This window comes from Carettochelys insculpta, chromosome 4 (genome assembly GCF_033958435.1).
Source record: "Carettochelys insculpta isolate YL-2023 chromosome 4, ASM3395843v1, whole genome shotgun sequence".
NCBI classification, from domain to species: Eukaryota; Metazoa; Chordata; order Testudines; family Carettochelyidae; genus Carettochelys; species Carettochelys insculpta.
The window spans coordinates 76,667,501-77,200,547 of record NC_134140.1 but is presented as its reverse complement, the minus strand read 5'-3'; the positions used below and the strand labels follow the sequence as shown (position 1 = coordinate 77,200,547).

At 44.9% G+C, this 533,047-nt stretch overlaps 1 protein-coding gene across 7 annotated transcripts; it reads left to right on the top strand.

The window, feature by feature from the left end:
- The first annotated feature begins 46,450 nt into the window (after positions 1-46,450).
- On the top strand, positions 46,451-447,132 carry RAPGEF2 (Rap guanine nucleotide exchange factor 2). 7 transcript variants are annotated; one of them, XM_074993116.1, is made up of 30 exons: positions 46,451-46,861; positions 196,329-196,399; positions 202,048-202,104; positions 228,844-228,927; positions 259,585-259,660; positions 263,063-263,230; positions 266,983-267,000; positions 356,907-357,038; positions 375,841-376,018; positions 377,057-377,193; positions 377,788-377,946; positions 379,412-379,564; positions 379,891-380,055; positions 384,219-384,326; positions 384,435-384,638; positions 384,848-384,956; positions 386,163-386,409; positions 408,067-408,224; positions 416,232-416,472; positions 416,764-417,147; positions 420,174-420,385; positions 420,483-420,606; positions 421,347-421,370; positions 422,409-422,632; positions 424,860-425,039; positions 427,616-427,768; positions 438,577-438,802; positions 439,948-440,276; positions 444,045-444,350; positions 445,159-447,132. In XM_074993116.1, exons 1-30 carry the CDS (start codon positions 46,793-46,795, stop codon positions 445,182-445,184), a joined length of 4,722 nt encoding a protein of 1,573 aa, XP_074849217.1. In that variant the 5' UTR covers positions 46,451-46,792; the 3' UTR covers positions 445,185-447,132. The 7 variants fall into 7 exon arrangements, with proteins under 7 accessions (XP_074849217.1, XP_074849210.1, XP_074849211.1 ...); XM_074993109.1 differs by having other exon boundaries at positions 439,948-440,507; XM_074993112.1 differs by lacking the exon at positions 46,451-46,861 and adding an exon at positions 47,488-47,525 and having other exon boundaries at positions 439,948-440,507.
- The last annotated feature ends 85,915 nt before the right edge of the window (positions 447,133-533,047 follow it).

Below are 533,047 nucleotides of genomic sequence, written 5' to 3'. Positions count from 1 at the left end.
ATAACTTCTGAAGTTCTGACACCGACTAACAGCTCAGCTCCTGACTCACATGTAAGAGCCAGCTGGATTAGTTCTTTCTACATTTCCTAGGGGGCCCAATCAGCAGACGTGCTTGGAGCCTGTCTAAACCCTCACAAAACAGCCAGAGAATACAAGAGGATGGTGCATTTCCCTCCAATAGACTTTATTGCAATAGCTGGACCCTCACCGAGTGCATGCGAGACCCAAGTTCAATTCTCTCCTCTGTTTGATGTAAAACAGTTATTTTAATTGAAGTTTCCCACCTCCCAGAGGAGTGTCCTAACCTACTGGGCTATAAGGTATTATGAGATAGGTCCCCCTTAGGTCGTCCTGGGTGAAGCTGTTCCACTTAGTATAAATAATTAAATAGTAATTGAGCCAAAGAGAGCATTAGAGGGACACACTGTATATAATCCCATGGATAGAACACTCAGCTGAGACATAACAGCGCAGTTTGGAAGCCCCTGATTTAATTAATTATTTACATGCACAAGAGGATTCATGACACCAGTGGAGATAGGCATCAAACCTAATTTAGGATTGTGAATTCCACTAGGTGGTAGAGTGCCTGACATTTAAGCACATCCATGCTCAGTGCAGCAGAGCCAAAATCCTCCTTGTAATACTATACTATGTCCATACTAGAAAACAAAAATACAAAAGATACTTCTTTTTATATTACGAGTTACAGAATGAAGACAAAAATTATGCTAATCCTAAAGTGATACAGTAGGGTAAACCTGTATAACATATAAACTAACAGATTTTGAAGTATAAGCTTTCATGGGCAAAGACCCGCTTCACCAGATGCATCTGAAATGTCTGTTAGCCTATAATGTGCCACAGGACTTCCTGTTGTTTTTGAAGATACAGACTAACTCTGCTACCTGTCTAACACTGTGTAACAGTTACCAGCCACGGCAGCCAGCAAGTTATGATGTGAAATGTATTGCTTGCTGTACTAGCACTTCATTATTCTGTGTTACTAAAAGCAAACACTGCATTTTTAGATGAATTAAAGCTCTGATTAAATTCCCTTTGACTCTTTAACCTTGACTAATGCTTTTGTCCTGAAATTGCCGGACAGTAATCAAACATTTACAACAGTGTGGTAATACTGCCTGCATCAAACAAAGATGTTACAACTCTATTAAATTAAAGATGGCCAAGATGAAGAGTGAAGATCACTTTCCAAGATTAGACTCTTAACAAGACTGCTTTCCACAGAAAAATATTTACTCTTAGGAGATTGCATTTAGGGCTCCAATCCAGTACCTATTGAACTGAGCAACCAATAGGAATCTTGCTACTGATTTCAGTAGGGCTGGGTCTACACGTGCCCCTTCCTTTCGAAAGGGGCATGTTAATGAGCAGGTTCGAAAGATGCTAATGAGGTGCTGCAATGAATATGCAGCACCTCATCAGCATAATGGCAGCCGTGGCGATTCGAAAGTGCAGCTTGTTGAATCGCGCGCCACCCATGGAGACGAGACCTTCTGAAAGGACCCCCCCCAGTTTTCGAAAGCCCTTCTTCTGATCACAGATAAGAAGAAGGGCTTTCGAAAACTGGGGAGGGTCCTTTTGGAAGGTCCCATCTCCACGGGCGTCGCACAATTCTAAAAGCCACACTTTTGAGTCGCTGCGGCCGCCATTATGCTTATGAGGCACTGCATATTCATTGCAGCACCTCATTAGCATCTTTCGAACCTGCTCATTAACATGCCCCTTTCGAAAGGAAGGGGCACGTGTAGACCCAGCCTAGCAGAGGATCAAACATTTTCAGGGTATTAAAAGTAACAGAGAGGTAGCCGTGTTAGTCTGTATTCTAACAAAACGAAACAGCAGTCATGTATCACTCTATAGACTAACAAAATGATTTAGTCGGTGATGAGCTTTCATGGGACAGACCCACTTCATCAGATCAATCTCATTTCCAGTACAGACTAACACCTATAAGTACAGAGGTACAAAAAAAATTGCAATAAAAACTGACAGATCAAGTACATAGGACTGAGGAGGGGGGCAAGGGGTGGAGATGTTAAGTGTCCTGCCTGAGATAATTACAAGCATCAAAGGAAGGGAAGCAGTCCTTGTAACGCATGAAGTAATTGTCGTCTTTGTTCATACCAAGTGTTAATGTGTCGAATTTGAATATGAATTCCAAAGCACAAATTTCTCTATGTAATCTTTTTCTTAAAGTCTCTTTGTTGTAAGACACAAATTTTCAAGTCTTTAACAGAAGGGCCCACTCCATTGAAGTGTTCACTGACTGGCTTACGTGTGTGGAGATTCCTGATGTCTGCTCTGTGTCCATTCCTTCTTTGGCAAAGAGTTTGCCTGGTTTGTCCAATGTACATAGTGGCAGGGCATTGCTGGTACATAATGGCATATTATGATACTGGTCAAGGTACATGAGAATGAGCACTTGATCTTGTAACTATTATGGTTAGGTACAGTGATGGTGTCCCCAGAATAAATATATGGGCAAAGCTGGCAATGGGGATTGTTGTAAGAAAAAGTTCCAGGATTAGTATTACTTTGGTGTAGTCTATGACTGCTAGTGAGAATCTTTCTTACATTAGGAGGTTGTCTATAGGAGAGGACAGGCCTGTCACCTAGGGCCCTCCAGAGTGTAGCATCATGATCTAGAATAGGTTGTAGGTTTTTAATGATGCATTGCAGGGGTTTGATTTGGGGGCTGTAGGTGATGACAAGTGGTGTTCTGTTGTTGATCTTCTTGGGCCTATCTTGAAGTAGCTGGTTTCTGGGTATTTGTCTGGCCCTGTCAATCTATTTTTTTTTTTAATTCTCATGGTAGGTAATTAAGTTTTATGAATGCCTGGTAGAGATCTTGAAGTTTTCAGTCCCTGTCAGTACGATCAGCAGCATCTGCTCTGGCACAGGAGCTGGATTAAGCAAGTTAGGTTTTATCTACACTGTCACTTTTCTAAAAACCTCCCACTGTGGCATTTCATCATCAATGGTAACAATAGTAGGAGCCAGTATTGTAGACAGATTAAAAGGCCAATGGCCAACCTATCACTGGTGTTAGGTTAATAGCTCCGCTATAGCTATTACCAGTGGCATTATCATATTAGGAGACTTTTAGGAAAATGCCAGTATAGACAAGGCCTCACCATGGTATGTTAAATGAGCATTTTCTAGTGGCCCTCTCCTTTTCAGTAGAATAGATGTTATCTTTTTTAAAATACTATTTCTATCCTTAAAGTTCATAAAGTACAAGTATCAATACAAACCCATACAGCGTTGAGTTTCCTGACAGAATGAAACAACATCCCTGAAGCTACATCTACACTACCTCAGAAGATCAACCACTCAGGGTCAATTTCACACATCTCGTATAGACACACAAAATCAACCCCTCAGGGGCTGCAGTCGACCCCTGTACTCCTTCCAAGACATGAGGCGTAAGGAAGGTCTCCTGTCAACCTTCCCCAGTAGAGACAGCCAAGTTAGCTGAGCGCAGATAACCAATTCTAGCTACGGTAATTGCATAGCTAGAATCAACCTATCTGTGGTCGACTTGCTTTGCTAAGTGTAGACATAGCCTAAGGTTAAATGCTGTTTCATCCATCCCCTGACGCCACGGGAGATTCTAAACACAGTCTAAAATTGTCGGTTTGCTGGACAAAGGATCAGACCACAGAGAGAAACTATATATGAAGGAAGATTTCAGTGGCATGGTGAGGCAGGTTCATGGGAATGGCTAGTAGATCTGTCACTACGCAGATCCAAAGGCCAAAATACTTCCACAGAGGGCATAATGAGCGGAAGTGTGGATGAAAATGTGGAATGTTTGTAAAAAATGTTGAGTTTAACTCTATACATGTGCAAGGTGAAGCTCATTTGTTGTTTCCACAATATGCATTTTGGAATTAGAGTTTCCTTGAGAGAGGCACAGTCTACTAATATGAGCTCTGGATCTGGGAGCAAGGCCCTCAATGTTAATCTCAACTCTGTCACTGATTTGACATATGGAAAGTTCCTGGGTGGACAGTTTGGTATTGCAGCCTGCATGGCTGATCAATAAATTCTGGTTCCTCTGTAATGTAACAGATTCATTTTCAGATAAGAGGGACCTCAGTCTGAGAACACCTGACCCAAAGAGAAATATAAGGATCATCAGATTGCCGCCTTGCCTGCCCAATAAATTTGCACCTGTTAAATTGATTTGAAAACTGGTTTGGTTTAATTAAGTTGGCATTAGCACCGGAGATTTGCACCAGAAAAGCCTCTCCATGTGTACACCATGGTGTTTGAGCTGCATGAATTGGGGATCAGGAATGGCTGTTCCTGTGTGACACTTTCCTGCATAAGGTAAACATGCTACCCTACCAGCATTCCCTTCCACAATGACAGACTGGCGATGGGCGATTTTAAGAGCAGTCACTGAGAGAGACTACATAAAGGATGGCCAGGGGGAGGGGTGCTCTTCTTAGAGGCCTGGGGCCTTAGCTGTCCTGAGATTTGTGGCTGTAGCAGAGAACCAACCACGGTCTATGTTTGTGAGTGTGTTCCTAATTCCATGGTTCAATTAATAGCTGTGAATGACACACAGGTTTGGAATGCAAAGGATGAAGAATTTACAGAGTACTAAAAATCCCAATCCAATCTGTAGCATAGGGGCTGGATTGAGCCAACTAGGCTTTATCTACACTGGCATAAAGGCAAATGCACATTATTCATATTTTCTTACTGGTACCATATCTCAGTAGCAGAAGTATATTAGTGTATAATCTAATACAGAAAATACAGCCAAATGTAATTGAGAGTCATAGTGAATACATGTACCGTGTCTGAAATACTTTCTACAGTTCATATTTTGTTTATAGTCCTTTCAATCCCAAGAATGAAAGTGAATATTTAAGTGATTTTACAATTAATTGTTTTAAAGGATAGGTATACACTGAAATTGAGCCATCACTTAAATCTGTATAATTCAAATTGCAAGATATGTATTATTTCTGTGATTATAAAAGGTAGATTCTTGGGATGAATTTAAAGAGGCATTTTTCAAAACTAAATACATACAAATATGTTCTCAGCCCTCCGTTTAATCCCTGCTCCTTTTCACTGTATGCTGTTTTCCAGACATTTAAAATTCAGACGTGTTTCTAGTAACTATCCAGTTTGGTAATGTATTAAATGGCAGTGCTAAGAAAGGTCTTTAGTACCAGTAGGAAGTTTTCATGCAGACATTTGGATGCAGTGCTCTTCTCCACAGATGGTATGGTCTTTGTACATGGTTCCCCTGATAGCAGGGTGGCCTAGTGGCTAGGCCCCTTGCTGAGCCTAGAGCCCCGAGGTGTGGAGCCCCAAGACTCTAGCTCCCCTCTGAAGGGCAGGGTTTGCTGGGATTCTTTGCCTGAGGAAGGGTTCAGAGGCTCCTTCCTCCAGCAGCTGACCTGGTACCACCTCTGGCTCAGGCCTGGCATGCACCAGAGCCAGCTCCTGCCTCTTGGCTGGTTAGCCCTGAACTAGGCTAGCTTCTCCCCTTTCATACTGGCTCCAAGTGAACTGGGCTGGGGCTAATTAGGTAAACAGGCTCTGTCTAACCCCTGTTTTGCCCGGCCTTCCTCTCACTCCCTCACACATCCCTGCTCTTAAGACCCCTATAGGAGTCTACCCCTACCTCAACTGTGTCCCCTCTCCCCAGGAGAAAAAGTTGGCATTTGCATGATCGTTTCCCACATGATGCTGTATCCAGGAGGAGGAGGGTTGGAGGGAGAGGTACCACCTCTTGATTCTGGGGTTTGTCTCCTTCATCACCTGTAGCCAGGGAAGAGTGGAGTGGTCGGTGACAAGGCTAAAGTGTCTGCCTAGGAGGTAATATCAGAGTGAATCTATGGCCCATTTTGCTACTAGGGTTCCCTTCTCTATTACCGAGTAGGCCTTCTCCCTTGGGAAGAGCTTCCTACTGATATAAAGAATTGGATGTTCCTCTCCTCCCACAACTTGGGAGAGCACAGATCCCACTCTGACATCCGAGGCACTCATCTGTAACAAGACCTCCTTTGAGAAGTCCAGGCTGTACAGAACCGGTTCTCGGAAGAGCTGGGCCTTTAGGGCTTGGAAAACTTCCTCACAAGCTGGGGTCCACTGGACACAGCTTGGACTTTCTTTCTTGAGGTCAATAAGAGGGGTGGTGATGGAGGAGAAGCCCAGGATGAAGCAGTGATAGTACCCAGCTAACCCCAGGAACTGACATACTTCTCTTTTTGAGGATGGAGGGGTGTACCGTTGAGGGATTGGACTTTCCCCACTAGGGGGCATACTGTTCCCTTCCCCAAGGTGTAGCCTAGGTAGGAGATTTCATCCCTTCTGAGGCAGCGTTTCGCCAGGGTCACTGTCAGCCCTGCTTCCTAGAGGGACTGCAATACAGCAGCCACACGTTGTAGGTGGGTTTGCCAATTGTGGCTATAGACTATGTCATCCAAATATGCCACAGTGTATTGTTTATGGGAATGTAGAAGCCGGTCCATGAGGTGCTGGATTGTGGCCAGAGCACCATGTAGCCCAAAGGGCATGATCCAGAACTGAAAGAGTCCAAAAGGAGAGCAGAAACCTGTCTTCTCCTTGGACTCAAGCAGGAGAGAGATTTGACAACAGCCCTTTGTTAACTTGAGGGTAGTAATGTACTCTGCTTCCTCAAGATGATCGAGCAGCTCATCCACCTGGGGCATTGGGCAGGCATCAAATTTAGAGACTGCATTCACTTTCTGGAAGTCAGTACAAAAGTGGGTGCTGCCATTCAGTTTGGGGACTAGGACTAGCGGGCTTTTCTGTTCACTGAAGGAATTCTTGATTACCCCCAGTGCCAGCATTGACTGAGTTCTTGCTTCACCACCTCTCTCAACTTCTGGGGAAGGGACTGGGGGGTCTGCTGGATTTTAACCTGTGGTTCGGTCTGGATATGATGAACAGCCAGGAGAGTTTGACCAGGTTTTGCTGGGAAGACTGAGGAGAAGTTGGCGACTAACTTTTGGGCCTGCAGCCTCTGTTCTGGGGTCAGGTTGGGCCTAATCTGGACCTCCCCTGGGTTTGCTGCCTCCTCTGCCTGGGGACCCAGTTTTGAGGAGTAAAGGGATTTTGAAGTAGTGCGGGCACTTCAAAGTGCCCAGGGCTACTCGCATGCCGGCACTCTGAAGTTTTCCGCTTTGAAGGTGCTGTGGGGGAGAATTAGCCTAATGAAGTGTTTTTGTATTCACCACAGTGCTTCATTAGTAATCTCCCATGGCCCTGATTACCATGCCCCCTTCGAAGTTGGGAACAAGTGTAGACACAGCTTTTGTTTAATATCTAGGCTGAGGGCTCACTTTTTCCCCATAAACAATGAGCACTGCTGAGCAGAGCACAAAAGCTTTCCCCTTGAGGAAGTGCTGATTTCACATTCCTGCTTTGCGTGTGTTTCTCTCTCACACACACAGTAAGTCCTTACAGTTGCACAAGGGAGACATTTACTTGATGGGCAAAGGTGATGTAATAAAAAAGAACAAGAAGAGGGGTTTCAAACTGGATCTTAAGACACACTGGCCGTGTCTACACTAGCCCCAAACTTCGAAATTGCCACGCAAATGGCCATTTCAAAGTTTACTAATGAAGCGCTGAAATACATATTCAGTGCTTCATTAGCATGCGGGTGGCCGCGGCACTTCGAAATTGACGCGCCTCGCCCCAACGGGGCTCCTTTTCGAAAGGACCCCGCCTACTTCGAAGTCCCCTTATTCCCATCTGCTCATAGGAATAAGGGGACTTCGAAGTAGGCGGGGTCCTTTCGAAAAGAAGCCCCGTCGGGACGAGCCGTGCCAATTTCGAAGTGCCACGGCTACCCGCATGCTAATGAAGCGCTGAATATGTATTTCAGCGCTTCATTAGTAAACTTCAAAATGGCCATTTGCATGGCCCTTTCGAAGTTTGGGGCTAGTGCAGACACAGCCACTGATAAATAAAGCTGCAGCACCATTACAAAATATAATACATAGCACAGTGGTTCCCAACCTGGAGTGTGGTCTGTGGGAAAAAATAAAAGATTAATAAAAATAATCATAGAAAATAAGTTTTAAATAAATTGCAAAGTTAAGATCAAGTATTTTTAAATCAAATATCCTCCAGTGTGATTAATTCATTGTTATAGGTTGTGGTTTCCTTTTTTATTGAATGGAGTTAATAGTGAAAAGGTTGGGACCCCATGAATTGGTGTCTTGCAAGTCCTGGGTTGTTCCGCCCACACATTGCTCCCGCTGCTAAGGGAGTAGGAAATAATCGCTTGTCGTGTGACTAAAGCAATGGGGTTAGCTGCAGCGGTACCCGACTGGCTCTGCCACAGCCTCTCCGCTAGCGCCAGGGGATCTGGTCTGGTAGGGCCCGCGGCTGCCCCCTGCACTCCGCGGCGGGGCCGAGACGCGGTGATTTACCTGTAAATATCATCCTCTTGCCGCGGGCGGCTGCTGCTCCGGAGGCTGAAGGGGCGCCGGCCGGCATGACGCGGCCCCAGCCTGGCGGGTGTCTGCGCGGGTCACGGCTCGGCGGGCGGCGCGGCCGCTGCTGGCTCTCGGCCGTTTGCCGGGGTCGGCGGCAGCTGCATTGTGACATACAGGCCCCGGGCAGGCGGCCGCGCGTTCCGGTAGCCAGGCGCGTTCCCCGGACGCGGCTACCACCTGGCGGGAATTTCTGCGGCAGGCGAGGCCTGGGTGGCGCCACAATGTTGGCCTGCCCCAGGGGCTGTTGGGCCTCGGGGCCTGGAGCGCCGGGGCTCTCTCTGTTTTACCTTCCTCCAGCTTCTTTGATTTGCCGTTGAATCCTGAGCTCACAGGACTTGGCATCCCTGTCCCAGATGGGCTGAGGACTTGTTCCACCTCCACCAACACTCAGGGGAAGGGACTTCAAGCTTTCTAGCCACCCCGGGGCTAAAGTTTTGGGTTGGGTTCCGGCCCTCACACTTAGGCACAGCACTGCAGTAACACAGAGAAAACAGGCTCCCATTTTTGCCATTCTGCTTTCTTGCCAGTTGCTGGAAATATTCTGAGATATTAACAGACTGTGCATTTTCTCTTCCTACTTTACAGAGTCAGCAGACATGGTAGTCCCCTGTTCTGTCATGAATATTTATTGCATTTGATCAAAATTCTAAGGGTACATCATCACGAAGGAATTGGCTCACAAGCTCTTACTTACTAAAATGATGTCCCTGACCCAGAAACACGCAAGATCTTCTAACTCAAGTATGTTGGTGCCCTAAATCTGCACTGAGTGGAGACAGCCAAGCAGCATAAGCAAACGGACTAGAACCCAGATGCCAGTTCCACTTGGGCAGTGTTGAAGCAGACTAACTTGAGGGTCAATTGTCCTCCAGGGCCTTCCCACAATTGCCTCAGGCAGCCAGCTACAAGTCAGCATAGGCAGGGATACCTCCAGAAAATAAAATACTCTCACTTTAACTTAGGATAAAAGCACCACTGAGGCTAGAGCCACACTACAGCAGGTCCATCTTCTGGGGTTTCATTTCACACATGCACAAAATGATGCTGCCAGGGTAAAGGTTGCAAGAAGTGAGGAATAAGGAAGGTCAACGTTCTGCCATGTGGACAGACATAGGAGTTGACTGTGGTTAAATCAATGTTAGCTACACAATTGGTGTAGCTAAAATTGCCCATCAGCGGTTGACTTCTATGTCTAGTGCAGACATAGCCTGAAATCTGGTGTGGCCAAGAGGCCTCCAGGCCAAATTTCACAGAGTGGCATTCAGCGTTCTCTGTAAGCTGAGTGCCTGGGTAGCCACACACAAGAGATTTAGGTGCCACCGAGAGTGGACAGCATGTGTTTCTACTGGTGGTGCACATCTGCCTGTATGATGGTGCACATAACAAAATTTATTCTGCCCACAATGGAAAAAAAATAGCACACTAGCAGCATTGTGTCCCACCATGTAAGGTTGGAACACCATTTGTTCTAGTGACCCAAGGCAAACTGCCCCTTCTCTCTGACCAAGAGCACGGCCATGGCCAATGTCACACACCAAGTCCATATGGCTGCAGGTGCCATTTAGCATAGGGAGAATCCATAGCTATTAAACCATAACTTAATTTTCTCCACTCCTGTATTTCCTGCCTGTAACTTGTATATGCCTCACAAGGCAGGGTACCCTCTTCTCAGAGTGAAAAGCCTCTGCTGGAATGCCCTCTCTTGTGTCTCATGCCCTAAATTTACCTCCTGGTTTTGAAATCACAATTGTATTAATGCCAACAGTTTTCACAGGTCATCGTCCTGAACAGGATCTGTATCTTGCCATTCATTGGAACTGAGGTCACAGACAGAAGTCTAGAGCATGTCAAGCTGTAAGTCATTTAATTTAGTGAGTTCACAGGCTAAGAATGCTCTCATGCAGGGGACCAGGAGGGACAGACTAGCACTTGAAACTGCAAGTTCAGTAACAGGATTTTTCATGAATCTGTAGCTGATCTGAGAATTGGAAAATCTACAGTGACAGTCCCCTCCTGCTGCTTCCCCCAGGCCAGATAGAGCCTTCTGGAGGTCCAGGGTGGGGACAAAAAGGGGGGGTTCAGTGTGGGGAGGGGGCTGCCAGAGAGCAGATCTGATGTCTGGGTGGAAGAGAGGGTGCAGGAGCAGGCTAAAGTGGGTGGTTAGTAGGAAAGTGGGTGCAAGAAACAGACTGAGGTTGGGGGGCTGAGTAGGAGGGGGTGCAAGAGCAGTTTGGGGGTGGAGGTCTGGGAAGGAGGGAGGAAGATTGCAGGAGGCGGGTAGGGGATCTGGAATGGGAGGGGGTACAGGAGTGATGTGGATATGGGGTGGTCTGTGCAGGAGGGGGGCACAGGAGTGGGCTGAGCATGTAGGATTTGGGAGATCAGGATATGCTTTCCTGGTGCAGCTCCCCACCACTCCCAGGCATTGCTCCCCATGCAACTCTCAATGGCTGGAATTGTGGCCAATCAGAGTGGCAGGAGAGGAGAAAGACTCCATGCAGCACTGTGCTGCTGTTCCCCCAGCTGGGGAAAGGGGAGCGGGAGTGGCATCATGTGTGGAACCACTTCCTGCTCCCTCAACTGGAGTCCTGGAGCAACCCAGCTTGCCTGATACTGATCCATGAGGCTCTGGGCTCCACACCACCCGCCCTGCAGAGGACTGGATGCTGGAGAGGGGAGCCCCAAGACACAGAAGCTAGATCCAGGCAGGCTGTGGGCCACATGCGGACCATGGACTGGGTTGCTCCCACACCAATATACATATCCAGCAGATTGCAACATTAAAATTGATAGGTTACATGAGATGTTCTGTCCAAAGAATATCTGAGTTATACATTTTTATATCCATGAGCAAATTTTCATAAAGCAGTGGGAAAGGACTCTTGCGGTAGATTTTGCAATTTTCAAATCACCTACATTTTCATTAAAAAGTCCTGTTAGTGGACTTGGAATTTCGAGAGCTAGTTTTGTAATAGTCTTGTATGGAGAGTATCTGGGCCCCCAATTTAGTCCCATTAAGCTGTTTGACTATGACTTCCACCTTGGATGTGCAAATTTCTACCTCCATTATTATCCTTGTTGCCATTACCTTCCCTGCCACTACCCCTAGTTTCTTCATTAGCCTCATTAAAAACTGAGGTAGAGTATTTGTTTAAGTGTTGGGCCATGCCTAGCTAATCTTTAATTTCCATCCCCTCCTCAGTAATTAGTGGTTTCACTTCCTTCTCAAGGGCCTTATTTGTGTGGCTATAGAATCTTTGACTACTAGTTTTAATTCCCTTTACGAGGTCCAACTCTTCTTGAGTTTGCCAGTTCACTTTATCCATTGCACTTTTTGTCCTCCAGGGTGTTACTTTTCTTCCCCAATACCTGCCATCTTTCTTTCTCTTTAGGATTTCTTCTTTGTCTTAACCACCTCCTTAAGATTCTTGCTCATCCAGCAATCCTTCCCTCCGAATTCTCTCTCATTTCTTGGATGCAAGTTCTCAGTTGCCCAAGTCCCTGGGGCCTGCTGGAAAATCTAGAGTAGAAATGGTAATGGTTTAATCAGTAAAGGAGCTATTTTTAACTTTGCCCATGGGCCAACCCAACTTAAAGGTACTTGGTAGCATTTCAGAGCACAGAGAAGCGTTAGAGAGGGAGTACTTGTCTGCACATGGTTGCTGGATGGTTTTGACAGTCTGAGTGAGAAACAGGGCATTGACACAGGGCCACTGAGAGTTTTCTGGTCAGTTCACAACTCCAGCTCCCTCCTCTGAGCACTCTAACTTCCCAGTCTCCTGTTCCCATCAGCCTCTTGACTTATCTATTTTAACTCTTACCTGTCCTCTGTGACCTCATCCTGATGCCTTTCTCTTGCATTACTTTGTCCTCTGGCATGCAGTCTTGGGAGATGTACGAAATCCTAGAGTTGCATGTTCAGAGATTATCTATTGTGTGCAACAGTTTAATTGGGAGGCAGAATTCTGGGGCATAGCACAGAAGGCAAGTTTATCCCAAGGTCTTGTTTATACAGAAAAAGATATGCTGCTTTGAGTATACTGACATAATTAAGGTAGTATAATTTTCCTTTGTGGATGTGGTTATACCACTAGAAATGTACTTGTATTGGTAGAACTTATTGCCACACAGGAAACACCAGCAGAACTATGTCCATTGGTATGACCTTACCAGTACAAGATCACGCCCCTCACTGACATAGATATAAAAAATACAAAAATTGTGTGCCTGATAAAACACGGAACAGGGCACAGCAGGGAGAGTGGGATTGCAGGGGAGACAGTTGAAAAATCCAGCAGAAAACAGGGACAAGTTTTTTGCTAAATGTTTCACCAAAAATTAATTCAGTGTCATAGTGCACATGTGAAAGATTACATACTGCCTGGTCGGACTTAAAGGAAGATACCAAACCCTATAAAAAGGAAAGCAGCATCAGGTGAAAGTGGCTACCCGTTGACCTTTCTCAGACTGAAACCTTGTAAGAAGTGTAGGAGGAAACATGGCTGCAATATTTGTTACAGAACTGCAGCACAGTACAGCTGCAGCACAGCTTGAGTGAAATGAATCCTCAGATGACTAGCGAGAGGAAGTAAGGAGATGTTTTGGCCTCAGATACATATGAGGCAACAGAAAATTTCTGATGATTCTGCACTGTGTCCTGTAACTTCTTAGGAAGCCTTGGGAGTCAGCTCCCTGTAGATCAGCAACAAAACATAGAGTGTGTCTGTACTGAGATGAGTCTAGGTCAAGTTGAATAAAAAAGTCATTGTCAAGATAGTAGAAAAAGCACACTGCATGGGTGCCTTTTCACCGGGATCTGGCCTTACCTATCAGATGCCCAGACTTGTGGCTTCATATGCTGTAATGATGAAAGTTTGGTCGCATTCTGGATTGCTTTAAGTAGCTCCAAACTAATCCTTCCCATATTTTGCCTCAGAGAAGCAACTTTAATGTAAAGCAGACCTGGTCCTGAGGTAAAAGAATTCTTTATTGGAGTCTGCAGTGCACATGGGCTGATGTTCTCTTTAGGGGGGATATGAGCAGGAGGGTATCGGGGCCTATTACAACTTTTTCCCTCCTCTTTGTCTTGCTTCATTCTTGAGTGTACCAGTGAGTACTTTGGCAATTGACGATATTTGTCTTATTTTTCTCACCCTTTGCAAAAGCTGTCTTCTGCTTAACATGCACATTCTTTCCTTCCATTCTGTTTTCTTCCTCAATGGGGTCTTGCAGTATGTTAAATGACAGAGTAGGGCACAGATCACAGACCAGCAATCTTACAATTCCTTTCTTGTATTCAAGATGCAGATTAATGCCATTAGAAGAATTTTAACCAAGAATATGCACAGCTTGCCTATGAGACTGAAGCTAATACTAAATATTTTTATTGTGCTTTTCATTTTCAAAATGCTCTACAAATATGGATCCTCCTAACATGCCTGTGAAATAGGTATGAAATAGGTTTTATTACACTTTATATTATAATAGTATTATTATACTTTATAGACGAGGAAACTGAGGCACACACTAAGAACACATTGCACAAGTTGTTACCCGAATCAGGACTTGAACTCAGGAATTCTTGATACTGATCTTCTACACCCTGCCTTTCAGTCTATAAATGATCATGTGTCACTTGAGAACACATTGCTCTTCAAGTGAGAGGAGGTGATATGGGCCATCAGCAATGAAAATGTGTTTTAAGTAAGAATCATATAAGAGAAATTCAGTCTACTTCTGAAAACCATAGGGCCAAATTCTCTCTTGCACTAAGATCCAGTGGGATGGAAGAGATCAGGGTCCAGAGCACTGTCAGAGAGCCCCAACTGTGACAGAGGGTATGGATCTCTGTTCCTAATTCATAGTTCACAACAACACAAAATTACTTTAGCAATATCCTCACTCCACACCATTCTGCCTATTGAAATACAATATAGGGACTTAAAAGTTATTGCTCTTTTAATTATACTAATAATTATAATATTGCTCTTTTAATTGTACTAATTATAATAATATTATATTAATTTAGTTATAGTGTGCTCACAGTAACTGTGGTATAAAAGTGTCTATACTGGTATGTTTATTTTAGTTAGGCAAGGCCATACACTAGAGGGAACAGCAGTAGAACATACCAGCAAAATGCTCCTAGTACAGATGCAGTTATCACAGCAAAGCTAAGCTTTGTACTAGCATAGCAAAACTACTCACCGTCCACACCATGAACAGAATAAACTATACTTGCAGAACCCCAGCTTGTCGGCATTGTACTGCTTTTTGCACTGGGGACTTGTGCTGACTATTGTCAGGAGTAAGACACTTCAGCTGAACCTGCTCTGTACTTCTGATGCCTTAATGAGCCAGATGGACCTTCTGCCAGACTGGCTCAGAAAGCCAAAAAGCTCATTCTTAAACTCAGCAGCAACAGTTGCCCACTGGCTCTGCAATGCACATGCCCTGATGCTGCATGCTCCACATGCAGATATCCCCAAACACAAGAGAACTTAAACAATTCCTGGAACATACGCTGTCCTCCATGTTGGTCAGAGAGCCCATTTGATATTTTCTAAGTTGGGAGGGGCACAGAACCAGTTGTAGTGGTTTTACCCCTATTGAGAGTCCTCTACTCACCAACCTGTAGAACTTACAGTTGGCCAGCCGCTTCCAGATTCTACCTCTGTTGTGCTATGAGTGAGAGGGAGAATCTGGCCTCTAATGATCGATTTGTAGAAACAGGAAGTGTCAGGTTTTTGTTTTCTTTTTCCCTTTCCTTATTCATAATTGCAGATGAAGTCATGGAAATGATGGGCATGGAAGTTTATAAAAATCATTGCATGGGAAATTACAGCTGGAATAAGTTATTACATTTCTATGACTTACACATCCACAATGTGCAACATCAACTATCCTATTTTACTTTATAATGGGATAAGTAGGTGCATCTGGACCAATTAGGCAGTTTTTTTGTTGTTTAGTCATATTAAAAACTGTAAAAAGCTAATGGAGCTGGAAAACATTGTTATGTTCTTGGAAGATTTAAGAATAAACATCTCTGACTGTTGAAGGCAAAGATGCTCTAACATTCCCGGGTTATAACCAGGGCCATATAACTATCTAAGGATTGAATAACAAAACCACTGGTATGCTCAATGCAAAACCAGGAGGTGCATCAGCCAACTTCTGTTCTGTTCTTTCTTCAATTTTGTTCTGCAATTGTACAACTCTAAAATCTAAGATGTGATGAAAACCTTTGCAAGAACTTAGAAATAAGTCAGGGAACTGTTTGGACTGGTCCTTCTGAGGCACCACTGAAACTCCATATATGAATCTATTCAAAGAGTATTTCCCAAATCATTCTCAGATGGGTCGAATGCGTAATGGCAAAAATGAGCTAGATTTCCACTTTGCAGTTCCCCTGTTTCACCGCCTTCTGTGTAAAGGTTGTGGAAGCCCAAGAGGAAGTGCTCACGCTACTAAATTCAATGCAGCACTACCAATTTATACAGGCTGAGTCGTCTGGCTTTCTACTGTTGGTTTTTAAAATTGCATTGAACATTAGCTGAAAAACCTCTTTTATAACTTAACAAGTGAAAGATGTGATCTTTTATGTTTTTAATTAATTGCCTTTACCTTGCCCACCATTTCTGACATTCTCATATCACTGAGGCCTTTGGAGAGGAAGGCACAGGGGGTAGAGCACTAATTTAGGACTTGGCAGACCTAGGCCCAAGTGTATGGTCTGCTACAAAGCTTCTATGTAACATTTATCAAATCACTTAGCCTCTCTGTACCCTGGTTACCTGTAAAAAGCAGGTGATTAGCACTTTCCTACCTCACAGGGATATTGTCAGGATAAGTAGATTAAAGATGGTGAATAGCTCATATTATTCATAGGGTCCCAATATGTTGCTAAGCTAGAGAGAGCCAGGATGATTATTTGTTTCAAGTATGACTTCAGAAAAGAAATTTAAGTAGAAAAATATTAATGCAGGCTCATTCATTCAGATTTTTTCCTTAAATTTAGATGGTTTGGATTTTTTTTCCTTTTTCTGACAGACACCTTTGTACACAACCAATAAGCAAATTCCCAGATTCACCCCCTAGAAACAGGGGTAAGTTCAGGGAGAATTAATAATATCGGCTAACATGCATTTGTGTGCTAGACCAATTTATATGCAGATGACAAACTGCTAACAAAGGCTTAAAGAAGTCTCAATTAACAGATTACCTAAGTGGCAATATCTTGAACGATATACACACCCACCCACATGTAGATCAGCTTGCTAAGGAGCAAATATAGAATATAATATAGAAGAGGGACCCAGATGAAAGAATAAAGGTGTAGAGTGGTTCCCAAACTTTTCAGCATCACATCCCTCTTTTGATTTTTGAGAAACCCTCAAGCCATTCTACCTCTTCTTTACCATCATCCAACCCCCCTTTTAACAAAATTCAACTTATAATTTAAAATAAACACAAAAACTTGATATAAAATATTATTTAAAATTAAAAACAAGCATAAGTAGTTTTTCTTGGCCCCTTGCAGGCCACCAGAGCTAACTGTGACAGCCACCTGCCCGCTTGAGACCTGCGCTGCCAGAGCTGCTCCCCCAAGCCCCACACTGCCAAGGCTGGCCAGCCGCCCACCAGCAGCCTGGGCCAGCCACCCGCCCACCCACTGCTACCTGACCCCCACCCTGCTAGGAACAGCTGCCTGAGCCGCCCTCACAAGCCCCACACTGCCAAGGCCAGCTGCCCACCTGCCATCCTGAGCCGCCTGAGCCCCACACTGCCAGGGCCAGCTGGCAGCCCAAGCTGCGGGAGCCCTGAAATGCTGGGGCCAGCTGCCCAAGCCCACAAGTCCCACAAGCCAGCTGGTCACCCGAGCCTCATGAGCTGCCTGGCCAAGCTCCTCCCTTCCCACAAAGCCAGCTCCCTGCTCTTACCATATCCCCCTCACTTGAGCCAGGCATCCCCAGCCTCACATCTAATCCCATCCTCCTCTTCCCCCACCCAAACCACACTCACATTTGCAGGAGGCAGCTAGCTCCACGTTGGTCTTCACCAGCTGCCTGCTTTTTATAGCGGGTGTGCCAGGTCACCCACGTAAAATGGCAGGGGCTGAGAGCTGGAAGCAAAGGCCAGATCTTTCTCCAGGTGGGAGGAATGATGGGGGGCTGGGTCACCTTGTGCCCCCCTGGAATTTCTTCACACACCCCCAGAGGGGCATGCCCTCCAATTTGGGAAACCATGATTTAGAGCTTCATCACAGCTCTGTCCCCTCAGAATCACAGGAAAGGGGCAGACTTGCAAAAAGATGTCCTAAAACCTTGATATCTGGCCAGAGGATGATTTCCCAGACCCCAAGTTCCAGACAAACAGCCATAAGCACCATATATGCATCTCCAGCTCTTTTCCTTGGGGCATAAGAGTGGAGCTTTCACCCCAGTTCTCTTTTTCTTCTCCCCTCTGTCTCATGGCTGTATCCCATAGCAATACAGAGGATGGAGCAGAGGCTACATTCTAAACTATATCCATACATGGAATAAAGTTATGCAGCTAACCTTCAACCTTCCAGTCTTTTATTCTGGAAGCCTGTGCACTGCTAACAAGTCACAGATGTACTTTTCACATGACCAGGAGTAAGGTAACTTTTTCTCTCATCATGCATTCACTCCAACGTGTACCTGTTGAGTTCTGTGAGGTAAGGTGGACACAAGCTTACCCACCTTTGAAGTACCCTCCCCTAGCCTAAGAGGAGGAACAACTAAACCCAAGGCCCAGATGATTTGGAAGTTGCGGGGGCAGCTAATGAGGAAACTAAAATTATAGGACCAAAAGCAGGGAACAGGAAGGGGACAGTGAGTGCTACTTAGCTACCCAGGAAGTGGGCAGGCATAAGCTGCTAAGGCTCCTCCCCAAGCCTAGTGGGAGGGGCCACTGGACCCAGGGACCAATTGATTCTGTGTGGCAATTAATAAGAAAACAGGGATGGGTGAAGGTCACTTGTTTAAGAAGAGAAAACGAGAGGGGGAAATGGATCAGAGACCCTCAGACAATGCCAAGTGCTCCTCAAAAGCTGTCTAGGCAGCCAGTGGACACTGCTCAGAGGAGTGGAGAGGGGCAGCTCAGTGGTTTGAGCATTGGCCTACTAAACACAGGTCAAGCTCACTCCCATTTAGGAAGCCTAGGGAACAAACAGGAAGAATTAGAGGCCCTGACACAGTCAAACAAGTATGAGGTGGTTGGAATAACGGAGACTTGGTGGGACGATTTGCATAACTGGAGCACGGTCATGGAAGGTTATAAATTGTTTAGGAAGGACAGATGGGGAGAAAAGGAAGAGGAGTTGCGCTCTATGTGAGGGAGCAATATGATTGCTCAGAGCTCCAGTAGGGGGAAGGAGAAAATCCAGTTGAGTGTCTTTGGGTTTAGCTTAGAGGTGGAAGTAACAGAGGTGATGTTGTAGTTGGTGTCTGTTATAGACCGCCAGATCAGGGAGATGAGATAGGTGAGGCTTTCTTCAGGCAGCTAAGTGAAGCTTCCAAATCACAGGCCCTGGTTCTCATGGGAGACTTTAATCATTCGGACAATTGTTGGGAGACCAATACATCAGCACACAGACAATCCAGGAAGTTTTTGGAGAATGTTGAGGATAACTTCTTGGTACAAGTGCTGAAGGAACCGACCAGGGGCCATGCGCAAGTTGACCTGCTGCTCACAGACAGGGAAGAACTAGTAGAAGAAATAGAAGTGGGAAGGAACCTGGGCTGCAGCGACCATGAGATCGTAGATTTCATGATCCGGACAAAAGTAAGAAAGGTGAGCAGTAATATACAGACCCTTGATTTCAGAAGAGCAGACTTCGACTCCCTGAGAGAACGGATGAATAGGATCCCTTGGGAAACGAACATGAAGGGGAAAAGAATTGAAGAGAACTGGCAGTATTTTAAAGAAGTCTTACTGAAGGCACAGGAACAAACACTCCCACTGTATAGTAAGAAATGCAAACATGGTAGGCGACCAGCTTGGCTTAACAGGGAAATCCTTAGTCAGCTTAAATTCAAAAAGGATGCATACAAGAAATGGAAACGTGGACAGTTGACTAAGGAGGAGTATAAATATACAGCTGGAGAATGCCGGGCAGTAATCAGGAACGTGAAAGCACAACTGGAACTGCAGCTGGCAAGGGATGTGAAGAGTAACAAGAAGGGTTTCTACAGGCACGTGAACAATAAACAGGTTATCAGAGAAGGTGTGGAGCCATTACTGGATGAGGGAGGTAACCTAGTGACAGATGATGTAGGAAAAGCTGAAGTACTCAATGCTTTTTTTGCCTCAGTCTTCACAGACAAAGTCAACTTCCACATGACGGTCCTAGACAATGCAGTATGGGAACATGGAGGGCAGCCATCTGTGGGGAAGGAACAAGTTCTGAGCTATCTAGAAAAACTAGATGTGCACAAGTCTATGGGTCTGGATTTAATGCACCACAGGGTACTGAGGGAATTGGCAGAGGTCATTGCTGAACCTTTGGCCATTATCCTTGAAGACGCTTGGAGATCAGGGGAAATACCAGATGACTGGGAGAAGGCAAACGTAGTGCCCATCTTTAAACAAAGGAAAGGACAATGCAGGGAACTATAGACCAGTCAACCTTACCTCAATCCCTGGGAAAATAATGGAGGGAATCCTCACGGAATCCATTTTGGAGCACTTGGAAGAGGGGAAAGTGATCAAAAGTAGCCAACATGGGTTCACCAGGGGCAAGTCCTGCCTGACCAATCTGATTAGCTTCTAAGAGGAGGTAACAAGCTCTGTGGACATGGGGAAGTCAGTGGATGTAATATACCTTGACTTCAGCAAAGCTTTTGATATGGTCTCCTACAACATTCTTGTCCATAAGTTAAGGAAATATGGATTGAATCCTTGGACTATAAGATGGATAGAAAGCTAGCTTGATGTTCGGGCCCAATGGGTAGTGGTCAATGGCTCAATATCTGGATGAAGGTCTGTTTCAAGCGGAGTGCCGCAAGGCTCGGTTCTGGGGCCGGCGTTATTCAACATCTTTATTAATGACCTGGATGAGGGACTGGATTGCACCCTCAGCAAGTTTGCGAATGACACAAAACTAGGGGGAGAGGTAGATTCATTGGAGGGTAAAGAGATAATCCAGATGAACCTGGATAAATCAGAGGACTGGGCTAAAAAAAAATCTGATGTGGTTCAATAAGGAGAAGTGTAGAATCCTGCACCTGGGGCAGAAGAATCCCAAGCATTGTTACAGGCTGGGGACCGACTGGCTCAGCAGCAGTACGATGGAAAGGGACCTAGGGGTTATGGTGGATGAAAGGCTGGACATGAGTAAACAGTGTGCCCTTCTAGCCAAGAGGCTAACAGCATACTAGGGTGCATTAAGAGGAGCATTTTGAGCAGATGTGAAGAAGTGGTTATTCCTCTTTATTCGGCACTGGTGAGGCCACATCTGAAATATTGTGTCCAGTTTTGGGCCCCCCAGTATAAAAAGGATGTGGATTTGCTGGAGCAGGTTCAGCGAAGGGCAGCAAAAGTGATTAAGGGTCTGGAGCACAAGACCTATGAGGATAGGCTGAGGGATTTGGGCTTGTTGAGTTTACAGAAGAGAAGACTTAGAGGTGATTTAATAGCAGCCGTCAACTTCCTGAAGGGAAGCTCTAAAAAGGATTGTGAGAAACTGTTCTCAGTGGTGTCAGATGGCAGAACGAGGAGTAATGGTCTGAAGTTGAAGAGGGAGAGGTGTAAGTTAGATATTAGGAAAAACTACTTCACCAGGAGGGTGGAGAAGCATTGCAATGAGTTGCCTAGAGAGGTGGTGGTTTCTCCATCCCTTGAGGTTTTAAAGTCCTGGCTGTACAAGGTCCTGGCTGGGATGACTTAGTGGGCATTGATCCTGCTTGAAGCAGGGGGCTGGACTAGATGACCTCCTGAGGTCCCTTCAAGCCCTGTGATTCTGTGATCTGGGGCAAATAGATTTGAAAAATCTGTAAAGGACAGTGATAGGTTCTGCTGTGAGGGTAGGGCACTGGACTGGACTGGAAGACCTCTCAAGGTCCCTTCCAGTTCTATGTGATAGGTATATATCCATATTATGTGTGTGTGTGTGTGTGTGTGTGTGTGTGTAGATATATATATATATATATATATATATATATATATATATATATATAAGGATGCCCTAAACAAGTTGCTCAAACCCACCTCACTGCCCTGATGTTGGCACCAACCCCCTCTTATTTCCCCTAACTACATTCTGGCAATCTGCTCCCCCTGGCCACAGCTAGGCCAGGGAATGGAAAGGAACCCTGTCTTTTGGAGTCGCAGGTGTGGGCAGCTGCTGCTCAGCTGGGTGTCTGGAGGATATTCCAATCAAACTCCCCACCTCAGTGCACCAATGCCAGCTCCTCAACTCCCTCACCTCTCCCATATTTCCCTCACCTGGCCCCATGCAATCTTCCCCTGGCTAGGGCTCCCGGGAGAATGTTGTCTCCCACAGGCAACAGCAGGTACAGCCAAACTCCGCTGGGGCTGCTGTGATCAGACAGTACATCTCTCCCTTCTCCCAGTTGCCCCCCACCCCCACCACCCGGCTTGGAAGAGGATAGGCTGACAGATATGACAGAACTCTGCTAATCCCTGAGAAGGGGATACATTTCCTTCGGACAGCTGAGCAGAATACTATATTTAAAGGAGCCCAACAGGAGCAGATGAAGTGAGATGGTACCTCCAGAAGGAGGGCTTGAATCCAACTTGAGTGAGAGACAGAAATATTTTTGTTTGTTTTGGACTTGAATATCCTGCAAGGCAAGGGGTTAGTTTGTCCCTTTCAGACTGTGAGGCTTCGCTGCAGGACTGAGCCACTGAAGGAAGGCCAGCAATTTACAGGTTTGAAAGGACCAGGAATGACTACAATGTCATATGCAGCCAACATAGGGCACTCACAAGAGTATGAGAATGTCTCACATTACAATTATGTAGGATTCTTTAGAGACTGTTTAAAAGAGAGGATAATATGTAAGATAACAGAGTGCTAGAGATACAATCCTTCACTTTTTGAAACTTTTGGAGAAATCTTCCAAACGTTCCTGAGGAGCTCAGATCCCTAAAGAGGACCAGATCTTTGGCTATTGTAAATTAACATGGCTCCTATGACTTCAATGGAATTATATAGATTTACAACAAATGAGAATTTACCTAGTAAATTTAAGATATTCAGAATTTTAGGAAGTGGTGTTCTGCATTCCTTACATAGCTTGAGAATCAAGTTTTCTCAGTGGTCATTGATGTTGTCACAAAAATAACTGAGTAGATTTGTGACCACTCCATCATCTAACTTGCAGGAGATTTGAAGGAGCAATTCAAAACTAACGTGACCATCTATCCCGTTTTAGCCAGGATATCCCTCTTTTTAGCTCCCTGCAGAGCTCCCTACTTTTTTTTTTTTTTTTTTTAAAAACAGGCTAATTGTCCCATATGTTACAAAGCAGGGACCTGAATTTTAAAGAGACAGCTCCTTTAGCAGCAGGGGCTGTCTGTGCAAAGAGCTGTCTCCAGTAGGTATGTAACAGCAACGAAGGGTCCTGTGGCACCTTATAGACTATGCTCTTTAAGCAGATTGTTTAAACAACACGCTGTTACCAGCAGCCTGTGGACGATTGGGGGTGGGAGTGGAGGAGGGGTAGAGCCAGGCTGCTCTGCACTCAGCTTCCTCCCTTTCTCAGGCAGTGTGAGCAGTGTCTCAGATAGTTCCCTTTACACACAAACACTGCTGGCAGGCAACAGGATGGGAGTAGGGAGGGCAGGGCACTATGGTAGAGAATGGCCTGGGATAACCACTTGGAGGAAAGGGGGGACAGCTGCTAGGGGGTTACACTTAGTTTAGTAGCCTACAGGCAACAGAAACAGGCAAGTCACTGGAGCAAAGGGCAGCTGGGCTCAGGCTTCGGGTTAGATGGGTGATCATGGGTTGAAAGGAGTCCCATGGAAGATGGGGGACAGGACTCAGGAGGGAGCAGAGACAGGAAGAAGGGGACAAGGAAGGTGAATCCAGGAGGCAGGCTGGTAGGGTTGGATTAACTCTACTGGAGGCCAGGGCTATTAGATTTTGTGGGGTCCCACAAGGTAAGGTAAAGGCAAGGGGCCCAGAGGTTTGGAATGTGGGAGGGGGCTCAGGCTAGCCCACTGATGAATGTGGGCAAAGGGGTAAATGCTCAGGACCCAAAGCAATTTAAAATGGCCTGGAAGCCCCAGACCCTTTTAAATTGCTCAGACAGGTGTTGCAGGTGGATTCCTCCTGCCCTTTGAGGAGGCAACCTACTCCTCCCCCACCCCCGCCCCATTCTTTCTGCCTGTGCCATCCCTCAGAGACCAGAGCTGCAGCCTTCCAAGAGGAGGTGGAAAAAGATGAGGAGATGGGAGAAACAGGGTGGGGGTAAGGAGCTTGGCTGCTCTTTGCATGGTTGTTAATAGTTTAGAAGGGAAAAAATTCTTTTTACAATATAATTCTTTAGGAGTTTTGTAGCTATCTGACACTGATTTTTTTTATATCCTTTTACTTTACTATTTGGTGGTAGGTAAATTGAAAACTGCAAGAAAATTACCATAGGTCCTGTTTATATGACTTTTCAATTTGAATTTTAGCAGTTGTTTGGGGGAGGGGAATTTGAACCATTAGGCTGAAGCCCTTATCTGGCCTTGCCCTAGGAAATCAGGGAGCTGTGTTATCACAAAACAAAAAAGCAGACCTGTAGCACCTTAAAGACTAACAATATTATTTATGAGGGTATGAGCTTTTGTGGGACAGACCCACTTCTTGGAAGGAGAGCCCCACAGCCACCAACTAGGAAACAAACAGGTACCATGTGGCCTGGGAATCCTGGAGTAGTCAGGGGCAGCAGGGCCTAGTAGCTAGATGGGAGGTCAAGTCACTGTTTGGGAGAGAGAAACCCATGATGGGGGATTTCAGTGGGAGGCAGCATCAGGGCAAGGGATGAAGATTTCCAAGCCTTTCAGTGCTGTACCTCTCATGGGCGCTTATAAGTTACAAGGTCTGAAAATCCTGTTTACAGAGTGGGGTATTAGAATGTAGGTCTGTTGCACGCAGACTGGTGGCAGCTTGGAAGGTTTGGCAATGGGCTTGGCATAACATGCATGACTATTAAAAAGCATACTGTGCTGTACTGAATGCACTGAGGTATTGAAAGGTATTGGATATGGACTAATAGTTTCACTTTGGAAGCTATGAGTTTATCTGCTGTTAAATCCACTGACTCCAGTGAAATTAGAGGAGAAAAATGCAAAAATATCCAATGGCTTACACTGCTCCAGAACCCAGTCCCAGGGGTCCTCCCCACTTCCAGCCTCCTATCCTGACTCCTGTCCTCCTGCACATACCCCCAGCCCTGATTTCCAGGAGCTTGCTCATATGCCCTAGCCCTCTCCCACATACCACCCAGCCTCCTGCACCTCTGTCTCAAGCTACCAGGCCACACTCTGCAGAACAGCAAGATTAGGACAAGGCAGGCACTTTTATAGAGCAATAACCACTCAAGTGTAGGTGTATGTTTTTAATTTTTACCTATCTTTGTTATAATAATGCAGTATATGGTTTAAATGGGTGCTCAGTCAACTTAATGTTATTTTGAATGTTTGTACTGAATAGTTCTCATGGATTGCTATTGAGCTCATTTAATTCCAAGCAATTAAGCAGGTGCCCTGTGTTTCACATTGGGAAACCCTATTCAAAACAATCCTTATCCCTCAATGACTGAGTGTGTGGTCTCTGTAGCTTCATTCCCCCTCTCCCCTGCAGCTGGCCAGGTGGACAAAAAACAGAGACTGGTAATGGAACTTAGGGTTACTTCTACAATGCCAAACTACTTCTGACTTGTTCTCAGATATCAGCAAATGCCAGGACTCAAACCGTAGTAGTTCAGGTTGGTAGTATTTGCTGGCTGGTCAAATGGTACATCTTTTTTCTAGCAGCAAAAAATCACATCTGATATCAGGTAAAACACAGCAAATACTTTACTACTAACTTTCTACATAAGCAACTTTCATTGCACTATTATGTGGTCATGAATGAGTAGAAATACACTCATCCCTAGTTAAATGAGTACTTTACTTAAAAGTACTCACTTAAACAAGGGACACATGTACCTCTCTTAGTTCACTAAATGAGTGAATTCCCCCACCCCCACTATTATGAGTGTTACCCCACTCCCTGCATCTCCAACCTGCTGTATGCTGGTGCCTCCACCCACCCTGCAGCAGCAGCAGCCACCTGACCCCCACAGACTAGCCCAGCAGCCTGACCCCCCCCATCCCCAAGCCCCAGCCTGCAGCAGCCTTAACCCCACTGCAGACTGGCTCTGGCAGCTTGATACCCCACTCTGCTGGTCCCCCAGCCCATGATAGTCTTAACCTCACCAGCCTACAGATTGGCCCTATGGCCCCAGCCCATGACAGCCTTAACCCCCCAGCAGACTGGCCAGTGGCAGCCTGATGACCCCTCCCCCCAACCTAACCCAGCACAGCCTAACCTCCCCAAGCCCTGCTAGCCACACACCAAACCTGTAGCAGCTTTAACTAACCCCCCTCCACCCCATAGACCCTACCCATCACTAGGTTTTAACCCTCCCCTCCACTCATGGCTCCAAACAGACCCCAGCCTTTAAACTCCCAACCCTAAGTTCTCTTACCTTTCAAAATCAGCACCACCTGCTGCCACTCCTTCCCCAAGTTAGGAGCACTAGGAACCAATCAGACACTTTTACGGGTATTTTAATGGGAATTTAGTGTCCCTCTTATGAGTTTTTGCCTATGAGCAGAAAGGTGGAAACCAATTGTGCTCATATAGCGAGGGATGAGTATATAATTGTAAAGTAGAGATGATTTGTTCTACACGACAATCTCTATTAAGGTGGCAAGAGCATGGAAAATGTTTGAAAGTTTGAGAAAAGTTTGCTCTTCATTGTTGTACTTATTTTGAAATTTTTAAAATGCATTTCTTGTCCCATCATTTTCTTAGTTTTCCAGTAAATTGTAATCCTGTCTAGCAGCACAATTGCTTTTTATTTTTCACTTTTTCTTGTTTAATTAAATATTGAACTTGCAAGACTGCTGTGATAGTTCAGATTGCTGTCTGATTCCTGCCTGATGCTAATGGTTAGGGAGCCAACACCATAGGAAAAGCAAGTTTGGTAATCTTTTGAAATGATGTAGATTTTGAAATCATTTGGGGTCAGGGGATGAGAAGAAATGACCTAGGAGTAGGCTCTCAGATTCTTTCAAGGGAGCTAAAGATGGTGGTGGGTTTTTGGGACAGTACAGAATCAATCAAACAGTACAGAGAGATGCCCAGGAGCTATTGCTATTTGGAACCTGCCACTGATGGTCTGGTATTGTAAATGTCTGACAAATGAATGAAAAGACTGGTGAGACTTGCATAGAATATTGAGGGATAACTACATGACTATTTTATTTATAAGCAGCACTTCAGACAGTCTTGAGAGCTACAATCTTTTTCATTGGCAAATGGGAGTTTTATTAAGTAACCTCTTGCCTTAAAAGTGGATCCAAGAATCCACAAATTCAGTAGCCCCAATTGTATAGTGTAAAATTGTATTGCACCTTTATTAATAGATCACCTGCTTTAGACAACTTATTTTCCAACTGTCCCTTGAGCCACTGCTTAAAAGATTTCACTCTCTTGATTTTCCTATTGATCAAAGACTTGGTGCTCCATTTCACTTGTAAGAAACAGATGTATTATTAATTTGTGTTTCAATAGCGCCTGGCGGTCCCAACTGAGATAGGAGATGATGTACATGCACACAGGCAGAGACAGTCTTAACTTACACTGCACCATAGACACTGTGGATAGCAAACAATCAATACATATTCATGACATTCCATATAATTTATTGTGTAATCGTTCTCATGTTTGCAATACAGATCAGTGGCAAACTTTGCACATATGTAAGTGTATTAATTTGTCAGACATAGTCTGGACCATTCCAGGACAAGCTTAGGTTCCTTAATAGTTCACCCCATCTTCCACCTATATGCAATAAACTTTTCTGGGATGCAGTGGTGATTAGTTTTAACGTGAGCTGAGCCTTGGAACAACTTAGATGCAGAGAGATGTATGCCACTTATAAAATAATAATAATAATAAATGGAAGGAAGTTGGCAAGCCATAGTATTCAATGGTTTATAAATGGCATGGATGTTTACGTGGCTGGTTTGTTTGCTGCATTTACTGAATTTTGAATCTGATTTTTCTCTCCATAGAAATTAATACTATGTCGTACGTGTCATGCTATCGTGTAGGTGTGAATCACTGTAAGTGTCTGCACTGGTACTGCATAGCATATACACATATACTCCTGTTTCTCCCTCTTCCCCACCTATATACCAGGAACAGACTTGAGCAATAGCTACATGATAAAGAAACATGACCCACATAAAAATATTCTGTACAATGCTTAGTAATTTCAAAGGAACATGATGCCTTGCAAATATTTTTAGAAAGTAATACTGCAAAATACTTGTCTAATTGCTGCTGGTTGTACAATAATGAAACAATTCATGGTGTAATATATTTTTCTTCTGAAATGTGCAATAGAGAACAATAAAACACCCAATTATGAGCACAGATAGTTACAGCAAAGTATGTATGCAGAAGTATGGGATTGATTCCAAGCAATTGTTATATTACAAGCAATACAATAAATAATAGATTTTGTCTGGATAAGAAATGTTGCATCCAGAATAATTAATCAGTAATTCTTTACAGAAAAAAGTTACCAGCAGTAAAAGTAATTTACAGACTTTGTCTTAAGGTAATGTGAGAGGGGGACCCAGCTCCCCAACCTGTGGAGGTGCAGGGGCTAAGGACAGTGAGCCATGGGGACTGCTCCCACACATTGCGTGCACAGCCATGGCACAGCGCTCCACCATGTTTCAAAGGGGCTTAGAGCTCTTGACTGCCACCACTGCTAACGCAACAGCAGCTGGAGCTCAGAGCCCCTTTGAAATGCTGGGAATGGGGGAAACTGCCCCCTTTTTCCTTCCCCCCTCCCACCTGTTGGCAGGCCTGCCCACTGTGATGACTGATCACAGATGTTGCCAGGCTACAGTTAACTGGACCTTAGAGGTTGCACCTGTACTAGTCGGCTGATAGGTTGTGATTGCTGCTTATCACTCTGACTACAATACTTCCATTGTTTCTGTTGTATTTGCCTATCTTTCATCCTATACTGAGATTGTAGGCTTTTCGGGGCAGGGACCATCCTTTTTTTCTTTCTTCTCAGTTTGCGCAGCATTATTACAATGGGCCCAGAAGTCTGAGTGAGGCATTTAGGCACTACTGCAATACAAATAATCATTTATTGTATATTAACTTCAGTCAATTTACTTTTGTGTTTTTCATGCACCAGAACATTTTAGCAGTGTTTGGGTTGCAAGAGCAGCAAGAGGATATTTTGTAATAATTCATATGAATCTTAATTTTTAAAACGGAAACATTTATTGTGTTGGTAGAAGCCTCGGTACTTTTAGAACAATATATACTTGGAGACGCATTCAGGAGCATCAGTTAGTGGGAGTTTGGGGGGCACAGTCCTCTCCCCACCTCAAGTTTAGTAGAGGATGTATGATCACAAGCAGCACTCTTAACGTACAGAATTGTGGAATTTGAGTTCGGTAGATGTGCTTCTTCCAGATTGTGCCCCTGGCAAGAGAGTCTGTTTTGCTTATAGAGGCAGGGGGATTAAGATAAGAAAGATCTAGTAATTGAATTAAGGATCTGGAAGTCCTTAGATGAACCTGTAAAACAGGAATCCCTGGGTGAAGGAAGGGTTTGAAGAGAGAGGGACTGGGAAGAAAAACAGCTAGGCCAAGGTTACACTTAGAAAAGAGGAATATATGAAGGAAATGGGAGAAAAGAAGGATTCAAACTCCAGAGAAAGCATAGTAGTGGTTGAGGAATGTTCCCACTTTTCCTGTGGTACTTGTGACCCCATAACCATAACAACTAAGTGCCTCACATCTCTGCTCCTCAGTGAGGTTGGCCAGGACTGTTATTTGCATTGTACAGACAGGGCACAGGGCGGGGGGACACAGAATAAAGGCCTGATTTTCAAAATGATTTAGCCACCTAGTGGGATTTTCAGAAGAACCTGGAAGGCCAGGTGCTTTGTAAACTCCATTAGGTACCTAACTGAACCTTTGGTGCCCAAAACATTGGAAACTCTGTTCATGAGGCACTGGCCTGAGATCATACAAGCAGTCCCAGGGGACATGAGGGATAAAACAAGATATCTAGGGGTAGGTAGCTCCCTACCAACTGGCATGCAGTTCCAGTGAGAAGGAGCCAGTCAGCACTGTGGTGCTGTGCTTCAGGTGAGGGCATGGAGCATGTCCAGCCAGGTGCTAGGGCTCTACTGTAGGCTGGTGTAGTTGGCCCTGGTGCCATGCTAAGCAGCAGGATGCCAGATAACAGGTAAAAGGGGCTGACTGGGCACTCCCAGCCAGGCTCCTGATGGGGTATCTGCTTCCCAGCCTGTCCTGCTGCCCCGCTCTCACTGTGCTGGGTGGTTGCCAGGCACTACAGGTACATGCAGTCCCTGCAGCATGCACTGCTGTGGCCCCTGGCAAGAAAGGGAAGGGAGCAACAGAAGCCAGGCCAGGAGGTCTTCTCACATTGGCACCACTCATATGCTTGCAGATGCAGTGCCCCAATACAGCTGGCTCACAGCTCCCTTGGCAAGAACAGGAGCAGCATGTGGCTGGAACTTGTCTGCCAGTCAGGTAACTCAACCACAACCTGGACTGCCCCCGGTGAGCCCTGAGTTCCCCATCAGCTCCCTGCCACCCGCACACAAGCACATATGCCACAGCTCCCAGTGCTGAGCCCCCAGTTGCAATACAACAGTAAATTACTGTCAGTTTGAGCATTGGCCTGCTAAACCCAGGGTTTGAGTTCAAGCCTTGAGGGGGCCATTTAGGGATTTGGGGCAAATAGATTTTAAAAAAAAAGGGAGGGGGTAGTTCCTGCCAAGCGGGCAGGGGACTGGACTCAATGACATCCCAAGGTCCCTTCCAGTTCTATGAGATGTGTATCTCCATATATTATTATTATTACTGTCACTCCTGTAGTTGGTCCCAGGAAACTGGGAAGGCCATCATGCTTGGCAGTAAGAAAAGCAACACAGAGGTCAGAGGGATGAAGAAAGAGAATTCGACTCAGATGCCAGAGGAGCACTAAGGCTGATACAGGACAGTACCTTGCCAATATATGACTTTCTCACTCAGGGTGCGACAGACCTCCCTTCCTGAGCGTAACACATTACGGAGTGGTGAATGGCCTGTCTAAATGGGCGGTCTCACAGCGCTGTTAGCTACTCTCCTCAGTGGGTAGTTTAGCTCCCTAGCACTGCAGTGGTTAACACGCTGTTGGGTTAAAGTGCTGCCATGGCTGTGCTTTAGTCTTAGAAATGTAGACAAAGCCATGGTCCCCAAGAGGTGTCAGGTTTTGCCCCAAATGGCTGATGTGCAATTTTAGATGTTAACTGAAGAGCATTTTCTTTAGTGTGTCTTTTTGTTTGTTTGTTTGCTGAGTTTGAGAAAACAAATGAAATGGGAGTGTCGTATGAGTATCGGATATGGTTATACCACAGATTCTTAGGGTGGCAGCTGTATCCAGGCCACTTCCAGAGCAAAGAACAGAGACTGCATCCACAGTCTCAATTAAGTTGACAACTATTGTTGTGATATGTATTGTTCACCGGGCAACATCTGTATGTTCAGCACTGTTCAGAATAAGCCAGAAAATGTAGTTCCTGAGTCAGTAGATATAACAGTGATGGGGAACATATGGCCCACAGACCACATGTGGTCTGTGGCTTGTCTGGATTTGGCCTGCAAGGCTCAGGGCTTGGTCCCCCTCCCTACAGCTCCTCCCACGTGGCTGGAGATCTAGCAGCAGGTCCATGCTGCAGGAGAGAGCCCTGAGCCTTCTGGGCAAGGTTGGGGCAGGCCAGGTCCAGCTCTGCCTGGCTGGGAGAGAAAGTGGTTCTGAGAATCGCTGTTCCACCTTCTGCTGACTGGGAGAATGGCAGTGCAAGGAAGCTCTTACCTGGAGGTTTTTCCCCTGCTGCTCCTGCTGGCTGGACTCATGGGCAATGGAAGCAGCCAGCAGGGGTTGGGCAGTGGAGTCGATAGCCAGAAGTTAATCTGGCCTGGGGAAAGCCCTGAACCTTGGTCCTCTCTCCCTTGTGGGGCTGGAGCATGAAGGGAGTTGTCCATTATAGGCCACATGAGTGAAGGTTTGGTTTGTTTGTTTTGCATCTCGCTGTTTTGTGGCCCTGACTGAATTTTCTGTGTGTCTGTCACTCCCGACCCAAAAAAAGGTTCCCCACCCTTGACACATGAGAGATGTAATTCTGGCTGGCTCAGATATTTAAGTATGGAGAGTACAGTTACTGACCACCTATGTTATCATGTGAACTGCAATGTTAATATCTTTGAATAGTGGCACAGACATCAATAAAAGCTTAACTTGATTAAAGATTATAAGATTTGACCTATCAACTTTCTTTCAAGAAGAAGAGCTGAACAGAGCTGCCGCACCTGTTTGTTTTCCTTTCCTGACTTCAGTGGCCCTGATATACCCTGGAAGATGCAACATTTTGTCATCCATAAAATATTTTCACAGGACAGAGTTTTAAATCAATCACTGCAGTGTTGTGTTGAAGACCCTTTTGGGCCTTTAAAAAGAAGTGCAATGTTACCAACTCTTTTTGTCATGTGATGATTTCAGCCTTCATTCTTAAAGAAAAATGAAGTTTCTAGCCCTTGTGGCTATGGAGAGAGCGTCAAAAAGCGATCCTAATATACCCTAAAGAATCAAGAAGTAGAATGTAAATGAAATGAATACCACATCTATTATTTTATATAATCTCATTATTTTAAATCCCGCTGCATGATGTTTTTTTTCCATGAACTTGATTGATGATTTTAGGCTGGCATTTGGAGTTAGCAATACTATGAAAATGACTTGTCATTTTCATTCCTGTTTAAGGTCAGTTTATAGTCTATTATTTGTAGTAGGATAATACTTGAAAGATCCCAGGCTGATGTGGTATAAACACATGGGGCCTTGTCTTAGTAAAATGTTCTAAAAATTGATGAACTACAAAAAAGTGATAAAAGTAATCTCGATTTTTCTACAATTGTTGGAATCGTTATAGTCAAGAGTTAATAACAAAGTAAGGTATTCTCTGCAAAAAAGCAAAACAAAACAAAACAAAAAACCACCACCAGAGTCTTCAGGTGCCCAAGTAGCCTCTTGAATCATGGTTGAATTTGTCTTGCTGCCTTCCACCACATCCACAATCTGAACTGACACTCTGACCCCATTTGTACAGCTAGAGCTGGACATTTTCAGGATGAGAAATCAATTTCAGATATAATTTTCCTGGTTTGGCTTGAGATTTAGTTAAATGTTTTTAAAGGTTCAGTATTTATTGTGCTCTATTGACAGGAAAAAAAGTGAGGTGAGGCATAATGCTCACAGAGATAGATATGAGGGCTAGAGTTGCTGTACTCAAAAACCAGAGGAGGGCATTGCTACACTGAGCGGAAAGCAGCACTTGGGTGTGGTAAGTGTTTTTTCAGAGCTCTAGATTCAGAAAACAAAACAGTAGGAAACTGCAAGATCTATGCATTACATTACAGGATTGATCAGGCTAAGCACATATAGATTGGCAGTGGATGGCCTTGACCTATTTCCAGAAACCACTGGAGCTAATATAATACATCCAAACCAGCCAACCCCTGAAAGGATATTTAGAAATGAATACAAATTTCAGTCTATAAATGTAGATCCAACAGATTGTGAAACTCATCCTTATCTGCATCTGTCCCAGGGGTTGAAATTTAGCAAACACATACACTCACCTCTGACTGAGCAATTTTCACAGTGTCTTCTAATTATAAAGCACTGTACTTACTAATTCAAGGGTGCCTTTCCCTCCTGTCCCACCTAACTAATGATGATTAAATGTGGTTGGTTTTGCAAGATGATTTGGTGATGCCTATAGTTAATTTTGTGTCTGGAAGATTTCTATGTCTCAGGACTTCCACACTTGAGAGCTAATGCACCTATGCTGTTTACGGCATGCACAAAGTAAATACATCAGATACATCATAGCAATCAAGGATTCTTGTCATCCCTTTTGTAGAAAAGAACTGTTCTCCAGTACATGCTAGATTCTGTTACGCTGGACTGACTTTTGTGCTGGTCAGCAGTTGCAAAGGCTAATGCCTCATCCAGCAGAAGAGTCTCTTGGAAGGTACTGTGCCTGGTCAGTGCTACTCTCCCATCTCCAACCTCAAGCCTAAGGGATATGAGTGCAAAAGTGGAATATTTCTCATCTTCAGCATGTTCCATCTGACACAATGGCCATTTGTGGCAGCATCCAGTCACGACAGTTAACTACACTGGGACCCAGTACATCAGCACCAGGACTACAGAGCCATAAAGAACTCCTTTTGCTTCCTCTCTTCTAGTTCCATGCAATGTATGCTAGATGCAAGCAAGAATCTAGTCCCATGTGTTTGGAGGATGAAAACAAGGAACTTTGCCACTCACAGTCTTAAAGAATACAGGTGTTAGAACTGCTGACAGTCCATTTCATAAACCCTGAAGGATGGGAGGCAGGATGCTCTGCAGAGTTTCCATCAACATTTATCTACTTAGCTGTGCAGGTTAATCCCTGTTCTAAAGGGATATTGTCCTTTCGGCAGTGGGGCTGACAGCCACCATGGGTCCTGGGGCAATGTGTGGAGGGAGGGGCCAGCCCTGTGCCCCTGGAAGTGATGTGGCCTCAGGCAGAAGGAGTGGGGCAGCCAGCCCTCGGTTCTGCCCCTGGCCATGAGGGGCAGTGCTCTGTCAGCAATTCAAAGGAGCCCAGAGCTCTCGCTGCCACAGTGGCCAGAAGTCTTGGGCCCCTTTCAGTTGTCAGGCCCTGGGCCAACTGCCCCCTTTGTCCCCTCTGTCAGCAGATCTGTCTTTTGGCAGTAATCCTTTATTACTGTCTGGGGTACCTCAAAACCACCTATGACTGCTTTTTCTTAAGGGGTTTTATAGCATTTGCTCAGCTCAAATACTACACCGGGGAGACAGCTTTATTCTTGAGCTCACCCAGGAAGGAATTCGTTAGTCTGAAGCCTCAATTCTCCTCTACTTTCTCTTCCCCCAAATCATGCATGAGAAAGGTAAAGTGAGGTGGTACAATCCCATATGCAGTACCGGTAAGAAAGTGGGGGCTGGGGACAGGGCTCTGGATGCAGGTAACGATTCCCCAAGCAGTGCAGGTGCTGGGGCTGGAGAGCTAGAAGCAGAGCTCCAACTGCTGCAGAGGATTAGGAAGCAGCAGAGGAGGCATCTTCTCCAGGCCAGTGACACCAGGACAAGGGGCTGACAGCCGTGCTCCCTAGGCAGGGGCTGGGAGCCAGGCTGGCTTATCTGAGTGCTTGACTGGCCCTAGTGCTGAAGGCGGATGTGCACAGCATGTGGCTCCCAGATGGGACCCTGGCAGCAGTGTGGGGCTCCCAGGTCATCTTGCTGCCTCTGCACTGCACCAGGAAGCAGTGCAGGCATGTCCCTGTGGTGTGTGACCCCTGAAGGAGAGCAGCAGGGAATCTGTGCACTGCTCTGCCTGCGGGCTCTGCTCCCACAGTTCCCACTTGGCTGGGAACCAGAGCAGCATGGGGCAGGGTCACTAACTGTGACTAGAACTGCCTCATGGCTGAATCCTTCCTCTCCCCGGAGTCCCCCCAAGCCCCTGCCCTGACCTCTGCACCCCACCCAACCTCACCCCAAGCCCCTGCCCTGAGTTTGTGTATTTCAGGAATTTGTTTACTACACTGCAAGATCACTATTTTCGTTTAGTTTAGTTTTAAAAAACCTAATGGGAATGAAATTGTATTAATAATAGAAAGTTAGATTTATCACTTTAATTATGTATATTTTACATTCACTAGAAACTAGATGCTTTCCTTCAGTTTTCAGTGTGGTCACATCTACATGGGCAGCCTCTGTCGAAACAGGTCACTGTTGACAGAAAAACCTCAGCAGTACCTCTCTTGACAGATCACATCTATGCACAAAAGCAGAGCAAAAGAGCAAGCTGCGCTGTCGACAGAGATCAGCCAGACTGCCTGGCCCTCTCTCAACAGAATGGCTGACCAGAAGCTCTCCAAACAGGGCTGCCCTGGGAACCAGGAGCCCTCTCTGTCAACAGAAGTTTCTACATGAGCACTCTGTTGACAAAACACTGTTGACAGAAGCATTATGCCTGATCAGGAACAGGGATAACGCTGATGACTGAACAGCTGAATTTTGTTGATAAACTCTCGATAGAGCGCTTTAACCATGTAGATATTTGGCTAGCTTTGGTGACAAAAGCCCAGTTTTGACAGAAGTTGCCCGTGTAGACATGGCCAATATGAGTGACACCATATGAATTCCGGTGCTTTGGGAGACAAGAGGGATAATGGAAGGTATCCTAACACTTCTCCCAATATCTGAAGCTACAATCACAACATAAAAACTTCTAAGGAACCTATATCGTCTTGTTAGGGGCTATGACCGAGAATTAGTTGGCAGTATTTTAAAGAAGTCATATGGAAGGCCCAGGCACAAACCATCCTGATGTGCAGTAAGAAAAGTGTACATGGTAGGCAACCAGCTTGGCTTACAATGGAAATCCTTGGTGAGCTCAAACTCAAATAGGATGTGTGTAAGAAATGGAAACTTGGACAGATGACTAAGGAGAAGTATAAATATATGGGTGGAGAATGCAAGGGGTAATCAGGAAAGCGAAAGCACAACTGGAAGTATAGCTAGGATAACAACGTGAAGGGTGACAAGAAGGATTTCTACTAACACATTAACAATAGGATGGTGGTCAGAGAAGGTGTGTGGCCATTACTGGATGAGGGAGGTACCCTAGTGACAGATGAGGTAGGAAAAGCTGAAGTACTCAGTGGGTTTTTTTTTGCCTCAATCTTCATGGACAAGATCAGTTCTTACCATATGGCACTAGGCAATGCAGCATGGGAAGAAAGCGGGCAGCCGCGGTTGGGGAAAGAACAGGTTAAGAGCTTCTTAGAAACGCTAGCCATACAAAAATCAATGAGTCTGGATTTAATGCATCCAAGGGTATTGAGGGAATTAGCAGACATCACTGCAGAGCCTTTGGCCATTATCTGAAAACTAATGGAGATCAGGAGAGATCCTGGATGATTGGAAGAAAGGCAAATGTAGTGCCTATCTTTAAAAAAGAAAAGACGGAGAATCTAGGGAACTATAGACCAGTCAGCCTCACCGCAGTACTTGGAAAAATCATGGAGGGGATCCCCAAGGAATCCATTTTGGAGCACTTGGACGAGGGGAAAGAGATCAAGAGTATTCAATATGGATTCACCAAAGGCAAGTCGAGCCTGACCAATCTGATTAGCATCTATGATGAGGTAACTGGCTCTGTGGACATGGGGAAGTCAATGTATGCGATATACCTCGACTTTAGCAAAGCTTTTGATACAGCCTCCCATAACATTCTTGACCATAAGTTAAGGAAGTATGGATTGGATACATGGACTGTAAGATGGATAGAAAGCTGACTTGACTGACAGGCCCAAAGGCTCAATGTCTGTTTGGCAGTTGGTATCAAGTGGAGTGCCTCCAGGATCAGTTCTGGGGCCAGTACTGTTCAGCATCTTTATTAGTGCCCTGGATGAGGGGATGGATTGCACACTCAGCAAATTTGCAGATGATACTAGGGGGACAGGTCAATACATTGGAAGGTGGGCATAGGGTCCAGAGTGACAAATGAATTGGAGGATTGAGCCAAAAGAAACTTGATGAGGTTCAACAAAGAGAAATGCAGAGTCCTGCACTTGGAACAGAAGAATCCTGAGGGCTGGTACAGGCTGGGGACCGACTGGCTAAGTAGCTGTGCAACAGAAAAGGACCTGGGGATTACAGTGGATGAGAAGCTGGATATGAGTCAACAGTGTGCCCTTGTCGCCTAGAAGGCTAATGGCATATTGGGGTGCATTAGGAGAAGCATTTCCCGCAGATCTAGAAGAGTTATTATTTCCCTCTACTCTGCGCTGGGGAGGCCACATCTGGGGTATTGTGTCCACTTCTGGGCCCCCCCAGTATAGAAAAGATGTGGCTGCATTGGAGTGGGTTCAGCGGAGGGCAACAAAAATGATTAAGGGGCTGGAGCACATGACCTATGAGGAGAGGCTGAGGGATTTTGGCTTATTTAGTTTGCAGAAGAGAAGACTCGGGATAGCTGCCTTCAACATCTTGAAAGGGAGCTCTAAGGAGGATGGAGAGAAACTGTTGTCAGTGGTGACAGATGGCAGAACAAGGAGCAATGGTCTGAAGTTACAGAGGGTGAGGTGTAGGCTGGATATTTGTAAAAACTATTTCACCAGGAGGATGGTGAAGCACTGGAATGTGTTACCAAAAGAGGTGGTGGAATCTCCATCCCTAGAGGATTTTAAGTCCCAGCTTGACATAGTCACAGATGGGATGATTTAGTTGGGGGTGATCCTGATTTAGGCAGCGGGCTGGACTATATGATGACCTGAAGTCCCTTGCAGCCCTAGAATTCTATGATTACTTCTGTTGGCGACAGAGTCTGAGAAATTGCAGAAGAGGGACTTCTGGAAGATAGTGAACTCTGGAATGTGGGAACTAATTTGTATGAGCTCAGTTTCCCATGCTGTATCGTAAAACTTTCTCGAGAACGTAAATGGGTGTTTCTGGCTCTGTCTTTACAAGAGGCTTTTTTCCCTCATCACTTCACTGGATACATCATTTCAAGTTATTGGTGACCAGGAACTGGTAGGGTTATATATGGAAACTGTGTGTGTCTAAATATAATGCTTGCCTTTGAAAGTGTAACTGTGTTTCACAATATTTAATGAGGTTTAGCTTTAAATTAGTTTTTACATTAAAACTTTGAAATATCATTAGAATTGTTCAGTTTCTTCCCTTGAAGTTTTAATAACTTTCTGATCTTAGCCCATTTAATTTCTGATCTTGAAAAGAAATGAAAATATGCAGAAAGGAACAAACTCTACATTGCTAGATATTTCTACATCTTACAAAATAGCACATAATTATAATTGTCCAAAAAGATTGGCATTTTTTTTATTTTGAGGTGAACCTTACTGACATCGTTGAATACTTCAGTGTTATACTTATTATATGCAATAATGAAGTGGATCAAACACGTATATAAAGCTATAATTAAAAACTAAAGAAAATACACAACAATTAATTTTGAAAATAAAAGTACATCCAAAGTAATTCCTGAGATGTCCTTTTGTGTCCTGTCTTCAAAAACACAAGCATGTGGTGCCACTCCTGAAATAAACTTATTTTGTAGTTTACATAGCGGTTTACACAATTTGTATGCAATTGCTTGTATTTACAGTTTCATACAAATTCATGTAAATGGTGTTCCATACTGAACTGACTTTAGAAAAAGTAATCTCTTTGTAGTTTTAAGTATTTTGTACCTATTTTGCCAGTGAGCATTGTTAAGTCATGTGGGTCTCAAATACATAACAGCATCCTCTTCTTTAAATACCCACCTTTAAGCTTTATGACAACTGGAAAAACTTTAAGGGGAAGGGAACAGATTCTATGCCACCATATGATGAAAGGATAATGTCTGTTTGCTTTAGGCCCCATTTATTTTTACCTAGTCAAGGCAAATCAAGAATTGGCAGACAGACATCTTTTATTTTGCCTGCTTGCATCTGTAATCTGGTGACTTCTCTAGAGAAGAGGGGCCTTAGAGGTCTCATTGTATCTTTGTTCATCTTGTGTAGTCAGTGCATAGAGTCATAAAAATCTGTGATTCTTTGGTTAAAAAATTAGCTCTAGAATTAACAACCTGTCACAAAATCTTCTGTGGAGTGTAGAAATGAGGACAGGAACTTTACTGGACGCTACATAAAATGGAGCTGGTGTTTTATAGCGGATTGTTGTAGTTTCATTCCAATATCCAGTTAGTCTTATGCCTAAATTATGAGTTATTAGAAGACTTACCTGGCATTGCTCACATCCTTTAGGGCAGAGGGCTAGGGGAGTGAAGGGTACAGGAGTCAGGACAGGGGCTTGGGCATATGTGGCTCATTAGCATGCCCCTTCTTAAAGGCTGGGGCTAGTGTAGCCACTGCCTGAGTGTTTCATGTGCTCTTGTGGCACTCCCATTATGTATATTTTTCACAAAGAGGATCACAGGCACCCTAGCTTGGTGGTAAGTTTCTCAGAAGAAACTTTCACATAGATGCAAACTTTCCTTCATTTGAAAGAAAAATTTATTGCTTTTGTGCTTTTTGAGGTGGGAGGGGAGCCTGAGGCATATTCAAAACTATTTTTAGGGAATAGGAAATTAATTTTCGTTCTGTCTGTTTAAACAATATCTTCACTTTTTAAAGCACTGACTCCTGTGCACTGAAAATGAAGGAGAACCTGAGATTTGGTGCTTCCTCCAGTTGCTCCTTCAGTTTACACAAAATCCTCTGCCCGGGCCATACAAGCATTTCACTAAACTGGGAGGATATTGGGTTAGCCTCCACACTTCCCACCAATTTATATACTTTTGCAGCTCCTTCTATTGGTAAAGACCTCTATGGAGAAACTGACTAGGTTTAGTAAATTTTCTTCTGACTCTGCATAGCCTTAACAGTCATGTCTTCCTAAAATAGCCTGTAAATTACAAAGATGGTGCTATTTCATTTTAGATCCCAAATTTAGGTTTTGTAAAAAAAAACAACAACAAATAAATAAATTTTAAATAAAATTTAATTTGCTTAAATTAAAAAAGAGTAGAAATAAACATTATCCTTTTAGTGTTTGCACCTTGGAAGATGTAAATTTGTGCTAGTGCTTGAAAATCTACAACTCAGTTTTTTTTAAAACATTCTTAATAGTGTTTAAATCACATAGCCCAGCAGTGAAGAATACAAATTGTATTTGGAGAGCAAGTTCACTGAACAGTTCTACATTGCTGAAAGTATTGTGTAATTAACAAGTATTTGTTAAGCAGCAGTGGTATTCTCAATGTTACGGTAAATACAAACAATATCAGTCTTTGCTATAAGGACTTCATAGTTTAAATGTCAGGCTCCTATATGACAAAAGTCATTAGAAGACCCAAGAAAGGTAAACAAAAATATTATATTGTTTTTCTTTCTGTTATGTAATGGTGACAGACATTCTTGTTCAAGCTGAAACTTTGAAGTTCATGAAGCAGGCACTAGACTGGGCATGCCTAAAATTGGCTAGAGCCTGAAGCAGACAGCCTGGATCCAGGCCACAAACAGAGTTAGCCCAGCAGGACCCAGCTGGTGGGCAGGGGCCCAAAGCAACCCTCTGATAGCGGGGCCTGGCTGGTGGGCTATTGATGCTATAGTCAGTTGAGTCATGTCTACATGGGAAGCTTCTGTTGACAAAACTTGCTGAGCATCTACACAGTCAAAGTGCTTTGTTGACAGTTTGCCAACAAAACTCAGCAGTTCAGCCAGCAGTGTTATTCCTGTTACTGATCAGGTATAGCACCTCTGTTGCCAATGTTTTGTCGAAAGAATGCAGCTGTAGACACTTCTGTTGACAGACAGGGTTTCCGGTTCTCCTGTCAGCCCTGTTTGCAGAGCTTCTGGTCAGCCATTCTGTCAAGACAGGGTAGGGCAGGCTGGCTGCTCTCTGTTGACAGACCAGGTTCTCTTTCAATTTGTTTTTGTGTGTAGACGCCATATGTCAACAGAGGTAGTGCCAAGATTTCTCTGTCGATAGTGACCTCTGTCAACAGAGGCTACCCATGTAGACATGGTCCTGGAGTGCAGGGCCTGAAGGAATGGGGCTCAAGGCAACTTCCTTGCCCTAAGTCTGGGCCTGGCCACAAATGTAGTATGCCACCTACCTGAACAACTTCCAGCATAGCTTGTGGAAATGTAGTGCAAGTGTAAAAATGAGCACAAGATGGATTTGGCTGCTAGGACATAAGCTACTTAAGCGGCTGACCAGGCTTTGGAGGTTTATGGATGAAGATTGAAGCAGAGGGAGATGGCTGCTTCTAGCCTATCAGCTAGGCCAGCTGCTTAAATCCCTCTCCATGGCATTTCATTGCTGGCTAGTTTAGGAAATGCCCTAGTCAACTCACTAGGCTCTGAAGATCCATTTCTTAAATTACCTGCTTTTCTATGGGGCATCTAGGCTGCTAGTCTAGGGCTGAGAATTCCACTTGTTAGGTGAAGACATGCCCAAAGCCCCCCGAGGATATGGGCTGAGGTTATTGTGGTGGAGTGGGGGAAGCCTGGAGGATTTGGTTTTGATTATATTGGACCCCTGCTGAAGAGATTAGTCCATTTATTAGCACAGTTTGCAACTGTGGGTTTTTAGATTCCTAATTGCTTTTAGATAGGGTGACCATACTCTCCTAGGCTAAATATGGGACACCCTGGGGGTGGGGATTGTCCCAGCTAAAACAGGACAGATGTTCGCCCTGCATCAGGCAATGGCTGCACCCTTCTTTCCACCCAGACCTTTCACCTCCAGCCTGCTCCTAAACCCCTCACCCACTGCTGCACTTTACCTCCCAGCCAGAGCCCACACACCCACCCCCCAGCACACTGGGGCTGAGGAGAGAAACAAGCTTGCAGCAGATTCTCCAGGGCTTGGTGCTGCGGACTTGAGGGGCTCTGGCCCTAGCCCCATGCTGCACAGGGCTCCGGGGGAGGGGGGATCTCCAGCCCTGCAGGATATCTGGGTGGGCCTCAGCCCCATGCTGCACAAGGCTCCAGTCCTGACCCTGTGACATGCCGAGGGCTGGGGAGTGGCTCTGTCCTTGTGCCATGCAGAGCTCTGGCCCCAGGTCTGCAGGAGGGCCCGCCCAGGTGAGGCTCCAGCCCCAGCCCTGTGACAGGACCCTGGCAGGGGGGGTTCTGGCCCCCTGGGAGGTCCAGGGGGCCCTGCACCATACAGGGCTCCAGCTCTGGCCCTGTGATGTGGCAGGGTTTGGTGGGGGCTCTGCCCCCATGCTGTGCAGGGCTCTGGCTGCAGTAGGGCTCTGGCTCCACCCCAGCCCCACAGCGGGAACTGGAAGCGGAGGGGGCTCCGGCAATGGCTCCAGCCCTACACTGTGATGGCCCCAGCTCCCCTGCTCCAGACCCCACTTTCCCATCCCCCAGCTCCATCCCCAGCCCAACCAGGCACCAGAGCGAGACTGGGGCTGGCAGTGGCACCCTAGTGGTGCAGCAGGTGGGGAGCTACATTTTAAAAATGGCTGCAGCTGGAATAAAAGCCGTGCAAGTCTCGGCCAGCACAGAGGAAGGTCAGTGGGGGGAGGGCCAAATATGGGACAATTAGTCCCATTTAAAAATAAGTTGAGATGCCTTTTTGGCTCCGTAAATATGGGACTGTCCTGCCTAATCCGGGACAGATGGTCATCCTACTTTTAGATGATGACAGAGGCAGTATGTACTTTCTTCTCAGACCTAGCTAACATAATTCAGGGAGAATAGTAACAGAAACGGAGCTGTGCTAGTCTATATACTATCAAAATAAAAAAGCAGTCAAGTAGCAGTTTAAAGACTAACAAAATAATTTATTAGTTGAGCTTTTGTCTACTCTCTGATTTGCTCACCTTGATCTTTTTTTTCCGATTTGTCCTCCTTGATTACTGTTTTTGGTTCTCTGTGCCTTAAATATTGAGTCTGTTTTGGTATGGCTATGGTCTGAAGAAGTGGGTCTGTCCCACGAAAATGCACCTAATAATTTTTGTTAGTCTTTAAAGTGATACTTGACTGCTTTTTTGTTTTGATAATTCAGGGAGTTAATCTTGTTACACAATACCTTGGCAATGGCCTGCTAAAGGTTCCTTCACAGGTGTGTGCAGAGTCACAGATTGAAATATCTGGCAGTTCTCTTGAATAAGTAATAAAAATTCCTTTGTCCTTAAGCTTTGAATAACTACGATGTTTTACTGGGAGCCATAATATATTCTGTATCAGTAGAAGTTTTTAAATTGAGATTGGATGTCTTTCTAAATAATATGCTATCAGAAATTAGGGCTTCATGAAGCCATATCTGGATGCAATTCTAAATCCTGTTACTAGTACAAGAGAGTAAGCTGTGCTAGTCTAGACACTATCAAAACAAAAAGCAGTCAAGTAGCACTTTGAAGACTAGCAAAATAGTTTATTAGATGAGCTTTCGTGGGATAGACCCACTTCTTCAGACCATAGCCAGACCAGAACAGACTCAATACTTAAGGCACAGAGAACCAAAAACAGTAAGCAAGGAGGACAAATCAGAAAAAGATAATCAAGGTGAGCAAATCAGAGAGTGGAGGGGTGGGGGGGAAGATCAAGAATTAGATTGAGTCAAGTATGCAGACGAGCCCCTACAGTGACTCAGAAAGTTCCCATCACGATTTAAACCATGTGTTAATGTTCCAAATTTGAATATAAATGTCAGTTCGTCCACTTCTCTTTCTAAAATGGAGCAATAATGTCTCTTCAGTAACACACATACCTTGAGGTCATTGACAGAATGCCCCATTCCATTAAAATGTTCACTAACTGGTTTGTGGATCTGGAATGTTTTGATGTCTGTTTTGTGCCCGTTGACCCTTTGTCTAAGGGAGTTAGAAGTCTGTCCAATATACAAAGCATCTGGGCATTGTTGGCACATGATGGCATATACGATGTTAGTAGAGGAGCATGAGAAAGTGCCCATGATTCTGTGAGTAACCTGGTTAGGTCCAGTGATGGTATTTCCAGGGATGATATGTGGACAAAGCTGGCAGCGGGCTTTGTTGCAGGGAAAGGTTCCAGGACTGGTGTTCCTGGGGTATAGACTGTGGCTGTTAGTAAGGATCCTCATGAGGTTGGGAGGTTGTCTGTAGGAGAGAACAGGCATGTCACCCAGGGCCTTCTGGAGTGTAGCATCCTGATTAAGAATATGTTGTAGGTCTTTAATAATTCGTTGCAGCGGTCTGAGTTGGGGGCTGTAGGTGATGACCAGTGGTGTTCTGTTCTTGGCTTTTTTGGGCTGATCTTGGAGTAGCTGGTTTCTGGGTATGCGTCTGGCCCTGTCGATTTGTTTTTTTCCTCCTTGCTTACTGTTTTTGGTTCTCGGTGTTTTAAATATTGAGTCTGTTCTGGTCTGGATATGGTCTGAAGAAGTGGGTCTGTCCCACGAAAGCTCACCTAATAAACTATTTTGCTAGTCTTTAAAGTGCTACTTGACTGCTTTTTGTTTTAAATCCTGTTACATGTAAAATAGATGTCATAATGGTCCCACCTGGCCTTGACAATATGTAGTTTTGACAGGGCTAGAATAGATTTTTGCAGTGTCCTCCACAGCAGGACACTATTTGAATCAATCCATGAACAGAGTCTGGCAATCTATTTCTATAGCCGACTGTGCCTAATTACAACCTCCTGTATAGCTACCTGCACCTTTTACCTCTTGGTTTTGATTTTCCTGTATAACCCCTGGATGCCTTAATCCTGCCTTTGCCCAAGATGGCCTCTTGCCCAAAGGTGAAAGCCTGCTGGTGTGCTCCCATACACTGTACCAGTAAGAAAGTTGCCAGCTGGGGACAGGGCTCTGGATGCAGTCCTGGCTGGGGAGCTACAGGCACAGCTCCTGCTGCCGCAGGGGATTAGAAAGCAGCAGGGGAGGCTTCTTCTCTAGGCCAGTCACCCTGGGACAAGTGGCTGGCAGGTGTGCTCCCCAGGCAAGGGTTGGGAGCCAAGGTGACTGCCCCAGTGCTTGACTGGCCCTAGTGCTGTAGGTGGATGTGTCTGTCCTGCTGGCACTCCAGTGCACCTGGAAACAGTGTCAGCCTCTCCCTGCGGTGTGCAGCCCCTGGTGGGGAGAAAGTGGCCAGGGGGTGTCTTCATATGCTTTCCTGCCTATAGGGTCTGCACCCACAGCTCTCATTTGGCTGGGAACTGAAGCAGTGGAGGGCAAGGTCACCAGCTGCGACTGGGACTGTCCCAGCTCCGAGCACCTCCATCCCCCCTCCCCCAACTCCTGCATGACAAGGCTTTGCTTGCTACTCTGTGAGATCACGTTAAAAAAAAAGAACAGCCTAACGGGGATAAAAGTGTACGAGTAACAAACTCCGGTGTATCGCTTTAAATACACAGAGTTTGGGGTCGCTGGATCCGAAATGCTCGTTTGGTTTTTACTTCTCTTAGGGATGCTGCGCTCTGACGGGAGGTGCCTGTAGGCGGTTTGGGTTAATTTCACTCCTGCGCAGCCCCCAGGGCGTGGCCACCCGCCTTGGGAGATGGGCGGCTGCCGGGGGTGTGGGGGGGCTGACCTGGGGTGTATCTGTATCGGTCTCGCTTCATGCACCCCCACAGGCTAATGTAGCGGAGCGGGTGGCCACTGGCAGCCGCACGCCGTGTGGGGGCACATGTGGCAGCGAAGCAGCCCGCCGGGCCGGTTCTAAGCAAACACACCAGCCCCCCTGGCGCCCGAGCGACTGACACAACCAGTTGCGAGAGCTGCGCCTTCGCGGGCTCCGCGTGGGAACCTGGCCCTTGGGCGGGCGCCCTGCCGGGGCCGGGCGGGGAATGGGGGCGGCGCGGGGCCCCTAACAATAGCGGGCGGCGACCGGGCCGGGGCAGCCCCTCCCCGAGCGCTGCGGCTGCAGCAGCAGCACAAAACGTCCAGCGCCGGAGGCCGCTCCCTGCCCCCCGCTCGGCCCCGCCCCACCCGGCGCAGCCCGGATGGGAGGCGCCGGCAGGGATGCGGCAGCGGCGGCGTGGGACAGCGGAGCCCAGTAGAGTCGGCAGCCGACGCCAGGCGCCAGGAGCGCGGGAGTTCCCGGACCGCCCTTCCCTACTGCAGCCGCGCTCGGCCAGACGGCGGCGCTGCTGAGCCCCGGCTCCCACCCCATCTCACCCCACCCCGCAGCCGCGAGCCCCAACCGAGCCGCGGGAGGCCGCGCCCGCCAGGAGCCGGAGCCCGAGCCCGAGCCCGGCTGCCCCCGCCCTGCGCGCCGCGGCCGGGGCCCAGCGCCGCTTCCGAGCCCGCTGTGCTGCCAGCAGCGGCGCGGTGCGGCCCGGCTGTGAGGCGGCGGGGCCGGGGCGCCTGCAGCCGGTGGCAGAACCGGGGCGAGATGGCGTCCTACGTGGATAACAGCTTCCGCCAGGCAGTAATGAAGAACCCGGCGGAGAGGAGCCCTCAGGTACCGCGACTCGCGCCCTGCCCCGGAGGGGAGCCCCCAAGCGCCCGGGATCCGCTCCCCGCTGTCCCCACAGACCCTCGCCTTTGTCTGGCCTCTCTCCTCTCGAGAGGCGCCTGAGCCCCGCTTTTCTCCCTGGACAGGAGCCCCAGGCTCTGTGCTCCCGGGGTCCTGCACCAGGGACAACAGGTACCTGCCCCGTAAGGCCTGGGGGCAGCCTGGGGGTAGTGTGCGTCACCCCCCCGCCCCAGGTAATGACCCGCCCCCCGTCCCCAGCATCGCCCGTAGCCGCTGCTTGTGTGTCTCACGCACGTACCACAGATCTCTCGTGTGCTCCTGTAGCCGGACGCAGGCGCACCAGCTAATCTGCTTTAGACCCCTCCAGTCCGCTTTCCACTCACGGGCCGGAGGAGCTGCAGTCGGTCACAACCGACAGTAGATTTAGGATTTCTCATCCTCTGCGTCCGTCCCCCAGTAGCCTTGTTACTTTTCGGGGCTCACGTTCCCTTTATCTGTCCCTCCACTCTTTCTAGCTTAGCCTAAGATTGGGCTGAGCACCCTCTGCGTGGTCAGACAGCAGCAGAGGGGGGAGGGGATTGCTTTGCCTGCGAGTTTCATAAATCCTGAAAGATGAGATTATGGGAAACACTCATGTGAGTAACTGCTGGTATGTTTCCTCTTTCTTTCGAAAAGTGCTTATGTCAAAAGAAAACGCTGTGGTGTTAATAGAAACTTATGGTGGGTGTAGGAGTGCAAAATACAGTATAGTCAGTGTTACACAAACTTTACTTAACCAAAATATTGATATATGGAATGTCAGCTAGTGGACAGAAAAGCAAATGTTTTGCATGCACTGTTTTGTGTGGCATGACTGGGTGGCTTTTTATATTGTTGGCCATTGATTTAACTGAGGTCTTGTAGCTGTTAATACCCCACAAGTAGTTTAATTCTGGAATTGAAGTAGTTAGTAGGTGTATAACTCATTACAGCATTACTGACCTATCCATTTATAAGAGAGGCGAGTGTGGTATTTTGGCAAATCTGTGCCTCCCAAAAATAGAGTGATTCTTGCTGAAATAGAAGTTCTTGCACAGTAATAGGGGAGAAGGATTGTTGAAATACTCCTCTTGAATCAGGCTTCACTTGGTGGGGCATTTATATGTGTGGGCTAAATAAGAATCGATGTAGTCATTTACTTTAGCAGGATTGATAGCACTCAGGGCTTTGTAAATATTAGAGACAGAAAGGGAGAAAATGTGTAAAAATGTTTTGAGATTTAGTTGCTTTAGAGTCACCTTAAGGTGAGTAAATTCTTACTCCTTTGGAGTGGTGAGGGGATGTGCTATTGCTGCCAACTGTCTGTAGACAAATAAGCTTTATGATGATCCCTCCATCAAGCTGTAGTTCAATAGCTAATGATTCAAGGAGTTACTTTGCTCATTAGTTGCAGTGCCATCTGTCCTGTTTTTAAAAGATTTGTCCTGTTTCTCTAAGAATTTAGCAAGGGGATTTATTTTTAATTATCATGGTTGTAGATGTTTGCCAGATTTCTGATTGGCTGTTGACATTTGAAATTGAGGGTGAGGAAAGAACTTTGACTTTTTAGGCAGCATCCAGGATTTCTTCCTCCTACTTTAGATAAGTTATTGAAAAAAGTTATATACACATCTTGTGCCTGTGACGAACTCTGATCATGTGGAATTGTATGGCACAAATGTGTATATATATCATGGTTAGAAAAGAGGGCCGTGAAAAAACTGTAATTTTCTCTCTCATTCTAGAGGAAGTTCCTTTCATTATTGTGAAGCTAAAGTTGTGTTGCTGTGTCCTTGCTTGAACTTTCCAAATGTCTGTTATACCACTTCCCTTAAATGTTGACATTGGTATGCAAGCCTACAGACATCAGAATAGCATATAGTGAAGAGGTGGGTAATAACTTCTGAAGGGGTGGCAGCACTCCAAGAATTTGGTAAGTGGTCAAGGAAGGGCTGCCCTCTTCCATTATTTTAATGGAGGCCTGGGAGAGAGATCGGGGTGTAGAAGGGAGCTTGGGGTAGGAGATGGAGGTGCTGTTGGGTGTGGAAAGGAGTTTGAGTGAAGGAAGCTGGGGCCGGGATTTAGGGGACAGGGTCTGGGATGGGGTAAGGGTGCAGGAGAGGATTCTGATGTGGAGGAGGGGTGTAGGTGATGGTGCTGTGCCTGGATGGGGTTGTGATCTAGGGCTGGGCTGTGAGGGGGGAGGGAGAGGGTAATGGGAATCCTGAGGGATCTTGGGAGAAGATTATAAAAAGGCTGTCAGCTGATCAACAGTTACAGCAGGGATACTGGCAGTTGCTCAGAAATCAGTCAGTCAGGTAGTGGGACTCCAGACCAGCCTGCGAGAAACAAAATTTCCGCTGTGCCAAATAAAGTGAACTGTTAAACTTTCTGGTGTCCCTGTCAATAATAATAATAATAAAGGAGCGGGGGGGAAGAGAGTTAGAGACAATGCAGTGAAGATGTAGGGGGTTACAGCCAATGTGAAGAACACAATGTAGAAAGCTGTCAGAGGGATAGCCGTGTTAGTCTGTCACGGCTGTTAGAGGGATAGCCGTGTTAGTCTGTCACGGCTGTTAGAGGGATAGCCATGTTAGTCTGTATCTTTGAGAACAACAAGAAGTCCTGTGGCACCATGTAGACTAACATATTTTGGAGCATAAACTTTCAGGGGCAAAGACCCGCTTCATCAGACGCATGAGTGTAGAAAGCTAAATCCATAATCAGCTCACCAAAACCCTACTGCAGCAGTCTACACCAAAAGCAACCCTAAATCCATTAGGCTCTGACTGGTCAAATAAGATCAGATCATGCTGTATTGTTGGCAATGCTGGAAGTTTTTTGAGGCTGGTGATCAAGTGTGCCTCTTACTGCATTTGGGAAAGCTTGAAGAATAAAAATTCCTTAATTTTTTGGAACATTGAATTAATGTAATTTTTTTCTTAGATTTAGAAGTTACGTTCTTTACTACTAGTTGGGAGTCAAAGACTTGTTTTGTCTGGGTTTTTCTGATTTGAGTGGATTGAGTGTTTTTTATTTTTTTTAAAGTAATTTAAATTTTCATTCCTATTTGAGAATGAATTGCTTCAGTTTAATTTTAGAGCACGTAACATGAATAAAATGCAGTTAACAAGCAAAACTTCAAAAATCAGTATTTTTATTAAGCCATAAAGGCCTTGGTTATTGCTGTTTTTTTTTTTTTAATTATTTTAGCTATCTTTGAGATTTTACTTGTTGTCTTAACAAATAAGCCAGTTTTTAGGGATCAGAAAAGTAGTCTGAAGTTGTGTGATTTTGATCATTATGAAAAAGGGTTGGGAAGAGAACGTATATTCTAATATTGACAGAAATGTTCATGTGAGAGAGCATGCATAAGCAAGGATGGTCATGTTTCTTTGTTCCTTTCAATGCTTTTTGAATTTTCTTGTGTTTTAGCAAGTGCTTTTTCTAAGGCTTTGTGTACGTGTGCATGTATTTTCAAAAATACAGGCCTTCTTTCAGAAGAACACAAGGAGCGTCTACATGTATAACAACAAGAAGTCCTGTGGTACCTTACAAACGAATAGATATTTTGAACATAAGCTTCCATGGGCAAAGACCTGCTTCATCAGACGCATGAGTCATGCATCTTGATGGAGCAGGTCTTTGCCCAGGAAAGCTTATGCTCCAAAATATCTGAGAGTCTATAAGGTGCCACAGGACTTTTTGCTGTTCTTGAAGATACAGGCTAACACGGCTACCTCTCTGATACATGTACAACATGTGCTTCTGAAAGGAAATTGGAGTAATGTGGCTGAGCTCTGAGACCTCCTCAGACTTTGGAAAGAGGAGGCAGTCCTCTGGGAGATGGGAATCAAATGGAGGAATGCTGCTGCCTTTGCCCTCCTGGCTCAGGGACTAACGAGCTGTGGCTACCTGGAGTGGACCCCAGACCAATTAAAAGTAAAGTTAAAGAGGTCCGTCAGGGCTACACCCAGGTTCAGGATGAGGCTGGGCACTCGGGGGCAGGTCCCTTCACCTGCCCTTACAACTGGGAGCTCCACTTCATCCTGGGACAGCTCCACATCACCATTGGTCCTGGATACCTCCATGAACCAGCCCAAGCCAGGGGACAGACACCACCCTGGAATGGCCCAGTGAGGAGGGCAACCTCATAATTGACATCCCCTTGTGGTCTTCCAGCTGGGCACTGGGGAGCTGGGTGTTGCCCTCCCTGTCCCCTCCTGGTTCAGGTCCCTCCCTGCCCCCACAATGTACATAGTTGCCCCCCTCAAGTAAATAATTTGTGGTTTGGCATGCACTTAGTGGGGGTTGAATGTTTTATAAAGGTTTTTTTACACGCTGATGCTCATATCCTGTGATCTCGTGGGAGGGAGGTGTAGGTGCGGTTGGGGGACAGGGTGGTGGTGGGGAGGGGTTGAGGGGGTGAGTGCTGCCCAGGAGCAAAGCTGCCCTGGAGGGCCTCACTGATTCAGATCCTGTCCTGGTTTGCCTGGTGGCGGCTAGCTGCTCAAATCTAGAGCCTGCCTCGGCTGCCCACCCCTGGACAAAGGTGTCTCCCTTGCCGTGCCCTCCATAACATCATGGAGGGCAAGTGCCCACCACCTGCGGGACGTTGTGCATCCCAACCTCTAGGCGCATGAGGAGGAGGCACTGCCACCACCCCTTCAGGCACCCAAAGGCCTGCTCGACCATATGTTGAGGTGGGTGTTGAAGGTCTCCCGGCTGGGGTTAGGATGGCTGGTATAGGGCTGTATGATCCACAGCAGTAGTGGGTATGCTGCATCCGCCACCAAGCACAGTGGCATGGTGGTGTCCCCAACTAGGAGCTTTCACTGTGGGGATGTAGGTGCCGGCTTCCATACGCTGGCACAGGCTGGAATTGTGGAAAACCCGGGTGTCATGGGTTCAGCCTGCTGAGCCCACACAGATGTCCATGAACTGGCCTTTGTGATCCACCAGGGCCTGGAGGACTACCGAGTGGTAGCCTTTTCAGTTGGTATAGTGGCCAGCATTGTGTGGCAGGGCATGGATGCGGATGCGTGTCCCATCCAGGGCACTGAAACAGTTTGGGAACCTGAGTGCTGCGAATCCCCTGATGGAGCATCCAGGTCCCTGATGTGGATGACCTGATGCAGGAGCATCGTGTTTATTGTGCGGACACCCTGCATGGGATGAAGGACATGTGCTCTTGTGAGGATGTGAGGGGGCATTCCTGCCCCCTGAGCTCCCTCCAAGCTAGGGGGAGAGCAGGCTGCACGGCAGTGTCCTGATGCCTCAGTGCAGGGCTGAGCCAATAGCAGAGCCCCTGGAAGGTCTCCTGGCTCATGGCTGCAGAACTTCCACATATGACATTGTCGCATTGCCCTTGGACCAGCTTCTCCCACCTGTCTGAGATGCTGGGTTGGCTCCATAGGCGCTGGGGCACATGGGGATGGGGTGCATGCTGGGTGGGGGTCCACCTCCCCAGGAGGGCTGTTCTGTCCCCCAAGGAGGAGGGGGGCAGCCACGGTGTCTGAGCACATCAGGTGGGCCACGGTGTCCACGGTGTCCGCGTCCAGAGCCAGAAGCAGCTGCTTGTCAGCTATGGTGCTGCTGCATTGGGGTCTGCAGTGCTGGCAGCTCAGCAGGCCTCAGCTTACACAGGGTAGGGCTGGAGGGGCCTTTAAGGAAGTGGCTGGATGTGGGCCCTGGAAGGGCTTGGCAGCTGTGCAACCCTGTCTGTGGCATCTCCGGTTCCATTGTTTTGGAAGAGCGCACATAGCCATGTGGACACTCCCTTTCGAAAGAATGGAGCAGTATTTTGAAAGGGAGGTAGAACCTGTGGTCCGCTTTTGGAGTGTGGTCCCTTACTTTCAAAAGCCTGGATTTCAATTATTATCATTTGATTATGGCCATTCGAAAGTGGGCTCCTGTGTAGACACTGGCTGTGTGCCCAGCTTCTCCTTATTTTGTGACCATCTGTAATTCTACATGGGATGTTGAAGTTTTACTATCTATTGTGGTGTAAGTTTAGTGTAATGACTTCATTGTGAATTGAACTGAGAACAGAGGACTGATGCTGCAGGATAGCAAGCCCTTGTTTGAACACACAGCTTTGATAACAATTAAATGTTGAGGGTGGGGGTGAGGGGAGAGTCAGTGAAGTCTTTTTAGAACTTTTTCCTGGTTCAGATGTCCCTTTCTAATTTGGGCAAGGGGGTAGCTGAGTTAGTTTGTATCTTCAAAAACAACAAAATGTACCTGACAAAGTGGGTCTTTGCCCATGAGCCCTTATGCACAAAAGTATCTGTTCATCTATAAGATACTACAGGACTCTTGTTGTTTTTCTAATTTGGGCAGATTTTAAAGGACCTGCGCTGGAGAATGAGTCATCAATGGCCTATGCTCTGAGATGTAGGAGTGTAAGAGGCTCACTACTACTTCTCAGAGCATTGTTTCAGAAATTATTGCAGAAAAATGTTTGACTTAATATTGAGTGTATATGTGTGTGCCCTTGTTTACAATAGGTATTCAAAGCCTACCTGAACTATTCTAATCAGTGAAGTATTGTATTTTAGTTCACAAAGAACTCAAAATAATAAAACCTAAAGTTTAAAGATCAATTGTTTTTACATTTTCACTATACAATAGACTCAATGAGTAGCAGAATTCTCTGTAATTAAGCTGTTCATGTTGTATTCTTTGAAGTCTTAAATTGAAAATTTGTCCATCAAACATGTTAGTTAAACTTCTAAATGTTAATGAATTACAAACAGACTTATGCCCCAAGCTTTTTGTAATGCAGTGATATTTTTAAAAAACATTATTTATATTTGTGGCTTCTAGCCTTTGAAAACAATTTCTTAATGGTTTCATAGATAAGATAGTTGAGTGAAATATTATGCTGTCTATAGCTTATTTTGAAGAGTAAAAGTTCTCTAAAAATAACTTAAAGCCTACATTATTTGATTTTTTTTTTTTTTTTTTTTTTTTTTTTTACATTAACTGACCAATGGAGTGGTCTGGTGTATATGGTTAATTTTTACACAGCACCCACAGTAATATTAGAGCTGTAGGGAAAAACTTGATCAAAATAGTTCCTAGACCCATTGACAAGTTCTTCTGGAATTTCAGTCTAGCACATTTAGTAAATTCAGTGCTAGAGTAGTTAATACCAGAGAAATGGTGTTAGAAACATGTTTTATGTTGAAAGAGGAGTGCTGTTTACTTACCCAGAGCTCAACACCAAAGACATCTCTTCATGTTGGAGTACCTCAAGATAGGATGTCTCTGTTCGACAGGTACTCCTTTGTCAAGTATTTGACTGAAACAATGGTTTAATTATGGGGGGTACTTACATTAATTTCAATTAAATTTTCAGCTTGTTCTCCAGTAGCATTGTTTTTTGGAATACAGCATTGTTTTATCTGGTAACAGTTGAAAGAGTTTAATTATGTGAGAACTCATTTATAGGGGACAGAAATGAACATTCACTTCTTGATCTGGCATTATGTTCCTGACTTATTCCAAATGAATGTCAGGCTGTTTGTAGTGCTGCATGGTCATAGAAAACAAGTATTTCAGATTGTACTGTACTACTTACAGTTCTTGATTCAGAGGACCAAGATTAGGTATATTTTTAAAATTCTGATCTCTTGTATAGCAACGAAGGGTCCTGTGGCACCTTATAGACTAACAGAAAAGTTTAGAGCATGAGCTTTCATGAGTTAACTCACTTCTTCAGTGAGTTCTGAAGAAGTGAGTTAACTCACGAAAGCTCATGCTCTAAACTTTTCTGTTAGTCTATAAGGTGCCACAGGACCCTTCGTTGCTCTACAGATCCAGACTAACACGGCTACCCCTCTGATACTTGATCTCTTGTATGTCTTACAAACACATTGGAAGATTAAATCTAACTTTTAATGAAGTACTTTACTTTCCTGTCTACTTTTTGCATTTGCCTTAGCTTTGACAACAACAATATGGAGATAGAACTGTTGTTCAGTTAATTTTGCTTTGAGGTTCTTTTGTACTAGCAATATGCTGTGAAGATTGGGTTGCAGACACCTTAGGAGAATGTTTACATTAAAATATGTAATATATTTTTAGTTATCATTTGATGCAGTTGTCAGTTATATGCAAGGAGAGTTAGCATGATGAGCAGCAATGTAATGATTGCCAGTTGGGAACCCCTAATCTAAATCTTTGGAAGAGCTGTGTCTAGCACTTTTCTTTTTGCATTTTTATGCAAAACTATTTGTAAAAAGGCGAGGGGAAAAAAGAGAATCTATAATTGACGTGAATACTTGTAACATGAGTCTTTTTAGTCCTGGAGCAGTGAAACAATTGATCCCATTTTTGTTCAGTCTGGCCTGATTCACTTGCAAATGTCAACCTGTTCCTTGGAAGAGCGAGAAATGCAATGGTTTTACTTACATGGGTATCTACTTCAAAATCTGTAAACTGGCTACAATAAAATTATAGCAGAAAAGCTTATTTGCAAAGATTTCTGGGCTTATACTTCATGCCACCTTGAAACATAAAATGTTTCAATAAATTGCTTTTGCCAGCTTTTAATAATGATGGGGTTGAACCTTAAATTTGTGGGATTCTTAGTGCTTTCATATTTGGGCATGGTTGGTAAGGCTTGAATACCTTTACTTGCTTGCTGAAGGACTAAACCACCTAGCCAAAGATGGTGATTTTTTTAGTTGTATATTGTTGGAGCCTAGAAGAACAGGAACTGGCCCTGTTGATCTAGCTCAGGGGTGGGCAAAATATGGCTCATCAGGTCTTTTGATCCAGCCTGCAGCCTGCCCCTAAGCCCCCAGAGGGGATAGGGCTTCAGGTTCTGTCCACGCTCTCAGCAAAACTCTCTCAGCTCCTGTTGGCTGGCAAGTTGCTACAGGTGGAGGCAGCATGTGGCCAATGAGAGCTGAGGGATTTTGCTGGGGAGGGGAGCAGTGCAGCACAGTTTCTCAATTCCCATTGGCCAGACCCTGTTTCTGGCACCTGCACTCCAACTCCCTGCCAGACAGACAGACCCCTCCTGCATCCCTCCCATAGATCAGAATCCTCTCCTACACTCTGCCAGGTCACAACCCCCCTCCTTCAGCCAAACACTGTCTCAGATCCCACACCATATTCTGCACCTCAAACAATCGGACTCCCACCCCGAGCTCCATTCCAGATCCCGCACTTACTTGTTATCCAGTGACCACCAAGAAGATGACTTCCTCCATAGAAAAGTGCAGCCTCTGACCACTTACCAAACCTTGGAGTGGCCCTGCGGCAAACTGATTGCCCACTTCTGAGCTAGCTTATATTCAAGATCTAGTAAGGAGTGTAGTGAATACAAGGGAGGGGATAAGGAGAACAGTGGTAAGGTAACAAGGGTACATATCTACACCAGCAACACCATTACAGGACCTAACCAGATCAGCCACACCATCGTGGGTTCATTCAGCTGCACATCTACCAATATAATTTATGCCATCATGTGCCAGCAATGCCCCTCTGCTATATACATGGGACAAACTGGACAGTTTCTACGTAAAAGAATAAATGCACACAAATCAGCTATCAGAAATAGCAATATACAAAAACCTGTAGGTTAGCACTTCAATCTCCTGGGCCACACAGTAGCAGACCTAAAAGTAGCTATCCTACAGCAAAAAGATTTCAGGACCAGACTCCAAAGAGAAATTTCTGAGCTACAATTCATCTGCAAACTCGACTCCCTCAGCTCAGGCTTAAACAAAGACTGTGAATGGCTGGCTAAATACAAAAGCAGCTTCCCCTCCCTTGGTGTTCACACCTCCAGATCAACTGCTGGTAGTAAGCCTCCCCCTTGCTGACTGAGCTAACCTTGTTATCCCCACACTTGCTCTGGCTTATTTATACCTGGCCCTGCAGATTTCCAGGACCAGCATGTGATGAAGTGAGTCTGTGCTCACGAAAGCTCATGCTCAAAACTTTTCTGTTAGTCTGTAAGGTGCCACGGGACCCTTCATTGCTGTTACAGATCCAGACTAACACGGCTACCCCTCCGATAAGGGTACATAGGTTAGCTATGTGCACAACTTGATTCCAAGACATTTTTTACAGCCAGAGGTGGTAGCAGTGCCTTGTTCAAGTTGTCTTGTAGTATCTATTACATTTGCAACTGAAAATGGTTACATGTTCACAGCTTAGGCCGAAATGCTGTTTCTGAAAATTATGTTGGGCGGAAGTGGCGGGGGATAGGTAGTTCTTGTAAACTTGATATTTTCCCCTAAGTTTCTTTTTGACAAGGCTGGCAATTTGAAGGGTGTGAGACACAAATATTTGAAGTTTGGCAAGTTGATGTTCTTAGGATAAGACACAAATGGACTGGTGCTATGGTCCCTGAACATCATTGGTTGCAAATGTTCAGAGCTAGTTAACAGTTGGCTGCTAAATCACTGAACACTTCACGTGCTGTGAGTATGTCATTCCCCAGTTCCTTCTTACATGGCAACCACGGTGTGCATGCCTCCAAGCACGTAACTTCTGGAAGAGTATTTTGCGGGGCGGGGAGTGCAGAAGCAGGAATACTTGCTGCCATCTATTTGTTCTAGGGGCAGGGGTCAGCAACCCACCAGCCCAGGTGCCAAGAGTGGCATGCAAGCCGATTTTCATTAGCATGTGAGGCAGGAGCTCAGCTTTGCCCCTTCTCAGCCATGCAGCCAGGAGCTTGTTCAAAGCCATTAACAAAAGACCAGCTGTTTCTACCAGCCACCTCCTAAATGGTAAATCTCTGCATCTTAACTTGTTTGTTAAGGAAGCTATTGTAAGTTAGGCCTATTAGAGACTTTAAAAAGCATCACCAGCACTTGGAGCAAACATAGAGGTCACAAGGCCAAATTTCAGTACTCTGCCTTGGAAAGAAACAGAGGGAGCTATGCTAGTCTATACACTATCAAAACAAAAAGCAGTCAAGTGGCACTTTAAAGACTAGGAAAATAATTTATTAGGTGAGCTTTTGTGGGACAGACCCACCCACGAAAGCTCACCTAATAAATTATTTTCTAGCCTTTAAAGTGCTACTTGACTGCTTTTTGTTTTGATAGTGTATAGACTAGCACGGCTCCCTCTCTGTTTCTATTCAACATGCAAGGCACTACATTTAGCCGTTTGGAATGGAGATCCATCAAGTACATGAAAAAAATCACCAAGATCAAGACAGACATCATCTTTCTCCCCAAATGCAAGAAAATGGACATTGTACCCAAGGGACTGACAGTGAAAAACCCATTACAATCAGCATACTACACTGACTACAGTGAGCGTCTATGCAACACGCTCTCTAAGAAACTGAGGAACCACTTGATCAGAATCCTTTACAATAAACAAAAGATGATCAAAAATGAACTCTCTGAACTTGAAATTATCATCAGTAAAGGGGCATCCACGCAAAACCCCACAGTACGAGGCTTTACCAGTGCCAGACAAGAAATTTATAAAACACGCTTCCACTTATGATCTGAAGAAGTGGGTCTGTCCCACGAAAGCTCACCTAATACATTATTTTGTTAGTTTTTAAAGTGCTACTTGACTGCTTTTTGTTTTGCCTTGGAAAGGTGTGGGGAAGCAGAGGTTAAAGTAAAAAGAATGAGTTCATGTCTACGGTGCTACTTATATTGTCCAGGATTGTGAAAACAACACTCCACTGTGTAACCTGTGTTTTGCTGGCATAAGTGATAGCATGCACTGCACTACGTTGGCTTACGTGTGTTAGGTTACAAAAACAAGCACTCGGAAGTTAGGAAATCTTATCACCTTATGTGTATACATACTGGGTGATTCATTCTTTAAGTACGTGATGGCATATTATGATTCATGCCCCATCAGGTGTATAGGTAGGTAGTACGAGGGAAATGAGGTAGAGGTTTAGTACATGTTTACTTTTTACCTGTCGTTCAGTGTCTTACCCCAGGTATTAGGGCATAGTGTGTTGTGATGAACATAGAATTTTAATTAGTGGATTTTTGTGTTACATGATGGTAGTATCTGAGTGCCACATAATCACAAACATATTTTCACAGAACTTCAGTGAGGCAGTGAAGTACTGATTGTCGCCATTTTACAGTAATGTTATGGCCAAAATTTGCAAAAATATGTTCTACCCATTTTGTATGCCTTTTATGATTGGGAGCTGAATATCTGCAGCTCCAGTTGACTTGGGAAGCAGTTGCCAGCGCTCACCTGTTGCCCAAATTTCAGAAGAGCTATCTCAAATTGTGTTCCAGAAAATGAGTGCATTTTTCTTTGTGATTATTTAAAGTAATATTTTCCATTTTCCTCAGTGAGGAAGGAGTGTTATGCACAGATGATGAAAGACAAGGGGAGATACCATCAATAGATTTGCAGGGCCAGCAAGTTAGTACAGGTTGAACCTCTCTAATCTGGCACCCTCCAGACCTAACCGGTGCTGAACATGGGAGGTCAGTATTGTCTAGCATATTACCAACACTTTAACTGCTTACTGAGCTCATAAAAGGGGGTAAACTACAGCTAAATAGCAGGAAAGAACACTAAGAAGCAGGACTGGTGGTTGGAAATAAACTTTATGGAACCATGGGAAACATGTTCACTTATCATGGGTGTGGCTGTCTGGTTTGATTACGAATGTTGCTGGATGAGAGAGTGCCAGATTAGAGAGGTTCAACCTGTGTACCTTTCTTGTAGCTCCCTAAAAGCAGTTGTTATAATGAAGGGCCAAAGTATAGTAGTATACTGTGGCAATACTTTTTTTCAAAAGCATTTTGTGTGCTTGAAAACTGTTTTTCAGCTAAATGAAAACAGTGTAAGTTGAGTGAAATACTGCAAGTTTGCTTATTGTTGAGGAGGCCTTTCATAAAACTCAAGAGAAGGCTTACTAAATGAAGCAAATACAGATATGGAGGACTTGGATGATATTGTAAAAGAAATAGTCCTGGTTTCTCAGACACACAAATATACTGTACTTGTTCATCTAAGAACTGCAATTGTGGAAGGAATTTTTATAATAGCTATTAGTTTAACTTTTTAAATTGGGATCCAGCATTGGTGGCAAAGACTGAGAGAGACGTAGCAGTTTCATGGCATATAGCATGTTGGTAGAATCTGCTCTCTGTGAGATGATATCACGAATGATAGTTTTCTGTGCCAGATTGGATCTTGTCTGATGTCATTTGCTTCTCCACTATTCTGTTTTAAATAAGTGGAAAAATAGCTACTTGCTGTGCAGGAGTGAGAGAAGTATAATTCTGGAGAGCTCTTGAGGGATGCAGACTTGGAATGTGATTTGATTTTTCTTGGCATGCAAACTGAATTAACCATGCATCAGATCAGCATCTGTTAAGTCTAGAAAAAGACTCCATATGCCATATTCAATGTATCTTTGAAGACTCAAACATGAGCAGCATTGAAGTCATTATCATTCATCATCAACTTTGTGGAACTGGTCACATGGTTCAGATGTCTCATTGTTTTCTGAGTTGGAGGAAGGATAGAGGAGATTTGGGGCCAACAGAAGTGATGTAAGAGCATGCTGAAGGCACACATGGAGAAAGTGCTGCTTTGCTGTTGCTTTTTGGGAGAACCTTGCCCAAGACCGTCCCCAGTGGAGAATGGTAATCTGTGAGGGGTGGGGGTAGAGCGATTTGAGAGGTCCCGCTGCCGTGCAGACGAGGACAGATGGAGAAGAAAAAGAAAAGAGCATCAAAAACTGCTCCCGGCCCCTGCAACAGCTACTAACACCGGTCTCTTGTGTGATAAGATATGCAGCTCCAGAATTGGGCTGGTCAGACATCAATGGACTCACAAATAGGAGGGTGACATGAAGGCTTCCTACTCATTATTGAATCACTGCCAAGAATGAAGACTTGTAAACTACTATGTTGCTATAATCTTGCTTAGAGAATTCTTGATTTTTAAGGCTAGAACTGACTCTTCCAAACATAAACCCTACCGAAATGCAAATTAACAGTATCTTGACTAGTAACAAACACCTGCTTGAATTGCTGGGTAGGTTTTGTCCCCCATTGTGAAAGGGGTGTAAATTCAGAACACAATAAACAAGTACTGGACAGCAGGAACAGTTCGGAATAATCAGGACTGAATGTTAATTGCTCCAAAAGGCAGATATTAGTATTTAAAAGTGAGCAGGTACAGAAAAACAGATGAAAGTCTTTGCATATCATGTTGCCTGTACACAAGGCATAGTGGACATAGCAAGTAAGGGATGTAGATCTTGAAACAATGTACACTGTATGAGTGTGTTAGAAAAATCTCAATTCTGTGGTATCTTCAGGTAGACTTAATATATAGGATTGAATTATTAATATGAATATAGTTAGTATGGTGGTAGATGTTTTGATATTTTAAGTTTATTTTACACCAGCCACACTTTTAGTATGTTGCAGATTAACATCTTTAGGTTTCAAGAATTAAACGAAAGCAGTTCAAAAGTCTCACAGCTGTTTGATTGCAGCAAGGAATGAATTCAGTGGCAAATTCTTGTCATACCTTACCTATGTGAAATAAATGTGCCTTTTATTCCTAATTTGCAGGTATGTGTTTTCCACAAAGCACAAGCTATCAGCCTGTCTCATCTCTTCAGAGACAGCAAACACTGGGTGGGTATAAAGATGCGTGGACCCTGTAAGCCGTAGTTAAAATACTGCAGAGAAATTGGCACTGATGCTGCTGAAATATGGGAAAAGATAAACCTCTAGTCTCTGGGGCTGTTGAGCCAGCACCTCTCACAAAGAAATTCACTTTTTAAAAAACAGCTTATTAGTTATGCCAATAGAGCATAAGTAAACAAGGTTATTGCATGAAAGAATTATGTAGATGCCAGAAATGTGACATTATCTATGGAGCTTTGGTAGGGATCTTGATTAGATTGTCTGATGTGCTCTAGTAAAAATAGATTTAGGCATTTAAGATGCTTAGCAATTTACTGAGCATGCTCTGTTAAGGAGGAAATGTCCATTTATACCATTAGACTGTTCCAACTAGCCTAAACTTACTCTAAATTAGGAAAAGAGCAAACCTTTTAAGATCTTGGAGTGAGAGACATTTGATGCATACAATACCTCTAAATACAGTAAGCTTCTGGATAACCCATTACTTGGGGGAGCTCAGGTTTTAATAAACACAGAACAGATGTCACCAAATTTGGTATGTGAAATGTGCCTGGCTGGCTGTCCTGAAGACAGCTGAGGTGTGTGTTGTATTACTAAGAGCTAACTAGCAGAGTCAGAAAAAGATTAAAACAATTTTTATTTGTTCTTGTTCTTTTGGTATATCGGAATTGGTCAGGGTGGGACACAGGATAGGGTGGGCTGGCGCTCTGAGGTGTCATCAGGTATTCTTTCACCGGTGCTTAGCCAAATGGTTCTTGCTTACCTGCTCAGAGTCTGTCTGACCATACATGGGACAGGGGTCAGAGTGGCAGTGACCTTTTTTCTGCCTTTCTCTACAGTGGGCAGGTGAGGGCCACTTGCTTGATTATCTGGCTATATCGTCCATATTTCCGTGCTGTTGTAAGGATCTCAGGCATTGGTGCTCCTTGGTCTCTTCTGTTGTCCAATGTGTGTAGTCTCCTTTAATCTGTAACTCTTTAGTCTAATATTGATTGTTTGGTTTAGTGTATGGGTGGCAGGGAGTTGGTGACCTATACTAGATCAGACTGGATGACCAATCTCTTCTAATCTTAAACGCCATAACCTATGAATAAGCAGTAGTTAATTCATTATGCCCTACAAACCTGATTTGAAGGGATTGCTTTCTGGAATGAAAAAGATTACTTCCTCATTCCTTGACTTCTCTGCGGAAACTTCCTGCAGTGATCCAGTTAGTTCTGGTGCTTTGTTTTTGTATGTGCTCATTTAAAAATGAGACTGAGATAATCAAATTGTTGGACATAAGCCACTGAATAGCTGTCATGTGGCAACAAATTTTAGTCAGTAGTAAGTTGGCTGAGTTTCTCTAACAACTTCAAGTGAAAGGCAGCAGGTTCGTGAGACTCTTCTGCTCCCTGGACTTTTATTAAGGTAGGTCATTTGACCGCTGCTGTCCCTTTTTGTTAAATGGATAACTAGGGAGTAAACAGTATCCTTGCATATGGCTACACTGTAGTGAGATACTGCAGCTGGCCCATTATAATTGGCTTGGGCTTGTAGCTCTGGGACTAACAGACTGTTTGAAGTGTAGTGTAGCTATTGAAGATTGGGTTAGATACCTGGCTCTAGGACCCTCTGAGGTGAGAAGTTCCCAGAGTTAGAGCTACAGTTGGAGCATTTACGCTTGCAGTAAGCAGCTCCTTAGCAGAAGCTCTTTGAGCTTGAGTCAGCGGGCATGGGCTGGCCATAGGTTTTAAATTGCAGTGTAGTTTTGTGTAAATATTCTAAAGAAGATTTACACAAAACAAGAATATGCAGATCTCTGTTCTATATTCAAGGAAAATTGCCAGACCATTACATATCTTTCAGAATGACAGCAAAATTGTGCTGAGAAGGTACAGTAGTTCTAAGGAATCTGTTTAGTGAGCTAAGGGAATATTGTATGGATTGAATTCCTGCTATTTAATACTTCCCACCTCAACAGTACTGAGAGAACTATCGTGACAGTCATTCCACCTGAATCTGTAAATAGACTAAATAACAAATGTGTATTTTTTTCTCTTTTAATCTAGCCTCTCTTTTCTATTTAGTTTCTCTTTTGTTAGTGTGGTCTCTTAGAACTTCTTGTCCTTTTAAATCTCCACATTGTGATTTTCCAGCTTTAATATTGTTATCTTGTTTAATTTATGCCTTTTTGATTTTTGAGTAATTGACAAAAAACAATTGGTGATTTGGAAGAGTTTAGTGAGAAAAGTAGGGAAGTATTCTTGGCTGTTAGATTTTTTTTTTTTTTAAATATCTAATTACAAAACATTTTATGTATATAGGCCTGTGCTGAAAATATCCTGAGGAAAAAACATTCATAGTACATTCTTCATAAATTATTTACTACTACTTTAAACAACAGTGAAGGTCCACAGTGTGCTGTGAATTGTTTTTGTATGCTTTGAGTGCTCTTGTATGACATTAAAATAGTATTGTAGATAAAGATACATCAATATTATGCTAAGGGAATTTAACAGTTTTGTGAGAGAAACCAGGCTAGGTCTACACTATGAGAAATTGGAATTTGATATTAAAACACCACTGTCTTCACTGTAAATACCATTAGTTCAAATTTGGTAGCTCTTATATCGATATAATAATGTTGAAACTGGCTGGGTGTAGCATCAAGTTTGAACTTGAAATTTTGAAAAAAGGCCAGCATGAAAGTGCCATGTCTTAAAATCAAATTTATTAGCCTCCAGAAGTATCTTGTATGTATCCCACAAAGCTGTGCAATTACCCTGCAGATATGACTGCTTCCGTCTCTGCTCCTCTGCAGGTGTGCTGGAAGAAGGCCACAGGAAGCCTGCGAATTTGAATTTCAGTACCCAGTTCTTGAAATATAAAGTGTGCCCATAATGAAGAATTTCTTTTACCCGTTTCATTGCACCACATTGGTAGCCATGTCCTTCACTCATGAGCACTCAGTGTAGTGATCTGCCTAGTAGCTGTCAGTCTTGCAAGAGAATTCCTATATGGAGCCATCAGGAGATTATGGATCTTCTTGCAGCTTGGGGAGATGAATCAGTGGCAAGCAGACTTCGGGTGTCCAAGAGAAATGCAAGCATATATGGTAAGATCTTGCAGTTGATGAGGGCCGGACTCCCAGGACTCTGTGCAATGCTGGGTGATGGTGAAAGAATTCCAGCAGGCCTGTCACAGAGTCTGGGAAGCCAACTGGTGTTCTGGGTCATCTCCGCAGACCTGCCACTTATATGAACAGGTGTACATGCTTGTTGGGGGGACCCCACCATGTTGCCCACTCTTGATTACAACAGTTGTGGAGGCCCCGGTCTAGAGTCTGGTGTGAACTGAGAGGAGGAAGGAAGAGGCCAATGGAGAGGAGGATGGGGGCAACCAGCAGGGGCTCAAGGAAGTTTTCCTGACAGCCTGGACCTCGTTGCCCTAGAGCTGGAACAGTCCCCTCTATGCCGGTCCCTGGGACCAAGCTGTGCTGGTGAGTATTTTTTTCTGAATGCTGTAAGCAGGTTATGGGTGACTATGGGTATAGGTTTTCTATGGATCTGTACCTCGTAGAACAGTGTGGTGTTGTTTCTGGGGATGGAGAACTTATCCTTTTTGGGTCTCTCCTCAAAGGTCAAATCCAGGAACTCTTGTATTTTCTGCACTAGGTTTTTGGGCAGGCCTGACTTATTGTGGTTTCTATGGTAGCACACTTTGCCATGCCCGGCAACCAGATAACGATCTGGTGTCATGGTAGCACACTGCATTTTAGCAAATTTTCCAGGCTTGTGGTCATGCAAGATGAGCCACTCTTCTTTGTTGATAGTTTTTGGAGGGTGATAATGTCTTTAGCAACCAAAGAGGCATGGGAATTTGGATGGGATTTTTTTGTAATTCTTACTGCCCTTTTACATTTCCTTGGAGGTATTGCTGCATTATGTGGCTGGCGTGCACTCTGTCTCCCTCCCCATAGCATGTGTGTGACAGGCTCTCCGGGCCTTATCCCCTCCCATTCCCTTCACCCGTGTCTTTTTTTTTTTTTTTCCCTCCCCCTCCCCCCCAATTTGTAGAGATCTCTCCCCACCCAGCAGTCCATGCAGCTGTAATCCAACCCTTTCCCACCTTTCTCCCTTGCTGTGCAGCTGCCAGGCTCTGTGGACCTTGCTACTTGTGAAGGATTGCTGTAGGAATGGATGAAAAATTTTTTTTCCCCTGCTTCAGGACACCGGATGGTGTACCTTTCTTTGCACCCACCCTGTCTCCACAGAAAGTGAACAATACCTTCCATGTCCACTGTGAAATGTTCTGGATAAATGATGGTAAATCATGGCTTTTGCAATGCACGCTTTGAATTCCATCCTTAGTAAGTCTTAAGAGGCCTTGCAAAAAGAAGCTTTCCCTGATAGGAGAGGCTGACACCCATCCCTTCCATGGGTAAGGGCTTAGTGTGAATTGTGTCTCAGTTGTGACCTTCACTTTCGAGCTGTCATGCCCCACATGGGAGACAGGACAAGGAAGTGCAGAAGATCCAAGCAGGATCTGATCGTGCAGCACATGGCGCGGTGTGCAGCAGAAACCAGTGATATAAAAAGGGATGCAGCCCAGTGGCAGCAGAGTATGCTTGACTTCCAGAGAGAGCAAGTGACATACCAAAGGGACGATGTGGCAAAGCTCATAACAGCCGTGAACAGCTAAACGGAGGTCCTGCACTCCATGATGCAGCATCAGAGGGGCTCCCAACGCAGTAGTTGGGAGTCCCCTGGAGACAGGTTGCCCAGTCCCCCTTGTCACAGTCCCCAAAAGCAGGACGGGAGGGCAAGGGGAGCCTGTTGCCACAGCTCCGGGGCCACTGCAAAAGGCTATTCCACCAACCTTGACTGCGCTTCTTTTCCCTGCTGCTTTAAACCTCTCTTCTACCCAAAATAAGCTTGTTCTTTGAGCTTTTTTGCATGTACGAGTGGTAGGCTGCACACATCATTGTGGGGGAGATGGATGACAGCACAGCTGCCTGCAGCTATATGCCAAGGTCTTCAGAGGACTCATGGCAGAGGCCCCCAGGGCTAGGGTGGAGAGGGCTAAGAGCACAGCTGCCCTTTTTTAGGATCTGAAGAAGAGGGTCTTTCCCATGAATGCTCATCACCCAGTAAATCATCCTGTTAGTCTTCAAAGTGTTACATGACTGCTTTTTTGTTTTTGTCAGAATGCGGGCTAAGTAACTCAGTTACCTTTTTTAGAAAAATAACACCACCTCCACATCCATTCTTCTGCCTGCAACTTAATCCCCTCCCACCAAGTAAAAGCATTCATATAAGACATGGTCTGATTTATTGTTTGACATTTGGTGGGGAGAACAAATCAGTGAGTGGGGGTTGGCTGTTACTACCTCAGAAAATTACAGCGTTATCGTATACATGGCAGATCATTCATGAAGCTATTTTTAAAATTGCTGATCCCTCCACATGGTTATTGGTGAATGGCTGTGTAGACGAGTGCAAGTAAGCGCTACATATCCTTAGCCTCGATATTCCAGGCGTTCAGGATAATCTCCCTCCTGGATTCACAAATGTTATGCAAAATAATGCACACTGTTATCACAGTGGAGATACTAGTTTCAGAAAGGTCCAAAGGGATCAATAAGCATTTGGACCTCACTTTTAAATGGCCAAAGGTGCATTCATTTGCCACTGACTGGTAACTGTCAGGCATTGCAGACTTCCACAGAGCAGGTGCTATTCACTTCTGAACTATTCAAGCTAGCCTCATTCTTGTGTTGCTGCGCTTCAGGGTGGGGATCAGCACATCACACAGTTCCATAAAAGTGGACTTGTGCATGTGGAAGTTCTGCAGCCTCCGCTGACTGTTCTAGGACTCCAAAGCAAAGTGGTCCCACCAGTTTGTGCTAGTTTCACAAGTCCAAAACCGATGCTCCACTTCCGGCAATACAGTCAGGGCAGCCAGCATTTGAGAGTTCTTGGGCCACAGTTGTGAGAATTCCTCTTCAAAACCTTCATCATTATCATACTCAACCATCATCGCACTTCGTAATGGACAGAAAAATTGCGTGACAGTCTGTGAAGTTGCTGTAACGATGTGTGCAATGACTTGAAACATTTGCGGGTCCATGATTGCGCCAGCACTGTTTCCCCTTTGTTCTTCGAGTGATTGCCACAACTACACTGGGATGGCAACAGGAGAAGGGTCTGCCATAATGGGAGATGTCAGGGCTGCCAGACACAGGACTAGAGCCACCAAAAACCTCCACCGCAGTCTAAACATCAGTTTTGATGGAGCGATTGTGAGTGACACTTCATCATAGAAGCTAATCAAACTCGCCAGGCATGACTTGCCCTTGGTAAATCCATGCTGAAGGTTATTGATCACTTCCCCCCTTCCAAGTGCTCAAAATGGATTCCTTGAGGATCCCTTGCTTGATTTCCCGTCCCCCCCCACCCTCCAGGGGCTGAGGTAAGGCTGACCAGTTTATGGTTCCCTGGATTGTCTTTGGTTTTTTTTTAAATAAAGATTGGCACTATATTTGTCTTTTTCCAGTCATCGAGGACCTCTCCTGCTCTCCATGAGCTTTCAAAGATAACGTTTAAAGGCTCTGCAAAGACATTTGCCAATTTCCTAAGTACCATTGGATGCTTTGAATCTGGACCCATGGATTTGTGTATGTCTAGCTTTTCTAAATAGCCCTTAACCTGTTCTTTCCCCACCAAGGTCTGCCCAGCTCTATCTCCATCTGCGTTGCCTAATGCAGTAGTTTGGGAGTTGACCTAGTACGTGCAGACGTAGGCAAAAACATCATTGAATACTTCAGCTTTTCCCATATCATCTGTCACCAGGTTACCTTCCTCATCCAGTAATCCTGATCAGCACTTCTTGTTGTTAACATATCTGTAAAAATTCTTTTTTTACCCTTCATGTGCCTTGCTAGCTGCAGTTCTAATTGTGTGTTCGTTTTCTGATTACTACTCTGCCTTCCCCAACAGTATATTTATACTCCTCCTTAGTCATATGTCCACATTTCTGCTTTTTATAAGCATCCTTTTTGAGTTTAAGCTTGCCAAGGATTGCCTTTGTAAGTCAAGCTGGTTGTCTACCATATTTTGTTTCTTGTTACTGTGCATCGGAATGGTTTGTTCCTGTGTCTTCAATAAGGCTGCTTTAAAATACTGCCATTTCTCCTGAACTCCTTTCCCCGTCATATTAGCTTCCTAGGGGATGCTGCCCATCGCTTCTCTCAGGGAGTCAGTCTACTCTTCTGAAATCAAGGGTTAATGAACAGCCATTTATGTACAGTGACATTTCAAATTAATACACACCCCATTCACTCATGAAAACTTATGCTCTCAAAGCAAGAGAAGGAAATGAATGTGTTCTATGGAAATTGTTTAAGTTGCTTCTTCAGGTTACTTAATCTTTTTTCTTTAGGTAGCTAAGAAAATTCATGGTACTGTATGTAATATTCTTAACTAAAAGTAAAACTTAATAAATTAAAAACAAGCACCCCCCCACTAAAAGAAGAAAAAGATGTACCAGATATGTGATAACCAGATTATTAAACCTATTAGCCACAAGTAAATATCAAAGATCTGGGAGGGGGAGGGTTTGGAAATAAAAGGGTTCAGTGAAAAGCCTTTAAGGTAGGAAGGGGGTGGGTACCTACCAGATGTAAAGCCCAAAATAAGTGTCCAGCCACTGTCTTTCATATCAGCCTGTGTTTAGTCAGTTTTATCCATCTAAAACATAGTCTGCCTGTCAGAAGAAAAGATCTACTGGTTTCGTTTCAGCACCCGCAAGTTGCTGGAGTACAGTGAACAGGCAGATTGCAGCAGTATTTTTAGGTATTTGACTTTTGTGAATTACTCTGTAACCTCATGGCTAGTTTGGAAGATGTGATTTTTCAGTTTCACTGCTTCCCAGAAGATAATTGTAGCTCTGAAAGTAATCAGTCTCTTCCTAGTTTCATTCTCGTGCTGTTTGTCTGAGTGCACAGTAGGTGGGACAAAGAAGACATTTGAATTAAAAGCAGTTGACCACTTCGTATTGCTTGCACTGCTTTCCTTCTGAAAGCTTTCTTTTTCTGTGGTGGCTATAGAAAGGGAATTAATAACTTTAGCCTTCTATTTAAGGCAGCTCCATCCCTATCCCTGGGGATATGTGTGTGTCCTGGCTCTTTTAAGCTAAGGCAGAGTTTCTCAATCACTGGATTAGGACCCAAAAATAGGGTCTTCGCTTGTTTCAGAGGGATGCATGGCAGCTCCTATAGCTCCTGTCCCAGGGGGGTGGAGGGACTTGCCTCTCTGCTCTAGGCACTGTAGCCTCTGGGTTCCCAGTGCCACTCTGGTTTAGTCCAGCCATAATGATGACAGGAGTTCAGGGCAGGCCAAATCTGAGTGAGTGATAAATTTTAGCACCCCTGGGACCTCAGACATTGCAATATCTGGAGCAGAGAGCTGAGCCTGGTCCAGCCAGCCCCACAGCACAGGAGCTACCAGTGTGAGTGGCGGGCACGATTTGACTGAAATCATCCCAGGGCTTCCACTGTCAGACCATTTACTGGATTACGATAAGCCATAAGTGTTGAGTCCAAAAAGGGTGTAAGAACCAGTATGTTAAGAGGCAGAAACACTGTTTTTTTCTTTTTTCTTTTTTGAGGGGCCAAGAAATTTCTCAGTATCACTACCACTAGTGATAGCAAGAATGGAATCTCTAGTGTAGACAGGACTTCGCTTGGCTGCGTGCAATTGAGTCACTGCCTTGTTTAACTCTAGTAGGAGGATGCCTAGGGAAGGCAACAGTTAAAAAGACAGAAGCAGCCAGGGCATTGTGTACGTTTAGTGAAATCTAGCCTTCCTACAACACAACCTTTTCCCAAGTGGGGAAAAAGGAAGGCAGAGTTATTTGCTGGATTGTGGTTACCAGACACTTTTTTTGCTTATAATCATTCTCTTTGAATGTAGTACCATTTTGTGATAATTTTTGTGAATGTAAATAATTGGAAAACTAAATTCTGAACTAAACTTTATGTAGAAGATTTATTTTGTTGCAAAGTTCTGGTTGTGTTATTTTAGTTGTTGGGCCATCCAATGATTGGGCCAAAAAAAATATTCACAAAATATTGTTCCTTGATGAATTGTAAATTCTGAGGAAGTAACACCACCAATGCACACGAATTGTTGGCACTAAGAGGAATCATTTGGCCAAAAAAAAAAAAAAAGTCCTAGTATAGAGGAGTTTCAGGCTGCAGGTCTCTCAATGCAGGGACACTTTTTTTTCTTTTTTTCTTTGTGCCTCTTCTAGTGTTGAATACAGGGAACTCCAAGAAGTTGCAGATTATTTTTTTTCTGTCCTTTCAGCAATAAAGGCAAGAAATCTCATTTTACAGCCAAATGATAATATAATGCACCACAGTAGTCAAATGTAGGTTTGTGTGGGCAATTGAGCAGAATTTTCAAGAATTTTTTTGACATGTGATGACACCTTTTTTGCAAGACCAGGTTTTGGTTCTATAGACATAAGCATTTTTAAACTTGTTTAGCTTTTGGTACTGCTATTTTGTCAACATAACGATTTATTAAAAAGCAAAAATTCCAAGTGCCGGTTAACAGCAATGTTATATTGGTGTGACATAATCTGTCTTCACAAAGAACAAAGCATAGTTTGTTCAAAATTGAAGCAGCATCTGTGCAAAATATGTGGTATTTCTAATCCATTAAAAGATCATTTATATTCTTACATCAGATGACTTTTTATAATGTCAAATGGTCTTACTTCAAGTTATTTGTAATGTACTCTACACTATGCTCTTGTCCTATGTTGTGCACTTACATCCTATACTGAAATGTTAGGTATCATCTATTTCTAGTAGTTTTTAGCTTCTAGTTATAAGTTTTAACCCTTGCATATAAATTGCCACCTTTTTATTACTGTAGTATAGCCTGTTTATTTTGTGAACCTAACCATCCAGAAATAAGTGTTCCATTGTGAAAGTCAGGATGCTTTAAAATAACATGCGTATGTTACTTCTGGCAAACTGTTTTAGTTTGTCTATATTTAGAAATATTCTCACAGTTGAAATTCTGAGGAAAGTAAAAAAACATTATTTAATGTTGAAACATAAGATCAAAAATAGATGGTAAAGTAGAAAGATATATCATTACTATAGTCAAATATATTTGAAATGGGTTGTATAATCAATCATCCATATTTTCATATTTCATCTGTATTTTCAGAAATTAATTTTCAGCACCTTTTATTTATAAGGATGTTGCCTATCAGGAGCATAAAATTCTATAATTGTCTGGTGTTCCCCTCTATTTATAATAACTAGGGCAGATTTTCCTAATGATCATATTTCAGATTATAAACATGGGACAGGAAAAGTAGTTTGTTTTTGCTGTCCCCCTCCCTTTTTTTTTTTTTTTTTAAGAGGACAATGTGCAGTTTAGTTACATATTTACAGTGATTCAGTTGGAAAGCAAAATACCACACTTCAACAGTCAAACATTTAACCAGTTTTCAAAGTTGTACTTACTTCTAAATTTGAACCCATTATCTAAATTTCTGCAGCAGCAGAGCCTTGTTTAGCTGTTTTATTCTTGGATTTTGAACAAGTTTTCTGATGTAGATATTTACGCAAGTGTTACCAGAATTATGGGCTGGCTGTTGAGCAAAATCAGAGCTTGCTTTATGTATATTTGTGAATGAATGTAGTTGAGTGTTTCTCAGCACAAGTCAGCCTATAGATTAGTAAAGTTGGAAGAGCAGAGTAGTGGACTTATTAAATAGAGTGCTTTTTCTGAGGCAGTGTGTCTTCAAAAGTTGACTTTTTGGGGTGTCTTCTGTAAGTCCAACTCATGTGAGCATCAGCTGGAGTTTGTGTGTATATGAGAGGGGGGAATAAGCCAGTTAGTGTTCATTCAGTATTAACTAGATGGCTGCATCCTTCCTCTGAACTCTCACACTCCTTCAGAATGTCCAACTACTAGTGATTATAGGACAGCCATCTCTTTAAGGCTTGTCTGTTTTCCTTAGCAGCTTGGTATGCACACTCATCTTCTCAGAACCTTAAGAATTCAGAAGACCTTTATCGAAAATTCTTTCTTGAAGATGCTGTAACTTGTTTCAAAGCAACCATTGTATTTTAAGTTTTGTTCTTAATCAAATTACACATTTTGACTCTTTCCTGCACTTTTCAAGGAAAGTAAAAAATCACCTTTTTTAAAAAAAATTTATCTAGCTTTTGAAATTGCATGAAGGGGAGACCATTCTTTTTCTCACATGGAACAGTTTAATTTTCTATATGAAGAGGTCCAGATGACAGTTACTTCAGAATATTTCTGTAGGTGCACTGAATTAACTTGTATCAGAGGGATATCCATGTTAGTCTGGATCTGGAAAAGCAACGAGGGGTCCTGTGGCACCTTATAGACTTAACAGAAATGTATGAGCGTAAGCTTTCATGGGCAAAGACCCACTTCATCAGATGCAGGTAGTGGAAATTTGCAGAGGCAGGTATAAATAGGCAGGCCAGAGCAAGGCTGGAGATAATGAGGTTAACTCAGCCAGGGGGAGTGAGGCCTACAACCAGCAGTTGATTCCACAGCACAACTGGTGGCCGAGCTCTGTAAATTTGTCCTCACACACAACTTTTTCAGACTTGGTGACAATGTATACCTCCAAATCAGTAGCACAGCTGTGGGCACCCACATGGTACCTCTGTATGCCAACATTTTTATGGCTGACCTGGAACAGCGCTTCCTCAACTCTCATCCACTCACACCCCTTCTCTACCTGCGCTACATCAATGACATCTTCTGGACCCATGGGAAGGAGACTCTGCAGGAATTCCACCAGGATTTTAACAACTTCCACCCCACCATCAACCTCAGCCTGGACCAGTGTACACGGGAGATCCACTTCCTGGACACCATGGTGCAGATACGCGACAGCCGCATTAACACCGCCCTATACCATAAACCCACTGACTGCTATGCCTACCTTCATGCTTCCAGCTTCCATCCCAGACATACCACACGATCCATTGTCTACAACTGCATTTGCTCCAACCCCTCTGACAGAGACGAGCACCTACGGGATCTTTACCAAGCATTCCTGAAACTACAGTATCCACCCAAGGAAGTAAGGAAACAGATCAACAGAGCCAGACGTGTACCCAGAAGACTCCTACTACAGGACAAGCCCAAGAAAGAAATCAACAGAACACCACTGGCCATCACCTACAGTCCTCAGCTAAAACCCCTCCAGCGCATCATCAGTGATTTACAACCCATCCTGGACAATGATTCCCTGACTTTCACAGGCCTTGGGAGGCAGGCCAGTCCTTGCCCACAGACAAGCTGCCAACCTGAAGCAAATTCTCGCAGAATCACAGAATTATAGGGCTGGAAGGGACCTCAGGAGGTCATCTAGTCCAGCCCCCTCCTTCAAGCAGGATCAACCCCTACTAAGTCATCCCAGCCAGGACCTTGTCCAGCCGGGACTTAAAAACCTCAAGGGATGGAGAATCCACCACCTCTCTAGGCACCGCATTCCAATGGTTCACGACCTGCCTGGTTGAGGTAGTTTTTCCTAATATCTAACCTACACCTTTCCCTCTTCAACTTCTGACCAATACTCCTTGTTCTGCCATCTGAGGCCACTGAGAACAATTTCTCACCCTCCTTTTTAGAGCTCCCCTTCAGGAAGTTGAAGACTGCTATTAAATCACCTCTAAGTCTTCTCTTCTCTAAACTAAACAAGCCCAGATCCCTCAGCCTATCCTCATAGGTCTTGTGCTCCAGACCCTTCATCATTTTTGTTGCCCTTCGCTGAACCTGCTCCAGCAAATCCACATCCTTTTTATACTGGGGAGCCCAAAACTGGACACAATATTCCAGATGTGGCCTCACCAGTGCTGAATAAAGAGGAATAACCACTTCTTCACATCTGCTCAAAATGCTCCTCTTAATGCACCCTAGTGTGCCGTTAGCTTTCTTGGCTAGAAGGGCACACTGTTTACTCATGTCCAGCCTTTCATCCACCATAACCCCTAGGTCTCTTTCCATCATACTGCTGCTGAGCCAGTCGGTCCCCAGCCTGTAACAATGTTTGGGATTCTTCTGCCCCAGGTGTAGGACTCTACACTTCTCCTTATTGAACCGTATCAGATTTCTTTTGGCCCAGTCCTCCAATTTATCCAGGTCCCTCTGGATTCTCTCACTACCCTCCAACGTGTTGACTTCTCCCCCTAGTTTTGTGTCATCCGCAAACTTGCTGAGGGTGCAACCCAGTCCCTCATCCAGGTCATTAATAAAGATGTTGAATAACACCGGCCCCAGAACCGAGCCTTGCAGCACTTTGCTTGAAACAGACTGCCTTACAGATATTGAGCCATTGACTGCTACACGTTGGGCCCGACCATCAAGCCAGCTTTCTATCCATCTTACAGTCCAAGGATCCAATCCATATTTCCTTAACTTATGGACAAGAATGTTGTGGGAGACCGTATCAAAAGCCTTGCCGAAGTCAAGGTAGATCACATCCACTGACTTCCCCATGTCCACAGAGCTTGTTACCTCCTCATAGAAGCTAATCAGATTGGTCAGGCAGGACTTGTCCCTGGCGAATCCATGTTGGCTACTTTTGATCACCTTCTCCTCCAAGTGCTTCAAAACGGACTCCTTGAGGATTCCCTCCATTATTTTCCCAGGGATTGAGGTAAGGCTGACGGGTCTATAGTTCCCTGCATTGGCCTTTCCTTTTTTAAAGATGGGCACTATGTTTGCCTTCTTCCAGTCATCCAGTATCTCCCCCGATCTCCAAGCGTCTTCAAGGATAATGGCCAAAGGTTCAGCAGTGACCTCTGCCAATTCCCTCAGTACCCTGTGGTGCATTAAATCCAGACCCATGGGCTTGTGCACATCTAGTTTTTCTAAATAGCTCAGAACTTGTTCCTTCCCCACAGATGGCTGCCCTCCACCTTCCCATACTGCATCATCTAGGACCAGCTTGGGCAAGTTGACTTTGTCTGTGAAGACTGAGGCAAAAAAAGCATTGAGTACTTCAGCTTTTCCTACATCATCTGTCACTAGGTTACTTCCCTCATCCAGTAATGGCCCCACACCTTCTCTGATAACCTCTTTATTGTTCACATGCCTGTAGAAACCCTTCTTGTTGTTCTTCACATCCCTTGCCAGCTGCAGTTCCAGTTGTGCTTTCGCTTTTCTGATTACTGCGCGGCATTCTCCAGCCGTATATTTATACTCCTCCTTAGTCAACTGTCCACGTTTCCATTTCTTGTATGCATCCTTTTTGAATTTAAGCTGACTAAGGATTTCCCTGTTAAGCCAAGCTGGTTGCCTACCATGTTTGCATTTCTTACTATGCAGCGGCATTGTTTGTTCCTGTGCCTTCAGTAAGCCTTCTTTAAAATACTTCCAGTTCTCTTCAACTCTTTTCCCCTTCATCTTCATTTCCCAAGGGATCCTGCTCATCCGTTCTCTCAGGGAATCAAAGTCTGCTCTTCTGAAATCAAGGGTCTTTATGTTACTGCTCACCCTTCTTCCTTTCGTCTGGATCCTGACATCTACGATCTCATGGTTGCTGCAGCCCAGGTTCCCTCCCACTTCTATTTCTTCTACTAGTTCTTCCCTGTTTGTGAGCAGCAGGTCAAGTTGCGCATGGCCCCTGGTCGGTTCCTTCAGCACTTCTACCAAGAAGTTATCCCCAACATTCTCCAAAAACTTTCTGGATTGTCTGTGTGCTGATGTTTTGGTCTCCCAACAAATGTCCGGATGATTAAAGTCTCCCTTGAGAACCAGGGCCTGTGATTTGGAAGCTTCACTAAGCTGCCTGAAGAAAGCCTCATCTATCTCCTCTCCCTGATCTGGCGGTCTATAACAAACATCAACTACCTCACCACCTCTGTTACTTCCACCTCTAAGCTTAACCCTAAGACACTCAACTGGATTTTCTCCTTCCTCATACTGGAGCTCTGTGCAATCATACTGCTCCCTCACATAGAGCTCAACTCCTCCTCCTTTTCTCCCCGTCTGTCCTTCCTAAACAATTTATAACCTTCCATGACCGTGCTCCAGTTATGCAAATCGTCCCACCAAGTCTCCGTTATTCCAACCACCTCATACTTGTGTGACTGTGCCAGGGCCTCTAGTTCTTCCTGTTTGTTCCCCAGGCTTCTGGCATCGGTGTACAAGCATCTTAGAGAAGAGGCCAATTGGCCCACTTTCTCCTCTTCACCCAGGAAACCCACTTGATTGGTCCCTTGTCCTTCCCCACTCACCAGCAACTATACACCACACCACAGCAACTCTAACTCAGGAACATACCCATGCAACAAACCTTGGTGCCAGCTCTGCCCACATAGCTTTACCAGCAGCACCATCACAGGACCTAACCAGGTCAGTCACACCATCACAGGTTCATTCAGCTGCACATCTACCAGTGTAATATATGCCATCATGTGCCTGCAGTGCCCCTCTGCTATATACATTGGACAAACTGGACAGTCCCTACAAAAAAGAATAAATGCACACAAGTCGGATATCAGAAATGGCAACGTACAAAAGCCTGTAGGAGAGCACTGCAATCTTCCAGGACACACAGTAGCAGATTTAAAAGTAGCTATCCTACAGCAAAAAAATTTTAAAACCAGACTCCAAACTGCTGAGCTGCATTTCATCTGCAAATTTGACACCCTCAGCTCAGGATTAAACAAAAACGGTGAATGGTTAGCTAAATACAAAATCAGTTTCTCCTTTCTTGGTGTTCACACTTCCAGATCAACTGTTGGTAGTAGGCCTCACCCTCCCTGACTGAATTAACCTTGTTATCTCCAGCCTTGCTCTGGCCTGCCTATTTATACCTGCCTCTGCAAATTTCTACTACCTGCATCTGATGAAGTGGGTCTTTGCCCACAAAAGCTTATGCTCATACATTTGTTAGTCTATAAGGTTCCACAGGACCCCTCATTGCTTTTGAAGTAACTTGGTGACCAGTTTACATTTATACAGACCTAGAAACAGAAGAGGGTTTCTTATAGATTTGTTAACAAAATGAAAGTTATTTTCATTCTGAATTTGACGTGTGGAGTAGTATATGAGTTTTAATTACATTCAGTGAGCAAATTTAGCAGCAAGGGAAAAGAACAGAGTTGTAATGATGAGAGAAATTTTTTATTGTTCTGGATTGCTATCATGATGGCAGACTTTTGGAAGCGAATACTACATGCTTACATTGGCTGTGTCATCACTGTGGGGGGGAGGGAAAAGTGTGGTAAAAGCCAAGAGGAGGTCAGGTTTGTTTGGTTTGTACCTTGTAGCTAGTTGAAATTAATTAGTCCTGTATCTCATGGATGACCAAAAGGATGAATGAGTCTGTCTTAAATGAAGCCAACAGCAGAAGAACACTGTTAAAAAGGATAAGAACAAGACAGGCAAAATTTATAGGCCATATAATTAGAAAGTCTGCACTTGAAAATTTAGTGACAACAGGAAATTATAATGGAAGGCGAGGACAAGGTAGACAATGTGAAAAAATATTGGGTAGTATCACCTCATGTTTGCATTGCCCCAGTACTGTGGAGATGCTCCAGAGTACTTGTAATAGACAGGGGTGGAGGACCATGATCACCTATGCTAATCAGCATGGCAGGAATGAATGAATGAATGAATCCTCTTGTTTAATCACATTAATGTGAAATCTGCAGCATGTCATCTCCACTGGGATCTTACAAGAAGTTGGCTGTTTTCATGTTAAACCTCTCCTCAGTATTTATTAGGAGGGCACAGCATTTGTCTTTAATTCCACACAATACTTTGCACTCTTTTGAGTTGTGGATCTTTATTGATGGTTACTTAAGCTGGAACTTATGGTATGTTAGCAGTGGAAGTGACTTGTGCTATAAAAGTCTATGCTGTGGACATCTCTTCAAGTGAAGGGAGTTTTTGATACTATAAGACATCTCCACTAGGGAGTTGGTTGGTATAGCTATTTCAGCAAATTGTCTCTAGTGTTAGATGTTCAAAGATATCCAAGCCTCATATGTATCTGTATACTTTATTTACGTAGTTGTCCAGATAGAATTCAGTAGCAGTCACATTCATTTTCATGGTATTTAGTGAAGTACATGTATTCTTTGGTATTTCACAAAACTTACATTGGAAACTGCTGATGTGACATTTTTGAGAAGGTGACCCATTCTGACAATTCCGTAAGACTTTGTGACCCAAAGCAGTTCAAACCCAGGGGAGTGGGGGAGATTTTCCCTTGGGAAATGGTGTTTTTTTTACAAATCTTAATTCTGCTGGATTAGAGCGAGAGACTTGCGAGTTAGAGTACATATTTAAATTTGGCGCATTAACATGTGGTATGAACAGAGACATCAACTACCTCAGGCGTTACAAGGACTGCTTCCCTTCCTTTGATGCTCGTAATTATCTCAGACAGGACAATTAACATCCCCTCACCTCTCACCCCCTTCCTTCAATCCTATTTGATTTGTCAGTTTTTACTGCAAATTTTTTTTTTTTTTTTTTTTTGGACCTCTGTACTTATAAATGTCAGACTGTATTGGAAATGAAATTGATCTGAAGAAGTGGGTCTGTCCCACAAAAGCTCATCACCCAATAAATCATTTTGTTAGTCTTTAAGTTGCTACAAATGAAACAAGGACTCCCTGTAACAGAAAAATAATGGCTTAGTTATTAACTTAGCCCTGACCCTTATATGACGATCAAGAGTAGAAGGAGAGAGGCTAATATATCTTGTGACGGGAGGACACCCAGGGTCATCCGGGACTGGATACTGGGACTGCCAGGAATAGATGTGTGGATCTCTTAAGTCTTTGGCCTTCTGCTCTTGATCCGTCCCTGAGTGTATTATGTGAGACAGAGGATCCCTTTGGTGTTCTTTCTTCTAAGCAGGCTGTCACTCTGTGGGAGGGTCTCTCTGTCTCACTGGGATGACCTGCCAATGCAGCACCTGGCAACACAGAGCTTATCACAGTGACAGCCACTCCCCTATTTCTGTTCTTATGGCAGATCTGTCTAGCAATCACATGGCACTCCATGTGCCTACCCTGTCCCTGGTTTGGCTCCAAAAGCCTGGAGGAGAAGGGGCACAGAAGTGGAGGTCAGGATGTTGTTTTCCAAAACCAAGATGGTAGCCGTAACCAAAATAACAATAATCCATTTTTCTCCAGCACAGTTTGTTTTCTGAATATTACCAAACTCTCTTGCTGTACAGCACCTGGGTCTGAGAAGTGACTCAGGAGTGCAAGGTGTAAGTTTCCCTATCTGTCTTTAATCTTTCAAGCAATGATATTTGAAAAAATTTTCAACACTATAGGTTGAGCCTCTCTTAATTCAGAACACTCTCGTCCGATAACATCAGTAATCTAGCATGATTGTAGTTAGCCAGGCACCACCTTACTGTGGGTGTAGCCAGCTTTCCTGTGGTTCCATAAAGTTTGTTTGCAGCCATTAGTGCTGGTTGTCAGTGTTCTGTGCTGTTATTTAGCTGTAAGTTACTCTTAAATGTCTGCTAAGAGCCCAGTAAGCAGTGGAAATGTCGGCAGTGCTGCTAGGCAATACTGACCGCCTATGGACTGGTGAATTCTCTAGTTCAGAACCAATCTGGTCTGGAGGGTGCCGGATGAGAGATGTTCAACCCATAGTAGTTGCAGTCTGTTTGCTGCAGTTGATTTCTAGTTTATTAGCATAATTTACATATTATTAACTACATATTTAACTAAAAAGTACTCCTTGCTAAATTTGATGTACGCTCATTCCTCCTTTAACGAGTATTTTACTTACGAGTACTTGCTAAAACAAGGGACACACATACCTACCTTTGTTCACTACCCAAGTGAACTTCCCCTGTTTATATGAGCCAGTCATGGGGTCTCTGGCTAGGGGGCCTGGAGACCCACAGCCCTGTGACTGGAGTGGGGCCAGCTGTGGGGTCCCTGGTGTATGGGGCAGGGGGGAGGGCCAGGAGCGGAGAGACCTGCAGTCCCAGGGCTGGCACTGTTTCTCCCTCACTTCACTCAGACATGCAGATATCTGACAGCCCTGTGGCTGGGGGAAGAGAGGGAGGAGTCTCATAGCCTGGTTCCTCTCCTGCACTGGTTGGAATGTGAAACTGACCAGCCATGAGCTGATTAGTTTCCAGGTCCTGCAAGCCATGGGGAGACTGGAACCAGCCTTCCCATGGTTCACAGCTCCTGCCACTCTGGGAGCCAGGAAACTGACCAGCCCTGGTGGTTCCTGGCTCCCCTTCCCTTGCAGGAAATTTAAGTTATGCAGGGATTGCAGGAACAACCCCTGGGTAACTTGAGGGTTTACTATATTAGTACCCCCCAGCAGCCCCAGTCCGCCCTCAGCCTTACTGTCCCTGCAGCCCCAAACTGCCCCTAGCCTTACAACCCCCCCCCCAAAAGCCCCAAATTTCCCTCAGTCTTATGACCACCCCTCCATCCCTAAACAGCCCCAGCCTTAGCCTCCTCTTCCCTGCCCTGCCTCCCCCCCGACCCCGGGGTGCAGCCTCTTCACCTGGGTTGCTAAGATGGGTGGCTCCCCCAGCCCTCCTGCTCCCAGCAGGTTAAAGTCATTAATCCAGTTAACTCAAGTGTCAAGGTTTCAGCACCTAGGCATAAGGTAATTGCTATCCCTAGTGATAGGGAGAGCTGTCATCTCCAGCAGCTATCGCTATTGATAGATATCTGCCTGAGGCAGCAGTGTTAAGAAGCTGCAAATGGCTTCTTTAACAGCCACATGCAGTTGGGAACTGCTCACCTGGTGACCTTTAACAAATATAATGGGATCCATGTTTGTGTACTGACCCATAAATTGGGAACCCCTGCTCTGCATACATACGCTGCATCCTATTTCTGGTGCCAAACTATTTAAATATATCAGAAAAGTACCTAAACTCAATTGGTGTATGTCAAGTTACAAGCACTTGGAATGAATTGGAGACTTTTACGTGTATTTTAATGGGAATTTACGTCGCTCTTATGAGTTTTCACCTATGAGCAGAAATTTGGAAACCAACTGTGTTTGTATAGCAAGGGATGAGTGTATTTAGCTGAATGTAGTCTTCTGCTGTAGCTAACATTTAAATAATGCTTCCCGATTGGCCATTCAGGCTTGTTTGTGTCATTAGTCAATTTTAATAACTTTACTGGCATACTGAGGTAAGTGTTGTCAAAGTTATCCAGTATATAAACACAGGAACTAAATAGTTGATTTGGGTTTACATGGCAATTGTTGAAAGTTGACCTGGTTTAAAAATTCCTTTTATGCTTAACAGGTGAAGCTATTTCTGCCATCTTAGTGTTTCTTCTTATGCTTTTTATCTTAACTTTTCACTGTTCACCTGCTTGATGAAATACCTTTCTTGCTGTGAAGGCTGGTCCTCACTCTGGCACTTCAGGTGCCAGCAAGTGACTCAAAAATGTCTTGCCACTAAACACTTATGTTTAGAAACTCCCCAAGGTGTCAGATTCCTTGGACTTGGATTGGTATTGCTGCCACCACCCAAATGGAAAAAACCCTTTGAAAATCCAGAAAGGCACACATGAAAGCTCGTTCCTGTGAGTCACCCTAAAGCTCTCTTAATCCTCCCTCTGGAGTGAACTTGAAACTCAGTTGTTGTAATCAGCTGAAAAGGGAATGAATTTTTCTGAGGCTGTGCAGTCTGAGGCATGCATGTTGTGTACTCACAACATCCTGCCATCTATAGCAGAGGAATCCGATTATGGTTTTAAAGCCAAGCAATCCCACACTTGGTGAAACATTACTTGGTTGCTAGATGTTATAGAGCAACTGACAGCACGTGCAGGTGTGCGCGTGCACATGGGGGGTAGGATGGGTGAGGGAGTTGGAGGGACCACAGAATTGCTTCCCTGGAATTTGAGCTTGGAAGGTTAGTGTAAGCAGGTAGTTGACGTGTGATCAGCACAGAGAAGTCCAGAAAATCCCAAAATAAAGAAAAGAACCTCGTGCATTTGACAAAACATTTCCTGTTCTACCCCACACGTCTGAGTTTTCAAGACTTAGTCCTTCCTTAGGTATGGATGTGGCTGAGTTCTCCATGCTGGTCTCCTGGCTTATTTGATATCCTTCTAGAAGCACTGCTCATGCCCCAGAATAGGAATAGGAAGGGCCACTGCTTCTAATTCAAAAGTCCATACTTTTTCATAGACTCTGCTGGCCTCCTGCCAGCTCACTTCCTGCTTCCTTAGAATTCTTGGTGGACCTCTAGGACTCACTAGCTGTGGTTTTTAATCCACGCAGACAAGGCAGTTAAAACTAAAGTGTTAACTACCGAGAATAAGACTTTAGCTTGCTGAATGGATGGATTTTCCAGAAAATGGTACTAATAACCTCCCCACCACAATGACCCTACTTTAATTTAACTTTACTTAAGTTTTCTGTCGTTTGTTGCAAAGGAGTCTAAACAAATATTTTGCTGTCTTCTGCAGTTTGTAGACACATCTCTGAGTGAAGTAAACAAAATTGATCAGCTTCTGGTGTTCAGAAATTTTTGGGCAGCTGTGTAACTGAGGCTGCATCTACACTATGAGATAAATTTGACATTTACTAAATTGGAGTTTTGAACGTCATCTTTATGCATTCCGATTTCAGTGTCTACCAATCTTCTGGAAGTGTGAGCCACAATTTCTCTGTCGAGTTTCCATGTCCCCCATTGCCTTACCCAAATTCGACTGCGTGAGCAATGCTCTGTGGGCACCTATCCCACAGTGCCTTAACCCTGGTTGCTTGTGGGTACTTCATGTCAGGAATCCCAGAATCCAAAGCACTGTCCCAGAGTTCAGAGCACCCAATAACCGCGTGACAATGAACTGGAGATTGTGCAAATTTACTCTGGCATTTTCTCCTGCATAGCACTAGCACAAGCTTGGATCCCCAATTGTTTCAAGTCATTGCACACACAGTTGGGGCAACTTCCTGGACTGGTGTGCAGTTTTGCTTTCTGTTACAAAGGAATGGTTCAGGATGATGATGAAGGTTTTGAAGAGGAAATCTCTCAACAGTGGTCCAAGAACTTTCAAATGCAGCCCCTGGATGCATTAGTGACAGTGGAGTGGCTGTTTTGGACTCATGAGACTAGCACACACTGGCAGAAGCAGGTTATTTTGGAGTCCTGGGACAACCAGCAGTGGGTGCAGAGCTTTCACATGTGCAAGTCCACTTAGATGGAACTTTGTGATGTGCTGGCCCCACACTGAGGCACAACAGCACAAGAAGGAGGCTGGCTATAATGATTCAGAAGTGAGTGGCAATTGCTCTGTGGAAGTATGCAAGGCCCAACAGTTACCGGCCAGTGGCAAATCAACTGGGAGTGGGCAGATCACCAGTGGGGGTCCATGGCGATGCAGGTGGCCCATGTAATCTGTTGGTGTTTCCTCAAGAAGATCCTGACCCTGGCAGAAGTAGAGGCTGTAGTGGGTGGCTTTGCTGCCCAGGGCTTTCCTAAGTGTGGTGGGGCAATAGATGACGTGTACATGCCCATCATGGCCCCGAGCAACCTGGACTCTGAGTGTATATTTAAAAAAAAACCTTCTCCATAGTTCTACAGATGTTGACAGATCACAAATGTCATTTGACTGACATCAACTTGGAATGGTTGGGGTGGGGTCACTATGTGCACATATTCTGAACTGTATGGAAAGATCATGGATGGGACTTTTTTCCCTGATTGGAAAATGCCAGTTGGAGGTGCCTATTGTTATATTCGGCAACCCTGCTTACCCTCTGCTGCCTTACCTTCTGAAGCTCTACACAGGAGTCCCAGACCCCAGCAAGGAAGACCCTAATCACAGACTCAGCAGGTGCAGAATGGTGGTGAAATGCGCCTTTGGCCATTTAAAAGTGAGGTTCAGATACTTATTGACTCATTTGGACCTTTCTGAAACTAATGTCCCCACCATTACTATAGCATGTGTGGTGTGTTGTTTGTTTTTTTTTTTTTTTTTTGCACAATGTATGTGAATCCAGCAGGGAGAATTTTCCCATCTATCTGGAATTCTGAGGCTGAGGCCATTAGCAGGGCTTACTCGCAGATGCCTACACAGCCACTCACCACTAACCATGTGGAGGCACCAGTAATAAGGGACTCTAAAACATCATGAATGATAGGTCACGCATGCGATAGTGATGTATTTCTCTGTTGTAATACCGACCAACTCCCATTCACAAGACTGATTTGTGCTCTCTGCCAAATACAAACCAATAAATCAGACCATGTCTTACTGAAAGAATGCTTTTACTTTGTGGTGGGGGCTAAGTTGCAGGAAGTAGAATGGCTGTAGAGGGAGGGTTATTTTCCTTAAAAGTGGGGGCACTTCTGCCTTCATGCATCCACCCAGTTCTGTCTGCCACCAGTCCTCTTTTTGGACCTTGGCTTAGCGGCTATCAGCCCTCTTTCCCCCCCCCCCCCCCCCCCAGTTCCCTGCAGTGATTTGTGTACCCTACCACTTGTGAATGCTAAAAAATCACACTGAGCTCAAAAGAGTGTTTATTTTGGTGGGCAGAGTGTCAGGCTGTCTTTGCCCTCCTTCCCCATGTTTGGGGACTGCAATGCTGGGGGTGCAGGGTGACCTGTCTTCAGGGGACTCTGGGCAGCAGTGAACAGAGCCCATAGTGTTTCCTTGGCAGTCCCCCTGCAGCATGGAGCACAGGACCTCCATTTGGTTACTCACTGCCATTAGGAGATTTACCACTTGCTCTTGCACTTTCTGCTGCCAGTCAGCTGTAGTATGATGCCACTGAGCTGTGTCACTTGTCATTCTACTGGTTTCTGCCACAGACTGCTCCATGTGCTGCAGGACCAGGTCCTGCTTGTCCTTTTTTGCTTCCTTGCCCTGTCTCCCATGCTGGGGGTTGCAGCTGTAGAGTGAAGGTCAAAACTGAGATACAGTTCAGACAATGCACTTCTCCATGGAATGAATGGGTCTCTGTCTCTTATCAGGAAAAGTTTCTTTTTGCAAGATCACTTAAGGCTTATTAAGGATGGCATTCGAAGCATGCATTGCACAATCTGTCATTTTACCATAATTTATCCAAAACACTTCATTGTGGACATGGTAAACTATTGTCTGCTTTCTGGGGGAGGGGGAGGACTGCAAAGCAGGAGAAGCCTTCTGTTGCCTTGGGGCTGGGGAAGCTACGTTTTTCAGCTGTGCCTGGAGCAATCCTCTGCAAAGAGCAAAGCCCGCAGCGTCTGGCAGCCTTGTGCTGAGAAGGGGTGGTGGGGAAGGGTTTGATTCAAGCCACGTAGGTAGCTGGGGGTGGGGGAATCCCTGTAAAGTGAAAAATAAATGCTGGGGGGGAGGGGGGTTTTCCTGCTGTCTGCTGGGTCGGGGGCAAAAAGTTCCTCAGTGGTCACCAGAGCAGCCCTCATCAGGGAATGAAGGCCATTTAAAGGAGGGCAAACCTCCTTTGCTGTACATGCTGGTTTGTGGTAGCCAGGTCCGCAGAGCCCAGCAGCCACGTGGTGAGGAGGAAGGGTTTGGTTCCAGCTGCATGGATGGCTGGGTGGGGAGGGAACCCTGTAAAGTGCAAGGAAATGCCAGTGTGAAAGGGATATGTGAGGGGAGAAGGCCTAGAGAGCCTGCAACCCATATGGGGAGAGGAGGAAACAGAGCACCTGCTAGCCACGTCATGCAGCAGTGCACTCCAGGGAAATTTAAAAGGGCAGGAAGCATGGGAAAAACATCTAATCCAAATTCCCATGCTTTTTAGGTTGTCAAAGAAGACATCACCCTCTGAAAACTAACAGATATTGACAAAGAACAGCTACTCATCTTGGGTGACCCCAAGAGTGGAAAATTTGCCAATATGCTGTGTGGTGCCATGACACCAGATTGCTATGTGGTTGGCTGGTGTGGCAAGGTGTGCTATTGTGGAAGCTGCAGTAAGTGAGGCCTTCCCAAAAACCTTTGCAAAACATACAAGAGTGCCTGGATGAGGCCTTCAATATCACCAGAAAAGAAGTTCTCCATCCCCAGAAACATTAACATGCTGTTCTGAGGGGCTCAGATCCACAGAATACATGTACCCATATGCACACCTATTCCTATATCCACCTGCAACCTGCTTGTAGCATTCAGAAAAAAAATACTCGCCAAAACAGCTTGGTTACGGAGGCTTAAGGACCTGTGTTGGGGTGGGAAGGGTGCGGGGGAAGCTGCGTGTGGGGGAACCAGTTCCAGATCTAGGGTAAAGAGCTCTGGTCATTTGGGAAGAGCTTCTTTGTGTCCCTGGTTGTTACGCCCTTCCTCCTCTCCGTTGGCCTTTTCCTCCTGGGACCCCAGCTCCTCTTGGATCACCAGTAACTCCAGACCATGGCCTCCTAAAGTGTCAATTAAGACCAGAGTCTGTGATTGGGTTGGACCCTATAAGCACTTGCGGCTGTTCATAGTAGCAGCAGGTCTGTGGAGATAACCCTGACCACTGGTTGGCTTCCCGGACTTTGTGATAGGCTTGCCGGAGTTCTTTCACCTTCACTCGGCATTGCATAGAGTACTGGAAGTAAGCTCTGGCAGTCATCTTACGAGACTTGATCATAGAGGTCCACATTTCTCTTGGCCAACTTAAATCTCCGTGCCACTGTTTTGTCTCCCCAAACTGCAAGAAGATAAGAACATAAGAACGCCCATACTGGGTCAGACCAAAGGTCCGTCCAGCCCAGTAGCCTGTCTGCCGACAGTGGCCAGTGCCAGGTGACCCGGGGGGGGCAGGGGAATGAAGACAATAATCAAGTGATTTGTCTCCTGCCATCCATCTCCAGCCTGTGACCATCAGAGGCCAGGGACACCATTCCTACCCATGGCAAATAGCATTTTATGGACTTAACCGCCATGAATTTATCTAGCTCTTCTTAAATTCTGTTATAGTTCTAGCCTTCACAGTCTCCTCTGGCAAGGAGTTCCACAGGTTAACTATGCACTGAGTGAAGAACTTCCTTTTATTAGTTCTAAATCTGCTACCCATTAACTTCATTTTGTGTCCTCTAGTTCTTGTATTATGGGCACAAGTAAATAACGTCTCCTTATTCACCTGTCATAATATTATATACTTCTATCATGTCCCCCCTCAGCCTCCTCTTTTCTAAACTGAAAAGTCCCAATCTTTTTAGCCTCTCCTCATATGGGACCTCTTCCAAGCCCCTAATCATCCTAGTTGCCCTTTTCTGGAGATCCAGACTCTCCTGATGGGTCTACGATGGAGTTCTCTTGCAAGCCTGAGAACTACTAACAGAACACTATCCTGAGTGCTCATGATGGCAGGAGATGGCTAATGAGATGATTGCCAGTGATGCAATGGTGATGAGTAAAAGAACTCTTTTCATTGTGTGTGCCCTTTATATTTGCATGCCTGGGTGCTGATGAATTCGAATTCAAATTTAATCAGAAATATGTGGGCTTCCCGTGACTTCTTTTGTGCGCACCTGGATGGAGAGCAGTGGACAATGATGCAGCTATACCTGGTGGGTAACTGTGTAGCTTTGTGGGATACATACAGGACACTTCTGAAGGCTAATAAATTTGATTTAGATATGGCACTTCCACACTGGCCTTTTATTCAAGATTTTAAATTCAAATTTGATGCTACACCCACTCGGTTCCGATGATGACATATCAGTGCTCCCTAAATTGAGCTAATGGCGTTTACAGTGAAGACAGTCACTTGGTGCAATTGAGCTGACTGCCTTAAATTGAAATTTATCTCATAGTGTAGATGCAGCCTGAATAATAGATGCGTCGATTTTATTTTTGCTGCTGTTAAAGCTATTTGCAGATATTTAGGCAGTCACTGGAGCTCTTCATGAGAAGAGGGATCAAAAAGAACAGACTGAGGTGAACAGAGTAGCAGAGACCTCTTTCACTTTCCCCCTCTCACAAGCCAAACAAGAATTCTGAGGAGAGAACAGAGTGAATTAGTCAGGGAGCTTTGGAAGATGAGGTTTAGAAGCGAGGAGGTGTAAAATAAGAGCAAGGAAGTGGTTTCAGAGTTCAGGTACCTGGGGCTGCTACAAACAACAAGTTGGAAAGTAAGATCCAGGGAGATCGCTACTAAGCCAGTGTTTGCAATCTTCCATGCAACTGGAAGATCGATGTTGAAACTGGGCATCTCGGAGTACTGGTCAACTCTCTGGGGAGCTTCTCTCATTTTGGTCCCTTACTTGTAAGTGTCCGTATCTCTCAGGTTTCCCTGGAACAGTGTAGAACTGACTGGTTACATAAATTATCTTCTGGGGCTTTTATTATCTCCCTCTTTGTTTTCAATTTCAGACTTGATAAAAAATCTTTGTGCTTTGAATATTTAACTACACTAAAGTACAGTGGTGCGATATGACTTTATGAAAGGGCCTGTAGCAGTGTTCTCTCTGATGTGTTCCATTGATGAGTGATGTAAATTTTGTTTGCCAAGGCATATGCAGATGTGCACCACCAGTACATTTTGGTTCTGTGTAGCTGTTGGTGCTGTGTTAGTCATTTGGGCAGAGCCTGAATCATTCCTGGGTACTTGCCCGAGCACTCATCTTACAGGGAGCACCAGTCTTTGTTAGTATACTCTGGTTTTTCAATAGGCAGTATCATGCATATATGTGTGAAGTTAGGCTTTGGTGTAGGGCAGGGGTGGGGAATCCCTGGCTTGTGGTCTGCATCTAAACTGGGGCTTGCTTGGACCTGGCCTGTGAGCCTTATGGGCTGGAGTCAGGCAAGCGGAGGCGAGATCCTGGGCCAGGAAGCAGTGGTGGCAGTGCAGCTGCTCTTCCTGCCTCCCCTGGGTTGGGGAACAGTGGTGCATAGCTCCTTGGAGAGGAATTGCAGCCAGGGAGAGCAGCAGGGCTGGTGTCTGGAAGCACTGGGAGGAAGAGAAGCCTCTCCAGGGAGCAGTTGTCTGCACTGCCATTCCCCCACCCTGGGGAGGGGCTGGTGGCAGCAAGTGGAAGTAAGGGCCCCTGTGCCCCAGCTCGCTCCTGCACTCTCCCTTCCACACAAACCCCAGCCCGCTCCTGCCCGTACCCCTCACCTCCTAGCCCACTTCTGAACTCCCTCCACTGCTGCCCTCAGCCCACTTGTGCACCTCACCTCCCATCCAGATCCCCTAACCTCAGCCCGCTCCTGCACCCTCCCCGACCCAAACCCCACAACTCAAGCCTGCTCCTGTATCCTACACTGTCAGCTTGCTGGGTTTGTAAGAAAATATACCATCTCTTGTAGGGTACACTGAGCAGTATGCCAAGTCTTTCTACATTTTATTTAAAAAAAATAACAAAGGGAACAGAAAAAGCAATTATGCCTGTGGAAAGCGGGGCTACGTCTACATGGAAGGGATTTGTTGACAAATCGTGCAGAGCGTCCACGCTACAAATGTGTTCTGTCAACATACCATCAGAACTTTTGTTGACCTCCTTGTGCCTCTCCTTTATGAGGCAGAACGCCTCTCTTGACATAATTTGTCAACAAAAGCTGTGTGGACTCTCTGGGGGGTCCTCTGTTGAGAGATAGGGCTTCTGGGTCACTGGACATCCCTGTCTGCTGTGCTTCTGGTTGGCCTTTCTGTCAAGAGAGGGCTGTGCAGTCTGAGGCACCATCCTTTCAGGAACTCTCTGTTGACAGAGAAGATGGCTTTTTGAATCCGCTTCTGTGTGCGGACACACTGACAGAGGAGAAACAGAGAGGAAGCCGTGCTAGTCTATACACTATCAAAACAAAAAGCAGTCAAGTAGTACTTTAAAGACTAGCAAAATGGTTTATTAGGTGAGCTTTCGTGGGACAGACCCACTTCTTCAGACCATAGCCAGACCAGAACAGACTCAATACTTAAGGCACAGAGAACCAAAAACAGTAAGCAAGGAGGACAAATCAGAAAAAGATAATCAAGGTGAGCAAATCAGAGAGTGGAGGGGAAGGTCAAGAATTAGATTGAGCCAAGTATGCAGACAAGCCCCTAGAGTGACTCAGAAAAGTTCCCATCACGATTTAAACCATGTGTTAATGTGCCGAATTTGAATATAAAAGCCAGCTCAGCCGTTTCTCTTTCCAAAACGGTGCGATAATTCCTTGCTTGCTGTTTGGTTCTCTGTGCCTTAAATATTGAGTCTGTTCTGGTCTGGCTATGGTCTGAAGAAGTGGGTCTGTCCCACAAAAGCTCACCTAATAAACCATTTTGCTAGTCTTTAAAGTGCTACTTGACTGCTTTTTGTTTTGTTGACAGAGAAGTTTTGTCTGAAGATCTGTTCCGACAGTGACTTCTGTTAACAGATCGCTGTAGTGTAGATGTAGTCTAGGTGAGCTGAAGGGCAGTACCACCACCAAAGCGCAACTGTTTAAGACAGATCTGGCCATCAAGAAAACAGTGATTAAACACAATCTCAGTGCACAGTGTCATGAAACTAAAAAAATAAAATATTGCTGCTTTTCAGTTAGTAATCATAGACGTTAGTGTTTTTGTACAATAGTGTGTGAAAATTTTTTCAAATAAAGTTTTTTCCAAGTCAATACGAAGCTGCTTTGCTTTGCTAAAAGCTGCCATGTAGAAGCAGTGCATCTACCAAATTTAGTGCTGATTGAACTTGCTCTGAGTTTATTTTGAAAAATAAATTAAGGTTCTTATTCACACTAGAGTTGCTGTTGGCTTTGAAGATGGGTTAGCACTGAAGGGGATTTTTGTTCTAAAGAGCTGCATTGTAAGTTAGACTGTAGAATATAATGGCCTGAGAAACTCAGCTACATGTTTCTTACTTGAAAGTATCCTTCTGGTTTTAAGATTGTCTCTGACATTACCAGAAGATGAGCCATTGAAATTCAGACTTGTTTTCATACTGACTAATCTTGCCTCCAAATATTTTTTAGTTTAGAACTATATACAGTTGAAATACTTGCAGTTTATTTTAAGGTTTATTTATACCTTCCATGGCCTCAGCATTGCTTGCATACCTTCATAAGTGATGTAATTAGAGCCTGCTTTCTAAACTGTGGAAAGGGCTGCCAGTTTGTTTACCCAACAGGCTAGTTAGGGATATAAAAATAATTGTCAGGCTTTGCAAAAGAACTGCAGTTGATTTTGCTTCTGGTATTAAGTTAAGGAACATCTCCTTTGGATGGGTCATCTGAGGTTTACCAGATTTAAAAGTGAATATTTTTATGACTTTGAGTTATCTGATGGCATGTGCTTGTGTAGCAGGGGGAGAACAGCAAGTGCAAGGAAGAGTAATTAGACAGCAGCTGCCAGACCTGTAGGCTGGCTTTTAGCCATTGCTATTAATCAGCTCTGCCATAGGCAAAAACAAAATCCATCAAAAGCTTAGGGCAATGTGATGGGAGATGCCTTTGCCCAGCTAAGCAGAAAAATATACTTCTACTTCAGGAGTTTAAATTGAGGAACTAGCAAGAGTTCACACTACTGTTTGGCTTTTCTTTCTGTAGACTTGACTTCTTGTTAGATATTTTGGCCTGTGCTGGATCCAAGAGCTTATCTGAGGCCGTTGGTCTCTTAGTTTCAAAGATTCTGAGTCTGCAAAGACATTTCTTGAAGAATGTTTGAGAAGAATGAGCTTCATGACCCAAATGGACAGGGTGAATAGGTTACTAACCACGTTTCTAGGTTAAAATAAAATATCAAGAACGATTTTTATACCTTGCAAATTCAGGAATTCCCTTTCCCCTCCCCCACGTTTCTGTCTTCTGTACATGTGGTATTCAGAAAACAGTACTGTGGAATTTCAAAATAAACTACACACAGAATAAGGACTTTGTCTTATATGTTGTTGCCAACATAACGCATGTGAAAGTGTTAAGCAAAAGAGCAGCTGGGGCTCTGAACAAGATCTGGCTTGTGAGCAAAGTACCAGTACCCCACAACTGAGCAAAACTCAGTATGGGACACATTAAATGATAAGAACACAAAATGAGTGCCACAGTAATTATTCCGCTAGGAAATTTAAAAAGCTAGAGAAATAATTTCTTCAGTGTCAGCAACTTTATGTAACCTGTTTGATTCTTTATCTGATGTAAATGTTCAGCAGTAGAATGACAAGATGCCAAACTTGCCTTAAAAAGTAAATTTTGAATCAAAATGAGACAATGTTTTAGATCAGTGTTTCCCAACTGGTGTTCCAGGGAACCCTAGGGTTCTGCGAAGTGAAGATGATAATTCTGGGCAATTTTTCTCTGTGGCTTCCTGCTCTGCCACTGCTGAAACAGTAGAACAAAATTTAATTGGTTTAGCAGCTGGCAGGTTGACAGGAGGGATCTGACCATTAAACCAAATGAGTTTAGCAAAATTATTTCTGCAGTGGGAAGGCAGGGAGGGGCCCCTCACGTACCCTGCTACCCAAGCAGCCACATCCTCCTTGTGGGCTTGGCTCAGCTTACACCCACCAGAAGAACACCTCTGCACCAGCCTTCCTTCCACTGGGCACACGTGGCCGCCCAGTGTAGTGTACTTAGTCAGCTCCACAGAGGGGTTAGTCTTGGGAAAGGGTTCCACGATGAGCAGGGTGGGTAAGTCTGGGGCTGGAGGAGGGTCGTGGGCTGAGGGGGTAGAGCCTGGGGTTTTGCAAAATTCTTTTGAGTTTGAAAGGGTTCCATGGCCAAATAAAATTGGGATACACTAGATTACATCCTGCTTAACCCTACAAGGAGTGCGGAAAGGTAGAATGGCAGACCTCTTGAGGTTCCTTCGAGTCGTATGATTTTATGTTTGTAAATATGTTTCTAGGCTGCCATTGTAAAACAAGTTTAGAGGTTGCAGGAGATGTTGGGTCCTGCACTGCTCTTGGTTACTCAGGTAGTCACTAGCCAAGAGGTCTCTGTTCCCGCCTGTACATGGCAAGATGAGCTCTACCTTTTCTCACTAATTTGGATGTTGCCATGCTTATCAGTGATTCTTTCGCCACAGGGTTTGAGTGCGTTCTGGATGGTGTTACTGTTTGGGACCCCCTGGGAAGCTGATGCCAATATGCAGTATTGCAGGCCTGTTCATTATGTGGAGTTGGACATTGGGCACAGATGAGTCTAATGATCTACACTGACCCCCACAAGGATTCACGATGTTGGTTTCAACCTATCAAGTCCTAAATAGTTTGGGACCTGGTTACTTGAAAGATGACTTCTGGTATACTGTCATAGTATATTTTAATATAGTGTCATAGTTCAAATCTGCAAAGGTGTTGGAACCTCTCGATATGCACATGACAGAACTGCTGGCAGGACATTCCCTGTGTGGGTGTATCCTCAGCTGAACTTGTTTCCATCCTGCTAGGTTTGCCAGAGCCCAGATTTGTTAATCTTGTGGGAGCCCTGTAAAGTCTGTCTTTTTTTCACTTGCCTAAGGCTTGATGCTGTGGGGTAAGGTGAGTATGTTTATGGGTAGTCCTCTCATACGAGATAGACCAAAACATTTTTTTTAGTGTAAATACACACACACACACACACACACACACACACACACACACACACACACACACACACAGTTATACAAAGCTTCAAAAAACATACATTGTTTGTTGGTTTATTAATTTTAAAGCCAATGGGAAATTCGGATTAGAAAGGACCTTTTGGGGGGCCTATGGAGTATAATCTCCTGTGCTGTGACCGAATGGATTTCGTTATTCCTAGGTGTCTAGTCTAGCCGCATATATTTCAGGTGAAGGAAGAGGCACCATCCTTTCGGGAACTTTGTTTCACTGCCAAATTCTTCTAATAATTAAAGCTCCACCACCTCCATTTTTAAACTTACTTGGGGACTTTGTTAATCAAAACTAGATTTCTTCTAAGTTAATTTTGCATGTCGATTGAAATCCAAACCTGCTCATAGATTTAACACTAGATTTGCTACTTGAGCTTATCTAATAGATGCATTAGTCTACAGGTTGTAAAGTTTTGTGTACCTCTAAATGTGGAACTCTACTATGAAAACGCTCTTCTTTACAGTAAAATGTAACTGTCAAATCAGTTAGATGAATTTGCATATTTATATTGAACAACATATGGAGTGCATTAAATTATTTCACATTGCCACTATAATTTACCAGACTTTTTAAACTCTACAGATATATAGCATGCTGCTACTCTTTTTGTCTCTAAACATATCTGAAAACTGAGGGTGGACTTGAAAATCCCATTGTCCACAGGCAGTTTTGTAGTAGATGAGAGGAGCAAACTGAAATGCATAGCTGAGTCATAACCGCCAGGCTAGCTTCATGGTGGGGGGAAAAAAAAATTAATCAAATTATAGAAAAAGGAATGTCGTTTTTGGCAACCCCACTGGCTGTTGCTCAGTTTTGCTTTCAATTAGAAAGATCAGTGATGGTTCAGTATCATGATGATGATTATGGTTTTGAAGAGGAAATCTCACAACTGCAATCCAAGAACTCACAGGTGCTTGCTCCCCTGGATGCACTGGTAACAGTGGAGTGGCGGGTTTGGACTTATGAGACCAGCACACACTGGTGGGACCACATCATTTTGAAGTCCTGGGTGAAGAATTTTCGCATGTGCAAGTCTACTTTTATGGAACTTTGTGATGTGCTGACCCCTGTCCAGAAGCACAGCAACACAAGAATGAGGCCAGCTTTAATGGTTTAGAAGCGAGTGACAATCTCTCTGTGGAAGTTTGAAACGTCTGACAGTTACCAGTCTGTAGTAAATCAATTGGGAGTGGGCAGATCTCCAGTAGGGTCTGTGGTGCTGCAGGTAGCCCATGCAATCTGTTGGTGTCTCTTCAGGAAGACAGTGGCCCTCGGAAATGTAGAGGCTATAGTGGATAGCTTTGCTGCCCAGGGCTTTCCTAACTGCGGTGGGGCAATAGATGGTATGCATATCTGCATCCTGGCCCGTGAAAGTCTGGTGTCAGACTATATAAACTGAAACGGGTACTTTTTCCATGGCTTTGCAGGGATTGGTTGATCACAAAGATCATTACACAGACATCAACATTGGATGGTCAGGGAGGGTTCACATCATGCACATCTTCTAAAATTCTGGGCTGTACAGACAGCTCCTGGATGGGTTTTTTTTCCTGGACTGGAATATCCCCCTTGGCAATGTGGAGAGGCCTATTGTAATATTGGGTGACCCTGCTTATCCTCTGCTCCCTTGCCTTACGAAGCCCGACACAGGAACCCTGGACTGCAGCATGGAAGACTTTAATCTCAGACTCAGTGGGTGCAGAATGATGGTGGAATGCGGCTTTGATCCTTTAAAAGCAAAGTTCAGACACTTTTTGACCCATTTGGACCTTCCTGAAACTAATGTCCCCACCATGATTACAGCGCACATCGTTTTGCATAACTTTTGTGGGAGACCTTCCCATCTATCTGGAATCCTGAAGCAGAGGCCATAGGCAGGGCTTACTCACAGCCGTGTACGCAACCATCCAGCAATAACCATGCTGAGGCAGCAGCAGTAAGGGACACTTTAAAACATAGCTTCATGAATGATCTGTAACGCACATGCTACTGATGTATTTCTCTGCCCTAATGTCAATAAATTATACCATGTCTTAATGAATGAATGAGGGGGTGAAGTTGCAGTGAGTAGAATGCATGTGGCAGGCAGCTGTGCCTTCAGCTGTCACTCAAGCCCGCTCGGGATCCCTGTGCTGAACATCCTCTGCAGATAGCTGTACTATCAGCCCTGTCAACCCCCGCCTGGTTTGGTTACCTGTGCTTCTGCTGTGTGGACTTTGGCATAGCAGTGGGCAACTATGCCTTCAGCCCTCCCCCAACCTGCCCAGTTCTCCAGAATGCTTTGTTTTCTGTGCTACTCCTGCACACCACAAAGTCACACCAAGCTCAAAGGAATTATTTTATTTTGGGGGTTAGGACAGGTTTAAGTGGTAGGGAAAAGTGTTGTCCAGCGTGCCTTTTGCAGTGGCCCTTGGGGCTAGAGTGTCAGTCTTTCCTTGCCCTTTCTCCCAGTGTTCAGAAACCGTAGTGATGGGTAGTGGGTGGGCAAGCTCTCTTCATGAGAGTCAGAGTGGAAGGTATTGGCTCCTGCTGTGTTGTGATGGGAGTCCCTATGCAGTTGCAGCAGGGAGTCCAGAACTTCCATTTGTTTCGTAGCTGCTTTTATGAGCTTTGCCGCGGCCTCCCTCTGGTTTGCCACGTGCCCTTGCTGGGAGTCAAGAATTCTCTGATTAAACTCCCTTGACTCTGATGCCACTGAGCTGTACTGTGATGCCAGTGAGCAGTGTCCTTTGTCATCTTACTGTGTTCTGCTTCATTCCATTCCATGTGCTGCAGGATGAGATCTTGGATGCGCTTTTTTCTGTTTCTCAATGTGTTTCCTAATCTGGGCATGGCATCTGGAAAGTGAAGGTCAAAATTAAGATACAAATCACACAGTGGGCTTTCAAATGAATGAATGGGCTTCTGTCTACTCTGCGAGAGTTTCTTTTTCCAAGGTCACTAAAGGCTTAAGGATGGGATTCTTAGTGTGCATTTCACAACACATCATTTACCATCACTTATCTAGCACATTTCTTTGTGTGTAAGGTAAGTTATAAGCAGTTGTCTGCTTTTTGGGGGAATGGGATTGCTGCAAAGCAGAGGAAGCTGTCAGGTGTCGTGGGGCAGGGGATTTTTTTTTTTGGCCTGTTCCTGGAGCAATCCTCTGTAATGAGTAAGGAATACAGTGCCTGGCAGCTGTGTGGTGAGGGGTGGTGGTGGGGAAGGGTTCAATTACAGCCTCTTGGATGGCTGCATCAGGGGGATCTCTGTAAAGTAAAAAGAAATGCCTGGTGGGAAGGGACAGAGGAAGATAAAAGCCTAGCAGAGCCTGAAACCCATGTTGGGGGTGTGGAATGGGGAGCACCTGCTGGCTGCTTCAGGGAAGTATAAAAGGGCAGGAAGCATGGGAAACAAATCCAGTGCAAATTCCTGTGCTTCTGTAGGTTGCCAGAGAAGACCTTGCCCCCCTAAAATGAGCAGATATGGACAAAGAAGACCTGCTCATGTTGTGTGACCAAAAGCCTGAAAAACTTGCCAGCATGCTGCGTGGAACCATGACACCAGATCACTATATGATGGCAAGATGTGCTACTGTGGAAGCTGCAAGAAGTCAGGCCTGTCCTGGAACCTCATGGGTGGGTAGGGGGCAGGGGAAAGGTGCCTGGATGAGGTCCTTGAGGAGCTCTTCAAAAAGGAGAAATGCTACATCTCAAGAAATACTAACATGCTGTTTAGAGGGGCACAGATCCATAGCAAACCTGTACCCATACCCAAACCTGTACTCGCCCACAACCCCCTCTAGCATGCAGGATATTCACCTGAACAGCTTGGTTCAGGGGGCTTGGGGACTGGTGTGGAGGGGACCATTTCCAGGTCTATGGTGAAGAGCTCCAGGATGTCAGAAAGAACTTCCTCGGTCCCCTGCTCATTGACCTCTTCCTCCAGGGTACTCAGCTCCTCTTGGCTCACCCTGGACTCCACACCAGGGCCTCCTCAAGGGTTGTAATTTGTGTTGGGCTCCTTGGTGGGGTTGCTTACCATAAGCATGTGCAGCTGTTCATAATAGCAGCAGGTCTGTGGAGCTGCCCCTGACCACTGGTTGGCTTCCTGGACTCTGATAGGCTTGCTGGAGTTTTTTCAACTTCACCTAGCATTGCGTAAAGTCCTGGGAATAACCTCTGGCAGTCATCTTGTGCGACATCTGCTCATAGATTGCTGTGATTCTCTTGGCCATCCAAAGTTGATTCTCTGGTCACCAGCTGCTCTCCCCAAATTGCAAGAAGATCCAGAATCTCTACACTGGAACTCTTGTGAGCCTGAGAAGCATTAAGCAGATCACTACCCTGAGTGCTTATGATTGCGGTGTAGTGGCTACCAATGTGGTGCAATGTGATGGCTAATGAGTTTTTTCCTAGTGGGCACTCTTTATATTTGTAGGCCTGGGCAGTGCTGAATTTGAATTCACATTCAATCAAAAATTTGCAGGCTTCCTGTGACCTTCCTGTGCAGCTGGATGGATGGCAGTGGAGAAGGAAGTGGCCATAGAGGGATAGTCACCGCGTAGCTTTGTGGGATACACATGGGACACTTCTGGAGGCTAATAAATTCGAATTAAGGACATGGTGCTGTGTGGTGAGAGGCCTTTATTCGAAATTGGCTCTATACCCACCTAGTAATTATCGACATTTTATCAGTGTTAGGGCTCAATAAATAGAGCTAGTGTTATTTACAGTGAAGATAGTGATGTTTTAATACTGAGCTAACTTTAAATTCGATTTTTATCTTGGTGTACATGCAGCCACTATTAGTGAAAATGAGTCTTCTCAGCTGTAAAGAAGGCATCACTGTATTGAAATGGATAGAAGCAGACTATGCTAATCTTATTTAAAATGTTTAATTATAAGAGTGATTGATTGTTCTGCTGCAAAATAGGAAAATACATGAAGTGTTTTATAATAAAAACACACATGCATTGGTGTGTTTTTGGATTAATACTTAGCTATAACATTTTATCAGTGCCTAGGTCAGGCAAGTCAGTCTCTCCCTGAGAGAGGATATCTGTCCTGCATTTGTGCTTCTTGTTTTGGCCCAGGTCATATAGCATTTGGGGAATAACACTAATTTCCAACTGTTGAATAATGTTGTTTTTTCTCTGTTATCCCTCTCTGGGGGAGGGATAGCTCAGTGGTTTGAGCACTGGCCTGCTAAACCCAGCATTGTGAGTTCAGTCCTTTTAAAAAAAAAAAAAATTAGACCTGTGAAGATAGGCTGAGGGATGTGGGCTTGCTTAGCTTACAGAAGAGAAGACTTAAGGTTGATTTAATAGCAACCTTCAACTTACTGAAGGGAAGCTCTAAAGAGGAGGGTGAAAAACTGTTCTCAGTGGTGTCAGATGGCAGAACAAGGAATAATGGTCTGAAGTTGAAGAGGGAGAGGTGTAGGTTAGATGTTAGGAAAAACTACTTCACCAGGAGGGTGGTGAAGCATTGAAATGTGTTGCCTAGAGAGGTGGTGGATTCTCCATCCCTCAAGGTTTTTAAGTCACAGCTTCAGAAGGCCCTGGCTGGGATGACTTAAAGGGGGTTGATCCTGTTTGAAGCAGGGGGCTGACTAGATGACCTCTTGAGGTCCCTTCCAGCCCTGTGATTCTGTTATGCTAAATGTCCTTTAAATTTGATATTGACTAGAATTTGAGTTGAATTCTTCATATGCTAACCCAGGCATTGTTATCAGAGTATAAATTGATGCTTCTTGACCTTTTCAGTGAAGTCATTAATGTGAGTTTTGAATGATGTAATGAACACCCATGTAAGTTATAGCAGCTTTCCTAAATTAGGGTTGACCCAGAAGGCTATTACATGGACTGCACTTAGTGCCCTCTGCTCCCCAATGCACCCCATGGCAGGGCTTTTGTGAGGGCTCACAAAATGAGTCAAAAGGCTGTTTATGGCTCTTTTCTGTAGTCTTTCTATCTGAGTTTGAATGTATAGGTATAGTGTCTTTTCTCTAGAGTTGCTCTTGTAATTTGGTGTCACTAATTAGTTATATAACATGCTGAACAGTACTAATCACTTTTCTTTAAAATGTGGAGGTAAAATGGCTGTCCTATGAAGAATATGTACTTGTCTTTGTGAATGATGCCAAGAATGTAGTAACCAGAAAGCTAGATTTTATGTGGTGATTTTTTTTTCCATACGCTACATTCTCTGGTTATGTAAATTACCCAGTGGATATCTCCTAAAAATAAATGTTGTTTGTTGTTTTCTGAGAGACCGGAGGTGAGCATTGTTGAACAGGAAGAGAGATGTTTGCAGAAAGGAAGTCCATGATCTTGATAGGGAAATGAGGACATGTGTCCCACTCTCAAAGGAGGAGGAAAAAATTTAACAAGTATTCTGATATTTATACACAGTTTATGTAAGAATATTCGCTTGTTCTTAATGCAACCAGCTTTGGAGCACCAATATTGCAAGCAAGTTATCTTGAGGTACTTTTGGCTGAAAACAAATGGCAGTTGTAGGGGCTCAGCATTATTCAAGATCAAACTTCAGTTCTGTTCATCTTAAGTGTAGGTCACTGCTGTAGTGCAAATATACTGTAACTCAGCATAGAAAATATATCTTAAACCAGCGGTCTGCAACCTGCAACTGCACGTGGCTTTTCAATGACTTCTTTGTGGCTCCCAACTCTATAATTGTAAAGTTTAAAAAACAAACAAACAAAAAAAAATCCTGATAATTTTCAGTAAACTGTGACTATCTGAGAGCCCAACAATGAGCATCTCATATCTAAATAGCAAGCAACATGTGAGCTACAAACGTTGGATAACTCACCCCCTGTATTTGACAGGCAGAAGCAAATGACATCGAGCATCTTCCAGTGAGGGAGAGAAGGTTCAGTAGTAGTATCAGAGAGAGAGCTGTGTTAGTCTATATACCTTCAAAACAAAAAAGCAGTCCAGTAGCACTTTAAAGACTAACAAAATAGTCTTTAAAGTGCTACTGGACTGCTTTTTTTGTTTTGAAGGTTCAGGAGTGAAAGTCAGGAAGATAGTTATACAAACACAGACATGTAAAGTGTGAGGAAATAGAATAAGTAAGAAGTTTAACGTTCTGTAGTATGCATGTGTCGTATTACAAATCATGTGTGTGATGCCCTTAAAATAGGGGTTACAGAAAGTATGGTTTAGAGTTGCAGTAAGGTCTCTGAGTATGCGAAGTCAGAGTACGCTACCTAGCTCTAATGCGGCTGACCCCAATTCCTATAGTAAACCCTGTACCACAATTTCAAGTTGTGCTTAACTCATTCCTTCCGCCCTGGCTCAACCCCACCTCAGCTCCACACGGCCCCAGCTCAGGCCCCCAACCCCCAGTCCACTCACGACCCGCACATAGCTCCTGTTCACCCCCGCCTCTGGCTCTAGCTCATCAGTCCTCAGGTACAGCTCCCGCTCAACCTCCCTGGCCCCGGTTCAAACCCTCTGCCAGCTCACCCCCCATCTCCATGCCTGGCTTTGGCTTACCACCACTCATGCACAGCTCCACCTCACCCCACCCGCCCCAGTTTAAACCGCCTGCGTGTAGCTCTGGTTCAAGCCCCTGCTGGCTTACCACCTGCGTACGGCTCTGGTTCCAGCTCAACCCCCTGCCCCTTGCGGCCCAGCTCACCACATGCACGGTGGCTCTTAAATTATTTGTGTTTACTGAATTCAGAGGAGTGGGAGAAGAAACAAGGCCCTCCTTGCTGTTTGGTCGCTGACCTCTGTCCTAAACTAAGCTTTGTGTTTTCAGTGTTGATGCTTATTTTCGTGCAACTCTGCATGTAAATCTCTCCTACTTTATATAACAAATGTAAAGCTTTTAGGTGTATCAGTTGTATGGTAACTTTTTTCTCTAAGATTCAGGTGGAAAAGTGTGTGTGCATCATATGCTTGTTGTATTCACCAACACAAGCTTCACAAAAATCAAGACAGATAACTACCCTATAAAGAATTTAACAAACAAAATAATTAACTTGACAGACAACTGATTTTGTAATACAGGCCAGTGGAGAGTAGAGAAGAATATGATATTGGATAACTGTGTGGTTAGTCACTTCAGGTATACATGTATCCTGATGGTACAAGGGTGCTTTTTGTTTTTGAAGCTAGAGTGCATGTCCGCTCCTTGCACATGATGTTCTAGAAATGGTTTTTAGTCGTTTTCCTTAGTGCATGGTAGAAACATGGAAAGTAGATTTAGAACAGTGCTTGAAGCCTAAGGAACAGGATGAAAGAAGGCACAAAGACATGTAAAAAAGACAAATCATTATAGAAGTTGATGTCTAGCTTAGAGTATTGGAGAATCTGGTATGGAGCATGGAAATGAAGATTATTATGGTACCAGTTGTCTATAAATCTGAAACAGATAACTTGGCTGTATACGTAGGTATACCTCTTTCCCTGTTATATCAAAGAGAATGTCACCATTTCTAGTAGTGAGCCAACTTTGGCAATTATTTTCAAGCAAACTTTAGTCTTTCTGCTGGTGCATAGCATTTAGAGGGATTTGTAGTAAGATGAAAGAGAGAAGGACTTGTGTAGAAAGAAACCAAAGTGTTTCATATTGTCAAAAGCATCTATTCAGGTATAAGAGGGATTGATGCCAGGGCTTGCTTAATGTATTATAATGTAATATTTAGCAATATAGAGGGACTTCACCAACACTACTGAGGACAGAATTAATGCAAAGAAATCAAAAGATTAGAAACATAGCCAAACTGGAAATGAACTTAAAAAAGTAACTCAAAGCCATAATTGCTCACACTGTGAGAGGAAAAACCTGAATTTCAGTAATGTGAGAGAAACTTGGCTACAGGAAAGACAGTGGATTGCAAACTCGAATTTGCATGCCCAAGAGTGGTAGAAGTAGTAGTGTGCTTTTGGGCTCCAGGTAAAGCCTACTGTGAAAAACTTCCTCTTCATAACTGTACTGGTAAAACTGTGGCTTGTACATTGCATATGATTTTGGCATTCCATCAGAATGGTTCAGGCAAATTAAACTGAATTCATGAGGAGAAACAAAACCATTTACCTCAGGTCCCATTGAGCCATTTTAGTTGGCCTTTGAAATAGAGTACTGCTTCAAAGGTGTTCATTTCTCTTACAACACTGTAACCTTTCTGTTTTAAAAAGTGGCTTTCTGGAGTCTGTCAATAGCGCTCATCCCTCGGATTCACTTTTATGGTTCTTATTTCATGTTTCTCTCACCCTACCTACCATTGACTCCCCAGGTGGCCAGCCTGTCTTCCCAGCTACCCCTGCCCCCATTGACTCTTTTCACAAGCTGCCCCTAGGATGTGTAGGAAAAGTCTTTAAACTTGAGGGGTTAATTTGTGAGAATATCAAACTCCACACAGTAATGTCTCTCTTTACGCTGAGGCTGTATCCTGGGCAACCTCTGCGTTAATCAAATTGCGTAAATTGGTGGGGTTTGGGGTATATATAAAGACCGGTCTTGGAGGAGTTTTTATTAAAAATCTGTGCTCACTGACGATGTTACCTTGATTGGTAATGCAACATTTGCAGTGAAACTGCCAAGCTTGGCGAACATTCAAACATCAAACTCAATTTCCCGAGCTACCAATCTTCTCTTTTATTTTAAAACAGATCACTCATTTGAGACTCTTCCTGTGGGGAGTAGAAAGAATACTCCCTAGTACCTGAATTAAACAATACCTCTTCAGACCCAAAGGATAATGTAATGGCTCTGCAACTCTTCTCATCCTTGGGTCTCCTCCCTCGCCACCCTGAACAGCTCCTCCCTCCACTTTTCCCAAATATTAATTTACCCTTTCAGCACTGGGGGGTGGGGGAGGGGGGAACAATAGGAATAAATGTAAGATGATGCTCTTTAAGTTGGTTCAAATGTTTGCCAACACAAAACACACCACGAAAACTCATGGAGCGTCAAAATTAAAAAATAAAAGTCATAATAAATATATTAAAAATAGTTTTGCATTTCAGCTTCCCTTTTTTCTGTGTTTACTTCATTAAGCTTGAAACTTGGTTTGGGTGAGTTCAGATGGGTAACCAGAGGGTTAGCTTTTTTGGGTGGCTTGAACTGAACTGAACCCAAACCTGAACAGAATCCAAATAAACTTTGACTCCCCAGGGAGGATAGCTTCAGTGAAAAGGAGACACACAACAATGTGCATGATTCCAGATAGCCACTCACTTGACATAGCTCACTACCTAGGAGGTTAAAATCCAGAAACGTCATTGTCTTTGAAAATCCCTTGCCTCAGAATACCACTGTGAAATGCTGTGGAGTAACTAAGGTGTTGGAAATGCTGATGATCTCCTTCAGAACAAGGCATTGAGCTTGACTGAAAACCTTGCACAATCTAAATCAAGAAAGTGAGGGAGCCAAAAATGTTGAATTTGTGACCGAGCTGAAGAATAGGACACAAATGTCAATCTAAACTCGAGCCTAATGTAATGCTCTGTCTACATCCTATATGTCTCAGGAACTATTTTGAGAAAAATGACAACAGGGGACTTGGCTTTGGAGTGATCATCTCTGAGGATAATTTATATAATTCAGTTTCACTTACAGCTGCCCTAGGGTAACAGCGACTGACTGTGAATAAACATAGTGTGGAGTAGTGCAGAGAGATAGCCATGTTACTCTGTATTCTATCAAAACAAAAAAGCAGTCATGAAGCACTTTAAAGACTAACAAAATAATTGATTAGGTGATGAGCTTTTGTGGGACAGACCCACTTCTTCCGATCATAGCCATACCAGAAAAGACTCAATACATGAAGCACAGAGGTCCAAAAATTATCAAGGTTGACAAATAAGAAGAGCAGGGGTGTTTGTGTGTGTGTGTGCGCGTACCTGAGAGTTTGTGTTCTACTGAAAAGAGACTTTCTAACAACTGTCTACGGAAAAAAAGAAAAAAGTCCTGTGACACCTTATAGACTGACGTATTTTGGAGCATGAAGCTTTTGTGGGCAAAGATCCGCTTCATCAGATGCATGAAGTGGGTCTTTGCCTACGAAAACTTATGCTCCAAAATATCTGTTAGTCTATAAGGTGCCATAGGACTTCGTGTTGTTTTTGAAGATACAGACTAGTATGGCTACCTCTCTGATATGTCTACAGAGAGAATGCTTAGAACTAACATTTCCTGTTGAAATTCGACCCATTAATACATGGTTTGAACACGGACAGCAATTACCTGACCCATTATAAGGACTCTCATACATACTTTGTTTGACCTCATTCTTAAACCTCCCTCTTCCCCCTTGTCTCTCTGCTCTTCTGATTTGTCAACCCTGATAAACAATTTTTTACCTCTGTGCTTTATATATTGAGTCTATTCTGTTAAGGCTGTGGTCTGAAGAAGAGGTCTGTCCCACAAAAGCTCTTCACCTAATAAATTATTTTGTTAGTCTTTAAACTGCTATATGACTGTGTTTTTGTTTTTGTTTTTGTAGTATGGAATGTGAAAAATGTGAACAGCATAGAATTCTCTTTTTGGTTTTAAGAAGGGAAATAAACGCTTTAGGGAGACAAAGGTTTTAGGGAAAATAAATGGCATAGTTTAATCATTAGTAAATTGAATGTTTATTTTAAATTAGACTTAAGAATACTTTCTTTAAAGAAGGTGGCTTGTTTCTCTGTCAAAAATGAAAACTTGATATATAGCATAAAAAGATGATACCAATTTAATACACACAGAATCTGATTTTCCCTTTTTGAGAAGCAAATTCATCCTAAGTGCTAACTTGAACAGTTTTGTGCTTTAAATAACTGGGAACAGCAGCTATAGAAAATCCTTCTGCAGTCCAGAGAGTTAGCAACTTTTGACTTAAGTGGGCCTTAGTATTTTGGTCCTGTTACCTTTTTCCTTGTACTTCCTCTTCTCCGAAGCTGTTGTTTCCCCTGCTAGAGTTTTCTCATGTTTGATCTCTGGAGTATAAAGAGCAATGAGAGTTGGGGAAATAGTATAATTGTTCTACTAATCCTAAACGATGGGTTGGACTGGAAATGTTTAATGGCAACATTTTTGAAGGGAGGTTCACTATAGACACTACACACACCTATATTAAGTGTCATTGAGAAGGGGGAGCAAAGCTGTAGTTGAGATCAGGGCACACTTCTTCCAACTTGCTTGGCAAACAAGTCTTTTGACTGTTGTTGGAAACAGTTGTGGGTCTCCAGCTCTCTTGCTTGATACTTTGATTTCCTTTTTCGTAACATGTTGCTTGCTAACTTCTCTTACCTTTCTGCTCTCATATCCACTTTCGAGTGCTTGCTTTTTAATCAAAGCAGTACTACTGACCGTAAGTTATCTAAACGTTATTCCATTTTATAAGAAAACATTAACTATACATGTGTATATAAACCAGTGGACTAGAGGAAGAGACAGAATAACTATTCCCAAGAATATGCATTTTCTTGCATCTGATGAAGCGGGTCTTTGCCCACGAAAGCTTATGCTCCAAAATATCTGTTAGTCTATAAGGTGTCACAAGACTCTTTGTTGTTCCCAAGAATATGCTAACAGTTATAGGTACAGTACCTGCAAGGGGAAGAGACTTCTAATAGAAGACTTCTCTTCAATATAGCAGAATAAGGCAAAATGAGATCTAAAGATTGGAAGGAAAAGCAGGTCAAATTCTGTCCAGAAATAAGTAGTGAATAATTAACCTGGGGGGCAGGGTGGGAAAGTATCAAGGAATATGGTGGATTCTCATCACTAGGAGTCTTTAACTTGAGAATTGATGAGTTCCTGAAAGATTATTTCCCTCAAATAGAAATTTAGAGGCTTGATGCAAGAATATGGCTCTGAATCAAGCTATTGCAGAGTTTCTCTGGAACATTTTGTTCTTAGTTCTGAGGTACAGCTTGCTTACAGTCCAACCTTTATTCTGGAGGGAGTATTTTGAACTGAGATGGCCAACTTTTTGTAGCACATCTTCTCCATAGAATCATAGAACACTAGGAGTGGAAGGGGCCTCGAGAGGCCATAGAGTCCAGTCCCCTGCCCCAACGGCAGGACCGACCACTATCTACACCATCCCTGATAGACATCTATCTAATCTGTTCTTAAATATCTCCAGCGAGGGAGATTCCACAACCTCCCTTGGCAACTTATTCCAGTACTTGACCACCCTGACAGTTAGGAACTTTTTCCTAATGTCCAACCTAAACTTCCCTTGCTGCAGCTTAAGTCCATTGCCTCTTGTTCTCTCCTCAGAGGCCAAGAACAACAAGTTTTCTCCCTCCTCCTTATGATACCCTTTAAGATATCTAAAAACCGCTATTATGTCCCCCCTCAATCTTCTTTTTTCCAAGCTAAACAAGCCCAATTCTTTCAGCCTTTCTTCATAAGTCATGTTCTCCAGACCTTTTATCATTCTAGTTGCTCTTCTCTGGACCTTCTCTAATTTCTCCACATCTTTCTTGAATTGGGGTGCCCAGAACTGGACACAATATTCCAGCTGAGGCCTAACCAGCGCAGAGTAGAGCGGTAGAATGATTTCTCGTGTCTTGTTCACAACACACCTGCTAATGCATCCCAGAATCATGTTTGCTTTTTTTGCAACAGCATCACACTGTTGACTCATATTTAACTTGTGATCTACTAGAACCCCTAGATCCCTTTCTGCTGTACTCCTTCCTAGGCAGTCTTTTCCCATTCTGTATGTGTGAAACAGGTTATTCCTTCCTAAGTGCAGCACCTTACATTTATCTTTATTAAACTTCATCCTGTTTACTTCAGACCATTTCTCCAATTTATCTAGATCATTCTGAATTATGACCCTATCCTCCAAGGTAGTTGCAACCCCTCCCAGCTTGGTATCATCTGCAAACTTAATAAGCGTACTTTCTATGCCAATATCCAAATCATTAATGAAGATATTGAACAGAACTGGTCCCAAAACAGACCCCTGCGGAACCCCACTTGTTATGCTTTTCCAGCAGGATTGAGCACCATTAACTACTACTCTCTGGGTACAATTAGCCAGCCAGTTATGCACCCACCTTATTGCAGCCCCATTTAAGTTGGACTTGCCTAGTTTGTCGATAAGAATATTATGCGAGACCATATCAAATGCTTTACTAGAGTCTAGGTCTACCACATCCACTGCTTCTCCCTTATCTACGAGTCTCGTTATTGTGTCAAAAAAAGCTATCAGGTTGGTTTGACGTGATTTGTTTTTTACAAAACCATGCTGGCTGTTCCCTATCACTTTACTACCTTTCAAGTGCTTGCAGATGACTTCCTTAACTACCTGCTCCATTACCTTTCCTGGCACAGAAGTTAAGCTTACTGGCCTGTAATTTCCTGGGTTGTTTTTATTCCCCTTTTTGTAGATGGGCACTATATTTGCCCTCTTCCAGTCTTCTGGAATCTCTCCTGTCTCCCATGACTTTCCAAAAATGAGAGCTAACGGCTCAGCTACCTCTTCTATCAGCTCCTTGAGGATTCTAGGATGCATTTCATCAGGCCCTGGTGACTTGCAGACATCTGATTTTTCCAAATGGTTTTTAACTTGTTCTTTTTTTATTTCAAAAACTAACTCTACCCCTTTTCCACCAGCATTCACTATGTCAGGCATTCCTTCAGACTTTTCTCTGTGAAGACCAAAACAAAGAAGTCATTAAGCATCTCTGCCATTTCCAAGTTCCCCGTTACTGTTTCTCCCTCCTCACTGAGCAATGGCCCTACCCTGTCCTGGGTCTTCCTCTTGTTTCTAATATATTTGTAAAAGGCCTTCTTGTTACCCTTTACACCTGTAGTTAGTTGGAGCTCATTTTGTGCCTTAGCCTTTCTAATTTTACTCCTGCATTCCTGTGTTATTTGCCTATGTTCATTCTTTGTAATTTGTCCTAGTTTCCATTTTTATAGGATTCCTTTTTTAGTTTGAGATCATGCAGGATCTCCTTGTTAAGCCAAGGCGGTCTTTGCCCATATTTACTATCTTTCCTACATAGGGGAATAGCTTGTTTTTGGGCCCTTAATAACGTCTCTTTGAAAAACTGCCAACTCTCCTCAGTTGTTTTTCCCCTCAGTTTTTCCTCCCATGGGATCTTACCTACCAGCTCTCTGAGTTTACCAAAATCTGCCTTCCTGAAGTCCATCATCTCTATTTTGCTATTTTCTCTCCTACCAGTCCTTAGAATTGTGGATTCTATGATTTCATGATCACTTTCACCCAAGCAGCTTCCCACATTCAAATTCTCGACCAAGTCCTCCTTATTTGTTAAAATCAAATCCAGAACAGTTTCTCCCCTGGTGGCTTTTTCAACTTTTTGGAATAAAAAATTGTCTCCAATGCAGTCTAAGAACTTATTGGATAGTCTGTGCCCTGCTGTATTAGTGTCCCAGCATATATCTGGATAGTTGAAGTCCCCCATCACCACCAAATCCTGGGCTCTGGATGATTTTGTTAGTTGTTTAAAAAAAGCATCATCCACCTCTTCCACCTGGTTAGGTGGCCTGTAGTAGACTCCTAACAGGACATCACCCTTGTTTTTTACCCCTCTTAAAATAACCCACAGACTCTCAACACGTCCATCTCCACCTCAGTCCAAGTGTGTACATTTTTTATATATAAGGCAACACCTCCCCCCTTTTTTCCCTGTCTATCTTTCCTAACCAGGCTGTAGCCTTCAATACCAACATTCCAATCATGTGTACTATCCCACCAATTTTCTGTGATGCCAATGATATCATAGTTGTATTTATTTATTAGCACTTCCAGTTCTTCCTGCTTATTACCCATACTTCTTGCATTGGTATATAGGCATCTTAGATATTGATTTGAACTTTCCCCCCAGTTTTTTCCTGGCCCTCTTTTTACTCTGACATTGTTGCCCATGCTCCCTCCTACTTCCGACCCATCTCCCAGGTTTCCATGTTCTCCACTTACCTGTGGGCTTTGCTCCCCTGTCCCCGGCAAACCTAGTTTAAAGCCCTCCTCACCAGGTTAGCAAGTCTGTGTCCGAATATGGTCTTTCCCCTCCTCGAAAGGTGAACGCCATCCCTGCCTAGCAGTCCTTCCTGAAATAGCATCCCGTGGTCGAAGAAACTGAAGCCTTCCCGTCGACACCATCCACGCAGCCAGGCATTCATCTCTAGGATGCACCTGTCTCTGCCTGGGCCCCTACCCGCAACAGGAAGGATTGAAGAGAATACCACCTGCGCCCCAAACCCCTTCACCCGTGCCCCCAGAGCCCTGTAGTCACTCTTGACCTGCTCAGCATTACACCTCACAGTATCATTAGTGCCCACATGGATGAGACGCATGGGATAGTAGTCTGAGGGCCGGACAATCCTCGACAATGCCTCTGTGACATCTCGGATATGGCCCCCAGGCAGGCAGCATACCTCCTGAGACGAAATGTCAGGGTGACAGATGGGTGCCTCCGTCCCCCTCAAAAGAGAGTCTCCGACCACCACTACTCTGCGTTTCCTTCTTGCAGTGGTGGCAGGAGACTTCTCAGCTTCGGGGGTACGAGGCTTCTCCTCTTCTGTACTGGGCGACTCATCTCCTGTAGCAAGTACAGCATAACGGTTTTCCAGTACCACAGTGGGAGGGTTCTGTGCAGGGGTGGAACACTGCCTGCTGCCAGAAGTAACCAGCTGCCAGTGCCCACCCTGGTCTACCTCTTTCTCCACCAGTGGTTTATCAGCCTTCCTGTGCACTGGGACTTGTTGTTTGATTAGTAGGATATGTTAAGCTGGCAAAAGTCTCTACATGCTCCATCTTTTCAAACTGGTTCTTGGCCTATTTCTTTAGAGTCTTAGCATTGTAGGACTGAAAGGAACCTTGAGAGGTCATCTAATTCAGTTCCTTGCATTTACGCAGGATTAAGTGTTATTTAGACCATCCATGACCAGTATTTGTCTAACCTATTCTTAAAAATCTTCAGCAATGGAGTTTCCACAACCTCCCTGGGAATTAATTTATTCCAGTGTTTTAACCACCCTGACAGGAAGGGTTTTTTTTTGGTAACATCTGACTTCCAAGATATACTACATCTACTGCTTCACCACATCCACAAAGCTTGTTTCCTGTTTTTAAAAAAAAAAAAAAAAAAAAAAAAAAGGTGATTAGGATGGTTTGATATTATTTGTTTTTGACAAATCCATGCTGACTGTTGCTTACCTTACTATAGCTTGCAAATTTCTTAATTATTTGCTCCATTTTCTTTCTCAGTACAGAAGCTAAACTTACTGGTCTGTAATTCATTGGGTTGTCCTTATTTCCATTTTAGGCTGCATTTGAACCCTTCATTTGAGAGCCGTATTTGCTGTTACTCATTTTTGGTTCTTGGGGTCAAAGGGCATATTTGAAATCTTATTGTCCATGGACTATCTATTCAGTGTCATATGAGGATAGATTACTTTTGGACTAGCTCATGGCTTCCCTTTCCATTTCACCAAAATTAAATATTCTAGTTCATATTTTGGAACATAGTGTTCTGCCTTAGTTTTGTCAAAAAGCAGTCAATCCTAAACCCAAAGAATGGCACAAAGAGTGCACGCAGAGAACAGAACTTCGAATAACATTGTGAGTAACTTGGGACAGGGACTGTCTTGTTGCTATGGCTGTGGAATGTCTAACATAATGGGGTTTCGGTTTCATGAGTATGGTTTGTAATAGATCACTATTCAGATCACTCCACTCAAAACATACAAGGAAGAAATAATGTACTGCTTCTGTAAATAAGGTGGGTAAGGTTTATTGACAATGCACATACATCATGCCATGGGGTGGATGGGAGTGAGGGCTGTCTTCTTTAAAGCTCTAGAATTTATGATGGTTTACATAGAACAGAAAGGAAAAGCCCATCAAGGGGATTAGTAGGGAAAGAACTAGAACAGTGGAAGCTAGGAGGTGAATACATTTTATACTTTCTTGTTATCGGTATATACATTATTGCAGACTTTTGAACAGCTGTATTGCCAAATCAAATGGGAGGAGAAACTTGAAAACAAACAGGAAGATACTACATAGTAGGGACAGGAGCCACTGAGTTATCTGCTCAGAATTCGTTTACTATAATGTGAAATTAATCTTATTTGGTTAACAAATAGTTTTTTTTTTTTTTTTTTTTTTAAACTAATTTTATGTGGTGTGACCCAGCCTGCCGATGGAGGTGGGCCAGGGAGGGCAATTGCACCTGGGCGCACAGATTCAAGGGGCCTGAAACTCCTAGCCATAGCTGCAGTGGGGGTGACTGGAGCCTGGGCCTTTTTGAATTGCCATAGGAACAATTCCTGGAATTGGGCACACTACTGTCTGGGTGGTGCGTAAGGGCTGACTGTCCTCGGTTCTGCCCCTTCTGGGCACGTGGAGCTACTCCCCCTGCACCTTGCCCTAGGAGCCCCAATGGCTGTGTCAGCCCCACTAGGTGTGATGGTTCCCTTCTGCAGATGTTGTGTACGCTTGCTTGCTTGTATCGTTACAATGCTTTCAGTTTTTTTCTTTCAAAGGGAATAGCTATTCAACAGGCCCAAAATTCGCAAAACTATTACTTCATGCACTTTTTATTTGATGCCTAGGAATAATAAGTTACAGCAACAGTTTTTTGTTTCGCTGTATCTTTTGTGAAAATTGCAAAAAAATTCTTGCATTTATGAATTCTAATTTGAAAATAATTTACCTTCTGTGATCATGCACCAACTTTTTTATTTTCATGGGTATTTGAGCACTTTATTTTTTTATTTGGATTTATATATACTCTGTGAAAATGAATCTTATAGTCACATGGTAAAATATTTACCCTAGATGCTATTTTATATATGAAAGGACAGTACCTGAAGCAGAAGAGGCAAACAGTTAAACCAGAATGAATGCCACTACATTTCACACACAGAAGATGCATGCACAGGCAAAGACTTAATGAGAAGACAAAAATGAAAGTCTGCATTTAAGCAAGGCTGCTTTGGCCCAGAAGGTAAAGTAACCAAGTTTAAAAAAAAAAAAATGTGGGGGAGAGGCACTACATTCCTTGTACCACCTCCTTAAACATCTTCCTTTTTCTGAGGCTATGTCTAGATGGTATGCTACTGCGAGCAGGGTTATGCAAATAAGGGCACTTGACAATGCAAACAAAGGCACTAATTTACAAGTTGCACACCTCATTTGCATACGTTCATGTGATCGCTGTCCCGGTTGAGGCTTCTGTCGCCACAAAAGAAGCCATGTAGACAGGGTCTGTTGACTGAAACCTCCCTTGTCAACAGCCCCTTAGTCCTAAGTCAATTATCCTGAGGGCCGAGGGGATGTCAACAAGGTGGGGTTTTGGTTGACACTCCCCCCCGCCCCGGTCTACACAGCTTGTTTTGTGGTGACACTCCTTTGCCAGAAAAGCAATCATGCAAGTATGCAGATGAGGTGCAAGACCGGTAAAGTAACACCACATTTGCACTGTCGAGTGCCCTCATTTGCATGACCTTGCCAGCAGAAGCATGTTGTGTAAACGTAGGTTGAGAGCTTGAAGCCTTTTTTTACCCACTTTCATCTCTCCCCGTGATAAATTATAATTGTTCAGTCAGAAGACAGAACTGTACCAAGTCAGTTTTTTTGATCAGTCACAGCTGATACATTTCAAATGTAGTGATCACTACTTGAATTATGAAATAATTGTGGCTGAGATGTGAACAACACATGGGAAATTGTGGAAGAGCAATAATGGAACATTATTATTTGGAGTAATTTGGAAAAGCCAGAGAGAACCTTGTTTAGGAAATATTTGCAGGAACAACATAAACACTCATGCATTTTCAGAGAGGTAGTCGTGTTAGTCTGTACCATCGAGAACAACAAGAAGTCCTGTGGCACCTTATAGACTAACATATTTTAGAGCATCAGCTTTCGTGGGCAAAGATCCATCTCACGCATCTGATGAAGCGGGTCTTTGCCCACGAAAGCTGATGCTCCAAAATATCTTTTAGTCTATAAGGTGTCATTCACACATTATGTTATGCCCACTATTTTTTGGTGATCGGACATTTTGCTGCAAGTATATTACACACACTAGGAGCATCCCACCCACCCTGAGGCTGACAGATCCAGATGTGAGCCCAGTGTGGGGCTCATTCACAGCAAGGGAGCCTGTTAGCAATTTAAATTGACATTCTTTTCAGTTTCATGACTGCTGTTTGTTTCACATTTTGCCTCAGGCTCTGGTTGTCAGCCTCAGGGCTGTGATGAGTGGGGGGGCTCTAGCAGTTAGCCCCATATGGCTCTCAGTGTCTGGGTAGAAGAAGCTGTTAGCTCCTGATGCAGCTCTGGGGCTAGAGAAGTTGCCACCTGTCATGTCCCTCCCCGCAACAAATTTTTTTGGTTTTTTGTTTTGTTTTGTTTTGTTATAATGAACCGCAGAGCTAGGAGGATCAAATGGTTTGGATTCCAACAGGTTCATTGTTGTGAAGGTTCACTGTAACTAAAATCAGAATTGCAGTGGAAGTCTTGTATAGAACATAAGAACATAAGAATGGCCATACTGGGTCAGACCAAAGGTCCATCCAGCCCAGCATCCCATCTGCCGACGGTGGCCAATGCCAGGTGCCCCAGAGAAGGAGAACAGAAGACAATGATCAAGTGATTTATCTCCTGCCATCCATCTCCTGCCCTTGTTCTGAAGGCTAGGGCACCATACTTTATCCCTGGCTAATAGCCATTTATGGACCTAACCTGCAAAAATTTATCAAGTTCTTTTTTAAACCCTAATAGAGTCCTGGCCTTCACAGCCTCCTCGGGCAAGGAGTTCCACAGGTTGACTGTGCGCTGTGTGAAGAAAAATTTCCTTTTATTAGTTTTGAACCTACTACCCATCAATTTCATTTGGTGTCCCCTAGTTCTTGTATTATGGGAAAAGGTAAATAATTTTTCTATATTCACTTTCTCCACACCATTCATAATTTTATATACCTCTATCATATCGCCCCTCAATCGCCTCTTTTCCAAACTGAAAAGTCCCAGTCTCTCTAGCCTCTCCCCATATGGGACCCGTTCCAAGCCCCTAATCATCTTAGTCGCCCTTTTCTGAACCTTTTCTAATGCCAATATATCTTTTTTGAGGTGAGGATACCACATCTGCACGCAGTACTCAAGATGTGGGCGTACCATAGTTTTATATGGAAGATCCACTGTTTCCTCAATATCTTAAATGAACTAAGGCCTTAAACATAGGGCATCAGATCCTGTCCAGTGAACTCTTGGCTTTCACTCTGAGTAGGAGAGATACCACTTACACCAAAAATTAGATTCTTTAGAGTAAAAGATTTGTGGTAGGGAATTGTTCAGAGCTTGGTCAAGTAAATTATTTATTACAAACAATTTACTCACAGCATTTAACTCTGGTGATTTGGTGCTTGGATCTGAGCACTTGAGTTAGATCATCCCAGATGTGAGCATCTGGACCCATTGCTCTGCTTCCCTGCTGCTGCCAGTGAGTGTGTGTAGGAGAAGGGGGGCAGGTGGACCCCTGATGTGTGGACTTGGCCCCGCTCACTAGTGCCCCCAGATGCTTAGGGACTTTGTCCCTGTTGGCTGCTGTTTGGTCCTCACCCCTCCTGTTCTTAGAGTTGTGGCGGTGGGAGGAGGCAGTTACCCGGGGAAACCCCCGTTGCTCCAAATGGAGGACAGTCAGCACTCAGATAACTTAGCTTGTGTCCACACTGTAAAGTGAACTGGTTTCCAGCTAAAATGTGGTTAGTCAGCTTTTTTGTGAAAGTAAACATTTCTTAGTCAAGGTATAGCAAATTCTAGGCTCCAGAGAAAATAATAGCAATAAAGGAAATAAAAAAAAATACTGAGTTCATTCAGAAGCATCCAGCAGTCCAAGTTTGGCCCACAAGCTGCCTGTTGACTTCTCCTGAACTAGAGTGAAAGCAGAAGATGGACTCTAACCCACAACTCCATATGCTTTCAGCCAGGCCAACTAGCCTGGCTAGAAAATACGTCTGAATTCAGCTGGGAGACTTTCTGTGTGTGGGTGGGAGGGTGATTGCAGTGACACTCTGGTAAGAGCCCTCCCTAACTCTGCAGTGAAGACAGCCTCAGGAGCTTGTTTAGTGAAAGTGCTAGAAAATAACAACTAGGCATCTTCAGGATTGGAGTGGTGTTGGTCCTGCTGTGTTGTCCATTTCACGCTGTGAACTGCAGTGCCTAGAGAGATCTAGGCAGGGCTTGGTTTACAGAAGGACGGCTGTTGCCCTGCTAAAAGGTAGAGAAGATTTATGAGGTAGAGATATATAACATTTTACTCTTTTTTTTTTTTTTTTTTAAAAAAAAAAAAAACCTCTCTGTAGAAAAGTCTTAACAGTTCACACTGTGGCACTCTATGCATTCATGTTGTGCAAAGCCCTAGAGATCCCATTATTTTAGAAATTCTACACAACATAAATAGCAGTTCTGTCCAAAAAGTTACACTCTAATAACTTTAACCCTAAATACTAAGGATAGTTTAACTGAGTAATCTCTGTTGGGGACAGTTACCTAGTTTTATTATCTCTAGTATTATCTAATATTAACTAGCCTTATTCCTATTCAGCATTCTTCCAAAAGAATGAAACAAGTAGGGCTATTTAATTGATGTTAATTCACACAAATCAACAAAATTAACCACAATTAAAAATTAATCATGATTATTCACAGCTTTAATCACAGTTAACATTAAATATTTTGAATTTCTTTTACATTTTCAAATGTACTGATTTAAGTTACAACAATACAAAGTATGTACAGTAAACCCTCCATTTAATGGACTTTGGAAATCACATACTCTGTCTGCACTCCCTGCCCCCGTGTAAATGCTGACGATTCACCAGAGCTAGAGCAGTGACGAACTTCACTGTTGCTCCTTGCAGGCTGTTTTCTGGCTGAGGGTGGGGAGGGTGCCCAGATCAGACAGCCAGAGTCCTGGACAGATGCATGCCCACTACCAGGAAACTTAGTTTCTGTGGAGTGCCTGTGTGAGTGGTGGTTGGCTCATGGCAGGTGAGCATAGAGGCTTTGCTCTATAAACAATGTGAAGAGCCCGCTGTGTTCCTCCCAGGTTGTGGATGGAGCACTCCCTAGTGCACTTTGCAAGGAGCCTCCAGTCCTGCAGATTCAGATTTAACGGACTTTCGACATTAATGGTCACCACTTCCTTCCATTAGTCTGTTAAATTGAGGGCTTTCTGTAATGTTAATTTATTTTTATTGCAATTATTTGCATTGTTGAAATGAGAGACAAAGGAAATAGTATTTTCCATTCACCGTATAGAAGTACTGTAGTTCTGTATCTTAATCATGAATGTGCCATTTATAAATGTAGAGTCTTTTGGATTATATCACTGCACTCAAAGATAACCAATGTAGGCTGTAAAATTTTACAAGTCCACTCCAGCCTATTTGTTCGGCCAAGTGCTTAGAGGAACAAGTTTGTTTCCATTTTTGGGATATAATACTGTCCACTTCTTATTTTCAATGTCACCTGAAAATGAGAACAGGCACTTTTGTAGCGGGCATTGCAGGTTGTTTACGTGCCAGATATGGCAAACATTCATATGGTCTGGCCACCATTCCAGAGCGCACAGTTGAGTGCTGCTGATAATTTGTTGTTTTTTTTTTTTTTTTTTAAAGAAGCATTAATTAAATTCATGACTGAACTCTTTGGGGGAGAACTGTATGTCTCCTGTGTTCTGTTTTACTCACCTTCTGCCACGTCTTTCATGTTATAACAGCCTTGGATGATGACGCAGCACACTTTTGTTTTAAGGACTTTCATTGCAGATTTGCGTAAACACAAGGAAGGTACCCATCTGAGCTTTCTAAAGATAGCTGTAACACTTGAATCAAAGTTTAAGAGCCTTCTGGAATCTTAGAGGGAGGAATTGTAGAGTCTTCTTTCAAAATTCTTAGAAGAGCAACACTCCAATGCCAAAGCTACAGAACAAAAAAGAAAATCAACTTTGTGGAGGCAGCATCTGACTCAGCTGCTGAAAATGGAGTTGTATTGGTCCACACTGCTTTGGACTGCTATTGAGCAGAACCCATCTTCAGTATGGAATGGTAAGTGCATCTGACACATACCTATGTTATGATGCCAGCTACAACAAATGCCTGTTCTTGTTTTCCTGTGACACAGTGCTTCCTGTTTCTTGTTTATAGTCTCCCATAAATGTAAACAACCTTGTTTGCCTAAGCAGTTGGCTGAACAAGTTGTAGTACTGAGTGGAGGCATTGTTTCATTTTCAATGCAGGTTTTTTATACATAATTCTACTTTTGTAAGTTCAAATCTCATGGTAGAAATTGCACCACAGTACTTGTAATATGGAATTGAAAAGTACTATTTAGTTTTTACAGTGCAAAAGTGACTACTGTACACTTTAGTTCAAATTACAATAAAATGCAATGTATTTGAAAGGTAGAGAACCTCAAATACTTAAAAGATATTCTATTTAACAGTGTTAATTGAGCAACAGTTCTCAAAATAATCAAATGTGGCACTACTGTGCATGCATTGGGCGTAGGAAGACTTATTTACTATTTCCCATTCCTGTCTCGTGGGTCAATGCTTCTTGACAAAGCCAGCTAGTAGTTTGATTTTGGTTTGTTTTAACTGCAGGCAGTTTCAAATCAACCAGTTTTGTGCCATAGGTGTACAGTGTTTTAAATACTCTGTAAAATTAGGGGAAAATAAAATAAAAGGTCTGTATAGCAGCAATGGTTTAAACCCGTTCTCTTTGAATTCACAATAAAAACTTTGAGACATATGAGAGTCAAAATAGGTGGTCACACATTGTTCCTGTGTATGTTTAGAGAGCTTCCTAATATTGCTGTTCAGGGATTATTCTTTTGAGCATGAATGGAACCACTTCATGTTTCCAGTCTTTTTTTCCCAACTGTTCATCCGGGTCCTGTATCAAAATCTCCAGATAGATCCTTTATTGCTGTAGGCTTCTCCTTTCCATTTAGCCTTAAGCCAATAAGAGTTTTATAGCCCCCCCCCCCCCCCCCCCCCCCCCGTTTTTGAGAGGTTTTGAACTTGAACACAGCTTGTTTCCCTCTTTTCAGCTAAATGACTTTATGGAATACAATTGTTAAAATTGAATTGAGATTTTCTGTAATTAGATCATTTTCAGCTTCAGTGTAGTGTTCCGGAAAAAGGAAGCTGTTGGGAAGTGTGTGTGGGGTGCATTGGTGGAAGTGGGGGAGGGAGGGTATAAATCTTGCGGGGTGGGTGGCTGGGTGGGGGCAAACTGATTTGTGAGCCATGTTGTGGCTCTTTTACAGTTAGTGTGGCTTGCAGAGCTCCCTGTGGTCCCTTCCTCATTCTCCATCCACCACAATTGGGTGGGTGTGGGGGGGGGGCGGTGCGGTGCTTGAGGCTTCTGCCCCTACAGTGGGGGGAGGGGACTAGGAGTTTCAGCCCCAAACCTCACCAGTGTGCTACAGGGCAAGAGCCATGAACCCTAGCATACACATATGGCGCTTAAACGTCTAAAGATGATTGTGTGGCTCAGAGGATCAGTAAGTTTGGCCACCCTGAAATGCCAACAGAAGTCTGAAATGAATGAATTAAAAATTATGAACAGTGATGGATGAGGATTATTAGAACAAAATATAAAAATCGGATGAGTTTGATGCTGAAAGTTTAATTTTTACACTTTCAGAAAACATTAAGCTATAGCTACACTGTAGCCGTAACTTGAAATAACTTAGTCAATGTGCACAATGCAAATTGCGTAATTTATTTCAAGTTAACTTTTTTCGAACTTGGTGCCATCCATGGAGCACTGAAGTTTGAAATATGCAGCTGTTTTGAAGTTTCTGCTACCCCTTGTATGATGAGGGGTACCGGTCTACTGTGCTCTAAATAGCAGTGCTATTTTGAGCGTGGTGCTTAGCTGCAGAGTTGCTATTTTGGGATAAATTTGTATCCTGAAATAGCAACTATAAAGTAGCCATCCATAGTCTAAACGATTCTGACTTCCTGCTGGGCACTGTGCATAGATAGCATCTTTTGAGTCTCACCACAAAGATACTGTGAATCAATCACGTTCCAGCTCATATTAGCCGTGTCTACATGTGCACGCTACTTCGAAGTAGCGGCACTAACTTCGAAATAGCGCCCGTCACGGCTACATGCGTCGGGCGCTATTTCGAAGTTAGTGCCGCTACTTCGAAGTAGCGTGCACATGTAGACACGGCTAATATGAGCTGGAACGTGATTGATTCACAGTATCTTTGTGGTGAGACTCAAAGATGCTATTTTGAAGTTAACTTCGACGTTGGGTGGCGAGACGTCGAAGTCGCTAACCCCATGAGGGGATAGGAATAGCGCCCTACTGCGACGTTCAACGTCGAAGTAGGGACCGTGTAGTCGTTGCGCGTCCCGCAACGTCGAAATTGCAGGGTCCTCCATGGCGGCCATCAGCTGAGGGGTTGAGAGACGCTCTCTGCAGCCCCTCAGCTCAATGGTGGCTGCGTGGAGCGGCCCCTTAAAGGTCCCCTCCCCCTCCCTTCCTGTGCAGGAAGCTGAGAGCGTGTGCAGGCAGCAGCCCAGACACGTGGCCAGCCTGCACGTCCCTCAGCAGCCACAGGACCCTCAATGGCTGCCCGGCAGCCCCCCCAGCGCCCCCTGGGGACCCCCCCCCAAGGGGAGCCAGCCCAACCAGGTGGGCAGCCAGGCTGGCAAGCGGCAGCAGCGCCCCTCCTGGACGGGGCCAGCGCTTCAGGCAAGCCCCTCGGCCGAGGACCGACCGGCCCCACGGCGGGCTAGACGGCGGACCCCGTGCCACCAACGGCGACGGACCCCCAGCTGCTGGCCATCCACCGTCGGCAGCTGGAGGTCGCGGAGCAGCACCTGCAGCTGCAGGAGCGGGCGCTGGCCTGGCGCCAAGAGGCATGGGGGCCCTACATGGAGACTTTCAACGGCTTGGTGGACTACCTGGCCCCCCATGCCGCACCGGCCGCCGCAGCGTCCACCCTGTCTGCTCCACCTGCCGCACCACCAGCTGCTCCGCACGTCGCCGTCCCGTCTGCTGTTGCCCCGCCACCCACCACCGAGGGCCGGAGCGCCGAGGGACCGCTGGAGCCAGCTGAGACTTGCCAGGCATATCTTCCGGTCCGCCCCGCTCCCAGCCAGCCCCGGACAGGGCTGCGGCCGCGGCGGGACTCCCGGCCGCCTACGCCCAGTGCCAGACTTTAGGGGCGAGGGGCCTGGGACGTGGCCCCACCCCTTGTATATAGTTGGGACTTATTATTTTGTGCCCCCCATTTGCCCCGTCCCCCCCATGTAAATAGTTCTCCCCTTTATCATCCCTGGTTTTCTTTTTATTACTGAACAAACTTTTTTATTGCTATTGTTTTATTTGTACATATTACTTTGGTTCCACACATGTTGTATATAGTTTGTTCTTGTTTTATTTATAATTTAAAAAAATAAAAAGTTCTAAAAGAAAAAGCAGTTTAAGTTCAGCCACAAGTGCGTGCTGTCATTTGTCCAGGAAAAGTGGGAGGGGGGGTGCGGTTGGGTGCTCCATGATGTGGGCATTGGGGCAGGGAGTGTGGTGGAGGAAGGGGTGGGCAGTGGGGGGCCTGGCAGAGTTCACCCCGCGGCCTCATCATCGAAGTGGGCCCGCAGGGCCTCCCAGACCCAGGTCCCTTCGGGGTCCACCTGCCGACTGGGGGCAGCGGGTGGCTGCACGTCAGCCCTGCCGGCCTCCACAGCCCAGCCCTGGAAAAAGGCCTCCCCCTTGCTCTCCACCAAATTGTTCAGGGCGCAGCAGGCACCCACAATCAGGGGGATGTTGTTGGGGCCCGCATCCAGGCGGGTCAGGAGACATCTCCAGCATCCCTTCAGGCAGCCAAATGAGCGCTCCACCCCCTGGCGCCCGTGGTTCAGGCGCTGGTTGAAGCGCTCCTGGCTAGCGGAGAGATGGCCCGTGTACGGGTGCATGAGCCAGGGCCGGAGGGGGTATGCCGCATCTGCGATGACGCAGAGGGGCATGGTGGTGTCCCCCAGAGGGATCTCCTGCTGGGGGATGTAGGTCCCCGCCTCCAGCTGGCGGCACAGGCCCGAGTTCCGGAAAACCCAGGCGTCGTGGGTGCTGCCAGGCCAGCCCACATAAATGTCCTGGAAACGGCCCCGGCTGTCCACCAAGGCCTGGAGGACTGCAGAATGGTAGCCCTTGCGATTGATGTAGCCTCCTCCACTGTGATGCGGGGCGCGGATGGGGATGCGAGTCCCATCCAGAGCCCCGAAGCAATTGGGGAAGCCCAGGGTGGCAAAGGCTGCGATGGTGGCATCTGGGTCCCCCAGCCTCACTAGCCTGTGCAGGAGCATGGCATTGATGGCACGCACAACCTGCAGGGAAAGCACATGGGAGAGCACCAATGAGGGGTGAGCAGGGTGTGCGTGGCCCGGCCCTGCCCTCCCCTCCCCTCCCCTCCTCTGCCCGGGCCCCCCTGCCCTGCCCTCCCCCCCCCGTCCCGCCCTTCCCCCGTGGGTTCTCTTACCTCCATGAGGACAGCCCCAACGGTGGCCTTGCCGATGCCAAACTGCTGCCCCATGGATTGGTAGCTGTCTGGAGTGGCCAGCTTCCAGACAGCGATGCTGACCCGTTTCTCCACAGGGAGGGCACGCCGCATGGCGGTGTCCTGGTGCCTGAGTGCGGGGGTGAGCCACTGGCACAGCTCCATAAATGTCTGCCGGCTCATCCTGAAGTTCCTGAGCCAGCGGTCGTCGTCCTACTCCCCAAGCACCAGCCGCTCCCACCAGTCGGTGCTGGTGGGGTAGCTCCACAGCCGCCGGCGTGTGAGGTGGGGATGGGGGCGGGGTGCTGCAGGGTTGGGGGTTGAGCCCTGCTGCCCTGGGGGCAGCTCCTCCTCTGGTGTAGCAAGGAGGTGCTCAGCTGCCTCGCGCATGGCATGGATCAGGGCAAGCCCTGCTCCTGCCGGGAGGGCTGGGTGGACCTCTGGCGGCTGCTGCTGCTGCTGGGGGTCCATGCCTGCGTCGCCCGGGGTCTGTGTGCCTATGGCTCCTCAGACCGCGTGCTGTGCAGGCTGTGTGTGTCTGGGAGGGGCCCTTTAAGGGAGTGACTAGCTGTTGCCCCAGAAGCGCTAGTCCGCCCTGTGACCCTGTCTGCAGCTGTGCCTGGCATCCCTATTTCGATGTGTGCTACTTTGGCGTGTAGACGTTCCCTTGCAGTGCCTATTTCGATGTTGTGCTGTGCAACATCGAAGTTGAGCATCGACGTTGCCAGCCCTGGAGGATGTGTAGACGTTATTCATCGAAATAGCCTATTTCGATGTCTCCACATCGAAATAGGCTACTTCGATTTAGGCTTCACGTGTAGACGTAGCTATTGTGGCTAGAGATCAATTAGATCTCCGGAGGTCCTGTTATCAGATCAAATTATAACATGTATCTGTCTTTGGCATTTCTGCAGGCAACTGAAACTGGATAAAGCTTGTAACAGTTATATTTACAACTATTTTTGTATAGTTCTCCTGTATCCTTCCTCTCCCTATACCCTTTGTGGGGGGTGGTGGTGGGGGGAGGAAACAGTAGTGCCATAGACCACATTGGTGAGCTTGAGTGTTTGTTATAGACTCAGAACTGAATTCAGTCTAAACCTCTGACTCTTACAATTGCTCCCTTCCCCCACATAATCCCGTTGCCACGGAAACAGTCTCTAATCTCATGCTTCCTCTTTGTACCACAATTCCTTCAGCAACAGGCAAGTGCATGACCGTGTTAGTTTGTTCCAAACTGCGAAATAAGATCATAACAGAAATGGAGCCAGTTCTAAATGCTTCTGACTAAGCTATAATAAGCATTATTATACAGTTTGAAGAAAAATAACTTTCTCTTATTGCTTAAATTATGTTCCACTGCATTTTGTTACAGATTATTTTTCTGGTTCTACTTTCTTTCTCTGTCTGTCGTCCACAGAAAATTCTTAGTCTTAATAGTACTAAGCACTTGATCTGAAGAAGTGCGTCTGTCCCATGAAAGCTCATCACCGAGTAAATCATTTTGTTAGTCTTTAAAGTGTTACATTTGTGCTGCTTTGTTTTTTTTGGAGTACAGAGTAACACCGCTACCTCTCTGTTACTATTCTTAATGGTACTAGATTACGTCAGCATCAGCCTTTTTCTTTGCTCAACACTTGGTTCCCACTTTTCCAGTCAGTCTTCTCTCTGGGTTTCTCCTGTTTTGATGTGCATCTGTATGCTGTGTTGGAGTGGTGACGATGCATGATAGTAGTTTTCCTCTTAAGTTACTGTAGTAGAATAGGGAAGTAGAGAGTTGCCATGGAGTATGCAACCTGCTGCTGAGAGTATGGTGGTGCATGGTGCAAATACTGTGATGCTTGCTCTCCTAAGTTACATCAGAAAAAGCTGATAGAGAATTAGAGGAGTTGCAAGAACAAAAACAAAATCTGACTGGATGTATACATATTTGAACATCAGAGTAGAGAATATTTTTAGATAAATTACATGTTCATTTTCTGGTAAACATGGCTTAGGAGTAAATTTTCAAAAAAATTGGTTTTATAGTTTGTAATGGGGTGCTGATATTCTGTCAACTGTCTTTTTGTCAAAGGTATCTTTAGGTGTATTAACTATAGGAAGAAAGCAATTTCAGGTAAGTGATGTACCTGCAACCTAGAATGTTGGTTGTAATGCTTCATGCCAAGCCTTTTGTATGTTCTTTTTAGAAGTGCTTTGAATCTCATGTACTTTATTTATTTTTAAAACAGTTTATTGTTGGGCAACATGGTAGCTGGATGGGAGGTGCTTTTGTATTATAAAAGAGGAGATAAATTTCTCTTTTTTGTGTGCTACTAGTGAATACAGTGGTTGTGTTGGCAATGGTTAGCCTCTGAGAAGGAAGTCCCTTGAATTTCACCCCAAAGGAATTTCTTCCCTTAAATTTCAGCACACACAACTTAAAGGGTAACTCAAAAGAGGGGAAGAGTCAAGACTCCTCATACCTGAAAGTGATGATGATGTCACCTTTAAAAATAATATTAAACAACTTCCAAAAATATGTGAACATGTTGTAGAGTCATAGGGTAAGGAGGGATCACAAGGACCATCTAGTCTAGCCCCACTGTTAAGGTGCAGTTTTTGTTACATCTAAGGCTGGTGGCAATCCAGCTTTTGCTGGAAAACCTCCAGTGAAGAAGCTTTGATAACCTCCTTAGTCACTCTGTTCCATATTCCTTCTGATCTTACAGTTAGGAAGCTTTTCCTGAGATTTAATCTAAATCTTCTGTGCTGTAATTTGAACCCATTACCCTCTGTCCTGGCCTCTGTGATGGAAGAACTTTTCTCCATCTTTTTTTATAGAAGCCTTTCAAGTATCTGAAGTCCATTATCATATCCCTTCCTTAATTGCTCTTTACCCCCTCAAACTAAACACACCCTGATTCCATCAACCTTTGCTCATGTAACTTGCCTTCCATGTCTTTGGTCGCCTTTGTCACTTGTGTCTGTATCTTTTCCAGTTGGTCTATATCCATCCTATAAGTGCCAGCTGAGCTCTGCCCAGCATCAAATAGGATGAGTTGCATTCTGTTTCCACATTGTTGATGTGTGTTGAGGCTATCCATCTCAATTCCCAGGTACTTCTTGGCAGTGCTGCTGCCACCAAGCCAGTCCCCACCCATATCTATTTGTCCTTTGTTTTTTAATTCCCTAAGTGTACACCTTACATTTGTTTTTGTTGACTTTCACTTGATTGTCCATAGCTTAGGTCTCTGGTTCATCAAGATTCCTCTAAATTTTAGCTCTATATCCAAAACAGATATAATCAAGTATTTGTTGGTCCAGGTATTATGGACCAGCACGGTTGCTAACAGGTGAGTTTGGGAGGGAGCCTGAGGGAGTCCTGCTATGTCAGGGTGGTGAAAGACTAGAATAAGTTGCCCAGGGCGGTTGTAGAATCTCCATCACTGGAAATGTTTAAGAATAGGTTGGATACATATCTAAGGCTGCGTCTACACGTGCACGCTACTTCGAAGTAGCGGCAGTAACTTCGAAATAGCGCCCGTCACGTCTACACGTGTTGGGCGCTATTTCGAAGTTGAAATCGACGTTAGGCGGCGAGACGTCGAAGTCGCTAACCCCATGAGCGGATGGGAATAGCGCCCTACTTCGACGTTCAACATCGAAGTAGGGACGTGTAGACGATCCGCATCCCGCAACATCGAAATAGCGGGGTCCTCCATGGCGGCCATCAGCTGGGGGGTTGAGAGATACTCTCTCTCCAGCCCTTGCGGGGCTCTGTGGTCACCGTGGGCAGCAGCCCTTAGCCCAGGGCTTCTGGCTGCTGCTGCTGCAGCTGGGGGTCCGTGCTGCATATACAGGGTCTGCAAGTAGTTGTTGGCTCTGTGTATCTTGCACTGTTTAATGAAAGTGTGTCTGGGAGGGGCCCTTTAAGGGAGCGACTTGCTGTTGAGTCCGCCCCGTGACCCTGTCTGCAGCTGTGCCTGGCTCCCTTATTTCGATGTATGCTACTTTGCCGTGTAGACGTTCCCTCGCTGTGCCTATTTCGATGTTGGGCTGAGCAACGTCGAAGTTGAACATCGACGTTGCCAGCCCTGGAGGACGTGTAGACGTTATTCATCGAAATACCCTATTTCGATGTCGCAACATCGAAATAAACTATTTCGAAGTTGGGTGCACGTGTAGACGTAGCCAAAGAGGCATGCTGGTGCTTGGTTCCACAAAGTTACTTTGAGTAAAAGTACAGCTGCTCTGGGAAGGGGAAAGTAAGTACGAGTCACTGGTATTCCGCTGAAAAACTGCTTGAGTATAAGTGCACATGCGCACATCACGTCTTGTTTGTACTCAAGTATCCAGAAGTGAAAGTAGCTGCATTTTTACTCAAGTAAGTTTTGGGGTACTTTTTACATCTCCGGCGAGGGCAGGGACTTCATAGCTTCTTGAGGTTCTTTCCAGTTCTAGCAGTGTATTTTATTATTGTCAAGGTCCAGACTCCATGGAAAATAATTCAAAATCAATAAATTATATTAAATGATTTAAAAGGTGTTGCAGTACTTTCAAAAGCATGTGATGGTCCACATTTGGTCCATAATCAGCCTATTGACTATCCCCTGCATCAGAGTGTTGGCAGTCCCCTCTAGGTTTCTGCCATCTGCAGACTTGATCAGTATGCTCTCTATCTAGAAGCCAGGTAATTAATAAATATATATTTTAAACAGCACTAGATCCAGAACAGATCCCTTTGAAACCCCAATTGAGATCTCCCTCCAAATCTGTTTTATTAATAGTAACTTTTTTTGTGTGGTTGTTTAACTCATAATGAATTCACTTAATGGTCATTCTGTTCAATCTCTTTTTTCTGTTTTACTTACCAGAATGCGGTGTTAAGACTGTGTCAAAAGCCTTGCTGAATTATAAGTATAGTAGGCCTACCACATTCACCCTGTGCAGTAGATCAGTTGCTCTGGCAAAGAAGGGGATGATTTGTTCTTGGTAAATCCGTGATGGCTGCAAGTCTTCATTTTAAACGCCGTCTTTTAACATTTTTGCCTAGATTTTTTTTTTCAAAAAGTCTCATATGTTATTGTAATTATCTGACAAATCATAAGGTTGGATTTCTTTCAACATTTAATAAGTACGTGGAGGGATAAGGTGACAACAGTGAAAAATGTCCTGAACGTGGAAAATAAACCCCATCACTCTAAATAGGATTTTGATATTTCCCTAACATCGTGAGGCTCTTGAACCCCAAGAGGCTCTTCATTTGTCAAGTGTCTCATTTCTGCGGCTTAAGTAGAGCATCATGTGGCAACTTGCCAGCAATGAAGTGGTCCCCTTGGACTACAGAGGGAAGATATAAATTAACATATACTAAGATCAGTGAGGTCTGTTTGCATTAAGTCAACTAAAGTTAAGTGAAAAATTGTTTGACTTAGCTGTTTTGTTTTTAAAAGCAGTCATGTAGCACTTTAGAGACTAACAAAATAATTTATTAGGTGATGAACTCTCATGAGGCAGACACACTTCCCACTTCTTCAGATCTGTAGATAGTGCTGTACTGGAAATGGCATGACAGTTTTATAACACAGAGATTCCCCCCCGCAAAAAAAAACTTTTGGAGATATAGTTTTTTTTTGAGAATCTCTGTTATAAAACTGTCATGCCATTTCCACTACAGCACTATCTCCAGATCTGAAGAAGTGCGTCTGTCCCATGAGAGCTCATCACCAAATAAATTATTTTGTTAGTCTTTAAAGTGCTACTTGACTGCTTGCTTGTTTTGTTAGAATACATACTAATATGGCTGCCTCTCTGTTACTATTTTTTTTTTGCATTCCTGTAGTGCAGGATAATTATAATAATAATTGAAATTAAGAATGAAGAAACCAGGTTACTTGAAACTGATAACACTGAATTACCAATGATTGTTTAGTTTTAGACATTTTGTTTCCAGCGTAGTAATATTTTTTTCTCTTTTGATTGTTTTAACTGTGTCTCCAATATGCTGTACAGTAAACCCTCAAATTACTCAGGGGTTGCAAATTACTCATTCCTGCAACCCTCATTTAACTCAAATTTTCATGCAAGTTGAGGGGAACCAGGCTGCTGCCTGGTTCCTGGCTCCACTGGGGTTGCAGGAGCTGGGAAACTGACTAGTTTATGAGGTCTGGTCAGTTTCCTGGTTCCCAGAGTGGCAGGGAGCTGGGAACCAGGAGGCAGCCTGGTTTCCATCTCCTCACCTCTTGCGGGACCTGGGAAGCTGACCAGCACATGGTAATAGGACAGGAATTCTGGGCACAGCTAGAGATATCAATCCAGGGTACCTTTGCTTAAAATCCAGGCTAATTACAGCCCCGGGCTGGGATTTCCTTCTTGCTAAGGCAAATCCAACCTGCCACCACAGCACTTCTGCCAGCCCCTCTGGCCAGCCAGAAGCCACACAAGCAAACTCACAGACTTCTCAGCTGCTATATCAGCCCAAACCAACAACACCTAAATTAAGGTGGGAGGCTCTTAAGCCTGTTTTACCCAACACCGTACAGATTCTTCCAGACCCCAAAGGGCCCATATATCAGTTGCCATTACTGATGCAGGTCAGCGGTGGTGTTTGCTGATTCTTGAAAGTCTCTGAAAGTTCATTTCAGGTTACATAGATTCAGTTATTGGAGCATTGTGGATCCAGCCCAATGGGGTTCACATGTGGGACCCTTGGAGACCAAAAGACAAAAGGATTCCAGGAGACTGTCCCAAATTTCCGAAATGAACCTGTTCCTTTGTTTCAGCCCAGGTCACTTGACCACTGGGCTGTGTTTTGTTGACATGTCGCAAGCATCTGGAAAGTAGATTTGGTGTCTAAGCACCTGGTTTCTGCTCTATTGTTCAGCCCAATTTCTGAGTTCAGACCTCCTATTCTGAAGCTTAGTACTGTAGCATTTTCTAATACAGCTACACAGCTAAAATTTATAACTTTACCCACATACATGAGACAGACATATGAGCAGCATGTATAGATTCAGGGCAACATTAGCTTTCATTAGATGCGTCACATTACCCCTCTACTGCAACATATGGGGCCAATAGCCACAGTGGGCATTAAAATGGCTTCCACACCCACTATAAAAATCTAGTCATGTGACAGCATCTATCTACAGAAGTTACTTTTGGAAGAGATGTTCCAACAAAACTTCTGTTGACAGCTCATGTCCACCCATAAAAGTGGATCAATTTTTGATCCACTCTGTTGACAAAATAGCCCTGGACCATCTCCACAGCTTTGTTGTTGTTGTTGTATTTTGTGTGCAGATGTTACATGAGTTTTGTTGACAAAACCCCAGTTTGGAGATAAGTATATCTCATAGAACTGGAAGGGACCTTGAGAGGTCATAAGGTTCAGTCCCCTGCCCTCACAGCAGGACCTATCACTGTCCCTGGCTGATTTTTTTTTTTTTTTAAATCCGTTTGTCCAAGATCCTTAAATGGCCCCCTCAAGGATTGAGGTCACAACTTGGGTTTAGTAGGACAGTGCGCAGACCAATGAGCTAAGCCGTCTAGTGTAGATGTAGTCTTGGAGTTTACCGGTGGGCATGAAACTTTTTGGACTAATAGGTGGGGATTTCTTGTCACACTTCAGTTACAGCAAACTTTAGAATTATATTTTCTGTTTGAGTTAAAACTTGGAGTTTAAAAACCTTGAAGTGACAGTCTCTCTCCAGGCATATTTAGAAAGGAGGTGAAATCAGCTGAAAACAACTGGAAGAATACAGGATGGACATGGTGGACAGATAAAAGGGAGGAGAGAGGTGGATGACAGAATGGAGGGATGGAAGTGGGGGTGAAATGTCACCCCTAGATATTTAATAGTTCTACTAAGTTTCATAAGGATCATGTACATTAGTTTTGGGAATAAGGGAATTTCGAAGTCTGCTGTTTTATTTCGAAGCGCCAGCATCTACACAGCCAGTTTGCATTTTGAAAGCAGCACTTTCGAAGTGCTACTGGCTGCCATCACGCTAATGAGGTGCTGAATATTCATATCAGCATCTCATTAACCAGTTCCAATATGTATCATTAAATGCCCCCCTCCAAAAGGGAGAGGTAGTGTAGACACGGCTTATATATTTCAATTCTCTTTAGAATCAAACCACACATTTCAAGAGTACCACACCATTTTGTTAGCAGTGGTGACTTATGTGTACTCTGCCAGTTTTACTGTTTAAAGATTATTAAATACAGCAAAAATGTTTCACAGTATAAAAGTAAAGATTATACTTCCTGTATTGTGTGGATATTTTCGTTCACTCAATGGTTAGCAGTGGCTGGTCTGCTAGACCTTGATCTCTTTTCATTAGAAAGAATGAAATAAATCTTCCAATGTTTTATTCTTTTTTTTTTTTTTTTGGGCAAGAGTTAGGAAAAAAAATGAAGTGTGTGGGGTTTTTTTATTTTGTTTGTTTGTTTTCTTTTCTTTTGAGAGAAGATGTAGTTGGTTAAGGAGTATTGTTAATATTTACCAGCATTCTCGTGGAGAAGAAAAATAAATGGTCCAGTATATCTAAAAAGGGGGGAAAATTTGCTGAGTAACATTGGTGAGGTCGGTGATCTGTTTGTAAGCAGGCTAACTTCCTTAGCACTTCATAATGTTTATTCAACATAAAACAAAATAATTTGTAAGTTTATTTGCCTAGCCATGAAATGTACTCTTCTGACTTTTGCCCCATGATATTGAGGAGAGCAATATATTGCAAGCATTTCAAGGACAGAAATAACCCAGAGATGGTGAGCAAAACGATGTAAGGTTCAGAATCGGAGAGGAGAACATAATGAAATGTTCTTCTTCGAGTGTCCCCGGGGGTGCTCCACATTAGGTGTTGGGCTTGCTCGGCGCCGCAGATCGGATCTTCCAAGCAGTTTCTGCTGGACCGCGCATGTGCCGGTGCGCGCCGCTCCCTTGCGCGCTCCTGGCCACGTGCGCGATCCGGTCCCCGCCAGTTCCTCTTAACCGCCGTCGGCTGCAGACGGAATCCGACTAGGCTACGGCCAAGTTAGCGTATTCAGTGGTTTTTAGCTGTTTTCTTTAAAGTTTTCAAGTTCTTAGTCTATTGTTAAGTTAGCCAGTTGTTTCTCTCTCTTTTTTTTTTTTTTTTTTTGAAAATAACAACAAGCGGGACGGAATTCAGTCCAGTCCGAGTAACAAGCGGAGCACCGGAGGCCAGGAGCCTAGGGCCATTAGCCCTCCTGCCGCGGCAGGCTATCCGAGAGGGGGAAAACAGCACAGAGAAGGTGCTAAGTACCCCCATAACAACTAAAAGACTGACCAACAGTGTCCTCTTCAGGATTCAAGAAATGTGAGTCTTGCCGAGAGGCAATGCCAGCGTCTGATGGGCACAGTCACTGTATAAGGTGCCTTGGGGAGTCCCATGTCATGCAGATATGCTCCTTCTGTGCAAAATTAACAGCCAGAGCAAGGAAGGACAGGGAGATGCGGCTTAAAATGCTGCTGTTCAACAAGGCCCTCCAGCCAGACGTGCCGGATCGGCCGCAGCAGGAGGGACCTTCCGGGGCCCATAAAAGGAAAGCCGCCTCCCTCACCCCATCAGCGCAAAAACGGAGGAAAGTCTCCCCAACCCGATCCCTGCCGGCAGCAACAGCGAGCGGGACGGGAGGAGCGCACAGCCCCCAGCCGCAGCAACAGCTGATCGGCGGCGGCACGGAGAGCCACGTGGAGGTGGCTCAGCCTCCGATGATCAAACAGCCGCCCCGCACCTCAGGCAGGGCGACGGCTAAACAAGCGGCGGTACCGGCGGCACCGCAGGCAGCAGCACCGACCCCCGGGGAACCGGCAGTGCAGAGCGTGCAGGCACGCAGCCTGCAGGCACCGGAGGACACCGCCCGCGCGGTACTGCCCAAGAGCGTGCCGAGCGCGGTGCGGATGGGGCCGAGATCCCCTGCACGTCAGGGGGCGGAGCCACCCCCTCAAGGGAGGGGGAAGGCTGCACAGAAAACAAGGCACCTCAGCCCCTCTCCAGAAAGGGCTGCAGAGTTGCTTTCTCTCAGCCCTCTGCTCATGCTGCGGACTCCAACTAGAAGGCAGGGGTCCCCCCTAGCCTACCCGGAGCCCCCATCTCCATTTTTAAAACCAGCGTCGCCCTGGCTGGGACCACCTTCACCCTTCTTGGGGTTTGAGCCGCTGGAGTACTATCACAAATCGCTCTCTCCAGTGTCCCATGTCTCTCGACAATCTCGCTACCCCAGACGCAGGTGGTACGCACCAAGGGAGTGGTCCAGGTCACCTTCCCAAGAACAGTGCCCATGCTGCCATGGTCGTCCCTATCACGCGGGGCATAGACACCACCGGCATTCTACCAGGGAGAGATCCCCACAGACGGTCCCGTATCCCTGAGGGCAATCGCGAACGGGGACAGAGACTCAAGTATCTCAAGGGGAACTGGTTATGGAACCCCGAGATTTTCCCTCGCAAGCTTCCAGCGAGCGGATGTACCGTCGCCAACAGGAACCGGAAGGGTCCAGAGAGGCGTATCATAGCGGTTCCTTGCTCTCCTCCCCGGACGAGGCTACGGCCCTGGGGGACGTCCATCTTCCGGATGATCTCAAACAGTTTCAAGAGCCGTTTAAAAGGGTGGCCTTCACGCAGGGCATCCAGACAGCAGAGGTGCAAGAGAAACACCATAAGCTCCTCAAAAATCTGAGACCTCTGGCCTCCTCCAAAATAGCAATACCGCTTGATGAAGCAATCTTGGAGTCTGCCACTACGATATGGCAGACCCCTGCGACTATTCCGCCTGTCCACAAGAGAGCGGACAAGAAATACTTCGTGCCGGCGAAGGGCATGGAGTTCCTGTTCAGTCACCCACAACCAAATTCCTTGGTGGTAGAGTCGTCGCAACAAAGATCAAAGACATCTCAGTTCAAGACAGGGGGAATAGACAAAGATGCCAAGAAGCTAGAGCTGTTTGGCAGAAAGGTCTACTCCTCCTCCACACTACTGTTGCGAATGGCAAATTACCCAGTGCATCTAGCGAACCACAATTTCGACAGCTACACTAGGTTAACCTCCCTCATGGACTCGCTTCCAGAGGACAAGAAACCGGTGCTCAAGGCCATCAAACAAGAAGGCTATGCGGCCTCGAGGACGGGAGTTCAGATCGCCCTGGATGTTGCGGACACAGTAGCACGCTCCACAGCTACGGCAGTGGTGATGTGAAGGGAGTCCTGGCTCCAGACTTCGGGTATACCGAGGGATCTGCAGGCAAATATCGTCGATCTTCCCTTCGATACGCAGAAGCTGTTTGCTGAATCAACTGACCCGGTCCTTCATTCCAGTAAAGATTCAAGAGCCACACTTAGGACCCTGGGGATTTACACCCCTCCATACAGAAAGGAAAAAGTACTACCCTCAACAAAGACGGTACCGGTACCAGTACCAGCCACAGCGTCCCCAGTACCACAGGGGTTACAAGCAAGGGCGACATCAACAGCACCAGCAGTACAGAACTCCCAGGCGACGTTCCCAACAGAGCCGTGCGTCCTCGGGGCAGGGCCAAAGGCCACAAGTTTGACACACAGATCCAGGGCTGCGCCATCACTACCATCGCACAAGGTCATCCAAAGCTGTTACTCCACCATCACCTCCGACCATCCTACGACCAGTGGCAAAGGATCACCACAGACAAATGGGTGCTGCAGATCATACCCACGGGGTACGCCATCCGTTTCCAGTCGCTCCCACCGCCACGACCTCCACCCAGGCCCCACCTCCAGGAGGCCTCCCACGTAGCGAGGCTCAAGCAGGTGGTAGACCATCTCATGCTCATAGGGGCAATGGAAAGAGTTCCGGAGCAACTGCAAGGGAAAGGGTTCTACTCGAGGTACTTCCTCACGGAGAAAAAGACAGGAGGCTGGAGGCCCATCTTAGATCTTCGAGGCCTCAACTGGTAGCTGCACAAGGAACGCTTTCGGATGATCACAGTCGCCTCTATCCTTACAGCACTGGACGATGGAGACTGGTTCGCAGCCCTCGACTTACAAGACGCGTATTTTCACGTAACTATCCATCCGTCTCACCGACGATTCCTCCGGTTCATGGTAGGCAAAGAACATTTTCAATACAAGGTCCTACCGTTTGGCCTCTCCTCGGCCCCCAGAGTCTTCACCAAGACCTTGGCAGTGGTGTCAGCCTACCTGCACAGACAGGGGGTATTTATATTCCCATATCTGGATGACTGCCTACTCAAAGGGGCCTCGAAGGAAGAGGTACTACGCATGATACGCGTCATAGCAGGCACGTTCTCTTCGCTCGGCCTGGTTATCAATCTGGCAAAATCAAAGATAGACCCCACACAGGACATAGAGTTCATAGGGGCACGCATAAATTCTATTACAGCGAGAGTGTATCTACCAGAGACACGCTTTCGGGCCATCGGCTCCCTCGTGCAAGTCATCACCTTCAGATCTACGGTGCCGTTTCTGACGTGCTTACAGCTGCTGGGCCACACGGCAGCGGCGACGTTCATAGTACAGAACGCCAGGTTACACATGCGCAGCATGCAGCACTGGCTGGCGAGCGTATACAAACCGGCAGCACACACCGTTCACAGGGTGGTGTCGCCCACAACAGAGGTGCGCAAATCCCTGCAATGGTGGGTAAACCCCAAGAACATGCTAACAGGGGTACCCGTCCACCAACCACAAATTGGTTTTTCTTACTACAGATGCCTCCCACATAGGGTGGGGAGCACACATGGGCGAAGAGGTGACGCAAGGACTGTGGTCCTCCACGGAGCAGTCACTGCACATAAATATACTGGAGCTCAGAGCAGTGTTCAACGCCTGCAGACACTTTCGAGACCATATACAAGGCAAAGTAGTCGGGATCAGTACAGACAATACCTCCACCATGTTTTATATAAATCGGCAAGGAGGAGCTTGGTCCCATGCCTTACGTGCGGAAGCAGTCCGGTTGTGGAACTGGTGCATCGCCAACAATATAACCTTGAAAGTCTCGTGCTTACCAGGCGCTCACAGTGTGAAGGCAGACCAGCTGAGCAGGCATTTCGCACTCACGCACGAGTGGCAGATCCATCCCGATCTGCTACGACCGATTTTTCACGCATGAGGCTTTCCCCAGATAAACCTGTTTGCCACTCAACACAACAAGAAGTGCCCATGATTCTGCTCCAGGGCAGGACTGGGACGGGGGTCCCTGGGGGACGCATTCGCGATCTCGTGGAGGGGTCCCCTGCTTTACGCTTTTCGTCCCACAGTGCTGATCCACAAAGTCTTGCAGAAAGCCAGGAGGAAAGTAGCCCGAATGATCCTGATAGTCCCAACGTGAGATCGACAGCAATGGTTCCCGCTACTCCTGCGCTTGTCGGACAGTCCACCGATGCCCCTTCCGGTGGCGCCGAATCTGCTCACGCAAGCCCAGGGGTCCATAGTGCATCCGGACCCCCAAGGCCTGTGACTACAAGCGTGGTTAATCCATGGCTCAGCTCCCTAGAGAGCACATGTACGGAGGAAGTGCAACAAGTCCTGGAAAGTAGCAGGAAGATTTTCACCAGGAAGACCTACAAGCAGAAATGGACTCGCTTCACGGCATGGTGTTCTACCAAACAGCTAGCCCCCCTTTCGGTGCCTATACCTGTAATATTAGAGTATTTACTGGACCTCAAGACAGGAGGACTCTCACTATCCTCGTTAAAGGTCCACCTTGCCACCATTTCGGCGTTCAGACACGAAGAGGAAGGGCACATGGTGTTTGCCCATCCCATGGTTACCCGGTTCCTCAAAGGGTTGGTAAACCTATACCCCCCTCGGAAACCGCTTCCACCTTTGTAGAACTTGGACCTGGTGCTTAATGCGCTAACGGGACCACCGTTCGAGCCTTTAGCCACGGTTTCCCTCCGCCTACTTACGATAAAGACGACCTTCCTTCTCGCAATCACGTTAGCTCGCAGGGTGAGCGAGCTTGCGGCATTTATGGCAATGCTACCCTGCACTGTTTTTTCCAAGGAGGCGGTGACTCTACGGCTGCATCCAGCCTTTGTTCCTAAGGTTTTGTCAGGGTTTCATATTAATGAACCTATTGTTTTACCCTCGTTTTATCCAAAGCCTCATGTGAGGAGGGCGCTGGCCTTCTATATAGGCAGGACCAAGCCCATCTGGAAAACGGATAGACTCCTGGTCTCTCTCGCTCCCAAATCGAAAGGAGAAGGTCTCTCTCTTCGTAGAGAATCTCGAAGCACATCGTATCCTGCATAAAAATGTGCTACGAACTCAAGAAGACTCCTTTACTGGCCCCGCCCAGGGCTCATTCCACTAGGGCGGTGGCGGCATCAACAGCCTTTTTCAAGGGCGTTGCGCTAAAGGACATTTGCAGAGCGGCGACCTGGTCATCCTATGACACCTTCGCCAAGCACTACACCCTTCACAGGGTATTCCAAGAGGATACCCAGCTCTCGACAGCGGTCCTCTCAGGGACAAGCTGTGCATGATCCGATTACCCACCTCCTATCTTGGGTTACTGCTGGGTAGTCACCTAATGTGGAGCACCCACGGGGACACTCGAAGAAGAAAGAAAGGTTACTCACCGTAGTAACGGTGGTTTTTCGAGATGTGTCCCCGTGGGTGCTCCACCACCTGCCCATCCTCCCCGCTTCGGATCTCTGTTTAGTGTTTTGCAGGAGCATCCGAGGCGGTTGGTCAAGGAATTGGCGGGGACCGGATCGCGCACGTGGCCAGGAGCGCGCAAGGGAGCGGTGCGCACCGGTGCATGCACGGTCCGGCAGAAACTGCTTGGAAGATCCGATCTGCGGCGACCAGCGAGCCCGACACCTAATGTGGAGCACTCACGGGGACACATCTCAAAGAACCACCGTTACTACGGTGAGTAACCTTTCTTTTTGCAATAAATCTGTGGTTTCATAGCAGTCAACCTGAAACTAAATTTTCAGTTATTGGGCAGGAAGAGGAGATAGCGTGAGTAGAAGAGGGATCAGATTCCATATCCTTTCCACATAGAAGGGTAAGGCACTTATTAATGAAAAGAAATCCTGTCATGTGATGTATACTTCATATTCATGATCTGCAGTTCACATTGTGGGAGGGGGAAGAAGAGTGATGTCCCACAGGTGAACAAAAACTATTTAGAAAATGCTAGTTTCTGTAGTTGTAACTAGACATAAATATTCTTTGATTAGGAATGTTGTTCTACAAACTAGAAAGACAAACTCAGTTCTGACTATTGGCTTAAATATGTTTAATTCTGAATTTATTTAAAGATTGAAAAAATAGTGTAGTTTGTTTTTTTAATAGCTATACAAACTATTTTAGGTGCAATTTCTTCATGTGTGCATTACCCTTTTGTGACTCTACTGGAAGGAGAACAGGAGATACATTAACCCTGCAGTATGCGCAATTTTGAATTGCGCTTAGCTTGCATTAACTCGAGTTAAGTGCAAATGGAAAGCGCTCCAGCCCCCTGGCCCCCCAACTGAGGGAAGCAGGAGAGAAGCCCTGTTGAAACAGCGGGCAGACAGCTTTTGTTGTGGGTCTTCTCCCTTGCTTCCCCCAGCTGGGAAGAAGCTGCACCACCTGCCAGGTTCTCCAAGCTGGCGGCAGAGGGGAAACAACCATGGTAGTGTGATTTCTCCCTTGCTTCCCCCAGCTGGCAGGGAACCAGGAGTCAGGGTGCTGCTTGGTTCCTAGCTCCCTGCTACTTGCAGGACCTGGGAAACTGACCAGCACGTGGCTAGGCAGTTTCCTGGATTCTGCTAGTGGGGGACAGATGGGAACCTGGCTCCCTTGTGCTGGTGGGCTGGTCAGTTTCCCAGCTCCTGTAAGCCCAGGGGATCTGGGAACCAGTGTGTCGCCTGGTTCCCATGCCCCCCAACCTGCATGAAATTTGAGTTGCATGGGGGGGTTACGAGGAATGCAACCCACATGTGACTTGGGGATCTAATGTACTAGAGGAGTTTCTATTAGGCCACAATTTTATTATGCCTTGTCTGGGAATATTAGCAGATCAGTGTACAGTGCAGGTAGATCCAAGGTAGTTTCAGTACAGGCTGAACCTCTCTGATTTGGCACTGTCTAGTTCAACAACATCCGTAATTTAGCATGATTTTAGTTAGCCCGATGACTACTTATTGGTGTGAACAAATTTTATGGGACCACAGGAAACTTGATTACAGGCACCAGTCCTGGCTCTGTGTTCTATGCCATGGTTTCCCAAACTGGGGTTTGTGTCCCCCTGGGGGGGCATGAAGCAATTCCGGGGGGGGCGGGGGGGCATGAGGCGACCCAGCCCCCACCTGAGGAAAGAGCTGGCCTTTGCTTCTGGCTCTCAGCCCCTGCCATTTTACATGTGTGACCCGGCGCAGCTGCTATAAAAAGCAGGCAGCTGGCAAAGACCCACATGGATCTGGCTGCCTTCTGCAAATGAGTGAGTGTGGGTTGGGGGAGAGGGAGAGGAGTATGGGGGGCTGGGGGTGCCTGGCTTTGTAGGAGGGCAGTGGAGGGGCTTGGGTGGGTGGCTTGCAGAGCTTGTGGGGCTCAGGCGGCCGGCCAGCTTGTGGGACTCATGGGGCTCAGGCGACTGGTCCCGACAGTGTAGGACTTGGGTGGCTCGGGCAGGTAGCTGGGTGACTGGTCCCGGCAGTGTGGGGCTTGGGCAGACAGCTCAGGCGGCTGGCCTGTGGCTGGGGTGGATGGCTGGTGAGCAGGCAACTGGTCCCGGCAGTGAGGGGCTTGGGTGGCCAGCGGGCAGGTGGATGGTTGGCCCTCGCGGCGTGGAGCTCATGCAGGCAGCTCTGTTAGCGCAGGTCTGAGGCTGGCACGGGCAGCTCTGGAGGCTGGCTTGGGGCTCAGGCAGCTGGCCAGCTGGGGCTGCACCAGGCATCCACAAGGGGCCAAGAAAAATTATTTGTGTTTATTTTTAATTTTAAATAACACTTATGTCACACTTTTGTTTATTTTAAATTATGAATTGAGTTTTTGTTAAAGGGGTGTGGATGATGGTAAAGAAGAGGTGTGGGGGAATGAGAGGTTCTTAAAAATCGAAAGGGGGGCGTGATGCCAAAAAGTTTGGGAACCATTGTACTACGCTGTTAGCTGTAATTTACCCATAAATGTCTAAGAGCCCAATAAGTATTAGAAGTGTTGGTAATGCTACTGGACAATATTGACCATCCATGGTCTAGTAAATTCTCTTGTTCGGTGCTGGTCATGTCCAAAGGGTGCTGGACTAGAGAAGTTAAACCTGTAATTACCCTGTGGGTTCGGGGTTTTTTTTTTTTTTCTAGTTCCTGCCTCCCTTTTCCATCCTGGTTCCCAGCCAAGCCAGTGTTGTGACCTTACTATCTCCCTCCCTCTCCCCCATGATTGTTAAGGTGGGCTAAGTATTGTCTTCAGTGATGGGATATATCCCACCTCTCTGGTTTCTGATTGTTTGTTTAACAGACACCTCCTTTAAATCCTTTGTCAGTCCATTTATTGAGCAGTGTATCACTTTCCTGTGGAATACTTGCACTGGACATCTGCCAAACACATGAGTTTTGACATCGTAACCGAATTCCCATTCTATATTTGCCTACACGTGATGAAGAATTTACGTGATGAAGGCAAACCTAGTCCCACTCTGTCTTGGCCAATCTATCAGTGAAGGCCCTAGGAAGGGCAGGGCAGGGCTCGTGCAATGCCAGCAGTAGATCCTCCTGACCAAGTCTGGTATTTTGCTATTCCCAAGGATGGAAGTGGTGCTGCTCTGCTTGATCTGGATGACAAAAGGCTTTTCCTGCCTAGATTAAATTTATATATTCTTCCCTTCCCCTTTGAACAGGTCATCTGTGAGAGGCAGCAATGCCCATCCTTCTTTGCTTCATAAACAGGTATATTTCTTTACCTCAGGAAGCCATGCTTAAGGAACAGTCATCTCTACCACCGATGCGAATGAAGTATGGCAGTAATGCTTGTTCACACTTTTTGTACACTATTGGATCATCCACATTCTGAACAAAATCGCAAACTTAAATTCTGTGACTAAACATCACTACTGCATGTTGTGCCTTGTTCAGGTGGGAAAAGTCACCTCCAAACAGTCAGGAAACTTGAGATTCATCAGGAAGAATTTGCCTTCTGGTTTTTGTGAATGGGGGTTGGCCCTCTTTAGAAATACCTGGAGGAATGGCTATCCTGATTTGGTGGCTGTATGAGATATAACATTGGATTTTGGTGTTACTGTATGGAGACTGAACCACCATGTTAATTCCTGATGCTCTGTACTGCATGGTACAGAGGATTAAAAGAGTCATGTTGCCATAATCTGTGCCCTTTTTTGAGATATTTCATATGTATAGTCAGGGGAGGAGTGAGCCCCACACATTGTCTTCAATTTTTTTGGCTGCTTCATTTGTTGCTGAAATTCTCATTTACATTTGCATGACTAGTTTGTCTGGCACTTCTGGCTGGCAGTGTAACCCTTTAAAACCAATTTTATTGAATACGTAACAACAAAAGGAGGGGGAAAAGTTTGTCAAACAGTTTTAAAATCTCTTTAGTAAAACTGCTAAATTATGGCATACCTGATTCTAACTACTGTTTCACTTCTTTAAACTTTTGCCCATCTAAAAATTGTCCTGAAATATGTGTAACTCTTAATAGATATGCTTTTGGTTGCAACAGGATAAAAGACCACTCCTATTTCTTAACTTCCTTTGCTTAAACATTGTGGCCATGTCTACACCATCAAAATCTTTCTAAATAAGCCCTTCTGGAAGATCTCTGCTAAAACAACTTCTTTTGAAAGAGTGCATCCACACAGTCCCCGCTCTTTTGAAAGAATGGGCCAGGGATCGAAAAATCAGGTGCCACAAGACTGCCCTTTCAGGGAAAAAAAGGGCCCAAGAAGTGTCTACACACGTTTTCTTTTGAAAGAAGGCTCTCATCCTGAAATAGGAGTGGAAGAGCACTTGTGAAAGGCATGCCATGTTCTTTTGATTTACTTTCGAAAGAATGCTTTTTGTGTGTAGGCACTCCATAGGATCTTTTGAAAGATATTTCACTTCCTTTGAAAAATCTTTTGGAAGAACTTGCTAGCGTAGAGGCAGTCTGTGAGTTTGTTAGGGGTCTGCTTAGTATAGCAACCTTGATTACTATTTTTGGTTCTCTATTCTTTAAATATTGAGTCTGTTCTGGTATGGGTATGGTCTGAAGAAGTGGGTCTGTCCCACAAAAACTCACCTAATAAATGATTCTGTTTAGTCTTTAAAGTGCTACTTGACTGCTTTTTTGTTTTTCTTTGAATGGGTGTTTTATTTGAAAACTCTTGTTGCATTTCTCTATAAAAATGACTGCTAAAAGGGAAGCAGCAGAAATGTAGCACTTTAAAGACTAACAAAATGATTTATTCAATGATGCGCTTTCGTGGGACAGATCCACTTCAGATCAATTTCATTTCCAATACAGACTGACATAAGTACAGAGGACCAAAAAAAAAGGGCAGTAAAACATGGATAAATTAAACAGGATTGAGGGAAGGGGGTGAGGGTGGGGGTATGTTAGTTGTCCTATCTGGGATATTTATGATCATCAAAGGAAGGGCAGCAGTCTTGGTACAGTGTGAGGTGATTGATGTTTCTGTTCCATACCATGTATTAATGTATCGAATTTGAATATGCACTCTTACTCACAAATCTCTTGCTCTAAGTTGTTGTTAAATTCTTTGTGTTCCAAGACACAGATTCTCAGGTCTTTAACAGAATGGCCAACTCCATTGAAGTGTTTGCCAACAGGCTTATGTGTATTGTTTCTTGATATCTGCTCTGTGACCATTTATTCTTTGAAGATTTTGCCCAGTCTGTCCAATATACATAGTGTCAGGGCATTGTTTGGTGCATAATAGTATATATAGTGTTGCTGGAAGTGCCTTTGATCTTGTAACTAATGTGTTTAGGTCCGGTGATGGTATCCCCAGAATAAATAGGTTGACAAAGTTGGCAGCGGGGTTTGTTGGAAGGAAAAGTTCCGGGATTAGTATTGCTGTGGTGCAGCCTGTGATTGCTGGTGAGACTCTTTCTCAGGTTAGGAGGTTGCCTATAGGAAAGGACAGTCTTGTCACCTGGAGCCTTCGGGAGTGTAGCATCCTGATCCAGAACAGGTTGTAGATTTTTAATGGTGTATTGCAGGGATTTGAGGTGGGGGCTGTAGGGGATGACAGGTGGTGTTCTGTTGATCTTTTTGGGCCTATCTTGAAGTAGGTGGTTTCTGGGTATTTGTCTGGCCCTGTCAATTTGGTTTTTACTACTTCTGGTGGGTAGTTCAGTTTAATAAATGCTTGGTAGAGGTCTGATAGTTTTCGGTCTCTGTCAGTAAGATCAGAGCAGATGTGATTGACTGACTGTAAATGATGGATCATGTGGCGTGAGCTGGATGGAAGCTGGAGGCATGTAGGTAAGCATAGCAGTCTGTGGTTTCTGGTAGAGGATGGTGTTGTCGTGGCCATCAGTGATTTGTACTGTGGTATCCAGAAAATGTATTTCTTGTGTGGAATAGTCAAGGCTGAGATTGATGGTAGGATGCAGGTTGTTAAAATCTCTCTGGAATTCTTCCAGAGTCTCTTTACCATGGATCCAAATGATAAAGATGTCATTGATGTAGCGTAAGTAGAGGAGGCGTAGCAGGAGACGAGAGCTAAGCAATCATTGTTCTAAGTTGGCCATAAAAATGTTAGCATACTGTGGGGTCATGCAGGTGCCCAGAGCAGTGCCGCTAATCTGTAGGTATAAATTGTCCCCAAATTGGAAATAATTGTGAGTGAGAACAAAGTTACACTAGGCTGACACTGTCATTGTCAACAGAGAAAGCTCAGTGAAACCTCTGTCGACAGATAGCTGGCTATACATGACTTGCTCTGTCGACAGAGAACTGCTGGACTGCTCTGTCCTCTGGTCACAGAAAGTGGAATGTCAGCTCTTCATACAGGGTTGCCTGTGAACGGAAAGCCTTCTGTGGACAGAAGTGTCTACACTGCACTCACATCTTTGGTGCTCTGTTGACAGAGTTATGCCTCAAATTTTTGAGGGATAACTCTGTTGAGGCACAAACAGAATTTTGTTGAGACCCTGTCGACTGAAGGCTTTATGGCTAGGTCTACACTACAGAGTTTTGTCGACAGAAGAGGCCTTCTGTTGACATAACTCAGGGAGCATAAACACACTTAAAGCATTTTGTCAACAAAGGCTCGACAGAACTCTGCATTTTCCTCGACAGTTTTATCCCTAAAAAAAATTCAGGCACAACAATTCTAGACAGAGTACTGTCAGCAAAAGCGCAGCGTAGACACTTCTGGCGACAGAGGTTCTGTCGAGATTACCTTGTTGACAGTGACCTCTGTTGACAGATGCTTCGAGTGTAGATGTAGCCTGTGAGCATAGATGCTTCCTTAGTTCTGTTGACAGAACTCTCCAGTGGGGAGACAGCTTAAATGACAACTGAGATCCTTTTCTTGAGTCTTTCACAATGGGAAGAGCACTGTGGGCTTCTGATTTTAGGGAGCGCAGAAGTCTGTTAAGTGAAATACTGGGTCTCTCCTGATGTGTATGGTATAAAGAGGCTGTCTAACTTTTGTCTCCATGTCTGTTGGCTAAAAATATTATATCTTATACCATATTCCTGTATGCTTTTGTTTCCTTTTTGAAAAAGTTGGAAGTATAAAACTTTAATATAATTTCTATATATTTTCATATACTTATTCATAATTGATATGGCGCCCACCTGTGAAAGGCCGTGATTCATATTAAAAAGTGGGATTGTTTGGAATTGATACATCTGGTGTTTTTGGGTATCGTTTGAAATGCTATTGGACACATTGAACCAGTGTGACTAATGCATCTTAGTTTTGTAAACACAATGTTCCTAAAGATGTTGTTGTTTCTGTAATCTCCCTCTTAGTAAGCTTTGCTGGATGCTGGGGAATTTCCATAAAATTATTTAATCCATATTTTCTATTTTTACTCCTTATTACATTATAATAGTTAATTTTTATTGTTTTAAAAATGAAGCTTGGGAAGATTGAAAATAATTCTGATTGACCGTAGACACAATAGCAATCACATCTTACATTAACAACATCCTATTATAGGTGGAAACAGCTGCATCCTTTGCCTTTACATTCAAGAAATCCTATTGTTCTCAAGTCACTGAGTTAGCAATACTGTGGGAAAGGATAGGGTGATTAGAGGTATTAAACAGTATTTTTCATCAAATGTAAGGGAAGGATCTTTTAGATTATGCTCTTAAAATTGAGAGTCAAAAGTTGCGTGCTGTCTGCTACTGAACTAGCATTATGGTATTAGGTTGATCAGTGATTTATGTTTTATCCCTCACAATTGCTTTTGCCTGTTGCATCTCTCTTGGGGGTTCTTGAGCACGTTATCTTCTAAAGAAATGTTTGATGTCCAGTCTTTTTAGACCTCCGATTAAATATATGAAAAATTAGAGATCCACAATCAGTCCTGTGGGACAGGTTCATTGACTGTTGGTACTCCCTTTGCACCAATCAGGTAGCACAAGAGAGTAGAAACCACCTATAAGGTCCAGATTCCAGTGGCACGCAGATGTCCATAGAAGGTGGACAGCCAGCATAGCTTTAGCCACTGCTCAGCCTGTTCCCTATGCTTTCTTACCACATCTGCTGACGCAGGGAACATGGTTGGGTTGATAGAGGTGTGGCTGGATTCATCTGCTGCTTCAGCTGTCTCTAACAGTCAAGTTGTCTGTTGGGTGCTATAGCTACTTGGTCCAGGTTAGAATGGGGTCAGAGACATAGAGAGCTTAAATTGGTTTGGTGGTCCCTCAGTTGCCATGTTTTCTCTCTCTGGGTTTGCCTTTGATGATGCTCTGGGGGAGAGAAGCTGTCTTTTTTTTTTTTTTTTTTTTTTGTTGGGAGAGCCATCTGAGTTTCCTGGGGCTCTGACAGCCCATTAATAAACCTCTGGCTAAAGTCTCTTCCCTGTGGAGACTGGGCTGATTCTGTAACGTCAGGTTAAAAATCACAAAGTTTTTAATTCGTAATTGAATACATTTTTTCTTACTGTATGTGCTGTCAGGAGCCACACTTTGTATATCCCTCCTCAACTTTCGTAGTATACAAGCTGAGAAAAGTAAGAATACTATGGGAAAGGAGCCTTAAAGCAGTAAACATTCTTGAAAACGCTCCATATGCTGCAATTTGCAAATGGAAGAAGCTACAGGATTATAAGTTTCACATGATAGTGCTGTAAAAAATTTCCAAATAAAAAAAACAATATCTTAATACTGTACACAATTTTAACTCCGCCTCACTAGGTACATCACCTTTCCAGCACTTGCTCAAATTTCTCCCACCAAACTCTGTCACAAACAGGTTTGACTTCCTTCTCTCCTCACATCACTTCAGTTTTGTCACTGAAGTAAAGATATGCTAAATGTATTGCTTTTTGGATGCCACACATTTAGACATGGTTTTGCAGGTGTGGTAGATGAAAAACTTCTAACCCTAGATGTCTGCTTTTCATAAATTAGAGGCCATTCAGATTCTGATCTGAGCTCCTGAATAGCACAAGACACAGAACCTCACCCACTAATTTCATTTGAGCATATCTTTTAAAAAGATATCTTATTTAAAGACTTAATGTGATGGAAATTCTGCCACATTCATTTGTAAGTCATTTTAGCTGATTATTTGCATTCAGTGTTTAAAAAAACAACTAAACCCTCCCCCCCACCAAAACAAGCCTTCATTTCTTGTCTGAATTTGTCTAGCTTCCTCTCTTTGGATCTTGTTATATTTTATGCTGTGTTAGAGACCTTTACTCTCAGAAATCTTTTCTCCAAGCAGAGTGGATAAAAATCCAATTTTTATTTAAATGCAATTTTTTAATTTTTAGGTTTTTTTAAAAAAGTGCTTAAAGTGTAATCTAAATTTAATACAAAAGGTAAGGCCAACTTTAGTTGTATATGTGAAAGATTATTTAATAAAAATAATATATATGTATGGATGTTTTCCATCCTAATGCAGCTTGATACAATTCAAATATTAAGGTAAACTAATGAATGAAACATTAAATGAATATATATAAATATAGTTTACCCACCTAGGAAGCAAAAAGATGAGCTCTAGTAAATAATTGTTTAGTTCTAAATTTAACATTCTTTAATGCAGAGGTTCCCAAACTTTTCAGCATCACACCCTCTGTTTTGATCTTTGAGAGACCTTCATGCCCGCACCTCTTCTTTACCATCATCCAACCCCCCTTTAACAGAAAAGTCAATTTGTAATTTAAAATAAACACAAAAACTTGATATAAAAATGTTGTTTAAAATTAAAAGTAAGCACAAATAGTTTTCTTGGCCCAAAAATTTAACAAAAATGTAATTTAATATCAGAAACAGCAGAACAAAATGAATTTAATGTGAAGGATAACACTGCATTTTCTTCAAGTTGGGAAATCCTAGGTTTGAAAGATGAAAGTGCACAGTGCAAATCGTTTTTGACATCCAGTTGATTTGTTTCATTTTTTTAATGTGACCAAACTTAAAGCTTTTTTTCACAGAGGTACATTGACAAAAATGGAAGAATAATATGTAGAGCTTCTATCAACTTTCATGTTCATTCGGAAATATTTTATCCAAAATTCCTCCAAGCTTGAGTTTTCAAAATTATCTTTTGCACTTGAATTGTATTTTATTTTGGAACATTAAGCTTTTGTGGGCAAAGACCTGCTTCATCAGATGCATGAGTATTTTGGGGGGGGGTCACAGGGGAATTTAAAGAGTAGGGTCCCTGTAAAAGGGAGTCCCAGAGCTGACAAGGTCTATTCAGTCGGGGTGGAAATGGCCCATTATCAGAAGTATGTATCAAAAGAGGAAAAAACAAGTCGGATGGGATGGGGCGGGGGGCAGAGATGTGGGCCCATTGTCTGAGTCTAATGTGGAGATGTTAACACCCAGGGCAGAGAAGCAGCTTTAGTAAGGGGCCAGCGACTCTGTCTCTCTTTAATTCTTGGTTGATGGCATCAAATTTGCAAATAAATTGCAGCTCAGAGATTTCTCTCTCCGATTCATTTTTGACATTTGTTTTAGGACTGCTACTTTTAAATCTAAACAAAAAAGCAGTCCAGTAGTACTTTTAAAGACTAATAAAATAATTTATTAGTTGATGAGCTTTTGTGGGTCTGTCCCACGAAAGCTCATCACCTAATAAATTATTTTGTTAGTCTTTAAAGTGCTACTGGACCATTCTTTTGTTTTGATAGTACATAGACTAGCACAGCTATCTCTCTGTTACTTTTAAATCTGTTACTGAGTGCCCAGGGAGATTGAAGTGCTCTCCCACAGGTTTCTGTACATTACCTCTGTGAAATACCCCTCCTCCCACTCATGCATCTGATGAAGTGGGTCTTTGCCCACAAAAGCTTATGCTCCAAAATATCCCTTAGTCTATAAGGTGCCACAGAACTTCTTGTTGTTCTCAAAGATACAGACTAACACAGCTACCTCTCTGATTTTATTTTGAGTGCTTGTTCCTGCAGTACTTCTGGCAATGTATCGAGATCAGCACAGAATGGATTGCATACTAATTTATGAATGAGATTTCCAGAAAAGTTGTCTGGTAAATAGCAGATAGCATATTCAATGGAGCCATGCCGCCCTCCACCAACTGCTGGAGCCTTAGTGTGCCTCCCCAACCCCAGGGCTCCCTTACCTCCTGCTGGACCTCGACCCCTGCTGCGCCACCACCAGCCCAGCTACAGGCTGCGAAGGCTGGTTCCAGCGCCATGCTGGACATGGCTCTGGCCCCATGAGCACCAGCGCAACCCCAAATGGGCTGCTGGCATGGCCCCAGAGCTGCAGGTGCAGCCTGGGCCCTGCAGAGACCAGCTGAAGCCCTGGCTGGGGTACTGGACACTGTGCCAGCCCCCTCCCAGCTCAGAGGCCAACTATGGACCATCCAGCCTCACAGCACAGCCCCAGTCTTGAGGGTGCCTGGTGTAGCTCCAGCTGCCTGAGCCTTGTGCCAGCTGCCTGTCAGCTGCCCACCTGCCGCACATCAGGGCCAAATGCTCACCTACCAGCCGCCTGAGCTGCCCACCCGAGCTGCCCATCAGCCACCCAAGCCCTGCACTGCCAGAGCCAGCAGCCCTGCTGTCAGATTAATCAACTCGAGCTGGGGCCAGCCACCCAAGCCCCAAACTGCTGGGGCCAGCTGCCCGAGCCCCTGCCCTCCCACAAAGCCAGGCACCACCAGCTCCCCACTCTTACCCCCTCCTCCTCCCTTTCTGCCAAACCAGGTTCCCCCAGCCCCCCATCTAACCCCATCCTCCTCCTCCTCCTCCCCCCTGCTCCCACAACCCATGCTCCTTTGCAGGAAGCAGATAGCTCCGTGTGGGTCTTTGCCAGCTGTCTGCTTTTTATAGCTGCTGCGCCAGGTCACCCACATAAAATGGCAGGGGCTGAGAGCTGGAAGTAAAGGGTGGCTCTTCCTGGGAGTGGGTGGTATGATGGGGAAGGGCTGGGTTGCCTTGTTGCTGCCCCCGCCCCCCCCCAGAATTTCTTCATGCCCCTGCCCCAGTTTGGGAAACTGTGCTTTAATGGTTCTATCAACCAATGAGAACACAGCTTTCTTTGCAAAATAATTGAACTGCAAATGGATAACTTGATCAAAATCCATGCTTTAAATATGTTTTCTATGTACTGCTTCTAGTTACTGATCAATCTGCTGGGTCTCAAAGTAAGTAGTTCTAAATGGTGACTAAATTTCTACTTAATTTTCTCTTGGGTAAACTAAATATACTGATCTAAATTTCTCACTGCAAGGCATGTTTTCTAGTTGTGTATTAGTTTTTCTTTTGTGGAAAATGAACACAAAACATATTTTTATAGTGTATTTGAAATGTGGCAGAATTAAAGTTGCTCAAAACTTCAATTTCTCTACAGTTAATTTAAATTAAAATTTTGCTTTTATATTTTGTTACTATTTTTGTGGCATTTGGAAATTGTAATGGGATAGAGCTGTTGCTTCTGCTGCCCTGAATTTGTGGGCTCTGTTATGGGGAACGTCCAGGTTTAAACTGGCATTAGTTGTATAGCATTGTATTTTTGTGCCTTGGATCTGTTCACAAATTGAACAGTTTCACCAAGCGGTCTGCTGTTGACATTTTGCCTACAGAATATGCCTAGATTGCTTTTATCCCTTCATTTAAATAGGCAGGTTGTATGGCTTTTTGAGACAGTTTTTAATTGTAGATGGCTAAAATATGTTTTGCTATTACTAGAAGGCCTCCATATCCTAAGGTTTTGCATCATCATGTTCTCAATTTTTGTGGTTGGTATTTGTCTTACTTGAAATCTAGTTTCAGTTCAATAACCTTTGGTGTTAAACTGCTTTGTTCCGTAGATCCTCTGGTAAATAGAGTTTAGTCTCTGGGTCTTGTGATTGTATTAAACTTGCTCTGTTCGTTGGTTTTATGGTAGGATAGGCTGATAATTAGGACATCTTTGTGCTTGTACTTGAAAGGATTACTGTTGAATTAAGAGGGCAGAGTAGGAAACAGTAGATCCAAGCATCAGTTTCGTGAATAAGAGGAGGCTAGCCCTTTGACAGTATTTATTTCACATATCTAAATTGATATAAAAAGTTCTTCTTCGAGTGTCCCCGTGGGTGCTCCACAATAGGTGTTGGGCTCGCCCGGTGCCGCAGATCGGAAATCTTCCAGCAGTTTCTCCTGGATCGCGCATGCGCCGGCACGCGCCACCCCCCTGCGCGCCCCCAGCCGCGTGCGCGATCCGGTCCCCGCCAGTTCCTTCTCAACCGCCATCGGCTGCAGACGGAATCTACTCAGGCTAAGGCCAGAGTCAGATTAAATAGTGGTTTTTTTTTTCTACATGTAATTTGTTGTTTTTGGTTATTAAAACAAAAAAAAAAAAGAGAGAGAAAGCAAAGACAAAGAGAATATCAGAAAAAAAAGAAAAAGAAAAAGAGAGGAGCAGAGAAGAGAAGAGCGGACATGAAGGCCATTTAGGCCGCCCGCTGCCCCGCAGGCTGGTGATCACTATTTGGGGTGGAAAGGCACGGATTAAGTGCTAAGTACCCTACTAACAGTAAAGGACTCACTGCAATGGCCTCTTCAGCTTTTAAAAAGCGTGAGTCATGCCGTGAAGCTATGCCGGCCTCCGTGGGGCATAGCGAATGCATCCGATGCCTGGGGGAATCACAGGCTACCCAGAAGTGTTCTCACTGTGCTAAGCTCACAGCCAGGGCCAGGAAGGACAGAGCGATGAGGCGTAAAATGCTCTTGTTGATAAGGCTCTCCAGCCGGACTTGCCGGAGAAGCCTCACCCAGAAGGGCCCTCTGGGTTGCATAAGAGGAGGGCAGTTTTCTCTGACCCCCCTCAGTGCAGAAACGGAGGAAACTCTCCCTGGCTCGATCCTTGCCGGTGTTTGCAGCGAGCAGGACGAGCGGAGCACACAGCCCCCAGCCACATACTCAGGCAAGCGGCAGCGCGGCAGCGCACGTGGCAGAGGCTGAGCCTCCGGTTATCCAACAGCCGGCAAGCGCAGTGCCTAGAGCGTCAGCGAGGCAAGCGCCAGACCCAGCGGCACTGCCACAGGCAGCACTGGCCCCCGTGGCACCAACGGTGCAGGGGCGCCAGGCACGGAGCCTGCAGGCATCGGAGGAGAATACCCATGCGGCACCGACAGCGGGGCCGAGATCCCCGGCACGGAAGGGGGCGGTGCCGGCCCCGCAGGGGAGGGGCAAGGCAAAATCAAAACCCCGGCACCGCAGTCCATCTCCGGACAGGGCTGCGCTGCTGTTAGCACCAAGCCCTCCCCCTGTGATACACACGTCGCACCGAAGGCCTGTGTCTCCACCGGCCCATCCGGAACCTCCTTCTCCGTTCCTCCAACCAATGTCACCATGGCTTCACCATTTTTGGGATTGGATCCTCTGGAGTACTGTCACAAGCCAGTTTCACCTCTGTCGGTGTCGCCGCGGAGGTCTCACTCTCCCAGACATCGGGGGTACACACCCCGTAAGTGGTCTAGGTCTCCATGCCCGGACCCTTGCCCATGCTGCCATGGTCGTCCTTATCATGCTGGACACAGACACCACAGGCCTACACCCAGGGGCAGGTGCCCCCCCGGCCGCTCAATGCCCCCGTGGGCACTCCTGATCGGGGACGGAAACACAGTTGTCTCAAGGGGAGTTAATTTTAGAACCCTGAGACTTTCCTTCACAATCCTCCAGCGAGCAAGTGTATCATTGACTGCAGGAGCCCGAGGGTTCGAGGGAGGTTTACCCTAGTGGTTCCCCCTCATCATCCCCAGATGAGGCCATGGCCCCCGGGGATGTCTCTCCCCCGGATGACCTTAAACAGTTTCAGGAGCTGTTTAAAAGGGTGGCTTTCCCGCAAGACATTCAAACAGCAGTGGTGCAGAAGAAACATCATAAATTCCTGGAAAATTTGAGACCCCCGGCTTCGTCCAAAATTGCTATTCCGCTGGACGAAGCCATTCTGGAGTCAGCCATTACTATATGGCAGACTCCAGCCTCTGTTCCACCTACGAACAAGAGAGCGGATAAGAAGTACTTCGTCCCGGCAAAGGGCATGGATTTCCTCTTCAGTCACCCACAACCAAATTCTTTGGTGGTCGAGTCGTCTCAGCAGAGGTCAAAGGCTTCTCAGTACAAATCGGGGGGATTGGACAAAGATGCTAAGAAGCTAGAGCTGTTTGGCAGGAAGGTATATTCCTCTTCTACCCTGCTATTGAGAGTGGCAAATTATGGGCACACCTAGCAAACCATAATGTTGATTATTACTCCAGGCTTACTCCCCTCATGGATTCACTTCCACAAGACAAAAAGCCGTTGTTAGAGGCGATTATTCAAGAGGGTTACGCAGCATCGCAGACGGGAGTCCAGATTGCCCTGGACGTGGCGGACATGGCGGCATGTTCAACGGCTACAACAGTGGTCATGTGTAGAGAATCCTGGCCCCAGACGTCGGGTATCCCGAGGGACCTACAGGCGAAGATTGTGGACCTTCCCTTTGATACATAAAAGCTGTTTGCAGACTCAACCGACTCGGTCCCTCACTCCAGTAAGGACTCGAGTGCTACACTTAGAACGTTGGGCATTTATACTCCCCCATACAGGAGGGAAAAATTTTATCCTCAGCAAAGATGCTACGCTTACAACCACAGCGTGCTCAGTATCAACGGGGCTACGGCCAAGGGTGCTATCAACAGCAGCAACAGTACAGAACTCCTAGGCGACATTCTCAACAAAGCCGTACGCCCTCGGATCAGGCCCAAAGGCAACAAGTTTGACGGGTATGTCGGGGGCTGCACTATCAATACCCTCGCTCAATGCCACTCTCATCTCACGTTCCATCATCGCCTCAGACGGTTCCACTCCCAATGGCAAAAGATCACCACAGACAAATGGGTGATGGAGATCATAGCCACGGGTTACGCAATCCCCTTCCAGTCGCTTCCACCGACGAAGCCTCCCACCAGGCCTCACCTCAGGGACGCTGCCACGAGGCAAGGCTCAAGCAGAAGGTGACTCACCTTATGTTCATAGGGGAGGTGGAAAGAGTGCCGGAATAATTCCAGGGGAATGTTTTTATTCACGCTACTTCCTACCAGAAAAGAAAACAGGAGACTGGAGGCCCATCTTAGATCTTCGGGGCCTCAACCGTTACTTGCGCAAGCAACGTTTTTGGATGATCACAGTTGCCTTGATACTCACGGCACTGGACGATGGAGACTGGGTTGCAGCACTCGACTTACGAGATGCTTACTTTCATATAACAATCCACCCGGCACACAGGCGCTTCCTCCGCTTCACGGTCGGCCAGGAGCACTTCCAGCACAGTGTTCTTCCGTTCGGCCTCTCCTCGGCCCCCAGAGTCTTTACCAAAACCGTGGCAGTGGTGTCAGCCTACCTGCACAGACGGGGGGTGTTTATTTTTCCCATATCTGGGCAACTGCCTGCTAAAAGGGGCCTTGAAGGCAGAGGTCTCACTCATGATACGCGTCACAGTGGACACGTTTTTTCTTCGCTGGGCCTAGTCATCAACCTCGCAAAGTCAAAGTCCGAACCCACACAACATATAGAGTTCATAGGGGCATGCATAAAATCTATTACAGCAAGGGTGTACCTACCCAACGCCCGCTTCTGCGCCATCAATTCGCTGGTGCAAGTCATCACATACAGCCCCACGGTGCCGGTCTTAACGTGCCTACAGCTGCTGGGCCACATGGCGGCAGCGACGTTTGTGGTACAGAATGCCAGGTTGCACATGTGAAGCCTGCAGCATTGGCTGGCGAGTGTTTACAAACGGGCATCCCACACTGTCCACAGGGTGGTGTCGCCCACAACAGAGGTGCGCAGATCCCTGGCGTGGTGGGAAAACCCTGAGAATCTGCTAGTGGGGCTGCCTTTTTCACCAACCACAAATTTCTATTTTTTCTTACTACCGACGCCTCCCACATAGGATGGGGAGCGCACATCGGCGACAAGGTAACACAAGGGCTATGGTCCCCTGCGGAACAGACACTGCACATAACCATGCTGGAGCTCAGAGCAGTGTTCAACGCCTGCAAACGTTTTCGAGATTACCTACATGGCAAAGTAGTCGGGATTCAATACCGACAATACCTCCACTATGTTTTACATCAGTCGACAAGGAGGAGCATGATCCCGTGCCCTATGCGCGGAAGCAGTCCAGTTGTAGAATTGGTGCATCGCCAACAACATAACGTTGAAAGCCTCGTATTTGCCGGGTGCTCACAACGTGAAAGCAGATCAGCTGAGCAGGTGCTTCGCAATCACGCACGAATGGCAGATCCGGTCCGATCTGCTACGGCGCATTTTTCGTGCATGGGGGTTTCCCCAGATCAATCTGTTTGCCACAAGGTCTTGCACAAAGCCAGAAGGGAGAGAGCTCGCATGATACTCATAGCCCCGCTTGGGATCGGCAGCAATGGCTTCCCTTGCTTTTGCGCATGTCGGACCGCCCACCGCTCCCTCTACCAGTGGCGCCGGACTTACTCACGCAGGCTCAGGGGTCCTTAGTGCACCCGCACCCTCAGGGTCTGCACCTACAAGCATGGCTAATCCATGGCTGAGCTCTTTAAAGAGCACGTGTACGGAGGGAGTACACCAAGTCCTGGAATGTAGCCGAAGGACCTCCACCAGGAGGACTTACAAGCAGAAATGGACTCGATTCACAGCCTGGTGTTCCGCCAAGCAGTTAGCTCCCCTTGACGTTCCTATACCTGTAATACTAGAATACTTACTGGACCTCAAGAGAGGCAGGCTTTCTCTGTCCTCGCCAAAGGTCCACCTTGCCTCTATATCAGCCTTTCGGCATACAGAGGAAGGGTCCACGGTATTCGCCCATCCTATCGCTACCAGGTTCTTGAAGGGGCTGGTAAACCTGTACCCCCCTTGGAAAACGCTTCCACCATCGTGGAATTTGGACTTGGTGCTCAGCACGCTATCAGGTCCACCTTTGACCATTAGCCACAGTTCCCATACGTCTCCTTACGATAAAAAAAAAAAAACAAAAAAAACCCAACCTTCCTCCTTGCAACTACGTCAGCCCGCAGGGTGAGTGAGCTCGCGGCAGTGATGGCAACGCTGCACTGCACAGTATCCTCAAAGGAGGCAGTAACCTTGAGGCTGCACCCAGCCTTTGTTCCAAAAGTCTCTTTGGAGTCCAGTCTTAACGAGCCAATAGTTTTATCCTCGTTTTACCCGAAGCCTCACAGCTCCGGCAAGGAGGCACGCCTGCATCTCCTGGATGTGAGGAGGGCGTTGGCCTTCTACATAGACAAAACTAAGTCCTTCCGGAAAATGGACAGGCTCCTAGTCTCTCTCTCTCTCCCAGGTCAAAAGGAGAAGGTCTCTCTTCACAGAGTCTCTAAGCACATTGTGTCCTGTATAAAAATGTGTTACGAGCTTCAAAATGCTCCTTTGCTGGCCTCGCCCAGGGCTCACTCCACCAGGGCTGTGGCGGCGTCAACAGCCTTCTTCAAGGGCATCGCGTTAAAAGACATCTGTAGAACGGCGACCTGGTCATCTTACGACACCTTCGCCGAGCATTTATGCCCTGCCTTGGGTATTCGAAGAAGATACCCGTCTGTCGACGACAGTCCTCTCGGGGGCAAGCTGCACATAAACCGATTACCCACCTCCTTACTTGGGTTACTGCTGGGTAGTCACCTATTGTGGAGCACCCACGGGGACACTCAAAGAAGAAAGAGAAGTTACTCACCGTAGTAATGGTGGTTCTTTGAGATGTGTCCCCGTGGGTGCTCCACCACCCGCCCATCCTCCCCTCTTCGGATCTCTGTCTAGTGTTTTTCAGGAGCATCAGAGGCGGTTGGTCAAGCAACTGGTGGGGACCGGATCGCGCACGCGGCCGGGGGCGCGCAGGGGGGCGGTGCGCGCTGGCGCATGCGCGATCCAGGAGAAACTGCTGGAAGATTTCCGATCTGCAGCACTGGGCGAGCCTGACACCTATTGTGGAGCACCCATGGGGACACATCTTGAAGAACCACCGTTACTATGGTGAGTAACTTCTCTTTTTTCTATAAACTGTTACTATTGTAGAAGGCTGCTAGTTTGCAGTATAGAGCCTTCCAAGATTAGAATAATTGTGCTGCTGAGTCGTAATAGTTGGTATGTCTATGTAAGATACAAACAATTTATTTTTATTTTCCAAATAAGTATATACTGTCTGTGCTGAGTTTATCTGGCTTTTAGAAAGTGTATCCAGTGGAGGACTAGTCTGAGCTATTCCTTGCAGATGTTTACTGTCTGCTGTCAGACACACAGTATGGTTACATTATATTCATGATCACTTCAGAATGTTACAAATGAGGTTGTTAAAGTTGCTCTTTCTGACCTTTCTTGGACAGAACACTCGGAGGCCTGATTTAAGCTGGAAAATTTTACTGGTATCACTGAGCTAGAGGGGAATGTGTAACAAATCATACCTTTAACTGACATAGCAGTGCTGACAAAAGCTCTAGTGTAGACAGTGACGCTGACAAATTTGTTTAGGTTATTTCGTTATATGAATGGGGAAGTCTATAGCTATGGCTACACAGTAGTGTTATTTTGAAATAATCCATTCCAGAATAGCTATTCTGAAATATTTTATTAGAAAAAACCACAGCTACACACACAAGAATGCATTTCGAAATAGTACCCAGCTATTGTGAAATAGCATGTCTGGACACACAGAGCCTATTTTAAAATAATAGTGCAGGGGACTCCATTATAGCTTGTTTTGAAATAGCACTATTCTGTGTTTTTGCAGTGCCTGTTTTGAAATAGTATTTCAAAAAGCACTTATTGAAATAGCTATTTCAAAATAGGCAACGTTCGTCCTCCAATGAGGTTTACAAAATTCGAAATAAGGCATTCACTATTTCAAATTTATTTTGAAATAACATATGCATAATGTAGATGCTAGCAAAGTTATTTTGAAATAATGGTGTTATCTCAAAATAACTTTGCTCTGTGGCCATAGCCCATAGTAACAAAAGTACATTTTAATCCTTATAAACTTTCTTCTGTCAGGGAATTGTCTGGTATGGCTGTGGTATATCTGTACTGGCAAACCTTTCAAATATAGGCGAAGTCTGAGTCAAAACTTTGACTTTTAAATTATCTTATGGCTTCAGATAGCAACAACACACTTTTCTGTAAATGAACTGTCATATCTATACTTTTATGCATATTTTAAAATTTTTCACTCTGTAGTTCTCTAATTACTTAAATTTTAGTGTTTTGTTATCAAAGTGTGCAGACTTGATTTTTGTTGTTGTTGGCTGCAAGAACAACTTGTTTCCTGGCCTTAAAATAAAACCTTTTCATCACCAAAATGGCCCACACTTACATTTTTATAAAAAGTTATCTTTTTCAAAAAGAGACACCTACACATTCGGGGCTTGTCTACACTGACAAGTAACAGAGTTGTACCTTTCTTGCTTAGGAATGTGAAATGCCCCCCTTCCCTCCCAGCACAGTAAGTTACTGCATTGTAGAGTGCCAGTGTACAACCCCTGCTGCCAACTTTATCCACATATTGTACTCTGGGGATACCATCACTGGACCTAACCATGTTACTGGCAAGGTCAAAGGCACATTCTTGTGCACTTCCAGCAATGGTATATATGCTGCTATTCACCAACAATGCGCTGACACTATGTACATTGGACAGACCGGGCAAAACCTTCTCCAAAGAATAAATGAACACAGAGCAGACATCAAAAAACTCAATACACGTAAGCCTGTCAGTGAATACTTCAATGGAGTGGGCCATTCTGTTAGAGACCTGAGAATCTGTGTCCTGCAACACAGAGAATTTAATAACTGATTAGAGTGAGAGATTTATGACTTCGAGTACATATTCAAATTCTATACATTAACATGTGGTATCAACAGAGACATAACTACCTCACGCATTGCAAGGACTGCTTCCCTTCCTTTGATGCTCATAATTATTATGGACAGGACAATTAACATCCCCCCTACCTCTCACCCCCTTCCTCCTATCCTATTTGATTCGTCATTTTTTATTGCATTTTTTTCTTTTGGTCCTCTGTACTCATATGTCAGTCTGTATTGAAAATGAAATTGATCTGAAGAAGTGGGTCTGTCCCATGAAAGTTCACCACTGAATAAATCATTTTGTTGGACTTTAAAGTGCCACATTTCTGCTGTTTTTGTTTTCTTGGAGTACAGACAAAGAGGACCTTTAAGAGTAAAGACAGCAAGGTTATTCCATTGTGTCTGAGATTGGAATCGCAGCCAGAAAGATGTTTTTGTCAGACATTTTGTCTAATACTGATATTTTAATTGGTGATTGCCATATTATCAGATTATTTCCTTCCTTCATCAGAAGAGCCATGAGAATATGCCTTTTGTGGAAAAGGCTTTGCATCAAGCATGACCTTTCAAATATCATCTGAGAGTACATAATGTAAATCTAGGAAATTCTCCATTAAAACTAGGTAAAATGTCCCTTGTATAAGAAATCTTGCCATTTTTCAACAGAAAGGTCACAAAAATCAAATTGAATAACTTAAGCAGGAAAGCTTTATACAGGTTGAACCTCTGTAGTCAGGTGTCTTCAGGACCTGACCAGTGCTGAATGAGAGAATTTGCCAGGCCATAGCTGCGTTACCAACACTACCACTCCTTACTGGGTTCTTAGAGGACATTTAGAGGTAAATTACAGCTAAACAACAGCTCAGAACACTGAGAGCCAGAACTGATGACTGGCAACAAACTTTATGGGAAGCTTGGTCACACCGTAGAGTGCTGGACCAGAGAGGATTAATATGTAGGCTACTTTAGTTTGGAAAACACCTGTTTTGGTATAAAAATATTTTTATAAAATTTTGTAACAAGTACGTGGGGGATAAATTTCTCGCTTTCTTCCCAGTTTGCTTGAAATGCGGTTCTGAAGATATCCAGTTTGTCACTCCATTTGTTAGTGCGCTCTCCTAATCCTGCCTCTGTTTTCCTACTGCTGTTTATAACAAGCTGAGAGTTCTTTTCCTAGGGTTTTTTCCCTGTTCTACCTGTGTTTTTGCTCATTTCATCCTATTTTTAGTTGTATCACCCAATAAGTTGTTAGTGAACTGGTGATCTTTGTTTATCCGTCTACCACTTGTTTTCAAGACTACTTTACTGTTCCTTGTTTTTACTAGTGGAATGAGCTATCATCAACATTGCTCTTTAATGCATTTTTACATGGACTTTGAGAGTTAAGCCCATTGAAAAGGCAGTGCAGTAATCCTATGTTTACATGACAGAGGGGTGGGGGAGGCAGTGTCATGCGTGAAGGCGGGGAGACCCCATAACATCAGGGCTGGAAGCTGGCTGGGCAGTGCCTGGCTGGAAAATCCGGCCGTGGGGTTCCCGGTGGGTGGGGGGGGGCAGGGAGACCCTGCAGCCTCACAGCTGGGAAGTGGCTGAGCTCCCAGCCCGCCCTCAATGGCAGCACTTGGTTCCCCTCTCCTTGCTGCTTGGGGGACCTGGGAAACTGACCAGCTATGACCCCATCAGTTTCCCAGGTCCCCCAAGCAGCGGGAAGATGAGAACCAAGCAGCAGTCTGGTTCTCGACTCCCTGCCACTTGGGGGATGTGGGAAAGTGACCAGTCCATGGCTGGTCAGCTTCCTGGGTCCTGCCAGCACAGAGGAGCCGGGAACCAGGCTGCTGCTTACTTCCCATCTCCCCAGGCTTGCGGGGCCCAGGAAACTGACCAGCTCAAGGGATGGGGAACGGGGAACCAAGTGGCAGCCTGGTTCCTGGCTCCCTTGCACTGACAGAACCAAGGAAACTGACCTGTTATGAGCTGGCTGGTTTCCTGGCAGCAGGGAAAAGAAAAGGGACACTGGAACCAGCCTGTCCTCTGGTTCTTGGGTTCCTGCCACTCTGAGAGCCAGGAAACTGACTAGCCCTGGTGTGCTGGTCAATTTCCTGGCTCCTGCAAACCCAGGGGAGCTGGGAACCAGACTTCTGCCTGATTCCCATCTCCTCTCGACTTGTGCAAAAATTTTGAGTTACCTAGGGGTTGCAGGGACGCAACCCCCATGTACCTCAAGGGTTTACTGTATTTAATGATTAAAGATTGCTTTGCTTTGAGATGACACACCAATATGTCAGCGTGCATTTTGTTACTGAAAGTGTCTTAGTCTGAATTTGTGTTTGTGATCCTTTGGACAAGAACCATGCCTCCTTTAATAATTGAATAGTACTATGCACAAATAGGTTGAGACGGCTGTGTAGCAAGATGCATTCTATACCTTGAAAACCAGAAAATTGTGTTGTACGGGTGGGTACAGTTTATTTTAGTGAGCAGTTTTTGCCCAGCATGGTGCGTTGTAAGTTCAGAATGAGTTCCCTTGCAGTATTGTGTGAAAAAGCGTTAGCGGTGGCTACCTGCATTAAATTTTAGTTTAGACAGACCATTTTCATAATCAGTAAATCTAATTTCATACCTAAAATGTGCATGATGCACATAAAAAACTAAAAAACTTTCTTATAAACTGTGAAGTAAGCATTATGATAAAGGACACGTTATCAATATCTTTTAAAAGAACATTCTATGGAACACACTTACCATATTAGTAGGATGGATATATCAGTCTGTAATGATCAAATATTTATTTTTTCAGCTGTTTCACTGAAGTATAATTGGGCCTGTTGTGTACTTTGGTGGTTAATACACTTATCTCACACATTGTAACTATGCAGCATGAGCTAATAAATGAGTTTTGTTGAGCGAATGTTTACAACAAATTGCACAGGGTAAGAAATAGAACAGGTAAGTCATCTGTAGCATAGAGGTGGGTTACAGTAGTAACAAGCACTGAATTTAGCTAACAATTATAGATTGTAACCTGCCTTGCCCTGGATAGGTGAGGTGGGAAGATTACATTTAAGCCAATTAGTAGGCCCTGGGCAAGTTATCTATATGGCAGATTCTTAGTCTGTCAACATAGGTAAATAGCTTAACTGCAAGAATTTGCCCCTCTTCGAGATAAGTTCTAAGATTTCAAGTACGAAAAAAGAAAAAGCTCAGACCAGTTTAACTCAGCTCATCAGGTATGGAAGCCTTGTTGTCTCCAGTCATGTCTCACGGTGGGTGTTTCTTGTCTCTGTCTGGTTCTAAATAGTCCCTCGTAGTCCTTGGTTGTGTCCCTTGCCCATCACCTCATATCCTTCTGTCCAGCTGTAGTCCGTTGAAGTCCGGGTGATCCTCTCCTCTGTCAGCTGAGAGGGAAGCAAGGCTTTGTCTGGGAAAGTGGTTGAAGCCCTGGCCATGTCCCTCCTCGGTGGGAGTCCAAGTGAAGCACGGTCTTAGGGGAAAAGTGGTTGAGTCCCCAGCCATGACTCTCTGCAGTGAGAGTCCAAGTGGTGGTGATGCAAAGCAGTCTGTCAGGGAGGGCACTGGTTGTGGTCACTGAATGTGTCCCTCGGCGGTAGTCTGTCTTAAGTTATGGTCGTAGTCAATAGCTGTCCCACTGGTGATCTGCTCTGGCACCCGTAGAAGGAAGCAAAGAAAAAAAAGTTGGGGCAAGAAAGATGTGGTCCTGCTGAATCCATCCGCCATGGTTGACCAGGCAAAGTTTATTAGGGGCAGATTCTATAGTCTGTCAGGGAGGGCCCTAAGAGCGATCCCTGACCATGCCCCTCGCTGAAGTCTCAGATGGTGTCCAGAGTTCTTGTAGTCCAGCACCTGTGGAGTGTAAATGGTCAGAGTCGCCTGCTCTGCCTCGCTTTTTGGTGGGCCAACCTCTCAGTCCTCTCTTAGTCTAAGGTTGCAGCCCATGTCCAAGGAAGGGGTGGGTCTATGGGTCGGAAAGTTGTAGCATGTGTTGTCAGGGAAGCAGGTTGCTTACTTCTCTCTGTGCTGATGGTGGCCCATGATTTGCTCCATTGAAATGTCCCAGGACCATCTGATGGCGGCAGACACCATAATCTGACAGATGAGGGCAAAACAGCGCTCAGTGCTGCTCGCTTCTAGCACCACCTGTTGTAGGGTTCCAAACACCCAGGGCCCCCACCAGTAGGGCGTAGATCCTGACAACATAGTCCTGGGATCATAGAGTGTGGGCCAGCAGGGTGTACTTCTCAGTCTTTCTCTGGGGTCATTTGGAAGGCCTCAGTCCAATTCTTGAAGGGGATAGTGGTGTCCACCAGGGTGATCTTTCTGGCTTGCTTCTTGGTGGTGATGATGGGTCTGAGCAGGCTGTTGGTACCCCAGATGGGTGAGTCCACAATGATTGCCTAGTTCCTTGGTAGGGTGATGACAAGGCAGTCCTGGATGGCATTGTGCTGGAGCTGCCAGGTCCTGGAGTGGTTCTGGCAACCACACAGGACGTGAGGCAGGGTCTCATTGGTGTGACTGTATCTCCTGTCTCAGTCCCCATGGCTGATGGCACTATTGAGTGGGATGCAGTTCAGTCAGGCACACTGGATGAAGCACCAGTCAGGAAAACAGGTGAAATTGCCAGCACGGAGCAAGTGATTACTGGCATCCCACTTGCTGGTTACCTCAAACACCTTCACCTGGTCAGGCTTTTTCTTCAGGGCTTCTGCATAGTGGCACTGAATGGTGTCCTTGAGGACCGTCTCCAGCATGGTGCTTGCTGGCGCGGTCACAGTGGCATGCTCCATGCTGGTAATGCAGGGAACCAGCACGCCCAGCTCCTGTTACTCCTCGCTTCAAGCCCAGCGGCGTCTCTTCTTGTTCCGGTGGCATGGCAGGCATGGGACCAGAGTGAAGGTAGGTCCCCCCCGTCTCTCCTGAACTCACCCTTAAGAGAGCCGCTCAAGTAGGTGGTGATGCCCTTAGTGGAGGGGGCCCTGGTGATCCACTTCTACATGGTGCATCTCATGGTGCTCTCTGCGACGTTATGCTGTCCGGCATTGGGGTAGATCAGGAGGCAAAAGGAGTAGGTAATGACGTCTACCTTTCAGAAGTCCCCCACATGTGGCATGTTGGTGCCTCCTTGCTGGTTCGAGATATAGGTGATGTCTGTGCTGGTCCTTTGGGGGAGGTAGAGCCACTTCCTGACAAGCTGATCAGTGGTGCTGTTTACCTTGTTCAGGGTGCCTTTAGCCACTGCTGAGCCCCACAGAATGAAGGAGATGTGGGGGATCAGGAAGGTATTGATGGCATCTATTTTTTGCCAGGGTGTGAGCAGGGACTCATTGAGCTTGGTGTTGTGCAGGGTCTTCTGGATGGATTCATCAGGAGTCTGGTGTATCCTCACTCTACTGGGGGTGCCCAGGTGCTGGTAGAAACTGACTCTCCTCCAGGGAGACCATGGGCTCCCCCTGGATGCTGAATGCTGTGGCTCTCTCATGAGTCTTCTAGCCAGTGTCATCATGGAGGTAGGCACACTTCCTGGCATTGAAGCGCAGACCCATCCACGCAACAGCACAGCTGGTGATGTGCAGCCCTCAGCGCCGCTGGCAATCAGGACAGGGTCATCTGCATAGGCCAAAACATTGATCCTTTTGCCATGTAGGTCGAATCTGGCCTGGCCGCAGAAGATGGCTTGAAGGAGCGGCTCTATTGCCAGGTTGAAGATGATGGGGCTGAAGGGGTAGCCTTGTTTCATGTCGTGGTGGATGCGGATGGCGGCCCTCTCTCCTTTTGGTGGAGTGGATGGTAGCGATGCAGTCATTGCAGAGGTCACGGAGCAGTGGCAGGAAGATGTCCAGCATCCCAAATTTAGTCATGGTGTTCATGATGTGTTGGTGGGGGATGTTGGTCAGGTCCGGCCAGGCTACCACATACTGCGTCCGGGATCTTCTGTCCTCCAGGATGGCTGACTGTAGCACGAAGTTGTGCTTGTAAGAGCCTTCGCACGACATGAAGTCCTTCTGCCCTGAGCTCGCTGCACCTCCGCACTTGGCTCAGTCGGTGATCCTGGTCATGAGGCAGCTGGCGTATAGCTTATCGAGAGTGCATCCCAGCGATACGGGCCTTCCATTGGTAGGATCATCACAGTTTTCCTTCTTTTGCAGCTGCATGGCCATCAACGTCTTCCAGGACCCCAGGATTTGGTGGAACCCCTTGCAGAGGTTGAGAAGTTTGGCAAGCATCAGGCTTCCAGGGTTGTGCATCTTCAGACGAAGGTATCTGATGCCATCTTTCCCAGAGTGGTGTTGGTGGTCCTGAACAGCCTGCTGAGGACTACCTTGGGTGGCGAAGTCCCTGTCTGTCATTGGAGAGCTCAACTCATCAGCTGTGGAAGGCAGTCTGGGCAGGGCACACTGTGATGTGGCTCACTCTTGAAGACAGTGGTGAAGTAGGTGTGGAGCCTCTCAGGCGAGACAGCACAGTGGGATGGGGTGCCCTCCTGGATCTCCCACGTGGTCTTGGGGTAGTTGGCTCTGTAGAGCCTCTAAGATACAGGTCGCAGCAGCTGGGTTGTTGCGGTGGCTAGCATCCTCTCTCTTGCCCTGTTTGGTGGCTGGTCTGGGAGCTGGGGGCCTACATAGGGGTCGGACATCCTGATGCCTGCTCTGTGGCATGGGTTCATCGGCCAAGTCAGCGGTCAGATGGGCGACCACAGAGTCGAAGTCACTGAAGGAGATGGGTTTGGCCAGCTTCTCCATCCATCAGCGCTGCCAGGCCATGGTGACTCTCTCCTGAGGGTGTCCTTCCTTCATGCCATCTGGCCTCTCTTGCTCTACATGGGGAAGGAGCCATGGGTAGAACACCTGGTGGGGGCTTTGCAGTGGTGTGGGAAGACTCTCTCAGTGGCGCAGGGGCAGCAGGTGCTCATTTCATCCAAGAGGGTGTTTGAGATGGGTGAGTGCTGGATTCAGGCTGCTGGTGATCCTGTCTTGTGGAGCTGGTGGCAGTGCCGGTCCTGTTCCGGAAGGTGTCAGGTCAGCGAGCTTTAGGAGTGGAGTGTGTACCATGGGGGTCATGTTCTTGGATCTCTGCTGGTGTACCACAGCTCCTCTGGGTGTGGGCTGTCTCTGGGACCTGGGGCTATGGGAAGCACTGCCTGATCCCTGCACAGCAGCCTTTGAGGTGAGGCTGGTGCATCCAGCCCTGGGTTGGGAGAGGCTGACCTGTGGTGGAGCACTGATCTACCGTCCGTGTAATGTAGGACATGGAACAGGTACAGGCTGAGGGAGTCTGAAAGGTTGCTGGTGTTTAGGGAGGCAGGAGTACTCTGTGCTGCAGGGTCAGAACCCTGGGTCCCGGAAGTCATGCTCGTCCTGTTCGCGAGGCTGGTGCCTGTGACATGGTCCTCATTGCAGAGCTGGACAGCACTGGAGGGCTGTTCTGCATCATAGTTCACTGCTTTTAAACCAAAAGAACTTAGTTAACAACTGTAGGTTTAGCGTCCAAGTTAATAATGTTAATGAACATTCTTGCATGTAATCTGTAGCTGAGGGTTATGTCATGAGCCATTCCAAAAATATCTTGTCTTTGTAGTTTCCAGTTCATCTTAATGGCAGTATTTGAATCAGGAGAGCTGCCAAAATGAAAATCCATCATAAAAGTATGTATGTGAACAATAAATTCACGATATTTCATACCAAAGGCTGTTTTTTTAATGTTTGTAATGAATTTAGAAGATAGCTAAGCACTCTTCCTATTGGAAGATAGAGAGTTGAGGGTCTGAGAGTCTTATCTGCATGAGAAGACCCCATTTGTGGGATTTGAAAATAGATATTTTTTTCATACAGCTGGTGTAGAGCAGCAGCTACAATTTCACTTGAAGCTGATAAAGCCAAATGGGTACATCAGGAGTAGCAGAACTTATTTCAGTAATACCTCCTTCATATTTATAAACTGGACAGTAGCAAATAGTATTTTTGATGGTCTGCCATCTGGAACAACACTCTCAAACCAAGGAATCCTTCACTTTTCCATTTGTGCATTCACCTCCACAAGGGTTGATTTGAATTCAGTGCAGTGTTGACCAAGATGCCAGTGAAAGGTGAAACCCAGGAACCTTCTGCATGGAATCTGGCACAAAGTGCTTGTTTTTTAAGTCTTGTCTAGTCCCAGTTGCTTTCCTGAACTCCTACTGATCATAGCCTGATTGCATGAGACTAAAGAAGTGTTCCTAGAAAGTGTGTGGGTCTTAAGATGGCCTTGGTGAATAGGAAGACCTTTGTTTTTCTAGATTCTCTGAGCTTTGTGGAATGTTGCCAAAGATGGCGGGCAGACAGGACAGGTAGGTAGCCATGGGTTTGAAATAAACTTAAGGGATCCTGTGGTGCACCACATCGCAATATTCAGTTGGGAATTCACAAGCGGTGTGTGGTTGCATCTCCTCCATTCCAGTGCAGAGTATTTAGCTACTGAATAAACAAATGTTGTTGCAGATGGTCTCAACACTGATGTGGATGAACTCCATGTTGTACCTGCTAGTTTCTCACTCTCAAATTCATCTTTACAAATACCTTTTCAAGGTGATTACGGGAGAAGAGAATGTGGTCAGGTTTCACTTTGAGATATGCAATGCAGTCACACTCTAACATATTTTAACTGAAAAGCTACTTTCAGTGTGGTTTTGGCTCTTTTTTTATCAACATGAAAGGCACTTACTATTGTTTTTCCAGGGTTTGGTTTGAATCCCTCATTTCTAGAAATGTTGTTCCATATTTTGGAAGCTCTCAGTTAATGTTTTCTTCATATTATGGAGGTTTGATGCTGGGATTGTCATGGCATGATCACCTGAATGTCCAAATTCCAGTGGTTAAGTTGTATTCATGTCACTTAGGTACATTAGAAAGGGTTGTCACAAGTACAGATCCTTGTGGTAGCCCATTGTTTGATTTGGCGTTTTGCTGATCTTATTACCTAGGTACATCTGAAGGCACGTATTACTTGTGTAGTCCACAGCAAGAGAAGTACTTGGTAGCAACGTATATTTCTAGCAAGTTGCAGCATCAGGAACTTAATCCATTCTTTATCAAACTCAGATGACAGGTCAATGAATGCTGCACTAATCTTTAGGTTTTTGTGCTAGCCAGCCTCAATGTTGGTTGTAGGCAGTATTCCTTTGTAAGCTGAGTGCTTGGGTGACCACCCAGGAGAGATGCAAATGCTGCCCAGCTGATTAGAGCCCCCACAGCCAGGAGCATGGGTTTCTACTGGTGGTGCACATCTGTGCATTGGTGCAAATAACTAACAAAATTTGTTCTGAACCATGATGGAAAATATTAGAGGGAACACTGGTTGTGAGTGCCAGAACTTGGTCATAACAGCTAGGTTTTGGCTGCAAGCCTGCCTGCTCAACAGAGAGAATTGGCTCAGTAAAAGGGCATGTTCATAGGAGAGAGATTGGCCTATAGCTTTCTGCTGTATCAGGGGGCTTTGGAATGGGAATTGCCATTCCTCACGTCATATTTCAATATCCATCCTATCCTGAAGATAGCAGAGTACAGTATTGCTAGCCATTGGAATCTTTTGCTGGTGGAGATGGTAGAGAAATTCCAGCAGAATACCGTCAGGGCTTGCAGCCTTCTTTTTCCATTAGGGTAGGTTCTTTTAGTTCCTCAGTGCTGACAGTGGGATGCTCTCCTCTGGTGATTAATTCAAACATTTGTTAGAGTTGTTGATACATTTATCTTCTTGCATGTTTATCACATGGTTCTTTTGTGTTCTCTGTTCTGGAGGCTGTTGAGTTTGGTCAGTACTCTGTAGGATTAACAGCCCCTAGATGTCATAATAGTGTCTAGACTTGCTAGCATAAATATGTAAAATCAGGGTTTTTCATACAGTTAAGCCAGTGCTAGTGTCTTGCTGTGTCAAGGAAGTGTATCAGGTCTTTTCCAGTGTGAGAGCTCTTGGTCTCACTTGATTGCCTGAGAGATTCCTGTATCTTTTGTCCATCAAGGAGTCTGCTTTTTTTGGAACCCATTGGGGAATATTGTTCCTTTCCACTACATTCAGGAGTCCTGTGAACTGTTTGATAGTATTCTAGTCTTGCTAGAATTCTGCAACAGTTTCCTCTAAAGTGTGTTTGTAGGCATCTCAATCAGCTTTAGCAAGCTCCTCCTCACTTGTGTCTTGCTGCCCATTCACACTTGGTGCACGTGATGCAGAGAGGCAGGACTCCGGCCCCTGTACTGTTTCAGGTTAGGGTACAACCTCTCTGCCAAGATCAGTTTCTCTAGTATTCTGTTTCTTAAGCTATGTTCCATGAACAACTCACAGGTGTGCCGTGAGCATTGGGAAAAATACACCGATAGGTGTTCTGCATTAAAAAAAAAATTTAGTGTTCTGTGGTCTCAAAGATTAAGCAGCATTGCTTTAGTAGGCACATTGTATCTACTTTTTGACTGTATTATCTTCAAAAGAACACGCTTTTTTGCAAGGGAGGTAGGAGCTTCATGGTGATCTCCCAGTTCAGTGCACCCAGTGGTCTCTGCTATACTGCAGCCATATTTACTTACTAAAATTTTCAGAATTTTAAATATTGTGGCAATAATTTTTATGCTTGGCACATAATTTTGAGTGTTGTGGTGCAGAATTCCCTCAGGAGTAGCTAAGTAGGTATTATGTGCATGATGGTAGTCACCTTTTTAGTAACTGAGAATAAAGAGCAGCATAAATAAGCACGTAATCGAATCCATATTTAAATAGCTATCCTGTATAGGCAGTGTTCTCTGTATATCAAAGCCATTTTAGAGGTGTATGAGAAAATAGATTTTGTTTATGAAGCCGTTGGATTTTAAGTATCATACAGTCATTAAAACACACAAGATATTCCACCTCCCCTCCCCACAACCATGTAGAGATTCAGGAAATGGAGTAAGATGTAACATAACTTTATTTGCAACTTTCAGATTGTTCCAGGATCATCTTATTTAATAATGGAAAACTGTATCAACATAGCTTAGGTATTAAGCTATTCACTACATAGCTTAATATTTAAGGCAGGGGCAGCAACCTTTTTTTTCAGCCAGGGTCCACAGAACCATAGAAGAATCATTCAGGGGTCACACACAAGTGAAAACAGAAAAACTCACTGATCTGCCTCTATGGGTTCCCCACCCTGATTTCAGGTGTAAATTAAAGACAGCACTCTGTTGGTACAGGCACTTCTTGCTACTGCAGTTGCAGTGTCTGGAGGGGATATAGGATTATTGTTTAAAATTATGAATATTGCTATGGGAAATGGCCAAACACTAATTTAACCAGAAATACCTTCATTAAAACCCAAAGGCCAAATAGTATTTATACAGTGGCTGTAAACAATAAGCAATTTATACAGCCAAAGAGTAACAAAACATTTATAAGCGATTGTCAAGATACTTACAAACATGTTAAACCCAGGGCTGCTTACACCCATATTGGTCATCTCCAAAGTGCTCAGGTAGGTATTAACAATGAACCTTTAAATAGTTTACTTTTTATGACATTTAACAAAGAGGTGATGGAATGTTTTTTTGTGTGTGTGTGTGTGTGTGTTGGGAGGGTGCAGATGAGTGGTTTTTATTGGTATTTCAAGCTGGGGGTTCAGCAGCACCCCCAGAAGCTCTCATTCCAGCAACACTGTTCTCCCCCAGTCCTTGCTTACAGTGGGAAGATAGGTTTGGGCTTGTTTGTTCAGACACTTTTCTTTGTCATATTACTGCAGCTCTTTGTTTTATTAGCTACTTTGGGAATCCATGGTACAAGTAATGCTTTTTTTGAGCGTCTCAGTATAAAATATAAACTCCCATAGACATATTTTAAAGATGTCTAAGTGCTTTAGGAACATTAGATGCAAGGATGCTTTTGAAAATCCCCATGGGTGCCTCATAAAAATTTGGCCATCCATCTTTAGTAATAACAAAACTACCATGATGATGGTATTTTAGTGGTAATTCTGGCAGGTGATTGATATTTACCATAGTTAATTTCTTTTGTTTCCTTCTGAGAGTTGTCATGGCAGCAAATCAGCCTGCTTGCTATTTGAGCTCACAAACCATTAAACTCATCAGTACAGTGACCTCATCTTCTTCTACTTAACATATAATTTATAGAAATGCTTTTCTTCCTTTTGGATATCTTGTACAGAATTTGATTTTATAAAGAAAAAAAACAGATTCTGGCACTGCCCAGTTACTAGCACACTTGAAAGAGGGTGCACACACCTGAAAGTAGTCATAGGAATTGATTTTTTTTTAGACATTGATTAAAGTGTTTTTTTAATTCACATAAGAAAAATCTAGAAACTACAAGTAGCTGAGTTGCCTCTTTGAGTTTCAGCACTCAGGACAGTGCTGAAAAAGTTATGGTGATCCACAGCAGTTCTAGAAACTGCAATTAGCATCCTGTTGAATCAGTTTTCAGAATGTTTTTTTTTCTTTAAAGCTAAAAAATGAATGCTTTCATATCTTAGAGGAGAAGTTCGATGATGCGTAAGCTATTAATTTAGTAAAGTTGACTGTGCAGCAACATTACATTTGAATTCAGTGCACTGTAAAATTATAATGAATTTAGCTCTGCTAATGTGAATAATGCAGTTTTACTCAAATCCTTAAAGATGCATTTTGTTGGGAGAAAGACCTCTTTGTAGACAGATGTATGTATCTCAGTAAGAGTGGTGATATATAGTAACATGAAATATACCTTTTTTAAAATAATCTGTTTAATCTCAGAATGCATAATTGTGTATTACATAAATTTATATTTATTTACTTTGTGGAAAGGACAGATCTCTGGCCTCATAAATCATTGTCATTTATAAAGCAAACTGTTGTTAGTAGTTTTGAAACAACTGATTTTTTGAATATCTGTTGGTTCTAGTTAGAGCTGCATGTTTGTCGCAGAGGTCATGGATTTCATGACGGCCTGTGACCTGTGTGATGTAGTTCACCCCAGGCATACCCAAATGGGTGGGCCTAAGGATCGTCACACAAGCTGCTGTTGGAGTGGCTCTGCACGCAACTGTTAGGGCGGCTTGCAGTTAGTGGCAGTTAGTCTGTTGGAGTGGCCCTGGCTCCTGGCTGAATGGGGGATCGTCTGAGCAGCAGTTGGTATGTCTGGCTCTGGGGACTGCCCCAGCAGTGATTGCAGCATAGCTGTAGCAGCCAGAGGGCCCCCTGCAGTCCCTCCCTCTTGTGGCAGCCAGAGCAGCCTCTGGCCCTTGTGTGGCTCCCTGTGAGGCAGCAACTGGAGCAGCTTCCCCACCACCCATCTAGGGGTTTCCCCTCACCCCCCAGTCAGATGGTGCCATGGGCTCATTCAAGGCTATTCATGGTGTAAATCATGGACAGGTCATGGGCGTCTTTTTATCTTACCTGTGATCTGTCCATGAATTTTACTCATGAATAAATTTTAGTCATTTTAGTTTTTGTCATTGATTTGACCTCTACAGTCAGTATAGTTTAGTTTTATTCCATTGAGTAATGGGAGGGAGAGCTAGCTAGCTTTATAAATTATATAGGACCATCGAACAGGTATTTAAAATAAAAGGGAGCACGTATTTGGCCTGCTGAGTTTGACCATTTTTTCCCCAACATTGTCATAACCGGTAAGTCAGCACAACTCTACAATGGTTTACTGCATGTGTGCAGGGAATGGAAAATAGGTAAAACATTTTTACTGTAAGGCTGTAGGAGGTGGGTATTACATACTAAAGGGAAGAGGAAGAAAACATTTTTAAATTTTTGAATAATTCAAGAAAGCCCTTCATAATTTGGGACTATGTAGTCAGAAGGAGGCGTATTTTGAGGTAAGCCGTTTTGTCTATGGGTGGACACTATCTAAGAACAGATATCTCACTCCAGTACTTGTGCCTTTGTGTTAAATCATTTGTCTGACTTTTGAGAGTCTACAAAGCAGACAAGAAATGCACAACAGCACCCTATAATTTTCTCTTGTTCATTAGGTTTTTCCTGAGTGTAAGAGGTGGCAGGCTTTAATTTCCCATCTAGCCTTTTCACATTCATCCCCCATCTTCTGGGATCATTATAATAATGGATATTTTAATTTCTTCTTTATCCCATTTAAAAGCCTTAGCAGCAGCATGATTTGTTGCATAAATTTTGTTGATTTGAGTATTGGGTGTAGGTGGATCACTAAATCTTCCAGTAATACTCCAAAATGAACACTACTTGCTTATTTCTGCTGCTCATAGATTTTTCCTGACAGTAGTCATGTAACTATGATATGGCTCCTATTATGTTCAGTGCGACCTGTGGTTTTTTAAGCAACATAAATGACTTCAGCATTACATGAGCATGCATCTTTACCTCTCTCAGGACTGCTATCTTCAGAGACAGAGAGCCATCTTGTGTTCTGTTCAGTGCAGGCTGTTGCATAGGACACTCTCTCCGTACTCCTTCATGGAAATTTCATTGTTTTGTTATTTTCTTTAACTGAAGCTAAAGGTACTCCTGACTGAAAGCACTGGTGTGATTTCTGTGTACAGAGGAAGATAGAGCTAATGTGAGGGTGGACTAGGCCCCAAGAGAGGGTGGCCAACTCTCCCAGTTTCACTGGGAGTCTCCCAGAATTCAATCTCTCAAAAGCTTCTGAAGCCAAAGCAGGAGATTGGCCAACATAGGTCCAGTAGCGCAACAGTTCCCTGCCTGCCCTGGCCCTGCACTTTCTGGAAGCAGCCTGCCTGTCTCTCCCTGTGGCCCCTAAGTCAGAGGTGGGGAGTATCTGCACTGTTTCTGCCCTGAGTGATGACTCTGCAAGTTATCATTGGCCAGGACTTCACTCAGACTCCCTCCCAAAGCCCACATCCTGCCTTGCACTTCTGTCCCACTCAGCCCAGAGCTCCCTCCCACACTGCACATCCCTCACCCACAGCCTAAAGACCACAGCTCCTCTTACCAGGATGGGACGTGGGCTTGGGGTGTGAAAGTGAGTGAGAGTGGGAAAGCATGAGCAGTATAGGAAGTGAGTGAGGGTGGGGCAAATGTATTGAGGCAAAGATGATTTGTTGGTAACCTTATCCAGAGGTTCGCTGCTAGAGGCCTTAGGGTCCTGTCACACCAGCCCAAGGAAGGAGCAGTGCAGCTAAGTTTATCAAGCAGCCTAGAAAGACTACAAAGGGCTAGCCAGTCAGAAAGGTTACAGGGAGCAGCCAATCAGAGCCCATAAGGGCCATATAAAAAGTTGCTGAAAAGGCAGAGACTGTTAAAAATAACAAAATTTAAAATAATTGTCGTTTAATTGCCTTCTGGGTTTTAAACCTTAAAAAAGAGCAATTAGGTCTTATTTTCAAGCACTCGTCTCCAAACAGAAAGGCTAGCAGTTTATTTTCATATAAGCTGAGATTTTCATATAATCACATGACTTCAGGAATTAAAACTTTACAACAAACTCGAGAGTTGACAAAACTGCTTTATAATTGCCAAAATACTTTTTATTCTAAGGAATGAGTATACAGCATATTGGTTAATTTCAGTGGTTCACATGACTGTTTTCTTTTTTTAATGATAATTTGCTGAGAGTGATTATACAAACAGAAGGCGTTATATAACAATTCTCTTTGAAAATGTATATAAACAAATAGAAGAAAGGAAGAAATTAATATTAATACAAGTCAGAACCTAGGAACTACAGACTCTTGTTAGGGGAAATGAAATGATATAAGCAGAGGTACATGGCTAGCAGAGTTAAGGATATAAGAGAGGTTTTTTGTTTTAAAAATGTATTAGGAAATAAAACACTCAGCAGTGGTGTGAGAGGGCAGTAGTGTTAAATAAATACTTCTGTTTTGTTTTTCGGGGTGGAGGGATGGAAGAGTGAGAGATTGTAGTCTATAAACGTATTGAATAATGGGTTGTGTATATAATATAGTCTGTGTAAGTGTTAGTATTAGAATGCTTTGCCTAGAAGTTTTATGTGGTTTTTATTTTACTCAGCCATCCACCTTACCTCACAAGCAGGTAGGCTGTACTGTTGGTAAATATGCACCAGGTAAGCTAATAAGCACATACTCTGATTTTAAGGCTGGAAGACTGGCGAAGGGATAGCTCAGTGGTTTGAGCATTGGCTTGCTGTACCCAGGGTTGTGAGGTAGCCATTCAGGGATCTGGGGCAAATAGATGGGGGTGGGGTGATGGGAATCAGGGATGGTGATATGTACTGCTGTGAGGGTGGGGAACTGGACTTGATGACCTCTGAAGGTCCTTCCAGCTCTATTAGAGAGGTATAACTTACTGTGGTTCTGTCATATTTGAACAGGTTGTGCTGGTGAGATGAAAAATGTTTTTGAGAAGCCAATAATGTCTAGTAACTCTTAGTGCTTGTATATGACCCAATGAAATGTAACACCAAACAGAAGTTGAAGATTTTCCTTTGGTGTGCATTAGAAAAACATTGAGTATAATTTAATAAAATAAATTCACATTGATGGCTTTTTTTCCTGAAAATAGGTAATTATTACCAGAGTTTAATTATAGCTCAAGAAGGCTTACTTTGTGAAAAACTTCCTTTCTTCCCATCTGTTCCCAAACCTCCTATGATGGCAGTCAAGGTCATCTCTCTCTGGTACTAAAGACAGTGGCATTTGTGCAGAATTAGGATCCCAGGAAAGCCCCATTGTCATTTTCTGTTGGGAAAGGCTGCAGCAAAGCCAAGAACCAAGGATTGCTTCTTACAACATCTTTGACAACATAATTTCAACTTCCCTATTTCTCTTCTAGCTTGCTTAACTAAAGTAGAGGAGGGGAATAACCATTTTGGAATGTAGCACTGTAACCTATATGCTGAGTGATAAATGCTTACTTCCAAGTGGATAAGCACAGTGAAGCGTACTGATAATGGGGTCAAATTTAATTATAAATGATGAGAAACTTCTTTCAGAAGCCCATGTTATAGGTTTGTCTTGGTTAGAATAAAATGAGTTTTCAGAACATATTGGTTTACTCATTCTAAAACTTGCTGTTCTTTGAGTGATAATCGCAGTTGTATTGCACTAAGGGGGTTACACAAGCATACCTTTCATGTTTTCTAGGCGCATATGAAAGTAGTAGTGTCTGTTGGTCCAAGTGTGCACCCTGACTTGTCCGAGATGATAGGAGACAGATGGACCCTTTCTTCAGTTCCTTCTGACAGTTGCATGCCCTGGGTCAGAATTATTAGTGTTGTCTTGAATATGACATACCTTTGAAAGAGCATAGTTTTATATGGCTAGGTTTTTTTTTTTTGTAGTTTTTGGTAGATTTTAGCCATTTTGATAATGTTTAGGGTAGGAATGGACTCTAGAGGCTTTGTTTCCCACCCTGCTTCTCTGTGCTTTAACCTACCAGTTCCAAATATCTGTCTTTTAAAATCTTCATCTCCTGCCTGCACTCCTTGGTAAGCAACAAGCACCATCGTTATCTTTACTACATGGGAGAAGCCCACATTGCAGCTTTGTGTCGTGTCTGCCAGCCCTTCTCCAGCTTTACCTGGGAAGGCTTGGCTTTCTGGACTTGGCAACATCTCATGGAAATCAACACAGGCCCTCAATTAGACCCAGGTGGGGAATCCTCACCATACATTTGCCAGAGAGAGCCAGCAATATTTCCACTAAATAAGCATGCACGTAGTTTTGGACAAAGATCTACTTCCATACTTAAAAAAAAAGTATTAAAACTCCTTCCATGAACTGTACTCCTGGGGAAGGAGCAAGCATGTTCAAAGCACACAAATCTGAGATGAAACCACATAAACCTGTAGATTAGCTGGTACCAGTTACTGAACCACACACATTGTCAATGTGTGCATTTCATAAGGCAAGAGAAGTCTACTGCTCTGGTACCAGTTCTGGGTATCCTTAATACTAAGGAAGTTGGGAAAAGTTCCTGAGACTCAGGAAGTGTTTGCTATGGGAGAGTTAAGATCTCCATGCCTTATATCTTCCATCAGTAGGGAGGCCAGATTTCCACTTGGAAGCATTGGCTGTGGAATGTCCTTTCACCCAGATGCTAGAGTGGCTTTGGCATTCTTATTACCCTCAGATGACTGCAGGTAATTCTAGGATCTCCTGTGTAGGGCGTCAGATGATCTTCACATCCCACTAAAGGAGATCCAAGTCACACAGTATAAGTTCCTAGACATCCTTCCTTTATCAGCACCAGGTAGAGTTGCTCTGCCAATCAAAGATTAGAACCGTGTGGCGTACACCAGCCATATGTATGTCTACCTGCCAGATGACAGAAAAGAGATACTCTGTACCAGCTAAGGGATCCTGAGTTTCTTTTCTTACTACTCCTAATTTGTTTGGTTCAAACTGCACCCTTCATAGTACACTTTAGCCAGTAAGAAGTGTGAGTGGTTGGACCTCAGTTTCTCCTTAATTAGCTTTCAGTTCAGGATTTCAAATTTTGAGTCATTACTTGCCAGGTAAGATTTCCTGTATTGCAGCAAGCTGGAGGGAATTATGGAAAAACTGCCTCAAGGTTGGACCCAATTCCAGGAGATTTTGGAGGAAGAGAAATTGCTGGCGATGGCAGTGGTTAATTAGCTCTGGATGTGGTAGACACTTCATTGTGCTGAATAATTACAGGCAGTGTCATGTGAAGGGAATTGTGGCTCCATTCCCCTGGTTTCCTCCAGGGAAATACCAAATACCAATGAAGACACTCACTCCACCCCAAGTGAATTCAATCATTTTAATCAGAAAACTGTTTCTCTCCAGATCTTCAAGGATTCAAGAGCTACACTTTTGTTCTTGGATATTTATACACCTGTGCCGGTGTAAATTCTGCAGCCATCCACCCACGCAATGTTACAGAATTGCCTTGTTTTTGCATCAGAGGCCGTACAAAGTAACAACAAAAGATCTCTCCCTCTGGGTCTTCATTCACAGTTTTCCTCCTCGCACATACAACCTGCACAAGAAAGATATTTGTGAGGAAAATGCAAGAAGCCATCAGCCACATTGTCTACTGCTACACTGCCAACTCGGTCACTGTGGAGGCCTTCCAGCATTTTTTCTACTAGCTTGGGTAAAATAACAATAGGCAAAGTGGTGCTAAACTTCATCTACCATGGCTATTCGGTCAAAGTCGTCATGCTACCTTATTTATATCCCTGCCTTCCTCCCACATTCTTCCCCATGGGCCATTCTCACTATATCCTCTTCATTCAAAAAGTGAACTTAGCACAAAGAGGAACAGTAGAGTGGGTGCCTCCAGAATATCAAGATATGAGGTTCTACTCAGCTTACTTCCTGATACCCAAAAAGGGTGAGTGGAGGCCAATTCTGGACCTACTGCTCAATCATTTGATTCATAAGCCTGAATTTTTTTGTGGTCAGCTAGCGGTGATCAGTCTCATGGCAGTGGCCTCATATTGTTTTATTCAGATCAGATCAAATATAGCTTCCTGCGTCTTCCATTTCTATCAGAAGTACCCTGCAAGATCAGATGTGACAGTCATAGTTATTGTGATCAGCCCTGCTTGCTCAGAGAGTGCTGGTTTCTCAAATTCCTGTGTATGTTAACCCGTCCCCCAGTTGCCATTTCCACTTTCTCTGACCTGCTGATGCAATACAACACAAGATAAAACATCCCAATCTACAAGTGCATCCCCTCAGAGCATGGTATTTAGATGGACATTTCTACAGCAGGAAAATTAATCAGAAGTGCAAATATCCTCTCCAACAGTAGGAAGGAATCTACTAGATTGTGGTGGCCAACTTTTTTGCATAAAGGGCTACGTGGCAATTTTTTACATGTTCCAGCGGCCGAACACAAAATAGCCCTAAACCAGGCCCCCCATCCCGGCCTTAACCCTTCTCAGCCCCAAACTGCCCATCCTCAGTTCCCAGGCTTAACCTACTTCAGACAATGTGCTCTGCATGCTAGTTCTCTGTGGCTGCTGCCAGCCCACCCCCATTCTCAGTACAGCTTTGTGGCTCTAGCAGGGGCAGACTTGGACACTCCTTCCACAGCTCTCCTGCTCACTTCTCCCACCTGCAGTGCAGGCATGTCTCTGCCCTGCTGCACTGAAATAGTGAAACTAAATGTAAATGTAATGGAATCTCCGGAGCCACAGATTGCCAACCTTGTCCCAGCCTGACTACACCGCAAGACCCATGCTGATTTTTGGCCTGCTTGGTTAAAATGGTGCCACTGCCACAAGAAAAGGCTTTGTGGGCTGGATAAAAAGGCTTCTGATCCATGGGCCATGTGTTTGGCCACCTTGGCCCTACATGAGGTTAACAGTCCAAGTGGAAATGCTTTACCTCCTGAGTACAACAAATGGGGGTGTTCCCACAGAAGTGGTGGGGATTGTACTATTTCTTGTCCTAGAAGACATCTCCACTCATCTGATGAAGCATGTCTTTGCCTACAAAAGCTTATACTCCAAAATACGTTAGTCTATAATGTGCCCCAAGACTTCGTCTGTATCTTCGAGAACAACAAGGACACCGCTACCTCTCTGATAAAGTCCAGCTAATGGCAGTTGGTGCCTTTTTACATGCCTCCTGCCAGCCCCCGAACTCAATGGTGAGGTATTCTGTCTTTATCTGCTAGGTTTTGGAAGGGCTTTCTGAGTACCTTGCCATCCATACAACACATTGCTCTCCTGTGAGATCTCAGCTTAGTTCTATCTATATCTAGAAGAGCATAATTTGAACTGCTAGTATTATGCACTATGCTTCTCTTTTCCAAGAAAGTCACCTTCCTTTGTTGCCATCACTTCAGAAAGAAGGGTGGGTGAGCTTTAGGCTCAATTCCTGGGAAAAGTAATTTTCTAGTTTCATGTTAATGAACCCATTCACTTACCTCTGATTTCTTGTTTTTCCCTCCCAAGTTGCACACCTCAGAAGACAGCCACCAGTTCTATTCCTTCAGTGTCCATTGGGCTTTGGCTTTCTACCTATAGAGAATGAGATCAATAAGGAAATCCCCCAGGCTATTTGTTTCAAGAGTTAAGGGTCAGACATGGCACACAGAGAATTTCGGTGGATTTTGGGATTCATTACATTTTATTAATTATTTGGCCTGCCTCTACCCTCTGAAGCAAAGGCCCATTTAGAGAGAACCCACGCTTTGACTATAGCCTCCCTCCAGAATGCACATGTCTGAGACGTATGTAGAATGGCCTTATGGAGTTCGGAACACATCTTTGCTACGCATCATACCTTGGTGTAAGATTAGGTGGTGGATGCCTCCTTTGCTGCAACTGTATTCCACTCCCTCCTTCCATCTTCATTGTTGCCCTTCTCTGAATTAAATACTGCATGCTAATCACCCTCAGTTGCAAGCACTATGGACCATTACTGAAGTGAAGGTTATTTACTTGTAACTGGAGATTATTTGAGATGCTTGGTGCCTGTCTTGTGTTCCACTTCCTTCCCGTTTGTCATGGATAAGGAACTAGAGAACCGTTTGGTTTTTCCAGCCCTTTATTGCTTTGTATGAAATTGTGTGGTGAGTCAATGGTGCAAGTGTAGACCACTACTTTGAAATTCTCCAGCTCTGGCTGCATGGTGCACAGGCATAATCCCCTCAATGGAATACAGATAGAGATGGCATATTGGAAAAAACCTCAACTTCTAGGTAAGTATCCTCCACTTATTGACAGGCGTATAGTGTTTAAGTACTTCTAATTGGAGTTTTTAAATACGTAAGTTACGATGTGTGTACGCTGTGAAGATGCCTCTGTTGCAGTGAGTGTTAGGCTGCATATACACGCCAAGATAAATTCGATATTTAATAAATTGGAATATTTAATCTCTATTGTGAATTTGAGTTGTCTACAAAGCTTCTTGAAATTTGAAGAACCCTTTTTCCTTGTTGAATCTCCATGTCCCCATTGCCCCGTGCAAGTTCGACAGCATGAACGCTGCATTGTGGGTACCCATCCCACAATGCCTTAGCCACAGTTGTTTGTGGGTGTTTAATGTTGGAATCTCAGAATTCACTGCCTCACTAACCATGCAAAAAAAGAACTGGAGATCACACCATTTCCTGCTGTGACATTCCAGCAAAAGCCTGGACCCCAAATGCTCCAAATCATACCAAAGATCATTCTGGCAACCACAGTGGCTGTTGCAAAATTTGTCCTTCAATTTCAAGGCTTAGTGACAGTTGGCTATCCTGCTGCTGCTGCTGCTGATGATGATGATGAGGGTGGTTTGGAAGAGCAAACCCTCCAACTAAAGTTAGAGAACTCAGAACTGCTGGCTGCCTTGACTGCATTGCTGAAAATGCAGTGGTGGTTTTGGACTTGTGAAACCAGCACATGCTGGAGGGTTCACATTGTTTTGGAGTCCTGGGACAACTAGCAGTGGGTGCAGAACTTTTGCATGTGCAGGCCCACTTTTATGGAACTTTGTGATGTGCTGGTGCTCACCGTGAAGCGCAGCAACACAAAAATGAGGCTGGCTCTAACAGTACACAAGCAAGTGGCACTTGCACTGTGGAAGTTTGCAATGCCCGACAGTTACCGGTCAGTGGCAAATCAGTTCGGGGTGGGCATACCTACAGTGGAGTCTGTGGTGATAGAGGGTGGCCCATGCAATCTGTCTACGTCTCCTTAGGAAGACTGACCTTTGGAGATGTAGAGGCCATAGTGAATGGCTTTGCTGCCCAGGGCTTTCCTAACTGCAGTGGTGCAATAGATGGCACTCTGCTTCCCTGTCTTATGAAACCCTGCACAAGAGCCCTGAACCTCCAAAGAGAACTTTAATCACAGACTGAGCAGGTGCAGAATGGTTGTGGAATGTGCCTTGGGATGTTTACAAGCGAGGTTCAGATGTTTATTAACACGTTTGGATCAGATCTTGTTTGCATTTCCTGCGGCTTTGTTTTTTCGCTGGAATGGTGGGCACTGGGTCTGCAAAATGAAAGTCAAAGTTAAGATACAATTCATATAACATGCTTTGAAGGTCAGTGGATGGTTCTTTCTGTGCACTTTCACTGAAAGTATACTTTTGAAGAACACATGGATTATTAAGGGTAGGACAGGAAGTATGCATTGCACAGTACCTCATTTGCAATCAATTATCTAGCACATTGCTTTGTGGATATGGTAAGCTATAAGCAAATGATCCTCTTTCGTGGGGAAGGGGAGGTCTGCGAAGCAGGGGAAGCTGCTAGGTGTCCTGGCCAGGTGTCCTGTAGCAGTGAAAAATGGATGGCTGCACTGTAGGGTTTTGGTGTACACTAAAAGTAATGTAAAGAAAAAAAAAATCCAAAGAAAAGCAGGATATAAAGGGACATGGGAGAGGAAAAGCACATCAGAGGAATCCCCAGCATGAAAACAAATGGTACTCCGAAAGGGACCCGGGAGGGGAAACACCTGGCAGCCCTGTATATTTGCAGGGCTGGACTGCTAAGTTTCAATTCAAATTCTAATTCAAATTCAATCAAAACTTCTCGGGCTTACTTTGACCTTCTTCCTGCACACCTGAGAGCAGTGCACAATGAAGCAGCCATACTTGGAGGGGTCACTGCATAGCTTGGTGAGATGCAAACGGAACACTTCTGGATGCTAATGAATTCAAATTAAGGAAATGGTGCTTCCACACCAGCCTTGATTTGAAATTTGAATTTGATGCTATATCCATCCCGTAATATCAATATTTTGTAATCAGTATTACTGTTCAATAAATCGAGTTAACAGTATGAAGTGTGAAGACAGTCATGGTGAAATTCAATTTTATCTTATAGTGTAGGTGCAGCCTCTGAGTAAGGACCAGATTCCTACACCCTCCACCTCAGCAGGTTTTGGAGCCCGGGCTTCAGTCTTAGCCTGAATATCTATGCTGCAATTTTTTAACTCCTCAGCATGAGCTCAGGGTTAAGTCTGAGTCCGTTAACCTAGGTTCTGAGACTCACTGCTGCAGGTCTGTCTCTGCATTGAAGATATATACCCAAATTGTGCTGGCTTAAGATATGTTTAAAAACAAACAAACCAACTCTTTGAAGTGTTAACAGTTCAGAACATAGCTGTCATCACGCCTGTCTTTACTAGGAGATTGCATTGAGTTAGAACATCACTTCTTAGAGGTGTATTACTAAACTTGGTTCTAAAACTATTTTACTGGTTGCCCCTTTTAAAATAGGATCTCCCCTACTCACCCCAGAAATTAAAAACACATTTTTTATATTTAACCATGGGTGCTCCCCTTCACCCTTGTCCCTGTGGACTTCCTGCTCCCCCTCTGCCCTTAACTCCAGGACACTTTACTGTACCCATGTGGGGAAACCAATTGGCATGGATGGAGATGCTGGTATTGCTTCTTGTTCTCCCACCTGGGCTGTGTAAGGGGAAGGTGCTGCTCTCCTTGCACCTATGTGGGGTTGTGGTGGGGCAGGGGGAGACAGAGCAAGGAGCAGTGTTGAGGATCCCTGCATCCAGGTCCTTTTCTCCATAAGAGGAAGGCAGAGAGCATCAGCTCAAGAGGCTTGCCTTACAGCACAGCCCAGATGGGGAGAGGGACCCAGATGCAGGGAACTCTGACCTTGTTCTTTACGCTCCTCTCATAGTCCCCACAGGAGACAGAGAAAGGTTAGAGGGGTGAGAAGTATCTGTCACCATTCCCCCACATCTCCTCTGTTCCTCCATGGGAGGAAGCAAGGAGTTCTGCAGCCCTGAACCTTCTGCCAGGGTCAGGACCTGCAGCCTGTGACCTCCACGCAACCACATTGTAACCCCCTGAGGGCTCGTGATCTCTTGGTTGAAAAGCAGTGACTCAATATGATGTTAATGGCCTTGTAGTCAATGAAAACAAGGACAACTCATGTTCGTCCCATGGTTCCAGTAGTTTATACATTTTACAACATGGAGCCTATCCTTGTTTGAACCAAACAAGAGACATGCTGGATAAACACTGCCCCAAAGAATTGATGTACCAGGCTTACCCTGTCACTGAGTTAAATCAGTATGAATAGTTAATAGCTCCAGTTTACATTAATTGGAGTATTGTTGTTCCACAAGTTGCTTGTAATTTTAGTATATAACTTATTTAAATTTGACTATAACCTATTTTGAAACTTTTGTTCCACATAAGTGTTTTAAAAGAAAATCTCTGGAAATAAAGTATATTTTGTATGACTTGATTTAAAGTATATCTTTTTATGACTTGATTTAAGAAACAACAGTATTTTCAAAATGCTAGCTATGAAAAATATTTGGCACATTTTCATACATGTGACCATTTTGGCCTGTGTTTTGTTTATATTTGACATGTACTAAAATATTTGAGTGCTTTATTGCACTGCTCAGCTGAAATGTTTTTACTTGTTCTGATATAAATTCTATTATCTACTATCACAGATGACTGTTCACAATTCTAGCAACTTGACATGTGGTACCTACTGTGGAAATATTTGGCTTTATTACTTGTAAGTGTTTTTATAGCTGCTTGTATTTTACATAGCTAATTACAGGCTAGGAATAAGAATAACTCTTGCTCTGAAAAGTTTAGGATTTTACGCAAGTATTCCCAAGCGGCTAGCTTTAAAGCATTGAATTGAAGAAAAAAATTGGCAAATATTTTCTTTCTCAAAATTTAAGATCTAAAACTGCAATTCATTGAAGCCATTGGAAATGCAGGGACTGTGCATTAATGTAGAATTTGGTTGTAAGGCAGTGAACATAAAATAAAATTATATATTCTGAATCTGCATTAGGGTCTGGCCTTACACAAAAGCTTGGGCTATGTCAAGACTAAAACAAAACCTGTGGAGCATCCAGATTTCTAAGGGCGTTCTGTTGACAGTAAGTCCACAGAATGCAGCACCTTTGTCGACAGTTGTACATCACTTGCCATGAGGAAGAACACTGCTGTCAACAGAAGTCTGTCAATAAAAAGCTGGTCTGGACATTCTTGGAGGGCTTTCTGTTGACAGACAGAACTTCCAGGATACCGGGCAACCCTGTCTACTGTGCATTCTGGCCAGTCTGTTGACAGAACAGATCACTCTTTCGATCTGCTTTGGTGATCTGAATGCAATCTGTCAACAGAAGTGTTGTTGCAAAATATCTTCCAACAAAAACTTCCGTAGAAAAATCACTCTAGTCTAGAGATAGCTTTGAATTCATCATTCACTGACTCTACTGAAATGTTAATAGAGTGTGACAAGTTAAGACAGTTGGCCAATTTGGCTTAGACATGCTTAATATTCTGTTGCTGACAATGGCAGCTAAACATCAACAGGCTATTGGAGGGTTGTGTCCCATAAACAGGCTGAAACACTTTTTTCTTTTTGCTTACATGAGTGCCCTCATCTTTCCCCTGTGCTATCCATGCAGAAGGGCATTTTGGAATGTATTGAAACATATTGCGCACAGACTACTTTTACTACTCTGGGTATGTCTACAGGAGATGTTAACCACTCTGAGGTTTATTCTTGTGGCCAGCCTAGAGGAAATTTTACATGTATCTTGCTTGGAACAAATATGTAGGGAGTTTTCACATTAGCTTTATAAAGGTGTTAACTACTTGAGCTTAATGGCAATTGATTGATTGATTCAAGGTTCTTTAAAGAAAAAAAAATACCAACACCCAAAACCTAGTGTAGACATGAACCATGATGTTTACAGGACATGGTGTGATAAATTGCCGTTTTGTACAACTATCTCTATACGTCAATGTAAAATTTTAAATATTTAAAAGTGCTATGGCTTTAGGACAGATCTTAATTAAAAAGAGAAAATAGAGAAAAATGCATTAACTTATTTATCTGAACAGTTTAGTTTCTGACTGTTGAAGAAAATGTTTTTAGGAGAATGAGGCTATGCATCACTGGTATGCTAGAACATGTTTAACATTAATGTCTAAATCATTAATGAAGTGGTAAGATCTGTAGAAATTGGTAGTATTATATGGTCAGATTGTGCCCCTTTGGAATTAATATTCAGTAGTTGGTTTTGGGACTTTAAGATAATTTTATTGAAGAATGAACTGCTTGCTGCTTTGGGACAAATATTTGGTTGCAGCAGTGTTAAACCATTCATTACATTAGGAAAATGATAGACAACATAAATATTTTTGAGAGAGGCAGATGTAAAGCAATATAAAGGCACCACTTGAAAATTAAAATTAAAACATGAGCTCAAGGATTCACAAAATCTTGTAAAACAGTAGGCTTTAAAAAAAACCAGTTGGGTAATAGTGGGGAAAATTCAATCTGCTGATAAGTGCTACCATAAAGAATTTTTATGGAAAACTTATTATTTGCCATGAAAGTTTTAAGATAATCAAGAGCAATATATTATTCTGCTGTATAGAAATAAGTACTCATAATATATATATGAAATATGTTGGTTTTACTATTATAGTGATCCATACACTTCCAGTCACCTCATAGTCCTTTGACCGTGCCAGGGCCTCTGATTCTTCCTTTTCATTTCCCAGGCTGCTTACATTATTGTACAAACACCTTAGGTGATTGGCCTACCTTCTTCTTTTGAACCTGGGGTCCTCCTTTGTTGTTCCTTCCTTCTTCCCTACTTATCTCAGGGCTTGTGGTAAATGATAAACATTCCTATGCCTCTCTATGCTTTGGTCACTATTCCATGGGATGGATCTTCCATGCTGATGACACTTTAAAAAAAAAAGTGTTAATTAAATTTGCAACTGAAGTCCTTGAAGGAGAGTATCTCCCACTCTGTTTTACTGGCATTCTTGCATATATTTCATGTGAGAGCAGTTTTGGATAATGACCCAGCATATGTTGCTCATTTCAAGAACACTTTCAGTGCAGATTTGACAGAAAGCAAAGAAGGTCCCAATGTGAGGTTTCTAATGATAGCTGTGGCACTTAACCCAAGATTTAAGTACCTCATGAGTGTCTTCCAAAATCTGAGAGGGACAGGATGTGTAGCAGGCTTTCAGAAGTTGTAAGAGCAACATTCTGATGTGGAAATTACAGAATCTGAACCATCAAAAAAGAAAATAAATCTATTGCTGCTCTGGCATCAGACACATGATGAAAATCGACATGCTTCAGACTAATATTGAGTAGAATCCATCCTTGCGTAACTTGGAGGGGGGGGTCTACTGTATGTTTTCTTTAAGTAGAGCATTGAGCTGCTTAGAAACATTTTGATTTACGGTATGCAAGACACACAGTTTATCTCGGCCAATAGTTTCGCACCTTGCCACAGGCAGGAATGGAAACCAGTGTTGCTTTGCAATTTTGCACATGCATTAGAGGGTAGCTTTTCTTTGCTGTGAGATGTTAAGATGGGGATACGTTGCAGCCCTATATTATATATTTGCAACAGGGATGGGGAGGCCTACAAACTTCAGGCTGGATCTGGCCCACAGTTTGCCTTGATTTAACCCATGAAGCTCGAGGCGCTGCCTTCCAACCCTACATTCCTGCTTTCTTCCCTTCACGTGTTGGGGTGCAGCACGAGGGGAGTGAGGTGCTTGTCAGGGGCTGCATGAGTGAGGTATGGTTTTTGGCTTTGCCTGTGGAACCCCCTAGAGTAGACACAGTAGAGAGCAGACACAGACACAGGAGGAATTATGCTGAAACAGTTGTGTCACCTCAAGTGATACTCGCTAAGATGACATAAGCACTCTTTTCTGAGCATAGCTGCATCTAAACCAGGGATTTTGCCATCATAAGTATTGATTATGTGGTGTGTTTTGCTTTTACTCCCAGATGATCACTGCTAGCAAAATTTTGTGGAACAGAGCTGGCCTTAGACGTGTACAAGAATGTTGATAAACGCTTACATGAATATAACTGCATGAACAAATGTAAAATCAGACTTTTAGTTATCAGTTAAACTTCACATGTCAGCTGGCTCTGTCTGTCCCTTATTTGGTCTAAAACAGTATACAAGGAATCCATGTTCTTTGTTGTTCAAAATTATTTTGGTTCTGGATTCTCCACTGAAACAGTTTTAACTGTTGTCAAAACCTGAAGGTAGGAGTGGTAAGCGCACTTTTTGCCGCAGTCATTTAGGTATGCTCTGAGTCTATGAAATCCAAGAACCAAGGTGAAAAGAAATCTGATGCTTTATCAGTGCTTTTGTTCAGTGAAGTCCCAATTCTGGCAGAATATGTCAACAGCTGTGTAAACTGTGAATTTATTCCCACTGGGAACAGAAGTAAATCTGACTCTTGATTTTTCTAGTTCAATACACTGAGGAAGAACCTTTCCTCTAAAGCTAGAGGGGGATGTATTTGTCTCTGAACTTTCTGAAGGTTATAGATGGCTCAGTGTGCCACCTTGTGGTAATTTGAGTGGTCTTTACATTATGGTTTTGAAAACTGAGCAGCAAAACTGATAATTGCACACGTTCTGTGTACGGGCTATGGACTGATTTGTAAAATGGTTTTCAGAAATATGCCTTGTTCTTTGGAAATAGTTGTGTGAAGCACAATTTCACAGCTAATTGATGGTAGTCATGTAGGGATTTTGCCCAACCTTTCTGCTCAAATGTTCATAAAAGTATAATGTATTTTCATAATATATTTTTAATGAAAAAAGAAAGCTGTTTTACTGAGAATTGTAGTTCATATTTTGGCAGTTATATGTGGAATATCAAAATTGAAAGCTTTGGTTTTAAAAAGTCTTCTGGCACTTCAGTATAATTGAGAGTTTGTGATGATCTTATGCCTTTGTGTATCAACAAGACTGCTATGCAAATATTTGAAAATAAATTTTTAAACAAATCAGATAAAAAGATGAATTAGCGGACACAATGTAAAAACTGCAAAATAACTTCCTTGGTCCTTTGCACCACACAAATTGGACATGTAGCTTTTCCTAAGGCAAGTGGAAAACTTTGAGTTAGTGGCTGGCTGTTAACCTGTTGCTCCTTGGTCAAATAAGAAGATTTGAATTTCTGAGAGACAAGATGAGTATGGTAAAATCTTTTTTATTGGACCAGCTTCTGTTGGTGGAAGGTACAAACTTTCAGATTTACAGTGTTCTTCAGGTTCAGGAAGCAGTGCGTCTGAGTTGGGCGAAGTCCTAAATGTAAATTTTTGCAGGTAATGATGAAATGATAGAATTGGTGCTGTGGCTAGGGTGGATTTTTGAGTGTTGTGTATTGTAGATGTTTGAGGCAGGCAGAGATGCAGTCATAGTGACGGATGTTGGTCTGTAGGGAGATGACATCCATGGAAGCAAGTGGGATGTTTTGGGGGAGCCTGTTGCAGAGTTTCTGGAGGAAGCTAATAAACAAAGCCCACCCTTTGTGTGATAGTAAAGTATTGTGAGGAGTAGGGCTGTGGCTAAGGATTGAGACTGGCTGAGAGGGTGTGGGCTTCAGGAAGAAGCTCTGGACTGGGGCCAAGTGTTTGAAGTAGAGCGGGGGCTGCGGGCTGGTGCAGGGAGTTGGGGTTTAGAAGATGACCAAAGCCCTGGTTGATAGTGTGGTCTGTGAGTTGGGGCCAGGGATGAGGGGTTTTAGGTGCAGAAGGGGTTTCAGGTCTAGGGCAGGAGGTTGAAACTTAGGCCCTGGGAGGGAGTTAAGGTGCGGGAATGAGTTTCAAACTGGGGCAGTATGTTGTATGGGCTCTGTCTGGCTTCTGGAAGTGGTTGGCATGTCCAGATCCTAGATGAAGGGCAACCACGGGGCTCTGGGTCCTGCCCATAGGTGCTACCCTCACAGTTCCAATTAGTTGTGGTTTCCAGCCAGTGGGAGCTTCAGAGCTAGCACCTGGGTTGAGTGGGGCGGCACGCGGAGCCTCTGTGGTGAGCCCTTCTACCTGGGAGCCAGACAAGCCGGCCGCTTCTGGGAGCTGGGCAGACAGGGAGCCTCCTTTAGACCTGCTCTACCACCAAGCAAACTTGCAGCTGCCAGGACAACAGTGGTGATGGAGCTAACAGGGTTCCTACTCTATCAGGCATTCCAGTTGAAAAATCATCCTAGTAATGAGTGATTTGAGAATTGGCTTCTGAGCCCTGGTATTCCTTCAGTGAGAGTTCTGGGTAAGATGTGATGGTTGTGCTCTGCTCCTTTGTTTGGATATCTTAGGAAATATGAAGAATGTCCCCATAGTTGATTTGTAGAGGATGAAGTTGTAGACTTTCTCTGGGAGGAATTTGGAGAAGAATTTGGTGTTATCCTTAAGTTCTTGGGTGAGCTGTGGGTTCTGGGTAGTAGGTAGTGTCAGGAGTTTGTTGGCTTTCATGACATTATCATCATAGTGAAGGGCTACAGAGCATCCCCTTTGTCTACTGATTTGGTTGCTATCTGGTGGTTGAATATCAGGAACTGTATAGCTGTCCTCTTGTTGGCGAGAGATTGTAATGAATGTAATGTTCATTGAGGATTTGGTAGTTAGTTTTTTCCTGAGTTATTAAAGTTTTAACTGTGTTCTTTTTCTTCTGTAAGCATTGTAATATTCCAGACTACACAAAGTGTACAGAATGTGTATTGGTAATGGATAAAAATTAATTCAGCCTCATGTCTGGCTCCACTGCATCTTTCCATATCTTAGAGCAGAGCTGGAAAAGCTTTTGATTTTCACTTGGTTTTCTTTTGAAAGCCAGGGGGAGCTCCTTCCTATTAGTAGCTTTGCTTTTTTGAAAGACACTGGTTGTAGAATGGATTACAGTAGTGTTGCAAGGAATTGGCCACACAATAGTGTTAAATAAAACATTATCTGAAATCTGTTTGCAAAAGATTTTGTTTTCATAGGGTTCTGCTGCTTTGGGACACTGGTTATGTCATTCCTGCTTGTTTTTCTGCCGAATACACACAGTTTTCAGGACCCTGAGTGTGGGCTATCTCCCTCATTTTTCTCCCCTTACTGCTCCAGCTGGCTGCCATTATTGTGTCACCAAGTAAGTGTTGCATGTGCACCACTGCGTATATATTTCAGAGGCAAACAGTTCACCGCCCCCATGAGAAATCAGAAGAATTGATCACTAAGCCCATCTCTTTACTTATAAAGGAGCAAATTTACTGTAGAAATTGCGAGATAAATCTTTGGAGTTTCCTCTCCATGCTGTTTGTTCCTCCATCTTAGAGTTGCTGTTACTCTTCAGTGTTTTTTTTTTCCTTCTCTAGTTCTTTCAGTCAACAGACTGCATTTTTTGTTTTGCTATTCAATTAAAAATATCTTCTTTGGACCTTTGTTTTTGTGTGTAAATTTTTGCTCCCAACTTTGTACAATCTCTTATTATGCTCCAAGTACCGGCAGGCATTGGTGCTTTAAATATAAATTTACTCTTCAAATTTCTTTCTGGTCATCTTTTCTTCCTTTTGGAAGGGAACTACCAGCCACTAAGTGTTAACAATTCTGACTTTGATTTGATCAATATCTAAGTAAAATTCCACTTTTAAGTGGGAGCCCTCTTTTTAAAAACTGAATTTTAATCTATTATCATGGCTTTAACATACATACTGACTTTCACCTTCAGTTAAAATAAGATTCTTGGCATATCTGAATTCTGTGGAGAGATTTCTGTTCTAGACACAGTTCATTATGACAAATCCTGTAAGCACATTGTTTTAATGTTAGTTTCCATTATAAGTATGGGGGATGGGAGGGGGCAGGGGGGAACATAAGATAATGCTCATTCTCATTGAACTTTTGGCGGCATTTGACAATAAAGTCCCTGCTGATCCTACTTGAGTTAGGTGGCAGAAGTCCAGATGGTCTGATTTCCACCAAAAGAGTAGTAATGGGAAACTAGATCTGTAGCTTTAGATCACTCACTTGTGGAGTCTCACAAGGATCAGTAGCTTTCTAGTCCTATTAAATACGTGCGTGTTGCCATTAGGTGAATGGATAAGATGACTTGGACTCAAGTGCCAGCAGGATATTGATGACACATAATTCTACTTGTTCTTCAGCTTGTATGATCATCCTACTACAGGTTGAGCCTCTCTAGTCTAGCTCCCTTGGGACCTGACTGGTTCTGGCAATTTGCTCAACCATGGGAGGTCAATATTGTTTAGCAACATTACCAACACTTTCCCTGCTCACTGAGCTCTTAGAAGACATTTAGGGGTAAATTGCAGCTAAATAACAGTACAGAACACTGAGAACCAGGACTAGTGTCTGTAAACAAACTTTATGGGACCATTGAAAACTTGGCCACACCCATAAGTCGACATTCAGCTAATTAAAGTCATGCTGAATTACAGATGTTGCCGGAAGAGAGAGTGCCAGACTAAACAAGTTCAACCTGTACAACAAAGATCATCTGTTGATTATATGGCATCTGTCTCATAGATGGAGAGCAGCTGGTGGAAGCTCACTACAGGGAAGCAGAGAGTATGCTGGGGTAGAAGGAGAGCCCGCAGATTAACCTAAGAATCTGTACCATACTGGAGGAGGATGACCTGGCCTTAGTGATGATTTCATCAACTCCCATCTGGAGTGTAGCAGTGCAGTATACCTTGGCATGAAGCCATCAACCTGTAGAAAACTCCAGCTGCTATAAAATGCTGCAGCACATTTCCTCAGCAGCATGGGCCACTGTGTGAAAGCACATCAAATTTGTTCTCTCTTTCTACTGGCTTTTCATAGAATATTGAATCAAGTTTCAGGTCAGTTTATATCTTAAAATTGGTTAGTGACTTGGGCACAACTCCTCTTTGTGATAAACTAGTCTTTTGCCGGAGACGTAGTTTTTTTCAATGGTAGTAGAGGACTGGAACAAACTCCCACAAAAACTAAGCACCATCAAAACCTTGTCATAGGTACTCCAAAAGCAAGGCATATATATTCTTCAACCCTGCAATCTGAAATATATGGCAGCATGTATATTAATTAAAAAAGAAAACCCAACCCCCCCATCAAGCACTACACTGTATTCATAATTTTTCCCTCTTAGAGAGGATGAGAGAGAATATGAATCACATGTAATAGACATAACACATTTGCATAATAAAGTTCTGGAAGGTGCCTGGATCCAACAGTGGTGTGAGAGGCATAAGAATCTATGTAGGGTAGAAGGCTGAAGAGCGAAGTCCTAGGAGCTAAGATAAATAATGCTGGAGTTCCATGGCTTAGTCATGTAGCTTATCAGGTTTCTTGTGATATTGAGGAGGGGTTGACTGCTGACCCCAGATGGTTTGATTTGGAACTCCAGAAGATCGACCCTGACTGAATCGGTCTTTGCATAGTTTAGACATACCTGAAGACTTGAATTCTGAAATCTTTACCCACAAAACTATACGTGGCATTAATTTCATATGTTTCTGTCGAAAACTGTAATGCTTCTCAATTTAGCAGCTCACTTACAACAGAAACAAAAACCTTCCCCATGTCCACACAGGATGCCATATTGCAGATTCATCAGTTTAATATAATCTTTTGCAGTGGGCTAACAGGGTATGTGATTTTGATGTTGATTGATTCCCAGCTGTCTGCTTTAGAGACGAAATCATTCAGATTTCCTTTCTGTAGTTGATGCCATGTCTGCCACAATCTCACATAGCAAATATCTGTTCTGGTTTTCTTCAGAAGAGTGCAAAAGCAGTTGTCCCATATGAATAAGTTCCATTTAAAAAGTGGACAGTTTAAAAAAAAAATCAAATTCTCTATCATAGTTAGTGCCAACTGTACCATGGAAGATGACAAGAAGGATATGATCCAAATTCTGTAACTTAAGGCTGCAATTCCATAGATGTCTTGGCATATTTAATAGCTTTTTTATTTTAAAAATACTGTTTAAGTGAATTGAATGTCTGTGCTTTCTCATACAGCAATGTTTATTTTTAGAAACACTACAGAGTGGCTTGGAATGGAAAGAGGAATATTAGGCATGAGGATGAGTCCTCTAAAGCTTTTTTCTTTGTTTTTTAAATGTTAATTTTCATCACTCCCTTGTAAAAGCACTCAGGTTATAGCTACGCTACAGCTTATTTTGATAGAACTTATGCTGCTTGACATGTGAATAAACCACTTCCTAAGGGACATAAGTTACTGAAACAAGCAGCTGTGTGGGCAGCTTCTCCCATCATTATAGGTACAGTATTACCATTCATGGAGGTGGTGTTCTTATGCTGGCAAGGGAGCGCTCTCCTGGAATAGTGTGTCATCACTAGATGTGCTGGAGCATGTCCTCCATTGTAGGTACTGAATTTCCCTTAGGTTTCTTTTAAAAAAGAAATTAAAACCTTAAACTTGATAGAGGGAAGCAGAGGAATAGTGATGTTGGTTGAGGAGCAAATAAGCTGTGCTCCAAGTCCTAAATAAGGGCGGAGGTGAGTGGAGTGTTGAACTGGGGAAAAAAGGAGGGCTGCGTCTCAGTGATGACCCGCACCACTGAGATTGATTTTCCTATTACGAAACTGGTGTAGTTATAGCCGTGGCTTACACCACACTACTAACAGGAGGAATAGGATTATGCCCAACAGAAAGAGAAGCACCCCCTGGTTTTTCTAACTCCCAGTAGCTATCTAAAACAGCCCACGGGTTGGTGGAATACATTGGCTATTATCTATCCCAATTTCTAAGAGCTGTCATCTATCCCCAAGAAGTGTCAGTTTCGAGTTTCAGGGGATGGGACTACTTAAGGGTGAATAGGAGAGTGTAACATACAGACAGGAACGACACTCTGTTCTACAGAACAGAGGTTCAGCAGACCACACTTTCCAGCTGAGGCAGCTTGCTTTCAGAACTTCCCAGTCATTGGGTCAAAGCCCTTTCAGGGGTTCTGGGACGTCTTTGCCTCAGCCGTACACGTGACCCTTACAGGCTCATGAAACTAAAGACATACGCACAGTAATACACATAACTATGGCAGGGTACTAAAAGGAAAACCAGAGATAAAAATGCAAATGCTAAATTTTACTTATGCAGCTGAGCAGGTGCAGGAACAAAACAACAAAACACTGCATCTGGCTATCTAAACTATACTGTTACAAATTTCTTCATGGTACCAATAGGCATTCACGCACTACTCTGTTTAACTTGTGAGCAGGCAGGAGGAGTGGCAAAGGGTGATCAGTCCTTGTCGCAGACAGTGTCCGGTCTCTCCAGGATTTGGGAGTTCCTCCCCCTCCTTATGTTGTTGCCGCCCTTTATGGTCTTGCTGTTTGCTGGCTCCACCTGAGGCCTGACACATCACATCCTGGTTGCTTCTGCTTCTCTTTGCCTTCAGCCCCTCTCAGCCCCCCTCCCCATTTTACACAACCAAACATCTCATGCTTATTTTTTCCTTTTAAGGTATGCAGCTGGCGCCTCTGGGCTGCTAGGTCAGAGGCCATGGATCTTTTCCTGTTTGCCAAGTTTAGACGGGGGGAAGGCTACAGATAGTATAGTCTGCAAGCAATTCAGTAAATTCCACTGCTGACTGGTTTAGACTTGCCCAATTCACTTGGTTCCTCAGTTCTTGGTGTGGGGTTAGTGGTTTAACCTGTTTGTGCTGAGGCATATTTCCCTATAACAATTTAAAAGGGTCTCTGGACCCTGCCTCCATCGCACGTACCTCACCGCGTTGTTCAAGTGCCCATGCAATTCATCCTAACGTGCCCGAGTGTGGCTGGTCACTTAGGGGTCACCAGGTTATTTTGCACTTTAGTTAGGAATTATGATGCTAGAAGACTAAATAATAAGATGGGTGAACTAGAGTGCCTTGTGTTAGGAGGATATTGATATAATAAGCATCACAGAAAGCTGGTGGAATGAGGACAATCGATGGGACGTGGGAGGACAGGACAGGTTGTGCAGATTCGGGAGCAGCACTATAGGTGAAAGAAAATGAAGAATCCAATTTAAGTAAAAATCTCAAATGAATCAAAATGTTCCATAGAATCTCCTATGGATAGAAATTCCATGCTCAAATAGATCTACCACAGTAGGGATATATTATCAACCACCTGACAAGGACAGTGATAGTGACTATGAAATGCTAAGGGAGATTAGGGAGACTGAGAACTGTTTAAAAGACAGAAAACAAAGGGAAGGAATAAATGGTAAATTTTCAGAATGGAGAGGGGTAACTAGTGGTGTTCCCCAAGGATCAGTCCTAGGACCGATCCTATTCAACTTATTCATAAATGATCTGGAGAAAGGAGTAAACTGTGAGGTGGCAAAGTCTGCAGACCATACTAAACTGCTCAAGATAGTTAAGACGAAAGCCGACTCTGAAGAACGTCAAAAGGATCTCACAAACTAGCAAATGAAATTTAGTGTAGATAAAAGTAAAGCAATGCACATTGGAAAAATGACCCCAACTATATATACACAATATGGTGGGGGCTAATTTAGCTACAGCTAATCAGGAAGGAGATCTTGGAGACATTGTGGTTAATTCTCTGAAAAACATCCATGCAGTGTGCAGTGGCAGTCAAAAAAAACTAACAGGATGTTAGGAATCATTAAAAAAGGGATAAAGAATAAGACAGAGAATATTTTATTGACCTTATATAAAACCATAGTATGCCCACATCTTGAATACTGCGTACGTATGGTCACCTTGTCTCAAAAAAGATATGTTGGCATTAGAAAAGGTTCAGAAAAGGGCAACTAAAATATGCAGAGAGATTAAAGAGGCTAGGACTTTTCAGCTTAGAAAAGAGGAGGCTAAGTGGGGATATGATAGAGGTATAAAAAATTGAGTGGTGTGGAGAAAGTGAACATAGAAAAATTCTTTACTTTTTTCCATAATATCGGAACTAGAGGACACCAAATGAAATTCATGAGCAGCAGGTTTAAAACAAAAAAATGGAAATTCTTCTTCGCACAGTGAAAATGTGGAAGTCATTACCAGAGGAGGCAGTGAAGGCTAGAACTATAACAGGGTTTTAAAAAACCTAGATAAATTCCTGGAGTTTAGGTCCATTAATGGCTGTTAGCCAGGGTGGCTAAAGAATGGTGTCCCAAGCCTCTGCTTCTCAGAGGCTGGAGATGGATGGGTTCACTCCCTCCAGGGCACTTGGTTTTGGCTGCTGTCAGCAGACAGCATACTGGGCTAGATGGACTTTTGCTCTGACGCAGCATGGTTGTACTTATGCTCTTAGTTGAACTATCAAATGCAGCTAACTAAAATTGTGGGCCAGATTTCTGTCTTCATAGTCAAAAAGTAAACAGAACCACCACCACAGCAAAAACATAAGGATTTTCCTTTTTGCTTATATATTGGGATGATGAAAGCATAGCTGTCTATACCATTCCATTAGAAGTTTCTAATATGTAAAACACAGAATACTAACACAATTCACACACTCTGCCTAATATGAACATATTGTTTGGAATATGTATTGATAATATTGCTGGCAAACTCAATAGAAGATTGTTGGGGGCTCAGTAAAGATGGTAACAATGTTTATACCATATGATGAATGAGAAGCCTAATGAACATTTTCTGTTTGCAGGACTTGGAGATAGTGTATTCCTATTTACATGGAATGGAAGCCTTGTCTAATCTGAGGGAGCACCAGCTCAGGTATAGTATTTTAACACTAATTCTATGCTGATTATGTGCTAGAGAGGCATCTGTTAATGGTGAATTAGAAAATATTTTACCCAGATATCAAGGTGATAAGTATCTTAAAAGTATTTTATGTTATAAACTTGGCTGCAACAAAACACATGTTTAATTTACTTCATGTCCGTGTGATCAGCTGCACATGTGGGTATTAAAACCAGAGAAGCAAATTTTTGTAGAAGGTTAGTTGCCAGATTTTTTTACTGCTCATGCATATTACCTAACTATAAATTCCGTTTACATAAAATATTTCAGTAAATAACATTTCATTAAACATTACCAGAAATTTTAGCTTTTGTTAGGAGTAGAGATGGCGGTACCAGCTGTACCTAAAATTGCCTAACGATTTCCATTTGAAGACCCTGCTCTCTGTTGGCTAACCTCACCAAACTTTACACTGTTTAGGATGAAATATTTCATGTTTAGGAAAACATGCCTCTGGCTGTGTGCATGCATTTGTGCATTCGTTCATTCTTGAAATGCTTCAGCCAAAATGGTTCAACTGGTTCTGAAGCAAAGTTGGGGAACAATGAGCTGTTTTCCTATTATACTCTTAAGCTATTTTTGGAAGCATTAGCAACCCCATGTTTTTGAGAAGGGACTTGAAATTGTGTGAGGGTTGCCATGTTTTCAGTGGAATACAATCTGATGTCTCTGTGAAAATCTACCCACTGTAGATTACATACATTTCTTTTAGAGCTTCCTTCACTTTCATAAACTTGTTAGGGAATGAATACACACTTGTTTTTGTGCACAAGCCAGCAAAAGGAATGAAAGAGTTAAGCTGCAGATTTTATTCACAGAGGTAAGAGACTGTGTAAAGAAATGCAGCAATACGTGCACCTTCCTGCACAAAGACGTTGTCTCTTACATATGTACAATGCATGCATACACACACTTGACTGCACAGACACAGCTTTTCACACACTTTTCCAGGGGCTGTCCAAGTCCAGCCAGCCAGGAAGGGGCAGCTGAAGGAGAAAAGGTGTGTGTGTGGCGGGGAGCGGGGGGGGTGGAGGGGAGAGGACAGGGAATGAAAGAGGCCAAAGATGTGAACAGGACTTGGGGGAGAGGGGACAGTGAAGGAGAGAGGAGTTGGTGTGTGGGATGGATGGGGATTCAGGGGGAGGCAGAAGGCTACTGCTGCATGAGAATGTGGGGAGCCCAGAGTTGTACAGGGACATAATGGGAGTGTAGCAGTGTATGAAGGTGAAGGGGATGCAGGGCTACTGGGGGAGTGAGGGACATGGGGGTGGTAGCTCTCAAACTCTTGGCTCTCATGCCAGTCCTGGCTAGAGTGATTGCGCAATCTGGCCTGGGACCCCGGCTGGACTGGGGAGGACTGTCCAGTACTGATTCCTGAGCCCCACCCATTGCTGCCCCCTAATGCCCTGCAGCTCTCTGTCACTGTAGGGAAGTGGTGCAAGTGTGCCCACCCAGGGCACTCTGCTTTCCCCCTCAGCTCCTGCTGCTGAAGGGCATGCAGTGTGGGGGTATGAATGCTCCCAGTGATCCACAGAGATGTGTGGTCAGGGAGGGGGTGCCATGTGCGGGGAGAGGGCAGGGTCATGGCGAAGGAGATTTTAAATAGTGAATGAATAATTATTGTGCTTTAGCACATAAATTGACACGGGGCAGCCATGTTGGTTTTGTTACTTTATTTTAATACACTGACTTGACTTTGGCACATCAAATCTATGGTCTGGATACAAATATTTTGTTTCTAGATTGGTACTTTCTTTCATGTGTCATTTTATGCAGTTTTATCCAAGTATTTTTTTTTTTTTTTTTTTTTTTTTTTTGTGGAGGGGGCAGGGTGTATAAATCCAGGAGCCATTGGAATATATTTTGCTACTTGTACGTAGGTAGAGAATGCTTTTCACTTTGTTCTGGAAAGTGAGCTTTGATTGCTCACAAACTCTTACCCTGCTAATTATTATGAAATAATATGTAACATTTTTAGTGTGATTACCCATGTTTTGAGAATACTAGCCTTAAATTAACCTTATAACTCTCACACAAAGATCCTAAATGTCCACAAGGAGCCCTCATGCACTGATTAATGGCTTTGGCCTGTAAATTGGAAATAAATCAACAGATTCTTGCTAAGGAATGTTTGGAACTTTTCCCATTAACTTTACTAACAGAGAATTCCTAGAAGAGAACTTCTGTTTACTATACTGTATATAGAAAAGTCTGATGTCATTCAGATATAGGTTATATCATTTTCTGTGTGTCTTAGTTTGTAAACAATTTCTGGAGATTAATTGTGTTATGTGTGTGTTAAAACAGCAGGCTTTCCTTTCTAAAGCAGCTTTGTTCATTACTGAAAAATGCGATCTTAAAGTTCTGTGAGTTTTTGTCGTCGGTTTTGCTTTTCAATTTGGTTGACTATATTATGTTTTGATGTGATAGATGTATCTAGGATTCAAATATCAGCACATTCACAGTATTGGTCAAACTTTATATGTAGTAAGGAGATAATCAACTGTCTGTTATAAAGGACCTCTAATTTTATTAAATATAACAATGTGCATTTGTTACTGGAAACACTGTGCCACCTTTTGCAGCAGGATTTTTACTTGTTTATATGCAGTCAAGGTGCTACTAAGGAAGGATGAACTTGTCTGACTAGACGAGGAATGAAGTTCAACCTTTGCTACAAACTCACATTTGCTGGATTTATGTGCCAAGTAAAATTGAGCTGTTGCTGAGAGGCCAGAGTCTCCTATAATTCCTAATCCCAGTGTGCTCATCACACAGAATTCTATGCTAGCAGAACAGAGACTTAAAAGAATTTACAGATGCTTTTATTATTTCATTTTTAAACCCTGACCTACAGAAGTAGTTTTTTTCCTTATCTGTACCTTTCCTTAGCTTCTGTGTTCCACAGATGAATTTAATTTGACATGTAAGACACAGAGCCTCAGTAACTGAAGACTAAGATCCTAAAACAGTGGCTCCCAGACTTTTTGACATCATACCCTTCCTTTGATTTTTGAGAAACCCTCATACCCCCCTGCCTCTTCTTTACCATCATCCAACCCCACTTTTAACAAAAAAAATTTGTTTGTAATTTAAAATAAACACAAACTTGATATAAAAATGTTATTTAAAATTAAGCACAAATAATTTTTCTTGGCCCCTTGTGGCTGTCTGGTGCACCTCCACCTGCCTGAGCCTCATGCCAGCCTCCCACCCGCAGCCAGAGCTTCCCACCTCAGCCCCACGTTGCTGGGGCCAGCCATCCGCCTGTCTGCCAGCTGCCTGGGCCAGTCATCCACCTGCCCACCAGCTGCCTGAGCCCCGTGCTGCCCAGACCGGCTGCCCACCCACCAGCCACCCACCCCACCTGCAGGCCAGCTGCCCAAGCTGTCTGCCCAAGCCCCACGCTGCCAGGGCCAACTGCCCGCCCGCCAGCCTGAGTCGCCCAAGCCCCACACAGCTGGGGCCAGCAGCCTAAGCCCTGCTCTGCTGGAGCCAGCTACCTGAGCCCTGCAAGCCCTGTGAGCGGCTCACCTGAGCCCTTCCTCTGCCCTCCTATGAAGCCACACACCCCCCAGCCTCCCATCTAACCCTATCCTCTTCCTTCTCCCCGCCAACCCACACTGGCTGTGTCTACACTAGCCAAAAACTTCGAAATGATTTCGAAGTTTACTAATGAAGTGCTGAAATACATATTCAGTGCCTCATTAGCATGCGGGTGTTTGCGGCACTTCGAAATTGACGCGGCTCGCCCAGATGGGGCTCCTTTTCAAAAGGACCCCAGCTACTTTCAGGTCCCCTTATTCCTATCTGCTCATAGGAATAAGAGGACTTCGAAGTAGCCGGGGTCCTTTCAAAAAGGAGTTTTGAAGTTTTGGCTAGTGTAGAGGTAGCCAGTCTCTCTCACTTGCAGAAGGCAGCTAGCTCCACCTGGGTCTTTGCCAGCTGCCTGCTTTTTATAGCCCACATAACATGGCAGGGGCTGAGAGCCAGAAGCAAAGGCTTGATCTTTCTTCAGGTGGGGGGCATGATTGGGTGGGGGGTGCTGGGTCACCTCATGCCCCCCTTGGAAATTCTTCACCCCCCCGCCCACCCGGTTTGGGAATCCATATCCTAGAACTAAGTTTGGGCAACTGACTTTTAAAGGTTGCAGGATCTTCTCATGGAACACCACATCTGTCCTGGTGCTACAGAGGACAACATTTTGGCAGTAGAATGTATTTAGTAGTGAGGCCCAATAAGTCTCTCACTGCCATTAGTGAGCAGAATCTTTTTCTTGGTGCAGGAGATGCTGATGAGAGAAGTTCTCAACCTCTAAGCATATTGTTTGGTTTAGGAGAGGGCAACTTCCAAAATTACTAGGGCTGTCCCGTTTGTTACATTTATAAAGCTTGACCTCAAAAATTGTTTTTTCTTCTGATCCTGTCTTTATTTAAACTCCATTTTTGATAGAGGCTTATAGCTTCTGCATATTTATTTAAATGTTTAAAGAGAATGTAGTAAATTTAGACCTCAACATATTTAAACTCATATTTCATTTTAAATAAAGGTCAGAGGGCTGAGAAACTTCATCGTGATATGTCACCAGAAGCTGGTTGGACATCTTCACATATCAAGATATCTCATTGCAACAGATTAGCCCACCTGGGATGTAGAATTTCTGCCTGGAATTTAAATATAGTTCCTAGTATTTTAATAATATATTCACGTTAACCTCTTCAGCAACTTTCCTTATACTTTGTCCATCAAGTAGCATTTCTGCAGTTTGTTCTGTAAGTGTAGAATATCTGTGTGTATGTGTAGAAATTGTGGAAACCAATGAGGCACAAAGCTGTATATTTCATGAAGATAAAGTGGTTCTAACATCATTGCTGATTTTATGACTAAGAGGAAGGTTGCTATCCCCCAGATTTAGGAAGTACCCTTACATTTGTTTTGTCTGAAATACCTGCATCTGAAGGAAAAGTGACATGTATTAGATGTGAGAGGGGCATTAAGGATTTTCCTAAAGACTGGAGGGAGGTTTTCCCTGTGGAGAAAATTTCTTCACTCTTTGTAACTTACTGCCCTGTAGGAATTAGAAACCAACAAGGGATTTTAATATAAAGCTTCAAAGTTCCAGCCAAGGGTAGAAGTGTCAACATGAGGCATGTTTTTTACGTATGTTTCACTTGACCTTAAAAAGCACGTATTAGAAATCTTGCAAGAGACATCTGATCAGTATTACTTCTTTGAGTTTCTTTTGTTTTGTTAAAATGTGCCTAAAATTCTGATCTAGATTACACTTAAATGAGAAATATTCACCTTCTGAATAGCACTTTTCAGCAGCAGATCTCAGGTCTGAATCATTAATATCATGTACCCATTTTACAGAGAACAAAAGTTTAATGGAAGAAGTTACGTCACACTAATAGTCATGTAGATACCTTGTGTACTCACCAGTTTAGGCACATCAACAAACAACTTTAAATTTAAATATACAGTATTTTCATTAAGGGTTGAGAACAATTGTGAAAATATTCATTAAGTATTTTAATAAACATTTTTCAGACATTTAGTTTTCCTTTGAATGATGAACTTTGTTAAGGAAAGCCGTTGATGTCTGATGTTTTCTCTTGCAGACTGATGTGTGAAACTGTGAGATATGAAAGGCATGAAGCAAACGAAGTTCTGTACTAGTAAGTGTTTCTGGTGTTCTATGTATGTGCAGTTCAGTGACCCAAATGTTTCCAAAAGTGCTAAAGGATGTGTGTGTTTGAACTTGCTGATTAAAAGTGTGTTCTGTAAATACAAATAAGCCATCTTAACTTCTTCATCACATAGCATAGAAATCAGAACAAAAAAGCAGTCCAGTGGCACTTTAAAGACTTTAACAGAATAATGTATTAGGTGATGAGCTTTCATGAGACAGACCCACTTCTTCAGATCATAGCCATACCAGAACAGACTCAGTATTTAAGGCACAGAGAACCAAAAAGATTAATCAAGGTTGACAAATCAGAAAAATTATCAAGGTAAGCAAATCAGGGGGCAGAAGGAGGGTAGGGGGGAAGTCAAGAATTATATAAAGCAAAGTATTTAAAAGAGCCCCTATAATGAGTTAGAAAATTGCCGTCCCGGTTCAAACCACTTGTTAATGTGTCAAATTTGAATATAAAAGAGTTCAGCAGCCTCTCTTTCCAAACAGCTGTGAAAGTTCCTTTTCAGTAAAACACAGACTTTCAGGTCATTAACAGAATAGCCCACTCCATTAAAGTGCTGACTGACAGATTTGTGAATCAGGAGTGTTTTTATGTCTGTTTTATTCCCATTAATTCTTTGTCTAAAATATACAAAGCATGTGTGCATTGGTGGCACATGATCGCATATATGATGTTAGTTCAGGAACATGTGAATGTGCCTGTGATTCTGTGAGTAACCTGGTTAGGTCCAGTGATGGTATCTCCAGAATAGATGTGTGGACAAAGCTGGCAACAGACCTTGTTGCAAGGAGAAGTTCCAGGATTGGTATTCCTGTGATATAAACTGTGGTTGTTGGTGAGAATCCTCATAAGGTTGTGAGGTTTGTCTGTAGGAGAGAAAAGGCCTGTTACCTAGGGCCTTCTGGAGTGTGGCATCCTGACCAAGCATAGGTTATAGGTATTTAATAATGTGTTGCAGTGGTTTGAATGGCCAGTGGTTTGAATCACTGTAGGTAATGACAAGTGATGTTCTTTTGTTGTCTTTTTTGGGCCTATCTTGGACTAGCTGGTCTCTGGGTGTTAATCTGACCCTGTTGATTTGTTTTTTTTTATTTTGACACCTTAACACGAGGTTTGAACCGGGACGGAAATTTTCTAGCTCATTATAGGGGCTCTTTTACATGCTTTGCTTTAGAATCATAGGGCTGGAAGGTACCTCGGGATTTCATCTAGTCCAGCCCCCTGCTTTAAGCAGAATCAACCCCCACTAAATCATCCCAGCCAGGACCTTGTCAAGCTGAGACTTAAGAACCTTGAGGGATGGAGAATCCACCACCTCTTTAGGCAACGCAGTCCAATGCGTCACCACCCTCCTGGTGAAGTAGTTTTTCCTGATATCTAACCTATACCTCTCCCGCTTCAATTCCTTGTTTTGCCGTATGACACCACTGAGAACAGTTTCTCACCCTCCTCTTTCCAGCTCTCCTTCAGGAAGTTGAAGACTCCTCTTAAATCACTCCTCAGTCTTCTGTAAACTAAACAAGCCCAAATCCCTCAGCCTAGCCTCATAAGTCTTGTGTTTAAGCCCCTTAATCGTTTTTGTTGCCCTCTGCTGAACCTGTTCTAGCACATCCACGTCCTTTTTATACTGGGGGGCCCAAAACTGGACACAGTATTCCAGATGTGGCCTCACCTGTGCCGCATAGAGAGGAGCAATCCATCTATTGTCTAATTCTTGACTCCCTCTGCCCCTCTGCTCTCCTATTTGCTTACCTTGATAATTATTTTTCTGATTTGTCAACCTTGATTACTATTTTTGGTTCTTTGTGCCTTGAATGTTGAGTCTGTTCATGTATGGCTATGATCTGAAGAAGTGGGTCTGTCCCACGAAAGCTCATCACCTAATAAATTATTCTGTTAGTCTTTTGAAGTGCTACTGGACTGCTTTTTTGTTATGATAGTATGTAGACCAGCACAGCTATCTCTCTTTTACTATAGCATAGAAATGTACAGGTTCCAACTGATGTCAGTGATGGAGCTGATTTGCACTGTTGTAACTTGGTAGTTAGTGAAGGGGCAGAAAATTAGTGGGTGTATAATGTCATAATTAGTGGGTGGATAATGTCATCTCCTCAGCTTAAGGTGTGATCTTGATTGATATCAATCAAAATAAAGCAGTAGTCACCAGCTCTTCCTGCTATAAGTGCCACATGAAGAACTCTAGCACAGGTGGTAATTAGCAGGGATATGAACTGATATAATTTGAGATACAGTGGAGATATCTTAACAAGAAACATCCTTTATAGTTTTTTTTTTTAATACCTTCCTCCTCCCACTAGGCAGTTTTTTTTTAAATTCTTGTTTAAAGCAGGCAGCCTGCATTCCAGTGCAGCCTGCAGTCCAGCTGAAATTTGTATGAATAGTGCAACTATACAGATTCTACTAATCCACTTGCCCAGAATCTGTAATACAGTTTTTGAAGGACAAATAATACTGTATATTTTTCATTATTGACCATGGTAAAGAATGGCGAGAGTATTGTGGGCTAAATTTTCATGATTGCAAAATTGGAATAATACTGGAAACTGGAACACTAACAAAAGAGGGATTTTGATTTGGTATCTAAAGAGGGATTTACTGAAGGTAAAGGTCAGTAGATATTTACATACTCCTGATGTCATTGTGTGTCTGATTAATCTTAAATTATTGTACATGCCAATATGATCAGTGAACATTATGATGGCAGTTTTCATTCCATTCTAGTTTGACTGCATTCCTTTTATATGGGCACTTACGTTTAGTAATAGTTATCTAAATTTTAACTGTCAAGAATAAGAGTTTCACCTGATCATTAGTTTACACAAAGAATAGCTGTCATAGACATCACGTCTTTTTTTTTGATGAACAAAGTAAATGCTATTATTCACAGAATTTAATGGTATTACTAAACTTAGATATGGATTCTAAATGTATATTCTAAGTAAATGTAACATACAAGTGGAAAATCCTGAAATCTGGATTAATTTGAAGTGCCTTTTCTATTTCTTTGCATTGATTCTTTTTGTCACGCCTTTCATGTGACTTTATCTTCACTGCGATCTTCTGCCTGTCCTTTCTGTTTACTTTCTGACCCCTTTTCTGCACTCCACTTAGTTGGTCTAATTGGCAATTTCTTCCTAGACACATCAGTGCAAAATGGTTTTGGTTTTAGCATCAGCAATCTTTGCACACTTGGACTCTATATTTAGTGAAACTTACACAGTATTGAAACACTTTTTAAGAATTGTTGGAATTCTGTCAAGTCAGATACACGAAGTATACTTTTCCGGTTGCATTTTAGCATTTTGATATGTTGTGATATCAAAGATAGGTCTGTAAAGAAGTCCTACAAAATTTGCAGTTTCTTGTAATTTTCCTTGACCATGTATGTGCACTGCATCCCTACTTGAGAGTGGCTCTGAAATTCTGGTGTTTTCAGTACACTTTACAAGTTTAGTTAATTTCCATCTTATTTTGATATGGTAAACCTTGTGGGGAGGAAAAAGTGCTTTTTTTTTTCTTTTTCTTTTTTTCTTTTTTGATTTTGTTTTTGGTGTTTTCCCTAAGCCTTTTACACACACACATGCACGTGCGTGCAACTTTGGGGGTTATAAAATGACAATGTTCTATGAAGAGATGCGTTCACTAGTCTATGTATCTGAGTGTGTTGGATTAAGTAGTAGGTCTTATCTCTAGGTCAGTGGTGACCAAAAGATATTTTTGGCCTATATGAAATGAGTTGGGGATCCTCGCTAGTATAAAGGTGAGCAAACTTTTTATGTTGGGCCCTGCTTTTCGCCCTGCGATTAGCCAGGGTCCCTCAACCTGTGGGAGGACCACAGGAAGGGATACAGGTGGGACTGCGCCAAGAGGATGTGGGATGCTCAGGAAGCAGGTGCTGGGAGACTCCAGGGGGCACCCCCAAAGGGGAGGGGTACTCGGGGGCAGGACCCCATGAGGGTACTGTACCAAGTTTGGAACTCGCTGGCTGCCCCCATCGCTTGACTCAGGGCCTCTACGCGTTCTGATTGGTCCAGTGGCAGGGTTCCCTTGGTGATAGCAGTGTCGGAGGCTGCACAGGTGAAAGAGGGCTTGCGGGACAGCAGAAGTCATGTGGGGCTGGGAGAGCTGATCACACTGGGCCCCCACTTACAAAATGTCATGTCCTCATCTTTGTGCACCCCTGTAGTGGACTCTTTCAAAATGAGGGGCTGTTTTGAAATATCCCGTGCACCATATACACACAAAACACATGCTTTCAAAAGGAATTTTGAAAAAATGTAGCCTGTGATTCAAAATCACTCTTCTTTTCAGGAAGAGCACCCCCTTTCTAATGACTCTTGAAAGAGAATGTGTGTAGATGCTTCAAGTGCTGCCCTTTTGAAAGAGCAATTCTCCATGGCACCAGCCAGCTGGAGCCTGGAGACACCCTGCCAGCACAAGTGGGGCTCTGTGGTCTCTGTGTCTGGCTGCATTTAAAGAAGCAGGGACCCAGGAACCCCATGGCAGGAAGCTGAGAGAGTGCTGGCAGCAGGGAGAACATGAGCCTCCTCCAGCATGCCCTCCCAGCAATGTTGGAACAGCACCAGGCAGCACACCTTTTCCATGGCTAGCAGCCCGGACCCTTGTGCTCCCCGGTGGTTCCCCTCCAACCCACTCGAAGGCTCCCAGGAGCCAAAGAAGAGGGCTGCCTGCTGGAGTGAGGCCAGGTTAAAAGACATCCTGGGGCTGTGGGGGGATGAGGAGGCCCTCTTCCACGCCAGCAGCTTGTGCCAGAACACAGGGGCATTTGAGCACCTGTCAACTGGACTGACCTTCTAGGGCCACACAGACTCAACCCTGCATTGCTGACCAGGTACTCTCCAAAGTGAAGGAGCTGCAGCAGGCATACTGCTGGGGCCAGGATGCTGCCAGCCACTCAGGGACAGTGCCCACTGCCTGCCCCTACTACAGGAAATTTCATCTGCTCATGGGGCTGAGGGACACAGCTGAGCCAGAGACAGTGCTGGACATGGCAGCGCCTGCGGCAGAGCCCGAGCTGGATCCTGAGAAACAGGTTGGATCCTCGGGTGGGACCAGGAGCCCCCATCTCACAAGGAAGGATCCTGGTCATAACAATACCATCTGAGTCCTCGACCCAGACATCTTCCACCCAGGCCTGCCCTGAATTCTTCGAGGGATTCTCTAGTAGGTAACCGGCAATTTGGGCACCATGGGGCGGGTGTGGGGGGTAACATCCTGCCCCAGCACAGCCAGCAGCGGGCCAGCCACGTGGCTGCTTGCTTTTGTCCAGATGCATCCTGGAAGGCTGTGTCCCCTGGCCCATGGAGTGGGCTGCATATGGCACTCAACACCCACAGCCATAGACAGCACCACAACCCGCATGCCTGGGGTGGGGAGGTGGATGCAGAGGCGGACTCCACCTGGCACATATCCCACCCATGTGGAGACACCCAGGATCCAGGGGATGGGACTGATGGGTTGCCCCTCTCTCCCCTTCTGTCTCCACAGCACTGCTGTCTGAGGGTTGGGTGAGCCCTATCCAGGGACGGGGAGCCCCACACCAGGCTCCGAGGGGGTTGGGGCACCCCCATCTGTGTTGCCCGGGCAGGCTCATGCCCAGAGGCGGTACCACAGCTGCAGGGAGGAGGAGGGAGCTGCCCACACCATGGCTATCTGGGCACAGACTGCCATGCTCCGGTGCTGGCTGAAGCTGAGGATGCAGACATGGCTTGGCAGCGGGAGGCCTAGGGCAAGGTCGCCATGTCCCTCTGGGCTGTCATCAAGTGAACGAGTGGATGACTCATGAATGACTAAGGCCCCCTGCCTGAGAACCCCCACTTCAAGTTAGTTGCCCCCACTTACCACATTGTACATAGTTTTTCCTTCCATTCTCCTCTGTACATAGTCCCTTGTATAGCTTGTACTGAAAAGAAAATTCCATTATATAGTTCAACAGTTTATTTTCAACCAACCCCATGTCCCTTGTGATTGGTGTGGGTGTGGTGAGGGGTAGGTGTGCATGGGGGAAGGATATTGTGGGGAGTGCCTGCGGGAGGGTCATTGGGGCACCTGAGCAAAGGCCTCCTGGAGGGCCTCCCTGACCTGCACCCCATCCCAGTGTGCCTGGCAACACTGGGCATGTGCTGGCTGCTCATAGCTGTGGTCAGCCTCAGCAGCCCACCCATGCACAAACATCTTGTGCTTACTCTACACATTGTGGAGGCTGACCTCAAGCCATGATAGCAGGCACCGAAAGCACCCCTTAAGGCACCTAAACATCCACTCAACTGTGTTGCACACCTGGTTCAGGCAGTCATTAAAAAGCTCCAGGGTTGGGTCAGTATGTCCTGTGGAGGTCCGCATGAACCACGGGTGCAGGAAGTAGGTGGTGTCGGCCATGATGCAGAGGGGCAGGGTCAGGTCCCTGACATGGAGCTCCCGAGGGGGGGCCATAAGTCCCCTCCTACATCCTGTGTCTGAGCCAAGAGTTCTGGAAGACCCAGGCATTGTGGGCTCACCTGGACCAGCCCACACAAACATCCATGAAATGCTCCTGGGGGTCCATGAGGGTCTGCAGCACCATGGAGCGGTACCCCTTTCTGTTGATGTATTGCTGTGTGCTGTGGTCTGGGGCCCGGATGCCAATGTGTCTTCCATCCAGTGTGCTGAAGCATCTGGGGAAGCCCAGGGCTGCCAATCCTGCAATGGCAGCATCAAGGGCTATGACATGGACGACTCTCCTGAGGAGGATGGTGTTGATCACCCTGAAGGCCTGCATGGGATGGAGGGGGTGTGCACTTGGAGCTTTTCATCCCCGGCTCCCTTCCTATCTCCTCCAGGGGCCCCGCTCCCAGTCCCTGAAAGTCCCCTTGCCTGGGTGCCCCCTCCCCAGTGTGGTTGTGTGATCTGACCATGCCGTACTTCCATGAGGAGAGCATGGTTGCCTTGCCCACCCCAAACTGGTGGCTGTCCGGAGTGGCCAGCTTTCAGATGGTGATGGCAACCCCCTCCTCCAGGGGAAGCGTGGGCTGCATACGGGTGTCCTGGTGCTGAAGGGCAAGAGTGAGCAAGTGTCATTCCACCTGCCGCCTCATGAGCGGATCCCACCACTCATTGGTGGAGGGGTAGCTCCACAGGCACAGGATGGCATGGGGGACAGGGCATGGATGGTGCCCTGTGACCAGGGTCTGCAGGACTGCAGCACAAGGTTTCAGCTGCTGGAGGAGGTACAGGATGGCAAGGACCACTGTGACCAGCACTTAGACCAGGTTGTTGGGGACATTCCCATTGGAGAGCTGCAGGGAATCCATGGAGGTCTGCTCAGTGGCTTCGTTCCATGAGCTGGGTCTGCAATGCTGTGTGTTGCAAAGCAGCCCTCAGCATGTGCACGGTGGGGGGTGATTGGGAGGGACCCTTTAAGGGAGCATCTGGCTGTGGGGCCCGGAAGGGCTTCTCTGCAGTGCTACCCCATCCACTGTGTTCTTGGCCTGTTCTTTTGAAGGATCGCCTGTTGCTTTGTGGACACACTTTCAAAAGAGTGGATCGAAGGCTTGATCCATTTTTGGTGTGTAGGTGTGCTCTTTTGAAAGGCAGTCTTCAGGAAAATCGCCTTTTGAAATTATGCTGTAGTGTAGACCTAGCCAAGGGCGTCAATTTCAGTGCACTCCATGTGACAGATTTTTAACAAGCTATAAAGTTCATTTTTTACAAAACAAGTCTGAATGGGAGTAGTTGCAACTATGCTTGAGCTATAAATGATTGAGTAACCTCTTTTTTTCTTGTATGTATGAATGATATCCCCCAGGCACAATTTAATGTATCAATATTGGGAAGCTAAATCTTTATTTCTTTTCATGTGAAGATGAAAGCCAAAATACTTGCTGTCAGGTGGAACAAACTACCCGTAGAAGCAACATATATTCACTATAAATATCATGTTTCTAAACAAAAGACTGAGGCCTTGTTTCTCAGGGTCTCGTGGGGAGGGGAGAGAGGTAGCAGTTTTCTTATTTAAAATTATGAGATGCACATTTAAAAATGTAACACCAAAAATTATCCATATTTATCAAAAAGCTAACAGCAAGACTGTAGTAAGTAGTGCTATTTTTATCATTGTCTTAAATTAAATCATCTAAGTATTCGAAATACCTATATAAATCTATAATTTTTTTAATGGCCAAGTGGCCAAAAGGTAAAATATGGAAAATGTTGTTCAAATAGACATAACTCATATGCATTTACTATCAGTGGGTGTATGTGCCTGCAACAAATTCTCAAACCCTAGGGCCATCTCCTTGTTTAACATGGAAACTGGATTATTAAAAGTGGCAGTTGGGCTCCAGTTCTTCGTTTGCCAGAGATCTCTACTAGTTTCATTTGATGTGAAATTAATGATAGAAGGGCTAAAAAGCCTTTGAGGCAAAAATTTGTTTTTCCTCACGTGCACACATGCATATTTGATGATCTTACCTGCTTGACAAGACATTTCTACCCCAGAGTCTGAGTTCTTTTCTGTTTTTGGCTACTTCAGACGTTCTGTCAGAGTACTTGTGTAAAAGATTCTTGTTCATCTCTGCTTCATATTGGCACTTGGCACTGCCACAGATAAGGTTTGGTCAGCATTTTTGTAAGCCTAATTTTAGTAGATGTATAAGTTATCATTTAATTTGTCAAACTTAACCTTAGCAGCCAAAATACAATTTACTTTTATGAGCGAATTAGATTAAATCTGCTCAGTCACATTTGTCAAAAGAGGGATCTTTTTGACTATAAAAGCTTTTTTAAAGCTTCCCTGAATTAAAAAATACAAACACAACCTCCACCCCAACTTTAAATATTTTTTCTGTGAACGTGCTTGATTTTTTTGTTGTATGGTTATATAGTTCAACATTTATACATATAATTTGGTTATGAGAAAGGGAGTGACCCATGTGCAAATCAGTGCACCAAAAATTATTTTTGGGATCTATTTCTGCAGTTTTGACTCAGTTAAAACACAGCTTTAAAATATGAAACCTTTGATAATAGCATTGTTTTCTAGGAAGTAGATTTTATTCTTGAAAAGGAACTGCTGGAGCCTGTGTGTATGTGTATTTCAAAGGCATTATATAACTTGTGTGCCTCTCTCACCCCTTTGAATAAATTAAGCAGGTTGTCATCTAAAGATAGGGTGACCACCACATTTCCCCTTGGCAAATATGGGGCACCAGTCTCTGGGGGTGTGGGTGGGGGGCTGTTGTCCTTTGTCAGGGCTCTTCGGCGATGGGGGCTGCTGCCCCATGGTGAGGCACCAGGAATGGGGGCTCTGCAGCCTCCTGATGAGGCGGAGCAGGGAATGGGGGCTCCACAATCTCCTGGTGGGGTTGCTGAGAATATGCGCTTGGCAGCCTCCCAGCGGGTTGTGGGAGGAGGGAATATGACAGCTGCATGGTGGTGGAGTCCCTGACAGCAGGGATTGGCATGCACGGGAATGGGGCCACTTCTTTGCAGATGAAGTTCACTGCAGCAGGAGCTGCCTCCTCGAGGTGCAGGGAGCTGGGGAACAACACAGCCAGCCCATGACAGAGGTCACCCACCATGGAGGCTGCCAACAAGGGGTGCCAGGGAATGGGGCAGCTGCCTTACAGAAGAACTTCGCTGCAGCAGAAACTACTTCCCTGTGGTGCTGGGTGCCAGGGAACAGGGTGGGTGCCTGGCAGAGGAGCTTCCTGGCAGTAGTTGCTGCTGCCCTGACACAGGGTGCCAGAGAACAGGAGCCCTACAAAATATGGGACATTATGCCCATTTTGTTAAAGTTGGGACACCTGTAAGATGGCTTAAATAAGGGATTGTCCTGGTAAAAACAGGATGGATGGTCACCTGTCTAAAGAGATTAATAACAACAAAGTTCACACACAAAGAAATATACTGGGGAGATGACTTGAGCCCAATTCATCCCTAGTATTTGACTTCAGTTAACCCATGGATGAATTTATTGCGTTAACTTTTTATGGCTATATCTACACTAGCCCCAAACTTTGAAACGGCCATGTAAATGGCCATTTCGAAGTTTACTAATGAAGCGCTGAAATACATATTCAGTGCCTCATTAGCATGCGGGCGGCCGCGGCACTTCGAAATTGATGCGGCTCATCCCGACGGGGCTCCTTTTCAAAAGGGCCCTGCCTACTTCGAAGTCCCCTTATTCCCATCTGCTCATAGGAATAAGGGGACTTCGAAGTAGTCAGGGTCCTTTCAAAAAGGAGCCCCATCGGGACGAGCCGTGTCAATTTCGAAGTGCCGTGGCCACCCGCATGCTAATGAGGCACTGAATATGTGTTTCAGCACTTCATTAGTAAACTTCGAAATGGCCATTTACGTGGCCATTTCGAAGTTTGGGGCTAGTGTAGACACGGCCTGTGAGTGATAAAAAGTAGATTGCTTTAATACTTTGTGACCTTTGATAAGAGGATCCCTGAAAACCACTTGCATGATTGGTAGTTCCAGCTTCCCTTCTGCGAATATGCATCAAATGCAAAATTTCTAAGACTGATACCTTTGATAAATAGTACTTAAATTCTTGCCGATGAGAAATATTTCAGAACTTCAATGCTAGTTATACATTCGTGGTCTCAATAGAGCTGTCTGCTAAAACTGAAATACTTTAGATGTGTGTTCACCTTTGTTGAGTGTTCAGATGTTTTAGAACTAATTTTAAATAAGATTTTTCTTCTTCCATCAACGCATACTAAAATTAGAAAATTTAATTTAATTTGGAATTTTCCCATTTTTTCCCCTAACATAATTCTCCATTAGTTCATTCTCGTAATTTTACTTAGCTGGATAGTCACTTAGCAGCGTGACCAAGTTTTTCGAAGTCCTGTAAAGTTTGTTTAAAGTCATCAGTCCTGGCTCTCAGTGTTCTGTGCTGTTATTTAGCTGTAATTTACCCCTAGATGTCTTTTAAGAGAAGTGTTGGTAATGCTGCTAAACAATATTGATGTCTCGTGATCTGGCAAATTTTCTTGTTCAACACCAGTTAGGTCCCAAAGGTACTGGACTAGAGGTTTTTAGGCTGTACCACAGTGATTTTTGGTAAATGGTATTTTCATGGTGAATGCAGTTTCAATTTTTAATTATTTAAAAACGTCATATATGGAGAAAAAAGGATTTTTACATATACTCACATTGGTTGTTCTGGGTTCTAAATGCTCTCATTCTGTAGTTATGATTTCACAGAATGATTTCATCTGCGTGTGCTACAACTCAGTGAAATCCAATACTGGATCTTTACAGCACTTTTTGAAAGGTTTTGTTTTTTTATGTAGGTCCAGGTCCTTAGCTCATTTTCACTTTGTGGCATAGTGTCTTTATAGCTTCTAGAAATCCTCCCCTTTCCTTCTGCATGTACTCTCATGCTCGATATTTCAGGTTCCATCTATAATTATTTCCTATTTCTTTCTTTGACAATTTGCTCTTCTCTTAATTTACACTTATTTTCCAAAAATTGTGTGTCTTCATGGAAGCTTGGAAATATTTCAGTGTTTACAGTCCATAATTCTCAGTAAAGATCCTCGATTTCTGAATTTGTAACAGATTTCCTCTGAACCTCTGTAGTCCCAAGGGCACAGAAGACTTTCTGAAAATGAATTATTAAAAACTCTCTGAATAGGCTAAGGATTCAGTCTGTTTTGAGCTTTTGTCTGGTTCAGCATACTGACTTTCAGATAGACGTCTTCAGGCTATATATACAGTAGACCCTTGAGTTATGTGAGGGTTGTGGTCTGTGTGCCCTCGAGTAACCCAGATTTTGTGTAAGTGGAGATCCGGTTTTTTCCCGGACGGAACATATGTTCTTCTTCAAGTGTCCCCGTGGATGCTCCACATTAGGTGTCGGGCTCGCCCGGCGCCGCAGATCGGATCTTCCAAGCAGTTTCTGCTGGACCGCGCATGCGCCGGTGCGCGCCACTCCCCCGCGCGCTCCCGGCCACATGCGCGATCCGGTCCCCGCCAGTTCCTCTTAACTGCCGTCGGCTGCAGACGGAATCCGAACTAGGCTAAGGCCAAGTAGCGTATTCAATGGCTTTAACTGTTTTTTCTTTAAAGTTTTTCAAGTACTTAGGCTACTGCAAGTTAGCCGGTTGTTATTTTTCAAAAAAACAAACAAAAAAAAAAAACAACAAACAAACAAACTACAAGCGGGACAGCTTCAATCCAGTCCCAGTAACAAGCGCCGGAGGCCAGGAGCATAGGGCCATCAGCCCTCCTGCTGCAGCAGGCCATCCGAAGGGGAAAACAGCACAGAGAAGGTGCTAAGTACCCGTTTAACAACTGAAAGACTCACCAACAATGTCCTCTTCAGGATTTAAAAAATGTGAGTCCTGCCGAGAGGTGATGCCAGCGTCTGATGGGCACAGTCTATGCATAAGGTGCCTTGGGGAGTCCCATGTTGCACAGAAAGGCTCCTTCTGTGCTAAATTAACAGCCAGAGCAAGGAGAGACAGGGAGATGCGGCTTGAAATGCTGCTTTTCGACAAGGCCCTCCAGCCAGACGTGCCGGAGCGGCCGCAGCAGGAGGGACCCTCCGGGGCCCATAAAAGGAAAGCTGCCTCCCTCACCCCATCAGCGCAAAAACGGAGGAAAGTCTCCCCAGCCCGATCCCTGCCGGCAACAATAGCGAGCGGGATGGGAGGAGCGAGCAGCCCCCAGCCGCAGCAACAGCTGATCGGCGGCGGCACGGAGAGCCACGTGGAAGCGGCTCAGCCTCCGATAATCAGCCAGCCGCCCCGCACCGCAGGCAGGGCAGCGGCTAAACAAGCGCCGGTACTGGCGGCACCGCAGGCAGCGGCACCGACCCCCGGGGAACCGGCGGTGCAGAGCGCGCAGGCACGCAGCCTGCAGGCACCGGAGGACACCGCACGTGTGGCACCGCCCTCGAGTGTGCCAAGCTCGGTGCGGACGGGGCCGGGATCCCCTGTACGTCAGGGGGCGGAGTTACCTCCTCAAGGGAGTGGGAAGGCTGCACACAAGAGGAGGCATTGCAGCCCCTCTCCGCACAGGGCTGTGGAGTTGCTTTCTCACAGCCCTCCGCTTATGTTGCAGACTCCAACCAGAAGGCAGGGGTCCCCCCTAGCCTACCCGGAGCCCCCTTCTCCATTTTTTGCAACCAGCCTCACCCTGGCTGGGACCACCTTCACCCTTCCTGGGGTTTGAACCGCTGGACTATTATGCAAAATTGCTCTCTCCAGCCCTCCCCCAGACGCAGAGGGTATGCACCAAGGGAGTGGTCTAGGTCACCTTCCCAAGAACAGTGCCTATACTGCCATGGTCGCCCCTACCACGCGGGGCATAGACACCATCGGCTATCTACTAGGGAAAGATCCCCACAAACGATCTCGTACCCCCGAGGGCAATTGCGACCGGGGACAGAGACTCAAGCATCTCCGGGGGGACTGGTTATGGAACCCTGAGATTTTCCCTCGCAAACCTCTAGTGAGAGGGTGTACCATCACCAGCAGGAACCGGAAGGGTCCAGAGAGACGTACCCCAGTGGTTCCTCGCTCTCCTCCCCGGATGAGGCTACGGCCTCGGGGGACGTCCATCCTCCGGACGATCTCAAACAGTTCCAAGAGCTGTTTTACGAGGGTGACCTTCACGCAAGGCATCCAGACAGCTAAGGTGCAAGAGAAACACCATAAGCTCCTCAAAAATCTGAGACCTCTGGCCTCCTCCAAAATAGCAATACCGCTTGATGACGCAATCTTGAAGTCTGCCACTATGATATGGCAGACTCCTGCGACTATTCCGCCTGTCCACAAGAGAGCGGAAAAAAAACCCAAAAAAACAAAAAAAAAAACTTCGTGCCGACAAAGGGCACGGAGTTCCTGTTCAGTCACCCACAACCAAATTCCTTGGTGGTGGAGTCGTCGCAATGTGGGGGAACAGACAAACATGCCAAAAAGCTAGAGTTGTTGGGCAGAAAGGTCTACTCCTCCTCCACTCTACTGTTGCGAATGGCAAATTACGCAGCGCATCTAGCGAACCATAATTTCGACAACCACATTAGGGCTACGTCTACACGTGCACCCAAATTCGAAATAGCTTATTTCGATGTTGCGACATCGAAATAGGCTATTTCGATGAATAACGTCTACACGTCCTCCAGGGCTGGCAACGTCGATGTTCAACTTCGACGTTGCTCAGCCCAACATCGAAATAGGCACAGCGAGGGAACGTCTACACGGCAAAGTAGCACACATCGAAATAAGGGAGCCAGGCACAGCTGCAGACAGGGTCACGGGGCGGACTCAACAGCAAGTCGCTCCCTTAAAGGGCCCCTCCCAGACACACTTTCATTAAACAGTGCAAGATACACAGAGCCAACAACTAGTTGCAGACCCTGTATATGCAGCACGGACCCCCAGCTGCAGCAGCAGCAGCCAGAAGCCCTGGGCTTAGGGCTGCTGCCCATGGTGACCACAGAGCCCCGCAAGGGCTGGAGAGAGAGTATCTCTCAACCTCCCAGCTGATGGCCGCCATGGAGGACCCCGCTATTTCGATGTTGCGGGACGCAGATCGTCTACACGTCCCTACTTCGATGTTGAACGTCGAAGTAGGGCGCTATTCCCATCCCCTCATGGGGTTAGCGACTTCGACGTCTCGCCGCCTAACGTCGATTTCAACTTCGAAATAGCGCCCAACACGTGTAGACGTGACGGGCGCTATTTCGAAGTTACTGCCGCTACTTCGAAGTAGCGTGCACGTGTAGACGCAGCCTAGGTTAACCTCCCTCATGGACTCGCTTCCAGAGGGCAAGAAACCAGTGCTCAAGGCCATCATGCAAGAAGGCTACGCGGCCTCGACGACGGGAGTTCAGATCGCCCTGGATGTTGCGGACACAGCAGCACGCTCCACAGCTATGGCAGTGGTGATGCTAAGGGAGTCCTGGCTCCAGACTCCGGGTATACCGAGGGCCTGCAGACAGAGATAGTCGATCTTCCCTTCGACTCGCAGAAGCTGTTTGCTGAATTAACTGACTCGGTCCTTCATTCCAGTAAAGATTTAAGAGCCACACTTAGGACCCTGGGGATTTATACCCCTCCATACAGAAAGAAAAGTACTACCCTCAACAAAGATGGTACCAGTACCAGCAACAGCGTCCCCAGTACCACAGGGGTTACGAGGAAGGGCGACATCAACAGCACCAGCAGTACAGAACTCCCAGGCGTCGTTCCCAACACAGCTGTGCATCCTCGGGGCAGGGCCAAAGGCCACAAGTTTGACACACAGATCCAGGGCTGCGCCATCACTACCATCGCAAGGTCATCCGAAGCGGTTATTCCACCATCACCTCCGACCATTCTATAACCAGTGGCAAAGGATCACCACAGACAAATGGGTGCTGGAGATCATAGCCACGGGGTACGCCATCCCCTTCCAGTCGCTCCCACCGCCATGACCTCCACCCAGGCCCCACCTCCAGGAGGCCTCCCACGTAGCGAGGCTCAAGCAGGAGGTAGACCATCTCATGCTCATAGGGGCAGTGGAAAGAGTGCCGGAGCAACTGCAAGGGAGAGGGTTCTACTTGAGGTACTTCCTCACGGGGAAAAAGACAGGAGGCGGGAGGTCCATCTTAGATTTTCGAGGCCTCAACCGGTACCTGTGCAAGCAACGCTTTCGGATGATCACAATCGCCTCCATCCTTACGGCACTAGACGATGGAGATTGGTTCGCAGCCCTCGACTTATAAGACGCGTATTTTCACATAACTATTTATCCGGCTCACCTACGATTCCTCTGGTTTTTCATGGTAGGCAAAGAACATTTTCAATACAAGGTCCTACCGTTTGGCCTCTCCTCGGCCCCCAGAGTCTTCACCAAGCCCTTGGCAGTGGTGTCAGCCTACCTGCACAGACAGGGGGTATTTATATTCCTGTATCCGGATGACTGCCTACTCAAAGGGGCCTCGAAGGAGGAGGTACTACGCATGATATGCGTCACAGCAGGCACGTTCTCTTCGCTCGGCCTGGTTATCAATCTGACAAAATCAAAGATAGACCCCACACAGGACATAGAGTTCGTAGGGGCACGCATAAATTCTATTACAGCGAGGGCGTATCTACCAGAGACTCGCTTTCGGGCCGTCGGCTCCCTCGTGCAAGTCTTCACCTTCAGCCCTACGGTGCTGTTTCTGACGTGCTTACAGCTGCTGGGCCACATGGCAGCAGCGACGTTCGTAGAACAGAACGCCAGGTTACACATGCGCAGCATGCAGCACTGGCTGGCGAGCGTATACAACCCGGCAGCACACACTGTTCACAGGGTGGCGTCACCCACAATAGAGGTGCGCAAATCCCTGCAATGGTGGGTAAACCCCGAGAACCTGCTAACAGGGGTACCCTTCCACCAACCACACATATTGGTTTTTCTTACTACAGATGCCTCCCTCATAGGGTGGGGAGCACACATGGGCGAAGAGGTGACGCAAGGGCTGTGGTCCTCCACGGAGCAGTCACTGCACACAAATATACTGGAGCTCAGAGCAGTGTTCAACGCCTGCAGACACTTTCGAGACCATATAAAAGGCAAAGTAGTCGGGATCAGTATAGACAATACCTCCACCATGTTTTATATAAATCGGCAAGGAGGAGCTCGGTCCCGTGCCTTATGTGCCGAAGCAGTCCGGTCGTGAAACTGCTGCATCGCCAACAATATAACCTTGAAAGCCTCGTACTTCCCAGGCGCTCACAATGTGAAGGCAGACCAGCTGAGCAGGCGTTTCGCACTCACGCACGAGTGGCAGATCCGTCCCGATCTGCTGCAACCGATTTTTCATGCATGGGGTTTTTCCCCAGATAGACCTGTTTGCTACTCAGCACAACAAGAAGTGCCCACGATTCTGCTCCAGGGCAGGACTGGGACGGGGGTCCCTGAGGGACGCCTTCGCGATCTCATGGAGGGGCCCCCTGCCTTACGCTTTCCCTCCCACAGTGCTCATCCACAAAGTGTTGCAGAAAGCCAGGAGGGAAGGAGCCTGAATGATCCCGATAGTCCCAACGTGGGATCGACAGTAATGGTTCCCCCTACTCCTGCGCATGTCGGACCGGCCACCGATGCCCCTTCCGGTGGCGCCGGATCTGCTCATGCAAGCCCAGGGGTCCATAGTGCATCCGCACCCCCAAGGCCTGCGACTACAAACGTGGTTAATCCATGGCTCAGCTCCCTAGAGAGCACATGTACGGAGGAAGTGCAGCAAGTCCTAGAAAGTAGCAGGAGGACTTCCACCAGGAAGACCTACAAGCAGAAATGGACTCGCTTTACGGCATGGTGTTCTACCAAACAGCTAGCCCCCCTTTCGGTGCCTATGGCTGTGATATTAGAGTATTTACTGGACCTCAAGAGAGGAGGACTCTCACTATCCTCGTTTAAGGTCCACCTTGCCGCCTTTTTGGCATTCAGACACGGAGAGACAGGGCACATGGTGTTCGCCCATCCCATGGTTACCAGGTTCCTTAAAGGGCTGGTAAACCTATACCCCCCTCGGAAACCGCTTCCACCTTCGTGGAACTTGGACCTGGTGCTTAATGCGAAAAGTGGACCACTGTTCGAGCCTTTGGCCATGGTTTCCCTCTGCCTCCTTATAATAAAGACGACCTTTCTTCTCGCAATCACATCAGCTCGCAGGGTGAGCGAGCTTGCGGCAGTTATGGCAACGCCACCCTGCGCTGTTTTTTCCAAGGAGGCGGTAACCATACGGCTGCATCCAGCCTTTGTTCCTAAAGTTTCTTTCTGAGTTTCATACTAACGAACCTATTGTTTACCCTTGTTTTTTCCAAAGCCTCATAACTCTAACAAAGAGGCGCGCCTACACCTCCTGGACGTGAGGAGGCGCTAGCTTTCTATATAGACAGGACCAAGTCCTTCCAGAGAACGGATAGACTCCTAGTCTCTATCGCTCCCAAATCAAAAGGAGAATGTCTCTCTTCGCAGAGAATCTCGAAGCACATCGTATCTTGCATAAAAATGTGCTACAAACTCAAAAAGACTCCTTTCCTGGCCATGCCCAGGGCTCATTCCACTAGGGCGGTGGCAGCATCAACAGCCCTTTTTCAAGGGCGTTGCGCTAAAAGACATTTGCAGAGTGGCGACCTGGTTATCCTGTGACACCTTCGCCAAACATTACGCCCTTCACAGGGTATTCCAAGAGGATACCCGTCTCTCGACAGCGGTCCTCTCGGGGACAAGCTGCACATAATCCGATTACCCACCTCCTATCTTGGGTTACTGCTGGGTAGTCACCTAATGTGGAGCACCCACGGGGACACTCGAAGAAGAAAGAAAGGTTACTCACCGTAGTAACGGTGGTTCTTCGAGATGTGTCCCCGTGGGTGCTCCACTACCCGCCCATCCTCCCCGCTCCGGATCTCTGTTTAGTGTTTTGCAGGAGCATCCGAGGCGGTTGGTCAAGGAACTGGCGGGGACCGGATCGCGCACGTGGCCGGGAGCGCGCGGGGGAGTGGCGCGCACCGGCGCATGCGCGGTCCGGCAGAAACTGCTTGGAAGATCCGATCTGCGGCGCCGGGCGAGCCCGACACCTAATGTGGAGCACCCACGGGGACACATCTCGAAGAACCACCGTTACTACGGTGAGTAACCTTTCTTTCTGCAGCTGGGGAATCAACAGAAAGGTAAGTCCTGGGGTGAGGGGGCAGTTGGGAAGGGTTAAGCCTGGTGGTGGGTTAGGGCTGCCAGGGGCTTGAGGGGTAGAGTTGGGCTGGAGGTGTACCCAGGGGTGGTGAACTGGAGCCGTGTGTTTGTGTGGGGGTGGGGTTTTGAAACCAGGGTGGAGGATGGGACTGGGGCCGTACATGTGTGAGGGGTTTGAACCAGGGCAAGAGTGGGGTGGGGGGCGGCGGGGTTTGAGCTGGAGCCAGGTGCAGGGGTGAGGGGTGAGCTGGGGCTCTGCGGAAATGGTCAGGGGGTGGGGGGTGTTAAGCCAGGGCCGGGGAGCAGAGAGTTAAGCACAAATGGAAATTGGGCATTTCCGGGGTTTACTGTAGGAATCTGGGGTTAGCCGTATAAGAGCAGGGTCGTGTACTCTGGGATTGTGTACTCTGAGACCTTGCTGTATATAAAACACACATACGCAACATTTGTTCACCTTGGTGCTTCCATAGGCTCCTGTGAAGGTCATCCATTATATTTAATTATGCAGAGAGTCACTGCGGAAGGGTTGGTCTGTTGCTTTCTCATTCTCCTGAAGATGTATTATACTTTCTGATAGCCAGACAGTTGGCAAAGTTGTGTTGGGCTCCTGCCAGGTCTGCACTGCAGTAAATCAGGATTTCTTGTTTATACATTTATTGGCAGGGCCTTTGCCATGGGGAGCTTCCCAGCCAACAGGTGCCATGAGGTCAAATGTGTTCAAGGATTCAGTAGTTGATTTTGCTGAGATGAAGTTATTGAATAAAGACTTAATAGCAAAGGCAATTGATTGCTGGTACAATCAGTTCTGCTAAATTTTTTACATGATGGTTTCATACATGCTTTGTGAGCCTTTTGTCAAATTAAAATTAAGGTTTTTACAAGAATTATAGGTTGCACCCTCTTATTTATGACAATTGGCTAAAGATAGTCATTGTTATTGCTGCAGCAATTCTGGGACTAACAGGTAGTTTTAGAGAAATAATGCCAGGGTATAGGATTTACTAAGTAACAGGATTGTTTCCACAAAAATTGGTGAGTAGGATTAGGTACTCATGTGTGCCTTCCACCACAGTTTTGCCAGTAAATTAGAATGGAATTGTTAGTCTCCTCCTTTTTCTTAATGAATTTCTATCTGTAATCTCAAGTGATATATAATTACTGAAAATTCAGTCTTATAAAGTTAGATTATTTATGCAGAGAACCATGACTGTCTATATTAGGCATGAAAAATATTGGTCAATAACTGCTACATACAGACCTAGGTAAGCTGTTTTTTATAGTTTTATAAAACATCAGGCACCTGTCACTGTAGAGGCTCACTTTTAATATTAGAAAATCTGCTACTTTTGTTAATTAGAAAGCAATAGAAGTATATTGTCCGTCTTCCAGAGAGAGAAGGATTTGTGTTATGTGCAGAAATCTACAAGGAAATTTTTCTGAAGTCATGGCCTAACGTTTTGCATGTTGCGTGTTTTTCATTTTGAGGTACCAGGAACCAGTTTTTGACAGCCTTCATCACATTTAATCAGACTGTGGACATCAGTTTAAACAAAAATGCAACTTAAAAATCACAAGTTTAGTGATAACTAGGAATGACACTTTTCTGTCACCTATTTCATTTCTATTTGGTACTAGGTTGACGGATAAGAGGAAATACACAACATCAGTATAAGTACTTGGTTAATATATGTCATGTTAAAATTTTCAGGTATTTGCAGTGGGGCGGGGAAGAGAAGATTGTAGCTGGCCACATGGACCTTCAGTACTTATTCTGTCATATTGTTTTGTTTGGGATGTGCCTTATTCTTTAAACATTGCTTCCATATGGCATAAGGAGCTCAAGTGTGGTGATGTGGCAGATATCTGATGGCCAATTATTATTTATATGTTTGTTGACTGACTAGTTGAAAATGTGAGGAACTCATTTTCTGATTGCTGCTCATGTGCCAATGATCAAACAACTCCATTTGCCTACTTGTAAGGTCTTGAAAAATTGTGGACATTTTTAGCAGTAATACATCATTATGGATCACTTTGAGGGCAACATCTATGTTGTAGGAGTTGCATACATGAACAAAGGAGGGCCTAGGAGCAGCTGTCTACACACACAGATTGACTATAATGATATAGGCAAGGAAAAAGCATGTATGGAAAACCATTTGGATTGATTCTCTCAGAATCTTTAGGAAGTTGTAGGTGTGCTTTTCAGTTGGTGGTTCTTTTGGAGTCTGGATTATGAAACTTGAATAGCAATAAATCTCTGTAAGACCCCTCCCTTCTCCTCCTTCATGGTAGAGGTGTTCAAGTTTACAGTCTGGAGCATGAATACATGAAAGCCCTCTGCTGATTTGGATTCCACCATACGAGGGCTTTGATCCTGCAGGCGTGTATGAATTTGTTCAAATTTACTCTTACATTATCCTGGTTAAACCAATGGGAGAACTCATATTCATAAAGTTAAGCATGTGCTTAAAGTTTGCAAGATTGGGTTCTAAATATATTCTTTGCTCTTCTGCTAAAGTATTGACCCACAATCCATGGTCACAAAGATTTGTATTTATACCAATTAGCATTAGTTGCAGGAGTAGAGAAACAAATATTTAAGTGGGCCTTTTCAATCTATGGCACTATTTTAACAGTGGGGAGGGGAAAGAAATTTTAGACCATATTCAGGAAAGTCATGCTGAAGATGACACAATTTGTTAGGTCTGGCAAAAAAACTGAGCACCTTTCATTTCAAGTGACTCCCAAATGATTGAGGGTATTTAGCAGTTGGTTTGATTCAGAACCTTGAAGGTCAAAGCAAAGGTATAATTTTGAACCACTCTTGCTCTGAAACTGCAGCATTTAGGCTATGTCTACACTAAGACAAAACTTCAAACTGGCCATACTAATGGCTATGTTAATGTTCTGTCTTAGTGTAGACTCAGCCTTATTGTCATGATTGTCACCCAGATGTGGTGAATGTCGAATGAATGAATGAATGTATATCCAAATAATTTTGCACATGGCACTTAAACTTTTTTATGTAGGCCAATATCTGTACACTCTGGCTTTCATCTCGGTATGCCCAAGGAAAACATCTGTGAGTGCTGTGTGCATCGATTGGATTTATAATAAAATGTTGTATTTGGTTCTCTTCCAGAAACCTGGAATTATGACCTACTCTGCTAAACAGAAATCAGCCTCGAACCTTAACAGTTATGTTGGGCCTGGTCAACAGAAAGTGTTTAAAGTAGTGGTGATATAAGATGGTGGGGACAAGGTGGAAGTTGTAGCTATTGCATCACATGGGCGAGTGAAGAAAATACATATTTTTCAGTTAACATAGGAAAACATAATAAGATACTTTCTGACAAGATTTGTAACCTTCAGCTTGATCAGTGTAGCTCTCTGAATACTATAGGCTCTGTGGGGAAGTCATCAACCTCCTGGAATCCCAATAGTTTGATTAGGCAGAGCTTTAAGTCCTATCAGACCTTTTAGCTTTATGAATATCTATGTATCTGGGAGACCACTTCTGTATTAGCAAATGAATTGCAAATAAGCCAGAGAAAAACTCATCTAACTTCATCAGCAGTTAGAAGTATATTTCTGATGTCATCAGGAACTGTTGAATAAAATAAATTTGATTTCCAAACAGTTATTTGCATAACAAGTTCACAAAGTCATGTCTCAAAGTCCCATGGTTCAGAAATGACTTGTCTGATTTAACTCAAGTTTTTCAGGTGGGGAAAAAAATTTCCTCTAGCTACAGGCTTTATATTCAAGTAGAAAGGACTTCTTTGAGAAAGCTGAAGAGGGAACCGCAGTCATGCATCTGCAGGTTTAAACTGTTTGGTCCAGGGTGACGGATGTTGCTGGACAGGAAAGCCCCAGCCACAGGGTTGCTAGTGGTCTACCAGCAGGCAGCACTGCTGGCTGGGAGCAGAGCTGCTGCCAGTCCTGGGAAGGGAGGCCCGGTGCCCAGGGCCACAGGCAGGAAGCTCTGGCAGCCCAGGGTGCATCACCAGCTTAGGGTGTAGAGCTGATGGGGGCAAGGAGCCCCACTGTCTGAAGTGTGGGGTGGACAAGAGTGACCTGACCTCCCCTGGTCCAACAAATTCCCTCCTTTGGGATGATTCAGATCCCAAGGTTGCCAGACCAGGAAGGTCCAACCTGTAATGGGAAGTGTGTTAGAACCCTCAGTAGTGCCTTTCACAAGTGCATAATTTCTGTAAGTCTTGCATATGCTACAGCAAGGCGAATCTCAATTTTTCAGCAAGTCCCCTAGTGCCTACCGTGTAGCGATGCAATAGAGTGGAAATTCCACAACAGCTTAATGTAAAGTAAAATCTCACTTTATTGAATATAAAACTATATCAGCATAATAGCAGTTTTATATTTTTATGTTAAACTCATTTTATACTATTTCAGCACTGCATTCAGAATGCTGCAGGTGTTGGAGAAGTTGTAACTGAAAGCTGGAGTTTTTGGTAGTTTATACCTTTTGCATTTGAGTATATGGAGGACAATTTACTATCATGGGATATATAATTACCTAGATATATGTGAGTTTGGGGGTCTTTTACTGCCCCCAGGTCCATTTCTACTCTTCTCCAACTGTTAGGCCTGCTCTGTGTTCCAAGGTTTTGTTGTCAAATTTTACCATATTTTGCATATCCTTGCTTGGATTTGCATTTGATTTTGACCATAAAATCCTGGCATCCTGTTCAAAATAAACTCTCAGAATGACAGACCACCAGAATGGCACTCTTCCAATAGTAGAATACTTATGTGCATTTTCGATTACCTGTACTGGTTGAAAAGTGTCCACTGTATTATTGTGAAAGTTCCACAAATACAGAACAATCTGGAGCCCTTTCCAGATATGTAGCTGCCATTTCCATCTGGTGATATATCGAACAGTTCCTCCAGCCAAGAATGTAGTAATGGCCATACTGTGTCAGACCAAAGGTCCATCTAGCCAAGTATCCTGTCTGCTGACCACGTGCCCCAGAGGGAGTGAACCATCTCCACCTGCCATCCATCTCCAGCTTCTGACATGTAGAGACTAGGGACATCATTAATAGACCTAAACTCCGTGCATTTACCTAGCTCTCTTTTTAAAATCTGGCAAGGAGTTCCACAGGCTGACTGTGTGTTGTGTGAAGAAGAATTTCCTTCTATTTGTTTTAAACCTGCTACCATTAATTTCATTTTTTGTCCTCTAGTTCTTATATTATGGGACAAGTAAATAATTTTTCCCTGTGCGCTTTCTCCAAACTACTCGTAATTTTATATACCGCTCTCGTATCCCCACTTAGTCTCCTCTTTTGTAAGCTGAAAAGTCCTAGCCTCTTTAATCTCTCTTCATGGGGAACTCCAGACCCCTTATTTTAGTTGCCCTTTTCCGAACTTTTTCTAATGTGTCTTTTTTTGAGATGAGGTGACTGCAGGTATGAGGTGACTGCAGGTATTCAAGATGTGGGTGTATTATGGTTTTATATAAGGTTAATGAGATATTCTCTGTCCCTTTTTATATGATTCCTAACATCCTGTTTGGCAGTCAAAAAAGCACTGCACACTGTATGGATGTTTTTCAGAGAACAATCCATAATGTCTCCAAGATTTCTTTCCTGATTAGCTGTACCTAAATTAGACCCTATCATATTGTGTATGTATAGCTGGGGTCATTTTTCCATTGTGCATTACTTTACATTATCTATGCTAAATTTCATTTGCCATTTTGTGAGATCCTTTTGAAGTTCTTCACAGTCTGTTTTCATCTTAACTGCCATGAGCAGTTTAGTATCGCCTGCGGGCTTTGCCACCTCACAGTTTACTCCTTTCTTCAGATTTATGAATAAATTGAGTAGGATGGGTCCTAGGACTGACCCTTAGGGAACATCACTAGTTATTCCTCTCCATTCTGAAAATTTACCGTTTATTCCTACCCTTTGTCTCCTGTCTTTTAACCAATACTCAGTCCATGAAAGATGGACTTTTAACCAATACTCAGTCCATGAAAGCATCTTTCCTCTCATTGCCTGACACCTTAATTTATATAAGAGCCTTTGATGAGGGACCTTGTCAGAGGCTTTCTGGAAATGTAAGTACACTAGATGTACTGGATCCCCTTCGGCCACATGTATGTTTGACCCCTTCAAAAAACTGTAATAGATTAGTAAGATATGATTTTCATTTTCAGAAACCATGTTGACTTTTGCCCTCCAGCCAAGAACATAGTAGCCATCATGTTCTTGGAAGTCTGACAATTTTATTCTTTACTATGGTTTCAACTAATGTGCCCGGTACTGACGTTAGGCATGAAAATAAGCTGTTTTGGCATTTGGCGCTGTCTGCACAATACCAAATGTTTAAATACTATGCTATTCCAAGGCATCCCTTACTTTTGCAGTAAGGTGTGCAGGAATGCCAAAATAGCGTGCCTGTTGTTTTGAAAAATATTTTGAAATAACGGATGCATTTCCTAGATGCTGAGTGGCTATTTCAAGGTATCCTGAAATAGCTCTGCAGTATAGACATAGCCCTACAAACATATTTTTCTTGGAGGTTCTGAAGAACTATGAAGGGTGGCTACAGGAGGGAAGGCCATCTGAACCCACTGAGATATAAGCTAGGTCATGATGAATGAGGGAAGCAAGTTGCAACCTGTTCCTCCTTTCTTGATAGAGCTAATTGCTGTCAGTTTTGCTGATCTCCACCCCCGCAGCCTCAGCGCCCCCCACCCCCCAAAAAAAAAAAAAAGTCTGTCCCAGCTGCCCTCTCCCTTTATGCTAGGACAAGGGTCTGCAACCTGTTGCTCTGGAACCACATGTGCTCTTTAAGGACCTCTTTGTGGCTCCCCACACTCTAATCGCAAAGTTTAAAAAAATCCTACTGATTATTTTTGATAGATGGTGAACATCTAAAAGGCCAACAATGAACTGATATCTAAATAACAAATGATATGTGATCTCGAAACGTTGGATGACTTCCCCTTTAATATAGGCAGTGTGTTATGGGATATGGTACTGTATCTGTGTTTTTGTGTCATTAATAATGTCTTGATTTTGAAAAGGAGAAGGAAGCTTGCAACATACATTTTAAGAAAAAACAAATTAAACTTGAAGTAAAATTGTCATAATTAAAGTGGGTTTGGGAGTGAAGAGTCAGGAGGATAGCAGTAGAAACACCTATGTAAAGTGTGATGAAATAGAATATGTAAAAACATTGTGAATGTCCTGCAGTAAACATGTATCACATTCCAAATCATTGTGTGCGTGCTGCTCTTAAAATAAGGTTTGCAAAAAGTATGGTTTAACGTTGTTTGTTAAGGACTGTCTCTTATTCACATGCATTGTGGGTCTTGAATTATTGAGTTTTTACCAAATTAGAAAAAAAATGGCTCTTTTTGCTATTTCGGTTGCTGAGCCCTGTGCTAGGAAGAAGCCTGGAATAGCAGCACAGAGTAGTGCCAGATGTACAGAGGCAGCCTGAGTTGTTTTGTCAGCCTGCCCAGATCAATGAGTGAAGGTGCTCTTGGAATGAGAGTTCTCTGTCTGCACTGTGTGTTGGCAAGATAGAGCCATGAAGTGAGTAAATCTTTTTTTGATAAGGGAGTGGGAATGCAGGACAGCCCTACCATGGGGAAGGAGCTCATTTTGGAGGTAAGAGATTCTGCAGAAGACAAAGCCATAAGCTTGATTGTTTTTGATCTTTTATAACCCAGTTCAGTTTTATCTTATTGGTCTACGTTAGCTATGCACTATGGGCTATTGCTACCAAAACAGTGACTTTTGTAACTTAATTACTATTGAATAATTCATGGTGTTTTGGTGAGGTGTGTTTTCAGGGGGAAATTAGAATTAAGGAATTTTCATCCAACTGATTAAACAGCAGTTTTCCTTCACAGTTTGATATGCATTTTTAACTTATAGCTTTGCAATGCTCTTTGTTACTGTTTGTTACAGTTGGTACCTCCCATTTAAATTATGCTTCTGATCATTTTCCTTTTCTTTATTTCAGCCCTGATGATATTGGCACTTGTTGGTATATCCTGCTATCTGGGTCAGTATTCATCAAAGAATCTATGTTTCTTCCAAGGAGCAGGTATGTCTGTTTAAATATCTGTCTATTTTAAAGGAACACCTTTAAATGAAGTTCTGCTCAGCTTTCAAAAAAGCAGTCAGATTTCTTGTCACTTTTTTCTGGTTTTAAAATCCAGTTTCTTCATCTTTCTAAGTGTCTCTCTTCTGTTTGTGTTGAAAGACCCACAAAAGGCAGGAGCAGCTAAACATCAGAGTGCTGTTATGTGCACCAAAATAAGTTGGAAAACAGAAATATTTTTGTTGTGGTGGTAAACTCAAAATGACACGGGGTTAAATGACTTCTTTGCTTTGATTTTCATCAAGAAGATTGGCGGTGATTGGATGCCTAGCATAGTGAATGCTGGAGAAAATGAGGTAGGCTCAGAAGTTAAAATAGGAAAACAAGTTAAAACTCCTTAGAAAAGTTAGAGGTCTTCAGGTTACCAGGTTCTGATTAAATGCATCCTTGAATACTCAAGGAGCTGACTTGAGAGGATATCTGAGTCGTTTGAAAGAAAGGTCAGGGGAAATGGGAGATATTCCAGAAGACTGGAAAAGGGCAAGTATAGTACCCATCTGTGAAAATAGGAAATAAGGACAAACCAGGAAACTTATAGACAAGTTAGTTTAACTGCTATGCCATGAAAGATGATGGAGCAAATAATTGAGATCCATTTGCAAACATCCATAAGATAATAAGGTTATAAGTAACAGTAGTCATGGATTAGTAAAGAACAAATCATGGTAAACCAGCCTGATAAGTTCCTTTGATAGGATAATAAATGTGATTAAGCGGAGTAGGGTGGGGTGTTAGACGTCAATAAAGCATTTTAAACAGCCTTGTGTGACTTTATTTCCCTAGTTTACTTATAAGACAGTCTCAATGGGTTTACTATAATGTGGGGGCACAACTGATTGGATAACCATTCTCAGAGAGTAGTTATCAATTGTTCATAGTTATGCTGGAAGTGCATAACAAGTGGGGTTCTGCAGGGATCAGTTTTGGGACCGGTTCTGTTCGATATCTTCAATGATATAAAAACGGCATGGAGAGTATGTTTATAAAGTTTGTGGATGATACCAAGCTGGGAAGGGTTGTAAGTGCTTTGGAAGACAAGATTATAATTCAAAATGTTCTGAAGAAATGGTCAAAGATGTTTTGGAGAAATGGAATGGAAACCAATAAGGACAGATCCAAAGTAGTTCACTTAAAGAGGAACAATCAACTGCACAAATATAAAATAGGAAATGAATACTTAGGAACGAGCACTGCAGAAAGGTATCTAGGTGTCATAGTGGACCACAAGTAAAATCTGAATCAGCAGCAGTGTTTCCTCTTAGCTGAGCAATTGAGTGGCCACCCAGAAGAGAGTCACATGTCACCCAGCTGATGAGCAGAGTTCCCACATCTGGCAGCGTATGTTTCTATTGGTAGTGCACATTCCCATTTGCCTTGGTGTTCATAACAGGATTTATTCTGCCAATTGATGGAAAAAAATGAGGGAATCCTGGTCAGCAGTGTGACACATGCAAAAAAATAAAAGCAAACTTAATTTTGGAATATATTAATAGGAGTGTTCTAAGCAAGCTACCTGAAGTAATTCTTCCTGTCTACTCTGCACTGATTAGACCTCAGCTGAAGTACCGTATCCAGTTCTAGGAGCCACATTTCAGGAAGGATGTGCAGCAATTGTAAAAGGTCCAGAGGAGAGCAACAAAAATGATTAAATGTGTAGAAAACATATCTTATGAAAGAAGATAAGGAAGAATTGGATTTGTTTAGTTTAGAAAGGAGATGGCTGAGAGGGGATGTAACAGCTTTCAACTAGCTAAATGGCTGTTATGAGAAGGAGGGAAAGTATTATTCCCCTTAACTTCTGATCAGACAAAAAGCAATGGAGTTAAAGTGCCACAAGGGAGATTTAGGTTAGACATTAGGAATATCTTCCTAACTGTCAAGGTGATTAAGCACTGGCATAAATTGCCTACGGAAGTTGTGGAATCTCCATTGGTTAAAAACACACCTGCCAAATATGGTCTAGCTGGTGCTTCGTCCTGCCAGGAATTCAGGGGGCTGACAATGACTTGTCGTGGCTCCTGCCAGTTCTAATATTCTGTGATTCTAAGAAGATTTTGGCCCTAATGGATCAGACAGTAGTTGGAATTTTCCGTGAAGTAACAACTCAACTAAACAATCATTTTATTCAGTTGACTTTGCTGTAAACAATTTAGTCAGAAGCAGTCAGTTTGTGCCACAAAATTTTTGGATGTATTCTACGTAACAAAGTGAGCCCTCCTCATTCTATCAGCAGCCAGGGCCAGGTTCAATATCCAGGGGTTCCTTTTCATTTGTCTCACATAGAACTGGCTTAATCCTCTGACCAGCAAGCTGGGAAGTTCACACACCGCCGGGTGCCTCCCCACTCGCAAGCACAGAGTCTGAGTGTAGAAAAGAAACCTTTAATGAAAGAGGCAGAGAAGTCACATGGCATTAGCTTGGGAGAGTACCACACCCAGAGTTCATAACCAACTCCCAAGTGACCGTCCAGAGCAAGTGGATTGAGCAGTGTCCTTTGCCTCTTTTGGCTTCCCAGTCCAATACTGTGACCCTCCAATCCACACACCCAAACTTTCCTGTACCCCCCTTCAAATGCCCCACTTATAGCTCTGTCCAGTCCGTGCAAACCCCAACACATCATTCTGATTCATTCCCTCACTGAACCTGAGGCAATGCCACTTTTGTGCTGGTCCTGTGGTCTGCTTGTTCCTGCTGACTGTCTGCCGGTTGCTCCTGCCAGCCATCCTGCAGGCTGCCTGTCTGCTACTTTGTGGGGTTGGCTCATGGCAAGTCCCTGTGATTTCAGCTCTCAGTGGCTTCAGCTGCCACCCTGTGATTTCAGCTCTCAATCTCAATACCCACTAGGAAGGGTCCTGTGGCACCTTATAGACTAACAGAAAAGTTTTGAGCATGAGGTTTCATGAGCACAGATTCACTTCATCAGATGCTGGTCTTGGAAATCTTGGATTTCCAAGACCAGCATCTGATGAAGTGAGTCTGTGCTCACAAAAGCTCATGCTCAAAACTTTTCTGTTAGTCTATAAGGTGCCACAGGACCCTTCGTTGCTGTTACAGATCCAGACTAACATGGCTACCCCTCCGATAGTTAATACCCACTAGGGTGGATTCTCACACAAAGAAACAGAGACTCCAGCATCCAGCTTTTAGTTCTAACTGAAGAGTGCAGGGAAAGGACTAGTCAAACCAGGTTTACGGCTAAGGCTCAGTTTGGCCAATGGCTCCCAGCCAGCTGGTTCAACCAGTAACCCCTTCCTCCTGCAGCTTCACAATGCTCCAGTGAGGGGCCCCCTGTGCAATCCATATCTTACACAGTGATTACTGCACTGTACCCCCCAAAATAACTTCAAGCATTGGTAAGAGCCCACAGTTCTTACATTGGGTAGTAGCATAAATTGTGACTTTACAACATGATGTTGTTTACAGTAGATGACATCGTGTTGCTTCATCTGCTATCCATCAGGCTTTGTATGCAAGGCATTACATATGCACACTTCTGCATTTTCATGCAAATGATCACTAAAGGACACATTCCTCAGATTCCTTCAGTGAGATTCAGGTCCTGCTGACACATTCCTTACATGTGTCTATATCTATATCTATTTGGTAAATACATTTGAAACAGTAGATAGATCTCTTATCTTTGCTAGTATAGTTATCTGGAATCATCATGTGGGCAGTTATGGAATTTTTTGAAGGGGAACTACAATTAAACTACTAATAGAACAGTTATTTTGCCAGAGAAAATATCGCGATATAAGTTGAGCAAAATGATTCAGAATAACCTCTCATGTCAGTTTCAGAAATACTGTCTGATACTGTTCAGGACATCCACCTTTTTTTTCCCCCCTAAACACTTCATAGATTATATGGATAAATCCTTAACCTCAGCAAGTCTATAATTTTGTTGTTGTTGCTTTTATAAATGTAACACATCCATGCTGGGTATGAATAAAAGGAAGTATTGAGAAATAAATCTCCTTTATGATACACTGATATTACAAAAAGAAAGCCAATTATCTTTTGATAAAGAGAAATTATGTAGGTAATGAAATGAGTTAACACATAAGTTGTTTAAAGTATGGGTTAGATTTTAATAAAAGAATTTCAAGTTTTACAATCCCAAACTAAAGTGTTTATTTGCAGCAACCATCATTGATATATTACTTGCTCGGTATTGAAGGAAGAACTGGAGCTGTATTATCAAGTGTACCATACTTTCCTAGGGACCCTGGTAAGATCAGAATCATAGTGAAACTGACAAGCTACTGGTCAGCATTTGCCCAAAAGGAACAACGAAGTGAACTCTATGTAAAAATAGCATGTTGAGGGACCATTGGCGAGGTAGAGAAACAGAAAGGAAGGTATACGGAAATAATACATAGGTAGAAAAGAAATCCACACAGGGAGGGAAGATACTGATTAAATGAGGGGATGGGAGAAATGTGCCATTGGTCCAGCACCATAGAAAGGTCATGGTATATTACAGAAACCACACTCTTCTGAAGTGATATGAAGGTATCTCACCGTATTGTTGACTCCCATCTGGAGATGCAACATCGACTAGTGACCAGAAGACATTCTGAGCCTGGGGTGATTTAATCCTGATGTTTTGCTTTTGGGATAGCAAAAGCACAGTAAGGATACTGAAAGCAAAACCCCACAAACTCTCCAATCTTCCTTAAAAGGAAATGGAATATTAAACAGTAAGTTAGAAACTGCCTACGATGCTTGGAACAAGACTACCTCTTTTTGCGCCCGTTAAAATTCTATTTCATTTCACTTTTTCTGTGAAACGCTTTTCAGCCTAGGAAGTGCTTAGCAATAGTTCAGTAAAGAGGTGTTTTAAAAGGAGTGCTGTCACTTGTTTTGAGACTTACGTTTATTCAGCCATTTGATTTATTGTCTAAACTTCATTGTCTGCAAAACTGACTAATAGCTTTGGAGCAGATACTACTCATGTTATAAAAACACAAGCATGCTGCTGGTACTGGGTAAGTGAAATACAGAGGGAGGAGATGGCAGTTTGGGAACATGGCAGCAATAAAGGCAAACCAAATGTTGGTGGAAGGGAAAAGTGCTATAATTAGGTGAGTAAGAGAGAAAAGGAGACTACTTAGTGGGTTACTGTATCTAAGGGTATGTCTATACTGTGAAATTAAAAAAAAAAATCGACCGTAACAAAATTTGACAAACACCCAGTTTTGTAAAGTCAAGGGTTCGTGTTCAAGCTGTCATATGAAGTCGATGGAGTGCATCCTCATTAGGGGTGGGCAGCTTCAACTTTGTCAGCAGTGCCCTGTGATTACCAATCCCACAGTTGCTGCTGTCCTCTAGCATTGTATGTAATGCTCCAATGTCTGATGGGGGAAAAAAACATTCTGGTGTGTGTCGTTAGCTTCCCGTAGTGCACTTGTTCCCACCCCCGGCCTTTGAAAAGCAACAGCAAAAAATATTATTGTGCCCTTTTTCCAAGGCTATCATAGAGCCCGTATAGCTTCAAATTGTTGTGACAAGTATTGTGAGCATGTCACATACTGTGCTGCAGTATGTGTAGAGCCTCCTAAGCAGCCTTCAGAGTGATAAGACTGTGGAGGACACAGATATATAGGAATGTGAAACACTGGAGAGGAGGAAAGGGGAGATGATGATTATGCTCAGTGCTCTGTACATAGCTGAGTGATGGTTCTGGTGCCATGAAACAAGCACAGACTGTTGGGACCGTGTTGTTTTGCAGTTTTGGGACAATTAGCAGTTGCAACAAAATTTCTGTATGCATGAGGCCACTTTCTTGGAACATTGCAAATTGCTTTCTCCCAGCCCTGAAGCACAGCAATACCAAAATGAGATCTTCTCTGGCAGGTCAGAAGTGAGTGGCAGTAACCCCTGTGGAAGCTTGCAATGACAGACTGCCACTGGTCAGTGGGCAATCAGTTCGGAGTGGGTAAAACTACAGTGCGGGCTGCTGTCATCTAGTTAGCCAACACAATCAATACCTTTCTGCTATGTTGAACAGTGACTCTGGGAAAAGTGCAGGACGTAGTGAATGATTTTTGCCATGATGGAGGTCCTTAACTGCAGTGGGGCGATTGACGGAATGCACATCCCTATCTTGGCACCAGGCCACCTTGCATGAGTACCTAAACCACAAAGACTGGTACTTCATGGTTTTGTAGGTGTTGATGGATCATGAGGGCTGTTTCACTGATATCAGCATGGAATGGTCAGGAAAAGGCCATGATGTGCACATCTTTAGGAACTCTGTACTGTTCAGAAATCTGCAGAATGGAACTTTCTTCCTAGACCAGAAAAATCACCATTGAAGATGTTGAACTGCTGCTAGTGATCCTGGGACATCCAGCTTACCTTCTCTTAGCTTATGAAACCATACACAAGCAGCCTGGACCACAGTAAGGAGAAGTTCAACTCCAAGCTGAGCAAGTGCAAAATGGTAATACAAGGTGCATTTGGCCATTTCAAAAGCAAGGTTCAGGAACCTCCTGACTTGGTTAGACCTCAGCGAAAGCAACGTTCCTCTCCTGGTGGCAGCCTGCTGTGTGCTCTATCACTTATGTCAGAGCAAGGGGAAAATTTCATGCCAGGCTGGAGGCATGAGGCAGATCACCTGACCAGTAATTATGAAAAGCCAGGTACCAGGGCAATAAAGAGAGCACAATGAGGAGCGCTGTTAATCAGGGAGGCTTTGAAAAACAGCTTTATAAATGGCTAGACAGTGATATGACAGTAAAAAGTAAAAACCAAATCTGGGCTGGGGAAAAATCTGGTGTGTGTTGGTGATATGTTCACGTAATCAATATACTGAAAGTGGATTTTTGCTAACAATTTCAGGAGTTCCATGTTATAAATGAAATAGGGCTATCTTTTGGAATAATACTGGTATATTGTTCTTAGTATTTGCAGGCAGTGGAGCTTTTCTGAAGTTCATGTGGCTTGTGATGAACACATTTACATTCCAGTGATGAGAAATAATGTTCTGTTGGGGAGTTAGACTGATATGAAAAAAGGGAATCTGGAGGCCCATGGCAAGGGAAAGGTATTGAATACAGGAGAGACTTCTGTGGTCAGCTACTGTCTTTTTTTCCAGAGAGCCTTTATAAATATGTTTACCAATGTATTTCAGAATTTGAATAAAAGGACAGAGATCACATTTAGACAGGCTTTGTGCTGCCACATTCATGAAGTTTGTAAATATCATGAGCAAACAGGACAAATTTCCTTCATTACCTGCAGGTTTTTGACTCTGTACATCTGAGTGTGCTTAAATATTTAGTTACTTGTCTGTTAATTGGAGGTGGTCTGGTGAACTAGGAAAAATGTGTGAAATTCTGTTGGGTGGTGGAGGGACAAAAATATAAAATGCTATGGGAATCTGTTGTTTTGCCGTGCATTTTCAGTTTTTGGCTGTAAGATTTTAACAGCTAAAATTTTAATGTACTTGCACTGAGGGCTCTCTTCTGGCAGAATGCATCAGAACAGCATTCTGCCACTTGTTCCCATTACTTTAACGCTGCAAGGCCCCTCCAACCATGGGTCTGCACACTGCGGAGTGCTTCCAACAATGGTGCGCTTCCAACTGCGGCTTGCACGTCCAGCCACGGGGCCCTTCCAGCCGCAGCCTCCAGCTCATGTCTGTTCACAGAGCACGTGGCCCCTGCCGTGGCCAGTCAGACATGGAGCCTGCCTAGGAAACCTGCAGGGCTGATGACTGGAGTCACCTAGGTAAGTTTTCTAGCCAGTGCCGGCCTCTAGCACCCCAGACCCACCCTCCCCACAACTATCTGCCCCCCACTGCTCCTCCCCCTCTATTCCATGCAACCCAAATCCTCTGTCCCACTTCTGAACCCATACCCCCTCCCAGGCCCTGCATCCCAGTCATCTGCTCCAGGTCACAACCTCCTGTCACAGCTGAAACCCCTGCATCGCCTCCTGCACTGCAGATCCCTGCACCAGGTCAGAACCCCCTCTGTAGGTCACATCCAAACCCCAGGCACTTAAGGTCACAATGGCTTCCTTCACCCAAACTCTCTGCTAGATCGCACACACCCCTGCACCCCTGTCCCTTACCTCAAGCCCCCTTCTTCACACAGCCTCCATCCCAGATCCTGCATTAACATCATAGAAGGGTGCAGCTCTTGAACACTTCTGAAATTCTTGGTGTGGCCCCTCACCAGAAATTATAACCCACCCCCAAGCTAGACTGAGGACTGCAGAGGGCCCCTGAGGCTCATGACAAGACAGCCGGCTGCTACTTGACCTGGAAGAAGGGCATGGCCATCGTATGAGGGTGCCCCATGGTGGGGCGTGGATTGAGACCAGTGTGGGTCCAGACAGGGAGAGGAATGGAAGTGACAGTGGGATGCTGTTAGTAGAGGGTGCCCTGGGTCAGGGGGTCACTAGAGCTGATTCCCAGACAGCTCAGTGGGAGGTGCTGGGGCAGATATTCAACCGCCTGACACTGCCTTTTTCCCCCTTTAACGTAAAATAGTAATTAAATATTTTTGGTGGTTTTTATACATCAGTCTGGGACGTACGGTTCTGCTGGATCACTTTCCACCAAAAATGTGTTGTAAGACTGTTATTTTGAACTATTTTCATTAAAAATGAACACCCTAACCCCTATGAGGAATCATCAGACTTGAGTTCTGGCACCTTTTTTTTTCTTGGAAAAAAAGCACTGTTTCACTAATATTTATTGTTATAACAAATTTATAATATTGAGGTTTTAACTGAGGTTCCCTAATCTTTCCTAAAGACTTGTTTAGAAAAAGTTTGTGTACAGAAAATCAGTGTTCATTCTAAACATGTAATTCATATTAACCACAGATGTGTTTGATAGTCTGTAGATACTAAATGTTTCAATGTAATTGTGTTTTACACTCAAAATATGTGCATTTGGATTATTATTAAAAGGACAAAAATGATCTGTTAGAGTGAAGTAGTGGACCAGTTAGCATAAAACAATAGTGCCTTGAGAGAAGTACATTTCAGAAATCTTGAAAACAGAAGTTGAGTTACAAGTTCATTCTGCTGTTTCAAACACCTTTTTTAGTAGTAAGTTTATTGAAGAATGCAGGTTTTCACTGAAACTGAATATATTTAGAAGTAATAAGCAAACTTAAGTACTGAGGTGGGAAACAAGTCTCTTTTTTACATTGACTAATCTGGGATGCTGTTAAATTGGCTTTGGAAATAGCATGGCCAAAACCAGTGTAGAGAGAAATTGAAGGAGCCATTTTATTTTATTGTTCCCCCCTTTAAGACAATCCATTTTACCTATATTACTATATTGATCTGGTACTTGATTATAAAATGGGTATCTGTAGCTAATACATATTTCCTTAGTAGTAGTAGTAAATTCTGGCTCCTTTTATGCCTAACCCCTTGTTGGATTCTGTTGGATCAGGGGATTTGAGTTCTGTTTTTGTCACTGCAAATCAGTGGTAAAGTCAAATCACTTCATCTCCTATGTGCTGTCATTTAATCAGCTCTTACATACAGTAACTCACGGAGACAATGTGAAGCATTTTTGGAGTACTTTGAAGTCTTTGGTTGAAAGGTGATATTTAAGTGCTTGGGTATATCCACATAGATGTTCTCTGTTGCTTATGGGTAATTCAGTATGACTTAACTGTATACTTACAGTGATAATTCCTAAGTGCAACAGCGAAACTTTGGCAAACATGTTGATGGTCAGTTTGTAACATCCTGTCCTATTGTTAGTAAGATCTTGTACCTTTTAGAAACTAGGAATTTTTTCACAGGTGTTATCCACTACATGCTTTCTGCCTTAATACACTGACTGTTTGCACCTTTGTGCTGCGAGTTAAAGCCTTTGCAGGTAATTCAAACGTAGTAAGTGAGCAGAGTTTTGGAACATGTTGGCCACGTCTACACTTCTTCGAAGGGGCCATGGTCATCAGGCTGATGGGAGATGACTAATGAAGTGCTGCAATGAATATGCAACACTTCATTAGGCTAATTCTCCCTCATGGCAACTTCGAAGTGTGAGCATGCCATGAAGCTGCAGGCACTTCGAAGTGCACCTGCTACTTCAAAGTGCCTTTACTCCCCAAAATTGAAAGTTTTGCATAAGGGACAGCAAAAAGACTTCAGAAGAGGAGGGGGTAACAGTGGCAAGGAAAGGCAAATATGTTTCACTTTCTGCTGTATTCAGAAAAGTTACTTCACAATTATGTTAAAAAAACCCTACTCACAGGGACAGATTTCTGACTTGGAGTAAAACCGGTACTATGTTAGATGTAACTCTTCCTGTCATATAATAGGGGAACGTGGTTGTTACCTTAATTGTTATTTTCAGTTGGTATACAAAGTTGCATTTATTTTACCATATGTCTATCTTGTTTACAATCAGTTGACTCCCACCCCCAACCCCCGAGGTTATTTGCGTAGCTGTTTTGGTTATTGATGCAGATGTTGACAAAAAAAATCAAGTCATTTAGGTTCTAAATTATTTTTCAAAGGACTAATGTAGTGATAGTTTCCTTTTCTCTTCTACCTTTAAAGGTAAGTTACATTTTGAATAAAATTCAAGAACGTGTTGATGAGCAAGGCAGCGTACATTCTTTTAATGTTAGGTAATAGAGGAATGTTTATCTTTGCCTCTGAAATGTGTGCACCTCACTGAGCAGACTATGGATTTTTTTTTTTCTTGTGGTGGTGGTTGTTTTAAAAAGGCGTAGTATTTTGGAAAATCTTTGCCGATTGTAAAAGTTTCATGTGCCATTAAATATGTACATTGTTATGGTGAAAGAGCACAGCTGGTATTGCCTTTCAATATTTGACTGCCCTCTTTGCAAGCTATTCGAATGCTGTTGTGCATGAATCACCTTTTGGGCAGCCAGTGACATTTTTCATTCTTTGCTAATCACTCTGCAGGGTGAGAGGATAGTCATAGATTCACTAGAAATGCCATTAAAAATGACCTATTAAGCTTCTAGTTGACCTCATTATGAAACTGAGGGAAATAAAAGCACTACTTGGCAAATAGTATTTTTTTAAACAAACAATAAATTACATATAGCATGACTGTATAATAGTTGCTATCACAAAGGCTGAAGTTAAATTAGTGACTTGTTTTCTAAGAGTGGGAAAGTAAGCTTGATGATTTTGACAGTTGTTTCCAAAAGTGTCTTTAATACCCCTTTCTTCATTCACATTTATGATATTCTTTTGGTATCGAGAAAGTTCATTGAAAATGTTGAGGTTTGTTGGATAAAGCTCATTTGAGAGAAGTACAAAAACATTTTCAACCTTTTGAAAAAAACATCTTTCCTGTTGTGGGCAGTACACTGAAAAAATAAAAAACAAATTCGTCCTGAAAGATAAAGATAGAGGAGGTATCTGAGCCTTTATCTATCATCTTTGGAAAATCATGGGGGACAGGAGAGATTCCAGAAGACTGGAAAAGGGCAAAAGTAGGGCCCACCCATAAAAAGGGGAATAAAAACAATGCAGGAAACTACAGACCAATCAGTTTAACTTCTGTGCCAGGAAAGACAATTACAACTTAGATGGGGCTTCTATAAGGTGGGTGTAAATCTGGCTGGATAACCATACTCAGAGTAGTTATTAATGGTTCTCAACCCTGCTGGAAAGGTATGACAAGTGAGGTTCCGCAGGGGTTCTGTTTTGGGACCCGTTCTGTTCAATATCTTCGTCAACGATTTAGATATTGGCATAGAGTACGCTTATTAAGTTTGCAGATGATACCAAGCTACAAGGGGTTGCAACTGCTTTGGAGGATAAGGTCATAATTCAAAATGATCTGGGCAAATTGGAGAAATGGTCTGAGGTAAACAGGAGGAAGTTTAATACAGACAAATGCAAAAGTGGTCCACTTAGGAAGGAACAGTCAGTTTCACACATGCAGAAAGGGAAGCGACTGTCTAGGAAGGAGTATGACAGAAGAGGATCTAGAGTTTATAGTGGACTACAAGCTAAATATGAGTCAACAGTGTGATGCTGTTGCAAAAAAGCAAACATGATTTTGGGATGCATTAACAGGTGTGTTGTGAGCAAGACACAAGAAGTCGTTCTTCCATGCTACTCTGCGATGGTTAGGCCTCAGTGGATGAGCAGCAAAAGCACGAGCTGCTCACACTACACCCTCCCAGCTGCCTCCAACCACAGAAAAAAGGACACGGCCAGCATCTGTGTGCCTCCGGAGCCCCAGGGCTCCCAGGAGAAGCAGGGCAAGAAAGGGGCAGCTGTGGAGAAGCATCCTCCTGGACAGAGCCCATGCTCCGAGACCTCCTCAGACTTTGGAAGGAGAAGATGTTGAGGGACATGTGGCATTGCGTGGCTTCACCCCCAGCCTTCGCCTGCCTGGCCTAGGGACTGACAAGCCAAGGACACCCAGAGCGGACCCCACACCAAGTCTGGAGCGAAGTTAAGGAGCTCTGGCAGGGCTATTCCTCGGTCCAGGATGAGGCTGGGTGCTCAGGGCAGGTCCCTCCACCTTCTCCTACTACTGGGAGTTCGACTCCATCCTGGGGCCAGGGGACAGCTCCCCACCACCTGTGGTCCTGGATGCTTGGAGTTTGGAGTGCTGAGCTGAGTGTTTGTTTGAAAGGCCGTGTGCTCAGGCAGGCAGTTGGAAGCTGTGAGTCTTGCTTAGGTTTGAATTGAAACACCGTGTGCTGATTGGCTGAGCTGTAGGCAGAGGGAGGAGCTATCAGGGAGGCCGAGCACTTAAACCCCGCTAGTAAGCGACCAGGGAGCTTTGCGACTGGGTGCTTGCGAACAGGGTGAGTGCTAACAGGAGGGAGTTGAGAGGGGGAGCTTGGAGGGAGCCAGTGACTTCTATTGCCCTTAAACTTAAATCCTTTATAACAACCTCTATCTGAAACATTTAATTAAACCCTCATATATAATTAGAGTAGGAAATGGAGGCAGAAGCCCAGCAGCAGAGTGGGGGCTATCCTGTTAATTGTGTCGAGTGTAGTATGTATGACTACCTACCCTGTGGGCGGGTGGTGTATGCGTGCGCTCGATGCAAGGAGCTCCTGGCCCTCAGAGACCGAGTGCTTGCTTTGGAGGCCAGGGTGGCTGAACTGGAGGAGCTAAGGAAGGCAGAGGTGTTTGTTGATGAGACTTTCCGGGACATAGTAGGGCTGTCCCGCCTCCAATCTGACAGTCCTGATGCTGTTATGGAAGATGAAAGGCTCAGGGAAGGAGAGCAGTCAATGGGAGCAGAGGGAAACTATCCCATAGTTGGGACCCTCCTTCCAGAGAGTGCTATGGTATCCTCTTGCGCCGAGGATACTTCTCCGGGGGAGGGAGCGCCAGCTGTTAGGAAGAAGCAGGTTTTAGTAGTGGGGGATTCGGTCATTAGAAATATAGATAGTTGGGTTTGTGATGACCGGGAGAACCGTATGGTGACTTGCCTGCCTGGTACGAAGGTTGCGGATCTCTCGAGGCATCTAGACAGACTTATGGGCAGTGCTGGGGAGGAGCCGGTGGTTGTGGTACATGTCGGTACCAATGACATAGGGAAGGGTAGAAGAGATGTTCTGGAGGCCAAATTTAGGTTACTAGGAAAGAGACTGAAATCCAGAACATGTATGGTGGCATTCTCTGAAATGCTTCCAGTTCCACGCGCAGGGCCAGATAGACAGGCAGAACTTCAGAGTCTCAATGCATGGACGAGACGATGGTGTAGGGAAGAGGGGTTTAGATTTATTAGGAACTGGGGACACTTTTGGGGTAGGGGGAGCCTATACAGGAATGATGGGCTCCACCTAAATCAAGGTGGATCCAGACTGTTGGCATTAAACGTTAAAAAGGTTGTAGAGCAGTTTTTAAACTAAGAGGTGGGGGAAAGCTGATTGGTGCGGGCGAGCACCTGGATCGGACGGAGACTTCTCTTACATGAGGCTCCATAGATAGGGATTCCCTAGAAGTTAGTCAGATAGGGAACGTGGGAAATAATATATGGGCAAGATCAGATGTGAAACAATTGCATATAAAAAAAATCCAAGGCGTCTGTGAAAGGCGGACATATAAATAGTGGTAGTTTTTTAAAGTGCTTTTACCCAAATGCTTGGAGTCTGTCTAATAAGATGGGTGAACTGGAGTACCTCATATTGAAGGAAAAAGTTGACATAATAGGCATCACAGAAACATGGTGGAATGAGGACAATCAGTGGGACCCTATCATACCGGGATATAAATTATATCGGAAAGACAGAACAGGTCGTGCGGGTGGCGGAGGGGTACTATATGTGAAGGATAATATAGATTCAAATGAAACAAAAATCCTGAAGGAATCAAAATGTTCCATAGAATCATTATGGATAACAACTCATTCCTCTAATATGAATATGACATTAGGAATATATTACCAACCACCCAACCAGGACAGTGATAGTGAAGCTGAAATGTTAAGAGAGATTAAAGAGGCTATCAAAATAAAAACCACAGTAATAATAGGAAATTTCAATTATCCCCATATTGATTGGGTACATGTCACCTCAGGACAGGATTCAGAGATTAAATTTCTTGATGCCTTAAATGACTGCTGCTTCTTTGAGTGTCCCCGTGGGTGCTCCACAATAGGTGTCGGGCTCGCCCGGCGCCGCAGATCGGATCTTCCAAGCAGTTTCTGCCGGACCGCGCATGCGCCGGCACGCGCCGCTCCCTTGCGCGCTCCTGGCCACGTGCGCAATCCGGTCCCTGCCAGTTCCTCTTAACCGCCGTCGGCTGCAGACGGAATCTGAACTAGGCTAAGGCCAAGTTAGCATATTCAATGGTTTTAACTGTTTTTTCTTTAAAGTTTTCAAGTTCTTAGGCTACTGCAAGTTAGCCAGTTGTTATTTTTCAAAAAAAAACAAAAAAACAATAAGCGGGACGGCATTCAGTCCAGTCCCAGTAACAAGCGGAACACCGGAGGCCAGGAGCGTAGGGCCATCAGACCTCCTGCCGTGGCAGGCCATCGGAGAAGGGGAAAAACAGCACAGAGAAGGTGCTAAGTACCCGTTAACAACTGAAAGACTCACCAACAATGTCCTCTTCAGGATTTAAGAAATGTGAGTCCTGCCGAGAGGCAATGCCAGCGTCTGATGGGCACAGTCTATGCATAAGGTGCCTGGGGGAGTCCCATTTCACGCAGAAATGCTCCTTCTGTGCAAAACTAACAGCCAGAGCAAGGAAGGACAGGGAGATGCGGCTTAAAATGCTGCTCTTCAACAAGGCCCTCCAGCCAGACGTGCCGGAGCGCCCGCAGCAGGAGGGACCCTCCGGGGCCCATAAAAAGAAAGCCGCCTCCCTCACCCCATCAGCGCAAAAACGGAGGAAAGTCTCCCCAGCCCGATCCCTGCCGGCAGCAACAGCGAGCGGGACGGGAGGAGCGGGCAGCCCCCAGCCGCAGCAACAGCTGATCGGCGGCGGCACGGAGAGCCACGTGGAAGCGGCTCAGACTCCGATAATCAAACAGCCGCCCCGCACCGCAGGCAGGGGGGTGGCTAAACAAGCGCCGGTATCGGCGGCACCGCAGGCAGCGGCACCGTCCCCCGGGGAACCGGCGGTGAAGAGCGCGCAGGCACGCAGCCTGCAGGCACCGGAGGACACCGCCCGTGAGCGTGCCGAGCACGGCACGGACGGGGCAGAGATCCCCTACACGCCAGAAGGCGGAGTTACCCCCTCAAGGGAGGGGGAAGGCTGCACACAAAAAGAGGCACCTCAGCCCCTCTCCAGACAGGGCTGCGGAGTTGCTTTCTTTCAGTCCTCCGCTTATGCTGCAGACTCCAACCAGAAGGCAGGGGTCCCCCCTAGCCTACCCGGAGCCCCCGTCTCCATTTTTACAACCAGCGTCGCCCTGGCTGGGACCACCTTCACCCTTCCTGGGGTTTGAGCCGCTGGAATACTATCACAAATCGCTCTCTCCAGTGTCCCAGATCTCTCGATGATCTCGCTCCCCCAGACGCAGAGGGTATGCACCAAGGGAGTGGTCTAGGTCACCTTCCCGAGAACAGTGCCTATACTGCCATGGTCGCCCCTATCACGTGGGGCATAGACACCACCGGCAATCTACCAGGGAAAGATCCCCACAGACGATCTCGTATGCCCGAGGGCAATCGCGAATGGGGAAAGAGACTCAAGTATCTCAGGGGGGACTGGTTATGGAACCCCGAGATTTTCCCTCGCAAGCCTCTAGCGAGAGGGTGTAGCATCACCAACAGGAACCGGAAGGGTCCAGAGAGGCGTACCCCAGTGGTTCCTCGCTCTCCTCCCCGGTTTCAAGAGCTGTTTAAGAGGGTGGCCTTCAAGCAAGGCATCCAGACAGCAGAGGTGCAAGAGAAACACCATAAGCTCCTCAAAAATCTGAGACCTCCGGCCTCCTCCAAAATAGCAATACCGCTTGACGAAGCAATCTTGGAGTCCGCCACTACGATATGGCAGACCCCTGCGACTATTCCGCCTGTCCACAAGAGAGCAGAAAAGAAATACTTTGTGCCGGCGAAGGGCATGGAGTTCCTGTTCAGCCACCCACAACCAAATTCCTTGGTGGTGGAGTCGTCGCAACAAAGATCAAAGACATCTCAATTCAGGACAGGGGGAACAGACAAAGATGCCAAGAAGCTAGAGCTGTTCGGCAGAAAGGTCTACTCCTCCTCCACTCTACTATTGCGAATGGCAAATTACGCAGCGCACTTAGCGAACCATAATTTCGACAACTACATTAGGTTAGCCTCCCTCATGGACTCGCTTCCAGAGGACAAGAAACCGGTGCTGAAGGCCATCGTGCAAGAAGGCTACGCGGCCTCGAGGACGGGAGTTCAGATCGCCCTGGATGTTGCGGACACAGCAGCACGTTCCACAGCTATGGCAGTGGTGATGCGAAGGGAGTCCTGGCTCCAGACTTCGGGTATACCGAGGGATCTGCAGGCAAAGATAGTCGATCTTGCCTTCGACTCGCAGAAGCTGTTTGCTGAATCAACTGACTCGGTCCTTCATTCCAGTAAAGATTCAAGAGCCACACTTAGGACCCTGGGGATTTACACCCCTCCATACAGAAAGAAAAAGTACTACCCTCAACAAAGACGGTACCAGTACCAGCAACAGCGTCCCCAGTACCACAGGAGTTACGAGCAAGGGCGACATCAACAGCACCAGCAGTACAGAACTCCCAGGCGACGTTCCCAATAGAGCCGTGCGTCCTCCGGGCAGGGCCAAAGGCCACAAGTTTGACACACAGATCCAGGGCTGCGCCATCACTACCATTGCACAAGGTCATCCGAGGCAGCTATTCCACCATCGCCTCCGACCATTCTACACCCAGTGGCAAAGGATCACCACAGACAAATGGGTGCTGGAGATCATAGCCACGGGGTACGCGATCCCCTTCCAGTCGCTCCCACCGCCACGACCTCCACCCAGGCCCCACCTCCAGGAGGCCTCCCACGTAGGGAGGCTCAAGCAGGAGGTAGACCATCTCGTGCTCATAGGGGCAGTGGAAAGAGTGCCGGAGCAACTCCAAGGGAAAGGGTTCTATTCAAGATACTTCCTTACAGAGAAAAAGACAGGAGGCTGGAGGCCCATCTTAGATCTTCGAGGCCTCAACCGGTACCTGCGCAAGCAACGCTTTCGGATGATCATAATCTCCTCCATCCTTACGGCACTGGACGATGGAGATTGGTTCGCAGCCCTCGATTTACAAGACGCGTATTTTTACATAACTATCCATTCGGCTCACCGGCGATTCCTCCGGTTCATGGAAGGCAAAGAACATTTTCAATACAAGGTCCTACCGTTTGGCCTCTCCTCGGCCCCCAGAGTCTTCACCAAGACCTTGGCAGTGGTGTCAGCCTACCTGCACAGACAGGGGGTATTTATATTCCCGTATCTGGACGACTGCCTACTCAAAGGGTCCTCGAAGGAGGACGTACTACGCATGATCCGCGTCACAGCAGGCACGTTCTCTTCGCTCGGCCTGGTTATCAATCTGGCAAAATCAAAGATAGACCTCACACAGGACATAGAGTTCATAGGGGCACGCATAAATTCTATTACAGCGAGAGTATATCTACCAGAGACTTGCTTTCGGGCCATCGGCTCCCTCGTGCAGGTCATCACCTTCAGCCCTACGGTGCCGGTCCTGACGTGCTTACAGCTGCTGGGCCACATGGCAGCGGCGACGTTCGTAGTACAGAACGCCAGGTTACACATGCAGAGCATTCAGCACTGGCTGGCGAGCGTATACAAACCGGCAGCACACACCGTTCACAGGGTGGTGTCGCCCACAGCAGAGGTGCGCAAATCCCTGCAATGGTGGGTAAACCCCAAGAACTTGCTAACAGGGGTACCCTTCCACCAACCACAAATATCGGTTTTTCTTACTACAGATGCCTCCCTCATAGGGTGGGGAGCACACATGGGCGAAGAGGTGACGCAAGGGCTGTGGTCCTCCACGGAGCAGTCACTGCACATAAATATACTGGAGCTCAGAGCAGTGTTCAACGCCTGCAGACACTTTCGAGACCATATACAAGGCAAAGTAGTCGGGATCAGTACAGACAATACCTCCACCATGTGTTATATAAACCGGCAAGGAGGAGATCGGTCCCGTGCCTTATGTGCGGAAGCAGTCCGGTTATGGAACTGGTGCATCGCCAACAATATAATCTTGAAAGCCTCGTACTTACCAGGCGCTCACAATGTGAAGGCAGATCAGCTGAGCAGGCGTTTTGCACTCACGCACGAGTGGCAGATCCGTCCCGATCTGCTACGACCGATTTTCCACGCATGGGGTTTTCCCCAGATAGACCTGTTTGCCACTCAACACAACAAGAAGTGCCCACGATTCTGCTCCAGGGCAGGACTGGGATGGGGGTCCCTGGGGGACGCATTCGCGATCTCTTGGAGGGGCCCCCTGCTTTACGCTTTTCCTCCCACAGTGCTGATCCACAAAGTCTTGCAGAAAGCCAGGAGGGAAGGAGCCCGAATGATCCTGATAGTCCCAACGTGGGATCGACAGCAATGGTTCCCCCTACTCCTGCGCATGTCGGACCTTCCACCGATGCCTCTTCCGGTGGCGCCGGATCTGCTCACGCAAGCCCAGGGGTCCATAGTGCATCCGCACCCCCAAGGCCTGCGACTACAAGCGTGGTTAAGCCATGGCTCAGCTCCCTAGAGAGCACATGTACGGAGGAAGTGCAGCAAGTCCTAGAAAGTAGCAGGAGGACTTCCACCAGGAAGACCTACAAGCAGAAATGGACTCGCTTCATGGCTTGGTGTTCTACCAAACAGCTGGCCCCCCTTTCGGTGCCTATACCTGTAATATTAGAGTATTTACTGGACTTCAAGAGAGGAGGACTCTCACTATTCTCGTTAGAGGTCCACATTGCCGCCATTTCGGCGTTCAGACACGAGGAGGAAGGGCACACGGTGTTCGCCCATCCCATGGTTACCAGGTTCCTCAAAGGGTTGGTAAACCTATACCCCCCTCGGAAACCGCTTCCGCCTTCGTGGAACTTGGACCTGGTGCTTAACGCACTAACGGGACCACCGTTCGAGCCCTTGGCCACGGTTTCCCTCCGCCTCCTTACGATAAAGACAACCTTTCTTCTCGGAATTACATCAGCTCGCAGGGTGAGTGAGCTTGCGGCAGTTATGGCGACACCACCCTGCACTGTTTTTTCCAAGGAGGCGGTAACCATACGGCTGCATCCAGCCTTTGTTCCCAAGGTTTCTTCTGAGTTTCACATTAATGAACCTATTGTTTTACCCTCGTTTTATCCAAAGCCTCATAACTCTAACAAAGAGGCTCGCCTACACCTCCTGGACGTGAGGAGGGCGCTAGCCTTCTATGTAGACAGGACCAAGTCCTTCCGGAAAACGGATAGACTCCTTGTCTCTCTCGCTCCCAAATCGAAAGGAGAAGGTCTCTCTTCGCAGAGAATCTCGAAGCACATTGTATCCCGCATAAAAATGTGCTATGAACTCAAAAAGACTCCTTTATTGACCACTCCCAGGGCTCATTCCACCAGGGCTGTGGCGGCATTAACAGCCTTTTTCAAGGGCGTTGCGCTAAAAGACATTTGCAGAGCGGCGACCTGGTCATCTTATGACACTTTCGCCAAACATTACGCCCTTCACAGGGTATTCCAAGAGGATACCCGTCTCTCGACAGCGGTCCTCTCGGGGACAAGCTGCACATAATCCAATTACCCACCTCCTATCTTGGGTTACTGCTGGGTAGTCACCTATTGTGGAGCACCCACGGGGACACTCGAAGAAGAAAGACAGGTTACTCACCGTAGTAACGGTGGTTCTTCGAGATGTGTCCCCGTGGGTGCTCCACTACCCGCCCATCCTCCCCGCTTCGGATCTCTGTTAATGTTTTGCAGGAGCATCCGAGGTGGTTGGTCAAGGAACTGGCGGGGACCGGATCGCGCACGTGGCTAGGAGCGCGCAAGGGAGCGGCGCTCGCCGGCGCATGGGCGGTCCGGCAGAAACTGCTTGGAAGATCCGATCTGTGGCGCCGGTCGAGCCTGACACCTATTGTGGAGAACCCACGGGGACACATCTCGAAGAACCACCGTTACTACGGTGAGTAACCTGTCTTTCTTGGAGCAGCTAGTACAGGAACCCACAATGGGCGTGTCAATTCTCGATCTAGTCCTGACTGGAACGCAGGATCTGGTCCAAAAGGTAACTGTTACTGGACTGCTTGGAAATAGTGACCACAATATAATAACTTTTAATATTCCTGTGTTGGGAAGAACACCGCAGCGGTCAAACACTCCGGCATTTAATTTCAAAAAGGGGAATTACACTAAAATGAGGAAGCTAGTTAAACCGAAACTAAAAGGTAGAGTAACTAAACTAAAATCCCTGGAAGCTGCATGGAAACTGTTTAAAGACACCATACTAGAGGCCCAACTTAAATGTATACCCCAAATAAAAAAACACAGTAAGAGACCTAACAAAGAACCACCATGGCTTAACAGCCATGTTAAAAAGGCAGTGAGAGAGAAAAGGGCAGCTTTTAAAAAGTGGAAGTCAAATCCTAGTGAGGAAGATAGACAGGAACACAAACACTCCCAAATTAAGTGTCATAATGTAGTAAGAAAAGCCAAAAAAGATTTTGAGGAACAGCTAGCCAAAAATTCAAAAAATGATAGTAAAATGTTTTTTAAATACATTAGAAACAGGAAGCCCACTAAAAAAGCAGTGTGGCCCTTGGACGATAAAGATATAAAAGGAGCGATCAAGGAAGACAGTGCCATTGCGGAGCGATTAAATGATTTCTTTGCTTCAGTCTTCACGGCTGAGGATGTTACAGAGGTTCCTAAATCTGAGCCAGCCTTTTTAGGTGACAAATCTGAGGAACTCTCCCAGATTGAAGTGACATTAGAGGAGGTTTTGGAGTTAATTGATAAGCTGAATAGTAACAAGTCTCCAGGACCAGATGGTATTCATCCAACGTTCTGAAAAAACTCAAATGTGAAATTGCCGAGTTGTTAACAGTGGTTTGTAACCTATCCTTTAAATCCACTTCGGTACCCAATGACTGGAAGACGGCCAATATAACGCCAATATTTAAAAAAGGCTCCAGAGGAAACCCTGGCAATTATAGACCGATAAGTCTAACATCAGTACCAGGCAAATTAGTAGAAACAATAGTAAAGAATAAAATTGCAAGGCACGTAGAAGAGCACGAATTTTTGGGCAAAAGTCAGCATGGTTTCTGCAGAGGGAAGTCGTGTCTAACTAATCTATTAGAATGCTTTGAAGGGGTTAATAAACATGCGGACAAGGGGCACCCAGTGGACATAATATACCTAGATTTCCAGAAAGCCTTTGACACGGTCCCACACCAAAGGCTTTTATGTAAATTAGGCGGTCATGGGATAGGAGGAAAGATCCTTTCATGGATCGGGAATTGGTTAAAAGACAGAAAACAAAGGGTTGGAATAAATGGTAAATTTTCACAATGGAGGCGGGGTAACTAGTGGTGTTCCCCAGGGGTCAGTCCTGGGACCGATCCTGTTCAACTTGTTCATCAATGATCTAGAAAATGAGGTAAGCAGTGAGGTGGCAAAGTTTGCCGATGACACCAAGTTGTTCAGGACAGTCAAAACCAAAAGGGATTGTGAAGAACTACAAAAAGATCTCAGCAAACTGAGTGATTGGGCAGCAAAATGGCAAATGAAATTTAATGTGGGTAAGTGTAAGGTAATGCACATTGGAAAAAATAACCCAAATTACACGTACAACACGATGGGGTCAAATTTAGCTACGACAGATCAGGAAAGGGATCTTGGAGTTATAGTGGATAGTTCTCTGAAGACATCCACGCAGTGTACAGCGGCAGTTAGTAAAGCAAATAGGATGTTAGGAATTATTAAAAAAGGGATAGATGATAAGACAAAAGATATCATACTTCCCCTATATAAAACTATGGTATGCCCACATCTTGAGTACTGTGTGCAGATGTGGTCTCCTCACCTCAAAAAAGATATATTGGCATTAGAAAAGGTTCAGAAAAGGGCGACTAAGATGATTAGGGGTTTGGAACGGGTCCCATATGGGGAGAGGCTAGAGATACTGGGACTTTTCAGTCTGGAAGAGAGGCGATTGAGGGGCGATATGATAGAGGTACATAAAATCATGAATGGTGTGGAGAAAGTGAATATAGAAAAATTATGTACCTTTTCCCATAATATAAGAACTAGGGGACACCAAATGAAATTGATGGGTAGTAGGTTCAAAACTAATAAAAAGAAATTTTTCTTCACACAGCACACAGTTAACCTGTGGAACTCCTTCCTGGAGGAGGCTGCGAAGGCCAGGACTCTATTAGGGTTTAAAAAAGAGCTCGATAAATTTTTGCGGGTTAGGTCCATAAATGGCTATTAGCCAGGGGTAAAGTATGGTGCCCTAGCCTTCAGTACAAGGGCAGAAGATGGATGGCAGGAGATAAATCACTTGATCATTGTCTTCTGTTCTCCTTCTCTGGGGTACCTGGCATTTGCCACTGTTGGCAGACGGGATACTGGGCTGGATGGACCTTTGGTCTGACCCAGTATGGCCATTCTTATGTTCTTATGATGCTCCCATGGACCAGCCTGAGCCAGAGGAACCAGAGGAGCTGGGATCAGGCAGCCAGAGTCAGGGGCTGGACACCACCCTACAGTGGTCCAGCGAGAAGCATGACCTCATCATTGATATCCCCTTGCAGCCCTCCAGCTGGGTGACAGGGAGGCAAGCGTCACTGGAGGTCATCAAGGGATCCTCTAAGTCCACAGTGGGCTGTGCACCGCAGCTAGTGAGGTGCAGGTGATACAGCTGCGAGCCAGCCCTGCACAGGGCTGGTGGTCTAGGCCCAGACGCATCTCGGCTGGCTGGGTCCCTGGCACGCCATGATGGCCACTGTTGACATCCAGCACCTGGTCTTGTGGACAGCTCTGTGCGCCACATGCACAGTGAGACATAGGCAGGGCCAGCCCACACTTGGGCACAGTTCCACTTGGACAGGGAACCCCTGTGTGCCCCTGAAATTGCATGGGTGCTGTGCCCATCTTGACCCTAGGGTGGTTGGGTGGGTGTTGTCCCCGGGTGCAGAGCCTTGAGTTTCCTCATCAGGGACTGTAATGCTGTTCTTCTGTCCTTTCTGTTCGCCATTCAAGGGCCTGCATAGTCCCATGCTCTCTGTGGTCCTGGAGAGCTCCCTGGAGGTGGTGGAGAGGGGCCAGGTGCCTCCATCAGCCCCACCATGCTGGGCCCACAGCTGGAGACTGCAGCAGCATTTGGGGGAGGACACCACCAGCCTCCCCCAGGCTGAGGTGGTGAAGCAACACCTCTGGCTGGAGGAGGTCAGCCTGGCCTGGAGGAGGGAGGCCTGGGACTGGCTCTTGTCCTGCCTGGAGGGCACACGTGAGACCTTCTAGGAGTACGTGGCCAACATGACCTGCCTCCTGGCTCACCCCACCACCACCACCACTGAAACCCCCGCCAAACCCCCTGCTGAAGCCCTGCCCCCGCAGCCTTATCTGCCAGTGCTTCCCGCCCTATCCCAGCCCTGCCATGGACCCCAAACCTGGGAAGGGAGTGAATCCTGGGGCGGATGGGGATCTTAGCCTGCAATCCCTACCCCTGAGTGATCCTCCCAGACAGGTACCTCTTTGCCCCCCAACATACATAGTTTGTCTCCCCCCAATGTAAATAGTTTTTGTTTCTAAAGTTCAGTTAGTCAAAGTTTAGTGATATAAAAGTTTTATTTCCCAAAGATGCCAGTATCCCGTGTTCTCATAGGAGTGGGTGAGATGGTGGTGATGCATGTGGTGAGGGGTTGGATGCATGAGGGGATGATGAGGGATGGGTGTGGGGGTCAGTGTGGCCTGAGAGCAAAGCTCCCCTGGAGGGTCTCCCTGATGCAGACCCCATCCCAATTGGCCTGGCGACCGGCAGCAGCGGCTGACTGCTTCTATCTGGGCCCAGCCTTGGATGCCCACACTGGATGAAGGCGTTCCCTTTGTCTTCCACAATGTTGGGGACGGTGCAGCAGGCACTCGCCACCAGTGGGACGTTGTGCACCCTGACTTCCAGGCATTAGAGGAGGCACCACCACTGCCCCTTCAGGTGCCCAAAGGCCTGTTCGGCATCACAGGCCTGGATGAGGCAGGTGTTGAAGGCCTCCTGGGTGGGGTCAAGGTGGCTGACATCGGGCCACATGAACCATGCCAATAAGGGATATACAGCATCTGCCACCGTGCACAATGTCGTGGTGGTGTCTCCAGCTAGGAGCTCCTGCCAGGGGATGTAGATCTCAGCCTCCATATGCTGGCGCCGGCTGAATTGTGGAAAACCCAGGCATCGTGTTCAGCCTGTTCAGCCCATGTACGCATCCATGAACTGGCTGTTGTGATCCACCAGGGCCTGGAGGACTTCCAAGTGGTAGCCCTTGCAGTTAATATAGTGACTGGTACTATGTGGCAGGGCGTGGATGGGGATGCGCATCCCATCCAGAGTGCCGAAACAGTTTGGGAACCTGAGTTCTGAGAATCTCCTGACAGCAGAGTCCAGGTCCCCGATGTGGACGACCCGATGGAAGACCATTTCATTTATTGCATGGACAACCTGCGCAGGATGGAGGACACTTGCTTTCATGAGGGTGTGGCAGGGAGTTTTCAGCCACCTGCTGCCAAAGGTCCCTGAGCCCAGGAGCCCTCTCCCTCCTCCCTTTGGCAGGGCTGTGACCCAGGGCTGGCTTACTTCCATGAGTACAGCAATGATGGTGGCCTTGCCGACCCTGAACTGATGCCCCATTGAGTGGTAGCTGCCCAGGGTGGCCAGTTTCCAGATTGTAATTGTGACCTGTATCTCGAGAGGGAGAGTGGGCTGCGTGGTGGTGGCCTGATGCCTTGGTGCTGGGGTGAGCCAGTTGGCAGAGCTCCTGGAAAGTCTCCCAGCTCATGCAGAAGTACTGCAGCCATCTGGCATTGTCCTATTGCCCCAGGACCAGCAGCTCCCACCAGTCCGAGATGCTGGGATAGCTCCAGAGGTGCTGGGGCAGCCGGGGATGGGATCTAGGTTGGTAGGGGGCACTCCACATCCCTGGGGGGGGCCTTCCGAGGAGGAGGGGGGCAGCTGTAATGACTTCACAGCAGCTGTAGCAGAGTGTCCACAATCTTGGCATCTGAAGCCATGAGGAGGTGCTTGTCAGCCATTCTGCTGTGCGCTGGACTTTGCTTGGCTTATGGCAGCTTAGCAGGCCTCAGCTCATGCAGGGTGGGGGTATTTGGGAGGGGCCCTTTAAGGAAGCAGCTGGCTGTGGGACCCAGAAGGGCTTGACAGCCATGTGACTCCATCCACGGCATCTCCAGCTCTGCTCTTTCGAAAGAGTGCACGTGGTCATGTGGATGCTCCCTTTTGAAAGAACGGAGCAGTCTTTTGAGAGGGCGGATCGAACCTTTGATCTGCTTTTGGTGTGTAGTTGCGCGCATTCAAAAGGCTAGATTTCAATTGCTGTCATTTGATTTTTGGCCTTTTGAAAGAGGGCTCCTGTGTAGAGACAGCTTTATAGAATGTTTGTATGTATCTGTCAGTCTGTACACTTTTTAAAATGCAAGATCACCATCAAAGTGCAAGTCCTGCAGAAGGATTCCATATAGTTGGAAAATGTGGCTGTAATCATTTTAGTTCAAGGAATTTGTACATCACCAGTATTTGGATTTGATTTGATTTGAATATCAAGGGCCAGATCCAGGAATCTGTCTGGTGCAGGAATGTAGGAGGTGGAGCAGATGTCCTCCTTTTTCCATAGCCCTTCCTATAAACCTGGAGTCAGGTGTTGGTGCAAACTGGATCAATGATAAACCAGCTTATGAGGCAGGGGTCAACAACTCCCAGCCTGGGTGCCAAGAGTGACAGAAGAGGTGGGAGCTCAGCCCTGCCCCTCATCCCCCATGCAGCTGGGAGCTTGCTCAAAGCCATGCCATGTATGCTTTAACAAAAGACCAGCTAATGCTACCAACCACCACCTAAACAGTAAAGCTCTACATCTTTATTTATTTATTTAAGTTGTTGTAATTAGGACCTAAAAATATCACCAGCGTTTGCACTGTATGTAGGGGTCAGAGATATCAGAGGGGTAGCTGAGTTAGTCTGTATCTTCAAAAACAAGAGCCCTGTAGCACTTTATAGACTAACAGGTATTTTGGAGCATAAGCTTTCGTGGGCAAAGACCTGCTTCGTCAGATTCATGAGTGAGGGGGTTTCAGAGGAGGGTTTAAAGGGGGAGTATCAGTCAAGGGGAGGGCCGGAGTTGACAGGGTCTCTTCAGTCACAGAGTATGTGGCCCATTGTCAACAGTTAATGTGGAGCTGTGAAAGTCAAGAGGGGAGAAATCAAGTCAGTTCAATCAGGGAGGATGTGGCCCATTTTCAGTAGCTGATGTGCAGCTGTGAACATCAAGAGCAGAGAAACTGCTTATGTAACAGGCCAACCACTCCCAGTCTCTGTTCAGTCCTTGGTTGGTGGTGTCAAATTTGCAAATGAATTGCAGCTCTGAAGTTTCTCTTTGGAGTTTTTTTTTTTTTTTGAAGCTTTTTTGATGTAGGACTGATACTTTTAAATCTCAGAGAGGCAGCCATGTTAGTCTGTATCTTTGAGAACAACAAGATGTCCTGTGGCATCTTATGGACTAACAGATATTTTGGAGCATAAGCTTTTGTGGGCAAAGAGCCTCTTTTAAATCCATTACTTAGTGTCTGGGGAGATTGAAGTGTTCTCCTACAGTCAAAACAAAAAAGCAGTCAAGTAGCACTTTAAAGAATAACGAACTCTCTCAGACAAAGAGTTAATGGGCACAAAACAGACCATCAAAACGTTCCTGATCCACAAACCAGTTAGTTTACATTTCAATGGAGTGGGCCATTCTGTTAATGACTTAAGAGTTTGTGTCTTATTGAAGAAGATTTTTCACTCTGCTTTGGAAAGAGAAGCTGCTGAACTCTCTTTCATATTCAAATTCGACACATTATCACGTGGTTTGAACCAGGATGCAAATTTTCTGGGACATTATAGGGGCTCTTTTTCATACTTGGCTTAATCTAATTCTTGATGCCCCGCCCCTCTGCTCTCTGATTTGCTCACCTTGATAAATTTTTTCTGATTTGTCAACCTTGATTACTGTTTTTGGTTCTCTATGCCTTAAATATTGAGTTTGTTCTGGTATGGCTATGGTCTGAAGAAGTGGGTCTGTCCCATGAAAGCTTACCTAATGAATTATTTTGTTAAAGTGCTACTTGACTGCTTTTTTGTTTTAATGGTAGAAAGACTAGCATGGCTCCCTCTCTGTTACTATTCAACATGCAAAGTTCTCTTACAGATTTTTGTATGTTACTGTTTCTGATGTCTGATTTATATCCATTTATTCTTTTACGTAGAGACTGTCCAGTCTGGCCAATGTAAATAGTGGGGCATTGCTGGCACATGATGGCATATATTGCATTAGTCGATATGCAGGTGAAAGGCCCCTGATGTGGTCAAACGGTCAGATTTTGGAACTCTGACTTGTAAAGGTTGCTGACTCCTGTTATAAGGGTTCCCAACAGCCGCTGAACCACTAGACTTCACAACTTCAGGACCTAAGTGTTTTCTGGCCACTCCCCTTCCTATATCAGTGTATCTCCTATCTGGGAGTGCATCAGTTTGTGTCTGTCATCCTTACGCTACTCAGGAATTCTCGTATGCAAGGGCAATGTTGAGCAGCATGTGCTAGTTTTAAATCCCTTTAGTGTGGGGCCTGGAATCTTACACTGTCTTGTGTTACACAGAATAGCATGTACACTCATCCCTCGCTATACGAGCACAATTGGTTCCCAACTTTCTGCTCGTAGGCAGAAACTCATAAGAGGGACACTAAATTCCTATTAAAATACATGGCGCTGCTTTTGAAAGGCAAGTGAACCATGGGTTGGGGAGGGTTTAAGGCTGAGAGTAGTTTGGGGCTGTGAGTGGGAGAGGGTTAAAATCTGGTGGTGGGTTGTGAGGCGGGAGTTCAAGCTGCCACGGTTTGAGGCCACAGGGCTGGCGGGGGTTGGGCTGTGGGGGCTGCAGGGGTTACAGGTGGCGGGGGGAGTCCTGGCTATGCGGTCACAGGGACTACAGGCGGCAGGGGCGGCAGGGAGTACAGGTGACAGTGGGGTGTCAGGCTGCAGGGCCAGCAGGTGGTCAGGCTGCAGCGGTTTGCGGCTGTGAGGCTGGTGGGGTGGGGGGGTGTCAGACTGGGGGGTTGGAACTGCGAGGAGGGGGGTAAGGCTCGTATGAGCAGGGGGGAGTTCACCTGTAGAATGAACTAAGGTAGGTAAACGTGTCCCTTGTTTAAGTGAGTACTCATAAATGAAGTACTCATTTAACGAGTGATGAGTGTATTCTCTTTTTCCGCTACATGTGTAATTATAGCAAAATACACAATTGCTATCAGAAGTACATCCGTTTGTTGGTTTTTAACATTTCAGTATATTTAAAAAAATTCAGTGTCTTAACATCAGATATTTTGACACCACATGCAAGGTTAATGTCATTAACATTTTAATGTATAATCCAGGTGGGGGAAACCTACAGCCCATGCACTGTATCTAGCCCATAGCAAGCCTCTGCAGGAAGCCTTGAGCCTTGCACTCTGCGTCTCCCCGCCACTTCACTCAGGGGGCAGGGCTGGAGTGCAAGCATAAACTCACTCAGCTTCAGTGGGGAAATCCAGAGCCTCAGTGTGCCCCTCTTTCTAGGGCTGGAGCATGAGCATCAGCTCACTTCTCTGTAGTTTCCTCATCTCTGGCTGAGCTGTTGTGCGTGGTGGGCGGAGTTAAGTGTGAGTGAAGATGATTTTTTTTATTTTTTCTTCTTCATATTGGGAGCAGGTGAGTTGCGAGGGTTTTGTTTTCTTTCTTTTTTTGTTTTGTCTGCTTGTGTGTGGGCCCCAACTGATTTTTTTTCTGTGGCTCAGTGGCCCTTGTTCTGTTCCTTTAAATGGGCAGATATTGCAACTGTTTCTCATCACAGTCATATTCTGTTTTTTTCCTGGGATAAAGCAATGGAGGATTAACATATGCTATTATATTAAAGCTGTATATGTGGTAAAGAGCTGAACAGATTTCTAACACCATCTATTCAGCTGTAAGAGAAATCTTTAAATGTAGCACATAATATTAACTACAAAGGAAATACCGGTGTTACAAAGCCTCTTCAGAGATCAATGTAATTTTTGTGCATGAATGCTGCTGGCATCTCTTTCTACTGTATGTTTTAGAGAGTTGGCTATCTGCCCAATAATTCTTCCAAAATTGTAAGAGCCAAGACCATCAAATACAGTGTAAAGCTTCGTCATGGCATAACTTAAAGCAACATAAGCATTTGGTTGTGCCAGGGAAATGGGATGTGCCTGGAATAGGATTGCTTCTCATAAAACCAAACAGGAAAGAGACAAGCACTAGGCAAATGACGGGCTGGCTGGGGATGCTCTTGCCTTCATCTGGGACTGAGCCTCACCTCTCCCAGGGAGGGGAGGGAAGTGAAGTTCTCCTTGCCCTCAGATTTGTATAGGGAGATGGCTGGCTGTTCCTCTTCATCACTGTTAGGAAGCAAGGGGAAAGTTGTTGTTTTGGATTTATGCTGGGTAAATCTGCTGGTTGTAAATACATAGACAAATATCATTAACTGTTTCAGAGCTGGTTGTTGCTGGTATATTACAGTGTGTAATACATTTCAAAATAAGACATACAGAAAGTTTAACTGCAAATGATTTGGTTATTTGGGTCGATGTAACTGTTTAACATGTACATTTATTACCACTACTATAGCTATGATAGCCTCAGGAGTCCTCATTACAGCAGGTGCTGTACAAACAATTCTTTCTAAAGTCTACAAATCGAAATTCTATTGGTATTGCATTCTTTTTATCCATTAATCACAGGCAGAAAATCTGCACAAAAATGTTTTGCTCTGGATGCTGTATGTAGTTTTCATATAATGTTGAGTGTCTGGGAGAGGTTTAAAATGTTTTGAGTTTTATTACAGTTTTGATTTTTGTTCTGATTAGATGTTTTTCTTCCTCAGTTTTGGGAAACGTTCTGCAGGAAGCTTCAGGCGTGGCTGTGAATGCATTGTTTTAGAGCCATCTGAAATGATTGTGGTAAGACTGTGGTGCCATGCTATTTCTTTCAAACCAGATTTTTTTCAAATTAAATAATACTTTCTAGATGTGATTAAGCATAGATAAAAACACTTCAGTAACACTGGAAATTATTTTGAATTCTGTTATATTCAGTTTAAGGTAGCATTAAATTTAGTGTCTGTCTTTTTTTTTTGAATTAATGCCTTAGTTTGCAATCATAATACGTAGCACAAAAGTTGGGAATGCCATTTAATTAAATGTATGAAATAAACATTTCAATAAAAAAAGTTTAAAAAAAAAAGTCTGTAAGGATAGACAATCAGTGGATCATTTGAAGTAGAGATGGCAGGTGTGATTATCCATGAGTATTTATGACATGATAATCAGGCATCTGTGCTTTAAAATTGATAAACTCACTTTGGTTAACAGTTGATTAAATTCTGTTTCCAGGTATGCAAGGCTTAAGAAAGCAATCAAGAGATATTTTTACAGTTATCATAGAATGCTAGGACTGGAGGGGACCTCGAGAGGTCATCGAGTCCAGCCCCCTGCCCTCATGGCAGGACCAAGTACTGTCTGGGCCATCCCTGATAGACATTTATGGTTATGGTTAAAATTTTGTTAGCCTCAAGAGTGTAAGGCGCTAAGGCATATTTGTCATTTAGAACACCTGCTGAGGTCCAATGCAGAAAAGCTTTTTTCCCCCAGAGGGTTCCGAAATTTAACACTGCTTTAGTATCATAGGGCACATCATCCAAACAGGGCTGCCACCATAACAGGAGAAATGCATTTTTGAGAGGGACGTGTCAGACCATAACACAGGCACAGGATTAAGTATTATCTAAAGCACCTCTGGCAGATGATTGTCTAACCTATTCCTAAAAAACTCCATGGGTGGAGAGCCAGCTGCTCGGAATTCTAGAAGCTTTAAAAAATAGCTTTTCACACAAAGTATAGCATTCTAACTTATTCAACATTTACACCCCTTATTATTTACAAACTCTCTGCCATTTTCACTCTAAATGAATGAACATTTGTTGTATTGGGGCAGTTTACTTGTCAGTCTGTCTCCTCAGAGATTGGTTGTCATCTTTCTCTACTACTTTTCCTATCATGCTAGCAAAAGGCAGATGCCTCCTGTTTTAGTGACTTCACAGCATGCACGGAAGTAGGAGAAAGGGGCATTTTTCACTTCTGTTTTCTGCCCCTCAGTCCAAATCCCATAATTCTGCTGTGGGGAAAGTGGCAGTCAGATCATTTCACAGTGTGAATCCATACACCTTGTCTCATTGTTCCCACAGAATCTTTTGTACATGGTTGTGGGTTCTGGGAGCAGCTTGTGATCCCCAGTTCCTGATGCTGTGACACTCATATTTAGCATTGGTTGGCACCATGGATGCCCTTCATACACAGCAGATTGAGGAGTTGGGGGAAAAGGAGGGACACAAAGGTGGGGGGAGGATGGGGACAGGGAACTGAGAAAATAAGCAAAGGGGCTTAACTGGCTTGTAGTGAAAAAGCACAGCAAAAAAGTTTCAAGTGATGAATTAGGCCTGGTATTAGGTGAGGGCACTTAGCCCGCAATCCATCAACAGCAGGTTGTGAATAAGACCACCCTTGGTGCCTCTCAGTTAAACCTTTGAAGTATACTTTGGCCCAAACTTTCAGAGGGCTGATCACACTTTGAGTGGAAAGAAGTCAAGATTTAGAGGACATCATGGGGAGCAGCTACCCAGGCATCAGCCCACCTCTCACACCCACATTTGCTGCAATCGCAAGAGTCTATGGGTATGCAATTAAAAACAGGTGGTCTGGGCAAAGCTGTTTCGTTAAAGTGTAGATCTTTGAGTTTAGCTGGAGCCTGGATTCTAGGATCCTACAAAAGGGGAGAGTCCCAGAGCTTGGGCTCCAGCCCAAACCTCAACCAAACATAATTAACTGCACTTCCGCCTGAGCACGTGCCTGAGCATGGGCTATCCAGAGGTGTCTAATTGTATTGTAAACATGCCCTTAATTAATTATGGTTAGTCATTCTTCATACACCTGGTTAGGGGAAGACTAGTTCTTACAAAAAATTCTTATGTCAGCAGAATGCAGTGGTGTTTCATGTGTATAGATGGTGAAAAGGAAAAAAGAAATTACCTGTTTGGTTGTAGTTTGATTTTTTTTTTAACTTGCATACCACTAATTATGTCCTGTTTCTCTTGGGGAATAATCTATTTGACCTTCAAATACAGGCTGAGGAATGTGAATGGATTTAAACTGTATGTACAGACAAAATGGGACATTTTCACTATTTACTTTCTGCTTCTTTGCAGGTGTGGCATAATTCTAGCATCACATGATGGTGTTTTAGTAGTATGATGGGCATTGGGGGGAGATCTGCAAGAAGCTGAATTACTGCAACTTTCTTATCTTGCTTAGTTATTCATAGTGGATTTTTTTTTTTTTTTAAAATAACAAGGAGGAGCCGGGGTTCTGCAGCTGGGGCTTCAGCTCCCAGCCTTGCACTACTGCAGTGCGTCTAGTAGGGGCTCCTGCAGCCCCATGGCTGGGAGCCAGCTGGGTTGCAGAACCCAGCTGGCAGCCACAGACGTGGGAACCCAGATGGGGTGGAGGGACCCTGCAGCCCTGTGGTTGGGAGCTGGTGGGCAGCCCCAGCTGTGAGATCCCTAGCTGGCAGGAATTTTGGTGGCAAGGAGCCTGTACTCCGCACTGGCACTTACTGCCACAAAAAAAGCCCTGGTCACTCATATGATAGAAATGTCCCCCCCCACTCCCCGGCGCCCCTTTTTGATATTATTACAAAGCAAATGACTTTTTCTGTAAATGTAGTTTTTTATATATTTCTCTGATATGAAAATTCCTCATTAAGTTGCCAAATATTTAAAATAATAAAAACAGTGTTGCCTATTGAACGAGAGGCAGGTTGGGAGTGGAAGGTCTCAAGAGTTGACCCATTGAAGTCAGCAGCAAAGCTACACAGCCCTTCCCATGGGAGAGCTTCGTGTGCAGGAATAAAAGTTGAGGGAAACTTTTAAAAAATACTATATAAATGCCTTTTTCTATGTATGTGCAAGTATCTAAACAATAACTCTTTTCATAGTGATACTTGTTCTTTCTCATGCCTGCATATACTTAATTTCTTGGCACTGACTTCATGCTTTTCTCTCCTGAAAATTCAGGAAACTCATAACCACATTTTCTGAAGTGGAGTTCAAAGTGCCCTTTCATATACAAAATCTTAAACTAAAGTTGTCTTGTTCAGAATCAGTGGCACACTTAGGCTTAAAAAATGTCTAAAATAGAGACTTTCACCTAGCTAAAAGCAGAAGAAAAGATAAGATTTTGTTTTATTGCAGATATGCAGTAATTTTCATTTGGAGTGAAAATTTCTTCATTGCATTTATTTCACTGTAGGTGGACTATATGGATGAAAATGAAGAGTATTTCCAGCGCCAAGCTTCCCATAGACAATCGCGAAGGAGATTTAGGAAAATCAATCAAAAAGGAGAAAGGCAAACCATTATTGATACTGTGGATCCTTATCCTTTGGGGAAGCCACCTTTACCTAGAGGTTATCATACGGTAAGTTACCTACATTTCTTTTAAAAACAAGACAAGGGGAAAAAGAATGCTTACAAAATGATCACTTGAAAGGTTAAAGTCAGTGCGGACCACAGCAGGTGGAATTCTGTGTGGGAGTTTCTCTTTAGGGTATCAGTGAATTTGGCCCAAAGTGTGTATGTGCACCCATGTAATTTGCTTTGTAACTCAGATTGAGAGTTGAGATAGTTAGTTGCACATTTATTGTTAAACAGTGTCTCCAGAGGACAGCATGTGTCTCAATTGCTATTCTGGCCATTTTTGGGAATGTGGAAATAAGTCTGCTACCTGATTCAAATTTGCTTTCAATAATTGCAAATGTAATAGAAATATTTTGATGTACAGTGTTCCTGTGGCTAATCAGTATAGCATTTGTTTTTATATGTAGCTACTGTCTTCTGCAAAGTAGTAGTCCAAGGTTTGGACCTGATGTTTCTCTCAGACTATTAAACTGTTATCACTGACTAACAGACTAGAAGTTTTGGTTTGAGCCATTATATTTTTGGCCCAGATTGAACTACTGTAGCCAGAGTTTTCTCCATAATCATTTTAGTGTAGTTTTAGGCATTGAAATTTGTAGCCTTCCTCCATAAGACAAAAAACCATAAGTATTAATATTTTAAACATTGTCTACAAAATATTATTACGTTATTTTATTTTTCTGTTGAGCAACGGATTAGTATGATAACTTCACTATTGTACAAAATACAAAAAGTAAGTGGTCTTCAGATCATGTATTCCGCTGACTTAGAATTATAGGTGACTAATGTTGTAAGAGACCTCTGGAGAACATCTTGTCCAACCCTCTGCTCAAAGCGGGACCATCCCCATCCAAATTATTCCAGTCAGGGCTTTGTCAGCCCAGACCTTTAAAATCTCTGAGGAGTGAGATTCCACTCCTCCTTAGGCAATCCATTCCTGTACTTCACCACCCTCCTAATTAAATAGTTTTTCCTAATATCTGACCTAGACCATTCTACTGCAACTTGAGACATTTTCTTCTTGTCTGTCAGAAGCCACCACTGACAATAACCTATCTCCATCATCTTTGGACTTTTGTGGACCTGAAACTGCAAAAACATGATACTACACATATAAATAACTTTATGTACGTCATTAGTGATAGAGTGTAAAGTTACTCAAGCAATTCAGTGTTCACAGAATCAGGGCTTTACTGTTTTAAAAAGTCTCTCTCTGATTTGAAGTAGCGGATTTTTTCCTTTATTTTCTCCTGACAATGTCCACTTTCCTTTACTTGTTGCCCATTCCCTGTTTTAATCAACATTCATGATTGTAAATGTGTAGATGTTTGTTTGTATCCACTGTTAGAAGTTTTTCATCTTGAGCTAAATAAATACATCTTACATAAACACTTTGGTTATGGTTACACTACAGTGCTCTTTCGACAAAAGTCACTGTCCGAAGAGGTTTCCCAACAAAACTGTGGATGGAGTGTGGCCACATGCAAAAGCCAATTGGAAGAGTGTTCAGCTCTGTCGACAGAGCAGTGGGACTCCCCGGCTGCTCTCTCAACAAAACAGGCACCCGGAAGCAGAGCAGACATGGCTGCCCATTGTTCAGGATGCCTTGTGTGTCTAGAGAAGGCCCCCCAAAGCATCCATACAGCTTTCTCGTAGACAGACTCTGTTGACAGCAGCGTTATGCCTCATGGCTGAGAGGCAGAATGCTGGTGGTGAAAATGCTGAGTTTTGTCAACAAACAGTCAACAAAACTCATTTCTGTGTGGATGGTCCACCAGTTTTGTGGACAAACCTTAATGTATTTTGTTTATCCGTTGGATCCCTTTTAATAGCTTAATTTTCTGTGCAGTTTTGATTTTGTCCAAATTATTAATTTCTTGGTTTAGCCCTTTTATTTGGCTCACTCAGGTCACCCTTTTGGAGTTTAAGTTCAGAGATTTTTTTTAAGTGACAAAAACCTTTAAAAGGTATTCATGTTTGGGTCAATCATGCTGCCAGCATAGAAAGGTTTTGTTGATGGATTTTATTTAACTGCAACATTTAATCAATTCTACTGCAGTGGTGATATATTAAAATGGTAAAAAAGTAATTTTCTGTTTTAAAAAACAAAAAAAGCATAAATTGTCATTTGCCTATTATATAAATTACTTTTTATTCATACATACAGAGTTGTTGTAGATTTTAAATTCAGTACAAAGAACAAAAGTTCATTTTTAGCCATTCTGTTTAAGTTCACAATGATTACAAGTGTATGGGGAAATACCTTATGGCTACGTCTACACTAGAGAATTTTATTGACAAAACTGGGGTTTTGTTGACTAAACTCACAGAACATCTACACACATAATGCATTTCATCATTTCTGTCAACAGCAACAAAAAGATGCAGACACTCAGAGGGGCCCTTTTGTCAACAGAGCAGGTCAAAAGATCATTCTGCTTTTATTTGTAGATGTGATATGTCAACAGAAGTTTTGACCAAAATCTCTTCCAACAAAAACAAGTCTGCGGCACCTTATAGACTAACAGATATTTTGGAGCATAAGTTTCATAGGCAAAGAACCGCTTCCTCAGAAGCATGACAAAGTGGGTCCTTGCCCATGAAAGCTTGTGCTTCAAAATGTCTGTTAGTCTATAAGGTGCCACAGACGACTTATTGTTTTTGAAGATACAGACTAATTTGGCTATCCCTCTGCTACATCTCTTCAACAGTAACTTTTGTAAACAGATGTTTCTAATGTAGACGTAGCCTATGAGAATGGCAGGTAGATTGCAAAACCTCAAGAAATTACTGGCAGTTAATTTTTAAATCAATGTATAATTTAATTATTTAATTACCAGAGATCTTTTTCTTTGGGAATATATTAATCCCATTTTGTTCAAATAGGGATTATGGAAACTGAAGACTTTTAAATGTTTATAATGCTCTGTAATCTTTATTGTTTACATTCCTATCACATTTATGTTCATGATCTCTACACTTGAAAAATTTGCATTTTCAAGTCACCTGCATCTGTCCACATTTTTTCTTCCTTACTGTCCTGCCATTTGGCCACCCAAAACGCTTGTTTTAAAACCAAAATTGTTTGAAAATCTAAGTATGCCTTTAAAATGGTGCTGAGGTATTCTCTGAAACAGGAATGCAGATTCCGAGGGGTTCTGACCATTCACAGTTCCCATTAGTCAGCATCACTCACAATTAGGTGTTTAGTTATCTAAATTTTAGAAGCTGGTATGATTTGAACTGTTAAATACATTAAGATCCATAATAATAAATAAAATGAAATAACTTCATCCAGATAATAGATTTTACAATAAACTAGTTTGAATTTTATTTCATACAGTCTCCTTTCTTACCACCCCATTTATATGTTTGCTGAAAGATAATCAGTATTTTTTTGCTTCATATAGGCCCAATTGATGACGTACCTAGAAAGCTGGTGTTCATAACTGTAATTTTTTGCACTTGAGATATAACAGCTCTTAAGAAATTGGCTATAGTGAAAATGTAGGTGAAATTATATAAAGAGAATTCTAAAAGGGAAACAGCATAGCAGTACTTTGTAAAAATTGTGTGTTCAAATGTTGCATGGATTAGAGAACATTTATACATACATCCAATTTATAAGGGAATAAGAACCCACTTTAAAATAATTTTTACATTATCTTCATGGTGATATATACTATAGCATTTCTGGTAATGTTAATCTTTTCCTTTCCTCCTATATGGCATTCATTTCATTTTGGCTCACAGGAATGCACTAAACCTCAGGTATTGTAATTTATATGTATGGTCCACTAACAATTTTATTTGTAAGTTTGCAGTGTGACTAATTGTGTCATAATACCAATGCAGTGATATGGCTAAATTTGTGTCCTGTATGTGTTTTCTTTATTGATGTTTTATATATTTCTTCTATAATGAGAGTGGGCTTAAAATAAATGCAGGATTTGTTGATGGTGCACAGTTTCCTTAACCTGATAATAGTACAGTAGATCCCTGACTCACACTTAAGTTGCATTTCTGGGCAACCACTTGTAAGTCAAATTTTGCATAAGTTGGGATGGGGTCCTCCTGGTCTTGGCTGCACCTGGCTCTCTGCTTCTGTAAGTGGCAGAGACCCCAGACCAGGTGCAGCAGCACTAGTCAGGTTCCCAGTTCCCATAAGGGGAGTGGAGGGGAGCTGAGAGCCCAGAGTTCAGGGACCTGGGTGCTGCCTGGTTTCCAGCTCTCTGCCACTTGGGGGAGCCAGGAAGCTGACTGGTTGATTTCAACTCATGTTGTTCTAAGAAATGTGCGAGTCAAAATCATGTAAGTAGGGGATGTACTGTAGTACCTCAATTACCTCAGTAAGTAATGTAGGTTGTCCAGAAATCTGAAATGCTTGTAATTCTGAACAAAATACAGCTCTGCCTCCAGCACTTCGCTTTCCGGGCCTGGTTCCAGAGGCAGCTAAGCAGCTTTTTTGTACATAGCAGCTTTTCCAGCTCAAGCAAGAGTGTCCCTCCCAATTTGGGTGGGAAAAGAGAGGTGGTGGTGAAAACAGCACCCCTCTACCAGTCAGCATGTTTGCGTGTGTAGGAATGGCACCCATGGCTTACAGGAAAGCAGTGTAGACCCCAGTGCTGGTCCTGCTTCAGGTGCTGAGGACTGGCAGAGGTGGGGCTCACAGTTTTACCTGTGAATCTGCGTCTTCAGCTCCTAGCTGTGGATGTGGATGAGGCAGAGGTAGAGATAGATAGGCACATCTGGGTTGCCTAATTAGGCAGTAGAGGCACAATACAGTATTTTTGGTCTGTTGCGACGGATGGAATACTTAGTTTCACACGGTATCTGGTTGACTGGTCATTCCTAACTGTGGTGTTTGTATCTACTGTACTTTTGGTTACTTCCAGTTTCATGAGGTAACCATTTAACTGGTTAGTCCTAACCCTGATGGTTGGTATCTTGGGAGATTCTATCTAATAGAATTTGTTTTACCTTGCCTTCATGAAATCTCAAGATTGAGGCAATATCATTAGAGCATGATGTGCAAAGCAGAGAAATAAGGAAAATACACTGTATATTTAACAGAATATATTTATGTATTTACTCAGTACAGGCTGCACCTCCCTGGTCTGGCACCCTCAGGACCTTAGTGGTCCTGAACCAGAGATTTTGTTGGACAAGGAAAGGTTAGTGTTCCCCTGCTGTCCACAGGCCTGCACTGGGGCTTTGCTCCAGGACTTTGGCCTGCTTTTGGCTGCCAGCCCCACAGCCTCCACTTCCTGGCTTTTACAAAGCTCTTACTCACCAGCTTCCCAGCCCTACTCCCAACCAATGTAGCTCCTCAGCTGGCTGCCCAGTTCCCAGCTGTGGCTTCTTGGCCCCAGTGATCCAGTCCTGGCTCTGCAGAGGCTTCTCAGCTGCTGCAGCCCAGCCCCTGCTGACTTTCTGGCCACTGCCAGTTTCCCACATTGGCTGTAGCTGATGAGCCCTTGCTATGGCTTCCAGCTGCGGCACTCACATCTGGAGCCTGCTGCTGACCAACAGGGCTCTCTGGTCTGGCAACAACCAGTTTCCAGAGAGTCACAGATTTCAGAGATTGAACCTGGGTAGGCAACTTACTAGACTTTTGTGTTCATTTAAAAAATAAAGTCAATTTGTCACTGTTCTGCACATGCACTTGGTGAAGTCAGGAAAGTAAGATGGCGAAATGAAAGTAGGCAGTGAAAATATGGAAATTTTGTTAGCAGAAAATTTGTGGGCTTGCCATTTGGCTGCTGTTTAAGATTAGACTTTTCTACAGCGCTATTCAGTTTATCTTGATTAAAACAGGGAAGGAGCTTGAATGGGCTTACCAGAACATGTTGAAGAGTCACTGTTGGGGAAGTCAAGTCTGAGTGAACAAGCCATGTTATGGATTGTAGGATTTCTATCTCAGATCAGCTCTTAATTACCCTTATGCTTTGAAGACCTAGATAGTGACTGGGCTTTATGATTTTAAACTTTACTTTTAATTACATTAATCATCTTGCAATTAAAAAGGTATACATATACTCTATATCCGGGTCAGCAAAGTTTTTATGTTGGGTCCCACTTTTCCTCCCTGCAATTAGCAGGGCCCTATCAACCCATCTGATGTAATCCAGACTGATGGAAATTTCAGTTATGTTCAGTTGCGGGGGGAGAAGCCTGTCGGCATCTGTAGGTAAATAAGTCTGTAGAATGTAAAAACTTTATTAATAGTTATATGAATGTGAATACACAGACATATAGTAACATTTCAACATTTTTAATGAGAAGGACAAGCCTGACACCCAGCAGTTGATTGTGCTGCCCTCCCTAATGAAATTTCATGGCCTTCCAAGGGGGCCTACCTCTCCACTTTGCACAGCCCTACTCTGTGATGCTTCATAGGAATTGTTCTTCCTCGAGTGTCCCTGTGGGTGCTCCACGATAGGTGTCGGGCTCGCCCCGGCGCCGCAGATCAGATCTTTCCAGCAGTTTCTGCCGGACTGCGCATGCGCTGGTGCGCGCCGCTCCCTTGCTCGCTCCCGGCCACGTGTGCGATCCGGTCCCCACCACTTCCTTCTTAACCGCCATCGGCTGCAGACGGAATCCGCTCAGGCTGCGGCCAGAGTCAGTGTATTTAATGTTTTAAGTGTTTTTAGAGTTTCTTTTCAGCCTTTCAGTCTTTAAGTTAGCTTGTTATTTTTCTTATTGCAAAAAAAAAAAAAAAAAAGTATATAAAAGCCTTAGTAACAAGAAGAGCAGCGGAGGCCCGGGGACGTAAGGCCATTAGGACTCCTGCTGCGGCAGGATGGGTCCGAGAGGGGAACAAGCACCGAGAAGGTGCTAAGTACCCTATTAACAACTCAAAGACTCACCACAATGTCCTCTTCAGGATTCAAGAAGTGTGAGTCATGCCGCGAAGATATGCCGGCCTCCGATGGGCACAGTCAGTGTATTAGGTGCCTGGGGGAATCTCACGTCACCCAAAAATGCTCCTTCTGCGCAAAGCTCACGGCTAGAGCAAGGAAGGACAGAGAAATGCGGCTCAAAATGCTGCCCTTTGACAAGACCCTCCAGCCAGACGTGCCAGAGTGGCCCCAACAAGAGGGACCCGCAGGGGCCCATAAAAGGAAGGCGGCTTCCCTCACCCCATCAGTGCAAAAACAGAGGAAGCTCTCGCCAACCCGATCCCTGCCGGCAGCCACAACGAGCGGGACGGGTGCAGCACATAGCCCCCAACCACAATCACAGATGAGCGGCGGCGGCGCGGAAGCACACGGGGCAGAGGCTGAGCCTCCGATAATCAAACAGCCTGCCCGCACTGTGGGCAGAGTGGCGGCCAGGCAAGCGCCGGAACCGGCGGCACCGCAACTAGCAGCACAGACCCCCGGGGTGCCGACGGTGCAGAGCTCGCAGGCACACGGCCTGCAGGCGCCGGGGGAGACCACCTGCGCGGCACCGCAGTGAAGCGTGTCGAGCGTGGCGCCGACAGCGGGGCCCAGATCCCCGGCGTGGAAAGGGGCGGAGTCAGCCCCACAGGGGAGGGGAAAGGCAGCAGAGAAATCCTGGCACCGCACCCCTTCTCCAGACAGGGCTGCAGGGCTGCTCTCTCTAAGCCCTCCCCTTATGCTGCGAACTCCAACAAGGAGGCAGGGGTCTACCCTGAGCCTCCCTCCCCGTTCCTCCAGCCAGCGTCACCATGGCTCGGGCCACCCTCGCCTTTTCTGGGATTTGATCCCCTGGAGTACTATCACAAATCAGTCTCACCATTGTTTCAATCACCCAGACGATCTCGCTCCCCCAGACGCTGGGGGTATGCGCCTCCAGAGTGGTCCAGGTCTCCATCCTAGGAACCGTGCCCGTGTTGCCATGGTCGCCCCTATCATGCGGGGCATAGACACCATAGGCATACCCCCAGGGACAGGTCCCCTCAGCCGGTTCACTATCCCCGAGGGCAATCGTGGACGGGGACGGAAACGCAAATATCTCAGGGGCAGTTGATTCTGGAACCCCGAGATTTCCCCTTGCAAGCCTCCAGCGACAGGATGTATCACCATCAACAGGACCCAGAGGGATCCAGAGAGGCTTACCCTAGTGGTTCCTCTCTATCCTCCCCCAACGAGGCTACGGCCCCAGGGGACGTCCACCCCCCGGACGATCTCAAACAGTTCCAAGAGCTGTTTAAAAGGGTGGCCTTTACGCAAGGCATCCAAACAGCAGAGGTGCAGGAGAAGCACCATAAGCTCCTCAAAAACCTGAGACCTCCAGCCTCTTCCAAAATAGCTATTCCGCTCGACGAAGCAATTATGGAGTCCGCTACCATGATATGGCAGACCCCTGCATCCGCTCCACCTATAAACAAGAGAGCGGATAAGAAATACTTCGTCCCGGCGAAGGGCATGGAGTTCCTGTTCAGTCACCCACAACCAAATTCTCTGGTGGTGGAATCGTCTCAACGGAGGTCGAAAACTTCTCAGTACAAGACAGGGGGAACGGACAAAGATGCCAAGAAGCTAGAGTTATTCGGCAGAAAGGTCTACTCCTCCTCTACCCTACTGTTGAGAGTGGCAAATTATGCAGCACACCTAGCGAACCATAACTTTGACAATTACTCCAGGCTGACTTCCCTCATGGACTCGCTTCCAGAGGATAAGAAGCCAGTGCTGAAGGCCATCGTGCAGGAAGGCTACGCAGCCTCGAGGACAGGAGTTCAGATCGCCCTGGACGTAGCAGATACGGCCGCACGCTCAACGGCTACGGCAGTGGTCATGCGCAGGGAATCCTGGCTTCAGACATCGGGTATCCCGAGGGATCTGCAGGAGAAGATCGTTGATCTCCCCTTTGACACACAGAAGTTGTTTGCTGAATCAACTGATTCGGTCCTTCATTCCAGTAAGGACTCAAGGGCTACTCTCAGAACCTTGGGGATTTATACCCCTCCATACAGGAAGAAAAAGTATTACCCTCAGCAAAGACGATACCCGTATCAACCCCAGCATGCTCACTACCAAAGGGGCTACGAGCAAGGGCGGCATCAACAGCACCAACAGTACAGAACTCCCAGGCGATGTTCCCAACAGAGCTGTGCATCCTCGGGGCAGGGCCAAAGGCCACAAGTTTGACACACAGATCCAGGGCTGCGCCATCACTACCATTGCACAAGGTCATCCGAAGCTGTTATTCCACCATCGCCTCCGACCATTCTACGCCCAGTGGCAGAAGATCACCACAGACAAATGGGTGCTGGAGATCATAGCCACGGGTTACGTGATCCTCTTCCAGTCACTCCCACCGCCACGACCTCCACCCAGGCCCCATCTAAAGGACGCCTCCCACGAAGCGAGACTCAAGCAGGAGGTGGACCATCTTATGCTTATAGGGGCAGTGGAAAGAGTGCCGGAGCAACTCCAAGGGAAAGGGTTCTATTCAAGATACTTCCTTACAGAGAAAAAAACAGGAGGCTGGAGGTCCATCCTAGATCTGCAGGGCCTCAACCGGTACTTGCGCAAACAACGCTTTCGGATGATCACAGTCGCCTCTATACTTACGGCACTGGACAATGGAGATTGGTTCTCAGCCCTCGACTTACAAAATGTGTATTTCCATATAACAATCCACCCGGCTCACAGACGTTTTCTCTGGTTTATGGTCGGCAAAGAACATTTCCAATACAAGGTTCTGCCGTTCGGCCTCTCCTCGGCCCCCAGAGTATTTACCAAGACCCTGGCAGTGGTGTCAACCTACCTGCACAGACAGGGGGAGTTTATATTCCCATATCTGGACGACTGCCTACTGAAAGGAGCCTCGAAGGAAGAGGTACTACGCATGATACGCGTTACAGCAGGCACGTTCTCTTCGCTGGGCCTGGTCATCAACCTGGCGAAGTCAAAGATCGACCCTACACAGGACATAGAGTTCATAGGGGCACTCAAACTCCATCACACAAGAGTTTATCTACCAGATGCCCGCTTTCGCACCATTGGTTCCCTCGTACAAGTCATCACCTTCAGCCCCACGGTGCCGGTTCTAACGTGCTTACAGCTGCTAGGCCATATGGCAGCAGCAAGGTTCATAGTACAGAACGCCAGATTGCATATGCACAGCATGCAGTACTGGCTGGCGAGCGTCTACAAACCGGCAGCACACACCGTCCGCAGGGTGGTGTCGCCCACGACAGAGGTGCGCAGATCCCTGCAATGGAGGGTGAACCCCAAGAACATGCTAACAGGGGTACCCTTTCATCAACCACAAATATCTATCTTTCTCACCACCGACGCCTCCCACATCGGGTAGGGAGCACACATGGGCGAAAAGGTGACACAGGGACTGTGGTCCCCTACGGAACAGTCGCTGCACATAAATATACTGGAGCTCAGAGCAGTGTTCAACGCCTGCAAACACTTTCGAGACCATATACAAGGCAAAGTAGTCGGGATCAATACAGACAATACCTCCACCATGTTTTATATAAATCGACAAGGAGGAGCTCGGTCCCGTGCCTTATGTGCAGAAGCAGTCCGCCTGTGGAACTGGTACATTGCCAACAATATAACTTTGAAAGCCTCGTATTTACCAGGCACTCACAACGTGCAGGCAGACCAGTTGAGCAGGCACTTCGCACTCACACACGAGTGGCAGATCTGTTCCGATCTGCTACGACCGATTTTTCATGCATGGGGGTTTCCCCAGATAGACCTGTTTGCCACTCATCGCAACAAGAAGTGCCCCCAATACTGCTCCAGGGCAGGACTGGGACAGGGGTCCCTGGGGGATGCATTCGCGATCTCGTGGAAGGGCCCCCTGCTCTACGCATTTCCTCCTACAGTGCTCATCCACAAGGTCTTGCAGAAAGCCAGGAGAGAGAGACCCCACATAATCCTAGTAGTCCCAACTTGGGATCGACAGCAACGGTTCCCCTTACTCCTGCGCATGTCGGACCGCCCACCGATGCCCCTTCCGGTGGCGCCGGACCTGCTCACGCAAGCCCAGGGGTCTATAGTGCACCCACACCCCTGAGGCCTGCGACTGCAAGCATGGTTAATCCATGGCTCAGCTCCCTAGAGAGCACATGTACGGAGGGAGTGCAACAAGTCCTAGAAAGTAGCAGAAGGACTTCCACCAGGAAGTCCTACAAGCAGAAATGGACTCGATTCACTGCATGGTGTTCTACCAAGCAATTAGCTCCCCTTGCTGTGCCTATACTTGTAATATTAGAATACTTACTGGACCTCAAGAGAGGCGGACTCTCCCTATCCTCGTTGAAGGTCCACCTTGCCGCTATATCGGCTTTCCAACACGAAGAGGAAGGGCCCACGGTGTTCGCCCATCCTATGGTTACCAGGTTCCTGAAGGGGGTGGTAAACCTGTACCCCCCTCGGAAACCGCTTCCACCTTCGTGGAGCTTGGACCTGGTGCTTAACGCGCTAACGGGACCACCGTTTGAACCCTTAGCCACAGTTTCCCTCCGTCTCCTTACGATAAAGACGACCTTCCTTCTTGCAATCACGTCAGCTCGCAGGATGAGCGAGCTCGCGGCAGTTATGGCAACGCCACCCTGCACAGTATTTTCAAAGGAGGCAGTAACCTTACGGCTGCATCCAGCCTTTGTTCCGAAAGCTTCTTCAGAGTTTCATATTAACGAACCTATAGTCTTACCCTCGTTTTATCCAAAGCCTCATAACTCCAACAAAGAGGCGCGCCTACACCACCTGGACATGAGGAGGGCGCTGACTTTTTATATAGACAGGACTAAGTCCTTCCGAAAAATGGATAGACTCCTAGTCTCTCTCGCTCCCAGATCAAAAGGAGAAGGTCTCTCTTTGCAGAGAATCTCAAAGCACATCGTATCCTGTATAAAAATGTGCTACGAACTTAGAAAGACTCCTTTACTGGCCCCGCCTAGGGCTCACTCCACCAGGGTGGTGGCGGCATCAACAGCCTTTTTCAAGGGCATTGCGCTAAAAGACATCTGCAGAGCGGTGACATGGTCATCCTATGACACCTTCGCCAAGCATTATGCCCTACACAGGGTATTCCAAGAGGATACCCGTCTCTCAACAGCGGTCCTTTCGGGGGCAAGCTGCACGTAACCCGATTACCCACCTCCTTTCTTGGGTTACTGCTGGGTAGTCACCTATCGTGGAGCACCCACGGGGACATTCGAGGAAGAAAGAGAAGTTACTCACTGTAGTAACGATGGTTCTTCGAGATGTGTCCCCGTGGGTGCTCCACCACCCGCCCATCCTCCCTGCTTCAGATCTCTGTTTAGTGTTTTTCAGGAGCATCCGAGGCGGTTGGTCAAGGAACTGGCGGGGACTGGATCACGCACGTGGCCAGGAGCGCGCAAGGGAGCGGCGCGCACCGGCGCATGCGCAGTCTGGCAGAAACTGCTGGAAAGATCCGATCTGCAGCGCCGGGGAGAGCCCGACACCTAATTTGGAGCACCCATGGGGACACATCTCGAAGAACCATCGTTACTACGGTGAGTAACTTCTCTTTTTGTATTTTGTGCCACAGAATAAGTGATGTAAAACATACGGAAATTCTTTTGGTAAGTAGAGCTTGGTTGACAAATTTAAAAGAACAAGTTTCTGTAAGATCCTCACCTTCAGTGAACTATTTTTTTTGCTTTATCTGGTTGACTTTACAGCAGGAAATTGTATTACTATTTTTTAGATAATCCCTAACTACTACTAACAAACTTTTCTACCGGCGCTCAATTTGTTTGTGTGAATAAACGTTTTTTGTTGTGAGATTATCAGAAGTGCCTTAGTGCTATTTCTCACAAAGCTATTAGTTGTAAAATAGCCTTTTATGCTGAAATACCGTCTTTTTCAACAATAAAGACACATTTTTACCTTTCTGGGAGACCAGGCCTCATCTCTTTTAAATGCGCTGTTAACTGCGGTAGTTCACATTTTTACAAGAATGTAAGTGACTTTATTGTTGATACAGTATATTAGTTTAATAGTCCTGCCTACTGGTTTTACCTGTGAATATGAATGGTCATATAAGTAAGTATGATTCTATTTTTTTGAGTATGTCCCTGAAAATTATTGTCGTTTTCTAGATTGTTTTTTAAAAGCCTGGGAATAGAACAGTGTACTGTTCTACTGTTAGCTTCAGATAGATTAATATTAACTCTTGCATGCCTAATCAACCAACGGAATGCGGGTTTTAGTGTCTTTGCATGTATTATAGTCAGAGCTGGTTGCCTGTGGATAAAAATGTTCAACAAAGCATTTTCCCTTTTAAGCTTTTGTTTTTGGTGGCTTATGATTGTATTGAATATTTATCATTTGATCTGAAATTTTTCTAGCATTGTCAGCTTCAATTAAAAAACAAACAAAAACCTTACCAAAAACCCTAGGCATTTCCATGAATGAGATTAGGTAAAATGAGAGAGGTTTACCTAAGCAATATTTCATTCTAACCTTTTTAAAGGTGTTCTAGTGCCACTGTGGCAGAATTTGGACTACTCTGCAGTAATTTATGTAACCTATATTCTATCTGTGAGGAAATAAGCAAAAAGACAAACGAAGGTCTCAAGATAAGCCATGTGTTCACATGCACTTGAGAATGGATAGGAGACAATGACTGGACAGGGAAGGACCTGTGAATACACATGAGGGAAGAGATTTAAGGGTTTTGTATGGGGAATTGAACTGACAAAGGTACCTGCTGGGAAGCCTGAAGGAATTAGGTGTTCCTCGGTTAGCATCGTGGAATGATAAGCTGTTAGGTAAGATGGATAGGTGAATATAGATGATTTTTGTTCTAAATTCCTTTTTTTCTGCATTGTTCTGCTAAAATAAATAGTTCTTTGGTTTTAGAAGATTCTTCTGTAAAACATATGCCTTTGGTCTCATGAAAGGAAGAACCTCAGGTGCTGAACCCTAGGTGCTGTGTAAACACAGCTGGTGCACATGGTACTATAGCATAGGGTTTGATCTAAAAGTGTGAGGTTTGCCTGGAATAGGTAAAGACATGAGACCTGATGCCTGAAGAGGTTGCACTCGGAGACCAGAAAGGAAAAGTGGGGCAACATGGCCTGTAACCATAACAATCCAGTTCATCCATGGTTTGGAGTGGGAACATAAGCAGGAGTGTTTTGAAGAATGTTGGCGATAACTTCTCGGTACACGTGTTGATGGAACCGACCAGGAGTCATACACAACTTCACCTGCCACTCACAATCAGGGAAGAACTAGCAGGAGAAATAGAAGTGGGTTGCAACCTGGGCTACAGCGTCCATGCGATGTTAGATTTCAGAATCCTGACAAAAGGAAGAAAGGTGAGCAGTAAAGGACAGACCCTTGATTTCAAAAGAGCAGAATTTGGCTCCCTGAGAGAACTGATGGGCAGGATCCCCTGGAAAATGAAGATGAAGGAGAAAAGAGTTCAGGAGAAATGACAGTATTTTAAAGAAGCCTTACCGAAGGCACAGGAACAAACCTTTCCGCTGCTTAGTAAGGCTACGTCTGCACGTGAAGCCTACTTCGAAGTAGCTTATTTCGATGTAGCGACATCGAAATAGCCTATTTCGATGAATAACGTCTACACGTCCTCCAGGGCTGGCAACGTCGATGTTCAACTTCGACGTTGCGCAGCACCACATCGAAATAGGCGCAGCAAGGGAACGTCTACACGCCAAAGTAGCGCACATCGAAATAAGGGTGCCAGGCACAGCTGCAGACAGGGTCACAGGGCGGACTCAACAGCAAGCCGCTCCCTTAAAGGGCCCCTCCCAGACACACTTGCACTAAACAACGCAAGATCCACAGAGCCGACAACTGGTTGCAGACCCTGTGTATGCAGCATGGATCCCCAGCTGCTGCAGCAGCAGCCAGAAGCCCTGGGCTAAGGGCTGCTGCACATGATGACCATAGAGCCCTGCAGGGGCTGGAGAGAGAGCGTCTCTCAACCGCTCAGCTGATGGCCGCCATGGCAGACCCTGCAATTTCGATGTTGCGGGACGCGCAACGACTACACGGTCCCTACTTCGACGTTGAATGTCGAAATAGGGCGCTATTCCCTTCCCCTCACGGGGTTAGCGGCTTCGACGTCTCGCCACCTAACATCGATTTTAACTTCGAAATAGCGCCCAACACATGTAGCCGTGACGGGCGCTATTTCGAAGTTAGTGCCGCTACTTCTAAATAGCGTGCACGTGTAGACACGGCTTAAGAAATGCAAATATGGTAGGCAGCCAGCTTGGCTTAACAGGGAAATCCTTAGTCAGTTTAAACTCCAAAAGGATGTGTATAAGAAATGGAAACATGGACAGTTGACTGAGGAGTATAAATATATCTCTGGAGAATGCTGGGCAGTAATCAGGAAAGCAAAGCACAATTGGAACTGCAGCTAGCAAGGGATGTGAAGGGTAACAAGAAGGCTTTCTGCAGGCATGTTAACAATAAGAGGCTTATCAGGGAAGGTGTGGGGCTGTTACTGGCTGAGAGAGGGAACCGAGTGACAGATGATGTAAGAAAAGCTGAAGTACTCCAATGCTTTTTTTCCCTCAGTCTTCACAGACAAGGACAGTTCCCACAGTATGGTGCTAGACATTGCAGTATGGGAAAGTGGAGGGCAGCCCTCAGTATGGAAGGAATGAGTTAAGAGCTCCTTAAAAAAACTTGATGTACACAAATCCATGGGTTGGATTTAATGCACCCAAGGGTAGTAAGGGAATTGGCAGATGTCATTTTCAAGCATTTGGCCATTATCTGTGAAGGCCCTTGGAGATAGGGAGAGATCCTGGATGAATGGAAAAAGGCAAATGTAGTGCCCATCTTTAAAAAAGGAAAGGAGGACAATCCAGGGAACAATAGACGAGTCCATCTTACCTCAGTCCCTGGAAAAATTATGGAGTGGATCCTCAGGGAATCCATTTTGGGAAACTTGGAAGAGGGGAAATTGGTCAGGAGCAGTCAACATGGATTAACCCTGGGCAAATCATGCCTGACCCATTTGCTTAGCTTCTGTGATGAGGTAATCGGTTCTGTGGACATGGGGAAGTCAGTGGATGTGATATGCTTTGACTTTAGCAAAGCTTTTGATACAGTCTCCTACAAATTCTTGCCCATAAGTTAAGGAAGTATGGATTAGATACATGAACTGTAAGATGGATAGAAAGCTGGACTGACAGGTAATGGTCAATGGCTCTATGTCTGTTGGCAGTCAGTTTCAAGTGGAGTGCCCCAGATATTGGTTCTAAGACTGGTATTGTTCAACATCTTCATTAACGAGCTGCATGAGGGGATGGATTGCACCCTCAGCAAATTTGCAGGTGACACTGAGCTAGGAGGACAGGTATATACACTGGAGGGTAGGGATAGTGTCCAGAGTGACTTAGATAAATTGGAGGATTGGACCAAAAGAAATTTGATGAGATTCAACAAGAAGTATAGAGTCCTCCACTTGGAATGGAGGAATCCCAAGCATTGTTACAGGCTGGGTACAGATGGATAAGTAGCAGTGCAGCAGAAAACGCCCTGGGGATTAGTGTGGAAGAGAAGCTGGGTATCGGTGAACAGTGTGCCCTTGTAGCCAAGAAGGCTAGCAGCATATTGGGGTACGTTGGGAGAAGTGTTGCCATCAGATCTAGAGAAGTTATTGTTCCCCTCTACTTGGCTCTGTAGAGGTCACATCTGGAATATTGCATCCAGTTCTGGGCTCTCCATTATAGAAAGGATGTGGACACATTGGAGCAGGTTCAGTAGATGGCAATGAAAATGATTGAGAGATTGGAGCACATGACCTATAAGGAGAGGCTGAGAGATTTGGGCTTACTTAGTTTGCAGAAGAGAAGACTGAGGGGTGATTTGATAGCAGGCTTCAACTTCCTGAAGGGAGGCTCTAAAGAGAATGAAGCACAGCTGTTCTCAGTGGTGACAGATGGCAGAACAAGAAGCAATTGTCTGAAGTTACAGAGGGAGAGGTATAGATTGATTATTAGGAAAAAGTGTTTCACCAGGAGAGTGGTGAAGCACTGGAATGAGTTATCTAGAGAGGTGGTGGAATCTCCATCCCTAGATATTTTCAAGTCTTAGCTTGACACAGTCCTGGCTGGGATGATTTAGTTGGGGTTGGTCTTGCTTTAGGCAGGTGGCTGGACTAGATGACCTCCTGCGGTCCCTTACAGTCCTAGAAATATGATTCTATGATTTTGTTTAGCCAAAGAACCCTTTTAAACTCAAAAGAAGTTTGTAGAACTGCTAATAAGTCTTATATATGGAGCTGAAAAAGTAGACCACAAATAATCATAATAATAAACAAATGCTAAACAAGGTCCTGAGATCAACACTTAGTTTAATTGCAGATATTTAAAAAGAAAAAATCACATTTAATATGTACAAAAGTATAAAGCTAAACTAATATGCATTATATTGTCAGTTTTCAATGCAAAGAGACGTTTTTCTTCTTTTATTGGCAAATACTTCTTATTTGGTTTAATACTGGAAATTTGGACTTGCATATCTGGTGTGGCATTCAGTCAATTTCTGTATTTCATTTTTGTTGCTCCATAATTCAAGAACCCACTTTCGCACAAGTATGTGCTGGTGAAGGGTAACAACTGATAAACTGCACGTCTGGATAAAGCTGTGGGAGACATAAGCCACCCCAAAATGATCCACTTTTCCTGAGAGTGATTATAGGGTTTACGATGGTATGTAGGAGACTTGGTATGTAGCGTGCGCAGTGCTGAATAGTAGCATCATCCTCACTCTCTGGCTAATGTTGCATTACACAGGGATACTTACATTGGTAAACACAAAGGAAAAATTGTTTTTAATAAAATGCTTAAATATTTTTTAAAAAATCATAAATTGTTATTGTAATGGAATTTTTTGGTGGAACCCTGATTTTTTACTTTGCTGTGGCCGGGGTTCTATGGAACACCATTTGTGAAACACTGATTCAAAATATTTGAATATCTGGCAACTTCACAGTCCTGTGGATGTTGGCTATGAAAGAGTTTACTGTAGTAATTCTCTGAACTTCACAGTCCTTATTACTGAGCCAGGCCTCCTACCACTTAGGCAACAGGCAGCATAGCATTCCTTCCCTCTCCTTCAGTTTTGCAAATAAGAGTTCACAGAAGGTCACTTTGATCAGAGCTAGGAATTAAACAGTGTCTCTGGCTACGTCTACGCTATAAGATAAATTCAAATTTAAGGCTGTTAGCTCGATATTACATCATCACTCTCTTCTCTATAAATACCATTATCTAGATTTTAGGGAGCACTGAGATCGATATAACATCATCAAAACTGCCTGGGTGCAGCATCAAGTTCAAATTTAGAAGTCTGAATGAAGGCCAGTGTGAAAGCACCATGTCTTAAAATGGAATTCATTAGATTCCAGAGTTGTCCTGTATGTACGTCACACCGCCCTGTAATGCTGTGTTCTGGGTGCTTCCATCTCCAATGCTCTCCAGGTACACAGAATTTAGGTGACAGAAAGTCTGCGAATTTGAATTCTGCACCAGGAAGCCTGTGGCTGTGTGGGTCATGCTTGTATGAGAGGCTGAGAAACCTCTTTCTTTGTTATCAGTGTCTTGAGTGCATCCACCCATTAAAAATAGCCCCAACACAGAGTTCCTGGTTCTGTCTCTACGTCTGCAAGCTCAGCACTTTTTTCCCCCACTGTGGTGGTACTAGCCCCTGCCCCACTGCACTACATGGCAGCTAACACATGGCTAACTGGGGGTGGAGGCGAGACAGTGGGGGTGGTCATGCAGGAAAGAGTGGCCAAGGAACTTCTGGTTTACATTTGTGCAGGAGCCCCCCTCTTCCTTTTCTGTGGGTGACGTGAAATCGGGGTCTTTCCTGCATCTCACCACATCATGTGGCTAGCTCCTAGCCAAATGAAAAGATGTGCTTGCTGTTCAGTGTGGACCGTGCTGTCAGGAACCAACATGTCCTGGCTTGCGTGCAGTGGGGGCTCCAAGGGAGGGAAATATTTTCAGGTGCTGGCTGTCACCGGGGGGCAGTCTCTGGTGGTTAAGATTTTCACAAGTTTGCTCCCCTGGTGGCTAAGACTTGGGGGGGCTTGCTGCCACTGGGGGGGACCTGCTTCAACTGGTCCCCTCCACCCCCATGAATGTATTTTCAGGGGCTTGCTGCCTTCAGGGGAAGTCTGCCTCAGTAGCTAAGATTTGTGGGGGCTTGCTGCTGCCAAGGAGACTGCTTCAATGGCCCCCAGCCCACAAAAATATTTTGGGAGGCTTATAGAATCATAGGGCTGGAAGGGACCTCAGGAGGTCATCTAGTCCAGCCTCCTGCTTCAAGCAGGATAAACCACAACTAAATCATCCCAGCCAGCACCTTGTCAAGCTGGGACTCAAAAACCTCTATGGATGGTGAATCCACACATTCCAGTGCTGCACCACCCTCCTGGTGAGGTAGTTTTTCCTAATATCCAACCTACTCCTCTCCTTCTGTAACTTAAAACCATTGCTGCTTTTTCTGCCATCTGTCACCACAGAGAACAGTTTCTCTCCATCCTCTTTAGAGCTCCCCTTCAGGAAATTGAAGGCTGCTATTCAATCATCCCTCAGTCTTCTTTTCTGTAAACTAAATAAGCCCAGATCCGTCAGCCTCTCCTCATATGTCATGTGCTCCAGCCCCTTAATTATTTTGGTTGCCCTCTGCTGAACCTGCTCCAGCACATCCACATCCTCTTTATACTGGGGAGGGGGGTGCCAAAACTGGACACAGTGTGTCTCACTGGTGCCAAATAGAGAGAAACAACCACTTCTCTAGATCTCCTCACAATGCTCCTCCTAATGCACTCTAATATGCTGTTTAGCCTTTTTGGGTACAAGGACACACTGTTTACTCATATCTAGCCTTTCATCCACCATAACCCCTAGGTTCCTTTTTGCTGTACAGCTGCTTAGCCACTCAGTCCCCAGTCTATAACAATGCTTGGGATTCTTCCATCCCAAGTGCAGGACTCTAGACTTCTCCTTGTTGAACTGCGTCAGATTTCTGTTGGCCCAAACCTGCAATTTATCCAGGTCACTGTGGATTCTATCTATACCCTCCAACATATCTACCTCTCCCCCTAGCTTCGTGTCATCTGCAAACTTGCTGAGGGTGCAACCCAGTCCCTCATCCAGGTCATTAATAAAGATGTTGAACAGCAGCAGCCCCAGAACTGAGCCTTGGGGCACTCAGATTGAAACCAACTGCCATCCAGATACTGAGCCATTGACCATTACCCATTGGGCCCGACTGTCAAGCCATCTTTCTATGCATCTTATAATCCATGTATCCAATCCATACTTCCTCAACTTTTGGGCAAGATGTTGTGGGAGACTGACTTCAGCAAAGCTTTGATACAAGGTATATCACATCGAGGCTGCGTCTACACGTGCACGCTACTTCGAAGTAGCGGCAGTAACTTCGAAATAGCGCCCGTCACGTCTACACGTGTTGGGCGCTATTTCGAAGTTGAAATCGACGTTAGGCGGCGAGACGTCGAAGTCGCTAACCCCATGAGCGGATGGGAATAGCGCCCTACTTCGACGTTCAACATCGAAGTAGGGACGTGTAGACGATCCGCGTCCCGCAACATCGAAATAGCGGGGTCCTCCATGGCGGCCATCAGCTGGGGGGTTGAGAGATACTCTCTCTCCAGCCCTTGCGGGGCTCTGTGGTCACTGTGGGCAGCAGCCCTTAGCCCAGGGCTTCTGGCTGCTGCTGCTGCAGCTGGGGGTCCGTGCTGCATATACAGGGTCTGCAACTAGTTGTTGGCTCTGTGTATCTTGCACTGTTTAATGAAAGTGTGTCTGGGAGGGGCCCTTTAAGGGAGCGGCTTGCTGTTGAGTCCGCCCCGTGACCCTGTCTGCAGCTGTGCCTGGCTCCCTTATTTCGATGTGTGCTACTTTGCCGTGTAGACGTTCCCTCGCTGTGCCTATTTCGATGTTGGGCTGAGCAACGTCGAAGTTGAACATCGACGTTGCCGGCCCTGGAGGACGTGTAGACGTTATTCATCGAAATAGCCTATTTCGATGTCGCAACATCGAAATAAGCTATTTCGAAGTTGGGTGCACGTGTAGACGTAGCCCGACTGACTTCCCCATGTCCTGAGAGCCTGTTACCTCATCATAGAAGTTAATCAGATTGATCAGGCACAACTTGCCCTTGGTGAATCCATGTTGACTACTTTCTCTCCTTCCCAGTGCTCCAAAATGGATTCCTTGAGGATCCCCTCCGTTAATTTCCCTGAAATTGAAGTAAGGCTGACTGGTTTATAGTTCCCTGGATTGTCCTTTTTCCTTTTTTTAAAGATGGGCACTACATTAGCCTTTTTCCAGTCATCTGAGAACTCTCCTGATCTCCAAGAGTCTTCAAAGATAATGGCCAGTGGCTCAGCAATTACATCTGTCAATTCCCTCAGTACCCTTGGATGCATTAAATCCAAACTTGTGGGGGCTTGCTGCTACCCAGGGACCATTTCAGCTGGCTCTGCAGACACAGACCCCACATCCCACCACCAAAAAATATTTTGGGGGCTTGCAGCCACCATGGGGATTATTTCAATTGGTGCTGCAGGCATGGTCTTCCCCCAGCCAAAAAAGATTTTCAGGGACCATGTCAACTTGGCCCATCATCCTCCAATCCATCCAACCCTCCTGCCTGATGGGATGAGGGGGTCCAGCACCCTGACCATTAAGTCTGTCCCCCCACTCTTCCTCCCCCTCCAAGCAACACCTCATGTTGAAATTTGGCGAGCTTCATCCTTCCATGTTGGGCAACTCTGTGTAGTATACTGGGAAGCCAAAAATCTTTTTCCTAACCTTTTTTATCCTCTTTCTTCAAGCTTTGTACCCCTTAGCACAGGTAAGAGTGTGTGGAGGGCCAACTGAGAAGATACAGACGTATTGTTGCTCTGTAAGCCCATTGGAGACACTTGCTGTTTTTTGTAAAATGTTTGGCGTTTTGGTTATGAAAGCAAGAGATTTCAGCCCCATCCTGTATTGGAAGCCAAACATCTTTTTCCTAACCTTTTCTGTCTTTCTTCAAGCTTTGGCCACAGAAACTGTGTAATGGACTGGGAAGCCAGAAACTGTGCCTCCCAAAATCTCTTTTTTCCAAACCTTTACTACCTAGTCTTTCTTCAGGCTTTGCATTCTTCCTGTATTATTTTCAGGGATCATATGTAATCAAGGGAAGGTCGACAGTGGCTGGAGGACCAGTTGAGAGGACTGACACCTGCTGCTTTTTGTAAAATTGTTGATAATTTAGTTAAGAAAAGCAATTGTTATAGAAGCAAGAGATTTCAGTTAATTTGGCAATCTTTGTTGATGCCCTACTTTTTCTTCCTTCCTCCTGGAAAAATGGCCTTATGCTTTCCACAGGAGGGGAATGAGGCAATGCAGTGTGGGAAGATAACATCACATGCCCACAACCTCTTGCAGGGCATTTTTTTCCTATGCTGTGCCAGGAAAAATGCCCAGAATGCTACAGAGCTGAGGGAACTGTGGGTTAGGTTCTCACAATGCACTGCTGCAGCAGTCGATGTTTGGTGACTGAGTGTGGCAGCAATAAGTTGACTTTGTGGGGAGCCTGTGGAGAGGTAAGGATAGTCGAATTCGAATTTATAAAACACAGTGTTACACTATCAATTTTAATAAATTCAAATTTTTCTTGTAGTATAGATGCAGCTCTGACATAGCAGAACCAAGTCTCACACTCAGGCTTGGTTTCAGAATAAATAAAATCTTTGTACTTTGCTGCACTGTGTCTAACTGGAACCACTCCCCTCCAAAGCCAGGAATAAAACCCACAAATTTGAACATTCAACTTCTGCTCTGGCAAATTGTTGTGTAAGACCAAAGGGTCTCTGCCTTTTCAAACTATTGTACCCCTTTCAGGAGTCAGGTTTGTCCTCAGTGCTTCCAAGTGTCTCTGCTCTTAGAAACAACTAGCTAACAAAATCAACATAAAAATGCAGAAGTCTCACAACACGCTATCATTGGAAAATTGATTACATGCTCATTTTAAGCATAGGATTATGAAATAAATTCACTAGTATATAAATATTGTACTTATGTTTTAGTGTATAGTATGTTATACAGAGTATAACAAGTCATTATATGAATTTTTAGTTTTACTGGCTTTGCTAATGCTTTTTGTATAGCATATTGTAAAACTAGAAAAATAGCTAGGTGGGTTGATGTATCCGTGGAAGACCTCTGTACACCATGGTTATAAACCATTTCCAAAATATAGGTTGCATCCAGCTCTATTGATCAACATAGAAGACAGCAGCATAGTGGTTTGCTGTGGATCTCAAAGTCCTGTTTTCAGATCTTTGTTAATAAGTCCATGTGGCTTCCGTTTGATTCTGTGTGATATATTTTGTTTTCTTTTCTTCATTTTTTTTAAAGCCTAGGAAATCAAATACAGAAAACTACATTGAGAAACATTGAGTTGCAAATTCACACATTCAGAGGTTAGGAATATCAGGTTTAAAGTTGCCTGGGCAGCCTTAATGTATTTGCCTTGTGTGTGCATGAGTTATGACAGCTTTTAATTACGTGATCATATATTGTTTGTTCCACAGGACTCCTCTTTCATTCAGCCCACAGGATAGACTGAGAATGAAGGAAAGGACCAATGATCTCTTGTTTTTAATAAATTGCACTAGAGCCCAGGAAAGCTGTGTTCTATTCCAGGCTCTATCCCAAGCTTTTTATCTGATATGGGGCAAGACATTTTAATATTAAAATTAAACACAGGAGTTATGGAACTGGCTGATCCAACCACCACTGAATAATTCAATCTTTTGAAAAATTAATTGGACAGTCCAAAACCAAGATATTTGCCAATGTTTACTTAATTTTTGAGCTTTTGGAATAGCACATACATGTAAGGTTTAAATAAGAGGAAGAGAATTGATGTACAGTTGTATAGAAAAAATGTTTTAAATGGAGGTGTGGCTATCAGTGGATTCAGTAGATGTATTGAATGGGGGTTATAGATATATTGCTGCCAGTCTAGAATGGATGGGGTTGCTGTGACATTCATGAGCACCCTCTAATGCATTAAGTTTCAGAAGAGTCAGAGTAATAAGAGTTGAGACATGATACCTGTTTAGATCAGCCCTGATATCTGTTTTGAGCAGTCAGTGGTCTTTTTCTGCATTTTAGCTAGAATTATATAAAATGTGGGAAATTCCACAGATCCCTGGGAAGTGGTTAGCCACATCACCACACACGCACAAAAGGATCAGAGTAGAAGAGTAGGTGTTAGAAAAGGGATATTATAAAAGAAATATGAAGCCCAATTACAAAGAAAGCAAACTTAAAGAAATTAAAAGTGCATTAATTTCTCATAGGCAAGAATGCAAAGCATGTTCTTCAACAGTGCAGACTTTATGGCACTGTAATATGCCTCACTAATGCAATTACTTTGCTTTCATACTCTAATGTTCTGTCTGCTAATTTCAGTGCTCCTTATTCTGTGCAGTAAATTGATGCCAATATAGTCATTTACTTGAAGTTGACTTTCTAATTTGTTTTTATATACTTCAGCCATTAGTTTGTATCAAAGTGAATCTAAGAACATGATTTATCAGCCCACACTCACTTTACATCCATTGCAAAAAATGAGTTGAGTAAGAAATGACCACTTGAAACCTCGCCCCAGCTTCAGATCAGTACTCCTTATAATCTTAAAACATATGTAATTTATTTCTTTAATATATGTCTTTTACTAAAAATTCTTCCATCATGTGCGAGTGTTCATTCCAGAATGGTGGTTTCATATGTGGCTCCTCCCTAGGGTTATCTGCAGAAGATGAGTAAATAGCTTCTCAGGGCTGTGCATGTGAAGCAATTGTCAAGTGAGGAGTTGGAAAGATGCATGGGTGAAGAGAATGTGGATCAGGAAAGTGTTATATGCACAGCATAAATGCAGCCTCCTGTGCTCTGTATTATTGCTTCTGGAAGGTCATAACATAAACACTAAATTTCTTAGAATTCAGACCTTTAACACACAAGAACCACAAAATAACCCCTCTATTCGGTACTGGTGAGGCCACATATGGAGTATTGTGTCCAGTTTTGGGCCAGCCAGTATTGAAAGGATGTGGATGTGCTGGAGCAGGTTCAGCAGAGAGCAACAAAAATGATTAAGGGGATGGAGCACATGACCTATGAGGACAGGCCGAGGGACTTGGGCTTATTTAGTTTGCAGAAGAGAAGGCTAAGGGGTGATTTAATATCACCCTTCAACTTCCTGAAGGGGAACTGTAAAGCGGATGGAGAGAAACTGTTCTCAGTGATGACATATGGCAGAACAAGGAGTAATGTCTGAAGTTACAGGAGAGGTATAGGCTGGATATTAGGAAAAACTACTTCATTAGGAGGATGGTGAAGCCCTGGAATGCATTGCCTAGAGAGGTGGTGGAATCTCCATCCCTAGAGGTTTTTAAGTCTGGGCTTGACATAGTCATGGCTGGAATGACTTAGTTGAAGTTGATCCTGCTTGAAGCAGGGGGCTGGACTCGATGACCTCTTGAGGTCCCTTCCAGCCCTATGAGTCTATAAAGACAGAACAAGCTGTTCCCTGACGCAAAGTTACCACACCTTACTATATGCTTGTTCTTGGCAGGTTGAGTCTAATCCCAGTTTTCATACTTCCTTGTAGAGCCTCCTACCATGCTGGCAGGACAAGGAAATCCTCTGAGGGAATTTTAAGTGGTAGCTTTAAATTTTAGCACAAGTTTTCAGTACAGCACAGGAAAAAAAAGTTAACTGGTTAACCAGTATGGGCTGGAGCAGCTCCCCACCCACCACTGGCAGGGGATTGTTTCAGCCCTGCAGGGCAGCCATGGGTGGGAGTGCTTCAGCTGGGTGGAGTGCCTTGGAAGGCAGGAAAGAGGTGGCTGGGGAGGGGATCACTCCAGCCTGTCTGGAGTGCCCCTGTCTGCAGCACTCATGGGCTGGGCCACTGTGAATGGGTGCTCTGTACACAATGGTGGGGGAGGGATATACTGGAGTAGCCTCCCCAACTGTGCCCCACCCCCATTTAATCAGTTAATGGGTTAAACCAGCATTTAACCAGTTAATCAGTTAAACAGGATTTTACATCACTCCTTTTAACAAAGAAATATTGTTAGCAAATTTAGATTGGGATGTGTAGTATTTTACACCTGAAGCATTCAGGAAAGGCAGTGAGATTCATAAAAATGCAATGAGTTTTGAAAGGTGATAGAGACATCTCTTAGATTCTTTTGGTCTGAGGACATAGGGATAGAAATTTTTCTACTTTCATTGGATCCCTAATTATTTACCCTCTGTAGAAGGTAAAGAAGATGAGAGAGTCAGTCTCGCTGAATCTGGGCATAGGAGGCAAAAGTGACAGAGAGGGAGTGGCAAGGACCTTAGAGTATATATAAAATGAAAGCAAAATAAACAAGAGTATGCTTTGTTTAAAATATCTTTAGCTTGTATACAGTACATTTGCTAAATGCTGATTGTGTGGTGTGCACATCTCTAATAAAGACCACTGATATTGCTCCTCTGATCGTTAGAGATTAAAAGAGAAAAAGGCATGTGGACCTTAGTTGAGTAGTACAGAGCATCAGATCACTCTGCTCATGGATGTGAAATAAGTAAATGATTCCTGGTGCCATTTTGACCCAACCCCCAAATAAAAATTCTGCACACTATTATAAAATTCTGCAAATTTGTCAAAAGAGCACTATGTAATCACACTTGTTCTAATTATTCTGATAATTTATTTCAAAGTATCTGTCCGTGAGTACATCTGTAGCAGGACAGGCCCACACCAAAATTCCCCCAGGAGAAGAGAGTCAGAGAAACTCTTACTATAACCCACTTTCAGTGCCCTCCTCCCAGAGCCTTGCTTGGAAGCCAGAACCCCTTAACACTTCCCCACACAGACCAGCCATGATGCCCTCCCAGCCAATGTGCCCAAATGCCTGCACCTGAGTCCACACATGTTCCTCTTTGCTGAGATACCTGCCCACTCCCCCACAGCCAAGACACCTGACCCCTTACCCCTAGAGCCCAGCCATGTCTCCCCTCCTGCAAATACTCAGTCTGTTTCCTCCCCCTAAGTGAGGCATCCAGAGGGAGAAATGGCTTGATGCTTGGTGCCAGGCTTGCATGCAGTTTCCTGCTTGTCCCTGTCCACTTCCCTCAGAGTATATGGGCAACTGCAGCTGCAAGTAACCCACTAGCTCCTTCTCCCTCCCTCCCTCCAGTGGATTCTATGCGGGGAATGGGTTCTGCTTGGTCCAAGAGGATCTCTAGTGGTGGCCAGCGCACTACAGCCCATTTCTGTGGGGGAAAAGGAAATTCTGCGAGTGCAGCATTTGCACAGTGTTTGCACAGGGGTGCAGAATTTCCACAGGCATATTAAACAGAGAAAAAATAAATAGAAAATTAATTTTACTGCGTCAGTTATTACCTATATAGGCAAAAGGTGATGCCAACACTTTTGTACTTGAATACATATTTGTGTGTCTCTTACATTGAAATTTGAAATGATGTAAAGGTTGTCTGTTTGGAAGGTCGTGAAACTTGGTCCAGAATGCTGTAGAACCATTGGGCTTTTTTAGGGGGAAGAATGTTTATACCTTGTAATTTTCTCCTCTTTTTTTAAAATCACCATTTAGTTTTAAAACATTCTTATTTCTCCCAGATTTGTTTGTTTCATGCTGATGGGATCTCAAATTTGCAGAGATTATAGAGATAAAATATATTCAACTTTTCAAATATAAATAATCAAATGTTAAATGTGCGTATATATAATATTAAAGTTGCTAAGTTTATGTACTGTATAAGTGAGTATGTATCTTTAAGAGAGAGAGACAAACTCAGAAAAAACAAGGAAGTTCTGGGTTGTGATGCCATTTGCCCACAGACCAAAGGATTTCTGGGACTAGTACAGCAGCTTTAACTAACCTTGCTTTGTCTAGAAATTGCAATACAATGTTTCTCTGTGGAGATGCCAAGGAGCAGTAGGTGAATATGCATACATACGTACATACAGTTCTGTTCCATGTGTGCTGCAGCTTCCCAGAAATCATGGCATGTTAGCATCAGAATTTGATTGACAGGATGTACTTCTGCCTTTTTATGATTTCAGTGTATTTGTGTTTTTAACCAGGGTGTGAAAAATTGTAATTATAATCTATTAATATGTAGCTGATGGGCCATATTAGGTAATGTAAATCAGAAGTGTATGTTAGAACAGATTGTTCCTTCTTTCTTATTAATAGCATGCAATTGCAAATGAATGCAGAGCAGCTCAGAATTGCATGCAGTGTTCTGTTTTTCTAAGTTTCAGCTTCTGTCTGAGGATGTCTATTTTTATATATTACATCATCTCTGCTGCAGAACTTGTGTATCCATTGGGATTTGCAGTTCTTTCATTCCCCTTGGAAAGAGCTTGTACTGATGTCATAATTGGATCTATCTTTTAGTTGCATTTGCAAATTCAAAGTAGAGCTCTGTGTATCAAGTCATATAGTATCTTAGTCAATTTAGGCATTAGTAATAATACTGTTATTTTGGGTTCTGTTTTCAGTTTGTGAGTATCGACAATACTCTGCTTGCAAACATGCAGAAACTTGATCAAGAAGAATATAGATTTACCATAACAAGGATGAGCTTTTATCATTGGCTTATGAGGTGGATTTTTTTTTTTTTTTTTTAACTATTGTAATGTGTATTTTTCCAGCTGAGAGGGGGCTAATGATGTAGCATTAAATTCTAGGTTTATCTTTAAAACTAAAACGTATGTTCTCTTTTCAACAGAAAAATCAAGCTCTCAGGTATAATACTGTTTTCCTAAGATAATCTTTCCAAATAAATAACTAGAAATTCTATTATGTGCTAGGAATATTTAAAGTTTTTAACTGTGATATCTTTTGTTGGTTTTAAACAATTAGTATAGCATCTCTACCTTCAGATTAAGGTTTATGCAATGTAAAATAATGCATGAGAGAGGTATTCGTTTATTCAGATTTTTTTTTTAAGTTCTTCAAAAGGTGCTGATCTTGTTAGGTTGTCAGTATCATTTAGATAAACAGAAAGGTAATAGGTCCTTTTAATAGTTGCTCTTTCTCGAAAGATGGTTAACATGGGTACCAGTCCTCAGGTGGGTTTTGAGTTATTTCGAATCTTTTTAAATCAACATTTTACAGAAAGAATTTACTTCAGAAGGGTCATATTCAAAGCTTGTGTAAAATGTTTGTTTTAATTGAGCATTTAAAGGTCATAAGTCACTAATAAAATATACAATTAAAATACACAAGCCATCATATTTCAGAACAGTATACTATGAAACCTGTTCCTCCTTCACCTTCTTCCAAGAATTGGGCATAGCCACACTGCAGGAAGACATTGCTTCATCTGTTTCTGTTGTCCCATGATATAAGGGGTTTCCATCTCTGTAGTTAATCCAACTCCTCAAGCAGCAGAAGTCAAATTAATGGAAGAATTTTTTTGGCAACCCAGCATTTCCACACCCCGAACTGACACCATTATGTCTGTGTCTAAGTTTTAAGCATAGATCTTGGTTAATATCAGCATAAGGTACTTCTCTTTACCGGTTTCAAAATTTTAGTAGGCCTTCTACGACTTGCAATTGCTAATCGAGGAAAATCAGAATTCTCAGGGCATTTCCAGGGTTCAGTTTCACACACCTGGTAGGGATGCACATAATCAAACCACTGGAGTTGGCAGCTTAACCCTGTACTCCTTAATATTGAGAAGAGTACGGGAAGTGGACGAGAGAAACTCTCCTGTCGACCTCCCTCTGATCCTGGCCAGGTAAGTCAATTGAGATACACAGTTGCCGTGGCTAGAATTGCATATCTACAAGTGACTTTAATGTCTAGTGTAGACCTGGCCTAACTCTGTTGGGCCTACTTAGTGGAAGCAGTTAATGGCAATCGCTACAGGGCTCCATTATGATTGAGTCCTCTTTTCTTAGATGTTGCACAAACATATCTCTGAAGAATTCATAGTCTGAACAGGTAGGGTGTACAAAAGGCAGAAGATGGAAAAGAAGCACCCAGAGGTGATGTGCCTAGCCTGAACATAATTAGTGGCTGAGCCAAGATCACAATCTAGAACTCTATTTCCCAGTCTAATGCTCTGTCCAATATACCACACCATCACAAGGATATTCTGTGAAGTTGGGCTAAATATGTTCTATATTTCATGTGCTCCCTTATTTTTTCTGGATTCCTTGATTTTTTTTTTTTTTTTTTTTTTTTTTAAATCCTGAAGGAATTATTTAATAGTTTGTTTAAAAAAATTAAACATAGGGAAATCCTTACAATCAACTGCTTTGGCCCCAAAGAATCAAATTCATTTTTTAGATATAGTTGCATCTCTTTTATTTAGAAACATCTCTTGTATTTGATTAGAAGTGGTATTTAAAGGCGACTCACAAGTGTTCAAAAACACTTCTTTGTACGATTGTAAAAGAGAAAAGACAGCTGTTTTAAACATGTATTTAACATTTTATTTTAGATATCTTATCTCTCAGAGCTGTTGACCTCCTCCTTCCTCTAGCTGAGAGACTTCACATCTATTGTTACATATAGATACAGATTTCATTACAAACTTATGTTTCCAAACAATCATGCCATCTAGAATTAGACTCCTAGGGGTGGAAAGGACCTCAGCAGGTCTTCTAGTTTAGCCCCCGTCCTAAAGCAGGATCAATCCCAACTAAATCATCCCAGCCAGGATGTTTTCAAGCCGGGATTTAAAAACTCTAGGGATGGAGATTCCACCACCTCTCCAGATAACGCATTCCAGAGCTTTACCAGACTCCTGGTGAAGTAGTTTTTCCTAATATCCAACCTACTTCTCTCCTTCTGTAACTTCAGACCACTGCTCCTTGTTCTATCATCTGACACAGCTGAAAACAGTTTCTCTCCATCCTCTTTAGAGCTCCCCTTCAGGAAATTGAAGGGTGCTATTAAATCACTCCTCCGTCTTCTATTCTGCAAACTAAATAAGCCCAAATCCCTCAGCCTCTCCTCATAGGTCATGTGCTCCAGCCCTTTAATCATTTTCGTTGTCCTCCACTGAACCTGCTCCAGCACATCCGCAGCCTTTCTATACTGGGGGAGGGGGCCAGAACTTGAATATAGTACTCCAGATGTGGCCTCACCAGTGCCAAATAGAGGGGAACAACAACTACTTTTCTAGATCTGCTCAAAATGCTGCTACTAATGCACCCCAATATGCTGTTAGCCTTTTTGGCTACAAGGGCACACTGTTTGTTCATATACGGCCTTTCATCCACCATAATCCCTTGGTCCCTTTCCGCTGTACAGCTGTTTAGCCAGTCAGTCCCCAGCCTATAACGATGCTTGTGATTCTTCTGTCCCAAGTGCAGGACTCTGCCCTTCTGCTTGTAGAACTGCATCAGTTTTCTTCTGGCTCAATCCTCCAAATTATCCAGTTCACTCTGGATCCTATCTCTACCCTCCCCCTACCTTGGTGTCATTTGAAAACTTGCTGAGGGTGCAATCTAGTCCTTCATCCTGGTCATTAATGAAGATATTGAACAACATCAGTTCCACAACTGATCCCTGGGGCACTCCACATGAAACCTACTGCCATTCAGATATTGAGCCACTGACCACTGCATGGTCCCCCTGGGGATGGGGTGTCTTCCCTCTTCCCAAGGATCCCCCTTTGGAGGGGACGCTCCCCCATGCAGGGAGTGCCAGCTGAGTGTGTATTACTTCCATGAGGAGGGCCATGAAGGTGGACTTCCCCACACCAAACTCACCTGTAGCTGTTGGGGGTGGAGAGTTCCAGAGGGCAATTGTGACCTGCTTCTCCATGAGGATGGCAAGCCGCATCTGGGTGTCCTGTCTCTGGAGGGCAGGAGTGACCCAGTCACAGAGATCCAGGAAGGTGGCATGCAGAAGTTCTGGAGCCACTGCTGGTCATTCCATTACTCCATGACTAGCCAGTCTCACCAGTTGGAACTGGTGTGTCTCCAGAGCCACCAGTGTACCAGGAAGGGTGAGTTTGGTGATTTGCGGATGGGTGCAGGTGTGAAAATCCTGCAGTCAGGATACTATCCCCAAAGGTGCTCTCAGAATCACCCTTGGTGAGGAAGAGGGGGACTTTTGTTTAGAATGTTCAGCAGCATGTCCATGTGGGGCCATCGCAAGCCCAGAGGCAGTTCCACCAGCATGGCACCCAGGGACCATCTGTATCGCCCCCAAATGCAGGAGAAGCACAGTGAGTGCTTGGAGAGCACTGCTGTCACTTACAGGGGTGGGTGAGCCTGCAGCAGAGTCGGGGACCAGCTGTCCAGATGGGCCCCTTTAAGCACCCGTTTCCACAGGGCTTTGGTGCTGGCTCCTGGAAGGAAGGGGTGATCTGCACCCCTGGCTGATGTTCTTCTGGGTGGTAGTTTTGTCGAGAGAATGGCTGGGCTGTCTGACCACTCTCTGTTGACAGAGCAGATCACTCTTGTGCACCTTGGTGTCTGGGGGCGCTCTATCAATACGAGTTTTGTCACAAGGGATCTTACAACACATACTTCTGGCGACAAATCCCTGTAATCGAGACACAGCCTGAGATCCTTATTTTCCAATCTCTTTACTGTATTCTTGTAATCACTCTCCACCTACCAAGATAAGAGAACCTGCTAAATAATAGGATGATCTCATAGGCGTCCAGGCTCAATGGCTGTTTCTGCACATGCCACTTTCTCCAAAAGTGGCATGCTAATAAACAGCCCGAATTTTCAGGAAGAAGGGTTTCTGGAAGGACTTCCTTCCTGGAGATCCCCCAGGGGATACGCCTCTACACACTGTTTTGGAGTCCGGAAGAGCTGCTTCTGGATTCCAAATCATGTGACCATATGCTAATGAGGCACTGAAAATTTACATCTGTGTCTCATTAGCATTTTTGGGCAGTTTATTAGCATGCAACTTTCAGAAAAAGTGGCATGTGTAGAAACAGCTAATGAGACTCTAGTTATCTGTTTGGATATGAGAAGGAGACAGTTAAAGCAACAAAATTATTCCTGGACAGTAATTACTGGTATCCAGAAAGTAGCCGTCCACTTCAGAGTGAAGTAGTAGATAGTGGATGGATTTTGTTACAGGTGCGCAGAACCTGCTCAGCTAAAGTTAGCCATTATACTGGTATTCCCTAAAGGTGGCTAACTCTAGGGCTTAGGGTTGCTGCTGCTGCTGTTTAAAATACTAGTATGGAGAAGCAATCTATTTGTGTGGTGGGAGAAAAAATATTGCCAAGAAAAATTTTTAAATAGAGTAATGGTTGAAGAGAAAATTATTTAAAAAACTCTAGTCATGTCTTTATTAAGACCAGGAATATAAATTCCAAATTATAATGAAATGTTTAATATAGAAGAGAAGATTGGTAGCTCAGGGGGGTCGGTTCAGTGTTTGGATGTTTGCTGACCTTGGCAATTTGGTTGCAAATGTTCAATTACGAATTGAGGTAATGTCGTTAGTGTTCAGTAAATTTGGTGAAAAGTCCTCCGAGACAGGTCTTTATGTAGTCTTTTTGCATGACTCTAACCAGTGGTTGGTTTTGTTTGGTTACTTATGGCTTTGAATTTCAACCAACCAATCATCGTTGACCATGTTCTCCTTGGTGATTGTTTTTCTATTATCCCTCAACCTCATGGGTTCGACCACTGGGTCTAAACTGGTGTGCTGTTTAATTGAGTCATTTCTGGAAAACCACACCTCTAGAAACTCCCTTCCTTGCATAGACGCTGTTCGTCCTGTGACTTTTTCACATTGTTGAAGTCAAATTTATGACCAGTATTGTCCTCATATAATGAAATCAATGACAGAAAATCGTGTCGTTTCACATTTGTTATCATTAAGCGCACTATGTAGAGTGCACCCATAACATTTTTAATAAAACAATCAAGGGTATCATGTTTACTGTTGAAAGAATGCAATCAAATCTTCCATTTCTCAATGTGTTAGTGAATCATAGCGAAACGGGGCACCTAGAAACATCTGTATATAGAAAAAAAACATGGATCAAATTCTCAGTTTTTTCAGTAACTACCCTGTCAGTCATAAAAGAAGCTGCATAAGAACCCTCTTCAACAGAACTAACACTCACTGCAGCACAGTAACAGAGAGGAAGCCGTGCTAGTCTATACACTATCAAAACAAAAAGCAGTCAAGTAGCACTTTAAAGACTAGCAAAATAGTTTATTAGGTGAGCTTTCGTGGGAGAGACCCACTTGTTCAGACCATAGCCAGACCAGAGTCTGGCTAAATATTGAGTCTGGTCTGGTCTGGCTATGGTCTGAAGAAGTGGGTCTCTCCCACGAAAGCTCACCTACTAAACTATTTTGCTACTCTTTAAAGTGCTACTTGACTGCTTTTTGTTTTCACTGCAGCATGAATCTATTACATGAAGCTGAAGAGAAACTTCTTAATCACATATTTAAGCTAAATGGTTACCCAAGGAATTTCGTTCAAAGATGTTTATACTAAAATAGACAGCTATGGAACTTTCAGCTAAAAGAATAGGACTGCCATATGTAAAAAATATTTCCGAAATGACATCAAGACTACTAAAGCCATTTGGAATTAAAGTCGTGCACAAACTGACAAACACGTTAAGAAATATCCTGTCCAGGCCGAAAGATCCGATTGAACATACATGTAAAATGAATGTGATTTACAAAAGTCAGTGTTCAAACTGTTCCAAACATTATGTTGGACAAACTGGAAGGAGACTACGTACTTGTATACGTGAGCATCAAATGGCTGTGAAACGACACAGTCCTCTGTCATTGATTTCATTACATGAGGATGATACTGGTCATAAATTTAACTTCAACAATGTGAAAGTCACAGGACGAACAGGGTCTAGGCAAGGAAGGGAGTTTCTAGAGGTGTGGTTTTCTGGAAATGACTCAATTAACCAGCATGTCGACTTAGACCCAGTGTTTGAACCCATGAGGTTGAGGGATAATAGAAAAAGAACAACCCATGAGAAGGTGGTCCACAATGATTGGTTGGTTTGATATTCAAAGCCGTAAGTAACCAATCAAAATCAACCACTGGTTAGGGTCATGCAAAAAGACTATATAAAGACCTGTCTTGGAGGACTTTTCACCAAATTTACTGCGCATTGACAATGTTACCTTGATTGGTAATGAAACGTTTGCAACCAAATTACCAAGCTCAGCAAACATCCGAACACCAAACAAAATGTTTAATTTTAGCATAGTAAATTTTAAAACCAATCATGTTAATCATACAGCATTGAACTCCGTCTAGGTTTATATGGATGATAAATATTTGCTTTTATGGAAAGTGTATACAAAATTAAAATGAGAATAGCCGAAATCTTTACATAAATGACTGGCACAGTATAGATATAAAGTATTGATAGCATACATTTTAGATAATCTTACAAAGTAAAATTTTGGACAGTGGAATGATAGTTACAAGAGGACAAAACAGTGAATGGGAAAAAAGTCACTAGTACAAAATACATATTTTAAAAAAGCATAATTAAAGATAAAAGACAAGTGTTTTTGCATGCTACATCATTGTGGCAAGGTTTTAGCCGAAGTAGGTTTTTGCCAGCTAAATTATAAATCCTAAAAATGGGACACGAGCACTCATTCCAAGAGTGCCATAAGCAGTTCCACAATTGTTTCATATTTCTGTTTCAAAGAAATTGTCAACTGTGAAAAGAAGACTTGATGGTTTTTGAATATTTATAGTACATTTTGCACCTTGTTGATGTTTTGAGGCATATGACAGGAAGAGAGAAGAGTGTTTTCTTTACTAAAAATTGAGAGCTGAGTACAAAAGGTGACAAATCCAGTGTGTAATCAAAGGGAAGATTGGTGAACCATGGTGCATAAAGCTCAGCTGAGGCACAAGTCTGACTGTATACTCTGGCCTTGTCATTATATTAAAAATGCGGATTATAGATTCATCTGCAGTAATAGCTCAACAGAAGGGCATTTGTTCAAATGTTCACTAACATCAGTAAATGGGTTATCAAAATAGCAGACATTACAATGGAGTAACTGTAGCTTTGGTGTTGCCAGGGTATTAAATGATTGCAATGAGCATCATTAATTTAACAGAGCTACTGCCTGTCTGTTTTAAAAGGTAAAGTGGTGATATTTATTATGTTTTACTCCTTTGTTTTTGCTGAAGTGACAATTTAACCAGAAAACCTTTGCGTGGTTCATAAGTAGTGATATTTTAATTTATTCAGTGAAGTTTTCTGACATTTAGAGAAAGTTGTGGGTAAATTAGTAGTAGTCACACAGGCGTTTATGTCAATTCAGAATCTACTGCAGCATGTTAGAGGAAATAGCCCTCTTTGCACAGCCCTGCATGGATACAAATGTATATCTACATCTGATATGTGATCTGTAAACATGGTCCATGGATATAATGCAGACATCTGGAGATTTGCAGGACTCTACTTGTGCAGTATATGAAGCATTTGAACTTATTGCAGCATTCAGAGCAAATTTTTTTACTCCGCCTGCTCCTTTCTGTTCATATCAGCTATATCCTAGGAGGCAAATTGTAGGGGAAGGCTAGATGAGATCAAGAAGAATGGTACAGAAATATTTTGAAATTCCCTTGGATACAAGAAAAATTGTTTCCAACAATACAGAATTTTTTTAAAAAAATTAGTTCTTAGATTTGTCCTTTTGTCTGTTGTTATCTTAAAGAAAAATGCATGCATGTAATAGGTACTATTGTTGCTGATATTTTGAAGATTTTTCAGAATAGGTGAAAGGGATAAAAAAGATTCAGGAAAGTATAGTGTGTTGCTAGTGTCTGCTCCTTGCTAATTTGTGTTTTCTTTCCACCCATACCCTCCCTGACCTCATTTGCCATTCTTTATTCCTCTTTATTCCTCCTTTATTCCACAGCTCTCTGAAGAACACACTTTTTTTTAAAAAAGACAGTAAAACTTTAAGAACAAGTCCTGTGGCACCTTATAGACTAACATATTTTGGAGCATAAGCTTTCATGGGCAAAGACCCACTTTGTTGGATTCATGAGTGGAGGAGAGTGGGGATTCAGAGGAGTATTTAAAGAGGGGGGTTCCCAGTAAAAGGGAGGACCAGAGCTGACAAGGTCTGTGCAGTCAGGGTGGAAATGACCCATTATTAGTAGCATACATCAAGAGAGGAGAAAAAACAAGTTAGATCAGTTGAGGGGGGGGTGCGGGAGGAACGTAGCCCATTGTCAGAGTCTAATGTGGAGGTTTGAACTTCCATAACAGACAAACTGCTTTTGTAAGGGACTAACGACTCCCAGTCTCTGTTTAATCCTTGGTTGATGGGGTCAACTTTGCAAATGAATTGCAGCTCAGAGATTTCTCTCTCCATTTTATTTTTGAAATGTTTTTGTTGTGGGACTGCTACTTTTAAATCTGAGTGTCCAGGGAGATTGAAGTGTTCTCCTACAGGTTTATGTATGTTACCATTCCTGATGTCTGATTTATGGCCATTAATTCTTTAGTCGCCCTTACAGAAAACTTGAGGGCTACCATTTGGTGGTGCTCCAGGCCCTGGTGGACGCGAGGGGCCGGTTCACCGACCTCTACGTGGGCTGGGCCAGCCGCACCAATGATGCCCCGGTCTTTCAGAACTCGGGCCTCTGCTGCTGCATGGGGGCTGGCACCTTTGTCTCCCAGTGGGAGATTCCCGTGGCAGTGGACATCACCATGCCACTCTGTATGGTGGCAGATGTAGTGTACCCCCTGCAACCATGGCTCATGAGGCCCTACACGGGACACCTCGACCCCACCCGGGAAGTGTTTAGTGAGCGCCTCAACCACTCCTGCATTGTGGTGGAGCAGGCCTTCGGGTGCCTAAGGGGGCATTGGAGGTGCCTCCTCACGCGGCTGGAGGTCAGGGTCCTCAACGTGCCCCAGGTGGTGGGCATCTGTTGCATCTTCCACAACATCGTGGAGGGAAAGGGGGATGCCTGTGTCCCCGGGGGGGCCCTCCAACTGGCACTGTCTGTGAGCAGCCCGGCACCGATCCCATCTGCCAGGCGCACTGGGATGGCCACTGCATCCAGGAGGCATTCAGGCAGGCCTTTCCGATGGCCATCTCTGACCCTTATGCATGCCAACATCCCACACACATCTGTCACCCACCATCCCCACCAGCACCGCACCCTCACATCCATCGCCCACCATCCCCCTGAGGAGCACAGCATGGGGTGGTGAATAATAAAGAAACATTTATAGAACTGCGTGTTGGTAACTATGTACAGGGAGGAACCTAACTTGGAGGGGGGCAAGGCACTCATTCAGGGGCAGGGGTGGTGGGCTGCAAGCCCCATCGGCTCCCCAGAGCCCCTGTCCCCCTAGGTGTGGGGTCCCCAGCAGGGAGGGGAGGGGAGGATGTGGGTAGCACCAGCAAATATTGCCGGTGTGTGGGCCTGGTGAGGGCCGAGGGGGCGGGCTCAGTGGGGGCAGGACCAATGGGGAGCCACCGGGGGGGCCAGGAGGCGGGCCACAGTGGCCGTATGGTCCCGGACGGCATGGCCAATGCCCTCCAGGGTGTTCAGCAGCCTATCCCAGGCTGCCCTCCACCACTCCACATCAGCCTGGGCGAGCTGGAGGTGTTCTTCGGCCTGGCACTGGCTGGCTGGGTTCTCCTCGGCCCAGCGGGGGCCCTCCAGCCATGGCCCCGACGGCGTGCTGCCTGGGGTGGCATCTGGACACCTCCGAGGGCTGCGGGTGGGCTCTCGGGGATAAGGGATGGCTCAGGGCTCTCCTGGCCCACGGATGGTGTGGCTGTGTGGAGAGAAGTAGAGCATGTCAGTAGTGTGCCCCGGACGGAGAGGACCTGGCTGTGGCTTACTAGCCTGAGCCCACCCCATGCCCCCGCCCCACTGAGCACCAACCCACCCCCTACGGACCAGGCCTCCCAGCCTGGGTGTGCATGTAGGGGTCTCTCCTGCAGGTGGCCCTTCCCGGCCTGTGCTGTGCGGGCCCCAGGCACCATCTGGCACCGACCGGCCGCCACCCCGTGCGGCTTACAGCACTGTCCCATGTGGGGGCTGGCTTGTGTGCGGCCCGGGACTGGCAGTCCCATGTGCGGGCGGCTAACCATTGTGTCTCCCCAACCCTCTGGAGTAGGTTTGCGTCCCTCCCTGTACGTACCGGAGGGTACCTTGGTGACATCCGGGGATGTCCAACCCTCGGTCACCTGGCTGGAGGAGCGGGAGGGGATTACGATGGTGAGGTCCCCCTCCTCACTCGAGCAGTCCATGGTCCCCTTGCCCTCCTAGGTCCCTGGTCCAGGCTGCTGCTGCTCCTCCTCCTGCAGCTCCTCCCTGGAGGTGTCCAAGAACGTTGGGGGTGATGAACTCTCCTGGGGCCCAGGATGCCCCAGAGCTCCCTGTAGAAGGGGCACGTTGCTGGAGCTGCCCCGGAGCATCCCTGGTCCAGGCATATCCCTGGCGCAACTCCTTAACCTTGGAGTGTACCTGCTCCAGGTGGCCCCTGGTCTGGAGGCCCTGTGCCGGGTGGCTGAAGGCTGTGACATTGCGCCGCTTCACCCCCAAGTGGTGCAGCACCTCCTCGTCCTTCCACAGGCCGAGGAGGTCCCGCAGCTCCTGCTCCATCCAAAAGGGGGCCCGTTTTTTTTTCTCCCTCTGGGAGCCCTGTGAGGGCTCAGAGAGAGGCCATGGGGCTCGCAGGGGGGCTGGCTGCTGGCCGTGCTGGTGCTGGAGCGTGGGGCTGGAGCACATGCACAGGCTTCTCCTAGCACACACTCAGCTTTCTGCCAAGGGTTTCCTGCGTGCGTGCGGCTTTAAGGCAGCCGAACGCAGGGACCATAGACTCCCTCTGCTGCTGGCTGGAGCGGCCCCATGCTCCAGCTGAGTGGCGCCATGGCAGACCCGTACTTCGAAAGAGCGGACTGTGGAGTGTCTACACATGCACTCTTTCGATTTAGTATTTCAAAAGGGACTGATCTTCCTGATACGGGATTGGGGTTCAGATTTTGAAGTCTGCACCCCGTTCTTTCGATTTTCTTTCAAAAGATAGGTTTACACATGAGGATGCTGCTCCTGCCCTTTTGAAAAAGGGCCACTTATTTTGAAGTTTTGTGCACGTGTAGACACAGCTTCAGTGGGCTGCTCTTTTGAAAGAGCAGTCCTCCATGGCCCCAGCCAGCTGGAGTGCAGAGGTGCCCTGGCCAGGAGCAATGGGGCTGTATGGTAGCTGCATCCAACCGCATTTAAAGCAGCATGGACCCAGCAACCGAGTAGCAGGAAGCTGAGAGCATGCTAGAAGCAGCAAATGCATGAGGTCCCGCAGCACACCCTCAGTGCAGCTGCAGAGCAGCAACATTTACTTATGGCTGGCAGCCAGTCGCACCAGGGCCCCCCTCAGAGGCCATACAGAGCTCGCAGTGCTCTGGGCAGCCGCTGGAAAAAAAAGGATGCCCTCATGGGCTGAGCCTGAGCTGAGAGACCTGTCGGGCTCAGGAAAGAGGAGGTGGTGTGCAAGGAGATTGGGGTGAAGAGGCAGAATGTAGCTGCATTTGTCCACCTGACCAAAGGGCCGTTCACCCGTGGCCACCCTGCCTGCATCTCAGGCCAAGTACTCAGTGAGGTGAAGGAGCTACAGCAAGGATACACCTGGGCCCAGGACTCTGCCAGCCACTCCCTGCCCCTACTACAGGGAGCTCCACTGCCTCCTGGGGCCCAGCGACAGCTCCTCACCACCCTTTGTCCTGGACACAGTGGTGGATAAGCCACACCCCAGGGACAAGAAGGAGCCCTGACCTGCAGAATGACCCACACGTCTGGAGCCAGAGGTCACTACTGAGGCCTCAAGTCATGAGGGGGACCTCATGACTGACCACCCATCCCTGTCGTTGCTGGACTGTGGTGAGGGAGCCTCCGGTAAGTACCCAACAGGGAGTACACCCGAACCCATGGGATGGGGGCACCACAGCAACCAGTGGGTCACCCACATACCTAGCAGACCCAGCGTTGATACAGTACAGGTGGCCGTGGCTCCCAGCAAGCAGCAGTTGCTGCCAGCAACATCCATCACCTGCTCCTCTTGGCTACGTCTACACGTGCCCCAAACTTCGAAATGGCCATGCAAATGGCCATTTCGAAGTTTACTAATGAAGCGCTGAAATGCATATTCAGCGCTTCATTAGCATGCGGGCGGCAGCGGCGCTTCGAAATCGACGAGCCTTGCCGCCGCGCGGCGCGTCCAGACGGGGCTCCTTTTCGAAAGGACGCCGCCTTCTTCGAAGTCCCCTTATTCCCATGAGCTCATGGGACCCGGACCAGGGACCCATGAGCTCATGGGAATAAGGGGACTTCGAAGTAGGCGGCGTCCTTTCGAAAAGGAGCCCCGTCTGGACGCGCCGCGCGGCGGCAAGGCTCGTCGATTTCGAAGCGCCGCTGCCGCCCGCATGCTAATGAAGCGCTGAATATGCATTTCAGCGCTTCATTAGTAAACTTCGAAATGGCTATATGCATGGCCATTTCGAAGTTTGGGGCACGTGTAGACACAGCCCTGGATAGCAAACTGTGCTGCACATGTGGGGGCAGGGGGGACACCGGATCATAGCCGGGGACCGCCCCACAAGGCGGGGACCCCTGCGGCAAGCGCAATACCTCATGGTCACCTGCTGTAGGATGGGGGCTGGTGCCTACAGTGGATATGGCTCCTGTGCCATAACATGGGACTGATTGTGTCCTCTTCTCCATCCCTGCAGTTATGCTGCAGGAGGGTCAGGAGAGCCCTGTCCCATCCATGGTCTCTGGACATCCCGGCAGAGATGGGGGACTGCTCACCACTCCCAGCCACATGAAGGGGGCCCGGAGCAGGAGGGCACAACGGCGAGGACCATGCTACATGTCGCTAGACAGAGCTGCAGAGGAGTGCCTCTGCATGGACGAGGAACACCATGCATGGCGGAGGGCTGCATGGAATGACCTGCTGGGCCACCTGTGGGAGATGACCATGGTCCTGTGGCAGCACTCAGGGCTCCTGGTGCACCTGCTACCCCAACCCCCCACCCCAGCCAAGACTGCCCTTGCTTCTGCCCCCCCTTGCCAAGCCCACTCCCGCTGAGTCTGCCTCCGCCAGGACTGTCTCCTCCCCTACCCCCCACAAGGCCCTACCTCCCCATGCTGCCTGCCCCTTCCCAATCCTTCTGTGGATCCCGGGGCCAATAAGCTCATGGCCATCCACCCCTGCCCTTGAATAGCACCCCCTTCCCGGCTGAGGTCTTCACTCCCCCTTGGTTGCACTGCCTCCCCCTTGCCCAGGCTCCCCCCCACTCCCTGCTGTAGCTCGTTTTGTTGTGATATTTTTAGATCACATGAAGTTGATAGTGAAAGTCAGTTTTATTTTTGCACTAGCCCTGTGTTGTGTGCTCTTGTTGGGGAGATGGTGAAGGGTGGATGTGTGTGTGGATGAGGGGTATATGTGTGGGGGGGCCTGCACAGGGTGCTGTGGTTGGGGTTCACCATGGCCTGTGTGTGAAGGCCTCCCAGAGGGCCTCCCTAATGCATATCCCATCCCAGTGGACCTGGTGGCTTGGGGCAGGGGCCAGCTGTTTGAAGTGAAGGCCAGACTTGGATGTCCACCACAGGCAGAATGACTCTGTCTTCCCCGCCACAATGTTGTGGAGGATGCAGCAGGCTCCCATCACCTGCAGGACATTCTTGAGGCCGACCTGGAAATGCACGGTGAGGTGCCCGAATGCCTGCTACACCACATGCCAGGCCTGGTTCAATTGTGTTGAACAGCTCCTGGTTGGGGTCAGGTGGCTGGTATAGGGCCACATTAACCAGGGCTGCAGGGTGTAGGTGGTGTTCGCCACCATGCATGGGGGCATGGTGACATGCCCAAACTCATGCTCCTGCAGTAGGGTATATGTCCAAGCCTCCATTTGGTGGCAGAGGCTGCAATTCCGGAACATCTGGGCATTGTATGTCCGACCGGCCCAGCCCAGCCCACGTATGTGTCCCAGAAGCATCCCCTTGGTTCCACCAGCACCTGGAGCACCACCAAATGGTAGCCCTTCTGATTTATGTAAGTGCCAGCACTGTGTTCTGGGGTGTGGAAGGGGATGTGCATCCCATCCAAGGCACCAGAGCAATTCGGGAAGCTGAGTGCTGCAAATACTTGAATCACTTCATCCATGTCCCCCATGCAGACCCTCCCCTGGGCTCCAGCCACCAGGGGTCCCCCTTGCCTGGGGGCTGCTTTTCCTCCTCCCTATGATGGGTGCATGCCCCAACCATGCCTTACCTCCATGGTGACAGTCCCAACAGTGGCCTGGCCATCTCCAAATTCGTGTCCCACTAACTGCTAACTGACCAGAGTGGCCAGCTTCCAGATGGCATTGGCTACTTGTTTTCGAGGGGGAGGGCATGTCGGTGTCCTGTTGTCCGAGGGCAGGGGTGAGCCAGTGGCAGAGCTCTTCAAAGGTCTGCTTGCTCATACAGAAGTTATGCACTCACCTGGCATCGTCCCAGTTCCCCATCACCAGCCGCTCCCACCAGTCTGTGCTGTTGGGGTGGCTCCAGAGGTGGCGAGACACTTGGATGGGGTACCAGTGGGAGACAAGCTTGAGGGGCTCCAGAACCATAGCGGGGGGTGGGGGTAGGTTCGCCCCAGGAGGAAGTGGAGGGTGGCCATGAGCACCGTGGCTAGCTGGCCAATTATGGCGTCAAGTTTGGCTAGCTCAAGGATGAGCTGCTGCTGCTGGATATCCATGGGGACTCTGCAGGCCTCAAAATATGCAGGGTGAGGGTGCTGGGGAGGGGCCCTTTAAGGGAGCAACTGGCTGTGGGGCCTGGAAGGGCTTGTCCACCATGCAACCCTATCTGCAGTGTTTCCTGACCTGTTCTTTCAAAAGAGTGCCTGTAGCTGTGTGGATGCTGTCTTTCGAAAGAGCAGGCTGGGCCTTCAAAGGGATCCACTTTTTCTGTGTAGATACGTGCTTTTGAAATGTGATCTTTCAAAGGGTGCCTTTCGAAAGAGCGCTTTTCAAAAGCATCCTGTGGTGTAGACAAAGCCATGATGTTTCACGGCTTTTCAGCAATTTTATATTGGGGGAGGAAGATGTTGTGTAATACATTATTTTGTCTTCCCCCAGGTGAAAAATCATATTTACTCTAGACCTTTGGTAAAGTAAGCCTTGCTGTTTATTCCTAACTTGTCTTCAGTTACACTCTTTGCTGTGAATGCTCAATGTGTGTTAAGTCCTTGCCTTTCTCCCACTCTTACAACTTTTTGTTTGGTCCATATTTTCCTATTTCTTTCAAGGGTTTTTACCACAAATGGCTTGGCTGGGCTCCTTTGGAGAATCATCAGTTTTGCTCCTAATTCAAATGGTAAAATACCACATGTGTGTTCAGCTTAATATATAACAATAATATGTATATAATACGTAAAGATCGGTGAACTGTTTCTCCACATAGACATGAAATGTTTTACTTTGGCAGAGCATCCATCAGCTTCTAGCCAGGAGTCAAAACACATAACTCAGCTTAGAGCAGGGAACTAATCACGAGGCCACCACACCAAACAATTACTTTGACAAAAGTAATTGTTTTGCTTTATTCCATAATCTTGTTTTACTTTTCCAATTTTCATAAATTTACAGTATCGGGGCAGCACTTAATTTACAAATTAATGCTTACCATTTGCAAAAATGAAACTGAAGTTTATCATTTTAAAATTGACTCAATTATCGAAGAACACGCTATCAATTTACAATGCACTATCAATACCTGCACTTCCCCTGTGCAGCAATTCATTTATAAAAGAGAGGTGTATCAGGAATAACTTATGGAATTCAACTTTAAAATAATTGCTTTTAGTATGTATTAGAAAATTAAGGAGATGTTTTACCATAAAATATTTCCTTTAAAAAGTGCTAGATAGTAAAAGTATTTTTCCTGAAATAATTTCATAAAAGTAGACTGTGGCTCTTACTTTCCTCAAAATCTTTACTGAGCTTAATTTCACTAAGTGTTTTAGTCTTTTTTTTGCCAGCAATCAGCATCAGTAGAGAAAATCATCACTGTGTAGTAGCAAGTGAGGCTAATAAACATAGGGTGAGCTGTTTTGGTGAAGACAGCTGCTGAATACATGTTCAGAATTCATCTTTCATGTGTTTGTTAGTTTAGTAGTTTTTTGTTTTATTATGTTTTTTTGCTTCATAGACTACATACTTTTTTTCAAGGGCAGCAACTAAAAAGTTTTGTTTACTTAATTGATGCTAATCTCTGATTTAAGGAACCTGTTGTAAATGTGTAACAGATCAGATGATATCAAAATGACTGCTTAATTAATGGTTGAGCAGCATGTTCTACTAGTTTTCAATGGCTTGTTCTCCATTGCCATCGCTTTGTAACCCTTAAAAATTGATAGTGTACACTGCTGATGTTTGTTTATTACTTGAGTATGTTCTCTGTTGCATTATCCCTTCTCTGTAGCATGACGCTGCAGATACAAAACTGAAAGTAATGTGTTATCTATGGGAGTGACTGGGTGTACAACTCCATTTTAAAATGTAATTTTCCTACAAGAAGTACATTATTGAATCTGACAAATGTTAATGTTTTTATATCCCCTGAATTGTACACTCCATTGTTGTAATGGAAGTTGCTCAATGCTTGGGTAGAAGTAAGATGCATTTAAAAAGATTGTTGTTGGTATGTGTGAAAAATTCAGGACCTTACTTGAACCAGTCAATAGATATTTGCAACTGAAGTAGTGATTAAACTGTTCAAAATCCATGAAAGCTTGTGAAGTGATGACAGATGTTTTAAAGCTTTGCAACAATTTTACATTTGTGCAGGGGAGGGAAATATGTTGTTTTACTGATTTCATTATCTTCACCTGGCGAAAAATCATATTCAGTCTAGAGCTTGTTGAAGTCTTGCTCATTATTCCCACCCTCTCTTCAGTAATATTCTTTGGAGTGAGCGCTCAGTGGATTCCTTCCCTCTGGGACTTGCTTAACCTGCAGAAACTGATACAGTACAGGCAAGAGCTTGTTACTTTATCTCAATTGTCCATTTCTACCTTAATGAGTAACGGTTTAAGTATTTGAGGGAGTGGATCTCAAGGAATATGTCTTCTATCTGAGTCAAAATTTCAGTATACAGAAGGAGAGGAGGGCGGGAGAAGGAGAAATCCACTTACATCACTAGAACTGCATTGAGAGTGCCTGCCTGTGCAGGTTAAGAGAGAGACTACAGTGTCTTTGCTTTCCGAAGAAAGCAGCAATGCCGTTTGTATCCTAGGAGGAATTTTTTATTTAGAAAAGGAAGCATTCTTTCTACCCAGGAAATGGCTTTCCTTGTGCGTTGCTATGCCAACTGCCTGCAGCCATGGTCTTCCAAAGTAAGCACAATAACGTAATTATATTGGCATATTACATTCAGATTCATGATTCTGTAGGGTTTTGTGTGTGTAACTGTGTTGTATTTCTGTTACTGACTCTCAGTAGTAGACATGCATGCCTTGAGTGTGAAGGTGGGACATCATGAAATTAAATGTCCGTCAGTGTCATGCTACAAAGATTAATTGTGCAAACTTGGTTAGTTGAGTGGCACAGAGATCACTGGTCACCACTCTGTCAGCCTCATTAGCAGCCAGGGAGGAGGTCCCTATTCACATGATCTGCCCTGATTTTTGGGGGGGGGGTGTATGTATTATGTAGGGGTGTTCGCATGTGTGATTGCAAACAAAACAGGAGTATTAACAATGTTTAGCTGAATACTGGAGGCTGGTTTCGACAACCTGACTAATATAGTATTGCATTAAGCCTTTTTGAGGGAGTATCTGTGCAGTCAGCCATTTTAGCTTTTTTTTTTTCCCCCCCTCTCTCCTTTTTCTTTTCCTCCCATTCTTCAGTCTCAGGGAATGATCTTGTTTTCTTGGAAGAATGCTGGATGTTCAGGGCTTCATATCCTTATATCCTGACATGCTTAGACTTTCAGTGTTAAAAAAATGGAGATGAGTGCTGTTGTTTGGATTGCTTTTCTGTATTACAAGTGTGAGAGATTTTTTGAGCCTAGCGGTAGTGACACTTTAAGCTCCAGTTTGCCCCCCCCCTTTTGTAATTTAATGCTGTAGAGGGTGACTTTCCATCCATGAGAAATTGGTACATGATGTGTAAATTCAGTTCAGCGTATGTTTCTTCATTATGAAACCACTAGCAATCCCAGCTGACCATGGAGTTATGGGCCAGCAGGAGAAACATTCAGTAAGTATTGCAAATTGTTTGTTCTATCAATAATCTGTCAGAGCTAACTGCTTTTAAATTGGAGCTGCTTTTTTATTGCTGATCTGCTTTAATGATTGTGGTATTTGGGAGAAAAAAAGTTGCACTTGCAGCAGTATTACAATTTTTATTAAATAGTTGTATTTCACATTGACTGTGTTAATTTAGAAAATACATAAATTGCTTGATTCTTTTAAATTGCTTAGTTTTAAATTTAAAATGTTAAGACAGCCTTCTGGGGTAAGAGGCTCTAAATGTTCTATTTCAACTTTTTACTTGTGTATTTCATAAGTTTTCAAAAATATAAACAATGTATTAGTGACCTATATTGTAGGAGGTAATGGGGGAAAGCTTCATCAGCAGTGTGTATTGCTAAAATGATATAGCTTTCTATCATGGGAGGATGCCTTTGTAACTAGTTTGGTAATATGTATAATATGATCATCCCACTAACTGCTTAGAAATAGAAAACCATTGGTGAAAATACAAAATAATTTAGAGTGAACAAAAGCCATAAGTACTGGTGCTTTATAATTGATCCCATGAGTCAGCTACACTTTTGTCATGCTGTAATCCCATAAGCAACTACTCTTTGTTGTTTGTGAGAACAGAAAATCTGATGAGTCTGAGTCTCAAGTGTCAAAAAATGAGAGCTGGTGGAAGGCTTATAAGAAAAACCTTGGAAGCTTTAATTTCATTTCATTTTTAACAGTTACTGCCTTTTACATGATACACACAGTTTTATCACAGTACATTCTTTGAGTCTGTTTAGTAATTCAGAAGGTTTTTACAGATGAAATGAATGTCTATAGCCATGAATGTGTACATAGGGTGGTAGAATGTACACAGAAATGGTGTGCCGTGAGGTGAAAAGTTCTGGAAGGCTGTGATGGGGGAAACTTGTATTGCCATATTTTATTCATACATTCAGTAAACGTAAGATGTGATGAATTTGAAAAAGCAAAAATTAATCTAGAAGTGCCTCACAAAAAGTTTTTTTTTGATAGACTTCCCTAAAGTATGTAGTAGACATAATATGGAACCTCTTATTGAAAAGTGTATTGGTTCCTGCTGTTAAGATGGAATGCAATAAATGTAATAGCCTTGTTTCATTCTCCCTATACAGGAGATCCTCCCCTTGCCAAACTCTTGGGTGTTCATGATAGTTTGATACTGAAATAAGTGAGTAAGACCTGCTTGCCTCTAAAATAAGTTCTACCACATCTCTTTGAAGATGTTGGTAAGATGACAAATTGAACTGAAACTGATAAAGTTGTGGTAGGTGGTAGTGTTCATTCAATTTTCATCTTTATTATTCTCATTGCTACTCCTGCTTACGCTTTTAAGAATGGACTTGAAAATGGAAACTTTGATGTAAGCTTATGTCTGTCATGTTTGTAACATGCACAATTCTTTGTGTTGACAGTCTATGATTGTTTTCAGCTCACAGGTGATTTCTTTTGGAAAACAGGAAGGAAAATATAAATCTTGTTAGTGAGTTAGTAGTGTGGAAAGAACTTCAAAGTTTCAAGACGTACTCTTTTCCCTTGATATTATGAAAACTGTACACCAGTTTTTATTGGTAGGTGCTCAGCAAGCCCTGTTAATGTATGCCAAAAGTTAATATTATATTAAAGAAGCCCCATCTCCTTGTGACATCCCATGATGCTCTTTCCTGGCTTGACCTGTCTGAACAATTTGCAAATGGCAGAGTGCAAATGTCTCAATGATTTACAGGCTTTAGCTCTATGTGTAGGACTTTAAATTAGGCACGTCTCCACTGCATTTTAAAAAGCAGAAGCAGTAAGTCTGAGAGTCTACCGACTGAAGCTCATACTGGGGTGCTAAAGAGAGCTGTGTAGACATTTGGACTTGAGCTCCAACTTGTTGCTGCTGGTTTTAAAACAGTGTAGATATACCCTTAGTTGCTATCATTAGTTACTTCTTTTCCAAATGTATTGTTGCCCTGTTAGCCCATCCCTGCAGGAAAATGTTGATACCCAAACTAATGGGAAATGTAAGGGGTCAAATTTTCTATTTCTGCCACAATGAGCTATTAGAGAGACAAGGGGTATGGTGGAGTACCTTTTAAGTGACCAACTTCTGTTGGTGAGAGAGACAACTTTTGACCCACACAGAGCTGGCCGGATATCTGTACAGCAATTAGACAACTGCAGTATGCCAGCTGACTCTGGTTAAGCAGTGATTTAGTTGAAGTGCAGATTTCTGGGCTCTAAGGCACAGTGATGAAGGGAGGATTCCAGAACTTGGGATATAGTTTGGCCCATTAAGCTACACTGCAGTGAAACAGCCCCACAGCCAAAGCCCCAGTAGCCCAAGTCAGCTGGCATGGGCCAGCTATAGTTTTTCTTTGCAGCATGTTGTTGGCAGGGTCAGGCAAGGGTGCTCTTTCAGGGTGGGAGGAAGGCAGCCCAAGGAAGCAGGGAAAGGCCTGCTAAATAGAAGCAGAAGGCTGCAGGCCAATCAATAACAACTGAAAGAGAGCTGGCTCAGGCAGATTGGGACCAGCTGACTCCACTGCTGGCTTAATGAAGGCCCTTAAAAAAAAAACCCTCCACAGTTGCAATGTAGGAGGAGGCAAGAGTGGGAGGACACAAGGAGAATGGAAGAGGAGGTTGAAGAAGAAACAGAGAGCAAGAAGAGCAGAAGCCTGAGAGGGAGGCAGACCAGCTCCCACTCAGGAACAGCAGGGGAGTGAGCTCCAGGAGGAGCTCCCTGACACGGAGACACTTAGCAAAATCCCAGCCCCTGGGTGAAAAGGATGAGAGACTGAACCTAGCAGTGACTGGATAAGAGGAGCCCTTGTCACATGTGGTGCCAGGAGTGGGATGGTGCTCTGAGGCCTCACAGCAACCCTAAGACCAGTTAACTGGACCCTCTCTTAAAGGAAAAGTACATATGGAGGACATGGTAAAGGTGCTGCTGCAGGCCGTGGCAGACCAGCAGGAGGCTATCCAGGTCCAGCAGGAGATGAGCTGGCTACTGAGGAGCCAGGCCACTCAGGAGAAGAGCCACCCTGCCAGGAGGTGGTGGAGCAGGTGAAAGCCCTGGCTCACCAGATGCTGAGTCAAGACAGGACTTGGCCATTACATACAGAATCACAGGGCTGGAAGGGACCTCAGGAGGTCATCTAGTCCAGCCCCCTGCTTCAAGCAAGATCAACCCCAACTAAGTCATCCCAGCCAGGACCTTGTTCAGCTGTGACTTAAAAACCTTGAGGGATGGAGAACCCACCATCTCTCTAGGCAACGCATTCCAATGCTTCACCACCTGGCTGGTGAAGTAATTTTTCCTAATATCTAACCTACACCTCTCCCTCTTCAACTTGAGACCATTACTCCTTGTTCTACCATGCGACACCACTGAGAACAGTTTCTCACCCTCCTCTGTAGAGCTCCCCTCCAGTAAATTGAAGGCTGCTATTAAATCTCCCCTAAGTCGTCTTTTCTGTAAACTAAACAAGCCCAAATCCATCAGCCTATCCTCATAGGTCTTGTGCTCCAGACCCTTAATCACTTTTGTTGCCCTCCGCTGAACCTGCTCCAGCACATCCACATCCTTTATATACTGGGAGGGGCCCAAAACTGGACACAATATTCAAGATGTGGCCTCACCGGTGCCGAATAGAGGGGAATAACTACTTCTCTAGAGCTGCTCGAAATGCTCCTCCTAATGCACCCTAGTGTGCCGTTAGCCTTCTTGGCTACAAGGGCACACTGTTTACTCATATCCAGCCTTTCATCCACCATAACTCCTATGTCCCTTTCCATCGTACTGCTGCTGAGCCAGTCAGTCCCCAGCCTGTAACAATGCTTGGGATTCTTCCACCACAGGTGCAGGACTCTACACTTCTCCTTGTTGAACTGCATCGGATTTCTTTTGGCCCAGTCCTCCAATTTATTCAGGTCACTGTGGATTCTCTCTCTACCCTCCAACATATCTACCTCTCCCCCTAGTTTTGTGTCATCTGCAAACTTGCTCAGGGTGCAATCCAGTCCCTCATCCAGGTCGCTAATAAAGATGTTGAATAACACCGGACCCAGAACCGAGCCTTGAGACACTCCACTTGAAACTGACTGCCGTCCAGATATTGAGCCATTGACCACTACCCATTGGGCCCGACCATCAAGCCAGCTTTTTTATCCATCTTATACTCCAAGGATCCAATCCATATTTCCTTAACTTATGGACAAGAATGTTGTGGGAGACTGTATCAAAAGCCTTGCTGAAGTCAAGGTATATCATATCCCCTGACTTCCCCATGTCCACAGAGCCTGTTACCTCCTTATAGAAGCTAATCAGGTTGGTCAGGCAGGAGTTGCCCCGATGAATCCATGTTGGCTACTTTTGATCACTTTTCTCTCTTCCAAGTGCTCTAAAATGGATTCTGTGAGGATTCCCTCCATTATTTTCCCAGGGATTGAGGTAAGGTTGACTGGTCTATAGTTTTTTGAATTGTCCTTCTTCCCTTTTTCAAAGATGGGCACTACATTTGCCTTCTTCCAATCATCCAGTATTTCCACCGATCTCCAAGAGTCTTCAAAGATAATGACCAAAGGTTCAGCAATGACTTTTGCCAGTTCCCTCTGTACCCTGGGGTGCATTAAATCCAGACCCGTAGGCTTGTGCACATCTAGTTTTTCTAAATAGCTCAGAACTTGTTCCTTCCCCACAGATGGCTGCCCTTGTCCTTCCCATAATACATTGTCTAGGACCGGCATGTGGAAGTTGACTTTGTCCGTGAAGACTGAGGCAAAAAAAGCATTGAGTACTTCAGCTTTTCCTACATCATCTGTCACTAAGTTACCTCCCTCATCCAGTAACTGCCCCACACCTTCTCTGATAAACCGTTTATTGTTAACATGCCTGTAGAAACCCTTCTTTTAACTCTTCACATCCCTTGCCTGCTGCAGTTCCTATTGTGCTTTTGCTTTCCTGATTACTGCCTGGCATTCTCCAGCCATATGTTTATACTCCTCCTTAGTCAACTGTCCACGTTTCCATTTTTTGTATGCATCCTTTTAGAATTTAAGCTGACTAAGGATTTCCCCATTAAGCCAAGCTGGTTTCCTACCATGTTTGCATTTCTTACTATGCAGCTGGATGGTTTGTTCCTGTGTCTTCAGTAAGACTTCTTTAAAATACTGCCAGTTCTGTTGAACTCTTTTCCCCTTCATCTTCGTTTCCCAATGGATCAGCTCATCAGTGGCTACTTACAGAAGATGACCATGGATGATGATGTGGAGTCTTGTCTCTTGGCCTTTGACAGGATGACCTCATGGGAGGCCTGTCCCAAACCCAGTACACAAGCAGTTTGGCCCCTTTCCTGAATGGGGAGATGCAGAAGGCCTATTTTGATATGACAGAGGAAGCAGCTTCTGATTACTCCCAGCTGAAGGTGAAGATTCTGGCATGGGCGGGGGTCACAGCAGTAGTGCGACCTCACAGATTCCATGAATGGAAATATTGGGAAGACAGAACCCTCCAAACTCAATTATTTGATTTGATCCCTTTGGCACAGAAAGGGTTGCCCAGAGAAGATTTTCAAGACCTTCATCCTGACAGGTACATGAGGGGTTTACCACCAGAACTGCGGGATTGTGTTGAGCAGAATGACTCTTAAACCGTTCGATGTGCTAGTGACCCTCATGGAGAGATGACTGACTTCCAAGGAACTTTTTCAACTCCCTGGGGAAGTAGTGCATTGGAACAAGAGCCCACCACACCCCTTTTCCCCAAAGGCCCATGTGTCTGAATCCCCAGATTGAGTGTGGACTGAGAGAAGGGAGGCAGAGCAAAGACTGGAGGCCACAAAGGGATTTGAGGGCTGGGGTGGAGAGCACGAAGGGGCAAGATCCAACAGCTCAAAGGAAAGGAGGATGCCCTGTATAGGATATTGATGTTACACCTATGGAGAAATAGGGCACATAGCAGCCCACTACCCTAATAGAGAAGAGCACGTGCAGTGTGGCTTGGGGAACCTGAGAGACCCCTGTGCCCTGCTTAACCTTGCCAGCATTGCTACAGCCCCCCACCAGTATACTTGACCAGTGAAAGTGAATGGAATAGAAACCATCTCATTAGTAGACTCGTGGAGCACAATTACACTGGTGTTAGGGAAGCTCGTGGGACAGGATCAGCCGACCCGAGCCAAACATACTGGGACTTCTTGCATGCATGGGGATGTTAATTATTACCACACCATCCCTGTGAAGATAGAGCTTCAGCGGAGTGTCATAAATGTAACTGCAGGGGGGTGGTCCCTCAGCTTCCCTATCTGCTGGTCATAGGACAAGACTTTTCCATTTTTAACAACTTGTTACCACAGATCTGGGCAAATGGAGGGAGCCCTTTCCTGGTCTTCCATGAATTTTCCAAGTTCCTGGTCTCTGTGCCAGGAAAGCCTGGAAGATGAGGTGGGAGAGGAGGGAAGCTAAGAAGCTGGGGAGAAAAATATTTGCCCAAAAACTGAAGCAGGAACTTGCAGCAGGGGAGGGGAGCCCACCCAGCTCATCAGGGGAGGGTGCCAAGGTCAGCTTCCCAGATCTTGGGCCTGGTGGACCTTCCTGGGAAATGTTTGGGCAGGACCAGGCCAATGATCCAGTGTATCAAGCTACCCATAAGGATGTAGTCGAAGTTAATGGGGTCCCTGTGGAGAGAAGAAACGAGTACAGCACCCTACTACATAATTAAGGTGGATCTGTTGTATTGAGTAACTTCTATACGTGACCAAGAGGTAGAACAACTCTTAGTATTGAAAAGCACTAGAGGGCAGTATTGAAACAGGCCCGTAGTCATCTGTATGGGGGGCATCTGGGAGTGGACAAGATCTTAGACCACATCCTACAGAGGTTCTTTAGGCAATGGATCTACATGGAAGTCCAGAGATATTTACCTCTTGCCCCAAATGCCAATTACATGGGCCCTGACCGCATCTGTGGGCGCCATTGGTACCCCTGCTACTAATCAAAGTCCCCTTTGAGAAGATTGCTGTGGACATAATTGGGCCACTAGAAAAGTCTACACAGGGCCATCAGAGCATACTAATTGTTATGGACTATGCCACCCGGTACCCACAGGCAGTGCCCTGACACAATACACTGTCTAAAACAATAGCATGGGAGCTGATCCAAATCTTCTCTAGGATTGGGCTGCCCAAGGAAATTCTAATGGATTGGAGAAACCCTTTGTATACAAGCTCAGGAGGGAGTTATGTACCCAGCTCTGTATACGTGCCCTGATGATGTCAGTCTGTTGACTCCAAACCAATGACCTCATCGAGAGGTGTAACCGGACTCTGAGAAATATGGTAAGGAAAGTGGTAAGTAGGGATTGTAAGGACTGGGACACTCTGCTGCCATATCTCATGTTTGCCATGAGGGAAGTCCCATAAGATTCTACTGGGTTCCCCCTGTTTGAGGTTTTGTATGGGCATAATCCCCCAGCTATTCTGGACCCACCAAAGAGACATGGAAAGACCAGCCAAACCCAGGGAAGAATATCATTGACTGCGTGCTTCAGATGAGGGACCGAATAGCCGGTCACCCCAATGGTGCAAGAACATTTAGAGAAGGCGTGGAAGGCCCAACAGACCTATTACAGTTGCCAAGCAACATCCCAGGAGTTCCAGGTAGGAGACCTTGTAAGTGGTGTTAGTGCCAATGGCCGAGAGTAAACTCCTAGCCAGGTGGCAGGAACTGTCCACAGTGATAGAAGCCATTGGTGAGTTGGACTACAAGTTTTGAGAGCCTGACCGGTGGAAGCCAGAATGCAAACACCATAATCAATCTGCTAAAACCTTGGTGGAGTAGAAAAGTGCATTTGGCTGCTCTGGGAGCTCCAGTCCAAGAGGGGGGCCCCCAGAAACAGGTGTGGATATCCCTTAAGGTGGCCCTAATCAACATGAAGAAGTAGCTGACATAATTTAGAGAAATCATGATGTGTTTTTGGCAGAGCCTGGGAGAACAACAGAGGTGTACTATGACAACATCCCCAGTCCGGGAGTTGTGGTGAATGTTAAGGCCTACTGGATACCTGAGGCAAAGTGCAAGGAGGTCCAAGCCGAGGTTAAGAAAATATTAGAACTTGGAATCATTGAGGAATCATTGAGGAATCACGCAGTCAGTGGACCAGTTCTATTGTGGTGTTGCCCAAGCCCCATGGAAGCCTGTGGTTTTTCAGTGACTTCCTCAAATGGAACCAAGATATCCAATTTTGATGCCTACCCCATGCATTGGGTAGATGATTTAATTGACCGACTGGGAAAGGCTCAATTTCTGTCCACCTTTGATTTAACCAAGGGCTACTGGCAAGTCCCTCTGGACCCAAGAGCCAAAGAAGAGATGGGCATCTCAACTCCAGATGGGATCTTCCATTATACTGTTCTACCCTTTGGCCTACATGGGGCTTCTACAACATTCCGAAGGGTTATGGACAAGTTATTACATCCACAGCACCAAGTATGAGGCCGCTTATTTCGACGAAGTTGTTGTCCACAGTTCAGAAGGTGGAGGCTATGTTGGAGACCCTAAGGAGAGCTGGCCTTACCATGAACCTCACTAAGTGCACAATTGGGCTATCCAAAGCTAAATACTTTGGGTATGTTGTAGGAAGTGGTGTAGTGAGGCCCCAACTCAACAAGGTAGAGGCAGTACAAAATTGGCTTTACACAACCAGGAAGAAGGAAGTCAGGCCATTTCTAGGGCTGTTTGGGTATTACCACAGATTCATTCCCCAGTTTACTTCTAGGGCGTACCCCTTAGCCAATGTGACTAAAGCCCATGACCCTGACATAGTAAAGTGGGCCATGGCAGCAGAAGAAGCTTTTGAGGATCTGAAAACTGCTCTTTGCAGTGACCCGGTCCTCATACTCCCTGATTTTAAAAAGGAAATTTATCCTGCAGACTGATGTGTTGGAAGTAGGGTTGGGGCAGTGCTGTTGCAAATGGCTGGGGAGGAAGAACACCCATTTCTGTACCAGAGCAGGAAGCTTCTGCCAAGGGAACAAAGGTATGTGGTATTAGAGAGGAAACAACAAGAAGTCCTGTGGCACCTTATAGACTAACAGATATTTTGGAGCATTATTTTGTGCCCATTATTAGTGTTCTGACAAAGGGGTCTTTGCCCACGAAAGCTTATGCTCCAAATTATCTGTTAGTCTACAAAGTGCCAAAGGAGTCCTTGTTTTTGAAGATACAGACTAACTCAGCTACCCCTCTGATGCTTGGTAGTAGAGAGAGAATGCCTCGCTGTGAAATGGGGCATAGAAAGTCTCCAGTATTACCTCCTCAGGCAAAAGTTTACCCTTGTTACTGATCATGCACCCCTACAATGGATGCACCACAACAAGGACAAGAATGCAAGGGAAACCAGGTGGTTCCTGTCCCTACAACTGCTCCATTTCTGGGTGCAACATAGATCAGGAGTGCAGCATGGAAACACGAAAGGCTTGTCTAGGGTGCACTGTTTCCGGACCTAAGTAGCCCAACTCCATGGTATTAAGCACGGGTGGAGTGGGGGCAGGGCCAGCAGGGAGATGTGTTTTATGTGGCTGGGTCAGGCCAGAGAGTTCCTTTGGGAGAGAGAAAAGCAGCCCAAAGTGGGTACAGGAGGCCTGCTAAATGGAAGCAGAAGGCAGCAGGGCAATTAATAGCAGGTGGGAGAGAGCTGGCTCAGGAAGATTGGGACCAGCTGACTCCGCTGCTGGCTTAATGAAGGCATTTAAAAAGCCCTTCACAGTTGTAATGTAGGTGGTGAGGAGAGAGTGGGAGGACAGAGGGAAAGTAGAAGAGGAGGTTGAAGAAGAAACAGCAAGAAGCGCACAAGAGCAGAAGCCTGAGAGGGAGGTGGACCAACTCCCACTCAGGAACAGCAGGGGAAGGAGCCCCAGGAGGAGCTCCCTGCCACAGAGACACTTAGCAAAACCCCAGTCCCTGGGTAAAAGGGGTGAGAGACTGAACCTAGCCATGGCCTTGGTAAGTGGAGCCCTTGTCACAGTGTGTGCGCCAACTGTTACAGCAAAATGCAGTGTGGAACAGACCCCTGAGTATAAGTGGTTAACGTATGTTCTAAGCAGTCATTTAAGGTAGAGTGGCCCAGTAGCACCTCTGCAGTCATAGGACAGAAAAAGGGCTAACGAGCTGTTTCCCCTGTAAGCTGAGCGCTTGGGTGGTTGCCCACGAGAGATTCACATGGACTGCTGCCACTATATTTACGTGTACCTTGATAGGCATCAGGCAAATGCGGCTCTTGTTGGCCACAGATTGCTGTTTGCCACCAGTGGGAGCAGCAGGAAGCAGTGCAGCTTGGGGCTGCTGTGGACTCCTCTGGAACAGATGGAATGCCCCCGTGGTGCTCCTGGCCAGGATGTGTGGAGGGGACCTGCACTGGCTGTGCCAGAGAGCCCCCCATCCATGGTGGTGCTGCAGACAGGGACACTCCAGCCAGGCCAGAGGAACCCCGGGCCCAATTTTGCCATGAGAGGGGGCGCTCCAGCTCAACCAGGCCTGCCTGTCTGCTGCAGGGGGGGCTGCTCCAGCCCACACCAACCATGCTCCCCCCACCAATTTTATCGGTTAAACCTGGTGTTTAACCAGTTAACTAATTAAACAGGATTTTATATTCCTAGTTTGAGGCTCGGGATTTAAACTGGAGGGGCTACTGGCGGAGTGCTGTGATGACCTCTGCACTGGTTCTACCTCACCACATTGTTTTATTTCTCCACAGCTTGCATCTGATAAACCACAATGTCCCATATTAAGGTTATTTTTACAAACATGATTATCTGTTGAGTCAGGGAAGAAGAGTCTTTTGTTAGCATTGTGAATTGATAACTTTTATTTCCTGTTCTAATTTTTACATTCTTTTCAGATGGGTCTGCACATAATCAAATACAAACACAAAACTATGCAGAGGACTTAAATTCTGGAGGAGAAATGGTGCTACATACGTTTACTTTTCTAAATATTGGCGTTTGAGAGTTTTTTCTTTTTCTGTCATTTAATTGGAAACAACATTTATGTAATGCACAAGTTGCAGAGGAGAACAAGAGTAAATGCGGTATAATCATGTGCGCATGTGAATTAGCTAATACTTGAATCATTTAAAAAAACTCATTAAAGTCCTCTTTTTCCTGCTGCAGAGTGTAGCTGTCACCATCATTTGAGATTAGCTCATCTCTGTTAAATATGGATTGGGGCTTACTGTGATTTTTTTTTCCTGGCATCTCTTATTCAGCGGCACAAACTAAACAATACATCTGGATTGGGTTGTCCCTTGCATTTGTTCTTATCCATCTCTTTTATGCACTTGAGGTAGTCTCTTAAGGACAGCAAAATTAGTCTTGGACTTAGCAACTGGACAACACCTTCTTTACATTGCCTGGGAACCAGCAGGAGGTTATTGAAAGCCCAAAATAGACTGTCTCACTGGATGAGGGATTGGATTGCACCCTCAGCAAATTGCAGATGACACTAACCTAGAGGGAGAGTTAGCATCCAGAGTGACCTGGATAAATTGGAGGATTGGGACAAAAGAAATCTGATGTAGCTCAACAAGGAGAAGTGTAGAGTCCTGCACTTGGAATGGAAGAATCCCAAGCATTGTTATAGGCTGAGGACCAATTGGCTAAGCAGCTGTTTAGTGGAAAGGGACCAAGGGATTATGGTGGCTTTAAGGCTGTGCCCTTGTAGCCAAGAAGGCTAACGGCATATTGGGGTGCAATAGGAGGAGCATGTTCTTGGCACCCCATTATAGAACGAATGTGGACGCATTGGAGAGGGTTTAGCAGAGGGCAGTGAAAATTAAGGGAATGGAGCACATGACTTACGAGGAGAGGCTGAGGGATTTGGGCTTATTTAGTTTGCAGACGAGAAGACTGAGGGGTGATTTGATAGCAGCCTTCAACTTCCTGAAGGGGAGCTCTAAAGAGGATGGAGAGAAACTATTCTCAATGGTGACATATGGTAGAACAAGGAGCAACGGTCTGCAGTTACATAAGGAGAGGAGTAGGTTGGATATTAAGAAAAACTACTTCACCAGGAGGGTGGTGCAGCACTGGAATGCATTGCTTAGAAAGGTGGTGGAATCTCCATCCCTAGAGTGTTTTTTGAGTCCCGGCTTGACATAGTCATGACTGGGTGACTTAGCTGGAGGTGATCCTGCTTGAAGCAGGAGGCTGGACTCAATGACCTGAAGTCCCTTCCAGCCCTAGGCTTCTATGATTCACTCAGTTCTGGTGTCCAGCCATATGCTGCCTAGTGCAGAGATTCGTTTGTCATTGCTTTGTAGCCCTACGCTGGAGAATAGGTAGTGCTACCATACAGTCTTCTAATCACATATGTGGCCAATCCAGTGATAAGTGCTCTCAAATCAGTCAGGTTAACAGAAACACACAATGAATTAGATATTTTCACATTTCTCACACAGTTATTACTTATCTGTATTCCAGTATCTTGAATGTAGAAATGGGGAAATCCACTGTGGATGGTTAGCAAGTTTGTAGGAACATTAGGTATGATTTTAGAGTAGAACCTGAGAGTGATGCATGCCAGAGTTATAAATTTACAGATCAACCACACACATCATTTGAAACCAGAAGTGTGCAATCGTATAGCTGAAGAGACAGGATTTGGGCTAAGCAAATACAGTGCAGTATTGCGTTAAGCAAGCCAGCAAACTTTCTGGGGTGGTGTTGAAATTTGATCTTTGACCTCTGTGTGAATTCCGGTGATACTCTTTAAAGTAATAGACCTACTTACAATAGTTTCATTAATAAATAAATAAAAATGCAGAGCTCCATTGTTTAGGTGGTGGTTGGTAGCATTATCTGGTCTTAAATTAATCCACAGATGCCGTGGCTTTGAATGTGGGGCTGAGCCTACCACCTCACATGCTGATGAAATCAGCTCATGTGTCACCCTTAGCATCCATGCCAGGGGTTGCTGATTCTTGGTGTTAAAAGTGCTTTAAAAAAAAAACCAGGGAATTTATTTAAAAAAAAATTGAGAAGGCAAACCGTGTTTCTGGGCTCGCTTCGTGTAAATTAAGATGTTTAAAAGAAGCATTTTTCTTTTTGCATAATAAAATTTCAAAGCGGTAATAAATCAATGTTCAGATGCAAACTTTTGAAAGACCAACCCTAATATTCTGAACCATTACCATCAACCTCCATTCTTGAGGTGCTAGTAATGCTGAGGTTTTACTGTCCTTGCAAATAAAGATGAAATTGATTTGAGCTGCAGGTGCTCATTCTCTCTGAAAATCAAGCACTTTAGTATGCATTTGTGTGTTTTACTCGCTTTTTTTTTTTTTTTGCACGGATTAATAAGGACAAAGCAGATAACAAGCCCAAGTTCCAAGAATAAACTTGCATTGGCTAAATATCTATTTTGTGTTAAAATAATCTCTGCCATGCCTGGATTATATTCTGGAAATTCTTAAAACCAAATGTGTTAATGTTAATAAAAAAAGAAGTTATCAGAAATCAGTCTGTGTTCCTCAATTTTTTTTAACTAGCATATTATAAGGCAATAAATTGTAACTAAGAGCACATTAATACAGAATGTTCCATAGATAAGTTTTTCACTAAATATTAAAGGTGCTACCCTAGCCTCTCAGAGTAAGTACTTAATAGTCTGGTTGTATCAAACTCATGTAAGTTTCCCAGGGTATCAGAATATGTCAACACCTATGAGAATTTTTTTTTTTTTTTGTTCCTCAGGTAATGCTAGTCAAAAATAACATCAAGTTAAATAGGGGAGGGATGGCTCAGTGGTTTGAGCATTGGCCTGCTAAACCCAGGATTGTGAGGTCAGTCCTTGAGGAGGCCGTTTAGGCAGTGGGGCAAGTAGATGTCAGGGATGGTGTTTGATCCAGCCAAGAGGGCAGGGGACTGGACTAGATGACCTCCCACGGTCACTTCCAGTTCTAGGAGATGTTATTCTATATATACATATATAATTAAAGATGCACATCTGTAAAACATAACAAATGAATCATTGCTGTGTATTTCTTAGTAATCAGGTTTTTTTTTGATGTGGAAACGTTGTAAGCCTAGAGTAATGTTACTTTTTTAAGTTTTATGTGGCTAAGAAGCCTATAATACATTTAAGTGAGTTGAAACACAGATTGTTGCCAGAATTAATTATATACAAGTATTTAATGACAAGTCCTATGAACTACGATAGTTCATGACAACTAGAATCAGTTTTAGGAGAGAATCAGGAAAGATGAGTGTTGCAGGTGTTAGCCATGATGAAATGATATTGGACCTGACATCCTTCACTTTATTTGTAGAATTAATGGAAAAAAATAGCGGTAGTTAGTGTGATAATACTTACAACAGCCTATACAGGTGGGCTGTTTCTACTCATGCCACTTTTTCCTGAAAATTTTTGGGAAGAAGGGGCCTCCGGAAAGAGGAGTTCCTTCTAGAGGACCCCCCAGGGGGCTGCACTTCTTCACTCTGTTTTGGAGTCTGGGAGAGAGTCCGGAAGATCTCTGACTCCAAATCATGTGACCTTATGCTAATCAGGCATGGAGAATTTACATCTGTGCCTCATTAGCATATCGTGGACCATTTATTAGCAAGGTGGCATGTGTAGAAACGGCCGTGGTGTCCAGCATGTGGACCTACTAATACATCATCTTGATCTCATCTTGAAATTAAAGCATCTTTTTGTAAACTGTCAATGTTTTCTCTCTTAGAACAAAAGAACTGTGTGACCCACAGAGCTCAATCAGTTAGGCTGACCGCCTTACCAGGCCCCTGCACAAGTTGGGGAGGGGATCTGCTCTGTACCCCCAGAAGGTGAAGGACCAGGGGAACCAGACCGCCGTGTCGCCCAGACCTCAGTGCATCTCTTCCCTCAGAGCTACCCAGTGTGTGTCCCCACAGTGTTCCAGCAGTGATTTGAAGCACTCTGGACATCACTACTGATGCAATAGCAGTGGAGACAGCTGGGTGCTTTGGGCCCTTTGGTATCATGGTGCAAAGAGGCCAGTTGCCCCCCTTTACCCTCTCCCACACCCTTGGTCAGTGTGTCTGCTGCAGCTCATTGTGTCCAGTAGTAATACAATTGTGTAGATTTGGGGCACCCTGCTTTGGTTGTGAAGAAAACATTTGAGGGGACAAATGCCAGGGTGTTTGGAACTGAGTTTAGACCACAAATGTTCAAGTAAGTTGCATGAGAACAAGGGTGGGCATTAAAAAAGCAGCTGCCCACCAAGGTTCATTCCTGGCAGGCTGCCATGGCTATATTTTTGCATACATATATATATATATATATATATATATTGCATGGCTCTAAATTACCACAGATTGCTGTTCACAGCCAAAGGGAGCAGAAGGATGTGGTGCAGACTGGGACACCATTTTCAGCTGCTCCCATTGGCCGCAGACAGTGATGCACAGCCAGTGAGTTGCAATCACCCAATACCTGCAGAGATGCAGGTAAATGTGGAAGTGGGAGCCTGCCAGGAACTAACTCTGGTTAACTGGTTCCAGCCTATGGTCAGTATATGTCCATTTCTGTATTTGAAGCACTCTATACTGTCACCTCTTCTTTGGATGCATACCCTTGACTAGAGAAAACATTAGTCAAGGACTGTGTCCATTTCTGGTGGAGAGTCAGTGCCTTCATTAAGGAGTTCTGGCTTCTCTTGAGAAAGCTATTGTGTGCCTTTTGGCTCAAAACAAACAAACAAACATACAAAAAACACTTGCTGTTGACAATCCAAGTGGCAGTCTGCCCAGTATCATGTTTGCGTTGGTTTAATATCATAGAGGAAATTGTTCTGAAGTATCCAGTTGACTCAGATTTCCTTGACTTCTGTCTAATTACAGAAACTGCATTGCTGGCACTTGCAGGCTATTCTTCTGGTAACATAAAAAACAGTCAAATGTTTGGTTATAATCTGTCATTTCTTGTGCTTAAACTATAACCTCAGTTTCACATCTTAAGTCTCTCAGCTTCCTTTTTTCCAAGCTCCAGTCTCTGTTGGGTACTACATAAGCCACTGACCATGCAAGTGAGTCGAATTTACTAGTTTCAAGTTGACTCTAATGTTGTGACTCTACAGCAGGAAAGAACCGTTTAAAGCGTATTTTGATTATGAAAAGCTGAGTATGTATAAATTACATCATACAGTTTTGCAGGGCTGGTCCTTTTGTGTACTCAGTCACATCTGCTTACTTTAGAGTTAAAAATAGGTTTTTTTTTATTGCTTTTTGCTTGCCTGACTCCTGCAGAGCCAAGAGTGTAATCTGGAGTCTTTCTACACCATGAATAGAGTTGCTTACTAAATTCCAATCTGTCATATTTCTGCAAACTTGTTGAATGCTGTGGGAGTTGCACAGGTGTCAGTATAGTCTCAGTTGGTCTGCAGAACATTGAATACAGGAGAACACATTTGGGAAAACTGATTCTGCAGTACACAGGGTGTCAGTTCAGGAAAAAAAAACATATTTGTAAACTGAGAACATTTGATTTATAAATTAATTATTGAAATAAAATAAACACGAAAACCCATAGTGCCATGTTTAGAAACACTAGGAGAGTGGAACTGGTGTGTTTAATTTCAATGCCAAGATGTTCAAAGACTGGCCTACCCTGAATGCTCTGTCCTCTTATTCCTTATCCACCTCTATCAGTTCTGCTCTTGAGTCCTTGATCTTTCTCTCAAGCAAGCAGCCAAAAGTATTTCAACAATAAGGTGTGCTGCTCTGCTTCTGGTTTTCTTCTGACTAGGGCAGGGGTCAAATTTCTACAGGTAGCTAGAAGAAAAATTTAACTTGCCAATTGGTGTTTTTGTGTTTTGTTTTTTTTTAAACTCATTCATTCCAGGCTGTTCAGTCAACATCTTGTTTGGCACAGCTCTGATAATGGCATGTTCCAAACATGTTCCTGTCTGTTGCCTAGCATTTCCGATCTTGTTTCCTAGTTATGTGGGGTTGGACAAAATAATTTAAGTTGTTGTTTTTTGTTTGCCTTAGAGATTTTTTGGTCCTGTTTTTATACCTACTGACAAATACAGTTCAGGTTTCTGGCCAGAGAGGAGTAAAAACATGACTACATTTTGTTCTTATTATGCCTGGTAGTTTGTTAGAAATTGTCGTGAATTTTGTAAATCTTAAATTTGAAATCTTCTTAAATGACATTTAAGTGTGGATGGGCTCATTTAGATTTTTACATTTACTTTAAAAAGAGACAAGGGGGTCCAGTAATAGCCATATAATATATAGCTAGATAGATCCCTTTAAAATTGGTTTGGGGGTGTTTTAGGAGTCTTTGTGGAACACCCTGTTTGCATAGGAATAAGACCAGATTACAGGCTCTTGTTTGGTAGTAGTAAGAGAGACAACTATTAACAAATGAAGCTATTCAGTAACAATGGGGGGGTTAGGGTAAGGGAGCGAGTGGCACTGGAAGCTGTTTATAGATAGCGGGAATCATGATGTGCAAGAGGCAGTACAGTCATTCCTCCTACCCCGACCTTCATTTTTCCTCACAATGCCAATGGATAACTTCACTTTGCTTTACTCAGAAGTGCACACAGAATCAGAGCAACAAGAGTCTGGAGGAGATTCATCATCACCATCAATAACCGTGGGCTCAGAGCACGTTGGTGTCTGATGCCTCTCTCACTATTTCCTTCCATCTTTCCCTATCCAGTGCGGAGTGGCTTAGTTTCTGTAGACTAGCTCCGCACCAATCTACTACATCATCTATCCATTCTCTGTGGGGTCTGCCTCCCCTATTTGAACCATCCATTATGCTGAATACCAGGGTCTTGATTTTTTGTTCATCGTTCATTCTGCAAATATGCCCAAATAGTTGTAGCTTCCGTTTTATAACCTTCTGCAGCAGGTTCTCTTTCGGCTGTATCTTCCTACATAATTCCTCATTGGTGACCACCTGCATCCATCCTATTCTCAGAATCTTTCTATAACAACTCCTTTTGAACGCCAATATTCTTCTTTTTAAATCTTTCATTATCACCCGTCTAACATCCGTACAACATGCTGCTGAACACACACGTTTTCAAGATGCCCAGCTTTGTTCTTAGGCTAATTGCTTTGCTTTTGTAGATCTTATCCATCGCCTTCAAACTTGCATTTGCTTTCACTATTCTAGTCACTATTTCCTTCTTACAGTCTAGACCATACGTTATGTTGCTCCCCAGATATGTGAACTTCTCTAGATTTTCTAGTTTAATACCATCGACCCTGATCTTCCTTCCTATTTCCATATCTCCAAATACTATTGTTTTTGTTTTATCGATGTTCATAATCAGTCCGTACCACTTCCCTTCTTTAACACCTGCACCGTTTTCACTAACTTTTCTCCTTAACTTCTTCAGTGATAACTATATCATCCACGAACCTCAAGTTGTTAATTCTTTCCTGTGCACAGATACCCCTTCTGCCTCTTCCTTGATCTTGTCCATCGCTCTCTCCAGATGTGCGATGAAGATACTTGACGATATTGGATCTCCTTGTCTTGTACTGCTACTTGTTTTAAACCAACTTCCCAACTCCCTGCATGTTCTCACCGCTGCCTCCGCATTATCATTGATATCTTTCAACAACCTTATCAGTCTGCTATCCAATCCATATGACTCCAACACCACCCAAGTCACTTTCTGCAAATGCCTTTTGAAAATCAACGAAGCAAGTGTATACGTTTTTGTTCTTTCGTTGAGCTTTCTCCGCTATCAGTCTTAGTGCCAATATTTGCTGTATGGTACTTCTATCTTTTCTGAACCCTGCTTGCTCGTCTGCTATATGTTCTTCTATCTGCCAGTATCATCATCAGCGCCTTACCTAGATGACTGATTAGGGCAATTGTTCTGTAGTTCTTGCACTCCAATATACTTCCTTTCTTGGGTGTTGTCACTAGCACACATCTTGTCCATTCCTTAGGCGCCTTCCCTTCTTTCCATGCTATATTACTGTGGGAGACCCTTACCTGGAGGCTTCCGGAGCCTTCTAGAAGGACAATATACTGGATGGTGGGCCAGTGCGTTTGTTTCCTGTCTAGGCCCAGACCCTCATTGGTCAGATGGGCCCTGTGCTACCTATAAAAGGCTCCCCATCTGGTAGCAGGGGGGAAGGTTTTGGAAGGTGCACCAGAGGAGCAGAGCATGAGCAGAGCGAGAAGGTACCACAGGGAAGCAGTGGGTGAAGTGGTCCAGGGTGAGGCTACTACTTTGGGGCGGGGTGAAGGCCCTGCTGGTTGCCTCTTGTCCTCGTAGGGACCCTGGGCCGGAGTCCAGGATAGAGGGTGGGTCTGGACTTCCCCCCACCCTTCCTCAGAGGGATCACTCTACTGGGGCGGGCGTGGGCCTGCAAGGGGGCTGGTATTATTTCCCCCATACTGGTCTTGCCTATGATGACAGTGGCTTGCTAAGCTGAGAGCCCTGCCTTTGGAAAGGCCTGGGCCAAAAGGGGCCTCCAGGAGTGTCTGAGGCAGCATAGAACTGCTAGGAAGCGCAGGGACCCACAGGGGCTGACAAGGGACTTTGTCACAATTACATAGTTGGTGTACTTCCAGAATCATGCTTTCTGAGCCATGTTTGATCATCTCTCCCGTGATCTTATCCTTTCCAGGGCTCTTGTTGTTCTTTAGTCATTTCACTGCTTTTTCTACTTCCTCCTTTGGCATATCGGTCTCGCTGTCAGTGCTCGGTGGAGATATCTCTTTCAATTCTTCAATCAATTTCTCTGAGACACTTGTATCCAACTGTGCTTTGTATAGATCGGTGCAATATCTCATCCATTGCTGCACAGTCTTCTCCCTGTTCATGAGCACGTCTTCGTTTTCATCTTTGATCGCCATGTGCTTTGTTGCTATTTCCTATTAATATTCCTCATCGTTTTATACACCTCCCTGGTCTTACATTCGCCATAATACCTCTCAGTATCTTCACACAGCTCCTCTAACCATTTCTCCTTATCCTTTCTGGCTGCTTTCCTTACCTCATTGCATTTCATCCTATATTGCTGTTCTGCCATCTCAGAAACATCTCTTCTAATCTTCAGTGCTCTTTTCTCTTGAACCAGCTTCACTGTCTTCTGGGTAATCCACTTCTTATTGATCTTTTCTTCTTCTGGAACAGTCTGCTCAATTGCCTCTTCGATAGCGATGGCTATCCCTGCGACTCTCTTATCTAGGTTTCTCTCTGTGGCGATATTCTTAATGTTCTCTCCGAGCGCTGTTCTGTATGCATTTCCTTTTTCTTCTTCACATAACCTCACCACATCTCTTCTTTTCTTAAACTGTGTCTTACATTTTCTTTTGAGTTTTACCTTGATGTTTGCAATCACTAAACTGTGGTCTGAATCTTTATCTGCTCCTTGGAAAGTTCGGCACTGCTGTACTGATGTTATCCATCTTCTTCTTATCAAAATCATATCTATCATGTTCTTGGACTTCCCGTCATTCGATCGCCATGTCCACTTCCTACAGTCCTTTTGTTGGAATCTCATGTTGCAAATCACCATCTCATGCTCTGTAGCAGACTCAACAGTTTCTCACTTTGTTCGTTTCTTTCTCCATATCCGAAACTTCCCATGACTCGCTCCCACCAACCTTCATTGTCTGTTCCAACCTTCGCATTCCAATCTCCTCTGATGATCAACACATCTTTCTTTGGTATCTCCTCCACTGTCTTTGTCAAGTCTTTGTAGAATAGCTCAATCTCTTCCTCCGTACTGTCCGACATGGGTGCATACAGCTGAATGACTGAGATGTTGAACGGTTTTGCTTCGAATCGCGCGACCATCATTCTTGCACTCACCGGTTTGTATCGTAATAATGCTCTTCCAGCTGTTTTGCTAAGGAGGAATCCAACTCCTGCTTCATGATTCGTTTCGTTTCCTGACCAAATGACTTCACAACCGCATATCTCTCCTGATCCTGTTCAACGCATCTCTACCAGTCCAAGTATATCACAGCGGTATCTCTCCATTTCCTTCAGAAGTAGCTCTAATTTTCCAGTTGCCCACGGTGTTTGGGCGTTCCATGTTCCAATGGATAGCATATGTGCTAGGTGTAATTTTCTTTTAGTAGCCAACTTATCGACCCAACCCCGATCGCTCAATTGGTATCGTGGACCTTGTTTATCCAGGCAGCATCCGAGTCGGCATCTTCTAACATTTAATTGTACTGGCATCAGATTTAATTTGTATTGTTGTTTGACGATCAGTGCATCAACGCACATCTGACCAGCCCTCTTCCTTCATCCAGGCTTGGGACTGGCATGGAGCTCTCAGTGGCTTCGTGGCAGAGTTTGGAGGAGATTGCTTGTCCGTAAATAGGTGCTAGAGAAGACCTCTAATGCCTGTCCTTCCAGAGTAGGGCTTGGGTTTGGGTGTGAGAGTAAGGAGGGGCGGCCTGCTGCCAGTTATCTTTATGGATCTGTTCAGAGATGTTAGATCTGCTGAGAGACTCCCAGTCTCAAGCATCCTCTTGGGAGCCGTGTGGGATAGGTGCTCTAGGCCACATGTTCATGCTTAGATTGCTCTAGGACTTTAAACCACTGAGACCTACATTAGAGTACTCCAAAAGACTTAACCCTAGGATCTTGTCTGGCCACAGTAATGACTAGAGCTTTGGTTAGTTCAAAGGCTAGAGTGGTCCTATATGGGCAGTCATTTGACCATAGCTTTGTGAGACTAAGTGTGAAGGCAGAGCCAGTAAGTAGGAGGATTTAAGAAGGGAGTTGTCTTGTAGGACAGTGGAGAACACATGCAATTGAAATCATGCAGTACATATTTGTCAAGTATAGAAATAAGGATATGAAATTTCTGCCTACAGCTGTACTATGTATTCATGGTAAGAGTGTCCTTCCTTGCACCTATTGCTGTGTGACGTAAGGAATGCTGGCTCTGTCTCCTGCTTCACCCAGAGCTTCCAGAGAGCTAGCTGGGCTGCTTTTCTCCTTCCCCATTGCCTTGCTGTCCCTATGAGTGAGGAGAGAACCCCTCTTGCATGTCGCAGCAAGGGGCTGCGACTGTCTCAGCACGATGATTCCTAAAGACCCTGAAAATAGGTTTTTAAATAGCAGTTTTAGACTTGAACGTTTTTATCTAGAAAGCAGATGCCCAAGGTTATATCTTAAGGATGTGGCTGCAAGAACTGATGAGGCTAATGTAGAAGAAAAGAATTTTGCTGTCTTCCCAGAATCAGAAAACACAAATGACCTTGTTCACCTTCCACAGCATGGAACATCTTGGCATAGCCATTTTAACCCTGTCATAAATCAGTAATTAGGATTTGACTCATAAATTATCTTGCGATTGGAAGGTGACCTGCTGAAATAGCTGACACACATTTTCAGGTCTGGGCTGCATGTATTTTGACAACTGAACTTTTTTTTCCCCCCTTCTTTCATTGATATGTAGAGTCTGGCGGGTTCAGGGCATGGTCTTGTGGGTGTGGGGAAGGGTACAGGGTTGAGGCAGGGGCTGCAGGAGGCTCAGAGAAGAGGGCTGGGGATGTGAGAGTTACAGGAGTCAGGGTTGGCGGGGAGGAGAGTCTCAGGGTGGAAGGTGTGAGAGGATTCAGAAGTCTGTGTTGGTGGCGGTGAGGGGCCTCAGGGCAAAGTTGTGTGTGTGTGTATACTGTAAGGGTGTGGGTGGGGATATGGGGGGCAAAGTCTTCCCCCCTCCGAGATTTGTACCAGGGCTGCATGCTCTTCCCCTTCCTGTTCTTGTCAAAGAGCAAGAGCAAAGTACAAAGCTGCTGTATTCTCTGCTACCCAGGCAGCCTGAGGAAAGCAGCAAACTGCACTTCCCCTCCCCCCTTGACGAAGGAGAGCAGCCAGCAGTGTCCTTCTACAAATCAGGGGAGGGAGGAACTTCGGTCCCCCACCCTTCATAAAGGGTACCTGCAGGGTGGGAGGCCCAGGGTGGGGCAGTTTTGACAGGGGAATACCCCCAAGCCCACCCTTTTCACCTGCCTGGTGATTCTTTTTTTTTCTGTGCAGTAAACCCTCAATTTAACAGACTAATGGTGAGGAGGGGTGTCTGTTAAAGCTGAAAGTCCATTAAATAGAGGGTTTACTGCCCACCCACCCCTGGCAGGCTGCCCCAGCCTCCCCACCTCCAAAATTCTCGTGACTCACCAAAGGAGCCCACCGCTGCTGGAGGAGCCTCCCCAGCCCACCACTATGGCTGGAGGGAACCTGCTGCAGCACGGTTGAAGCTTTCCTGCTGCACAGCTGAACAAGCCACAGTTGGAGCCGCCCCTCGCACCTCCCACCAGGGCTGGGGCACATATGCAAGTGTCATCTGTCCGCATATATGCGCCACCCCTGGTGGGAAGAGTGTGTGGAGGCTCCAGTGGTGATTCAGGATGCTGTGGAGGGTTTAGCCATGGTGGATGTAGTAAGTCCCTTACTTTTTTGGAGGGCAGGCTTTAGGATTTTACAGACCCTGATTATGCGGGCTTTGAGAACAACAGTGGGGCTGGCAGACATCCATTGTTCCCGAAGTCCCCTAAATCAGGGTCCATAAACTTGAGGGTTTACTGCAGTGTTTTATGAGAAACAATCCTATTTTCCTGTCACAACCAAACTCTTTCATTGCTTTAAATTATAAGAGGAAGCTGTATACTGAACTTGGTGGTCCTAGCTCTTACCACTTAGGAAGGGTTCTTGAACAGACAGACAAACTCTCTGAAATATATGGAAGATAAAAGATCCAGTGTATTCAATAGAAAGCCAAGCGTCTCAGATACATCATTGGTCTTGGAAAAACTATACTGAGATTCCATGACCTCAGATTTGTTTCAGTCATAACTTTTTTTTGGGTTTTTTTTTTTTAAAGCTATAAAATATAACCTCAGAAGTTTAAAGGGTGTCTTTTGGTGTTTAATGTTCCTCAATATAGGTTGCAATCGATCTTTTTAACAATGAGAACTTGAAAGTGAAACCATTGTCACTTATTCTCATTGTCCTCAATGAAATGGGAATATAAACTAAGCACAGAAATTTAATTAAAAAAAAAAAACCCAAAAACTCAAATGTATCTTAAATAGTGAGAGGTGTTTGGAATTTTAAAACTTTCAATTTGAGTACCATAGAATCTGAGTTATGAACAGAGTTACAAACTGACCAGTCAATCACACACCTCACTTGGGACTGGAAGTATACAATCAGGCAACAGCAGGCATCTGTCTTCTCCCTCACCCCCAAAAAACAAAGCAAAACACACACAATACAGTACTGTGACAAGCATAAGCTACTAAAAAAATGGGAAATGTGTTAAAATGTGTTGTCAAGGTCAGGAAACTGTTTCTATGCTTATTTCATTGAAATTAGGAAGATTAAAAGCAGCAAATTTCTTCTGCACAGTAAAATTTAAAAGCTGTGTTATGTTAGTGTTCAGTTGTAAACTTTTGAAAAATAACCATGACATTTCATTCAGCGTTTCAAACAACTTCCGTTCCCAAGTCTTTGTAACTCTGAGGTGCTCTTGTAACCCAAAGTGTTGTTAACGCATGCAAGGGGGGGATACATTTGTGTTTCAGTATTTAAGGCATGACTGTAGAGAATCAATTGCTTGACCAGCCTTCAAATTTAGGTAAAGAAATAAAATTGCAGTGGAATCAGTACTTCCATTATTCTCGTCGAGCAATAGATGGCATACGCATCCCAATCGTGGCCCTGGACCACCTGGCCTCTGAGTATGTACTTCTCCATGGTGTTGCAGGGGTTGGTAGATCACAAAGGTAGTTTCACCAACATCAACATTGGCTGGTCAGAGAGGTTTCATGACTCTCACATCTTCCAAAATTCTGGGCTATACAGAAAGCTCCCAGACTGGAAAATCACAATTGGTGACATGGAGATGCCTATTGTAATATTGGGCAACCCTGCTTACCCTCCACTTCCTTGTCCTGTGAAGCCCTACACAGGAGCCCTGGACCACAACAAGGAAAACTACTATCACAGATTCAGCAGATGCAGAATGGTGGTTGAATGCACCTTTGGCCATTTAAAAGTGAGGTTCAGATGCTTATAGACCTGTTTTGACCTGTCTGAAACTGGCGTCTCCACTGTGATTACAGCATGTTCTATTTTGCACAACATTTATGAATCCACATAGGAGGCTTTCCTGTCCATCTGGAATTCTGAAGCTGAGGCCATAGACAGGGCTTACTTGCAGCTGCCTGCAGAACCATCCACCAGTAACCATGCTGAGGCAGCAGCAATATAAGACTCTTTAAAACATAGCTTCATGAATGATCTGTAACACACATGCTATCCATGTATTTCTCTGTTGTAATGCCAATAAATCATACTGTGTCTTAATGAATGAATGGTCTTACTTGATGTGAGGGGGTTAAGTTACACTAAGTCGAATGTATGTGGTGGACAGCTGTGTCTTCAGCCCTTCCCCAACCCCCACAATGATCTGTGTTCCCTACCACTCCTACACGCCACAAAATCTCACTGAACTCAAAGGAATGATGTTATTTTGGGGAGAGGAGAGGTTTAAGTGGCAGGGAGAAGGATGCTTGAATAGCCTTTTGCAATGGTCCTTGGGGCAAGAGCAGCAGACTATCCTTGCTCTCTGTCCCCACATTCAGGGACCATGATGATGAGATGTGGGTGACCCTCTTTTCAGGGGACTCCGGGCAGCAGGTATCAGCTGCTGCAGTGCTGTGTTGGGAGTCTTTCTGCAGCGGGGAGCACAGGATCTCCATTTTCTTTGTAACTGCCATTATGAGCTTTGCCACATCCTCACTCTGCCATTTGCTGTTACTGTAAATCGAGCATTCTCTGCTGAAACTCAGCTTGACTGTGATGCCACTGAGCAGTGACCTTTGTCAGCCTAATGTGTTCTGCTTCATTCCATTCCATGTGCTGCACATCCTACTTGCACCTCTTTCTCTTTCTGGACCTCCCTTGTCCGCTGGGCATGGCAACTGAAAAGTGCAGGTAAAAATTAAGAAACATTTCATATAACATGCTTTCAAATGAAATGAATGGGTCTCTGTCTACTATCAGGGAAAGTTTCTTTTTTGAAGGTTGCTAAAGGCTTATTAAGGATGGGATGATAAGCATGCATTTCACATACCGGCACATTTCTTTGTGAACAGGGTAAGCTATAAGCAATTGTCCGCCTTTTGGGGGAACAGGAGGGCTGCAGAGCCATCAGGTCTGTGAGGGGTGTCCTGGGGGAGGGTTAAAATTTTTCGGCTGTTACTGGAGCAGTCATCCCCAATGAGCAAGCTACATGGTGAGAGGGAATGGTGGGGAAAGGTCAGATTACAGCTGTGTGGATGGCTGAATGAGGGGGATCCCTGTAAAATAAAAAGGAATAAAAAATAAAATACAGTAAAAAATGAAACCAGATGTTGGGTGGAAAGAGACATGGGAGAGGAGACTCCCAGCAGAGGCTGGCAGCCACAAGGCACTGGGGAGTCCTGTAAAATAAAAAGAAATGCTGGGCGGGAAAAGAGATGAGGGTGCGGGAGCTACCCCATAGAGCCTGGCAGCTGTATGGTGCAGGGGATTCCTGTGAAATAAAAAGAAATGCTGGGTGGAACGGGACATGGGGGAGTTGCCCCACAGAGCCTGCAAATTGCATAGGGGGTGGGAAACAGAGCACCCCCCAGTTACTGCAGGGAAATGTAAAAGGGTAGGAAGTATGCGATTAAAAAAAGAAAAAAACCCAATGCAAATTCCTATTCTGCTGTAGGTTGCCAAAGATGACATCACCCTCCTAAAACTAACATATGGACAAAGAACACCCGCTCATGCTGTGTGACCACAAGCCTGGAAAATTTGCTAAAATGCTGTGTGGCGCCCTGACACCAGATCACTATCTGGTTGCCTGGCGTGGCAAGGTGTGCTACCATGGAAGCTGCAACAAGTCAGTCCTGCCCAAGAACCATGTGAAAAAAATACAAGAGTGCCTGGATGAGGCGTTCAAAGAGATCTCTAAAAAGGAGAAGCGCTCCATCTCCGGAAACATAAACACGCTGTTTTGAGGCCACAGAACTGGAGCAAACCTGTACCCACCCACAACCTGCTTCTAGCATGCAGAATAAATACTCACCCAAACAGGGTGGCCCAGGGCGCTGGGGACTGGTTCCAGGTCTATGATGAAGAGTTCCGGGCTGTCAAGAACTTCCTCGGTCCACTGCTTGTTATCTTCCTTCTGGGTCCTTTCTGAAATCCAGTTGAGCTCTCTGGGCCAGGGCCTTTTATCTATGTTTCTAGTTCACACAATACCTTGACCCTTCAGTGATTCAGCAAAATCAGTGTCCTCTAGCTGTTTGAAAAGTGTCTACTGAATGCCTTGTTGATGGCCATCTGTTGTCCTGCTCATAATCTATTCCATTGTGATCAAGATTGTGATCAAGAACAAGAAAGGTGACAGTAGGCACCATTGCTGCACTCCTGAGAGTATGCTGAAGGATTCTGTCAAGACACTGTTGTGAACAACTTGGCATGTCTTCAGATCACAAGTTACATTAATAAACAGATGCCTGAAGTACATCCTTTGCATCAGATGGCAAGACTTTATCACAAATGAGAAGCTTTGGAACAGAGCAGGACAAGAACCACTTGACCTTCAAATCAAGAGAAGAAAGTGGGGATGGATTTGAACACACTCTCAGAAAACCATCATCCAGCGTAGTCCATCGAGCTCTCAGATGGAACTGGCAAGGAAAGCGCGAAAGAGGAAAACCTTGGGCAATGTGGAGATGATCTATTGAGACTGAAGAACAACAACAGGGGTATTCCTGGAGTCATCTAGAAGTTATGTTCTAAGACAGAATGAAATGGAGGAGACTTGTAGATAACCTATGCTCCGCTAGGAGTACATGGGTTTAATTCAAGTCATAATGTAGTAATGACATTAACAAAGAAAATGGAAATTCAGGTTCCTAAAATCAGTGGATAGCTTTTCTTACCTATTGAGTAAAATATTCTGAAGTGCTTAATGATGTCCCACTTTTGTAAAACAAAGATTATGACCTTAAAGTTGACTCTTTGGTGGCGGTGTTTTCTGTGATTGAAGACTTACTGGAATTTAAACATGCTTAAATATCTGCTGTTGTGGAACTATCCCTTAACTGGTCATCTCCAGTCTGTGTTTTAAATGTGAAACTAATATACTCCAGTTAATTTTAGAGGCTTTTTAAAGGTAGCAGTTAGTCTCAGTATTCAGATTAAAACCTCAAACCTTCTTCATCAGTAGAAACTTCCCAATATTTTAATAATTACTTTTAGAAATATGACAGAAATTAGTATGTTGTATATTAAGAGATCATTTATCTTAGCAGTAAAATATAAAGTGAACCTTTTGTTGGATATTGTTTTATTGGGCCTCACTGGGTGTGGCCACATAGCATTTTGGAGTGCACCTCCCAACTTGGGTCAAAAGACTCAGATTAGGCTAACACTGTAAAATTAGCCATGTAGTAAGTGCTATGGCTGACAGTACTGTTCTGGCTCCAAAGTCTATGGAGGAGATGGCATCATAACCCAAGCTCTAGCCCATGCCTGGACTTCAAAGCCTGGCTGTACAGCAGGGTTCCCTCTAACTTTTTCCATTCATTAACAGAATAAATGTTGTTTAAGTGCACTAAGTCACATGGGGATATGCACATCCAGTAGAAACACAAGCTACCAGTGTAGGTGGTCAGGATGCTGTGCTAATCAGTCAGGAGTCACTGTCCTGAGTGGCCACACAAGTGCTTAGCTTACAGAGAACATTACTGTGCAGCTGTTTTTAAAAGTGGCAGCGTTAGCCCTCATAACCGGTGTGTTTTGTCCTGGACTGTGATTCTTGCTGTGAGAAGCTGCATAGTCTCATACCTTGTGTCCTGTACAGTAATTGAGGAAACAAGTTGTTGCATCATGAGATTTTACTTGTATGGATGACTTAACTCTAAGATAAAACAGCCTCTTTCCTGTTCATAGGAATATTTGTTGACTTGAAAATACATTTTGCCATTTTATGCCTCAAGGAAAGAGAGGACTTTGAAGTCATCTTAGTATAATACAGCATTTACATACCCTCAAAAGTTTTATTTGTGCATGGTACTTTGTAGGACAGCCATGGCTTTTTGACTTTACATTAGCATATGAAAATACAACTAATACTAAAACAAATCAAAATGAATTAAAAACATAAAAGTGCTTTCTGAAATGTGTATTAGTCCAATAAGTCTACGAAAGCATAAACAGCTACAGATGAGAATTGAGGACCTCAACCTGTCCCACTATACTGACTGCAGATTTTATAAGAGTAGATTATATAGTGTGCTGTGATCGTGGAATTAAGTAATCTGTTGTAGATAAATATGTATTTCAGATGATAAGGTGTATTTTATCTGTGATAGGTCCTCTGCTCTCATTTACAGTGTTGGAAAATTAGTGTAAGGCCATTAGTATCAGTAGAGCTGCCTTGGATTTGAATCATTATAGGTAAGAATACAGACCCCGCCTCCAGGAAGGTTTGTTGTTCTTTTTTCGTGGCAAAAGAATTCTTATGAGTAGATCCTACAAGTAATAGCCACCAGAAATAGACTGGCATACCCCATGTCCAAATATATTGTTAAAGGCCATATGAAAACTAAATACAAGGCTTCAGTCTGTTATTAAATATGTGACAGTCCCCATTTATACCATGTACGGAGCTGGAAATTGGACAACTAGTTTTAAATGTGTGGTTCTGTATTACTCAAGAAAGAAGCCAGTTTAGGCTAATATTTCAGCCTGTGAAGAATGACTAGTTCTTCTTCGAGTGTCCCCGTGGGTGCTCCAAAATAGGCGTCGGGCTTGCCCGGCGCCGCAGATCGGATCTTCCAAGCAGTTTCTGCCGGACCGCGCATGCGCCGGTGTGCGCCGCTCCCTTGCGCGCTCCTGACCACGTGCGCGATCCAGTCCCCGCCAGTTCCTCTTAACCGCTGTCGGCTGCAGACGGAATCCGACTAGGCTACGGCCAAGTTAGCGTATTTAATGGTTTTAACTGTTTTTTCTTGAAAGTTTTCAAGTTGTTAGGCTACTGTTAAGTTAGCCAGTTGTTATTTTCAAAAAAAAAAAAGAAAAAAGAAACAACAAGCGGGACAGAATTGAGTCCAGTCCTAGTAACAAGCGGAACACCGGAGGCCAGGAGCCTAGGGCTATTAGCCCTCCTGCCATGGCAGGCCATCGGAGAGGGGGAAAAACAGCACAGAGAAGGTGCTAAGTACCCATTAACAACTGAAAGACTCACCAACAATGTCCTCTTCAGGATTTAAGAAATGTGAGTCCTGCCGAGAGGCAATGCCAGCGTCTGGTGGGCACAGTGTCTGCATAAGGTGCCTGGGGGAGTCCCATGTCACGCAGAAATGCTCCTTCTATGCAAAATTAACAGCCAGAGCAAAGAAGGACAGGGAGATGCGGCTTAAAATGCTGCTCTTCGACAAGGCCCTCCAGCCAGACGTGCCGGAGCGGCCGCAGCAGGAGGGACCCTCCGGGGCCCATAAAAGGAAAGCCGCCTCCCTCACCCCATCAGCGCAAAAATGGAGGAAAGCCTCCCCAGCCCGATCCCTACCGGCAGCAACAGTGAGCGGGACGGGAGGAGCGCGCGGCCCCCAGCCGCAGCAACAGCTGATCGGCGGCGGGATGGAGAGCCACGTGGAGGCGGCTCAGCCTCCGATAATCAAACAGCCGCCCCGCACTGCAGGCAGGGCGGCGGCTAAACAAGCGCCGGTACCGGCAGCACCGCAAGCAGCGGCACCGACCCCTGGGGAACCGGCGGTGCAGAGCGCGCAGGCACGCAGCCTGCAGGCACCGGAGGACACCGCCCATGCGGCACCGCCCATGAGCATGCCGAGCACGGCGCGGACGGGGCCGAGATCCCCTACACGTCAGGGGGCGGAGTTACCTCCTCAAGGGAGGGGGAAGGCTGCACACAAAATGAGGCACCGCAGCCCCTCTCCAGACAGGGCTGCAGAGTTGCTTTCTCTCAGCCCTCCACTTATGCTGCAGACTCGAACCAGAAGGCAGGGGTCCCCCCTAGCCTACCCGGAGCCCCCGTCTCCATTTTTACAACCAACCTCGCCCTGGCTGGGACCACCTTCACCCTTCCTGGGGTTTGAGCCGCTGGAATACTATCACAAATCGCTCTCTCCAGTGTCCCAGATCTCTCGACGATCTCGCTCCCCCAGATGCAGAGGGTATGCACCAAGGCAGTGGTCTAGGTCACCTTCCCAAGAAAAGTGTCTATACTGCCATGGTCGCACCTATCACCCGGGGCATAGACACCACCGGCAATCTACCAGGGAAAGATCCCCACAGACGGTTCCGTATCCCCGAGGGCAATCGCAAACGGGGACAGAGACTCAAGTATCTCAGGGGGAACTGGTTATGGAACCCCGAGATTTTCCCTTGCAAGCTTCCAGCGAGAGGATGTACCATCACCAACAGGAACTGGAAGGGTCCAGAGAGGCGTACCCTAGTGGTTCCTCGCTCTCCTCCCCGGACGAGGCTACGGTCCCGGGGGACGTCCATCCTGCGGACGATCTCAAACAGTTTCAAGAGCTGTTTAAGAGGGTGGCCTTCAAGCAAGGCATCCAGACAGCAGAGGTTCAAGAGAAACACCATAAGCTCCTCAAAAATCTGAGACCTCCGGCCTCCTCCAAAATAGCAATACCGCTTGATGAAGCAATCTTGGAGTCCGCCACTATGATATGGCAGACCCCTGTGACTATTCCGCCTGTCCACAAGAGAGTGGATAAGAAATACTTCGTGCCGGCGAAGGGCATGGAGTTCCTGTTCAGCCACCCACAACCAAATTCCTTGGTGGTGGAGTCGTCGCAACAAAGATCAAAGACATCTCAATTCAAGACAGGGGGAACAGACAAAGACGCCAAGAAGCTAGAGCTGTTCGGCAGAAAGGTCTACTCCTCCTCCACTCTACTGTTGCGAATGGCAAATTACGCAACGCATTTAGCGAACCATAAATTCGACAACTACACTAGGTTAACCTCCCTCATGGACTCGCTTCCAGAGGACAAGAAACCGGTGCTCAAGGCCATCGTGCAAGAAGGCTACGCGGCCTCGAGGGCGGGAGTTCAGATCGCCCTGGATGTTGCGGACACAGCAGCACGTTCCACAGCTGCGGCAGTGGTGATGCGAAGGGAGTCCTGGCTCCAGACTTCGGGTATACCGAGGGATCTGCAGGCAAAGATAGTCGATCTTCCTTTCGACTCGCAGAAGCTGTTTGCTGAATCAACTGACTCAGTCCATCATTCCAGTAAAGATTCAAGAGCCACATTTAGGACCCTGGGGATTTACACCCCTCCATACAGAAAGAAAAAGTACTACCCTCAACAAAGACGGTACCAGTACCAGCAACAGCGTCCCCAGTACCACAGGAGTTACGAGCAAGGGCGACATCAACACCACCTGCAGTACAGAACTCCCAGGCGACGTTCCCAACAGAGCCGTGCATCCTCGGGGCAGGGCCAAAGGCCACAAGTTTGGCACACAGATCCAGGGCTGCGCCATCCCTACCATCGCACAAGATCATCCGAAGCGGTTATTCCACCATTGCCTCCGTCCATTCTACGACCAGTGGCAAAGGATCACCACAGACAAATGGGTGCTGGAGATCATAGCCACGGGGTACGCCATCCCCTTCCAGTCGCTCCCACCGCCACGACCTCCACCCAGGCCCCACCTCCAGGAGGCCTCCCACGTAGTGAGGCTTAAGCAGGAGGTAGACCATCTCATGCTCATAGGGGCAGTGGAAAGAGTTCCGGAGCAACTGCAAGGAAAAGGATTCTACTCCAGATACTTCCTCACGGAGAAAAAGACAGGAGGCTGGAGGCCTATCTTAGATCTTCGAGGCCTCAACCGGTAGCTGCACGAGCAATGCTTTCGGATGATCACAATCGCCTCCATCCTTACGGCACTAGACGATGGAGACTGGTTCGCAGCCCTCGACTTACAAGACGCGTATTTTCACATAACTATCCATCCGGCTCACTGACGATTCCTCCGGTTCATGGTAGGCAAAGAACATTTTCAATACAAGGTCCTACCGTTTGGCCTCTCCTCGGCCCCCAGAGTCTTCACCAAGACCTTGGCAGTGGTGTCAGCCTACCTGCACAGATGGGGGTATTTATATTCCTGTGTCTGGACGACTGCCTACTCAAAGGGGCCTCGAAGGAGGAGGTACTGCGCATGATATGCGTCACAGCAGGCACGTTCTCTTCGCTCGGCCTGGTTATCAATCTGGCAAAATCAAAGATAGACCCCACACAGGACATAGAGTTCATAGGGGCACGCATAAATTCTATTACAGCGAGAGTGTATCTACCAGAGACACGCTTTCGGGCCATCGGCTTCCTCATGCAAGTCATCACCTTCAGCCCTACGGTGCCAGTTCTGACGTGCTTACAGCTGCTGAGCCACATGGCAGCGGCGATGTTCGTAGTACAGAACTCCAGGTTACACATGCGCAGCATGCAGCACTGGCTGGCGAGCGTATACAAACCGGCAGCACACACCGTTCACAGGGTGGTGTCGCCCACGACAGAGGTGCGCAAATCCCTGCAATGGTGGGTAAACCCCAAGAACTTGCTAACAGGGGTACCCTTCCACCAACCACAAATATCGGTTTTTCTTACTACATATGCCTCCCTCATAGGGTGGGGAGCACACATGGGCAAAGAGGTGACGCAAGGGCTGTGGTCCTCCACGGAGCAGTCACTGCACATAAATATACTGGAGCTCAGAGCAGTGTTCAACGCCTGCAGACACTTTCGAGACCATATACAAGGCAAAGTAGTCGGGATCAGTACAGACAATACCTCACCATGTTTTATATAAATCGGCAAGGAGGAGCTCGGTCCCATGCCTTATGTGTGGAAGCAGTCCGGTTGTGGAACTGGTGCATCGCCAACAATATAACCTTGAAAGTCTCGTACTTACCAGGTGCTCACAATGTGAAGGCAGACCAGCAGAGCAGGCGTTTCGCACTCACACACGAGTGGCAGATCCATCCCGATCTGCTACGACCGATTTTTCACGCATGGGGTTTTCCCCAGATAGACTTGTTTGCTACTGAACACAACAAGAAGTGCCCACGATTCTGCTCCAGGGCAGGACTGGGACGGGGGTCCCTGGGGGACACATTCGCGATCTCGTGGAGGGGCCCCCTGCTTTACGCTTTTCCTCCCACAGTGCTGATCCACAAAGTCTTGCAGAAAGCCAGGAGGGAAGGAGCCCGAATGATCCTGATAGTCCCAACGTGGGATCGACAGCAGTGGTTCCCCCTACTCCTGCGCATGTCGGACCGTCCACCGATGCCCCTTCCGGTAGCGCCGGATCTGCTCACGCAAGCCCAGGGGTCCATAGTGCATCCGCACCCCCAAGGCCTGCGACTACAAGCGTTGTTAATCCATGGCTCAGCTCCCTAGAGAGCACATGTACGGAGGAAGTGCAACAAGTCCTAGAAAGTAGCAGGAGGACTTCCACCAGGAAGACCTACAAGCAGAAATGGACTCGCTTCGTGGCATGGTGTTCTACCAAACAGCTAGCCCCCCTTTCGGTGCCTATACCTGTGATATTAGAGTATTTACTGGACCTCAAGAGAGGAGGACTCTCACTATCCTCGTTAAAGGTCCACCTTGCCACCATTTTGGCGTTCAGACACAAAGAGGAAGGGCGCATGGTGTTCGCCCATCCCATGGTTACTAGGTTCCTCAAAGGGTTGGTAAACCTATACCCCCCTCGGACACCGCTTCCTTCTTCGTGGAACTTGGACCTGGTGCTTAATGCGCTAACGGGACCACCATTCAAGTCTTTGGCCACGGTTTCCCTCCGCCTCCTTACGATAAAGATGACCTTTCTTCTCGTAATCACGTCAGCTCGCAGGGTGAGCGAGCTTGCGGCATTTATGGCAACGCCACCCTGCACTGTTTTTTCCAAGGAGGCGGTAACCATACAGCTGCATCCAGCCTTTGTTCCTAAAGTTTCTTCTGAGTTTCATATTAACGAACCTATTGTTTTACCCTCGTTTTATCCAAAGCCTCATAACTCTAACACAGAGGTGCGCCTACACCTCCTGGACGTGAGGAGGGCGCTGGCCTTCTATATAGACAGGACCAAGTCTTTCCGGAAAACGGATAGACTCCTTGTCTCTCTCGCTCCCAAATCGAAAGGAGAAGGTCTCTCTTCGCAGAGAATCTCGAAGCACATCGTATCCTGCATAAAAATGTGCTACGAACTCAAAAATACTCCTTTACTGGCCACGCCCAGGGCTCATTCCACTAGTTGGTTGGCGGCATCAACAGCCTTTTTCAAGGGCGTTGCGCTAAAAGACATCTGCAGAGCGTCGACCTGGTCATCCTATGACACCTTTGCCAAACATTACGCCCTTCACAGGGTATTCCAAGAGGACACCCGTCTCTCAACAGTGGTCCTCTCGGGGACAAGCTGCACATAATCCGATTACCCACGTCCTATATTGAGTTACTGCTGGGTAGTCACCTAATGTGGAGCACCCACGGGGACACTCGAAGAAGAAAGAAAGGTTACTCACCGTAGTAACGGTGGTTCTTCGAGCTGTGTCCCCGTGGGTGCTCCACTACCCGCCCATCCTCCCCTCTTCGGATCTCTGTTTAGTGTTTTTCAGGAGCATCCGAGGCGGTTGGTCAAGGAACTGGCGGGGACTGGATCGCGCACGTGGCCAGGAGCGCACAAGGGAGCGGCACACACCGGCGCATGCGCGGTCCGGCTGACACTGCTTGGAAGATCCGATCTGCGGTGCCGGGTGAGCCCGACACCTAATGTGGAGCACCCACGGGGACACATCTCGAAGAACCACCGTTACTACGTTGAGTAACCTTTCTTTCTTTCTATAGTGGCGTTCCAAGAACTGAACACAATGCTCCAGATGTGGCCTCACCAGTGCCGAGTAGAGGGGAATAATAGCTTCTCAAGATCTGCTGGAAATTCTTCTCCTAATACACCCCAATATGCCGTTAGCCTTGTTGGCTACTAGGGCACACAGTTGACTCATACCCAGCCTTTCATCCACTGTAATCACCAGATCCTTTTCTGCTGCACTTCTGCTTAGCCAGTTGATCCCCAGCCTGTAACAATGCTTGGGATTCTTCCATCCCAAGTGCAGAACTCTGATTTTCTCCTTGTTGAACTTCATCCAATTTCTTTTGGCCCAATCCTCCAATTTGTCTTGGTCACACTGCACCCTATCTCTGCCTTCCACTGTATCTACCTGACCCCTATAGCATAATTTTAATATATATTTTAACTCCTATATAAAATTACCTGAAAGATAATTCTTCTCCTGTATGACCACAGTTAAGTTACCACTCATACATGTAAATCATGGTTTCATTCTAATTGTTCTGTATCCTAGAAAATGCTGTGACGATTAGCCAATCTCTTCTGTTGGAGCAGGAGTATAATTTTAATTTATGTATCTCCCCTGAGGGCAAATTTAACCTTGTGACTTGAGCTGGGGGGGGTTGGGGAGGACACAAGGCTAACAGCTGAATAAAAGGCTAAATGAAATGTGGGTTGTCATTTATTTCTAGCTATTCAATAGAAGGAGAATAGAAACCTGATTTGAGGTTTTTTTAGCTCTCAGGATTATATTATCACTTTAATCTTAACTTGAGGTAATTTCACTCTTTCAGATTTTATGCATTATTTGCATCATTTCTTCATGTTAATTTTCATTGCTTCTGTGGGAAAACCTGACGTTTTTAACTCCCATTTATAAGGTGATATCATTCACTGATTGATTTTTTGTGTATACTCATAGCAATGTTTATGCTGCTCCTTTAGGAAAAAAAGGGGGGGAAAAGAAATTGAGTTCCATGTAGCTACTAATCACTGTTTTGAAAGCTGTGTCACTAATTCTGGCAAAGGGAGGGCGAAAAACAAGTTTAAAAAAGGGCAGTGATGGATTGAACAATTGTATACAACAATGCACAGTTTACCTGTGATGTTTAAGCACAGGGGAAAATGGTGGTAATCGTAGCATTTTTGTCTTTAAATTTAGAGTTATATAATGAATGAACGATACTGAGTTGTAGTGATGCACTTCATAAATATCAGAGGGGTAGCCGTGTTGGTCTATATCTTCAAAAGCAAGAAGTCCTGTGGCACCTTATAAGCTAACAGATATTTTGGAGCATAAGCTTTTGTGGGCAAAGACCCATTTTATCAGATGTATCCAGAAATATCTTAGTCTCTAAAGTGCCACATGACTTCTTGTTGCACTTCATGAATATCTTCCTTGAGAAAAGTTACTCCTTGGGAGAGTTAACTGCTTAGGAAAATTGCTCTTCTCCTGTCCCTGAATATACTCTTTACTCCCCCACCTCCAAACTTTCCCAATAGCTTTTAGATTAGCTAGCCCATAAGCTATTTCATTTCAACATCTATAATTTCCTTGTATAGTGTGCCTATAATACAGATGTGCATCAGTGCAGGAGAGAGATGAATAAGTTGCTCTAAAATGAAGTATAATAGTTTTAATTTTGAGTGTTCTAAGTGGTGTAATGAGTGAAGACTCACTAGGGAGAACTATCCATGTTGGACACGTTGTATAACTTAAAATATTTATTTTAAATTTAACACTGCACTGCACATGTCAGTCTGCTTAATGTCTGTAGACAAAAATCAATAGGAATTAGTTTATTATTCGTAATTATCTATACTGACTGCTGCCTTTAAAATCACTGAACCATAGAAGTAATGTTTCCCTTGATATCTTTGTTGGTTAGTGAAAGAATTGCATTAAAGTAGCCAGTGAAATGAGTGCCCATCATCTTTATTTCAGTCATTTATTCCTACAGTCTGGATGTTGTTCTTTTTGCTTCTGCTGTTTAATGTAACAAGCCAAATGTATGTAAATGCTTTCTTATAGATGACCAGCAAGTGTATTAGCATTGTGGAAGAAAGAAGGAAATGTTTTGTTCAACTGTCTTCATACGATGCCTAGTACTGGGGGTCCCTCATTTTGATTGGTGTCACAATGCTATCACATTACAAATCATAAAAATAATCACATGCTGCAATATATCCTTCTCTCTTTCTCATATAGTAGCAATGAAGAAGGAATACAGGATCACCATTAATACCCTCGCTTTTTGAGCACTGTCATTTTGTAGAAAATAAACTTTAATGAGACAGACAAAAAACTGAGATAAGTTTGTTGCATTTCACTCATGTTTAGGGTTGGTTGTCCACTCTAAACATGTAGCCGGAAGCTAAATATTCCTCTGATTTAGTCTTCATATGTAAAGTAGATTACGGCAGACCAAAGGAATAATTTATATACAGTATCTAGTGGTACTTTATATTCTTTCTGGAGCATTTGAAAAGATTTTGTATATAATCATTTTTAGCTAAATAGTCACACAAATTAGTAGGGGATAAACTTTAATCTACAAATAGGTTTAAAGAATGAATAATGAAGGGGGTAGTACCTTTTTTGTTTAATATACTGTCATCGCAACTGAAGTAGTAGTCGATAAAACCAATGATGCACATGCCTTATTAGACTGGGCTGTAGGAGATTCAGCAGTAATGAATAACAGATTATTTTGTATTTGCTTTCATACTTTCTCAAAACAAGTGCTCAAAATCATGAGTCAAATCCCAAACAATCATGATACTGCCTTAAAATCATGAATGTTAAAAAAAAAAAAATGACATGTTTCAGAGGGGTAGCTGTATTAGTATGTGTCAGCAAAAACAAGTCTAGTGGCACCGTAACATCATGAGTGGTGGTAATAAAATACTGCTTTAAGAGTAGGAAGGTGGTGTGACTTTGTCGGAAGGTCTAACACTTTATTTCATGTCTGAGATAGCTTTTGTCCCAAGGGCAATAACTTCACATAATTGTTGGTAAAGAAAATGGAAAACACACAATTTCACTTTACAGTTTTAAAAAGAAATTGTTGATAGTTTTAAGTTCTCATAAATGAGGCGCATGCTCCATTAGCTGGGGTTGTTTTATTTAAGGAAACAATATCTGGGCATGTGAGATGATATTTTGACTTACATTATTCTCTAGTAGAAAATCAATAGCTGTATTTTCATGGACTCCTCTTTCCTGTTATCAAAGGAATTAATTTTTTTCCTGTGTCCTATATGTAGTAAATGTTCTGCTGCACTTTGCCATGTTATTTTTTAAAAGATCTGTATAGGTAATTAGTATGATTCCGTGATGAGTAGATTCAGTGTGAAAATGGGTAATTTGTCAACAACTCTGTAAAAATTAATTGTATCTGGTACATGTGTTATAAAGAAATGTCATGTGGGAAGCAGGAGGCGGGGTACTATCAAGATTTTCTTAATTTGCCTCCTGGATAATTATGATGTCAGCCATATAGTCTTTCACACACTGCCCAGTAACTCTGAACTTTCAAGGGCAGTGAGAGTATGTGAGAGGCAGCTCCTCCAAAGTAGCCATAGTACATTTAAAAAAAAAAAAAAGGCTGAAGCTTGCTTAGATTACATCACAGGGCATCATTTTTTCAGATACAGTGTCAGGATTATTGTTTAGAAATGGGTAAAACTTATGAATAGTTTCATAGATGAGATCTTTTCCCCACCCCGCACTGAAACTGACATTCTCTGGAACTAACTTTCTATTCAGAATGTGTGTAAAAGTTTCCATCTTTTTTATTTAAATTATTTTAGAACCTTGAAAGTACAGAGTTAGTCTGAAGAAAACTGCAACTTGGAATAAGAAAAGTCGTCATGAATAAGCATGCTGTGTTGAATTCCAAAAAAGACCAAGTCAATTTTACTTATACCAGCTAACCATTTTATTCTACTTAGACTAATTTTGTAGAATTGGTATTTTAGTAATAAGCATAATTTTATTTGAATTTTTTTGAAAAGTTAGAATGAAAAGATATGGTATTCCTTAGTTCAGACTGACTTTGTATTTGAAAATATGCTAATCCCTTAATACTACCTTACTTCAATTGTGTGGAGAAATTTTTTATAGGTTACTTTACAACTGACCAGGTAGGTGCTGGAATTCGGGCATAAGTAGTAGCCCATATTAGTAAAGTATTTGGGATTTAGGCGGTCTATTTTTATTTACAACATATTTTATCAGTTATACTGGAATCTGTGTCATCTTCTTGGAGATCGCTTAAAAAGTAAATACTTGTTCACATGAAATATTTTTAGATTTTAACCACTCTACCTTCCAAAATTGAAATATTATTTAATTAGAACTTTGTCAACGTTTTGTGGAATTTGGAGAATTGTACTGGTGCTAATGAAAGGAATTCTGTAGCTGTTAGCAAAGATAGCTGACAGGCATTGTAAAAAAAAATAAAATAAAATAAAATGGTTGACTTACTCAGGTTGCGAATGTGCTGCTTTGCATTAGCCACTGGATTTTGGACATACTAGCAGTTGTTGTGTAACCCTCAGACCTAAGGCGTAGTGTACTGTCCTGTTTAAAACAAAAAGCAGTCAAGTAGCACTTTAAAGACTAGCAAAATAATTTATTAGGTGGGCTTTCGTGGGACAGATCCACTTCTTCAGACCATAGCCAGACCAGAACATGTCCTGTTTAGTGGCACTGATACTACTTGCAGAAAGAATGAGACTGTCCTACAGTCTTAGGTACCAGGCTTTTAAGTCATCGGTAGAGACTCATGTTGTAAGCACCAGATGTTCTATGTTTGATTCTACTTGGTATCACAGTTGCATAAACTGTTATTACTTTAAAAACGAAACCCATAAATCTTGCAAATGTGTGTTACGTAAGATTTCTGAGAGCTTGTATTGAACGTGAGTGCTTTGTGATTTCCTTCATGTCAAAGAAAACTAAATTTCACGTTCTTTGTGCTAAACTAAAACATGGGCTTTTTTCTCATTGTGCTTGAGGAAGTGAATGAAATTTTTCAAAGGTTAACAGCATGTACATGTTTGGGAATTGGCACAGAGAGGGTTTCCAGCTTTCTAAAAGCACAACACCCACCACATTCCTTCTTCCTTTGTGGCTTGTTCTGTCCCCCCCTCACTCACTGGGCTGGGGCAGGAGGTGGGGAGTGAGAGCTCTAATTAAGGTGCAGGCGCTGCAGCAGGGCCAAAAGTTGCGGGTTCAGTGATGGCTCTGAGCTGGATGGGGAGATGGGATGTGGGAGGGGCTGGGGAATGCAGGTTCTGTGATGGTGCTGGACATGAGATGTTTGGAGTTCAGGAGGGGGCTCCAGGCTGGTGGATGGGGGCTGAGGGGTTCAGAGTGCCTAAGGGGGCAGCAGGCTGAGGCAGTAGATTAGGGTGCAGAGAGGGTGAGGTCTCTGAGGTTGGGCTAGAGAGGACGGATTCAGGGTGTGGGAGGGGACTCTAGGATGGGGTATGGAGTTGGGATACAGGGGGTAGAGAGCTCTGGACTGGGGGCGAACGTTCTGGAAATGGATGAGGATGAGGAGCATGGTATGCAATAGGGGGCTCTGGGTCTGGGAGGCCAGGATTGTGGTATAAGTTTGCCTTGGTCAGCTTCCAAATAGTGATGCACTTCGGCTACAGCAGGCTCCCTGCCTGTCCTGGTACCATGCTGTGCCCTGTAAGTGGCCAGCAGGTTTAACACCTAGGTGTTTGCAGGAGCAAAGAGGCTCTATGTGCTGCTTCCTGCACCGCCCCACCTTGGCTCCCATTGGCTGGTTCCCATTGGTTGGGGCAGACTTCAGGGAGTCCAGAGCAAATGCTGTTCTGGAATCATTGTGCCCACTATCAGGACTTGTGCTCTGCGTTTTGGGACTGTCCTGTCCGATTTGGGATGGGCAGTCATGAGTGTTCCCTGTAAGCTGCACACTTGTGCGGCTGCTCTGGAGAGATTCAGATGCGGCCTGACTGATTAACAGAGCACCCACAGCTAGGTTTGTGTGTTTACAGGTGGTGCGCACAAAAAAAATCCATAGGTGGATGGAAAAGATTACAAGGAACATTAGTAGTCACCCAAATCTATCATTTGATAGTGCTGTCAGGGGAAAAACTTCTAATGTATTTCATATTTTATATATAATTTATCTCCAAACCAGGAATGGCAAATACCATCCTAAGTATGAGTCTGTATTTTCATAGACTTCTTAAGACCAGAAGGGCCCACTGTGATCATCTAGTCTGACCTACAGCACAGTGCAGACAATGGAATCTTATCAGCCCACTCCTGTAAATACATTCTGGCTGAGTTACTGAACTCCTCAAATTATGGTTTAGAGACTTCAAATTGCAGAGAAATTAACTCTTTACACTAGTTTAAACCTGCAAGTGACCTGTGCCCCATGAGGAAGCCATATTTTTATTTTTGTTTTGTTTTGCACTGTATAGATGATAATCCTCACAAAATGATAACTCTAGAGTTAAGGGTGGTAGATGGCATTTGCCACCAATGCAGTCCACAAGGTGTAAGGAAATAAAAACAGGTAAGACATTCAGTACTGCGTGTGTATACCTCTGATCAGTTTCCCATTTAAGACTTTATGGCTGTCTCTAGACTAGCCCCGAATTTAGAAGGGAGCATGGTAATTAGGGTGTCGGGAGATCATTAGACTAAATCTATCCCACGGCAACTTCAAAGTATGAAACTTCGAAGTGCCAGCTTGCACGTAGCCACGGGTACTTCGAATTGCTCGCACTCCTTCGTAGTCCCTTTACTCCTTTGAATTCTGACCTATGGCTACACACAAGCTGGCACTTCTAAGTTTCACACTTTGAAGATGTCGCAGGGGAAATTTAGCCTAATGAAGTTCTGCATATGCACTGCAGCATTTCATTAGCGATTTCCCAACACCTTAACTACCACGCCCCGTTTGAAGTTCTGTGCTAGTCTAGACTGAGCCTACCTCTTCTATCATCCACAGCCTACTTATCTTTATCCTCAACCTATCTTCAATTTACCCTATTTATCCTTAATTCCAACTGGATTACTTGATCTATGTTCATGTATAACAGTTCTTGTAGGGCTTTTGTGACATTTATAAATTAGATTGTATCTAGTTCTGTTTTGTGCTTCTATCAAAAATAGCTGTAGCTGATAGAACTAGACATTTTTGACAGCTAATCTTTGCATAGCTGAAAGTAGTTCTTAATACCCATAACTCAAAATTGCTATTTTGAGTTGTACAAAGATTAGCTGACAGAGCTGCTCAGATTCATCGGTTACCTCCATTTTGTGACAAAAAGCATATACTGGTGAGTTGGGTTCAGCTTGAAAGGAAAAGTGGCCTGTGTGCAAGCCATCAAGAGTCAAGGTGGGTGAAATTTTCCAGGTGAATAGTTTATTTGCCCCAAAATGAAGTTTCCATTCAGCCAAAGCTCTTAATGGTTTTGTTTCATCCAGAGTTCCAGCCAAAATAATTTTTTCGAGCTAGATTCATGAAGGAACTTAATCTTTTCTCACAGCATTGGAGGAAATAGTGGTGATACTACTGCTATTGCTGCTTCTGCCACCTTCACCTTCCCATATGGCCCTGTAATTAGGGCCCTCACATGATGTAAGGGAGAGGGAGGGAGATTTAGGTCCACACTTTGCCTGATTCAGGGCAAGGTAGTCCATGGCTATGAGGTGTGAAAGAGGCAGCACCTCCTTCTCTCATGGTTTGTGAATGGCATTTCCAAATTATTTTCTTCATCTTCATCATCATCAGTAATTGTGGCCTCAGTGCTCGTTGCTGTCTGATGCCTCTCACGATTTCCTTCCATCTTTCCTTGTCCACTGCGGAGTGGCTTAGTTTGGTGCGGATCTAGTCTACAGGATCTACTATATCTTCTATCCATTCTATGTGGGGTCTGCCTCTCCTGTTCAAACCATCGCTTACGCCAAATCCCAAGGTCTTGATTTTTCATTGGTCGTTCATTCTGCAAATATGCCCAAATAGTTGTAGCTTCCATTTTATGACCTTCTGCACCTGGTTCTCTTTCGGCTGTATCTTTCTATATAATTCCTCATTGGTGACCTTCTGCATCCATCCTATTCTCAGAATCTTTCTATAACAACTCCTTTTGAACGCCAATATTCTTCTTTTCAAATCTTTCTTTATCACTCCGTCTCACATCCATACAACATGCTGCTGAATACACACATTTTCAAGACGCTTAACTTCATTCTTAAGCTAATTGCTTTGCTTTTCCAGATCTTATCCATTGCCTTCAAACTCGCTCTTGCTTTTGCTATTCTAGTTGCTATTTCCTTCTTACAGTCTAGATCATTCGTTATGTTGCTCCCCAGATATGTGAACTTCTCTACATTTTCTAGTTCAATACCATCGACACTAATCTTTCTTCCTATTTCCTTATCTCCAAATACCATTTTTTTGTTTTATCGATGTTCATAATCAGTCTGTACCGCTTCCCTTCTTCGTTTAACACCTGCACTGTTTTTGCTAGCTTCTCATCTTCCTCAGTGATAACTATATCGTCTGCGAACCTCAAGTTGTTAATTCTTTTCCCATGCACAGACACCCCTTCTACCTCTTCCTTGATCTTGTCCATCACTCTCTCCAGTTGTGTGATGAAGATACTTGGTGATATTGGATCTCCTTGTCTTGTACTGCTACTTGTTTTAAACCAACTTCCCAACTCCCTGCGTGTGCTCACCACTGCCTCCACGTTGTCACTGATATCCTTCAACAACTGTATCGTTCTGCTATCCATCCAGTATGACTCCAACACCACCCAAGTCACTTTCTGATCTATAGTGTCAAATGCCTTTTGAAAATCAACGAAGCAAGTGTATATGTTCTTGTTCTTTCATCGAGCTTTTTCCACTATCAGTCTTAGTGCCAATATCTGCTGTATGGTACGTCTATCTTTTCCGAACCCTGCTTGCTTGTCTGGTATATGTTCTTCTATCTGCATTTTTAGTGTCTCAGTCAGTATCATCATCAGCACCTTGCCTAGATGACTCATTAGGACAATTGTTCTATAGTTCTTACACTCCAATGTACTTCGTTTCTTGGGCATTGGCGCTAGCACAGATCTTGTCCATTCCTTAGGCACCTTCCCTTTTTTCCATGCTATGTTACATAGTTGGTGTATTTCCTGAATCGTGCCTTCTCTGCCGTATTTGATCATCTCTCTCTTGATCTTATAATTTCCAGGGCTCTTGTTGTTGTTCTTTAGTCGTTTCACTGCTTTTTCTACTTCCTCCTTCAAAAATCAGTCTCGGTCTCAATGCTCGGTGGAGATATCTCTTTCAGTTCGTCAATCAGTCTCTTTGAGACACCCTCGGGTCCAACTGTGCTTTGTATAGGTCTGTGCAATATATCGTCCATCGCTATACAATCTTCTCTCTGTTCATTAGCACGTCTTCATTTTCATCTTTGATCGCCATCTGCTTATTTATTTGTATACAACATAAGATTTTTTTGGGGAGGAGGGGTTTTTTGTTTTGGTTTGGGTTCCTCTGAAATTTTTTCTGACTTTTCATTTCAGCTAGCAATCAAACAAACAAAAACCAACAAAAAAAACCGTCTCCTGAGAGGTGTAAATTTGTGCTGATTAGGATTTGTTTGCTCAAGGGTCCCAAAGACTTATCTGTGCAAGGCAAATTTAAATTTACGAATTATGGTAAATTGTTTTGCCTTTTGAAGAGGTGATGGGCCAAATCACTGTAGGAACATGTCACTCTAAGCTACTCAATTTGAATTACAGTTTTATTGTTCTTGAAGTGAGAGCAGCCATGTATATTTCTTTATTGGAATGTGACCAAGTTGATGCTGTAGTCACTTAAATTGTTTACTTACAATGGTGGTTGCATATTTTATAGCTCTGCAAATTATTAGTTCTGTTCGTTTCCTGTTTCTTGTTTGAGTTTGTGCTTTAGAGTGTGACTGATAGTTGGGTCATGTAGGGTTTGCTTGTGCTATAATCATTGATTTCAGTGACACAGAGGTATTGGAATTCCATATTTAAAGTACTTCACTACTGAAAAGTGTGTAACATAAGTCATTCCTAATCCCACCCTAAAAGAAATCCTTTCTGTTTAAACTGACAAAAGGCTTTCTAACAGAATTTAGTTATATCTTAAACAGAGCACTGGAATTGAAGTGAATTTTATTCATCTGTGTTTATTTCTAGCTGGGGTGTTTGTATCTCATTACATTTGAAACAGTTTTTTACACTTGTGTTACTTCATTAAGCAGTTATCTGTAAATCTTAAAAGTTGCAAGCTGTAGCCTCAGACCTCAAAGGCCACCTTGATATGTTTTGTACAGCTTTCCATATGGACAGGAAGTAAAATGTGGCATGAACAATTTAATTGTGTTTTTCAGTGTATACCTGATCCGTATTGTAATGTTGCTTTTTCTGCCCCACCTGTAGCTTCCTGCAGATTTCACAAAACTGCATCTTACTGACAGTCTCCACCCACAGGTGACCCACGTTACCTCTAGTCATTCAGGATGTAGCATCACAAGCGATTCTGGAAGCAGCAGCCTTTCTGATATCTACCAGGTAAGACAGAAGTCCATAATGCCAGCTGCTCAAACAATTGTGTTAAGATAAACATTTAATTCCAGAATGTCGGCTTAGAAGTGATTACACAGACTATAATGAAGATATTTCAATGCACTGAATAAATTTTGAATTTTCTTACTTTTTGTCAGTATTCAGATTGTGAAACAAAAGAAACTCCAAATTATTTACAAGAAAGTATGTTACTCTTTGAAAATGGAGCAATTAGAAATTTTGATCCACAGACTAGTCTAGCTTTTAAAGACTACAGATAATTGGTAACCTAATGAACCTGGTACACATCCTCCTGTTTGTTTCAAGGTAATACTCAGGTCTAGTATTCACTACAAAAGCTGTGCTGATATAATTATACTGAGAAAAGCTCTTAGTGGAATGCAGTATATACTGACAAAATAAGTCCTGCGCTGTTATAATTGTGCCTCTACAGTGAGTGATGAGGGAGTGGACATGGTTTAGGTGTGGTGTTTTTGTTTTCCCTTATACTTCTATCCCATATAGCCATACTGATAAAATTTTTAGCATAGACCTGACTTTAATGTTTACTTATAACTATCAGAGCTGATCAACAGCACCTGGAGAAATAACCATAATGTAAAAACAACATGTTCTCTGTGAACTTTGACTCTATTTGCAATTTGTAGTTTGAAAGTTTTAAAATTTTAGAACTTAAAGTTTATTACTTAATATGTGAAAGAGTGCTTTTTCTCCCAGTGTCAAACCACCACAGTTAAGATCAGTGGGATTTCTTGGGCTTGCAGTATGCTTAGTGCGAAAGAGGGAGTTGCCAACAGAGTGCACTTTGATGGTCTTTGACTTTGCTGTCAATCTCCCTAGTCTATCAGGACTTGGTTTTAACACTTTGCATAACTCATCTGTTCTCCTAGGCATTTGGGGAGGTCATAGGCTAAGAGTTGGTGGGATTTAAGAAATTCAAAAATAAACTGTAAAGAGAAATTTCAGAGCTGCAATTGATTTGCAAATTTGACTCCATCGACCAAGGATTGAACAGAGACTGGGAGTGGCTGACCTATTACAAAAGAAGTTTCTCCTCTCTTGAGGTTCCCAGCTCTACATTAACTGCCGATAATGGGCCACATCCACCCTGACTGAATAGACCTTGTCAGGTCTGGCCCTCCCCTTGACTGAGACTCCCTCTTTAAATCTTCCTCTGGACCCGTCCTCCCATTCATGCATTTAACAAAGCAGGTCTTTGCTCATGAAAGCTTGTGCTCCAAAATATCTGTTGGTCTATAAGGTACCACAGGACTTCCTGTTGTTTTTAAAGATACAGACTAACTCGGTTATCTCTCCAATAAAAATGGTTGTTATCGCTCTTGTTGGGGGCTTTTTGTCATAATTCTGCTGGGTTATGTTTGTATATCTTTGGAACAACATGAGTAGTCTAAGGTTATTTTGATGATTATCTAAAAGCTTTCAAGGTGTTTGGTGATTCCTTGTTTTATAGATCAAAATAACACAGTATTTGAAATAAAAATAAAAACAAGTCACACTCCTAAATTCTGTCTTCCATTGAAGTCAAGAAATTGTAGACAAGTGTTGGAGGGCAGAATTTATACCCGTGAATAGGAAAATGTACTGTGTTAAATGTACAGTGTTTGTAGGGAACCATAAGTGAATTTGAAACAAATGAATTAACTCTAATTGAAATTATCTGTTAAAAATATTTTGGAGTATTGTTGATATTGTTGATGTCAGTGTTGTTGGTTTGTTTATGTATATATATTGCAAAAAGGAGCCCGCAGCCTGGTCTCCAGGGCTGGAGCTGCTGGTGGAGCTCCGCGCCTTGGCCAGCTCCCCAACCCTAGGGCTTCTGGGGTTCCCCCAGTCTCATTTGTATCAGTGGGGCTGGAGCTGCTGGAGGGGCTCCACACTTCAGCCTTAGGGCCACCCAACTGGGGATCCCAGCTGAGGCTGCCAAGATGCTGGTATGGCATACCAAACCGTACCATCACAAAAAAGCACTGCATGCAATTCCTTTAGATTTTTATCAATGGTCTGATTTGGTGGATAAAACTGGAACTTTCTCTGTAGTTGAAAAGTGGCTAAAGTCTTGGTTTTAGCTCAGTTTTGATAGTAATCCCAGTATCATAAGGGTTTACGTTAACAAAATTACTGAAGTAACTGTACAAATAGAACTCCATGACGAGTACAGTGAATTTACCTTAAAAATAAAAATGTTTGCCTTTCCAAAGCTATGGCTACACTAGTTTAATTGACAAAACTGGTGTTTTGTCAACAAAACTTGCAGTGTCCACACTACGAACACATAAATCAACAGAACATGAGGCTTTTGGCGACAGCCTTCTGCCTCTCCCTTATGAGGCAGAACACCTCTGTCAACAAAAAATGCTGTGTGGACTCTTGGTGGCGGGGGGCGGCGGGGGGGGAGGGGCTTTTATACAGATCACTCTAGTATAGACGTAGCTCAAGAGAATGGTGCCTCTGGGTATGGAATTGAGATTATACTGAGTGGATCTGGAAAACTGACACAGTGTCTCACATCTTAAGTGTCTTTTATTCTAAAGAAGCCAAACCTTTTTACAGATTCTGTTCTCTTAATAGCAATGAAATGTATCCGTCTCTGGGAGCTACTTTCAGGTTGAATTTAGGTATACAACAAGGGCATAGGCACTGGATTAAGGAACAAAATGGAAATTTTGGCAGAATTTTAAGCAAATGCTTATCAGTAGCTTTGTAATGGTCATGAAGAGTAAACAAGACCTTGAATTTTTAAGCCTGGTCAAAAAGATTTCCCCCATGTTAAACTTTGTGGAATTCAAAATCCCATGTTCACAGAAGCTAGAAAAAAATAGCTATTTTTTCCTCAGTACATAGAATTTATCTGCTGAATTTAAGTTTGCAGTAATTTAGGTAATCACATTTTTGTAGCATTTGAATGGAGTTTCAAATGAACCTTAGGGAGTTAGGGATAGCCTTTTGGCAACTAATTCCCTTTGAATTAAATGCTTTAGTGTTAATGAGGCTGATTATTTTCACACTCATCCCTTGTTTAGTGAGTACTTTACTTACGAGTACTCACTACAACGAGGAACCCACACACTTACCTTTGTTCACAAAACGGTGAACTTCTCCCACTTATATGAGCCAGCTGCAGGGTCCCTGGCCGGAGGGTTGGTGAAACCTGCAGCTCCGCAGCTGGCTGTGCTCCAGCCATGGGGTCCCTGGCCAGGGGGTGGGGAGACCTGCGGCCCCATGACTGGAGCACATCCAGCTGTGGATTCCCTGGTGAGGGGGCGGTGAAACCCATAGCCCTGTGGCCAGCTGTGCCTCAACCATGGGGTCCCTGGCCGGCTGGTGGGGAGATCCACAGCCTTGGCCTGGCCCAGCCTGCTCCCAACACTCCCCCTGTGGCAACTCCCCATGCACTGTCTCCAGCCTGGCCCACTCCCAACCGTCCCATGGCCCGCCAATCCCCGTGTACCCTCCAGCCTGGGCCTGCTCCCAACACCCACCCCAGCTCCTTTTCCGAACCCACCAGCCTTCCACAGCCCCCACAGGTACCGCTTCTGCAGCCTGGAACAAGCTGTTACCTCCTCCACCAGAGCCACGACCAAGTTTTAACCATCCCTGCCACTCATGGCCCCAGACTGCCCCCTAGCCTTTAACCCTCTGCAACCCTCCTGTCCACCTAAGGTTCACTTACCTTTCAAAAGCAGCACCATGTGCTGCTACTCCTTCCCTGAGTTAGGAGCACTAGGAATGAATCAGACTTTTACGTGTATTTTAATGGTAACTTATTGTCACTCTATGAATTTTCGCCTGTGAGCAGAAAGTTGGGAACCAATTGTCCTCATATAGCAAGGGATGAGTGTATGTAGATTCTACAATATGAAAATCTCCCATCTAAAAGTACTTCATATTCAAAGTTAATATTGTTCTGAATCCTGCACATGCCACTCAGTGTAAATGAAGTTGTGAAATGGCCTCTAGATGCTATTTTAGTAACACTTGGGGTGATCCGTATCTTGTGTTTTTGAGATTGAGTTTTGAGACAGTGATGTGGGAGATTGCTATAGTCAGTGCTGTGTCAGTATTTCTGATTACTCTTTTTCAGCAATTTATAACTTTGCTGATTTTTTTTAATTCCAAATGATCTTATATCTCTAAATTCATATGATTTATTGTCAAAGTACATTCTGAAATATATATTCTGTTAGTTCCAGGTAAATTATTTGTTATATTTTGAGGAATATATTGTCTCAATTGTTTAGCTTGAAAATTGCAATTATTCATGTGCTCCTGTTTTTAAGAGAGAGTTCAAAGTATGCATTTTTAAAAAGTATCCTGATATAAATTTGTTCAGTCTATTGTGAAATGAGGGAACTTTTCAAAAGTGTTAGTTTGGTAACCCACGTTTACCATATAATAAACAATTCAGGTAACTTGAAAATATAAAATGGAATATTACTTCATGGTGGGTGTTTTGTTTTTTTTTTGTGCAAATACCTTTCAAGCTGTGCTTTTCCCAAGTGAAACTGTTTGTACTCAGAAACAGTGATGTGTATTCTAGATCTTCACAGATGCATAGGTCTTCAAGACAGATATTCTGCTACTGAAGGACTGTTTTTCAACTTTTTTCATGTATTGACTCATACCAATTTTCAAATGTGGGGGTGGACCCTTTGTGAAATCTTAAACATAATCTGTGGACCCCAGGGGTTTGAGGATTACATCTTAAAAACCACTGCTCTGCAGCATTAATTTATTCTCTACAGTGAAGATGTAGGGTGTGTTTTGCGACTGTTTCATTGTCGGGGCTGGTAAATCATGAAATCTCTTACTGCTAGTTTAAGCTATAAAGGAAATGGGCATGTCATGTTGTTGCAGTGGATACGTATTCAGATCAAAAGACTACAAGATGAACGTCTGTAACCCAGAACACATTCATTGGCAACGTCTGTAATCTGGCATGATTTTAGTTTGCCAACTGACCACATATCGTGTGCATGACCAAGTTTCCCATGGTCCTATAAAGTTTGTTTACAGCTACCAGTCCTGGTTCTCAGGTTTCTGTGCTGTTATTTAGTCCAGTAAGTAGTGGAGTGTTGGTAATCCTGCTAGACAGTATTGACCTCAAATCAGATTAAATAATCTATGAAAATACTGGTTAGAACAAAGAAACTACAGGTTGAACCTCTCTAATTTGGAATGCTCTCAGCCAGCAAACTCTGTAATCCAGTATGATTTTAGTTAACTGTGAATCACTTATCTGGGTGTGGCCAAGTTTCATGTGGTCCAATTAAGCTTGTTTTCAGCCACCAGTCCTGGCTCTCAGTGTTCTGTGCTGCTATTTAGCTGTAATTTATGCCAAAATGTCTTCTAAGAGCAGTGAAAATGCTGGTAATGTGCTAGAAAATATTTACCTCCTGTTCCCCAGCAAATTTTCTTGTCTAGCGCCAGTCACGTCCCAAGGGTGCCAGGTGAGAGAGGTTCAACCTGTAGTGCAATTACTCACCTTCACTTTTGTTCTCTCCCTCGTTTTTATTTAAAAACAAAACATTGCAAATGAAAACTTTTATTTACATTACCTTTTTTATTCTAGCTTGGTTTTTATCATATATTGGGCATTCAGTTATCAGTTTTATTGTTTGTCTTTAATATGGACATTATGTTGTCTGTGGTGCTGGAAAGAACTGCTTAGTAAGATTGTTGGTATAAAGAGGCCTTGTATTTCAAAAGAGTAATACAAATCAAATGTTTCTCTTTTGTTCAACTGTGAAGTTGATTATTATCTAACTCTTCACTACAAATCTGAATTTATGGCATTTTAAGTTTTCTCAGTGAACTGTTAGCTTTATCTATATTTTCTTCATAACAAGGTGGTGGAGCGGGAGCTTGAGATGCTGTTTGTAACAAAAATAAATTTGTAGATTTTCTTATCAGATGCTTTCGGCATTGATCGTGGGAATATTCCTGTTTCGGTATTAATGGCGTAACTAAGTTTGTGTGAAGTGCTGCACATGAAAGATAAGCTCATTTAGAATTGTGTTACTTGGTAGGATGATGTATGTAATCTTTTCTCCTACCCCATCTGAGATAGAGATCATTAAGTTGCGTTGAATGAGACCTTTTAATGTTATTTTATACTTTAGTTCAGGAAGCAAGTTTATAAAATGTCATACTATTTAACGTATTTTTTTGTGGAGAGTAGATGTTAAGTGATTGTTCTTGGCACATGTGTAAGTCTATACATACCATAATGCCCACTTCTGTTGTATGCTGACTTTGGAAAACAGCTGTTCACTACTGCTTTTTATGCAGTAACTGCTTCATTATAGACACCTGTGATTTATGCTGCCAGATGACAAGCCATGTTTGGCAATCAAGAAACTTGAGCCTGTGAGGGTGCTCTGTTGTTTTTTCCACTCCCCGCTTGAGAAGGTGGTAACTGTTTTTAGCTTCTTTCACTTGGCAGCATTTCTTTCCCCCATCCTGCAATCAGATTGCACAGGTTCCTGTCAGCCTGACCTGCCCTCTTGTGTCTGCTACAGAATGTCTGGTTCAGCAAAGGGAACTACTGACATCCTTTTTAAGACCCTCCCAAGATACCCTTACTTCTGGGAATTTTCAAGATGTGAGCTTGCTTCTCACTATTATGACTGGTACTTCACTCCCCAAAAAATGCTCTTTAAACAAGAACCAAAGTCTAAAAATCTGTTAAGATAAGGTAGAGTGGAAGCCATCTCTTTCAAACCCTGTAGTGTACAAATACAAAGGAAACTGTCACTTTCAGATGTAAATAAACAGATCAACTGTTGGTTGTCAGAAGCTGGATCTACACTTCCCCCCAACTTCAAAGTGGGCATGGTATCAGGGTGACGGGAGATTATTAATGAAGTGCTGCAGTGAACATGCAGCACTTCATTAGGCTAATTTTCCCCTGTGGCAACTTCGAAGAGTCAGACTTGAAATTGCCAGCATGTGTGTAGCTGTGGGCACTTCAAAGTGCCTTTACTCCCCAAAATTTTGGAGGATAAAGGCACTTTGAAGTAGTGCAGGCACTTCAAAGTGCCTGCAGCTGCATGCATGCCAGCAATTCAAAGTTTGGCACTTCAAAGTTGCTGCAGGGGAGAATTAGTCTAATGAAGTGCTGCATATTCACCACAGTACTTCATTAGTAATCGCCCATCACCCTGATTACCATGCCCCCCTTCAAAGTTAGGCATGGTAGACAAGCCCAGGGGGTAGTGTTTCATGCATCTGGTGTTAATGAATAGTATGTTGTGCTACCTCAAAAAAGCAGGGCCAGAGAGCTAGAGACAAGACAATGTTTTCTGGGGCTTGTTCCTTTCGAGTCTGAAGTAAGAATACAGCTAAAACAAATTCACTGCTATAATAGATATTAGTTGCTTAAATTGTTGCATAATTATGTCACAATGACTTACTGACTGAAGTGAAAATCCAGATTTCTGACAACCTCAAGGTGTTGCATCTTCATTCATTTATCCTCAATTATCCATGGAGAGAAAAATTATTTGGTAGCCATAATTCACATACAAGAGAGACAGAAGATGGGTGAGTGTAGTATCTTTTATTTAAGCTTATACAGCCATCTTCTGTGAAGAAGCTCTGCGTAAGCTCAAAGACTTCTGTCTCACCAACAGATCACCCAATAAAAGATCCTACTACTCACCCACCTAGTCACTGTAATATCCTGAAACCAATAAGGTTACAACCCTGCATAATCCACATCTGACATGTAGGCTATGTCTACACTAGCCCAAAACGTGCAAATGGCCATTTCGAAGTTTACTAATGAAGCGCTGAAATACATACAGCAGATAGGATAAGGGGATTTCGACGTTGCCGGGATCCTTTTGAAAAGGAGCCCTGTATGGATAAGCTGCGTGCTGCTGAGCCGCATCAATTTCAAAGTGCAGCGGCTGCCGGCATTCTAATGAGATGCTGAATATGTATTTCAGTGCTTCATTAGTAAACTTCGAAATGGCCATTTGCATGGCCATTTCGAAGTTTTGGGCTAGTTTAGACACGGCCGTATTGTTTGGATGAGATGTATGGAGTGAACTTCATGGTGACTGTTTTTTGCATTTTTATAGATATAGATATAAAATCCATCTTTTTTCTGTTTGGTTTTATGAGAAGCAATCCCAGTGTAGGCACAACCAAACTCCTACGTTGCTTTAAGTTATAATGAGAAGCCGTATATCGTATTTGGTGCACTCTGTTCTTACTGTTTAGTGCTTGATTAAACAAGCTCCTACATGTGCGCGCGCACACACACACTGGAACCAACAAGGTTACAACACTGCATAATCCACATATGAAATGGTGTGTGTGTATATATTATAGATATAAATATAGGAGCTTGTTTAATCAAGCACAGTATTTATATATATAACATATACACACACCGTTTCATATGTGGATTATGCAGTGTTGTAAACTTGTTGGTTCCTCTGTATGTGTATATATATCTATATATCTATATATATATCTATATATAAAAATATAGGAGCTTGTTTAATCAAGCACGAAACAGTAAGAACAGAAACAAAGAGGAAGCCGTGCTAGTCTATACACTATCAAAACAAAAAGCAGTCAAATAGCACTTTAAAGACTGGCAAAATAGTTTATTAGGTGAGCTTTCGTGGGACAGACCCACTTCTTCGGACCAGAACAGACTCAATATTTAAGGCACAGAGAACCAAAAACAGTAAGCAAGGAGGACAAATCAGAAAAAGATAATCAAGGTGAGCAAATCAGAGAGTGGAGGGGTGGGGGGGAAGGTCAAGAATTAGATTGAGCCAAGTATGCAGACAAGCCCCTATAGTGACTCAAAGTTCCCATCACGATTTAAACCATGTGTTAACATGCCGAATTTGAATATAAAAGCCAGCTCGGATGTTTCTCTTTCCAAAACGGTGCGATAATTCCTTTTCAGTAACACACATAGCTTTAGGTCATTGACAGAATGCCCCATTCCATTAAAATGTTGACTAACTGGTTTGTGGATCTGGAGTGTTTTGATGTCTGTTTTGTGCCCATTGACCCTTTGTCTAAGGGAGTTAGAAGTCTGTCCAATATACGAAGCATCTGGGCATTGTTGGCACATGATGGCATATATGATGTTAGTAGAAGAGCATGAGAAAGTGCCTGTGATTCTGTGAGTAACCTGGTTAGGTCCAGTGATGGTATTTCCAGAGAAGATATGTGGACAAAGCTGGCAGCGGGCTTTGTTGCAGGGAAGGGTTCCAGGACTGGTATTCCTGGGGTATAGACTGTACTACAAGCTACGTCTACACGTGAATGCTACATCGAAATAGCTTATTTTGACGTAGCGACATCGAAATAGCTTATTTTGATGAATAACATCTACACGTCCTCCAGGGCTGGCAACGTTGACGTTCAGCTTCGACTTTGGGCAGCACCACATCGAAATAGGCGCTGTGAGGGAATGTCTACACGCCAAAGTAGCACACATCGAAATAAGGGTGCCAGGAACAGCTGCAGACAGGGTCACAGGGCGGACTCAGCAGCAAGCTGCTCCCTTAAAGGGCCCCTCCCAGACACAGTTGCACTAAACAACACAAGATCCACAGAGCCGACAACTGGTTGCAGACCCTGTACATGCAGCATGGATCCCCAGCTGCTGCAGCAGCAGCCAGAAGCCCTGGGCTAAGGGCTGCTGCACACGGTGACCATAGAGCCCCGCAGGGGCTGGAGAGAGAGTGTCTCTCAACCCCTCAGCTGATGGCCGCCATGGCGGATCCCGCTATTTCGATGTTGCGGGACGCGGATCATCTACACATGTCGTACTTCGACGTTCAACTTCGAAGTAGGGCGCTATTCCCATCCCCTCATGGGGTTAGCGACTTCGATGTCCCGCTGCCTAACGTCGATTTCAACTTCGAAATAGCGCCCAACACGTGTAGCCATGACGGGCGCTATTTCGAAGTTGGCACTGCTACTTCGAAGTAGCGTGCACGTGTAGACGCAGCCTAAAGGGGTTTGTCTGCATACTTGGCTCAGTCTAATTCTTGACCTTCCCCCCCACCCCTCCACTCTCTGATTTGCTCACCTTGATTATCTTTTTCTGATTTGTCCTCCTTGCTTACTGTTTTTGGTTCTCTGTGCCTTAAATATTGAGTGTGTTCTGGTCTGGCTATGGTCTGAAGAAGTGGGTCTGTCTCACAAAAGCTCACCTAATAAACCATTTTGCTAGTCTTTAAAGTGCTATTTGACTGCTTTTTGTTTTGATAGTAAGAACAGAGTGCACCGAATACAATATATGGCTTCTCATTATAACTTAAAGCAGCATAGGAGTTTGGTTGTGCCTACGCTGGGATTGCTTCTCCTAAAACCAAAGAGAAAAAGAGATGGAATATTATATATGTATAATAATTATATATAAACTTAAAAGTCACTACAAAGTTCACTCCACATATCTCATCCGAACAATACGTGTCATATGTGGATTATGCAGTGTTGTAACCTTGTTTAATATATATTGTTATATGTGTTGTATTGGTTATATATGTGGTAACCATGTTTAATATATATTACACAAGTTCCTGTATTTATTTATTTTTACACACACACACACACACACACACACACGGTTTCATGTGTGGATTATGCGGTGTTGTAACCTTGTTGGTTCCAGGGTAGTTTATATATGTAATATATAAAATATAGCAGCTTGTTTAATCAAGCACTAAATAGTAAGAACAGAATGCACCAAATACGATATACGGCTTCTCATTATAACTTAAAGCAACGTAGGAGTTCGATTGTGTCTACGCTGGGATTGCTTCTCATAAAACCAAACAGAAAAGAGATGGAATTACCAATCAGTACCACCCTAAAACTGACATAACTGAGCAAATGTTGAAAGACAATGAACCAAACTTGTTAGGGGATTTCTGAGGGAAAACTAAAATTCTTCCCACTTTGAGTACTTATTTGTAGAATTATTTTAATTTGTCACTATATTTTTATGTCTTTTACTATTATCTTGGAAAAAAAAAACTATTTGATGATGGCGATCACTCATGGCTGATTATGATCGTCTTCCATTAGAATTGTGTATCCTCAGATGGTTGATAAGACCTATCCTTAGTGAGAAGAGATCTTTCAGGAGGCTCTTGACCATGACTGAAAGCCAGTACATAATCAGTTTCTTTTGGCATTTTTCATTGTTAAAGATACTTACACTCTAGTATAGAAAAGTACATTTTACTGCTTCTGTAAAATGTGGTTTGTTACATTTGCATCTAGGAATTGTCCTTTGTTCTTAGCTAGACCACGGTTGTTACTGTGTCTGAATCATCAAATCAGAATAATTTATCACCCTGTCAAGCACCCAGTAGAAGACGATCCCTGCCCTGAATTGCTTGGAAGATTGACCTCATTGATCTTCCAGAGTTTGATTTTGTGCATCTGGTGAAGATGTGGCAAAATCGATCTCTCTCGGGTTGGCAGTCAACCCCTGTGCTCCATGTGATCTACACAAGAGTATAGTGGCTAGGGCTTCACTGAGAAAATAAGTCAATTCTGATATGTTGATTCTAGCTATGCAAATGCTGTAGCTAGAATTGCGCATCTGAAATCAACTTATTTCCCTAATGTAGATTTAGCCCTAGAAAAGGCAGGGATCACACAAATACCACCACAAATGCTAGAGCTTGGCTAACTTAAATCTCCCTGCAGCAGACTAAGCCCGTTACTGCCCCACAACCACCTTCAGTGGACATAGTTAACGGTGGATCACCATCGTCTTTTATACCAGTCCTTACTGTGTTTGAAGACGATTATCAGCTTCCCCTGCAGTCTAATTTGGTTGGTTTTCTAGTTTACAGTAGATGGACATTTTAGCAATGATGTTGCATGGCAAGCTTATTTTACATAAATGATATTGAACAGTAATGTGACCTTCCATATAAATGTGGCCTCTTCCATAGGATTCACAGATAGCATGCCATAGTTAAATAAATCCTTCAGAGATTTCAATAAAAAAATAATAGATTTTGTTACTAAGCTACTGGGCCTGATTGTGTCCATTGGCTCAGGTAGGGCTACTGCAGTTGTACAAAGGTGAGGGATCAGGTTTGTAATATCACCTTGCAAGGGCGTTCAGCAGTATCTTTTACAGAAAACAGGTATATATTGCATGTTTATTTTTTTAATACTGTGCTGGTCCTTAAAATGTCAAGTTTCTAATTTGTGGTGATGGAAGCCAATAAATTGAGGCCTCTTGCTCTATCACTTACGGAGATGTTATATACATCCACCCCTGATTTCAGCTGTAGAAGAGATGAATTAATTTTGTAAAACCTGCTTCAACAGACATAGCACATTGCACCATGCTTCAGATTCTTTGATATCTAGAAGCACGTATTAATGAGGCATATTGTGAAGTCACATTTAAATTCAGTTGTGTGAAATATTCTTCAGGCAATTCTTCAGTTTTAATTAGTATACGTCTCTAAAAGCAAGTGCTTGGATGTGACCAACCCCAGTAATGTCTTGGACTGCTCAAGATTTATTGTTCCATCAAACATATATTTTCAGATCTTAAAAAGGTTTAAAATTGTCTTTGAAGCAGTTTTGGAGCAGTTAATTTTAGGTACTTTTGTAGAAACTTAAAGATATAGTGGTTAATCATGAGTTCTTCTTTGAGTGTCCCCGTGGGTGCTCCACGTTAGGTATCGGGCTCGCTCTGGCACCGCAGGTTGGATCTTCCAAGCAGTTTCTGCCGGACCGCGCATGCGCCGGTGCGCACCGCTCCCTTGCGCGCTCCTGGCCACGTGCGTGATCCGGTCCCCGCCAGTCCCTCTTTAACCTCCATCGGCTGCAGACGGAATCCGCTCAGGCTACGGCTGGAGTTAGCGTATTTAACGTTTTCAATTGTTTTAAAGTTTCTTCAACCTTAGATTAAGTTAGTTGGTGGTTCTTTTCAACAAAAAAAAAAAAGAAAAAAACAAAGAAAGGGAAGGAATTCAAAGCTTCCAATCCTAGTAACAAGCGGAACATCGGAGGCCAGGAGCCTAGGGCCATTAGCCCTCCTGCCGCGGCAGGCTTTATCCGAGAGGGAAACAAGCACAGAGAAGGTGCTAAGTACCCTATTAACAACTCAAAGACTCACCACAATGTCCTCTTCAGGATTCAACAAGTGTGAGTCGTGCTGTGAGGCGATGCCAGCGTCTGATGGGCACAGTCAGTGTATAAGGTGCTTGGGGGGATCCCATGTCACTCAGAAATGTTCCTTCTGTGCCAAGTTAACAGCCAGAGCAAGGAAGGACAGGGAAATGCGGCTGAAAATGCTGTTGTTCGACAAGGCCCTCCAGCCAGACATGCCGGAGCGGCTGCAGCAGGAGGGACCCTCTGGGGCCCATAAAAGGAAAGCCGCATCCCTAACCCCATCAGCGCAAAAACGGAGGAAAATCTCCCCAACCCGATCCCTGCCGGAAGCAACAGCGAGCGGGACGGGTGGAGCGCACAGCCCCCAGCCGCAGCTACAGCTGATCGGCGGCAGCGCGGAGACGCACATGGCGGAGGTTCAGCCTCCGATGATCAAACAGCCGCCCCGCACCGCAGGCAGGGCGGCGGCCAAGCAAGCGCCGGAACCGGCGGCTCCACAAACAGCGGCACCGACCCCCGGGGAACCGGCGGCGCAGAGCGCGCAGGCATGTGGCCTGCAGGCACCGGGGGAGACCGCCCGCGCGGCACCGCTGAGGAGTGTGCCGAGCGTGGTGCAGACTACAGGGCTGAGATCCCTGACGTGTCAGGGGGCGGAGCCACCCCCACAGGGGAGGGGAAAAGCAGCACAGGAAACACGGCACCGCAGTCCCTCTCCAGACAGGGCTGCAGAGCTGCTTTCTCTGAGCCCTCCGCTCATTCTGCGGACTCCAACGAGAAGGCAGGGGACACCCCTAGCCTATCCGGAGCCCCCATCTCCATTTCTACAGCCAGGCTCCCCATGGCTTGGACCACCTTCGCCCTTCTTGGGCTTCGAGCGACTTGAGTACTATCACAAATTGGTCTCTAAAGCGTCCCATGTCTCCAGAAGATCTCGCTCCCCCAGATGTAGGTATGCACCAAGGGAGTGGTCCAGGTCACCATCCCAGGAGCAGTGCCTGTGTTGCCATGGTCGCCCCTATCATGCGGGGCATACACACCATAGGCATACTACGAGGGACAGATCCCCACAGACGGTTCCGTATCCCCAAGGGCAATCGCGAACGGGAACAGAGACTCACATATCTCAGGGGGAGTTGGTTCTGGAACCCCGGGATTTTCCCTCGCAAGCTTCTAGCGAACGGATGTACCACCGTCAACAGGACCCTGAGGGGTCCAGAGAGGCGTACCCTAGCGGTTCCTCGCTGTCCTCCCTGGATGAGGCTACGGCCCCGGGGGACGCCATCCTGCGGACGATCTCAAACAGTTCCAAGAGCTGTTTAAGAGGGTGGCCTTCACGCAAGGCATCCAGACAGCAGAGGTGCAAGAGAAGCACCATAAGCTCCTTAAAAATCTGAGACCTCCAGCCTCCTCTAAAATAGCCATTCCGCTTGATGAAGCAATCTTGGAGTCAGCCACTTTAATATGGCAGACCCCTGCGACTATTCCGCCTGTCCACAAGAGAGCGGACAAGAAATACTTTGTGCCGGCGAAGGGCATGGAGTTCCTGTTCAGCCACCCGCAACCAAATTCTCTGGTGGTAGAATCGTCTCAACAGAGATCAAAAACGTCTCAGTTCAAAACAGGGGGAACGGACAAAGATGCCAAGAAACTAGAGCTGTTCGGCAGAAAGGTCTACTCCTCCTCCACTCTACTGTTGAGAATGGCGAATTACGCAGCGCATCTAGCGAACCACAATTTCGACAACTACTCTATGTTAACCTCCCTCATGGACTCGCTTCCAGAGGACAAGAAGCCGGTGCTCAAGGCTATCGTGCAAGGAGGCTACGCAGCCTTGAGAACGGGAGTTCAGATCGCCCTGGATGTTGCGGACACAGCAGCACGCTCAACATCTACAGCCGTGGTAATGCGAAGGGAGTCCTGGCTCCAAACATCGGGTATACCAAGGGATCTGCAGGTGAAGATCGTCGATGTCCCCTTCGACACGCAGAAGTTGTTTGCTGAATCAACTGACTCGATCCTTCATTCCAGTAAAGACTCAAGAGCCACAGTGTCCCCAGTACCACAGGGGTTACGAGCAAGGGCGACATCAACAGCATCAACAATATAGAACTCCCAGGCGACGTTCCCTACAGAGCCGTGCGTCCTCGGGGCAGGGCCAAAGGCCACAAGTTTGACACACAGATCCAGGGCTGCGCCATCACTACAATCGCACAAGGTCATCCGAAGCTGTTATTCCACCATTGCCTCCGACCATTCTACGACCAGTGGCAAAGGATCACCACAGACAAATGGGTGCTGGAGATCATAGCCACGGGGTACGCGATCCCCTTCTAGTCGCTCCCACCGCCACGACCTCCACCCAGGCCCCACCTCCAGGAGGCCTCCCACGAAGCGAGACTGAAGCAGGAGGTAGACCATCTTATGCTCATAGGGGCAGTGGAAAGAGTGCCGGAGCAACTGCAAGGGAAAGGGTTCTACTCCAGGTACTTCCTCTCGGGGAAAAAGACAGGAGGCTGGAGGCCCATCTTAGATCTTCGAGGCCTCAACCGGTACCTGCTCAAGCAACGCTTTCGGATGATCACAATCGCCTCCATCCTTACGGCACTGGACAATGGAGATTGGTTCGCAGCCCTCGACTTACAAGACTCGTATTTTCACATAACTATCCATCCGGCTCACCGACGATTCCTCCGGTTCATGGTAGGCAAAGAATATTTTCAATACAAGGTCCTACCGTTCGGCCTCTCCTCGGCCCCCAGAGTCTTCACCAAGACCTTGGCAGTGGTGTCAGCCTACCTGCACAGACAGGGGGTATTTATATTCCTGTGTCTGGACGACTGCCTACTCAAAGGGGCCTCGAAGGAGAAGGTACTGCGCAAGATACGCATCACAGCAGGCACGTTCTCTTCGCTCGGCCTGGTTATCAATCTGGCAAAATCAAAGATAGACCCCACACAGGACATAGAGTTCACAGGGGCACGCATAAATTCTATTACAGCGAGAGTGTATCTACCAGAGACACGCTTTCGGGCCATCGGCTCCCTCGTGCAAGTCATCACCTTCAGCCCTACGGTGCCAGTCCTGACGTGCTTACAGCTGCTGGGCCACATGGCAGCAGCGACGTTCGTAGTACAGAACGCCAGGTTTCACATGCGCAGCATGCAGCACTGGCTGGCGAGCATACACAAACCGGCAGCACACACCGTTCATAGGGTGGTGTCGCCCGCGACAGAGGTGCACAAATCCCTGCAATGGTGGGTAAACCCCAAGAACATGCTAACAGGGGTACCCTTCCACCAACCACAAGTATCGGTTTTTCCTACTACAGATGCCTCCCACATAGGGTGGGGAGCACACATTGGCGAAGAAGTGACGCAAGAACTGTGGTCCTCCATGGAACAGTCACTGCACATAGATATACTGGAGCTCAGAGGGGTGTTCAACACCTGCAGACACTTTCGAGACCATATACAAAATAAAGTAGTCGGGATCAGTACAGACAATACCTCCACCATGTTTTGTATAAATCGGCAAGGAGGAGCTCGGTCCCGTGCCTTATGTGCGGAAGCAGTCCGGTTGTGGAACTGGTGCATCGCCAACATTATAATCTTGAAAGCCTCATACTTACCAGGCGCCCACAATGTGAAGGCAGACCAGCTGAGCAGGCGTTTTGCACTCACGCACAAGTGGCAGATCCGTCCCGATCTGCTACGACCGATTTTTCACGCATGTGGCTTTCCCCAGATAGACCTGTTTGCCACTCAACACAACAAGAAGTGCCCACGATTCTGCTCCAGGGCAGGACTGGGACGGGGGTCCCTGGGGGACGCATTCGCGATCTCGTGGAGGGGCCCCCTGCTTTACGCTTTTCGTCCCACAGTGCTGATCCACAAAGTCTTGCAGAAAGCCAGGAGGCAAGGAGCCCGAATGATCCTGATAGTCCCAACGTGGGATCGACAGCAATGGTTCCCCCTACTCCTGCGCATGTCGGACCGTCCACCGATCCCCCTTCTGGTGGCGCCGGATCTGCTCACGCAAGCTCAGGGGTCCATAGTGCATCCGCACCCCCAAGGCCTGCGACTACAAGCATGGTTAATCCATGGCTCAGCTCCCTAGAGAGCACATGTACGGAGGAAGTGCAGCAAGTCCTAGAAAGTAGCAGGAGGACTTCCACCAGGAAGACCTACAAGCAGAAATGGACTCGCTTCACGGCATGGTGTTCTACCAAACAGCTAGCCCCCCTTTCGGTGTCTATACCTGTGATATTAGAGTATTTACTGGACCTCAAGAGAGGAGGACTCTCACTATCCTCGTTAAAGTTCCACCTTGCCGCCATTTCGGCGTTCAGACACGAAGAGGAAGGGCACACGGTGTTCGCCCATCCCATGGTTACCAGGTTCCTCAAAGGGTTGGTAAACCTATACCGCCCTCGGAAACCGCTTCCACCTTCGTGGAACTTGGACCTGGTGCTTAATGTGCTAACGGGACCACCGTTCGAGCTCTTGGCCACGGTTTCCCTCCGCCTCCTTACGATAAAGACGACCTTTCTTCTCGCAATCACGTCAGCTCGCAGGGTGAGCAAGCTTGCGGCAGTTATGGCAACGCCACCCTGCACTGTTTTTTCCAAGGAGGCGGTAACCATACGGCTGCATCCAGCCTTTGTTCCCAAAGTTTCTTCTGAGTTTCACATTAACGAACCTATTGTCTTACCCTCGTTTTATCCAAAGCCTCATAACTCTAACACAGAGGCACGCCTACACCTCCTGGACGTGAGGCGGGCGATAGTCTTCTATATAGACAGGACCAAGTCCTTCCGGGAAAACGGATAGACTCCTCGTCTCTCTCGCTCCCAAATCGAAAGGAGAAGGTCTCTCTCCGCAGAGAATCTCAAAGCACATCGTATCCTGCATAAAAATGTGGTACGAACTCAAAAAGACTCCTTTACTGGCCACTCCCAGGGCTCATTCCACTAGGGCGGTGGTGGCATCAACAGCCTTTTTCAAGGGCGTTGCGCTAAAAGACATTTGCAGAGCGGCGACCTGGTCATCCTATGACACCTTCGCCAAGCACTACGCCCTTCACAGGGTATTCCAAGAGGATACCCGTCTCTCAACAGCGGTCCTCTCGGGGACAAGCTGCACGTAATCCGATTACCCACCTCCTATCTTGGGTTACTGCTGGGGAGTCACCTAATGTGGAGCACCCACGGGGACACTCGAAGAAGAAAGAAAGGTTACTCACCGTAGTAACGGTGGTTCTTCGAGATGTGTCCCCGTGGGTGCTCCACCACCCGCCCATCCTCCCCTCTTCGGATCTCTGTTTAGTGTTTTTCAGGAGCATCCGAGGCGGTTGGTCAAGGAACTGGCGGGGACCGGATCGCGCACGTGGCCAGGAGCGCGCAAGGGAGCGGCGCGCACCAGCGCATGCGCGGTCCGGCAGAAACTGCTTGGAGGATCCGATCTGCGGTGCCGGGCGATCCCGACACCTAATGTGGAGCACTCACGGGGACACATCTCGAAGAACCACCGTTACTACGGTGAGTAACCTGTCTTTCATTAATCTATTCGTAAGTGGGAAAGAATGGCTTTAGAGGACTCATCTGAATGTTTTTATTTTAAATATTTGTGTGTGTATTTAGGCCACAGAAAGTGAGGCTGGTGATATGGATCTAAGTGGATTACCAGAGACTGCAGTGGATTCTGAGGATGACGACGATGAAGAAGACATTGAGAGGGCATCAGACCCTCTGATGAGCAGGGATATTGTTAGAGACTGCCTGGAAAAAGACCCAATAGACAGGACAGATGATGACATTGGTAAGTTGATACGAAAAGTATCGAGAGAAAATGGGAAATTGAGCCTCAGGACCTTTCTCTAACTTACTTCCCAAAACTAACACAAAACTTAGAGTCGGTCTGTGTAACAAATATCCAACTTCTTATGAAATAATTAATTGGTTTAAATACCAAATGATTGGTTTCACAGGTTACATTTGGATAATTAGAACAAATAATGGTATAAAATAATAGATGATAAGCTGAAAGCAAAATTAAGCAATTCAATTTTTATTTTATACTAAATACTCCAGTGGTAGGGTACAGATTTTAGGTTGCAGATCAATGTTACAAAATATTCAATTAACCTGAAAGAATGCAAATATTCAGTTGTAGCACAAAGTTATGAAAATAACAAAATATGATTTAAGATATTCTACTTCAACAAGATAAATAGATTTCTTGAATTTGTTGAAGTATTTTTTTAAATCTATCGGTTCCCAAATTTATAAGGTTTACAACTTTCTAATGTCATAAAACTAGACTCCGCACGCACTCTCTTTCTTCCTTCTAAAACTTTGCTCCTGTTTGCTTCCCTCTCCCTATTTTCTCATAACTTGCTGCTTTCCCCCTTTCTCACTGCTTAATCTTTTCAAATTCCTTACTCCCCATCCAGATGGGCTCCCTGTTCTCTTGAGGTAGGATGGGAACTGCAGCCCCTGACATGGAGTCTGTGTGCCCACAAGATGCAAGTAGGAGGCAGTTCTGGCTCAGTAGGTTGAACAGGTTGATGAGCCTGTGCCTCGCTGTCCATGGTAACCAGACTGTTCCTTGTCCAATTGGTATATTTGACCGAACACTGGACAGACCTCCTTTCCAATGGACAGTCCAATCGAAAACCAGACACATGGAAACTCTACAAGTTTGGATTCTTCCGTGTGCTTGTTTGAAAAAGAATGTGTGAGTTTGAGGGGGATAAATACAGTATTAATATATTTAATTTTTTTTTCTGAAGAGCTATCTTTACTTATCTTTTGTTTTGACTCATGTTACTCATTGGGCTTTTTTTTCATTTTTCAGAACAACTATTGGAATTCATGCATCAGTTGCCAGCTTTTGCGAACATGACAATGTCAGTGAGGAGAGAACTTTGTGCTGTGATGGTATTTGCAGTTGTGGAGAGGGCAGGAACCATAGTACTAAATGATGGGGAAGAGGTCAGTAGAATTATTTGCATTAAATCTACTTTTTGTGCAAACATTGTAGAACCTGGAAACTTTTTTTTTGCTTGACATTTGGGCATTCATTTATATCTGCTAAAAAGTATCATTAGCAAGTAAATCATTTGTATGCCTGTTTTGTGTAGATGGTGGGTTTTTTTCACTTCAATTTGCAAAGGATTTTCCAAACACCCAGATCATCTTGCAAAACAGGTGCAATATAACTTAAAAATGTTCTTAATAAAGGCTATACAAACATATGCATTATTGATGACCAGAACTGATTTTAAATGCTTTTTATTGTTGAAGTTTAAGTGTGATTTAAATATAGCCGTGGTTTTTAGGAATTGTAAAATGTTTTGTAATTCTAAGTCTTCATGAAAAGTTAATACTAGAGCCCTTAGGGAGATAGAAGGAATTGTAATTTTTTAGGCAAACTAATTCCTCCTCCTTTTTTGTTTCCATAAATAGTTGCTAAAAATAAATGAACGTTTTAAAAATTTGTGGTGTTTATGCAGGAAGCACCATGCTAAAATGTTAACTGAGTAGGTGGTGGTTCTTTTCACCTATCCTGCACCGTTCAATTTCTAGCTGGACTCATGGTCAGTTATATTGAATGGTTCTGTGGAAGTGACATATCCAGATGGAAGAACAGAGATACTATGTATGGGAAATAGTTTTGGTGTTTCCCCTTCCATGGACAAGGAATACATGAAAGGAGTGATGAGAACCAAGGTGGATGACTGCCAGGTAGAGTATTTTACTCCATATATATTTGCAAAACATAAATAAAACATATAATATATATGTTACTGTCCTTACAAGTGTTCCCTGCATTTTAAAAATGCTTGTGACAGAATATACATTAAGTCTACCAGAAAAGCTACAGAGAGAGGCCTTGGAATCGTTCCATAGAGTAATTTTAATGGACATTTTCTCTCCAATAAATTTTATTCTAAAATCAAGTCACCGCTTTTTTCATTTTAAATGCAAGAATGATTTTGTTCTTAGTTGGGGTGGGTTTTGCGCATATTTCTAATAGGTTCTTTGGTAAAGGTGAAGTAGACTACATATTCTGTTTAGTGCTGAGTGCTTGAAATGTGACATTAAATAGAAAATAGCCTTAGAAAAAATAAATTAATTTTGAATTATTTTGAGAGAAAATATAAAGATAATACATGAATTCATCAGAAGTCTCAAATACATAATGTCAGTGGATCCGTTAAGAAAAAGCAGCATAATGTATTACTACCCTTTTGTTTGGTAAATATGATTTCAAATGAAATGCCAGTTCAGTTTTTGGTAATTACAAACTTATTCCAGTTCAGATTCGCAATTCATATCCCCTCTGCATGAATGGATTTACGTGGGCAAAGCCCAAGAGAAAAACATCAGTATCTAAAAGGAAAAGGTTCATTTTGGACCATTTATCAAATTATTTTACGTGTAGTGCATTTTCCCATAAATACCAGCTGTCTAGTGAACACAGTACGATATTTTGCCTAGCCTAATGTAATGTCTCTTTATACCTAAATTATCCAAGTGGTGTTAATATATTAATATATTTCTATAGCATTTTTGTTGGTGCCTCAAATATAAGTTGAGAGATTCTTTTGATTTCCTTCATAAGTGGCAATTTCTGTTAGAATGTTGTACATTAAACAGGTGTCTTAAGCAGAAGGAGAATGGTCTACCTTGGAAAGTAAATATTTTCATCTGAAAGTCATTATTTACTGGGTATTTATGCTACTCATAAAATAAAATGGTAGCATTCTCTTTATGGCTTGCTTGATGTATTTGTCATTACTCAGAGAATAAAAGTGAAAGCTGTAGTCATGGTGCTATAATTATAGATATGGCTTTACTTCCATTGATTCCCTTTTTTAATGGTCCTGAAAAGGAAGAAAATTTTGCAAGTGGTGTTTCCTTCTTTTGGAGAAGAAAATTCAACAATACAAATATTATATGGAGATACTACATCATTGAGATTCAATTTATCTTCCATTGCCTTGAGGCAAAAATTATGGTGGAATGTATCATGCTTGCTCATTCAGCTGTTTACTGCAGTACAGTTATAGAGTTTTGACCATCCATGGCTTGAGAAGTTAACGTATCTTCAACAATTGTAGAACACTTAAAATTCAAGTCCAGGCAATTTTTCTAAAGTCTCAGTGTTCTGTGCCTTTTAATGGGTATGCTTGATTATTCTTTCCAGTTTGTGTGCATAGCCCAACAAGATTACTGCCGCATCCTCAATCAAGTGGAAAAAAACATGCAGAAGGTAGAAGAGGAGGGGGAGATTGTTATGGTGAAGGAGCACAGGGAACTTGATCGCACTGGAACAAGAAAGGGTCACATTGTCATCAAGGTAACAAAAAAAGAAAGAAAGAGGAAAACAGGCACTTCATAGATTTGTATGAGATCTCCCTGAGTGAGTGAAGTCCGGAATTAGTCGAGCTATGCATTTGAAATGCATTCTGTAACTTTTTATCTCTTTTCCTTAAAATTTGCTGCTCTTTGGGGAATTTTTGGTTATGTTTTAAAGCTTATAAATCTTATTACAATGGTCAAGCTGTTTAATGCATTGATGACTGGATAAATAATGATACTATGTTCAGTATTTCATCAAGATGTTAAATGAAAATTACGAAACTATTCATGCTAGTTTAACCATCAAACTTTTATTTGTTATAGGGAACATCAGAAAGGTTAACAATGCATTTGGTGGAAGAGCACTCAGTGGTTGATCCAACATTTATAGAGGACTTCCTTTTGACCTACAGGACCTTTCTTTCCAGCCCAATGGAAGTGGGCAAGAAATTGTTGGAGTGGTTCAATGACCCTAGCCTCAGGGATAAGGTTGGGAAACAAAAAAAAAGATCTAAAACTTCTGATTATGAACTCACTTGTGTTTTTATTTAGTTAAATATTTTCATCTTTGAAGCAAGATTCCTAGATTCAGTTGAACCACTAACTAGATAGTACATGAGGAAATGCTGGTTGTAGAAAATTTGTTAAATCAGGCAAATAGGTATTTAAAAAATATAAGACAACTACCTTTAAATACTAACTAGGGGGTGTTGGAGGCATGTTTATCAATTATCAGTCAACTCTGTATATTAAGTAACTGGTTGTAGAAGTATCAATCAGCCTTTTAAAAAAAGTCATCAGCATTTCAGTGTATTATAGTCCAGTATAGCTTAGTGGTAAATTGGGGTCTATATATGTGTCAGGAAATATTTCCTTGTCTTCTTCACAAAATAATAATTTAATGCTAATGACTGTTTAAAATATGAATAAAAGGGAAAAGACACCAGGCTTTATTCTCCCCTCACTTCACATGGTGCAAAATTGGTGTTAGCGCCATTGAAATCAAGAATATGGAAATTGGAGGAAGAGGAAAATCAGATCCCCTGTATCCAATTATAGATGGGACTGTTGCTGCTGCCCACTATTAAGTTTCTCAGCACTGCATTTTTAAAATCCTGTTACCAGTTGTTTATAACTTCGCCAAAATGTAAGGCTGCATCTATAGTAGAGTTTTGTCAACAAACTTCACAGAGCATGTACACAAAATACATTTTGTCAACAGAAACTGTTGACCAAAAAGCCATGTAGACATTTGGGGGAAGAGCTGGGCTTTTGTCATCAGAGCAGGTCAAAAGATCGATCTGCTTTTATGTGTAGACATGATCTGTCGACAAAAATTTTGTTAGAACTGCTCTTCCAACAGTAACTTCTGTAGACAGATGCTTCTAGTGTAGGTAGCCTAACTGTTCAGGTGAAATTAACTTTCTAATTGTAAACTTGTCCATTCTTCTCTAATAATAGATTAGTTTCCTACTGCTTAATGTCAAGAAAGCAATGTAAAATTTCTCCCATCTAACCTCATATAACATAGATTTTAAAAAGTTAAGCAGCCATTTCAAATATAAAACATTTAATGGAAAGACCTTCTTCTCCCCACCCAAAATAAACTAAACCATGCAGTTTATGTTGACCTGAAGTTGCTGTATAAATCTGTTCAAATGTGAGATTCAATGGTGGCTCATGATGCAGTAAAAGATTTTACGCTTGTTTTACGCTTTGGGAGGATTTTTAAAACATTTTAATTCCAAACCTTGGGATGAATTTTGATTCTAGGATAGAAAAATAATTCAGAAAGGAAAGCTGTGATATCTTCAGTTCAACAGATTCTGTATTCTTCCTCTCTCCCACCTCTGCTACATGGAACAAAACATGAATCAAACCACTATAATTGAGCTGAATGTTCTAAAAGATTTTGTAAAACTGTTTCTTATATGCTTTTGGTTTGTTGGTTTTTATTAAATTTCTGACAGTGTTTTTTGCTATTTTGTATAATAATTTTCAAATTTAAAAAAAACAGATTCTGTGGCTACTTGTATTTACAACTTAGATGTGACAAGTTTTGTTCAGTTAGAACAACAATATTTTGTATCCATAAAATTGCAGAAAGATTGAAGCCACGTAGTAGTGGGTGACTTATTTTAATAACAAATCTCAAAACATGGCTGTGGATTGTTAAGGCAACAATGCTATCTTTATCTGACATCATTTGCTTAGGAGCTGCAGCGCACATGTGAAATTCTCATTGTTAGGAACCCTTTAAATAGGCAGACAGCCTAAAATAATTAATTAGTCTCAGTGGTATGAATCTGAGGAATTACTCTAAATTAGCTTGCTTTTGTAGGTAAGCAGGAATGTACTTGAGAACTCTGAGAATCCATAATATAGTAAACCATTGCAGCTACAATTCATGTCAAGATTGGGTTGTGGATGCTTCAGTCTCAGATCATTGGCGCAAAAGACTGTAATGGCTTTGGTATTGTGTAAGTGCATTCAAGTGGCAGTTGTATTGTCATCACATGATTAAATTCTGCACAAGCTTTGTTAATGAAAAGCACCTGTTGGTGATGCTTAGTATTTTTTTCTCAGTAACTCGCTTTGCAAACATGGTGGGTTACTGTTCTGCATTTTAAAAACATAAATACAGGTTGGACCTTCCTGGTCTGGCACGCTTAGGATTTGAATGAGGGAATTTGTTGGACTGTAAGGGGTAAGCCTCCAGGCTCTCTTCTTGGCCACCATCCCTGCTTCCTGCCCCTTAGGTTGCCGGGATTGGGTGGCTCCACTTCCAGTCAGTGAGGCCCAACTCCCCACCACAGAGCTGCTTGCAGGACTCCTTGCCTTGCAGCCCACTTGTGGGACTTCACTCCTGGCCCACCAGCTGGGCTGTGCTCTGTCCACCCCAACTCCATGCTCTTTGGCACATGGGATCTCTGGTCTATGGGCTCCCTGGTCCAGCAACATCCATGGTCCTGCCAGACCACAGGTTCCAGATCAGAGAGGTTCAATCTGTATGTTGATTGAACTAAATCTAATTTTAAACCGATGGGATGAAAATGCTGCTGACTGAAGTTGCAAGCTGGAGCAGAAAATTACAAGTAGCTGTATTGTGATTAAAATCTGGAAAGGCAAAACAATTAGCTTAGAAATGAAGTTGAGTGTCTTGAAAACCTGTACTCATCAACATGTGGTATGGATGTAAGACCTGGGTGATAACAGATTCAAAGAGAAAGATATTGGCGTTCGAGAGAAGTTCTTATAGGATGGATTCAGAGGATCACCAGCTATGAATTATATAGGAAGATACAGCCAAAAGAGAACCTACTGCAGAAAGTTATACAACCGAAGTTACATAGTAACAAAGAGATAGCTGTGTTAGTCTATATTCTATCAAAACAAAAAAGCAGTCCAGTAGCACTTTAAAGACTAACAAAATAATTTATTAGGTGATGAGCTTTTGTGGTATAGGCCCACTTCTTCAGACCATAGCCATACCAGAACAGACTGGTCTGAAGAAGTGGGCCTATCCCACAAAAGCTCATCACCTAATAAATTATTTTGTTAGTCTTTAAAGTGCTACTGGACTGCTTTTTTGCTTTAATGGAAGTTACAGCTATTCAGGCATATCTGCAGCATACACTAATGAGCAAAAAGTCAAGACCCTAGTATTTGGCATAATGTATGGTTCAAATAGGAGAGACAGACCGTGCAGAGAATGGGTCAATGACATAGTAGATTGGTGCAGAGCTAGTTTACACAAATGAAGCCACTTCACACTGGACAGGGGAAGATGGAAGGAAATATAGTGAGGGAGGCATCAGACACCAATAGACGCTCAGCCCAGGGTTGTTGATGATGATGTGCTTGAAATGCTGACAGATGTTTAGCTATAGAGGTACTGCCAAAAAGAGTCTTTCACTGTGGTATAAGTCCTTAATTGTATCTTTAAAATAAGGGAAGAAACAAAAGGATTTTTCCTAAACCACTGATCAAAATGGGTGGCAGAAAGGTAAAGTAAGAAAGCAAACCAACCCCTAGTCTAAAGGTGACAAGAATAAATTAATCCACTAGTAAAACTAATGTATATCTTTTGCCTTGTGTAAAGACTTTTTACTTTCTCTTGCAGAGGAAGACACCTATTGAAGTTGATAGCTTTCCTAAAGCTAGAGAATAAAATACTGAAGAATTTAAAATAGAGCAAAGCAAACCCTGCTTCCTTGTGGAAGATGTAATTCTCTTAAAATACAAGAAAACTTGTAGTGCATTGACTAACAACTGCCACAACATGAGTATAGAAGGTCTTTGGTACCAATACTTGTTTGTGTATGCTTCAGGAATTACAGCGAACTATGTAAATGCTCTAGTTCTGGGGATGTAATTTTCCATTTTCTGGCAAGTTTGATGTAGCCAGAATTACCATTTTAAATAAGTGTGAACTTTTTAAGCACAGTTTTAGGCCTTTGCTCATTTTATATCTCCTTATTGGTCTGCTGGTAAAATGTTATGTTAGTGGAGTTTTCATTGAACAAAATGTTCAGTTTTCACAACTAAAATACATGGAACTTGGAAAACAACATGTTTAAAAGCTTTAAAAATTGAATTTCTTTTCTGAGTTTGTACCAGGATAAAATTTTCCATTATTAATTGCCTTTCAGGTTACACGGGTAGTATTGCTGTGGGTGAACAATCACTTCAATGATTTTGAAGGAGATCCTGCTATGACTCGATTTCTAGAGGAATTTGAGAACAATTTGGAAAGAGAGGTAAAATAATGGGGTTCTGTAAGGAAAAGAATTTGGGAAGCAGAAGTTTCAGGCTATTGAGTATTTGTGTGTATTATTTCATTATGCCATTTCTGTTTTCCCCTTCAGAAAATGGGTGGACATCTGAGGTTATTAAATATTGCATGTGCTGCTAAAGCTAAACGAAGATTGATAACATTGACGAAGCCATCTCGAGAAGCCCCTTTGCCTTTTATCTTGCTGGGAGGGTCTGAAAAGGGCTTTGGAATATTTGTTGACAGTGTGGATTTTGGTAGCAAAGCCACAGAAGCAGGCTTGAAACGGGGTGACCAGGTACCTAATTTGAAAGTTTATCAAGTGGTATTCTTGAAATTTAAATATATTTGAATTTGAGCTATTTTATTCCTTTTTCACCGCCATCAGTGCTCTCATGTAAATCCATAGTCTAATTTGCTGCTTCTCTCTTTGTTTGTTGAGAGAGTCTAATGTTATCTGTGTTTCATTAAATAAAAATAGTAAGTTGTTGTCTTTACATTTTTTAGATACTGGAAGTGAATGGTCAAAACTTTGAAAACATTCAGCTGTCAAAAGCCATGGAAATTCTTAGAAATAATACTCATTTATCTATCACTGTGAAAACCAACTTGTTTGGTAAGTTTGAGAGCACATTTTTCTTTTGGTTTTACTCTAGTAATCCTTTCAGATTGAGCCTTTAGTTTGGTTCTTGTGTTAGGTATACATAAAGGCTATGTCTACACAGTGTGCTGCTGCTGGCAGGGTCATGCACTTGACAATGCATATGAGGCATCCCTTTTGTCAGGGATAAGGAGCTGTTGACAAGGGGGATTTTGGTTGACAGAACCCTGTCTGCACAGCTGGTTCTGTGGTGACAGAAGCCTCTGCCAGGACAGTGATCACATGAGAGTATGCAAATGAGGTGCATGATTTGTAAATGAGCACCTCAGTGTATTGTCCAAGTGCCCTTGTTTGTATGACCCTGCAGGCAGCAGCACACGGTGTAGACATAGCCAATGTGTGGGACTAATTTATAATGAAAAAAGAAGAAAATCTTTAACTAAACCATTTGCACTATGGATGAGAAGACCACAAAAAGATTTGTAAGTCCTCAAAGCATTTTATAACACATGAAAGTGGAAACTGCTGAGAAAATATAACTAATTTTTACTCTCATCGTGAGATTTTTTAAGGCCAGTAAGAACCACTATGACCCTGACTTCCTGACACACATGTATATGCATAAACATTCTAGAAACAGACCTCTCTTGGAATTCTGGTTATTTGTCGTCTTTTCATTTGTCTTCGTCTTCCCTTTTTGTATTTGGTCTGGCTCACATTCTTTCAGATCTCACCCCACAGTCAATACAGTCAAGCTATATGCATCTGCTTACAAATATGAGAATGAATCCCACTTCCAAATCTCGGTCACAAACATCTAATGGCTAGTGGTGTGTGGACATCATCTCTCACTTCCATCAGAAATTAATCATTTAGAATCTGATCCTGTCTGATTGATGTGACTGGATGCATCAATTTCAGCAGGGCTGTTCTTGGGACTCAGTGCTATACCCAGCAGTAAGCCCTTCTAGGATAAAGCCCTTTACTCATATACTTAGGTTTTATTAGAAGAGAGGATGGATTTGCTTTACAGGTTTTTTAAATGAACATGTAAACATTTTTGTATTTCAATTAAAGTTATATTTTTAACGCTTAATGAAATTTGCTGAGCAGACTTTTCTATAATATTTAACAGTAGATTGGCACGGTGCTTTGTACATTTTTTTTTCAAATAGTTTTCTTTGAGAATATGCTGCTTATCCTTTTTTGTTTCTTGTGCAGTTTTTAAAGAACTTCTAACAAGATTGTCAGAGGAGAAAAGAAATGGTGCTCCCCATTTGCCTAAAATTGGTGATATTAAAAAGGCTAGTCGTTACTCTATCCCAGACCTTGCTGTTGATGTGGAGCAGGTGATAGGACTAGAAAAAGTAAATAAAAAAAGTAAAGCCAACACTGTTGGAGGGAGAAATAAACTAAAGAAGATACTTGACAAAACTCGAATCAGTATCCTGCCTCAGAAACCATACAAGTGAGCATTTCTTAATTTCATCTAAAATGTTTTGTTTTAAAACTTTTTAATTGTAAGAATTAGAGAAGGATATATATCTTTTTAAGATTCAAAAATGTTAAATTTGCAAAATGTAGGTGGTTCATTGCTCTATGAACTGTACCTGGTTAACTTAAGATATTTGTGTTAGTTATGCTTCTTTTGGAAAACTATTAGTACTACTACTTGTATTTTTATAATGTTCCTATCTCCTGAGGTATCAGAGTGCTAAGAAGCTACATAAGCAATTTATGATTGTAGTCAAGCTCTTCCTCCTAAACACACTTGTGGTATGTGCTTGATATTTTGCTGTATGTTTCTTCCATGTACTCTACTCCTTTTCTTCTGTTTCCTCAGCCACACTGAGTTATTCCTGGAGTTACGCTGACTGTTAACAAGGAAGCATCTTATGGAGCTAAATTTGTTTTTGAGAGAGTAGGAGGGCAAACAAATTGTGTTTGCAGTTGTTTCTTAACAGCTGTAAAATTAGTGCATTTCTCCAGCCCATTGGCCTAATAGGATCCACACACTACCATGTGGGAGACCAAGTTACAGCCCCAAAACCAAATTTTCAACCCTGATGCTTCAGTGATGTTGCATATGATTATATCAGGACTAATTTTGGTCCCCAGTCTCTCTTGCCTTAGGCAGAAATGGAGTCTTTCAGAAATGGTGTATTTAGAGCCTAGATAGAAGAAATGTGTTCTGGTGATAAACAAGTGTGTGGATAACCAGTTGAGGAAGGAGTTGGATGTTGTTTTATGGGAGTCGCTTTTAGTCTTTCACAATAGAGTTCTGAGGAGCCTAATGGGGCCACGTTGAAGACAAGGAGTAGTTAGATGAAAAGGTTGAAATGCCAGCCTTCCCCATTTCCAGCAGAATAGCTTTGATGGAATCCCAGATGAGTAGGTGATCCAGTGGAAGCAGTACTGCCTGTTGCATCATCACTTTTCTCTTCTGTATCCCATAGGATACTGCCCACAGTCACGGATAGGGAAGTGGGGTCTCAGGTACTTTGCTCCACTCGAAACAGAACTGTTTCAATTAATGCTTAGTTGGGCTGTCAAGGGATTATAAAATTGATTGTGGTTAATCATGCTGTAAGACAATAGTAAGAAACCGTTTGTTTAAATATTTTTGGATGTTTTCTACATCCAGCGTGTAAATTTTGTGATATGAGATACAGCAGTGGCACCCAAATGCCTTTTCTCATTTTCAGGTGAACATTGTAAACAGGAAGCATGTATCTCCTACATATGTAAATGAACTTCTTTGTCTAAGAGATTTGATGAACAAGAAGTAAATCTGAATAAGACCTGCGTGTAGGCTCTAAAACTTTAAATTGGTTTGGTTTTTTATCCTGGTTGGGTGACCAAAAAAAAAAATCTTCCTTTCTAAATTGCATTTTTATGCTACAGATTGTGCTGTACTATTTGTATGATGTTACTTGCAAAATACTATTTACCATTTTACAGTGCAAATATTTGTAATCAAAAATAAAATGTCAGCACTGTATGCTGTATTGTATGTTGATTTCAGTTTCTTGAAAACATAGAACATCCAAAATATTTAATAATTTTCAGTTGGTATTCTATTTTTAAGCATGATGAAAACTGCATTTAATCACAATTAATTTTTTGAGTTAATTGCTATTGGCAACCCTAATGTTTAGGTTTTAAAAACTAACAAAGAAACCCCGCTATGTAATTAGTGAAGATGTTACTGGATGAAAGGGAAAAGGGAACAATTTTTTTGCTTTACAAAAAGTAAATTGAAAATAAAATTATAAAATGCTACTACTATATAATTTTAAAATTAAATTTACTTGAAAATTTAGATAGACCACTGAAATTAAGGTTTCAGATATTTTTAGAAGAAATTTCTGTTGATTTATCTCAGACTCCTGTGTATGAAGTGGAATGTGTAAATCCTTATAAAAATAGCCTAATTTAATATCTGATTCTTAAGTACTTCTCATTCTTTATATAACCAGTTTTGTCCCCTTTAGTTCTCTGATGAACCAGACATATCATTCACTGGATTTTGCCCTGTTCTCTGTCAGTCTTACTGATTGCATCAAATTCATTTCTCTCCGTGCGATACTTGTTTTTATTTTCTCCATTTTTCTCTTCCTCCTCAAACTTTGCTAATTCCTCTATAGGGGCCTGTTTGGGTCTGAGTCAGAAAAAAAAATAGTTGATCTATAATCTCTTTTCCTTTCCTAAACTTAAATCCCTGCGTTATGCGTAGCATTGTATATTCCTCAATCCCGTTGCCATTTCAGTTCTTTGTTAATGTGTGATCTCTGCATAAGGTTGAGTAGTTACAACTTTTTCAGCATGTACATCCTTTACTTCCTGAAAGTCTCTAGTTTAGTGATCTTAATAATTAACAACATTTCACCATTGCTAGGAATTTACATTTGCAGTTTTTGAAAACCACCAATAAAATGGAGTGGAGCATTTCATTTACCATTAAATGGTAAATATATTGGTAATGCTATTAATGGTAAAAACCTATTAAATGGTAAAATCACTGCTTAAAGGTAAGAAAGTATATATTTAAAGACCTCTTTACATTCTTTACTATCCAAGCAGGAAATGTGCACTCTTCCAATTGCTGTCTTAGTACAGTAATAGTGTACCAGTGCACAATAGATAGATAGATAAGTTAAATTCATTTACTTTCCCTTCAAACTACAGCCTTTTTCCCAGTATTCTACACAAATAAAATACTTTGACCAACAGTAAGTTAGTTGTTGTGGCACCCAGGATCTTGCAGAATTATTATTTTAAAGTTTGATTTTCCTGGTGTTTACTACATGCCTGGTACAAATTTAAGAGAAGTTTGGATGTAATGAAAATAAAATGAGTTTAGATTCTTTATAAGAAAAAGAAATAAGAATGAAGCCATGGAACATAGCATCTGCTTAGCAATATAGAGTAGAACTAAGCAGTTTAACAGGAGGTAAAAATCAATTTATCTGAGTGAATCTGCCAGAGGCATTTAGTCAGGCAGAGTGTCATTATCTCAGCATGAATGTAGACTAAACATGGGTGTTACCACCAAACTCTATGAAAAATTTTGCAGGAAGTTATGAGAAATGTTTCCGTTATTGGATTTTGCACTTGAAAGCGGATCCAACAGCATGGATGTGTGGTAACAATCTGCCAAATATTGTTGACTGTTGTATGAATCTCCTTCACCACTTTTACAGCATTCTTTGCTTTGTGTGGCCGTATCCGATTTGGCCAGATCCTGCTTCAGAAATCTGTTAGGTTTGACGTAGAAGGTAGAATGGTTTTACACCTTAGCATATTAAACATCTATTTTTTTCAGTCATCATTTCTTAAAGTTAATTTGCACATATAAACACAACCTGTTTTTGAAAAAGGTTATTTTCAGTAATTTTTTGATGAGCAAGAACTTTGTTTTTGGAAAGTGATACTCAGTCCATACAAAGTCAAAAGTTCCCTTTTCTCTCTCATTCCAACAACAGAGTGCTGTGTAGGATAATGGTTAAGATATTGTTAGGATAATTATACAATATCAGTCTGTAGCCAGAGTGGTGCCTAATGCTGGCATGGGGTATGTTCTTTTGGTTTTTTTTTTAAATTCGTTCTCTGGTTTCCCAGGCTGAGGAAGTACTAACAGTAAGAACATGGGGCTTCTTCTTTGAGTAGTATCCTAATGGGTGCTCTGCTCTAGGTGTAAGTGCATCCTCGTGATGGAGCTCACAGATTCTTATGTAGTGGTTTCCCACACTGTGCATGCACAAGAGCACCTGCTTGTACTCCTCAGTTCCTTCTCTACCATCCTCAGCTGCAGATGGAGCTTCATCCTCTCTGCAAAACAGAAGTTAGATAGTGTTTAGTGTTTTTCTATAATTTCCCCAAGTTTCTCTCCCAGTTCTCTTTGCTGTTAAAAGGAAAAAAATTACACCGTTAGTTTGTTAAGCTTTTGTTGCTGCGTCACTGCAATGCTGGGCTCCCAGGGCTTCAAGCAATGCAAGACTTGCGAGGAAGCTATGCCAGTTCCCGATGGCCATGCTTCCTGTGTTAACTACCTGGGCAAGGGTTATCAGGCTCAGTCCTGTGTACACTGCTCCAGCTTGACTGCCAGAGCTTGAAAGAATCAAACTGACAGACCTGTATGAGAAGTCTCTCCAGCCGGCGGACCCTGAACAACCCCCTGATAAGGGCTCAGTGCCAAAGCCTAAAGGTACAGGCTGTAAGCATCACCTCTGCCTTGGCTAGCATCTCTCTGACACAGATCTGTCCCCAGCCCACTCCTGGCCTCCAGTGCTGTCATCACGGGCTGTGCCATTGGAGAAATCCATGATGGCTTCACCAGCACCGTCTGCCATGGCAGCGCCTCATAGGATGCTTTCCAAGCTGAGCCACAAGTGTTTGGCACCACCAGCTCCTCCAGTTCCAACTGCACTGATGTCTGGGCATAAGTGGTCATTGGTCACCACAGCCCCACCCTCAGCACTGGGCTTCAAGCATAGGCAGCACTGCTGAAAGTCTCACTGCAACACCAGCATGACATGCAAACCTCAGCACCTTGGACAATCAAGGCTGTGACTCCACCTCACTCCCATATGGAGACCTCATTGGCAGTGAAACAGTGCCACACCAATGTGCTGTCTGAACAACCGTCCCCACCAGGGTGCTTTGCTGGATCCCAAAAAGGGACGCTAGCTCATCAGACAAAGCAACTTTGGTGCCATACCCAATGCCACCAAACTCTTGGCACCACTTTTCCACAGCACCACCTGTCTCACCACACCTGTCACCATGCTCAGGTTTATCACGGGGATGAAGCACCTCACCCCTTACTCCAGAAAGAGGTGGCTCCAACTGCCCAATGTCTTCTCCTCCCAGCACTCAAGCCCAACGGACTCTGTATGGCAGGACATCCCACCTACTATGGCATGTGCTCCTCCACCTCCTCTGTCGTTTGCACACCACCATCAGGCAACAGAGTGGTCCTCATGGCAGGCATGGTCTCCCCTTTCTTACACCCAGTCACCTCACCCATCCACCTTAGCACCATACCAATCATCTCAGTACTCTGGTACTGAGGACACCCTGTCAGAAGTGGGACGGGACTCCCTACTTCACACCTCCTCGTACTCACCCAATGACACAGTGATCTCCGTGTCACCCCTTGCATTGGTGATGCCAGGGACTTTCAGGATCTCTTTTACAGAGTGGCCCAGGCCCAAGACAAAGACTTACAGGAGGTGCCAGTTAAACAGCACTAGCTCCCGTGCACACTTGAGCAGCTTCTTTCTTCATCCAGGGTAGAGCTCCCTATGGATGAAGCCATAATGGACCCCTCTGATGTCATATGGCAAACACTGGCCTCCGTCCCTCCCATGAAGAAAAGGGTGAACAAAATGTACTTTGTGGCCTCTAAGGATGCAGAGTTCTTACTTACACATCTGCACCCTAAATCTCTGGTGGTGGATGCAGTTTGCAATAGAACCAAGTCATCCCGCTCTATCCCCGAGGACAAAGCCATCAATAAGTGGGACGTAAGGGGGCGTAACTTGTATTTGTCCAGTATATGTCTCCTACTTGTGATCCTCTGTACAGCTATGCTGGCTGACTATGACTATCAGAAGTACTCCAAACTCCAGGAGCTGGTTCCAGCACTTCGAGAACACCAACTCCAGGCCCTTGTAGGTATAATTCAGGAGGGGCACACCATTTCCAGTATGGTGGTACAGTCCACAATGGATGTCACAAATATTGTGGCTTGGGTCACGGTATCCGCTGTGGTCATGTGTTTCACATCGTGGCTCCAGTCCTTGGGAGTCTCTCAAGAGTTGCAACCAAACGTGGAGGACCCCCTGTCTGATAGACATCTATTTGCCAAGAAAAAACGACGATGCCCTTCATTTTATGAAGGACTCCAGAACCACACTGCATATGCTGAGCATGTATATTCCTTTAGTTAATCAGGCCCGCTTCTCTTATCAATAACTACGTGAGCACTTACTCCAGCACCAGCAATGATCTGCTTCAAGCAGCGCCAAAGACACAGATCTCAACAGTGACATTCTGAAAGGTAGCAACACTAACCACAGACATCAAAGCAGCAGTTTTGAAGGCATGGTTGAGAGTCTGGGAAATCATTTAGTTCAGGCCAATGGATCTGCAAATCAAACTTTCCATCATTGCCTCAGCACCCTTTTTTCCATCGGTGGTAGGCCATCACCACAGAACTGGTAGCTGGGGTATTCCATCTCTTTCACCTCCATATCTCCCACCTGCCCCCCTACCCTGTCCATCTTCAGGGACTGCTCTCACGAGCATTTGCTCAAGCAGGAGGGTCAGCACATTCTCCACCTGGGGGCCATCAGACCAGTTTCCACAGAGTTTTGGGGCAGTATGGTGACTCTCTCTACCATTATCCTGGCCTTGGACAAAAACAACTTTCTTGCAGTTTTTAACTTACAAGATGCCTATTTTCATCCAGCACACAGATGCTTCCTCCGCTTCACAGTGGGACCTTGTCATTACCAGTACTGGGTTCCCCCATTTGATGTCTCTGCCGTGCCTAGTGTTCTCCCCAAGACTCTGGAAGTGGTAACCGCACATTTGTATCAATGGGCGTCATCTTCCCCTGCCTGGATGACTGCCTCCTCAAGGGCCTGTTGTTCATCAAAGTGCAAAACGTGGTGCACATCACCATGGGACTTTAGATCAATTTCAGCTTCCACATAAACTGCAAGTCCACACTCCAGCCTACTCAGTCTCTGGAGTTTATAGGAGTGCCTATAAACATAGTCACTGCCAAGGCCATACTACCTGTCCAACAGTTCCGGACTTTGTGCAACTTGATTCAGGTGGCACAGTTGTCATGCAGTCACAGTTTGCACCTGCCTCACACTGCTGGGTTATATGGCTGCTGCTACCCATGTGACCAAGCATGGCTGGCCTCTTGCTACACCTCAGCCAGGGATTCTCTCTCCAAGTCTGTGGCTACTGTACCGCGTGTCCTTGCATTGCTCCAGTGGTGTATTTGCCCAGGCAATACCCTCACCAGTGTGCCTTTTAACCAACCACCCCTGTCCATTAGCCTTACTATGGATGCTTCTCTTTTGGGATGGGGAGGGCCATCTGGGCTCCCACACAGGGCAAGGCAAATGGTCATTCACAGAACATTTGCTCTGTATCAACCTCTCTGGAGCTCCAGGTGGTTCGCTATGCATGCAAACATTTCCAATGGTTTTTGGAACACAGGTTGGGCAACATTCTTACCGACAACACCACAGGCATGTATTACATCAGTCACTGAGGGGGAGTCTGGTCCCATCCCTGAACACAGAAGACATAAATCTGCGGGTGTGGTGCATTCAGCATTGGGTCATCCCCATTGCCACCTACCTCCTCTGTGGATGCCCTCAGTCAATTGTTCAGTGACCATCACAAGTCAGAAATCAACACAGTCAACACACTCAGCCATATGTTTTGCCTCTGGGGCCAGCCCTGCATGGGCCTGTTTGTGACCTGCCTCAAAAGGAAATGTCACTAGTACTGTTCCAGTGAAAGACTTGGGAAGCACTCTCTAGAGGATGCCTTTGCCATCAAACGGGATGTGCCCCTTCTTTATGCATTCCTTCCCATTTTCCTAATTCACAAACTATTAATGTCAAGCAAGACCGGTCCCACCTCATCCTGGGAGCCTCAAAGTGGACCACATAAACTTGGTACCCTTACATCTTTTGGATGTCAGTAGTGGCTCCTTATCCCTTTCCTCCTTGACTCAACTTTCTGTCTCAGGACTTTGGCTGCATGCTCCATCTCAAACCTCTCAAGCTATGCCTTCATACTTAGCTCCTTCTTGGCTCCAAAATGCCAGACCCATGCTCTCAGAAGGTAAGAAAGTTCTTGTCAACAGCAGATGGGAGTTGATGTGCAAACCCTACTTCTACAAGTGGTGGCAGGTTTCTCATTGGATGGATGCTCATCATTTTGTGCCTTCTCATGCTATGCCCCTTCTTGTTCTCCTGGACTGTCTACTCCACCTACTTGAGTGAGGACTAAGGATGGATACTTGTTCCTTGCCCAAATCTTTACCAAACATTTTTGACAGGTCTCCAAAACACCTTTCTGTCAGTTTGCCCCCTGGTCCCTGATTGGGACCTTAACAACATACGTCACTGATGCATGAAAATGCCTTTGAGACCCCTGGCAACATGCACCTGGCTGCACCTGTCTATGAAGGTCTTATTTCTAGTGGCCATCACGTCAGCCAGCAGAGTTGGGGAGCTTGCTGCCCTCATGATTGAGCCCCACTACACTGTCTTTATCAAAGAGAGGCACACTTCAACCTCATCCCAGGTTTCTCTCACAGGTCCCTTCTTCATTCCACATCACTGAACATATCCACTTATCAACGTTTTTACCAAAGCCACACTCTGACCCTACATGCACAGCATAGCACATCCTGGACATCCGCCGGGCCTTGGCCTTCTATGTTGACCGTACAAAGCCTTGGCACAAATCTCCAAGACTCTTCCTGTCCTTTGCAGAGTGATCTAAGGGCTTGCCCATTTCACTCACACTTGTTAAATAATTCCCAGGAGCTGTCACCACTCACTCAATCCAGACAATGTCCTCTATTACTGCCTTTCTCAAAAACGTGCCCCTTATGGCCATGTGCAAAGCAGTCATGTGGTTTTCCAGTAATACGTTTGCTAGACATGGGTTTTTCATATTCCGTCGCTTCCCCCACTCCACTCTGGGTGACTATAAATGGAGGTGGGTTTGGAGTACCCACAGGGACACTACTTGAGGAAGAGGAGGAAGGTAGTCACCTTGTGCAGTAATGATCGTTCTTCAAGATGTACGTCCCCGTGGCTGCTCCACTTCCCTCCCTCTTTTCCCTGCTTTTGGAGCATTCTGCTCTAATCGTCAGGTGGAGAAGGAACAGAGGAGTCTACGCCATGTGCATGCCAGATAGCACAAGGAGGCGCAGGAGACCATGATTATAGAAGAATCTCTGAGCACGGGTGTGAGGACGCACTGACACCCAGAGAGGAGCACCCACTGGGGGGACAACTCTAAGAATCATCATTACTGCACAAGGTGAGTAACTTCCTCTTATTTGCACTGGGTAAGACACTTAGGCTGTGTCTACACAGCAGCATTATTTTTGAATGAGCTATTCAGGAAGAGATGTAAATGTGTATTGAAATAGCCTTCAGCTCTTTTGAAATAGAGCATCCACACTTACTAAATGGTGAATCACATTTAAGGTGCCCTAGGTAGGCCCCCTTATTTTGAAATAGCCCCTATTCACTGTCTAAACAGCCCCATTCCAAAATATCTGTTTCAAAATAGGTGCTATTCCTTGTAGAATGAGATTTACAGAACAGCATAAGCTGTCAATTTCAAAATTATTTCAAAATAGTGGTTTTACTGTGTAGACACTTGCAAAGTTATTTTGGAATAGTGGCCATTGTTCTGAAATAACTTTGGTGTGTAGGCACACCCTTATAGTGTAAGCGTAAAATGGCATGACTAAATATGCTCTGAGAGCCTTAAATAAAAATGTTAATGTAAAATGTCAAATACTTCCTATGGTATTCATAGAGATTTTCTCTTTGATGGTTGAGGAACTAACCCAGATTTTTAAAAACGTGTACCTTCAGTCCATTCATACTGAGGTACTTTAACTCAGTGGCCTAATTTTCAGGTGTGTATTGGGAATCCAACTGTTTGTATTGAAGTCAAAGTTGTGACTTAAGAACCGAATGTGGATCTAGGATTCATTGTAGTAAACGTTGGCCTTTGATGAAAATATTTTTAAAATTCAACAATCTGCTACAGCAGTTGCCATTGAACAGTCAAAGCTTTCCCCTTAAAATGTTATATTTGAAGTTCTGAGTTGCATCCCTCTGAGAACTCAAAAGGTTGGCTCTCCTCATCAAGGCCATGTTCTTCTTCAAGTGATTGCTCATGTACATTCCAATGCTGGTGTGCATGCAGGAAGGTGCAAACTTAGCGGAATTCTTTTTCCCCTAGCCAGTAGCCATAAGGTTGGTGCCACACCCCCTGGAGTGGCACCATTATGGTCTCCAATATATACATCACCTGACCCTCTCCCCACTTAGTTTCTTCTCACCACGGTGATGGTTGTTGGAATTCCCTGTGCTGATGCAAGCAACCTTCCTAACTTGTAGCTCTCATCTGTAGATAATTAACAGTTTTGTCATAAACATTAGTTAGGTAGTTACTGTTGTCAGTGTCTTGCGTTATATAGTTGTTGGGCCCAATTTGGGAATGCTGGTTCCTCCCTTTTGCGGCCTCAGCACCAGAGCATGCCCAGGTCTCCGGGCTTTAAGGCCTATGGAGACTGTGGTAAGCGTATGACGAAGAGTGATCCTCACTCAGCCTGTCTGCAGTGCCTTGGCGAGAACAGTACCATTTGCAGGACTTTTAAGCCGAGGACTTTAAAAGATAGGGTGCAACACCTCAATGCCCTCCTCCCTTTTGGACCACCTGGGCATATCACGAATCTCAGGGCCAATTTCCCAGACTGCACTCTGGGGCCCCGTTGGTGCTGGCAGCATCCGGGGCTTCCTGTCTTACCTCAGGAGGCACCTTCAGATGAGTTGGGGGCACCATAACAGACGGTGCTGATGGAACAGTTGACACCAGGGGACAGACCAGTATTGGTGCTGCCCCACCTGCAGCGCCGATCTTGGTGTCACCAGCTGTGGTGCTGGCTGCCTCGATGTCGATACCCTCGACCTCAGTGCTGAATACGTGGGCCCAGTCAGTGCCAGTAAACTCTGTGGCCTTGGCACCTCACCCACCTGCGTCAGCTTCAGCACCACCCTGGTGGGCTCCATGGTGCTGACGACCCAAGTGTTTCCCCTGCTGTTGGCAGTGTGTATGGACCCCTTAATGGCCATGGACCCAGTGGGTTGGGACAGGCTGGCATCTCTTCATCGTCCTCACCGAACGAAGCAGTGGTGGGTTTCTCTGCTTTTCTAGTATTAGAGGATGGTCGGGCACTTCAGCAGCTCCTTTGTAGTGTGGTTCAGAACTTGGGTGTCCAAGCTGAGGAGGTGAAAGACGAGGTGGAACCTAAGACTGACAGTCTGTCATCCACAGTTGCCTAGACTGCCAAAACCGTGTGGCAGGCACTGGTGTCTACCCAGCCAACCACAATGAAGAATGAAAGGTGGTATTTTGTCCCCTCTGAGGAGAAGGCCCTTCTCCCAAAAACAGAGAAACCAAGAAATTGGACTTGGATGGAAGAAGGACTTATTCTATGGGGTTTCTCAGTTGTATATAGCAAACCAGCAGGCCGTGGTGAGCAGGTACTCTTTTAATGCAGTGTCTTCACAGTCTAAATTTTTGTAACTGTTTCCTCCGGATGCTAAATGAGAGTTTACTGTGGTAGTGGAGCAAAACAAACTCATTTCTTGAAAGCCACACTGGATGCTGCGGACATAGCTACCCGGGTTGTGGCTTGTGGGATTGCCATGAGGACATGGTTACAGGTCTCCGGCCTGTCCACAGGCAGTTCAGAAGACCATACAAGACCTATCCTTTGCAGGATCCACTTTTTCTGCAAAAGACTTAATAGTTTTAAAGACTGAAGAGCAACCCTAAGGTCTTTGGGCCTTCATGGTCCTGCAGCGCAGTATAGGCGCTTTACCTCCACCCCTTTCCTAGGCAGTTTTCACAGCAGCAGCAACAGCCAAGGGACCATAACAGAAGATGGGGTTGTAGCAGCAGGAGGTTCTCTAGCGAGCCTGGCCAGGGTCAGGGACATCAGAAGTCCTGTTCCTCCTTCCCCGGCCCCCTCACACCCCGGGGCCAAAGCCAGAATTTTGATGGTGGGGTCCAGAGCATTGAACCACTTCACACTCTGGATTCAGGACTCCACTTATTTACTTTTTGCCTATCCCCTTTCTACCCTGCCTGGTGCTGTATAACATCAGACCAATGGGTACGACACACAGTGGAAAGCGGATATGCTATCTGGTTCGCTTCCTACCCTCCTTCTCTGTCCCTCTTCAGGGACCCCTCTCACAAGAATGTGCTCCCCCAGGAAATCCAATTGCTCCTTGATTGCTGTGTAATAGAGGAGGTCTCTTCCCCTCACCCTCAATTCAAGGGTCAAAGGTTTTATTCCCTTTATTTCCTAATATCAAACTCCAAAGGAGGCCTGACGCCTATGATGGACTTATGAGGCGTGAAAAAGTTTTATGTAAAAAGATCCAGTTTCACATGGTCTCCTCGGGGCTCATAATTCCATTGCTGGATCAAGGGGATTGGTTCTCTGCTCTCAAATTACAGGACACATGTTTTCACATTGCAACCTACCCTCCTCATGGGAGGTTTCTGAGATTTGTGGTGAATGGGAGGCAGTATCGGTTCACAGTCTTCCCATTCGGCTTTTCAGCGGCTCGAAGAGCCTTCACCAAGTGAATGGCAGTGGCGGCAGCCTTCCTCCGCAGGCATGGGGTCTAGTTGTTTCCATACCTGGACGACTGGCTGGTCAAAGGAAAGTCACAGACCCAGGTCCAGCAGCATCTGAGGTTTGTCTGATGAATGTTCAGCAGTCTTGGGTTGCTGGTAAATGAGACAAAGTCCACACTGGTTCCCACCAAAAAGAGTTTGTGGGGGCTCTCTTGGACTTGACACACACCCGGACCTCTCTGCCAGAAAGGCTATGGCCAGCATCATAAATGACCTGATGAGGTTTCCCACCGTGATAGCCAGGTGCTGTATGAGACTCCTAGAACATATAACAGCATGTACATTCATGGTCCAGCATTGCCAGGCTTCACCTGCATCCTCTCCAACTGTGGCTAGCTTCGATATATTGCCCTGTGAGAGACAATATATACATGTTAGTAACTCTGCTGTAAAGAGTTGTGCAGACTCTGCATTGGTGGTTGGACACTCAGTGTGTGCGGGGATTCCTTTCAAACCTCCCTAACCTTCCCTGTAACTGGTAACCAATGCATCAGATGTAGGTTGGGGGGCACATCTGGGTGAGGACCAGACTCAGGCTCTTTGGCACACATCAGACCCTGAGCTCCACATCAATGTGAGGGAGCTCAGGGCCATCATGTTGGCGTGCAAGGTGTTTTGAGGCAGTCTGGTGGATCATTGCATATTGGTGAGCATGTGCAGCATGACAGCAATGTATTTTATTAACAGACAGGAGTTCACAATACCATAGTAGACCACCTCATCAGGTCCTTTATGACTCACGAGTGGTCCATTCACCTGGATGTGCTGCAGTCAGTTTTCCAAGTTTGGGGTTATCCCCAGGTGGATCTGCTCGCCACTCATCTCAAGGCGAAGCGCTGGACATTTTGCTCTTACCAGAACCAGAGCCTGGGGTCCTGGCTGGACTCATTCAGCATCTCCTGGGCAGGCTTGCTCCTGTATGCATTCCCTCCAGTTTCTCTCATCCGCAAAGTCCTCCACAAAATTTGGTCAGATAAGGGCTTGGTGATCCTGCTGGCTCCAGCCTAGGCCAGTCAGCACTGGTACTTGGTCCTATTAGACCTGTCAGTGAGCAAACCTATAACACTCTCTTTACACCCAGATCTCGTGATTCAGGATGAGTGGCGCTTTACAGCACCCCAGTCTTCTGTCGCTTCAACTCACAGTATGGAAGCTTCATGGCTGAGTGCCATGAAACTTTCATGCTCAGAGCCAGTCAGTGATGTGCTCCTGAACAGTAGAAAATCCTCCACTAGGACCACATACCTAAGGAAGTGGAAGAAGTTTTTGGTGTGGATGGTGCAGAGAGGTTTACCTCCACTCCAGGCCTTGATCCCGATTGTTTTGGATTATGTGTGGCACCTGAGTCAGGAGAGGCTGGTCCTTCCTCCATTAAGGTGCTCTTGCGTCCATTTCCACTTTTCATCCTGGCCCCGGCTTTTCATCAGTGTTCTCAGACCTGGTGGTGAAAAGATTTCTTAAAAGCCTGCAGCGGGTTAAGCCACAAGTGTGGGATGTCTTGTTCTCATGGGACCTTAATTTGGTGCTACCTAAACTTATGCTGGCCCCCTTTGAATCCCTTGCTTCCTGCTGCCTGCTGTTTTTAACATACAAAACAGTCTTTTTGGTGGCCATTATATCAGCCAAAAGGGTGTCCAAATTGAGAGCCCTGACTGTGGACCCTCTGTAAACGATGTTCCACAAGGACAAAGATTGAGACATGTGGCTTTTCTGCCGAAGGTGGTCTCCCCCTTCTATGTTAATCAGGATATTTCTCAACTGGTTTTTTATCCTAAACCACATGCCACCCTGAGGGAGCAGAGCCTGCCCACCCTAGATATACACAAGGTATTGGGTTTTTATATAGCTGGAACCAAACCTTTCAGAGAGTTGCAGCAGCTTTTTGTTGCAGTGATGGACAGGATGAAGGGCCATCTGGTTTCCTCCCAAAGGAGCTCCTTCCAGATAGTGTCAAGTATCAGGGAATGCTACAAGCTATTGGGGAATGCCCCCTTCCCTGAGTAAGGCTAATTTTACGAGGTTGTAGGTGTTCTCAGCAGCATTCCTGATCAGCATCCTGATGCAGGAGATCTTGTCCTCCAGACACACGCTTGTGGGTCATTACGCAATTATGAAGCATGCTAGGGAGGATGCAGCAGTGGACAGGGTCATACTGCAGTTGTTCTGGGGCTCTGACTCCACATTCTAACATTAGCTTGTATTTACCCACATTGGAATACACATGAGCAATCACTTGAAGAAACCCACCCACCTTCGCCACTGTCAGAGTAGCCAGCAAGAAAGAACTGAGCAGGAAGTGTGTCTGATGGGATGTATATTGGTGACCAGAATGACACCACTCCAGGGGGCGTTGCACCAACCTAATGGCTATGGGCTAGGGGATAAAGACTTCTGGCAACTCGGCACGTGTGTATGTGCACACCTGCATTGGAATGGACATGAGCAACACATCTCGAAGAACACCAGTTCTCCCACGAGTGTCCCCATGGGTGCTCCACAATAGGTGTTGGGCTCGCCCGGCGCCGCAGATTGGAATTCTTCCAGCAGTTTCTCCTGGATCGCGCATGCGCCGGCGCGCGCCGCTCCCTTGCGCTTCCCCGGCCACGTGCGCGATCCGGTCCCCACCAGTTCCTTCTCAACCGCCATTGGCTGCAGACGGAATCCGCTCAGGCTACGGCCAGTGTCAGATTAGCTAGCGTTTTACATGTAAATTGTTGGGTTTTTTTCTTTCTAAAAAAAAAAAAGAGAGAAAGCAAGAGAGTAAAAAAAAAAAAATAAAAATATATAATAAAAAGAGAAAGAGGAGCGGAGAACACGTGTGGACGTGAAGGCCAGTAGGCCTCCCGCCGCTGCAGGCCGGTGTCCGTGACGGGTAAACAGGCACGAATTAAGTGCTAAGTGCCCTATTAACAACAGAAAGACTCACCGCGATGTCCTCTTCAGGCTTTAAAAAGTGTGAGTCCTGCCGCGAAGCTATGCTGGCCTCCGATGGGCATAGCGAATGCATTCGGTGCCTGGGGGAATCACACGTTATCCAGAAGTGTTCTCACTGTGCTAAGCTCACAGCCAGGGCCAGGAAAGACAGAGAAATGCGGCTGAAAATGCTCCTGTTTGATAAGTGTCTCCAGCCCGACTTGCCAGAGAGGCCTCAACCAGAGGGGCCCTCTGGGTTCCACAAAAGGAAGGCGGCTTCCCTCACCCCCTCGGTGCAGAAATGGAGGAAGCTCTCCCCAGCCCGATCCCTGCTGGCGGTCTCAGCGAGCGGGACGGGCGTAGCACACAGCCCCCAGCCGCATACTCAAACAAGCGGCAGCGCAGCAGCGCACGTGGCAGAGGCTGAGCCTCCGATTACCAAACGGCCGGCACGCGCGGCACCTAGAGCGGCGGCCAGGCAAGCACCGGAACCGGCGGCACCGCCACAGGCAGCACCGACCCCTGCGGTGCCAGCGGTGCAGGGCCAACAGGCACGGAGCCTGCAGGCACTGGAGGACGTTATCCATGCGGCACCGCAGCTGAGCGGGCTGAACGCGGCACCGACAGCGGGGCCGAGATCCCCGGCACAGGTGGGGGTGGTGCCAGCCCTGCAAGGGAGGGGAAAGGCAAGAACAAAAACCCGGCTCCGCAGTCCTTCTCCAGACAGGGCTGCAATGCTGCTATCAACAAGCCCTCCCCTTATGCTGCACACGCCACCCAGAAGATCTGGGTCTCCACCGGCCTATCCAGAGCCTCCTTCTCCATTCCTCCAGCCTACATCACCATGGCTTGGGCCACCTTTGCCCTTTCTGGGACTGGATCCCTTGGAGTACTATCACAAACCAGCTTCACCGTTATCTGTATTGTCGCGGAGATCTCGCTCTCCCAGACATCGGGGGTACGCACCCTGAGAGTGGTCCAGGTCTCCATCCCCGGACCCGTGCCCGTGCTGCCATGGTCGTTCTTATGATGCTGGACACAGACACCCCAGGCCTACACCTAGGGGCAGGTCCCCCCTGGCCGTCCCATACCCCCGTGGACACTCCCGGCTGGGGACGGAAACACAGCTGTCTCAAGGAGAGTTAATTTTAGAACCCCGAGACTTTCCTTCGCAATCCTCCAGCGAGCGGGTGTACCATCGGCCACAGGAACCTGAGAGTTCGAGGGAGGTTTACCCTAGTGGTTCCTCCTCGTCCTCCCCTGACGAGGCCACGGCCCCCAGCGACATTGCTCCCCCGGACGACCTCAAACAGTTTCAGGAGCTGTTTAGAAGGGTGGCTTTCACGCAAGGCGTCCAAACGGCAGAAGTGCAGGAGAAACATCACAAACTCCTGAAAAATTTGAGACCCCCGGCTTCATCCAAAATCGGTATCCTGCTCGACGAAGCCATTATGGAGTCAGCCACTACCATATGGCAGACCCCGGCCTCTGCTCCGCCTGTGAACAAGAGAGCGGGTAAGAAGTACTTCGTCCCGGCGAAGGGCATGGAGTTCCTTTTTAGTCACCCACAGCCAAACTCATTGGTGGTAGAATCGTCTCAGCAGAGATCAAAGACTTCTCAGTACAAATCGGGGGGTTCAGACAAAGATGCCAAGAAGCTAGAGCTGTTTGGTAGGAAGGTATATTCCTCCTCCACCCTGCTATTGAGAATGGCAGACGATGCAGCACATCTAGCGAACCATAATTTTGATAATTACTCCAGGCTTACTTCTCTCATGGATTCGCTTCCAGAAGATAAGAAGCCGGTGCTAAAGGCAATTGTGCAAGAGGGCTACGCAGCTTCGAGGACGGGAGTCCGGATCACGCTGGACGTGGCGGACACAGCGGCATGCTCAACGGCTACAGCAGTGGTCATGCGTAGAGAATCCTGGCTCCAGACATCGGGTATCCTGAGGGATCTGCAGGCGAAGATTGTGGATCTTCCCTTTGACACGCAGAAGTTGTTTGCAGACTCAACCGACTCGGTCCTCCACTCCAGTAAGGACTCCAGAGCTACACTTAGAACTCTGGGTATTTATACCCCTCCATATAGGAAGAAAAAGTGTTACCCTCAGCAGAGATGATACCCGTACCAACCACAGAGTGCTCAGTACCAACGGGGCTACGACCAAGGGCGACATCAACAGCAGCAACAGTACAGAACTTCCAGGCGACGTTCTCAACAAAGCTGTGCATCCTCGGGGCAGGCCCAAAGGCAACAAGTTTGAAGGGCATGTCGAGGGCTGCACTATCACTACCATCGCGCAATGCCGTTCCCAGCTCATGTTCCATCATCGCCTCCGACCGTTTCACTCCCAATGGCAAAAGATCACCGCAGACAAATCGGTACTGGAGATCATAGCCACAGGTTATGCAATCCCCTTCCAGTCGCTCCCACCACCGAAACCTCCTCCCAGGCCCCACCTCAGGGACGCTTCCCACGAGGCGAGACTCAAACAGGAGGTGGACCATCTTATGTTCATAGGGGCAGTGGAAAGAGTGCCGGAGCAATTCCAGGGGAAAGGCTTTTATTCACACTACTTCCTCACAGAGAAGAAAACAGGAGGCTGGAGGCCCATCTTAGATCTTCGGGGCCTCAACCGGTACTTGCGCAAACAACGTTTTTGGATGATCACAGTCGCCTCCATACTCATGGCACTGGACGATGGAGATTGGTTTGCAGCCCTCAACTTACAAGATGCTTACTTTCATACAACGATCCACCCGGCACACAGGCGCTTTCTCCGTTTTATGGTCGGCAAGGAGCATTTCCAGTACAAGGTTCTCCCGTTCGGCCTCTCCTTGGCCCCCAGAGTCTTTACCAAAACCCTGGCAGTGGTGTCAGCCTACCTGCACAGACAGGGGGTATTTATATTCCCATACCTGGATGACTGCCTATTGAAAGGGGCCTCGAAGGTAGAGGTCCTACACATGATACGCGTAACAGCAGACACGTTTTCTTCGCTGGGCCTAGTCATCAACCTCACGAAGTCAAAGACCGACCCCACACAAGACATAGGTTTATAGGGGCACGTATAAACTCTATTACAGCAAGGGTGTATCTACCCGATGCCCGCTTTCGCGCCATCAGTTCGCTGGTGCAAGTCATTACATACAGCCCCACGGTGCCGGTTTTAACGTGCTTGCAGCTGCTGGGCCACATGGCGGCGGCGATGTTTGTGGTGCAGAATGCCAGATTGCACATGCGCAGCCTACAACATTGGCTGGCGAGCATCTACAAACTGGCATCCCACACTGTCCTCAGGGTGGTATTGCCCACGACAGAGGTGCGCAGATCCCTGCAGTGGTGGGTAAACCCCAAGAACCTGCTAACAGGGGTACCCTTTCACCAACCACAAATCTCTATTTTTCTTACTACCGACACTTCCCACATAGGATGGGGAGCACACATCGGCGACAAGGTGATGCAAGGACTATGGTCCCCTGCGGAACAGTCACTGCACATAAATATACTGGAGCTCAGAGCAGTGTTCAACGCCTGCAAACATTTTCGAGACCACATACAGGGCAAAGTAGTTGGGATCAATACAGACAATGCCTCCACTATGTGTTATATAAATCGACAAGGAGGAGCCCGATCCCATGCCCTATGTGCGGAAGCAGTCCAGCTGTGGAACTGGTGCATCGCCAACAATATAACGTTGAAAGCCTCGTATTTGCTGGGAGCTCGCAACGTGAAAGCAGACCAGCTGAGCAGGCGCTTCGCACTCACGCACAAATGGCAGATCCGCTCCGATCTGCTACGACCAATCTTTCACAAATGGGGGTTTCCCCAGATCGACCTGTTTGCCACTCAGCACAACAAGAAGTGCCCCCAGTACTGCTCCAGGGCAGGATTGGGGTGGGGGTCCGTGGGGGACGCATTCGCTATTTCATGGAAGGGCCCCCTACTTTATGCATTTCCCCCCACAGTGCTCATCCAGAAGGTCTTGCAGAAAACCAGAAGGGAGAGAGCCCGCATGATTCTAGTAGTCCCAACGTGGGATCGAGAGCAATATTTCCCCTTGCTTCTGCGCATGTCGGACCGCCCACCACTCCCCCTTCCGGTGGCGCCGGACCTACTCACGCAGGCCCAGGGGTCCAAAGTGCACCCACACCCTCAAGGTCTGCGCCTACAAGCATGGCTAATCCATGGCTCAGCTCCCTAGAAAGCACATGTACGGAGGGAGTACAACAAGTCCTGGAAAGTAGCCGAAGGACCTCCACCAGGAAGACCTACAAGCAGAGATGGACTTGATTCACTGCCTGGTGTTCCGCCAAGCAGTCAGTTCCCCTTGACGTTCCTATACCTGTAATACTAGAATACTTATTGGACCCCAAGAGGGGCGGGTTTTCCCTATCCTCGCTAAAAGTCCACCTCGCCGCTTTTTGGCATGCAGAGGAGGGGCCCACGGTATTTGCCCATCCTATCGCTACCAGGTTCTTGAAGGGGCTGGTAAACCTGTACCCCCCTCGGAAACCGCTTCCACCATCGTGGAACTTGGACCTGGTGCTCAGCACGCTAACGGGCCCACCATATGAACCCTTAGCCACAGTTCCCCTACGTCTCCTTACGATAAAAAATAGCCTTCCTCCTTGCAATTACGTCAGCTCGCAGGGTGAGTGAGCTCGTAGCAGTTATGGCAACACCACCCTGCACAGTATTCTCAAAGGAGGCAGTAACTTTATGGCTGCACCCAGCCTTTGTTCCGAAAGTTTCTTCAGAGTTCCACCTTAACGAACCAATAGTTTTACCCTCGTTTTACCCGAAGCCTCACAGCTCCAGCAAGGAGGCACGCCTACATCTCCTGGACGTGAGGAGGGCGTTGGCCTTCTGCATAGACAGAACTAAGTCCTTCCGGAAAACGGACAGACTTCTAGTCTCTCTCGCTCCCAGGTCAAAAGGAGAGGGTCTCTCTTCACAGAGAATCTCAAAGCACATTGTGTCCTGTATAAAAATGTACTACAAACTTCGAAAGACCCCTTTGTTGGCCCCGCCTAGGGCTCAGTCCACCAGGGCGGTGGCGTCGTCAACAGCCTTCTTCAAGGGCATCGCGTTAAAGGACATCTGTAGAGCGGTGACCTGGTCATCCTATGACACCTTCGCCAAACATTATGCACTACATTGGGTATACCAAGAGGACACCCGTCTGTCGACAGCAGTCCTTTCGGAGGCAAGCTGCCCATAAACCGATTACCCACCTCCTTATTTGGGTTACTGCTGGGTAGTCACCTATTGTGGAGCACCCACGGGGACACTCGTAGAAGAAAGAGAAGTTACTCACCGTAGTAACAGTGGTTCTTCGAGATGTGTCCCCGTGGGTGCTCCACCACCTGCCCATCCTCCCCGCTTCGGATCTCTGTCTAGTGTTTTTCAGGAGCATCTGAGGCGGTTGGTCAAGGAACTGGCGGGGACCGGATCGCATACGTGGCCGGGGACGCGCAAGGGAGCGGTGCGCGCTGGCACATGCACGATCCAGGAGAAACTGCTGGAAGATCCGATCTGCGGCGCCAGGCGAGCCCAACACCTATTGTGGAGCACCCACGGGGACACATCTCGAAGAACCACCGTTGTTATGGTGAGTAACTTCTCTTTACCGAAATAGGTAACTGTCTTTTACTTTGGCTTCTACATCCTTCACTGGTTCCAGTTTACCATTGCCAATTAAGGCCTGGTTCTTGCACTCAGAGCCATCATTAATACCCACCATCAGATTATATCTGTCCATCTATAACTTGCGAACACTGCAGTCCAGTTCACAAAAGATAAAGTGCCTGAGATCTGGAGAAATACTGTTCTGGGATGAGGGGCTCTTGTAAAATGAGCTAAAAGACAATATTAGACAGAGCCAGAGTCTGATTGTTTTTAATGAGCATTGCATGTCCCATTTCAATAAAGCTTACTGCGTAAAGTGCTGAGATAACAAACTTGCAGTTTTCCTCAAACTAGGAAGGGCGAAGAGCAGAATCCTTGTTGGTTATTGGTAAGCAGATCTAATTTTATTCTATAGCAGGTGGATACTGTGGCTAAATGCACCGTAGAGAAACGATAAGATAACATCTGCTTTTTGAGGATCTTTAAGTTTTTAAATAGCAAAAACTGTAACCATAACAAAGGCTTTTGAACTTCATTTTCTGAAATTTCTTATTTTCTCATTACCCCTTGGCACAGTGACATTGGAATTGGCCAGTCCCAGGATGACAGCATTGTAGGATTGAGGCAGACTAAACACATTCCTCCTGCTTTACCTGTCAGCGGAACCCTGTCATCCAGTAATCCAGATTTATTGCAATCACATCACCGCATTTTAGACTTCAATACTACTCCAGGTGAGCATCATTTATTTTTGCTCTTAACTCTAATATTCCTTTAGTCATGTTTTACTTCTAGGTACTCTGTGTTCTGGATCTGCTGATATGTGTTAAATTACTATATTAATATACAGGTTGATCTTGTGGCATTGCTCCAGTTTATTTTGGCTATAATAAAGGAAATCTTTAGTAAAAGTCTTTGACAGGTCATGGGCAAAAAATAAAATTTCATGTAAGCCTGTGCCCTGTCTGTGTATCTCACTAAAAATATCTCTAACAAAAGTGCTAAGTGGGTTCAGCATCCACTGCTACTGAGGCTTCTGGGTCGCCCATCGCTTTAGTGTGTGGGAGCTTGTGCGTGGGCACAAGCTTTTCTTTTCGTGGCTTGTTACGAGGTTGAAGTATTCTTTAATAGGCCACCAATTTAAGTAGTTAATTTGCAATGTGCTGGCCAGATTATAGATCATGGTTTCCAAAACTGGGGGGCGTGAAGAAATTTTGTGGGGTGGGGGGATGCAAATAGTCCCAAAACAAAACCGAACCACTTCAACTAGATCGGATGTTTTGACTGGTTTAGGAATGTTGGCGGTGTAGACATAAGCCATTGAATGTTTTCAGTGTACCTGAAGACTTGAAAAAAATTAATTTACAGTTTTAAATTTGCACTAAATTAAAGAAAAGTATAGAGGAAGTTTTTCAGAAAATTGAATGCACTGAAGTAGAAAGGGAAAGACTCATGGAGTTAGCCTCCCTTAAGGCTTCAGTGACTACACTTCAGGATGGAACATAAAACTGCATGCTCAAGTTAGCTTTGAAAATCAACATTTTGGAAGGGTAGTCTTCAGGGAAATAAAACATCCATTCTAGAACTTTGAAGCCTGCAACAGTTTGTTTTGTTTTATAAACTGCTTTGTGCAGGGCTTTAAAAAAATACTCCATAACTCTTTTGTTGTTGTGGCTGTATTGTATTGGGATTCAAGAGGATGCTAGGATGTTTGAATCGATCACCTTTAATTTCCTCTTTACCTTCAAACGGACGCTGCAAGTAGACAGAACACTTATCCATAAGGCAGTTCTTTTTCCAATACTCCAGTCCAGCTGGAAAAATTGAGGGGGGAAAAAAGTAAAAGTTGTATAACTTAAGAAATCGTGATTAATGTATACAAACAATAATATTTTATGAAACATCTGGGTATTTTGTTTTTGTTTTGTTATGTTTTTTTTATGTGACTGTTTCTCTTGCAACCATGACTGCTAACCTCTTGCCTTTGCTCACGTGCAACCCTCCCATGAGTGAATGGAGGAAGAGAAAATGGAATGGCATTTTGCACTTAAGACAAAGCAATCACACAAGTCTTGAGCACAGGTTTTCAAGGACTTTTCCTTTCCCTAACATGAAATAAAATCAATAATAATACCTTCTAAGTGCATAGAAAGAGAGTATCCCTGTGATTTTATAGTTTTTAGTTTTCAGTATGACAACTAGAGATGAGCTTGGAACCAGCTGCACTGTTTGGATCTGTCTTTGCCCTGAGGATAGTTATGGGACATTAAGATCTGAGGCATTGATGTGTTCCATCACAGTGATGATTGTCATTTCCATAGTTGAGTTCTGAATTTGAAGTTAAAGATTGTTTAGATCTTAAGCTTCAGATCAAGATCATCTCTAGATTGCATTTTTAATCTCAAAATCCTGTGTGTTTTCTATATAGGATGTTCCTCCTTTAAAAGATGTTCAGATATGTATTGAACATGGAAAACGTTGTGGTAAAAGTGAGCATGGGTAGTGGTTACATTATCATAGAAACTAGGATCCCAAGTCATGAACCTCTGTTGTGGTCTCTGTACAAAAATAGAATAAAGACGGTTCCCTGCCACAAAGAGTTTATTATCTAAATATTTTAAAAGTGACAGCAGATAAATACAGACAGGAGAATACCAAGCAGCGTTGAGACAATATAGGTCATTGTCATATGTCTGGTCTCAGCTCACCAGCAGCTTAAGAAATACAAAGATTTTTTTTTTAGGTATCTTGGAATGGGGGAGTTTTAAGGAGGCATTTGAAGGCAGATAATGAGGTAGTTTTACTCATGTTTATGGCGAATGCCAAGTATCAGGAGCAGCATGGGAAAAAACCCAAGAATTGTCTGCTTGCTTGTGCATCAAAAAGTAGGCAATAGAGGCTGTCATCATGAGCAACCAGAAGTGGGAGTCGATGTTTTGATAGCCAGAGCTGTGCTATCCATAGGATGGTTTGGGATGACCACCCTGGACCATGCATTTGTGCTGATCACCTCAGTGGTCCTGTGGATGGATCCCATAGGATCACCTACAGGGGACTGTTGTAAGGTAGCGGCAGGGCACCTTCCCTCCTCCTCCACTCACTGCAGTGACTCAGCAGCCTGCCCAACTATGCCCCACCTCAACACTCTCACCCAGCCCCTGTGCTCAAACTGCCCCAACACCAGGCTGTCTGCTCCCTGTTGCCACAGTGAAGTGCAGCACAGTGAGCTGGGAGAGGGCAGCAGTGCAGAGCTGAGCAGAGCAGGCAGCTAGGTTGCTACAGCTCCCACCGCCATGTTGAGTGAGGGGTGCAATAGGACAGGGTTTCTTAGCACAGCTAGAGAAATCGTTGCTTAATATCTGGGCTACTTGCAGCCTCAGGCTGGGATTTCCATTTCACTGAGGCAAATACAACCAGCTACAACAGTACCTCTGCCAGTCAGAAGCTGCGCAAGCAAACCCACAGACTTCCCAGCTGCTACTGTATATCATCGCAGACCAACAACCCCAAACCAAGGTGAGAGGCTATTAAACCAGTGTCACCCAACACCACATAGATTCTTCTAGACCCCAAAGAGCCAAGCCACGGGCCCTGGTTAATATGTACTTGGACTTTACCCAGATCACCACGCAAAAGCCAGATCCTGAGATCTAATACCTAAGAGATTATGATGATGATTATTATTAATAATAATAATAATAGTAATAAAAAGGGTTAGAGAAAAGAATTGTTAAAGTAATATTTTACATAGATCAGTTCTAGTCATTAATGTAGGCCAGCAATGTTAATAGCTGATTCTTGAAAGTCTCTGAAAGTTTGTTTCAGGTTACATAGATTGTCATTGAAGCATTGTAGATCCAGCCTGCTGGGGTCCATGTGCTGAGACATGGACCTTTGGAGTCCACAAGACAAAAGATTCCAGATGGATAATGGATACTGCTATATCCACATCATCCCTTTGAGGGATGGGCCCCTAGTCTGGATAGGCTTAACTTATGAGGACTGAAGAAAAAAGTACTTGCCAGGGCCCATCTTATAGTTCTTCATACATGGAGGGAAAATTTCATACTTCTGCCATAGGTCTGGGCTTGTCACCTGAGCTGGTGGGTCTCTGTGTTGTGTTTCCGTTCGTTGTAGTCCCAGAAGGAGAACACCATGTTCGCAAAATGGGTGTTGGGCATCTGGGCCTTTGCTCAGTCTGTTGTCCTGGCTGGGGTGAAGACGCACCTCCCATTATGAACCTCAACAATGAAACATTTCTAAAACAGCGACAGACCTAAAGTCTATAGCTTTACCGACATACATGATGCAGTCATATAAGCAGTGGAGATAGATTCAGGGTGTCATTAGCTTTCATTAGACACCTCACCAGCCTGGCCCCCGCCCACCACCACAACCCCCCACACACAATATTGGAGGCCAGTAACCACACTGGGCATTAAAATGGCTTCCAGTCCCATTATAAAAATCCAGTCATGTGACAAGGAGGCACAACCCCTATAGTCATCCTGCACCCTCTATCAGCAATCTCCCAGCTCACATTGGTTGTGGGGGACAGGGGATCAGGGATGGAGTTTCGGGGCAGGGACAGAGCAAAGGTCCAGCAGGACCTGTGGTTCAGAGAGGGGCGGAAGTTGCCTCTGACCCTACACCACCTCCCCACCCTCACAGATGACCCTGTTGATCATGAATGAGATGATAGGTGTGAGCAAGCTATGAAGGGCTTTGAAAACGAAGACCACCAGATTGTTTCATGTGATAATGAAGTGGGAGGAAAAAGATGCTGGATGTGGTAAAAATGATAAGCTGTAGTGCAGTGAATGGATCCGAGTGAGGCATGATTGCATTTGTCAAGACCAGAGGAAAGGATATTGCAGTAATTGAGAACAAGGTGAAGAAAATCTGTTCAAGTATTTTAGCTGTGTCTTAGAATCTTAGAGCTGGAAGGGTCCATGAGAAACAGCGTGAAGGGGATGCTACAGTATGTGGTGGAGGATGGTTATTTTTCACCAATCATGTATTTATTTGTTCTCCATACTAATTCTTCTAATCGTTAATAGTAGTTTACCATCCTCTTGAGCAAGATGGGGCTGCTGGTGAAATCAGACAGCTCTTACTAGGAGCTGAGTTTTCAGTGACACACAGTTAGGTGGTTGAGAGCTTCCATTTTGTGTAATGTCTATTGTAATTTTTCAAAGTAGCAGTGAACACATTATTTTCCTTTTCCTGTGTGTGTTTTTTTTCTTAATGGGTAGAGCATTATTTGGGGCATTTCTTCTCATTCAGGGACTGCTCTCTCAGGCACTCCTTCAGAGGTTGACTTTTTTGCTTCCCCAAGATGGCAGAGCAATCCAGAAATTACAGAAGTGCTCTGTGCTTAGTCGCTGAAAGCTTACTTTCGAGGACACAGAGCAAAGGGTCATATTAGTAATGTGCAAAACATATGGACCCTCACTCTTCAGGAAAAGGCAGTGTTCACTTGCAATTCGTCTAGGTCTAGATATGTGAATATTTGCTCCATTTGGGTTATCATACATTAATCATATTTAAAATAGGCTTAGAATTATGGTTACATAAAGGAATCACTGCATCATTGTAGATAGGATTTGAAATTCAAGGAATGACTGATAATTAGGGCAACCGTATCTCCCTGTCCCAAATATGGGACAGGGAGCTATAGGGGGAGGGGCAGCTCCTCCCAGCTGCACCAAGCCCAGGGAAGCTAGTGCTCCCCACCGCCAACCTAGCCCTGGGGAAGTGGCAGCCCCAGGTGCTCCCAGCCTCAGCCCCTGAGGGCCTAAATACGAGACAGTTCATCCCTTTAAAAAAAATAGTAGGGATACCTTTTTTGGCATCCCAAATACAAGACCACCCTGCCAGAAACAGGATGGTTGATCACCCTCTTGATAATTAGCCTAATAAATATGTAAATTATGAGGCAGTCAATCATTTTTAACCATTTTTCATCACTTGCTCAAGTTGCAAAAGAGGAATGAATGTGCACATCCCAGCAGTGATCGCTGCATAGCACTACATAAAACAATCCAGGTATGAGAGTGATGAACTTGCATGTTCCCTATATTTACTAAATTGGTAACATCCTGCATTAGAGGGAAAACATTTTGTAATATTTGTTTCTATTTCAGCACTTCTGCTGATGAATACACATACATTTTTGTATTTGTTACATATACATCTAGTGCACATTCAGGTCTAATAATAAATTCCCATTTTCTGTGAATTGCTGCCAAATAAATTTCTTGGCTTCACACATTTTTTTTCTTAGAGTTGGTTTATCAGTAGCAATCTGTTTAACTGTTAAGTCTTGGCAGTAGAGCATGAAGACTTCTTTTTGCTTTGTGTTTTCATGTTGTTTATATGACCTTTATGCCCTTCGGAATAAAAAAACAAATTACACCTCCTTGTACTTTCCCAAAAAACAAAGCAGAAATTTAAATCCATAACAGGCACACAAATATCAAAGCTTATTTACCTTTATTTCCCCAGTTGGTTAGAAGATTAGAAGGGAAGTGCTTACTTTTCTCTTGAAAAATACTTTGGGGGAGAACAGACAATTATGTCCTTTATAGTGCAACATGTTCTAGAGCTGTGCTTTTCATATTCTACTTCTCCTGGAGACAGCACAAACCATAAAATGTGGATTCATTTCCAGATTTAACCCTCCATCAAGTTTATAGGGATATTCAAATCCAAGGTTTAAGTTTGAAAGTCTCTCTTACTTTTTAAAAAAGTATCAGAATTCCCACTACCACTGTTGTATTATCAGCTATTTAAACAATACCTTATAAATGTTAGACTGATGAATGATTTATTCCTGTTTCCCTTGACTGAATGTCTTTAATTCCTAATTATAAAACGCTGGCATGCAAAGTCAATGAAGTTGCAGATCTCAGTTAATAAATGTTACTTATTTGATATGGTTTTATATATTTAATATGGTAAAGGAGAGGAGCTGATTTTTAAAAGTTAGGTGTAGGTCGTATTCATATTATTGCATATTTGCACATATAGCCGGCCAGTTCTTCTTTGAGTAGATTCTCTGTGGGCTCTTTATCACAGAATGTTTGTTGTAAGTCCTATTTGGCCTATACTTGCACCCTCACATTGTCATGCCTTGCATGAAAGACAGGTGGGGTTGCCTGAGGTGAAGAGCCTTCTGAACTGCCTTGGCCTGAGATGGAAAACTGCTGTGTTCATTTCACTTTTCAAGTGCTTTGCTTAATCTTAGATTTCCTTTCCTTTCTTCCTTTATTTATTTTGTAGGCCCAGTAGTTTTTTGTTCTTTTTTTTTTTTTTTGAGATCTTCATTGTCCCAAGGTATGCCAGGATGTCCGGGCTTCAAATGTTGCCTGATTTGCAGGGAAGCTATCCCTGCCAGTGACAGGCTTCCATGGTATATCTGCTGCTGGAAGGCGAGATGAAGGGAGAGATACGTTAACGCAAAAGTGTGCCATCCACTCAGCTTTTAAAAAAGAGACGCAGGAAGAATCAAGAATTAATAGGTATTGTCTCTAGCTGCCCTCAGATCTAAACCAGGAGACCCCCCCAAGTCCCTTTACACCACCACACATATCAGCCTGTGACAGCTGCACATTTGCCTATGCATATGCTGGAGATATTATTGGAGGACTCAGTGAAAACCTGCAGAAGAGGACCCATTCTCTTTGTAAGAAACCTACTTCAGGAAAGCCTTGGTGTGCTGAAAGTAAAACTGCTCTGGAGACCTCATGTGTGGCCCTAGGTACTGCATGGCCTGAAGTGGCTATACATCTTGAAGAACTCCTTATACACTAAGTTCCCCTTAAGCTGTGTGGCTGTGCGGCTTCCTGTTCAGCGCCAAGCCAGAGCACAAGGTTGTAGGAGAGGCTACGTCTACACTTAGGAAAAGCTTCAAAATGGCCATCCTGATGGCCAAATTGAAGAATAGTAATGAGGCACTGAAATGAATATTCAGCGCCGCATTAGCATGCCTCTGGTTGCGGCACTTCAAAAATGCTGTGCTGTTGCAGTAACCATTGTGTAAAGATGACAAAACAGAAAGACTGAAATTCTGATTACATGTGTCTTGCCTAGTTTGCTCCAGAACCAATTTCTTAAGAAACTGTTTGAATCAAATCTCCCTGCATGTGCTGCTCCAGTGACCTGTAGAAGGTTCCATATGGAGAGGAAAACTCAGCAGTAACACTCTTAATTTGGCAGGATTTCAGAACTTTCTAAGGCTAAAAAACACACTCTGTTTGGGCCCTTAGTATAGGAGTTGAGAACTCCCAGGGTGGGGAATTGGTTTTTCTGTCTTGATACAGTCTCTTTAAAAGTGTCATATAATCCAGACTGTGGGCCATTCTTTTTTATAAACCAAAGAAACCCAGACTTCCAAACTCCATGGTTTATCTCCGGTTGTGGATCCAAATCAATTTGCTACATCCACAAAGTCTTAAGCATATCTCATCTCATCTAATATTTTAAAGGTACTGTAAGTAAGTTCTTAAGCCTGGGACTCTGCCATGGTCGTAGATTTCAGATGTCTCTTGTTGATCAAATTCATGTTAGACTCACCAAATGGGAGTTGTATGCTGTAAAACATTTTCAGGAGAAAAAAAGAGGAGAAGAATGCAAACAGTGACACTGATATGAGAAGTAATGGTGCAGATAAACCCATATGGTATCATCACTTCTATTGTTCTTTGACTTGCATTTGTGTGTGTTTTTTCCTTTTTCAGACCTACCGGATCAAGTTCTGAGGGTTTTCAAGGCAGACCAGCAGAGTCGTTATATTATGATCAGTAAGGACACAACAGCAAAGGAAGTGGTTGTTCAGGCAATTCGAGAGTTTGCTGTAACTGCTACTCCAGATGCATATTCTTTGTGTGAAGTCTCTGTCACTCCAGAGGGTGTAATCAAGCAAAGGAGGCTTCCAGACCAGCTGTCCAAGCTTGCTGATAGGATACAGCTAAGTGGCAGGTGAGAGAATGCTTTACGTTATGTGAATTTACCAAGTTCTGATGCATTTGGGCTGAGTACCAGACCCTTTTTCATTCCTACCCCACTTTTTTTAAACAAAAAACGCACTGCATATGGGTATTTGCAAACTTGTGTCATCGTCTGTTTTCTCCCCCAGAACAGCTCAGTGCATCTTCAGTGTAACTATTCTAAGTGAGTTAGAGAATATATGTTTTTCACAAGTCTGTGACTTTTCTCTGGTATATGATGATCTGGCTTTCGGTTTTCTTCTGTTTTTTTTATTTTTTACAGATATTACCTGAAAAACAACATGGAGACAGAAACATTGTGTTCAGATGAAGATGCTCAGGAGTTACTGCGGGAAAGCCAAATTTCCCTACTGCAGCTCAGTACTGTTGAGATGGCTGCTCAGCTGTCCATGCGAAACTTTGAGCTGTTTCAGAACATTGAACCCACAGAGTACATAGATGACCTGTTTAAACTCAAATCTAAAACGAGTTGTGCTAACTTGAAAAAGTTTGAAGAAGTGATAAACCAAGAAACATTTTGGGTAGCATCTGAGATTCTAAGAGAAACAAACCAGTTGAAAAGAATGAAGATCATTAAACATTTCATTAAGATAGCACTGCATTGCAGGGAATGCAAGAATTTCAACTCCATGTTTGCAATTATCAGGTAAATCGGGGGAAAATAATGCTTGTGTAAAATGGTGAATTCAGTTTAGGTTACTTGGGAGTAGTGTGACGAGCTGAAGAGAAGTTTACATTAAATGGAAAGGGAGCTGACTATTTATATTACCATCAGCTTTTAGTTCCTAAAAAAATGTAGGAAGAGATTTTTTTCCTCTCAAGAATCTTATATCCTGATACACATTTGTGGAAATAATCTTTGGAACTCTAATGCCTTTATAAAAACTGAGGCTAGAAGGATTATGGAATGTCGATGTTGTGTGGTGTGCAAGGAAAGAGAGAATTTTGAGATGGATCGCAAAGTCTGAGAGAGTCAAATTTAGAAAAAAAAAAAATTTCCAAGGAGGCTCAGGTTTGTGAGAAGTCCAACAGCTGCGTGGAGGAGAGAGATCAAAAAGATATATATTTCTCCTTGCCTGTTTGTTTGGTTCTGCCTGTGGGGAAAAATAGTAGAGGAGGGTGGATAGTAAAAAGAATTTGTAATCATAGGAAAACAGGTAGTTTTATGGTGTTTTTTGTCTTGATGTCTGAGCCTTACAAGATGCTTCATCTCATGAAATGCTACCATTGTTTTCCTGTGAGAATTAAAGATGTACATTGCCTCGTGAAAGGTGTTCAGTATCCTGCATTTACTGAGTCTTGGTATATTACTGATTGCTGTTTAAACAGCTGACAAAAGAAAAATTATTCCCTATCGGGCAGTGCATGATACTCTGACAGGCTATGTTGGGCTGAAGAGAGCAATGGAAGCAATAAGAATGCAGTTCTTGTTACCGTATTCGTGTTGTCTGTTCCCAAAGGTTTGTATTTCATGTGCAGAAAATCTAGATGAGGGAAATTTGATATAAATGCCTTAGATTGTTATTTTAATTTTTAAAAAAATCCTAAAGTAATCCAGTTTTAAATTTCAGAATGTAAAAATAGAAAATATCTCGTACCTATATTAAAGCAATATTTAGATACTCTCATAGCTTTCAGAATACCTCAGATTGCATAAATAAAAATATAAAATGCTACAATAATAGAAATGTAAATAGCACCTCTTACAAAAGAAGGCTAATGGCATACGTCATTATCACCCTGTTGTGCAAATACCATTGTTTGGGGAAGGGAGGAAAAAAGAAAAGACCTCTGTCAGACTAGAAAAAGGAAGAAAATTATCTAAAATACAGGACCCTGGCTAGGAATCTCTCAGCAGTCCTGAGGCATTTTAATCTAGGGCAGCGGTTGGCAACCAAAAATAGCAAGAACTGTTTTTTCCTAATTTGTTTTTAAAAAAAAAGAAAAAAGAAAAAAACCCAAAAGACCTCAGTAATTCAGGAGTTGCAATGCATGTGAATATGAGATGGTCCTTCATAAAAAATGTCAAATCATTCATGTTGTAACTCTTTAAGAACAGTGCGCACACCATGATTTGTAACGCAATACATGTTTACTGCAGGGCATTGATAAGCTTTTTACATATTCTAATTCATCACCCTTTACGTCTGTGTTTTTACTGGTGTCTTCCAGACTTTCACTCCCAAACTTTCTGTCTCCCTAGAGGTTGCTAGGAGGAGTCATCCAAGGTTTTGAGATCACATAGGTTTGCTATTTAGATAGGAGCTGTTCATTTTGGGGCTTTTAGACATTCACCGTTTATTGAAAATAATCAGTTCTTTCTTTCTTTTTAAACTTTGCAATCGTAGTGTTGAGAACCACAAAGAAGTCCTTAAAGAGCTTCCTGTGGATGCGGAGCTACAGGTTGCAGACCCCTCAAGGGACTTAGCTCCACCACTTCACATGATCTTAAATGCTGCTTCAGAGTATGGGGTGACAGGCAGCCTGTCAACTATGACTTGAACAATAGCTGGCATTATAGATTTATGTCAATACAGTACCTCCTTTGCAGCCAAAAGTGAATAGCTAGTCAAGACCACTGGTGTAAAGCGTTCCTTTTCCCAACGAAATTAAGGGAGTAGACTACAGGTTTTTCAGACAGCTGCTGCCTCTGTATATCTTTAAGTAGAGAGTCTATTTCAATAATTGCATCTGGAGGTGACACAGCACATGGACTGTGGCAAAGGAAATGGTCTTAGCACTATTGCCAAGTTTAGATTTTGAAGAAAAGGATCCTTGGTGACTGACAGCCTGGGAATCCAGGAGCAGCTGTGGTTCTATAGATACTTATAGATTGTAAAATTCCGTAATAAAAAGGTAGACAAATTCTCACTAGTGGAGGTTGCTGCCAGTTTAGCTACAATCTCTTTCAGTGGTGTCCCAAAAAATTTAACAATCGCCACCGTGCACCCTACTCCCCCCAGCTGGGCGCTGCCCTTCAAGCCAGGCACTCCCCGCCCCATGCAAATCGCCAGTGACTCACCAGAGCCACGCTGAGCCACCCAGCCGCAAGTGGCGCCGCACCATCCCAAGCCACCCAGCCTCAAGCCGCCATGCCAGGCTGTGCCACCCAGTCCCGGGCCAAGCCACCCAGCCACAAGCCACCCCAAGATATCTCCTGCCCTGAGCCACAGAAGGAGACGCCTCCACTGCTGCCACCACATGCTTGTCCCACCAAGTGGAGGGATACATGCGTGCAGGGGTGGAGGGTGCTCCACATGTGCAGCTCTAATGAGCTGCTTCACCACACTGGGCTGTACAGTTTGCCACATGTGGCAAACAGACAGCATATTGGACACTGCTGCCCTAATTGCTTCCCTCAATTCACAGGTATTTCCTATATCTTGCATTGTATAGATCCCATCAGTCATTATTGTTAGTATAAAATACATATCTTTTAAAATACACATTTTCATAACACATGCCTAGATTTTATAATGCACATACTTCCCAGTATTTGCACTTAATTGGCATACTGCTGTATTACAGTACTTCCTGATATGGGATTTGAGATATCTGCTGTGCAAAGTAGAATCTTGTTTTATGTTTGGGGCCTGTGGTTTTCATTCTGTTAAGTTTGTATAGTCTTTATTTAATTGGGCAAACAAAACAAAACCCTTATGAACTTTTCAGTGGCCTGAATTTGGCTCCAGTTGCAAGGCTCCGCACTACTTGGGAAAAACTTCCAAGCAAGTATGAGAAGCTGTTTCAAGATCTTCAAGACTTGTTTGATCCATCTAGGAACATGGCAAAATATCGTAATGTTCTGAACAGCCAAAATCTACAGCCTCCCATTATTCCTCTCTTTCCTGTTATCAAAAAGGACCTTACGTTTCTTCATGAAGGTAAATGCAAAATGGTTCTTTATAGCTGAAGAAAATGGATTTTTCAGGCTGGAAACTGATAACTGTTACTATTGGCTTGTCTTTTTGCAAAACGTAGGAAATGACTCCAAAGTGGAAGGCTTGGTCAATTTTGAGAAGCTGAGAATGATTGCGAAAGAAATTCGTCATGTTGGTCGAATGGCTTCTGTTAACATGGATCCTGCTGTAATGTTCAGGACTCGGTAGGTTTGTCTTCAGTGGAGCGTCAGTTGATGGAGACAAAAATTTGAGCGTCAGTAATAAAATAAGTAATTCTCTAGTGTCCCTTCATAGCTTTTAATCAAAGAAAAATTGCAAACTAAATCTTGAAGGATGAGATTTTCCTTGCCACCTGTGGGGCCTCTGTCATGTGTTTTCTATGCATGGAACACTCGTGGAAGTCAATGTACCACTTTAGGTAATCACATTTATGCATTGTATCCACATTTTAAAACCAGTTTTAAAAAGGAAAATAATTATAGGTCCTACCTTGGAGGGAAGGAACAGTGTAGCATATTCTCCCACTAACAGACAGTTTGCCTGATTCCATGATGATAACCCACCAGTTCATAGTCTGAATAAAGGGAATGTGCACTGTATCTGAGGAAAGTTTTACTGCATATTATATGGATGCATAGGAAAAATCTTAATTGCTCACAATTTACTACAAACAGGAATAATTGAACTTCAGCGTGAGTCAGTAGTGCAGAAGAATGTAAAGTGATTGCTGCTTGGTTTTGTGTACAGACAGTGTAAAGCATTCTTTCCTAATTTGAACTAGAAAAGTTTTTAATATCAGATTGTACAGCTGAAATAAGATTCTTAATGTTTGTGGGTGTTTAGTACTACTTGTCCTGAGGTCTGGTCTTTTCTTTCTGAGCTTGTGATCTTTCTCTGTCTCTTCCTAAACCCATGCTTCACTCTTCATGGCTCTCACTTGCAGGAAGAAGAAATGGAGGAGTTTGGGGTAAGTGGTTGGAGACAATGCACACAGACAAACCATTTGCATTGTTTTTCTACTTGCTATCTTTAATTTTCTGATGCTTTGACATTTTTTCTTTTAACCCATTTGTACTGACAATAAATTTAATGCAGTGGTGCTTTTGCTTTTGAGATCAAAAAACACAAGAGCTGTGAAACTATTAACAGATACTTTTAGTGTGATTGGGGAAGGCTTATGTATTTAACATACAAATGAAAGTGACTTTAAGAAAACCAGTTTGGCTTGTAATAGAAATTCCAAAAATAGAATGGGGTAGCTGTACAACTAAAATTTACAACTAATTTACATACTTTTGATAAATGCGTGAAGAAATCCACCGATATGAAGAAATTGAAATATCTTTTTTTACAGCTCAACTAACTATATTTTCATTCTACAATCCAGCCTCCACTTTTTACTCTTAACAAATCAGAAGACACAAATAGCTTCCACACATGCATAAACAAATTGAAACGCATGATATTTATCTCCTCATTAACTAATTGATCATTTGTTTAACAAAAAGCTCATAATACTCAAACTGTGGAATAAGAAGGATTTTTTGCTTCATCACAATAAACATTGAAGTTCTTATGCAACCAGGTTACAACTATGTTGAAGACTTGCTAGATCACATGTATTTAAATTTGAGGCTCAGCTACAATTGTTTGTCAGCTTTGCCTTGCTGCATGAGCTTTTCTTAATGCTCCAACCTTCTCAGTAGCTGACTTATGCAAGAGAGCTAGCTTGAATGCTTTTCTAGATGTGTGAAGGCAGATTGCCTAATTGGCGAGGAGTGGGTTCCAGGCACTTATTTTATTTATACATAAATTATTAATTTAACTAAGTAAAGAGATTTCTTGATCCTCATCTTCTGCCTGTTATAGCTGTTTGACTTACTGGAATGAGGCATGTGAGCTTTGACCGTATACTTACATTCATGCAGCTTTTGCACGTTTTCACTCTGTGAAGTGATACTGTGCTGGACTAAGTCGTATTTTCCTCTTTCTCACTTCACTTCAGGTCTCTCAGCCAGGGCAGTACAAATGCAGCAGTGTTAGATGTTGCACAAACAGGGGGACACAAAAAGAGGGTACGTCGCAGCTCTTTTCTCAATGCCAAAAAACTGTATGAAGATGCTCAGATGGCACGAAAAGTAAAGCAGTACCTCTCTAACTTAGACCTGGAAATGGACGAAGAGAGCCTCCAGACACTATCTCTGCAGTGTGAGCCAGCCACGAACACATGTGAGGGTTTTTATTAAATAAGCTTTATAAATAACTGCTTCTATCTGCATGTAATTCAACTTCAGAGCTGTAAATGGAAAAAACGATGGCTATAATAAAAGAATATATGGGGTTCTTACTAATCTCAGTAGATCAGATACAGCCCCCCAGGTCAATATATTTCTCAGATGTTACTCAAAAATAATGTCAGATGATCCTTAATGAATTAACTAAGAATTTATTAAGCAAAGAATACATAGAGCATATGAATATTAAAAAAAATGGCAAAATCACAGATCAGGTTTATAGTAGAGATGGAATAGTCTGCTGGTTTCCAAAAGTTTGTCTGGTAGCTTCCAAAAGATTGGAATACACTTAGTCCATTGTCCAAAAAACTCCCTTCAGTTACAAATCCAAGTCCAGAGAATTAGAGCAAGAATGTGGCAAAATGGAGATCCAGGTGTCTCTTACATCCTCTACCATGTGCATGGAAATTTACTGTTGCAAACAAAGCCTGCAACCCCTGTGTGTGGAACCTTACTGTCAAAATGGAGTCCAAAGTCACATGACCACATCACATGCCCTTACACATTTTACTGAACCACAGGGGTGGTCATTCTGTCTGAGGCATGCTCAGGAAGAGGTATCTGGAGAGTTGATTCTTCCTTATGGCTCTTCAAGCTTGAATAGTCCTTTCACAATGGGCCAGTGAGGCTGGCAGTATGTCTACACTATGCAGTTTTAGCAAAAAGGCTGTATCACTAAAAGGCAGCACCTGTGAATGCTGTTTGTTGGCGCTACTGCTAATAAAATACTTCTAGTCCCAATGAGCGGCTTTTGCTTTGCTGGCAGGGGAGTGCTCCTGCTGACAAAGCAGCATTTGCAGTTGCTGTGGCAAGTCTTTGTCACTCTGGGAGAGGGAGCATGTGCAGTTAAGTGCCCATGAATGACAAAACTTTTGTTGAATTGTAACAGAGAGGTAGCCATGCTAGTCTGTACTTCAACAAAACAAAACAGCAGAAATGTAGCACTTCAAAGACTAACAAAATGATTTATTTGGTGATGAGCTTTTGTGGGACAGACCCACTTCATCAGATCAAACATCTGATGAAAAGCGCTGTTGATAGAGTGGAAATGTAGACATAGCCTGGATGTAAGCCACCTTGTGGGTGTCACCCCAAGAACAAACACATTTGAGATAAAAGTACATAGCCAGCATTCATAATTACAGGTAAGAACCAATGGTCCACCTAGCCTGTTATCCTATTTTCCAGCACTGCTTTAGAGGTAATGAATAAAACACGTAATTGCCAAGTGATTGATCCATCCTCTGTCACTTATTCCCAGCTTTTAGCACGCAGAAGCTAGGGACGGTTTAGAGCTTAGTTGTGCATCACTGGCTAATAAAATTGGTGGACCTATCCTCCATGAAGTTACCTAGCTCTTTTTAATTTTGCCAGTGGAAGTGAAGGGGGTGATTCCTGCACAAAGAGCTTCCCTGTAGCACAGAGCTGATTCCCTGGTGCCAGGCATAGCCCTTGAGGCAGATCTAGTCTCCTGCTTTCCTGGATAGGGCCCATGAGGCTTGACGTTCCTCCCCTTCAGCAGTGCAAGCTGATCAGCTCTGGCACCCTCTAATGGGGACTTGGGAGCTGAGCCTCTTGAGCCAGATCCAGGCAATCCAAGGACTGAATTCAGCCCGTGGACAGTAGATTCCCCACCACTGCCGTACAGTAGCTGAAGTTCTCTGAGGTGTTGTAATCAGTGTGGATCCCACAGTTAGGTGCACCTGTTGTGTTTGCAAGTACAGAATTGTTTTTGAAAAACCTTGTCTATCAGGACTGCACACACACCATGTACTTTTTCATGCTTCTGTGCACCATTGCCAAAGGTGGAGCACCCATAGCTCTCCCTCAATTTCCTCAGAATTTAAAACCTGTATTGTAGAGGCCTCTGAAAGCAGTAGTGGAAGGCTGGATGTATTATCCAAACTGAAGGAATTATTTTCATTTACATGTTTGTTCTCTGGACTTTAGTATGTGGAAAAGTCAGCTTTTCATAATGAAAAACAATGTGCAGTTTTAAAGGAATTAAATCTTTCTCCCCTTTGCCTCCCTAAATATATATAGATATTGCACTCACCAATTTTGTATCTGAAGTCCTATTAATTAAAATCAAACTTTGAACCTTTCATATGAAGATAGCTGAAATAGAAATTAAACTCTTGTTTCTTTTGTTTATCACAAAGTACCGAAGAATCCAGGAGACAAAAAGTCTGGGAAACAGGAAACATCACCAGTGGCACCTAGGGCAGGAATTCAGCAGAAGATGCAGCAACAACACAAATTAAACCAAGCACTGCAGGTTCCTACTGTGTCCCTCTATCCTTCTCGCAAGAAAGTACCCGTTAAAGACCTCCCACCATTTGGTAAGTGAAATGAGAGGACAGGTGCGTTTTTTGTGTTTTGTTTTGTTTTTTTTAAATGATGCTATGGTTTTTTTCCATATTTGTGAACTAGCAAAATACTGTAACATTAGGTCAAGTTGTGCTCTAGTTATCTCTGTCAGTTTAGACTGTATATGTAAATCCTCTACCAGTAGATGGGCAGAAAAAACTTATCCTAGAAAAGCATCTAGCTGGCTTATCCATGTCAGTTGTAGAGCTGTTTCTATCCGGTGGAAGTTGCTCTTCTGGCTGGTGCAGTAGAGCCTGGGACTTAAATTTTCAAAAGTCTTTGGTGATGGGAGCCTCCATTTTTAGTGAGCAGTCTGAGATGCTGTAACGGGGCCCAATTTGCAAAAGTTTGTGAGCATCTGCACTCCAAAGATCAGGCTTGTCCAAGGTATGTCAAGTCTGGTAATTACTAGCACATTTTGAAAGTGCGGGCTGTAGTTTAACTTTTTTTCCCCTTCACCACCACATTCTCCTAATCCTTTCCTATTGCAGTGCTACAATTGCACTGTCTGGGGTGTCACAAATTGAAAATCGAGAACAGTAATTTCTTATAAATAGTGTGATTTCACCAGGCCTCTCTCTGGCAACTGTAGCAGTGTTTTCAAGTATTCTGAAATGTTTCTTATATAATTTGAATTAAAAATGTATTCTCAAATTTGTTTCTAATCAGGATATTCTAGATTTCCTCTTTATACAGACAGTATTTTCTCTTTTTTGTATCTGCTTGCTGTTAAGGTACGACGCACCTATCATTTACCTACAAATCAGGCATTTCAAAAAAACCAAATGAACATGAAATAATGTAGTCTAGTTGGTTAGGTTCTTCTGTCTAGAGAACCTGATAAACTCTGTTAATCAAATAATTCTGGATTCTTGATGGCAACACAGTCCTCTAGATCTAATGTAAATTCTGTGGCATGCTTGAAAAAAATAACTCCACTCCTGAAATTTGCAGAGCTGTCAAATGTAGCTCAGTCTGCACTTTTAATCAGTAAACTCTGTTTCAGAGCCACATCAGATACCTGTTTCAGAAGAGTGGTTCTACAGTCAGGTCTTCCCTAGGAATTGTTACTATTAATCAGTCTCCAGAATTATAGGAGCTTGTGCAGAAGGAATTCTCAAAGGAGAAAGGAAGAAATCCTGCTTTAGGAGTACATTGGCTTTCCAGATGTTCATTTGTCCAACGTCTCACATCACTTTCTTTGGTGACATTCTATTTAAATAGCCAGAGCAGCGGAGGCACTTTTATGTAACCTTTCAATAAACATTGGAAACTCTGAGTGATCTCCCAGTATCCATCATACATATCTCCTTTTGACAATAAATCTTCACAAATACAGGGCTTAGAGAACTTCTTTTTGATGAACAGGTGGAGACCCAGACACCATAGTATTGTACTAATATAAATCAGAAACAGAGTGTGGTCCAGTCTCATCGTCCAAGCTGAGTAAAATATAGAAATAAACAGCAGCTTGTAAATAGAGAGGAGTAAAGATTTTTTGTTTTTAAGTTTAGACTATTAAAAGTGATATTAGAGAGAGAGAAGGTGGATGAAGTAATATCTTTTATGGGACTAACTTCTGTAGGTAATTTGAACCCACACACAGGCTCTTCTTTACCTCTTGGAAACTCAGGCTATGTGTACGTTAGAGACCTTACAGCAGCACACCGGTAGCACTGCTTCTGCGCCCCAGGAGGTTTCCTTCTAGCCATTGGATGTCCACAAGCAAGAACTTTCCCATCTACATCATAAAACCATCCCCAGTGAGGGAAGTGGCTATGTCACCATGACAGCATCTCCTGCTGACTTAGCCCTTTCCATGCCGACTCAGAGGTGTATTTTTCACACCTTCCCTGAGTGACACAAATTTTACTGACAAAAGTGCTAGTGCAGACATAGCCATGCTCAGTGGAACAGATCATTTAGCATACGCATTTATCACATATTACAAGGGACCATTCAAGGTGAAGTGGACAGTTAATTCTTCTCCAGTGACAGGGAGGAAACAAAACCCCATGAGGGGAGGTGGAAGAACAGCTATTTGTCTGTGATTTTTAAGTGTATAGTGAAAGTATGAATTTATGTTCCCAGACTTGTCTTGGAAGTACTGTTCTGTTCGTCTGTGAGCAGGAGAACTGATGAGACAGTTATGGAATGGTTGCTTTGGAAAAGGTTTACCTGAAGTGGTTTTATAGGTTGAACTTCTCTAGTCTGGCACCCTTGGGACCTTACTGGTGCCAAACAAGAATTTGCTGGACCGTGGGAAGTCAGTTATTAGTGCTAAATAACAGTACAGAATGTTGAGAGCCGAGACTGGTGGCTGTAAACAAACTTTACAGCCACATCGATAAGTTGTCCACCTAACTAAAATCATGCCAGATTATGGATGTTGCCAGATGAGTGTGTGCCAGACTCGAGAGGTTCAACCTGTATTCACTAAAAGGGAAATGTAGTATCTTTACAGTGTCCCAGTAATGCATTGTACAATTAACAGATAGGGGTAAATGCAGTTTCATAAATATATGTATTTGTTGATTCTTCCTTCAAGGTATTAATTCCCCACAAGCTTTAAAGAAAATTCTTTCATTGTCTGAAGAAGGAAGTTTGGACCATCACAAGAAACAAACAGAAGACACACTATCAAATGCATCTTCACAGTTATCATCTCCTCCCACTTCACCACAGACCTCCCCAAGGAAAGGTATAATATGAGCAATACTTCCTATTCTACAGGCTGTAAAAACAACTGAGAGGGAAGCTTGAAGACCTATGTCTTGTCTGTAGGAATAGTGCATGGCAAGCTGAGGTGTAAATGTGCAGCACACTAACTGTTCATGTGGACCCTGCTACCAAAGTAAAAGTTCACTAGTACATGCCGATCTACATGCATTTTTAAAGCTGAGTAAGTTCACTTTCAGTGTATGGCAGCATGATCAATATGAACATCTAGCATGCAGCAGGCTAAGACACTGTAAATTTACATCTCTGCTTGCCTCACACTACTCATTTGTCTAGACAAGCCCTAAGAATGAAGTTCTTTCCTCCCGATGCAGCCACATAAGAAGTGGCAGAGGAGTGGAGTAGTGATGCCCAAGTACATGCTTCAGGATAAGAGCTGGGCAATTATTTTTGATGGGGAGCCATTCCAAGAATTTGGTAAGTGATCAAAAGCTGCAGTCTTCCATGATGTGATTGCCAGAGTGTGGGGTCTGGGAGTTGGGGCTTGAGGTGCAGGAGGGGTTGTGGTGTCTGGGAGGGGATTTGGTGAAAGAGGGAATTGTGACCAGGGACAGAAGATTGGGGTGTGGGGTCTGAGGGGAAATATAAGGGTATGGGTATAGGAGAGGATTCTGACTGAGGGACAGGTATAAGAAGGGAATGCATGTTGTGGGAGAAGGCAGGGGTACAGAGAGTTTGGATTGTGACAGGAGGGCAGAAGGGAGGGAGAGGCGCACTTCACCTGGGCAATCCCTCAGGTCCATTACACAGGCTCCCTGCCAGGCTCCTGCACGCTGCTCAAAGCTGCTGGCGATGGGGATCATATTCTCTGAATGCCTTTGTGAGCCTGTGGCTGGCTTGGGGAGAGTCTTCCCATCCCCAACGTAATCTCACAGCTTTATGGACAATGGGAGCTGTGGGAGTGTACTGTGGGAGGGGGATGCTGCATGAAGCCCCTACCCCCATAGGCTTGTAGTGTCATTTAGAGTATATGGCCCCACAGCCAGCCACTTTGAATGGCGAGCGATGGTGGGGCAGGCAGGGAGCATGTCCGAGGCTACCTCTGGGCTGTGGGATAGATTTGGCATATGGGCTGGATTTTGGCCGTCCCCGTGCAGGAGCCGTTGTGCTGCTTGCTGTTACTTCAGACAGGCACATCATCTTCAGTTGTCTCCTAGTAAAGGCAGCACACATGGGCAGAAATTTGGATCACGTAGTCGGATCTTGGAGCACCACTGGGTATGTTAAACAAGCCCTTTGCTGATTTCTGAAGCAAATACTAAATTAAAATCATGCTGACCTGCTGTGCAATTGTGCTGGATGGGAAGGGACCTATGCAAGAGCATTTAAAACTCAGTCTGCATCTACACTGCAAGATAAATTTGACCTTGATATTATGAATTTGAATAAAGTGTCCACAAAGCTTCTTGAAATTTGACCCGCCTTTTTTCCATATTGAATCTCCATGTCCCCATTGGCCTGTGCAAGTTTGACAGCGCAAGCACTGCATTGTGAATACCTATCCCACAGTGCCTTAACCCCTGTTGCTTGTGGGCGTTTCATGCTGGAATCCCAGAATTCCAAGCACCGTCCCAGAATTCACTGCATCACTAACCACGCAAAAAAACCTACAGATCGTGCCATTTCCTGCTGCAGCATTCCAGCGCAAGCATGGATCCATGAACACTCCAACTCATAGCACAGATCATTTCAGCAACCACAGTGGCTGTCACACAATTTGTCTTTCAATTCCAAAGCTCAGTGATGCTTAGCTGTCCTGGTGGTGGTGCTGCTGCTGCTGACGATGACAACGATGACGAGGATGATGGCGAGGATGATGGTTCGGAACAGCAATTGTTCCAACTGTGGTCCAAGAACTCAGAGCCGGTGGCTGCCATGACTGCATCGCTGATAGTAGAGCAGCAGTTTTGGACTTGAGAGACCAGCACACACTGGTGGGACCACATCATTTTGGAGTCCTGGGATGACCAACAGTGGGTGCATGACTTATGCATGTGCAAGTCCACTTTTATGGAACTTTGTGATATGCTGGTACCTGCCCTGAAGAGCAGCAACACCAAAATGAGGCAGGCTTTAACGGCTCAGAAGTGAGTGGCAATTGCACTGTGGAGGTTTGCAACCCCCGACAGTTACCAATCAATGGCAAATCAGTTCAGGTGGGCAGATCTACAGTGCGGTCCATGGTGATGGAGATGGCTCATGCAATCTGTTGGCATCTCCTCAGGAAGACTGTGACCTTGTGATATGTATGGGCTGTAGTGGATGTCTTCACTGCCCTGGGCTTTCCTAACTGCAGTGGGGCAATAGATGGCAATAGATGGCACGCACATCCCCATCATGGACTTTATTTAGGGGGAGGAGAGGCTTAAGTGGCTGGGAAAAGAAGCCTTCTCAAGGGTGATTGAAGAGCCTTTTGCAGTGGCCCTTGGGGCTGGAGCATCAGGGTAGCCTTGCCTTCCCTCCCCACACGTGGGGACAGTGACAATGGGAGGTGGGCGACCTCTCCTCACGGGACTCGCTGTGATCCCGCAACGATGGGAAGTGGGTGCCTTGTTCCTCAGAGTACTCCGACCAGGGATATCAGCTGAAGCCCTGCTTTGTTGGGAGTCCCTCTGCAACTGCAGCAAGGAGCACAGGACCTCCATCTGCTCAGTAACAGCCTTTATGTGCTTTGCCCCAATTTCGCTCTGCTTTGCCGTGGCCTCATTCATGTTTGACAATTGCTGCTGCTGCTGGAGGTCAAGCATTCTCTCGTTAAATTTGCTAGACTCTAACGCCACTGAGCTGTACTGTGACACCACTGAGCAGTGTCCTTTGTCAGGTTCTTGTGCTCTGCCTCAGTGTGCTCCATGTGCTGGAGGGTCAGATCTTGTTTGCATTTCTTGCGTCTCCTGGTTTTTTCTGCAGTGCTGGATACTGGATCTGGAAAATGAAGTTTAAAATTAAGATACAAGTCACATGATGTGCTTTGAAGTGCAATGAATGGGTCTTTCTGTGTGCTGTCATTGAAAGTATACTTTTGAAGGACACATGGTTTATTAAGGATGGGAAGGTAAGTAAGCATACATTTCACAATACCTCACTTGCCATCACTTATCCAGCACATTGCTTTGTGGACATAGTTAGTTATAAGCAGTTATCCTGTTTTGGGAAGGTCTGCAAAGTAAGAGCAGCTGCCAGGTGTCCTGGCCCAGTGTCTGTGGCAGTGAAAAATGGATGAATGCGTGTGGGGGTTCAATGCACAATAAAAATAATGTAAAGAAAAAAAAATTCCAAAGAGAGGCTGGATGTAAAGGGGCATGGGAGGGGAAAAGCACAGCAGAATAATTCCCTGCATGGTGTGGGGGATTCCTGAAAACTGAAAACAAACGGTGCTTGGAAAGCGACATGAGAGGGAAAATGCTAGCAAAGCCCAGCAGCCGTGTGGCACAGGGGAATTCTGGAAAATCAAAATTAAAAAAAAATTCTAGGGGAAGGGGGATTGGGAGGGGAAACGCCCGGCAGCCATGGGGTGCTCAGGGACCCAAGGAAAATGCAAAGAAATGCTCGGGGAAGAGACATGGCATGGAAAAAGCACAGCAGAGCCTCGCAGAGGTGGAGTCCTGAAAAAGAAAATAAATGCTGGGGGAAGGGACATGGGATAGAAAAAGCCCACCAGAGCTCAGCAGCCACATGGTGCTGTGGAGTCCTAGAAAATTCAAAGAAATGGTGGGAAGGAAATGCTGGGGGAAGGAGACTGAGGTGGAAAAGTACAGCAGAGCCCAGCAGCAGCATGGCACGGTGTGTGGGGGAGGGAAGGTCATGAAAAATTAAAAGAAATGGTGGTTGAAAAGGTACGTGGGGGTGGAACCCCCACAGAGCCTGCAAATTGTGTTGTGGGGTGGGGAATGGAGTGCCCACCAGCTGCTGCAGGCCAATGTAAAGAGGAAGGACCCATGTTATTTAAAAAAAGAAATGCAAATTCCCATGCTTCTGCAGGTTGCCAAAGATGACATCATCCTCCTAAAACTAACAGATACTGAGAAAGAACAGCTACTCCTGCTGTGTGACCAAAAGCCTGGAAAATTTGCTAAAATGCTTTGTGGTGCCATGACACCACATCTCTATCTGGTTGCCTGGTATGGCAAAGTGTATTACCGTGGAAGCTACAAGAAGTCAGTCCTGCCCAAGAACCTTGTGAAAAAATTACAAGAGTGCCTTGTAAATTGGGGACAATTTATACCTCCAGATTAGTGGAACTACTATGGGCACCCGCATGGCCCCACAACATGCTAATATATTTATGGCTGACCTGGAACAACAATTCCTCGGCTCTCGTCCCCTATTACCCCTCCTCTACTTAAGATACATTGATGACATCTTTATGATTTGGACCCATGGTACAAAGACTCTAGAAGAATTCCGCAGAGACTTTAACAATCTACACCCCACCATCAACTTATGCCTCAATTACAACATGCAAGAGATACATTTCCTGGACACTACAGTACTAATCAAGGATGGCCTGATCAGTACCACACTGTACCGAAAACCTACTGATCACTATACTTATCTACACCCTTCTAGTTTCCATCCTGCACACATGACTACATCCATTGTTTACAGTCAAGCTCTTAGATACAATCGCATTTGCTCTGATCCAACTGACAGAGACCAAAAACTACAAGATCTTTACCAATATTCATAAACCTGAATTACCCACCAGGAGAAGTAAAAAAACAAATCAACAGGGCCAGAGGAATACCCAGAGACCAGCTACTACAAGATCGGCCCAAAAAAGCCAAGAACAGAACACCACTGGTCATCACCTACAGCCCCCAACTCGGACCACTGCAACAAATTATTAAAGACCTAAAACCTATCCTTAGTCAGGATGCCACACTCCAGAAGGCCCTGGGTGACATGCCTGTTCTCTCCTACAGACAGCCTCCCAACTTTATGAGAATCCTCACAAACAGCCACAGTCTATACCCCAGGAATACCAGTCCTGGAACCTTTTCCCTGCAACAAAGTCTGCTGCCAGCTTTGTCCATATATCTTCTCTGGAAATACCATCACTGGACCTAACCAGGTTACTCACAGAATCACGGGCACTTTCTCATGCTCCTCTGCTAACATCATATATGCCATCATGTGCCAACAATGCCCAGATGCTTTGTATATTGGACAGACTTCTAACTCCCTTAGACAAAGGATCAATGGGCACAAAACAGACCAAAACACTCCAGATCCACAAACCAGTTAGTCAACACTTTAATGGAATGGGGCATTCTATTAATGACCTAAAGGTACGTGTGTTACTGAAAAAGAACTTCCGCACCGTTCTCCAAAGAGAAGCAGCCGAGCTGGCTTTTATATTCAAATTCAGCACATTAACACATGGTTTAAACCAGGACGAGAACTTTCTGAGTCACTATAGGGGCTTGTCTGCATACTTGGCTTAATCTAATTCTTGACCCCCCCCCCACCCCTCCACTCTCTGATTTGCTCACCTTGATTATCTTTTTCTGATTTGTCCTCCTTGCTTACTGTTTTTGGTTTTCTGTGCCTCAAATATTGAGTCTGTTCTGGTCTGGCTATGGTCTGAAGAATTGGGTCTCTCCCACGAAAGCTCACCTAATAAGCTATTTTGCTAGTCTTTAAAGTGCTACTTGACTGCTTTTTGTTTTGATAGTGTATAGACTAGCACGGCTTCCTCTCTGTTACAAGAGTGCCTGTATTAGGTCTTCGAGGAGATCTCCAAAAAAGAAGTGCTTCATCCCAAGAAACATAACATGCTGTTCTGAGGGGTGCAGAAGCACAGTTAGCAAACCTGTACTTACACACAGCCTTATAGCTATATCCACCCACAACCCGCTTCTAGCATGCACAATAAATGCTCAACCAAACCACTTGCTCCAGGAGGCTTGGAGACCAGCGTGGCAGGGACTGCCATGGAGGGTCCCAGTGTGGAGGGGACTGGTTCCAGGTCGATGGTGAAGAGTTCCGGAGTGTCTGGAACAACTTCCTCTGTCCCCTGCTGATTGCTCCTTGCCTCCTCTTCATTGCCCTCTTCCTCCAGGCCACCCTGCTCCTCTGGGCTCACCATGAACTCCATACCAGGGCTTCCACAAGTGTCTTAATTCAGTCCAGTCTCCGTGGTGGGGTCACTCCCAGTAAGCGTGTGGAGCTGTTGATAATAGCGGCAGGTTTCTGGAGCCACTCCTGACCACTGTTTGGCTTCCCGGATTTTTTGAAAGGCCTAGTGGAGTTCTTTAACCTTCATCCAGCTTTCCATAGCATCCCAGGAGTAACCTCCTGCAGCCATCTCGCATGGCATCTGATCATGGATGACTGCATTTCTCTTGGTCATCCGACATCTCTTTGCCACAGATTGGTCTCCCCAAATGGCACAGAGATCAGGAATCGCCTGGTGGGTCCAAGCTGTGGCTCCCTTGTGAGCCTGAGAAGTGCAAGGCAGATCACTACCTTGAGTGCTCGTGATTGCAATACAAGGCTATGATGATTGCTACTGATGCGGTGTGATGGCTGCCACTGTGGTTCAATGTGATTGGCAAAAGGATTTTTTCATAATGGACGCCCTTTATGTTTGCAGGTCTGGGCTGCTGAATTCCAATTCAAATTTTAATTCAAAATCAAATTCAATCAAAACTTTGTGGGCTTACTTTGACCTTCTCCCTGCACACTTGACAGAAGTGCACACTAAAGGGGCCATACTTGGAGGGTCACCACATAGCTTTGTGGGATACATGTGGGACACTTCTGGAGGCTAACAAATTCAAATTAAGGACATGGTGCTTCCATACTTGCCTTGATTCAAGATTTTAAATTAGAAAAATTTAAATACCTGTCTCGTATTATCGATATTTTGTAATAGATATTATAGCATAATAAATTGCGTTAACAGTATTACGTGTGAAGACAGTCATGATTTAATATCAAGCTAAAGCCTTGAAATTCAGATTTATCTCATAGTGTAGACCCAGGCTCAGATCACTGAAGCATTTAATTTCCTTTATGCTAACCTCTTAGTGATCCCATAATCAAGATGAATATTTGACAGATAGCTTCACACAGTGAGGCTTTCTTGGTTGAGCTAGTTTCTATGAAATTATTTAAAATGTATCAGTAGAGATTACTGTCAAGTGTGACTGGCCAAAACTGTAAATGAGTTTAAAGAAAATGATTTAAGACTCCTGATGAAATTCTTTCCTGTTTCCTTTTTCATTGTACTGGCTCTCATTGTAGATTAAGAGAAAAAAGGCGAAGTACAGGCACTTGCCTTTCATGTATTTAAAAAAAAAAGTGTCACTGTAGAAATGGAATGACGTGTTCATATAGCAGGTCATTTTCTACTTTTTATCCTTTTCAGAAAAATATAGAAATCAATTTTACTGGCTGCATGAGAGAAAGGTGTATTAAATAAAAAATCTGTCAGAGTTGTGATAGAGCTTGGACAGTTCTAGACTTCACTGTAGTGATAGTGTCCACCAAATTCACTGTGATGCCAAGAAGTTGAAACTCGTGAGAATTGCATCTGTTTATCGCTCTCTCCTGTGTTTGTCAAAAAGATGTCTAAACTCTTCTCATCCTGTTAGGTGGCAGTCAGCTGAGATCTTATGGCTCCAGACAGTCAGAGCTAATCAGTTTCTCCTCTTCTCCTGGAAGTGAGAACAGTAACAAGAATAACAGAGCACCACGGACCTATGGAATAGGTGGTGGTAACAAAACCAAAAGGAAAAAGATCACAAGCACAATTGGCTGAGTATTTTTCAAACGGGTGAGGGGTCTGTACCACAAAACTACAAATACATATCAAAAAGCTCTGCTGAAATGAACTTTTCTAAGGGTGAGAAGAAGGAAGATAGTACATTTTGAGTCTCTGTAAGATCTTGGCATAATTTTATCTGAAAGATTTTAGCAAGGTTTGAATTGTATATGAACTCGATCACATTCTATCAAGGCCAGTGCATTTAGTGAAAAAGGAATTGGGATCACATAAATGGAAAGGAATTGTAGTACTGTGGTTTTGGAAAAACAATCCATAAAATGGTTCTAAACTTCAAAGCATTTCCAAGACCTAGTGGCACCAGGAACTAATGTGTTGTTCTTTGAGTACTGTCCCTGGGGGTGCTCTATGGTAGGTGTTGGGTTCACCAGCACTGCAGCCCCGAGACTTTTTTTCCAAACAGTATTGAGTGGGACTGTGCAGCCCAGCTGTCTCCTCTGGTCCTTCATCACTGCCCTCAGCTGCAGATGGAGCACAGCTCTCTCCTGTCCCCTCAGACCTACAGATAGGCAATACACAGTGTCGGGTTATTAGTTCATAGTTTTCTATTGTATCGTTTCTAGTTTATCACATACTTACTTGAATTACAAAAGAAAAAAAGGGAAGACCAATTTCCCCTGCGTAGCTCCCTGATACTGCTTGGTGGGTGGGAGAAGGGAAGAATTTAAAAAAAAGAGAGAGAGAGAAAGAAAACAGGCAGGGAGACAAGTGGGAACAGAGAACAAGAACAGAGATAAAACTAAAGCAGCACAACAGAGGTGTCAAACACTAGAGTTTTAAGCAATGTGTGAAGTTCCACTTAACAGACCCTCAGAAAATGTTCGCTGCCTTGGAGAGGCATGTATTCCTCTGAAATGCTCTCACTGTAAGATCTTGACTGCTCGAGTGACAGAAGACAGGAGCTTAGATTGGAAAGGCTCCTTTTTGATAAACCTTTCAAGCTACTGCTATGCTTGCTCTCTACATCGGCAGCATCCCTTCTGTCAGGGACGCTGCCCTGTCATTGGTGACTGAGGCAGAGGCTAAGGTTTCCCTTTTGTGCTTCCTGCAAACAGTGAACGAAGGAGATAGTAGAAAGGGCTTGGGGCATACAAAAGCTAAAGCCTGTGTCTGTTTTTTAAACTGTACAGGGGCTCTTTTGCATACTCGGCTTAATCTAATTCTTGACTCCCCCCCCCCCCCCCCCCGGCCTCTCTACTCTCTAATTTGCTCACCTTGATCATTTTTTTTTCTGATTTGTCAACCTTGATTACTGTGTTTGGTTCTCTATGCCTTAAATATTGAGTCTGTTCTGGTATGGCTATAGTCTGAAGAAGTGGGTCTCTCCCGCAAAAGCTCACCTAGTATATTATTTTGTTAGTCTTTAAAGTGCTACTTTACTGCTTTTTTGTTTTGATAGTATATAGACTAGCAGAGCTTTCTCTCTGTTAATAGTCCCATATTGTGTCTCTGGCAGCAGCCAGTATCAGAAGAATCATAGGAGGCTTTAAGAAACCAGCATTAGGTACATATGAAATGATCTGCTCCCACAGATACTTGTTTGTTCATGATCTCTGTTAGAGATGGGTTTAAACCCTGAAGTGTGAGGCTTATAATAGCCCATCCAGTATTTGTTATCTTTAATTATTGTAACTCTGGGTATTCTTTTATATAAAAAGTGTCAATTCACTTTTTAATTCTTGCTGTTTTCTGTACCTCAGTTACTTCCTGTGGCAATGAGTTCCACATAAGTGCATTTTACCCACAAAACCTAATACGTTCATTAGTTTCTAAGGTGCCACAGGGCTGCTTGTTGTCTTTGACATTATAGACTAACCCTGCCACCCCTCTGAGTTGGTGTGAACAAGTATTTCCTATTATCAGTTTGAAATTTGTCACTGTTCAATTTTTTACAGATTTTCCCAAATGTTTAATTCCATTGTGATATGGGACCAAGAGCAGAAGCTCTTAATCTGCATTCTACTGTATACATATCCATTGGAATGAACTTTAAACTGCAGAATTAGATATTCAACAGTTGTTTACCTTCCTTCATCAAACAACAGAAATTCCAATAACATTTTAAAATGGTGGTGTTTCCCAAGCACTTCACTTTTTCTTTCCAAAATAAATATACAGGCAGTAGTGAAGAAAGTAGACCATATGTTAGAATGGCACCAAGAGATGACTGTTGTAAGAGAGGATAGAACAAGACCTTCTGTTCACTTCGTTTCACAATATGAACTTGAACTGTGATCAGTAAAAAAAAACTGGTAAAAGGAAATACTTTTCCACAACTAGCATGTGGAATGTGTTACAGGTGTAACTGAGGCCAAAAGCATGACTCAGTTCAAAAAAGGTAAAACATTTACATAGATAACGTGTATCCAGAGTTGTTCAGAACATACTTAAAGATTTGGAAGAAATATAATTCCTTATCCTTCAGCATTTAAGGCAAACTTTAAATACTGGGGGTTTGGAAGAAACTTTCTTAAGGAAGAGAGGGTACACTGCAGTGACCACTGTTGAAAAAAGGATCCCAGACTGGCCTTATCCAGAATGGCAGTTCCTATGTTCCAAAGTTCCCCTCACTCCCTATTCTGTGCTAATGTACATAGGTATTTACAGTCATGCAAGACTGAGCCTTAATTCCTATAAAGGGAAATGTTTTAATATAATTTTAGATACCTGAAAGTACTGGGAAATGATGAATGTGGTGGTAATTTTAAAGAAGAGATCAGACTTTCTAAATACAGATGTTTCATGTTGCCACTGATCTTTGAACGTTTTTCAGAGATAATACAGCCATATTTGAATCATGGTCTTGTTGCATGTTTTTGTTACGTACAGTGCTGCTTTTTGATTAAATGTATCAAAAATTGTATTAGCTCCAATAGTTCTGTTACTGACTATTTATACGCTAATGGTTAAACCTTTCTTCAAGAAGCCATTTGGTTGTAAAATTAGCATGTCTATTAAATGCTACTCTGTTTTTTATGCAGGTTATACTTTGGCTCCTAGTGGCACGGTGGATAACTTTTCAGATTCTGGTCACAGCGAAATTTCTTCCAGATCTAGTATTGTCAGCAATTCTTCATTTGACTCCATGCCAGTCTCATTGCATGATGAGAGGACACAGAGGCATTCTGTCAGCATTGTGGAAACTAATCTTGGTGTGGGGAGAATTGATAAACGAGCCATGATTGAACCAGATCAATACAGTTTAGGGTAGGAATTGTATATATTTACATTTTAAAAAAAAATCTTGTTTGCATCCTCACAGTTTTCTCCGTTCTGTGAGAGAATTCCACCCTCTCCTTGTAGCTCACCACTTCTATATTATGTCTGTTTTTCATAATGCTTTACTTTCCAGTGAGAAAATACGTCCACTCCCACATTATTGCTTTAAAGACTAGCAAAATAGTTTATTAGGTGAGCTTTCGTGGGACAGATCCACTTCTTCAGACCATAGCCAGACCAGACCAGATTCAATATTTAAGGCACAGGGAATCAAAAACAGTAAGCAAGGAGGACAAATCAGAAAAAGATAATCAAGGTGAGCAAATCAGAGAGCGGAGGGGTGTGGGGGGGAAGGTCAAGAATTAGATTGAGCCAATCTAATTCTTGACCTTCCCCCCCCCACCCCTCCACTCTCTGATTTGCTCACCTTGATTATCTTTTTCTGATTTGTCCTCCTTGCTTACTGTTTTTGGTTCTCTGTGCCTTAATATTGAGTCTGTTCTGGTCTGGCTATGGTCTGAAGAAGTGGGTCTGTCCCACGAAAGCTCACCTAATAAACTATTTTGCTAGTCTTTAAAGTGCTTCTGGCCTGCTTTTTGTTTTGATAGTGTATAGACTAGCACGGCTTCCTCTCTGTTACTATCCCACATTATTGTAATGTCTACAGTAATGCCTCGAACTGCTTATGCCTGCTCTTAACCTTCAGAACATTTATAAATGCTAGACTGAGCCTCTCCTCTGTGGCACAGTGGTGTTGTGACAGGAAGTGTTTTAAGTACAGATCTTACCTTACAGATGGGGGAAAGCTTACATCTGTATCTCAGAGTATATAACGTTTTCATCAGTACCTTTTTGTAACTGTTAGAGTGATTTGTTGTCAGGGAGAGCTTTACAGAAAGAATGCCTGATACTCAAAATTTACCAAATCATTAATGAGTACAAATTACATTAAACTTTGGCTATCAAAAAACTATGATGTAGATGATACTTGTGGTTTTCCACTGTGGTTTTCATTAGTTGCCACATTTTCTTTGTTTGTAAAGTAGTGAATTACCTCAGAGTTCTGTCACTGGTTTGCTGATTGTCACTAATTCTGTAATTGTAAAATTTCACTTGCTGTCTCTTACATCTAGTTCATATGCACCACTGTCAGAGAACAGAGGCCTGTATGCTGGAGCAACCGTGCTTTCTTCTCCCAGTACAGAGGAGCTATCACAGGATCAAGGGGATCGTGCTTCACTTGATGCTGCAGACAGCGGCCGTGGCAGCTGGACTTCTTGCTCAAGCGGGTCCCATGACAACATACAAACAATACAACACCAGAGAAGCTGGGAGACTCTTCATTTTGGACATGTTCATTTCGATAGTTCAGGCGATGGGGCAGGATTATGGCCCTCAGGCAGTCATATGGACCAGATGATGTTCCCTGATCATGGCACAAAATATGGCAGGCAGAGTCAAGGTAGGGAGGACCTTGATCAAGCACAGTCCAGAGCAAGCTGGGCATCCTCAACAGGCTACTGGGGAGAGGACTCAGAAGGTGATACAGGTACCATAAAGCGGAGGGGTGGGAAGGATGTTTCAATTGAAGCTGAAACCAGTAGCATAACATCTGTAACAACAGAGGAGTCAAAGCCAGCTCCCATGTCCTCTCATATAGCTGTATCATCAAGTAGTGCAAAGGGGCTTATTGGTAAGTTACCGCAAAGTATTCTATTCGTATACCTATAGATATGAATTTACTGTATAACTTTTTTGCTTTAATCTGATTTGTTTTTAAAACAAAAAGCTCAAGTAGTTTCAAATTTGTAGTGTCTCTAAAATTTTGCATTTCAGTTGCATGTTTATGGCTGAGAAGAACTTCACTTTGTATTGTAGATACTTGCTCCTGAGTTGTGGGTCCTGTTGTACTTCCTTCTTGAGAGCTATAAAATCAAGAAAACAGCTCAGGTTTTGGTGGTTGTTATTTTGAAATGCTAATGCACTTAGGTCACCATTTTAAGCTTGGGTCATTGAAGTAAGGCACCAGTCTGTCTTCAGGGATCTTAGTACATATGACCTGACTTCCAGTGCTCTACTTTAGAAGTTTTTGTGACCTTCAGTGGTGGTTGTGGATGTTCATCACCTCTGCACACTGGGTCACTCTTAGTCCCCAAATACAGATTTGTGTGCCTAACTCTAGACACTCATTTGAAACTGTCTGCCTTCATGCCTAGGAAATCAAGGACCTAGAACAGTTTTTTGCTAGCAGAAGTGAGGTTACTTTTAAAAATATTGTTTGTTGCATTTATTTTTTGTCTGGATATTTCCCCTCTTTATCTATGAATTTGATCTGTTGGAGGCCACAGGTTCCTGTAACCATTTTATTCACTCAGATCTCTCCCCAGTTCATTCTGTCCTCATCCTGTATAAAAACTATCTGATGCTGACATTTCTCAACAATTATAATAGAGCAGAGGTCAGCAACCTTTCTGAGGCTGAGTGCTGAAATTTGACCTTTTGACCTCTGTGTAGGGTATGAGTGACTGACACTTTTTAAAGTCACTAATAGTCCTACTTAAAACAGCTTCACTAATAAAAAAAATAAAGATGCAGAGCTTTACCATTTAGGTGATGGTTGGTAGCATTAGCTGGTCTTTTGTTAATCCACAGGCGTCATGGCTTTGATCAAGTTCCTGGCTGCAGAGGGAGGAGGGGTAGGGCTGAGCTCCACTCCCACCTTGCGTGCCGATGAAAATTGTCTCGTGCCACTCTTGGCACCTGTGCCAGGGGTTGCTGACCCCTGTAAAAGAGTGTAGTTAGGTCGTAGTGGTAAATGTCCTTTCCATTCAGATACAAAGTTCATCATTTATCAAAGAGCCCAGCCCCAAAGTTTGACCTGGAGATTTGAATTTCTTTAAAGGATGAGGTACCAATGTTTTCATTGAGGCCTATCTCAAATACTGCTGCTATGTAGTTGCCATCAACATGTAGAATGACAGATTTGCAAATGTGCTTTTAGGCATTGGTCTTCATATCGTTGTGCCACTAGGAGGTCTGATTCTAAAGTAATGTATTTTATTAAAAAAATCAGAAATACAAGAGAGTTACAGCCTTTTCGTTTCCATCCAGTTCAGCACCAGGGAAGGCTGGCTTCTGTATTGTTGTATCCTTGCACATTTGGAAAAGAGAAGATTGAGGGGAGACATGATAGCGGTTTTCAGGTATCTAAAAAGGAGTCATAAGGAGGAAGGAGAAAACTTGTTCTTCTTGGCCTCTGAGGCTAGAACAAGAGGCAACAGGCTTAAACTGCAGCAAGGGAGGTTTAGGTTGGACATTAGGAAAAAGTTCCTAACTGTCAGGGTGGTCAAACAGTGGAATAAATTGCCCAAGGAGGTTGTGGAATCTCCATCGCTGGAGATATTTAAGAACAGGTTAGATAGATGCCTATCAGGGATGATTTAGATAGTACTTGGTTCTGCCATTGGGGCAGGGGGCTGGACTTGATGGCCTCTCGAGGTCCCTTCCAGTCCTAGTGTTCTATGATTCTATGATCTACTCCCTCAGAAGTGATATAAATAATCTTACCATGGTCATATCAATTTAACTCTACATAGGTCCTGTGCAGGGGATCAAACACTGTGATCTGGAACAGCAGCACTTATATAACTCTATGGGGGAAGATGTGAGTGGAGTTAAAAATAAGGAGATAAATGGGATAGGATGAAGGGAGGCCAGTCTGCTAGTTTAGAGTCGGCATATCCAAGTTCATGTTGTGAACTGAACAATCAAGTGAGGAAAAAGTTTAAGAGCTAAAAATGATATTGATGGTTCATGTTTTCAAGACCGAGAAGGAAGGAAGGGAGGGAAGGCATGAAACTGAAGGGAGGAGAAAGAACAGTACATTGGGAACAGATGCCAGAGGGGAGAGTAGTGAATAGTATAATATTGGTGGAGAGGAGGTTATATTTGAGGTTTTAGGATACCAATGTGTTTCAGAAACTCTTAAATAAAACCCTATTTCTTCCATACTCCCTTCTTCTAGATCCCATTTGGAAAAGAGCTACTTATTCAAGCCCAGCTGTTCAACCTTGTGTTATAGATTAGTGCCCAGAGTAGGGCCATTTTTCTTTCTATTTGTAATATCATTAGGCCCCGCCAGTACAAATAAAAAGACTGTTACATTAGTATATTTTTTGTTTTAACATGGTGGATTTCACACTATATGGTATTGAGGGAGCCCTTTCCAAGAGATTGACCATCCTTTCAAATACAAGGAGGGGGGGGGTGGAGAAATTCTTTATGCATCATCTATTCATACAAACAGAAGGTTTAACAGACCTGCTCTTTCACACTACATTGACTCTGTTTGTTAATGATTCTAATGACTCTAGATGTTGACTCAAAAACACCATGCTGTTGTATTTCACACTCTGCAGATGTTCATTTTTACCAGAGATTTAGCAGCTCTTTCTCAGCATGTGTTGACAGTTTGACCATCCTGTACAAGCATATGATGCTCTCCTTTTCCTAAAGGATTGAACAGTTATTAGAAGATTGCCAGTAATATTTTTGGGACGAACACAGATACAACACCACAAACAAAGCCATCATTATAAAAAAGCTTAATGGTAGAAATGTGTCTTAGGGTGGAATTTGAAGGATAGAATTAATTCCATATATGACACAATATCAGTGAAAGATTGTCCTGTTCCTGATTTTTCTTGTCACATGTCATGTATGATTTTAAAATGGATTTTCTTAAAATATTAATTACTGTGTACCTCACACTGTTTGGAATTTATCTAAATTTTATGTTTTCAAAATGCTTTGCATAATCTGTTAATACTTTTCAAACATTTTCCTTGTGATTAGCTTCTATAACTTGTGGCCTCATTCCATCATAGTTACTTCAGGCTTCTCTCAGGAAGGCTGCTATCCTACTAAAAGTTGGCTTAGCCAAGTATAAACATTGCCTACATGATGGAAGCACAGGAATGCTGGACATACTTTGTTTTACCAAAAGTGTGTTATATTATTTCTGGTTTTAATATGTTGAGATATATATCTCAAGTCCTGATCCAACTACAAACAGGTTAAGATTTAAGATTACGTGTACTTTAAATCTTAATCTGTTTGTGTTTGGGTCAGATCTTTGATTACGTTCATATATATCTCATTGCTCAAATTCTGTTTAGAACCTATTTTCCCCAATCACCATCTCTTACGGTAGTTTATTATTTTTCTGCAGCACGAAAAGAAGGTCGATATCGAGAACCACCTCCGACTCCCCCCGGCTATGTAGGAATACCTATTGCAGACTTTACAGAAGGCATTTCCCATCCAACAAGAAAACCTCCAGATTACAACATGGCACTTCAGAGGTCTAGGATGGTGGCACGGACGTGTGAAACCCACGGGACTTCACCTTTGCCTCAGCAATCACACACTCATTCAGCTGGCAAGCCTGCGAACAAACCTCAGTGGCACAAACCAAATGAGTCAGATCCACGTCTTGCTCACTATCAGTCGCAGGGGTTTTCCACAGAGGAAGATGGTAAATTTCTAGTAATGTTTTCAAAACGTTAAGGCATAGATATAAACAGTCCATGAGCGCTTTCACATGCACTGGAAATGCTTGCCCTAAATTTAAGAATTTCTTGGAATTTTTTTTGTTTTGTTTTTTGGGTTTCTTTTGTTTGTTTACCTTTTCGTTTCCCATGGCAGAGTCTAATTTATTTTAAAAATGTTGTTGGAAGTTTTGTGCAGTCTTTATTCACTTAAGCTCTGTAGCTGAGCAAACCAAAGATATGTTTGAAGCTTCATTAATTTGTCACAGATTTTCTTGTGACTTTAAGAGAATTTAAAAATTTATCAACAGATGTTTTGGCATTTTCACCATTGAACACTGCTGTAAGCCAGTTTGGCCTCAGAAGGTAAAGCATTTGTAAATTAAGTGGTTTGTGGCCAGCTACAACCAGGGCTAACCACAAGATACTTCAGTATGCTATTAGAGATTTAGTAGTCTCTGGCTGAGTATTGTGTTTTCCAGGAGAAGGAAAAGCCAGGCCCACCCCATACAGTACTCCTGTGTCATATTTTCCTTGGAAGCACACCCTTGATAATGATAAAGTTAAAGCTGTCTTGCATCATGTAAACAACAAAGTGTGCTCTGAATTTATGATTTTGAGATCATTTTACCTTAGGGAAAAGGGAAGAAAAAATAGTTAACTGTAGCAAATAAACATATGCTTAATTTTTACAGAGGAATGGAATGTGTGTGAAAACAACCAATTTAATTGATTAGCAACTTAGTGTTAAACTGATTAAAATTTATTTCCTCCCCCCCATCCTATTGTTTGCAGAAGATGAACAAGTTTCTGCCGTCTAAGAATTGGGGCTTTTCTGGATCCAGAGTGAGCTACCTTAAAGGAGAGCACAAGAAGACGTCCCTAATATAAGAGCCTTGGAACTATAATTAAAGGATGGTAGACCTATTTGCCTCCTTCCCTGCCTTAAAGCAGCATGGGGCTTCTTCTCTCTCTCCCTCCACCTCCCCCATTTCCTCCCCTTCCTCCCCTTGCATGTGAAATACTGTGAAGAAATCGCCCTGGCACTTTTCAAACTGTGTTGCTTGAAATGCACAGTGCAGCAATCTCCAAGCTACCACTGTCGCTGTCTGACACATCACACAGTATCATTCCAAATTCCTAGATCATCAAGATGATTAACTCTGGCTGCACTTCACAATGCCTGGAAGGGTTTTTAAATCTTCCTTTTAGATTTTAATCACAGTCCTAGCTCTTTGTCTCCTTGGGATAATGAGATAAACTAGTTGTCAAACTACATTGAGCCTGTAACGTACAAAAACATTGAAATCTTCAAGTACACACTTGTTTGCTTGTTTACAATGCCTTTGTTACAGTGCTGTATGTTATGTTCAGAGAGCAAATGTTACACCTGCATAATCATTATAGTATAATTTCACACTTTTTAGTGTGGTTGCCAGCCTGGGCTCCTAAAAACAAAACTGATATGGCTGAGCAGGGCGGAAAGGAAAGGCAGCCTTTCATTCGCCACCTAGCTCCAGTCATAGAGTGCCCCACCCAGAAGTCTAAGAAAGTTTGTAAATTATAAGATCATTGGTATTGTGAAATGGGTCAAGCATCAATGAAGAACTAAGTGCTTTCAACTATCTAATGTCGGAAAACAGGACAACTTGTATAGTCTGTACAATACAATTTGTAAACCTGTGCCTTGTGGAATACAGGATTGCATAGAAAAAAGAGTCCTATTCAAATGACAGGTGGCAAACCTCACCTTTAAATTATATTTTTGTCTTAGTATGGTTAGAAATTTAATTACTTTGAGAGAAATATTAACTGGATAACGTTGCGGTGAAGGCAGTTTTGGGATGTCATGGCTAATGTCTGCAGTTATTACTGATCTAATAATCTGTTGATTTGGCATTAGGGAATTAACAAGCCTTTAAATTATGGGAAAAAAACACATTTAGATACATCAGCCTTTGTAATGCAGAAATAGTCACAACTGTTAATGGCTTTAGGAACACTGCACTGTAGAGAAGGCCAATGAGTAGCAACAACCTGCTCACAGCTGCTATTAACCTTATAATGACTGAAATGACCCTTCCCCTCTATTTTTGTGTTGTTTTTGCACAGACTCTGGAAAAGTGAAGGCTGCCAATCCGAGTAGTACTCAAATGTGAGGAACTGCTGGTCTTGGATTTTTTTTTTGTCCATTGAACTCAGCTGATCATATTGATCAGTAAATAAACGTAAATAGCTTCAACTTTAAAGATCAAATTGCAGTGTTTTTTCACTGTATCAAACAAAGTCAGTGCTTTATTTAATTATCTCTCCTGTAATCATGGCTTGTGTCTATTTGCTTATATATCACATTGTCAATTATGAATTTGTAATTTTACATGTCATATGCATTATTTGCCAGTTTTATTATATAGGTTATGGACCTCATGTTCCTATAGAAAGATGGAAACCTAGCTCTATCACAAGTTGCACAAATATTATATAAGCATTAAGTAATTGTAGACCATAGACTGCTAATCTCAGTTCACTCTGTGATGTCAAGTGCAGAATGTACAGTTAACTGGTGATTTCCTCATACTTTTGATACTACTTGTACCTGTATGTCTTTTAGAAAGACATTGGTGGAGTCTGTATCCCTTTTGTATTTTTAATACAATAATTGTACATATTGGTTATATTTTTGTTGAAAATGGTAGAAATGTACTATGTTTATGCTTCTACATCTAATTTGTATGAAGCTGAAAAATAAATAAATATAACATTATTGAAGTTTCTTACACATTTTACAGGTTCATCATATTTTGGCAGATTGAAATTTGAAAGTAATTTACTTTCCTGTATATGAATAGTAAAGGGATACTCTCAAGTATCCCTTTAATATTCTGAAGTGATGGATTTTTAAGCCTACTGTTTTGTTGCCAGTAATTTAGGTCCATTACTAAGCCAAAATGGTCATCAGAGACATTAGAATGGCAAGTATTGTACTGTCATCATTCCTGTTGATGCACGGAGAAGAGGGTAAATAAGAAGGGCCATGGTGGCTTAAAACTCCAGAAGACTCATGGGGCAATTAATTCACATTTATAGAATTTGGTGTGGGGAGAAGTATGGAAAGAAATGCTATCTTTGTAGAAACCTGAAACTGTTACAAGTAATAAAATGTACCTGAGAATATCCCTTTTCATGAAAGCCAGATACTGTAATCTGTATATAGTAATGTCACAAGTGTTTGTTCTTTTGTGGATGTGATGAGCTCTAGCTACTTGTAAATTGGGTACAGGAGTCTGATTTACATCATTTTTTCTTAGCCTATCCATTAGTTATATTTGGCTTGTATTTTTTTTAGAAGGTCCATTTTTGTTTCCAAATGAAAGTCACTGTTTTAGAAAAAAGAGCAAAAATGATTTGTTTGGATTTTTGTTACAACCTTTCATAATATGACCTTACACATCCCATGCTCAGAATCAAATATGTGTGCTACTAGTTTTCATAAAAGAACACTAGAAATATGAGAGTCGAGTAATCATTGCAGTTACTGTTCATCTGTAGACTATGAGCCACTTGAAGGCCACATAAAATTTAAGGATGTGTGGATTTGTTGGGGCAGGTTTGTTGTTTTGTGGTAACTAATCCATGCTAATCTGTGGCTCATGTCTCTGAGTAAATTTCAACAAGCCATCACCAGAAACAGAATAAACATTTGTTTTTCATTCAATACTTTATAAAATTTCTCCTGCTTCTTTAGGAATACTAAACATGAGTGATGTTTTTGATTGATACTAATTTTTCCCCAGTTGGCATGGTGATGTGTGTGTGTGATTCACTTGCAAGTGAGTCATTTTGCTCCATGTTTGTCATACTGCTATATTATGTGGATCCACTGCACTCTAATTTATGCCTTACCTTTCTTCCATGTGATAACTCTAAGACAATCATTAGGAGGAAGCCATCATAAAAGAGCAATAGGTATGTAACCCATAAATGTTGCTGAGCTCATTTGGGATGGCTTTTGGTTATAGCTATCAAGAATCAACTAGTTCTAACAGAATCAGAACCTCTGATGTACAATGAGCTCTTACAAAGGAGAGTTAGTAAACTGTAGTCCATGGTATGTATGTTTGCACAGAGCATGAGTGAAGGGACAAAATAAACTATATTTCACTAGATAGAGAGAAAATACTAGATGGCGAGCTCTTTGAGGCAGGGAATATCTGTTTACATGTCTGTACAGTACCTAGCATAGTGGGGCCTCACTCTTGATTTGGGGCCTCCCAGGGTCACTTCAGTGCAAATAATATTCTTCTTTGAGTGTCGGTCCCTGTGTGCATTCAACACGTTGAAATGTAGGTGCCTGAGTCTGGAGATTCTTACATGTGCAGTTGCCCTCCTCATGTACCAGATCAGGACAGAAGATGCAGTCCAGGCTGACATCTCATTTCTTCTTGTTGCCTCCTGATCATAGTTGGAATCCTTGGGTCCAGCTTCCTTCTTACCAGCCTGTAAATAGTTAATGTTATATAATATAGTTAGTATAGCATAATTAATTTCCACAATTAGAGCCTTAGTTGAGGAAATACTTTGTGGGGAAAGGTAATTAGACCTCCTTCTGATCTAAGCCAGGGAAACAGCCTTGCACATTGCCTTCCACTGACCAGTAGCACTCCTCCAAGCATGAATTTGGAAGTGGAGTTAGAGCTGCCAAGCCCAGAGAATCGTGTTCCAGGGCTTTGCATGAGAGCAAGGGGCACTTTTGTATATGCAAGGCCTGATCTTTTGGCTGGAATCCTTCATTGCTTTGTTCATGATGGTCACTGTGGTAGCATCTGACAGTACATTTAGTTCCTAGAAATCTAAGTGGCCTACAACACTGAGGCAGTTAGTGAGGATTGTTGCAGAAAGAGCCTTTTCTATTTGGCTGCAAGATCAGTTGCATTTCCATTGTGTGTCCTTGCTGATTGACCTGTATTTCCACAAATCTTACACAGCTGTTCACCAGATCTCCAGTATCCATGGCTAGTATATGGCATCCTGGCTTTCCAGAGGTATGCTTCCATTCCATAACAGCTCTGATGTATTCTTGAGAGAATTTTAATTCTCAGTGGCCTATGTATTATGATTCCACTGCCTGTATATATTGATGCTATCTTGAATAGTCAGCTCATCTGGACAGTTCCAATATTCTTACAAAGCAGGTAAGGCTTCTCCCCGGCCATCTTGTCAGAATAATGACCGTCCCCAGCATTGAAACTGGCACAATGGTCTGGTTCCTATTGTCTTGTATCGTCTATATTTCTGCCAAGTTGAAGCACTGACGTTTTTGTTCAGTTGCCATATTTTTATGCTGCAAGGCTTCTCTGCATAAGCAATGACCTATGTACACCATGGTCCCTTTCTTGTAGTGTACATTTAAGTTGTGTTACAATTTTAGAGGCATATGCTGAAGGCATTTTTGAACTTCTAGCAGCAGCTTTTAAAAGTGTTCTCTGTGGTTTGATTGCTTCCAACTTGAATGGTCTTCCATCTTGAACGTACTGCTAGAAATTTTCACAAGAACACTATTACAAGACATTCCTGTTGCATTTGGTGTGTCTCTGTCCTATTTGTTCTCTTAATGGGAAAGCTGCCAGCAGTTCCTTTTGTGGGAGTGGTGGTCCAAGTGCCATCTCATTGATACCACATTATGGGGTTGTTCCATCATTTATCTCATGCTGCAGGATGGAATAGGTGGCTGTATCATGTTGAGGTAACCAGTGTTCATGATCTACTTTTGTTCAGTAGCCCCCTGCAGCATTTGCACTGATCTGAGAGCCTTGGCAGAAATTTTCTCAAATAGTTGAAAAATCGTAATAGTCTCTGAACTGATTTAATGGCTTTGGTGTAGGCATCTGTGTAGAGGTTGATTAGTCTTTTACCACATGTTGGATCCCCAATGGCATTCTCAACCATCTGTATCTACCTGGTGGTGACCAAAGTGTGGTGAGGTAGCAGTTTTCCTAATCCAGTAGAACTTGTAATTTTTGGCATCACATACAGAGAATTCATGACAGGTGTGACTGTTCTCCAGGTACCTGGAATGTTTTTGCAACCTGCCTCAAAAGGGAAGATTTATTGGTGTTTAATAGGGTATCAGCTCCCTGAGTCCACTAGCCTATTTGCCACCCAGACAATCTTTTCTGAGCTATGTCAGCCCCTTGCTTCACTTTGTATGTTAATAACTGTCTCAAAAGTCTCTTTGACACCTTTCAGACTTTTGTCTGCTGGACATTTGGATCAGTTCCTAGTGTAATACCACAATTTACCACAGTTGTAGTGAAAACAATAAATTTATCATCAGAGGATTGAATAAGGATTGCATATAAAATAAAATGTGTATAGACTAGACTAAATTTAGCACAGTACCCTTCTGTCTAAAGATGTTCATCTCAAAAGTCTTTTGTAGCATTTCAACTAAGATTGGTCATTGTCCTTTTTTTCATGTACTTGTGTGGCCTGGTTACTTCCTAGGTGCAAGAGATGTGGTCTCTTCCTTGCTGCCTTATTTTCCCCACTGTTGATTGATTGTAGCTTAGAGTCAGGATGACCCCTCTACCTCATTTTCCAGTATGCCGCTTCCCCCTCCCCAGTGGTTTCATATCACCTTTGTTGACTTGTATGCTAATAGGGCTTACGTTGTGTTGGCTTACAGTGCTTACTTGTCATGTGGACTGAGGTGGATAGCAAATAAGTATCCTTTTGTTTTGATGGAGGAGACTTGGAGATGCCCCTTGTATCCTGCGAGTTCTAGGCTATCCCTTACTCCTCTGGTTCGTGAAGCTTTATACTGGAGATGTTGACAGCACCAGGGAGCACGTCAACAACAAGCTCAGGTGATACAGAATGGCTGTAGAATATGCCACTGGTGTTGGCTCTATGGCAGGTTTGCCCTCTGAGTTTTCCCGTAGTCATGGCAGCCTCTGCACTCTGCCTACCATTTGTGAAGCGAAGATGGGAAGACGTTTCCCCACGGGTGGAGCATTGAGGAGGATTGTCAGGCAGCTGATTTCAATCAGCTCGATAGAAGGACTGTTAGAGAGGCTCAGCAGGTGCTTATTTGACTCAAGGATTCTTTGAAACAATTTTGAATGAGACCCAGTAATGTGTGCTTCATTCAGCCAGGCTTTGTTTACATGCCACCTTCAATGACTTCTCTTGAGTGTTACCTGAGCATTAACTGTAGTTTGCAAATGTATGAATTGTTCTTCTTCGAGTGTCCCCGTGGGTGCTCCACATTAGGTGTCAGGCTCGCCCGGTGCCGCAGATCGGATCTTCCAAGCAGTTTCTGCTGGACCGTGCATGCGCCGGTGCGTGCCGCTCCCTTGCGTACTCCTGGCCACGTGCGCGATCCGGTCCCCGCCAGTTCCTCTTAACTGCCGTCGGCTGCAGACGGAATCCGACTAGGCTACGGCCAAGTTAGCGTATTCAATGGTTTTTAGCTGTTTTCTTTAAAGTTTTCAAGTTCTTAGTCTATTGTTAAGTTAGCCAGTTGTTATTTTCAAAAAAAAAAAAACAAGAAACAACAAGCGGGACGGAATTCAGTCCAGTCCTAGTAACAAGCGGAGCACCGGAGGCCAGGAGCCTAGAGCCATTAGCCCTCCTGCCGCGGCAGGCTATCCGAGAGGGGGAAAACAGCACAGAGAAGGTGCTAAGTACCCCCTTAACAACTAAAAGACTCACCAACAATGTCCTCTTCAGGATTCAAGAAATGTGAGTCTTGCCGAGGCAATGCCAGCGTCTGATGGGCACAGTCACTGTATAAGGTGCCTTGGGGAGTCCCATGTCACGCAGAAATGCTCCTTCTGTGCAAAATTAACAGCCAGAGCAAGGAAGGACAGGGAGATGCGGCTTAAAATGCTGCTATTCGACAAGGCCCTCCAGCCAGACGTGCCGGATCGGCCGCAGCAGGAGGGACCCTCCGGGGCCCATAAAAGGAAAGCCGCCTCCCTCACCCCATCAGCGCAAAAATGGAGGAAAGTCTCCCCAACCCGATCCCTGCCGGCAGCAACAGCGAGCGGGACGGGAGGAGCGCACAGCCCCCAGCCGCAGCAACAGCTGATCGGCGGCGGCACGGAGAGCCACGTGGAGGCGGCTCAGCCTCCGATGATCAAACAGCCGCCCCGCACCGCAGGCAGGGCGGCGGCTAAACAAGCGCCGGTACCGGCGGCACTGCAGGCAGCGGCACCGACCCCCGGGGAACCGGCGGTGCAGAGCGCGCAGGCACGCAACCTGCAGGCACCGGAGGACACTGTCCGCGCGGCACCGCCCAAGAGCGTGCCGAGCGCGGCGCGGATGGGGCCGAGATCCCCTGCACGTCAGGGGGCGGAGCCACCCCCTCAAGGGAGGGGGAAGGCTGCACAGAAAACAAGGCACTGCAGCCCCTCTCCAGACAGGGCTGCAGAGTTGCTTTCTCTCAGCCCTCCGCTCATGCTGCAGACTCCAACTAGAATGCAGGGGTCCCCCCTAGCCTACCCAGAGCCCCCATCTCCATTTTTACAACCAGCCTCGCCCTGGCTGGGACCACCCTCACCCTTCTTGGGGTTTGAGCCGCTGGAATACTATCACAAATCGCTCTCTCCAGTGTCCCATGTCTCTCAACGATCTCGCTCCCCCAGACGCAGGTGGTACGCACCAAGAGAGTGGTCCAGGTCACCTTCCCAAGAACAGTGCCCATGCTGCCATGGTCGTCCCTATCACGCGGGGCATAGACACCACTGGCATTCTACCAGGGAAAGATCCCCACACACGGTCCCGTATCCCCGAGGGCAATCGCGAATGGGGACAGAGACTCAAGTATCTCAGGGGAAACTGGTTATGGAAGCCCAAGATTTTCCCTCGCAAGCTTCCAGCGAGCGGATGTACCGTCGCCAACAGGAACCGGAAGGGTCCAGAGAGGCGTATCCTAGTGGTTCCTCGCTCTCCTCCCCGGACGAGGCTACGGCCCCGGGGGACGTCCATCCTCCGCACGATCTCAAACAGTTTCAAGAGCTGTTTAAAAGGGTGGCCTTCACGCAGGGCATCCAGACAGCAGAGGTGCAAGAGAAACACCATAAGCTCCTCAAAAATCTGAGACCTCTGGCCTCCTCCAAAATAGCAATACCGCTTGATGAAGCAATCTTGGAGTCCGCCACTACGATATGGCAGACCCCTGTGACTATTCCGCCTGTCCACAAGAGAGCAGACAAGAAATACTTCGTGCCGGCGAAGGGCATGGAGTTCCTGTTCAGCCACCCACAACCAAATTCCCTGGTGGTAGAGTCGTCGCAACAAAGATCAAAGACATCTCAATTCAAGATGGGGGAACAGACAAAGATGCCAAGAAGCTAGAGCTGTTCGGCAGAAAGGTCTACTCCTCCTCCACACTACTGTTGCGAATGGCAAATTACGCAGCGCATCTAGCGAACCACAATTTCGACAACTACACTAGGTTAACCTCCCTCATGGACTCGCTTCCAGAGGACAAGAAACCGGTGCTGAAGGCCATCGTGCAAGAAGGCTACGCGGCCTCGAGGACGGGAGTTCAGATCGCCCTGGATGTTGCGGACACAGCAGCACGCTCCACAGCTACGGTAGTGGTGATGCAAAGGGAGTCCTGGCTCCAGACTTCGGGTATACCAAGGGATCTGCAGGCAAAGATCGTTGATCTTCCCTTCGACACGCAGAAGCTGTTTGCTGAATCAACTGACCCGGTCCTTCATTCCAGTAAAGATTCAAGAGCCACACTTAGGACCCTGGGGATTTACACCCCTCCATACAGAAAGAAAAAGTACTACCCTCAACAAAGACGGTACCGGTACCAGTACCAGCCACAGCGTCCCCAGTACCACAGGGGTTACGAGCAAGGGTGACATCAACAGCACCAGCAGTACAGAACTCCCAGGCAACGTTTCCAACAGAGCCATGCGTCCTCGGGGCAGGGCCAAAGGCCACAAGTTTGACACACAGATCCAGGGCTGCGCCATCACTACCATCGCACAAGGTCATCCGAAGCTGTTATTCCACCATTGCCTCCGACCATTCTACGACCAGTGGCAAAGGATCACCACAGACAAATGGGTGCTGGAGATCATAGCCACGGGGTACGCCATCCCCTTCCAGTCGCTCCCACCGCCATGACCTCCACCCAGGCCCCATCTCCAGGAGGCCTCCCACGAAGCGAGGCTCAAGCAGGAGGTAGACCATCTCGTGCTCATAGGGGCAGTGGAAAGAGTGCCGGAGCAACTGCAAGGGAAAGGGTTCTACTCGAGGTACTTCCTCACGGAGAAAAAGACAGGAGGCTGGAGGCCCATCTTAGATCTTCGAGGCCTCAACCGGCACCTGTGCAAGCAACGGTTTCGGATGATCACAGTCGCCTCCATCCTTACGGCACTGGACGATGGAGATTGGTTCGCAGCCCTCGACTTACAAGACTTGTATTTTCACATAAATATCCATCCGGCTCACCGACAATTCCTCCGGTTCATGGTAGGCAAAGAACATTTTCAATACAAGGTCTTACCATTTGGACTCTCCTCGGCCCCCAGAGTCTTCACCAAGACCTTGGCAGTGGTGTCAGCCTACCTGCACAGACAGGGGGTATTTATATTCCCGTATCTGGATGACTGCCTACTCAAAGGGGCCTCGAAGGAAGAGGTACTACGCATGATATGCGTCACAGCAGGCACGTTCTCTTCGCTTGGCCTGGTTATCAATCTGGCAAAATCAAAGATAGACCCCACACAGGACATAGAGTTCATAGGGGCACGCATAAATTCTATTACAGCGAGAGTGTATCTACCAGAGACACGCTTTTGGGCCATCGGCTCCCTCGTGCAAGTCATCACCTTCAGCCCTACGGTGCCGTTTCTGACGTGCTTACAGCTGCTGGGCCACACGGCAGCAGCGACATTCGTAGTACAGAACGCCAGGTTACACATGCACAGCATGCAGCACTGGCTGGCGAGCATATACAAACCGGCAGCACACACCATTCACAGGGTGGTGTCGCCCACAACAGAGGTGAGCAATCCCTGCAATGGTGGGTAAACCCCAAGAACATGCTAACAGGGGTACCCTTCCACCAACCACAAATATTGGTTTTTCTTACTACAGATGCCTCCCATATAGGGTGGGGAGCACACATGGGCGAAGAGGTGACGCAAGGACTGTGGTCCTCCACGGAACAGTCACTGCACATAAATATACTGGGGCTGAGAGCAGTGTTCAACGCCTGCAGACACTTCCGAGACCATATACAAGGCAAAGTAGTCGGGATCGGTACAGACAATACCTCCACCATGTTTTATATAAATCGGCAAGGAGGAGCTCGGTCCCGTGCCTTATGTGCTGAAGCAGTCCGGTTGTGGAACTGGTGCATCGCCAACAATATAACCTTGAAAGCCTTGTACTTACCAGGCGCTCACAATGTGAAGGCAGACCAGCTGAGCAGGCGTTTCGCACTCTACGCACAAGTGGCAGATCCGTCCCGATCTGCTACGACCGATTTTTCACGCATGGGGCTTTCCCCAGATAGACCTGTTTGCCACTGAACACAACAAGAAGTGCCCACGATTCTGCTCCAGGGCAGGACTGGGACGGGGGTCTCTGGGGGACGCGTTCACGATCTCGTGGAGGGGCCCCCTGCTTTACGCTTTTCCTCCCACAGTGCTGATCCACAAAGTCGTGCAGAAAGCCAGGAGGGAAGGAGCCCGAATGATCCTGATAGTCCCAACGTGGGATCAACAGCAGTGTTTCCCCCTACTCCTGCGCATGTCGGACCGTCCACCGATGCCCCTTCTGGTGGCGCTGAATCTGCTCACGCAAGCCCAGGGGTCCATAGTGCATCCGCACCGCCAAGGCCTGCAACTACAAGCGTGGTTAATCCATGGCTCAGCTCCCTAGAGAGCACATTTACGGAGGAAGTGCAACAAGTCCTAGAAAGTAGCAGGAAGACTTCCACCAGGAAGACATACAAGCAGAAATGGACTCGCTTCACGGCATGGTGTTCTACCAAACAGCTAGCCCCCCTTTCGGTGCCTATACCTGTAATATTAGAGTATTTACTGGACCTCAAGAGAGGAGGACTCTCACTATCCTCGTTAAAGGTCCACCTTGCCGCCATTTCGGCGTTCAGACACGAAGAGGAAGGGCACACGGTGTTCGCCCATCCCATGGTTACCAGGTTCCTCAAAGGGTTGGTAAACCTATACCCCCCTCAGAAACTGCTTCCACCTTCGTGGAACTTGGACCTGGTGCTTAATGCGCTAACGGGACCACCGTTCGAGCCTTTAGCCACGGTTTCCCTCCACCTCCTTACGATAAAGATGACCTTCCTTCTCACAATCACGTCAGCTCGCAGGTTGAGCGAGCTTGCGGCAGTTATGGCAACGCTACCCTGCACTGTTTTTTCCAAGGAGGCGGTGACTCTATGGCTGCATCCAGCCTTTGTTCCTAAGGTTTCTTCAGAGTTTCATATTAACGAACCTATTGTTTTACCCTCGTTTTATCCAAAGCCTCATAACTCTAATGAAGAGGCACGCCTACACCTCCTGGACGTGAGGAGGGTGCTGGCCTTCTATATAGACAGGACCAAGCCCATCCGGAAAACGGATAGACTCCTGGTCTCTCTCGCTCCCAAATCGAAAGGAGAAGGTCTCTCTCTTCGCAGAGAATCTCGAAGCACATCGTATCCTGCATAAAAATGTGCTACGAACTCAAGAAGACTCCTTTACTGGCCCCACCCAGGGCTCACTCCACTAGGGCGGTGGCGGCATCAACAGCCTTTTTCAAGGGCGTTGCTCTAAAGGACATTTGCAGAGCGGCGACCTGGTCATCCTATGACACCTTCACCAAGCACTACGCCCTTCACAGGCTATTCCAAGAGGATACCCAGCTCTTGACAGCGGTCCTCTCGGGGACAAGCTGTACATTATCCGATTTACCCACCTCCTATCTTGGGTTACTGCTGGGTAGTCACCTAATGTGGAGCACCCACAGGGACACTCGAAGAAGAAAGAAAGGTTACTCACCGTAGTAACGGTGGTTCTTCGAGATCTGTCCCTGTGGGTGCTCCACTACCCGCCCATCCTCCCCACTTCGGATCTCTGTTTAGTGTTTTTCAGGAGCATCTGAGGCGGTTGGTCAAGGAACTGGCGGGGACCGGATCGCGCACATGGCCAGGAGCGCGCAAGTGAGCGGCGCTCACCGGCGCATGCGCGGTCCGGCAGAAACTGCTTGGAAGATCCGATCTGCGTCGCCGGGCGAGCCCGACACCTAATGTGGAGCTCCCACGGGGACACATCTCGAAGAACCACCGTTACTACAGTGAGTAACCTTTCTTTACTGTGTTTGAATTTCTGCTACAACCTTCATGTGTAGGTCACAAATAAAGAATCGCTGTCTTTGTAAAGCTAATTGTTTATGAAACAGAAATACATAGATTAACATTTCTTACAAGGGACATGGTAGTGAGCAGCAATCACTAAAGTGAGAATCTCACAGCTGTATGTAAGTCCAGCTGTCGTTCTGGAAAATGTTTGTGATGGTGAAATGCAAACGGTACTACAAAGGGCTGGGGACGTGTGTTTTCTGAGTTTGTTTGAGAAGGGCACTGACTGCAGTGCAATTTGGGACCACACAAGTTCGAGATCGACTCTCCATAGGCTTTATAATCTGCTCCTGACCCTCCAATCTGTGCTTCTGCCCCATCTCCTCTCTTGGCTTTCCATTTCTAGATTTTCATCTGTATCTCCCCACATTCATTGCCTGGTACCAGACCAACACTTTGTGAAATATGTCCTTCTCACTCGTCCTTTGCCTCCCTACCTGAGAGAGGTGCCAGTGTGTAAGAGTTAGCCCTCCAGGGCACATCTACAGAAGCAAAAGTAAGAATACACAGAGTAAGTATTATGAGTTCATTCACTGTTCGAATAATAATAGTTACATATACCCTTCTCCTCACTTGCCTTTGGCAAGCACGCAGCATGCCCTGAGCACTAAACATGGTGAGTTTGGCTGGGGATGGGGAGGATATGCAAGATAAATAGGCTTCAGAGAGGGATCAGTACTAGTGTCTAGAGACATTAATGTGAATACTGACATTGTTTTCCACAGGAGGGGGTGAAATGAGGCTGAAATCCCATTATTGAAATCAGCTGAAGATGCAAGGGTGCATTGCCTGGATGCAAGCAGCTTTAGACTGTGTGTTCTCCTTTGTACTGCATTTGATCCTGCAGAAGTAATTGCTACCTGGTGCAGCAAAGTTTCCTGCAACAGGGGGAAAAAAAAAGATGCCTTGGGCAGAGGATTGCAGCATATCTGCAGGAAAGGTTTCCTGCTGTCTCAGTGGAGGATTTCCAGGAGATCGCAGTATACATTAACAAACTTCTCTCACTGTATTGCTGCACAAGTAGGAATAAGAAGCAGATGCAAAGAGCACATAAGGTAGTTAAGGTCAATCCTTTCTCCTACATGCACATGAAACAAAGAACACTTGAATCTCTTATAATTGCACAATGTCAAAGCAAAATGAATTCTTCCCCTCTCCTGCTTCATGTGTGCCAAATCTGGACTGCTGAGACCAGCTCGACTTCACCAGAGTGAAAAAGAGGTCTTGGCTCATCATGCCATCTGATGAAGCTGTCCCATCTCCTCCTCCAACTCAGCCTCCTTATCCACCATTTCATCCTCAGGGTTGGCTCTTCTGACCAATACCCCCAGTCCCCCAAAGTCTTCATGCGGGTCTTGGCAGGAGAGGTGGGGTCACCGCTGAGGATGGCATGCCACAAGAGGAGAGTGCCCCACAAAGTTGCACAACAAGGGGAGTTTTGGGGATCTTAGCAGTTGGCAGGCTAGATTCTGTTTAGGCATTAGAGCATGTTGTTGCAAAGGAACAAGAGAGGTGGTGGAACCTCCATTCCTAGTGGTTTTTAAGGTTTTAAGTGAGACTTTCTGCACAGTATTTGAAATACTCCATGTAACTGACAGAAGGTTTTTAAGGTTTTAGGTCCTGGCTTGACGAAGTCCTGGCTGGGATGATTTAGTTGGGGTTGATCCTTCTTTAGGCAGGGGGCTGGACTCAATGACTTCCTGAGCTTCCTTTCAGTCCTAGGATTCTATGATCCGTGTGGTTTGATTGGCTGCCAACTCTCTCCTTGGCTGTGCTATCTTTAGTATGCTATGAATCTCTGTCTATTCTGTTAAGATGAGGATATAGTGTTGTTTTCTTATTATTCATCTGGGACTGTCAAAAAATTGCTGTTCTTGCTCTATTTTGTACCTTTGGTTGACAGATTTATATTTTGCTTTTTTTTTTCTCTTTGCCTGTCAGCACACACTCTGTCTCTCTCACCTACACAACTTACTAACTTACACAAGTCTAACATACAAACTCTGTATTCAGTTTCAGCACCAAGTGTCTTTCACTCCTTTTCCTTTCTATTGATTGTCATCACTTGCTCCATCAGAGTTAGATATTTAATTTGTATTATAAATTCTTTGAGTCTTTATAAAATATTAATAAGCATGAATAACTTTTACACTGAGTAAATTATTAAAGCATCCTACTTCTCTTTTACTCTCTAAAAATCGTATGTGTGCAGTCAAGGTTAAAACATGCCCTTTCCCCACAGATTTTCTTATGATGGATGGATGTGTGGTCAAATAGGTATTAAAAAGACTAGTTGCTTGGTAAAGGTCATTTGCTTTCCATTGAAAAATGACTTTACAAATGAAATGTGGTTGGATTTTAAAACCATGGAATTGGCCAGATGCACCTGATCAATATACCTCACGAATATGCCAAAAGGATATGCCTAATACAGAAGTGCTTGTTGACTCATTAGCTCTTTTTCTAATTCCATTTGGGTTGTTTTAAATATTAGATAGATATGTATTCATTCAAAATTATTGACATTATTTAATGTTGTGTTCTTTATCTGTCCCCATTTAGGAAAAATATCAGTTAATAACCTGATGAGGCCCCATGTTATAATGATCAGAGTATAGCATATATATTGACAATACTGATACCAGCCAATCCTATATATTATCTTTGACCCTTGTGTTAAAACTGATAACGCTCCAAAATATTTGCCTCAACTTGCTGAGTTAAATTATGCTAGCATGCAAAATGGTTATATGTAACCTCAACAGATCTCAAGTATCGGAGGGGTAGCCGCGTTAGTCTGGATCTGTAACAGCAATGAAGGGTCCTGTGGCACCTTATAGACTAACAGAAAAGTTTTGAGCATGAGCTTTCGTGAGCACAGACATCAAAACACTCCAGATCCACAAACCAGTTTGTCCCATTCCACTGAAATGTTGACTTTCTGTCAATGACCTAAAGGTATGTGTGTTATTGAAGAAGAATTATCGCTCCGTTCTGGAAAGGGAAACAGCCAAGCTGGAGCTGGCTTTTATATTCAAATTCGGCACATTCACATGGTTTAAATCATGATGGGAACTTTCTGAGTCACTATAGGGGCTCGTCTGCATACTTGGCTCAGTCTAATTCTTGACCTTCCCCCCCAACCCCTCCACTCTCTGATTTGCTCACCTTGATTATCTTTTTCTGATTTGTCCTCCTTGCTTACTGTTTTTGGTTCTCTGTGCCTTAAATATTGAGTGTGTTCTGGTCTGGCTATGGTCTGAAGAAGTGGGTCTGTCCCACAAAAGCTCACCTAATAAACTATTTTGCTAGTCTTTAAAGTGCTACTTGACTGCTTTTTGTTTTGATATTGTATAGACTAGCATGGCTTCCTCTGTTACTATTATGCTGATAGTCACTTGTAAGAATGTTTCTTGTCAATACCACCTTTTAGTGCTAGGTGTCAGGAGCAATAATAAAGTCAGTGTGTTTGGAATTCTATGCTTTTATTGGAGGAAAGTCTATATTCATTAACAAATGTTGTAAAGGTGAAACTGTGCTTTGATAATAAACAGGAAGGGCTGGTTTTGCCATCTGATCTTACTTTTGATCTCATTAAAAGTCTTACCTTTTATCTGATGGTAGCAGGTGATGAAATGTCTCCAGCTACAGTTTGTTTAGAAATAAATAAGATCTGGAACAAACTGAGTTTGGGGAAAGTGCAATACAATTTGTTTGTGTAACATGGCCTTCTCTGATCTTTATCTGCATTTGCAAAGGTATTAGAAGATCAGATTCTTACTTGTACAAAGAACTGTGTGTACCACTTCTTTGAATAGCTGGATTGGCTGGAGAAAAAGGATCAGATAATTGAGGTCTTTAGGGGGGTATTTGATTCAGAAAACAGAAAGAATTGCATGTTGGCAATGTTCAGGCAGTCAGAAGTAGACACCAAGGGATGCAAAGGAATGGAAATGACAGGAGAGATTTTTCTCTATGCATATTTGTAGTCAAAAGGCCTGATTCTGTCTAGTAGAGCTCAGACCAAGCCCTCATATGCTTCAGTGAGAATCTGGCAGGAGTAAGGATCACAGGATCATGCACTAGGTCAGTAAACCTAGGGCAGAACCCTACTTCCTTATTTTGTTGATTAGTTTGTCAATGAAGTTTAATTACAATAATTAGCTAACCACTTTTAATGATTGCCAACTCACCCGAGGGTCTCAAACTGTGGGGCCATGAGGATCATCAAGGCTGGTGTTAGACTTGCTGGGGTCCAATGTCAATGCCCAAGCCCCATTCTCAGAGCCAAAATTGAACCCCCCCAGGTCTGAAGCCAAATCCTGAACCCTGCTGCCCAGTGGTCCCTCTATTTTTTTTCCCATCCGCGTGCAGAATAGATTTTGTTATGCAGTGAGACCTGTACAGATGTGCACCTCCAGTGGAAACATATGCTGCCAGCTGTGGGCGCTCTGCTAATCAGCTAGGTGGCACCAGGATCTCTCCTGTGTGTGTATCCAAGCACTCAGCTTACAGGGAACACTGTTACCGCCCGGGTCTGAAGAAAAAGCCTGAGCCTCTTCACCCTCATCTGAAGCAAAAGCCTCAAGGCTTTGGTCCTTTGCAGCAGGACTCAGGTTACAGCCCCTCTGCCCAGGAATGAAGTCCTTGGGCTTTGGCTCTTCCACCCACAGTGGTGAGGATCAAGCTTTGGCTTGCTTTCACTGACCCCACTTGGGCTGGAAGGTCTTGGGTGGCTTTGGTCCTCCCACTTGGAGTCCTGCAATAATTTTTGTTGTCAGAAGGTGCCTGGATGCAATGAAAAATGTTGCTGTAACAAATACAGAAAATCCTTCATTTTGAGTTGTTTATTTTAGTGTGTTAATTTTAAACACTTTTTTCTATGGTAAAGGATAGGGTGGACTACCAACATCTAGGATTATGAGGATCACCAGTATTCAGATCCTTCTCCCTGCAATGTTTGTTCACAGGATTATGCTACAAAAACAAGATGACCCCACTTTGAAAGACGTAGAACTAGAGATGCAAGGGTGATTTTTCTCTGTAATGGTATATAAAAACTTTGATATATTGTTTTAAATACATTGGAATTCTGTATTAATTCTGCTAGATTTAGCTATGGAGACAGTGCTTTAATCTGACATAACTCCTGGCTGACTCTGGTGAAGTGTCAGCAACAATTTAAATTTCTCCCCAGTCAAAACCCCAGTGAGAGAGAGGGAACAACCCTACAACTACACCACACTACAATTCACTTGGCTTGTGAATCAAGGCCAAGTTTTTAAATTTCTCCCCACCTGTGCACCTGTTACTTATGCAAGTCAAGATCTTGAGAACTATTTGAGAGAGTCTGTGGCTGTGTCAACACTACAAGATAAAATCAAATTTCAAGTCATTAGCTCAGTATTAAAACATGACTGTCTTCACAGTTAATACTATTAACTTGATTTATTGAGCCATAATACCAATTAGAAGATATCAATATTATGGGATGGGTATAATGGCAAATTTGAACTTAAAATCTCCAATCAAGGCTAGTGTGGAAGCTCCATGTCTTCAGTTTGAATTTGTAAGCCCCTAGAAGTATCCTGTATGTATCCCACAGAGTTACGTGGTGACCCTCCAAGTATGACCATTTCGTTGTGTGCTGCTGTCAGGTGTGCAGGAAGGTCAAAGTAAGCCCACAAAGTTTATGTGAATTTGAATTAGAATGTGAATTCAAATTTAGTAGCCCATCCCTGCAAACATAAAGGGCGCCCATTATGAAAAAATTACTTTGCCCATCGCATCACGCTGCATACATAGCAATTTTTGGTAGCTTTGTACTACAATCATAAGCACTTAGGGTAGTGATCTGCCTAGCACTTCTCAGGCTTACAAGAGATCCCTAGCTTGGACCCACCAGAAAATTCTTGATCTTATTGCTGTTTGGGGAGAACAATCGGTGGCAAAGAGACTTCGGGTGGCCAAGAGAAATGCGGCAATCTATGATCAGCTGGCACACGAGCTGACTGTCCAAGGTTACCCCTGGGACTCTATGCAGTGCTGCGTGAAGGTTAAAGAACTTTGGAAGGCATATTGAAAAGTCTAGGAAGCCAAACAGTAGTCAGGGGCAGCTCCATGGACCTGCCGTTATTATCAACAGCTGAGCCTGGTCTGAATTATGACACTTATGGAGACCCTGGTATGGAGTTTGGGGTGAGCCCAGCAGAGCAGGGTGGCCCAGAGGAAGAAGGCAATGGAGAAGAGGAAAGGGGCAATGAGCAGGGGACAGAGGAAGTTATTTCAGGCAGCCCAGAGCTCTCCACAGTGGGCCCCTCCACACCAGTCACTTTCACACCAGTCCCCAATTCCTCTGGATCAAATGGTTCAGGTGAGTATTTATTCCACACGCTACAAGCGGGTTGGGAGTGGGTATAGCTATAAGGCTGTGTATAAGTACAGGTTTGCTATCTGTCCTCCTGTGACCCTCAGAACAGCGTGGTAATGTTACTTGGGATGAAGCACTTCTCCTTTTTGATCTCCCTGAAGACCTCATCCAAGCACTTTTGTATTTTTTTACAAGGTTCTTGGGCAGGACTGACTTGTTGCAGCTTCCACAGTAACACACCTTGCCATGCCAGGCAACCAGATAGTGATATGGTGTCATGGCACCACAAAGCATTTTAGCAAATTTTCCAGGCTTTTGGTCACACAGCAGGAGTCGCTGTTCTTTCTCAGTATCTGTTAGTTCCAGGAGGGTGATTGTTGTCTTTGGCAACCTGCAGAAGCATGGGTATTCATGTTTGTTTTTGTTTATAGACTCTGAGGCAAGTTGGCCTGGGGCCATGATGGGGATGTGCGTGCCATCTATTGCCCCACTGCAGTTAGGAAAGCCCTGGGTAGCAAAGCCATCCACTATGGCCTGTACATCTCCCAGGGTCACAGTCTTTCTGAGGAGATGCCAACAGATTGCATGGGCCACATCTATCACCACGGACCCCACTGTAGATCTGCCCACCCTGAACTGATTTGCCACTGACCTGTAACTGTTGGAGGTTGCAAATTTCCACGGTGCGATTGCCAGTCAGTTGTGAACCGTGAAAGCCGGCCTCATTCTTGTCTTGCACAGGGCAGGGGCCAGTACATCACAAAATTCCCTAAAAGTGGACTTGTGCATGTGAAAGTTCTGCACCCACTGCTGGTCATCCCAGGACTCCAAAACGATGTGGTCCCACCAGTGTGTGCTGGTCTCTTGAGTCCAAAACTGTCACTCCAGTGCATCCAGGGCAGCCAGCAGCTGTGAGTTCTTGGACTGCAATTGGGAGATTTGCTCTTCCAAACCAGCAGCAGCAGCACCATTATGATAGCCAAACACTGAGCTTTGGAATTGAAGGACAAATTGTGTGACACCTACTGTGATTGCCAAAACGATCTGTGCTATGAATTGGAGCATTGGGGATCCATGCTTGTGCTGGAATGCCGCAGCAAGAAATGGCGCAATCTCCAGTTCTTTCTTTTTTTTGCACAGTTACTGATGCTGTGAATTCTGCGACAATGCTTGGAATTCTCGGATTTAAACATGAAACATCCAGAAGCAACCGGGGCTAAGGTACCAACAATGCAGTGCTCACGCTGTCATACTTGCACTGGACAATGCAGGCACAGAGATTCGACACTGAGAAAAGGTGGGTTGAATTTCAAGAAGCTTTGTAGATGTTTTATTAGAAATCATAAATTAATATTTAACCTCAATATTCTCATAGACACAGCCTTTCTCTCTTATCAGTGCAGTGCTACTTTTAGTACAGCATGAAGGGACTACAGATATTGCTGGAGGCAAACAGCTAACTTGTGTGTGATAGGAGACCCTGTGTGCTTATTTGCAGTACTGCAGTTTTTAATTAAACTAGCAGCATTTGGCACAGGTTGTACCTCCCTTGTCCAGTATGGTCAGTCCCAAAAGAGAATTTGCTGGACTGGGGCGGTCCCCTGCCATGGGCCCCCACCCACCTGCTTCAGCTCCCCTCCACACTTCTTTTTCCACCTGCTGTGGGGATCCGTGCTGTCATGGGGTTCTAGTCGCATGCTGGTTGAGGTGTGGGGGCTCTGGCTTCAGCCCCCGGATTGCTGCCATGGGATCCACCCCATGCCCAGGGCTCTGGCTGGCCCCACACATGGATCTCCAGCTCCAGCCTGGGCTTCAATGAGGCTTCAGTCCTCCCCACATATGTGGCTCCAGCCTGGTCCTGGGCTCTCTGGACTACAGGAGGGCTCTGGCCAGCCTGTGCTGTCACATGGCTCCAGCTCTGCTGGGGTTCTAGCCCTAGACATGTGCTCCTAGGTCTCCAGTCTGCCCTGTGCTCCCAGGGCTCCACTTCGTTCCACGATCCCAGGGCTCTAGGACCACACTAGACTCCCCCAGACTGCACTGGGGCTCTAGCCCTTGGCTGCTGCAGGGCTCCTGCTCTGTCAAGCTGGAGCTTCAGCCCCCAGCCCCTCTGGGGCTCAACTTCAGCCTCCAACACGCTCTAGTTTCCTCTCCAGCCCCAGCCACACACTTCAGCCCTAGGCCTTGCTACTTTGGGCTGCCACAAGATTCTGACCCCAGGTCACCTATCTCCTTGCAGTTGGCAGCCTGCCTTTCCACTCCCCAGGTCTCCAGTTCAGGAGCATCTGTGGTCCTGCCAGACCACAGATATTCCTGGACCTGAGTGTGCTCATTTTTGGAGGTGCAACCTTTAGTAATTTCCTAATTTGTCTGTGAGAACACTGAGGGCTTTGAATAAATATTTGGATTATCACCTACAGGTGTGTGCAGCACATGCTTTGGTCTTGCAGAGGGAGAATGCATACAGGTATAGCATGCAGGTGAAGAGCAGAAGAGCTGGGAATTCAGGGCTTTGTATTATATTCCTACCCAACCTGTTTACAACAAAAGGTCTGACTGCGTCACCTTTGTGTTTGACTTCATGAGCAGTCTGATAAAAGCTCTCAAAAAGTTCAGGCAAGAATCTAGCAGCCCAAGTGTCCTATTCAAGTCTGAAGACTGCCACCCCAAAAAAGAGAAGCAGATGGAGTCCCTATGAGGAAGGCTTTACAAAAAGTTGTCTAATTTACCTAAGTGCTCTATCAGGAAATAAAGACAAAAGCAGTTTTTAAGTCTAATTTGGCAGCTTTACTCTAACTAAATTAGTCCATGAGATCTGCTGGATGATCTGCTCATTTCAAAATCAGGCAACTTATTCTAATTGTGGGCTTAGGAGCTCTCTCTTAGGCACCTGTTTTTTAAAATCTTGGCCTTGGTGAGTGTGAACTGTTTTTCCACACAGATTGGAAGCAGGCCTCCCCAAATGTTAGGGAGATAACCAGAGAAGCAGAGATAAAAAATAGCTTTGAGTTGATGGGGGATTGCTTTAAAGCTTTGTGTTTGTTCATTGGACTTGAGCCTTCAATTGAATCTGTACGGAAGGTCAAGTTACAAATACTGTAGAGTGAAGTGCATCAGTCAGTTGCCCAATTCCTTTGCTTCAGAGAAATAAGGCATACAAATAATACTGGCCCAATGGGGCCTCACTCTCAGTTGCCTCTTGGGAACTGCCATAATGGAAATGCTAGTGATGAAACCATGGAAAAGGGGCTCTAAAAACTGCTGCAAGTACAATCCCCCAAATGGTGGGGAGAAGATAAGTCTGAGCAAAATTCAAGTGAAATCAATATACCTATACTGAAGCACCAAACCTGGGCTCCAGCTAACTCTTAAAGAAAGAGTCCCACTGGTTAGGACCCACTATTGAAAGTATTTTGCTGCTCAAGATTGACTCTGCTGTATGCATCCAACAAAGAAGTGGTATGCAAAACCTAGGCATTCATAAATATGAGCAAAGTGCATGTCAAGAAAGAAATCAACCTCTTGTTACATCCAAAATAACCTTCACTGTAACCAAACTGGACCAGGTTGCTAAGCCTTAAACTCTGGATCTAGTATTGTAGCAAGAGATGATGGCTGCTCTTGCCATGCCAAGCTGGTGAAGAGACAGTATTGTGGCTAATGGCAGTGGCATAGTAAGAGATGATTTGGTAGAGAGGATATCAGGGCTGGAGACAATGGCCTTTTCCATTCCATTAATCATGTCCCATGGAAGCAAACAATTTCCAAGATTACGATTTCGCAGTGGTGGAAGGCACGTAGGAACAGTGAGCCGGTGAGTGTTGTTAATATCTGTAACTATGAACTAAGACTTACATCGGTGAACCTGAGACAAGTACTGACTGCTGTGGTTGAAAAGCAATGTTCCCTCTAATCTTTTGCAACCATGAATGGATTTTTTTTCATCCATATGTGGGATAAACATCAAATCTACATGCCCAATAGAAACAAGCAGTAGAGCACTCAGCTAGTCAGCTGGGTTGCATTTGCAGCTGTCCTGGGCAACTGCACAAGCACATAGCATACAAGGAGCACTGCTGAAAAGTGGCATTGAATTCTGTCCATAATACTGAGAACCACAGTGTAGCAAGGTGCACAACCAGCCCTCCCCACTCTTTCTGAGGACCCACTTGCCTTCTCAAATAAGGCTCAGAAGGCTTCAGTGTAGTGCAACCCCTGTGTCCTTTATTGCCTTCCAATTTCCCAACCAGTAAAGTATAAACAATAGCGGGGTTTTTTTTCCACTCCCATGTAGAATCAGGTAGGAAGCTTCAATCATAGAATACTACGACTGGAAGGGACCTTGAGATATCGAGTCCAGCCTCCTGCCCTCATGGCAGGACCAAGTACTGTCTAGACCATCCCTGATAGACATTTATCTAACCTGTTCTTAAATATCTCCAGAGATGGAGCTTCCACAACCTCCCTAGGCAATTTATTCCACTGTTTGACCACCCTGACGGTTAGGAGCTTTCTCCTAACATCCAACCTAAACCGCCCTTGCTGCAGTTTAATCACATTGCTGCTTGTTCTATCTTCAGAGGCCAAGAAGAACAAGTTTGCTCCTTCCTCCTTATAGCACCCTTTTAGATACCTGAAAACCGCTATCATGTCCCTCCCTCAATCTTCTCTTTTCCAAACTGAACAAACCCAATTCTTTCAGCCTTTCTTCATAGGTTATCTTCTCTGGACCTGTGATCATTCTTGTTGCTCTTTTCTGGACCCTCTCCAATTTCTTCCCATCTTTCATAGAATCACAGGGCTGGAAGGGACCTCAGGAGGTCATCTAGTCCAGCCCCCTGCTTCAAGCAGGATCAACCCCATCTAAGTCATTCCAGCCAGGACCTTGTCAAGCTGGGACTTAAAAACCTTTACAGCTGGAGAATCCACCAACTCTCTAGGCAACTCATTCCAGTGCTGCTTCACCCTCCCGGTGATATAGTTTTTCTTAATATCCAACCTACCCCTCTCCCTCTGTAACTTCAGACCATTGCTCCTTGTTCAGCCATCTGACACCACTGAGAACATTTTCTCACCCTCCTCTTTAGAGCTCCCCTTCAGGAAGTTGAAGGCTGCTATTAAATTACCCCTCAGTCTTCTCTTCTGTAAACTAAACAAGCCCAGATCCCTCAGCTTCCCCTCATAGGTCTTGTGCTCTGGCCCCTTAATCATTTTTGTTGCCCTCCACTGAACCTGCTCCAGCACATCCACATCCTTTTTATACTGGGAGGCCCAAAACTGGACAACAATATTCCAGATGTGGCCCCACCAGTGCCAAATAGAGAGGAACAGCCACTTCTCTAGATCTGCTCCAATGCTCCTCCTTATGCACCCTAATATGCCATTGGCCTTCTTGGGTACAAGGACACACTGTTTACTCATATCCAGCCTTTCATCCACCATAAACCCTAGGTCCCTTTCCACTGTAATGTTGCTTAGCCAGTCGGTCCCCAGCCTATAAGAATGCTTGGGATTCTCCTGACTCAGGTGCAGGAGTTTACACTTCTCCTTGTTGAACTGAATCAGATTTCTTGTGGCCCAGTCCTCCAATTTATCCAGGTCACTCTGGGGCCTATCTCTGCCCTCCAACGTAACTACCTCTCCCCCTAGCTTAGTGTTGTCTGCAAACTTGCTTAAGGTGCAATCCAGTCCCTCATCCATGTCATTAATAAAGATGTTGAAAGCTTCCAACTGCCTCCCTGACTGACTACTCTCTCTCTGCTTCCACCCCCGCACCCCCTGCCACCATACACACACACACACCTTCTGGCTCCCCCTCAGCCTTTATAATCTCTAGCTCTTCAAGATGGCTTGAGTTGCCAGTCTTCAGGCAGGCATCAGGCTTTTCCATCAGCCTCGATCCATTCCTCTTGATTGGAACTGAGAGGGTAGGGGCTAATTAGGTGCTCTTGCACCAGCACCCTGACATGCGCAGCTTTAAAAATCAGAAAATCAGATGTAACAGTGCTGAGCAGAAAGGCTATAATTCTTCAGCCGCCAGGGTTCTTGGTTTTTTATCCCTTCCTCTTCTCTTGCATCTCCACACAATTCCTTCTCTACCCAACTTCACGTGCTGGCTTACTTCTTGACATAGTGAAATAGAAGTGATTCACATGATCAGCTTTTAATGCAGTTTTTTGCCTTGTTCTACATTCATGTGGACATAAGCTTGTCCACAAGGAGATTTAGGGTATGTCTACACTGCATCTGTGCGTTCCTAGTCTGACACCCTCAGGACTTGACCAGTCCTGAAACATGGAGTTTGCTGGACCAGAAAAGGTCAATGCCAGCTCTTCTGCTGCCAGGTCCCAGTTCCTGTCACTGGGCTTCACTCCTGGCCCCAGCCAGGCTCGCAACCACCTGCCCCTCTGCTGCCAACCCAGCTATTCTCCTGGCTCTGGCAGAGCACCTTGCTGCCAGCCACCCCTGGCCACAAGACCGTCTGGACTCCTGGTATGTCTGCCACAAGACCAGGTTTGCTCTTAGCCCTGTTTGGGCTCCCAGTCTCTGGCCCCTCCACCAACAGACTCCTCACTGGCCCCTACTCCCAGTTGCTGCAGCTCTCTTGCCCGGCATCATCCTTGGTCCTCCTGGACCATGGATGTTGTTGGTACAGAGAGTCTCAGATTAGAAAGAGTCAACCTGTAGTTCAGTTTGGGCTAACCCACTAACAGTAGTTGTGGATGCTGCAGCACAGGCTTACTGCCTGAGCTTGAGCCCATGTGAAACCGTTGTGCTGTGCTCAAGTGGCGGTGCTGAGCTGAAACTAGTACTGAGCTGAAACCACTTTTAGCACACCAGTTTAGCGTGAGATAATGGGGGTATGTCTACCTGTTCTGGGAATTGAATTTCTCAGCTGCAGCCCAGACAAACCTTCAGTGCATGGCAAACCCAGTTAGTAAATCTACAGTAGATTACTCTGAAAGGTCAGAATGTCAAACAACACTTTTACTATATGTAGTCGGGTCCATATGGCTGCTAATTGCACGGAGAGCTAATGTTACAATCCCAGCTTGTGAAGTACTGGTTTTCGGTGGTGACAGACCCAGGCACTTTAGCCCAGAGACTGTGAGTGCTAAAGGGCATTAGGAAAGATGGCAAGCCATTAAAGAACCACGCTAGTCAGTCACCAGAATTCATGTGGCCCAGAAGTAATATACAGATCCTGTCTTCATTAAAGATTCTGCCATTTAAAAAGAACAATGTTGACAAGAGAATATTTTGTAAACACCAGTTTTAAGTTGTATTCTGTGTGTACTTCAGCACAACAACTTATTTGTCAATAGTCTCCCCTAGGTGAGCTGAGGGAAAGAAGAATCCAACCTGGTGGTGAAACTTGGCAATACACTAAGAAGTCAAAAAGTTGGTGTTCTTTACTTACTCCCTGTAGACACATTTAAAATGAATGGCGATACAACAGACCACACATATTTTTCCTTTCAATGTTACTTATTTATGTGTCTATATAGTGAAATATATTTGGTGTGTGTTGAAAATGGTAGGTAGGTAGTTAAGGAAGTAACTGTTAACTGCAAAAACCTCCCTGAATTTGAGATTACATCATCCATCTTTTAAAGTAAGTTAAAGCTTGTGAAATGTGTGGTGGTTAATAGCATGTATGACCTAAAGTGTTTTTCATTTTTTTTGTTTGTTTCTTGGTGAAAATTACTTACCTTTTGATTAATTTTCCATTAAAAGTAACTGCAGAAGGCACTAATATGCAAACAGCCTTGCCTTACTTTTGACAGATAGCAGTTCCCTATCCCACACCCTTCCTGTGTTGTTCTGATGTTAAAGTGTATAGATTAGTAACTCTGAAGCTTGTTTTCCATTTTTAGGTTCAGTTAATTTTTTTCCTTGTAGCTCGCTAATTCCATAATTGTTGATTTCACCCACATAAAGTATGGAACAAAATCCTGGCTTTCAAGGCAGAAGAGAGTAGACTACCATAAAAACACATACAACGTATCATGTTCTCGCTTTGTCAGAAAGACAGAATATCACCAGGCAACACCTTCAGATAACAATGTGGGATAGACACTGTCACCTTAGAGAGCAGGGATTTGTGAACGAAAGATGACATGTCTGGTTCCCGAAAGACCATCATTAGTGCACATTCAGCACTATCTAAACAGAACATAAGAATTCAGATATCTTCATTATTCTATCTACATCTGTGACAGTACACCGAATATCCCAGTCAGAATCCTGTCTTGCCTGGTGCTATACTAGGGTGGCCATACTGGCCCATGGCCAATATGGGCCACCAGCCTCTGGGGATTGGGGGACTGTTGGCCTGTGTCAGGGCTCCTCAGTGAGGAGATCTGCTACCCCATGGTGAGGCACCAGGAATGGGGGTTCTGCAGCCTCCTGATGAGATGGAGTGGAGAATGGGGGCTTCACAACCTCCTGGGAGGTGTACAGAGAATAGGAGCTTTGCAGCCTCCCAGTGGGGTGGGGAAGAGGGATTGTGGCAGCTGCACTCTGACAGGGGTCCCTGACAGCAGGGACTGGCATACCTGGGAATGGAGCTGCTTCTTTGCAGATGAACTGCACTGTAGCAGCAGCTGAGGAACGAGGCAGCCGGCCCATGGCAGAGGTCACCAACCATGGGGGCTGCCAACATGGGGTGCCCGGGAATGGGGCAGCTGCCCCACAGAAGAGTTTCTCTGCCGCAGAAACTGCTTCTCTGAGGTGCAGAGTGCAAGGGAACAGGGCAGCTGCCCAGCAGAGGAGCTCCTGGGCAGCAGGTGCTGCTTCCCCCACACAGGGTGCCAGGGAACAGGAGCCCCACAAAATATGGGACATTTTGCCCATTTTCTTAAAGAAGTCAGGACACCTGTGAGACGGCTTAAATAATGGACTGTCCCAGTAAAAACTGGATGGATGGTCCCCCTGTGCTATACAAACACATGGCCAACACAACACTCAACCAGATCACAATCTAATTAATACTCATTCAGAACTTCAAAGGGAGCTGATGGAAACCCAGTGCTTCTCAAGAGCTGTGGCTTGTGTTTTGGAAGGTTACACTGGGTCATTCAACACTGTGAGCAAAGTAGCCTTCCTTTTCCAAACCCCCAATATTTCTCTTGTTTAGCGTGATGGTCACCCTCATACATAAGATCCACAGAAATCCCTGTGCAGCTCTGAAACTGTGCTGAAAACAACTGCTGCAACAGCCATCCTGACAGATTCTGCTGGTCCCCTACAGGTTAATATGCAAAGCCAAGCTGAGGGTGCTGACAGAGCAGATCCATTGCCCAATCACCCTGCATGATGTGGAGCAGTGTTTCCCAATTGTATTTAGCCACAGAACCCTTTTAAATTTGAAAGAGTTTTGCAGAACACCATTCCCAGGCTCTATCCCCCCTTACCCCCAAAACTCACTCTCCATCTCCAGGCTTTACCTGCCTCAGCCCTCAGGCCCCAAAGCTTTACGGTCCACCTTCAGGCTTAACCTCTCTGCCTCACATCCACCCCCTCATCCCAAGGCTTAACCCCTTTCAGCCGCAAACTGCCTCCCTGGACTACCCCATCTGTGACGCTGGCTGGGAAGCCTATGTTGTTTGGCCATGTACACAGAGTGGAAGGAAGACTGGCATTGGAGGTGTTCCGCTGGTGAGCTGAGCCACGCCCACCAGAGGGGATGTGTCTGCTCAGGTGGTGTGGTGAGTGAGGAGCTCTCTGCAGTGCCACTGCTGAAAAAATGGAACTAAATTCAGTTGGTTTAATGTGTGGATCCCTCCTGCCCCCCTGCCGACTGTTAGTTCTGTTGTTTCAGTGGTGGCAGGGCAGAGAGAAGCAGCGGAGTCAGCTATTGTAATGGAATTTTCTGGTGGAATCCTTCTTTTCTCTTCACAGAACACCATCTGGGAACTGTTGATGTGAGGACAACAGGCTGCAGTTCCAGTGTCTGCAAGAAGGAAGGGACCTGAACTCGGGCCTGGATTGGGTGCAAAGTTGGCTTGCATTACTCAGACTCTGCCACTTCATTCACGTAATGCCCAGGTAGGTGGGCTATCAAGTAGCCAAGGGAATTTAACCTTTTTATGTATTTACTTTGGTAGATTTTTAGGAAAGTTTGTCTGAGGCCATCAAGTTTGTTAGAACACAATTATGTTCAGGCAAAAGGTCTGGGATAGAGACTGGCTTCTTATAACTGCTTTTTCATCCTCTAAAACAGATACACACGAACGTTTTATGTCAGCCCCATTTTTCGTCCCTGCAGTTAGCAGCTCCCATCCCCCAACCTGTCTAATGCAATCCAAACCAATGGAAATTTCAGTTATGATCATACGAGGGGAAAAAACCCTTTTGGTAAGTGTAAGAAAATAAGTATGTAGAATGTAAAAACTTCATTAATTGGTATATAAATGTGAATACACCCATACATAAAAAGAGTAACATATGTCAACATTTTTAATGAGATGGATGAGGCCAAAACTCAGCAGTTGATCATGCCTGCCCCCCACTTTCCTCACTCCTGCTCTAACGCAGAGAGGCTTTATCCCTGGTTTAGGATTCCTGTGTGCTATTGAACTAGAAATTAATAGCACAAATAATACAATTAACAGTGATTTTTAAGAAGCAACTTTTTAGGACAAGCAAGTGTGAGTGTTCTTTGTTGTGCAGCACGTTTTGTGGCATGTGAAGCACTGTGTGTGCATTATTAACATAGCAGCCAGCATTCAAGTCTGAAAACAATTACTTGGTGACATTTTGGGCTCATTTATTGCCTTTTAAAAGACTTTCTCCTGGCTGTCCTGCATGGATTCAGAAGTTGAAATACAATGAGAAGTGTCTTAATAATAATGTGACATTAATGAGAGGCAGTTCGTTTGCGCTGGCTTCTGTAAGGCTTTATTAATTTTCTTCTTTAGTTGCCAGGTGCTCTTGTAATAATAGCTGCTTTTCAGCCTCTTGCTGATGGTTAGCAATCCCCAGAAAGCAGTGCCTTGCAGTTACTTTGCAGTGGTTGAGTACCACAGGCACTTAAAGTGGTGCATAGAATGAATAAAGAGTCAATGAATTCATAGGGATCAAAACAGCATATTCTTATGCTAGGAGTCAGTTCAGTTTTGTGAGTAATTTACTTTGTGACTCATGTGAGCTGCATAATACAGAAATTAATGTACGCCTTGATTAATTAATACAGAGTTATGTGACCTGCATAATTACAGAAATTAATACAATCCAGCTCTACAAACTTCTTATACATTTGGAAATTTCACCCATCCAAAATAATTGGTCAGCTGGTTAATCAAATGGTGAAATTATTTTAAAACAATTTTTTATTAAACAGTACAGGTTGCACATCCCTGGTTCAGCAACTTGGGGACCTCAGTAGTCCAGAATGAGGGATTTTGCCAGATCAGGGAAAGGTAATTCTCCCCAGTCCCTGGCCACCTGTGCTGGCCTCCAGCCCCAGCTTCCTGGCTCTCCAGCCCCAGGAGGGACTGCTGAGGAACACTGGGACTCTGGCCATGGTCCACCTGCAGGACATCAGTGCTCTGGCCCCACGGTCCCATACAAGGCTGCAGGGGGGTGATGGTGCTTTGGCCCCAGCCCCGCTGCCCCCCCCCCTTGGGGTTGCTGGTGGTGCTGCCTCCAGTGCTGCTGCCCCTTCATGGCTGCGAGGAGGCCAACTTGGCTTGCCCTCCTGCCCCAGCTCTCTGGACCAGGAACATCCCTGGTTGTGCCAGATGAGGGATGTTGCCAGACCAGAGAGTGCTGGTTTTAGGAGGGGCAACCTGTAGCAAAAAAGAATGTCTTCATGATCTCCAGTACATTTCACCTTAAAAAAAGATACCTATGTCTAATTATAAAAAAATTACTTAACTGATATATTTTAAAACTCAGAAAAATGTGGTGCGTACTGAAATGACACTCTAAAACTAAGAAACGCACACCATGATACAATCAAAAAGTTAAGTCATCACCTACTTCAGGGCATTCTCATTGGAATATTTGACAGTATATGACCATGGTCTAAATAATAGGCAATCAAGAGACTGGTTTGCCAAGCTCAATGTCATTGAGTATACACTCTCTGTGGGCACTGACTGTCTCTTACTCTGTGCTTTCAGATCACCAAATACATGCTTCCTCAACTGATACTCAAAACACCTTGTGCGTTTGGTTTAAAAGCTGTTCTTTTTGTATAATCATGTATTATTTATGTGATACAGCATATAAAGAAATCAAAATTCATACAATTGTACATGCAATATCAAGCTTGTATGAATTGGGATACACTACTGTGAGCCACTGAGAAATGGTTCAGCTCCTGCCACCCCCCATTATTCCTGAAAAGTCCATATTTCTGGATAATCAAAATGTGTGTGTTTGTGTGGAAGGATTACTAGTATTAAGATGCTGTAATATCCACAAAGTCTCCAATCTGGGGTCAGGGCTTGGTTTTACTAGACATGGTCCAAGTAAGTAACACAAAGGTTGTCCTGCTCCAGAGAGCTCACAGTCCAGGATTCTAAAGCAAGCAAACAGGTAAACAAACAGACAAATGGAAAAAAGAGAGGAGAATAGTACAGATGTGTGCATAAATCACTAGCCGCACTGGGCTTATGTGGCTGCTAGCCTTGATCATTTGCAGTCTTGCAAGATCTCTGATGGCAGTTTAGAGTTTTAAAAAATACCTTTGAAAATATAACTAGCTATCCTGTGTTCCAGTTATGGGAAAATCTCCAATTTGAGACAGGTTCAGAGCCAGGAGGACTTTGAGACACTGTCAGATATACATTTTCCCCCACATGGAGAAAGGCAAAGAAAGGGGGTAATTTTTGTTAACTCTGTGTTAGAGACATAGTGCAAAATCCTCAACTCTTTGGAATTTTCTCATAATTTTTCTTCAGCCTTGTCTAATTCCTTCCTCAGTGTAGGACATAATCATGCTAACTTAGAGGGTTAAAGATAAATACTTTCAAACCTGCACACGCATCTGCAAAACCTTTGTCCTGTCCACATTTAAGTTCTCCTTGAAGACCCACTTTTGTGTGATGCTGCTTACAGTGAATCAAGTCAACATACATAATTAGCAGAAGGTTTTTGCCTTTCTCTGCAAACAAACTGACCTACCCATTTATCCGTAGATTGCAACCTTCATTGAGCAGGGGTAGTCCTTAGGTGTTTAGAAAGTACTCTGTATATTGTAGTCATCACTTCAAATAATACAATTTTTCTAGCGTTGACTTTTCTCTAACTGCGTAGCATAATGCTCTAAAGGCTTAGATTTTGGCGGAAGGTATAGGTAGGAGAATAGCTGCACTGAGGCTTACAGAATCTCAGCACCAAAAGCATCAACAGCATTTATCCCCAAAATATCAGCTGCTGTTTCACCTGAGTAATGGTTCAGAGAATTACATATCCCATCAGGAACTAACTGCAGATAGACAGTCCTGGAGCATGGACATGGTGGGTGCGGGCTGCTACAGACTATAGGGAGAAGATAGATAAGTTTTTCCTTTACATTATTTATTTGGATTTCAATAAGACCTCATGGCCTCTATCAGGTTCATGGCTCAGTTATGCTAGGTGTTGTAGGCACATATAAGAAGTCAGTCACTGCCTCAGGAGTTTGCATGTCTGCTGCAAGCCTGATTATAAGCAACAGAAAGAAGGGCTTTCAAATATAACCTCTTTTCCACTCTAACTAGGGCACAGTAGCCCAAGGGAGCAAATAATTCGTTAGCCTTCACTGTTTTGACAAATTGGACATTGATTTGGGCAAAAGCATAAATTCAGTATCAAATTTATGATCTCCTATGAAGTGTGTTCCTATCACATTCAAACAAATGGATTTGTTCATGAATTCTGTTATAACACATTCATGGAATCTTTCTCTTTATGACATGGATAGAGCCATTAGTGTAATAGGAAGCCATTGTTTTGACTGCAGGTATATTTTCTACTAAGGAGTCAGCTGACATTGAAGAACTATTTTCTATGAGACAATATTTGCCTTTGTTTTATTAAAGTCTAACTTTGCATTACAGCTGGTGGTAATGGCCCGAGAGACTCAGGAGCCTTGTTGTCTCATTGTGCTTTTAAACCTTGTGCTTACAAGACAGCTGATAATAGGCTGTTGACTATTCTCCTTGTGTTCTGGCAGGCCCAGTGGACATTATTCACAACTTTCTTTTGTATGATAAACAGCCTTTTGCAGTGCCCCAGGTGCACCAGAAGAAGCTCACTCCCAGAGCATTTTAAAAGGCAGCTAAAATAAAAGACAAATGTGCCATTGAGGCTGATGTTCCATATTCCTCGGAGAATGGGAACTAAAACTGAAGGTGACAAGTATCACAGCGGTAGCCCAGGTAGTCTGTATCCACAAAAACAACAAGAAGTCCTGTGGTACCTGTAACAGACCCCTTGACCACCCCAAAGGGTCCTGTTGATATGGGGAGTATATGGAATATGGAGAGACGAGCAAGCAGGGCTCAGAAAGGATAGAAGTACCATACTGCAGATATTGGCACTGTGGCTGATAGCAGAAAAAGCTCGATGAGAGAACAAGAACGTATACACTTGCTTGGTTGATTTTCAAAAGGCATTTGACAGTATAGATCAGAAAGTGACTTGGAGTCATATGGAGTGGATAGTAGACTGATAAGGTTGTTGAAGGATACCAATGACAACGCAGAGGCAACGGTGAGAACATGCGGGGAGTTGGGAAGTTGGTTTAAAACAAATAGAGGTACAAGACAAGGAGATCCAATATTGCCAAGTATCTTCATCGCGCATCTGGAGAGAAAAATGGGCAAGATCAAGGAAGAGGTAGAAGGGGTATCTGTACACAGGAAAAGAATTAACAACTTGAGGTTCGCGGATGATATAGTTACCACTGAGGAAGATGAGAAGACGCTAGCGAAAACAGTGCAGGTATTAAACGAAGAAGGGAAGCGGTACAGACTGATTATGAACATCAATAAAACAAAAATAATGGTATTTGGAGATAAGGAACTAGGAAGGAAGATCAGTGTCGATGCTATCGAACTAGAAAATGTAGAGAAGCTCACATATCTGAGAAGCAACATAACATATGATCTAGACTGTAAGAAGGAAATAGTGACTAGAATAGCGAAAGCAAGAGCTAGTTTGAAGGTGATGGATAAGTTCTGGAAAAGCAAAGCAATTAGCTTAAGAACGAAGCTGGGCATCTTGAAAACGTGTTTATTCAGCAGCACGTTGTACGGATGTGAGACATGGGTGATAATGAAAGATGCAAAAAGAAGAATATTGGCATTCAAAAGGAGTTGTTATAGAAAGATTCTGCGAATCGGGTGGATGCCGAAGGTCACCAATGAGGAACTATATAGAAAGTTAGTCGAAAGAGAACCTGCTGCAGAAGGTTATAAAACGGAAGCTACAACTATTTGGGCATATTTGCAGAATGAATGATGAACAAAAAATCAAGACCCTGGTATTTGGCATAATGGATGGTTCGAACAGGGGAGGCAGACCCCACAGAGAATGGATAGATGATATAGTAGGTTGGTGCAGAGCTAGTCTACAGAAACTAAGCCACTCCGCACTGGATAGGGAAAGATGGAAGGAAATAGTGAGAGAGGCATCAGGCACCAACGGGCGCTGAGTCCACAGTTATTGATGATGATGATGATGATGATGGTGGGGTCCTGTCGAAAAGTACACCCATGTAGATGAGCCGTGGACGAGCGAATCGTGGCACTTTCAAAGTGCTGCGGCTGGTGGCATGCTCATGAGGTGGTGAATATGCATTTCAGTGTCTCATTAGCACTCTTTGATTTGGCCGTTAGCATGGCTGTTTTGAAGTTTTTAGTAAGTGTAGACTGAGTATTAATGTCTAAGGTGCCACAGGGCTTCTCGTTGTTAAAACTGAAGGCTGGTTATTGATTTTGCTAACACAGGATTTACCTTGGAATAATTCTGTTGGTTCTAGTGGAGTTACTGAATTTACCTGAGGCCATGGCTACACTACTATCCCCCTTTCAAAAGGGTGGGGGGCTAATGAGCCATTTTGGCAAATGCTAATGAGGGGCTTCCATGCATATGCAGCACCTCATTAGCATAATGGCAGTCGCGCATGTTTCCAAAGTGCTGCTTTCAAAATGCGTGGCCCAGTGTAGACAGGGGCCTTTCAAAAGGACCCCCTGGATTTTGAAAGCCCCTTCTTCCCAAAACTAAATGGGAAGAAGGGGCTTTAGAAGTCCAGGGGTCCTTTTGAAAGGCCCCTGTCTGCACTGGTGGTGTGTGCTTGGAAAGCAATACTTTCGAAACGTGTGCATGTACCGTTATACTAATGAGGCTCTGCATATGCATGACAGCACCTCATTAGCATCTGCCAAAGTGGCTCATTACCATCCCCCTTTTGTAGGTGGGGGGCTAATGTAGTCACGGTCTGAGTGTTTGAGGGCTGATTTTGCTACTGTTCAGTGAAGAGAGCATACAAGCCTGTGTACAGGTAACCTGACAACTGTCTGTTTTTATAGTTCCATACGATCTGTGTTTGTGACTGTTCCCTAAACGTGTTGGCAGCATGTTTAGAACTACATTTGTTCTTTTTTTATAAGAATGTCCATGAGTGAGTCTGTTGCAGCCAGTAAGCAGGTGTGCTACCTCAAGTGTCCTGTGACATTGTCTCTCTCAACCTTTTTTATGAAGTACCCCTTTTGCAAAAAATTATATATATATATAGTGGCAGATCACAGTCGACAGGTGCCTGGGGGAAGGGGAACATTTTGGGCATTGGAGGAGCCCCTTTTTGTTCCCCTTGTAAGTTCCCAGAGAGCACACCCCTGCAGGCTGCATAGGCAGCTGGGGCTCATCAAGAGTCAGCCAGTATCAGGCTGTAGAGGAAGCACCTGGGCCCAATAAAGTCCTTCAGCCTTTTCTATAAAAGGTTTTCCCCAGGCATTGGGAGGGGAGGGGTGTGGTGCCCAGAGATCATGAGGCGGGAGGTGTGGAGAGTGGAGACTCCAGCGTAGCGGTACAGTACTGGTGGGAAAGATCTCAGAAGGTGGTGGTGGGGTGAAAAGGCCTAGGGAAAGACGCCTGTCGTGGGGCGGGGGCAACAAGCTCCACTGGCTCCCTCCCTGCCTAGGGTCCCTGAGCAGGAGTCCAGGGCAGTGGGTGGGACTGCCTCCCCCTGACCACTCTCCCTGGTAGGGCTGACCAACTGGCATAGAGCTGGAACAGCTCGAGGCAGGAGGAGGAGGGACCTTCCTCCACCCCAAATTTGGACCAGCTTATGATGAATGTGTCTGTGTGTATATGTGTGTGTGAGAGAGAGAGAGAGAAGGGCCCCAGACTTTTCTCTTGCATACCCCTAAGGATATGGGGATACACATCTCATAGAGCTGGAAGGGACCTCAGAAGGTCATCGAGTCCAGTCTCCTGCCCTCTTAGCAGAACCATATGCTCACTACTTATTGAGAAACACGGTCCTGATATAATCTGAAGTCTTGAAACAAGTGCTATTCAACCCTTTTCAGGAACCAGATTTTTTTACACACCACCAAGTTCCACCTCACTTAAAACTTACTTACAAAAACATGAAAAAAAATCACAGAAGACTATTATTGAAAGCTTGTTGACTCTCTGCCATCTTATTATCAAATAGAGTAAAATCCTGACTACACACAAGCTGCGTTCTTGGGGAACCACCCATAAATCAAATTTTGCATGAATTGAGGCCTGCTTTTTGCGAACGTCCAGCTCAGCAGCCATGGCACTTGCAGGGCTGGGGCCAGCAGGTACACCTTGCCGCATGGGGAGAGGGGAGGGGGCAGGGCCACAGCTGAGTGGCCTGGAGTCCGGGGTGCTCTTTGAGTGGTCAGGGCTGCCCCAAGACCTGGTTGGAGGGTGCAGCAGCTGGGCAGCCCTCCCACTGCCCCCGCCCCAATGCCTCACACTAGTGGCTGCAACTGGCTCTTGACTCAGCCTCTGTGGCCCCCCTTTGCCCTGGGTTGCTAATTAGTTAGGACTGGCCTTGCCTATAAGTTCCCCACCTACCACTTCCACAAGCCCCCCACCATGCAACCAGCCCTTCCCCCTCCCAGTTTCTTTGCTCCGCCACTCTCACAGCGCAACATGGCATGATTGGCGGGAGCTGGCTACCCCTAGCTCTGGATTGGCCATGTCCCAGCACTGTGGAAGGATGCATCCCTCCTCCCTCCTTCCCCATGGCACTGCAGTCTCTCTCCCTGGCTGGTTGCCATATGCCTCATTGCCGTATGCCTCATGTTCCATGGGCATCCCTAGCTCTGCTGTGCACAGTGCAGGTGGCAGCTCAGTACTCACAGCTCCCTCAAGAAGGGGCAGAGGGAGGGACACACAAGCAGGGAGCTGGTCTAGTGTGGGGAGGAGGCACACTGGACCAGGCAGCTGGGGCTGGTGGCAGAGCTGGCTCGGACCAGAGGGTTGCTGGGCAGCACAGCGGACTTGCCACCTGTGGCGGTGCCTGAGGCAGGAGGTGACTTCAGCGTTGCAGCCAGAGGAATGTGATTTGGCCAGGACTGGAAAGCCCTGGAAACCAGATTAGGGGTGCTGAGAAGCCAGTGCTGCTTCACCCCCACCTTAGTTCTGTGTTAATAAAAGAAAGACACAAGTCGAAATTGCATAAGTTGGGGGCTACTATAAATTAATTGGAATAAAAATATTGTACTTTCATTTCAGCATAAGGTATATGAATCAGTAGAAACAGTCATTGTCTGAATGAACCCTAACCCTAGATTGTACTGACTTCACTAGTGGGTTTTTTTTTTCCCCCAATAGCCTGTTGTAAAACTAGGCAAATATCTGGAGTTGATGTATCCCCTGGAAGACCTCAGTGTACTTCTAAGGGTACACATACCACTGGCTGAGAGACACTGTCCCATGATACATCATGCTTATTCTGTCTGGATGCAATCTGTGCCCAGCATTAATCTCCAAATCCCACTTCCTACTTCTGTGTTCTTATGGGCTGACATCAGATTTCTTTCAGAAGGAGCATTGATCATCTTCGTTCCATAACAGGTTGGAAGCAGGATACCTCCTCATAGCTTTTTTCCTTTCTCACCAGGCCTGTCCCTCCCTCTGGCCTATAACATAATAAATTATGCTCCACCTTGTTTCAGTGGGCTCACTGCATATCAACAGTGTCTCTGAAAGACAATCTCATTGTCCCAAGCATACCACTCTACGTTAAAACCCCCTGAAAAACCAAAATCACAGATCTTAGGCTTACTCTCTTCTCCTTTTTTCTGTGTTATCCCTTGTCATTCTGATAGAAATGTACCTATCCTATGGGAGAGCTTTTTGAACCAGGACCTTGGCAATCCCTTGCTCCTGGCAATCTACAATAACTGCCAAGGCTGGTATGCCCCCAGTGTGGAGGTGGGGGGTGGGATTTGACTGACAGTTCCCTTATACTTCTGTCTGCCATATTTCCAGCATCTGCTACATCACAATGCAGAAGGACCTCCCAACCTCAAGGGTTAGTTCTGGGATATGGTATAGCTATATCCCAGGCAGAGATAGCTCAGGGGTTTGAGCATTAGCCTACTAAACTCAAGGTTGAAAGCTCAATCCATGAGGAGGCCATTTAGGTATTGGGGCAAATAGATATCAGGGATGGTGCTTGGTACTGCCAAGAGGGCATGGGACTGGATTAAATGACCTCCAGAGGCCCCTTCCAGCTCTAGGTGTAGGGGGGTGGTGTGTGTGTGTATATGTAAAGAACCCACAACAGGTTTTATAGCATTTTTCTCACCCTCATTCTCAAGATAGATTAATTCCTGGTGCTTGCAAGGCCTTCTGTGTCCACAGAATGTCAGACTGGCATGTTAGCTCCCAACTAAAGTTTGCTATGGGAAAATTTGTAATAAGTTCCTATAATGAAATAGCTGTCAGTTAGGTGCAAGGTGACACTTTCTCAGTTCACAAGGTTCAAAACAGCACAGCCCATCAGTTTGGAGACAGCTCAATATATCACTGAAGAAGCACCTTGAAGATACCTTACTTCAGATTTTTAACTTGATGTTACTCTCTTTATAATAGTGTTTGAAACAGACGAAAGAGAATAAAACTTCAAATGAAGTTTTTTTTCTTAATGCATTTTTGAGAAGATACCGAAATAAACATTCATATTGCAGTCTCTCTGTAAGGTACACAGTATCACTTGTTGAAATGTGTGCCTCAGTAAGGCATTCTAGTAAGAGTGTATTAGTTGCAAGACAGTTTATACTGTAAGTTGATTTAGTGCACAGTCCAGTAACCAATATCCATGTCAATGAACAGTGCCTTTCTTTGTAGGTTTGGATGTTTTCAAATGATAGAACTGAATGTTTTGTGTGTCTGTCTTAGTTGCTGGAATGTGATAGCCTCAGGAAATGATTGCTCTTGCTTGAATACAATAGGTACATACGTGCTCTCTCTCTTTTTTTTTTTTTCCCCCCAAAATATAGGGATAAGTTACTATGCCAGGACTTGTGTGGAGAAACTTCTGGGGCATAATAAAATGCTGTTTCAGTGGCCCTGATTCAGGTGATGAAATTCTATACTGATTCATTGTAGAACAAATGCCTCTGGTTGCTCTTGGAAGTCATTCTCCAGCTAGAGATGCCATCTCTTGGATGAGATGTAAAAATAAATTCTTGCCCAAATATGGTAATTACAGCATGAAATTACAGAATCCTGGGGCTGGAAGGGACCTTAGGACTCATCCTGTCCAATCCCTGTCTAAATCAAGATCAATCCCAGCCAGGACTTTGTCAAGTCAGGACTTAAAAACTTCAAGGGATGGAGATTCTGCTACCTCTCCTGGTAATGCGTTCCAATGCGTTCACCTCCTGGTGAAATAGTTTTTCCTAATATCTAACCTGCCCCTCTCCCTCTGTAACTTCATACCAGTGCTGCTTGTTCTGCCATCTGTCACCACTGAGAACAGCCTTTCTCCATTCTCTTTAGAGCCCCCTTTCAGGAAGTTGAAGTCTGCTATCAAATCACCCCTCAGTCTTCTCTTCTGCAGATTAAACCAGCCCAAATCCCTCAGCCTCTCCTCATAGGTCATGTGCTCCAGCCCCTTAATCATTTTTGTTGCCCTCTGCTGAAGCCTCTCCAATACATCCACATCCTTTCTATATTGGCGGGGGCGGGGGGGGGGCGGTCTAGAACTGGACACAATACTCCAGATATGGCCTCACCAGTGCTGAATAGAGAGGAATAATAACTTCTCTAGATCTGCTGGAAATGCTTCTCCTAATGTACCCCAATATGCTGTTAGCCTTCTTGGCTACAAGGGCACACTGTTGACTCATATCCAGGCTCTCATTCACCATAATCCCCGGAAGCTTTTTTGGTGCACTGCTACTTAGCCAGTTGGCACCCAGCCTGTATGTAACAATGCTTGGGATTCTTCTGTCCCAAGTGCAGGACTCTGCACTTGTCCCTGTTGAACTGCCTCAGATTTCTTTTGGCCCAATCGTGCAATTTATCTAGGTCACTCTGGATCCTATCCCTGCCCTCCAAATTTATCTACCTCTCCCGCTAGCTTAGTGTCATCTGCAAATGTGCTGAGGGTGCAGTCCATCCCTTCAACCAGGTCATTAATAAAGATGTTGAAAAATACCAGCTCTAGAACCAATCGTTGGAGCACCCCACTTAAAACTGAACACTAACCAGACTTTCAGCCATTGACTGCTACCTGTTGGGTCTATAGTTCCCTGAAATGTCCTTCTTTCCTTCTTAGAGATGGGCACTACATTTGCCTTTTTCCAGCTATCCAGGACCTCTCCTGATCTCCACACATTTTCAAAGGCTCTGCATTGACATCTGCTAATTCCCTCAGTACACTTAGAGGCATTAAATCCAGACCCATGTATCTGTGTGCATCTAGCCTTTCTAATGAATAGTGACAGAGCGAGAGAGACGTGTTAGGCTGCAGGCTATCAAAACAAAAAAGCAGTCAAGTAGCACTTTAAAGGCTAACAAAATAGTTTATTAGGTAATGAACTGTCTCTGAAGAAGTGGGGCTGTCACGAAAACTCATCACAGAATAAATTATTTTGTTAGTCTTTAAAGTGCTACTCGACTGCTTTTTTGTTTTGATGGCTTTTCTAAGTAGCTCTTAATCAATTTTTCCCCCACGGAGGACTACCCACCTCCTTCCCATACTGCATTGCCCAGTTCCATAGTCTGGGAGCTGACCTTGTTTGTGAAGACTGAGGCAAAAAAAGCATTGAGTATTTCAGCCTTTCCCACATCATCTGTCACCAAGTTACCTCCCTCATCCCTTAACAGCCCCACACCTTCCCTAATAACCCTGTTATTGTTAACATGCCTGTAGAAACCCTTCTTGTCGCCCTTCACATACCTTACTAGCTGCAGTTCCAATTGTGCTTTCACTCTCCTGATTACTCCCTGGCATTCTCCAGCCACATATTTACCAGATTTCACCCCATAATTGTCTGTATTTGAGTGGTCAGTGAAGTGATCCAGGTAAGTATGAATATATAATAGGTTTGTGAAAATTGGGATGCAGTTGCTGCTTGTTTATTATTTTTTAGTAGCACTGTCATAAAGGATAAAAGCTTAAATGTTTAATGTCAGATGTTGGTCTTTTGACTTAGCAGGCCTTAGGGGAAAAATGCTAAAAATAGAAAAAATTCAAGTAGCAGAATGAAAATGGACTTTTTGTGCATCTTTGCTTGTCCAGAAAACAGTCCATGAAAGTTTCCTGACCAGTGTATGGTCATGAGGGTTCTGGCACATGGAAAACAGGAAGTATAAATGTGATGATTTGAATATTCTGTTCGGGCTATGCGTGCCATGCTGGCAAGTGCAGCATAAAACAGCCACAGCTCGGGCAGAGATGCCCCACCTCCCCCCCCACCCCGAGTACCCAAAGTGTATGTCATCTTGGGTGCTAGATCACAGAGTTAATATAACTATTGCAGGTATTTCGGGTGGTTAATGTTGCATCTTCTAATGACATCTTCATGGTATACACAGAACAGGGCAGTGACACTCTTTCCTGCCAGGATGCTTTGGCACCCAGAAGCATGAAAAGGTACTCTAATTAATTTTCTTTTCTATTCAGTATCTCTCTTCTGGGACTGGCACCATCTGACATGAGCCACCAAACAGCCATTAATCACCACCACCACTTCCAAAAGAGGAAAGTCTTTTTTATCACAGTAACAACTCTATGAAACAACCAGAGAAAACACCAATTGACAGACACAAAAACTGTAAATTTAAATTTCTGAGATATGTGCGGTGCTGCCCATATTCTTTTGATATTTATGTTCATAGCCCCTCTTCCTCCTACCCACACACCCTCACCTTTTTCACATCTCTCTTTACCATCCCTATAGCATGGTTGTAATGACCTGTTATTCTACAGAGTGGCAGGATGCTTTAAAGCCTTTGCTGACAGTGTGGTGCTGTAGATTACGTTATGTCTTTGCAAGGTGGCAATGTATCTTCAGCAAAGAGCTGCTGTAGGCTGTGGATTTATGTGCATGACATTCAGTGCCACTGCTTTTGCTTTTGAACATGGTTGTTTAACTTTTTTTTTTTGACTTTACTATTTTGCAAGGGGATACAGCAGTCAACTGATTCCCCCACCCCCTTTTCCCTTCTCTTTAAGATATTTAAATGAAATAATAGAGATTCAAGAAATCAGTGCATTTCATGATCACGATGAGAAGTGATTTTCTAAAAAGTGAGCTGGCTTAATCTAACATGGCATTAGAGCATAATAGACATAAATATAGAGGTGTGCATGGTTCGTGAGATGATTTCTCTTCACAAGATTCTTTCATTTTTTTTAAAAAACCGTAAATTAAATCTGTTGTGTTGCAATAGTAGTACCTGTTGATGGCCAGCAGAGAGCGCTCACTGATACCAAACCAGGCAATTGTGTTTTCCATTAGCACACCAAATAGTGTGGTAAAAAATGATCATAAATAGATCATGCAACAGTGCATTAATGTGAACTGAAATCATTGCAGCCTATTAGCCTAACTAGTACTGGGGTAAAAAACTGAGTTGTTTCCTGCGCTAGGCAAAGTACATGCATGCATGTTTTTGCTATTGAAATGAATTTTTGAAGCCTTTTAGTGTTGTTGTGGTTAATTCCCCTTTGCTGCCAGTTGGAAAGCTCATGTTCTTTGGTGCAAGGCCAGCTGAGTGCAGCACAGAGCTCTTTTTGCTTAGCTTCTGCTTAGCCATCCCACAAAACAGCAGCTTGAGGACCTCTTTTCTGTGAGGATGAGAGGAGAATGTGATGGGTGCTGCTGTGGGAAGGGAGGGAGACAAAAAGAGGAGAAGAGGCTGGTTCCTAAATCTGCCCTTGGGGAATTGTTGGTGGGAATCTACTTCTTCTGGGGCTGCAGAATTAGTAAAATACAGACAAGACCTTCTAGCCCCAGTGATTTATTTTCTTAGGGAGAGCTGTAAAAACTGTTGTTTTTCAAGCTAACATTTTACGATTCGATAGTTTTCTTTTCAGCCACAATTGAGAGAGAGATGCTGGTAAAATGGTATGGCAAGCCAGAGAATTTCCTTAAGTCTTTGCACAAACGCGGAGAGCTCCAACGGCTATAATTATTTTATTAACCTTGAGCATCAGGAGTGGCATCAAACAAGGATGCGTCCTTGTTCCGACATTGTTCGGGATCTTCTTCGCACTCCTCCTGAAGCACGCCTTTGGATCCTCAACAGCGGGCATCTTTTTGCACACAAGATTTGACGGGAAACTCTTTAATCTTGCAAGGCTGAAGGCTAAGCCTAAGGTGCGGGAAGTGCTCATTAGAGACATGCTGTTTGCAGACGACACTGCTGTAGTGACACACACAGAAGGCCAGCTTCAAAAACTGCTGGATCAGTTCTCCAAAGCATGCAAGGACTTCGGGCTTATCATCAGCCTAGAGAAGACAAATGTACTTGGTCAGGACGTTGCTGAACCTCCATCAATCAGCATTGACAACTACACGTTAGAGGTCATCCACGAGTTTACTTACCTCGGGTCCACCATCACCGACACCCTGCCACTGGCGTCTGAGCTAAAGAGGAGGATTGGAAAAGCAGCCATAACTCTGTTCAGACTTAGCAAGAGAGTGTGGAACAACAACAAGCTATACACTTGCACCAAAATGCAAGTCTACAGAGCCTGCATCCTCAGCACCCTCCTCTATGGCAGTGAGTCTTGGACCTTGTACGCCCACCAGGAAAAGAGGCTGAATGTCTTCCACTTGTGCTGCCTCAGGTGCATTCTTGGGATATCATGGAAGGACAGAGTGCCCAAAAACACCGTCCTCGAGCAAGGTGGAATTCCCTCCATGCATACCCTCCTCAGGCAGCGGCAGCTCTGCTGGTTTGGCTACATCCATCGGATGAACGAAGGAAGGATCCCAAAAGACATCCTGTATGACGAGCTAGCCTCTGGCAAAAGACCTCCTGGACGCCCCCAGTTGTGCTACAAAGACATCTGTAAGAGGGACTTCAGGGAGGTAGACATAGACCCAGATAGTTGGGAAGAGCTGACAGACGACCACAGCAGCTGGAAGCAGGAACTACACAAGGGCCTTCAGAAGGGCGAGATGAAGATCAGACAGAGGAGAAGCGAGCCCGTAGAAAGGACAGCAAGGACCTGCCAGACACCCACCACATATGCAGCATATGTAGCAAGGACTGTCACTCTCATGTGGGCCTCCACAGTCACAGCCAACACTGCAAATGACGATCTTAAATGGAGTTACGAAGGGCATGATCCATAGTCTACACAGACTGAAGGATGCCTTCTACCACATATGTTGCATCACTGGCCCTAGAACAATTAAACACATTTACACATAATGTGCGATTATTTAAAGGTCATTGGTCACTTTGACCAACTGTTGACACAGACAAACATCTATCACCATAGCATCACCAGTTGGCCTGCCAACTGCCATATATCTGTGGCCACCTCCCTGAGGACAACTGCAACCCACTTCTAGACTCCCATTTATGGCATCCTCATCTCCTGCTGCTTTACATCCTGTTTACCTTGTGCTTTTTTTTAATAGGATAACTACGCTGCCACAGAAGGCAAGACAAGGAGCCAGTATAAATTCACCATCAAGCTCATAAGAAATATAGTCAATGTGCTCGCCACTTACATATAATCATTAGTTGAACAATTTCAAAAGATTTAGCCAACAATATTTGTTTGCTATAGTTATATTTTCCTGTATCTATGAGTTTTCCAAAAGGATAGTCCATACTCATAGTCTAAGGGAGACTTAATCAAGCGTCATAACAGATTTTTATGGTGAAAAAAATATTTTAAATACGTGTTAAACATCTGAAAATGAGAGCAGAGCGTGATTAAGGCTACATCTACGCTGGAGTGCTCTTTTGAACGGGCACCATTTGAAAGAGCGTAGCCAAAAGACACCCTTTCCGAGGGGAATGTCCACATGTGGGCTGGAGCTGGTGCCATTCATCTGTGCCATCAAAGGGCCACCAACCCTTTCAAAAGGAGCCAGTGAGCCCTTCGGAAGAGATCATCTACACGTACCCATGGCCTCTTTCGAAAGAAGGTGCCAGGAAATGCCGAAGCCAGGACATCATGGCAGACAAGCCCTTCCAGGGTCAAACCCAGCCTCCACTTTAAAAGGCCCCTCTCCAACACCCCCATCCTGCACAGCATGAGGCCTTCAGAGCTGTACCAGCCACACAGACACAGTGCCCACAGGACAGAGCGTGAGTGTTTGCCCTGCTGGCCACAGCAGTGGTGGCTGCCCTGCAGCTCCTGCTTGTGGAAGCCCCCGGAGGGGCAGCCGGGTTTGCCCCAGACCCTTGGCAACTTCGGTGTCACACCTCCCCTGAGTGCTCCACCAGCTCTGAAGCTGTCCCACCGGTTCAGACTGGTGGGAGCACCTAGTCATTGGGGAGAGGGACAATGACTGGTGGCTGCACAACTTCCAGATGCAGTGGCAGACCTTTCTGGAGCTCTGCCAGTGGCTGTCCCCAGTGCTGAGACATGAAGACACCTGGATGTGATGCGCCCTCACTGTGGAGAAGAGGGTCACAATCACTGTCTGGAAGCTGGCCACACCAGACAGCTACTGCTCCATGGGACACCCATTTGTTGTGGGCAAGGCTACGGTCAGGGCCATCATGATGGAGGTAAGGAGGGCTAGGCCACACACCCGCTGGGAGGCTGGGGAGCCCAGGCTTGGGGGACCGGGGTGGGGCTGAGGTGGGGTCTGGCACACCCTCACTGGTGCACATCTCCCCACCCCCAGGTGGTGCACACCCTCAGCACTATGCTTCTCCAGAGGGTAGTCCTCATCAGGGACTTGGACGTGGCCATTGCAGGCTTCACTGCACTCATGCTTCTGAATTGCTTCAAGGCCCTTGACAGGACTCATATACCCATCTGCGCTCCGGAGCACAGTGGAGGACAATATATAAATGGGAAAGGCTACCATTCCATGGTCCTGCAGGCCATGGGGGATAGCTGTGGCAGTTCCAGGACATCTACATGGGCTGGCCCAGCTGCACCCACAAAGTGCGTGTGTTCCGCAATTTGGTCTTGTGCTGTCAGCTGAAGGCAGGGACCTACATCCCCCAGAGGGAGCTCCCACTGTGGGACACCACAGTGCCCCTCTGTTTGGAGGCTGTGCCCCTCTGTTTGGTGGCTGACACAACATACCCACTCCATGCCTGGCTCATGCACCCCTATAAGGGCCACCCCCCCTGCAGCCAGGAGTGGTTTAACATCCAGCTTGACCACACCCACAATGTGGTCAAGTGTACTTTTAGCCCTCTCAAGGGTGGATGACGCTGCCTCCTAGCATACCTAGAGGTGGGCATTCTCAAGGTTCCCCAGGTGGTGGTTGCCTGCTGCATGTTCCATAATAGTGTGGAGAGTAAGGTGTAGGCCTTTGTACAGGGGAGGGTGGCTGAGGCTGGCATGGGCTACCCACACCTGCCTGCCACCCCCACTGCTAGGCCTGCCAGGGCAGGGTATGTGTCTGGGAGGCCCTGCACCAATACTTTGACCGGGGGCCCCAGTGAGTGGGTCCCTGTACACCCCAGTGGGTCCACAATGCACAACCACCCACCTTGCTCGCTCCCCATTGCCACCTCCTGCATGCAGCCCTGCCCCCCTCGCACACTGCCCCTGAACTCCCGCAAATCACCCTCCCTAACAGGTACACAGGGATATGGTTGAAATAAACTGTTATTGTTCAACACAACTAACAAATTCTCTCAAACTATGCCAAACATTATCATACAGTTGGGAGAGGGGGTGAACCATACATGGGGGAGGGGGACATGGGTGGCCTGCATGGGGGGCCCTGACTGTAGGGCAGGGGTGGAGGGCGTCAACCCATGCTGGTCCAGGGTCCCTGATGGGGTGGGGAGGACAGGGAGGAAGGGCCAGGGGTCAACCCCAAATGGGCAATCAGCCCCAGCAGAGGCTTCTCGAGGGAGGCTGGGAGGTGGGGCAACCGAGCCAGGAGCTCCCTGAAGGTGTCTGCCTCAGGGTGCCCTTCAGTTCAGCCCAGGCCACATGGCGCCCGGTTGCCTCGCCCTCCTTGAGGGAGAGGCACTGCTCCACCACCTCCACCTCTGCCAGTGGACAGAGGCAGAAAGGTGATGATCCTCTGCTGTCTGCCTGTGGCCCCCCTGGGAGTGGGGTCATCCTGGTTCAGCCAGTGGCACCTTGTCTGTCGCCAGTGGCACCTTGTCTGTCACCACTGGAGTGGAGGGGTGCTGCTGGACGCCACAGAAGGTCCTAGGGTCTCCCAGCCATGGGATGGCACAGCTGCAGAGATAGGAGGAAAGAGAGGGACAGGTTGTTAGTACCGACCCCTGCCCCGTGGCCCACGCCCCCTGTCCCCTGTTGAGTGGCAGGTCCCCATCCACCATCTGATGGCAGGGCGGCCCTGGAGGCCCATGGTGGCAGTGGGAGTCCCTGTCCCCGTGGGGGTGGCTCTCTTGTGCTGTCTAGGCCCGGCCATCCCCTCATCCTGGCAGTGGGCTGCGACTTTGTCCATGGGAGTGGGTGCTGAAGACCCTTGGTGGCCATGATACCTTCATGAGGGGCACAGCCTGGCTGGGCTGTGGCCAGCGAGGGTCTTCTGGGGGTGTGGGGGGAGACCTCCAGCAGGCATGCAGCCCCCTCCCTGTGTACCCTTGCCACAACTCCTTGACCTTGCTGTGTACCTGGTCCAGAGTGCAGGCAGCGTGCCCTGTTGGGTACGCACCTGACGGTCCACTGTTGAGGTCGGTGGATGCTCAGCTGGCTGAGGTATGGCTGAAAGTGTTGGAGGGGAGATCTATCAGAAGGTCTCTCTCTTGGCTGGACCACTCCACCGCTGCTGCAGGCTCTGACTCTGGCCCTGCTGGGGTTGGGCTGGCCGATGGTCCCAGTTATAGGGCTCCTCTGGCTGAGGCTCCTCCATGGAGCTGTCAAGAATGGAGGGTGAAGAGGTAGTGTCCCATGAACCCAGGAGGCTTTGGAGCTCCCAGTAAAAATGGACGTGAAGCAGGGGCAGCCCCTAACCAGCCGGCCGAATCCTGAGCCTGGGCGTACCCTTGCTGCAACTCCTTGACTTTGCGGTGTACCTGGTCCAGAGTGCAGGCAGGGTAGCCATGGGTTGTCAGGCTGTTGGTCAGCTGGGTGAAAGCGGCTGCATTCTGCTGCATCGTGCCCATCTCATGCAGGACCTCCTCATCCTGCCATAGGCCCAGCAAATCCCAGGGCTCATGCTCCATCCAGGAAGGGGGATCTCTTCCCACCCCCCCGCCATCTGGCCCTGGACACACTCAGAGGGGAGCACTGGGGCTTCCCTCCTCACTGGCTGCTGGCAATGCTGTGCTGGCAGCTGCTGTGGGTCTGGCTGAGGCGTGCAGAGGCACCACGTGTGGAGGCTGCTGCCTGCAAGCTCTCAGCTTCCTGCAGTGGGGTTTCCAGGTGTGCGCAGCTTTAAGGGCTGCTGCATGCACATACCATAGAGCCCCACAGGTGCTGGACAGCACATCCCCACCTAACAGCTGATTGCTGCCATGTCAGAGCCCACTCTTTTGAAAGAGCAGGCCAAAGAACATCTACATGCACCTTCTTTTGAAATAAGCTTTTGAAAGGGGTGGCTTTTCCCATTTCATGTTTGGAAGAGCGATTTTGGATGCTGGGGCACGTTCCTTCGATTCCGTTTCAAAAGAGCACATGGTGTGTGTAGACGTGCACTCTTTTGAAAGAGGGCCTAGATGTGATGTAGTGGGGGATACACGTGTGTCTCACAGAGGGTGTGGAGTTCCTGCTGAGGGTAACTGAGGCAACCAGGTGACACCTCTGGACTGCAGACAAAGGAGAAGGTGGAGCCTGAGGGGTTTGAATTGGAACTGGGAGTTGGAAAGCAGTTAATCTGGTCTGGGAGAGAGAGAGAGAAAAAGGAGGGGGCAAAGCCCTGGGTCCCAGGGGTCCTTGGGGCCTCCTCTCCCCAGCATGGACTTGACTGGCTGTGTCTGCCTGCTCTTCTGACTCCTCTGTATGATGCTGTGCCCTGTTGGCTAGTAAACCCATTGTTCTGCTGAGTGAGAGTCACTCCTGCCTGAGGACAGGGTGCAGAGCTTGGGGACCCCAAACCCCATCACACTAGGCTTTTGAAAATAATGCATAGTGTAGACGCAGCTAAAGTAAATTGTCCACGGTGTCAAGTAGGCATCAGTAGAACCAGGATTAGAATGATGGACTGCTGGCTCTTAGCTGACTTATGTAACCGTGAAACAACACTTTTTATTTTTACACATATTCTTGATAGTCACATCCTTCTGATGATAACTGCACTCTAATTTGCATGTAATGCATTTTGTATGCATTTACTGCTGAGGCTTGTTCATTGTTTCAAAACATTGCAGCAATGCTGTGCTCATTTGCATAATCACATAAAAATAGAATAGTAAATATTTTCATTCTTTTGTTTCCATAACTAATATGTGGTTTCAGTTCCATCCACCTTAGAGTCCAGCCTCAGTACCTCTCACTAACAATCCATTAACCCTCTAATATATCAATTTCCGCCCAGTGTGTGTTTATATATGGGGAGTTCTAGACAATACCTTGCACAAAGTCATGTATATCTTTTTCATTTTCAAGCTAACTGCACAGACTTACATTTCCCCTTGCTAGAGTACGTTACTTATGTTTGTATATAGCTGATCTTCTCAGAGCTTATGTCCCTGCTGATCTCTAATCAGATTGCATTGATTTTTCTGTGTTGTTTTGACAAACCATAATGGCATATTGGATTACAGTGGTGTAATGTCAGACACAACATTAAAACGTGGAAAGCCTGGAACTTGTTTGGCTTTGGTAATATACTCACATATACCTGAACTTCATTTCTATTCAAAAGGAGGGTGCTTCAATGTTTGACACATTGAATATTTGAGCAAAAGTGCAAATATAATGTTAAAAACAAACTTTTCAAAACTCTCTAACAATTGAAAAGCAGGCAATCCATTCTGCCAATGGACTGAAATTCTCATGACAGAGAAGTTGACAAATTGGATTGGCAACTACCACTTGGATCTGGAGGGAATTCGGCAGCCTTTAGGTAAGTTAAAAATTTACTCTCTCAGATTAACCTCCTCTGGTCCAATATGTGATGTCTTGCAGATATACCCATCTCAAGAAGCGCTGAAGCTGAAGTATACAAAATGTGTTTTTAACATAAAAATCGATGTCATGGCTAAGGGCTGTGATTGGAGGATTCACAGACCTGTGATTTTTGGGACTTCCTTAGAGACTTAGAAATGGCCATACTGGGTCATACCAAAGGTCCATCTAGCCCAGTATTTTGTCTTCTGACAGTGGCCAACACTGACTTTTAGCTGCCATTTAGTTGTTGTTTGCTTTAGATGTAACTGTCTTGAGAAGTTTTGTGTCATCTGCAAGTTTTGCCACTTTGCTGTTGAACTCCCAGATCATTTATGAATATGTTAAATAGGATTGGTCCCAAAGCAGACCCTGGGAGACACCACTAATTATCTCGCTCCATTCTGAAAACTGACCATTTATTCCTGTCCTCTGTTTCCTACCTTTAATTTAACCTTTTATCCATGAGAGGTTAGTTAAACCCGTTAACCCCACTTGGGGCATAGGTCATCCACAAGGCTCCTCCACCTGGTTCTATCTTGGGCAATGGCTTCAATCTGGCCCCATGAATATCCCAGTTCTTGTGCTTCCATGACTGTAGGTCTCCTGCATGTTATTCGGGGTCTTCCTCAGCTGCATTTCCTCTGAGGATTCCATTTTAGGGCATGTCGAACAATGCTGCATGGGGATTTCCTCAAAGTATGTTGCAGCCATCCCCATTTTCTCCTTTTTATTTGGATCCCCACTGGCTCTTGGCCTGTTCATGTCCACAGATGTTCATTCGTGACTTTGTCTTGCCATCTTATTTGTAATATGTACCTCAGGCATCTATTGAAAAACGTCTGCAGTTTGTGTGTTGAGGACTTTGTGGTGTGCCATGATTCACAGGCATACAGCAGGACGGACTTTACATTTGAATTGAAGATTCTCAGCTTTGTTTCAACAGAGATGATGTGTGATCTCCATACTGGCCACAGAGTTTGAAATGCTGCTGTGGCTTTGCCAATCCTGGATTTGATGTCTAGGTCAGTACCACCATCTTTATTCACAACACTGCCAAGATAAGTAAATTGTTCGATGTCTTCGAGGGTCTCTCCCCCTAAAGTGATGTTATCTTGTTTAGTGTGGTTGACCCTCATAGTTCTAGTTTTACATCTACTGATTTTCAGGCCTGCCTTTGAGGCAGCACTATCCAGTGCTGCAACTTTGCTGTCCATATGCTCATGCCGATGTGCCAGGAGAGCAATGTCATCAGCAAAATCGATATCCTCTAATTGACGAGAGAAGGTCCACTGAATACCTCTCTGGTGTCCGCTTGTTGTTTTTAGCATAATCCAATCCATAACTATAAGGAAAAGGGATGGTGAGAGTAGACATCCCTGTCTCACACCTGTTTGGACAGTGAAAGAGTCCGTCAGAGTGCCGTTATGTACAACCTGGCAAATGGAGGATTCATAAATGGCTCGAATCAGATTAATGATCTTCTGGGGAATGCCATGATACTGCAACAGTCTCCACAGTATATTTCTGTCTACACTATCAAGGGCCTGTTTAAGGTCTATGAAAGTTATATACAGTGGGGAGTTCCATTCCAATGACTGTTCTATGATGATCCTCAAGGTCGTTATCTGGTCTACACATGATCTCTTGCTCCGAAAGCCAGCTTGTTAATCCCTCAACAGCCTGTCAATCTCTGCTTTCATTCTCTCCAACAGGATCCTGTTAAAGACTTTCCCCGGAATGGACAGCAGAGTGGTAACTCTCCAGTTTCTGCATTCGTTCAAACTTCTTTTCTTGGGTATTTTAATTATATGTCCATGTTTCCAGTCTCGTAGTATTTCCTTGGTGTCCCATATTCTGCCAAAGAGTTCATACAGCATGTCTGTGGAGGTTTCAAGGTCCACCTTCACTGCTTCTGAGGGAATGCAGTCTGGCCCTGGAGCTTTTCCACTTTTCAGCAGAGATATGGCCTTCCTTATCTGCTCCTTAGTTGGTCTGTCTGTATTTATTGGTAGTGGACCCGAGGTAAACAAACTTGTGGACGACCACTAATGTATAGTTGTCAATGCTGATTGATGGGGATTCAGCAACATCCTGACCGAGTACGTTTCTCTTCTTTAGGCTGATGGTAAGCCCAAAGTCCTTGCACGCTTTGGAGAACTGATCCAGCAGTTTTTGAAGCTGATCTTCTGTGTGAGACACTACAGCAGCATGGTCTGCGAACAGCGTGTCTCTGAGGAGGACTTCCTGCACCTTAGACTTGGCTTTCAGCCTTGCAAGATTAAACAGTTTCCCATCAGATCTTGTGTGCAGCAAGATGCCCTCTGTTGAAGATCCAAAGGCATGCTTCAGGAGGAGTGCGAAGAAGATCCTGAACAATGTTGGAGCAAGCACGCATCCTTGTCTGACGCTGCTCCTGATTCTGAAAGCATCCGATAATGCGCCATCATATTGGATGGTTCCTCTCATGTCTTCGTGGAATGACTGGATCATCTTGAGTAACCGTGGAGGACAGCCTATCTTGTGGAGCAGTTTGAACAGACCATCCCTGCTGACCAAGTCAAAGGCCTTGGTCAAGTCGATGAAGGCTATGTTGAGTGGCTTCCTCTGCTCCCTGCACTTCTCCTGCAGCTGCCTTAGAGAGAAGACCATGTCAACGGTAGACCTCTCTGCAAGGAATCCGCACTGCGATTCGGGGTACACCCTCTCAGCAATCTTCTGGAGTCTGCCAAGGATGACACGAGTGAACAGTTTACCAGTGACGCTTAGGAGGGAGATTCCACGGTAGTGGTTGCAGTTGCTTCTGTCTCCTTTGTTGTTATACAACGTTACAATGTTAGCGTCGCGCATATCCTGTGGAACCTCACCCTCTTTCCAGCACAGGCACAGTAGCTCATGTAGGGGTTCCAGGAGTGTGTCCGCGGCACACTTGATTACCTCTGCTGGTATACCATCCTGGCCAGGGGCCTTTCCTACTGCAATGCTGTCGACGGCTCTCTTCAGTTCATCCACAGTCGGTTCCTGATCCAGTTTGTCCATTACTGGTAGGAGCTCGACGGCATCGAGGGCTGTGTCAACCACAACGTTCTCGCGTGAGTACAGCTCAGAGTAGTTCTCAACCCAGCGCTCCATCTGTTTCGCTTTGTCAGCGATGACTTCACCAGATTTGGATTTCAGAGATGCCATCTTGTTCTGGGTGGGTCACTGGCACCCTGTCGTTGGACACTGAGCTAAATAGGAGGATTGGAAAAGCAGCCACAACTCTGTCCAGACTCAGCATGAATGTGTGGAATAACAACAAGCTGTACTCTCACACCAAAATGCAAGTCTACAGAACCTGCATCCTCAGCACCCTCCTTTATGGCAGCGAGACTTGGACCCTGTATGCCCGCCAGGAAAAGAGGCTGAACGTCTTCCACTTGCGCTGCCTCAGGTGCAACCTTGGAATATCATGGAAGGACAGAGTGACCAACACCACTGTCCTCGAGCAAGCTGGAATCCCAACCATGCACACCCTCCTCAGGCAGCGTCAGCTCCGCTGGCTTGGCCACGTCCACAGGATGAATGATGGAAGGATTCCAAAAGACATCCTGTATGGTGAGCTAGCCTCTGGAAAAAGACCTCCCGGACGCCCCCAGTTGCGCTACAAAGATGTCTGCAAGAGAGACCTCAGAAAGGTAGACATCGAGCTGGACAACTGGGAAGAACTAGCAGACAACCGCAGCAGATGGAGGCAGGGGTTACACAAGGGCCTTCAGATGGGCGAGATGAGGATCAGACAGCTAGCAGAGGAGAAGCGAGCGCACAGAAAGCACCCTAAGGACTTGCCAGACACCCACCACATCTGCAAGAGATGCAGCAAGGACTGTCACTCTCGTGTGGGTCTTCATAGTCACAGTAGACGCTGTAAATGAAGTCCTCAATTGAAACTATAAAGGGCGCGATCCATAGTCTATGCAGACTGAAGGATGCCTACTAATTTATTGGTAGTGGTATTGGAGCTGAGGGTAAGTCTGGTGGATCTATTGGTGCTGGGCAGTTTAAGAGATCCTTGAAATGTTCTTTCCATCGAGTAAGTTGTTTGGCTAGATTTGACAAGACTCTCCCATCCTTGTCTTTCACGGGATGATCTACTGTTCGTCTTGCACCTGCTAACTTCCTTGTGATATTATACAGTTCTTTTAGATTCTTCTGGCCTATGGCTTGCTTGGCTTGTTCTAGTGCTTCCATGAAGTTCTTTTTATCCCTCTTTATACTTTTCTTCGCTTCCTTGTTAGCTTCTGCATACAATCGCAGCGCTTCTGCCTTTAGCTCTGGTCTTGCTGCTGTTGACAACTGCCTTCTTGTCTTTTCTATCCTTTATCTTCCTTAGAGTCTCTGGCGATATCCATTCTTTGTGTTGTGTTGTTCTTTTGCCCAGGATTTTCTCAAAAGCTTCTTTCCATGCTGATTTAGAGCTTTCCCATACTTGCTCTACCGCTACATCTTCTGATCTTAGATCTCTAAGGACTGTGTATCTGTTTAACAGTTCTAACTGGAATTGTGATTTTGTTATCTGATCTCAGGAGTTCTGTGTTATACCTCGGCCCTGGCCTGTTTACTTGCATGTGGTGCTTTTTCAGTTTTAGCCTGAACTTTGCTAAGACAAGGTGGTGGTCGGATCCCACATCCGCCCCTCTTATTGCATGTACATCTTGCATAGAACATCTGAAGGTGCTGCTGATACAGATATGATCAATTTGATTTTCTGTCCGGTAGTCTGGTGAAACCCATGTTGCTTTATGGATTCTTTTGTGTAGAAAGATACTCTCACCAATCCATTAAATACACAGAGGTCACTGAAGACGTTGCTGTTCTCTTTGGCTTTTCCTAACCCTTCTGTACCCATGTACTGCTCCTTACCTGTGTTGTCACTTCTGATTTTGGCATTGAAGTCACCCATCAAAATCAATATATCTTTCTTACCTTTCTTGTTAATAATACTTTAAAAAGTCTCATAGAACCCTGTTTTAATATTTTCATCAGCATCATTTGTGGGGGCATAGCACTGTATAATCAGAATCTTGTTTATCTTGATGTAAAACCTGGCTGTAATGATCCACGATGACACTGCTGTCCACTCAATTAGGGATCCAATTGCATCCTTGGACAACAGCATACGCACTCCTTCCATATGTGGCGCATCATCCTCCTTATGCCCTGAATAAATAAGGGTTTCACCTGTTGCTAGACGCAGTTGTCCTGATTGTATCCATCTTATTTCGCACAGCCCCAAAACTGCCAGCTTGTATTGTCATATTTCTACTGCTATTTGTGCTGTCTTGGCAGCCTCATACATTGTTCTAACATTCTATGTTCCAATCTGAGTTGTAGTTCTGGGTGAGAGAAGGGTCATCTTAGATGTAGCCTCCTCTTGGCTTCGCTGCCCCTCTTCATAATCATTCTGGTTGGATTTCCTGCTCTTCCCCCGACATGACAAGTTAAGGTTTTCCTTGTGGATGTTTCTGTAACAGTTTTCTTTTTACGGGCAGGGTTGTTAGCCCTATGCCAACCCCTTATCCTTGAGGAGAGGTTGGATCACTCTTTGTCTGGTTTCTACCCATTGACCTATCTGACAAGGGAGACTCTACCAGGAGCGTAAAGCTCCAGCCAGCGAAGCTCTCCGGGTCATAGAGACACACAAGCCCCTCAACCACAAGAAGGTGATGATCCATCTGAAGGGATCCATGAGAGGACCTTCCTTATAATCCTTGACAATAATCTGGTAGAAATAGGAATGGCAAATACACATTAAGTTCTATGATGAGGTAAAATTCAAAATGAAAATAATTTCAATTTTCTCAATTGTCTTTGATCCCACCAAAATAATTCATCAAGCTTGGCAGGAATTTGTGAAATGCCATAGTCTGTCTGAATCTGCATTTTTTTTTCAGAATTTTGATCTTAAAATTTTGCATCATCTTTGCTTAAAATGCTGTGATATTCTTTCCTTTAGCATAAACAAATTTCTACAATTCTTCATTTCTGATGTAAATAGTTTTAAACAGTGAAAATGAGGAGATCAAATCAATATAGAGTGTAGACAACTTTGAGACTAACATACCTTGGCAGTATGATTAAATGACCCAAAGATTTTTAACTCTATAATAGTAGGATTTAAGTATTTTCTTGTTTTAAATTCTAAGCTATATATTCACTAAATCACAATTCACTAAATTCACGGTGAGCAAATGGTTAAAGCTGGTGTGATGGAAAGCCTATTCATATGCACAGAAGTTTATACAAAATGGCAGCCTGTAGCTTTAAGTGTTAATTAGCTCCAGTGCCAGTTCAGTAACCACAACCCCGTTTAGTGTGACCTCACTGGTTTGGCACCTGGACAATTATCTTTGAGATAATGAGCCCTTTCATCCATAGCAGAACAACATCATCTCACTTGGATTGCAAAGATCAGAGCCAATCTGCTGCTCATCAGGGTGGTTGCGATCCCTTTTTATCATACCGTATTTCAAAACTAACCTCTCACATCCTGAATTAAATGTTTCTAGATTAAAAATTAATGAATTCATTTTAGCAGCATTTTAGGGACACAATAAGTACAACATATCATCCAGTCATTTGGATCTTAAAACTCTTGTTTCTGTTTTCAAAAAGAAAATATTCTACTTCACTGAATATAAATGACCATAATCTTTTAAAACTTATTAAGCATTACCATTAACATGGAACAGATCTCTCTGCCTCACTGTACAACATAAATTGAAATAATTCTTACCAACTATTCACTTAATGTACTAAGAATTAGAGACAGACCCACGGAAAGTCATTTGTTCTTCATATTTATATTCTGTCCCATGCTACAGGGGGATGCTTACACATTTGAAACCTACATATGGATTTTCCTTATTTCAGTTAAAGAGGAGCATGGTGTGTGTGTTTTTGTCTGGGGATGCACGGGTGGAGTAGTTGTGTGAGTCCATGGACGTAAGTAAAGGAATACATCATAACTAAGGATATGTCTACAGCAAACTTACGTTGCCATTCAAAGGGCAAATTTGTCACCATCAACCAAGGACTGAACAGAGACTGGGAGTAGCTGGTCAATTACAAAAGCAATTTCTCTACTTTCATTCACACCCCCATATTAGCTACTGATAAAGGGCCACATCCTCCCTGACTGAATTGACCTGATCTCTGCTCTCTTGATCAGCTAGAAGTCCTGTGGCACATTATAGACTAACAGATATTTTGGAGCATAATCTTTCATAGGCAAAGATTCGCTTCATCAGATGCATGAGTGGGGGCCCATGTGGGCGTTCATAGCAGTGACACTGATTTGTCCTCAGATCTGAAATATGGACACCCTCATGGCCTCACAGCATGTCAACATTTTTATGGATGACCCGCAACAATGCTTCCTCAGCTCTTGTCCTGTAGTGCCCCTCCTGTACTTGCACTACACTGATAACATCTTCAACATCTGGACCCATGGGAAAGAGGCTCTTGAAGGTTCATAGAATCATAGGGCTGGAAGGACCTCAAGAGGTCTGCTGTCATGTCCCCTGTCAATCTTCTCTTTTCCAAACTAAACAAGCCCAATTCTTTCAGCCTTCCTTCATAGGTCATCTTCTTTAGACCTTTGTTCATTCTTGTGGCTCTTTTCTGGACCCTCTCCAATTTCTCCACATCTTTCATAGAATCATAGGGCTGGAATGGATCTCAGGAGGTCATCTAGTCCAGACCTCTACTTCAAGCAGGATCAACCCCATCTAAGTCATCTGAGCCAGGACCTTGTCAAGCTGGGACTTAAAAACCTCTAGGGATGGAGAATCCTCCACCTCTCTAGGCAACTCATTCCAGTGCTTCACCGTCCTCCTGGTTGAAGTAGTTTTTCATAATATCTAACCTACACCTGCCTCTCTGTAACTTCAGACCATTGCTCCTTGTTCTGCCATCTGTCACCACTGAGAACAATTTCTCTCCATCCTCTTCAGAGCACCTCTTTAGGTAGCTGAAGACTGCTATTAAATCACGCTCCTGTCTTCTTTTCTGTAAAGTAAATAAGCCCAAATCCCTCAGCCTTTCCTCATAGGTCATGTGCTTCAGCCCCTTAATTATTTTCATTGCCCTCCGTTGAACCTGCTCCAGCACATTAACGTCCTTTTTATACTGGGGCACCCAAAACTGGACACGATACTCCAGGTCTACGTCTACACTAGAGTGCTACCTCGAAGTGGCGTCTTTCAAAGCAGAGTCTACACACCCTCTGGGCCCAGCGCTGTCGACGTTAAACATTGAAGTAGCGATTCACTGCATCAAAAGGGGGCCTCTCCAGATGTAGAAAGGGAGAGTCCACACACACGTAAGTGTTCCCTTTTGAAATAAGGAACAAGGAAAGACTGGACAGTGTCGCAGGGCAGACTAGTGCTTCCAGAGCAACAGCAAACCACCCCTTTAAAGGGCCTCTCCCAAATGCATTTGGCCTGCCCAGCATGAGCCCTGAGTTGGTGACGCAAACCTCACAGACCTTGAGCCTGCAGATGTGGACATCCAGCAGCAGAAGCAGCAGCAGCTGGAAGCCCTCCAAGCTGTCTTCTGCGGGGTAGGCGCCCTGCTAGATGCTGCGTGGGCCCTGACCCCTCCGGCTCCCCATGCCTGCAAGGTGCTCTGCTGGCTCTGGAGCTACCCCACCAGCTCTGAGTGGGGGGAGCACCCAGTCATGGGATGACAACCAGTGGCTGTGGAACTTCCACGTGCACCAGCAGACCTTCAGGGAGCTCTGCCAGTGGCTCACCTCTGCCCTGAGGCATCAGGACACATGGATGCTGCACACCCTCACCGTCGAGAAGAGGGTTGCAATTGCTGCCTGGAAGCTGGCCACTCCAGACAGCTACTGCTCTGTGAGCCATCAGCTTGGCATAGGCAAGGCCACAGTTGGGGCCATTGTGTTGGAGGTAAGGAGGCCTGGGCATGCACCCACTGGGGAGTGGGGGGCAGGGGAGGAGCATCCCAGGTTTGGGGTCAGGGTGGGGGCCTGGGTGTGGGGTGGAGGGGCCAGGGAGAGGGGCCTAGGAGGGAGGGGCCGGGGTGTGGGGCTGGAGAGGAAGGGGCTGGGGGGGCAGGGAGGGGACCCCAGGTGGGGGAGCAGGGTGCACTCTGAACACCCTCATGGGTACCCATGTCCCTTCCCCACATATAGTGTGTATGCTCAATGCCCTGCTGCTCCAAAGGGTCATCTGAATTGGAGAACTGGACGTGGCTGTTGTGGTCTTCGCCGCCATGGCATTCCCCAACTGCTTTGGGGCCCTCAGTAGGGCCCCCATCCCCACCCTGGACCACAGTGGTCAACTCTATATCAACAGGAAGGGCCACCTCTCTGTGTTCCTGCAGGCCATGGTGGACTGCCAGGGCCACTTCCAGGATGCATGTGTGGGCTGGCCTGGCTGCACCCATGACACCTGCATGTTCCTCAGTTTGGGCTTATGTCACCAGCTGGATGTGGGGACTTACATCCCTCTGGGGGACAACACCATGCCCCACCTCCTCCAGCCCTGGCTTACATGCCCCTCCATGGGCCACCTCAATGCCAGCCAGGAGCACCTCAACACCCTGCTGAACCACACCTGGCAAGTGGCTGAGTGGGCCTTCGGGAGCCTGAAGGGCTGGTGGCGCTGCCTCCTGGCCTGCCTGGATGTGGGCCTCCCAAACATCCCTCAGGTTGTGGGTGCCTGCTGCACGCACCTCAACCTGGTGGAAAGCCAGGGGGAGGCCTTTGCGCAGGGGTGGGTGGTCAAGGCTGGAAAGGGCTACCCCCAGCTGGCCACTGCCCCTAGCTGCCAGGCCCATCAGGAGGGAGTCTGGGTCTGGGAGACCCCGCGGGAGTACGTTGATTGAGGGGGCCCAGTGAGCGCCACCCAGGCCATCCCTGGCAGGCTCTTGCACGCTGCTGCCACGACCACCTGCATACTGCCTCCACCACCCACACACTTGCCCCCACCAAAAGCACACGTACCACAGGGGTTTTGGAAAAATAAAACTGATTTCTTGTTAACTAATCAAAATGTTTGCCTATGTTTATAGAACAATTAACAAATACCATAACTATATACACAGTGGGGATAACTATAATACATGAAGGGGAGCACATGGATGGGCCAGCCATTGTCTCATCACTCTGGGGTGGGGGTGGATGGGTGCATCCCCCTGCTGTGTCTGGGTCACTGCCCCCCCGTTGTCCAGGGTCACCGATGAGGCTGGCTGGGAGGATGGGGAGGTACAGCCAGGATGGGTCCTCAGTTTGGTCATTGGCCCTGGCTAGCTCCTGCCCTGGGGAGTTGGAAGGTGGGGCAGTGGGGGGGTGGGGAGGCAAGGCCACCAGCTCCTCAATGGAAGCAGCCACCAAGTTAAAGGTGGCCATAAAGTTCTGCTAGGACTCCCGGTGCCAGGCAGCCTCCAGCTCCTCAAAGCAGAACCTCCACTCCATGACATCCGCCTGGCACTGGAGGGCAGTGGCCACTTCGGGGTCCAGGGAAGTGTGCCTCTGGCCCATCCCAGCACTGATGATGCTCCTGGGCAGTCACAGTCCAGGGATCCATGCCATTACCTCCTAGCCCTCAGATGGTGTGGCTGCGGAAACAGGGTGGGAAGAGAGAGGGAGGTCTTGAGTACTGAGCCTTGTCCCCCATCAGTGTGTGCAGTGTCCCTGTGGGAAGCCCCTTTGTGTGGTCCGCCCCCCCAACCCATCTTCCCAGGGGCTGAGTGCAGCGCTGTCCATGGGTGCAGGTGCTGACAGGAACTGGCAGCTGTGGTGTTTTCCTGCAGCTGGGGTCTGCTGTGCATGTGGGGGCGGGTGGGCCCTGGGCATGCATGGGCCCCCCACCCCATGTCCTGGGGGGGTGTGCCCTCTGGGGTACATACCTGACAGTCCACCACCATGGTCTGGGGTGGCCTGTCAAGCAGATGCCCGGCTGGAGCTGTGGGAAGGGACGTCCATAATGAGCTCTCCCTCCTTGCTGGACTACTCAGATGCTGGGGTGCGTGGTCCCAGCTCTGGCCCTGTGGATGCGGGGCTGGCCTCTGGTCCCAACTCCAGTTCCGTGACCTGCTGGAGCTCCTTGGCCATAGTGTTGAGGAAGGCCGGGGGGGAGGTGTCCCAGGGGCCCAGGATGGACCTCAGCTCCCAGTACTAGGGGCAAGCAGCAGGGGTGGCCCCAGACTGGCTGGCCAAGTCCTGTGCCCAGGCCCGGAGTCACCCTGCCACAACTCCTTGACTTTACTCCTGACATGGTCAGGAGTGTAGGCAGGGTGACTCCGGGCAGTCAGGCCCTCAACCAGCTGGGTGAATGCTTCCGCATTCTGCTGCTTGCTCCCCATTACATGGAGCACCTCCTCCTCACCCCAGAGCCCCAGCAGCTCACAGAGCTCAGTCAGTCCTGGGATGGCCCTGCTGGCTGGAGGCCTGGGAGCCCTGGGGGCGCTCAGGAGAGCTGGTTGGGTTCCATCTCCTCGCTGTGAGCTGTGCCAGGGTGCCTCATGGCATGGCTGCTGCCTGCATACTCTCAGCTTCCTGCTGCAGGGTTTCCAGGTCCGTGCGACTTTAAGAGGCACTGGGCGCAGAGATCATAGAGCCCTGCAGGTGCTGGATGTCACGTCTCTGCCTAACAGCTGATTGCTGCCATGGTGGACCCACTATTTTGAAGTAGCAGGACACGGAACATCTACACATGTCCTACTTCAGCATTAGATGTCAAAGTAGGGTGCTATTCCCATAGTCTCATAGTAATAGCGACTTCGATGTCGCCACGCCTAATGTCAATTTCAACTTCAAAGTAGCCCATGGCATGTGTAGATGCAGTGTGTACTATTTCAAAGTTGTGCCTGCTACTTCGAAGTAGCACTATAGTGTAGACACACCTCAGATGTAGTCTCACTAGTGTCGAATAGAGGGGAATAACCACTTCTCTAGATCTGCTCGCAGTGCTCCTCCTAATGCACCATAATATGCCATTAGCCTTCTTGGCTAGAAGGGCACACTGTTTACTCATATCCAGCCTTTCATCCACTATAATCCCTAGGTTGCTTTCTGCTGTACTGCTGCTTAGCCAGTCAGTCTCCAGCCTATAACAATGCTTGGGGGTTCTTCTATCCCAAGTTCAGGACTCTACACTTCTCCTTGTTCAACCACATCAGATTTCTAGTGGCCCAATCCTCCAATTTATCCAGGTCACTCTGGATCCTAGCTCTACACTCCAATGTATCTACCTCTCCTGCTAGCTTAGTGATGTCTGCAAACTTGCTGAGAGTGCAATCCAGTGCCTCATCCAGGTCATTAATAAAGATGTTGAACAACACCAGCCTCAGAACTGAGCCATGGGGCACTCTGCTTGAAATCAACCACCATTCAAATAGTGAGCCATTGACCACAACCCATTGGGCTCGATTGTCAAGCCAGCTTTCTATCCATCTTATAGTCCATGGATCCAATCCATACTTCATCTTATGGGCAAGAATGTTGTGGGAGACCATATCAAAAGTTTTGCTGAAGTCAATGTATAGCGCATCTACTGACTTCCCCATGTCCACGGAGCCTGTTACCTCATCATAGATGTTAATCAGATAGGTCAGGCATGACTTGCCATTGGTGAATCCATGTTGACTACTCTTGATCACTTTCCCCTCTTCCAAGTGCTCCAAAATGGATTCTTTGAGGAGCTCCTCCATTATTTTCCCAAGGATTGAGTTAAGGCTGATCGGTCTATACTTCCCTGGATTGTCTTTCTTTCCTTTTTTAAAGATGGGCACTATATTTGCCTTTTTCCAGTCATCTGGGATCTCTCCTAATCTCCAAAAGTCTTCAAAGATAATGGCCAAGGGCTTAGCAATGACATCTGCCAGTTCCCTCAGTACCCTTGGGTGCATTAAATCCAGACCCCATGGATTTGTATACATCTAGTTTTTCAAAGTAGCTTTTAACTCATTCCTTCCCGTACTTCATTGTCTATCACTGTAATGTAGGTGCTGTCCTTGCCCGTGAAGACTGAGGCAAAAAATCATTGAGTACTTCAGCTGCTCCTACATCATCGGTCACCTCTTTCATCCATAAATGGCCCCATACCTTCCCTGATAATCCTCTTTATTGTTAACATGCCTGTAGAAACCCTTCTTGTCTCTTGCCAGCTGCAGTTCCAACTGTGCTTTCACTTTCCTGATTACTGCCTAGCATTTTCCAGCCACATACTCCTCCTTACTCAATGGTCCCCATTTTCCTTCCTTTCTTATACACATCCTTTTGGAGTTTAAGCTGACCAAGGATTTCCCTGTTAATACAAGCTGGTTGCCTACCATATTTGCATTTCTTACTATTCAGTGGAAAGGTTTGTTCCTGTGCTTTCAGTAAGACATCTTTAAAATGCTGCCAGTTCTTTTGAACGCTTTTCCTCTTCATCTTAGTTTCTGAAGGGATCTGCCCATCAGTTCTCTCAGGGACTTGAAGGTCTCCTCTTTTGAAATCAAGGGTCTCTATATTACTGCTCACCTTTCTTCCCTTTGTCAGGATCCTGAAATCTACCATCTCATGGTTGCTGCAGCCCAGGTTGCCACCCACTGTGGCATTGTGATTTCAACAGTTTCTACCACGCCATCAGTCTCAGCCTGGACCAGTCCACACAAGAGATCAACTTCCTGGATACTACTGTGCAAATAAGTGATGATCACAAAAACATTACCCTATATCAGAAACCCATGGACCACTATGCTTAACTACATGCCTCCAGCTTCCCTCCTGGGCACGCTACACAATTCATTGTATACAGCCAAGCACTGAAGTACAACTGCATTTGCTCCAATCCCTCAGACAAAGAAAAACATCTACAAGACCTTTACCAAGCTTTCCTGAAACTACAATACCCGCCTAAGGAAGTGAAGAAACAGATTGAAAGAGCCAGGCATGTACCCAGAAGACAGTCCCAACAAGGAAAACAAGAGAACACCACATACAGCTCCCAGCTAAAACTTCTCCAGCACATCATCAGTGATCTACAACCCATCTTGGACAACAATCTTTCACTCTCACAGACCTTGGGAAGCAGGCCAATCCTTACTTACAGACAACCTGCCAACCTTAAATAAATTCTCACCAGCAACTATACAGCACACCACAGTTACTATATACCTGGAACCAATCCCTGCAGCAAACCTCAGTACCAACTCTGCTCACATGTCTGCACCAGTGATATCATCACAGGACCTAACATGAACCACACCATCAGGGGCTCTTTTACCTGCACATCTACTAATATAATATATATGCCATCATGTGCCAGCAATGCCCCACTGCAATTTACATTGGCCAGACTGGACAGTCTGTATATGAAAGAAGAAATGGACAAAAATCAAACATCAGGAATGGTAACATACAAAAACCTGTAGGAGAACATTTCAATCTCCCTGAGCACTCAGTAATGATTTAAAAGTGTCAGTCCTACAAAAAAAAAGTTTCAAAAACAAACTCCAAAGAGAAACTTCAGAGCTGCAATTCATTTGCAAATTTGACACCATCAACCACGGATTGAACAGAGACTGGGAGTGGTTGGCCAATTACAAAAGCAGTTTCTCTGCCCTCGATGTTCACACCTTCACATTAGCTACTGACAATGGGCCACACCCTCTGTGACTGAACAGACCTTGTCAACTCCAGCCGTCCCCTTGACTGAGACTGCCTCTTTATATCCTCCTCTGGAACCTACCCCTCTGATACTCCTTTCTTGATGTTCACACCTCCACATTAATTGCTGATAAAGGGCCACATCCTCCGTGATTGAACAGACTTTGTCAACTCTGGCCCTTCCCTTGACAAAGGCTCCCTCCTTTGCATAAACCCTCCTATGGAACCCCCCACTCATGCATCTGATGAAGTGGGTCGTTGCCCACGAAAGCTTATGCTCCAAAATATCATTTATGTTATGTTATATTTTGGTTGCACAAAAATGCCATGATTTTTAAGCAAATGGAATAGCAGAGCAAGAGATCTTCATTTGCTAAGAAAACAGTGGCCACCAAGGGAGAGTCTGACTCCTGGCTTCAAGACTATAATTCATGAAAAACTGATTGAGCTCAACAAGGTACTGCTACTTCCACTCCACATCAAGCTAGGTTTGATGAAACAATCTGTGAAAACATTATACAAGAAGGTGACTGTTTCAAGTACATTTGCAACAAGTTTCCAGCTTTGAGTTACCAAAAAATTAAGGGGGTATCTTTGTGGGTCCTCAGAGCTATAAGAAGGGCGCTCTCAGCGAACAAGGTGAGCAGCGAACAGGGGGCAGCAGCTAACAGGGAAGGGAGTTTGCCTCTGGGAGTTCGCCGAGGGAGGAGCCCCGTGTTGGTTGTCCTTTTCAGATATGGTGTTCCACCTGTGCCCTGCAAGGCAGCACTATCAGGAAAAGGAGTGTCTGAAGAGAAGAGCCTGAAGAGCGATGGGGAAAGGTGGATCTGGGGGCACTGAGTGCAGCTGGGGGAAGAGGGGCCAGTGCAGTGAGGAGGGTGGACATGGGAGCAGATGGGGGTAGTGGGTTGGGGAGGGTCCTATGGTGATGGTAGCTGGGGGAAGGGGCGGCGAAAGGTGGGAGGAGGGTCCCGGGGATATGAGGTCATTGCTCTGCAGGGAGATATGGTGACTCGTGGTAACAGAGAAGTATGAAGTAGTGGGATCCTTAACCACATTCTCCACACCCCACTGCCTTGTGGGTTGTCCTGGGAAGGAGAAAGGCTAAGGGAGTAAACCCTGACAGAACATCCGGAGTGGAGTCCAAAGGCAGTTCGGTGTCAACTTCTGGAACTGTCCCGGCAACTCCTGCAGCTGAGCTGGTACCAGACGTGGAGGTTATCCTCTCCTTTGGACTATATCAGTAAAGCCAAGAGGGGGACACTGGTGTCTGGGCAGCCCAGTGTCTCCATAATAAATGCCCAGGCTCGCGCCCGGAGAGGTACTCTGGCATCGCTGAACAGTGTTGCGTCAACACGGGAGGCAACAGATACCGGTTATAAGCTCTTGCTCGATTGGCGTAGAGAACGAGTGCCAGGGGTTGCCTTTGATGGTGGGAGGGATCCTCGCATCTCACTGGACAGTCACCGCCCGCCTCAAGCTGGGCAGCCCCCAGCCAATAGGGTACCGTCCCGCCACAGTTCACCTGCCTCTCTGGGTGTGTGAGGCTTAAGGTTCCTGAACCTGACAAGTGACTGAAATTTGGGCACCAGGCAAACCAATAAGAAAATCAACAAGAAATGAGAAACATCAACAATTTAAGCTTGCTTGCTGGAATGTGCGGACCATGCTGACCGGCTTGACCGAAGATCTTCAGGCCATCTGTGACACCCGCAAGACTGCTGTCATCAACGAGGAACTGAAGAGGCTCAGAGTTGATATCGCTGCACTGCAAGAGACGCGACTCGCAGATTCGGGATCTCTAAAGGAAAAGGACTACACCTTTTTCTGGCAGGGTAAAGCCCAAGAAGAACCCAGAGAGCATGGTGTTGGCTTTGCTGTCAGAAACACCCTTCTACAAATGGTGGATTTAGTCATGGGCGGATCAGAAAGACTTCTTCGGATCACACTTCAAACTTGCGCCGGTCCTGTTCACCTGATCAGCGCTTATGCTCCAACCCTGTACGCCACACCAGAAGTAAAAGACAAGTTCTATGACATGCTTAGTGCTGCTGTAGCGCAAATACCTGCTCGTGAACAACTGTACATCTTGGGTGACTTCAGTGCAAGAGTTGGAGCTGATTGGGCCTCATAGCTTCCTGCTTAGGACACTTCGGTGTGGGAAAAATGAATGACAATGGACAGCGTCTCCTTGAACTGTGCACGTACCACAATCTGTGCATCACAAACACATTCTTCCAAATGAAGCCACAGCACAGAGTGTCGTGGAGACACCCACGCTCGAAGCACTGGCATCAACTAGACGTGGTCATCACGAGGCGTAATAACCTCAAAAACGTCCCTCTGACACGCAGCTATCATAGTGCTGAGTGTGATACAGATCACTTGCTAGTTTGCTCCAAGCTCAAGCTGAGACCCAAGAAGCTGTACCGCTCTAAACCTGCTGGAAGGCCCCGCATTGACGCCAGAAAGACGGCAAACTCAGAGAAAGCTGAAAAGTTCAGAGAGACCCTCCAGGAAAATCTGCACAGAGGCCCTGGGGGCGCCGATGCAACATCCAAATGGCAACATCTGAGAGATACAGTTTACAACACGGCCTTGTCGGTGTTTGGAAGAAGAGCTAGAAACATGAATAACTGCTTCGAAGCTAACTCCGATGAGATGATTCCAGTCATTGAAAAGAAGCGCGCTGCACTCCTGGAGTACAAACGCTCACCGAGCCAGAGTACCCAGCAAGCACTTAGAGCAGCCAGAAGAACAGTACAGCAGACAGCCAGGCGCTGTGCCAACAACCACTGGCTCCAGCTATGCAGCAGCATCCAGACCTGTGCCGACTTTGGCAATCGCAGAGGAATGTACGAGGGTATGAGGAAGGCATTAGGACCCACCCAGAACAAGATGGCACCTCTGAAATCCAAATCTGGTGAAGTCATTGCTGACAAAGCCAAACAGATGGAGCGCTGGGTTGAGCACTACTCCAAGCTGTACTCACGCGAGAACGTTGTGGTTGATGCAGCCCTCGATGCCGTCGAGCTTCTACCAGTAATGGACGGACTAGATCAAGAACCGACTGTGGATGAACTGAAGAGAGCCATCGACAGCATTGTAGCAGGAAAGGCCCCTGGTCAGGATGGTATACCACCAGAGGTAGTCACATGTGCCGCGGACACACTCCTGGAACCCCTACATGAGCTACTGTGCCTGTGCTGGAAAGAGGGTGAGGTTCCATAGGATAAGCGCGACGCTAACATTGTATAAGAACAAAGGAGACAGAAGCGACTGCAACAATTACCGTGCAATCTCCCTCCTAAGCATCACTGGTAAACTGTTCGTTCGCGTCATCCTCGGCAGACTCCAGAAGATTGCTGAAAGGGTGTACCCCGAATCGCAGTGCGGATTCCGTGCAGAGAGGTCTACCGTTGACATGGTCTTCTCTCTAAGGCAGCTGCAGGAGAAGTGCAGGGAGCAGAGGAAGCCACTCTACATAGCCTTCATCGACTTGACCAAGGCCTTAGACTTGGTCAGCAGGGACGTTCTGTTCAAACTGCTCCACAAGATAGGCTGTCTTCCACGGTTACTCAAGATGATCCAGTCGTTCCACGAAGACATGAGAGGAGCCATCCAATATGACGGCGCATTATCAGATGCTTTCAGAATCAGGAGCGGCGTCAAACAAGGATGCGTGCTTGCTCCGACATTGTTCGGGATCTTCTTCGCACTCCTCCTGAAGCATGCCTTTGGATCTTCAACAGAGGGCATCTTGCTGCACGCAAGATCTGATGGGAAACTGTTTAACCTTGCAAGGCTGAAAGCCAAGTCTAAGGTGTGGGAAGTCCTCATCAGAGACATGCTGTTCACAGACCATGCTGCTGTAGTGTCTCACACAGAAGACCAGCAGTTCTCCAAAGCGTGCAAGGACTTTGGGCTTACCATCAGCCTAAAGAAGAGAAACGTACTCGGTCAGGATGTTGCTGAATCCCCATCAATCAGCATTGACAACTATACGTTAGAGGTCGTCCACGAGTTCGTTTACCTCGGGTCCACCATCACTGACACCCTGTCGTTGGACACTGAGCTAAATAGGAGGATTGGAAAAGCGGCCACAACTCTGTCAGACTCAGCAAGAGAGTGTGGAATAACAACAAACTGTACACTCACACCAAAATGCAAGTCTACAGAGCCTGCATCCTCAGCACCCTTCTTTATGGCAGAGAGACTTGGACCCTGTATGCCCGCCAGGAAAAGAGGCTGAACGTCTTCCACTTGCGCTGCCTCAGGCGCAACCTTGGAATATCATGGAAGGACAGAGTGACCAACACCACTGTCCTCGAGCAAGCTGGAATCCCAACCATGCACACCCTCCTCAGGCAGCGTCGACTCTGCTGGCTTGGCCACGTCCACAGGATGAATGATGGAAGGATTCCAAAAGACATCCTGTATGGTGAGCTAGCCTCTGGAAAAAGACCTCCCGGACGACCCCAGCTGCGCTACAAAGATGTCTGCAAGAGAGACCTCAGAAAGGTAGACATCGAGCTGGACAACTGGGAAGAACTAGCAGATGACCACAGCAGATGGAGGCAGGGGTTACACAAGGGCCTTCAGAAGGGCAAGATGAAGATCAGACAGCTAGCAGAGGAGAAGCGAGCGCACAAAAAGCACACTAAGGACTTGCCAGACACCCACCACATCTGCAAGAGATGCAGCAAGGACTGTCACTCTCGTGTGGGTCTTCATAGTCACAATAGACGCTGTAAATGAAATCCTCAATTTGAAACTTTAAAGGGCGCGATCCATAGTCTATGCAGACTGAAGGATGCCTACTAGACCAGCAATTTGATTCTTGACACTAAATTTGAAGAAATGAATGACACACAGAAAGATGCTTGGGTGGCCTTCAGAAATGTCATACAAAACATCTTAGGGAAAAACAAAGATCCTAATTATAAAAACATTTTTGGCAACATGCTAAACAAATTTAAAATATTTGGATGCTACATGAGCTTGAAAGTTAATTTTTTGCACTCTGATCTGGATTATTTTCCTGAAATCTTGGAAGTGTCAGTTAAGAGCAAGGGGGGCAGATTTCCTCAGAATAGCAAGACAATGGAAAAGAGATATCAGGGACACTAGGATGTCAAAACGATGGCTGATTACTGCTGGTCCCTGAAAAGAGAGACTGATAGTGAAATGCATAAAAAGTTGTCAAAAACATTGATTCAGTTGCATCTAATTTAAAATTATTCACTTAAATTTCGCACATTTCTTTAAACAAGGACTTACAACAGACTTTCTAAAAAAACTGTAACTTACTATTTACCAGGTTTTTAATGCATAAGGTGGAATAGAAAGCATGAAAAAAGTCCATTTTTCTTTTTGATTTGTGAAAAATCTCTATGTGATAGAGCAACATGGATGCCGTTTTTGAAATCAGCATAGCAAAATTATGTAAAGTCACCAATTTTTATCAAAACATCTGAATCTTTGTTTTGATTTTCAGACCAGTGAATCGGACCTGATTGTGTGCATCTCTGAACAATGAATCATACTCTACCTCTGGGTCCCTCTCCACATCCTCATCCAAGATCTCCTCCTCCTGGTTCAGTTCACTCTCATCTGGCCCATGATTCACTAAAGCATCCACAATGGTCTTGGAGGTAGAGGATCACTGGAGTATCGCGTCCAGCTCTTGGTAGAACAGGCAGTTCCTGGGCACAGTACTGGCATGTTGGTTTAACTCCCACATTCCTTCACTTTGGCCATGAGCTGGAGTGTGTCCTGGTCATGGACCCTTCTGTGGCTATCATAATTCCTATGGCTGGAGTGCAGCTGAGACTAGACAGTCTCCTCTCCCAAATGATGAGGTCCAGCACTTCAGCATTGCTCCAAGCAGGGGATCACCTGATTTGTGGATCAACCCTGGTTACTGCAAAGGGTGCACTGAGATCACTGCGTGCATTTCTAAGCAAACAAGAAGGGGACTTTCAAAATTCCCTAGGACACTAAGTGTATAGTCATATACTTGATCACTAGGGCTGGGAAGTAGAGGTCAAACTGAGGGGTTAGAACAAGCCTTGTGGGACATCTCTGGAAGTTAATTACAATGCTGTTGTAAATAAAGGTGTCTGTGCTGGCACTGCAGAGCTGTAGTGCCAGTATAGAAAGCTATATGCCTCTTGTTGGAGGGGGTTTTAAGTGCAGCTACGGTGCAGTTCCTGCATACTAAGTGGCCTGGCAGTATGTACACCTCTGCAGCTGGAGGGCAAAATGTTGCTTTACTGCATAGAAGGTTATCAGGGTTACCTTACCCAATTATTATAACATTAAAAAGTAATGTTTGTTGGTGAAATTTGGAGGCTTTCCCTTACTTTACAGAGCACTCATGTAATTGTCCCAGTTGCAGCAATCCAGTGCTGTAACACTACATAAACCAATAACATTTTGGAGCTCTTTGCCTCATTAAGCAGGAACTTAGAAATGCTGGTAGAAGCTGAGATGCTGTATGAATACCCTTAAGTTGGCATGAGTTTGTAGACGCTGAATAAAGTTGACAGATGATTTCTCATGGTCTAATGCAAGTGCATTTCTTCCAGCTGAGAGAGGTTACTGAGTTTCTTTTGAGTGGCAGTGAAAAAGGCTATTGACAGCAATATTAAAATATGGTCTGATGTTCTCCATTTTCATGCAGCCTACCTCTGGCAAATCTTCCCCATTGGAGGACCACGTGGCATATATCATAGCCCTGAAAACCTTTTCCTCTTAGTCACAGAGCTGTTCCTAATGTTCTTTCATCTCTAGCTTGCTACTTCATCTGAGGAAGTGGGTTTTACCCATGGAAGCTCATGACCTAATGAATTTGTTAATTTCTTAGGTAAGAATGGGGAACTCCCAGCTCTGGGTCCAGAGCCACAGTTTGTCTGAATCCAAACCCCAGGTCTCAGGGGCCCCTTCACAGAATCCAGCCTGCAGCTGGGTGGGGTTTGGAGCCCTGAGCCTAGCAGATAGGATCAGGCATGCCACAGTCTGGGGATCCGGACTGCAGTCTCTGTCAGGGTGGGGGTACAGGAAGCAGCTCCAGGCTCAACTACTATTTGCTGCTGCTCTGCCAGCTGGGGAAGGGTGGGGGAGCAGAAATGGTTCAGGTGTAACTGCCCACAGACAGGCCTGAATCTGGACCTTAGTGCTGGTGCCTCTACAGCTTGAGCTAAAGGCCACTTATTCTTTCTCCGTGAGGTGGTCTTGATACCACTACATGGGACGGTTAACCACACATAGGTATGTGTGGGTTACATAGGCAGACCTGCCTGGAGGCTTCATACCACTGCTCTGATTGGCTGGATTTGTGGTCAATCAGAGCAGCAGAGAACAGTACCTGGGAATGGAGGGAGAGGGAGCAGACCCATGTGTGTCCTGGGGCAGCAGGTAAGTGCATTCCTGTTGCCCAGACCCTGCACCCCTCCCACTCTCTTCCTGCATCCCCCTCCCTTCCCAGACCCCTCACCCCACCCTGACCCTTCCGTCCCAGACCCCATGCCCCAAGTCCTCCAGGCTCACCAGCTCCCTTGCTCCTGCCCCCTCCCTTGTCCCTTCCAGACTCAACACCCCAAACATTCCTGCACCCTTTCTCCCACCTAGACCCACACGCTCATCCTGCTCCTGCACCACCTCCTGCCTAGACCCCGCTCTCCTATGCTCCCCCCCTCAGATCCCCCACCCACAGCCTACTCCTGTACCATCCTCATGTCCAGATCACCCACCCACAACCCAGACCTCATCTCCCTGATACCCATACACCTGGGAGGTTTTTTTCCCCCCGTTCTAATTTCTGTGGCCCCTGTCTGATTTGTCTACAGGCCAATGGCCCCATACCTGAGAGAGGTTCCCCACCCCTGCTCTAAGGTGCCACAGGACTGCTTGTTGTTTGACATTTCCAATGTCCTGGGGTAGTTTATTTCCTTACCTTTTTTCCTTTCAAATAATCAAATGCAAGTGATTAATTTGCATTACTTGCAACCTACAGGCATTTGACTACTGCATTGAAAAGGTGAGAAAACAAGCCATTCATATGCATGGAATCGTTGTTTAAGAAAGCTATAATTTAAAAGAGATGCATTTCTAAGTCTCCTTACCACCACTCTTCTCCAGGCCTAAAAAATTATATTAAATTCCAGTTGTGTAACCTTCATTGAATGCCGTAACCTGGAAAGGTTGCTTGGAGTGTTTAATATAGATTCCATTGGCTGTAAAGTGTTTAACTTTAAAAACTAATGAAATTGGAGCTATCCCATGATGGCTATTTCTGATGCTGCTTTGTACGGACAGGAGGACATTGCCCACTAATATTTATACTGCTGAATATCTTTTCATGCAAGGGCTTCTGTAATTCTGTTCTGAATACCTTAGCAGATGCAGCTTCTGTTGCTGTCTGTATTTTTAAGAATATAGACTAACACATACCTCTCTGTTACATTTCCACACATGAATTCTTGGTGGTGTAAATCTTCTGTTGATCCATACAGCTGTTCTGTTTGCCCTCTCAACTGATGCCACAGCTTTAGTTTCCCTTCTCACCCCGATTCACTGTTGCCTTCAAACATTTTTTCTTGACATTTTGTATGTTGCAGCATGGCACCATTTAATGCTCAATCCCTTTTGCCATTCATCCCTCCACCTCCCCACCCCATATATCTTTATTAGCTGTGACAAATGCACACAGTACAATATTATGAAGCACAGGCCACTCAGAATTTTAATAGCTGTGACAGCTATGGCAATATCTTTGAGAGATCGTATTGAATTACATTTATAGAGTGTATAATCCCACAATATACAAACTTCAAAGGTGTTATAAATCAGGAAGGGGAGGGCTGGATTTACAGGTTGGAGCAGTGGCAGCTGGCTCTAGTGGTCAGTGCTGTGGCCTGCATGGAAACAGCTAGAGGTGAAAAGCCAGAGTCAGCAATCCAGAGTGGGGTTGGAAGAAGCAAAAGTGGCATTGGAAGCTAGACTGGAGCAGGAGCTGGGCTGGGCTGGAGCAACCTAATGCCTGAGGAGTCTGTAACCACCATCAGGCACCAGGTAGTTCCATTCCATGAAGAAGCATTGAGCAAATTGCAATGCTGTGCTTCCTGTGAGGCTTAATCTATCTGCCCTGAGCATCACTCGACCAGCTTCTGAGTTATGGATTGGCTGGAGTCTTGCACAAGAATGACTGATCACCACATGTGGCTTAATTGGGTTCTAGTTCAGGGATGACTTATCAACTCACAAAAAGACTATTTTAAACAATGAGCCAGACAAAAGCCAACTGTTGGGACAAATAAAGTTGGGTGGGTTTCTCAGGAAATCTGTTCAGTGAATTTGTGCAAAGAAATTCCCACAAGAAACTCACACAAGAAGTGACTGTTCAGCAGCATGAAGCTTCAGAGTGGGTACTGCTGGAGGGCATAGGAGCAGAGGCTGCAACTTATATGGGTTGCTGCAGCTCCAGCCCCATGAACATTCACTGCTTAGTGTTCAGAGACCTATGTATCTCCGAGCGGGAAATGTGCTTCATGCAGACCTGCAAAGAATATTCGAAAGGTCAGTGCCTGGGGCAGCTGGCTCACAGCAGGTGATCCCAGGCTTCTGTACGGGCTCATCTACACTAGTCCTCTCCTTCAAAGGGGGCATGTAAACTAGCCGGAGCAGTGAATAGCAATGAGATGCTGTGCTGCATATGCAGCACTTTATTAGCATAATTCTCACTGTGCAAACTTCAAAGTTTCTAACTTCGAAGTAGTGGCAAGCCATCTAGCCACGGTCACTTTGAAGTACCAGCGGAACTTCAAAGTGCCCCCTACTCCCAAAGCAGCCCAGGACATGTGCATGTAAGGACTGTGTCAGCAGGAGATAGATATTGCTGAAGAAATCTGAGGAATATGTTCTCTAGAGGTCTTTTGCATGAAAATGCAAAGGTGTGCATATGTAATGCCTTGCATACAAAGCCTGATGGGTAGCAGATGAAACAATGGGATTTCATCTGCTGTAAACAACATTATTGTAAAATCACAATTTATGCTATCACCCAATGTAAGAATTGTGGAGTCCCACCAATGCTTGAAGTTGTGGGGTTACAGGGCAGTCATCATCTCTGTAAGATATGGATTGCACAGGGGTCCCCTCATCTGAGCATTGTGAAGTGGCAGGGGAAAGGGATTGTAGGTTGGGCTAGCTGGCTGGGGGCCTTAGGCCAACAGGAACCTTGGCTGTACAGTGGTAAGCCTGATTGATTAGGTCTTTTCCTCCCTGCTCCCACTATTCAACAATACAATTGAATACTGGAGGCTGATTCTGTTTGTGTGAAAATCTACCCTAGTGGATACTGAAACTGAGAGCTTAAATCAGAGTGTTTTGCCTCATGCCAAACCCACAAAGCAGCAGATGGCTGGCAGAAGCAATTGGTAGGAAGCCACCAGGTGCCAGCAGATGGCAGAACCAGCACAAAGGTGTCATTGCCTCAGGCTCGGTGAGGGAAGTCATCAGAGTGGTGTATTAGGATCTGCACAGGCTGGACAGAGCTGTAAGTGGGGCATGTGAAGTGGGGTATGGAGAAAGTTTGGATATGTAAATGGGACCCTTACAGCATCAGACTGGTGAGCTGGAGAGGCAAAGGACACTGCTGAATCCATTTGAGTGTGGACGGTTACTTGGGGGCTGGTTATGAACTCTGGGTGTGGTATTTTCCCAGGCTAATGCCATGTGACTTTTCTGTCTCTTTCATTAAAAGTTTCTTTTGTACACACAGACTCTGTGCTTGTGAGTGTGTGCTTGTCTCTCCAAGGTGCCCAGGGGTGTGTGAATTTCCCAGGCTGCTGGGTGGGGGTTCAAGCTGGTTCTGTGTGAGATGGATGAAAAAGAACCCCCTAGATATTAAACCTGGTCCTGGCTGCTGCCAAATGCTACTGGCAGAAGGGTTACACATAATCGGGAGAGGAAGGGGAAGCTGGGACTTGGAATCATTCTGGGCACCACAAAAAGTTATACAAGCCTGCTGCTTCTGCACAGGAGGGTGAATATAGGTGCAGTTGTTATGAACTGTGACAGATTCTGTACTAGCACGTTAGTATAGTGTTGATTTATGTCACTGTTAGCACTTTCAGTATTAGTATAGTGCCTGGGGGCATGCACCTCATCACGGATTCTTTGTACTAGGTAGCCTATATGTGCACAGTAAGGTTACAGCCAAACAGCCAAGTTATTTTGAGAGAGCTGTTATTTCAAATAATTTTGCTGTCATATACATGACATAGCGTTGACTTATTCAGAATTGGTAAACCTCATTGCAGGAGGAATAGCATCTATTTTGAAATAAGTGCTGTTAGAGGAAGAACAGGGTTTATTTTGAAATACATATTCTGCACACACAGGCAATGTCTACACTGGAAGCATCTGTCTACAGAAGTTACTGTTGGAAGAGATGTTCTGAGAAAACTTCTGTCAACAGATCATGTACACACAAAAGCAGATAATTTTTTGATCCTCTGTCAACAAAAGAGCATCCTGGAGCATCTACACAGCTTTTTTGTCAACAATTTCTGTCAACAAAACACATTTTGTGTGTAGATGCTCTGCAAGTTATGTCAACAAAATCCCAGTTTTGTCTACAAAACTCTCTAGTATAGCCATAGAGACTAAGTGCTATTTCAAAGTACATTTTTGTGTGTAGCAGCCCTATATCAGAATAGCTATCCCAGAATAGCTTAATTTGAAATAAGGCTGCTGTGCAAACATAGCCTAAAAGAGCTTACAATCTCAATAGACAAAGCAGAGAAGTATTGTCCCAATTTTGTAGACTGCAGTTGAGGCACATGGATGAAATTCTATCTCTACTGAAGTCAGTGAAACAAGATTTCACACTAAGCCACTTGGTTAAACTCAGACCTTTGTGGGTCAATAATGAGCCTAAGTGTCGGACGTCTTACTTCATGGTCTTAACCACAAGACTATTCTTCATCTTGTATTTCATGTCATATTAAACCCATTCAAAGGCTATGTCTAGATGAGAGGGTTTTGTTGGCAAAACAGACATTTTGTCGAAAAAACCCCTGGAGCATTCAGGTGTGGGGACCTGGGTGTTCTGTGAGCAGTAAGTCAACAGAATGCAGCACTTTTGTCAACAGCTGCACCCCGCCCTCCACAAGGAAGAACACCTCTCTTGACAGAGATCTATGGACCAAAAGTCACTCTGGACAGTCTTAGGGGCCTGCTGTCCTCAGAAAAGTCTTCTGGGATGACAGGCAATCATTTTTGCTGTACTTCCGATTGGCTGTTTTGCTGCAATCTGTTGATAGAAATTTCATTGGAAGATTTCTGCTGACAAGTCCCTCTAGTCTAGACATAGCCAAAGCTAGGAATGAAAATAGAACTTAAATCCTTCAGTATGGCAATTTCTCATTTTTAATATCTCTTACCAAAACTTTTCTACTATGCATTCAAGCTGGCTTTTTGGACATTCAGATCTTGATGCAAAACTCACTGGGATTCTCTGTAATGCTTCTGAGAGGCATTTTTAATATTTCCTTACTATTTGCCAAGGGACATGATTTTCTGGAATCATCCATACTTTTTTACCTTTGATTCCTCTTTAAATAGCCAGAGTATTGCTGTGCCTTTTCTTGCTGTGATTAAAAAATTCTTTAAATTTGTCTTTGTCCCTTTACCTATTGCTTTCCAGCTCAATTAAAACACCCTTTTATCATTTTAAAACAGCTTATTAAGTTATATGTGTAAGGAATGTGGCAGCAGGAACGCAATGCCGCTGAAGGCTGGGAGGAATGTGTCTCCCAGAAATCATTTGCAAGACAATGCAACGGGGTGCATATGTGATACCTTTCAGGCAAAGCCTAATGGGTAGCAAGTAAGCCATGAGATTATGTCTATTGTAAAATCACAGTTTATGCTGACACTCATTGTGGGAGTTGTGGGATCTCACCAATGCTCTGGGTTGTTGTGAGGGACGGGGCAGTAGCCATAGTGCATAAGACATTGATTACACGGGGCTCCCTGGTTTAAAGCATTGTAAGGCAGGAGGGGGAGCGGGTATGGGTACTAGTTGAGCCAGCTTGCTGAATGTCTTGGCCCTGCCTATGCCTTGGCTGTATAGCTATAAGCCTGGCTTGACTAGCCCTCCCCACCTGTTGAAAGATGGAGCTGGATACTGGGGTTTTCATGAAACTCTGCATTGGAGATATTAAGAGCTGAAATCACAGAGTGGCAGCTGAGGCCACGCATAGCTAAAATCACAAGGTTCTGCCTCAGGGTGATCCCCCAGTGGATGCCGGGGGGCGGCTGATAAGGGAGCAACAGAAAACGGTGACTGGCAGGCGGCCAGTAGGAGGAGCGGTGGATGACAGCGACTTTCTCAGGCAGTGTGAGCAGTGTCTCCGATAGTTCCCCCTACACACAAACACTGCTGGATGTGGGTAGGGAGGGCAGGGCACTATGGTAGAGAATGGCAGGGGATAACCACTTGGAGGAAAAGGGGGTCAGCTGCTAGGGGATGACACTTAGCTCAGTAGCCTACAGTCAACACAAACAGGCAAGTTGCTGGAGCAAAGGGCAGCTGAGCCCAGGCCAGGGATTAGAAGGGTGATCATGGGTTGAAAGGGGTCCCATGAAGGATGAGGGACAGGACTGAGGAGGGAGCAGAGATGGGAAGAAGGGGACAAGGAAGGTGAATCCGGGAGGCAGGCTTGTAGGGCTGGATTAACTCTGCTGGAGGCCAGGGCTATTAGATTTTGTGGGGTCCCCTAGAATCTGGGGGAGCACAAAAATCAGGGGTTCAGAATATGGGAGGGGATGCTCCAAGCTGGCCCAGAAGGCTGGGGCATGAGATGGGGTGAGGGTGCTCCAGCTAGGAGTGCCTGCTCTGAATTAGAGCCTGGGATGAAGGGCTTGGAGTGCAGTAGGAGGGAGCTTCAGGCTGGGGCCCAGGGGGTTGGAATGTGGGAGGGGGCTCAGCCTGGCCCACTAACAGATGTGGGCAAAGGGGTAAGTGCTCAGGACCCAAAGCAATTTAAAATGGCCTGGAAGCCCCAGACCCTTTTAAATTGCTCAGACAGGTGTTGCAGGTGGATTCCTCCCACCCTTTGGGGAGGCAACCTGCCCCGCCCCCGGCTCCATTCTTTCTGCCTGTGCCTTCCCTCTCAAAGACCCAGAGTCAGAGCCCTCCCCTACCCCCCTCTAAGAGGAGGTGGAAAAAGATGAGGAGATGGGAGAATTAGGGTGGGGGTAGGGGGCTTGGCTGCTCCACTTTGCATGTTAAGGGTTTAGAAGGGAAATAATTCTTTTTCAATATAATTCTTTAGGCGTTTTGTAGCTACCTGAAAATGATCAATTTTTTTTTTTTTTAAATATCCTGTTACTTTACTAATTGGTGGGTGGTAAATTAAAACCTGGAAGATCCTGTTTATATGACTTTTCAATTAGAGTTCCAGGTAGGTAATTTCCATCAAGTTTTAGCATTTGTTTGGGGAGGGGCATGTGAACCAGATTAGGATATCAGTGCAAGGATAGGGAAAGTAACAGCTGCATTCAAGACTCTGTCCCATGTGGAGTTCCCATTTGTGTTGAACAGTCACAATTTTGTATTGGCAGATATTATTTGTGAAGTGTGTGCTCTTGTATGGATGTGGGACCTGGCATACCAAAAAGTCCTGAAATCACAAGTTACAGACATTGATCAACAGTTGCCTGAGGTACATCCTTCACATCAAATGGCAAAACTTCATTACAAGCTTTGGGACAGAGCAGGACAAGAACCAACTGACACTGAAATCAAGAGAAGAAAGTGGGGATGGTTGGCCACACTCTCAGAAACCATCATCCAGCAGAGTCCATCAAGCTCTCCCACATGGAAGCTGCGAGGAAGACCTCGGACAACATGGAAAAGGTCTACTGAGACTGGAGGACAACAACTGGGCTACTCTTGGAGCCATGTAGATGTTTTGTCCCAAGACAGAGTGAAGTGGAGGAGATTTGTAGATGACCTATGCTACATGCAGAGTACAAGGGTTAAGAAGTATTATTAGTATTTGAACCATTAGGCTGAAGCCTTTATCTTAATCTGGCCTTGCTGTGGGGAATGAAGGAGCTAACTAGGCCAGGACCACAAATCAGGGGGCGGCGGGGAGAGTCTGAGGCTGTTTCTACACTCTGAGATAAATTTTGAATTTATATCAGTTTTCTAATTTTGTAATTTATAAGTTCGATTTTGCCCATCCTCACTTCATACCTTACTCCCCGCAAAGTTGAGTCATTGCTGACCAAGACACATTGGCTAGCATTGACTGTTGCAGTAAAGCATTGTGGGAAGCTATCCCACAGTTCCCTCATCCCCCTAGCATTCTGGGTATGCTCACTGTTCTTGATGTCATCTTTCCCCATTGCAATTTCCTCATTCCCCTCCCGACCCCTGAAAATATGTTGATTCCTGGAAATAATGAAGATGACACTGGAAATTAGAATGTATTTTTGGTTTCTCCACACATTACATTGCCAACACGAGTGCAGCGACTGCATTCTCAGTGGGCCATCCATCCCACCTCCCATCATTGCCAAAATGTGATCCCTCAAAATCATGCAGGGGCCTGGAATGTTAGACTGAGAAGAATGCAGGAAGAAACAATTTTTGGTTTCCACCAACACTATGTTGCCAACACGGGTACAGCCACTGTATTCTCAACTGGCCATACTGGGTCAGATCAAAGATCCATCCAGCCCAGTAGCCTGTCTGCCAACAGTGGCCACTGCCAGGTGCCCCAGAAGGGGTGCACCGAAGACAATGATCAAGCAATTTGTCTCCTGCCATCCATCTCCAGCCTCTGACAATCAGAGGCCAGGGACACCAAGCCTACCCTTGGCTAATAGCCTTTTGTGGAACTAACCTCCATGAATTTATCTCTCTCTTTCTTAAATTCTGTTATAGTCCTAGCCTTCACAGTCTCCTCTGGCAAGGAGTTCCACAGGTTAACTATGTGCTGAGTGAAGAACTTTTTTTTATTAGTTTTAAACCAGCTACCCATTCATTTCACTTTGTGTCCTCTAGTTCTTGTATTATGGGCACAGGTAAATAATTTCTCCTTATTCATCCACCCCACACCTGTCATAATTTTATATATTTTATGTCCCCCCTTAATCTCTTCTTTTCTAAACTGAAAAGTCCCAATCTTTTTAGCTTCTCCTCATACAGGAACTGTTCCAAGCCCCTAAGCATTTTAATTGCCTTTTTCTGAACCTCTTCCAGTGCCAGGATATCTTTTTTTTTTAGGTGAGGAGACCACATCTGTACACAATATTCAAGATGTGGGTGTGCCATAGATTTGTATAGGGGTAGTAAGATACTCCTTGTCATATTTTCTATCCTTTTTTTTAATAATACCTAACATCCTATTTGCCCTTTTGACTGCCTGTGCACATTGTGTGGATGTTTTCAGGGAACTATCCACAATAACTCCAAGATCTCTTTCTTGGTTAGTTATAGCTAAATTAGCCCCCATCATAATGTAAGTATAGTTGGGGTTATTTTTTCCAATGTGCATTACCTTACACTTATCCACATTAAATTCATTTGCCATTTTGTTGCCCAGCCACTCAGTCTGATGAGATCTTTTTGAAGTGCTTCACAGCCTGCCTTTGTCTTGACTCTCTTGAACAGTTTAGTGTCAGCTGCAAACTTTGCCACCTCACTGTTCACCCCCTTCTGCAGATCATTTATGAATAAATTGGACAGGACCCTTGGGGGACACCACTAAGCGGTATTACCACTCTCCATCCAGAAAATTTACCATTTATGCCTACCCTTTGTTCCCTGTCTTTTAACCAGTTCTCTATCCTTGAAAGGACCGTCCGTCTTATCCCATGACAACTTAATTTATATAAGGGCCTTTGATGAGTTACCTTGTCAAAGGCTTTGGAAATCTAAGTATACTATCTCCGCTGGATCTCCCCTGTCTGCATGTTTGTTAACCCCTTCAAAGAACTCTAACAGCTTAGTAAGACGTGATTTCCCTCTGCAGAAACCATGTTGACTTTTGCTCATCAAATTGTGGTGTTCTATGTGCCTGACAATTTTATTTTTTACTATTATTTCAACTAGTTTGCCTGGAACTGATGTTAAACTTACCTGTCTGTAATTGCCTGGGTCACCTCTAGAGAGCTTTGTAAATATTGGTGTCACACTTGCAATGTTCCAGTCGTTAGGTACGGAAGCTGATCCAAAGGACAGGTTACAAACTACTGTTAATAGTTCTGCAATTTCCCATTTGAGTTCTTTCAGAACCCTTGGATGAATGCCATCTGGTCCCGGTGATTTGTTTGCATTGTTTATCTATTTGTTCTAAAACTTCCTCTAATGACACTTCAATCTGGGAGAGTTCCTCAGTTTCATTTCCCACAAGAAATGGTGCAGGTTTGGGAATCTCCTCAACATCCTCAGCCTTGAAGACTGAAGCAAACAAATCATTTAGTGTCTCCGCAATGGCTTTATCATCCTTGATTGCTCCTCATGTATTTGTATCATCTAGGGGACCCACTGGTTTTTTAGCAGGCTTCCTGCCTCTAGTGTATTTAAAAAACTTTTTATTACTTTTTGAGCTTTTGGCTAGCTGTTCCTCAAAATCTTTTTTGGCTTTCCTTATTACAGTTTTACACTTAATTTAGTGTTTATGTTCCTTTTTATTTACTTCACTAGGATTTACCTTCCACTTTTTGACAGATGCTTTGTTATTCCTGCTTGTTTTACATGGGTGTTAAGCCATGATGGCTCTTTTTTTTGGTCTCTTAGTATGTGTTTTAATTTGGGGTATACATTTAAGTTGGGCCTCTGTTATTGTGTCTTTGAGAAGCTTCCAAGCAGCTTGCAGGGTTTTTGTTCTAGTCACTCCGGCTTTTAATTTCTGTTTAACTAACCTCCTCATGTTTGCATAATTCCCCCTTTTGAAATTAAATGGTGGAGTGTTGGACTGCTGTGTTCTTCTCACCACAGGAACATTAAATGTTATTACATTATGATCACTATTTCCAAGTGGTCCTGTAATAGTGAGCTTGTGGACCAGATCCTGTGCTCCACTCAGTACTAAATCAAGAATTGCCTCTCCTCTTGTGGGTTCCTGTACCAGCTGCTCCAAGAAGCAGTCGTTAACATCATCGAGAAATCTTATTTCTGCATCTCGTTCTGATGTGACATGTACCTAGTCAATATGAGGATAATTGAAATCCCCCATTACTATTGAGTGTTTTATTTTGGTAGCCTCTCTAATCTCCCTTAGCATTTCAACATCACTATCACGGTGCTGATCAGGAGGTTGATAATATATCCCTACTGCTATATTCTTAGTGAGGCTTGGAATTGCTATCCATAGTGATTCCAGGGAACATTCTGATTCTCTTAAAATTCTTATTTCATTTGATTCTACATTATCTTTCACATACAGCGCCACTCCGCCACCCACACAGCCCATTCTATCCGTCCGATATATTTTATATCCTGGTATGATTGTGTCCCATACGTTATCTTCATTCTACCAGGTTTCTGTGATGCCTGTTATGTCAATTTCCTCCTTTAATACAAAGTACTCTAGTTCACCCATCTTATTAGTCAGACTTCTAGCATTTGTGTAGAAGCATTTTAAAGATTTGCCTCTGCTTATTTGTCTTCCCAGCCCAGATGTATTAGATTCTTTAGATGTGATTGTTTGTCTGATCTAGCCCATTGTTTGCTATCTCCCCTCCTCTCTTTTTTACTAAATCTGAGAGTATCTCTATCGATGGGTTCTCCTCTAAGAGGAGTTTCTGTCCCATCCACGTGCTCCTCTGCACCAATGCTCTATGACCTTTTTAATGTTTCGTGCCAGCAGTCTGGATCCCCTTTGATTTAGGTGGAGCCCATCCTTCCTATATAGGCTCCCCCTCTCCCAAAAGTGTCCCCACTTCCTAACAAATCTAAACCCCTCCTCCCTACACCATCGTCTCATCCACCCATTGAGACTCTGAAGTTCTGCTTGCCTACCTGACCCTGCGCGAAGAACAGGAAGCATTTCTGAGAATGCCACCTTGGAGGTCTTAGATTTCAGTCTCTTTCCTAGTGTGACAAAGTCCCTTGTCAGCCTCTGTGGGTCCCTGTGCTTCCTGGAGGATCTGAGCTGCCTCAGAGACTCAGGGAGGCCCCCCTTTTGCCCAGGTCCTTCCAAAGGCAGGGGTCTCCGCTTAGCGAGCCATCCTCATCATAGGCAGGACCAGTACAGGGAGAATAATACCAGTCCCCTTGCAGGCCCGTGCCTGCTCCAGTAAAGTGATCCCTCGGGGGAAGGGTGGGGGGAGTCCAGACCCACCCTCTACCCTGGACTCCGGCCCAGGGTCCCTATGAGAACAAGAGGCAACCGGCAGGACCTTTACCCCTGCCCCAAAGTAGTAACCTCACCCTGGGCCACTTTGCCCACCACTTCCCCGTGGTACCTTTTCGCTCTGCTCCTGCTCTTGCTCTGCTCCTCTGTTGCACCTCCCAAAACCTTCCCCCCTGCTACCAGATGAGAAGCCTTTTATAGGGAGCACAGGGCCTATCTGACCAATGAAGATCTGGGCCTAGACAGGGAACAGAAACACTCTGTCCTCTGGGCTGCAGGGCTGCCACGGGGATCCCATTTGGGGAGCCCCACGGTTGGGAGGTGAGGTGCTGGGGGGTGGGCATCCTTTGGCTGCTTCAGGCCTCCCTGGGGCTGTCTTTTGGCCCCCCCTTCTGGGCCAGCTTCTCTTCCCTGCCTTAGGCAGGCTGCTTTCTTCTTCCCCCCACCCCACCCCTCCCAGCTAGTTTCTTCTAGATCTGCTGTGTGGGTGGTGTGAGGGGGGAACTCCTGCTGCCCTGCCTCTTGGTGGGGAGGAGGGTACCCCCCCTTCTTCCATCTTCTGGGGGGGACTCTGCTGGCCCTCTATTGGGCCCACCTTTCCATCCACTGGCTGCTGCATCCTCACTGCTCCGGAGGAGGTAAGGGGCTTTCTTGGACAGCGGCTGGGCTTCCACAGCTTGCTGTGGAGTGGCTTGGGGTGGTGAGTTTGGGTGGGACCCCTCCCCACTGGGGCTCCAGAGGGGTGGGGCGGCTGCATAGTTGGGGGTGGGGTGTTAGGGTGTGGTCCCTGCCCCATCCTTGCAGCCACGGCCTCCTTCACCACCCCGCCCCCTCCACACCCAGCTGCTGCTGGGGCCCTTTCCATCTGGGCCCCACCCTAATCATCTGCTCCTTCCTGTGCCTGTGGGGCTCTGCAGTGGCTGCTGTGGGCCCACCCTCAGGCACCTGTGGGCACAGTCTTCCCCCTAACCCCCCTTTCCTTTGGTTGACTTTGCCACCCTTCCCCCTTGCCCCCCCTTGTGCCCATGCTCCCCCCCCCTTCTGTTAGGTGTCTGAGCCCCTCCCCTTCCACTCACTCACCTCCCCACACTTACAAATATTGAATCCCCCCACACACACATCCCAGTGCAGTTGCAGGAGCTGCTTACCGCCCTGTGCTGGGAGTTGTGGCCCCCTTGCACCTCCCTTTCCTCCCTCTCTTCTCCTGCCCCACCCCCACCTGACCAGGTCCTCAGCTTGGCCGGTGGGGGAGGGGTAGCCACTTCCTCCCTCCCTTCTGCTCTCCTCCTTCCCTCCCCCGCTCTTTCTTAAAGTGCCCCACCCCAATAAATTCCCTTGCCCTTGCACCCCTCACCATGGCCTCTACAATCACCGGGGGGGCCATCTGGCGATGCCCCCCTCCCTCTTCCCTTCACTGGCACCCCTTCCACCTCTGAAATGGCGGCCTCCTCGTCCAGGGCCGCTGGGGTCCTTGCCATCTCATCGGTCGAGGGCACAGGCATAGGCTCCGGGGCTTCTGCTGTGGCGTCCTCCGGTGACCCCGCCCTGAACCCAACCCCCCAAAAGGGTAGAAAGGGCCAGGGGAAAAAGAAAAGCAACAGCCCCGCCCGGAAGGCCAAACTTCCCGTGGCGGGGGCTCTTACCCCAGCTGCTGCAACATCTGGCGCAGCTCCCCCTTCTCCCTGCCCCCCTGTTCCCACCACCGCGCCTGGGGGCTCCGATTCTTCAGCCCCCAGGTCGTAAGCCCAGGCAGCGGCTTCCGCCTCGCACCCTGCTCCCTCCACCTCCACCAGGACTACCACCCCCGACAGTCGCGGCCCCTTCCCCGTACTCACCAGGAGGCATGGAGTCCACTGCCTCCTGGTGGCTGCCTCACCCCACATAGAAACCTACCTGCGGGCATCGGCACGGGTGGTGGGGCCCGCAGCCATGGCAGCAGCCTCTCGGATGTTCGGGAAGATTGTCTTCTTCTTGGCTTCAGAGGCCACCGCCCAGGAGGCGGTGGAGAGGGGCTTGGAGGTAGGGGGCGTGCGTGTGCCCCTGAAGCCGCTGGAAGACCTGGGCGTGCGGGTGGTGTTCTCCTCCGTCCTACCCTTCCTCCCTAACTCAGCCCTTTTGCCTTTCCTTGTCACCCTGGGCCAGCCTCTGTCAGTCCTGAGCCCTCTCCCCCTAGGCTGCAAGGACCCTGCCCTTCGGCATGTGCTTTTTTTCCGCCGGCAGGCTCGGGTACAACTGTCACCAGTGGCAGCACAGGGCGGGGTAGCCCAGGAGGGGGCTATACTGGTGCCCTATCAAGGGGCCCAGTACCGGGTCTTTTACACCCTGGGGGTGGCCCGGCGCGAAGAGGAGCCCGGGACCTCCTCTGACCCGGGGGGTGCCAGCCACAAGACCAGCGGCGCCCCGACTGTGACAGGCCCTGGGACCGCCCCTCCTCCTCTCGTCCTGGACGGATCCATCACCACTCGGACGTCAGAGGGCGCCCGGCCGCATGGTGCCGGGCAGGAAGAAGCGGGCACCAGTGCCCGAGTGGGCACAAGAGCTGGGCCCGCAGAGGAGAGGGAGGCAGGGCCGGCAGCAGGACCTGGGCAGGGCCCACCCCAGGGTGGGCCGTCCCCTCCCCCTGCTGTCCCGGCCGCTCCTTTCCTCCCTCCTTGCTGCCTCAGTCCCCTGGCCCTTCCTCCTCTGCTGTCCAGCCCTCTTCCTCCAAGGACTGGGTGCTGGTAGGGGGAAAAAGGAAGAAAGGAAGTGCACATGCCCGGCACCCCACCCCGTCGGAGGATGCAGCGGGCGTGCCCCACAAAGCACCAAAAAGAACCGCCAGCCCTAGCCCACCCACCGAATCCCCGGCCACTGATTGTCTGCCGGGGGTGGCCGGAGTCGCCGCGGCGGCCATAAAGGACACCACCCCTTCTGCCCCGGAGCCGGAGCCTCCAAAAAGAGAGACCGCCTCCGTCGCCCCCTTGCCCTCCTCCGATACCCCTCCGGCCGCTGCCCAGCTTGCCCCTGTGGAGCATCCAGAGGAGGCCCTGGGTCTCATCCCGGCAGCCCCTGACATGGACGGCCTTCTATTGGAGGCCTGCGGGCCATCCCTCTACTCCCCACCCCCCTCGCTCCCCCTCTCCCTGTCCACTAGCACCCCTTTAACTGCCCCCCTTTCCTGCTCCGGGACGTCGCGGGGCACGGCCCCCCTCTCAAT

Excerpts from the sequence above, each read along its gene's own strand:
- RAPGEF2 (XM_074993109.1), top strand. The coding sequence starts at position 46,793 with ATGGCGTCCTACGTGGATAACAGCTTCCGCCAGGCAGTAATGAAGAAC. Across the intron at positions 196,400-202,047 it reads CTGAGGGAGCACCAGCTCAG|ACTGATGTGTGAAACTGTGA; the intron begins GTATAGTATTTT and ends TTTCTCTTGCAG. Across the intron at positions 444,351-445,158 it reads GTTTTCCACAGAGGAAGATG|AAGATGAACAAGTTTCTGCC; the intron begins GTAAATTTCTAG and ends TATTGTTTGCAG.